The sequence below is a fragment of the Giraffa tippelskirchi genome, chromosome 8, assembly GCF_054371585.1.
Source record: "Giraffa tippelskirchi isolate mGirTip1 chromosome 8, T2T-mGirTip1v1.2.pri, whole genome shotgun sequence".
Taxonomy (NCBI): Eukaryota; Metazoa; Chordata; class Mammalia; order Artiodactyla; family Giraffidae; genus Giraffa; species Giraffa tippelskirchi.
Window position 1 is genome coordinate 155883415 of NC_137282.1, and position 576716 is coordinate 156460130.

General features: G+C 44.4%; 3 protein-coding genes, 2 long non-coding RNA genes and 2 other non-coding genes across 65 annotated transcripts; 5 read left to right on the forward strand and 2 right to left on the reverse strand.

Annotated features, from left to right (window-relative positions):
- Window positions 1-618: 618 nt before the first annotated feature.
- On the forward strand, window positions 619-101188 carry GFOD1 (Gfo/Idh/MocA-like oxidoreductase domain containing 1). Of its 2 annotated transcripts, none has more exons than XM_081523742.1 (2): window positions 619-1576; window positions 98791-101188. In XM_081523742.1, the coding sequence occupies exons 1-2, from the start codon at window positions 1324-1326 to the stop codon at window positions 99708-99710; spliced, it is 1173 nt and encodes a 390-aa protein (XP_081379868.1). In that variant the 5' UTR covers window positions 619-1323; the 3' UTR covers window positions 99711-101188. The 2 variants fall into 2 exon arrangements, with proteins under 2 accessions (XP_081379868.1, XP_081379869.1); XM_081523743.1 differs by lacking the exon at window positions 619-1576 and adding an exon at window positions 15372-15524.
- Window positions 101189-125496: 24308 nt separating this feature from the next.
- LOC145518813 (uncharacterized) lies at window positions 125497-127256 on the forward strand. Its single transcript, XR_014063313.1, has 4 exons — window positions 125497-125856; window positions 125959-126084; window positions 126232-126311; window positions 127044-127256. It is a non-coding gene; the product is annotated as an uncharacterized LOC145518813 (long non-coding RNA).
- A 472-nt stretch (window positions 127257-127728) lies between these two features.
- On the forward strand, window positions 127729-151195 carry TBC1D7 (TBC1 domain family member 7). Of its 34 annotated transcripts, none has more exons than XM_081523751.1 (9): window positions 127729-127978; window positions 128221-128418; window positions 129509-129665; window positions 130951-131031; window positions 136982-137169; window positions 140932-141069; window positions 148491-148636; window positions 149827-149956; window positions 150959-151195. In XM_081523751.1, exons 3-9 carry the CDS (start codon window positions 129554-129556, stop codon window positions 151043-151045), a joined length of 882 nt encoding a protein of 293 aa, XP_081379877.1. In that variant the 5' UTR covers window positions 127729-127978; window positions 128221-128418; window positions 129509-129553; the 3' UTR covers window positions 151046-151195. The 34 variants fall into 34 exon arrangements, with proteins under 34 accessions (XP_081379877.1, XP_081379881.1, XP_081379890.1 ...); XM_081523755.1 differs by having other exon boundaries at window positions 128221-128340; XM_081523764.1 differs by having other exon boundaries at window positions 128221-128340; window positions 129546-129665.
- Window positions 151196-162804: 11609 nt separating this feature from the next.
- On the reverse strand, window positions 162805-458182 carry PHACTR1 (phosphatase and actin regulator 1). 25 transcript variants are annotated; one of them, XM_081523720.1, is made up of 14 exons: window positions 456407-456878; window positions 365340-365504; window positions 267485-267565; window positions 244459-244626; window positions 242193-242399; window positions 230860-231181; window positions 212066-212316; window positions 209851-210007; window positions 186496-186551; window positions 181901-181962; window positions 177573-177713; window positions 176711-176791; window positions 172615-172766; window positions 162805-164038 (listed from the first exon to the last, which is right to left on the reverse strand). In XM_081523720.1, the coding sequence occupies exons 2-14, from the start codon at window positions 365476-365478 to the stop codon at window positions 163876-163878; spliced, it is 1980 nt and encodes a 659-aa protein (XP_081379846.1). In that variant the 5' UTR covers window positions 365479-365504; window positions 456407-456878; the 3' UTR covers window positions 162805-163875. The 25 variants fall into 25 exon arrangements, 23 of the variants coding, with proteins under 23 accessions (XP_081379846.1, XP_081379857.1, XP_081379858.1 ...); XR_014063310.1 differs by lacking the exons at window positions 162805-164038; window positions 456407-456878 and adding exons at window positions 167921-172353; window positions 407397-407774 and having other exon boundaries at window positions 172615-172769; window positions 176715-176791; XR_014063311.1 differs by lacking the exons at window positions 162805-164038; window positions 456407-456878 and adding exons at window positions 169568-172353; window positions 407397-407774 and having other exon boundaries at window positions 176715-176791.
- On the forward strand, window positions 182459-183421 carry LOC145518815 (uncharacterized). The gene is made up of 2 exons (XR_014063315.1): window positions 182459-182576; window positions 182743-183421. It is a non-coding gene; the product is annotated as an uncharacterized LOC145518815 (long non-coding RNA).
- Window positions 273293-273364, reverse strand: TRNAC-ACA (transfer RNA cysteine (anticodon ACA)). The gene has a single exon. It is a non-coding gene; the product is annotated as a tRNA-Cys (tRNA).
- TRNAC-ACA (transfer RNA cysteine (anticodon ACA)) lies at window positions 453004-453075 on the forward strand. The gene has a single exon. It is a non-coding gene; the product is annotated as a tRNA-Cys (tRNA).
- Window positions 458183-576716: the final 118534 nt, after the last annotated feature.

Sequence of the window (576716 nt, forward strand, 5' to 3'; positions counted from 1 at the left end):
GCTCGCACGCCCAAGCTCCGGAGCCGGGATTCCAACCACAGGCCTGTGGTTTACCTGTTGTGCAACCTTGCGCGAGTCCTTGATTCTTCCCAGGACTCAGTTACATCATCGGTTTTATGGGTTTCCTATAACCTTAGGGTTGGTGTGGGGAGTAAGGGAGGATGCGAGGAGAGCTCGTCCAGCGTGGTTCCCGGAGGGGAGGTGGTAATGACTCGCCGCTCACACCTGCCGCTTCCTCTGGCTTCCCCCCGGGGCCCCGGCGCCTCTGCTCTCTTCCAAGGCACCGACGACTCGCCTGACGGGGCGCGCCCTGCCTCGATACACTTATTTTGGCTTGTTCGGGGCGGGGTTTGGGAAGAGGCGAGGATCGCATGAAGGAGGTGGCAGAGGGCGAAGAAAGGGGAGATGAGCGAGGCTGGCGGCGAGCTAGGCGGGGCCGGGGAGGAGCCTAGCGGGTGCGGGTCCGGGCGCAGCGCGCACCGAGGCCCCGGCGGCGCGGGGGCGGGGGCGGCGCGCAGCGGCCAATGGCGAGCGCCGCTGCGGCGGGGGCGGGGCAGGCACCCCCGGGCCCCGCCTCCCCCGGCAGCTGACAGCCAAACTCACCAACTCCGCCCTCGCGCCCGCGGGAGCCCGGAGCCCGGAGCCCGGAGCCCGGAGCCCGGCCAGCGAACATGGCAGCAGCATGAGAAGGCTGGAGCCGGGTCGTGGCCGCCGCCGCTCTGCCGCTCCGCATCCGCACCCGGCGTCCTCCAAGCCTCCTGCTTAGCCGGCCTCCGGGTGGCCGCCGGTTTATTTCCTTTGGAGCGGCAGGCGGCGAGGACTGGGACCCCCACCCCCCGCGCAGCCTGGCCGGTCCGGTCAACGCTTGTGCGTGCGACTCGCCGGCTGCGGTAAACGACGCGCGCGGGGGAGAGAGCCGGTCCCGGCTGCGGCGGCGCGGGCGCGCGGGGATGAGCCGGCCATGGAGCGGCCTCGGCGGGGCGCACATAGCAGGCCCGCGCTGCCGCGGGGGAGCCGCCTGAGCCCGGGCTCTGCGGGGCTTCGGGGCCTCGGGCGCCCCGGCGGGGCTCCTGCCGCTGCCTCCGGGAAGGAAGGGAGCCTCGCGTGGCGGACACTGCAGCGGTCACCGTGCTGAGACACCCGAGCCTGCTCCTCCTGCAGCTCGGTGCGTTCTTGGGCACCCGGGCGCCCTGCCCGGCGCACGGTGGCTGGCGCACCGCGGCCAGCCGGGTGCCAGACTGTCTAGAGGGGTGTGTGTGTGTGCGCGCGCGTGTTCGAGTGGAGATCCCAAGCTAACGCCGAAACAGGCGGATCGGAGCAGCCATGCTTCCCGGGGTAGGCGTGTTCGGCACTAGCCTCACGGCCCGTGTCATCATCCCGCTGCTGAAAGACGAGGGCTTCGCGGTGAAGGCGCTGTGGGGCCGCACGCAGGAGGAAGCGGAGGAGCTGGCCAAGGAGATGAGCGTCCCCTTCTACACCAGCCGCATTGACGAAGTGCTGCTGCATCAGGACGTGGACTTGGTGTGCATCAACCTGCCGCCGCCCCTCACCAGGCAGATCGCCGTCAAGACTCTGGGTGAGCGACCCCTCTCCACCTCCCCCCATCCCCTTCTCGCCTTCCCTCCCCTGCTGCTTTTCTCCCCCTCGCCCACTCTTCATCCCGGAAGCTTATATGGCACCTACGGCGCCCCCGGGGACCCGAGATCTCACATCCCACTCGGAGCTCTCTCCCTCATCCCTGGCCTTCCCCACACCTACGCTTCCCTCCTCCCTTCTAGCACCACTTGGGCGCGCTTTCCCACGTGTGCGGCGCTGAGGCTGGAGGAGGCGCGGGTTCCGGGGAAGTCGATCAGGCGGAGGAAATGCTTAGGACTGGGGATGAGCCGCTCGCAGGAAGACAAAACTAAGTCGCCAGCTGTGTGTGTAGCGCCCGAGTGTGTGTGTGTGTGTGTGTGTGTGTGTTCGTGCGCGCCTGCGAGAGGCGGGTGCGCGCCCAGAAACGCCTGAATAAAGGGCCGCACACGTGTCTCGGGTTTTCCTGCGGGCGATAGATTACCTGACTGTCAGCAGCTGTGGCGCCCTGCTAGGATAGTTTCTTTCTGCGGCGTTGTTTAGAGGGAGATGTGACAATCAGAGAATTATTTCCTCTTTGCTAGGCTGGTGGGAGTGGTGGGATAGGGGGTGGGGCGTATCTTTTAGAACGTCTGGGAGTTACTTGATAAAACCAGAAAGACTTAACTTTTAGGGGCTGCTGCGCAATAACTGACTTCTGCGCAGTTTTGGAGTGGGATCTTAAGTCATTTAGGGCTTCCCAGGTGGCTCAGTGGTAAAGAATTTGCCTGCCAATGCAGGAGACCTGGGTTCGATGGAGGAGGAAATGGCACCCCACTTCACTATTCTTGTCTGGAAAATCCTCTGGACAGAGGAACCTGGTAGGATGCCGTCCAGTTCAGTTCAGTTGCTCAGTCGTGTCTGACTCTTTGCGACCCCATGGACTGCAGCACACCAGGCCTCCCTGTCCATTACCAACTCCCCGAGCTTGCTCAAACTTATGTCCATCCAGTCGGTGATGCCATCCAACCATCTCATCCTCTGTTGTCCTCTTCTCACGCCTTCAATCTTTCCCAGCATCAGGGTCTTTTCCAATGAGTCAGTTCTTTGCATCAGGTGGCCAAGTCCACGGGATGGCAAAAGAGTCGGACACGACTTAGCGACTCAACAGTAACAGTTTAGTAATTTAGGGATGAATGCAGTAGTTCCAGAGGCTCCACACTGCCAGTGTCACGTGGAAGCATGCAATGGTCCCTCCTTAACTCCTGACAAGAGTAGTTCCCGGGCCTGGTGACAGGAAGGTTGGGGATGAGCTCAACAGCCATCACTGTCGGTTTCCCCCACCTAATCCAGGCAGACTGGACCATCTCCGAGCAGAGTATCAGAGTCCCTGCCATGCCCAGGGGAAGAAGTACACGTTTTGTTGTCTATCAGCAGTTCTGATAGGAACCTGGATTGCTGCTCACTCCTTTGTTGTTGTTCAGTACAGTCCGACTCTGTGCTTGCTCCTTAGGGCCTGAGAAAATGTCATTGCCCACCCTTGAAAGTTGGAATTTTTGTTGGCCAGGAAAAGAGACACACCTTAGGGCCCAGGACACCACGTTAGGGAAGAGTTGGAGGAGCAGCCCTGGGAAGGAGCCGAGGCAGCATCCAGAGACCGATGGGAATTTATGCAATCTTGGAAAGAATGTTTTATTTTTAAAAACAGGCATGGATTTAGGGTTGGTGACATGTAATATATTTTAATTCTATCTTTCCAGAACTATGACCAGATGTAGAACACGCTCTCCCTAGAAAACCACTTTTATCAGGCCATTCTGTTGTTGACTCAGATGGTACATCTGATAGGATATCTAAGGAGGCTGTCCACGGCTGTCAGTTTTCACGTAAATTTTGTTAAGCTTCTGACCTTTGTTGCCTGGTTTCTTTGGTTTTGAATGAAATGTCATTGGGGTCGGGCCAATATTTCTTTTCTGTTTGATCTAATATATATGTTGGGTAGCTAACCTCTGTGCTCACGATGGAGCTGTGCGTATTCAATAGACGATAGCTGTCTTAATAGCAAAAATCTATAAGGGCAATGCGTATAAAGCAGGTCCATCTTGAGCCTCGTCTCTGCTCAAGGGCTTATAACAGATCACATCAGAAAGACCTTGTTATAACTCTGTGCCCCTGCTCCCCCTCCCACCCCATGGCAGCTCAGCCCTGAAGGTCAGGCCCCCAGAGCAGCTGCAGAGCATGGCTCCTGGAGGGTGGCAGTTTGGGGAACAGGGATGTTCCGGTTTTCTGGCTTTGACAGAAGTGGCACAAATGATACATTTCTGGATACTTCTTCATTCTTATTTTTAAAAATCCCTGTGATTTTTTTTTCCTTGACAAGACAGAGATGGGTTACCTTTTCAAAACCAAGTGGCAAAGGCGAAAGAAATAGACTTGGTTTAACCATCATGCTTAAGGAATAGGGGTTTGTTCATATTTTCATGGTAAGTCTTGGCCATTTAAATTTTTTAAAATTCCTGATTTCACACGTAATCAGACCACCTGCTTTTGATCGTAGGCAGTGTGGAGGCTCTGGATTTAGAGATGGTTGGACTTGGGCTCATTCTAGGCTTCATCTTCACTGGAAAATCAATCGACTTGACTCTTCTTTCCATTGTACCTTTGCATGCCCGATGGGTTGGTCATCTTGGTTTACTGTGCTGTCACAGTTGGAGGTTGAACGCATGCAACACAGGAAGTGAAAAACCCCAAACAGTTATGGGGCCAGTCTGGCCGTTGAGGGTTTGTAGATATTAGTGTTTGCCTGGAATTGAAACAAGCCAAGCTTGGTTAGTCCTGGCCTCCTCCTCTTGCCCTTCTTTGAGTTGCTTGCCCAGCAATAGCAAGAGATCTGTGCCCTCCGTCCATACTGGTCAGAGGTGAGGGGCGGTGACCAGGATGGAGACACAAAACTTGCAATCGATTGAACCACAGCATCCTCCACTGATTTCCAAAAATTGGCCTGAAATCCCTACCTCAGCGAACTTAACGTTTCTCTGTTGGAGACATTTTTCTACAACGTATAATTTCTACAGCATCCAGGGCTGCCTCTTGTCACATGCCTACTATGTGCAATGGGGTAGGTGTGTGCGGTTTATGACATGTTTCATTTCATGACTAAGATAATCCTCTAGGATGACTAGTTGCCCTATTTTACAGATGAGGCTGGAGTCGAATTTCTCAAGGACATAACAGCTAGCGATGTGAACCTACCACTGTGCTTCCCCCACCTCTCTGAAAAAAGTCATTCCTTCCTCTCCCATCCCCTAAATTTGTTCCTTTGCCTCTTTTCCTTCTTAGAGAGTGGCAGCCCAGGTGAGATGGTTGGCGTTATCCTTTATTTGTGTCTACCTCACTGATGGAATCCGTTCCTAAATCTGGTTGATGCCAACTCCCCACTGCTCTCACGTCTGTTCCTCTTCTACATCATTGCTTCCCCTGCAGAAGAAACTAGGCCCTTATCTCATCTGAATTAGGCCCCAGTCTGCCCATCTCCACCCCTGCCTCTGTCCACCTTCCATACTGCTGCTGGAATTACCTCAGTTGCAAACCTGCTCATGTTACTGCTCCCCACTTTCATCACTTCTAGGAAAAGCCCCAACTTCTTGGCACAACATGCAAGACCTCACCTCTGTCCAGCCTCATGTTCTGCTGATGGTTCTGGAACCCCACGCCCTGCAGCTAAACCAAACTGAGGGTGTTTCCTGGAAGGACCCTCTTTCGTTCCTGTGTCCACGCCTCTGTCAGGAACTCCCTTCTGCCTCGTGTGTGTGATGGATGCCTGTTTCATCCTTCCAGGTTCAGCCCCAGTGGTACCTCCTCCTGAAATCCTGCCCCTTCCTCAATCTTGACCTAACCCCCCCTCCGCAGGTCTCAGCACCGTGTATCTCCATCTTTTCTTGCACTCACATTAAAGCATCTGTATAAAAAGTAGATTTAATTCAGTTATTTTAAGTAGGTTATATCTTCAGATGGTACAAATTTCAAAAGTTCTAACACATTCAAAATAGTACACAGTGAGGAGGAAGTGTCCCCTAGTCCCTGTCATTCAACTGGAGGTAATCCTGGTTATAAGTTTTTATGTCTCCTTTTGAAGATTTTGAAGGTCTGTACTAGTCTTCCCAGGTGGCTCAGTGGTAAAGAATCCACCTGCCAATGCAGGAGACACCAGTTCAATCCCTGGGTCGGGAAGATCCCCTGGAGTAGGAAATGGCAACCCACTCCAGTATTCTTGCCTGGAAAATTCCATGGACAGAGGAGCCTGGAGGGCTACAGTCCGTGGGGTTGAAAAGAGTAGGATACGACTGAGCAACCGAGCACGCACACATGCATACAGGAGTATATGAGAATCTCAGAAGGTAAAAGTCCCGCTCTTCCTACTTTCGGCTGCATGGTATTTCACTGTATGGATAAACCAGAATTTATTTAAGCGATTCCCTATGACTCAACATTTAGGTGGTTTCCTCCCTTTTGCTTATACAAATTTGTAATGAATAATCTAGCACATACGGCATTTTGCTCGCAGGCCAGTGTGCTCAAAGGATAAATACATGGATTCTTTATCAAAGTTGGTGACAATCTCTCTTATGTGTTTGCTTATTCTTCTATTTGCTATTTGTCTCCGCAATTAGAATGTAAGTTCTTCGAGGTGGTAGGGCCTTTGTCTGCTTGACTCACCGGGTTGCCTTATCTCTCCTAGACGGTGCCAGGCACTGAGTCACGTCATAGGCACGCTATAAATATTTCTTGATTGCCAAATGAATGCCTTTCATCGAATGAATGAATGCTCTGCTTATCAACAGGATGTGTCAGTAAATACAGAACATTTTTGTCCAGTGTGCAGTAGCTTGGTAGCTTGCAAACTTTAATTTGCGGTTGGGGATCTTGTCAAAATGCAGATTCCAGGGTGGGACCCAAGATGCAGAGTTTCCACCCAGCTCCCAGGTGTCGTGGATGCTGTAGCAGCCAGACACAGAGGGGTGGCGGTTCTCTGCCTTTGGGAAAACAAGGCGCCCCCCACCATGAGTTGTTAAGCTGGCAGGGGAACTGCGTTAAAATACCTGTTGCCTTTACATTTCACGAGACAACATCTGTTCTCATGGTCCCTGCCCCAGTTTTTAGAGAAAACAGTGCAGGTTCCCTTGGGGAGGTCTCTCCCTGGGATGGATGGTGCTTTAAATAAGGCTGTAGGGTTTCATTGAGCCTTGACCTTGCTCCACACTGATCTTGCCCCAACTTGTTTGGCATCATTAGCTGCGGACTGGGAGCACTGTGTCCTTTTCTGCCCTACTTCACAGTGTGAGCAAATTGCTCAAGGTTGAGGAGAGCTGCTGGGACAGGCCTGAGAGTGAGGAGGAAACAGGCCCCCCTCGGTCACCGTTGCCACACGAGCAGAGATAGGGCTGCAGATAACCACACAGGGGTACTTGGAGTTGATAGTAACCATTCTGAAACTCCAGCAAACCCTGCATTTCCTGTTCTTCCTTCAAGGTCTGTTCTCCATCTATTCCTGTCTGAAGACTGTAGTAAAGGCGATTGCATTTTTCTCTGAGTGTCTGCCCCTGAGCACAGAGAGAAGTTATTTCGGTCTATTGATTTCGTGTAGAGTTGAGAAAGCTCTGGGGCATTATGTAAATGAAAGAAATGACTCTATTTACTGTTAGGAAAAGTCAAGCATCACCAGCCTCATTTCATCTAACTGAAATTAGGCTCAGGTGAATGATTGTTGATGGTATCTGGCTTTGCAAACGTACAGTTCTGCAGAAGTTTATTTTTGAGTGGGGAGAAGCCAAATGAAGCAGTTGGACAGTTTCATACCTGAAACTGGGAAAGAACCCCCCCAAAAAAGTGAAAGTAAATAGCGTGTTTTAAAGGTTTCACTGAGAAAGAAATAGGCAATTAGTTCTCTATCTTGATTCAAGGAAATCCTGATCCATCAAAGAGCATTATGATTTAAGATGTGGTGATACATAAAAGTAACCAATGTTGGGAAAGGTTGGCAGGTTACAACTGTGTGGCTTTGGCAGAGGTAACATCCTTTGTGAGCCTCAGTTTTTTCATCAATAAAATGGAGTTAAAGATACTATCATATAGAGTTGGTGTGCCAGTTTAAATGAGGAAGGCAAGATAAAGGCCGAGTCCGTGCTCACCGCCTCCGCTGCCTGCCTTTGTCTGCATCAGCTCAGTAAATGTCGGTTCTACTTCGCCCCAGTGTGGTCAGTAATTTAGCCAGTCCCAAGTGGTATTTCTGGAGATACTTTCCCCCTCATTTTCTCATGAGATGACTCCTTCCTGCTAGATTCAGAAAGTAGAGTTTGAAGTTTCCTTGTTTTAAAGAGGGAATGTGCATAAACTAGGCTTCCGATGGCGTCCGGGCTGAAAATCCAGCCCTTGCTTCACAGATACGCGGTCTTGAAAGTGCTGATAGTGTGTTTTCAGGTGCTCACCATCCTCCCAGGAAGATTTAGCATCCCTTGTGGAAGGATGCAGGGCACCTCACGGAGCTCGGGGCAGGGATGTTGCTGGGTCTCCGTAGGTACCCACGAACTCCTGGAATTTTACCATTTTGAGTCCTCCTCTTCGCCGTACATCGCCTTTATCAAGCATCTCTCTTTCAAGCTGCCTCCTCTGCTTCCTGCACCCGTGTGGTGGGCGGAACACTGTCCTCATGCAGCTCCCAAATAGAAAAATTACTTGTTTCGCCGCCTGAAAAAGGCAGTCCTCCTCGCCCCCAGGTGTTCCTGTTCCTGCCTGATGCTTTCTCCTGACCCAGGCTTTTTGGAGGTTCTCTCACAACGTGGGGGATACATCACAAAATGCTGCGGGGACCAGTCTACTGAAGGGCGATGGCAGAGGTGGAGGGATTAAGAGTGGTCATTCTGAGCTGGTCCACACTCCACACAGGTGCTGATTGTAAGAACACAGACTTGGTTAAAGATTTTACAGCTGTGGATGTTTCTTGATGATGGAGATTCTTTATCTACTTTGTGAAATTACACATTTGGCATTTTGGTGCTGTTGCAATGACCAGGGTAAAACAGTAGAGAGAAAAATATATATGGGGATTAAATGATGCCAACCTTGTTGTCATTATTGCCAAATTTAGGATGCACCTGGGTTTTAAGTAGGTAATGGGAGAATAGGTAAACATGACCCTCTCCATAGAGTTTTATGGTCACCTGCAGGTTTGCAGGTCTTCACGGAGCACCTCTTGCATGGTGTGTATCAGCAGAGGACCACCAGGAGGCAGAGACCCTTTGAGTTCAAGTATTAGCTTAAGCCCTCGAAGGAGTCAGGAGTCAGCAAAGACAGGTCCCTGAGGAGGGAGGATTTCTGCTCTCAGACCGCTTTCCTACTGGAAATGGCAACATCAGCTCTTCGCCAGTTTCCAGCCTGCTGGCCTGTCCTGTAAATTTTAGAACTTGCCAGTCCTCTTCATGGCATGAGCCAATTCCTTAAAATTAAACCTCTCTCTCGATGTATCCATATTCTATTGATCCTGTTTCTCTGGAAAATCCGGACAAGTACAGGTATTGGCTGGACCAAGGCCTCCTGGCCAGGGGAGCTGGGCAAGGAGATGCCTGGAAAACCTGGCCAGGACTGTGGGTCTAGAAAGACTAAGAGAAGCCGCTCCGGGGGACTCAGCTGATAGGTGTGGGCCCCCGGGGGCTTCCCAGGTGACGCTAGTGGTAAAGAACCTGTTTGCCAATGCAGGAGACATAAAAGATGCAGGTTTGATCCCTGGGTCCGGAAGATCCCCTGGAGGAGGGCACAGCAACCCACTCTAGTATTCTTGCCTGGAGAATCCCAGGGACAGAGGAGCCTGGCGGGCTACAGTCCATAGGGTCACAAAGAGTCTGACACAAGTGAAGAGACTCAGCACGCACGCACTCACTGAGCCTTGCTCTGAAGCTGGAAGGCCTTGGGTGGGTGCGGGGGAGTTCCTTTGTGTTTCAGGCTCAACCCAAAGGGAATGCTGGGAAAAGACTTTCCCGCACTCCCCGCTGGGTGTCTCATGGACCCCTCACCCTGACAGCTCTACACCTGTCAGCAGGGCTGTGGGGGAACTGGTCTCTCAGGTTTGGGCAAGTCTGGGATGCCTTGGGGTTTAGCCTTTTTAAAAAAATATGTTTGTTTATTTATTTGGCTGTGCTAGGTCTTAGTTGCGACATGCAGGATCTATCTAGTTCCCCAACCAGAGATCAAACCCAGGGCTCCCTGTGTTGGGAGTGTGGAATCTTAGCCACTGGACCACCAGGGAAGCCTCTAGACTTTCCCTGAGAATTGTTAATGAGTATGAAAAATTGCAGAAAAGTAACTTTATGTTAAATGATACAAATGGTTTTTTAAATTTCCAATTTCCGACTAGAATAGCCTTAGGGTACTGAGATGCTCTGTTCAGTTCAGTCACTCAGTCGGGTCCGACCCTTTGTGACCCCATGAATCGCAGCACCCCAGGCCCCCCTGTCCATCACCAACTCCCGGAGTTTACCCAAACCCATGTCCATCGAGTCGGTGATGCCATCCAGCCATCCCATCCTCTGTCGTCCCCTTCTCCTCCTGCCCCCAATCCTTCCCAGCATCAGGGTCTAGCTTCAACATCAGTCCTTCCAGTGAACACCCAGGGCTGATCTCCTTTAGGATGCTCTCTTAGTTAGCTTTAATATCCATAAACTGAAACTTTCCAGTTTTGAAGCCCCAAATTAAGTTGGTTTGCAGCTTTAGCATTACTTAAAAAAAAAAAAGCTTTACTGAGACATGCTTTATATTTAATCATAAATTCACCGTTGTAAGTGATTTTATGATTTTTAGTAAACATAGTGCTTGTGAAACTATCACCACAAAAAGCTTCAAACACTTCCAACATCCCCCCACATTCCCTCATGCTTGTTTTTGGCCAATCCTCTGTTCCCACCCCTAGCACCAGGCAACTACTGATGTGCTAACAGTTTGCCTTTCCTAGGAATTTCATATAAATGGAATCATATAAATGTAGTCTTTTAAGCCTGGCTTATTTCACCTTGCATGTTTTCAATTTGCATCATTCTGTTGCATGTATCAGGAGTTCATTGTTTTTTCTGATTGCCAAATGATATTTTATTACATGCATAGAACACATTTTATCCATTCACCATTCAATGAGTATTTGTATTGTTTCTAGTTTTTAGCTATTATAAATAATGCTGCTGTGAACATTTGCATACACGTCTTTTATAGACTCATGTTTTCATTTCTTTTGAATAGATATCTAGGAGTGAAATTGATAGGTTACCCGGTGGCTCAGACAATAAAGAATATGCCTGCAATGCAGGAAACCTGGGTTCCACTCCTGGGTTGGTAATATGCCCTGGAGAAGGGAATGGCAACCCCCTCCGATATTCTTGCCTGGGAAATCCCATGGACAGAGGAACCTGAAAGGCTGCAGTCCATGGGGTCTCAAAGAGTCAGACACCACTGAGTGACTAAGCATGCATGCATAGTATGTATATTTAACTTAAGAAACCACCAAAGTATTTTCCAAAGCAGCTGCACTATTTTATATTCCTACCAGCTATGTGGGAGAATTCTAATTTCCGTACATCATCACCAACACTTGATATTGTCAGTCTTTCCACTTGTAGCCATTATAGTTAGTGCATAATGGTATCTCATGATTTTGATTTGCATTTTCCTAATGACTAATAATATCCAGCACTTTTTCATGTGCTTATTAGTCAGTCATGTATCTTCTTTGGTGAAATGTCTATTCAGATCTCTTGACCATTTTAAAATTGGGTTGTTTGTCATCTTATTATTGAGGTGGAAGCAATGGTTTTACGATTTTGTTGTTAACTTAGGGGTAGGTTTTGGGGAGTTTTAAATGCTACTCTTTATTTTTGATTTTGAAACTAGATACAGCTGAAACAGTTCTCCAACCCAAGTGAAATTAGCTTTGCCGAATATTTATTGAAATGATTCATTATTTAAAACAGCGAGACAATCATGTGAGCAGATGCTGATGACGAGGGCTCCCGAGTTGCCTGGGGCCCTGATGATACTCTAAACATCCTTTGAGGACCTTTCCCAATTCGAAGAATTTTTTTTTTTTTAGAGGTGCTCCCAGGACCTTTCAATCATTTATTTTGCCCAGTGTCTGGAGAGTGAGTCTTTTTTTTTTCTTCCCCATTTCTATTTAATAAGTGCCTTTGAATGCCTGTAGCTGTGGTGAGCAATACTCTAGATAGTAAGATACAATCTTTGTTCTTGAGAGAAGATAAGCATACGCAAGGACACAGAAATGCAACGAAGTGTGTGATTAAGTACAGAATGAATCGTTACACTGCCACAGCAGGAAGTGTTTGCTTCAGGCCGTTGAGTAACCCCAAAATATCAGCACTGGATTGAGGGCTGGCCACTTGGGTAGCTTGCCAGTGCCAGTCTAGAAAGGGTGCTAGAAGAAAGGGGAAAAGTAGAGGAAGTGTTTGAAGAGGATTCTCTTCGTAGAAAGTGCTGTGTGGGTGGAATGGGAGATGCAACAGTGAGACTTGGGAGGGGCTTCCTCTAATAGGGCGTGAAGTCCTGCTGTCTTCTAGAAGCCCTGGTCCCAGTTCACTGATGAGCTTTTGTTTGGCTGAGGGAGGAGCTTGAGTTTGAGGTTAGAGATCAAATGCCCAGGGTGGTGAGAATAGACCACACTGGTCCCCAGTGCCCTTTCCCTTGGGCAGCCTGGGTCCCCGAGGAGGTGGCTTTGCAGATAATGGATGCTGCCTGAGAGCTGAGAACTGCGGGTTATTCCCGAGGGTGGGATGGTTTGGAAGAACCTTTGGAGGAGGTGGGGCTTATACTGGACCAAGAAGAGGGTGTTAGTTGCTCAGTCGTGTCTGACTCTTTGTGACCCCAAGGACTGTAGCCTGCCAGGCTTCTCTGTCCATGGGATTTCCCAGGCAAGAATGCTGGAGTGGGTTGCCATGCCCTCCTCCAGGGGATCTTCCCGACCCAGGGGTTGAACCTGGCCTCCTGCATTGCAGGCAGATTCATTACCGTCTAATGTAAATAACTGAAAGGAAGCTGTAGAAGGCTCTATGATGTAAAATCCTCTTCAAGGAACCGCTTGGCTCTGTAGCAGCACTCTGGGAAAAATTGTTTCCTATGAATCGACTCCCTTGGAAAAAGTGGTTTCAAAATGTCCAGAATTTAAAAAATTTTCTTACCTAGAATTAAATATGTATATATAGTCAGCAAGTCTTTCCCTCCCACCGTCAGTGGTAAGTGCCATTTGCCTCTTGCCCTCGGATTCCAAATGGTGACAGTCACGGATGACACAGCTCTGGAGGAGGCAGAGGAAGCAGCTTGGGGGGCATTGGGAAAAACCCCATTGACAGAGACCCAAGGGGTCTTAAGGGGTGTGAAGACCCCTTAAGGGGTCCCTTAAGGGGTGTGAAGTAGCAGGAAACCTTGTGAGGACAGATGCTCCCAGTGTGATGGGACTCTCTATGTGATGGAGCGGGGCGGGGCCTTGCCGTGAGGGAGGGGAGGGTCGGCAGAGGAGAAGACAGAGCTGGCCAAGTTCATCTTCTGGTTTTGTGCTTGTGTCGGATGGTGATGTCTTTCTTCTTCACTTTTTAGAATAGCTCTAAATTGTTTTAGTTTTTATTTTAGTTTTTTTAGTTGGTGTATAATTGCTATTACAATGTTGTGTTAGTTTCTGCTGTACAGCCATGTGAATCAGCTGTATGTACACATCTATTCCTTCCCTCTTGACCCTCCCATCCCACCCATGTCAGTCATCACAGAGCACCAGGCTGAGCTCCCTGCGCTATACAGCAGCTTTGCACTAGCTGTGTGTTACACACGTGGTAGGTAGTGTATAGATGTCAGTGTTCTTTCCGCCCCTTATGGTTAAGTGCTTCCCTGGTGGCTCAGATGGTAAAGCATCTGCCTACAACGCAGGAGACGGGAGTTCAATCCCTGGGTTGGGAAGATCCCCTGGAGAAGGAAATGGCAACCCACTCCAGTATTCTTGCCTGGAAAATCCATGGACGGTGGAGCCTGGTAGGCTACAGTCCATGGGGCTGCAAAAGAGTCAGACACGACTGAGCAACTTCACTTTCTTTGTTTATGGCCCAAGGGGTGAGGCAGGCCTGGGGCTGTGAGTCACTGGGTGAGAAGGGATGGGTGATCTCCTTAGAGAAGGACACTTCAGTGCATGAGAGGTGGACTGCCTATCCGCCTTAGGAAGCAAGAACCTCTTGTGATGACCTACGTAATGACCAGGAGGCAACTGCAGAGGAGTCGGCTGTTGTGGGAGTTGATTTTATGGAGCAGCCCCAGTGGTGGGATATACCCTTAATTCTTGACTAGGGACCCAGGAGGTCCTTGCTCGGTGGGTGCACTGTCTGGCTAGGCTCTTAAAAGATCCCCAAATGTGAAACACTGTGTATTCATTGCTCTGTTTCAAAAGGAAAAATTCTTTCCTTTTCCAAGTTTCCAAAAAAATCATTGAATCTAGTGTCATCTTGTAGAAATTAAAGTGAGGTATCGGAATGCTTTTGTCATCAGTGGAAAAGTTGACTAGTTTTTAAAAAGGCTGCCTGTCCTCCTGTGTGGGGTTGAGTCTTGGCTTTTCCACATTTTACGTGGCTGGGGCTCCTGCACTTTACTGAGCCTCCGTTTCTTTATCTGTAAAACAGAGATGATAAACATACCTAACTCAGAAGGTTATAGACTTAAATAGGGATTTGTTTAAAGTTGATGCTCAAAAAGCATGGGAATCCTGCTTAATCAGGACTTAGGATGGTGCATTAGTGTCCATTCATTCTTCCCTTGAGCCAGTCTTTATTGAGCACCAGCTGTATATCAGGTGGGGCTTCCCTGGTGGCTTAGACAGTAAAGAATCCGCCTGCAATGCAGAAGGCCCAGGTTTGATCCCTGGGTTGGGAAGATCCTCTGGAGAAGGGAATGGCTACCGGCTCCAGTATTCTTGCCTGGAGAATCCCAGAGCTTGGTGGGCTAAGTCTATGGAGTTGCAAAGAGTCAGACATGACTGAGCGACTAACACTGTATACCAGGCACTCTCTAGATCTTTGCAATACTGTAGTCACTGAGCATACACGGCTGTTTAAGTTTGCATATATTAAAATTAAATAAAATAAAGAATCTGGGTCCTCAATTGCCGTAGCCACTTTTTAAGTGCTCAAAGGCCACAGGTGGCTGGCTGCAGGCTACCATATTGGACAGTGCAGTGTAGAACGTTTCCATCATTGTAGAAACTTCTGTTGGACTGGGAAATTTGGCCGTGAGCAAAGCAGTCGTTTACACTTGATCTGAACAGGGATTTTTGAGAAATCCAAACTTTTGGGTGTGTTTCCTTTTCTCCCAGGAATGGGGTGCTAGTGATTAGTGGGTATTTAATGATGTGTAGGTAACACCTGCTATATTTGTTAGTAAGGACTCTGTTATTAACAAGAAGTCCTGGGGTAAGTCTCCTAAAATCCTCTTTAGAGGTCAGAAATGGGCAACCAGAGGTAAGCAACACAACTCCCCGCCTTGGGGGTCCTCGCAGGGACTTTGGATGGCAGGTGACCCCAGACGAGGCTGAGTGACACCAGAGCAGGAATGCAGGTTCCCCTCGCAGGAGACGATTCCTTAAGCCTCTCAGCAGCCCTCTGAGGTTTTTCTCGCCTTTGGCCAATGAAGAGCCCAAAGCACAGAGAAGGAAAGGGGCTTCGGAGTCTGCATCTAGGGGTTGGGGGAGGGACAAGATGGATGCCCCTTGATCTCGCGAGAACCCTGCGGGCCAGGCTGGGACTGGGTGGGGGAGCATCCTGCCTTCCCCCTCCGCAGCCTCCGCTCTGCAGCTCTGGTGGGGGACGCGGTTTCTGACTATTCCTCCATCCTCCCTCCATCCGAGGGCAAAGGCTACACAAGCGCTCAAGCAGATACGCCTCCACGAATAGGTAATTGCTATTTCGGTAATTTTTATTGCTTTTTTCCCCTTTCAAGTTCCACTAACTTTGTGAAAGCAATACCCACCTATGTGAGCGTTCCTTAGGGAACCGGGATTGTGAAATTCCAACTAATTGGAGCTTGGAGGCAGCAGTGGGTGGCTTTGTGATGTCTCTTGACTCAAGTCAAGGGCGGCATCAGGATTTTAGATGACTTGTCATTTAATTTGTTGTTGGCAGTGCCTCTCTTCTCCTACCTGGCTATGAATAATCAAAAGTGGGTGGTAGGAAACGAGATTCTTTCCCTGCCCTTTTCCAGAGGCACTAGAGGAGAAAACAGCAGCTGTAAACATTTTTTGGGGAAAAAACCCCCCATGCCACAAGGTTCTGTTTGTCTGAACTGTTCTCTCCAGCATCACCCACGTGGGGCGTTTGTTTACATGGCACAGTGCACTCTCAGGCCTGGGGACAGGTTGAGAGCCCCTGGGGATGTGGCCTGTCTGACTTCATATGCACAGCCGTTCACATCCAGGCTGCAGAGGCAGCCCAGCTTTCCCTGGGAGGCTGAGGTACCACAAATGCCACGCTTGTCTGTGGACCTGAGATGTAGCCACAAGTGCTGACCCTGGTGCAGTGGGCTGCCGTCCACAGCCTGCCCGCGTGCGAGTTCCATGGGGGATGTGCACTTGGCATCTGCTTTTCTCTTTTCCAGCCCCCATGACCCAGGATGATACCGAGAGATGCGCTTGACACTGACAGGTCCTGGGGGAGCCAGGGGACTTGCAGCGGCCACACCCTCCCACAGGGTGCCCCACATGGGTATACATCAGCTGTCAAACTAGTTTACGCTGTATGCATTATCCATCTATTGGATGCCTAGAATGTGTACAGCCTTGTTCTAGGTCATGGAGGGTGTTGAGAAGAGGTCAAAGACGTGTAAGATACGCTCACTGTTCTGAAAAGAACGTTTAACCTATCTAGAACCTACCCATCCCTTTTGGAATAAGCAGAGGAACTGACATTTTCTTTTTTGAAATTTTAAATGTTTTGTATTTTTTTAAACTATGAAAGTATGATAACAGATTTGCAGGAGACTTGGAAAATACAGAACAAAGTTACATATGAGGAGCTAACATGTTCTCAAGCACTTTGTTCCAGGTCCAGGGTCTGGCACAAGTGTTACTGCATTCCCACCTTACAACCAGGCTTCTTGGTCCGGCATGTAATGTCTCCGTCTTACAAGTGAGACGTTGAACTGGAGAGAGCTTGAATATCATGCATCGTTGACTTACCTAGGACACATTTTTTTCCCCCACACTTACCATCTAAAATAGGGACCTGGCTTATAATTGATGTCAGGTTGTAGTTTAATTGGCAGCAGCTTTTCTTTCTTGGTAATAAGTAAAGTCACCATCGGTTTTTGCAGCAGTGTCTTCGAGTCCGTGAAACACACTATTTTGTCAGGTTTCACCCAGCAGAGGAGAAGTGGAATCGCAATTCAGCGTGGAAGCGCCTGACTCCAAAGCTGGCGTGTCTACCAACACAATATGCTGCAAAATCCACGTGCCATATGTGCACAGGCCATAGGGCTTTCACAGACGAAGGATGAAAAGGGGGAAACGGTGACTAAATTGGAGCTCACGTCATCTGATTCCATCACTGGGGGGGACAATAGCTGGGTGGGGAACTGCAGGTGTTAAGCAGGATGTTGAGAGACTGAGAAAAGTGGTCTCATTGTCTTCCCTTCTCTCCTGGTTATTTTTCATTGTTTAAAGAGGACAGAAATAAATGCAAACTCCAGTGCAGACAAGATACAAATAGGAGTGAGGTGGTCCTCCATCGGTTCCCCGTGCTTTGGGCTGAGGGCCATGTTTGCACCTGCATGGATCCCCTGGGGGTGTGACTAGTGGTTGCAGGCACAGGCGCAGTGGCCTCTGCTGTCCTCGAGAAGTCTGATAGGAGACTCAGGCCAGCTCCATCCCCTGCACGGCGGAATTCTGGGAAGCCCCCAAGTGCAGGCCTGTGTTTACCGTCGACACAGTGCCCTCCGGTCAGCATGCTCAGGTATGAAGCAAGGGCTGTCAGAGTCCACGGCTGACCTGGATTCAATGCCAAGGACTCGGGGGCAGAGGGAGAAACAGCAGCCGCAGTTTGCAAGGCCTAGGCTTGGGCTGTAAGGCCTCTGCCTGCTTAAACAATTCTGATCTCATGATGGGTGTAGACCAGGTCATTCTTCCAAGCAGCTGATGGGAAAAGCAGAGAGACAGAAGGGAGACGGGTGGGTGATTTGGTGTCTCGTGGGAGGCCATGTGGGATGGTGGACAGAGACACTGATAGGCGTGGAGCAACCGATCCCCTACCACCCAAGGGAAACTGAGTCTCAGAGGAGTTGCGGCTGGTTGCCGTTCTCACGGCTGATCGTCGACAGCTGAGTCAGGACGGAACTGGGGTCCCTAGAGTCTGTTCGTTTTACCTTATCAGACATTTAATCACTCCAGGCCTGTGTTTCTCCAACAATGGAAAAAAAAATGGGAGATTGACTTCTGGTAAGCTCTGCTAGGGAAATAACTTCAAATAATAACTCTGAAAAAACCTGCACACACAATAGGGTTCAGTGAAGCCTTATTTGTGTTATGAAACACTAGGAACAAATGTAAATGTCCCACAGTAGGGGAGCAGTTAGGTAAATATAGTTCATTAAATACTAAATAGACTTTGGAATTATGTATGGGAAGACTATGTCAGCATGGGAAATTTTTATGATACAACTATAGGTAAAGAAAAGGGATATGAAAGTCATTGTATATGATGATGATAGCCTTGCTTAAAACACACTCTGGCCCAGAAAATTAAAGCCTGGTAGGTAATCAGCCAAAATCCTAATGATGGTTATTATGGGCCCATGGGATTGTGGATTTTTATTTCTTCTTTAAATTTTCAGTTTTTCAATGGTCTTAATAGAAAAAAATACATTGATTTTTTTTTTTTCTCCCCCCAGAGGAAAGAGACCATAACATAGGGAAGATGTTAGGCTGAAGTGACCCTCCAGTTCTTATATTCCGTGATCCTTAAAATCTGGGACAGCTGTCCCCAGGCATGTGCAGACGTTTGTGATGTGTAAAAACTAGTCCAGCGTTGCCCAAAGGGGAGAGATGGGCTTCCAGGAAGTGGGAGTGGATGCTTGAGGGCCTAGGAGCTCTGCTGTTGTTCAGGAAGGTAATCGGAAGTGACTCTGAATCCCAGGAGAAGCCACAGGCTCTTGGTTGTAGGGTGATTTATTTGTAATTCTAACCTTGTGCAGCCAAAGCCCAAACACTGCGGGAAAGAGCTGGGGCAGCCTGTTGTTTTCCTCTTCCTGCTGACCTGGCTCCAGAGTGGGAAGTGAAGCTCCTGCTGGCTTCAGCCTTCCAGAGAAACATAGAGGTGGTGAGGTGGAAATATTTCCAGTTTTCACTTCCCCTTTTCTTTGCGGAAGTCATACCTTTAGGCAAACCTGAGCTGGTGTAGCTGGTGCACAGCTTCAGAACCTTTGTTCTGGAAGCTTCATCATGGTCTGCGGGAACCCCGTCCTGGGTTGTGGCTGGAAATGTGAGCAACCAGAGGGTGTTGGCCCGGGGGCCTGGACAGGTTATTCTTATCCCGACAGCACAACTAATTAGCTGTGACCTTGGGCAAGTGACATCACCTTTCTAGACCTTTCATTACCTTCACGGTGAAATGCAGACGCCGGAGTCAGTTTATAAAGTTCCCACCTGGAACACTTGCATTCTAACAACTCACTTTAAAGGCTTGGCACTGACCGGGCAAAGTGATCTGTATCTGTGTTAGTCACGTCCAACTCTTTGCGATCCCATGGACTGCAGCCCTTCAGGTTCCTCTGTCCATGGGATTTCCCGGGCAAGAATACCGGAGTGGGTTGCCTTTTCCTTCTCCAGGGGATCTTCCTGACCCAGGGATCGAACCCGGATATCCTGCGTTGCAGGCAGATTCTTTACCATCTGAGCCGTCAGGGAAGCCCGGTGACTTCCTGGTGGAAGTGATCTGGGTTTGGTAGATATTTTTAAGTGCTGTTTTATTCCTACTGCTGTCATGTGGTTGGTTACCCTGACCTGTTGTTTGTAATCTGTTAGACAAACACAGCTCTCTTTTATACCAGGAAGATAAAGTCTCCCCTTTATCTGCAAGGGAGGAAATGTGTTCTGGGGGGCAAAGTGGCCTGACTGGTGTGGCTTAGTGGGAAGGCTCTTTGCCTAAGTTTGTGTGTGTGCACGCATGCGTGTCTGCCTACCTGCCTGCCTGCCCACATGCATTGTGCCGTTGATGGTGTGGTTTCTTTTTTTTCCTTTAATACCACTGCTGAGAGCTCATCTGTAGGGGTGGCTGCCACTACCAGCTGTCAAGCTAGTAATGCAGTGGGGTTTGGTATGATTTCTGAGCACAAATTTATTGACACAGTGGGTATTTGGGGTTAGCTTTGTCTGCAGGTGCCTCGTTAAGCAGATTGTCTTCCACGGCACTAAGGAAAGATATAGTTTTGTGCAAGAAGAACTACTGCATTGTCAGCAACAGATCAAAGACACATTCACTCCAAACAGATTCATGTCTCTTCGCCAGAAACATATTCACTGCAGGTCAGAACCTGTTCTGGGGACAGCTTATAGGAGGCAGTGACAGAGAACGTCACCCTGTCACACGTGAGCAAGCAGTAGTCTGGATGCAGCCACTTTTCACACGAGTGTCTGCCCAGGTCAGGTGCCCGCTGCACGTTAGTCACCCTTCCTAAAACATAAAGCACATGATGGGAGTAGCTGGGTGGAAAACCTGGTGTAACTGATCATAACCCCTTCCGGGGAATTAGTGAGCTTCACCTGTCCGTGTCAAGTTAAATGCAGAGAGGGTTTGAAAGGAAAAGAACCCTGTTTACTCCTCCTATCTTTTCTCCCTGTTATCTCCTATCTTCAGATGGAAAATCCGTGCCATGGTAACACTAAGCAGCATGATCATATCAGCTTGTGCCTTCCACAGGAATTACATGAGCAAAGAACCAGGGGCCAGGAGAAGATCAAGGCACCAATAGAGGCGGGATCTGTGTCTACGTAGGACATTTTTGAGTCACCCTAGCCCAGGGTGGCTCCTGTCTTTTCCAGCACTAATTTTACACCTGGTTTCAGTGTTTGACAGTCATTAAAAATGGGAAGGGTTCCTAAGATCCAGCCTAGACTGAGTGGTTCTTTGTGTTCATAGAACCTGGTCCTACTGGTTTGCTTTATAGAGGAGATGCTTGGTGTCATGACAGCATCGTGCGTCGGCTGTGTGTTGGATGACCCAGGTTTCGTTTGAAATTTGCTGACACTGCCTATGGATTTTTTCCCTCTCTCCTTAACATTTTTAGTGAGACAGGAAATTTTAGTGGTGCCCGATATTAACTGACTTTGTAGCTTGACCTTCTCTTCACTGGTCTCAATTTCTCTTATAAAACGAGGGGTTCATTTACGATGGTTCTCAAGCTTAGCTACACAGTAAGAACCCCTGGGAAGATTTTCAGCATCCTGATACCCAGCCTGCATCCCAGACCAATTACATCAGAATCTCTGAGGGTGGCAACTGGGCATTGATATTTTCACAAGCTCCTTGGAGTTCAAAAACAGTGCTTCTCAAACTTTAGTGTGATATGAATTACCTGAGTATCTTTTTAAACTTCAGATTCCAGTTCCTTAGGTCTGGGATGGGGATTATGCATTTCTTTTTTTTTTTTTTAACTTTTCAAATTTGTTTATATTTATTTTTGGCTGTGCTGGATCTTCATTGCTACGCACGGGCTTTCTCTAGTTGCTGCAAGCGGGGGCTACACTTCATTGCAGGCTTCTCATTGAGGTGGCTTCTCTTGTTGCAGAGCACAGGTTCTAGGCTTGCAGGCTTCAGGATTTGTGGCTCGTAGCCTCTAGAGCACTGGCTCAATTCAGTTCAGTCGCTCATTCGTGTCCTACTCTTTGCAACCCCAGGGACTGCAGCCCGCCAGGCCAACTCCCGGAATTTACTCAAACTCATGTTCATCGAGTCAGTGATGCCATCCAGCCATCTCATCCTGTGTTATCCCCTTCTCCTCCATCTTCAATCTTTCCCAGCATCAGGGTCTTTTCAGATGAGTCAGTTCTTTGCATCAGGTGGCCAAAGTATTGGAGCTTCGGCTTCAGCATCAGTCCTTCCAATGAACACTCAGGACCGATCTCCTTTAGGATGGACTGGTTGGATCTCTTTGCCATCCAAGGGACTCTCAAGAGTCTCCTCCAGCACCACAGTTCAAAAGCAAGAGCACTGGCTCAGTCATGCTCTTTGTTGCGCCTCAGCTGTAGAATCTTTCTGGATCAGAAATCGAACCCATGTCCCCTGTATTAGCAGGTGGATTCTTAACCAGTGAACCCCCAGGGAAGCCTGGGATTTTGCATTTCTAACAAGTTTCCAGAGGATGCTGGTACCTCCAGTTCATGGACCAAGCTTTGAAAAACAAGCTTTATAATCTAAATCTTAACCATGGTACAAGGCACAAGAATTATGTTTGCAAAAATGTGGCACAAGGAATAATAGACTACAGAAATGAGCAAAGAAGCAGTGATCATTTTGGCAGAAGAAATCGGGGGTTGCTGCACAGAGGAGGTGGCATTTGAGAGAATGCCTTGAACCGTGAGGAGGCTTTCTTGGGATAGAATATGAGTGTATGTTGGTCTGAGAAACTTGTTTCTCTAGAGAAGCAAGCAATGGGAAGTGTGTTTGTGTGCAGTTGCCACTTGAACATCATGGGGTTTAAGGGTGCTACCTCTCCACAGTCAAAAAATCTGCATATAACTTATAATTGGTTTTCCATATCCACAGTTCCTCTGTATCTACAGTTTTATCTGCATGGATTCAACCAATAGCGGATTGTGTGGTACTGTAGTATTTACTATTGAAAAAAAAAAACCCTGCATGTAAGTGGACCCACACAGTTCAAACCTGTATTGATCAAGGGTCAACTGTATGTGTGTATGTATTTATGTATGTGTGTGTATTCACACACATATATATGTGAATGAGAGAGAGATTGATTTTAAATTATCTTATGCAGTTGTGAACACTGGTGAGTCTGAAACCTGCAGAGCAGGAGAGCGAGCTGGAAACCCAGAGAAGAGCCAGTGTTGCAGTTCAAGTCTGAAGGCCATCTGCTGGCAGAATTCCCTCTTTTTAAGGGGAGCTCAACCTTTTCCTAGTAAAGGTCTTCAACTGATTAGACAAGGCCCACCCACATTATGGAGAATAATGTGCTTTACTCAGAGTCTGCGAATTTAAATGTTAATCTCATCTAAAAAATACCTTCTCAGAGACATGTAGAATAATGTTTGTTCAAATAACTGGGTATCGTTTCCTAGCCAAGTTGATGCATAATGTTTTCCACCCCAGTAAGGAAAAGTGAAAGTCACCCAGTTGTGTCTGACTCTTGGTGACCCATGGACTGTAGCCCTCCAGGCTCCTCTGCCCATGGAATTCTCCAGGCCAGAATACTGGAGTGGGTTGCCATTCCATTCTCCAGGGGATCTTCCCAACCCAGGGATTGAACCCAGGTCTGCTACATTGTGGGCAGATTCTTTAACATCTGAGCCACCAGGGAAATCCAATGAGGGAAAGAGTATTCCAGTTTCTTTTGGCCTCTGTCATCCCCTAAGATATATAACTATCAATATATCGATACAGAGAACATGTATGTATGCATCTCAATAAAGTAGAATCAAATTGAAAAGGTTTTATCCCATGACACTTCCCCTTATGTCACTGGCACATGATGCTGACATGATATTTTCTGTTCTCTGCTGTTTCATTAAGAAGAAAAGCTGGTCTGTCCCACTGACCCAGTTTTACAGCACTCAATAGAGGCACACCTGCAGTAAAAGTGAGACTGAAACCCAGGTGGAATGGAAAGAACTTGAGGAGTCTTGTGACCTGAAGGGATGCCATCCAGTAGAATTTCTGTGCTGATGGAAACATTATGTGCTCTCCGATGCATCAGTGCAAATGAGGAACTGAATTTTACATTTTATTCCATTTTAATTAATTGAAATGAGAGTCTTCTCATGTAGCTGGTGGCTCTGGTGGTGGACAGCATAGATCTGGGGGACTGCCCTGCCCCTGCCTCTCACTAGCTCTGTGACAGTGAGTCCCCACTATCACCGCAACCCCAGGACACCTGCCCCCACAGGCTGGCCACCTGCACCTTTCTGGAGTCTGGTGGTCAGGAGAGCCCGGCTTGATGGGGGCACACAGTTAATTAAGTGCCCGGGGCGGTGTTACAGATAACATGCTTTGCATTTTTTAAATGGTCCTTAAGAGACCTTTCCCTTCTTCCCTTTCAGTTGCTTGATTGCTCACCTGTGTGACTTGCTGGTTTGAAAAGAGAGATGCTTTCTGCTTAATGAAATCTTAGCCCGTCTTCACCGACATGGTGGCATTTGCGACCTGAACACAAGGTGCTTTTCTTTCATTGCTTGCTTTCTTGGCTTTCTTCTCCCCAAACAGGTATAATGGCCCAAAGGAAGAGGCCATTGGGAATTGGGAGGCAGAGGTTAACCATCAGACTGGGTTCTTTTGCTGCTGTTGTTCTATGTAGTTTGCAAAGCTGGTGATGACATTTGAGGTTTAGTGGACAGATTTTGTTTAAATTCTAGCAGTTAGAATTGGAAAAGACCCATTGCTCCACTGACCTCAGGCTCTGCTGGAAAAGATTAGGGGACCCAGGAAAGGATAGGGGAGGGATGACTTCTTCCTCACTCTCCAAAATGTTCTGGTAATAAGCATCCACCTTGACTGAGCTGGGGTTTGGCAGGATACATATGTCAGCTTCTTTTACTTCGCAGAAATCAGTTTCTTCTCAAGCAGGGCCTCACAGTTGACCAGATTGAAGGTGAGTTGGGTGAGAAGCTCAAGCCTGTTGCTTAGTGTTGAGCCCAGAAGTGAGCTGAGATGCTCTGCCAATTCATTTTGGCTCCAATGGGAGAGGTACAAAGAGGGATAGAAATTCTAAGCGCTAGTCGCTCAGATGTGTCTGACTCTCTGCGATCCCTTGGACTGTAGCCTGCCAGGATCCTCTGTTCACGGGATTTCCCAGGCAAGAATCTTGGAGTGGACTGCCATTTTCTCCTCCAGGGGATCTTCCCGACTCAGGGATTTAACCCAGGTCTTCTGCATTGCAGACAGATTCTTTACTGTTTGAGCCACCATCAGTATAGAAATTCTAGGAAGAGCCCTAATTCAAGACATTCAAACACTGGGAACAAAATAACCAGCCCCCTAATTGGAATTATTGTAAATGGCCCAGGCTCCTAAGAGCTTTTATCTTATTTACTTGTTGATTTCTCTCTGTATAAATAATGTTAAGTGTTAGTCGCTCAGTCGTGTCTGACTCTTTGCGATCCCATGGACTATAGCCCACCAGGCTCCTCTGTCCATGGGATTCTCCAGGCAAGAATCCTGGAGTGGGTTGCCATGCCCTTCTCCAGAGGATCTTTCCCACCCAGGGATCGAACCTGGGTCTCCCCCACTGCATGAAGATTCTTTACCATCTGAGCTACCAGGGTGTAGATAATGAGAGGAGTTTTAAACGGGTCCAATGATAGCAGTGAAGGTGAGCAACGTCAGAAGCCACTGCTCAGAAATGCAACCCTTTTTGTTAAAAGTATGTTTGTCGTGTGCCAGGCATCTCACTTAATTCTTACCACTGCATTCTTAAGAAGTGATGGTTTTCATTTATAGATGGAGAAACAGAGGGATTAAGAGGGGTTAACTTGCCCGATGTTACACAGCTAGGAATCGGCAGAGTCAGCACCTGGATCTGCTGTTGGGGCTTTAAGCTTCAGGCCTGACAGGCTGAAGGTGGCCCTGCTGTGTCCCAGAGTTTTGGTGACTCATTGGTACACACAGATGCGCCGATGGTGCAAGAGGTGTCCTGGGTGACCATCACGCCAGGAGCTGAGAAGACAGGTCCTTCGCTCGCTGGCTGTCTTGGTGGAGACAGCCCGGCTCCCCTGTGTTCTGAGAATAGCTGATTCTGGGGCGCAGTGGGGCGACGGACTTCTCTCTAAAGTCGGAGGGAGGGAACGCGCGGTGAAGGAGAGTGTGTACCCCATGCGTACCAGATACAGTGGGAGAGAGCCGCAGGCCGTGCGGACTCAGCTGACAGGAAGCAACTGCCGAAGGAGGGCTGGCAGTGTGAGGGCAGAGGGCACCGCCCTGCACCCGAGGTTGGAAGGTGTGAGCTGACAGGGGATGGAAAAACTAGAGGGGGAGGCGGCCCTGGGTCGCTCGCCGCCGCGGCCTTGCTGGAGGAATCGCCGCTGTGGCGGCTGACGCAGGAGACCCAGGGCGCTTCCCACGGCCTCGTGGCGAGGGCCTGTGCAGGGCCGTGCCTGTGAGGGCAGGTGCTTCCTGCCCCCTCGGAACCACGGCGTCCTCCCCCGTCCCCAGCGGCTCTGGCTCAGTGACACAAAGAGATGCCAGCCTGTGGGGCGGGGAGCGAAGGGCGCTGCCTGTCATCGCGGGAGCAGCATTAATAGAGCCCCTCACCATGTATAAGCCACTCAGCCAGCGGTTGCAAAGGAGACTCAGAGTGTGATGAGATGGAGCCCCTGCTTCCAAAGAACCAAGTTGGGAGATGAAAAATAGACTCTATACAAAAACAAAGGGCTTCCCTCATAGCTCAGTCGGTTGAGTCTGCCAGCAATGCAAGAGACTCGGGTTCGATTCCTGGGTCGGGAAGATCCCCTGGGGAAGGAAATGGCAACCCACTCCAGTATTCTTGCCTGGGAAATCCCATGGACAGAGGAGCCTGGCGGGCTACAGTCCATGGGGTCACAAGAGTCAGACCAAAACCACCCCATACAAAAACAGGACAGGAAAAAAAAACAACAGAACAAGTCAGAAACTCAGAAACAAAATTTGAACTTGCCCTTTGGCCCTTTACATGGCTCTGCTGAGCTGCCTCTCAGCTTCAAGCATGACAAGTTCAAGGAGACTCGCTGTGCCCCACGGAATTTGTGACTCCTGGTGTACCCTGACGTCCCTGGAACCCGTGGATGTGGGCGGCATCGGCGCGCCCCATCCAGAGAGGAGCGAAACGAAACCTAAGGCAGAATCTGGTGCAATTCCCAGGACTGATAGAATTCCCATTTTCTTTCCAAAAACTTCATTCAACACTGGTCATCTGTGGCCTCTGGGGAGGCCTACTGGAATTGCTGAGGTTGAGCTCAGCGACCACTCAACAAAGGTTTATTCTGAATCTGTTGGAAGCAAGGGAGTGGGGCCCCGGCCCTCCAAGAACTCAAAGTCTCTTGGCTTCCAGGACAGGATGGGCTGCTGGGAAGGAGAGAAGCCACCCCCATTTGAACCACTCACCTCAGTCTGAGCTCCAGGAATCTCAACTGAAGCCTCTACTGTTGCCTGGATGGAAAATACTCCTTGCTTTTGACTGAAGGCTGTCGCTAAAGGAGCCCAAGTGAATGATGTAAGAGCACTGAGGACAGGGCCAGCGAAAGCTCTGAGCTCACTCTTCTAGCGACAGCCACTTCCAAGAACACAAGTTGTAGAGTCCAGTTTAGAACTATGTTGAGGATGTCTTGCTGACCTTGAATCACAGCCAGCTGCAGACATTTGTTACAGATGGTTGCTGACACTTAGCAGGAAATACCTGCTCTCCATCAATAATCAATAGTGCTCCTGGCATAAGGGAAGTATCAAGTGTAACGTCGTCCAAGCTCTAGTCCCAGCTCCAGCATTCCCTGGGCTTGTGACTTTTGTTTTTTCAGCATCAGTTTCTCAGAGTGTTTCTGTGGATCTGTTAGGGGTGGACGAGGGACTTGTTAAAAGTGGAGACCCTTGGGCCTTCCCTGGTGATTCGGTGGTTAAGAATCTGCCTGCCAGTGCAGTTGGTGTTCAGTTGCTTAGTCGTGTCGGACTCTTTGTGACCCCATGGATTGCTGCATGCCACGCTTCCCTGTCCTTCACCATCTCCTAGAGCTTGCTCAAACTCATGTCCATTGAGTCAGTGATGCCATCCAACCCTCTCATCCTGTCATCCCCTTCTCCTCCTGTTTTCAATCTTTCCCAGCATCAGGGTCTTTTCCAATGAGTTGTCTCTTCTCATCAGGTAGCCTAAGTATTGGAGTTTCAGCTTCAGCATCAGTCCTTCCAATGAATATTCAGGACTGATCTCCTTTAGGATGGACTAGTTGGATCTCCTTGCAGTCCAAGGGACTCTCAAGAGTCTTCTCCAGCACTACAGTTCAAAAGCATCAATTCTTTGGTGCTCAGCCTTCTTTATAGTCCAACTCTCGCATCCATACATGACTACTGGATAAACCATAGCCTTGACTAGACGGACCAAGGTGCCAATGCAGGGCACATGGGTTTGATCCCTAGTTTCGGAAGATCCCACGTGCCAAGGAGCCACTAAGCCCAAGAGTCCCATGGCGTCTGTGTGGAAATGTCCACAGAGGGCTGACCAGGCAGATGTTATATGATGACCATCTAGGGGAGCAGGTGAGGCTGCTTGGGGGAGTCAGGGTCCCTTCCCTTTGAGAGCAGGTTCCAGCAGGTGGGTGGACAGATGCAGATGTGCAGAAAGGCCACGGGGCAGTTTGACCTGTGCTCTTCCTGATCTAATGTGCTTTGTGTGGGTGTCTGTGCTGAACGTGGCTGAGATGTTTCTGCACGGGCTTCCCTGGTTCCAACAGGATGCAAGGTGGCCCAGACAGGGAGCTGCTGATGGGCAGTTAGCGGGACCTCTGGTTTGTCCTCTTGGGGCTGAAGGAGACCCCTTTGTCTACAGTTTCAGCAATTTACCAGTCAATCTGTGGTGCAGTATCATGAGGGTTTTCTCTTGACAAATAACCTGTGTTATCATCTCCGGCATTTCTACAGCCGTTTTCAGACCAGAGACAAGGTTGCTTTCCCTACCTGCGGCAGCCTCCCTGCCTGAGATGATTCTCCACGGCTTCTGTGAGCTGGGGCCACAGGAAACAAAACCCTGACGGGCGTCTGGAATTACCACAGTGATGAAGCAATAGGACCTCTGAGAGAACCAACCCTCAGCGTAAAACTCAGTCTGGATGGAGTCAGAAACCTGACCACCCTCTCGGGGTGTCCATGCTCACTCCAAGCTTCCGGAATCCCTAAGGATCCTTGCAGGGTTAGGGGCCTGGGTGGAAGGTGGGGGGCGTGTGCCTGTGTGTGTAGGACCCCAGTGTGATGGGCGCACAGGCCCGGAGTTTCCGATCAGGGAGCCTCAGATGACTCAACCCTGGGCTCCACTGTGAGCCGCAGCATCGGATGGTATAAAATCTCACCCCAGCGCACGTATACTCTACTCGGGGTTTTGTGTGTCGGGGTGTCAACCAGAGGGTGAAGCCAGGTCCTGGGGTCCCCCCATCACCCTCTTCCCCAACTCTGCTCTGGTGTCCCATGTGGGGTCCACCTCTGTCTCTGCCAGGCAGTCCCCAGAGGGACCAGGAGGCGTCGGCATCCGCCCCCAGCTGTCACTTGTCATCTCTGAATCACTGCAGGCCAAGCTCCGTGGGAGGTGCAGAGTGAGGCAGCGTCTTACGCAGTGGCAAGGGAAGAGCTGCTTTGTGGCGGGGGGTGGGGGAGATGGGTGTGTACAACTACATGTGCTCGTGGACGGGGCGAGCGTGGTTGAGGGGGTGGGTGTGCTATTGCTCATTCTGGGGAGCGACTGGGTAGCCCGGAAATGTCTTCTCTTGGTTTGATTTTAGAAGAAGTAGTCATTGAAAGGCCAGGACGTGGGATTTAGGGACATGCCCGTGAACAAGAAGCCCCACGAGCATCCTGTATCTGTTGCTCTCCGGTCCAACACGCGTACATCGTAGTGTCAGTAACTGTAACTGCAAGACAGTCCCTGAGAACGAGACATCAGCCTTGCTGGCTCCAGCCTCGTTTTATTAGCTTGATGGGCTTCTATTAGCTTCCCAGACCTGCCCTACCAAGGCTCAGCTGGGGGAGTAAACAACAGAATGTAATTTTCTCACAGGCCTTAGAGGCTGGAAGGCTGAGATCAAAGGTGTTGGCAGGGCTGGTTGCTTCCAAGGGCCCCGGGAGCACCCATTCCAGCTCTGTCCCCCAGCTTCTGGTGGGTTGCTGGCCACCTTTGTCATTCCTTGACTTGGCGAGCATCCACCCATCTCCGCATTCATGTTCAGCGGTGTTCTCTCTGCATGTGAGTCTGTGTCTAAATGTCCCCCTTTTGATCAGGACACCAATCATGTTGGACTAGGGACCCACTCAGTTACCCCATTTTAACCCAGTGGTCTACGAAGACCTCCTTTCCGAATAAAGTCACCATCACAGGTACAGGGGTTGGGACTGCGTCTTCCGGAGCAGGGGGGCGGCGGAGGACACAGGTCAGCCCATAAGAGGGGCAAAAGGAGTTGTGTGCTCACCTTACAGGTGAGGCCATGGGTGTGTGTGTTATAGGATTTGATAGCCTGCGATTGACAACTGCCACTTGGTACCTGTGTGTTCCTAAGCAAGTTATTGGCTTGTTTCCTTTTCATAAATTGGGTGACTTAAAAAAAAAAAAAGGTTGATGGATCAGATAAGTTAATACATGTAAGGTTCTTTAAACAAGACTTGGCATATTTAACTCTCACTAAATATAAGTAGCTGCTGCTATTACCTCTGCTATTCATTTGCTTGTTTAAAGTTGCAAGCCTTTTGTGTTATTGAAGATGTTTTCAAAAGGGTGAATTGAAAACGTTACAGATGTTAGCACCTGAATTTCTATGTTCTCACATCTTCAGATGACGAAGTAATTGTCCCCTCCGGGGAATTTGCAAGGATCCAGTGTGTTTTGAATACTGAAAGAAGCTGTCTTTGAAACTAGGTTTATTCATTTAACAAACATTTATTCAAGCCTTGCTGTGCGCAGAACACTTTGCTACGTGCTAAGGTGGATAAAACATGACTAAGATGCTCTCTCTGGGTTTTAAGGAGCTTGCAGCCAGTGAGAGAGACACAGAGCAAGGTATTCAGGCGGGTGTAGGCCTTCTGCAGGGCTCTGTGCCCGGATTAACCGGGTTATCCACCCAGTGAGCTGATGAGTGGGTACAGGACTACGGTCCCTAATCTTCAATTCTGGGAAAAAAACACAAAAACTCAACTCCAAAAATCGAATGTTTTCTTCGGTCAGTGTAAACTTATTTGATTACAGTACCTGAGCTGAACGAGCGTGAAGCAGTTCGTTTATTTTCTCACATCATGTGCATTTTTGCACGTTTGGCTGCGGAAAAGCATGGGGGTGGCATGTAACTTCCAGCAAACACATCATATTACTTTTTTAAAATCTGGGAATCTGGGGCTACAGGTTTTGGGAAAGGGCTGGTGGGCCTGTACAGTCAGACATTTTACAGACAAGGAACGCAGAGGGTTGGTTAACTGTGTGGTCCGGTCTGAAAACTCCAAAGCGATGCAGTCGGTCTTCAGCCTGGCTCCAGCATCCCGAGCTGAGGACCAGGCCCAGGGGAGGTGCTGAGGGTAGACGTCTCATCCGATGGGCCTGGCCATCCCTGCCCCTGGGTCTCCAGACGCCTTTCATCTGGACCATTCCCACAGCCTTCCTTTATTGTAGCGACGGAGCGAGGTCTGGTCAGCCGTTGCTACCTGCAATCCTTAAGCCTGTGTTGCTTGCAGGTCCCAGAAACCAGCTCCAGGAGCGGATCTAACGGGGCTGGGAGAGCTGTGACTCGGGGATACTGTGTCTGCACAGTATGGAGGAGCCGTTGGGAGGATTGGGAGGAGCCTTGGGAGGGATTCCAGCCGGGGCCCTAGGGGGCTCTCTGTCTCATCTCCCATCAGAGCTTCTTTTTTCACTGTTGCTTTTCCTGTTTCCCAGTCTGCACATATGAAAGCAGCTACCACTACCCGAACCTGCCTTTGTTGTTGTCGTTTAGGCACTCAGTCGTGTCAGACTCTTTTTTTGACTCCATGGACTGTAGCCCACCAGGCTCCTTGGTCCATGGAATTTCCCAGGCAAGGGTACTGGAGTGGATTGCCATTTCCTTCTCCAGGGGATCGTCCTGACCCAGGAATCTAACCCACATCTCCTGCATCTCCTGCATTGCAGGCAGATTCTTGACCACGGAGCCACCAGGGAAGCCCAAAGCTGCCTTTCTATTACCTCCTCGATTTAAGAGAGGAGGCAGGCAGAGCTAGGGTCTCTTTAGTCTTCTGCACATTCCCATGTGTCTGCTGCTCTTCTGTGAGTGAGAATGAAGAATTGAGGTTTTAAGAAAACACGGCATCTAGGTGCTCTCCCTCCGGGTGGATTTGATCTGGGATGATTATCAGTGACCTTGGGGGACCACCCCCTGACCTTGGTCCTTACTGCTCCAGTCTGGTGGTGTCTGTCCCGTTGCTGAGTAGCATTTCAGCTGCTTTGGGAGGACAGTCTGTTTCCTTGTGGCCAAGGGACACTTCTTGGCCTTTGGCTTCCCTTGACCCCCCAAGCTCCTGGCCTCAAGCCGAGGAGCCACTGGAGCTGTCAAACCACTGCCTGCCTGATAGCTGCTCAGAGGACTCTGCTGATAAAATCTCAGGATGCCTGCAGGCGGGCCTCACGGGGATGGGGACACACTGGGATTGATGAGCTGTGTGCCCCGTGTTCACCAGGACAGAACTGCTAGGCAGCCCTCCCAGACCTCCCCAGGCCCGGTCACACAGCCAGGCCGCTCCCTGGGCCCAGCCCTCCACGTTGCTCATCTGTTTCTCGTCTCTTTGGCCTGTGGGTCATGGCTGAGGGCCATGGATTAGGGCCTGCTCAGTGTCGGAGGCTGGAAGAGTCTGGCAGAAGAAGACAGGCTTTCAGAGGCAGGCTTATTCTGGGCACTTACCCTCCCTAAGGGTCCCTTTCCTCATCTGTATCCTGAGGGGAATGAGCCAGTGTTCCTTCAGGGCCCTTCTGGTTCTGAGAAATTTTGTGATGTCCATCAAGGGCTCTGTTCAGAGCTGCCAAGGCTGCACAAAGAATGACCGTCACAGCTGATGGAAGGCCTGTGTGTGGAAGCAGCCGGCCAGCAGGTGTGAACCACACTGACATCAAGGTGGGTGGGAACCTTAATAAGGAGGATCCTGGGTTGCTGTGGTCTGGGATACACGTCCCTCAGGCCGAGTCTCGGTTTACTTGCTGCACAGGCCTGAGTCTGCTCCTCTGAGAAGGGCCGGGTGGGGAGACTGACCCTTGGCCGGCATCTGGGAGCTTGACTGGTAAACGGTTCCCTATGCTGATATAAAACCTTCCCTAAGAAGTAATCAGGGCCCACCGACTGTGCAAACAGTGTAGTTTATGCTGAACACCAGTTTTTCTCCTGGGAGTCTGGGATGTTGGCACGTGGCAGGCAGAGAGTGCCTATGTGACCGGTCTTCAATAAAACCCTGGACATCGAATCTCTGCTGGGTTTTCCTGCCTGTGGAGGAATCAAGTGTGTCCCGTGTGGCTCCACTGGGAGAGGACTCTCGGAGGCTTGAGCCTGGTGTCCTGCAGACGTCCCTCCACGTGCCTTTGCTTTTTGCTGGTTTTGCTTAGTAGTCTTTCACCGCCGCTGTGGGTATAACTATATGCTGAGTTCTGGAGATCTTCCTATCAGTTCCCCTCCTTCCAAGCGGGGGGTGGCCTTGAGGAGTCCCGCGCTCATGGACTTTAAAGTGACTGAAAGCAAGTGAAGAGAAGCCCCGCATGGCAGTGTCACCCCCAGTGCTAACTCATGGCATCCGGGTTCCGGGTTCCTCTGCCTGCCCTAAGAGGAACTTCAGGTAAGTTAAAATCACGGAACATTGCCTCCTTAGCACTGATGTCCCCACCAGCCGCACAGAGAATCTGGTCGTCACCCTGTTCATGGAAAGTCCAGAGCACTTGTAGTCCAGGTGTTAAAAGTCAGCAAGGAGCCCTGGGCTCAGCTTGACTTTCCAGAATAAAGAGGGAATTTTATGAAACAATTTGGCTGGCATGCCTGCTCATCAGGGCAACTCTGGCAGCAAGATTCTTTATCAAATAAGGTTATAGATTCTTTAGAGCCAAGTCAGGAAAGCCAGTTAGTCTGATATAAGTGAGAAAAAATTTATGGATGGGGGAAAGATCATTGGAGAGGAAATGCAGGGTCTTAACCTTAACATATTTAGACTGTTTATGTGAACTTTGAATAGAAACCACATGGCTTTTCCTGAACGCTGTAGGAAAGCATTCTATTGAGAATAGAGTTCTCTTCTGGGGAGGTCACTTCTTACACTCTTTGTGGCAAGAACTGTAAGTGGAGGAGAGTATGAACTCTTGTGTTTGGCTGTCGTATCATTCACAGGCCATAAGAACCCAAATCACAGATTTGTTTGTCTAAGCGTCTGTGTTTTCTGCTTGCAGGTGGCCTGGGTTGCCGAGGTGGTTGGGTATTTGGCTCTCTAAGGGAAGAAGATCACTCTACCAAGTTTCATGTTCCAGCATTTAAAATTGGCCCCTGCGTCCAAAGCCCTTTTGGCTCTGTCTCTAGAGGCAGAGTTGGAAGTCAGCAGCTGTAGGCATAGAGCCGTCTCAGGAGGGACTCCAGGCCTCCACCCCCTGGAGGGTGGTTACTAGAAGCACAGCCATCAGAGGCTGTTCTGAGAGCCTGTAAATCCCCTGACAGTTCAGTGGAGTGAGATGCTGACTTTACCTACATGTGGCCTAAGTGTGTTTCTCCTTATCCTTCAAGAGCCCCTGCAAGGCCCTGAACCCTGCAAAAAGCTGCCGCAAATAACATGCGAGGAGTAGGCAGACCTTCTGCTCCTCGTGGCTTTGGTGAGGAAGTCTGAGTGTTGCTATGGCATTTAGAAACTTTCGTTTTCTTTTCAGAATTGTTCACAAGATCCCTCTTTCGTAGAAGACCAATAAGAACACCCTTTCCTTGGGGCTAAAATGGCAAAAAGAAGGGAAACCGCTGGGCAGTGCTTTTACTGAGCATCTCCTTTGAGCAGAGAACTGGCAGTGTCACATGCCTGATGGGGTGGGCGATGGGCTCCGGGGAGACCAGTCTTCTCCTCTGCCTTCTAGGGCCTCCCTTTGGGCTGAGTGAGGGGGCAGCCATACACTCCTACCTTGACCTGAGTGCAACGATTGGGCACTTGCAAAGCAAAAGTATCAATTAATGGAAAATACCTGTGTATGTGAACGCATTCCCCTGTATAGGATGGCTTGTAGCCAGAGTCAGCGGTGGCCAAAGTTGTTAAGAAAGAAGTTTTTGAAGGAACCATTAAAACCAGATCTTTATTCAGAGCCATCTCCTCTTTCCTGCTAGGCCAGCTTCCTTCCCTGCCTCTGTTCAGTTCAGTTCAGTTGCTCAGTCATGTCTGACTCTTTGTGATCCCATGAACCACAGCACGCCAGGCCTCCCTGTCCATCACCAACTCCCGGAGTTTACTCAGACTCGTGTCCATTGAGTCGGTGATGCCATCCAACCATCTCATCCTCTTGTCACCCCCTTCTCCTCTTGCCCTCAGTCTTTCCCAGCATCCGGGTCTTTTCAAATGAGTCAGTTCTTTGCATCAGATGGCCAAAGTGTTGGAGTTTCAGCTTCAGCATCAGCCCTTCCAATGAATATTCAGGACTGATTTCCTTTAGGATGGACTGGTTGGATCTCCTTGCAGTCCAAGGGACTCTCAAGAGTCTTCTCCAACACCACCGTTCAAAAACATCAATCCTTCGGCACCACAAGCCCCTCGGGCTCACACTCTTGAGACTTGGAAGTCACCCTAGGTATCTGTTTGCCTTATCCCCCCATATCCTACCAATCACCTCAGATTTTACTCTCCTCTATGCTTCATTGCTGCCAGTGCTGCTCCAGTTCAGGCCCTCAGCATCATTTCCCTGACTTTGTATTTAGAATTAATTTCAAACTTACAGAAGAGTTACAGGAATAAGAAATAGTGCAAAGAAAACCATTGATCTTTTACCCAAATTCATCTGCTGTTAACATTTATCACTTGTGTGTTCTTGCTTGTGCTCTTTGTCTACACACACGCCCACGCCTCTTTTTTACTTTTTAATCATTTGAGGTTAAGTTGCATACGTCATGGCCCTAACTTCCTAAGTATTTCAGTGTGTATTTCCTAAGAACTGGGGTATTCTCTTCTGTAACCACCATACACGGATCAACTTTGGTGACTTTAATCGCTGATACAATGCTTTCTTTCATCTACCTCCCATATTTCAGTTCTGCCAGTGGACCTGGTCCTGGAGCTTTTCTTCCCCCTCCAAACCGGATCCAGCTGAGCGTCAGGCACTGCGTTTAGTTATGTCTCTTTAGCCAATGTCAATTGCAACGTCTGGAACATGGTCAAGCCTTTCTTGGTCTTTTGTGATATGATGTTTTAGAAGAATATGGTTTCATCTTTAAAAAGAATGTCTCTCATGTGGGGTTTGACTGAGTCTCCTCGTTGTTAAATTCAGGTTACACATTCTCAGCGGAATCAGGTCAGCAGACCTCTGTCCAGCGTTGGTGGTCTTAGTTTTCATCACCTGGTAAATGTGAACCCTGTGCGTTTCTTTGAATAAGGCCGCCATACTCGCCTGGGTCCCTGGAGTGGTGATGTATTAAGAGATCGGACCTCACTGTGGTGTCCAGCCCGAGAGGCTTAGGATGGACAAGGATGGATGTGTGGACCATGCGACTCAGCCAGACACACTGTGTCATGCGTGGCCTGAGGCTGCTGGTCTCTTAAAGATGAGATGTGCCATTATTACGTTGGTGCATCCTCTGGGCTGCAGCATTAGAGTGTTTCCCACTGAGTACATCTCTTGATTCTGCCGGAATAAGAAAGAAATGTTACCTTTCTTTTGAAAGCAAAGCTTGTTAGGGAGAAAAGAGATGGCAGACCCAGTGTCATTCCTGCTGGCTCTGTGGGCAAAGGAATCATCTGTGTGCTCTTCAGACTGTGGTTTTGAGAGGATCGAATCCAGGCATGGCCAGAGGACATGATCTGCTTGTCTTGGCCTTTGAGAAAAATGTCAAAGGAGAGTTTTGCTTTCCTAAATCGTTTGAATTCTATGGCTATTCTGGTAGGGCGGGTGGGTTTGGAGCTTGGCCTTCTTAAATTCAGGACCTGGTACAAGTGCAGAGCGTTACCATAGTGATCAAGTAGGAGGTTGTGACCAGGCAGTCTTGAGATCTCATTGAGACGCATATTATCTCCTCGATATTCACATGTGAATATAGGAAGTGGTGCTCCACGAACCTCAGGAGATCTGGCCCTTTACAGAGAAGGAGTGACAAGAGTTTGGATGGCTGCTGGCTGTCGCCTCCACCAGAATTCTGCTTCCCTCCCCAGTCATCCTCCATGTTGCCTTCTGCCAGAGGCTGAACGGCTTCTCTGCCACGTTTAGTCCCCTCAGCGTGTGCAGAAGACAGGATGTCAGCACGCTACTGGTGAGAGAAACGGGCTGTTCTCGGGAGACTGTTGTTTGTGTTATTAACTTAGTGACCTTTGGGGGACGACTTCACTCAATAATTACAGATTGCTTTCTATAGTGGAGCTGTGAAGATTCAAAGATAAAGTCTTTGCCTAAAGTATGAAATTGAAGAGAACTCTGAATTTAAACATTCGCCCCTTTGTCCTCGGATACATGTGTGTCTGTGATGAGGGCTGCATTTCATTTGAAAGACGCCCATCGTTTACAGTGATCTCAGATTTCCTGTTTTCCAGGAAGCTTTTCACCAGAAGCCCCACTGGTTCAGAAACAGGAGGTCAAAGCCTGTAGGATGTGGTGGCAACAGGCATGTCGGGTGGACACAGGAGGAGAGCGGACACCCACGCTGGTGCCCACGAACCAGCGGAGCTGGAGGGGGTCTCGGAGTGCTTAAGGAAACTTGGGCTTTGGGTCTTAGGTAGCTTGCCTGAGGTCCCAGTGGGTGAAAACCCACAATAGTTGGTGAGATAAACCTCCTGGCTTCTCAGCCCTGTCGAGTCCATGACACCATGGGCTTGGCCAGTTCTCCGTGAACAGGGCGCAGCATGTGAACCCAGGGATGGGCAGTACTGGTCTGGGCTACCTCCCCATTCACCTCCCCATCCAAGGAGCTGACATCAAATGTGTTTCTCTTCAACACTGAGGGCACCACTGTGGGCACATTGCTGCCCTCACTCTGTAGGAGGACGGCTTAACGCTAAATGCTTACCATGCAATGAAGTAATAACACTGGCCATCATGGATCATGGAAGGACTTCCCTGTGATGGTCTGATTACTTTCTGAATAGCTGATGCAGTCATCAGTGTATCAGGCCAAACCCCACTCTTTTTATCCCTGTCAATCTGAAAATCCAGAAGATTGCTGTGGTCCCCATCTGTCATGTGGGGAAGATCTGTAGAGAGGAGAAAAGGCGAGAATGTTCTGAGAACAGGACAGAACACTGGGACCGGTTTGGCAAAACTGAAGCTTTGTTAGCAGATGACATAAGCACTTATTTTAAAGTATTTAAAGGGCTTTGCATTTTTAAAAAATGAAGTGGAGTTGTTTGGGTAATAACCCAAGGACTGTTGACATAGAAAGCTGTTCTCTGATTTAATAGGAAACAGATCTGGTTTTGATTTTTGAAAACGTTTGTTGGTAGAATTGCTTCCAGGAGACCAAGCCAGTCCGGAGATGGGAAGAAGTCTGAGCTCTCGGTTTTCTAGAAATGATGAGAGCTGCCCAGGGACAGCTCTGAGAGCAGATGGCTGAAGACGGACTGATTCCAGTCTAGGAGCGGGGCACGGTTCACAGAGAACTCGTGTTAATCCTTCAGTTGGAAGGCCTGAGCCTGGGTGGATGACCTGGGCATCCTGGATAGGAAGAGTTGGTCTTGTTTAGATTTCTTATGACAATTATTATTGTTACACATGATGGTCTTCATTTCACTATGGGGGCGTCCCTGGTGGCTCAGATGGTAAAGAATCTGCAATACAGCAGACCTGGGTTCGATCCCTGGGTGAGGAAGATCCCCTGGAGAAGAGAGTGGCTACGCACACCAGTATTCTTGCCTGGAGAATTACATGGACAGAAGAGCCTGACGGGCTACAGCCCATGGGGTCACAAAGAGTCAGACATGACCGAGTGACAAACACTTTCACCATGGACGGTCCTATAGGAAAACAGGCTCTAGAATCAGAGAGAACGGGGTTTGAATTCTCCCCCCTCCATTTACTTGCCCTGGTGCTGTGGTTCTCAGAATCGCCTGGGGATCTCTTAAAACTCTGGATGTCCAGGGTATATCCTAGATCATACAAGGGCATGGAACACAGGCACAGATTTTTTTTTTTTTAAAGTTTTCTCCTTCTCCCTGTCCTGGGTAGCCTTGTTGAGAACCATGGCTCAAGTAAGACCGTGGAGAAGTTTCTGAGCTAAGTAACTTTGTTTCCTTGCCTATGAAGTGGGGCTAACATTATCTAACATACGTGGCTCCTGGGAAGATAAAAAGAGATAACACAGCCCAGTGCCCAGCATATAGTTGGAGCTCAGTAAAGGACAACCTGTATCACTAGCTCAGCCGTTCTGCTTGCCAAGAGAACTCTTGAGATGCTGATGTGACATTTCTTGAATCCATAGAGGAAGGCTCAGAATGACAGGTCTTGCACTTATTTGAGACAGGCAGGCATCCTCTAAGCTGGCAGCGGTCGCTGGGGAGGGTTGAGCATCGGAGCCCCCTGGATTAGGTGTGCACGGGGCGGCCGTACTACTGTGGTCTGACTTTCTCAGACCTACAGGCACACCAGCTCCATTTGAAATCACAGAAACGCATGTTCTTCTTTGATTTCCGGTTGTTTATTCTCTTCCCTCTTCTCTGCCTCGGCATTGTGATGACTGCTTAAAAACCAATCCTATGATGTGTTTGACTGGCTTCAGTCTCCAGAAAGCCAAACATGAGGCAAATATCTTAACCTCTTTAAGCTTCAGCTTCCTTAAGTGTGTCAGTCGGGTTGTGAATATTAAACAGAGTTAAGCACATACAAGGTTTTAGCCCAATGACTAGAAGTAACTTTTTGAAAAAGTTGGAAATCGAGACTCCTTAGGGTGGATGTTCTGATGGGAGAGAGGGGTCCTCTTTGGAGAGGGGAAGGTGGCGGTGGTGGAGTTTGTAGCCATCCTGGAAGGTGATGAACTTAGTACACAGGGTAACTCTTTTCTGTTCTGCTCGTTAAAGAAAGATGCTCTGTACCAACCCACTCAGTCCATTTCATGACACACTATTGTGTTGTGCTCGGATCTGGTTCTTCCAGAAAGTTCTGGGCAGAGAGCTGTTTTTAAGAAGCCCAGTGTCTACGTGAGGGGCCCAGGGCAGCACCTGACTACATTTCTCACTAAGTTTTTTGTATCAGCAGTACCTGGGTGACTGCAAGATCTTGGCCAGCAGGAAACACGTACCTTTCTGCTTGCTAGTACCGTGGACTTTATCCCTTGTAGTGTCTGAAACCTTCATCCTTTGCTTCACAGAGGCAGTTGGGCAGTTTTTGAAACATCAGCAAGCTACCTGAATGTCCTGGTTGATGGTATGCGAAGGGACCAGCTCCCGAAGGCAGCCGCCCTTTGGTGTCGGGGTCATTCAGCCCTTTGGGAGTGCAGTGCCGGCCTAGCAGGGATCGGCTTTTCCCTGCAGCCTTTTTGCCACTTCCCGGCTGAGGCCAGTGACTGGGAGGTGGGCTGTGGCCGGCCAGGGCCTCTCGTTCTGCACGGAGATGCCCTTGCTTTTGTTTCTTTCCTGGAGTGAACAGATCCTCCCTCCACCTCAGTCCCTCCTGGGTCTTTCCTCTGTGTTTGATTTGTGAGGCACCTGCGAGCCCTTCTTTGTAGGGTCACATCTGGGCTCGTGTTCTTAGGACCTTGTCTGGGTTTCTAGAGAGCTGGCATCCCACACTCTTTACCAACCCACTCAGTCCGTTTCATGACACACTATAGTGTTGTGCTTGGGTCTGGTTCTTCCAGAAAGTTCCGGGCAGAGAGCTGTTTCTAAGAAGCCCAGTGTCTGAGTTAGGGGCCCAGGGCAGCACCTGACTACATTTCTCGCCAAACTTTTTGTATCAGCAGGACCTGAGTGACTCCACCAGAGACCCTGGTGCTCATTAAGATGTTTGTTTCCACGTTTGGGATGATTGAGAAGATGGATGTCTTAACGTGGTGCTTGTGAGCCAGGTCAGGGAAAAAGCAGAGACGTGGTCCCTGGTGGACCTTGTGTATTAATAATCGGAGAGTCCTCTGCTCCTGATGGTGGACGGCAGGGACCCTTTCAGCTCAGAGCTGCTGTGAGAGGCACGCATAGACAGTGCAGATAATGGAGACCAGGGCCCCTTTCCCTGCCCTGGGAGGAGGCCTGGGGATTCCCTCAGAGAAGATTCTCGACACTTCTGTTGGATGTAGAGAGAGAACTCTGCTGGTTCATCAGCTTCTTGATTTAAACACTTGAGCCTTTTTTTCCTTTCCCTTGAAGTGGTCTCGCATGTACCAGGTGTGAAAGGCGGGGGAAAGAAGAATCCGGAGCTGTCTCCGTGGGTGCCGGCGATCAGAAGGTGACAGGAACACGACAACGTCAAGTCTGTGTTTCCACCTCTGGCCGTGGGCTCCTGCGGCACCTCCTCCCCCTCTGCTTTCGCACGCTCTCCACTTCCTCCCCAGCCCCCAGTTTTCACACCGCTCACTGATGAGCATCACCCTGGACCGGGGCTCACCTTCTGTCCTAAGAGGCACTGAAGCCAGAGCCAGGACGTTCAGCCGGGCTCGCGAGCTGGGGAAGGGACCAGCCGTCTACAGACACGGGGTGGGCTAGTTGCCGCCTTCTAACACTAAGGAGAAAAGGGAGTTCAGCACTTAAACATGGCTGGTAGCAAGGGCAGCCGGTTTCCACCTGGGCTTCCCGTCTGTCTGGTGCCCCGGGATTCCCAGCGCCGTGTGTGTAAATGTCGATCGTGCTGCTGTAGGTTCGTGCGCTCCCAGGCCTCTGCGCTTGGCCTGGCCGGGAGCTGTCATCAGCTTTCCATCAGGGACCAGTCACTGTTCTCTTTGGGCAGAGCTGAGCTCCAAGTGTCACGGTCCCTTCCCAGGCTGGGGGGCCGCAGCGTCCTGAGGCTCGTCTGGTGTGCAGAGACGGAGAGGTACCCATCAAGGCCCCCAGCATCCCCGAGGTGCGTGGTCCAAGGGCTCCTGGCCCAGCAGGTGGTGGCACCTGCTTTCCTTTATTGTTGAACATGATGGTGACATCTGTGAAATGCACGTAGCTCCCACATGTGTCAACTGAGTGTCCCAAGGACACCAGAGGAGTTTGCTAAGAAACAGTACTTTTTGTGTGTGTGTTGGACTATAGCCCATTAACAATGTTGTGATAGTTTCAGGTGAGCACCGAAGGAACTTAGCCATACACATACTTGTATCCATTCTCCCCCAAACTCCCCTCCCATCCAGGCTGCTGCATAACACTGAACAGTGTTCCACATGCTGTACAGGAGGTCCTATTGGTTATCCATTAAAAACATAACAATGTGTACATGTCCATCCCAAACTCCCTACCTATCCCTTCCCCTATTTTTCCCCTGGCAACCACAAGTTGATTCTCTAAGTCTGTCTCTTTCTAAAGAAACAGTATTTTTAAAAATCGTGTTTTTGACTCTTCTCAGTTCACTCTGGTCTGTTCTCTCCCTTGAACCTTACAGTTTGTAATTTGGATTTTTGCAGTTATCCGGTTTTCTGATGGCCGAAGCCTTCTCTTTGTACTTCCCAGGCTCGTTTTTTCTTCCAAGGCTTGAGGTTGTGGGAGACCCACGGCCTGGGTCCTGGGCAGCCCCTGCAGAGTGTAATGTCAAGATGATGAAGGCAAACTGGAAAAACTCCATGCACTGTGAGCCCCTGCTGTTGTGAGTGTGTTCTGTGGGTTCCCACATCACACGACATCAGGGCCATTTCCAGCTTGCTTGTGGTTTCAAACCCTGCTTTCCCAGGGTCTGCTCATCACAACTGCACAAAATAAATATTCTCATCCTGCTTTGCAGGAGAGAAACCTGAGGCCCAGAGATGGTAAATAATCTGCCCTGAGACATGGAATAAAAAGAAATTATTGAACTTAAACCCCAGCCCCTGGCATCAGAGCTGTGTTCTCTCCCCAGCAGACTTGGCCACCATCCCCAGAGCAGGAGAAGGATCCAGAGAACTTGCTGCCTTCGGCGGAGGGCTCTCGGCCCCCTGCTTGAGCTTACTTCCAGTCCCATCCAGCTTGTCCCCCTGCTTGAGCTTACTTCCAGTCCCATCCGGCTTGTCAGGTGGGGAGTGGTCCCACCGGGGTCTGCTGTGCCCATCCCCCCGGAACTTTGGGACGCTCCCCTGCCTGCTCCAGCTCTCGCTGTGACCTGCCGTCGTGGGTGCCTGCAGGACACCAGCTGGATGCTCATTCAGCATCAGGGAGGGCAGTACGCAGCTTCCCAGGCTCTAAAGGGGCAGACGATGCCCCCAGGACCCGTGGCTGTTTCAGGAGGCTGGAGGAGAGGTGGCAGTCATTTTACTGGGAGCTGGCAGGTCTGTGTTTTGCTCCTTGTTGGAGCTTCCATGCCACCTGTCACGCAGAGGACGCAGTAGGAGCTGGGGAGGAGGGGCCCGGGGTCTGTGGGACCCTGAGCCCCATCTGTGGCCATTTCTGTGGCTTCCTGGTGCTCATATCTCCTGTCTCGTAGGAGCAGGCAGCCCTGGCCTGAGGCTTGCCTTGTGTGTGGGCTCCTTGGCCTGCAACCCTCACGCAGCAGGCAGGTGGGCGGGAGAGGGCTGGGGGCCAGCCTCAGCCTGACTCAGCTGCTCCCCTCATCACATGGTGCCCCTCAAACTCGGTGCCTGTGCCCACAGCTGTGTGAGCGCGGCAGCCCAGACCCTTTTCCTCTTTTCTGGGAAGACGTCGTGAACATGGAGGTCTTTTTTATTTTAATTTCTAGAAGAGCCACATGGTAGGGGCCAGGGCGGGCATACTCAGGACGTGTTACTGGTCAGGAGGATGCATGGCATGGAGACCTGGAAGCTTTCAGACCCAAATGAGGACTGCAGCCTAGTTTCTCTCCCAGAGCAACCCCACAGGCTCACAATCTTCAGATGGTTTTTATCCATTTTGATTTTTTTCCCCAGATATTTTAAAATTGTGGTAAAATATGCATAGTGTGAAAGTTACCATCTTAACCGGTTTAAGTGTACTGTTCAGTGGTATTTACTATATTCATAATGTTGTACAACCATTCAGTTCAGTTCAGTCGCTCAGTCGTGTCCGACTCTTTGCAACCCCATGAATCGCAGCACGCCAGGCCTCCCTGTCCATCACCAACTCCCGGAGTTTACTCAAACTCATGTCCATCGAGTCGGTGATGCCATCCAGCCATCTCATCCTCTGTCGTCCCTTTCTCCTCCTGCCCCCAATCCTTCCCAGCACTAGGGTCTCTTCCAATGAGTCAACTCCTCGCATGAGGTGGCCAAAGTATTGTAGTTTCAGCTTCCACATCAGTCCTTCCAATGAACACCCAGGACTGATCTCCTTTAGGATGGACTGGTTGGATCTCCTTGCAGTCCAAGGGATTCTCAAGTTTTCTCCAACACCACAGTTCAAAAGCATCAGTTCTTCGGCACTGAGTTTTCTTTATAGTCCAACTCTCACATCCATACATGACCACTGGAAAAACCATAGCCTTGACTAGATGGACCTTTGTTGGCAAAGTAATGTCTCTGCTTTTTAATATGCTATCTAGGTTGATCATAACTTTCCTTCCAATGAGTAAGCGTCTTTTAATTTCATGGTTGCAATCACCATCAGCAGTGATTTTGGAGCCCCCCAAAATAAAGTCTACACTGTTTCCAGTGTTGCCCCATCTATTTCCCATGAAGTGATGGGACCAATGCCATGATCTTAGTTTTCTGAATGTTGAGCTTTAAGCCAACTTTTTCACTCTTCTCTTTCACTTTCATCAAGAGGTTTTTTTAGTTCCTCTTCACTTTCTGCCATAAGGGTGGTATCATCTGCATATCTGAGGTTATTGATATTTCTCCTGGCAATCTTGATTCCAGCTTGTGTTTCTTCCAGCCTAGCGTTTCTCATGGTGTACTCTGCATATAAGTTAAACAAGCAGGGTGACAATATACAGCCTTGACGTACTCCTTTTCCTATTTGGAACCAGTCTGTTGTTCCATGTCCAGTTCTAACTGTTGCTTCCTGACCTGCATACAGGTTTCTCAAGAGGCAGGTCAGGTGGCCTGGTATTCCCATCTCTTGAAGAATTTTCCACAGTTTATTGTGATCCACACAGTCAAAGGCTTTGGCATAGTCAATAAAGCAGAAATAGATGTTTTTCTGGAACTCTCTTGATTTTTCAGTGATCCAGCGGATGTTGGCAATTTGATCTCTGGTTCCTCTGCGTTTTCTAAAATCAGCTTGAACATCTGGAAGTTCACGGTTCACGTATTGCTGAAGACTGGCTTGGAGAATTTTGAGCATTACTTTACTAGCATGTGAGATGAGTGCAATTGTGCAGTAGTTGGAGCATTCTTTGGCATTGCCTTTCTTTGAGATTGGAATGAAAACTGACCCTTTCCTGGCCACTGCTGAGTTTTCCAAATTACCACAAACCATCTCCAAAACTCTTTCATCTTGTAAAACTAAAGGTCAGTTCAGTTCAGTTGCTCAGTTGTGTCTGACTCTCTGCGACCCCATGGACTGCCACACACCAGGCTTCCCTGTCCATTGCCAACTCCCACAGCTTTCTCAAATTCATGTCCATCGAGTTGGTGATGCCATCCAACCATCTCATCCTCTGTTGTCTCCTTCTCCTCCTGCCTTCAATCTTTCCCAGCATCAGGGTCTTTTCCAATGAGTCAGTTCCTCGCATCAGGTGGCCAAAGTATTGGAGTTTCAGCTTCAGCATCAGTCCTTCCAACGAATATTCAGGACTGATTTCCTTTAGGATGGACTGCTTGGATGTTCTTGCTCTCCAAGGGACTCTCAAGAGTCTTCACCAACGCCACAGTCAAAAGCTTCGATTCTTCGCCACTCAGCTTTCTTTATAGTCCAACTCTCACATCCATACATGACTACTGGAAAAACCATAGCTTTGACTAGATGGTCCTTTGTTGACAAAGTAATATCTCTGCTTTTTAATATACTGTCTAGGTTATTAAACTAAAGCTCTGCCCCTAGTAAACAATAACTCTCCATTTCCCTCTTCCCTCCAGCCTCTGGCAACTACCAGTCTACTTTTTCTCTGGTTTTACCTACTTTAAATATCTCACATAAGTGGAATTATATGATGTTTGTCCTTTTGTGACAGGCTTACTTCACTTAGCATGATGCCCTCCAGGTGCCTCCGTGAGGACAACTCATGCTGTAGCATGTGTCAGAATTCCATCTCTTTTTCAGACCAAATAATATTTCAGTATGTTTATATCACATTTTTTTTTAATCCATTCATCTGTTGATGGGTATGTAGGTTGCTTGTACGTGCAAAGTCACTTCAGTCGTGTCTGACTCTTTGCGACCCTATAGACCACAGCCCGCTAGGCTCCTCTGTCTGTGGGATTCTCCAGGCAAGAATACTGGAGTAGGTTGCCATTTCCTTCTCCTGAACAGCAACAGGTTGCTTGTACCTCTTGGCTATTTTGAGTAATGCTGTGGTGAATGTCGGTGTGCAAATACCTCTTCAAGATCTAGTTTTCCATAATTTTGTCTGTGTACTCAGAAGTGGGTCAGATGGGCTTTTGAGACATTTTCTGCTCTTCTGCATCCTATCTTAGCTCAGATCTGGTGGAACATGGGCCTTAGAGTCATGGCCAAGGTCCTAGCCCCTGATACCAGACTGCCTGCATTTAAATCTTGGCTCTGTCTCTTATGAGTTTTGGGGCTTTTGGCAAGTGACTTAATCTTTCCAGCCTCAGTTTTCCCTTCTGTAAAATGGTGACAATGGTAGTATGTAACTCAGAGGGTCGTGAAGAGGACTGAATGTATTAATATGTATCAAGTCTGCTTGGCCAGTGGTAAGTTATTTAAGTTTTAGAGCTGCTACATTATTGTTATTATTACTCTTGTTGTTAATATTATAGTCTTCATATGGATGTGCTGGTAGGTAGTTCCCTAGATTGCATGGTTAAGTCCAAAACATTTTAAAAAGAAAAACTTTGTAAAACTTCAAAGTGATGCAGATATATAAAAGGAAGACATTTTTCTGAAGCTCTCTGCATTAATCAGAATTGATCACAATTTCCCAGTGGCTCAGTGGTAAAGAATCTACCTGCAATGCGGGAGACCCAGGTTTGATCCCTAGGTCGGGAATATCCCTGACCCAGGAAATGGCAACCCACTCCAGTATTCTTGCCTGGAAAATCCCATGGACAGAGGAGCCTGGTGGGCTATAGTCCATGGGGTTGCAAAAGAGTCTGGCATGACGTAGGGACTAAAAACAAAAAAGGATCACAAATCTTCTTTGTATTTCCTTCTGTACATTTTCAAGACTGCTTTCAGCAGACCTGCTGTGAGGGGAATGGTGGCCCCTCAGACACCACTTTTTTGTGAGAATCACATTTGTTCCAATGCATGTGCTTCATCTAGGAGAATCTATATTTAAAAGGGCATTAGATGGGGAAATAGCCAGTTAAAGCAAGTTGTATGTAAACTAGTTCCTTGGGTAAAATCTCCAGTCACACCCATTCACACAGGTCGCCCTGCGAGCGGACTGTCTGAAACTGTCAAATCAGGGTACGGTCTTCCCACCAGAGCACCTCCTGTTTCCACCAAGAAGAAAATTCTTGCTAAGAACCCTTGGCCTCTGGTTCCCTGTAGCTTTCAGAAAAGCCTTTTGTTTAAACAAAGGAACCAGCCCACTGGTATCTGGGTGAACACCTGCTTCCTACTGAGAAGGAAATGATCTGAATCGAAAGGAAGGTAGGTTTCTTTTCTCTTTCTGTGTTCGCATCCACCTGGAGCAGCCTGTGACTTCCTTGTGAAAGGTCGCAGTGTAGATCTGGATGTGTCACTGCTTTTTTTTTTTTTTTTTTTAATAAATTTATTTATTTTAGTTGGGGGCTAATTACTTTACAATATTGTAATAGTTTTTGCCATACATTGACATGAATCAGCCATGGGTTTACATGTGTTCCCCTTCCTGGACCCCCCACCCACCTCCCTCCCCATCCCATCCCTCTGGGTCATCCCATTGCCCCGGCCCTGAGCCCTTGTCTCATGCATCGAACATGGAATGGTGTTCTGTTTCACATATGATAATATACATGTTTCAATGCTATTCTCCCAGAACGTCCCACCCTCACCTTCTCCCTCAGAGTCCATAAAATTGTTCCATGCATCTGTGTCTCTTATTCTGTCTCGCATATAGGGTTATCGTTACCATCTATCAAATTCCATATATATGCATTAGTATACTGTATTGTTGTTTTTCTTTCTGGCTTACTTCACTCTGTATAATGGGCTCCAGTTTCATCCATCTCAGTAGAACCGATTCATATGTATTTTTTTTAATGGCTGAGTAATATTCCATTGTGTATATGTACCACAGCTTCCTTATCCATTCGTCTGCTGATGGACATCTAGGTTGCTTCCATGTCCTGGCTATTGTCAACAGTGCTGCGATGAACATTGGGGTACACGCGTCTCTTTCAATTCTGGTTTCCTCGGTATATATGCCCAGCAGGGGGATTGCTGGGTCATATGGCAGTTCTATTCCCAGTTTTTTAAAGAATCTCCACACTGTTCTCCATAGTGGCTGTACTAGTTTGCATTCCCACCAACAGTGTAAGAGGGTTCCCTTTTCTCCACACCCTCTCCAGCATTTATTGCTTGTAGACTTTTGGATAGCAGCCATTCTGACTGGCATGAAATGATACCTCATTGTGGTTTTGATTTGCATTTCTCTAATAATGAGTGATGTTGAGCATCTTTTCATGTGTTTGTTAGCCATCTGTATGTCTTCTTTGGAGAAATGTCTGTTTAGTTCTTTGGCCCATTTTTTGATTGGGTCGTTTATTTTTCCGGAATTCAGCTGCAGAAGTTGCTTGTATATTTTTGAGATTAATTGTTTGTCTGTAGCTTCATTTGCTATTATTTTCTCCCATTCCGAAGGCTGTCTTTTCACCTTGCTTATAGTTTCCTTTGTTGTGCAAAAGCTTTTAATTTTAATTAGGTCCCATTTGTTTATTTTTGCTTTTATTTCCAATATTCTGGGAGGTGGGTCATGGAGGATCCTGCTGTGATTTATGTCGGAGAGTGTTTTGCCTATGTTTTCCTCTAGGAGTTTTATAGTTTCTGGTCTTACGTTTAGATCTTTAATCCATTTTGAGTTTATTTTTGTGTACGGTGTTAGGACTAACTCTACACCTAAAGCAGCTAGAGAAGGAAGAAATGAAAAACCCCAGGGTCAGTAGAAGGAAAGAAATCTTAAAAATTAGGGCAGAAATAAATGCAAAAGAAACAAAAGAGACCATAGCAAAAATCAACAAAACTAAAAGCTGGTTTTTTGAGAAGATAAACAAAATTGACAAGCCATTAGCCAGACTCATCAAGAAACAAAGGGAGAAGAATCAGATCAACAAAATTAGAAATGAAAATGGAGAGATCACAACAGACTCCACAGAAATACAAAGGATCATAAGAGACTACTACCAACAGCTATATGCCAATAAAATGGACAACTTGGAAGAAATGGACAAATTCTTAGAAAAGTATAACTTTCCAAAACTGAACCAGGAAGAAATAGAAGATCTTAACAGACCCATCACAAGCACGGAAATCGAAACTGTAATCAGAAATCTTCCAGCAAACAAAAGCCCAGGACCAGACGGCTTCACAGTGGAATTCTACCAAAAATTTAGAGAAGAGCTAACACCTATCCTACTCAAACTCTTCCAGAAAATTGCCGAAGATGGTAAACTTCCAAACTCATTCTATGAGGCCACCATCACCCTAATTCCAAAACCAGACAAAGATGTCACAAAAAAGGAAAACTACAGGCCAATATCACTGATGAACATAGATGCAAAAATCCTTAATAAAATTCTAGCAAACAGAATCCAACATCATATTAAAAAGATCATACATCGTGTCACTGCTTTTTGGGGAGCATCTGCTTCTGTCCAGGGGAGGCACTTCAGCTAAGCTCTGAGCAAGTAGGGAAGTGAGAGGATGAAGGGAGGTGTTTTATCGGGTGGCTTCTGGGGTTGGAACTGGGGAGGACATGGGGACACTGAGCGTCACTTGCTAAACCTCAGCACCCTCCTCTGTGTTGGGGGGCGGTCTCCCTGGTCCCTTCCAGGTCTGACATTCTCTGCTGTCTTTTACTCTTCAGAGCATCTCACCGGGTCGCGTGAGTTCCACGGACCTCGTGTTCCACCTGGGGTTTTCACAGCATCACAAACCATGAAGATGACCTTAATGTTCTTTTTGTTGTCATTCGAACCTAAGGATTGAATCGCAGCCTTAACTGCAGGAGGGCATGATTAGTGGAAGTGGAGACTGTGTGCATGTGTATCTGTGTGCATGTGTGTCTGTGCATGGTGTGTTCAGCTGTGTGCTTGTGTGTATGTTTGGGGATGTGTAATTGGCATGTTGGTGAGTAGGTCTGTGTGTGTGCGTGCACATGTTCCAGTATGTATGTGCAGAGGTGAAGGAGGAGGGTGTCAGCCAATCCTTAGTTTTCTGAAAGCCTATTGATTTGTGCTTTTCCTTCCTTGGGCAAGAATACCGGAGTAGGTAGTCATTCCCTTCTCCAAGAGGATCGTCCCAACCCAGGCATTGAACCCAGGTCTCCCACATTGCAGGCAAACTCTTTACCATCGAACCACCAGGGAAGCCCATTTCTCCTCAAGCAAAGTATAGCTTATAATTTCAGATTTTGCCCCCTGGTATTTCCCGGAGGAAGAAACCTGTCATTGATTGTCTCACCGCAGGTTGCTATGTCTGTTAGATTGACAGCCTTGGAGAAAGGCTATACTTACCCAGCAGACCTTCTGGACTCGCACTGGAGACCCTCTGCAGACAGGAAGGGCTTCTGACCTAGTAACCTAAATAGTCCCACCTGTGACTTTCATCTCAGTGAAGGCACAAATGTGTTAGATGCTAAAAATGCCGATTGAATTGTGGAATGATTTTTTTTTTTCCATCTGCCTCTCAGAGGGAAGGCTAACAAAGACTGATAAGGCAGCAGGACAGGTAGATGGAACAGAGATTGTGGGTGGACAGCCTTTTGTGCACTTGTCAAATACAGGGCTGGGGGAGGTAGGAGAAGATAGATGGGGCATCTCTGAAAACACAGGTGCATAGACTGTCTCCTGCTGAAGGGTAATTGTCTAGTTTTCTTTTTCTTGGATTTTTATAGGCATGTGACTGCACCAATATGGGGAGGGAAAAGAAAGCTTAATGTATCCATCCTACAGTGTACCACACTTTATTTACTCACAATAAGATGTTATATGTATTCCTTATGGAGCACTCCCTGTGTGTCAGGCACTAGGCTAAGAATTTTTGTTTTTATGATTTTTGAAAAATGTTTATTTTATATTAGTTAATGGGTGTTTTTATGTGTCTTTGGTCACGTCCAATCTTTGGACCCCATGGACTGTGGCCTGCTAGGAAACTCTGTCCATGGGATTCTTCAGGCAAGAATACTGGAGTGGGTTGCCATTCCCTTCTCCAGGGGATCTTCCCAACCCAGGGGTTAAACCCATTTCTCCTTTGGCCAATGCAGGAGCATTCTTTACCAGTGAGTCACCTGGGAAGCCCTATTTTGAATTAGAGGATCATTGATTTACAATGTTGTGTTAGTTTCAGGTGTATAGCAGAGTGATTCAGTTAGACATAAATTGTGTCTATTCTTTTTCAAAAGCTTTCCCCATTTAAGTCATTACAGAATACTGAGCAGAGTTCCCTGTTGGGCTAAGAATTTTACATGAGTTATCAGTCCTAGGTTGTTTCCAGTTTTTTTCTATTATAAATTGTACTTAGATGAATATCTAAGCAAAGAGCTTTTTGCCTGGTTTGTACACCCTGTTTAGAGTGAATTCTTCTAAACGCAATTACTGGGCATGGAATTTAAAACAATTTCTCTTAAACACATTGCTGTGTTGCTGTAGTGCCACGTCACACTTCCACGTGGAGGGGGGTGGCCCCGTGCCTGCTTCCTCCTAAAGACTGGGAAAGTCAGCCCCTTTGTTGAAGGAGCGGTATGTTAGCCTGCTGTGTAAACTCCTGAAAGTTTAGATACCTGACCAAGTTTATTCCAGAGACTTAGAGAGAAAGGGCAGCTCTTTAATTCCATTTCTATGTGATACAAATCAGTGGCATGGGCTTCTGGGTGGCCCAGTGGTTAAGAAGCTGCCTGCCAGTACAGGAGATGCGGGTTCGACCCCTGGGTTGGGAAGATCCCCTGGAGAAGGAAATGGCACCCCACTCCAGCATGCTTGCCTGGGAAATCCCAGGGACAGAGGCATCTGGCGGGCTACAGTCCATGGGGTCACAAAGAGTGGACACCACCGAGTGACTGAGCACAGCCGCTTTGGAACGAGAAAACACACGTGCCCTTGTTCTCACGGAGCTGGGATGTTGAGCCCCAGAGGCAGTCGAGGTCTGACCCCCCTCCCTCGGCCTCTCCCCAGGCCTTGCAGCGGTGTTCCCTGTGGCTTGGTTGTCACCCTTCAGATGCAGGGCTACGTGGACAGGCGGAAGGGTCTGTATCCGGAAACAAGTCTGTGAACCCAGAGAATCCAGCTGGCCTTGGGTTCTCCAGTAAAAAATGGTCTTTTCTTCATCCAGACCTAGTTTTTTTTTTTTTTTAAAGGTGTGGGTTCAGTTCCATACAGGCCAAGAAGCGTGTATTAAGTGCCTTCTGCGTGCTGGTTGTTGTCACTGGAGACGAGAGAGCAGACAGACCAAGTCCTGCCCACTTGGAGCTGAGAGCTGCCAGTGGGGGAGGAGGAACCCCGAAGGGGTGGTTGCAGCCCCTCAGCTGGGGTGGGTGCCTTGTCTGAGAGCAGGGCGGGGAGGGGTCGGTGATGGGGCCGTGGGGATGCGGGTGGGGCTGGCTCCCTCGGGCTCGCTGACCCTCGAGTGGAGATCTGCAGGAAGCCAGACCGGCGACTGCCTGGGGCCATTCACAGGTGGGATGCCGTGGGTGGGGCACAGCTAGCACAGAGGCGTGGGAGCCAGTTTCAGATGCTCTGTGACAGGGGAACCCAGCAGGGCACCAAGGGAGTGAGGGGGGGGGAGTCAGAGGAGGGGGGTGGGCTCTGGGGGAGGGAAGCACCGTGCACGCCTGGGAAGCCACGGCGAGGACTCAGATTCCGTGTGGGACGCGCTGCAAAGCCGCCTGAGGGTCAGTAGCAGGATGGTGACATGACCTGGTGCCGTGCTTCGTGCCCTGGGTGAGCAGAGGGCAGGGGCAGAAGCAAGGAGAGCGACAGCTCCTGCCACGGTCCCGGGGGCAGAGGATGGTGGCAGAGTGGGACGTGAGGAGTAGTCCCCGGCAGCTCACCGATGAGCGAGGTCAGACGTCTCTTGCCTTCACTCCATCCCTCGGAGCAGACCTCCGGAAGCTTTCCCTCCCCGCCCCGGGGAAGAGCAGGAACTTCTAAAACCGTCTATTCCCTCTCCGGAATCATCATCTCCAAGCCTCAGCCACATCCATCTCCTTTTGGAAGGACACCTTTCTCTCAAATTGTCACAAATCTTTCTTTCCAACTTCTTTCTTCAACAGGAAATGCAGGAGAAGTCCAACACGGCAGCCCAGGCTTGAGTCTGAACCATCTGTCTGTTTCCCTCCACGCCAAGCCTTCTCCTGGGTGGGAACTTAGGAAAACACCCCACAAAACCAGGAACCACCTGCCAGAGCTCTGTAACTATACAGTCCGGCCAGGAAACACACAGCAGACAATCGTCGGGACGCATTTTGAATGCCCCGTGAGCTTCAGCACCTGTTGGGCTTCCTCCTAGGGCTCTGCATTATTGATGAGCTTAGTAGAAAGGGCTGAGAAACAGTTCCCGGTATTCAGGATGATGTCGTAGAACAGGGCTCAGGAGACCTTGCTGTTCCTTCCAGCTCTGCCAAATGTGTGCCTTTCGAGCACCGTCCTTGCTGGATCTGTTCCTTTATCTTGAATAGGAGTCCTGGACAGCTTGGTTTCTAAGATACCTTTTGGCTTTAACATCTTATGATTCCAAGGAATCATTGAATACGAAACAAGAAGCAATGGTGACTGATGAAACCCGTACTGTGGGCTTTAGGAGAGAGAATCCTTCAAGTGGTGGTATGGGTTTGAATTTAAGCAAACTTCTCTGTGCCGCTTTTTAGGGTGTCCACATTAATAATTTTCAAGATGTCAGGGGCTGCCTGACTTGGCTTGTTCTGTTAAAGGAAGGATGAGCAAACTAAAGACAAGGATTAAAAAAAAAAAAAAACAACTTCTGTGCTAGGGGAATCATCCACATGGCTGCACATTCCACAAAAAGACCTATAATTTGATCAGGTTTGTGTCAATCAGACTCTGTGTCTGGGTTGGACTTCTGCATCTCAGAAGAGAAATTAGTGAGACAGGGACAATTACCCACCCAAGAAGTGATAGTTTCCTGCAGTCCCAGCCTTCATTTTTTTTTTTTTCTGTCCATTTCCTTATTTTCTTATTTATAGTCTTCCCTGTCTCCTGCAGTGGCTTTGGTGTAGATTTTAGAGTAGGTGAGTGGCTGGCTTCTAAAATTGACAGCCTTAGTCTAGGTCTGAGGTTGCAGCCAGATCAGGTAAGCCTGATTGATGCCTTTCTCTCTCCTTGCCTACAAGTCAGACCATGCTCCCAGGCTCGAGAGGATGGGGGGCGGGGGGGACCCAAGGCATTTGTAGAAAGTCCCTTTCTCTTCTCCCCTTTTTTTAATTTCCTCATTGTGCCTGCTGCAGTATTGTTGTGAAATTTACCTGTACATTGACAAGTGTGGTCCACCTCTTCCCGAACTTATCCTTACTAAAATGAGTATGTGTGCTCTCCACTGAGGGTGGATAATACTCTTTCAACTTAATCATCTCCCGGCAGGCTCCTAAACCAGACACATGTTATTGTTTCAACCATGATGTGGTGATAGATGGCATTATTCAAGCTGTGCTGGAAAGAACTCCATGTCCCAGGATTTCTTTACCTACTGCATTTATGAGAAGCTGTCCAGGGCTGACGGCTTTGTTGCTGTTTTGAGCTGACCTTGTCCTGGGTCTTTGTCTGACGGGTTGCTTGACGCCAAAAGAACCCTTCCAGGCTAAGTAATGCCATCTGTACCAGTGCCATCGCTGCATTGGTAACAGCACTGGTACTTTGTGCCTCTAGGTTTGTCTCCTGGCTTTGTTCTTGGTTGTTGTTGTTGATCAGTCATTAAATCATGTCCAACTCTTTGCGACCCCATGAACTGCAGCATGCTAGGCTTCTCTGTCCTTCACTATCTCCTGGAGTTTGCTCAAATTCACGTCCATTGTCGGTGATGCTATCTAACCATCTCATCCTCTACTGCCTCCTTCTTCTTTTGTCTTCAGTCTTTTGCAGCATCAGGGCCTTTTCCATTGAATTGGCACTTTTCATCAGGTGGCCAAAGTACTGGAGCTTCAGCATCAGTCCTTCCAATGAGTATTCAGGGGTTGATTTCCTTTAGAATTGATTGGTTTGATCTCCTTGCAGTCCAAGGGACTCTCAGGAGTCTTCTCTAGCACTGCAATTTGAAAGCATCAATTCTTTGGCGCTCAGCCTTCTTTGTGGTCCAGCTCTCACATCCATACGTGACTACTGGAAAAACCATAGCCTTGACTACGTGGACCTTGGTCAAACTTGCTCTTGGAGCTGCCTTAAATCAGTTGGACTACAGGGCAGTTGTCAGGTTGTTTTGGAAACTATTTCTAGTCTCAGCCATTGGCAGTAGGAACACCCAGCATGGAGTACTAGAGTACTGGAGTGCAGGGTAACCCAGCACATGCTTCTTCTTGAACATATTGTCCTTCAGAGTATCACGTTTATAGTTGGTGCTTTATAAATAAGTTGACTAATTGAGTTAATCTTGCCCTTTGGTTAAATGACAGTCGTGGAGATGATAATTACTGCAATGGCCGTGTCTGAGCTGGTTTCTTCTCTGTGCCCCATTCATTCTACCAGCGAAGCCTAACCACTCTTGACTCGCATGTACATCTCCACTCTGTCCACCTTTCTGTCCCCTAGTACCCATCATTGCCATGTCGCTTAGATAATGCACGTAAAACTCTTACTGCAAAGCCTGGCACATGTGGAGTACTCAATAATGGATAGATAGAAATGTTTGCTGTGAATAATTGAAGAAAGTATAATACAGCTATTAAAACCTTTCAGAGCCTTCCCATCACCCTTAGGATCAGAATCAAACCTCCTTCTGCGGCCAGCAGCTCTATCTGCTGCCCGCTCTCCCCCTTCACTTAGGGACACTCTGCTCTGTGATGACTCACCGGCCAGACTGATGTTCTGTCATTCTTTGGACCTGCCATGCTTCCACACACCCCAGGACCATCCTGTGTGCTGTCCCTCCTCGCTCTCGCTTTTTCTCATCCTTAAGATTTTAGCTTAAATGTCACTTCGGCGAGGGCTTCTCTGGTCTCACTGCTGACAGTATGTCCCCTCTCATTATTCTCTGTCACAAACCGTGTTTGATTACTTCCTAGACCTTCCACGACCTGAAATGCTATGTCTCTCTGTTTACTTGTTTCTCGACTGACTCCCCGACTAGACGCTGAGTTCCAGGAGAAGGGACAGGGGGACCATGTGTGCCTGGCACATGGTTGATGCTAGAAACACACGGTCAGTTTGTTGAATGAATGAATGAATGAATGGAAAACTGAACACTGATCCTAATAAACATACAGATAACGATGCCGATGATGGGGTAGGCGAGTGGCCTTCATGTGCCAAACGCTAAACTGCATGCTCCGTGTTCATCATCTCGGTTAGCCCTTTCCATGGTCCAGAACAGATCTTTTCCTGCTGAGGAAGTGAGCCATCAAATCAGTCAGCTCGCCCAGATATTGAAGCCAAACCACACAGGTTCTGGTCTGTTACTTAAAGCCACATCCTCCCCACTCCATTGTGATCCCAGACGTGGACAGATGCCCCACCTTGAGGGAAGATGAGGATGGGAAGGTATCCCAGGTCTGCAGCTACCTGCGGGGCTGGACCACCCCTGGTGGCATCCAGTGCTGAGAGCTTTGTGTTGTGTTCTGAGCTTGGGTGGCCAAGACAAGGTGGGTGGAGGGGATGGGCTGACTCAACCATGCTGCCTTCATGTCCGTAGAGAGAATGCCCTCCCTTGGAGGGGATGTCAGGGATGAAGGTTCTCAGTAGGTGGAAGGGCAGGGCAGACAGGCTGCAAAGAAAGGTCACGTTTCCCGTGAGCAGGCATGTGCTAGAGCGATCTCGTGAGGAGACGTGTGTGTTCAAGTTCTGGGAAGAGTGGAAGAGGGGTGGGGGATCTACTCTTAAGAGGACATGAGAAAGGGAGGGTGTCTGGGTCCAGCCTCTGAGGCATATTTTAAGTGTCCTTCCCAAGAAGGGCCACAGTGCTGGGGGGCGACCTGAATCCAGGCCGTGAAGAGTGAGTCCTTATAGTAGACAGATGGGCTCCTTCCCTGCCGCTGGGTGTCCTGGGACATCATCCCGGTGCCCTTTCCCTTCAGGGCTGAGTCTGTTTCCTGCTTGGACACTGCAGCTACTGGTCACCCGCGGGCATAGCAGGTGGCCTTCTGCTTCTAACCACGTGAGCTGGGGTGACAATGGCCGTCACTCTGAGTTACAGCTTTTTCTGACTAACACCATATTCATGGCATTCTAGGGCCTCTCCCTCTCTTGACTCTTTTTAAAAAATTGAATTGTTGTTAATTTACAATATTATGTTAGTTTCAGGTGTACAGCAAAGTGATTCAGTTATACACATATATATTTTTATTCTTTTCCATTGTAGGTTATTATAAGAGACTGAATATAGTTCCCTGTGCTATACAGCAGGTTCTTGTTGTTGATTTGATACATAATGATGTGTATCTGTTAATCCCAAACTCCCAGTTTATCTCTCCCCGACTCCCTTTCCCCTCTGGTAACCCTGGTTTATCTTCTTGACTTGGTTTTCTATGTCTGTGAGTCTGTTTCTGTTATGTAAATAACCTCCCTCCCTTGTCTTGCTTAAAATTAAAATTCCTTGCTCTTACTGAATCTGTCTCCTGCCTTAGACTGAATATCCTGATTGCTGGCATCAGCTGAGGGACGCCCCATACAAGTCCAGGCCCGTGGTCTTGACAGCTGATGTGTATCAGGCACTTCCTGCATGCCAGGCCCTTTCCACGACCACCACTGATGTGGATGCTGTTTATCCATCTCCACGGACAGCTGGGGTTGTGGAGGCCCCGAGGATCCTGTGAGAAGGGCCTGAGGTCATGCACGTAGTGAGTGGCGATGCCGGGGTTTGCTCTCAGACTCGCTCTCTCCGACACTGTGCTGGGTAGGGTGTCCGGCCAGAGACAGCCTTGACCACCCTGGGCTGCCAAACGCCCCTCCCACCCCGTTTCAGAGCAGCAGCTCGGCTGGTCGGCCTGTCCAGTCTCTGCTGGCTAGCTGTGTTTAGCTGGGTGGATGTGCGGCAGGGCTGGCTGACTCAGGCGCTCTCCAAATTCTTAAGCACTGATGCCTGTGTCACGCGATCTGGCCCTCCATCCTGTGTGACCGCACTGCCATCTCCAGTCATTTCCAAATATGCACATGCCTTCTCCCCATCCACAGGGCAAGATGCTAATGAACAGGGCCATGCTTTGTCTTTCTCTGCTGGTCTCCCCAGAGCCCTGGCATATTAGGGCGTGCTTAGAAATGGATCAATGCCAGTTAGCCTGACCAGGGGACAGAGAAGCTTCCTCTTAGGTAGAAGCCTTCTACAGGTAGGCAAAAGTTGCATTGGACTGGTATTAACAAGTCCTGTGGTATTAATAAGTATCGGGACTGGAATTAACAAGTCCTTCTCTGTTTGTAGAACAAATGTGGTTTGCTTTGGCAACTGTTAAGCAGAGGAAAACATCACCTGTAGACCCCAGAACCTGATTTCTGGGATGTTTTAGGGGAGCTGATCCATCTCATGTCTTGTCTTTTCTTTTTTTAATTTTTGAAAAATACTTATTTGGCTGCACTAGGCCTTAGTTGTGGCATGCAAGATCTCGTTTCCTGACCAGGGATCGAATCCTGGCCCCCTGCATTGGGAGCATGGAGTCCTAGCCGCTGGACCACCAGGGAAGTCCCTGTTATGCCTTTCCTACTGGCCTCTTTGTAGTGAGCGTCTTTGTGCTACATCATTCCCAAAGGCACTTCTGTTCTCAGTAATCTCTTTGAAAGAGAGAACCAAACTGAACCCTGAGATTGAGCCTGGTTTGCTCCGCAGAGTCTCGAGGGCTGGTCTGCCACGTTGTTTGTTTGCTTCTGCAGTGGGTTTGTTTAGCCACGTGCTTGTTTGAGGGGAGTGCAGGCTGTCGGACGGGCCAGGCGGTGGTAGCTGGTGTGGCCTGGGTGAGAGAGGACAGTTGCATGCTTCAGAGCAGTGTTTTCCTTCCCACCCCCAGTTTGGCCAAAGAATTCTCAGACATTCTTTTCAGGTTGCCTCACCCTTGGCTTACTCTGGATAACGAGAGTCAAGAGCTGAATTCCAGCCGTGTGGGAGCTCCCAGGCCTTCTGGACTCAATGCCTCCATGGGTACCTTCCATTGGAAAAGATTTTCATAGCTATTCTTGGACCAGACCTCTTCTTTTGATGATCCTTGGCTGAGAAATGCATGCTTGTTACTCTTCATTGTCCTGGCCGACTCTGGCCGGGCTCGTGAACCTTGGTGGCAGGAGAGAGTGGAGACCACTGACAGCTAAAGAGTCCCCAGAAAGTGGTGACCTACGCCCCCCACCGCCTGTCCCTGGGAAGATTTGTGAGCCTGAAAGTTTGCCTCTGTTCTCTTGTCCAGCTGCCTGAGGGAGTGTGAAAGGGTCAGGGCACTGTGGGCAAATGCTCCACCAAACCATGTGGCCGGAAACCTACAAGAGAGATAGAGCATGCCAGGAGACAGCAGAACATAGTCTCGGGGGCAGACTTTTGGGGGACGTGATGGCCAAGGCTAATGTGATGACAGGGCCTGGGTGGGGTGGGGGGCCATCAGCCTGGGCACACTCGGTGCTCTAGTACAACTTCTTGGCCAGTTCAGATTTCCCTGGGCTTCTTGTGCATACAGTGGACGCCACTGAGACCGCCTAGAGTGCTGAGCAAACAGCATGCTTGTCATCATAGCGACAGTGTCACATCCCTCAGATGCTACACTCTCTGAGGCAGACAGGATCCCAAGGGCCTCTCAGACGTGGATTTGGTGGTGGCCTTGCTCAGAGATGCCCCCTTTATACCTCTTCACTGTTGCAACTTTCACACTTCAAAGAAAGGAGGCAGAGGTCTCAGATGTTGCGGGGCTCTGGACTGTGTGAGCCCAGAAGAGGGGGTAAGATGAGGGGAGTGGAAAGCAGACACGTTCTCATTGATTGTGCATCCAAAGGCTGATTCTCTCACCCAAGGACTGGCACCACTGGGATAAGACTAACAAGAGGTGGGGATGGGGCTGATGTTAAAAATACTTTATATCTGGTATCACCAATCGGCTGCAATGCTGGCTCTGCTTCCACATGGATTCACACTGGCTGAACATCAGTTCTGCTAAAATAACAGTCAACCTTTATGTGTCTTAGTTTGCCAAGGTTGCCATGACAGAGTACCATAAGTGGAGTTGCTTCAGCAACATTTATTTCCTCACGGTCTGGAGGCTATAAATCTGAGATCAAGGTGTTGGCATGGTTGGTTTCTCCTGAGGTCTCTCCCCTTGGCTTGTAGGCAGCCACCTTCTCCCTGTGTCTTCACGGGGACTTCCTGCTTTACACCTCTGTGTCCTAATCGCTCCATCTTTTCAGGACACCAGTCCATACTGGGTTAGGGCCCACCCTTGTGACTAATTACCTCTTGAAAGACCCTGTCTCCAAGTGCAGCCACATTCTGAGGTCCTGGGGATGAGGACATCCGCATCTGAATTTCCAGGGACACAATTTGGCCCCTAAAACGCATTATGGGCTCAGTGATATTAGTGGTCCTCGTGGCCCTTCCTGTGTCTTGGAACTGTGCTCCGCACTCCTTGAGGACCTTCTCCTCTAATCCCTGCAATAGCTCTAAGGTAGCTACGCGTATTCGCCCCATTTTACAGAGGAGGAAACAGGGGCACGAAGGACTTGAGAACGCGGCAGAGCCAGAACTGGGCATCCTGGTTCCAAAGTCCATGTGCCGAGCGAGCGTCTGTGTGCAGCCTCGGAAACAAAGGCTTGGCCCAGCTCTCTGACCGGAGGCTGTTGGGGGGAAGCCTCACTTTAATTTGTTGGGAGAAGAAAATGCCGAGGTGTTCTTTCACCCGCAAGCTTGGTTCCTATCGCAGGCTAGGAGGACGGGCCTTTGTCCTTGGGCCATCCGCCGACCTTTCTGTGCGGCAGGAGGTCCCCCAGGTGACACTCTGTCCCTGCGTCTGAGGAGAAGAGGCCGTCGAGGGAACCAGATGAGAACCGACAGCTGATGTGTCTGTGGATTCTCACCCTGTGAGGACGAGGCGGGCCGATGGGCAGAGGCCAGCCTGGAGCTGCTGTTTTCACAGCTGACTCCTCTGGAACCTTCCATCTGTTGCTCCTTGTTCCTTCTGGCAGGGCTGGGAGGCAAGGCCAGCGGCTGAGAGGGCTACATATGAGCTTGGCTCTTGGGAGGTCCCTAGCTGTGCCTGGTGAGAGCTTGAGACCTTACTGTGCCAGAGGGTACAAGGCCCTGGTTACTTTGAAAGCATTTCCGCTGTTGCCTTCAAGTCAAGGTGCTCTGAATAATGATGGGCTCTTAGTTGTCCAGACAGAGGGTGAGGGGTGGGGTTGGGGGGTAGGTAAGGTTTTGGTTCTCAGTGTCAGGGCTGACCGACGTGTCTTTTCTTCCCACCCTCCTCTTCCTCCTTCGCCCTTTATCTCCTTTCGCATCCAGACTGGTCAGACCTCTGTGGGTCTCTCCTGGGAGCCCCCTGACATGAATCCTGAGATTTCACACTGTTCCCCACTTTCCTCCTGCCAGCATCCTTGGTGACCAGCACCCTCCTCTCCACCTTCCTTGTTACTGTCAGAATTTACCAGCACTGCGTACATGCTCCCTTCTTCAGAGGTCAGCTAGTCCAGCCAAATGCAGGGTGAAACACCGTGGGTGTTAGAGCGTACCCCTGGGCAACTGAGTCCAGAGCACGCCTCCCTTATCTCACCAAAGGGATGTCTCCAGAATGTCAAGGAAAAGAGTTCAGACGTGTTAGGCCCTGGGATTTTATTTCCCTGAGTTACCTGCCTTTCTGAAGCAGCCCCTGATGGCTCAGTGGGCAAAGAATCCACCTGTAACGCAGGAGACACAGTTTCGATCCCTGGGTCAGGAAGATCCCGTGTAGAAGGAAATGGCAACTCACTCCAGCATTGTTTCATGGAGAATCCCATGGATAGAGGATCCTGGCAGGCTGTAGGCCAAAGGGTCACAAAGAGTCGGACATGACTGAGTGACTAACCACACACCTGCCTTTCTGACATCATTTGCCTCAGTTGGCCTTGGACGTCCATCCTGCCTTCAGAAGCCTGCCAGGCTCAAAATGTGAATCTTTTCAGAAACCCAGCAGATTCTGTTTCATTTCAGTTTCTTTCTTATCTGTCAAGTTCCAGTACTGGAATCCTCTTTACTAAAGCTGATGTAGGGTAAACTCACTCTTAAGCTGTTTCTTACCTATAAGTCTATCCCTCTTCCTACATAAAAACACCACTGGGTAGTGGTCACGTAACTTAGTGATGGGTGTTTGATGGGACTCAGAGTTTCATTTTCCTCTTCAGGTTTTTCTGGGTTGTTGACAAAAACAAATTAATAAATACGTGTCATTGCTCCAAAAGGCTTTAGAAAAGCCCCTGATGCTGGGAAAGATTGAAGGCAAAAGTCAATAAAGTCATCCCCAAATAAGTGAATATTTCAGTAAGCAAATGTCTCAGCCCAACCAAGGTGGACACTGAAGAGGCTGAAGGTGAAGAGCCCGAGGTCTGTGCCGGCCTCACACTGTCTCCCGTTGATGAAGTCTTTCGTTTGCTTGTGGCAGGATTTCATTCCGACCCACTGTCCTACTTTCCTTCATTTCCTAAGTTACTCTCCTGAGCTCCTTCTCGTGGCTGCCTTCTCTTTTCTCCCTGCCAGGTTCACATGGGCAGACTCTCACAGGCAAATATAAACCTTTACTAGAAAAAAAAGTACCAGTAGACAAAATACCTTCTCGTCACAATTAACAGTTTGTTTTTTTTCTTTAAGCAAAATATGCCCCTTATCAAACTTCTGCTTCAAACCAGAGGGAGAAACCAGAGGAAGCCGGCCTCACTGCCCGAGATAAGGTGCTTGCCATATTGTGCAGAAAATGTAATTAGGCACAGCAGCCGATGGGCCCTGCCTGCCTCCAGCCGGAGCAGGAAAGGCAGTTAACCTCCGCCTGCCTAGCTGGGGCCCAAGGTCATGTTCAATTGTGTTCTGACTGGGCAGCTATTTCCTCAGCTGGAGAGCGAAACTGTCAGTTCACAAACATTCTCTACCTGGAGACAAACGCTCCTGGGGGTTGCTTGGCGGCTCTCCCTTCTGTGGTGTCGGGTAGCCAAGGGCACGCTTCTCGCATACCTTCGCCGGATCACAGTTTATCTGGGAGCAAAGCCAAGCGCTCCATCCTTTGGGAGCTGACCCAAGAAGAGAGCTTCTGTGAACTTCTGCTCTATGGTTGGGCAATCTTGGAGAGCCGGTTGGGAGGGTGTGAGGAGGGAGGGGGCCGAGTCAGAGTCACCCTATCTATTTCATCACCAGCCATGTTAGACAAAGGGTTTGTGTCTGCAGTTCTCTCCTGGTGGAACTCAGTGACTCAGGAAAATCCATCTGACTAAATCCTGTTGCAATAGCTTATCCTCTGAACCCCGTTGGTTTCATCTTAATTTTCCTCCAAATTAATGTTCCCCCCAGTTTTCCGTTTGCTACATAGAGCCTCATGGTCACACTGAAGGTATTCATACAAAAACCCAACCTCTGCTCTGAAGAAGGTTTTGATGCTAAGATAAGCCATATGAACTTGGCCATCTTGGACAGTATTCTTGGCCATTGCAACAGGGTGTTTCAAAGACACTCCAAAGAGAGGAGACAAATGGCTTTGTTTTTAATATCCTTTATTCAAATGTTTAAGTCAGTCTGGCCAAGAAGTGCTGCTCTCTGTCCAGCCTGGAGTAAGCAGCGTATAAAGGGAGGTGGAGACAAAACTAAGTGAGGGAAAAAGATGTACCTCTGCATCTCAGGAGCCTGTAATCTAGTCAGGGATGTGGGATTCTTCAGCAGTAAGAGAGGTAGGAAGAGCCAGAGGCTGGCTTCTCAGAATAAGAGTCAAATAGTGGATGTATGAGGGTTTTCTGGAGAATCAGAACTTATTGGAGATAGATTTATATCTGTGTCTATATCTGTCTATCTGTATCTCTTCAGTTCAGTTTAGTCGCTCAGTTGTGTCTGACTCTTTGCGACCCCATGAATCTCAGCATGCCAGGCCTCCTTGTCCATCACCAACTCCCGGAGTTTACCCAAACCCATGTCCATCGAGTCGGTGATGCCATCCAACCATCTTATCCTCTGTCATCCCCTTCTCCTCCTGCCCCCAATCCTTCCCAGCATTAGGGTCTTTTCCAATGAGTCAACTCTTCGCATGAGGTGGCCAAAGTATTGGAGTTTCAGCTTCCACATCAGTCCTTCCAATGAACACACAGGACTGATCTCCTTTAGGATAAACTGGTTGGATCTCCTTGCAGTCCAAGGGACTCTCAAGAGTCTTCTCCAACACCACAGTTCAAAAGCATCGATTCTTTGGTGCTCAGCTTTCTTCACCGTCCAACTCTCACATCCATACATGACCACTGGAAAAACCATAGCGTTGACTAGATGGACCTTTGTTGGCAAAGTAATGTCTCTGTTTTTAAATATGCTATCTAGGTTGGTCATAACCTTCCTTCCAAGGAGTAAGCATCTTTTAATTTCATGGCTGCAATCACCATCAGCAGTGATTTTGGAGCCCCAAAACATAAAGTCAGCTGCTGTTTCCACTGTTTCCCCATCTATTTCCCATGAAGCGATGGGACTAGATGCCATGATCTTAGTTTTCTGAACGTTGAGCTTTAAGCCAACTTTTTCACTCTCCTCTTTCACTTTCATCAAGAGGCTCTTTAGTTCTTCTTCACTTTCTGCCATAAGGGTAGTGTCATCTGCATATCTGAGGTTATTGATATTTCTCCTGGCTATCTTGATTCCAGCTATGTTTCTTCCAGCCCAGCAGTTCTCATGATGTACTCTGCATATAAGTTAAATACGCAGGGTGACTATATACAGCCTTGACGTACTCCTTTTCCTATTTGGAACCAGTCTGTTGTTCCATGTCCAGTTCTAACTGTTGCTTCCTGACCTGCATACACGTTTCTCAAGAGACAGGTCAGATGGTCTGGTAGTCCCATCTCTTTCAGAATTTTGCAGTTTATTGTGATCCACATAGTCAAAGGCTTTGGCATATTCAATAAAGCAGAAATAGATGTTTTTCTGGAACTCTTGCTTTTTCGATGATCCAGTGGATGTTGGCAATTTGATCTCTGGTTCCTCTGCCTTTTCTAAAACCAGCTTGAACATCTGGAAGTTCACGGTTCACGTATTGCTGAAGCCTGGCTTGGAGAATTTTGAGCATTACTTTACTAGTGTGTGAGATGAGTGCAATTGTGTGGTAGTTTGAGCATTCTTTGGCATTGCCTTTCTTTGGGATTGGAATAAAAACTGACCTTTTCCAGTCCTGTGGCCACTGCTGAGTTTCCAGATTTGCTGGCATATCGAGTGCAGCACTTTCACAGCATCATCTTTCAGGACTTGAAATAGCTCAACTGGAATTCCATCACCTGCACTAGCTTTGTTCGTAATGATGCTTTCTAAGGCCCACTTGACTTCACATTGCAGGACGTCTGGCTCTAGGTGAGTGATCACACCATCGTGATTATCTGGCTTGTGAAGATCTTTTTTGTACAGGTCTTCTGTGTATTCTTGCCACCTCTTCTTAATATCTTCTGCTTCTGTTAGGTCCATACCATTTCTGTCCTTTATCGAGCCCATCTTTGCATGAATGCAGAGTTCCAAAGAATAGCACGGAGAGATAAGAAAGTCTTCCTCAGCGATCAATGCAAAGAAATAGAGGAAAACAACAGAATGGGCAAGACTAGAGATCTCTATATCTCATAGTATGGTGTAATTAGACAACACCTTGTCTGTTTCCCCATTGACCATTGACAGGATCACTTATTACACACCACTTTTATCTCCAGCTTCTGGAGATAAAAAGCTCTGTCTCAGCCCATTGGTCTGGGCAAATATTATAGGTGTAGCACAGACCCCTGGTTATCCCTCCCCTCCCCCAAGTCAGTTCTCTCCTCCTTCTCTAGTCACAGAACCGTAAACTTTCAGCCGGACCCATGGTTGCCAAGAGTTAAAAAAGAGATGGCTCATAGGAGATTAGGTCACACAATTACAGAGGCTGAGTCCCAAAGCTGCAGTCAGTAAGCTGGAAACCCAGCAGAACCAATGATGTAGTTCCAGTCCAAGTCCAGTGTAAGTTCTAGTCTGAAAGCCAGCAGGCTTGAGACTCAAGAAGAGCTGATATTTGAGTCCAAAGGGAGGGAAAGACTGAGGTCTCAGCTCAGAGAGTCAGGCAGGAGGAGGTCCTTCTTACTCAGCTTTCAGACTGAGGTCTTCAGCTCATTAGATGAGGCCCACCCACATAGGGGAAGACAATCTACTTTGACCAGTCTACCAGTGCAGAGGTTAATCTCATCCAGAAACATCCTCCCAGATATCCCAGAATAAAGTTTGACCTCATGTCTGGGTGCCCTGTGGCCCAGTCAGGGTGACACACAAAATAACCATTACAGTGGGGTTCTCTGTTTTAGGGGTATTGTCCTTTCTTTTCTTCAACAAATCTAAGCATGTAATTTTAGCTTCCATAACCCAGTTCCAAAATAACAGTTTGTTCTTCACAGCAGCCCCTCTGAAAGAAGTCTGACTTTCCATGCTGTCTAGGATCCAGGAGCCTCTGTCTTATTGCACCACCATCCCTGGGGAGTTGTCCTTTGCTTTGTGGCCCAAGATGGCCTCACCTCTGTCAGTATTCACATAGGAAGGGGGGAGGTGGAGAATCGCACCATGGGAAATTTACACTTTACTTCTATTCATATCCTATTGGCTGGAACTTAGTCGCATGGCCAAGTTCCAATTTACTGCAAGGGATACTGGGAAACAGTTTTTATTCTTGGGACACAGTTCTACGGGGTCGCAAAGAGTTGGACACAACTAAGCGCTGCACACAGGCTTTGCTGAGACCCCTGCTTGGGGCTGGAGATAGAGGGGTGTGTAAGATACAGTCCTGCCAGTGGTCAGTTGGGAGATAGAACATGTTGTGTAATAAGTCCTACCACAGGGGTAAACCCAGGCAACCCAGCTAGAACATAGCATCGAAAAATGCTTCCTAGTGAGCCGCTGCTTGTCATTTTAAAGGGCAATTGTGTCAGGCCCGATGGGTTGAGAGTCCATTTTCTTAAACCCAAATTTCAGATGGATGTGTATTTTTCCCTTCTTTGTCGATCAGAAATCTGAATTCAGAAGGTGAGGTTCAGATCTTGGCACGTCATGTCAAATAAGGGGATTAGAAATATTCCTGGAAGTGTGAATCAAAAAGAAGTAGGATTCCTTCCCTTTTCCATCTGTCTCTGTCTCCTTGCTGCCTCCCCTGACCCCCCACATTGGTTTAGTCTGGGATGAGGGAGTTCTGCAGTCCTAGCAGGAATGCGGGGGTCCTCTCTGTGCATGGGGGGCTTCTGCTGGCTTTGTGCAAGATGTTCGGTAAAGGGTTTCAAGGTGGGGGCTGGGGTAGGAGTGGTGGGAGTGAGAACTCTTACATAACGTGGTAAACAGACAGCAAGCAGATGTTTTGTTTTCCATTAGCCAGGGAGGCGTTTTGTTTCCACTAGAAATGGGAGCAGACGTGAAAGCAATTAGTGTTAGTGGCTTTACCGTGATGTCCCTGGAGCCAGCAAAATCCTGGGACCAGATGTCTGTGTTTTCCTGATTCCTTGTTCAGAGAACATTCATGAGTTTTTCCTGCCCCTGCCCAGCCCACCTCCTGCCAAAAAGACCCAAAATATCACAGTTGGGAGAACATAATATTCCTTGAAGAGCAGAGGCAGAAGGCGTGTTTTTGGAGCTAGAGAAGGTACCTCAGAAGCTGGGGGGGGGAGGTCAGGATCAGTAGGAAGATCCTCACCCCCGGTCTCTTCAGGCCACTGCTGAGTGGGACCCTGAGCTTGAAGCGGAGATGAATAATAGGAGTGGTGATCGCTTAGCCCCACCTACTCTTCTTTGCTTTTCTTTCGACTCTGTCCTGTCCCACCCCCGACATGCATGGAGTAGTTGTTTGTTTAGTCACTAAGTCATGTATGACGCTTCAGTGACCCCATGGACTATAGTCCACCAGGCTCCTCTGTCCATGGGATTTCCCAGGCAAGAATACTGGAGTGAGTTACCATTTCCTTCTCCAGGGGATCGTCCCAACCCAGGGATTGAACCCTGAATTGGCAGGTGGATTTTTTTACCACTGGGTCACCTGGGAAGCCCATGCATGGAGTAGGGAGGATGGTAGTGGAAACCACAGCAGAAAAGGAAGCTCTGAATATCCTCTCTTCCCCTGTGTACTGGAATCATATGATCTCAGTTTCACTCCATCTCAAACTTCAACATGACCCTTGTCACCACCGTGACCACCAAAGCCCCAGAATCTGCCGCTTAAATAGTTTCTAATGTTGATGTTCTTTTCCTGTATAACCTCACTTCTTCCTTTAAGGTCTCACAGTGCATGGTTTGCCATTGGTTTTCTATATCTGTGCCGTTCACTTCGCAAGCCACTGACCATGTGTGGCTGCTGAGCACTTGAAATGAAGCCATTCCAAATGAAGATGTACTATAAATGTAAAATATGCACCAGATTTCAGGCACTTCATTTGGAAGAAGAATATAAAACATGTTTCTTTTTAACTTTTTTCATGTGACTATTAGAAAATTTAAAATTCCACAAGTGGCTTGCACTTATAACTTGTATGATACTTCCATTGGGACAGGGCTAGTCTGTGTTATCTTTTAAAATATTTTAGAAATGTATTTTTTTTAAGTTATTGAAAGTATTAAAAAGAACTTTAAAGTCTTCCAAAACTTTAAAAGTCTTTAAAAAAAATAAAAGAAGAGGCTCTCCAGACATTTGTAAGAAGAAAGTTGGACAGTCAACAAAAATTTCTCTGTATTTGAGATAGAGTGTAGAAACTTAATCACATTGAAGGACCAGACAGTGATGTAAACAAGTGAGATATGCCTGAGGTTATACAATAAAGGAGGGCTTCCCAGTGGTGCAGTGGTAAAGAAGCTGCCTGTCAGTGCGGAGACCAAGAGATGTGAGTTCGATCCCTGGGTCGAGAAGATACCCTGGAGAAGGAAATGGCAACCCACTCGAGTATTCTTGCCTGGGAAATCCCATGGACAGAGGAGCCTGGTGGGCTACAGTCCATGAGGTTGCAGAGAGACACAACTGAGTGTGTACACACACGTACATTAAGGAATGGTGGGGCTTGTTGTTCACTAGGATGAGGTATCTCATGTTAAAGCATCCAGATTCAAAAATTTCAAGTGCTGGTTGCTCCATAAGCAATGTCTTCAGGTAGAATTTGGTCCAGGGGACTCCAGGATGCTATTCTTGGGCCCTTTGAAACAAACTTTTACACTACAGATTCCATGAAAATTATCCATTGTGGAGAATTCAAACCAAGTTTTTTAAATTGGAATTTCTTTTTTAAATCTTGAAGTGGCCTTTTACATTTTGCACCCAAGTCCACACGTACACTCAGTAGCTTACATGTTCTTGTACCAAGAACATGGCTGACAGTGAAATCACATGGACTGAGTTCATGTTTTGGGGGATGCCAGTGTTGCCTCATATAGTTTGTATAACAACCTCATGAGGCTGATTATGTCTTCATTTTCATTGAAATTCAGCCCAATTAAGCCATCTACTTGGCCATAACAAGGAAGTGGCAGAACTGAGGTTTAAGTCCGTGGAGTTTGGATGCCATGGTCATATCCTGCTAACACAAGGGTTAGTTTTAGCTTTTATACTTAGAGCTTTGATTCATTTTGAGTTAATTTTTGCATGAGGTAAAGGTCCAACTTCATTCTTTGCATAAGTATATCTAGTTTCAACATCACTTGTTGAAAAGACTGTTCTTTCCCCATTGAACGGTATTGGCACCATTGTTGAAAACCAGTTAACCATAAGTGTGAGAGTTTATTTCTGAATTCTCAATTCCATTTCATTGATCTATTTGTCTGTCTTCATGACAGTACCACACCATCATCATTACTGTAGTCTTAAGTTTAAAATCAGTGTATGTCTTCCAACATTTTTTTGCTTTTAAGATTATTTTTGCTCTTCTGGATATATTTTCATATGAATTTTAGGATCAGCTTATAAATTTGTAAAGAAAGAAGGAGATTTTGATACAAATTGAGTTTGGGTAGTATTGCATCTCAGTGATATTAGGTCTTCTGACCCATGAACATAGGATATCTTTCTAATTACATAAGTAATTTCTAATTTCTTTCAGTGTTTTTTTTTTTTTTGAGTTTTAAGAGTACAAGTTTTACATTTCTTAAATGTATTTCTAAGTATTTTATCCTTTTTGATGCTGTTATTCAGACTTGTTTTCCTAATTTAATTTTCAGATTGTTTATTTTTCAGTAAAATTTTAAATATCTAAGTAGCATCCAAAATACTGATATGACATTCTACCTATAAATACCTAAGTTAGCATCTGTTAGTTCCCTCCTTCCCTCACTTTCCAATTAGCCACCAGACCGCTATTGGACCAATAATAATTAACAAGAATTGCTTGCTCTCATTCACTACACAACCCAAATTCACATTTCTTTGATTGTCTCCAGAATGTCTCCTCATGGCTGGCCTTTTCAAATCAGGATTCAAATAAGTCCTCCCCTTAAGCCTGGCAATCATATCTTTCAAGTCTCCTTCGTTCTCCAATGGCTCCCCTTTTCTCTTTTTCTTGAATTGAGGATTTAAGTCTATCTAATTCAGGCACAGTGAGTCTCTGACCTTATACAAAGCTAACGTCTACAATCAGATTGTTGTTGTTTAGTCACTTAGTCGTGTCCGACTCTTTGTGACCCCATGGACTGTAGTCCACCAGGATCCTCAGTCCATGAGAATTTCCCTGGGCAAGAATACTGGAGTGGGTTACCATTTCCTTGTCCGGGAGATCTTCCCCACCCAGGGATCAAACCTGCATCTCCTGCATTGGCAGGCGGATTCTTTACCGCTGAGCCACCAGGGAAGCCTAACATCTTCAGTCAACTAATCCTCACTAAATGGAATCAGAACCCTCCTGCTTCATTGCAGATAAAGAAATTTGAAACATAGAATTATTTCCTCCGGCAGTAGGTCCATGGGTCTGCACAAGTGTGCGATGTTGTTGTTGGCTCTCCAAGCACCTGTTGAGGAGAAATAACCCCTGCTGAAGATACTGGGACACACCACCATTGTTTCCTACCCCTCCCCCCATACTTGAGCAACAAAGACTAATTGTTCTAAGGGGTGATACAGAAGGCTGTCACTCATCTCACTTTACTTATTAGGATGGAGAGTTAGATTTCCCCTGCCCTGGGAAAGAGTTTCTTGCTCAGGACCTCTTGTGTTCCCGCTTCTCATCCCTGGCCTCCAGTTACCAAATGTGGTTTTCTCTCTGTTTTTCCAAGTTTCTTCCCTTTTCGCATCATTTAAAATATTGGTCTAGAAGGGATTTCCCTGGTGGTCCAGTGGTTAAGAATCTGTCATCTAATGCAGGGAAGGCAGGCAGGTTCAATCCCTGGTCAGGGAACTAAGATCCCACGTGCTGCGTGGCGTGGCCAAAAAGTAAAAATTAAAATATCGATCTGGGAGTAAGACACAAGTCTGCATTTAGGGTCAAAGCAGGGCTCACAAGTGGAAAAATCCCTTAAGAGTATGGCATGTGGCTAAAAAAAAAAAATTCTGCTTTTGTGTTTTTCCATTGGCAGCACTCCATTCTGACCAAATGTGTGTGCTTTTAATCATTGTATGTTGGTGGATTACTCCTGACTCATACCATTCCTGTGGAGGAGCCATTAAAATATTTCCCCATCCAGAGGAGTCAGGCACCAGTCCATTAGCACAGAAGCCACCTTGGAGCCTGGCTGTGGAGCTGCCAAGCCTTCCACTTGCTGGACCTTCGGAAGGTGGGAAAGGGTCCTGGGTGATGGGGAGATACTCAGAAATCTCAAGGCAAAGGCTAAATTTGCGTGACTGTGTGCTCAGTCATGTCCGACTCTTTGAGACCCCATGGACTGGAGCTTACCAGGCTCCTCTGTCCAGGGAATTATCCAGGCAAGAATACTGGAGTGGGTTGCTTGGGGATCTTTCTGACCCAGAGATCAAACCCTTGTCTCCTGTGTCTCCTGCATTGGTAGGTGGATTCTTTATCACCATACTACTTGGGAAGCCAACTGATAAATACATGTTTTAATTTTTTTCCACCTCTAATTGGCTGTGTACTGGCAAAATATTGGCCCTGGCACTGTGGCCACTTACATGTCCTAGCTTGTGCTGTATGTGTTCTAGAGCCTCCACTTTTTACCAAGTCTTTACACTCTCCACAGTAGATCAGGAGACCAGCGGTCTCTCCTCCACGTGAAAATCTGCATTCTCACAGTTTCATAGATAATAATGCCTTTAGGGTGAAACTCAGCTTCTTAGTGATTACCTGATTTACTGTGTGGAGGATTTTAGGAGAAAGAGAAACGATGCCTTGGCCTCCCCAACAGGGAAAATGCTGAAGACATCACACACATCCCTCTCTTTCTTTGTCCCTTTCTGTTTCTCTCTTTACTTAATGGATGTATGCTTTACATACAATAAAATGCATTCATCCTAAGTGTGTAGTTTGAGTCTTAATAAATGTGTATGCCTATGTTAACACCACCCCAGTCTCAGAATACAGAATATTTCCATCACTCCAGAAAGCTTCAAGTGACCTTGGAGTCCGTATTCCACCCTCCCAGCCCCAGCCTGGTGCCCATTGCTGTGCTTTTTGTCATGACAGCTTACTTTGACCATTGAACAGTCTCAGATAAATAGTCATAGAGTGTGGACCCTTTTCCATTTGGCTTCTTTCACTCAGCCTAGTGTGTCTGACATTTCTCCATCTTTCTCCATGTCTTGGTAGCTCATTTGTTTTTCTTGCTGAGTGGATTCCATTTTATGGCTGTACCACAATTTCTTTATCCATTCAGCCGCTAATGGACATTGAGTCGTTTCCAGTTTTGGGCTTTTGTAAATAAAATTGCTATGAACGTTCATGTTCAGGTCTTTTGTGTTGCTAGATGGTTTTATTTCTCTTCAGTACATTCCTGGAGTGGAGTTTCTGGGCTTTAGGATTGATGTATGTTTTACATTCTTAAAAAATCTGCCTGCTTTCCAAAGTGCCCTGTGCAGCCCTTTTCTTTCAAATGCCTGGCATTATTACTCACTGGCTCATGCTTTGCGCTAGAAGAAATAAAAAGAATGAGCAGAGTCGACTAATGTCTGCAGCTTTTTTGTCAATAGAGAGATTTTTTTAAGAAGACTCTGAGTCCCTGAATGCCCCTTGATGGTTCCTGTTCTACGGTGCTGCTCTGAACTGTGGCTCGTCTGAAGCCTGGCTGGCAGGAAAGTGAGAAGTTTCCATTAACTGAGAAGCTGAGGAGGGCTAATGTTTTATATAGATATATGTGTGTATATATGTTTATATATATGAGCATATAAACATAATGTATATTATATTTAATACATAATATTACATATTATATGTTATATATACTATATATTATATAATGCATATTATATATGATATGTTACACATACTATGTATGATATGTATAAGAAATATTCTATCACATAATTTATAACAATACAGTAGCTAGCATGATACAGCTACAGCTAGCTATCACTGCATGACACTCCTGCCTATGCCAGGAGTCAAACAGCTGTGAAGACTCGACTGCTGGCAGGTTTTCCTAAACCCAGCTTCTCAGACTTTCTTCTGAAATGTTTAAGGAAAGGGAATGCATCCTTAAGGAGACAGAGGGAGTATCTGGGGACGTGGTTTCTAGGAAGACATTTCTTCTTCTAAAAATTAATACAAAATTTGTATTTGTTTCCGCATGTCTGTGTTTATTTTAATATAAAATATACTTAATATAAACATGCTCATACCCCACTCCCCCCACAAACAGTCAAGTCAAAGCGCTTCAGGGTGAGGCCCACGGCCCGTGTGGCCTGGCACGTCCCCTGCAGGAGCCCGCCTCTTCTCGTGACCGCTTAGGCTGAGTTGTTCTTTGGCCAAGTGGGCTTCCTGTTCCCCACCTGCTCTCCTGTCCTGCGTTGTGGCTTCTGACGTGGCGGATGGAGGCGAACGTTTGCCCTGCCGGGTGCTGTCAAGGCCCGCAGTCTCTCCCGGGTCCCCTCTGAGTTTTACGATCTGTTCTGCCTCCCAGCCTGCGGGCTGTGGCAGGGGCTGCCCCGAGATGATGGAGGGCCTGGGAAGTGAGGAAGTGAAAGCAGGCAGTGGCAGGGTGGATAAATTTCTCGTAACAGGCTGGCTATCCTCCGATGGAGAGCAGAGAGGCCTGAAGCCGGATGCCCCTCTTTCCGTTCGAGGCCAGCTGCTGCAGGGCCCACAGTCCCCAGTCACTGCTGGGTTCTCCCCTGAAGAATTCTTCCTGGTCAGTGCCCCGAGCTGGTGACGTGATGCTTGCAGGGGCCCTGGTCCTTGCCTCAGTGCTTTTCTCAGCGGGCCTGTCTGTGCTCTGGAGGTGGGGTCTCCCAGTGGATCACTGAACACCTATGGTCACTGCCTATCCAGAGCGTTTCCCCTCCTTCTGGGAGGTAACCATCCCTCCCTCTGACATGAAACATCGGGTGTGTGCTTCCTATGGCTGCTGTAACAAACAGTCCCAGGGGCTTAAAACAATATGGGGTTACTCTCAGAAGTGAGTCGTCTGAATTCAAGGTGCTGGTGGGGCTGCATTCCTTCTAGAAGTTTCGGGGAGAATCGTTTCCTTTTTTCCAGCTTCTAGAAGCTGCCTTGGTCATATTCCTTGGTAATGACTATTTCACGTCCCTCCGACCTCTTGATTCTGTGACTTGTCTTCTCCCACCCATTCTGATCTCTTTCCTCCTACAGATAAGGACCCTGTGATGACATCAGGCCTACCTGGATAATCCAAGCTAGTCTCCCATCTCTAGATCCTTACCTTTGTCCCGTCTGTCATCCTATAAGGGGATGTTCATAGATGCTGGGGATTCAGATGTTGACCTTCAACTTATCAAAACAGGGGACACAGCATCTTTGGTACTAACTCCTGAGAAAGGCTATGTGTCCTGTAGGAGACCGTGCTCCTAGTACACCCTGCAGACACTCAGCATGGCACTCACTTTGAGAGGCACATTTGAAAGTAGGTGGCCACTCAGCCCGGAGTTGACATCCTGACCTGTGACCTCTTGCAGGTGAAATAGACCGTCTGTGAGCCTCTACTTCCTCATCTGTAAAATGGAGGTGGTCATCTAACTTTCCAGGGAAGACTAAAGATAAGCATCTTTACTGTGGCCCTCAAACAGTAGGTGCTCAATAAAAAATGCCTATAATCATTTGGAGAATTTCTAGTGAACTGCCTAGGACAGGGACCGACACTGTTCCTCAGCTTGGTGTGCATGTTGGGGAGTTTCATAGGTATGTCCATCTGTGGTTGTGAAAAACGTACTAAACATATAAATGCTGTTCCCTAGGCTCCTGAATTCTAAATCCACTTCACGTTGAAGAGGGCAGGCAATGGTAACACCCTAGGATGACATTCCTGCGTTCCCCTCTGCCTGCCCTTACTCACCCGAGGGTCAGCAGCTGGCACACTTAGTCCCAGAGTCAGATTTTTCTGGAATAAATGAACCCCAAGCTTGGCCTGGAATTGTCCCACCCTCCGCCACCCCCCAGACCCCAGGGATAACGGAAGCCAGAGTGGGCCCACCCCAGGGAAGGTCCCCAGCTTCCCCTGCTCATGACTGTGGACTCGCTCAGCTGGGAGTGGTGCTGGCTGGTATTTACACCCAGGAAGTTCCTTTTGGGGGGAAGCACAGCCTAGGGAGCTCAGGAAGGCTCCCCCCATGGTGGTGGCTTCTGGGCTCTTTGTCACTCCTTCATAAGTGAGGACCGGCAGCCGGGCACTTTCCACGACTTATCTCTATTTGCTCCTCGGGAGCATTTACTGCCTGCATTTTACTGATGAGGAAGCTAAACTCCTGGGAGGCTGACGCTCTTATCTGAGTTTGCATAGCCACCAAAGGGCAGGCCTGGCATCTGCCCAATGCCTAAGCCCATCAAGCCTGTAACACCACCCTATCTGAATTTCTGGATAACACATGAATCTCTTCTATTACAGGGAAGGAAAAACAAGATTCCTCTATCAGAGGCCAGGCCATGATATGTGAGTTTTATCAAGTGATTTATAGGTTCCTTATCTCGTGCCCCATGCCTCTTGGCAGAGGCCATGCCCAAGGCCATGGCTGGATGTGCCAACTGCTGGGTGATTCCCAGTCGAATCTCTCCTGACCCCTCCTTCTGGAGCTTAGGCCCCCACCTCCATCCAGAGGACATTATAAGGGTTTTTTTTTTTCCTTTTCAAACAAAAATTGTAATTTTATCTAGTCATCTTAAAATTTGTGATGCACTCACTGGGTTTAAAATTCAAAGAGAACAAAAGCAAACACTCTTGAGAAGCCGCCCTCCCATTTCCTGCCCACAGGCCCCCAGTGTTACTGGTCAGGGTTCCCTTCCAGAGATATTTTACATAAATACAAGCAAATACATCGTTATCTGTGTCTTTCTATACAGATGATATTGTACCAGGCACATTTTTCTGCATCTTGTCCTTTTTGTATAACTTTTCACATCCTGTATGAAGAGCTTTCTTGTTTTTATGTGAAATACAAAATTTACATAAAAATTGTGAAAAAGATCATGATGAAGTAAGTCTTTTAAAAATAGGCTACATGTTTATCAGTTAGCCAGCTAGCAAAATACCTATATATTATTCCTTTAAGAAACTGGCCAAGGAAATTCACGTACTGTTTTGTAGAGTCCAAATTAATTGAATAAGTAATGATGCCCACAACACGAAAAGGTTGTTTTGAATCAATTTTTTTAAAAATTTGAAATTCAAGCAGCACAAGTTGGTGCTTATTAAAAAGAAATGCTTCGGTAAGTTTTAGTGTCATTCCAGAGAAACGAGAGGGAGGAGATGGTGTTTTCGGGGAGCCCCATTCTCCACCTGGATGGAGAGCTGTGATGCAGCTGTGTTCCCACAGGGCTGCACAGGACTGGCCCATGGGGGCCTTTCCACAAGGATGCTGAGCCAGGGAGTATGGGCACAGAAAGCCCATGTTGCTTCTTTTCTTGCCTGAAAAACTCTCTGACTTCTTTGTTCCTACTGGTGGCTCAGACAGTAAGAATCTACTTGCAATGCGGGAGACCTGGGTTTGATCCCTAGGTCGGGAAGATCCCCTGGAGAAGGAAATGGCAACCCACTCCAGTATTCTGGCCTGGAGAATCCCATGGACAGACGAGCCTGGCAGGCTACAGTCCATGGGATTACAAAGAGTCAAGATACGACTGAGTGACTAAAACACCCCTTTATCTACCCACCCACTCTCCAGTATGAAATGAGTCAATTATCTGAGAGAACCTGGGGCAAAGTGCGCTGACCAATGTCCACGCAAACATTAATGGCTCATGGAAGTACTGAATTAGAGAAACCTTTTGCCGATGGAGAGGGTGATTGCAACTTCTACTTATTGTGTGCTTGACTGGGTAATAGGGTGCTTAATGTTTTAAAAAACATCAGAACAGACCCACATGGCAGCACACAGGATGAGGGTGGTGACTGGCACGTTGAACCTCTGCTAGGACAGTGGGCAGTGAGATCTAGGCTGGAGGTGAGGATGGAACACAGGGTTGAAAATGTTTCGTGTTTTTAACAAGCATTTCTTGCCCCTAGAATCCTTTTCCCCTGCTCAGCTCGGACGTGAACACCCTGTGGAGCCAGTGTTCCCTAGAAGCGGGGCTGAAGCCCCATCCCTTGCTTTGTGGGTGAGGAAATGCACAAGGTCTGGGGTCTGGGAACAGGATCCGCATGAAGTCTCCACCCACCCCTGTCCCCCGCCTTGTACCCACAGACACTGACTACTCACCCCTGGAAGCAAGGTGTGTGTGGAAGGGGACGCTGCCTGTGAAAGCCATCGGGCAGAGCAGCAGGAGAAGGTGTTTGGTGAGAAGGGCTTTGTGGGGCTGGCACACTGGTGGGAGAGTGCGTGATGCTTCTGCCAGGTGAATGATGCTTCTGCTGGCTCTGGGTGGCAGGGGACAGCCCCGTTTCCCCCAGAGAGTACGAGGCTCCTCTGCAGTCCGTCTGGGGCCACTGCAAATCCGGTTTCCAGACAGTGGCCCTGGAACTGCTGATTCACGGGTGTGTGTCCAGCACAAAGACAATGCAAGTTTGTTTGTCGGAGCTTAAAAATGGGAATTGGGGTGAGATGGAGGCTCCCTGGAACATCAGCGTAATGACCTTTTAGGGTCTGGGAATAAAAGGAGGACAGAGGTCCATAAACACAAAGCTCTTGTTTGAAAAAATTAAAGGATAATTGTGCAAACTCACTACCCTAAGGTAACTGATGAGAGTGGAGTCTTATAAACTGCTGTTTGATGGAAATGGGGCGTGAAAAAAAAATCTAAAGGAGACGTCAGCTGCACAGATAGGGCAGACATGACTAAGGAGGGAATAGTTCATGAGTTTATTCTTGCATCTTACTGTTTATTGTTACATTTGTTTTTTATTATCATTCTGTTCTATGAGTGCTTTAACTTCACAGAGACCATTCTTCAGGCTTTAAGCCTTTGAAGAGGCTCAGTGGCTCTTGTTTTAGACATGGTTCTTTCCCTGCCCCTCACCTATATGATTCTACATAATACAATTCTTCCCTCTCTTCTCTCACCCCCCAACAGAAATTGACCTGCTTTCAAAAGTCACTCAACTATTCCATGAGCTAACAGGACAGTTCACAAGTTCTACTCAGAAACCCCTTGATGACTATTTAACCTTAATACACCTAAAGGAAAGAGAAATTCTATTATTTCCTTTTCCAGCCTGGCAGGAATGCATGATTGGAGACTTCTCTGAGCCCCACCCTCCTATCTTCCTGTCCCTAGCGCCAAGCAGGACTTAGCCACCCTTCCTTGTTGCAGAGTGATCTGTCTTAACAGAAGGTCCCCACCATCACCACTTGCCAGTTTTGTTGTTGTTCAGTCGGTCAGTTGTGTCCAGCTCTTTGCGACCCCGTGGACTGCAGCACGCCAGGCTTCCCTGTCCTTCACCATTTCCCAGAGCTTGCTCAAACTCATGTCCATTGGGTTGATGATGCCATCCAACCATCTCCATCCTCTGTCTCCCCCTTCTCCTCCCCCCTTCAGTCTTTCCCAGCATCAGGGTCTTTTTCAGTGAGTCAGCTCTTCGCATCTGGTGGCCAAAGTATTGGAGCTTCAGCTTCAACATCTATCCTTCTAATGAATATTCAAGGTTGATTTCCTTTAGGGTTGACTGGTCTGATCTCCTTGCTGTTCAAGTTTTAAAGACCATTTAAAGATAGTTCCATGGGCTCCAAGGGGGCATTTTTAGCTTGCCGATGTTATCCACAGTTAGTTAGGACCAGAGTCCTGTGAGAGTGAGTGCCTGGGTGGGTCCTCTCCTGCCGGGCCTCTCTGGAGATGCTGGCGCAGGCCTGAGATGAGAATGTCAGCCTCACTGTGGGCCCACGTCTCTTCTGCTTTCCCTCAACCCCCACCCGTGAAGTGGCTGCAGCTGTTGCTAAGCAACCAGTTTATCTGTGCTGTCCTGGTCAGCAGATACAGAAGCAACTCCTGCTAGAGAGTTCCAGCTGGGAGACACCCAGGCGCTGGAACGTGAACTCTGCTAATGCCCACCACCTCTGACCCTCCCCTCTGTGCCGAGAGCCCGTCCTTCCTGGGGGTGTGGGTTTGCCTATGGAGACTGGAAAAAAAAATGATCTAGATCATTGATGTGCTAATAGATTCAGCTTAATCTCAGAAGTTTAAAGTGATTTATACCTAAAGTTTATATCTTCATGTGTCTTCAAAACCCTTAAGAGGCAATTGATTGTATTACTCTGTATCAGAGAGTTCAGAAAATGGTGTTTATTTTCTAAGGTCAAGAAAGTGCCATGCACAGCTCTGCCCACCCCAACTGGTGGGACCAGCTTGAAGTATCCATAGCCCCCGTTTCACTCACGCTTTGCTGGACTTCTGTGAATCTTTAAGGGCTTCTTCAGGTCGGGTCCAGACTCTTTCTTCAGATTCAAACTTTTATGAGGATCAGGTACTAAAAAGTATCTACAGCAAGCCACTTCTGTGCCAAGGGGAAACCAAAGTATTGATAAGATGGCTTCTGCCTTTAAAGAAATTCTTTTTTTTTTCTTTTTCAAACTTTAAACTTCTTATTTTGTATTGGGGTGTAGCCGATTAATAATGTAGTGGTAGTTTCAGGTGAACAGTGAAGGGACTCAGCCATACATATGCATGTACCCATTCTCCCCCAAACCCTTCTCCCATCCCATGTGCTATCCAGTAGGTCCTTATTGGTTTTCCATTTTGAATATAGCAGGTAACTTCCAATCATGGGTTGAGGAGGGACTATACAGAATGCTCTAGAACAAGTTCCCCAACATTCTCCATTCATGGTGCCCTTAATGTCTCGGTAATTTTTTCATGGTGCTCCTAGATCTGGCAATTCCATTTAGTAAGTCCAAATAATAAGACAGATTTGTCCCAGATACTTGAAAAAATAGCACCTAAATTGAAGGAATAAAAATATTTGCACTTCATTCTTAAATGATCAGAATGGGTTACACTGGGATACGAGTGCATCAGGTACCACACAGCTTCTCAAACCACAGAATCAGCTAGAATACTACACCCTCTTTTCCCATCCTGCCTTGAGTTTTGCCTGATATTTTTGATTGTTTGTTTGGCTTTGATCACCGCGACTGCTGAAAGCCAAGCTTCACAGAGATGGGATGCCGTCGAAAGGCAGATAGTGTAATTCAGAATTGAAACTGTGAAAAAATAGAAAATAAACTAATTAAAAGAAAAAGAATTGAAACTGTGAACTTTCTGAGGAGTAGCTCCCGCAGCGCCCAACAGATGTCAAGTACCGTTATTATGCTTTCCTCAAAAATTAAAAATACACTGCCGTTCCTCTGCAAGTTCAGTCTGGCACCCCTGGATAGCTTGGGTGCCGAGACATTCAGACTGGGAACTATGGTTCTAAAGCACAGAAACTAGTCGTGGAAATTACAGATGAGGTAGAGCCTGGGTACCTCCTCCCATTGCTTCCTCGGGAAAGCCCTCTATAAGTGTTCATGGGTTAAATGAATAATTACGTGGAAATCCATGACGACAACTGGATTCCTCTGCAGTCATGTTTTACTGCCTATGAAGTTGCCTTTAGAATTATAATGTACTTTTTCCTTTTTTCTTTGTTTATGAATTTTTTAAATATTTTTTACGTATTTATTTTGAATTGAAGGAAAAATTGGTTTACAATATTGTGTTGGTTTCTGCCATACATCAGCATGAATCAGTCATGGGTATACATGTGTCCCCTACCTCTTGAAACTCCCTCCCACCCCTCTAGGTAGTCATAGGGCCCCAGTTTGAGTTCCCCGAGTCATACAGCCAATTCCCACTGGTTATTTAATAGATGGCAGTGTACATGTTTGTATGCTACTCTCTGCCTTTGTCCCACCCTCTCCTCTCCCCCGTCCCCCACTGCCCCAGGTCCACAAGTCTGTTCTCCATGTCTGTCTCCTCTGCTGCCCTGCAAATAGGTTCATCAGTACCATCTTTCTAAATTCCATGTATATGCGCTAATATACGATATTTGTTTTCCACTTTCTGATTTACTTCACTCTGTATATTAGGCTCTAGGTTCATCCACCTCATTAGCACTCAACTGCATTCCTTTTTATGGCTGAGTAATATTCCACTGTATGTATGTACCACAGCTTCTTTATCCATTCATCTGTCAACGGACATCTAGGTTGCTTCCATGTCCTAGCTACTGTAAATAGTGCTGCAATGAATGTTGGGGTACATGTGTCTTTTTCTGTTATACAGGGTATATGCCCCGTCAGTAATGGGATTGTTGGGTCATATGGTAGTTTTATTCCTAGTTTTTAAGGAATCTCCATACTGTCTTCCACAGCGGCTGTATCAATTTACATTCCCACCAACAGTGCAAGAGGGTTCCCTTTTCTCTGCATCCTCTCCCAGCATTTATTGTTTGTAGATTTTTTGGTGATGGCCATTCTGACAGGTGTGAGGTGATATCTCATGCAATGTACTTTCTCAAGATGAGTCACAGGCACGTGGAGGGAACCAGAATATGTGGGTTTGAATCCTGGCTCTACCACTTACTGGGGTGTGAATCTGGGCATTGACTCTTGAGGGTCTGGCTTTGCGGCTTGTGACATGGTGATGACAGTGACTCTCCAGGGTGCTGGGAGGAACTGACGATCACAGGTGCTTTGCGCCTCGTAATCCTTTCAGTCAGTAGTTGTTTCTATAATCCTTCTTCCTGGGGTGGACAAGCAGGCTTCAGTGTGATCAAGCGTGACAAGCTTTTCTCAGGATGAGGTAGGTGCGAGTTGACTTGGAGGAGGGAAGGGAACACCCACAGCTGTCTGCTCTCTAGGGGCCTTAACGACACGCTGCCCCATTGTGGGACAGAGCGAACCCAGCCTGCGTCTCTGTCTCTGTTCTCTGCCTGCATCTGGCACATCTTTAGGGCTTCTGCTGTGTCTTGGCATCTGGGCATCCCCCCACATTCTGGTACAAGTCTGCTGAGTGGCCAGGTGTTCAGGAGCCCCAGGCCAGGCTTATTCCAGCGTTGTGCCCTGAAGAACCCTCTCTGGGGGTCAGTGAGAGTCCTTTCCTTGCAGGTGTATCCTCAGGACGTATGGGGAGCCTTCAGAGCCTTTATCACCCATCTGCCTGTATCCCCACCTCCTTCAGGGACTCACAAGATTACGTGGAAGAGAAAGTACTAAGACTTGACTCAGCCCACTCTTTTCTTCTGTAAAATGGGGTTGTTTCCACTTGACATCACCAGGCAGCCCACGAACCTTCTAGCTTCTCAGGCTTTTAACTAGCATTGCTCAGGCAGACACAGACCCAGATGCACCCAGTTTTCTGGAAGTTGCTGCCAGTTAGGTTTTTGCCTTTAAAAGAGTCTGCATTGTTTACAAATTGTTGCCAAAACAAAACAACAACACGACCTCCAAAGCTCTAAGACTCACCCTAGCCAGTGCCTGGGCCTTTCAGCCACAGTTGGCTAAACCTGCTGAAACCTTCATTGGCTCAGTGCAGGGGGTTGTCGGCTGGTCCAGAGATGAAAAATCGAACACTGTCTCTTCAAGAGAAAAGACTGGAGGAGGGACAATGTAGCTGGCATCTGGGTTGCTCCAGGGTGGCCTGGATCTCTGTGCCCAGTTAAGGGTGTTGTAAACTTTCCCCTGCCACCCTCACCCTCTCCGAGTCTTGCCCATTTCTAAGATTCTGAGCTCTGTGGACAAGACCCTCATCCTAATGTTGGGAGCACAGATCTGTGCAAACATCAGTGGCAACCAAGGGTGAGAGGCAGTTCTCAGGAAAAAGGGGCTCTGATTCACAGCCTGGATCACTGGCTGAGCTTCAGTTATATACAGGAGCAGCTGATAAGGTGCTCAGCTAAATGTCTGACTGTGGCTTTGCCTTTCCACTTGCCTGGCCTTGCCTCCCTGAGCCACCTCACACAGCCAGTACTGCCAGGGGTGTGCCCAGTGTCAAGTGAATCAGCACCCCAGCTGGTCCCTGTCGGCTCTGTACTTTGTTTTCATTCACGAGAGCGCCCAGCATCCAGCCCCGGGATTCCAGGCAGAGAACGATGCAACAGATTTGTTTTTTCAGGAGACACTTTTCTACTGTATCTCAGCAGTAACTTCATTCTTGAACTAGGCTTATTTCTGCCTGCAGACTTTCCTAAGTAGGATTCATTTCATATTCTCATCAGCCCTGTTGAACTGGAAGACCAGATTGTGTCCGACTCTTTGCAACCCCATAGACTGCAGCACACCAGGCCTCCCTGTCCCTCACCATCTCCTGAAGTTTGCCCAAGTTCATGTCCATTGAATCGTGATGCCATCCAACCATCTCATCGTCTGTCACCCTCTTCTCCTTCTGCCTTCAACGGGGCCAGATATCAGCCCCATTTCAAGATGGTTTGCACATGGCATCAGGGGCAAAGCCAGACCTAGGACCCATTTTGACTTCAAGTCTTGGCACCTTACCCACCCCCTTTGCTGCCCTGTACTTATCTCCCTGCCCACCCCCATCTCTTTTGAATTTTTGTTGCGCTCAGAGCTGACACAGGCAGCTTTTATTTGGATGCGTTATTAAATTCAGCTGACATTTATGAGCACTTTTCATGTGTCAGGATAGTACCTATATGTTGTTTCACCCTCAGGGCAGCCTTGTGAAGAAGGCGCTATTATTCCAATTTCATAATAAGGGAACCGAGCTCCCTCAGTGTCAGATGGCTTGGGTCACACCGTTCCAAATGCCAGAATCTGAACTTCAGTCTGCATCCCCCGACCCCCATTCCACTTCCTGCTCCAATAAATCACGCGGGATCTTGGGCTGCTTTATTTATAGACTCTCAGTGCTTCCTCTATGCTGAAATCAATCTCAGAAACAAGTCCAGAAAGCTTGTAAACCTGTTGTACTAGAGAAGCATGTTAACTGCCAACCACAACAAACTGCCTGGCTGATTTTATCAGAATGGAATTTTTCGAAAGGACGTTAGTGCATCACAGAAATGTTCAGGAGCCCTGGGAGACAGCCTTGGAAAACAAGAACAACAAAGACTTTGGCAGCTGGAATCAGGCCAGATGACACAGAGGAACTCCACCAATGGGGATGAACCTGGTTGCTTGCGTTAATGCTGGTCCTGGGCTGCAGGGGCCACAGTTGGCATCACTGTCACTGCAGCCTTTGGAAGTTGAGGTTGCTACCCCTACTCCTGGCCTGGACTCTCCACATTTCAGCTTCTGTGGGTACCAGGCCCAGGTAGTATCCCTGGTTGGCCAAACCCAAGTGTGCCTGTGCTTTTGCTGCAAAGGCTGCTGGGAAACAACCCCTGGCTTGGCTTCCATAATGGGAAGACTCTCTGCTTCCCGCCAAGATGCCCATGGTGGGAAATTCCCACATGGAGCAGGCTGATGCGGGTGCATGACAGCCCCTGAATGTCACAGATCTGTACCACGCCGCCCTAAATGCGCATAAACACGTACTTCATTCTAGGTTACTTCTCTGTTTTTACCTTCCCCGCCCCCTGTCACAGACTTGGTCTAAGACCTGGAAAGTGCTTTGGGAAGTGGTTTGTTAAGGATTCTGTCAACCTGCTAGTACTCAGCCCTGGCTCTGGGTTGCCTTCTGGCTGTGGGAGGGGTTTCTTATCATTGTCTGGTCCCATCAGCAGAAATAGGAGCTTTTGAATTAAAGATGGTCCCACAGTTGACTTGTTCCCTCTGCTTATGGCCAAGGGGTGAGATCCATTGTTTCAGAGTATTGAGCTGCTTTCCTTTCCTGGGCAGCTTTCTGGCTGTATTTATTGTTTATTTCTGGAGGTACTTATTCCTCCAAGGATCTGTGATCCTGGGCTTCACGGCAGGTCGGGAGTGTGGCCCCCTGGTGGTTTGGCTGCTGCCTCTGTGTTTCTTAGGGCTGAAGAGTGTGGCAAGGCCATTGCTGCCCAGTCCCTTCTGCCAAAATGTCAGGTGCCTGCGTGCAGAAGGCCGGGGCCCTTGAGGGCTTCCTTTGTTCAGTGTGGGAACCCAGTCACCACGTGGCCTGCTCCCTCAGCCTCTCTTCTTCCTGATCATATTCCTTCAGTTGCTCTGCGAGTTCACTGCTATTGACTAAAAGAAAAAAATGTACATCTTGAGAGTTGTGAGTTAAGTTTTATTTGGGGCAAAATGAGGACTGCAGCCCAAGAGGCAGCATCTCGGATAGCTCTGAGAGACTGCTCCAAAGCGGCAGTGGGGGAAAGTCAATATATAAGGTTTTGGAGAAGAGAGAGTTCAATACCATGAAGCAGCTATTTTACAAAAGCATTTTTTGTTAGTCATGAGAATCTGATGTCACCATGAAGGGATTTAGTGGTTCTCTAGGTATGAGGAGATGCAAGGATTGAGATCATAAAATCTGTTCCGAAAAACATCCAACTATCTAAAGACCTGTCCCACCAGATTCCCTGGAGCACAGAGTACCTCACTCCACCCTGAACCCCCTCAGGGCTTGTCGGAGGTCAACAGCTATAGCAGCGTGGGGTTCAGTCTCCACAGAGGCAGATGGCAAATGCCTTTGTTGTCCAGTCGTTGGCAATGCTCTTGGTAAGTGCCAGTTTGTAGTGGACACTGCCCAGGTGTAGAGCAACGCTATCTACCTGTCCAGGACAACAGTGGCTGTGGTCCTTCCACGTGGAGCCTCCAGCCCTCCCCCTCCAAGCAGTAACTGGCTTCTGCCGTCGCTCCATTGCCTTCCCTGATGGCTTCTCACTTCTGTGCTGGGCTCTAGCTGGGCCCAGAGGGCCTGGGCTTCTTTTCTCAACCTACCTGGTGCTCTGAGGTTCAGTCCTTTTAATACTGCTCCCAACTCTCCGATCCGTAGCAATTCCCTACACGGAAAATAGAAGACATAGAGCCTCGGGATCACAGAACTGAATTTGCAGGCAGACCTGCCGCCTGTCTATGGTCTTGGACGATCCCTCTCAGCCTCGGTCCTCTATTCTGGACAAACGGGGATAATGATGCCCGTGTGATGCTTAACTGGGCTGATGGGAAGTCTGAGCACCTGGTGGGTTCATCACAGTTTCAGCTCTCCTTCCCTTCCTTGTGTTCATTCCAGCTGCCCCAGAGGCCAAGTCTACCACCTTCCTGGCACTGTTCCTATTACCGCTGTCTACAGGGAGCCCTAAATTGAGGACACAATCTCCGTGGTAATGAGGAGACTAATAATAGATTGTAAAAAGCCTAGAGTAGCTCACCGAGTCCTATTTGATGGAGTAAAAACTACTGCAAGAGCATAAAAGCAAAGGGAGGTCTGGAGGGAATGTTGGCACATGTCTGAAGCCCTTTGCTTGGAGAATACTTGAGAATCTTTCTCTGGGTCTTTCTCTGCACGCAGGCAAATGAAGGAACTGGGGTGGAGTCATTTGAATATGACCTTCGCCCCGATCCAGGTGGACCTAATCTCATCACAGGAGTCATTTAAGGACAGAGTTCCCTCTAGCTGGTGGCCGAAGGGGAAGCCAGAGAGATTCCGAGCGTGGGAAGAATTTCCTTCCACATGATACTATTACTGGCCTGAAGATGGTGCCTCTAGAGGCTGCAAGAAAAGCAGCAGCGACCTCAGGCATGCAGCCCCAAGGAACTGAATTTGGCAGACAATCTGATGAGCTGGGAAGCCTGTTCTTTCCAGGAGCAGCCTTGTGAAACCCTAAGCAAAGACCCAGCTGCGCCCGCCTGGACTTCTGATCTAGAAAACTGTAAGACAGTAAATGGGTGCTGCATTAAGCTGCCACATGTGTGGTCATTTTTAGGGCAGCAGAAGAAAGCTAATATAGCCAAGCTGTAGGGATTGGTGGGGACTGTGGTCTATTGGACGTGCACAACCACCGTTCAGCTCCAACTGCTTGTTGGTGTGCAGGAGGCTCTGGGGGAAGAAATCCAGTGTTTCTGGATCTTTTTGTCTTTAAAATAGTTTGAAGTATACTGTTTTTTAAAATAAAAAACATCTGCTGGGTGAATATACCTATGATCCCTTCACTAAAGAATAACCCCTCTTGGATGGAAAGAGTTTCCTACTTTTTTTCTTTGAGAAGTTGCCTAGTTTAAAGTCTCCCATTCATATTACACGTACAGTGAGGTCAGTGTTTCTCTGAAGAGTGTTGACTTGCTGTCGACAATTAGGGACTGAGGTTTTGTCGGGGACTCGGGGGAGGTAGCTTTGGGAGCTAACAGGAGTGTCCCACGTTTTTGGGTGTGTGAAGAGAACTCCTACTATAAGAGGAAGTACAGATTTCTTTACTTTTCTGCAGCTATCCTGATCACCATTCTAAACCCCATCTTTAGGGAGGGAGGTAAGAAATAGAATGATAGTGAATCTGGTCATCTCACCCAACCTGATCACTTATATTTTCTTTTAAGTGCCTTGGTCTCTTTACGTGAGTCTGGTGGCCCAGTAGTTCAGCACTCTGCCGTTTGCCCGCCGTTAACTGCAGAATGTGACTGCTTCTATGGCGAAAGTGAGGCTTAGGTAACTGGCCGTGTTCCCTGGATCCAGCTGGTCCTCTGACTCCTGGCTTGTCCACGTGTGTGGTGGTGGTGGTGGCAGTACAGGCCACCCCCCAGATGACAACCACTGATGTGTGGTACGTGTCATTTGGCTCTTTGGGACCAACACAGCAGGACCCATGGTCCTGGCCATTTCCCTTTGTCCCCAGGTCCTGACCATTGTAGTCACTGCATCCGGCCCCAGACCTCTGTCCCCTCAGGGACCCTCTTACCACTTCCTTGCCGTCGTCACTTGGGTATCTGCATATGCCACCTCTAGGCACGGAGGTTGGGAAGCTTGCCTCTAGCCTAGAAGGTCTCTGGCTCCCACCTACCTACCTGCTGTTTCTAAACCTCTCCTCTTGGTCCCCTTGGACTAGAAGTGGTGAGCTTTTCTTTTCTCTCCTGGGGATGTCCAGGCTAGAAGGAGCTGGCTAGAAACTTCCCAAGATTATCTCCTCAACCTGTATTAGCCATAGTGTTGGTGTACATGTTCGTGCTCAGTCCCTTGATCGTGTCCAACTCTTTGTGACCCCATGGACTGTAGCCCACCAGGCTCCTCTGTTCATGGGATTTTCCAGGCAAGAATACTGGAGTGGGTTGCCATTTCCTTCTCCAAGGGATATTCCCAACCAAGGGATTGAACCCCCATCTCCACATTTGCAGGCGGATTCTTTACCACTGCACCACCTGGGAAGAGATGTGTGCAACTGACCAATAAAAGTGAAAGTCACTCAGTCATGTGCAACTCTTTGTGACCCCATGGACTATACAGTCCATGGAATTCTCCAGGCCAGAATACAGGAGTGGGTAGATTCCCTTCTTCAGGGGATCGTCCCAACCCAGGGATCGAACCCAGGTCTCCCACACTGCAGGTGGATTGTTTACCATCTGAGCCACCAGGGAAGCCCAAGAATACTGGAGTGGGTAGCCTTTCCCTTCTCCAGCGGATCTTCCCGACCTAGGAATCAAACAGGGGTCTTCTGCATTGCAGGCGGCTGAGCTACCAGGGACCAATCAGGAAACCCCAAATTAGAAATGTGTCAGGAGTGCTGTCCCTGTTGTGGGTATTATAGGAGCTATAATTAGAATATACCATTGTATGTGAAACCATCTGAGAAAATCCAACCACTGACAGGGAGGGGTTCCTGTGCAAGAGGAACACTGACGACAAGCCAGAGTAGTGGGGGAAAGTCCGTAAGAGGTTGGTGGAAAGTGGGCTGGTCTGCAAGAGCAGGTTATATACAGAACAGCACTTGAACATCTAATTCAGTTCAGTATCAAGTCCCATCCATACTAACCCATACTGACCTCCTTTCCTTGGCTTCCCCCCACTCTTTCCGAGCCCACTGGCAGCATCCTTGACAGAAGGAGCTGAATATGCATCACCCTGACCCATTTCCATCTCAGGTTTGAAATTAGAAGTTGCTGTGGAAGACTTTGCATCGTCACCCAGCTGGGCATTGGGCAACCCCCACCACCACCACTGTCCCGGTTTCTGGTGCTTACTGTGGCCAGTTGCACCACCTCCTGCTCCCCTGTGGTGCTGTGGGCATTGCCCCTCTGTACACAGGCACATGGGGCCGGCCAGAATGGGAGCACATGTCGGGATCAGATCCCATCTGTCCTTGCCGTTGAATTGCAGTCCCGCGGGCAAGTAGCTTCCCCTTGCAGAGGCTTGGTTTCCGCGTCCGTGAGATGGGGACAGTGTTCGTTTCTGTCTCATGGGGTTGTGTACATGAAAAAAAAAGGAAGGGTGTGTAAAATATGCAGCCTCTTCTGGCACACAGCCAGTGCTCCGTGAATGGTGCTGGTTGCTATTTTAAATTATGTCAGGATTATTGAGAACGCATCAGATTAGGGCTATGAGTCAGGAAGTTGTTTGTCAGGAACTGTCATGGGGATTGAAGATGAAGGATTTAACCTCTCCAAGGGGGTTCTGCTCCCAGTTTATACGGAGGAAGGCCCAGAGGGCAGAGTGGGGTTTAGATAGGTCATTTCTACTGATGTGCATTCTCAGCGAAAAGAAAATGTGTATGTGTTGGGGAAGGAGATATGGCTGTGGGATGGGCATAAGGAAGGAAGGGACTGAGCTGGACTAAGTGGAGTGTCACAGAGGGTGAACCTGACCAAATGCCCCGTGTCTCTGGGTTCAAGGAAGGTAGGATTTGAAGGTAGGATTTCAAGCAGCCCTGTCTGTTCAGATACCTAGTTCTGTTCAAACCAGAGATTTATCTTTGTCTTTAAAAACTTTTTTCTTCACTCTAAACATTAGCTCTGCTTGATTTCCTTTGAATTAGAGACTCTTTTAAGATGCCACTGACCCTTTTATTCAGAAAATTTAACGTCAGGATACACACAATTTTTTGTAAGTAGTCCAATTTTTGTGGTTTCTCAGACCCAGGTTAAACATCTTGTTTTATTTATTTATTTTTTAACAGTGCAAATCTTGTTTGATTCAAATTGCATCTCAAATAAAAGAATTAAAAAAAAACATTCTTATTTTAGACCATTTTCTAAATGAGACCCGAAGCTGCTGAACAAACAGGTGAACTCTTACATATGCTTCAGAACCCTGCCCAAATGTCACCTCTCCAGCAGAGCTTTGTGTCATATCCAAGTCAGTTGGGCAGCCCCTCCCTCTGCTCTCATTGTTCATCCCTCTATTAGACCCTATAATCTATTAGATCCCATAATCACTCATTTCCTAGTTGGTTTCTTCCACTAAACTGTGAGCTCCTTTTCATCTTTTTTACTCTTTTTTTGGTGTGTGCCTAGCACAGAAATATTGAAGGAATGGAATATAAAGGAAGAGAATGAGTTCCCCACTGGAAATGCAGGGAAAGCCCTCTCTTATCTTGTGTGAAGGGGAGAGAGAACTAGGGAGCCGTATCCGATGGGACTTCTCATGGGGGCTCTGCCAGCCTGTAGGACCAGCATCCACTCTGGCTTTCAGAAGATTAGGGGCTGTCAACAGAAGTGGAGTCACCAGGAAGAACTGGTGGTAAAGGAGCACTGGCCTCAAAGATCAGATAAGATAAGGGAGTGTGTGATTGGATATGTGCTGGGAGAGAGGGTTTTGAAGTTCCAGGCTGATTGTGCTAAAGAAGGGCTCTAAGTGGCTGGGTGGCAGCCATTCTGCTGGTATCCTGGGATAACCTACCTGATCCAGGGCAGGAGAGCACAGTTGTTCTGTGGACAGAAGAAAGCACGTGTCTTTCCCCAGAAGTGTCAATGGGGAACCCCTTACCCCACTCCTGGGGGCGAGGTCCCGGGGATGGAGTATCAGCTCCCATAAAAACTCTGGTCTCTGGAAAGAGAGACAGGTGGGTTCTCAGCCATAGTGTGGAGACCCTGGGCTTGGAGGGCGTGAGGGCGCAGCTGCCTGAATTCTACTTTAGAGTCCTTTGGTTGGAAACTCCTTCCCCGTGGCACTGAGTCCTCCCAGGGCATGGATGTTTTAGGATCAGTTACACAGCACACCTTGCGGCCTCTCAGGTGGCGCTAGTGGTAAAGAATCCACCTTTGGATTCCATGCAGTGCAGGAGACGCAGGAGACTCGGGTTCAGTCCCTGATTCTGGAAGATCCCTTGGAGAAGGGCACGGCAACCCACTCCAGTATTCTTGTCTAGAGAACCCATGGACAGGGGAGACTGGCTGCTTACAGTCCATAGGGTTGCAAAGAGTCGGCACAACTGAAGCGACTTAGCACACATGCACACAGCAGGCACTCAGCAGACAAACTCTCCGTCTCCCCACGAAGGGCTTCAGGATGGAGGTAAAACTCCCACAATGATTTCATGTAAAAGCTCCTAACAAAGAGCAGACGTACTGCCTTGCACATGGTACCTTCACCTTCTAGAAATTTACCATCCTCTCATTTTCTCCCCAGCTTTAGCTCCATGACTTGGGTGAGAAGGCATTAATCCCACCACCTTAAGCACTGGGAGCTCTAGCTTTATTTGCTGACAAAGGATCCTTGAACTTGATAAAGTAACTTGGTTCCAATCCAAAGGCTTCCAAAAGACCCAACTTAAGTTCTTTGTCCTCATGCAACTGGGCAGAGGGTCTTCGTGGAGGTGGGTTAGGAAGACTTCCCCACAACATCCAGGCGGGTCTCCACCTGTTTTCTGCCACCCACCAGAGTCGCATTGTACCCCCTGACAAATATAGCGAGGTTCTTAGACAGCCGCTTTTGGTGTTGTCACAGGGCCCCATGTGGAGCCAGCTGAGCATGGGGTCCTGGAGTTGCTGGCGGGAGCAGCAGGGTGATTACCGTCTTCCACAGTCATGAGTGTCAAGAAAACTCCCGCTGTTCCTCTACATCATTTTGAGCACCCATGTTGTTGTTGTTCAGTTGGGTCTGACTCTCTGCGACCTCATGGACTGCAGCACAGCAGGCTTCCCTGTCCATCACCGTCTCCCAGAGTTTGCTCAAACTCATGTCCATCGAGTCGGTGATGCCATCCAACCATCTCATCCTCTGTCGTCCCCTTCTCCTCCTGCCCTCAATCTTTCCCAGCATCAGGGTATTTTCCACTGAGTCAGCTCTTCACATCAGGTGGCCAAAGTATTGGAGCTTCAGCTTCAGCATCAGTCCTTCCAATGAGTATTCAGGGTTGAAACTCTTCAGTTGCTCGGGAAATGTCTGGAGTTTGGCCAAGCACAGTGGTTTTCCTTGGGCGCTCGGGATTCCCCCCAGTCCATTTCACACCGCCTGTTTATTCGGAGTGGAATCAGGTCCATGTGTCTCAAGTCCCTTTGTTTGATTCTCTGCCGCATGATTTTTTTAATGTTTGTTTTTATTGTGGTAAAGGTCAATATAAAACATATGATTTTAACCATATTTAACTGTACAGTTCAGTGGCACTAAGTACATTCACATTATTGTGCAACTCTCAGCATTATTATCTCTCAAATTTTCCACTTTCCTAAACCGAAACTCTGTCTCCAGTAAACACTAAGTCTTCATTCCCTCTCCTCATCCCCAGGCCCCTGTCTGCTGCATGATTTTTTCTAAGATTGTTTGAGGCCCTAAAGTTTTGGATGTTTTGCATTAGAAGGACACATCTTGCCACAAGACAACAGGAACCCCCGACCTAAAGGGAGTGTGTGAGTGTGTGTGTTGCTCTGAGAGACCTGTGGATGTAGGGCTGTGGGGCCAGCCCTGCCAACCTTCTGGTAAAGCTGTGTACCCAGGGTGACAGGACACAGGCTGTCCTCTTGAGGTTACAAAGCGGAGACCAGGCGGGTGATTTTCCCCCGTTAGGAATCAGCCGTGGCTGCCTTGAGGGCAGTCAGCCCTCCGCCTCTCCCTGACCTCCTCAGTTCCTGTCTCCCTGGGAAATCTACTTGCTTTCACAGCAAAGGAAGGTCAGAGCCTTGGGCTTAGGGAGGTGCTTCTACTTATTATTTCCTTTCTAACACAAAATGGGGAAGGCTTTTCTCTTAAGAGCCCATTCTAGCACTTTCTCTGGGAGTGGCAAGAAAGGCGAGGTGCTAAGACATGAAAATCAAGAAGACATCAGAGACCTACAGTATTTCTGGAGAACCAGACCCAAAGCCCAGGCTGGCAAGGGTAATTTGGAAGGCAGGGACCTGTCTGCTTTCTTTGGGAAAAATCCCTACACACACTCAGTGACATCTGACACACCAGACTGTGGGCTGTGCCACCCCTCTGCATAGATAACACAAGCTCCCTTCACATGGCACATGATTCTGGGGGTAAGGGGAATGCTCTGTGCCACATGGATGCACACACACACACACACAGTATCTGAGGACGACAAGTCCACGGTTAGAATGGTATTCCTTCAGCCTATGTCCTCAATTCTTGTTAAACTGCTAAGGACATTGGAGTTTCAGGCTCTGGGCATTTTGAAAGGGCAGACTTTGATGGGGAAGAAAAGAAGGCCAAGAGAACCGAAGGACCTTGAGGGAGGGATCCCAGAGTAGACTTTTTAGAAGCCCCACCAAGAAGTAGGGTTGAGGAAAGATTGTGTGAAAGAGAGAAAATAAACTGTGCTTTATAGATATGTGAGGGGCCTGCTAGCTCTGAGTTAGGAGTTCCCTTGAAGTTGGAAGCATTATCTTATTTTTTTTTAAAAATACCTTAATCCAAAAAAGAGGGGATATATGTATACGTATAGCTGATTCACTTTGCACAACAGAAACAAACACAACACTGAAACTAACACAATTATGGTCCAATAAAAAGAACCCAGTACATTATAAGGGCTTCCATAGGGCTTCCTGGGTAGCTTAGGTGGTAAAGAATCCGCCTGCAATGCAGGTTCGATCCCTGGGTCAGGGAGATCCCCTGGAGAAGGGACTAGGCTACCTACTCCAGTATTCTTGGGCTTCCCTGGTGGCTCAGATGGTAAAGAATCCACCTGCAATGCAGGAGATCTGGGTTCAACCCCTGGGTCGGAAAGATCCCCTGGAGGAGAGTGTGACAACCCGTTCCAGTATTCTAGCCTGGAGAATCCCATGGGCAAAAGAGCCTGGTGCGCTACAGTCCATGGGGTCACAAAGAGTCAGACACGACTGAGCGGCTAAGCACAGCACTGGAGTTATAACTTACAACGGAGATCTCCTGCAGAACCCTAGGGGGCCATCCATGAGCTAGGGACGTGGGTACAGTTTTGTGAATTGATCTTATGGAGAGAATACATAGCCATCACCAGAATCATGAAGTCTTGGGGAAATGGAGCAGGAAGACTTGGCAATGGAGCCCGATCCTCAGCAGCATCACAAGTTCAGGGTTGGTGGGGCTTCCCCCAGCTCCCTGGGCACAACGGGGGCAGGTCCAAGAGCTCTGGGACCTGCCTGCCCACCCTTGGCTTTGAAGGGCTCTCTGCCACCACATGAAGTCTTTATGACTCCTTTGGCCCTAAAAAAATGCAATGTTTCTCTGACCATAAAAATAGAAACTTAGAAAATGGTAATGAAGAAAATAAAAATCAGTCTTGATTGTATTAATTAACCACTGTAAACATTTTGAGGGTTTTTTTTGTCCTTTTAAGAGAGAGTTGAGATCATAGTATGTCTATGAATAGAGCCCTTTCACTTAACATGACCTCATAATCATCTTGCTTGTCACCAAAAAGTCTTTATGAGCATCACTTTCAATGGTTGCACAATCTTCCATTATGCGGCTGTATTACAGCCTACTTATACATTCTTCTATCGTTGGGCACTTGCATTGTTGTTAGCTTTTCACTTTAATAAATAATGCAGTGAGAGGCATCTTTGGGCAAGAAGCTGTGATCACATTTTAGAGGATTTCTTTATGACAGATTCCTAGAAGTCTCTTCTGATTCTTGAAGATACAGAATTGTGTGTTAAGACGTTGCCAAGACCCATCTGTGAAGTGTGGACGTTCAAAAGGACGGTAGGCAGAGACGTGGGGCCCGGCAGCAGCGCTCACTGTTTCCGGCACACACAGGCCGCTAGGTGCCGTGGGCATCGTGGGGACCTGAGAAATTAGAAGGCCCAACCTTGATCCTTGAGGAAGCTGCTGTCTCTTGTGGGACCACATCATACTTAAATAGCGCAAAGGAAGAGATGCCTGTGTCTCAGAATCTTGGGAGACCCATGCTTGCATTTTTCTGGAAAGGGAGTCAATAGCTTTCATCAATATCTTTTCATCTACAAAGCTTCAAAGAATTACCCATGAGGTGATTGCTTTGGGTATGTGGAGGGGAGTGGATTATTTTTCTCAATTTATTTTTTCTTGTACTATTTTATCTTATAGTTCTTATAGTAGAAAAGTCAGGTAAACTTGTTTTTTCATGTGTCATTAATATGACCGGTAGCTGAGAACATGGCCATCGAGGATCCTGGTTTTGCAGACCATGAGGTAGGGTGTAGGAGCGGCCACAGCCTGTACCCAACAGGTGTGAGGCAGATTTTGGCAACATTTTGTCACCTGTACCTGAGGTGGCCTACCAATCTGTTTACATAGAAATCTGCTCCCGCCAGTAGGAGTCCAATGCCGATAGGATCATATTATCAGAGCACGATGTCACACAAGTGCACAGGACTTTTGGTAACACAACCCAGTGTTTCCTTATCCCTCTGCTGGAGCCTCAGTCTTCACCTGGTTGCTCAGAGTTCAAGAAGCTTCTTACTGCTCATTCACAGTCATCCGGAGAGCCAGCCCAACTCTGCTAATGTAGAGGAGGCCAGGAGATGGGCTTGGTGTGTGGGTTCCATGCCTTTTACTCGGGGCCAGAATTTGATGTACCCTTGGAAACTGACAGCCATCGATGGTATTTATTTTCTCCACTCTGTGCTGGGCACTTCCATTGCTCTGCTTGCTCTTCCAATGGGAAAATAAGAGCCCCACATGCCTATAGCCTCGCCCAGGCATTTCCACCGGACAGACACTTGCAGTCGTAGGTCTTCCACAGGACCCTCTTAGCTCAGCTGGGGGGCAGTTTCGTGGATTTTGTCAAGTCAGGTTCCTGTGGTCAAGACAACAGGGATGGGTGTGGGTCTCATCGTGCCATCTCCCTTGTGGCCTGTCCCTCGTCTGTGGCTGGAGTGCTCCGCCCTCCATGGGGGGGGTGGTTATGTGCAGAACATGACTGCACAGCAGAGAGCTCATAGGAGGCAAGGTGCCTTGTCTCAGAAGCTCCCCAATCTGGCTTGCTAACAAATCTGTATAATTTTTTAAATTATTACTTTATTTTTTTGAGCCCCAGATGACTGTTTCTCCATGTTCAGCTGAGTTTTTCTTCCCTGACTCTTGACTTTATCTTGGAGTAAATCCTCTTCTCCTGTCACTCTCCTAGCCTTTGATCCTTTGTTTTCTCTTGACTCAGAACAGCTTAGTTTCCTAAAGGGCTTCCATCTTTCTGGACCCAGTATAGTCATGGTGCATGCATGCTAAGTCACTATAAGCATAATTCTTGTTTGGTCTCAACTCCATTGCCAAAGGCGCCAATACCCCCATTCTGCCCGCCTCCCCCGCCCCAACCAGACAAGATGAGGGCTAAGTCACCACTCAGGTCTCAGATATAAGGAATATCTGGTCTTCCCATAAGGAACTGGAAAACATTAAACAAACACATCTGTGACTGCTGCCAGCCCTAAGCCATAATGCAAAATAAACAAGAAAAAACACAAAACATAATCCTTTGTTGGTGGTTGTAGGGGAGACGGGTAAAAACTTAGACTTCTGAAGTATGCGATTAAGAAATTCTTCCTCATACTTAATCAGACTCACATTGGCCATGATTTCAGCTTTATTCCAGTTCTGTCCAGATAAAAATACTATTCGCTACACATATTTTTAATAAAAATTATATTTTACAAATAAAAATATGTAAAACATTTCACATGTAAGATAACTTTTAACAAAATATATTTTATATGTAAAACCCATATTGTATACTTTAATAGAACATTTTATATTTAAATATTTTAATTTTACAAATAAAACTATATATGAAATGTTACAGATTAATATAAATAAAATATTATTGAAACATCTGATATTGGCAAACATTTAAAAATATTTGTAAAATATATGCTAGTTAAATGTATGAAAATAAATCTTAATATTTAAATCACTGTGATAGTTTAATACTAAAGTAATTCGACTTGAATATTTAAAGTAATGCTGAAATATATAGAATGTTATTTTTGTATAAATAAAAGGTGTAATAAGATGTTTTAAAATTGTAATAAGGGTAGCTAGTCATACAGGGAGGTCCACCCCAGTGCTTTCTGACCACCTAGTGGGGTGGGATGGGGTAGGAGGTGGGAGGGAGGTTCAAGGGGGAGGGACATGTGTATACCTATGGCTGATTCATGCTGATGTTTGGCAGAAACCAACACAACTGTGGTAAAGCAATTATCCGCCAATTAAAAATAATAAAAATTTTAAAAGATAAATAAAAATTTTAAAAAGGATAATAGTAGCTCAGCTGGTAAAGAATCTGCCTGCAATGCAGGAGACCCCAGCTGGATTCCTGGGTGCAGAAGATCCCCGGGAGAAGGGAATGGCTACCCACTCCAGTATTCTTGAGCTGCCCTGGTGGCTCAGATGATAAAGAATCCGCCTGCAATGCGGGAGACCTGGGCTCGATCCCTGGGTCAGGAAGATTCCCCTGGAGGAGGGCATGGCAACCCACTCCAGAATTCTTGCCTGGAGAATCCCATGGATGGAGGGGCCTGGTGGGCTACACTCCGTGGGGTCACAAAGAGTCAGACACGACGGAGCGACTAAGTGCACAGCCGCACACACACACACACACACACACACACGCACACGCACACGCACACTACAAAAAAAAAGTAGTCCTATTCGCTTCCTGGTTCATAAACGGGGACTTGGGGGGCCACAGCGCCCCTGTCTGCCGCTCGGCGCCAGTGCCTGATGTGCTGTTTGTCCTCCGCCCACAGGCATCGGCAAGAACGTCATCTGCGACCGCGCGGCCACGCCGCTGGACGCCTTCCGCATGATGTCGGCCGCCCACTATTACCCGAAGCTCATGAGCGTCATGGGCAACGTGCTGCGCTTCCTGCCGGCGTTTGTGCGCATGAAGCAGCTCATCGAGGAGGGCTACGTGGGCGAGCTGCTGGTGTGCGAGGTTCAGGTGCACGGCGGCAGCCTGCTGGGCAAGAAGTACAACTGGAGCTGCGACGACCTGATGGGCGGCGGCGGGCTGCACTCGGTGGGCACCTACATCATCGACCTGCTGACCTTCCTCACCAGCCAGAAGGCCGTCAAGGTCCACGGGCTGCTCAAGACCTTCGTGAAGCAGACCGACCACATCAAGGGCATCCGCCAGATCACCAGCGACGACTTCTGCACCTTCCAGATGGTGCTGGAGGGCGGGGTGTGCTGCACCGTCACCCTCAACTTCAACGTGCCTGGCGAGTTCAAGCAGGATGTGACCGTGGTAGGCTCGGCCGGGCGCCTCCTGGCCGTGGGCACGGACCTGTATGGCCAGCGCAACAGCGCCCCGGAGCAGGAGCTGCTGGTACAGGACGCCACGCCGGTCAGCAACTCCCTGCTGCCCGAGAAGGCCTTCAGCGACATCCCCTCGCCCTACCTGCGCGGCACCATCAAGATGATGCAGGCCGTGCGCCAGGCCTTCCAGGACCAGGACGATCGGCGCACGTGGGACGGCCGGCCGCTCACCATGGCCGCCACCTTCGACGACTGCCTGTACGCCCTGTGCGTGGTGGACACCATCAAACGGTCCAGCCAGACGGGCGAGTGGCAGAACATCGCGGTGATGACCGAGGAGCCCGAGCTGAGCCCCGCCTACCTGATCAGCGAGGCCATGCGGCGCAGCAGGATGTCCCTGTACTGCTAGCCTGGACTGGGGAGACCCGGACTGGGGGGACCCGGACTGGGGACCCGGCGCGACCCAGGCCTCCAGCCAGAGGATGGGGGTGAAGGGGTGGGGGGAAGGGAGAGGTGGCCTCGAGGAGTGTGGGGGCCAGGAAGCGGAAAGGGGCAGTGTGCAGGAATGGGGTCTGGGAGGCTGAGCCCCTACCCGGATGAGGGGCCCCAATCGAGACTGTGTTGGGGGGCTGCCTCCTGCTGCCCTTCAACTGTGAGCAGCCGGGAGGGATGGCTGGCCTCTGTACCCCAACCCACCCCCCACGCCCCCGCCACGTCTTGGCCTCCTTTGCAAGCCAAATGCCCCTGCACGATCAGGGCCCCCGAACCCAACAGGCGAGCTCAGCGGGCAGAAGAAGGCGCATCCTTAGATGGCCACGCCAGCCTGTTAGTCTGGAGAAAGGCAGGGAGCGGTGGCTAAAGAGAAAGTTCAGATTCCAGGAAGCCACTTACAGGGTCTGCGGGGGATCAAGTACTTGGTAGCAAAGTATACAGCTTTCTTGAAGGCTGGGACCCCGAAGCTGGAGGGAGGAGGTGGCTTCCTAATTGACTTATTGCTGCTCTTTTCCTGGCCTAAGGCAGGTCAAGGAGTCCCAGGAAGGGCCAGCTGAGAATTGTGTTCCCTGAAGCCAAAAGGAGAGGTCAGGGGCACCAAAATAGACAAGGCAGAGAAGAAAATTTCCCTTTGGATCTGTCAGAATTAAAAGCCCACAAGGAGCCACCTTATAACTATTTCCGGTGGAGTGTTGACATGATCCTTTCACAGGACCGAGGAGAGAGCAGGATGGAGGTGTGGGTCTGACCACAGGCTCCTGGGCTGTCCACCAGGCCCCGGGACAGCCGTGAGCCCCAGGCTCACAGTGGCAAGTCCCCAGCAGAAGGGAAACTGAGCCAGCCCTGGACCTGTCTCTCCTGGCAAGCTGGGGAAGGGCTCCTAGGAGAGTCCCTAGCTTTGTGGATCTTAAAAGGGAAGCCTTCAGGTACATGCAGATATAATCCTCTTCCCTTTGGGAGAGAAAAATGTCAAGGCTTTTTTCCTTAGTTTGGACCTTTGCTCTCACACATCAAAAAAGTGAAAAATTTTGACTAGGTATTAAAACAAAAGGACAACAAGGGATATTGTTTTCAGTATTTCTAAGTGGGGTTTTAGGACCCTCTGAAGTGTATAGTTTGCATAGGCTTGAGAAAGCTAATGTAGGAAAAAACCTTCTCTCCCTCCCCTGGTCTCTTCTCCCTCTTATCTTAATGCCCTCTGCTTACCGAGCTTTTATTGGAGATGGCAAACTGCGGGCTTGGAGCAGGCGGTGCCAGAGGGAACAACCAGAGACGGACAGACACACACATTTATAAATGCTCTCTACCACCATTGTCACTAAAATCCCTCTTAGGAATTCAGACCTGGTCTTGAAAGAAAGCTCAAGTCAAATACATTTTGAAAATGAGGACTTATCCTATTGTTTCCTTTTCTTAATTCTTCACCACACATAGAATGTTTGTTAAGGTTGGCTGTTGAGAGGGTTACTTGTAAATCTGCAGAGTCTGTTCATAGTCACAGAAACCCAGCTGCTGTCTTTGGCACACAAGAAACATTTGGAGTCTTTTCAGATGGCCCGCAGTGGAACTGGAAGGGAATTTAAGGGGCTGAGAATGCACCCCAGGCTCTGAGCAGGCAAAGTCTCAAAATGAACTAACTGTCCAATCAGTTACTCCTCCATCCTCATATGCTATGAATCCCAGGCTGACCCTGGGTGCAAAGAGGCCAGGTCCAAACACCCCGGGAATGTTGGTATTTTCTAGCACAGAGGAGTAGGAATCATCTTCCTAGAAAGAATTTCCCTGCTTTCTGGGCCTTCCTGCCATGTGGGAAGGTTAATCGGCTACAACTCTCCATCATACGATTGGTTCCTGTTCTGTTGACAGAATCAGCATGCCAGCTTTTGTAGCTAACAGCTCAAAACTAGAGGTGTGGTAGCATGGAAGTCTTCCAGTGAGGGTTTGGGTGGGGGGCCATGCCATGGACTTTTGGGGTTCAGATTCTCCTAAATTCCTCTCTAGATAAATAGCTTTTGTAGAAACTGAGTGGAAAGATTTTTTTTTTTTCTAGTTGGCCCAAAGGGTTGTGATTGAGGAAGAAAAGACAGGAAACTAGTGACCCTATGGGTCTCATTTTTCTAAGTCATTTATAATCTAAGTAGGGCTGTTCCTGGGGGTTCAGTTTTGTTTCTGTACTTTAAATACTTGGAAGTTCTTTTCCCCCCAAAGATCTCTGAGCTCTGTGATGAATACTTAATGTCTAAAACAAAAATTCTCATTTGAGGCTGGGGTATATGGAAGAATATATATTCTTAAAAAGAAGCATGAGAAATATTTTAGTAAGTGTACTCAAATTTTATCTACTGAAATGCATGTGATAGGTAGATGCAGGAACAGGTGGAAGAAAAGGCCTAGATGGTTCATTTTGTCAATAGAAAAGCTACAGTAAATGGCTTTGTTAGTGCTCCTTTGGCCCCAGGCCTGTCACTTGCAAAGACTTTATTAGGAGCCATAATATAAAGTTGAAATCTCCAGCTCTCAACAACATTCTCTAGGACTTTGTCCCAGCCCAGCACGCCTAGTAGTACCCTCAGGGGACTGGGTACCCTTGGCTAGATTGGAGCTTAGATGAAGCTTCTGGAGTCATCCAGCCCCTCTCTCTGCCTTGTTGAATGTGTTTCAAGGGTCCAGCACAATGCAGGCTCCATTTCAGGGTCTTCATAGTTAGTCCCCACTTGCTTCTTTTGTCCCCATCATTGTGGGGCCTCTGATAACTGGATGTTTGGCTTGTGCCACTGGTGGCCTCAGCAGATGTCCCAGATTCTGAGAGAGGGTGTAAGGGGTGCTCACCTGGTACCCACAAGTGTTTGGGAATGCTCTGTGCTTATTTGGAAGGTTTGGGTTCTCTGAGTTTTCTCCTGGAGAGTTGGTGACCCCTGTCAGTTCCCCCTATGACTCCTCACCCCCTGGGAGAGGTGTGGCAGGGGACCACAGGGCCGCCTCAGCCCACCTGACAGCACATACCTTGGGCCTCTAAGGTCAGTCTAGGCCGACTCCAGCTGAAGCGGAAGTTCTCCCAGGCCCTTTTTCCCTCTGCAGAGAGTCCTCTCAGTCCTCTCGGTATGCCCACATTTCCTGATCATCTGCTGTGTTTAGGGTATTTGAAGTGTGGTGGTTTAGTTGCTCAGTCGTATCTAACTTTTGTGACCCCATAGACTATAGCCCACCAGGCTCCTCTGTCCATGGGATTTTCCAGGCAAGAATACAGGAGTGGGTTGCCATTCCCTTCTCCAGGGGATTGTCCTGGCCCAGGGATTGAACCTGGGTCGCCTGCATTGCAGGTGGATTCTTTGCCAACTGAGCCAAGGACATTCTCTTACTTAATCCATAAAACCACCCCTATAGTATTGGGTATTGTTAGTCCCATTTTACACATGAGAAAATTGAGGCTGAGAGGATGAGTCACTTGCCCAGAGTTACAAGACTATGAAATACCAGTGGGGTCACCTGAATCCAAAAACCTTCCTTCTCCTCCAAACCTCGTGGCCTCCCACGAGGGAAGGTGCACACCTCTGCCATTCTTTGCCGGGCAGGAAAGTGCTCCCAGTTGAACCCTGTCGGGGTCTGTGGGGCCACAGTGTTTCGAGTCCACTGTGCCCTGCGAGGGGCTCCCCTCTGCAGCTGTCAGCACCTCCCCGTGGAGCCGGGTGTCACATCTGCTGTTCTGCCAGAAGTTTCCTTGTAGAGCTGTAAATAGAAGAGTCGATTTTTTTTCCCTCTTCCAAACTGGCACTCAGTTTCTTTTAAAGTCGACTTCCTAAGTTGATTCTGATGGCAGACAATGCAGCCAACCGCAGAGCTGGGGATTTTTAAGATGTTGTTGGCTGATTATTATGGGGTTGTGCTCTCGCTGGTCCTAATAACATAGGAAAATGTCTCTTCTCAGGGAGCAGGGCGTTGACAGTGCATCTGACTCGGATGTTAGCTGTGCATGGCATTTGTACCTTTAGACTCTCTTAATTCTTAATCTTGTCTCATAGCCGCAGCTGTTGAATTGGACCTGTGGTCAGAGATGAGGTTTCTAATTGCATCGCTTTTATCCTGGTGGGTATGGTGGAACGGGGGAAATTCAGCATTGGTAAGGGTACCCTGGGGAGAAAGTAATTCCAGCTGCCTCTGAAGGGACTTCAGAGCCAATATATTCAGTAGTTCCATTTACATCCTCAAGAGGTTGTTGTTGTTGATGTTCAGTTGCTAAGTTGTGTCCAGCTCTATGCAACCCCATGGACTGCAGCACACCAGGCATCCCTGTCCTTAGCTGTCTCCCTGAGTTTGCTCAAACTCATGTCTGTTGAGTGGATGATGCCATCCAATCATTTTGTCTTCTCTCACCCTCTTCTCCTGCTGCCCTCTATCTTTCCCAGCATCAAGGTCTTTTCCAATGAGTCAGCTCCTTGCATCAGGTGACCTTAGTGTTGGAGCTTCAGCATCAGTCCTTCCAATGAATATTCGGGGTAGATTTCCTTTAGGATAGACTGGTTGATCTCCTTGCTGTCCAAGGGACTCCCAAGAGTCTTCTCTAGCACCCCAAGAGGCTAAGTAATGTAAAAATAAAGGAACTGAATATGCCACTTCTCAGCCAGGACTGAAACTCCAGTTTTCTGACTCAAAGTCCCATCCTGCCTCTCACAGCATCTCCGAGCTCTCAGATGGGGAGAGGGAGGCCCACAGCGGTGACATGATTTGCCCAACTTCCCAGGGCTAGTTGGTAGAAGGGTTGCAGTGAGAACTGGGACCTGCAGCTGACTGTATTGCCTGAGCTGTTACAGCTGAATTTACTTAAAAAAAAAAAATCAATTATGTCTCAAATGTAGTCAGAAAACTAGCTGTTTAGAATTTCCCATTGTGACTCTAATGTGAACAATGGTCTATAATTTGTATTGTGTTTGGCGATGATGGGGAACATGCATTCAGATGCTCACCTCTGAGATTCCCAGAGGCCATCTCTCCTTCTAGGCCCTGCCCCATGGATGCAGATCTAGGCCTTGACCAGCTTAGGACTCCTGCTCCACCACCGTCTCTCCGTTTTCAGGCTTCCAAAGCCTGCAGTTCACAGGGCAGAGGCCAAGACCCTGGAGAGTTTCTTTTTTTTTAAATCAAATCTCAGAGCCCTGCACTTCAGTTCCCTTTTGGGGACAGCGAGACAGGTAATGAGATAAGAGCTGTGCTTGTTTGCAGCCCCCAGGCATAGGAGCGCGCAGGGCAGCGCCCCAGGCTTGAGGGGACAACCCTGAACTAGCCTTTAGGACTTCTCCCAAGAGGAGTGAGAACCTTCAGTGCTGCTCTCAGAGGCGATGGGCTCAGCGGTGTCATCAGAGTTTGGAGGTGAAGTCAGTAAGCACCACGGACCTGAGTGACCACATCCGTTTTAACAGCGGGAGGCGGTGGCCTACTGCCTTTTTCTTTGCTACATCACGGTTCCTTGATGGAAGCCGTTGAGAGGGCTGCCTGAGTGGCTCTCAGTCAGGCTCCTAAAGCACTGCACTACTGAATACTCTTGAATCTGTTGCCCTTGTCTGTCCACGGTAATAGCGAGTAGAGGGATAACAAGACCATGTCAGGGGTACGGGCTCCGTGCTTGGCGTGGCAGCCAAGCTAGCGGGGGTGGTGTGAACAGGGTCCCCAGAGCAACCCTGGTGTCCGCTGTCCCCTGCAGCCATCACAAGGGCTATGTTGTTGGCAGAGCCCTGTGGTTTCTCCCCATAAACTCGATGACTGCTTGGTGATTCCCGTCGGCCGCTGGGAAACAAAAACCCAAGCCGGCGACCTGCCCCGTTCCTTTGCTGCCCTTTTCTCTGTCTGGCGTCCAACCGTGTTTAGTATTCTGGCCCTGTGCCTTGCCCAGGGGAGGCAGAAGTTTCCAGTGATTATGGCTTTCTGTTTGTTGCCTGGTGCTTTTATTGTGTTTTATTTTTTAACCAAAATTGCATCTGTTTGGTTGTCAGTGTTGAGTACGTATTTATTGTGTTTTACAAACATGAGTATATATATGTACGTATATGTATAAAAAACTTATCTATGAAAAGTCAAGGCATGTAAACTAGATATTTTAAAGAGTTATTTATCAAGGAAAAAAGATGTGTGTTATAAAGTAAACAGAGTCTATATTTTATATATAATGTAGATAGCAAAACATAGCTTATAAATTATAGAAGGTTTGGGTTTTCTTTTTTTATTATTAAAGCAAAAAAAAAAAAAAGACAACGAATGCAACTGTGTTTAGTGTTTTATAAGCTGAACTGCTGTGGGTGGCGGCCTTCCCTCCTGGGCCCTCAGGGTGGAACAGTCTGTGCTCCAGGCCTGATGCCTGTGTTATGTCTATGATGCTCAGGGGGCCACGGCTTACCATCACCCCGCCACCTGGCATATGCCACTTCAAATGTGGCTTCTGGCTGTCCTCCCCAATTGACGTTGGTGGGATAAAGGAATGGAAGTAGCAAATAAAGACTGAAGAGAAGATGTCATTCCAGCTGCTTTACTGTTTATTAGACCCGGGTACTCTAGCTGATGAATTAGGTACCTAGTTGAAGTGTGGGATATGAAGCAAGGATGGGGGTGGGAATGATGGTGGTGCATCTGGGGTGTGGGTGTGTGTCTAGTTGGGGGGGGGGATCTGTTCTGGTGTCAGCACCCATGAGACTGAGCAGTGGAATCCACTCTGCTTTTTTGAGGGTAGATGTATTGAAAGTTAGAACTGGAGGCACTTTAGAACATCTGGCTCAAATCCTGGTTCTAATTTTGAAAATGTGGACATGGAAGGGAAATAATCTGCCTAAGGCCACTTGGAGTGTGTGTGCGCGCGTGTGTGCATGTGTGTAAGTGAGAAAGCCTAAGCCAGGCAAACAAGATGACAAGAGACCTTAGACTAGGGAGCAAATTTTAGGATTCTCTGGTTCCAAACTGGAAAAGGAGTACGTCAAGGCTGTATATTGTCACCCTGCTTATTTAACTTATATGCAGAGTACATCATGAGAAACGCTGGGCTGGAAGAAACACAAGCTGGAATTAAGATTGCCGGGAGAAATATCAATAACCTCAGATATGCGGATGACACCACCCTTATGGCAGAGAGTGAAGAAGAACTAAAGAGCCTCTTGATGAAGGTGAAGGAGGAGAGTGAAAAAGTTGGCTTAAAGCTCAGTGTTCAGAAAACTGAAATCATGGCATCTGGTCCCATCACTCCATGGGAAATAGACAGGGAAACAGTGGAAACAGTGTCAGACTTTATTTTTTTGGGCTCCAGAATCACTGCTGATGGTGACTGCAGCCATGAAATTAAAAGACACTTACTCCTTGGAAGGAAGGTTATGGCCAACCTAGATAGCATATTTAAAAGCAGAGACATTACTTTGCCAACAAAAGTCCGTCTAGTCAAGGCTATGGTTTTTCCAGTGGTCACGTATGGATGTGAGAGTTGGATGGTGAAGAAAGCTGAGCGCCGCAGAATTGATGCTTTTGAACTGTGGTGTTGGAGAAGACTCTTGAGAGTCCCCTGGACTGCAAGGAGATCCAATCAATCCATCCTAAAAGAGATCAATCCTGGGTGTTCATTGGAAGGTCTGATGTTGAAGCTGAAACTCCAATACTTTGGCCACCTCATGCGAAGGGTTGACTCATTGGAAAAGACCCTAATGCTGGGTAGGATTGGGGGCGGGAGGAGAAGGGGACGACAGAGGATGAGATGGTTGGATGGCATCACCGACTCGATGAACATGGGTTTGGGTAGACTCCGGGAGTTGGTGATGGACAGAGAGGCCTGGTGTACTGCAATTCATGGGGTCGCAAAGAGTCGGACACAACTGAGCGACTGAACTGAACTGAACTGAACTAACCTAACACCTCCCACCAAGCTCTATAAGACACCTTCAAACAGGCTCCACTGACTCTTGACAAGAGCATCTTTGCTTTGTTCTTAGCAGCATTTAAGGGCCACCATCATGGACTGAGATCACCGAATTTGAGATTTGTGTGGATGAGGTCTCTCGTGGATAGGGTGGTTTTTCTATCCTCTACTGTCTTAGAGAACACACAGGTAATTCTTCTCGTCCACACTTTCCCTTCATGTAAAAATAGGAAATAGGAAGAAATATACAAAAGCTGAGATCTCATTGTTCACTCCTTCATGAGCAGGTCATAATGCTAATGCATTCAGAACACAGCCCATCCATCAAGACAAAAAGTTGCCGCAAACACCTGTGTTCATATGGATTCTGACGATACACATGTAACATCTCATACTTAACGATAGTGTAGTAAACCTGAGATCGGTTCTGAAGAAGGCAGTGGGAGAGACTGCTTTGTCGAAGCTGCAAGTGCCATGTGCCCAACTGTAAAATATTGTGCCGTGGGGTCCAGTTCTCTGAGTTTCTTCCAGCCACATGGCCTGGGAACCAGCCCCTGGTGAAAGACTCCACACTCCTGAGCATTTATGTACATTTTCAATCCAGGAGCAAGTTGTTCCTTCACAGGTTTGGAATTTCTTTGTGATGCTGGTTTCTCTCAATATAAGCTTATTTCTTGTTACAGAAACGGGATTATGCTGCGTCCTACTGAATCACAGGATCTGATCACAGTGCTTTCATAGTCTCTGGACTGTGGTTTAAAAAGAATAGTTGCAATTACATTGCAAGTCATTCAGGTTGTAGTTGATGGATCAAACAAAGAGAACTCTGTCTCCCCCTGTGCCTGTCAACCTCCCCTCCCCCCGCTGCCCCACCACACACACACACACACACACACATATGCACATGCAGAACCATTTTCTGTTTTTACCTCCTGCTTCTTTTATCTTGTGTGTTTTTAGTGCCTGCTGTGACAAGTTTGTGTGATACAACCTGAAACACAAAATGACTGCTACAACTGTTATGAGAACAAAATACACATCTACAAAGTATGCAGAAGTTTGCATAGAAATGAAAAAAATAACAATTCCACCTCACTCTAAGTTGTATGCCCCCGTTTTACCAACCTGTGTGCATGCTAAGTCACTTCAGTCGTGTCCAACTCTGTGTGACCCTATGGACTATAGCCCTCCAGGCTCCTCTGCCCCTGGGGATTCTCCAGGCAAGAATACTGGAGTGGGTTGCCATGCTCTCCTCCAGAGGATCCTTCTGACCCAGGGATCGAACCCACGTCTCTTACGTCTCCTGCATTGGCAGGCGTGTTCTTTACCAGTAGCGCCACCTGGGAAGCCCTTTATCAACCCACACTTAATCTTAATCTTGCCTAAGCAGAAAAGATCCCTCTGCCTAGATGTTCCCAGCTAGTCCCTATGCACTGGTCAGTAGCAGTGTCCCCTGCTGGAAGTTTGGCCAGGAGATGCAGAGAATAGAAATGGAACCAGATACCACCTCGTAGAGTTTGAGCCATGTCACAATCAATTAAGACAGCGTGACAGCTTACTTGAACCAAAACTTCAACAAAGAAGCTGATGCAAAACATTCAGAATTCTTTGCCTTTTTCATTCAAGTTCAGGTTTCCTTTTGAATCCTATCTCTGAGTCTCCAGCTGCTGGTGAATTCCTGAGAGAGGACTTGCACAAGGATAGCCTTTGCAGGTTTGCTGTGGTCCAAGCACAGCTCTGCAGGATGAACTCACATCTAAGCTGGTGGTTGGACTTCCTCCAGAAATACCCCCAGTGAAGGGAGCACCTTTCTCTCCTAAAGTTACACAGACTGTAATCACCTGGGGTCCAACCAGACTCTCCCTTTTAGCCACAAGGGAGGATGAAGGACTAACTTCAGGAGCAACTTCTTGGGCAATTACAGATTCATTCCTCTCTTGATTGACGGTGTGTACACAGATGGGGCTCAATCCCAGAATTACCATCTGGGGTGTACACGTTGGGAAGTCCCATCGTCTCTGACCCATTCATCATCAGCCGTCAGCACCTTGGAAGAAGAACGCCCTGGGGAGGAGGAACCCTAAGCGAGCTGTGAGCAGCTGCAGTGGATGTGGAGATGATGTCTACAAGCCCAAGAGGCCCCAGGGAGTCCCCAGTCTGGCAATTTTCCCCTCAAAGTCACTATCTCCCTTTCAGAGTGCACTGAGTGGTCTAAATCAGGCAGAAGCCAGACCAAAGCTGTTTGAGTCTGCCTGGGGAATGGTGACTCACTGCAGACTCTTCAAAACCAGAGACCAAGCAGGCATAATAGCTGGTGAAACTACAGGCAAGGAAGCAAGGCCAGAGGCCCTGCTGTCTTTCCAGACCTTCTGAGGCTGCTTGTCGGGGATGCAGTGGCTAACAGGTGAGCCTGGAGCATCGGTCCCCTTAGTGGTGCTGAACTCAGGGATCTGACTTGGCACTCAGGTTCTGCTATGAAGCAGAAGGAAGCCAGCCTGAGACAAGCAGCTCTGCATTGGCTGTGAGATGCTAGAAAGCCTGGATCACTGAGGAAGCAAGTGGGTGGGGAGGGATGGGGAAAAAAAGAGAAGGAACTGGGGTTATGGGATTGGCTGGGCAGCAGGGGGAATACAAGGCAGAAGCAAGAGTGGATATTGATGCCAAGGGTAAAAAGAGAGGAAGAGGGAAGAATTGGAGAAAGGTCAGAGGCACGCGTTTGAGATATGGAAAGTTCTGGAGATAAGTAAAGAATACATGAGATATCTGAAACGCGGTTGCTCTGTGGCTGACAGGCATGATCTGTGCTCCGAGAACAGCTTGGATGAGGAGGAGGAGAGCGGATGAGAAAGCACGAGGGCGAAATTCTTACAGAACTTGGCAGTATCCGGCTGACTCACTTCTGGAGCTGTGCACGGCGATCCGACAGTCAGCATTTGCTGGAACAATCTCCATACCAGCCTGTGTGTTAAGTGAGCACCAGACCCCAAGTGCACCCTGCATCCCTTCCTCCGCTCACGTTGCTTTTCCTGTTTGTAATCCCCACACCCCTGCCTCAAACCTGACGTTTTCAAAGATCCACCAGCTGCCATTTCACCCTGTCCTTTGACACATTCAGGAATCTTCCAGGTAGCCTTTTTTTTTTTTTTCTGCACACACAGAATCTCTCATCCCTCTTCAGCTTTCAGAGACCCTGCCCACCAGGCCATTGCTACAACCTGCTTTCTCCTCTCCCACTGGAGCTTTTCTGAAGACAATCTCCCGAGGGGGCAGACTTGGTCCAGCAGGACTGACAGTCGTCAGCTGCACCCAGCCCTGGCCTCTGCTGTCTTGAGCCCCACCTCAGTCCTCAGATCTGTCCTGGTCTCGTCATGTGGACGGGGACATCCAGGCAAAAGCTGATTCCTTTCCCTCCTCCGGCTGCGTCTCAGCCCTTCCCAGCCTGCTCTCGTTCCCCACCTGGACTCTCTCCCTGTCCACTGAACTCTCCCTTCATCCTTCAGTTGGGCCAGAGTCTTTGAACTTGGACAGAAAGAAAAAAAACCCAAACCAAATCAACAAAATGCATCTTCATCTTCACTAACTCTAACTGAAACTTAGCATCTTCTTCAATTGTGGCATCAAATTCCAGTCAGATGAGCAATGTCTGTGACTTTACTCCCACTAAGAATCACATATATCTTCAGATCTCATCACTGGATTTGCAGATATCTTGAAATACCATGTATACTTGTCACTTCTCTAAAATTATGGAAATCATTAGACTATCACCAGATCTTTTTATTTATTAATAATACTTCAATAAAAAGCCCATACATTGGCCTATCACAAGTTTTGAAAATTCGGGGGATAACTATGACAACGTAATTTGTTACTTTGTAGCCATAGGTACCTTATTTTATACATTCAAAAACATTATTCCCAGGGTTAAACACATTATCCCAAAAGGGGATCCATCAGCTTCACCAGATTGCCAAAGATGCGAGACATGAAAATGTTGAGAACCCCTGAGTGTGGCAGAAACAGCCTTGGCGTGACCCTTATTCTCAACTATAAAATTTTTCCGTGGTTATTAAATATGATTTAAACAATACATAATTAATTGAAAAGAGATACTCTGAAATCCAAAGACCTCTTCTGGGTGTCCAAACCCTCGTCTTTAGGAAGTTATTGCTCCAAAGCCCTGTTTCCCAAACAAAGCAGAGCACCAGGACCAGAAGGGTGCCCTGCACCACACCCCCTGAACTGATCTGGGGGCAGAAGAGTAGCTGGAGATTCTTTAAAATGCGAATGACACAGGCATCTATTAAATAGCCCACTCTGTTCACGGAGCTATTTATTATACAATGAAAGTTAAAATCCATTTCATCCCAGGCCCTCATTCCACCTTTTAGAGGTAACCCCCATTCACAGGGCTTCCCCAGTGGTTCAGTGGTAAAGAATCTGCCTGCCAATGCAGGAGACACGGGTTCCATCCCTGGATCAGGAAGATCTCCTGGAAAAGGGCATGGCAACCCACTCCAGTATTCTTGTCTGGAGAATCCCATGGACAGAGAGGCCTGGTGGGCTACAGTCCACGGGGTCACAAAAAAGTCAGTCACGACTTAGCGACTAAACAGCAACAACCACTTCACAATTTATCCCTTTCCCTGAAATTATCCCAAAACATACACCAATATTATATGTGCTGTACACATGGTGGCATCTTGTTCTTTTTTTCTTAATGTATTTTTAACCTCTTTCCACACTAGCCTGTATCATTGACATCATTCTTTCTCATGGCTTTGTCGAAAAAATCTACATGAAAAATTCTAACTAAAAAATTTTAAGGCTCTGAAGACAGATGGTGATGGTTACATAATCATGCGAATTTCTGAGAACCACTGACCCACCCACTTAAAGATGGTTAAGATGGTAAATTTTGTGTTTTGTCGGGGCTTCCCTGGTGGCTCAGTGGTAAAGTGTTCACCTGCCAGTGCAAGAGACATGGGTTCGATCCCTGGATCAGGAAGAGAGGAGCCTGGGGTTCATGGGGTCACAAAGAGTCAGACCTGCCTGAGTGACTGGGCACGGCATGTATATTTAATCACAATATAAAAAAAAAATGCTAAGCTCCCCAGGTAACAGAGCCTCAGCCCCCCAATGCCTCCCCACCTCCCCTCAGGTCAGCCAGCTCTACATCTTGGAAACGCCTCCCCTTTTTTGCCTCTTTGCTGCCATCCAGAGCCCTCTTGTTCCTATTTCTTTTCGGAAGCAAAAGCTCCCTTTTCCACAAGTGGCTGTTACAGAGTGTAAGTGGATGAAAGTTTCTTTCCTAATCCTGTCAGAAGTCAGCAGACAGCTGGCATGGCCACGGAGAGTCTGGGCTCTGGTGGGGACCCAATCCTTTTCAGCTCTGGAATGCCTTTCATCCTCTGTGTTGAAAGCTTTGTGGAAATTAGGCCAGGGCTTGTGAAATAATTCAAGACTGGTCGCAAACAACCCCCAGAGTCTACGCTAACGCTTCCTTGTATTTTTTTCTTCAGTGGCGTTTTGACATCTTTCACCCGGCTAAAGGGTTTGGAAAAAGCCTTTTCACAAGGAGCCTGTTCAGATAAGTTCAGTTCAGTTGCTCAGTCGTATCCAGCTCTTTGTGACCCCATGGTCTGCAGCATACCAGGCCTCCCTGTCCATCACCAACTCGCAGAGCCTACTCAAACTCATGTCCATCGCGTCGATGATGCCATCCAACCATCTCATCCTCTGTCGTCCCCTTCTCCTCCCGCCTTCAATCTTTCCCAGCATCAAGGTCTTTTCCAATGAGTCGGTCCTTCACATCAGGTGGCCAAAGTATTGGAGTTTCAGCTTCAGTATCAGTCCTTCCAATGACTATTCTTTTAGGATGGACTGGTTGGATCTCCTTGCAGTCCAAGGGACTCTCAAGAGCCTTCTCCAACACCACAGTTCAAAAGCATCAATTCTTCAGCACTCAGCTTTCTTTATGGTCCAACTCTCACATCCATACATGACCACTGGAAAAACCATAGCCTTGACTAGACGAACCTTTGTTGGCAAAGTGATGTCTCTGCTTTTTAATATGCTGTCTAGGTTGGTCATAGCTTTTCTTCCAAGGTGCAAGCGTCTTTTAATTTCATGGCTACAGTCACCATCTGTGGTGATTTTGCTGCTGCTGCTGCTAAGTCGCTTCAGTCATGTCCGACTCTGTGCGACCCCATAGACGGCAGCCCACCAGGCTCCCCTGTCTCTGGGATTCTCCAGGCAAGAACACTGGAGTGGGTTGCCATTTCCTTCTCCAATGCAGGAAAGTGAAAAGTGAAAGTGAAGTCAGTCAGTCGTGTCCGACTCAGCGACCCCATGGCCTGCAGCCTACCAGGCTCCTCCATCCATGGGATTTTCCAGGGAAGAGTACTGGAGTGGGGTGCCATTGCCTTTGGAGCCCCCCAAAATAAAGTTTCTCACTGTTTCGATTGTTTCCCCATCTATTTGCCATGAAGTGATGGGACTGGATGCCATGATCTTAGTTTCATGTGCCCTGAAATTCAGCACCATGTGGGGGATCTGGAGGGGTTAAGTTACTCTCGTTGACCCGTGGACATTGGAGCAGTTCAGATCAGAGGGAACAAGAGCTGGTCTGGAGGCCAGCCTCACGGACCTGTCACCCCAGGCAGGTTCCCCCAGAGGCTCCATCCATCTGTATGACATCAAGTCCATGGGAAGTGTCGCCTTGGCTACAGATGGACTCAGGGTACCAAGGCACACAACTTATTTTAGTCACCTGGAGGAGTTGCTAAGGCACCAAATTCTTGTTTCTGCCTGTGAAGGGATCACTTAAACTCCCATTTTTATTGTAAAAGCCTCCATGCCTCCTTCCCACATTCAAGTGGCCTGGCTCTGGGAGTTTGACCCAGCCTCATCAGTAGGTCCTGCTGTGAGGTGACTCTAGTGAAGAGGAGGGTTTGCCCACTGTTCTGCCCCTCCCTGGAGGGTTTGACTGAGTCGCTCAGACACCAGCATTTCAACATTTCAGAGAAGGAGGCTTTGGTTTGGTGAGGCACGGCCCTGAACTTGTAAGTTCATTGGAGATGCTTTTCAATTTTCGACTTCCTACGTCGTTACTAACACTTGCTTCTCTGGAAGGTCTCACTGGGCATCACTCCACCTGACCGCCCCAGCACTGTCTGTCCACCCGCTCATGAACTCTGTTCCATGTGCCCCCTCTATCAGACTTTTACCAGCTCACACATCCTTTCTTTGAGCCCTTGTGGCCTCGCCTGGTCCAGGCATAGATCATCTTCAAGACAGAGAATCCACGGAGGCGCAGAGGCCTGGCTGGAAGGCTGGCCCCATCCATGGTGTTTTCATTTCACTGCTGCCTTTCCTCTGAGATCAGATGGTTCTCAGACCTCATTCTGTGACTGAGGGCCTGGCTGTTACCCTATAAGGTGAAGTAAAGGAGTCAGGGCAAGCCCCACGGAGGTCAAAAGACAGTCTCCTGGCAAGCTGGGGTTTTTGAGATAAAGCCCTTGCTCCCGGTTGCTGGCTTGCCTGGGTGCCTGATAATAGACCATTTCTAGCCATTTTAGAACTATCTCCTGAAAATTAACTAGTTCTAGGATGAGTTTCAAAAGACTTGATTTTCAGCTAAGGAAAGTAATATAACTGGCATTCAAATCTGCTTTGTATGTTCTGGGTAGCTAGTTAGCAGCGTTTGCCTGCAGGACTCCTGAGAGATGATACCAACTACTATGGGAGCTCTGTGATCATTTTAGCTGAGATTTTAAATCAGAACTACCCTGTCCGTGTCCTGTGCTCCCTGAGCCCTCTCTAGGGGGTACAACAGACTCTCTCAGGCTGGGGAGAGTTTGCAAAGTTACCTGTAGAGCAGTGGTTCTCAAAGTGTATTCCCTGACTCAGCAGCATCACAGGGTAGCAGGGGAGTTTGTTAGAAACACAACTCCTCGGTCCCACCCAGACCATAGAAACACTGGGCCTGAGCCCAGCAAACCCTCCAGGCCAGTGTGGGACATGCTCACTGCATCGAAGCCCTTGGTGACTCTTTGTTTTCCATTATCCCCATTAAGAATCACGGTTCTAGACAGTGGGTCTCAGCCCTGACTGCATCTTAGAATCACCCCCTCCCCTGTCCTACCCCATCACCCTGAGGTTCTGATTTAACTCACCTGCCGGAGGACCCAATCACAGCTCTTTGAGTGATTCTAATGGCCAGCTGGGGCTCAAGAACCATTCCTGCTGTTCTCCTCGTAGATTTCAGCAGCCTTGTGAGTGACCACCTGTTTATTCCCCACGCCCTCCTCCCAGCACAGAAGGAATTCATTCCTTGTAATTCATCGTGATCACTCATCAGCCAAAGAGACAACAGGAGGTAAGACAGAGCATTGCCAGAAGGGGATGCTTGGATTTTCTAAGCCCTGCTCCACCTCACTTGCTGCTGGATTTCAGTAAAATTAAATTCTCTCGTCTTTCTAGGGCTCGGTTCCCTCATCTCTCAAACTAGATTCAAAATTCCTTCCTTTCTTCAAGTCTGAGAGCTAGTTGATAGTCTCTTAAAGTCTTTCCCAGCACCCCCCCCCATACACACAAAATCATCTTAGATTCTAAGAGCTTTTAAAAGGTTGGAACTGCTCTTCAGCATAGAATTGCTAATATTAATGTTTTGATTTTACTTCCTCCGGGATGAACCAACTCCAGATTGTGAGCTGGTCAATTCTGTACTTTTGTAGTATTTATAAATATGAGTCAAGTCTAAAAGAACCTGTTACTCAGACAAACAGATGCCAGAAAGGAAGCACTACGGTGATCTGCATTCTTTCTTTGCCTTACAGTGTTCGAGTGGGCACTCAGAAGTCCACCTAGAGGTCAGCCTGCTGGCAGGTTCAGCCCAGTCCCGCCATGTTCACAGACATCTGATTCTTTTCACTTCTCCTCAGCTGCTCACCTTTCCTCCCAGCTCCTTCTCCCAACCCCTGCTTTTTTTTCCTGACTCTGCAAAAATTGTACGATAATCAGCCTGCGATGAATCTTCACGGGGCTTGTCCACCCCACCATGCTGATGTAAAGACTCCTGTAAAAAAACCCAGAGTGAGCCAGGATGGAGAGTTGTTTCCTGAGTCAGTTGCTTATTTATTATTTTGGTATGCTTACTTTTTTCTTCCCAGAAAACAAGTTTTTTCTCTCTCCCTCTCACCCTCCATCCCTAACAGTGAGTGATAAGATTAGGAGGCTGAGGGAAGATGGGGAAATGGTTGCCAGGTGATACCACTATATCAGCAGTACTATGTAAACAGTGGCAGAGCTGCACAAAATGGCCCTGGAGGAAGCCGTCCGTGAGGGGGTGTCTGGCGCTGCTGCCTGCGAGGCGCTGGCACTGGCTGTCATCCACTGCCAGGAGCCGGGCTCTGTAGGTGCCATGCACAGTGCAAGCGACTGTTCAGAAATGTTCCCCAGAAGCAGGAGAAGAAACCCTTTTGTGTTGTTCCAGTCTCCTGCCAATGCTCTCTGCTAAGAACGCTTAGTATCATGCCAGAGGGCAAAATAAAAATGTTTACAGGGTTCAGCTCCATTATCACCGAGCAGGCACTGAAATGTGGATTTGGAGCTGAGAGGAGCTTAGCTGACATCTCTAGACTTGTGATCAATCATCGACGAGACATTTCTGCTTGGATGTGTCTCTCAGAATCACTAGGTCCAAAATTGACCGGTGTCCAGATTCTTCTCCCAAGCCTCTACCTGCCCTCTTCTCCACTCTTTGCAGCTGCTCAGGCTCACCTCCAAGTCATTGCTGACTCTCACTTCCTGCAAATCATATGACATGGATGGGCGTCTCTCTCTGCAAGTCCGGGCAGGTGCTCCCAAGTCAAGGCAGAGCTGAGCACTTTTCCCCTTGATTTCCTTAAAGAAGGAAAACATCTGCCAGTGAACAAAGGACATCGCATTTTCTTCCTCTTTTCCTCTAACACATTCCATGCCCCATTTAAAAATGTTATGTCTGCCTTAACAAGCTCTTTTTTGTCTGTTTTTGTTTTCTTCTGAGAAATGCCACTTCTAGAACTCTTCTCCCCTGCATTCCTAGACAGCAACTTTTTGATGCTGAAGCTTGAAAGAGGCCAAGGGCCCTCTTTCACCTGAAAACCAAGTATTTTTCATGATAGATGACTAGGAATAAATCAGTGTGAAACCTGGTTATTTCATGGATGTCTGGATCTTTTGCTGTATCAAATGTACGTGTGAAAGATGCTTCAGCAATACCCAAGGGCAAGTGTTGCACAAAAAGATTCCACATGCCATCTGTTTCTTTATAATTTTGTGTTTTTCCTGGGTCATTGTCAGAAGTGGGGATGATCCTGTTCCTTATTAATAAGACTTAATAATAAAAGTCTTATTAAGATTTTTCCTTCCCCCTTCTCCCCGTCTTCATTATTCTCCTCCCTCCTCTACTTCTACCTCCTCCTTCTTCATTATATTTTAATCATGACCATCAAGGGAGCTGTTGGAGCATTTACCGGAATAACTCCTCCATGGTTTTAATCTTTGTGCTGTGTGTTCATTTCCCCGGTAAAAGGAACAGATCTAAAATCATACAGACTTTTATGCCTGTGTTATGAACCCCACTGCAGTGCTTCTCATGCAGTCTTGTGGCAAAGAACCAGTTTTTTTTTTTTTAAATTCCTATCTGTTGTGGACTTACATCTTTTCAAATACAATAAATGTGAGTTACTAGAAAATGAAATAAAAAAGACATACAAATACAAGCCCTCAATGTTTATTATTAGATTCAACAGGTATAAAATGACTCTCTCAAACTGGTGTCAGTGTCTAAGGGTAAGCTCTGAATTTCTGTACTTACTGAGTTGCAGACCATGACACACAGTCCGTGGACCAGCACTAGTCAGAGGACCACACTTAAAGAAACTCGGGTCCAGCAATCTTGTTACTGCCTTGCTGCTGCTGCTGCTAAGTTGCTTCAGTCGTGTCTGACTCTGTGCGACCCCACAGACGGCAGCCCACCAGGCTCCTCCGTCCCTGGGATTCTCCAGGCAAGAATACTGGAGTGGGTTGCCATTTCCTTCTCCAGTGCATGAAAGGGAAAAGTGAAAGTGAAGTCGCTCAGTTGAGTCTGACTCTTAGCGACCCCATGGACTGTAGCCTACCAGGATCCTCCATCCATGGGATTTTCCAGGCAAGAGTACTGGAGTGGGGTGCCATCGCCTTCTCTGTGTTACTGCCTTACAGGGTTTTAATAAGAAAGATAAAAAACACCTGCAGGTTCCTCACCTTACCCTAAATCTAAACAGCTGACAAAAACTATGCACCAAAGAACACACACACACACACAAATAATAGTACTACTTCACAGAAAGGTTAACACAATGTAGGTTAAGTGTGCAGACTCTAGAGCCAGATAGCAACCATTTACAAGTTGCATCCACTTAAATTTATTTCCTATAAAATATGGAAAGTAATAATAACACCAATTGCTTCCTTTTTTAAAGATACTAGTTATCAGAAATAAGATGCATACAGAACGTACAGCTCTCAGAACACAAGGCACTCAATAGTGAAGTGAAGTCGCTCAGTCGTGTCTGACTCTTTGCGACCCCATGGACTGTAGCCTACCAGGCTCCTCAGTCCATGGAATTTTCCAGGCAAGAGTACTGGAGTGGGTTGCCATTTCCTTCTCCAGGGGATCATCCCAACCCAGGGGAAGGCACTCAATACATTTAGCTATGATTCTTTGTACTTGAAGGAGTAAAGAGGTCTTTGTTGCCTTGCTCAGTCTTTCCATCGGCACGAAGATAGATCTGTGGTCTACCTGACAAGGGGGTCCGTCTTGCCTACCCCAGCCCCTGGAAAGCTAGACCTTGGTGGAAACCCAGCAGAATCCCAACAGCTGCTTAGGCATGAAGTTCCACTCAGCTCAGAGTGAAAAGCAACCCAACTGCCTGCTCTTGCCGCCCTCTGCTGTTTCCACCGAGAATGGCACCGAGCAGAGTTCTCACTGCAGAAGACGGGCAACACCTCACCCCGAGTCCGGGGAGCTGTCCTTATGTATCTGTGCAGGATTTGATTGAATGTCTTAGAGTTTGTTCTTCACGGTGCCTTTAACATCACAGCTTTGCATTTTCATACAGCATGCAACCCACTCCAGTATTCTTGCCTGGAGAATTCCAGAGACAGCAGAACCTGGCGGGCTACAGTCCTTGGGGTCGCAATGAGTTGGCCAAGACTGAAGTGACTTAGCACTCACGCATAGAATCAAGATTGCTGGGAGAAATAACAATAAATTCAGATATGCAGATGACACCACCCTTATGACAGAAAGCAAAGAAGAACTAAAGAGCCTCTTGATGAAAGTGAAAGAGGAGAGTGAAAAAGCTGGCTTAAAACTCAACATTCAGAAAACTAAGATCATGGCATCTGGTCCTATCACTTCATGGCAAATAGATGGAGAAACAGTGGAAACAGTGACAGACTTTATTTTTGGGGGTTCCAAAATCACTGCAGATGGTGACTGCAGCCATGATATTAAAAGACACTTGCTCCTTGGGAGAAAAGTTATGACCAACCCAGACAGCATATTAAAAAGCAGAGACATTACTTTGCCAACAAAGGTCCATCTAGTCAAAGCTATGGTTTTTCCAGTAGTCATGTATGGATATGAGAGTTGGACTATAAAGAAAGCTGGGTGCCAAAGAATTGATGCTTTGGAACTGTGGTGTTGGAGAAGACTCTTGAGAGTCCCTTGGTTAACAAGCAGATCCAACCAGTCAATCCTAAAGGAAATCAATCCTGAAGATTCATTGGAAGGACTGATGCTGAAGCTGAAACTCCAATACGCTGGTCACTTGATGCAAAGAATTGACTCATTGGAAAAGACCCTGATGCTGGGAAAGATTGAAGGTGGGAGGAAAAGGGGACAACAGAGGATGAGATGGCATCGCCAACTCGCTGGACATGAGTTTGCGTAAACTCCGGGAGTTGGTGATGGACAAGGAGGCCTGGCGTGCTGCAGTCCACGGGGTCACAAAGAGTCGGACACGACTGAGCGACTGAACTGAACTGGTAGAGTGTATAACTGCTTCTGGACTTTCCATCAAATGCAGACTTGTGTTGCCTCAAGCTCTGCCGATTTGCAAGCAAATGTGACCCGTTCGCCAACCTGCTCCTTGCTGACTCCCTCATTTTGATTTTTCATGCCCCACATATACCAGGTTCAGTCTCGAGCCCCAGGTTAGCTGTGACCTCTCCGATCCTCTCAGCTGCTCTGCACCTCCAGAGAGAGGCCCTCCTGCCTCCAACTCTCTCCCTTTCCAGGTCTCTGACACCCACGGTTACCAAGTGTTTCTGATCTGGTCACCGCTCCACCGGCCACACTTGGTGCCAGCTCCTTGGACCTTCTCCATCCGACCCTTCCTGTTCTCAAGCCGCATCTCTTGTGACACCCACACAGCTACCTCAGGTGTTGAGTCCTGCCCCCAAGGCCACCTCTGAAGCTGACTTCTGAAGCTGACCCTTTGTACCCGTTGCCAAAGACCCCTGATCATTACAAACTTCCTGATCCCCAATTAGGCAAAGATGCCCACTCCCGTAAACATTCTGTAGCGCCCCAACCAATCAGTCACCTAACGCCAACCTTCCAGCAGGAAGTTTCTTTGTCTTGAGGCTTTAAAACTTGGCTATTAAACCCAGGAAAACTGTCGACTCTCCCTGGTCTGTCGGGAGGTCGGCTCACTGTGCTCGCAGTGCCCACGTTATCTCTGCTCTTTGTTCTTAATAAACGCACTCCCTTCTGAAATGCTCTGTATCTGGAAATTCTTTTCCTACCTGCGCTTGGACTGCCTCAACGTCAGGCCAGCTCCCATTCTCCACAGACACACTGTCATTTCCTTTGTGGTTAGTGGGTACTGTTTGTTTGGTCAGAAATAGCCTCTTTCTTACAAAAATACTACTCAGCTCACATGTCCTTCCCTCCGCAGGGTCTTCACCTCCCACTGCAGGCGGCGGTGCCCAAGTGCTATGGCCTTTCCTCCCTGCTGTTCAGGCTGCTCTTATCAAATGCACTGCTACTTGGGTCAATTTCTTCTTAAACTACTTTTCTAACAGAACTTTTTGTTGAAATTTGGAGACTTAATCAGGAAAGTGATAAGATTAAAAATAATTTTGGGCTCTTTGCCTCCAACCAAGACATGGAACAAGAAGGACAAGTTTATCTCCCAGCCACGATCTTTTCTGACCACAATGGCATGAAACTAGAAATCAATAACAAGAGGAAAACAGAAAAAAAACACACAGTTATATGGAAATTAAACAACACACTCCTTAATAATCAATGAGTCGAAGAAGAACTCAAAAGGGAAATCAAAAAATATCTTGAAACACATGAAGATAAAAACATAGCATACCAAAGCCTATGAGGTTCAGCAAAAGTAGTTCTAATAAAGAAGTTTACACTGATGAAGGTCTACACTGAGAAAAAGAAAGATCTTAAATAAACAACCTAGTTTTGTACCTAAGGGACTAGCAAAAAAACAGAAAGAAAAAACACCAAAAAACCAGACCAAATCCAAAGTTAACAGAAGAAAGGAAATAATAGAGATAAGAATAGAAATAAATGAAAGAGAGACCAGAAAAACAGTAGAAAAGATCAATAAAACTAAGATCTATGTTTTTTTTTAAGATAAAGAATACTGCCAAAACTTTAGATAGACTAACAGTAGAAGAGAGAAGACACAAATATTATAAAATCAGAAATGAAAGAGAATATTATGAACAATTATATGGCAACAAATTGGACAACGTAGAAGAAATGAATTCCTAGAAATATACAACCTACCAACCTACTGAAGCATAAAGAAAAAGACTTTATGACTTTATGTGCCATCTTGACACAAAAGGGCCAAAAATTCATGCAAAATATAAAAGAGGGCAAAGGCCAAATAATTACCAGTGGTTAATGGATTCATTATTTGTCAAATAAACCCATAGCAATATCTGACCTCTGACCATGGGTTTCCATATGCCAGGACAGTACTGGAAGTCTATAATCACCTCTATGTAATAATATGCTACCAGTTTTGACAGGTAAAGTAATATCTCCTCCCTCTAACTGGACAGTTCTGTATACAATTATATATCCCCCCAAAGGGTCATGAAACCACACCACCAGTGCCAAATGATGCAAGAATAAGGCAGGCAAGAAAAGAATAAAAAGAATAAAGTAGGCTTTGTGTGTGTGTTAGTTGCTCAGTCGTGTCCGACTCTTTGCGACCCCATGGACTGTAGCCACCAGGCTCCCCTGTCCATGGAATTCTCCAGGCAAGAATACTGGGGTGGGTTGCCATTTCCTAATCCAGGGGATCTTCCTGACCCAGGGATTGAACTCAGGTTTCCCGCATTGGCAGGTGGATTCTTCACTGTGTGAGCCACCAGTGAGGGAAAAGTAGACTTTATTAGAGGAAAATTTTACAAGTAGAAGATAGTGCAGTATATGCAATTCTATTCCACAGCTTAGGTGATGCTTAGAAGGTGAACAGGCACTGTGGCCAAGGCTGCAATCAAGCGGGGGTGGGGTGGGGAGCTGTGCCCTTTATTTTTCATGTATTTATAGTGATGGGGTTGGGGTGAAGCGCAGATCTGCTCTGACACTAAGGGGAGCTCCCTGGTCAGAAAGGGGCGCCTCTGGGGCCTGTAGCTGGGGTCCGCCCAGGTGATTAGCTAACTCAGACCTGCTGAGCAAATTCTCCACAAAAATAGCCAAAATGAAGGTGAAAATGAGCCTCCAGAACCATCCAGATTTGTCCCTCTTCAGATGTTTTGGAGATGTGATTTGAGATGTCAGTTACCCAAATTCATATGTTCCCCAATCATGCTTTAATGGACTTTTTATTACATTAATTTTAGTTACTGCTCAAAATGAAGACAGTTGTCTTAGAGCTATAACCTCACTGGGTCTCCATCGCCTTAGCTTTTAAAAAAAGAGGGACAGGTGGTTGAGGTTGACGGTAACTGATAATTACTAGCCTACCACAGGTGAATTTAAAATGATGCGATACCATTCCTGAACACTTTCTGCTGCTTTCATACCCTGAAGTCTTAACTCTCAGGCCCATCACGTTGAATGGAATGGGCTGACCTCCGAGTCCCTTTTGATTTTGAAGCTGGATTGTTTTGACTAGCAGTGCAATTATTTTCATCATTTTAGTAAGAATAAGTAACCACCAGAGGGCAGTCAGGTTACAAGGCAGTAAGGGGTGAGGCTGGCAAGGGATCCATTCACACGAAGTGCACCTGTGACTTTTAAAATTTTTCTTCCGATCCCACAAAATCTTACTGTATTGCCTATGAAGATTAAGATCAGTGCGGAGGAAGAAAGCAAGAGTGGAGGTGAGTGTGGGAAACTTGAGATTCTGGTAATGGGTTTGCCATTTTGGGTGGGGTGGTTGGCATAGGACTTTGGAGGGGAACTTTGATCAAAATTGAGGTGAGGGAACAGGCTGCGTGGCTCTCTGGGGACACAGCATTTGGGGCAGGGAGAACGAACACAAGAAGGTCGTAACACAGTAGGGTCCCCAGTATTCGACAGGGTAAGAGGAGGCAGATGCAGAGAAGACTGGTCTTTGCTCCGAGCCAAATGGGGACCAGCACAGGATACTGAGCAGAGGAGGGTTGTTTTTAAAGGGTCACTCTGGCTGCTGGGTAAGAATAGCCTCCAAGAAACTTTATTCCTATGTATGTGTGTATGGTCAGTCGCTCAGTCATGTCTGACTGAGGCCCCATGGACTGCAGCCCGCCAGGCTCCTGTGTCCACGAAATTTTCCAAGCAGGAAGATTGGAGTGGGTTGCCATTTCCTATTTTAGGGGATCTTCCCAACTCAGGGAATGAACCGGCGTCTCCTGCAGCTCCTGCCTCAGCAGGCAGATTCTTTACCGCTAGCGCCACGTGGGAAACCCATATATTCCACTTATCAGCAAATAGCACAGTGAATTCGTTCAAGGCTACCAGGTTCTGTCACCATTTAGCTAATAGCAGATGATTCCCAGGCACCCTGCCAAGCATCTTACACACCTTCTCACTTCATCATTCCAATACCTCTGTGATGTCATCACTGCTGTTGGTTCTATTTTAAAGGTAAGAAAAAGAAGATTGTAAAAGTTAGTGACAGGTTCAAGGTTCAGATGAAGTACATGAATTCTTGAAAGCTAAGACTTGAAGGAGCAAAGCTCCTTCTGCTTGCTAATGTGAAGAAGCACTGCCTAAGTAAGGCTTAGGACCTGAGAGCTGAAAAACTAAAGATGGTGAGGGTGGAGGGTGGAGCATCAGTGTTTGCACTCAATCATCACACGCTTCTTTAAAGTTCTGTGTAGCCCTTACACTATAAGCTGGCTGACCCTGTAACTAGGCTGACTTTTGAGTTGTTGATTTCTAAGATGCCCTCTAGAGCTTCTAATCTAATCTTTTATGTAATCTTCCCTCCTAGCTCAGTCAGTGAAGAATGTTTCTGCAATGCAGGAGACCTGGGTTTGATTCCTGGGTCAGGAAGATTCCCTGGAGAAGGAAATAGCAACCCACTCCAGTATTCTTGCTTGGAGAATCCCATGGACAGAGGAGCCTCGCAGGCTACAGTCCATGGGGTCTCAAAGAGTCAGACATGACTTAGCGACCAAACTACTTCTAGAGCTTGGCCCCTGTGTGCTCTGCTTTGTACAGGTTTGGGCTCTTAGTGAAGCAGCTCCCTTCATGGGACTGACTCTTCAGGTAGACTGAAACCATGGGTCAAATCCGTTTCACCTGTCTTCACTTTTCAAGGTTGTTTTAAGGCCTGCGCATCCTCCAAGCATCACGTGGCCCAAATGATGACCTATCCGAGCTGGGCTGGCACAGCCCTTCGTGCATGCGCAAGACTGCCAGTGCGTGGCTGTTAAAAGGTCCCGCTCGGCCAAGCGTCAGCATCGCGGTGGTCCCCGGGGCAGCGGTCACCTCGAGTCTCAGTCCATGGAACCAGGACCCCTGTTTAGGGGTCCTGAGGAGTCTGAGGGCCAGCTGGGTGCTGGACAAATGCTCCCGGGCAGGGTATGCAACCGCGCTGGGACCTCCTCCTCTTAGCCAGGACCTGGACTTCAGAGGGCGAAAGTGGAGCCTTGGGACCTTGAACAAGTGAAATGCAGGGTAATGATGCTGCTTTGCTTATGGGTCTTGTTACTTTTAAAAGTGTTATACCTTTAGATAAAAAGTTGTAGGACAGGATAACTTTTGTCATCTACCTGGTAGAGGTTAACAGCAACATCGTGACCTGATCTACATGGGAAACTGCAGGAACAAAGGATCCCACACCACGAAGTTTCCAAAAACGAGCCGCATCCCTCCCTCACCTTCCCTCTAAAAGCGCTTTTTAAGGTATGAGCCACCTGTCTCTTTGCATGGCCCTTCAATAAACCTTTCTCTGTTTCAAACACTAAAATTTTTGTATTGTCTGGCCTCACTGTCTATTGTCGGACACACTGGTGTTGTAACAGTAAGATGTTTGCCCGAGTTGTTTTGCAGGAACTTGGAGTCAGCTGTGTTTACTTTGAGCTGAGCTGGTTAAGACTGGATGGGACCACCGACCCTCCAACTGGGCATGTGTGAGTGTATGCCCTATGATCATTTGAACGTGCAAAGGCCTATAGGTTAGTTACACCTGGGCAGAATGACCATCCCACACCTTCTCACAATCACCTTTCTCTACGTTCCCCATGCCTCAGTCCACCTTGCCTCTTTATCTTTTAGCCCCCAGGCACCCCAAGCCTCTTGCCTTCAGGGAAGCAGTTTGAGACTGGTGCTCCCTCTCCCTGCTGCAAACCTTGGTGTCTCAGTGTTTGGCTTGCTGTGTATTGGGCAAAACAAACCTGGCTCAGTAACAGCTCCTCTCAAACCCAAATGGTTTAAAAACCCACTCAGTGGGTGCTGCTCAGAGGGGTGTCCTGGAAACCAGTGCTGGTCTGTGACAAGGTAAGCAGAGAAAGTGTTTATGAACTTTAATAGCTATATTAAAGAGTAATTTTGTCTGTGGAGTCTAAAATGTTGGGGTTTGTTTACCTTGTTTTTTAAACTTCATTTTTCATATAATTCACTTTTATAGTGTTGTATCTGAGAGGCAGAATATACAGACCGTGGTCCACCATATATAAAAGCAGAAGGAACCCACAACCTGCCTAAAAAACCAGCCCCTTATCTACAACAAGCCTAGGAAGCCAGCCTGACTAGCAGCTTTCCTTACAACCCAGGAAGCTTAACAATAACTACTGTTAACAACTGACCTGGGCTTAATTAATAACTTACAGCTTCCCTAATCTGTATCCTTGCTTTCATTTTAGGACTAACCAGGGAAAGCCAGGCATGGCTAACGTGGATCACACAAGAGGCCCGGCTTCTCATCTACTTGCGGCTCCCCGGTGCCTACAGCCTCCGACGAGGGCAGAGCTGGAGCCTTTCCCGTCCTGCCTTTGTGTTTCTGCCAAAAGGGAAGCGACAGTGGGGACGACTGTCTTGTAATAGCAAATTCTCAGGAAGCTGCTTTGCACGTCTCATTTGGTGGGTCATTTTATTTCCACATACAGGGAAGAAGGAGGCGACAACAAGGCAGGGGTCTGCCGCTGCAGACAGATTAAGGAGCACCACCCTGGGGCTCTGCGATCACCTCCAGGGCAGGGTTGGAAAGAGGCATCCCCGGCACGCACCAACCGGCGCAGCGGGAGAAAGGCAGACGCGAGATTCTCAGGACTAGAAATGAGTCGGGGGAGCAGCGGGGGTGCCGGGGCGGGGAGCGGTGTAGCGGGCGAGGGACTTGAGCTACCGGTTAGACTCGCACCTGCTCTTTCCCGGCTCTGGTGCGCAGTCTACCCTCCCAAGGCGCGGGTGGAGCGACGGCGGCGCTCTCAGCGCATGCGCGCCCTCGGTGCGGCACCCCCCTCCCCCGACACCGAGGGGACGTCACTTACGGAGCGGCGGCGGCGCTCTCGGCGCACGCACGCTCTCGGCACAGCCCCCTGGCGTAGAGGTGACGTCACGTGAGGCGGCGGCGCCGGCTGGGGGTTTTGTCTTCCGGACGCGGGAGTTCCTGCTGTCTCCCTCCGCCCGGCCGATGCGGCCCGGCCGCTTCAGGTCGCTCGCTTGCCTGCCGGCCAGTCAGTGTGCGGGGCTGGGGTTCCGCGACCTACCCGGACCTCTTAAGTCTCAACCGGGGTGTGGTTTTTCTACTCCTAGAGGTGAAGCGTGTTAGGGAGAGTGGGACCCGCGGTCTTGGCCTAGGGTGTGTTTCTTTCATCTCCTGTCAGGTGGGCGCTCCTGGGCAGGAAGGAAACTTAAACCTTATTTCTTCCCGAAGGACGCTTTCGCTGTTGCATTGCTGTCAGAGGATGGGGGGTCCTTAGGTGGCAGGCACCTGATCGCCTTGCAGCTGTTTGGATGCTGCTTTTAAATAAATCCCACCTCGTGGAGCGTTTTAATGCTTTGGAATTCTGCTCTTAAAAAGCATTCATTTGGTCTTCAAAGCTCAGAACCCTTTAGACTTCCTCAATTTGCGTGCACACCAAGTTGCTTCAGCCGTGTCCGATTCTGTGTGATCCTGTGGCCTGTCGCCTGCCAGGGGATTCTCCAGGCAAGAACACTGGAGTAGGTTGCTGTTTCCTTCTGCAGGGGAGCTTCACGACCCAGGGATCGAACCTGCATCTCTTACATCTGCATTGGCAGGCGGGTTTTGTCTTGTTTTTTAAATAACCACTAGCGCCTCCTGGGAAGCCCAGTTTAAACGAATTCTATTTTTTACTGTGCCCCAATCGACTCAGTGGGTATCTTGTCAGTAAGGAAGAACTTGGCTGTCTAGCAATTCAACGCTCCCCTGGTCACATCTCAAAATTTCTAAAACCTGAGGGTTATATTCTTTGCACGAGTGCTTCAAGCATTTGGGTCGTGCAGTCCTACACGTTTTGGAAACTGTGTTACATCCACTCTGTTCTTAAAACACAAACCTAATTTGACCATTTCTTGATGACTTCAATCTACTGAAGGTTATTGTGGAAGAACCTGGAGAGACCCCTGAACTCTGAGTTCTAACGTCAGATTTTAAGTTATTTTGTCTCCAACTCGGTGGAATCACTTGTCAACCAGGCTACATTCCTGCCCCTCTTCTGGTTTATAGTTTAATGCTTAATCTGTTGTGGGTTTTGAATTTTAACAATTACTTTTGATAAAATTGTGTTTAAAGGAAAAATAAGTGAGGAACTTATTTTATTTTATTTTATTTTTACTCTTTTTTATAACTTAGTTTCTAGTTTTACAAAACACCCATTTTAGAAAACATGGCTAAGCCAAAGAAAATTAAAATCATCTGGAATCCTGCTGCCTAAAGATAACCACTTGTTAACATTTCAGAATGGTTTAATTTTTTAAAATACATACTATTTTTAAAACAAAAACAATCATTGTGTATATTTGGTAATACATCTTGCGTAACATTTTGTCGGTCTTCCTATGTCATTTGTTTCTTTGAACATGTGTAATGGCTGCAGAATACACCATTGTGCTAGGTTCTCTCCTAAGTGATGCAGGAAAGCTAAGGCATGATCCTTGTGCCATCTATTTGAGCAGCTCAGGGGACTTCTGTTTTATATCTTGGTTTTGGGCCAAGGTGCATAGGTGGGGTGGTGTTAGGGTTGTGTAAACAGGAAGGTTTAATATTGAGTCCTCTGCAAGGGCAGGCCATTTATCATAGTGTATCAGATTCATGGAAGAGTTGGAGAAAATCACGGAATTTTTCTCAATTCTAATTTTTTGTTTTTAGGCTCACTTTTTTTCACTCCCTGTTCTGTCTCTCCAAGAATGAAACATGACTGAGGACTCCCAGAGAAACTTTCGTTCAGTATATTATGAAAAAGTAGGGTTTCGTGGAGTTGAAGAGAAGAAATCATTAGAAATTCTCCTAAAAGATGACCGTCTAGGTGAGTTTTATAAGTTAAATCTATTGGTTCTCAGTCATCCCAGATGTTCTGAAATATTAACTTAAAAGATGTCCAAAGACTTAAGTCCCTCACCCTTTGTCGGCTTCCCCGGTGACTTGCATGGTAGTCCAGTGCTTAAGATTTTGCCTTCCAATGCACCAGTTGTGGGTTTGATTGGTGGTTGGGGGAGTTAGGATTCCATATGCCTTGTGGCCAAAAAACCAAAACGTTAAAAAAAAAAAAAAAAAAGCTAGAAGCAATATTGTACCAAATTTAATAAAAATTTTTTTAAAAAGTTAAAAATTTCCAAAGGTACGTTACCTGCTGTGTGTATGTATGTGTGTATATACATATATGACACATATATATTTTTTTAGTAATAGAATGATAGTAGAATGGTATGTTTTGGGAGGAGCTAAGGATTTTTCAACTTTATACTTCACTGAGTTGGAGCCTGATCTTTATGAAAGGTCTCTTAAGTTAATATTTTTTCTCTTATTAGGCCCATATATTTTCTTAATTTTTAGAGGTGTCATCCTAGCTTCTAGGTAAATTTGTAGCAACTCTTGCCATAATTTTCTTTTACGGAAATACTGAAACTGCATGATGGATTAACATTTTTATCTCTTCTAAGCCAATCATAATAAGGTCTTTAATGTGTCTAATTAAAGTAGGATAAACTGAGCCATAGTTAAAAATAGTAGTTTAAATGCATAGAATGCTTTTAAAGTCTCAAAAACATTTCCCACCTGATCTTTGATCCTCACTATTCAGTCAGTCTGTGCTTTTTTAAGTATTATAATTCTCACTTGACAAGTAGGGGAATTGAGGTTCAAGATGTGGTTGAATGTGGTTTATTGGTGAATACGGGAGTTTGCAGGCTGACTGTGCTCCTTGCCAGCGATGTTAACTGAGTCCAGTCTTAATCTGCTCTGAGCTTCAGTTTCTGCATTTTAAAAAAAGAACTACCCAACAAGCTTGCGGTGTGAATAAATGAAATAAGCTCTATAAATAGTAAATACCGCTGATGTTATGGTGAATGTAGTAATAAATATGCAAAATAGATCTCCTCCGCTGTGAAACACTGATTGTTTTTGAATAGCTAGTTGGAACACCTGGACTGGAAATCAGTCTAGTGTTGCCTTTTCTGGATTTGCTGACTGTGCAGCAACCTTCCTCCAAAGAGATGTCTTACTCTAATTTCAGTTTTAAAAGATAAAATGCGTTTTTACATATCGTGATCAGCATAAAAGGCATCTAATTTTTTTTTATTTTCTTCCTACAGATATCGAGAAACTTTGTACTTTCAGTCAGAGGTTCCCTCTCCCATCCATGTACCGTGCATTGGTCTGGAAGGTGCTTCTTGGTATGATTCCCAAGAGTTGGGAACTTTTATCTTCAAAAATGTCAAATTGGTGGGGTCATTGGTATCTTATCAGTTAGAAGAAGGAATTTTTTTAGGATGTTTACTGGACACTAACCTCAGAGCCTGAATCCTCACTCACTTTGGAAACTTTGGAAGAAGGTAGCTTCAGCACAGAGCACTGCGTGTCACTCTGAGAGCATCAGGGCAGCAGTTCCCAGCGTTTTTGGCACTAGGGACTGGTTTCATGGGAGACGGTTTTTTCCACAGACTGGGGGAGGGAGGCTGGCTTCTTGATGGTTCAGGTACATTACTTCTATTGTGCACTTTATTTCTAATCGGATGCTGCCGCTGATCTGACAGGAGGTATGGGTCCATGGCCGGGAGGTTGGGGACCCCTGATTTAGGGGCGTTAGAAGAGACAGTGAGGCAGACTTGTTTCCCTGAAACAAGCTATGGGAAGAGCATTGAGCCGGGAGAAAGGAGAACTGGTTTGAGCTTTACTGCTAGCTGGGTCACCTTGAAGACCCCACTAGGCCTCTCTCTCTTTTTTTTTTTTTTGCACCTGTAAATGAGAATATTGAGTTAATTAACTCCTAGGGTTGAGCACTTGATTTGTTATTCTGTGACTCCCAGCTGCAGAGGTATAACTTCCTAATGAGTGCTATCAGAGTCAAAAAAAGATGTGTTTGCTTTGAGAGTGTTTACTTCTTTGAAGCACAAATAGCTTCCAGTGAGGATGGCTGAGGGAGAAGGAAAATTGACCTTGCTCGATTTCTCGTGGAAGAGAAAGTGTGTTAGTTGCCTGAAGTGACTGGCAGCATCCCTTCTGAGCCAAGGATCTTTTTTTTCCTGTTATCGCTGAGCCTGTTAACACCAAAAATACCCATCTATTACCACCCTCCTTTCTTCAAAAAAAAAAATCATTCTGGAATTCCCTTGTGAGGCAAGTATCGATATTCCAATTTTACCGATGGGGGAAAGAGGCCTTGTAGCCTGTAAATGGCAGAGCTCAGGTATGTAGAAGCCTTTTGAAGTTAGGCTAGATTATAGACCTTGTTTCCTTTCCAAAATGTACTATATTTTCAGGACTTGAAAAATCCTTAGAACCAAGTCTGGTTATGTGATGAGGCGGTGAGGGAATGCAAGCCATGCTAGAGGGCACTGCACCGTGCCTTTTCTGTTGTGTAGCTTGGCAGTCTTGGTACACTTACATTTCTAATAGGTCACTGTGCAGTTAAAATATAGAGAATTTGTAAAAAAGATCTCAGTTTTTCCTAGAGCATTTTTTAAGTCTTAGTGTTTCCAGTGTCCAGCGAAATAAATGCCTTCCAAGGGTGCCTCTTAGGTGTTAGTGCCCGTAGTGTTTATTTCTGCTGGGAAATAGTGTGTCTTATTAACCAATGATGCCTGTGGATTCGTGAGAGAGGGACAGTAATACTTTGCAACTGAATGCCAAGGCCTGTCAGGCTGCTCATCACCTCTTTTTTCCCAGCTTGCTTTACTAGGTTCAGTTCAGTCGCTCAGTTGTGTCTGACTCTTCGTGACCCCGTGCACCACAGCACTCCAGGCCTCCCTGTCCATCACCAACTCCCGGAGTTTACTCAGACTCGTCTCCATTGATCCCACCATCTCATCCTCTGTTGTCCTCTTCTCCTCCTGCCTTCAGTCTTTCTCAGCATCAGGGTCTTTTCCAATGAGTCAGCTCTTCGCATCAGGTGGCCAAAGTATTGGAGTTTCAGCTTCAACATCAGTCCTTCCAGTGAACACTCAGGACTGATCTCCTTTAGGATGGACTGGTTGGATTTCCTTGCAGTCCAAGGAGCTCTCAAGAGGTTAGGTCTTCCTTGTTCTTTAGTTATGGTGCATAGGTTTAGTTGCCATGTGGCTTGTGGGATCTTAGTTCACCAACAAGGGATCAAAGCCACATTCCCTGCATTGGAAAGCAATTCTTAACCACTGGACTACCAGGGATGTCCCATCTTCTTGTTCCTGAGGTTAATGCACTGGAGATTTAGAGCTGCCATGCTGTGTTGGAGTTTTGGTTCTAACATTAAACTGTCACCAAGCTCATCCAAGTTGTGTTTCCCAGAATGTTCTTTAGAATACTGCATCTGTGGTTGTTTGCACCAAAGAGAGCTCCATGGTTAGATATACCAGCTAACACTTACAATAGCTTAGTATGTGCTGTGTACTTTGAGTGTTCTATGTACGTTAATTTGTTCATCATTACAACTGTGTGACATGAGTGTTACTCTTCCCATTCTTCGGGTGGAGAAACTAAGGCACAGGAAGAGCAAGTAAGTTGGTGAGGCTCATCCAGCCAGTTCACTGTAGATTCAAACCCGGGAACTTTGACTCCGGAGCTTGTGCTGCAAAACAGTTTCTTTAGGTTTAGTGAAGCCAGAGTAAATAAAGATGTTTTTCTTTAGAGCAAAACTTAAAGCCTTAAATTCATTGTTACCACTTTACAAATCTGTTCAGCTCTGGTACCCTTTTTATCATGGAGACCTCAAGGGCTCATGTTCTGTGGAGAACATTTGGGGAAATGCGTAACCATCCCATTTCTCGCCTCTGGCAGAGGAGGAAACAGGTGCTGGGAGAGACATCCGAGAGAGTCCGGGTGTTCTGGTGACTGAAGGCCCTTTCACCGCTCTTTCCTCTGGGTTTTCTCCATGCCTTTGTTCTCGCCCCAAAGTCTAAATGTATTAATATAGAATGGCATTGAAATGTAAGGTCACTTCATCAGTGAAAATTGGAGGTTTTTGTTCTTGTAAAGATAGGGTACTTTGTGAGCAAGTTTTAGTTGCTCAAAGGGAGGGATTTGACCAGTTGGTGGTGGTTCTGAGATGAAGGGGGCTTGTTGTCAGGCAGAGCTGCCTTAAAACCCCACGGACTGAGTGACTTAAACAACAGTTTACGTTCCCACAGTTGTGGAGGCTGGGAAGTCCATGATCAAGGTGCTGGCTGATTTTGTTCCTGGTGAAGCCTCACCTTCTGGCTTGCAGGTGGCCATCTTGCTATGTCTCTGTATGGCAGAGAGAGACAGTTCAGTTCAGTCGCTCAGTCATGTCTGACTCTTTGAGACCCCGTGGACTGCAGCACGTGAGGTTTCCCTGTCCTTTACCAACTGCCAGAGCTTGCTCAAACTCATGTCCATCAAGTTGGTGATGCCATCCAACCATCTCATCCTCTGTCGCCCCCTTCTCCTCCTGCCTTCAGTCTTTCCCAGCATCTGGATCTTCTCAAATGAGTCAGTTCTTCGCATCAGGTGGCCAGAGTATTGGAGTTTCAGTTTCAGCATCAGTCCTTCCAATGAATATTCAGGACTGATTTCCTTTAGGATGGACTGGTTCGATCTCCTTTCAGTCCAAGGGACTCTCAAGAGTCTTCTCCAACACCACAGTTCAAAAGCATCAGTTCTTTGGTGCTCAGCTTTCTTTATAGTCCAGTTCTCCCATCCATACATAACTACTAAAAACCATAGCTTTAACTAGACGGACCTTTGTTGGCAAAGTAACATCTCTGCTTTTTGACAGAGAGCATGCTAATTCCTATGTTCTTTTTTTCCTATAAGGGCACCAGCCCTGTTGGATTAGGGGCTCACCTTGTGACCCCATTTAACCTGAATCATGTCCTAAAGGCCCTGCCTCCAAATATCCCATTGGGGATTAGGGCTTCAACATATGAACTGGGGGTGGAGGGGGACAATTAGGGGACAGCACAGAAACTGGAGATAGGCTTCTAGGAGCTAAGGGTGGCCCCAGGATGACAACCGTAAACTTGAATTAAATCATACTAGTTACAATAATGATTTATCTTGAATTCATGTGGCATATTTATTCAAAGGCTTTATGATGTTATTTCATGCAAAGATGGGCACAATAAAGGACAGAAATGGTATGGACCTGACAGAAGCAGAAGATATAATAAGAGGTGGCAAGAATACACAGAAGAACTATCCAAAAAAGATCTTCATGACCCAGATAACCATGATGATGTGATCACTCACCTAGAGCCAGACATCCTGGAATGTGAAGTCAAGTGGGCCTTAGGAAGCATCACTATGAACAAAGCTAATGGAGGTGATGGAATTCCAGTTGAGCTATTTCAAATCCTAAAAGATGATGCTGTGAAAGTGCTGCACTCAATATGCCAGCAAATTTGGAAAACTCAACAGTGGCCACAGGACTGGAAAAGGTCAGTTTTCATTCCAGTCCCAAAGAAAGGCAATGCCAAAGAATGCTCAAACTACCACACAATTGCACTCATCTCACACACTGGCAAAGTAATGCTCAAAATTCTCCAAGTCAGGCTTCAACAGTACGTGAACTGAGAACTTCCAGATGTTCAAGCTGGATTTAGAAAAGGCAGAGGAACCAGAGATCAAATTGGCAACATCGTTTGGATCATCGAAAAAGCAAGAGAGTTCCAGAAAAACATCTGCTTTATTGACTATGCCAAAGCCTTTGACTGTGTGGATCACAGCAAACTGTGGGAAATTCTTAAAGAGATGAGAATACTAGACCACCTTACCTGCCTCCTGAGAAATCTCTATGCAGATCAAGAAGCAACAGTTGGAACTGGACATGGAACAACAGGCTCATTCTGAATCGGGAAAGGAGTACGTCAAGGCTGTATATTGTCACCCTGCTTATTTAACTTATACACAGAGTACATCATGTGAAATGCTGGGCTGTATGAAGCACAAGCTGGAATCAAGAATGCCAGGAGAAATATCAAGTACCTCAGATATGCAGATGACACCACCCTTATGGCAGAAAGCAAAGAAGAACTAAAGAGCCTCTTGATGAAAGTGAAAGAGGAGAGTGAAAAAGTAGGCTTAAAACTCAACATTCAGAAAACTAAGATCATGGCATCCAGTCCCATCACTTCATAGCAAATAGATGAGGAAACGATGGAAAACAGTGAGAGACTTTATTTTGGGGGGCTTCAAAATCACTGCAGATGGTGACTGCAGCCATGAAATTGAAAGACGCTCCTTGGAAGAAAAGTTAGGACCAAAAAGGAAGCTGAGCGCCAAAGAATAGATGCTTTTGAACTGTGGTATTGGAGAAGACTCTTGAGAGTGCCTTGAACTCCAAGGAGATCCAACCAGTCCATCCTAAAAGATATCAGTCCTGAATATTCATTGGAAGGACTGATGCTGAAGCTGAAACTCTAATACGTTGGCTGCTGCTGCTGCTGCTAAGTCGCTTCAGTCGTGTCCGACTCTGTGCGACCCCATAGATGGCAGCCCACCAGGTTCCGCCGTTCCTGAGATTCTCCAGGCAAGAACACTGGAGTGGGTTGCTATTTCCTTCTCCAATGCATGAAAGTGAAAAGTGAAAGTGAAGTTGCTTAGTCGTGTCCGACTCTTCAGCGACCCCATGGACTGCAGCCTACCAGGCTCCTCCGTCCATGGGATTTTCCAGGCAAGAGTACTGGAGTGGGGTGCCATTGCCTTCTCCGAATACGTTGGCAACCTGATGCAAAGAACTGACTGATTGGAAAAGACCCTGTTGCTTGGAAAAATTGAAGGTGGGAGGAGAAGGGGACAGCAGAGGATGAGATGGTTGAATGGCATCACCTACTTGATGGACATGAGTTTGAGTAAGCTCTGGGAGTTGGTGATGGACAGAGAAGCCTGGCATGCTGCAGTCCATGGGGTCGCATAGAGTTGGACAGAACTGAGTGACTGAACTGAATTGATGTCATTTCATTTTTCATTGATATCAGTGATGTAGTTGCCATCCAAATATTGATTGTATTATATTTAAAATTTATAGAGTAAATTTCTAAAACAATGTGTATAGTAACTAAATACTTGTGAGTTCTACTCTAATTGTGGTAGGCAGCATCTCACAGGATTCTTTCATAGAGGAGGGGCTTGGATTGGTGCCTCAGTAATTTACTATCTTTATTCCCCCTCCCCCACCCCGGGTCTCTATAGGAATCTTGCCTCCGCACCATGAGTCCCATGCCCAAGTGATGATGTATCGCAAGGAGCAGTACTCTGATGTCCTTCACGCATTGGAAGTCATCCACTTCATCAATGATGCCACCCCTCAGATTGAAGTCAATCTGTACATGCACCGGCTGGAATCTGGGAAGTTGCCTCGAAGTCCATCATTTCCACTGGTCAGTAGTGCTTTTATTTGACCCTTGGTTCAACTCTCGACTGCTCCGTTGGCCAGCCTTCGATCGCGTCATATTTTGCCTTAGAACCTTTCAGTGGCTCTTCTTTGTAGAATAAAAGCATAGCCCCATACAATCTGACCCAGTCTCCCTAATTTTTTAAAATTTTATTTTGAAGAAGTAATTTCAAAGTTACAGAAAAGTTGCAAGATTACTACCAAGAATTCCCATTTAACCTTTATCACAGTTCCCTAGTCATTAACATTTTACCACATTTGCTTTGTCATTTTTTCTATATATATATACCCATTTTTTCCCCAAAGTGTTTGAGAATAAGATGTAAATGTGGTATCCTGTTATTTCAGATTCTTGCAGTAGATGCTTGTTAAAGATGAGAATACTTCCCTTGGTGACCATAGTTCTGTCATCAACACCAAGAAGTTGACATTGATACAGTACTGACATCTAATCGTCACTCCATTTCCACTTGACCAGTTGTCCCAATAATGCCCTTTATCATAAACAATAAGTTTTGGTTCAGAACTTACCAAACTTTCAGCCATTAGTTTTTTTACCATTTGTTGATGATTTTTGAAAAATTTCCTTATGTTTGAACTCTTCAATTTAAAACCATTTTAGATGTAGAGAAAACTTACATAAAGAGTAGTGTTCCCATTTACCTTCACGTAGCATCCTCAAATGTTAGGTCTCAGTTGTACTCTGGTTATTTATCAAAACCAGAAAGCTAACATTCCTACAATGCCATGAGCTAATCTATAGCTGTTTTGGAAATTTTGCTGACTCTCACACCAGTGTCCTTTTTCTGGTCCAAGATCCAATCTGGGCTCTTGCATTACACTTACTTTTAGTTGCCTCTAGTCTGGATCTGTCCCCCTGTCTTCATCTGTCTTTTGCGACCTTGACAGTTTTGAAGAGTACTGGCCAGTAGTGTTTCTCAGTTGGGTTTCTCATTGATTTCTTCGTGACTGAAGCCTAGTTGTGAATTTTTGGCAGGAAAACCTCAGAAGATGTGATACTTGCTGCTTTTGCTGCTTTGATCACTTGGTTAAGGTGATGATGTTTGGGAGGCTTCTCCTGCATGGTTGCTTTTTTCTTTGTAATTAATAAGTAACTTGTCAGGGAGGTACTTTGAGGCTGTGTGAATATCAGTCCTTAAATAGTTTTCACTCTGCTGATTGCCAAATGGTGACCTTCTGACTCCTTCATTCCTTCTGCATTTATTAGATGGCTTTTTGATTAGGAGTTTTCCCTTCTCTTTTATCAGTATGAACTTGTAGATTTTTTATTCGGTGGCCTATAAGTCATTACTGCCACTATTTTGATGTTAAAGTTGCCCCAGATTTGGCTGGTGGGAGCCCCTTTAGGCTGACTTCTATGTCGTCTGGACAAGTTCCCATCATTTTGAGCACTTCCTTACTTTCTGGAGCGAAAAGATACTCCAGGTTCATCTTATACTTTTCCTACCCCAAGCCTGGAATAATCAGTCTTTTATCTTTTTATTTTAATCTTTAAAAATTGTTGTTAGAAACCAAGAACAGGGGGCTGGATGTGCTCATTGTCCTTGGTGTGTCATTGCTTGTAGGCTCCCTCAGCAGACAGAGCTGGGAAATATACACACGCATATGCTTATCACTGTGTTAAAAACCATAGTTAATGCTAATACTTCCAGTAGTCACAAGTTCATTCTCGCCCTCACCCTTTCTCTACTTTCAGCTTCCTTCTCTGGCAGCTACAATGAAGCTAATGGAAACCTCTTACTTGTATTCATTTCTTTGCTCATTCCTCTATCTGTAAACCAGCATGGTCAGCCACATCTTTGGCCCCAGAGGCCTTGTGGTCATTGGCTGCCTCTTGGCTTCAGCTCCACAGGCTCCAGCCTCCTTTGTAGACTTGATCTTTGACAGACTGCTCGCTATAGTTACTTGGATTGCTTGTTGTTTATAAAGGGAAGAGAAGGGGGAAGTGGAGGAGGGCAGGCAAAGTAATGACTGTAGCTCTTGGGTTTTGGCTGCAATTCGCATAGGAATTTTAACTTTTGGCTGAAACAGAGTGAATTGTTCCGAATAAGGATTTGTCTGCAGACTATGCTACTCTATACTTTTTTTTGGTGGTGGTTGTAGATTTCAACCTGCTAACAGCAGTGTGAAGCTTTGACTTGTTCTTTCTCTCTTTTTAAAACATTTATTTTTATTTATTTGGCTATGCTGAATCTTGGTTGCGGCATGTAGGATCTAGTTCCCCGACCAGGGATTGAATCTGGGCCCCTTGTATCCGAAGCAAGGAGTTTTAGCCACTGGACCACCAGGGAAGTCCCTTTTTCTTTAACTTTTTGAGGTTGCCGTGGGTCCCATGGACAGATCTTAGGTTGTTTACTTTTATAAAGTTTTTCTTTTTTTTTAAAATAAATTTATTTATTTTAGTTGGGGGCTTTTATAAAGTTTTTCAAGAGAGAACATCCCAGGAAATAGTTGGAACCCTTGAACGTCTTTAAATTTTCTCACTGACAGGGTGCAGTTAGTTGATGCTACTACACAAGCTCCTGAGCTAGGCATGAAGCTAGGTTAGAGTATCCATTAGCTCCAGGTCTGAATGTTTCCAGTCTGTCCAGCCGTGAGGCCCAGACACCTCTAACGTGGCCTTGGGCAGATACGCTGTCCCAAGTGTTCATTTTGGGCTCACGTCTCCTTGGCCTCCAAACCGTAGTCAGCTGTATTTTTGTTATCTTTTAATAAGACTGTGTAACAGTGCTGTACCCATGGCTGGGAATGTAGAAGCTGACTTCAGCTGAAAGGCGCTGGTCCTCTTAGCTGCATCTCAGAGTAGCTGGGAACAGCATTGAGCTGCTGGATTCAGGAGCACCCGGCACAGAGCCCAGGGCCAGGTGGGAGTCCAAGAAAGGAGCCTTTCTGCTGCTCTTGACATGTTGTGGAAAGTTAATAAGTGGAAAGGAGGCCTAAAATGCAATTCTTCTATTAAAATAGGAATTTTGATTTAGCTTGAGACTTCTTAGAGGAGTAGAAAGAAACTTTTTCTTTTCAATGTTAAAATCCTTTAGCTATTAAATCCTAGATGAAAATGTAAAGCTTTTGGTATAAGGTGCAGTGATTGAAAACAGATTTTTCAAATGGATTCCAGTTTTTATGAGACTTCTTTTGAAATTTACTTGAAGGTTTATTTTCATGTTCTGACTGTTGACACAAGGTTTAAGAAATGCCATTCTTCTGATTCCTAAAATTCTGATTCTAGGGGTAGTTTTAGCTTTTTAAGTGCTTAAAGATAGAGCAAAAATTTAAAGATCTGTATGAATGCTTTGAAATAAATAAAATGCTTATTAGTCCTTTTGGGGTCATTTTTGCAAATTACTGTATTGACAATAATTGTCTCGATTATTTGTGCTGTTTTATCACATCTGTTTGAAAGGAATTCTCCAGCACTGAGAATACTTTTGGGTAGAGAGTTGGTCCTTTGCTTCAGGTTTATGTTGACTCTTTGGGCTTAAAGTTAGAAGCTGGGAAATCCGTGAATGTTCAGCCTGAAGCCTGAGTGTAGAAGCAATGCTGCCTCCGATTCTCTGGTTACTCTTCATCTCCCCTCAGTTGTCTTTTTAGTGATGGACTGGGTGCTTTTGGTCCCACTTTGACTTATTTTGGCTCCTTCAGAATTTAGGGAGTAAGGCTTCATTTTTATTAAAGAATACTGTGTTTTTCTCTTCTGCCTCCTTCTTGAGAGTTATTAATTTTTCAGGAGCCAGAAGATGAAGTATTTCTTGCCATCGCGAAGGCCATGGAAGAGATGGTGGAAGATAGCGTCGACTGTTACTGGATCACGCGATGCTTCGTGAACCAGCTGAATAGCAAGTACCGGGACACTCTGCCCCAGCTGGTGAGGGGTGACGTTATGGCTGTTGGGGGTGGGGGTGAGCAGTGGTGGTGGGAGTCCTCAGGAAATGCCTTTACCTCTTGGTGAGGGTCAGCAGTAAGAGGCCTAGTAGTGAATATCTCCAGCTTGTTGGGCCAGGTGGTCTCTGTGTGTCTACTGCAATCACACAGCTTTCCAGGTGGCACAGTGGTAAAGAATCCACCTGCCAATGCAGGAGATGCAAGAGACTCGGGTTCGATCTGTGGCTTGGGAAGATCCCCTGGAGAAGGAAGTGGTCAACCTACTTCAGTAGTTCTTCCTGGAAAATCCTATGGACAGAGAAACCTGGCGGGCTACAGTCCATGGGGCCACAGAGTCAGAGACGACTGAGTGACCGAGCGTATACACACACACACTACTGACACACAAAATACTAATATGTAAATGCATGGTCACGGCTGGATTTGGCCACTGCAGGCTGTAGCTTGCCCATCCCCACTCTGTAGTATTCTCTATCTGATCTAGAATTATCGCCCAGCACTAAGGTTTAAGTCTGGCTATATGTAATGGGAAGCCCAAGCAGTAGAAGCTTTACTGTCTTCTCTCATGTAAGCAGAAGTCCAGGGGCAAGGCAGCCCAGGGCTGGGCCACCCCCACGGTATGGGCAGGGGCCTGGGCCCCTGTCCTCCTGCTCCAGTGCTCCTAGGGGCCACCTTCCTCTCGTGATCACGTGATGGTGCTGGAGAGACAGCCCTGACATCGTGCTCTGGGCAGGAAGGGAAGGGAAGGGAGGAGAAGTGCCAAGCCTGGCCAGCCTGCTTCTCTTTACAGACTTCCGTTCTGCGTGACCATTAGTGAGGAGGGTGTCCCCAGGTTGCCGCGGTTCGCAGGGGAGCCTGGGGAATGCGGTTGGTTGGTTTTGAGCTGGGCACGCTGTGCTCTCACATTAGAACAGGGACTCTGTTCCTGAGGAAGGAGAGGGGAGTGGACATGAGCTGGGTGGCTGGTGGTCTGCCACGCTGACTGGGGAATCGGGAGAACCAGCACTTGGGTCATCCTTGCATCGGGTCCTGTGTCATTCTCCCTCCTCAGCTTTTCCCCCTCGTTTCTCTCCTGTTATAAAAATGAGTCGTCTTTTCCTTGAGTCATTGAACTGTCTCATTTGGAAATTCTGCTGAAAGCAGTAACCACGATATAGGGTGTGGGGTCAGGTGCGGGGCACAGGCGGGCCGAGCCCTGGGGAGCCCCGCTCTACCCCTGTGGCGGGCCAGACCCTTCAGCCCTCAGCCTCCCGGAGCCCCAAACAGGAGTGCTCTTTATGTAGTTCCATTAGGTAAAGTTCGATTCTTAGAATTTTAAAACTTACTTCACTTAATCTCAATAAAGCATGGCATTGGAGCATATGTGAATGGAATGTTAGCTGCCTAATTCAGTCAGGAGGTCCAAACTGTACCGTGGTTTAATCAGCCTTTCTTAATATTGGAGTGAATGCAATCGCATACTGATGGATTGTTTAAAAAATTCATTATTTTTAATAACACAAGTAACAGATACATTCTTGGAGTGGTCAGTAATCCAAGTGAATCCACTGTTGTCATCGACCTGCCTCAACGCTTCCCCGTCCCCCACTTTCTAAGATGTAAGCATTGTTACCAGCTTGGTGTGTATTCGTCTAGACTTTTTTTTAAATATATTTTCGGGCTGTGCTAGGTTTTCATTGCTGTGCCTGGGCTTTCTCTAGTTGTGGCGAGCAGAAGCTCCTCTCCAGTTGCGATGCTGGGACGTCTCATTGTGGTGGCTTCTCTCGTTGCGGAGCACAGGCTTCCGTAGTTGTGGCACTTGGGCCCTAGAGCGCTGGCTCAGCGGTTTCGGCACGGGCTTGGTTGTTCTGTGGCATGTGAAATCTTCCAGGACCAGGGATTGAACCTGTGTCCCCTGCGTTGGCAGGTGGATTCTTAGCCACTGAACCATCACGGAAGTTCCTTGTCTAAATCATTTTATGTGCATCAGAGTGGTTGGGGGTGTGAGTGCATACCTGTGGACACGTGTGTGTATGTGTGTGTATACATCTTATACATATTCTTACGTATTTAATTTTTTTAATGAAAGTATTATACTGTTCATACAGCCCTATGATTCTTTTTAAAACTGCATGAAGTTTTTCCACATCACTACACATGGGTAGTTTTCAACCCCTACTTCCTGTTAGTACCACCTGAGAGCTCTTAACAATGACCGGAGCAATGAAATCATAATCTCCGGGGGTGGGGCCTCAGAATTCTAATTGTTTAAAACCCTTGACATGAGGCTAGGCTTGAGAGCCACTCATTTAGAACCACTTAAAAAATTCTCATGGGGTGGCCAAGAGTCGGACACGACTGGGTGACTGAATAAACTGAAAAAATTCTCAGTCTGTCTTGTTAAGGGTTTGCCCTAATTTAGTGTAATGGCTCCATGATGACAGCCCTCTCCGAGTACATGACATGTTCCTGTGCGTGTGTTTCTCTAGGGTGGGTTACCTATACGTTAAATGCTGTAACGCAACAGACATATTTAAATGTGTTAGCTACCAGGTTACTCACCCAGAAGTTGTACCGATTTCGCTTCCCCCACCAGTGTGAGATTTCCTGTTTTCCACCCCACTGCCAATACTTGATAGTATCAATCTCTTAAAATTTTGCCAACCTGATAGTGAAATGGTAGCCCGTTTTAATTTCCGTTGCCTTAATTTTGAGTGAAGCTAAGCAGCTTTGGGGGTATGTTTATTGGTCATATTTGTCTACCTTTCTATTTTGTTTGCATCTTTCCTTTTTGGGTAAGAATTATTGCTATATGCTGAATATTAAATATTTTCTCTGAAAATATTTCTTCTTGTTGTATAAAGATATGAAGGTTTGATACTATTGGTTTTATCAGTATTTCTTTTTGGTTTTTTTTGTATCTTAGTTAGAAAGGCCTTTCTAACTCCAAGATTTTTTTTTTTTAGAAAGCTTCTAGCTTTTAAAACTTTTCAACATTTTAAATGTTAGTCCTTTAGCTGGTGAGGGACTGAATCTTCGTGACGGGTATGAGATGCAGACGTGATTCTGTTCCTTTTGTGGTGAACTGTAATGCAGCTTCAGCCAGCAAGCGCCCTGCTGCCCTCTTCCCCCCTCTACTCTGGGTAAGCTCTGACAGCTTTGCACAGTGATGTTAATCAGTTCAGTCACTCAGTCGTATCTGACTCGCTGTGACCCCGTGAACTGCAGCACTCCAGGCTTCCCTGTCCTTCACCATCTCCCGGAGTTCACTCAAACTCATGTCCATTGAGTCGGTGATGGCATCCAACCATCTCATCCTCTGTCGTCCCCTTCTCCTCCTGCCCTCAATCTTTCCCAGCATCAGGGTCTTTTCCAATGAATTGACTCTTCACGTCAGGTGGCCAAAGTGTTGGACCTTGCAATGAACATTCAGGGTCGATTTCCTTTAGAATTGACTGGTTTGATCTCCTTGCAGTCCACAGGACCCTCAAGAGTCTTCCCCAACACCACAGTTCTGTATCACTCTCTAAAAACATGTTGATATGTCATAGGTCAATAACGTTTGTGTAAGAAAAGACGTATCGATAATTTCTCCAATCAATAATGTGTGAAGAAAAGAATTTTAGAGCCAGCAAGATACTCAGTGTCCTTATGTCCCCTAAACCTTAATTTCATCATCATCAAAAAAGGATTTTTCACAGGTACATTATTGTGTCTAGGACATAGTTTTTTATAGTTGCAAAAGTTCTTTTTAAAAGTTCAGAACGTATTAGTATAAGAAAAGCTACACTTCCTTTGTTTGCTATTTCACGTAGCCATCAAGTGACTTAAACTTTTAATATTTTTTAAAATTTATTTATTTGGCTGTGCAGTGTCTTTAGTTGTGGGGCTATGGGGGTATTTTAGAGCTTTTTAGGAGATATTTTCATACCATTTTTTTTTCTGTCCTTATTTAGATGGTTATATGCTTTTTCTCCTTGGTTTGTTAATGTTATTGCATTGTTTCTATACATAAATTTTCTTTCATTTCTTTTTTAAAAAATTATTTGGCTGTGCCAGGTGTTAGTTGTGGCATGTGTGATTCTGGTTCCCTGACCAGGGTTTGAACCTTGGCCCTCTGCATTGGAAGTGCGGAGTCTTGGCCACTGAACCGTCATGGAAGTCCCAACTTACATGCTTAAAGTCAGGTTTTTTAAAAAAATTCTTTAAACCTTGTTAAATCTAGCTTAAAAATTTTTGTTGTTGTTGTTGTATACTAAATCTCTTCTGCCCAGCTTTTTGTTAGAGTTTCTATAATCTTGTCTGTCATCTTTTCAAATTTTTGTGGTTTTTACCAAGTTTGTTATCGCAAAGCGTAGGTTGTTTCATAATCCTAGGGAAATGTGCATGTGAAGCACAGTGATAGACTTTTTGACATCAAAAGAATACTTCTGGCGATGACGCCTTTATGTTGTAGTGTTCTGATTTATAGGAGAGGAGAGCTTTCCTCTCCATCAAGCTTCTGGAAGGTCTTTTTGATGAGGCCCCTGATTGCCAAGGAAAGTGGAGGCCAGCTTCAGTGCTGTGATGTGGGAGGCCTCTGTTAATCTCTCTTCAGATCAGACTGTTTTTAAGCCATCTCAGTCTTAACTGTTCAGTCATTAAAGGGAGTTTTTTTTCCTTGCCATTGACACAATTTTTAAAAGCTGTCCTAAAGAGAGGGTTTTTTTTTTCCTCTTGATCAACACTAGTAGCAGCCTCTTTCTAAGTTTAGTATAAATTCCTCTTAGGTCAGTTAAATCTCTTTTGTCAGATTTTGCCTTTTGTTGAGGTGTGCCTTCTTTTTTTTTTTTTCAGGTTTATTCATTTATGGTTGCACTGGGTCTTGTAACTGCACACAGGCTTTCACTAGTTGCAGTAAGCGGGGGCTTAAACTCTTTGCTGCGGTGTGCAGGCTTTTCCTTGTGGCGGCTTCTCTCATTGCAGAGCACGGGCTCTAGGGTGCATGGGCTTCAGTAGTTGCAGCACGCCGGCTCAGTAGTCGTGGCACACGGGCTTAGTTGCTCCGCAGCATGTGGAATCTTCCCAGACCAGGGATCGAACCGTGTCCCCTGCATTAGCAAGTGAGTTCTTTACCACTGAGCAACCAGGGAAGGCCACTTTATTTTCTTAAAGTAAGAATTGAAGGTCATGGAAATATTGGAAATAACCTAAATGTTTTACAGTAAAGTATAAAATCAGCTGCTTCCCAGGTGGCGCTAGTGGTAAAGAACCCGCCTGCCAATACGTGAGAAACATGAATTCAATCCCTGGGTTGGGAACATCCCCAGGAGGGGGAGGACATGGCAACCCACTCCAGTATTCTTGCCTGGAAAATCCCATGGACGGAGGAGCCTGGTGGGCTACAGTCCATGGGGTCATAAGGAGTCAGACACAACTGAAGCAACTTAGCATACACACGAAAATAAAATTACCACATCTACCATTTGCTGTGTCCTCAAAATTTCAGGCAGTATAAATGTCATCTTCCACTAAAAGAAAAAAGCACACATGGATATGTATTTATACTCACCCTGTTAGATTTAGCAGTAGCATCTGATACACATTTTTCTTCACCCTGCCTTTTTTTTTTTTAACCTGATGTATGCTGGGGTTTCTTATGCCATGAGGAGTATATAGAGACGTTCCTTATTGCTGTTCGTGGCTGCATACCACTCCATCCTAGTTTATTCAGCCCTTCCATTAGTGTTGGCTGTTTGAGCTGTTTCCAGTCTTTTGCTGTTATACCATGTTGTGGGGGAATAGCTTTGTGCCTGTATCCTTTAGTATGTTTGCCAGTATATTTGCGGGATAGACTCTCTAGAAATGAATTGACTAGATCACAGGGTAAGGGCGTGTTACTTAGTGGGTTTTTTTCAGATTCCCCTCTGTAGCACTTACACCACTGTTTTGCATCCTCATGACCAACAGATCAGACACCTGTTTCCCTGTAGCCTCGCTGACCTGGTTATGTGTTCTTGGCAGCCTGATAGGTGAGAAGAGATGCCTCAGGATAGTGTTAGGTTGCGTGTGTTTTGTTATAGCTAGCTTGAGCATCTTTTCATATGGGTTAGAGCCATTTGCATTTTCTCCTGCAGAGTTTTTGGCTTCTTTTTTAGAAGCTCCTTTATGGAAGGGTGTTTACCCTTTAAGCGGGATCAGATATTACTATGTGGCCCTTTTTGCCTGGCCAAGTTGTGTCCCAGCTTCGTGCATCAGCTCAGTCGTCAGCTCTCCTGGGAGAAACTGGTTCTGGGTTAAGATTTCCGCCTGGACGTACCCAGCGTCTCCTGCTCATTCCCATTGTAGCTTTATTGCAGCGTGTTGTTGTCAGCCCTTTGCAGGTCTGTCCCAACCAGGTTGGAAGCTCCTTGAAGGCAGGAATGCTGTCTTTACCTTTTACTCCCTTTCCCTATGGAGCATAGTGTCTGGGCTACAATGGACATGGTAAGGGTCATGAATTGCCTCTTTGGCAGAAGTACAGCGGTGCAGATATTAGGTTGGCTGAAAAGTTTGGGCTTTTTCATAAGCCTGAACAAGCTTTTTGGCCAACCTAATATTTAGTTAAAAACAACAAAATATTTGCATTTGCTTGGGTGATACGTTGATCTGGTTGCATCCTTGTGGATGGAGAGTGCAGGCTTGAGGGTTTGACCCGTAGGGGCCATGCTTTACCAGAGAACCCTGTAAGTACAGCAGTCCCATCTGGGAGCCAGCTTGGGTAGCTCCCAGTCTTCCAGTGTTGGCTGCTGTGGAACCTTACGTGGGAGAGGCTGCCACGTGGGACCCCGGAGCTTTGTACCCCTGTGTTCTTCCTGTGTCTCCCTGGAGTTCTTGTGCACATCTTGCTGGGGACAGCGCTCCTCCTCCGGGCGTGCCTGTTGTCTGACCCTCCCTGCCAAGCTGTGCTCCACGGGGTTAGCGGGGGTGTGACCGTTGACTGCTGGGCCCTGTTCCCCTCCTCTCACCCTAGTTCCCTCTGTGCACCTTAGTCCCGCCCTGTGTCTTTGGTCTTAGCCTTCCCCTTTCTGTGAACCTATAATCTCCTGCCCTGGAGTAGCCAGCACATGGACCTTTCTTAGCTCCCCAGATCAACTGAATTTTGCTCTGGACTTTTGTCTTAGGTTGTTGAATCTGCTTAGTGCAATTAGGACTAACCAGCGTGACTTAACTGTTCCATTTAGGGGGAGACTGCCCAGGAAATACCCCTCAGTCCTGGACAGCTGGTTACTCTGGTTGGTTAGTGCTGACCTGGGAGACTGTGGCATCACCAGTGGCTTGAATGAGTCTGAAGCTTTGTTTCCTAGCATTTCTCGCTTTCAGCGCGTGCACTTTTCATCACAGCCTGTAAGATACAGTAACGTTAAGTCACAGGCAGTGAGTAACCTCTTCCCCTTCGATCATCAGCCAAAGGCTTTTGAACAATACTTGAATCTGGAAGACAGCCGACTGCTGAGTCACCTGAAGGCCTGCTGTGCAGTGTCCACTCTTCCCTACGGGCTGTGGTTCAGGAAGTGCTTCGCCGGGTGCTTGCCCGAGTCCAGCTTACAGAGGCAAGTGTTTTTTTCAAATATGACTGAAGGCTCAGAGTCAGAAAAATCCCGTTTTTGTTGTTGTTGTTTTTGGTTTTTTTAACATGATCATCTCAGAATATAAATTTGCTTTAGAACCATGCAGTAATTTGATGCTAACTTCTCTAGCAGCTGACACAGCAACTGGTGATTCTGCTTATTATATATATAATTAGAAGTGTTAGAAATATTGAGTATTAAGTATTAAAAATGTTAGGATATACGGTTAGAGAAATTGAAGGCCCTCAATGTGTTAGATGCTGTTGAATATTCACGTCTGAAGTAGACTCCAGGAGTATATATGGATGTGGACTTTTCCAGAAATGGAGCAGATCCTGGAGAAAAACGTTTATTTCTTAGACCTCTTATGACATCATTAAACTAGCTGAAGGCTAGATTGGAGACTCAGACTCAACTCTTCCATCAATTTCAGATGTGTTACGGGTATTTTGGAGTCCCGCTCCCTCCAGGACTTAATACTTGAGGAAAAAGGCAATACAGAAAGAGTATTACAGGACAATGCTTAGCATGTTGAGAATGATACTGACTGTAAGAGCTGTTGGAGTTATCAGAACAATGATTTTAGAGTGTATTTAATTTAGAGCATATTTAATAACTAGCTCCTTAATTAAGGAAATTACTGGAAAATGAAATTGAATTTCGTATTTCATTCCCCCTTTTGTTCTTGTTCCTTAGTATGTAATGGTTATCTTAGCATTACAAACTGTTAGTAAACTTGAAGCTTTGGTTTTTAGGACCTTCCTGCCCTAAAATGTCAATTTTGAGATATTAATTGGAGGATGTCTTCCTGGAGGACGGTGTCCTTGTAGCTCTTCTTTGAAGCTTATGCAGTCAGCCGTCTGTCTCCACAGTTGCACATCTGTGGAGTCAGCCGATCCTGTCCTGGGCTGTGTTTACACCTGTGGCTGGTCGAATCCTTGGTTATGGAATCTGTGGATGCAGGGGGCTGACTGCACCACCTCACTTTATATAAGGGACTTGAGCCTGCATGCATTGTGGTATCCACAGCAAGTGAGCCCATGAACTACTTCCCTGGGGATACTGAGGGATGGTGGTACATAAAATGTAATTTGATTTAATTTTGAAATTTTGAAATTTAGGTCTAAACATCAACTTCAGACTTGTAATTTGATTACATCTTTCTTTCATAGGATTTGGGATAAAGTTGTAAGTGGATCCTGTAAGATACTAGTTTTTGTAGCTGTGGAAATTCTCTTGACCTTTAAAATAAAAGTAATGGCGCTGAACAGTGCAGAGAAGATAACAAAGTTTCTGGAAAATGTAAGTGTGCTTTGTTTCACTTGAACTTTGAATCTAGAAAGGAATATCAGTTTACCAAGCCAGAGTTTTCTATGGCATTAAATTATTTCAGAGACAATATAGTATACTTTTACGTTATAAGAAATTATTTTTCCCTGGTATAAGTTTCAACTTGGTCTGTGGATTATAATCCACATCCTTTGTCTGAGCAGCAGATCTGTCTCCATGGGACCACAGTGACCACTAGGAGGCCGTCAGGAAAGGAGGAGGTGAGATCTGTCGCTTTAGGGCAAGCGATCCTCGTTAGTGGAAAAGAAATGTTCTCGGGGATTTTGCTAATAAGCCCTTTTATTTCTTTTACTATGTCTGGTAGAGCCCCAGTTGAATTTGTTAATGTGCTGAAGTGTAAACTTGAGCGTGTTGAAAAAGGTCTGAATGAATCTGTTTTTCCCTATCTTTGTATCTTAGAATACCCTTAACTAGGCAAGTAGAGGTCAAAATCGAGAGACTTGGGCTTGACTGAATTTCACTGGACCCCAAATCTATTTTAATCAGTCAGTGTTAACAACTGAACAGTGGCCCAGTAGATAAGTGCTCAGCGAATGTGTGTTGGATCAAACAGCCCTCTTTGTTGTAATAAATAGTGGCACAGAGTGCCAGGGCCCCTGCTAAATACTTTTTTGTGTGTGAATTACCTCCTGTAACCCTGTAAAGAGCCCTGTGAAGTGGGGCTATCATTTGCCCCATTTCAGAGCTGGGGATCGGAACCCAGGGAGCTTAGGTAACCTGCCCAGGGCTCCACAGGGAGTGGGCAGTGCAGGATTCGAACCCAACTGGGGTGACACCACACTCTTCGCTGTGGCCTCGGGTGGCACGTGACAAAAATCTGGCAGCAGCTGCCCACGCGATCACTTTCTGAAAAGCAGCGAAAACCCCAGCGGACACGAGTTTTATGCCACAGTGAATGAGAGACAGGCTGAAGTCAGAATCACGCCTTTCAGAGTCTGGTCTGCTTGTTCACAGATCCCCCAGGACAGCTCGGACGCGATCGTGAGCAAGGCCATCGACTTGTGGCACAAACACTGCGGGACCCCGGTCCACTCCGCCTGACCATTCCTGACGTTGTGGACAGTCTGCCAGGCCTGCTCGGCGCATTTTTTTCCCCCCTTGAGACGTGCCCTACTGAACTGATAATAGGGCTCTTGCTTTGGTGCTCGAAGTGTAATTGTTTTTCCAGTAAAATTGCTTAAGATAATGTCACTGTGGAGTCACTGTGTTGTGGAATGGTATCTTTTGGTTACACAGAAATACAGGGTTCAACTCTGAATAGCATTTAGAAAATCATTTATGGAGGTGTAGTCGATTTACAATGTTGTGTTAATTTCTGCTGTATAGCAAAGTGATTCGATTGTATATACATATATTCTTTCTCGTAATCTTTTCCTTTATGGTTTCATAATCTTTTCCTTTATGGTTTATCACACAATATTGAAGATAGTGCTATGCAATAGGACCTTCTTATTCTGAATAGTACTTTGAAAGGGTTGTTGGAAATTGCTCCCAGCTCGTAAAGCAGTCGAGTCAGGGTGGGTGGGTGCTTCAGTGAGCTGTGTGTAACCAGGCCTGCCACGCTTTAATTAGCACCAAGCTAGTTACTTTCTGAGGTCCATTTCTGGAACGAAGAACAACTTCCTTTTGTTGATGACTTTTGTTGTTGATGCAGTACCTGTTGAAATCCAAGCTGACTTTCTAAATCTTTTGAAATCTAAATCTGCTTTCTGAGACTCTTGCTAGATCAGTTTAAATAAAGGCCTTACATTTTTTTTCCTCTTTGTGCCAGTTACAAGGAAATATTACTGAACATAAATGTGTCTGAATTTACCTGCTCAGAGAGGACTTGTTGATGCTTTGCTGGAACCATACTTTTTCCTGATGGGTCATTAGATGTGGAGTGGGCATCAGAAAGGATTCTGCCTCCACAGTAGGCATGGTGGAAAGGGCAGGTTCAGGTATATAGCTGGGTGGGCATCAGAGAGGACTCTGCCTCCCCAGTAGGCACGGTGGAAAGGGCAGGTTCAGGTATACAGCTGGGTGGGCATCAGAGAGGACTCTGCCATCCCCACAGGCATGGTGGAAAGGGCAGGTTCAGGTATACAGCTGGGTGGGCATCAGAGAGGACTCCGCCTCCCCCACAGGCCCGGTGGAAAGGGCAGGTTCAGGTATACAGCTGGGTGGGCATCAGAGAGGACTCTGCCATCCCCGCAGGTATGGTGGAAAGGGCAGGTTCAGGTATATAGCTTAACGCCTCCCCTGCAGCCGTGGTGTCCCCTGATGGTAACTTGTTGGTTGGACAGTTGCAGACTTTGAGCCGGGCCAGTGAGCCGGGGCCCTTTGTCTGAGACCGACTCACTCAGCCGCCAGACCTGCAGGAGCCCAAGTGGTGAGTCGGGGTCCTCACCCCCATGAGGAGGAGATGAGACTATGGAGCCGTCACTCTGAGAGCTGAGTCCCTGCCTGACGTGTTCAGAGCGCGCCACGGAGTTGTTGAAACCGGGTGGCACTTGGAACAGTAACTATCCAAGAGTATTTAATCTTTTTTTCTTTTGAGCTTTTTATTTTGTATTGGGTATATAGCCAGTTAACATTATGTTGTGATCGTTTCAAGTGAACAGCAAAGGGACTCAGCCATACATATACGAGTGTCCACTCCCTGCAACCCCTCTCCCCTCTAGGCTCCATGTAACGCTGAGCAGAGTTCCCTGTGTGCTACAGTAGGTCCTTGCTGGTCATCTACTTCACATATAGCAGTGTGTACATGTCCGTCCCAAATGCCCTACCTATCCCTTCCTCCATCCTTACTCACCTGTCAACCATAAGTTCGTTTTATAAGTCTGTGAGTCTCAAGAGTATTTAATTTTTAAAAAACGCTCATAAGAAAACTTCTTAAAGCAAACTCTCCTTACAGCTAATACTTTACATTTATCCAGCGATCGCCTTTGCCCCTGAAGAACTCTGACTCGAGTAGGGGACGTGAGCAAAAGTGCGTGAGAAGGAGTTCCCACCGCAGTCGTCTGCTGTCCAGTGAGTGAACGTGGGGTTGAGTGAAATGCAGGGAACAGTCACAGACGTTTCACTTCCGTCTCATTTATGAGCCACGTACCATGACAAACCATATAAGTTTGTACAACTTTTCAGTAGAATAAAGATTATAAAGTCAAGTGATGTTAGTGAATCCCAGCTCCAGAAAGGAGAAGGAGTGGTCTCCCCACAGGAGGGTGGTCGAGGTAAGGGCTCCTGCTGCCTCCCACCGCAGTGCTGGGAGAGGAGGGCAGTGGGGAAGGGGGGTGCCTGGAGCTCCTGGGGCGCAGGGGGCTCCAGGGGCTGGGGTTCCTCTGAAAATTCTGGTGAGGGTCTCAACGAGTGAAAAGGGAAGAGGATGGCCCTGCTGCTGAGGGGTCAAAATTAAATGCTCTGTGAGGATTTTCTGTCCAACCCTGTTTGGTAAAGCCTTGCCTGCTATATAGGGTGTCGCTTTGGGCTGTGGGTTTTTTTTGTTTGTTTGTTTTTTGAGTCAATTGGATTATCAAGAGTTTTCCTTTTCCTCTGGAAACAGCAGGATTTAAGGCCGACTGGGGGCACACAGAGTAGGTAAGGATCTAATTTCCTTTTAATGTCAGAATTTTATATTACTGAGAGTTCAGTATTTTGAAAATGTTTCTGCCCACTGCGTCCTGTGAGAAGCACAGCTCCCAATGAAAACACCCATTGAAAATATCCCTCTCTTCCCTTTTTTTCAGACGTTTTGTCGAGATCGTGCAGAAGCCCAGGGTTTCGGATGTGACTAATATGTGGGGTTCTCCCCCTGCCTTGGAAAACCGGGATTTAATGTTATCACACTGAGTTCCTACTTAGTCCCTGCTACAGTGTCGCCTGAACACCTGGAGGCGTTCTCCAGGTCTCAGAGGAGGGACCGCTGGGGTGGGTGTGTGTGGCTTTTGCCTGATGACAAGTGGAACTGACAGATGGTACCTATGCGGGCTTGTGTGTGTGTGTGTGTGTGTCTGAGGCCACTTTGGGAAATGAGGTCAGGATTCATGAGAATAAAGGGCTTTTTCCGTTGTTGTTAACGGAAAGTTCGCCAGCAAACTGTCGTCAACCCTCGAATCACACGGTGTATGGAAAGAGCTCTGAGGCCTGCGTCCTCTTTCGCCGCGGGTGTGAGATGCTGGCCTGGTCTTGAGTGGCTGAGTGTCCGCCCTCAACTCTGACCGGCCCAGTCATGTGGTCAGCAGGTCCCCCTGGGACTGTGGTTCGGTTCCCCCCCCCAGAAAGTGTGGGATGTGGAAGGATGTCCGTGCGGGTGGGAGGGTAACGACGGAGCCTGCGTGTCCGGGACTAGGTCCCAAGTGGCAGCCTGTGCGGGTGGGTGGGCACTGTGAGGTCTGGGAAGGAGCGGGGAAGGGGCCTCGGGGAGGGGTGGGGGTGTGGACAGCCCACCAGAGGTCCCAGAGGAGAAGTAGTTTTTATCATCAGCTGGGTATTCTAGAACTAGAAGGGCCGAACGCCCCTTTTTTCTGCCTTGATGGGGAAGAGGGCGTTTTTGTAGCAGGACCTGGTGGCCTTCCCTCCGGTGGATGGAACAAAGCCCTGTTTCTGCTTTAGAACCGGTGCCAAGTGAAACTGCCCGTGGCTCCTGGCATGAGGCCAGATGGAGGGGGGTGGTGGGTGAAGGCAGGGGTGAGGAGGGCAGAGGGGAGGAACTGTCCTGGAGGCCTGCAGGCCAGGGTGGGGCCGCCTCTCTGCCTTCCTCACCAGACCCTCCCTTTCCTCTCTGGTCTGCCAGCCTTTCCTTCTGGAGGTTGCAGAGCGAGGGGACAGTTCGTCACTCGGTGAGGTGACAATTCCTCACTCCTGGGAGCTGGCCTTATTGCAGGGCCACCACCTGGGGTTGGGGGGAGTGGTGGAAAATATGTTCGCGAGGACATGGGAAAAATCCGTCCAGAAGCTTGTCCTGACCAAACAGAACTCCCAGTAGAATATCAGTGTTCAGACCTCAAAATCACCCCTAAAATGCAGGGATCACTTGGGAGTTTACCGGGAACTTTTATACACACATGCTCGGGCCTGCTGGAGCTCACGCTGACCTCTGACCTCCTGTTTGGACTCTCTGGTCATCTCTCCCATCACCCTTCTTTCCCTGGAGTGTTAACAAGTAGCAGCTGGGTGCTGTTGAAATTGTTGGCGCCTCTTCCTTAACCCTCCGCCGCCCTCTGGATTGAATGCCGTGACGTTTGTGAGGGTGGCCGCGAGGAGGAGAGCTTTGGGTGGTTTGCTTCCCACTATCAGAAGACTGCATCCTCACCTTCCATCTCTCCCCCTTGCGTTCTGTGTGGTTCACTCATTCTCTTTATTCTCATTCGATAATGAAGTCCATTTGAGCACCCTCCCAATTATGGTGTAAATACAAGCACCTTCCCAATTAGTGGTCCAGCTTAATTGCGGAGGAAGCGGTATCTGCTCCACTGGAGCTTGTAAGCCCACAGGGAAGACAAACGTGGAACAATACACGTTTTGTCTTCTCCGTCTCGAGGCCCTCTCACTCCTGAGCTGCCACACGGGGTGGAGGTGGCCTGGGTTCGCCCAGAAGGTCCAGAGGAAAGTGACTCTGCGATGCATGGTTCTTAATTCCCTTCTCTTATCCATAGAAGAGGTAATGAAGGAGCCTTGGCAGGGATGGGTGTTGGGGAGGCTCTGAACCTCTGCCCCAACTCATCAGTTTTGTGACCCAAGGAGACCACTCAGCCTGTCTGTTTCCCCATCACCAGGCAGGAAAGTACTAGAATTGCTTAAGTCCTCACTTTGCTTGTGAGCATCAGATGAGTTTAATGTGAAAGCACTTGAAGAAGCACAGGGCTTTTTGACAGTTTGACAGCCTGGTTTATGAGAGCGTGGCTCAGGTTCTGCTTCCGTCTGCATCGGCTCTGTGCTTCCAGGCCTGTCTCCGCTCTGCCTGTTCTGAAGCGTCCCCTTGTCTGTGTCCTGGCTGCAGGTGTCTTTTCCTGCCTCTGAGCTTCTGTAGTGTTTCATGCGTGGTTGTTCAGAAGTCTTTGGTTTGGTCTTGAAGTTGGTTTCTGCTCCATGTGGTTTCTCTCTAAAAAGCCAGCTTCTTGCTTGCAGAAGGGTTGTGTCCCCTTTTGCACACGTCTGCTTTACCTAGTAGAGTTCCTCATGGGTGTTTTCTCTCTGAAACCATGCTGTGTCCCCTCCCCCGAGTCCCCAGCAGCAGCAGCAGGGCGTGCTGCTGTCCTCGTGGTCAGGAACACACTCTCTCTACTCCAGGGCTACATCCTCCCATTTCTGTGATCCAGCTCAAGCATCCCCTCCTCCAGGAAGCCTTCATGGCTCTCTGCCCCTTGGCTTCTGCCCCAGGCTTGTTTCCTTCCAGGGTACACTGTGTCCTTTTCAGCACATTTAATACATTGATTTATTATAACCTGTTTATATCCCACACTTAGCTTCCCTGGTGGCTCAGTTAGTAAAGAATACGTCTGCAATGCAGGAGACTGCCTGCAGGAGACCTGGGTTCAATTCCTGGGTCAGGAAGATCCCCTGGAGATGGAAATGGCAACCCATTCCAGTATTCTTGCCTGGAGAATCCCATGGACAGAGGAGCCTGGTGGGCTACAGTCTATGGGGTTGCAAGAGCTGGATACGACTGAGCAGCTAAACCACCACCACATGTCCCACCCTAGCCTGTGAGTCCCCAGAGGTTACAGATTGTGCCTTATTCTTTTCTTTTCCTTTGGTGCCAAGCACATCTCAGCCTGCCTGGTGTTCCCCTGAGTGACCAAGTGAATATGCGGATGTCTGACTCCTCTGATGAAAAGTGACAGAAGCTTGGTTCTGGAGCTAGCTCCCTTAAGGGGACTTGATTACAAGGCACAGGGGTGAGGCCCAGAACCTGCTGGGGGTGGGGCAGGGACCTGGGACAGGATTCCAGCACACACTCACTATGTGAATGAGATTACTCTGGTGGAAGATGCCTCCCCCTGCGGTCCTAAGTGTATGGTACTGTCCAGCCTTGGAGACAGGATCTTGGCCCCCATTCATAAATCCATGGGAAAGGGCCTGTCTCTATCTTGGGTCTGGTGCTGGCTGTGGATCAATCCTCCATCAGATTCATGGCCATGGAGACAGATTCATGGCCACCAGGAGTCTCGTGTGTCCATGGCAGTGCAGGGCTTGTGAATGAGGGACACTGCCCGGGGGCCACTGTGACGGGGAGACACTCCTTGGCAAGTCTGCTGACCAGGCTGTGTGCCCTGCAGAGGTGCCAGGAGGGTACAGGCACCTTCCACTGTGAACTGAGTCTGAGTGATCTTCCTTCACTGCTTCCTGCTAACGGGTTCTGCCAACCAGTCTGAGGGTGGCATGGTCAGCCCTCTCAGATGAGGTGGGCAGAGAGGTAATAACCCCACGGGCAGCTTTGGCAAATAATGTCTAGCATGGCCAGGTGTTTCCTTGGGAACATCTCCTATCATGTCTAATTCCGGAGGTCTGCAGGGAGTCGGCTTTGCCCGCCTCCTTCCCCTGCACCTGAGTCCAGTCTGGGGTTTGGGGGCACGGGGGTGTGAGTGGTTGGCAGCAACTGTGTTTATTTGCCTCTGATTGCTCAGGAGGAGGTATGTGTTTCCCTGGGACGTCAGCATCTGGGTCTCTGGACCCAGTTGGGCTCCGGCCAGACCTGGTGGCCCTTGGGTGAACCTGGATAAAGTCAGGGTTGGTGGCTGCTAAGGCTGACTGACTTCAGGATCGGGGCGGGGGGTGAGGGGCATGCTTAGACTTGAGGAATGCCAGCTGGAGGAAAGCCTGCCGGTCATCTGGTCGACTCCCATCTCTGATAGGCAAATAATAGTGAGGTTCCGGGTGGTGCCTGGGGGTTATGTGAGGTCCCCACCGGTAGCCGAGCTGCCTTTAGAAAGATCCCAGGCATCCTGGCTCCATCTGTCGAGAGCGTGATTCACTGATCCAAGCTTCTCCCTCCTCCTAAACACTGCCCCACCTGTCTTCTTAACACCCCTTCAGTGCCTTCCTGCTGGGTACCATGGGGCGGTCTCCTCCCGTGTAACGTGATAGTGACAGCAGCCACCTTACAGAACTCTTCAGAGCAGTAAGATCAGAAGGACACACCGGACCCTCGCCTAGTGCCTGGCACAGTAAGTACTTAGTAAATGATAGATGTTACTGCGTCACGAGCATTAATAGTTAAAACGTGAGCTCTCGTTGGAGAGAGGTGACTCTGTGACTTACAGTCTCACTGAACACTCAATATCTTAGAGGCGATGCTTCCTGGGAAGTGTTCTAGGAGATCAGAAGGGCCCATTGCAAGATCTTTAAGTCATGTGTTTGAATGTGGCTTCTTAAACTTTAACGTGCACTGGAATCCCCTGGGGCCCCTGTTAAAATCCCAGTTCTGCTTTAGTAGCTCTGGGGGTGGGGCCTGAGTCGTGCGTTTCTAATATGCTCCATGATGATACTGGTCCTTCAGGACCAGAGTTTGAATAGTAAGGACCCCAGGGAATGTAGATTTCAGGTTGCAGCTAATCCGAGGCCTAACTCTGCTCGCTGAAGAAAGAAGCCACAGACATGCTACCTGCCTGTGCCATTTGATCATTTTAGATTAGTCTGACTTCATTTCTAGGTGATGGGGGTATTGCTAACAGTTTATAAAGCACTTGATCAAAACCTCAATATCATTAATTCATCAAAACCTGAATCTCAGTACTGAAATGCAGATTTCCTCTGTGAATCATTTCCTCTCCTTGCTCCGTCAGAAGTGGTTTTACTCTAACCTTACCACAAATCACTACCAAGAATAGCTCTGTGGCAGCCAACCAACCATATCCATCCTCCCCTTCCTTACTAACCAAACCTTAATTTTATTTGAGGCAGGAGTATATTAATAACACTTTATTTCCCAGTCTCTTAGGCAGAGAGGAATGCACAATAAGATAGAAGACAAAGTCATTAGTTAGGACTTAAAACATAAAAGGTTTTTATTTAAAGAGGATTTACTCAGCTGGCAGGTTGGCTTTTCTTTTACTTCTGCCTGGAATACATACATAATTACTGGCACTCCAGCAGCTATCTTGGAACATGAGGTAACCTCAAGGATGTAAGTCACATGGTGAGGATGATGGGGGAAAAAAATAGAGCTGTGGCACATCACTGGTGCCTGCACTGGCAGGCAGGTTTCTTTACCACTAATGCCACTAGGGAAGTCCTTTGCAGGGCAGACATGCGTTTAAATCTGTGTCTACAGCTGTCATCCTTCTGAGCACCCTTCATGGGATTCCCTAGTTATGTAGAGGCAAGGGAACTGGATTGAGGGTCAGAAGCCCAGGGTGCTCAGCTTAGCTTTGCCATTTCCTAGTGGTTTGATCCTGTTCCTTCAACCTCAGTCCCCACACCTGTAAAATGAGGATGATGGATTAGAGAGTCCAACTTAGTGCGAGGTGCAGAACTCATTCTGCTGGTGTTGGGGGTAGAATGGGGCTCAAGGTGATGGGGAGGTTGCAAAGACCAGCAGTGGCTGATGCTGGTGTGAGCAGCAAGGGGCCGTGGAGGGTGAAGCTGGGGACAGGCACCGATGCCCCTTTCAATGCTCCCATTAGAGATGCCCACTTGGTGCCCCAAGGGCAGCAGAGCACCGCAGCTGCTGCTGGAGCCAGAAGGACTTGGACTCAGGGCCTGAGCAGCATCAGCGAGAGTCTGGTTTTGTTCACAGGAAGGGCGGCAGAAGAAGTAGGTTTCAGCTGGGCCTTGAGAAGCCTGCCTCAGCCTTCCTCTGCCAGCTCTTGAGCTCTGAGCTGAGGCCTGTGAGGTGGCCCGGTAGCATCTCTGTGCCCCTACTGCTTTGCTGTTGAAACCCAGATGACTGCACCCCGGCTCCTTGTTCGGAGCAGCCGGATGAGCTGAGGGGTCAGCGGTCAGTGTGCATTCTCTCTCCTGCTGCCTGGAACCTGCAGGGAGATATCTTCAGCCACAGCATAGCCATCCACACCGCTTTCATCCAAATCAGAGCCCCTCTTTGCTGTGGATTTCTCTCAACCATCTTCCAAACCTGAAGCCGGCACTCTGTCTTCCCCATCCCAGTTCCCTAGTTCAGTACCTGCTCTGTGTCCACTCAGTGGGGCCAGCTGGTCCCGGGAGGGCACAGACCAGGTCCTGACAGTGAACTGAAACTATCAAGAGGCATCTTATCTCCCAGCATGGAGGGCAGAGGCCCAAATAGAAGTGCTCAGGGCGGGGGGAGAGGGGGGCACCTTTCATTGCGGGGCCCTGGGGGGGGGTCCACTCCTCTGACCAGCTGCTAGATGGTCTGAAATTGCCTGCATTTCCTCTCTGTGGTCTGTTCCTAGATTTTTTAATTTGATATAATTGAAATAAGGTATGTCTGGGTGGATATGGTACTCACGGGTCCATTCCCTTGTTCTGGGATGACAAAGGTAACCAGCCAAGTATGTACTTAAAATCCACCGCCTCTTTTTACAAAAATGTAACTAAAAGGTTTAAGGGGACAGGGCTATGTGCACATGGGGATAGAAGGCAAGCAGGACAGGAAGGTATGAGAACACGGCCACTGTCCCCCCTCCCTAGCCCCAAGTCCCTTCTTCAGAAGCAGCTCAGACATGACTGTGGTGTTGCACGTATTTTCTGATGAAAGGAGGGACACCGCAGGGGTGAGTCCTGCCTGGCGTGGGGCTATGATAGCCAGGTTTGGGGGAGAGAACTGAGGAAGACCCAAGACTCAGTTAAACTGTGATGAGGGGCTTTTTCCTCTGTTGCCCTGGCTGGGAGGGTCTGGAGAAGAGAGGTGAGGCAGGAGCTGGCGGAGGTGACAGGAAGCATGTAAATACTGGCTTGGAACAGTGTCCCTGCCACCCAGCATCAAGGCAGCACATTGTGTGGGAACAAGGCCAGCCCCCAAGGCCTTTTTATCCTCTTTGTGTTGTGCGGGGAGTTTCTGAGATAATTAGCTCCTGTGTAAAACATTTTTATTTTGTGTAGCTGTAGAGATGGGCTTGCCCTCTCCTGGGTGGAGACTGCTGAATCACAGGCCTTGTAAGGATGTACCCTCTTAGGGACCTGTGCGATGCCTGCTGGGCAAGGTGTCAGTGACGACCATCCTGCTCCAGGCTGGCAGTACAAACAGACAGAAGGCGGTTTTCTCCCTCCCTTCCATCATTTGGTCTTTGCTGTTTTTTAATTTAACAACAGCAACAACGTGGTATCCCCATGTGGGAAACAGAACCTCTGAGATCATGAGATGCAAAGTCTATTTGGAGAAAAGCAACGGGCGTGTGGAAGTCCAGCTCAGAGCAGCATGCGTCTTAGCTGGTTGTCACAGCCTGGGAGAAGAGTCGGTAAAATTCTGCTTTGGGGGTTTACTCTCCCTTTTCCTGTAAATGGGATTCAGGAGTTTATGTAACAAGGTCCCTTGGCGTTAACCTGCGGTGTTACCCCACAAATGGATGATCATGGCTTCCTATTATGAAATGAGAGCATTTTTTGATCAATGGCACGTAAAGAGCTGAACTTATGAGGTGGACAAAACTAGAGCCCATTATACAGAGTGAAGTAAGTCAGAAAGAGAAATATAAATATCCTATACTGACACACATATATGGAACCTGAGAGATGGCACTGATGAATTTATTTTTAGGGCAGCAATGGAGAAACAGACAGAGAACAGACCTATGGACAGGTGGGAGGAGAGGAGGGAGATGGGGAGATGTATGGAGGAAGTAAGGTAGAAATTTACGATACCACGTGTGAAACAGATAACCAACGGGAACTCAGACAGGGTGACAGGTGGGGTGGGGAGGGAGGGGACTGTGGCTGATTCTTGTTGATGTATGGCAGAAAACCACAAAATTCGGTAAAGCAATTATCCTTCAATTTTTAAAAAAAAAAATAATGGGGAACTACAGATGATTGTTTTCTGGTAGGTTTGTTTAGTGTTAGAAATTTTACATTATTTTGTAAGGAAGTCATAAACCACAGTGGCTAAATATAAGATAATCAAGTTTGAGATTTAACATCTAAAGACTCTCTTCTTTTTATAGTCAAGAGACTCATGTCTTTGAAGATTAATTAACTTTCGGTGCCTCTCAACCTCCCAGTCGCTCCTCTTCCCTTTCCCCACTGGTAACAGCTAGAGTGCTAAGTCACTTCGGCTAGTCTCTTCTCTATATCTGAGCCTATTTGTGTTTTGTTATATAGATGTAAGAGTTTACATTGAGTTATAACATACATTTGTCTCTTATTTCATATTACAATTTGGGTCCATCCATCCATGTTGTTACAAATGGCAAAACTTCACTCTTTTTTATGGCTAAGTAGTAGTCTATTATATATGTATACGTATATAAACATACATATACTGTATATATATATATATAATAAATAAAAATATATAAAATATATATGTAAATATACATGTGTGTATAAATATACATGTATGTATATAAAATATATATACACATACCTATATACACACATATATATTTACATATTATGTCATCTTTATCCATTCATCTATTGATGGATATTTACATTGCTTCCATATCTTTGCTATTGTTAATGATGCTGCTGTGAACATTGATTAGGGTACATGGATCTTTTCAAATTAGCATTTTGTCTTCATATAATTATTTCATATAATTTCATATGATAATTTCAATTATTTTATAATGGATAAGATCAATTATTATTATTCAATTTCAATTATATAATAATTTCAATTATTTCATATAATTCCCCACCCGAGAGTAGAATTACTGGATTGTATGGTAGTTACATTTTTTGTTTTTTGAAGAACTTCTATCAGTTCAGTTTAGCTGCTCAGTTGTGTCCAACTCTTTGCAACCCCATGAATCGTAGCACGCCAGGCCTCCCTGTCCATCACCAACTCCCAGAGTTTACCCAAACCCGTGTCCATCAAGTCAGTGATGCCATCCAGCCATCTCATCCTCTGTCATTCCCTTCTGCTCCTGCCCCCAATCCTTCCCATCATCAGGGTCTTTTCCAGTGAGTCAACTCTTTGCATGACGTGGCCAAAGTATTGGAGTTTCAGCTTCAACATCAGTCCTTCCAATGAACACCCAGGACTGATCTCCTTTAGGATGGACTGGATGGATCTCCTTGCAGTCCAAGGGACTCTCAAGAGTCTTCTCCAACACCACAGTTCAAAAGCATCAATTCTTCGGTGCTCAGCTTGCTTTATAGTCCAACTCTCACATCCATACATGACTACTGGAAAAACCATAGCCTTGACTAGACAGACCTTTGTTAGCAAAGTAATGTCTTTGCTTTTTAATATGCTGTCTAGGTTGGTCATAGATTTTCTTCCAAGGAGTAAGTGTCTTTTAATTTCATGGCTGCATTCGCCATCTGCAGTGATTTTGGAGCCCCCAAAAATAAAGTCTGACACTGTTTCCCCGTCTATTTCCCATGAAGTGATGGGACCAGATGCCACGATCTTATTTTCTGAATGTTGAGCTTTAAGCCAACTTTTTCACTCTCCTCTTTCACTTTCATCAAGAGGCTTTTTAGTTCCTCTTCACTTTCTGCCATAAGGGTGGTGTCATCTGCATATCTGAGGTTATTGATGTTTCTCCCGGCAATCTTGATTCCAGCTTGTGCTTCCTCCAGCCCAGCGTTTCTCATGATGTACTCTGCATATAAGTTAAATAAGCAGGGTGACAATATACAGCCTTGATGTACTCCTTTTCCCATTTGGAAACAGTCTGTTGTTCCATGTCCAGTTCTAACTGTTGCTTCCTGACCTGCATACAGGTTTCTCAAGAGACAGGTCAGGTGGTCTGGTATTCACATCTCTTTCAGAATTTTGCACAGTTTATTGTGATCCACACAGTCTAATGCTTTGGCATAGTCAATAAAGCAGAAATAGATGTTTTTCTGGAACTCTCTTGCTTTTTCGATGATCCAGTAGATGTTGGCAATTTGATCTCTGGTTCCTCTGCCTTTTCTAAATCCAGCTTGAACATCTGAAGTTCACGGTTCACGTATTGCTGAAGCCTGGCTTGGAGAATTTTGAGCATTACTTTACTAGCGTGTGAGATGAGTGCAATTGCACGGTAGTTTGAGCATTCTTTGGCATTGCCTTTCTATACCACAACACAAAAAGCTGGCGTTTTTCCACAGTGGCTGCACCGAATTAAATTCCCACCAACCATGTACTGGGGTTCCCTTTTCTCTACGTGCTTGCCAACATGTGTTATTTGTGGTCTTTTTGATGATAGCCATTCTGACGTGTGTGAGGGGGTGTCTCATTGTGTTTCTGATTTGCATTTCTCTGAGGATTAGCAATGCTGAGCATCTTGTGTCTGTTGGCCATGTGTATGTCTTATTTAGAAAAATGCCTATTCAGGTTGTTTGCTTATCTTTTAATCAGGTTGTTTCATTGATATTGAGCTGTATGAACTGTTTGCATATTTTGGTTATTAACCCTGTACCAGTCATATCATTTGCTAATATCCTCTCCTGTTCCTTCCTTAGGTTGCCTTTTTGTTTTGTCAGTGATTTCCTTTGTTGTGTAAAAGCTTCTAAGCTTAATTGGGTCCTAGTCGTTTATGTTTGCTTTTGCTTCCTTTGCCTTAGGAGATAGATCCAAAAAATAACGCTCATTTTATATTAAAGAGTGTCATGCCTATGTTTTCTTCTAGTTTTATGGTTTCTGGTCTTACATTTAGGTTTTTAATCGATTTTGAGTTTATTTTTGGATGTAGTGTGAGAAAATGTTTTCATTTCATTCTTTTACCTGTGGCCATCCTGTTTGCCCAGCACCGTTTATTGAAAAGACTGTCTTTTCCCTGCTGTACATTCTTGCCTCTCTTGTCACAGATTGACCACAGTGCATGGGTTTATTTCTGGGCTCTCTCTTCTGTGTCTGTTTTTGGGTCATTCCCATGCTGTTTTGATTGCTGTAGCTTTGTAGTATATCCTGAGATCAGGGAGTGTGATACTTCTAGCTCTGTTGTTCTTTCTCAAGATTTCTTGGATTTTTCAGGGTCTTTCATATTTCCATTCAAACTTTGTATTTTTTTCCAGTTCTGTGAAAAATGTCTTTGGTGTTTTGATAGTGATTGTATTTGATCTGTAGATTACCTTGGGTACTTTGATTATTTTAACAACGTACTTCCAGTCCATGAACACAGTATATCTTTCCATCTGTTTGTCTTCAGTTTCTTTTTTCAGTGTTTTATATTTTCCAAGTACATGTCTTTTACTTCCTTAGATCAGTTTATTACTAGGTATTTTATTCTTTTTGATGCAATGGTAGATCAGATTGTTGTCTTAATTTCTCCTTGATAGTTTGTTGTTAGTGTATATAAATTCAGAAGATTTCTGTATATTAATCTTGTACCCTGTAGCTTTACTGAATTCATTGATGAGTTGTAGTCATTTTTTGTTTTTTTTGGTGGCATCTTTAGGATTTTCTTAGTATCTTATCATCTGCAAAACAGATGATAGGATATCATCTATCATCTATGATGATAGGATATCATTTTACTTCTTCCTTTCCAATTTGGATTTCTTTTATCTTTCTTGTCTGATTTCTTGGCTAGGACTTTCAATATTATGTTGAACGAAAATAGTCAGAGTGGGCATCCTTGTCTTATTCCTGATCTTAGAGGAAATGCTTTCAGCTTTTTACTGTTGAGTATGATGTCAGCTGTGGATTTGTCATATATATCCTTTATTATGTTGAGGTATGCTCCCTTTATACACACTTTGAGAATTTTTAATCATAAATGAATGATGAAAAAATAAATGGTGAATTTTATGCATCTATTGAGATGATCATATGATTTTTATTCAGTTTCTTGATTTTAGAATGAACAGTTTCCTGATTGGTTATAGGATCATCTATTGAGGTGATGATGTGATTTTTATTCAGTTTCCTAACTGATTTTAGGATGTTAAACAGTTTCCTAATTGATTTTAGGATGTTGAACCATTTCTGAATTCTTGGGATTCTTGCAAATCCCACTTGATCATGATGTCTGATCCTTTTAATGCGTTATTGAATTCAGTTTGCTAATATTTTGTTGAGGATTTTTTGCATCTGTGCTCATTGGTGATATTAGCCTGTACTTTTCTTTTTTGTGTGTGTGATATTTCTGGCTTTCGTATTGGGATGATGCTGGCCTAATAGAATGAGTTCAGAAGTATTCTTTCGTCTGCAATATTTTGGAAAATTTGAGAAGGATAGGTGTTAGTTTTTCTCTAGATATTTGTAGAGTTATCTGGTCCTGGACTTTTGTTTACTGGGAGTTTATTACTCAATTTCATTTCTAATAATTGTTCTGTTCATATTTTCTATTTCTTGTTCATTATTAGAGTGTATGTTTCTAGGAATTTGTCCATTTCTTCTAGGTTGTTCATTTTATTGTCATGTAGTCATTTGTAGTAATCTCTTATGAGCATTGGCATTTTTGTCATACAGGTTGTAACTTCTCCTTTCTCATTTCCGATTGTATAAATCTGGCTAAAGGTTGAGCCATTTTATCTCTTCAAAAAACCAGCTGTTAGTTTCATTGGTCTTGTCTGTTGTTTTTAGTCTCTATTTCTGCTCTGATCTTTGATTTTTTTCCCTTCTACTAGCTTTGAGTTTTGTTTTTTTTCTAGTTCCTTTGTGTGTAAGGCTAGGTTGTTTGAGATTTTTGTTTCTTGAGGTAGATCTGTATCACTATAAACTTCCCTCTTGTAACTACTTTTGCTGTATCCCACCGATTTTGGATTGCTATATATATGTTTTGATTTGTCTCGGTAATTTTATTTCTTTGATTTTTTTCAGCGATCCACTGTTTAATAGCATATTGTTTTAGACTCCACATATTTGTGGTTTTTTACATTTTTTTCTTACAGTTGATTTCTTATTTCATAACATTATGGTCAGAAAAAATGCTTGATATGAATTTCATTTTTCTTAAATTTATTGAAGCTTATTTTGTGGCCAAGCATGTCATCTATCCTGGAAAATGGTCCATGTGCATTAGCAGGTTCACACTATTTGACACATGGTAGTGTATATATGTCAATCCTAATCTCTGAATTTCTCCCACTCTCCCTTTCCCCTTCTATCCACATTGTTCTCTATGTCTGTGTCACTATTCCTGCCTTGGAAATAGGTTCATCTGTACAGTTTTACTAGATTCCACATATATGCATTAATATACAATATTTGTTATTCTCTTTGACTGACTTCACTCTCTTTCACTTACGTATGACAGATTCTGGCTCCATCCACATCTCTACAAATGACCCCATTTCATCTCTTTTAGTGGCTGAGTAATATTCCATTGTGTATTTATACCACATATTCTTTATCCATTTATCTGTTGTTGGACATTTAGGTTGTTTCTATGTCCTGGCTATTGTAAATAGTGCGGCAGTGAACATTGGGATACATGTGTCTTTTTGAATTATGGTTTTCTCAGGGTATATGCCCAGAAGTGGGGTTGCTGGGTCATATGGTAGTACTGTTTTTGTGCCAATACCATACTGTCTTGAGTACTGTACCTTTGTAGTATAGTGTGAAGTTGGGGGTGCCTGATTACTCCAGATTACTGTAGCTATTCAGGGTCTTTTGTGTTTCTGTGCAAATTGTAAACATTTTTGGTCTAATTCTGTGAAGAATGTCATTTGTAATTTGATAGGGATTACATTGAATCTATAGATTACTTTGGGTAGTATATTCATTTTCACAATATTGATTCTTCCAATCCAAGAACACAGTATATTACTCCATCCATTTGTATCATCTTTGATTTATCAGTGTTTCATAGTTTTCTGAGTACAGGTCTTTTGCCTCCTTAGGTAGGTTTATTCCAAGGTATTTTATTCTTTTTGTTGCAGTGGTAAATGTGATTGTTTCCTTAATTTCTCTTTCTCATCTTTTGTTGTTAGTGTATAGAAATGCATGAGGTTTCTGTGCATTAATTTTGTATCCTACAACTTTACCAAATTCATTGATTACCTCTAGTAGTTTTCTGGTGGCATATTTAGGATTTTCTATGCATAGTATGTGATCTGAAAACAGTGACAATTTACTTCTTTTCCATTTTGTACTCCTTTTCTTTTTCTTCTCTGACTGCTGTGGCTAGAACTTCCAAAACTATGTTGAGTAACAGTGGTGAGAGTAGACATCCTTATCTTAGTCCTCATCTTAGAGGAAATGCTTTCAGTTTTCCACCATTGAGAATGATGTTTGCTGTGGGTTCATCATACATGGCCTTTATTATGTTGAGCTAGGTTCCTACTACGCCCACTTTGAGGTTTTTTTTTTTTATCATAAATGGGCATTGAATCTTGTCAATAGCTTTTTCTGCATCTATTGAGATGATCATATGGTTTTTATTCTTTAACTTGTTAATATGGTGTATCACATTGATTTGCATATATTGAAGAATCCTTGCATCCTTGGGATAAATTCCACTTCATCATGCTATATGATCACTTTAATATGTTGCTGGATTCTGTTGGCTAGTATTTTATTGAGCACGTTCTTGTCTATGTTCTTCAGTGATATTGGTCTGCAATTTTCTGTGTGATATCTTTGTCTGGTTTTGGTATTATAGTGATGGTGGTCTTGTAAAATGAGCTTGGGAATGTTCCTTTGCAGTTTTTTGGAAGTGTTTCAGAAGGTTAGGTGTTAGCTCTTCTCTAAATGTTTGATAGAATTTGCCTGTGAAGCCGTCTGGTCCTGGACATTTGTTTGTTGGAAGATTTTTAATTGCAGTTTCAATTTCATTACTTGTGATTGGTCTATTTATAATTTCTATTTCTTCTTAGTTCAGTCTAAGAATTTGTCCATTTCTTCCAGGTTGTCCATTTTATTTGCCATGTAGTTGCTTTTGTAGTAGTCTCTTATGATCCTTTGTATTTCTGTGGTGTCAGTTGTGATTTCTTTTTCACTTTTAATTTTATTGAGTTGTATCCTTTTTTTTTCTTGATGAGTCTGGCTAAAAGTTTATCAGTTTAATCTTCTCAAAGAATCAGCTTTTAGTTTCATTGGTTTTTGGTATTTTTTTCTATTTCACTTATTTCTGCTCTGATTTTTATTTCTTTCTGCTCTGATTTTTATTTCTTTCCTTCTACTAACTTTGGGTAGGTATGTATTTATTGCCATTCTTTTAATCATTTTGAGGTATTTTTGTAGGTTTTTTTTTTTTCTTTTCCCTTGTGATTTGATGATTATCTTTAGAGTTATGTTTGGATTCCTTTCTCTTGTGTATCTGTTATCGAGTTTTGGTTTGTGGTTACCATGTGGTTTATATATAGCAATTTATGTAATTAAGTTGCTGATCTCTTAATTTCAAATACATTTTAACAACCCAGCGTTTTTACTCTCCTTTCCCACACTTGCTGTTTTTTGGCATCATATTTTACAACTTTTGTGTCCCCTTAACTACTTACTGCAAATATAGATGATTTTACTACACTTCTTTTAATCTTCCTACTAGTTTTATATGTGGTTGATGCACTACGTTTATTATAAGTAACTGCCTTTACCAATGAGTTTTTCCTTTCTTAATTTTCATATTTTTAGGTGTGGCTTTTTCTTTTTCGCTTAGAGAAGTCCTTTAACATTTCTTGTTGGTAGGGTGGTGCTGAACTCTTATCTTTTGCTTTTCTGTGTAACTTTTGATCTCTCCATCAAATCTGAATAAAAGCCTTGCTGGGTAGAGTATTCTTGGTTATAGTTTTTTTTTCCCCTTTCATCACTTGAAAAATATTATGCCACTCTCTTCTGGCATGCCGAGTTTCTGCTGAAAATTCAGCTGATAGCCCCATGGGAATTTCCTTGTACATAACCTGTTTTATTTCCCTCCTTTTAATAGTCTCTTTCAATATTTGCTGTTTTAATTACAACATATCTTGATATGATCCTCTTTCGTTTGACCCTGTTTGAAACTCTTTGTGCTTTTTGAAGGCAAGAGGCCTGTTTTCTCTCCAGGTTAGGGAAGTTTTTAGTTATTATGTCTTCAAATATGTTCTCTGCCCGCCCCACCCCTTCCTTCTGTGAGTTCTGTCATACAAATGTTAGCTTATTACTGACTGGGGAAGTTTTTGCAGAAACTAATGGCTGTGGCCAGTGATTTTTATTTTGGCTGGCCTCAAATTCTGTCATTTCAGTGACATTTTGTGGGTTATTATATTTGACAGTTACACCTGACACACCTGGAAAGTATTCTCCAGCACTGTGAGTTTCATTTTTACTTTCTATATCAGAATCAATCACCTTTTTTGGAGCCCACAAGGCTCCTGTCTGTGGGATTTCCCAGGTAAGAATATTGGTTTGGGTTACTATTTCCTTCTCCAGGGGATCTTCCCAACCCAGGGATTGAACCCATGTTTTCCTGCTTGGCAGGTGGATTCTTTGCCGCTGAGCCACCTGGGAAGACCCTTGGGGATATGCTGCTGCTGCTGCTGCTAAATTGCTTCAGTTGTGTCCGACTCTGTGCGACCCCAGAGACGGCTGCCCACCAGGCTCCCCTGTCCCTGGGATTCTCCAGGCAAGAGTACTGGAGTGTCTTGACTAAACCAGGCTCTGTCCTTCCTAACCATCTTGTGCTTCTTTATATTTTTAGTTGTAGAAGATCTTTTCCTTTAGATTCCGGTCTCTCATCAATAGTTGCTTTGTAAAGAGGTGTTAAATTTTGGTGTGTCTGTGGGAGGTGGTCAGGATCTTCCTACTCCACCATTTGGCCAAGTCCTCAAGAGCTAACGGTTAGTAAGGCCTAACTCTTACATCAGACACTGTGCTGAGCACTTTACACATTTTATTTAATCCTATCAGGCTTATAAATTAGGTGCCATTATCCTCATTTTACAGATGAGAAAGCTGAGGCACAGTGAGATTAAGTAACTTGTCTGAAGTTGCTCAGCTAGTAAGGGCTGGGAGAGCCAGGATTTGAGCCCAGGGCATCAGTTTGACCCACACTGCTGCTTTGTGACACTTGGACACCTGGGTCAGGCGCTCAGGGGGGACCTGGGGTTTAACTGTAGATACGGAGCCATCTGAGGCCAGGACAGCACTGAGGCCTGGGGACCCGGCCAGGGAGCATTCCCAGTGTCAAACTTGTCCTTTGGATGAATAATCAGGCGTAAGTACCCATGCATCACTGAGGTGCCCTTGAACTTGGGGTGCTGTAGGGGACACTGGACTGTATCTTAAGCATCATGGCTCAAAGCTCCAAGGCCCCTCCAGGGTCCTTTGCCCAGAGGAGGAGGAGGCGGGACGGTGTAATACGGTTGAGAGCCCCCACGGAGACACCTGAGAGCACAGGTCCCAGCGCCGAGCAGCCCCCAGGAGCCCAGCTCTAGGCAGGGAGGGGGGTGGGAGGTGAGGCATCCAAGCTGCTCCCCAAGAGCCTTCCCCAGCTGGACTTACCCAGAGCTCACTGGTCCCCTAAGGACTAAGCGTTTTAAAAATTCAGGTAACCTGAATCTTAGATAGCTGATGTCTTTAAGGACATTACAGGACCCCTAGAGTTCAGTGTCCCCACTTTCCACATGAGGACATCGAGCCCCAGAGAAATTAAGTGACTCGGCCAAAACTGTCCAGTTAGATGTCATGGTGCGGCCATAATTTCTGTCCTGTGATGACCAGAGGGTGGACACAGCAGGCGCTCTACCTATTGAGAATGTGTAGCCATGACCTTCTTTACTTCGTAAAGGGCTTTCTCTTAGGATGATGGCCCTGTTCCTTCTGTCCTACAGGCCAAAGCCTGCTGGAGCTTTTCTTACTCTAGTCTTTTCACTCCCCTAGGTAACTACAACCAAGTTCTGGCTTGTTAAGGTCAGAGAATTCTGGAGCGAGGAAGACAGCAGAATGATAGAGAAGCTCTTAGCCTGCAGTCCTTTCTGTAGAACACTCAACACCGCTGTCTGCCGGGGCCTTGGCGTTCCTCTTCCCACACAGGTGAGGGCTTGCCGAGACCTGCCACGATCACGCTGACCTCTGGCAGGGTGTCCACTGCTGCTCAGCAAAGAAACGAGCGGTGCACCTGGTCCCCTGACCCACTGAGGATGGAGGCTCCCAGGCAAAGGGAAGCCGGCTCCCTCTGGATTGATCTCCTAAGCTCTTGATGCTCAGAAGTGCGATATCTGGACCAGTGGCATCAGCACACCCCGCCCAGACCTCGCAGTCAGCATCTGCACTAGGAAAGGACACTCAGGTGATCCCTGGCAATGGCACAGGGGGACGGCACCGTGCCAAGTCTTCTTCCCCAAACCACCTTCCTATGTTAGCAGACCAAGGGCATCTTCGGTAGTGTCACTACCTAAGACGCAGCCAGCAAGCCCTGCAGCCCTTTGTGCTTCCCCTAAAACATCCAGAAAGACACATTGGAACCAAAAGGTTAAGCGATAAAAGGTCTTGGCTTTTTCAGGATAAACCCTCGGGTTGCTCAAGAAAGGAAACAGATGTATGTACTCCCAAGAGCAAAGTCATTTGGGGCTTTTGCTTGGGGACAGTAATTTATATCATCCCCAGATTATTAAAGGACAGAAAATTGGAAATACATTTGGATATTCTTTAAAAGATGTTTAGAAGAAAAAAAAAACTTTTGTATGCTAGAACTTACCTAGAAAGTTTTTTTATGTATGTGCAGCAGTCCTTCCCTTTCCCAGCAATACCAGCTACACGAGGTGGTTCTGTGTCTTCATAACTCTTGTTCTTTTGCTGATGAGCTGACCTACCACTTCTCCCAACAAATCTAAGAATTTTTGGTGGTTCCTGCTGGTTGTCGATAAAAACACACAGGAGTCAAGGAAATGTTTTTTTTAAGACTTTTTTTTTTTGGTTTGTTTTAAAGAAACTGCATACATCATCAGAGACAAACAATAATTTAAATACCATGCAGTTTCTGTCTGTACAAAACCTAGGCCACAGAGCTCCAGTTTCATTTGTATTCTATTTACATTGTCTTCCTCATACAGCCGTCGTCTGTTAAAGCAGAACATGGGAGCGTGCTCCGGTACAAAGACAAACTATGTACAGACACCCAGGAAGCAACCAGAGAAAAGCAACCATTTGAGGGATCAACAGACAAATGGGAAGAAAAAGTCATTTAAAGTGACCTTCGCCCACTGACTGTGCACAGGGGGAGCCTGAAATTCCATTCACCGAAGCACACGTCACGGTTTTCATTCGGCAAGTATAAAACACGCTCATAGGCAGGAGAAAAATAAGCCGGAGGTTTTCATCACATCCACTGTCACGTCGTTTGGTTTCTCTAATCTGACATAAAGGCTAAAGTTTTACAGAGCTTTGCGGGCCTTTGGGGAGGAATAGGTCAGCGATTTCTAAGGAGCAGGTAGGCCCACGGCAGTCTCCTCAGTCCTGGATGGGGTGGGGACCTCGGGCAGTGTTTGACTGATCAGAGGGAAACGATTTGAGAAAGCTCAGGTTCTTGTGCTAATGCAAATGACAAAAAGCTCCAACTGTAGCTTTTTCAGAAAAGAGGCACACTGTAAACCAGCCAGCCTACCTTTTTTCCACCCCCCTCATATCGAATTGTCATTTTGGAAAGAAACACCTTTTTTTTTAGTTGTTTTAACAATGTGGCAAAAAGGAAATTTGGATAGATTTCTATAAACACCTCAAGATTTCAAGAAAGGAAAGAGCACAAGGTCCACCCTGTGACCTCCGGAGGTTGCTGAGCCACTTCCAATGGGCTCCAAGGAGCCTGGCCAGGGGGTGGTGACACGGGAGGGGCACCCTTCAATTTGCAGGGAGTTACTTCCGGAAAAAGCTACTCTGCAGGAGAAGCAGAAACCACGTTCAGTTTCTTCCACGTGCAAAGTGGCTGCAACAGTGGGGCACTTTGGGTGGGAACCCGAGACCCCTGGCAGGTGGGCTGCAGGGAACTTGATTTGAGGCATCATGTTCCCAAGAATCTGAAAGGCCCGGAACCAAGGCCGGCAGAGAAGCCCCTGGCCTGCGTGGTAGGCGTCCAGGCAGTGGAATGAGGTCCCTTAGGACTCGCTCCTGGGCCAGGAGAAGGCTGACCATCACACCACTAGAAGCCCAGGCTCAGACCCTGGCCAAGGTGGGCACCTCGGCCAGGAACACGTGTCCACGCAGAGGAGTTACACGGAAGAGCCCCACCTCCTTCATCACACCGCCTGCACATTCAAACGTCAGTAAGTCTTTCGGGAAGACACCGTTTACAGCCACGCTAAAATCCTGGCCACGTTTTCCCTGAACACCACCTCCACCCACGGCGGTTAACTATCGGGGTTCAACATTCAAAGAAGAGAGGATGGGGGTGACACGTCTTCCCAGGGCTGGGCGCTAGGCACTGCCAGGAAAGCGTGCGCCAGCTTGGCACTTCCTGCGGGCACTGCCTGGAACACTGCCCGAGCTCCCCGCCAGGTGCACGGTGACGCCGACCCGGGGGAGTCGTGAGCGCCAGCGGAGGAGGAGCCCGGCTTCACCCGTAGTGATGGGAGGGCAGCCCCTGGGTAACTTGATCCCACGCGGCTTGGGGTAGGGACTGGTTACCTCTTTGTGTGTGTGTGTGTGAAGGCTAAGCTGGTATCTTCCTAAAGCCTGGGCCTGTGTGGTGGGGCGCGAGCCATCACCGGGAGAGCTGGTGGAACGACGGATCACGGCAAGAGGCCAGGCGGAGCTTTGCAGGCCCACGAGCCCCGGAGGAAGGAAACCGGAAGCAGCTCAGGCGGCCCCCTGCGGAGAGCAGTCAGGGTCTGGAGAGACCCCTCCGCTGGCACGCTGTGTCCTCACCGCTCTCCTGTGATCACAGCTGAGGAGGACGGACAGAGATACGACCTCTGTCACCCTCACCAGCCTCCAGACAGAGAGGAGGGATGCTCCCTGGAGAAGCAGGTACCTCCCAGTGGGCGGGGCCAGTGTCTGTCCCCACCCTGGGGCTTCTGCCCCGACACCTCTGCGCGCGGCCAGCCTGGAAGGGCCTCAGGTGGTTGTGGAGGACCCGCTGGGGGAAGCCAGCCCTTCAGGAATGGATCCGGGCCTGGTCCTTGACTTGGAGGCTGTTAAGGGCCTGGCCACCCAGTCCCCAGCCCTGGGGCACATGCAGAGAGAATGAACATCAGCCAGGCGGTTGGTCACTCCAGCCTGGATGCCCTCCACTGTGACCTTACACTCACATGCGTGATGCCACCGAGACAGCAGAGGCTGCTAGCCTGCGTAAGATCCCCTGTGACTCCGGGCTCGTCTAATGACAGCCTTTCCCTGCAACACCCGAGCTTCCTGGAGGGCAGCCGGCTCGGCCCGAGGGGACAGGACGGGCACTCATGCCCGCCTTCTGCACCTGGAGCGCACGCACTCTGAGGACGGCCCGGCGACCACAGGCTCCCCGGGGGAAGGGCTCTCCCCTTAGTTCACTGTGGGTGGTGCGGACTCCTTCAGCAGCCTCCTCCTGATCAGGCACCACCCTCGAACAGCCTGCTTTTGCACAGTCATCCCATGACAGATCATTGGCTCGGCATTCTCTGGACTCAGGTGACAGACACTTTGGCGGCACAGGCTCGCAGGATCCTCTGCGAACACAGTACCTGCCGGCCTGAGGCCCAGGGCTGCTCCGAGCGCGGGCAAGTCTTCGGTGCCCCCAACCTGGGACGGGGCACGGTCCCTTATCTGCGGCGGCGTGGGCAGCTCTGACCACAGAGCCGTAACCATCGCGTTTTTGCAAACAGAATCCTGACTGTGTTTCCTTTTCTTTTCCTCCTTCTTTTAAAAAAAAGGCAGTTCAGAAGATTTACATCGTAATGGGGAAGTGAATAAATACCAGCACTTATGGTTCTTATAAATTTATGTTTTGAAGACAGCATAGCACTCAAGAGGAATTCGACTGTTAAGGTCGGTGAAACCTAGGAACACAAAATAACTCAGTCAAGACCCAGCGGCTGCCCAGTGTCGGACCTGACAAAGCCAAGCTCTCCAGCCTCCATCCTTGTCTGTGACAGTCACAGGGAGGCTTAAATCTCCAACCAAAGGCAAATCAATCTTCACAGGACCCCTGGAGAACTTGAGGCCCATCCAGCACACCCCTGGTTTTGGAGAAGTTTAGTCTGGAGCTCCCCGGGGGGACTGCAGCCCGGGTAAGGACTCGGCAGCAAGGCGGGGACCCTAAGCTCCTGTCCCCGAGTCAGGCACTGTTCCTCCCAACGTTCAGCCAAGGAGAGAGACAGGACGAGGGAGTCAACGGCCTGTCGCTAACCAGCCCTGTGACCTTGTGTAAGCCCCTCCAATCTGTCTGCTTCAGTTTCGCCAAGCAGCACACAGGATTGTCTGGGAAAAGGACACCGAACCACAGGCGCGACCCCCCCACATAGAAATACCACGTGGACCTGGTACCCTGCCCCGGTTTGGTCTCTGCTGTAATCAGCAATGACCTTTCCTCCTCAGCTTATGTTTTCATAAATACCTACCCCGTCATGGTCCAGCACTCAGCAGATCTTTAGGCTGCAGGCTCTCAGAAGGCTGCATTCAGCCCAGACCGCTCACACTCCCCTCTGCTTTTAGTAACCACAGTGGAACCTGTGGATCCATCCACGTGGATCTTTATCTCCCCCCCACCCCTCACTGCACCCACCACCACACAGCACTTGTCTTCCAGAAGCAGCAAGGATAGTTCAGTTTAGCGATAAATATTATAATTTGAAGGGGGAAAGAAAAAAAAAAAAACCTTTTGACACTAACCTTGTTAAATGTCTACTCAATTCGTGAACTTCCATTTCAGTGCTTTTAAATTCATTGAGCTCCTTCCGAATGGCAGCCTGGAAGAAAGAGAAGCCCCTGAGTGTGTGGAGGAAGCAGACAGACAGACAGCAGCTCACCTTCTATTTTATTCCTGAAAACATAGTTTCCCTCTTCGACAAAGGGAGACAGGTACGTAAAGTGGATTTTTTCCACTGGGAGAAACAAAGTCACCCTGAGATACCCTTTAGAAAATGGGAGTGTCAGTCATTCGGTTGTGTCCAACTCTTTACACCCCTGTGGACTGGAGCCCACCAGGCTCCTCTGTCCATGGGATTTTCCAGGTAGGAATACTGGAGTGGGTAACCATTCCCTTCTCCAGAGGATCTTCCTGACTCAGGAATTGAACCTGGGTCTCTTGCATTATAGACAGATTCTTTACCATCTGAGCCACCAAGGAAGCCCCTTTAGAACCTACGAAGAATCCCCTCCCCCCCAATCTAAGATGCAAACAGTTCGATTTGGGGTTCTGCCTGGAGCTGTTCATCCGGGCAGCGAGAGGGCCTGTCCACCTGGCCCACATCCTGGGTTCCTGGTACACACTGAAAGATCAACCCCTGGTCTTCCTGTGGTGGATCTAAGCTCAGAATGCACAGTGACGCCTCAGGATGGATCCCTTCCAGACCTGGTGGGTCCGATTCTCCAACCAAACTAAGGGAAGGAGTGCGGCCCTCCCCTGGAGCCTGCCCGCCAGGCCCTCTGCCTCCAGTGCCCACGCGGGCTCCACGCAGGCTCCCAGCAGCGAGCCAGAGACCCAGCACCCGGCTGCAAGGCCCCAGCAGCCCTCCCCACCCCTCTCACTTTGTCGGCAGCGGTGAGGCGGGTCCAGGGCTTGTCGGCCCTGCGGTCATAGTCCTGAGCGTCGGCCACCTCCACGTAGTCGCTGAAGCGGATAAGGATCTTCCGTTCCCGAAGCTCCTCCACTGTGGGCCTCTGGCTGAGCTGCAGGAGAGAGAGACACGGACGCAGTCAACCAGTCACATTTTAGATCACTTGGTCCACCCGTGAATTTACAGGTGAGAACACGAGGTGGAGAGGTGCAGCTGCCGCATCACACACCAGTGAGGGGCAGGGCCCGGGGGACCCAGGGCTCCTGATTCCTGGACCTGGGACTTCTCCAGGACTCTGTGAAGGAGTTGCCTGTCCTGGGAGCCGCCTCCAGGACTATTCAGACAAGCATCCAGGCTGCTGAACAACCCTGCGTGTGTCTTCCTGTGTGGGTGTGGTTGGTCTTCCCACATGTATCTACCTTTCCCATCAGGGGAACAGAAACCTTACACAACAGGTTTGTATTATTCTGGATTCGTGAACTGACCTTTGTGTCAAATTTAGTGCTTTCTGCAAGATGGGTTTGTAATCTTTGTGTTTTAGACACAAAAAAGTATGCAAACTCAGGTGTGCAGGAATTAGGAGTAGGTTGATTTATGAGATCATGGAGACCGTGCCCCTCACTAGCTCAGATGAAATGTGCGTCCACAAAGGCAGAGCGAGGCTGCGTTGATGCCGAGGAAGACTTGGGATGGGCTCTCTATAGAGAAGTCTGCGGTGGAGGAATGAAGCAACTGAGTCATTTCACCATCTCCCTGCGAGCATCCTCCCTTTGTACTTTTCACAACTTGAGGCTGACATTTCTATTATCTCTCCCTGTCACTAGATTTATTTCTTCTGGAGCAACATAGTTGCTCTCTCTTTAGGATGCTGTCAATTCATGTTCAACCAATGTTATTTAAAAGTAATTTTTCTCTAAGCCCTAGACTGTATTTAATTCTATTAATAGAAGATGCAGTCAAATAGAATCTTAGCACAAAGGCCTATAAAACAAACACATGCAAGCATATCCAAACCACCTCTGGCTGTTTTGACTGTATCTTATGCAGCTGCCATACACCTTAGGCTGGTGCCAGAATGTTCCAGCTTGCTACCAACTGGCCTACAACGGAAGAACATAATTAGATGACTGCCTGGCCGGCACTGAACAGAATGGTGACAGCGACCGCCAGGCTCCAGACAGGACCTAAGCAGCCTGCTGCTACCCCTCGGCCAAGGGAGGAGAGACCGGAGGATCACAGGTATGCTGGGTGTGACTGGTCCCCGGTCTCGATACTGTGCAGCTTCCCCTCAGAGTGGCTCCAATCTGTCCTGGGTTTCCCAGGCATTTTGGTGTCAGTGGTGGCCTCTTCCAGGAAACCAGAGGTTTCCCGGGCTCGATGGGCAGGGTTTGCTGTCAGCAAAAATGGGGGTCTATCCTGACTCAGAAATGAGTGCTGGGAGCTTCATAGTGTCATTATAATACAAAGAGACATTTACCATAATACGCTCAGTTCTGTCCAACTCTTTGCAACCCCATGGACTGTAGCCCACCAGGCTCCTCTGACCATGGGATTCTACAGGCAGGAACACTGGAGTGGGTAGCCATTCCCTCCTCCAGGGGATCTTCCTGACCTAGAGATCGAACTCGGGTCTCCTGCATTGGCAGGCGGATTCTTTACCATCTGAGCCAATTGAGTACCTCGTTATAACACAGACAGACATTTATCCTAATACCGTCGTGATAAGGACTCCTCCTCAAAGCCCCAGTTTGTGTTTATGACTGGGTAAGGTTTACCTGGGGTGGCAGACAGTACTGTTTTCTCAGTGTCCCATGCAAGCATGGAATTTCCAATTTAAATTTCTGGAAATCATGGTCTGGATTTTGCTGATTACCATAGACAGGCAGAGTCTGGAGTGAACAGAAATCTAGAGATTGGCTCTGAAGATAAGGGACTCTTTCATGCCTGAATTGGATGGGGATGAGGAACTGGGCCCGGGTGCTACCAGGGAGTGAGAGAAGAGGGCCCCGGGTTTTCCTGCTGGGAGAGTCTGACTAACCACCACCGGGATTCTGTCATGAGCAAGGGCTCACAAGCCTAGCCATGTGGGCTCAGGAGACGTGCCTTTGGCTCACGACTGGCTCTCACCTTCCAGGTAAAGTGAACCCAAGTTACCTGCCTGGATGCTAAGGAAATAGTCTCTGTAGCCAGAGTTGGTTTTCCGGGAATGATGGGCTGCAGAAGTTGGCAGCAAAAATATCACTTGCAAATGCTCAACGAAAGGGTACCCATCAAGACCCAGATTCCACTATTAATACAACCTGACCCAGGTAAATCTCTTCCCTGCCTTCTTCTCATCCATCCATCAAGCTAGCTAGCAGTTTTTTGGAAGTGGGAAACAGGCATCTACTAAAAGATGAAGCATATAATTTTTTTAGGTTCGTCTCAGTTTGGCTGAAGAGGATGCCTGGTCTGTGGGCTGCTACTGTGGTTTCTTTTTCTCAGGTCTTGATAGAAGGATATGGAGGCAATCCTGGGCCTGAGGGAAGGTATGTGAAAGCACTCTTCCCCCTGACCTCTGGCATCTGGTCTTGCTGTGATAAAGGCTCCTGAGGAGCAGAACGTGTCCAGGGCCAGGAGGTGGTACAGATTCCCTACCAGCTGCCAGGCCCCACACCTCTGTTCACAGAGCCAGATGTGAAAGCTACTTTCGGTCTCTCCCTTATAAAAACAGCCTATCCCTTCCCTCAAGCTCATTATCTCTAATTCCCCAAGCCAGTCCCAGGGGATGGCAGATGCTGAAATTACAAGGCACTTTTGCTGGGAGAAGAAGAGAGAGGTAACTGGGAGGAGGAAGAGGCATTTATCTTGAAGACTTGCAAGAACTATGGGTATTTGGGGACCCCACCCCCTAGCCCTCCCAGGGGAGATGGGTGTGGGAGGAAACCCTCTTCTCTCACCCCTTCCTGCCAAATTATGCAGTTAGTCAAGTTTTCCCCTGCAAGACTGTACTTTTTTTTTTCTTTAAAAAAAAGAATTAACTTCCAAATCTTTCTGTATTACTAGCTTTTAGCAAGAAACCCTCAAGTTTAGGAGAATTGGGGGTGGGTACCAGCAGTCAACTCCTATGAACGTTACAAAAATCTGATTGAACGTTTGTTTCTGAATGTCTAGACCTTTCTGTATCGGAAACAAGGGGTCATTACCAGTCTCCTTTTGATACCCTCATTATTTCAAGGACCCACTTAGAGCAATCTAATGCATCTCCCTGGTCCCCTTCACTCCTCAGGCTCAGGAAACGGGGTGCCCTGTGTCCAAAGGCTAGGTGATCTTAAGGATATAAGAACCAGACCTGGACTGGGGGGAGGGCACCCGGGTGAAGTGAGGGCCCTGAGCTCTTGTTGTGGTTTCCCACCAGGGGACGCCAGCCCGTCACCAGATGTTTGGGGTGCTCTAAGGGTGAGAAAGCATTGAGAAACAAATCATCACCTTAGTAACTGGTATGGTATTTCAGGATCTCTGAGTTTCTTCCTTTGCATATATGTCCATGGAGAAAAATCCATTAATAAAAACTTTAAAAAGATGGTCACTGTAGGAGACTGATTAAAAACACTCTAGTCAGACAGAATAAAGTATTTTCTGTGCCATCAATTATTAAATTTCTCAGCATCTCCCAAGAATAGCCTTAAATAGAGAGCTTCTTATCAAAGAGGCCACTCCAAATTAGATCTGCGTGGGTCTACATTGCATTGCCACGCCATCTATTTTGGGGGTTTTTATGTAAAAATATATAAAAATTCTAAGTGCTTTTCAAACATCTCCATTAGTTTATCAATATATTTGACATTTTCCTACTTGATTGGATTTAGCATAATAAACAGTTCTTGGGTAGTAGCTCAGGAGCAGTATCAGGGGAGACAAGGAAAACTCGCACCTTCCAGGGTCACAGCAAATAACTGATACATTTTGAACTACTGATGTTGATAGTGAATTTCCAGTTGAGAGATGGGATTACAGTGAATTTTTAACCACAGAATATTTACTGTAACTGCAAATATAATACACCTGACATCAAGTTGCTCGGAGGGGTAGGCTGCTGTCACAAAACCAAGCAACATAGGATGTCACCAGCCAACAGAACTGAGGGTCGTGAAGCTGCCTGACCACTGGCCCCTGCAGAGTCTAGAGAGCCACGTGTCCTGACACCCGAGCAAGGGAACCACTGATGTCACCTCCAGCAGGCCAGGCAGCAGTAAGGCCCACACCCGAGGGGCGGGCCGCCTCCTGTCCCAGCCCAGTTGGCCCAGAGAACCCTCTCACCTTTCGAGTTAACCTCCTCTTGATCTCTCTCTTCTCCTCTTGTTCCTCTTGTTCATTCCGAGCTGAAAGAAAGTAAGCTTTAGGTTTTGGTTGCAGCATCTCACAAGGATGCACCCTCTGAACCTCCGCAGGTTCTAAACCAAGCAGCTCACAGTCTTAGGAGGAGAGTTCCCCCTCCAGACGGCAGCCACCCTTCGTTGCTTGGGGACACTTTCCAAGCTGCCTGCACTGTTTCAAACGGGGGGTGAGTGGGTCGACCTTACTTTGCTTTCTTTATGTCACATGGGGTTCCTTCCGAGTCTGCAGACAGAGACGCTGGATCAGGAGGTGGGGCCACATGGCAAGGAGGTGGGTCCTGAAAGAGTGGGTGCTGTTCACAGGGACAGGTGCATCCTCAGAGCGGGGAGGCGCCCTTCTCTGGACAAGACCTGGGCCTCACTCAGCTCTGCCTCAGGCCTCACAGTGACCTAAAGGGTCTCACTGTGAGGTGGTCCGGGGCACCTGTTGCCTCGCCTGGAAGGAACAGAGGCCAGACCCCCCCGGGGGGGCGCCTGCCACAGAAACAGCACAAGGCACGGCTGACGCCACACGCAGAGGCTGGATCTGCAGAACGCTCACCTTTTGCAAGCCCTGATTCCATTAATCCTCTGAATCTTCCAAGAAGTCCACAGAACATGTGAGAGGCCACAGTGTGGGATACAGTGGCCTGCATTCAGACTTTTACGGGGCGTCTTAGAGCAGACTAGAGCTTAAACGCTCTCAGCACAACATGGGGGGTGACTTGGCATCAGGTGGGTGCATCTAAGTAACTGGATGACGTGGGTACCTCACTTTCCTCCCAGGCCTTGGGATGGAAGCACGGATTGCAGCCCAGTACTGTCTGACTCGAGGAAAACCATGAACGTCAGCCTGGGCCCAGTGCTCCTGCGTCTTGTCTACTGAATGGAGGACACCTTGAGAGAGAGGCCGCCACGGGGACCTGACTTTGGGACCGGCTGCATCAAAGGGCCCATCTGAAACCACTGATGTAAATGATGCTTCCATAACTCCACTGACTTATCGTATCAGGACACACTTGTCAGTCAGTGGTCTCAGTATAGCACAGATCTTTAAAAGTGCGACCCCCCCTCATGCCTAGAAGTGGGGTCCCCCCTGCCCCTCCTTGCCAGCAACCGCAACCTCAGCCAACTCACACTGCAAGTGGCAACGCCTCCCGCCAGAAGGAACAAGGAGGAGTCCGAGCACGACTCAGGCCCTTGTGCGACACCCCCCAGGGACATGGTGTGGCCACTCTGACTGCCTGTGAGGACCAGGATCGTGGACAGGGCAGCACCAGAAATGCCCACATCCGGCCCTTGGCTGAGGTCCCCAGGGGTGTCCGCAGTCCCAAACCCCAAACCCCACATGAGAGCGCCTTCCTTTGAATTGAAAGGTTCTCCCTCCCCTTCCAGAGTTCCTTTGAAAAATGTGAATTTTTTCAAATTTTTCTGGATTAAAAACCCATTCAACTAGTCAGCCATTACCACCTTTGTATGAATGAAACTCTCCGAGATAAACTGGGAGGCAGCCAGTTAGACCCAGAAGAAGGGTGCCCCCCCTCCCCCAACAGCTGCATTTGCAGATGGGAGGGAGGACCGACGGAAAGGTCTGGAGTGGATGGTGAGCGCCCAGGAGGCAGCTTGAGGGCACTGGGTTAAAATGGACAGACTCATGGTGTATTAGAGCCGAGAGACCACCTAGGCTACTGCTCTTGGGTTTGGAAATTGACAGACAGGTCCGAGGGAACTGAGGGGCGGGCTGCACACTCCATGGCTAATACGTTAGACCCATAGTCCAGCTCTTTTTCTTGCTCAAACACACCACCTCTTCCCAATCCGATTTTGCTTGGGGCCAGCCCTCCTCATTGCTGGTTACTTGCCTCAGACTCCACTCGGGGGCCTCCTCATCCTACAGGCCCCCTTCTGGGCCGTGAAAGTCAGCACCCTGCCCTCTCATCTCCTACATGTGTTCCTGAGGTCCCTCTGACGGGTGGGGGCCCCAACCTATCACCAGTGGAATCTAGACCTTTCAGTTCAAAGCCATTTACAAACACAGGGTCATGAATTCTCAGGCAGTGGGTACCAAGACAACCCCATTAGGCAAGTGGAAAAAGGGAGACCAGGAAAAGCCCTCGAGGTCATCACTGCCACCACCACCAGAGAGCTCACTGTCTGCTCAGACATGCCTGAGATGTCTCATTGGCTGCCCCCAGTGGAGCAGGTACCGCCCACAGGGCCGGGCAGGCGGGGGCTCTCAAAGTTCCAGCACGCCCCCAGGCTGCCCGCCTTGGTGGCCCACCCTTCTGCAACCTTAGAGACATGCTGCCTCCCGTCACGTAAAGCCCAGATGATAAGTCTCAGAATACACCATTTGAGGGTATCTTCTGATGCCACAAAACATTTTTTGTTTCACAATCACAACAGATTTTAAAAAAGAGAGAAAAAAAACACCTATTTCAGAAAACAAATTTTCAGAACGTGGGAGAAAACAAAGAACCAGCAGGAAAAATAAAGCTCCTTTCCAAAAAGTTTTGAAACTGCAAAATGATGTCCCTGTTTGAATTTGGTCAAGTGGTCCTTCAATTTGCAGCTATTCAAACAGGACACAACGGAAGAAGCCACAGAACGAAAGGGAACCATGGGAGCAGCTGGACAGCCCTTTGCTCCCCTGAACCTGAGCCCACAGGCTTACTCAATACAAACCAACACCTCTATGACCCCAGCATCTTTCTGGGGGGGAGAAGAAAGCAACTCGAGGGCCTGCTCTTCGTCTCTCAGGGATCTGGGCAGACGAGACGTGGGAGCTGGTGCCTCTAGGGAGCCAGGTGAGCTGGGGACTCTCTGCCTTCTCTTTCCAAAACCTCTGCCCCCGCCGACAGAAGCACTCAGCTTCTGAAACCTGAACAAGTCCCCAGAAGGGTTCAGCTTCTTCACAAGTAAGAGTCAGGTTAGGGACCGAGGTACAGTGTAACCCATCAGAGCAGAGTCCTTCGGCCGACTACGGATGCGTGTGAGGCACGTGACGGGGTGGCGAGGCAGAGGAAGAAGGAAGCACGCTCACCGGATTTCTGCGTTTAGAAATCAACGGCCACCTGTTTGCTCTTCCCTCTAATGTGGACAATTTATAATGGGTCAGGTATCAAGTTGGGACAGAAAGGGAGACACAGAAGCCAAAGGTTTCCCCAGCCAGGGAAGTCATCTGAAAGAGTTCTCAATCTGTTTCAGCTCAAAGTAAACTTTGGAGAAACTTTGAAAGGCACCCCTGGGTTAGGAAGAACATAATCATATACACAACCTCCTAGAGATCTGGGGAGTAGATGAGGTGGCCTGAGGACCGAGGAAGGTCAAGGCTGAAGGTACCACCCCAGAGGGGTGAGGGAGTGGCCACAGCCTAGAGCAAGGGGCAGGATGTGGGTGCAGGCACAGAGAACGCAGGTGGGGATGCTCTGGGGGGTGCTGTGGGCCACACCTCCCACCCCAACGACACAGCCTTCCCAGGGGAAACTCAACAGCCAGCCACACAACGCTGACCAAGTCAGAGGACCACAATGAGGAAGGCGAAAAAACCAAACAAGAACATTTTTGTTTGGTTGTGGTGGAAATACCCAGTCACTCATGCAGAGGCCTCACGTTACTCGTGTATGTGTGTGTGTGTGTGGTGTGTGTGTGTTTGCTATGTAAAACTCTGCATAGCATATATTTCTCTTTTCTGGAGAGAAAGGGTCTGAATTAAACTAAAAATATCTGTTGACCATCTATCTAGAGGGCAGTGTTGATGAGAGTATCCTGCGAAGAAGCAGAGAGGTTTTATTTTTCAACTATTGAATATCTCCCCCCTAAATTGAGGAATGCTGGTTGGTGTCCGTGAGATGATTTCTCTTAGCATTTTTAAAACAAATATTTTAAGCACCACATGGATTTTCTCTACATACTCAAACTATCTCTGTGTCCTGAACCAAACAAGAGGCTCGTTCCTTTTTTCTGTCCACAGATAAGAGTGACAGGGAGACTTTCTGGAAAGAGAGCTTCAGCAGCTACTCCAGCAGCTGGCTGTGGGAGGCCCAAGAGGAGACCAGAAAGGATTTCCACTGGAAAATGCTTTCTTAGACTTTCAACTGACTGAGCAGAGGGAGGGGGGATTTTATCAGCAGCAGCCAGCTGCCACAGAAAGTCATGTCCTCTGGTTCTACTTTTCAAATGGCTATCTGCCCTATTTCAGCCATCAGTATCATATTTGCAGTTTTTAAGCCAATTTGGCTTTAAAGGCAACCCCAGCTCTCATTTAATAAGAGGTTATCTTGCTCCAACTTTCCAGCTTCTCTGACACTGCAGCCCACTCAAAGGCAGGTTCTTTCTTGGAGACCCTGAGCTCCTCATGAACCTCTGTGGGGAGGCTGTCTCAGGTGGACTGACACACAGGGGTGAAGCCTCCAGCACCAGAGAGGGTCTCGATCCTTTCCACACAAACACACGGGAGAAGCCCAGCAGCTTGCCGTGATATACCATAACCAAAGCAATCAGGAAACCTCAGCGTTTGCCACGGGCTCCGTCACTTACGTTTCAAAATGTTCCTCTGCTCCAGCTCCTCCGCAGTCGGCCTCTGGCTCAGTCGCCTGCGGAAAAAATCCAGGAAAAGTTTTTGGACCATGTCATAGACTCCCTGGGTCATTAATCTCCCCGGCCGTCGCAGATGCAGGAGGCAGAGTCATAGGCCGGGGTGCCTGTTCCATCCTGCGCTCTCAGAGACTGACGCTCACCACCAACGCCTCCTCAGTTCCTCAATTTCAAGCCCAGGAAAGCCACTCGATGTGATGTCACGTGGAGCTGACCCTCCTCCCTCCGGCGGCCCCTCCTCTGCCCTGCTCCCCCGGCCTCCAGGCCGGTGAACTCTCATCACAGAAGTCTCATTCTTTCGCTGGGGCCGCCTAACTTTGAGATCATGGCCTCTGCCTTTCTCCCCTGACCCTGAGGCTAGAGCTTGCCTCTTGCCATGTCTGTGCAGACTCAAAGTACAAAGAGGCTCATAGCCCCGGGGAGTTGGGAGAGAGCATGTCTGTCTGCAGAGAACAATAGCTGCTCTTCTGGTCCCCACCCATCGCCACCAGAGCCTCATTAGACACGGGATGACAAATGAACAGGAACAGGGATGACACTTGGTGCCGGCATGTAGTTTAGCCATAGCAAGTGAAGCATCACAGCCAGGATGTGGACTGGCTATGATGTAACAGCAAGGGGCGGAGTCGGACAACAGGCGGGTACCATGTAGGCCAGAGACTGGGAAGGACACCAAAGAGGAGACACTACATGTTCTTAGAGATGCTTTAGTGGCTCTGACTCCAAAGGCAAGGGACACAAAAGCAAAAACAAGCGGGACTACATCATCCTAGAAAGCTTCTGCACAGCCAAGGAAATCATCATCAAAACAAAAAGGCAACCTACCGAGTGGGAGAAGATAATTGCAGATCATATACCCGATAGGGGGTTAAAATCCAAAATATATAAAGATCTAATACAAATCAACAACCAAAAAACCAAACAACTTGATTAAAAAATGAGCAGAGGAGCTGAATAGACATTTTTCAAAGAAGACATATGGATGGTCAGCAGGTACATGGAAAGATGCTCAACAGCAGTAATTACCAGGGAAAGGCAAATCAAAACCACAGTGAGATATCACCTCCAACACGCCCGAACGGCTATCATCAAAGAGACCACATAAAACAAATGTTGGCCGCCGTGTGGAGGGAAGGAATGATAGCACACTGCTGGTGGGAATGTAAACTGAGGCAGCCATCATGCAAAACAGTATGGAGATTCCCCCAAAAGTTAAGACTGGAACTACCATACGACCCAGCTATTCCACTCATGAAAACACTAACTCAAAAAGATATCTGTACCCCTATGTTCATTGCACTATTATTTACAGTAGCTTAGATACGGAAAACAACCTCAGTGTCCACTGATGGATGAATGGATAAAGAAGATGTGGTCCATACACACGATGGAATATTATTCAACCATAAACAGTATGAAACCCTGCCATTCATGACAACATGAAGGTATTATTCTAAGTGAAATAAGTCACACATAGACAAATACTGTATGATTTCACTCCTATGTGGAATCTAAAAGACTCCCAAACAAATGAACAAACACAATAAAAACAAAAACAGAGACAGAGATCAGAATAATGGTTACCGGGGGGAAGGGGGCCAACTGTACTGTGACAGATGGTCACTTGATGGTGGCGGTGATCGCTCTGCAGTATATACAGATATTGAATTATAATGATGTATGCCTGAAACTTACATAAAAAAAAAAAAGAGGACTACACATCCAGATGAAGTTCCAGGAAAGATCATACAATGGGCTTCAGCATCATAGATATGTTGGTATTTTTGAGACTCCTGGAAACTATCTAACAACCCTGCAATTAATTATTCAGTTTTCTGCTTCCCTCATTGGGATGAGGACTGTGGAAGGAGTCTGAGGCCCTCCGAGTCCTTCCAGTAGAACTAAGGGAGGGGTAGAAAACAGCGCTGTTCTAGCAGCAGAGGTTATAGTCCCTCCCCAAACATCAGCAACCGGCGTCTGTAGTTGGCAAGATGTTTACATCATGGGGGCTTCCCTGGTGGCTCAGACAGTAAAGAATCCACCTGCAATGCAGGAGCCCTAGGTTCAATCCCTAGGTGGGGAAGAACCACTGGAGAAGGGCATGGCAACCCACTCCAGTATTCTTGCTTGGAGAATTCCAGGGACAGAGGAGCCTGGCGGTCTACGGTCCATGGGGTCGCAAAGAGTCAGACATGACTGAGCGACTAACATTTTCACTTACATCATGGACACTGAGAGGCCCAGAGTGAAAATAAAGTCCACGGAGTCACCAAGTATAACTATTTTAAGCACAGTGCTCACTGACAACTGATTGTATGATGCTCCAGTATCATTGCCATATAGACTGCACACAGGGAGTGGGCCTCCATGCCAGAGAAAGGAGTTTTGTTCAGATATCTGTCTTCAACGTGCTTGGGAGCCCCTTGGAGACGGCTGGAAATGGTAATCCCAAAGTGTTCTCAAGTTGATAAGAACATTTTCGCATCTATTCTTCATTTTCTAAAACATCCCATGAAGATATTATTTATCCGCATTGGTAAGGGCCAGATGGGTATCTGGAAATTCACAATCCTTGAGGTTCTAAATTTGGACTCAACAGTCGTCCTGTTCTTTCTAAAACAGCATTTTCCAACTACAGCAGGGAAGCTGAGATTACACAAGTGAGCAAGTCAGTGTCATAGGTCTGGAATGCAACTCCTGACTCCACTTAGAATGAGGTTCTTAGAGGCTCTCCCTCACTTTTCCATTTATTTTTCCCCCAAATACTAGTTTCTTTTGTAGGGATGCACAGCCACCTTTGTAGGACCATTTTGGAAAACCAAGGTTTCACAGGAAGCTAGGGTTTGGGGATAGTATGTTTTGAAGAAGCCCTTCCAGATTCAAGATGGAGCTTGCATCTTAAAAGTGGGGTCCAGTGTTTTAGAATCTTATGCCCAGAAGTGTCTGCAGAAGGTTCGCTCACTGGCTTGTGCTAAGCAGCCCATGGATCCCACGACCAGATGACTCGCCTGGTTCTTTGCTGGCCTTTTCTGTTTTTGTTTTTCTAATGTGTCATGTTTGGAGGGGATGAAACAATGAGTGACTGAACTCTAACCAAAGAAAATTCTGCTATTAACTAGGCAGCCTTATCGTTAAATACACATGATTTCAAATGAGGCCCTCTATTTATGTTTCATTTCTCTTGAAAGGGTCTGAGAATAATATCCAGGCTAATCACAGCTATAAAATGCAGCTAAGTCCTCCCGAAGGGCATGTGCTATAATTAGTTGTTTTGACTTTGGAAATGAGATTCGGTAGAATGCTATTGTAGCTTAATGACAAAGTGCTAAACAGCTCAGGAGTTAGGGGCCCGGGGTTCTACTCCTGGCTTTGCCCTGAACCCACCTGGACAAGGTAATGGACCCATTCAACTCTGTTTCTCTCTCTGCAAACAACAGGAGTAACTGAATAAGCTAATGCTGACTTAATGCCTAAAATGTACAGGCGCGCTCTAAGAAGCACACATATTAATTCATTTAATCTTCAGGTCAGCCCCTTGAGATAGCACTACCAGCATTTCCATTATACAAAGCGGGAAACCGAGGCACAGAGAGTTGCATACTTTGCCCTGGCTGGGTGAGGGGATGAACAAGTGAACATTTCAGATTTACAACAGATGACACTGTTGTACAGAGAATGGGCTGGGAGATGCGAGAGGCAGTCTGAGTAGAAGCCCTGGAGGCTACTGCACGTCTGGTATTGGATGATGGGCACCGGAGCTAGGCTAGGGAGGTAGATGTGCAAGCTCTTTAGGAGTCAAGTTGACAGACCATGGAGACACAGCATCTATGGACATTGGGGAAGAAGGAGGTATATCGAATAGCTCTCAAGTTCCACAGCTTGATGGATGGTTATGCCATTCACTGAGAAGGTAGGGAACACTGGAAGGGAACCAGGGCATTTGAGGTTGGGGGGGGAAGGATGGAAGGGGACCATGAGTCTGAGTTTAGACCTGTTGAGTCAGAATGATTGTGCAGTGTTACAGTGGACGTGTCCAGTAGGCAGCTGGATCTACTGAGCTCGGTGGAGAGGAGAGGGTCAGGCCAGAGACAGAAATTTCTGGCTAGTCTGCAAAACAGATACCATCTGAAGCCAGGGGAATGGAGAGAGCACATAACATGAGAAGAGGAGAGGGCCTGGGATGAAACCTTACGGAATTCCCATAATTGAACGCTCAGATGAAGGAAGACAAACCTGCCAGAGAGTTTGAGGAGGGGCAGTGCATGGAGGCAAGATGCAAACTAGAAATGTGGCATCACGAAGCGGAGGAAGGAGACGGGCATGGCCAACGAAGTGGCTGACGCGCCGAGAGGTCACGCGAGGCCTGAAGAGCCTGCCCTCGGGGTGGAGCACCAGGGAGGTGACGAGCAGGCTCACCTGGAGCCCTTTCGGGGGCGGTGGGGACGGAAGCCAGGCTGCAGTGGGCGGGAACAGGGGTGAGAGAATGGACCCAAGATGCATGGAGGACTCTGCCACGAAGCCGGCTTTGAAGGGACTAGACAGCGGGAGGTGAAGGAGGCTCAGATGAGGTTTATAGTTTCTAGTGACAAGAGACTGCCTATGTTTAATAGAAAGAATCCAGGTTAAGAGGTAGTGGTTGTGATGGTGAGAAGTTAAATATATAAGGAGGGAGAAGGCTCTATGGACAGTGCAGGAGTCCTGAGAAGGCAGGAAGGGCTGGGGTTTTAGGGGCAGAAAAGACCTTATCTTTCAGATGGCAGAGGGACAGCTCTTCACTGTGACAGCAGGAAGTAGGAAGGAGTGTGTTGTATGCAGGTTTATACGTTTGGTATTAGAATTAAAAAGGGTGCTGCCAATTGGCAGCTTTCACTTGCTCTTTCAAGTTGGACTATAATAAAGATGACTTATGATAGTTTAAAATATTACTTTTCCTTGAAGGGTTTGTCTTTGAACAGAGCCAAACTCACAAAGCAAAGGGATAAAGTTCTAGCTTCAGAATTCATCATCGGAATTTTAGGGGAGTCCCCAGGGCAGCCCACCATTTTTACCAAGTAAAGCACCATCTGCTCGGTTCCTCTTAAGACCAACCTTGTGTAGAAGTTTCGGTTAGTAGCAGAGCACAGTTACTATGCTAATGAAGAGGTCAATTTTATAAATAACCCTGAGGAGCTAATTTCAAGAATAAAAGTAGAGATGCCCTCTGAATGCACTGAATGTCTTACACTATCCTCACCTTGACAGTAGCTTCAACTAATTTTATCTGATTTTAGACTAACATTAAATTAAAATTCTTCCTGATATCTAGACATGACCCTTCATATGCTAGATGATACAGAAAAACTCCCGTTTGGGGAGTTAAAATCTTATACAGAATGAATTACCCAAAAGTAAAGCTTTAATGTCCTTTTCAGTGACCTATTTAATCAGCTCTATGATATAGGTGACCCTGGTTTATACAACATCTCTGAGCAGTGACATTGTTTCCGCACCTCAAATGATTTCCTCTTTACCATGGACCACAGCTTAGAGATCTCCCCTTCCCGTGAACTGAAAAATCACCGAAAGAAAGTGAAAGTGAAAGGGACTCAGTTGTGTCCGACTCTTTGTGACCCCATGGACTCTACAGTCCATGGAATACTCTAGGCCAGAATACTGGAGTGGGTAACCGTTCCCTTTTCCAGGGGATCTTCCCAACCCAGGGATCGAACCCAGGTCTCTCACATTGCAGGCAGATTCTTTACCAGCTGGGCCACAAGAGAAACCCACTTGAAAAATCACTGATTCCCATTTAAATGCCACTTGGCATCCATTGCCATGTATGAACTTTATATTTTCCTTCAAAATGTAAGAATGGATATTATTATTTTTTTATCAGTCTGAACAATTCCATCTTTATCACCAACCACAAGAGAAGAGCAAACAAACTAACATTTTTCTGTGAAATGAACACATCCATCCCCAAACAAATGGCGTTCGGTGTTGGCCTTGGAAGGAGGAGACTGCCAGCAAACAGTGGCGAGATGCTTTAATATATGCGAAGCAGCATGACGGCATCCCCAGAGAAGTGACACGGGCCTTGGGAGGTTTGGCCGGTCTGACTCGCCGCCAGCAAGGGATCGTTCTGCCGCCCAGAGCTAATGAGTTTTCCACAGGCTTTGGAACGGCAAGGTCACAGCTTTCATTAGTCTTTACAACTGCTTATTGTTCTGAGGGCCCTGATTTTAAAGCCTGGATTTCTAAAACTGTATCTGCATTTCAGGGGGAAAAAAAAAGCTGAATTGACTTTGGTTTCTTTGCTGCATCTCAGCCGTGGAGGGGAGGCAGCTGCCTTTTCCAACAGATGGAAAGAGAAAGGGCAGAGGTGTTTGTGGAGGACAGAAAGCGGGGCCCTCTTTCTTGAGGCAGGAAGAGATGGGGTTTCCCAACAGAGGCCTGAGATGGGACATAGGACAAGTGGAAACAGGCGTGGCGGGGCCAGGGGCAGGGGAGCAGCTCTGAATCCTGTCCCCTTGGAATCTCTCTCTAGAACTTGTCAGGGCCATGTGGGCTGGGGCATTTCTGTCTGGGCCCTGGTCATCACTCCGTCCCCAGTTCCGAGGCAAGGACCGAGAACATAATAGGTGCTCCTTTAGTCATTATTAAACCCAGATCCACCCACACATGCTCCCTGGATGATGTCCTCAACACTCAAGACTTCAGTTAGCATCCACACGCCAAAGCCTCCAGATTCTACATCCCTAACCATGTTTCTGAGCTCCAGACCACCTTTTCAACTGCCACTTTAGATCCCTACAGGTCATCAACAGTAATGGGTCCCCCCAAAATTAATTTATCTTCTTCTTCTGGGCAGGTAGTTTTGCCAGCTGGATAAATTATTTTGTCCACCAATAAAATCTCCCCTCCTGCCAAAGTGAGCTACCCAGGAAACTAGGAACTACCCTTTCTCTGTACTTCACCCTTGGTGGCCACTCAAGCACCAAGTCCAAACCATCTCTCATCCAATCCTACCACCAGCCCCTTCGGAAAGCAGGCCACCAGCATCCATCTCATGCCACCAGCCTATAGAGAAGTCTTTTTAAGGGGTAAATCTGATCACACCACTTCCTGTGTGAAAGTTATGCACACCATCCTGGAGTCTGATGGAAGGACTCAGAACACCCAATGTCCCATAAAATTCTTTGTGATCTGGCCACTTGCCAAGAATCTCCCCCATCCTGTCCTTTAGACATAACCACCTCCTCTTGGCTCCTTCCAGATTTGCATGCCTTTCCTTGTGTCTGAACGTTCTTTCTCTTCCTCTTTGTCTGGCTAACTGACAGTAATCCCCAAGATTGCAGCTTAAACCTCAAATGTCACTTCCTCTGTTCACCAGCCTTTTGGTTAAGGTGCTTCCACAGCGTGTGACAATAGTCTTGCATCTCCTGCTGTATCCTGGTACTTGTGATTCTTCCATTATGCCCATCTTGCCCCCTGCAGCAGAGGGCTGAAGCTTTGGGAGGCAGGACCATGTGCCCCACTCACCAGCTGGACTGTATCATGACAGTATAACCTTGAAGTGGCACAGAAGCCCCCACGCAGAAGGGTCCTGTGCTAGACAATACAGACAGAAGAATACAGACTTCTTCATCTATTCATTCATTCACAAAATACCATGGGTCCAGATTCCCCGAATGCCCTGCTTTGGTGGGCCTCAATATAAGACATACACAATGCTTCGTTACTCTCTAAAGCGAGGTGATGGATGCAAGGCCGGAGGTCAGCCCAGGATGCCTTGGCTCATGCCTGCTCTGATGAGACACCTGCATGACTCCAGGACCCACAGGGGTCTGTGCAGCTCACGCTCTTTTCCTGTTCCGCCCAAAGGGCCCCCTGTCATCTGGGGGCCATCAGCATCTCCCGGGGGAGGCTGAAAGGCCAGACTGACACAGAAGCCGAGAGGCAGGTGCCAAGCATCTGATCCCCTCTCTCCTCTTCCTTCTCCAGGACCACAGCTATTTTCCTACAGCTGCCTCTTGGGGCCCCTTCTGAGCTCCTATTTCTGGAAAAAATCACAACTTGAGTTCAGATGAGATTTCATGCTGTTTAGAAACCTGGAGATGGAAAAACACAAAAACTCCCCAGGGAATCTCAGACGTTCAAGTGGAGGGGATTTCGGCCACCTGATTCTGCCAAGTCTTCTGTAATTCCCTCTTTGTTAAAAGTCTTGTTTCCATACTGTTTCCTGGTCTATGACACTACAATTTTAATGTATAGCTTCATTTTAAACCAATAGCTCTGTTGAACGAAAGACTGGTGAAGAATGTAGGTATTCTTATTAAATTATAAGTGCTTTCCTATGGACTGATAATATTTCACAAAATACATACAACTTCCACATCTATCTATCTTTTTAGATCTATCTCATATATATATATTTAGAGAGAGAGATGAGAGAGATGATGTAACAAAAAGATGCTCCCCAACCCTGTCTTTTTTCTCCCAGCAGCGTTGTAGATTTCAGGAATGTCTAACCACTTTGGATTTGCCTTTCCTGCACTTTTTGAAAATCTATTTGCTAATTCAGAAAGAATCAGAAAAGACGGAGTTCTAATCATATGTATGCATGTTCAGTTGCTCAGTCGTGTTCCACTCTTTGCAACCCCATGGACTGTGGCCCACCAGGCTCCTCTCTCTGTCCATGGGATTTCCCAGGCAAGAATACTGGAGTAGGTTGCCATTTCCTGCTCCAGGGGATCTTCCCGACCCAAGGATTGAACCCATGTCTCCTGTCTCCTGCACTGGCAGGCGGGTTCTTTACCACTGCACCACTCGGGAAGCCCATGTTCTAGTCAAGGAATGGGTTTATTTTTCTAGGAAAGGATCTACCAAATGGGAAAGGCAAAGAGGAAAAAGAATGTAAAAACGGAGTGTGATATGGTTACTTCAACAGGCTTGACCTTGACCATACAGGAAATGAATATCATTTCTTGGCCTGATCTACACAGTGGATTGGGAGATAGATCATTTGTAAGAAAAAACTATATCCCATCCAGTATGTTCCCAAAAAAAGACCATGAGTTCATAGCACATGTCAACCATAGGATCCTCAGCTCCCACCCTGGGGGACAGCAGGCCTGTCTTTTTCTCTCACTCTTGTGTGTGTGTGACACACACATATATATTTCCTTTTTTTTTTTTTTTTTAATTTCCTTGCATTCTGTCCACATCAGATATTCAGCATACACACACATGACCCACACACACACCTTCCCTCTCTTCACGTGCACGTGGACGTGTGAGAACAGAGGGAAATCTCAAGATCACAGCAGCGCCAGCCAACAGGCAGGGAGCTTCTCAACACCAGCAGGCACCCGGGACAAACCTGGACAGAGTCCACCGGCAGCCCTGCCCATGACTGCAGGGCCGTCACCGGAAGTGCCGGCAAGACCAGCTCCTGGGACGCGAAAACGGCTCCCATGTCCATCCCGAGGGAACCGGCTGACGTAGACCCTTCCCCTCAGGGAGGCGTGATCTCCTCCTCCCAACAGAGCCCGACCAGCATGTCTTTAAAGAGAGCTAGTTGTACTTTTTGAGCTTGTCTGAAAGTAAGAATCTTATACACGGCGGACAGAAACACTCAGTCACTCAGAGCCCTGAAAGCCATCCTTCCCAGCCAGACCTGCATCCCCGGAGAAGCAGGTGGAAGGAGAAAGAGACGCTCACCCAGAGCCAAGCACAGTACCCTCCTCAGGACCCTTCTTGAGAAGACGGACATTCCTGACATTGTGTGTCTGTGTGTGTGCATGCAGAATACAGATGTCTTTTCTTCATGCAGTAAGTGTTGTGTTTATACACATCCCACACATCCACAGTTCTAAATCTGCTGGGACCGTGGCCACAATATCCCTTCATACCTGCGGATGCTCGGTTCAGATACCACCCTGTCACCTGTCCTGAGGCTAGCGATGGGAGCGGCCTGTCCGGCACCCCAGGAGTCTGTGCTACTAGTTGACTTTCATTTGGTGTCCCTCTCACTAGCCCCCACCTCCTCCTGTGGGGCTTGGAGTTTAGCTACAACAGCAAAAACAAGAAGACACTCATCACCCTGTTGATAGTGATGTCCAAACTAGGCCGGCCTGGCAGGGCATGTGGCCTTCCTTTCTTGAAGACAACGCCCATCTTTTGCTATAAAATGATTCCCTCTGGCCCCTGTCTGTGGGGCCAGCCCCTTCCACGTGGGCCACCAGCGGAGCGGCACTGCTTTCGATGCTACCTGGGTGTCCTGGAAGTAGCTTTTCTACTTGTTCCGGTAGGAAGTAAAATTTAAAAGAATGGACTGCATTCCTGGTATAATTTCTAGCATAATATGGTGCTTCAGGGGCTTCCCTTGTGGCTCAGCTGGTAAAGAATCTGCCTGCAATGCAGGAGACCTGGGTTCGATCCCTGAGTTGGGCAGATCCCCTGGGGAAGGGAACGGCTACCCACTCCAGTATTCTGGACTGGAGAATTCCATGGACTGCATAGTCCATGGTGTCGCAAAGAGTCAGGCACAACTGAGTGACTTTCACTTTCATGGTGCTTCAGACTTGGACAAGGTTGTATGAATTTACAGCTCCTTCATGGGAAAGGCCTGAGCATTCTGAGTGATGCTGTTGACTGTGGGGTGAGAATCAGATTTCACAGCCTGTGGCCCCAAATGGCTACGTGTGGTTGAAAAATGTGAAGAGAGAGCACAACGCGACAGAGAAATGAGATGGAGTGATCTCCAAGGACACAGCAGGCTCCAGGCAGAAGGTACTCACTTGACCTCACTCAGCTTCCACGAATCTAAAGGAAGTACCACCTCCCAGGTCACTCAAGAGGGTGTGGCGAGGGCTTCCCTTGGATGGCACATTGCCTGGGTTGTGATGAGTGGAATATGCAGATGGCAGACTCATTGGTCCAGCCAAATTTGGGGAGGGCAGCTCTGCAGAGTCTCATTTTAATGCACCTGTCTCAGCATCTTTCAAGAGGGAGCCTAATAAGTTACAACGTGAAGATAAGCATCCCCCAAGGCTCAGGGGTAAAGAATCCACTTGCCAATGCAGGAGACACCTGTCTGATCCCTGGTCCAGGAAGATCCCCTGGAGAAGGAAATAGCAACCCACTCCAGTATTCTTGCCTGGGAAATCCCATGGATAGAGGAGCCTGCTGGGCTACAGTCCATGGGGTCGAAAAGAGTCAGACATGACTTAGAGACTAAACAACAACAACACAAGGAAATCACAACCGTCCAAAGGAGGGCTGCATTTACCGTAGGCAAAACTCTCTTCAACACCCTGATTACCTGTCAGCACCCAATGTTTATCTGTCTGCCTACTTTTTTTTCCCCAAAGGCACTAACAAGGCTGCCCGTTTTGAAGAACTATTGTTTTAATGGTTCAGTGGGCATAGAACATAAAATTTTCACGATCACACTTCCTAAAATAGAAGCGTATTCACTTGTATTTCAAAGGAATTGCCTTCGGAATCAGAGGGAAAAGCGACTTTCCAGGGTTTGGGTCTTTGGATGGTTGATTTTTCCTGTTTATATTCTGTCAAAAATTACTATTTAGTTAGCATATATGCAATTTTCAAGGCTATTATAAAAAATCTTTGCATTCTAAACCAAGAAGAGGGAAATGGATATAATGAAGATAAATAAAATGAATTACTCATTAGCATTTTGGATGAGAGGGTTTTTTTTTTTCTTTGCCAGTAAACAAAGACGGCGTGGGGACCCATGATAAACTAGTATACTGCAAACATCTCAGTTGTAATGCAGTTCTGCTATTTAAATATTCAGGATTACGTGCTAGCGCTAATAGGAGAGCTGCAGAAAAATCACTGACAGCCAAACCTGTGGCCAGATTTGGTGGATGAGAAAGAAAGAGGGCTACACACCATGGGAATGATTCTGGAGACCAGAAATGCCAACTTCACCACTGAAGCTAAGAACAAAGAAATCTTCTTAAGTATAAATGACTAGAGCTTCATTTATCATCTGAATGACAGAATCACTAGAGTAGACCAACTCCAAACTAAGGCATCAGATAAAGAGTCGTCTCAAGTGCCTGCTCTGTCTTCAAAGTTACTAATGAGACTTTCCCAGCTGTGATTAACTATTAAGATGGGGACATCTCTCTCACATGGGCACTTTATTTAAATGTTCCTTTAGCCACATGGGGTAGACAAGGAAACGATGCCCCTGAAAGAAACTATCCGTGAGAAAATTCAAGGATTCCTTACTCATGGGCTTTTTGATTTCTGAAGATGTTTCTTAAAGATTTAATCCAAAACTTTTGAGTCATTTCTCTTTCATACAGGAATTGAGAAAATGAGCCAAGACCTATGACTTGTTATTCTTTCTAACAAATAACTGGCTTGTTTCTTCCAGTGGGAAGTGAATTCATTTCTCCTCTTCCTGACGGTATTAATTTTAGCACTGGCTGGGGTCAAAGGTCTTGGTTTCAGATCCCAGTATAACCAGATAACTATGTGAACTTGGCTAGCAGCTTAATTTCTTCTGATCTCAGTTTCTTTAACTGTAAAATTAAGGATGTTAGAGGTGGTGATATGTGAATGTCTGCTGCAGCTCTAAAGTGCTCTAATTCTATATTTCTTCACATCCAGGAAATGCAGTTGTGAAAGGAGTGAAGAAACTCACAAACAGCCTCCTTGTGATACAGGTACAAAGCCCACTGTGGAAAAAAAAAATGAGCCTTGTTCTGCTTCTTGGACTAGCAGAAGTGATGGGTGTATTGAAGACTCCTCCTTCCCTGGCTATGGAGATGCTGGAGCCATGGATTCTAGAAGCACGTGATGAATATATGGACAGAAGCTACCTGACCCACGTGAGGCTTTACTCCAGCAAAACATACACTTTTAATGGCTTAAACCACTGGAATTCAGGATTTATCTGTTAGGGCAGCTAGCATTACTTATTCTAAATAATGAGTCTAGCATAATACGGCATTCAACTTCATAATGAGACAGAAGGGACTACTGTTCATTATCTACCACAATGTGGAGAATTACTCTTCTAGTGCTCCTAGATGACAGTAAGTGGAAAGTCAGTCTTACAGGGAGAGAAACTAAGGCTCGCCAGGAACTTGGCTAGTTAAAAGGTGGATGGAGCTGTCCCTCTCAGGCCCAGCTTCACAGTCTTTGATTGCTCTCTACTGCACCACTACTTTCCAGACTTCAGTGTGTAGCAGAATCATGCCTGTTAAAAGGCACATTTCTGGGCCCCACCCTCTGATTCAGAGTCTGGGTGGAACCTGAAAACCTGGATTTTACCAGGCGATGCTGGTGAGCCAGGGACCACTCTGCGGGAACCACGCACACTGCTGCTCACACTGCGTCAGGTCCCAGTGTCTTGAGAGCCAGACCTCGATGTCAAGTGTTTCAGCTCTTCCTACTCATTTCAGGGAAGCCCCCAGAATCCTGGAGTGGGTAGCCATTTCCTTCTCCAAGGGATCTTCCTGACCCACGGATTGAACCTGTGTCTCCTGCGTTGGCAGGCATATTCTTTACCGTCTGAGCCACCAAGGAAGCCCACTTATTACGGACAGTGCTACTGAAATGCAAGAGAAAGCCCAGTTCAATCCAAAATGGCAGACCATCTCCTATTCCTTCTTCCTTCCATGGCTTATCTCTCCCATGAGCACGTTTGCTCCCATAAGCCTGAGCCACTGGTTCAGGACTCCACCCTCCCACACAATCCCCACCCAACCACAGGCACCCACCGCTACACGAAAACAAAACCAAACTAAATGTTGTTCTCAGCATGTTGGCTTAAAATAGAAGGTTCTGGATTTGGAAGGTGTGTTTCTCTTTGCTGCTCACTATCTCTAAGGTTCACAGCTGTTTCCTCACCTACAAGAACGAAGTCCCGACTGCAGCCACCTGGCAGGGTTGTGGAGAAGGTGGTCAGATGAAGTGTGCCTAGAAGAGCATTTTCTCAACAGCAAAGGCTCCAAAGTCTTCGACAATGTTATGTCAGGGACCATCACCCCAAGGGGTCATCCCTAAACATACAGCTCTCTTTCTTAGCCAAATATTCTGAGAAATAGGGTCTTTCTTTCTGACATTAGTTAAGATGAACAACAAACAAGAATCATCATTGCCAATGACCCCAATCACGAGCAGGAGGAAAATCCGTGGAGAACTATAAGCACTTCCTTTATCTAACTCTTTTGGGTTAAGAGAAACCTCTTAAAATGTGGCCATAAGCAGCCTATTTGAAATATCAACAAAATGCAAATGATACCACTTTAATGGCAGAAAGCGAAGAGGAACTAAAGAGCCTCTTGATAAAGGTGAAAAAGGAGAGTGAAAAAAGCTGGTTTAAAACTCAACCTTCAAAAAACTAAGATCATGGCACCCAGTCTTATCACTTCATGGCAAACAGATGGAGAAAATGTGGAAACAGCATCACATTTCATTTTCTTGGGCTTCAAAATCAATGTGGATGGTGACTGCAGCCACGAAATTAAAAGACTCTTGCTCCTTGGAAGAATAGCTATGACAAACCTAGACAGTGTATTAAAAAGCAGAGACATCACTTTGCTGACAAAGGTCCACACAGACAAAGCTATGGTTTTTCCAGTAGTCATGTATGGGTGTGAGAGTTGGACCATAAAGAAGGCTGAGTGTCAAAGAACTGACACTTTTGAACTGTGGTGTTGGAGAAGACTCTTCAGAGTCCCTTGGACTGCAAGGAGATCAAACCAGTCCATCCTAAAGGAAATCAACCCTAAATATTCATTGGAAGGACTGATGCTGAAGCTGAAGCTCCAATCCTTTGGCCACCTGAGGTGAAGAACAGACTCACTGGAAAAGACTCTGATGCTGGGAAAAATTGAGGGCAAGAGGAGAAGGGGATGACAGAAGATGAGATGGTTGGATGGCATCACCGACTCAATGGACATGAGTTTGAACAAGCTCAGGGAAGTAATGAAGGACAGAGAAGCCTAGTGTGCTGCAGTTCATGGGGTTGCAACGAGTCGGACACGACTAAGCGACTGAACAGCAACAAAGCAGCCTCCTCAGGACTCACCCATTCTCTGCTTGGTCTGTAGCTGAATATAGCCGCACTCTTCCTGCCCCTCTATGCCCTGAATTTGAAAAGCCACTAGAATGATCAGCCATTTAAAAAACGTATTAAAAAAATAATAAAAAATAAAAAACGTATTAAAAAAACCACCAGGGACCTCCCTGGTGGTCCAGTGGTTAAGACTCTGAGCTTCCAATGCAGGTGCGCAGATTCTGTCTCTGGTCGGGAACCAAGATCCTACGTGCTGCACGGCGTGGCCAACCCTCCCCCACCGGCCCCCACCAAAAAACCCCAAACAAACGGAAAAACCTAAGACTCCCCACCCCCCAAAGAGGGCCACTTTTATTTTTAAACCTTTGCAAGTTTTAAACCCTGAGATGGATTCTATTTCTGCTGGACAAAATGCAGCTCCTTGGTCCCACACGCTTGCATCACTGGAAACTGCACAAACGACCGGGGCAGCTGCGAGTCCCAAGTGCGGAGCACGGGAAGGGCCTGCCAGACGTGGCTTTGCTCCTTGACATCCAGCGCGGAGCTTGCAGACTGACTCCTCCCCTACACACATACACACACACACGCACACACACAGGCACTCACATGCACACCGTCAGGGCTCATCTCTAGCAACAGGATGGCAAGAACTCAGTCTTCACTGCATTTCTTAACAGCTGGAGGCTGAGACAAGAGGGCAAGGCTGCAGATGTCTCTGCAAGGCCCTGACACACGTTCAGCAGCTGTGGGTCCCTGTGAGACCGGCTGGGACCTGCGACCCTCTACCCGAGCACTTGCGCTTACACCTGGACAAACATCTCCTCCAGCAACAGCATACAAAGAAACTATCAGGGACTAAAAGTAACTGCACTCATGCTCAGTTGGGGCAATTATGAACAAGATGCAAAAGGGCCACAAATCAACCTCCATCTCTGAGGTGCTGGGAGCCCGAGCAGGGTCCTGGGCATGATCCTTGCACACAGCACCACCAAAAGGGTAAGCAAACCACCTAAACCACTCCTCTCATCCAACCTACCCATCTGCCCCTACCCTCATCCCATTTAAGGAACCAGCTCGGCACCCACTTTGGCACTTGTTACTTGTTTTTGCTCCTGTGGGGTGCAGCATGAGTCCCAATAAAGCCTTGCCTGAACCTCTCATCTGGCCTCTTAATCAGCTTCTATTGATTACAGAATTCAAGGACCCAATTGGCAATATCTATGATAGGTGTGGCTTCCCTGGTGGCTCAACTGGTAAAGAATCTGCCTGCAATGCGGGAGACCTGGGTTTGATCGTTGAGTTGGGAAGATCCCCTGGCAAAGGGAATGGCTACCCACTCCAGTATTCTGCAGAATTCCATGGACTGTATAGTCTATGGGGTTGCAAAGAGTCAGACACAACAGAGTGACTTTCACTTTTCATGATGGGTGTGGCTCACGCCTCAGGGCCACAACCTCTACCTATGTAGTCCTGAAGTTTTATTCCACCTCCTCCCAACACAACTCACTTAAATCTTTCTCAGGACAATGTTTGAACCTTTCATTGAAATGAACGTAAAACCAATGTGTAGCTTCTCTTAACTTTCCATCGTCAGGTTGTGCTGTAGCCTTGACTCAACTTAGCACCTTTGAGAAGATGTCAGCCTTTCTGAAGGGCTTTTAGAGAAGATTTTCTATTTTGCACAGTGAGTTAGTAGGAGATGTCAAATGATCTGAAAGCCTGAGCTGCTCGAAGATTTCACGAGTTTGTTATGCAAATGCTGCAGGATTCAATAACTCCATTCCTGTCATATTTAGCGTATTCCAATCACCCAGTTGCAGCTTGGTGGCTGGTATCTAATTTCAGTTTTGTTTACAGGAGGGCTCAGAATCCACAGAAAAAGCCCACCAACCTGAGCCATTCCCACCCACGCGTTGCGGATGTGAAGGCGGGCGGATATCCGCGCCCTCTTCCCGCTCCCCTATGGTCCCTTCTCCACTCCATCCCTCATCCCAGCCCAAGTGGTGAAGAGGAGGATGCGACTGCTGCTGCAAGGCTGCGAAGCCAGGTGCATGAGGAAGCTCCTTCAAAACTTCACTCAAGTCTGTTTTCCTCCCTTCTTTCTTTCAAGTGATTCACAGGGACGTGTGTCCAGGGCACCCTCAAGTCAGCCAAAGTTGAACTGAATTCCCAGAGCCTTTGATTGTTATTCCTATTTTTAGAAAGTGGTTTTTTTTGCAGCAGAAATTGCCTGGCCTGGGAAGGTACCAGCTCACAGTTGGCATCAGCCCTGAGATCTGGGGGAGATGCCCTTTGCTGCCTTGGAACTGGGCTCTGCTGTGTTCAGACTCCTAATGCTGATTCTCCCAAACCGCAAACAGGATGCAAGCTCCAGTCAGAAGGCAGGATTTAATACTGCTTTTACTGCCAGTGCTATGAGCATTAAAGATGGATTTCAAGTTTCTCCCCTGAACATTATATGACGATTTAAAGCCGCACATAATCCTCTGTATATATTATTTTATATTCTTCCCGTAGTGTGAACTACTTAGGAGCATAAAATACAGATTTAGAATACTCTCTCTTTCTAGCATATTAAATTCTACATAAGAGAAAATGACACATTAGGTTTCATGGGAATGGTCAGGGCATCATTCCCCATCTCCCCTATCGCATTCCCCACGCCCCTGTCATTGTAAAGACAACAGCTCTTTAAGAGAGGGCAAGGACTTCGCTGGTGGGCCAGTGGCTAAGACTCCGTGCTCCCAGTGCAGCAGGCCTGGGTTCAATCCCTGCTCTGGGAACCAGATCCCACATGCCACAACTAAAGACTCTGCAACGAAAATCAAAGATTCTGCATGCTGCAACTAAGACCTGGGGCAGCCAAATAAATAAATAAAAGGAAATAGTTAAAAAAACAAAAGAGAGAGATGACAATGATAAGAACCAAGGAGGAGGGAAGAGGGAGACTTCTGGTAATTTTCAGAGGGGGCACCTACATCTGACGCCCCATGACGCATGGTACTGGATCTCAGGCCGTAGGAATAGATTCAAACTATCAACAATGACCAGTGCCTTTAACCTTAAATCGTTCTGATTCTCAGACTCATACACATTAAGAAAAAAAAGCAGCTGCAGCTATTTCAACCAGTTTCTCCATTCATCTTAATGTATTCTTTCATAGTCAATGACAAATATTCTGAAAACCAACTGACTAAATTCCTGAGAGAGAGAGAGCTGGGTCAAAAGTTCTTTTTAGGGATATAGTATATTTCTTTAATGATTAATCCACATAACCCCATTCAAATTAATTGGGATCCTAGAAGATGTTAATTCCCAGTTGCTACAGATCTGGAACAATGAACTAGTTCCAAATTGGGAAAGAAGTATGTCAAGACTGTATATTGTCATCCTGCTTATTTAACTTATATGCAGAGTACATCATGCGAAATGCCAGGCTGGATGAAGCACAAGCTGGAAATCAAGATTGCAGGGAGAAATATCAATAACCTCAGATATGCCGATGACACCATCCTAATAGTAGAAGGAAGAGGAACTAAAGAGCCTCTTGATGAAAGTGAAAGAGGAGAGTGAAAAAAAACTGGTTTAAAACTCAACATTCAAAAAACTAAGATCATGGCATCCAGTCCTATCACTTCAAGGCAAATAGATGGGTGAAAAATGGAAACAGAGATAGACTATTTTCTTGGGCTCAAAAATCACTGTGGACAGTGACTGCAGCCATGAAATTAAAAGATGCTTGCTCCTTGGAAGAAAAGCTATGACAAACCTAGACAGCATATTAAAAAGCAGTGAAAGTGAAAGTGACTCAGTTGTGTCCAACTCTTTGCAACCCCATGGTCTATACAGTCCATGGAACTCTCCAGGCCAGAATACCAGAGTGGTAGTCCTTCCCTTCTCCGGGGATCTTCCCAACCCGGGATTGAACCCAGGTCTCCCACATTGCAGGCAGATTCTTTACCATCTGAGCCACAAGGGAAGCCCAAGAATACTGGAGTGGGTAGCCTATCCCTTCTCCAGCAGATCCTTCCGATGAACCGGGGTCTCCTGCATTGAAGGAGGATTCTTTACCAACTGAGCTATCAGGGAAGCCCATTAAAAAGCAGAGACATCACTTTACTGACGAAGGTCCGTCTAGTCAAAGCTATGGCTTTTTCCAGTAGTCATATACAGATGTGAGATTTGGACCATAAAGAAGGCTGGACACCAAAGAATTGATGCTTTTGAACTGTGGTGCTGCAGAAGACTCTTGAGAGTCCCTTGGACTGCAAGGAGATCCAACCAGTCAATCCTAAAAGAAGTGAGTGAAAGGCACTCAGTCGTGTCCAACTCTTTGTGACCCCACGGACTATACAGTCCATGGAATTCTCCAGGCCAGAATACTGGAGTGGGTAGCCTTTCCCTTCTCCAGGGGATCTTCCCAACCCAGGAATCGGACCAGGGTCTTCTGCAGTACAGGTGGATTCTTTACCAACTGAGCTATGAGGGAAGACCATCCTAAAAGAAATCAGTCCTAAATATTCATTGAAAGGACTGATGCTGAAGCTGAAGCTCCAATACTTTGGCCACCTGATGTGAAGAGCTAACTCATTGGAAAAGACTCTGATGCTGGGAAAGACTGAAGGCAGGAGGAGAGGGAACAACAGAAGATGAAACAGTTGGATGGCATCACCGATTCGATGGACATGAGTTTACGCAAACTCCAGGACACAGCAAAGGATCGGGAGGCCTGGCATGCTGCAGTCCACGGGGTCGCCAAGAGTTGGACATGACTGAGTGGCTGAACAACAGATAGACACACACACATGTCTACGTTTATCACACACTGAAGAATTCAATCTCATGTCATCCAAGTGTATAGTGCATGCCCATAGCATCTAGGACTATCCTGTAGACAGGAAAAACTATGATTTCCAGGTCAGAGATTAAATCCAGGGGCACAGGCTGAGACATGATCCTGGGGCTAAATTTAATCCATAATTATATTCTGCTTGGTCTGTACAATGTTAAAAAAATTTGAAATTTTCATTAAAAAAAAAACCCAGTTTTTTTTCATAATGTCAGATAAATGGTTCTTCATTTCTCTACAACAGCAGGGGGCTGAAGCTGAAGAGTGGTGACCCCTTTTGATAAAGGGTGGACTTTTCATCTCACCCCAGTTTCTAGCACACCCTGATAATATCAGAACTGCCTGCTTTCCTTATGTTCAATACCTATCTGGCCCCAGGCATGCATTTGATTTTCTGGCTCCTTTTCTAGGTAGACACATTTTGTTCCCCCAAGTGGTAGGGTTTGAATTGCATTTCCCCAAAATACAAATGCTGAGGTCCTGGGACTTCCCTGGTAGTCCAGTGTTTAAGATCCCACCTTGTATTGCAGGGGACTTGGGTTCAATCCCTGGTCGGGGAGCTAAGATCCCACATGCTGTTTAGCAATTAAGTCCACAGGCTGCAACTACCGAGCCCAAACACTCTGGAGCTCACGTGCCACAACTAAAGAGTCCACATGCTGCAACTGCTGAACGACTGAGCCGACACACCACAACCAGACACCGCAAGCTGCAACTGCAGAGTCTGTGTGCTGCAAGGAAAGATCCTGCATGCTGCAACTGAGACCCAAGGCAGCCAGATTAATACATTAAAAACACAGTGCTGAGGTCCAAGTCCTAATCTCCAATACCTCAGAGTGTGAGCTTATTTGGAGACAGGGTCTTTTTAGAGGTAATCAAGTTAAAACAAGTTGACAAGGGTTGGGTCTGAACCTAAGATGACTGGTTTCCTCCTAAAAAGGCGAAATGTGGACAGACAGACACAGCAAGGGAGAATGCTGATGGACGATGAAGGCAGAGATCAGGATGATACATCTACAAGCCAAGGAAGGCTAAAGACTGTCCACGAACTACCGGAAGCCAGGGAGGGGCCTGGAACAGATTCTCCCCCACGGCCCTTAGAAGGAACGAACCCTGCTGACAACTTGATTTCAGATATGCAGGCTCCAGACTGTGAGACCATACATTTTTGATGGGCAAGCCACTCAGCTAGTGGTACTTTGTTATGGTGGTCCTAGAAAGCGAATACTCCCGGTGGCTGAAATGAAGTCAGGATCTCCTTTGATCACTGGGAAGAAGCACAGGTGAGGGGTCTGAATCACCAGCTACTCTGGTCTAGGAAAAGCACATCACACGGAGAAACATCCTTTCCAAACCCAAGCAAGGTTTCCAAGGCTTCCCTAAAGGGATGTTTTCCATTTCAAGAGGGGGCTATGTCTGCCCCAGCTTAGAAGATGCTGAAGATTTCCTGGTCAAACGTGATTGCAAAAAAATAAAAACGGTGCCAGTTCACTCCTGAGTGGGATGGTGATATTTTAAGGTGAAGAGATGTTTCAGAACTAGTATGGACCTAACAGAAGCAGAAGATATTAAGAAGAGGTGGCAAGAATACACAGAAGACCTGTACAAAAAAGATCTTCACGACCCAGATAATCACGATGGTGTGATCACTCACCTAGAGCCAGACATCCTGGAATGTGAAGTCAAGTGGGCCTTAGAAAGCATCACTACAAACAAAGCTAGTGAGGGTGATGGAATTCCAGTTGAGCTATTTCAAATCCTCAAAGATGATGCTGTGAAAGGGCTGCACTCGATATGCCAGCAAATCTGGAAAACTCAGCAGTGGCCACAGGACTGGAAAAGGTCAGTTTTCATTCCAATCCCAAAGAAAGGCAATGCCAAAGAATGCTCAAACTACCGCACAATTGCACTCATCTCACACGCTAGTAAAGTAATGCTCAAAATTCTCCAAGCCAGGCTTCAGCAATACGTGAACCGGGAACTTTCAGATGTTCAAGCTGGTTTTAGAAAAGGCAGAGGAACCAGAGATCAAATTGCCAACATCCGCTGGATCATCGAAAAAGCAAGAGAGTTCCAGAAAAACATCTATTTCTGCTTTATTGACTATGCCAAAGCCTTTGACTGTGTGGATCACAATAAACTGTGGAAAATTCTGAAAGAGATGGGAATATCAGACCATCTGACCTGTCTCTTGAGAAACTTGTATGCAGGTCAGGAAGCAACAGTTAGAACTGGACATGGAACAACAGACTGCTTCCAAATAGGAAAAGGAGTACGTCAAGGCTGTATATAGTCACCCTGCTTATTTAACTTATATGCATAGTACATCACGAGAAACGCTGGGCTGAAGAAACACAAGCTGGAATCAAGATTGCCGGGAGAAATATCAATAACCTCAGATATGTAGATGACACCACCCTTATGGCAGAAAGTGAAGAAGAAGTAAAGAGCTTCTTGATGAAAGTGAAAGAGGAGAGTGAAAAAGTTGGCTTAAAGCTCAACGTTCAGAAAACTAAGATCATGGCATCTGGTCCCATCACTTCATGGGAAATAGATGGGGAAACAGTGGAAACAGTGTCAGACTTTATTTTTTTGGGCTCCAGAATCACTGCAGATGGTGACTGCAGCCATGAAATTAAAAGACACTTACTCCTTGGAAGCAAAGTTATGACCAACCTAGACAGCATATTAAAAAGCAGAGATATTACTTTGCCAACAAAGGTCCGTCTAGTCAAGGCTATGGTTTTTCCAGTGGTCATGTATGGATGTGAGAGTTGGACGGTGAAGAAAGCTGAGCGCCAAAGAATTGATGCTTTTGAACTGTGGTGTTGAAGAAGACTCTTGAGAGTCCCTTGGACTGCAAGGAGATCCAAACAGTCCATCCTAAAGGAGATCAGTCCTGGGTGTTCATTGGAAGGACTAATGTTGAAGCTGAAACTCCAATACTTTGGCCACCTCATGTGAAGAGTTGACTCATTGGAAAAGACTCTGATGCTGGGAAAGACTGAGGGCAGGAGGAGAAGGGGACGACAGAGGATGAGTTGGTTGGATGGCATCACCAACTCGATGGACATGAGTTTGAGCAAATTCTGGGAGACACTGAAGGACTGGGAAGCCTGACGGGCTGCAGTCCACAGGGTAGCAAAGAGTCACACATGACTTAGGGACTAAACAACAACAGCCTTAACACTGGACATCATTTTACTTGTTTCTGCTACCTTCTCCCAATTTGGGATTATTCTTGAAGTGCCACGTTATGTTTTTATGCTATTAAAACCATCAGGATAAAATTATGTTTTACATCTTGCTTACTCCATGAGGACCACAAACATGGCCATAGGCTTTTCAAAGAGAATAAGATTTCGAGTACACCTCAAACAGTCCAAGGAAGCCACTGACCTACCTGGTGAGCTTGGTGCCAATCTGCTGTCGAAGCTCCAGTCGCTCCTCATCTGTCTGCCGGGGAAGGATGTTCTTTTCTTCCAGCTCTCGCTTGGAGGGCCTGTTGCTGAGCTTGATGGCTAAGGAGTCCTTCCTGCACACCTTCATGGCCAGGGAGCCTGCAGGAGGGAAAAGATGAGTTAATAAAGTCATCGCCAACCTGGGGTCCGGGCTCCCCCAGGGTCAGCTGTGGACCACAGGGTGCAAGACAGGGAGACGCATAAAATAGCCCAACACCTGAGAGTGGTCAAGACCTCAGTCAAAGGAGGAAAGTTACTCTATGTCACTTTCATACAGTTTCTGCCATCATCATGCCCTGTCTACCTCTCAGTGTGCTGGGCATGTGAGGAGCACACGGGCAACCAGTGACTGGATCTCTGCTCCCCAGGAACTCCCCACCTGGGGGCAACATCACAAAGGAGGGCAGGACAGACTATGGAGCATAAAATAGAATGCAAAACATGGAGGAGGAGGGGCTGGCACATGCAGGATAAATGAGACCAACCGGCAGCTGGCTGGAGTGCACCTGCCTGTATGAAGGCTCAGAGGTGATGTATGGTAAGCCAGGGAATTACAGGAGACAAAAGAGATCAGCTACAGCGGGGCTGGGGGTATGGAGCAAAGTAAAGCTGGGCAACGTGGGGTCACAGTGTGGGGTGGGAGGGAGAACAAGCTCATTGAAAGGCCATATTTGGGCACTGCTTTTCAATACAGGAGGTTCTGAGCACCTTCCATCTGGAAAGAATCCATGATTCTCAATCAGGGGTGATTTTTGCCCCCCAGGGAACATTTGGCAAAGTCTAGAGACATTTTTGGTTGTCAAACTGGGGTCTGGTGGGGAGGCTGCTACTGGCATCCAGTGGGTAGAGGCTATTCAACATCCTACGATGCACAGGGCAGCTGCCATGACAATCAGTCATCTGGCCCAAGACGTCATGAGTGCTGAGGTTAGGAAACCCTGGTATAAAATGCTCCATCATTCCGGCAGAAAGTGATGGGCAGAGGCTGGACAACATGGGCCTTTGGCTGCCCCTCCGTGGTTCCCTCCTGCACAGCAGGACTGTTTCCAGTGCTCAAGTTAAGATCACTACCTGAAGCCTGGTATGTGGAGCAAGAGGAAGAGCCCGGGAAGTGGCAAGTTTGGGGGATCCCTTTGGATTTTGCACAGTAAGTGCTTGTCTTCTTTCTTCTGCTGCTGGTTTTAGAACATGGGCTTTGGAGTAAGGCCCAGGCAGCTTCAGCTCTCAGCGCCACCTCTTAGCAGACGGGAAGCACTGGGCAAGCTCCTAGCTGCTCCATCCCCCTCCCCAAGCCTGTAAAATGGGGCAGGAATTTATGCCCCTGGGGGTTGTAAGATGTAGATAAGAATGAAATCTTAGCCTATTGTCAGGCACACAGTAAAAGTTTGGTATTATTTAAGTTCATGCATTACAGGTTGATCAAGTATCAGTCAATATTCATTCAATTGAAACATTCATTTTTTTGGAACCAGAATGACAGATTTTGAACTTTGCTTTCTTCATTTTTTTCCTTGTCTTTTAGCACACTGAAAGGCCTTAAAGAAGAAATTTAAATTCAGGCTTTCTGAAGTGGTTGAGGTATGTTTACAAATGAATTTGTCCCATATATAACAGTTAGTACTTTAGTGTATTTTGTAGACTGGAATTGAATTTTAAAGTGCTTCTTCTCTTCAACTTTTTTTTGATGGGGGCTTCCCTGGTGGCTCAGATAGCAAAGAATCTGCCTGCAATGCGGGAGGCCTTGGTTCGATCCCTGGGTTGGGAAGACCCCCTGGAGGAGGTCATGGCAACCCACTCCAGTATTCTTGCCTGGAGAATCCCCATGGACAGAGGAGCCTGGTAGGCTACAGTCCATGGGTTGCAAAGAGTCCGACACGACTAAGCGGCTAAGCACAGAACCGCACATGGCATCCCGCAGGAAGCAATCAGAGAAAGAAGAACATCTAAAGAAGAGATGGCAGCATGATGCTGCAGTTTTTAGAGCTCTGATGTTGTTCAGAAGACCGTCACCCTTTCATTTTACTAACGAAGAAATAATAACACTGGACCTCGGATTTGAATCCACAGAGGTGGGCAGCTCCTCGCGCCCACCACGCCCCCTCGTGCCTGCCACGCCCCTTCGCGCCCGCCACGCCCCAAGAGTTCAGAAGTACCTACTGGTATACAATGAACTGTCATCATCCTCATCCTCTTCCTCCTCCTCCTCCTCTTCTCTTGTGTACAGGCAAGAAGAGTCTTCATAGTCTGCTTCATGAGGCACATTTTCTTTATTGTCATCACATTCAATCACAACAGTTGGCACTTGTCTGATTTCCGGAAGGCCCAGAGGTCCTGCCTTTGTGACACTGTCACCCGAGTGCAAACCAGAGCTGTGGTAAGAAGTAGAACAGGGGACCCGCTGCTCAGAGCTGTTTAAAAGGAAAGAAAAGAGGACATTCATTCTGGCTAAGGTGTCGTATAAATGCATGGGAACCTTTTAAAAACCCGGCTGTCCTGCACTCGGAAACGAAAGGTCTATGGGGCAATTCGAGTCCCATTTCTCACCTACAGCTTGACGCGTTGCGACAGCAGAGTGCCCTGGTGGTGGCAGCAGCATCTGCTCTCTTCTGACAACGGGCAGATCATTAACTTTTCTGAGCCTCAGTTTCCTTGGATGAAACTGGGTAAATCCCATCTTTTTAGCAGGTCTGGTGCACGTGTGTCCCACTGGCAGGGCCTCAAAGGAGCCCCACACTTGTTATTTTTAGAAAGGGGCTTCCAAGTGGTTTCTAGACATTGTCCATATCAGTCTATTCTCCAGAACAGCTTTTGGAAACTCAGATGTAGCTATCTCATCCATTAGAACCCTGAGTGTCTTCCTGGTCTACAAAACCAGTGCTCCAAGACTGATACAGAAAAGTTGTCAAAAATCCACACTGCAAGCTATACCATTCATAGCAAAGAACTAAACTGACTGCATCTGAATGCCGAGTTCCAAAGAATCGCAAGGAGAGATAAGAAAGCCTTCCTCAGCGATCAATGCAAAGAAATAGAGGAAAACAACAGAATGGGAAAGACTAGAGATCTCTTCAAGAAAATTAGAGATACCAAGGGAACATTTCATGCAAAGATGGGCTCGATAAAGGACAGAAATGGTATGGATCTAACAGAAGCAGAAGATATTAAGAAGAGGTGGCAAGAATACACAGAAGACCTGTACAAAAAAGATCTTCACGACCCAGATAATCACGATGGTGTGATCACTCACCTAGAGCCAGACATCCTAGAATGTGAAGTCAAGTGGGCCTTAGAAAGCATCACTACAAACAAAGCTAGTGAGGGTGATGGAATTCCAGTTGAGCTATTTCAAATCTTCAAAGATGATGCTGTGAAAGTGCTGCACTCGATATGCCAGCAAATTTGGAAAACTCAGCAGTGGCCACAGGACTGGAAAAGGTCAGTTTTCATTCCAATCCCAAAGAAAGGCAATGCCAAAGAATGCTCAAACTACCGCACAATTGCACTCATCTCACACGCTAGTAAAGTAATGCTCAAAATTCTCCAAGCCAGGCTTCAACAATACATGAACAATGAACTTTCAGATGTTCAAGCTGGTTTTAGAAAAGGCAGAGGAACCAGAGATCAAATTGCCAACATCCGCTGGATCATCGAAAAAGCAAGAGAGTTCCAGAAAAACATCTATTTCTGCTTTATTGACTATGCCAAAGCCTTTGACTGTGTGGATCACAATAAACTGTGGAAAATTCTGAAAGAGATGGGAATACCAGACCATCTGACCTGTCTCTTGAGAAACCTGTATGCAGGTCAGGAAGCAACAGTTAGAACTGGACATGGAACAACAGACTGCCTCCAAATAGGAAAAGGAGTACGTCAAGGCTGTATATAGTCACCCTGCTTATTTAACTTATATGCAGAGTACATCACGAGAAACGCTGGGCTGAAGAAACACAAGCTGGAATCAAGATTGCCGGGAGAAATATCAATAACCTCAGATATGTAGATGACACCACCCTTATGGCAGAAAGCGAAGAAGAACTAAAGAGCCTCTTGATGAAAGTGAAAGAGGAGAGTGAAAAAGTTGGCTTAAAGCTCAACATTCAGAAAACTAAGATCATGGCATCTGGTCCCATCACTTCATGGGAAATAGATGGGGAAACAGTGTCAGACTTTATTTTTTTGGGCTCCAAAATCACTGCTGATGGTGACTGCAGCCATGAAATTAAAAGATGCTTACTCCTTGGAAGGAAGGTTATGACCAACCTAGATAGCACATTTAAAAGCAGAGACATTACTTTGCCAACAAAGGTCCGTCTAGTCAAGGCTATGGTTTTTCCAGTGGTCATGTATGGATGTGAGAGTTGGACAGTGAAGAAAGCTGAGCACCGAAGAATTGATTTTTTTGAACTGTGGTGTTGGAGAAGACTCTTGAGAGTCCCTTGGAGTGCAAGGAGATCCAACCAGTCCATCCTAAAGGAGATCAGTCCTGGGTGTTCATTGGAAGGACTGATGTTGAAGCTGAAACTCCAATACTTTGGCTACTTGATGCGAAGAGTTGACTCATTGGAAAAGACCCTAATGCTGGGAAGGACTGGGGGCAGGAGGAGAAGGGGACGACAGAGGATGAGATGGTTGGATGGCATCACTGACTCGATGGACATGGATTTGGGTGGACTCGGGGAGTTGGTGATGGACAGGGAGGCCTGGCGTGCTGCAGTTCATGGGGTCAGACACGACTGAGCAACAGAACTGAACTGAACTGAACTTGACTGAAACGTAGCTTCTTATTACATCTTGCCTCCACCTTTGATGGCCAAGGGCAGGAAGGGGAAAACCTTCTGGAATGGTGTGGTCACTTAGAAGACATGGTCTAAATAAAAGGTCTCACTGCCAGAGGAAAGGGAAAACCATTAGCCTGGAAGCAGCAGTTTAAACACAGCCTGACGTGCAATACCTCGTATCATCTGCCCCAGCCTCGTCCCCCTACCTCTGTGCCCACACAACTCACCTTGTTCACAGGCAGCAGCACACTGCACACTCCTGGCCTGGGATGTGCTCTCATCTCACCTTCACCTTGATAATTTGTTTACCTTTCAATACCTGTCTTGTGCAACACTTTGCCCAGGTTCTCGGGAGATTCCACTATTTTGAAAACTGGGAACATCTATTTGCTTACTATTTGGGGAGGAGTTGCCCCTCGCCAGCCAAGTGCTAGATACCTCCAGGGGCAGGGACCATGCCTTCTTCACGTCTGCAGCAGGTGCCTGGCACCATGGTTGACAGTAAATGGGCACTCAGTCAGTGCTGATTGTCTTTGCTGAATGAAAGATGGGCTGGAATCCCTGACATTTAGGTACATTTAAAATGGTTGATGAGTCACACTCAAAAGTATCAGTGAAGAGATCAGTCTTTAATTTTCAGAGAGTATTTTTAGTGTACTGCAGAGCTATACATTCCCCTGACCTGACTGGCACTTTTGGTAATGGCTTAATGACTGAGTCAAATATGTGGAAGAACTGAGGTAGAAAAGCAAAAAGCGAACATTTATTGAATGTGTCACCCACTGTGCTGCAAACTTCCACATCCAGTATCTCATTACATTGTTAATAACAACCCTGCGGGAGAGGTGTCAGTTACCCTCATTTTAATAAACAGGAAATGGAGGCTCTGAGAGGGTAATTAATAAGCCCATGAGGGCACAGGTGGTCAAGGAGCCAGTTGGAATTTGAACTTGCTCTGTTTCAATATGCTGTATCCAAACACTGAATTGTGATACTTGTAAGATTGTGGATTGTGGTTAAACACAAACCCTACTAACCATGCACACATATGCATGCAAGGCGGAGGAAAAATCATGCTTTGTCAACAACATGTGTACCAAACAGGCATCGTGACTCTGTAAATGTTTTAGATGTTACCAACCAGGGTAAGTAATAGTGTCCCCTCCCCTGTCACAGTCAGGTCACAGGGCATTGAGTTTAAAGGATACGTCTTAGACGATGGGTTTAGAATGGTCAGGATGGGGAAAGGACTCGAGTGTTTACCTACGATCACGACGACCTTTGCACTAGAATGGCAGTGTTGAGAAGTTGTAATAGAGCCTCAAATATTCACTATCCATTTTTTCCCCTCCTATGGTTGTGAGCACATGAGATCTTAGTTCCCTGACCAGGAATCAAACCCATGCCCCCTGCATTGGAAGCATGAAGTCTCAATCCATGGACCACCAAGAAGTCCCAACTGTTCAGTTCTTTACAGAAAAAGTTTCTTGAACCCTGATCCAAATGAATATTTCTAACCTCTATCATAAGGGGATGACAGAGGATGAGATGGTTGGATGGCATCACTGACTCAATGGACATGAGTTTGAGCAAGCTCTGGGAGTTGATGATGGACAGGGAAGCCTGGCGTGCTGCAGTCCATGGGGTCGCAGAGAGTCAGACACGACTGAGGAACTGAACTGAACTGATCATCCCTCACCCCATCACCTCAACCTTGGCGTGGTTGACCTTTTGGACTGGGTCCACGGAGCCTGGTGGGCTGCCGTCTATGGGGTCACACAGAGTCGGACATGACTGAAGCGACTTAGCAGCAGCAGCAGCTTCTTTGTGGTGGGGGGTTGTCCTGTGTATTGTAAGATGTTTAGCAGCAATCCTGGTAGCTTTTTTGTGTGAGCCATATTTGAACTCCACTTAAACTATTAGTTTGTATTTTAAGTCAATACAGAAAAAACCTTAAATATTACTTTAGCCTCATCCTAAGGCCACATATAAAAGATGTACATATAATAAGGCATACAAATAATATCTTTGTAATCACTAGTTTTATGTTAACTATGTGTTTACAACTTATGTTAAAATAAATATGCACCTATTAAAACTTTACATGGCACTGGGTAGCAAGGTCTAGTGGTCTAAAGCGCTGGATTAAGGCACCAGGTTGTTTGGGGGCATAGGTTCAAATCCCACCACTGCCAAGAAGCATTTCCCCTTCAAGGATCATAGTCTTGTCATGGCAAAGGGACTTGCTTAACTCAATGAAGCTATGTGACATGCCATGCAGGGCCATCTAAGATGGACAGGTTATAGTAGAGAATTCTCACAAAATGTGGACCACTGGAGGAGGGAACAGCAAACCATTCCAGTGTTCTTGCTGAGAGAACCCCATGAACAGTATGATAAGGCAAAAAGGTATGACACTGGAGGATGAGCCCCCTCTGGTTGGAAAGTGTCCAATGTGTTCCTGGGGAAGAGCGGAGGGCAATAGAGTAGGTGTATCATGTGAAATTCCAGGCTGGATGAATCAGAAGCTAGAATCAAGATTGCCCAGAGAAATATCAATAACCTCAGATATGCAGATGATACCACCCTAATGGTAGAAAGTGAAGAGGAACTAAAGAGCCTCTTGATGAAGGTTAAAGAAGAGAGTGAGTAAGCTGACTCAAAACTCAACAAGTGAAAAACTAAGATCATGGCATCTGGTCCCATCACTTCATGGCAAATAGAAGGGGAAAAACTGGAAGCAGTGACAGATTTTATTTTCTCGGGCTCCAAAATCGCTGTGGACAGTGATTGCAGCCATGAAATCAGAAGAGGCTTGCTCCTTAGAAGGAAAGCTACGACAAACCTAGACAGCGTATTAAAAAGCAGAGACATTGCTTTGCTGACAAAGTCCGTCTAGTCAAAGCTATGGTTTTTCAAGTAGTCATGTATGGATGTGAGAGTTGAACCATAAAGAAGGCTAAGTGCAGAAGAACTGGTGCTTTCAAACTGTGGTGCTGGAGAAGACTCTTGAGAGTCCCTTGGACTGCAAGGAGATCACACCAGTCAATCATAAAGGAAAGCTGAAACTCCAATACTTTGGCCACCTGATGTGAAGAACTGATTCATTGGAAAAGACCCTGATGCTGGGAAAGATTGAAGACAGGAGGAGAAGGGGACGACAGAGGATGAGATGGTTGGATGGCATCACTGACTTGATGGACATGAGTTTGAACAAGCTCTGGGAGTTGGTGATGGACAGAGAAGCCTGGCATGCTACAGCCCATGGGGTTGCAAAGAGTTGGACATGACTGAATGACTGAACTGAACTGAAGCTCCAATACTTTGGCCACCTGATGCGAAGAGCCGACTCACTGGAAAAGACAGTGATGCTGGGAAAGATTGAAGGCAAAAGGAGAAGGGGACGGCAGAGGATGAGATGGTTTGATAACATTGCCAACTCAATTGACGTGAATTTGAGCAAACTCTGGGAGACAGTGGAGGACAGAGGAGCCTGGTGGGCTATAGTCCATGGGGTTGCAGAGAGTTGGATGCAGCATAGTGACCGAACAAAAACAATAACAACAATTAAAACTTTTAAAAAGCTTGTCTTAAACTCCATTAAGGTACCACCAATGATATGTGCATATATATATGTGTGTGTATATATATAATATATATATATATATATATGGATCACATTTTGATTAAATTTGTTGGCCACGACCAGAGTCTCTCAACCATGGCATGGTTGACCTTTTGGACTGGGTCCTTCTTTGTGGTGGGGGATTGGCCTGTGTATTGTAAGATGTTTAGCAGCAATCCTGGTCTCTACCCACTAGATGCTAGTGTCATCTCCTCTGGTGGTGACAACCCCAAGTATCATCAGATATTGTTCAATGTCCTCTGGGGGGCAAAGGTGCCCATTTGGGAACTACTGGCCTAGAGTATAGGGCTTCCCTGGTGGCTCAGATGGTAAAGAATCTCCTGCAATGCAGGAGACCCGGGTTCAATCCCTGGGTCTAGAGTATGCAGACAGCTCTGCCTCCTGCTTCATCCTCAGAGTAGTACCACGTGAGTCTCCTCTAATGCAGCCTGGGTATTAGTGCTTAGGAATCTGCAGTATTCGCTGAAGGGTGAACTGCCCAGATCCCCTGACCTGCTGTGTATCAGGCTGGCACTCTGGGGGTGGTACCAGCCATCTGACATCATGACAGTTCCGCTGAACGCATTATCTCTGCTCCTGCTGCGGTCCCAAAGCAGCTACCCTGTTAACACAGACGCTCTGAACCCATCTGAGGGAAGCAGCTTGGCTTGTTATGTGGCCCAGATGGGTGAGTTACAAAATGACACTCTAGCAGCCTGAAAGAGTCACCACACCTTCCAGAGTACCTATCAACATCCCCGAGGCAAAGCTGACTCATGTAAGCAGATCTATTCTAGACCACTCAGGTCAATAAATACTCTTTGGGGATTAAGCACTGAGTTTGCTCAGAAGTCAAATGGATCTCATTTTGAAATAGAAATGCATATTTTAAGTGCTAATGCTAAGGTAAATGAAAAACACTTTTAAAATGTGTGCAGTATACTTACTTTCTCTAAAAGAATCATCAACTAAATAAATTGCCCATAGTGGAAGTGATTTATGAGCAAGCTGGTTTTGTCAGACATTATACAAATGTTGGGCTTCCCCAGTGGTGCAGATGGTAAAGAATCTGCCTGCAATGGGGGAGACCTGGGTTCAATCTCTGGGTCAGGAAGATCCCCTGGAGAAGGGAATGGCAACCCACTCCAGTATTTTTGTCTGGAGAATTCCATAGACAGAGGAGCCTGTCGGGCTACAGTCCATGGAGTCATACAGAGTTGAACACAACTGAGCGACTAACACTTTATAGCAACTTTGATATACACAGAATGCTTTGCTATACTTGTGAAATTCTCTTGTCGAACCTGAATTTACATTCCATGGTGATAACATGGCAAACATAGTGTCATTAAAGTAAGTGAACACACACACAAGAAAAAAATCACACCGGGGTTGTGTTCACTGTTTCTCTTCCAGGTGGGTTTGAGTAGGAACTAAAACCGCAGGGAAACGTGGAGCCCTTCACCCTGACTTCATAGAGCGAGCCCCCCTAACTCTTCCTGGACCACTGCCCGTAATGGTGATGAGAGCTGATGCTTTCAGTGCTCACACAGCGCCAGGATAAATCCATGTAAGCCTCACAGCCACCCTGTGAGGTCAGAATTACCGTTACACTCCCATTTTAGAGAGGGAACGTGAGGCAGCTGGCCGTGGTCACAGCAGAGGGGTGCAGGCGTTACTGAACTCAGGCTGTAGGGCTTGCAGAGCCTGGTCTCGTACAGATGTCACCTGGGCAGAGGCAGAGCCCTGCAATGGCTTCAAGATGTACTTTTTCCAGAACTTTCTCTCCTCCTCACCACCACCACATAACTCTTTGCTGTGGTCACACATGTCTGAACATGACATTCCCTCAGTTAAAAGACCTTTCAAGGGTCTCATTGTCAACTGGACAAACCTCACCTTCTTTGGAATGGACAAGGGGGTGCCTTGCCATCTGGGCCCCTCATTCCTTCCAATCTGATTTGTTACTGTTCTTTCCCATGTACCCTGAGTTCCAGCCACAGAGGCCATTTGGCTTCCCAAGCACACTGTCTGGTTCTAAATGTTGCTTCTTGACCTGCATACAGATTTCTCAGGAGGCGGGTCAGGTAATCTGGTATTCCCTTCTCTTTAAGAATTTTCCACAGTTTGTTGTGATCCACACAGTGAAAGGCTTTGGCATAGTCAATAAAGCAGAGGTAGATATTTTTCTGAAATTCTCTTGCTTTTTCTATTTTTTCAGTTAGAACCGGACATGGAACAATGGACTGGCTCTAAATTGGGAAAGGAGTACGTCAAGGCTGAATATTGTCACCCTGCTTATTTAACTTATATGCAGAGTACATCATGCAAAATGCCGGGCTGGATGAAGCACAAGCTGGAATCAAGATTACCAGGAGAAATATTAATAACCTCAAAATATGCAGATGACATCACCCTTAAGCCAGAAATCAAAGAGGAACTAATGAGCCTCTTTATGAAGGTAAAAGATGAGTGAAAAAGCTGATTTAAAAGTCGACATTCAAAAAACTAAGATCGTGGCATCCGATCCCATCACTTCATGACAAATAGATGGGGAAACAATGGAAACAGTGACAGACTTTATTTTCTTGGGCTCCAAAATCACTGCAGATGGTGACTGCAGCCATGAAATTAAAAGACACTTGCTCCTTGGAAGAAAAGCTATGACCAACCTAGAAAGCATATTAAAAAGCAAAGACATTACTTTGCCAACAAAGGTCCATCTAGTCAAAGCTATACTTTTTCCAGTGGTCATGTATGGATGTGAGAGTTGGACCATAAAGAAAGCTGAGCGCCGAAGAATTGGTGCTTTTGAACTGTGGTGTTGGAGAAGACTCTTGAGAATCCCTTGGACTGCAAGGAGATCCAACCAGTCCATCCTAAAGGAGATCAGTCCTGAATATTCACTGGAAGGACTGATGCTGAAACTGAAACTCTAATACTCTGGTCACCTGATGCGAAGAACTGACTCACTGGAAAAGACCCTGATGCTGGGAAAGATTAAGGGCAGGAGAAGGTGGCAACAGAGGAGGAGATGGTTGGATGGCATCACCAACTAGATGCACATGAGTTTGAGCAAGCTCTGGGGATTGGTGATGGACAGGGAGGCCTGGCGTGCTGTAGTCCATGGGGTTGCAGAGTTGGACACGACTGAGCGACTGAACTGAACTGAGGCACACTGTGAGCTCTCCCGCCGTCATCCACCTCAGAACTAGCCCCTCAGAGTTGGGTTGCAGCAGCCCACCCAACCTCAGGGAGAGCCTTGATGCCATTTCTTTTGAGCAGCCTTTCCTGATTTTTCAGTGGAAACCAGCCTTCTCTGTGTGTCCACAGCCTCTGTTCCCACCACTTTTACAGCATCTGCCGTGTTATATTATAACCACATATCTAAGTATTTACTCCCTGCCCCTAACGACTACAAGCCTTTCAAAGACAGAGGCTGATTATCATTCTCTTCATATCCTAGCCTCATTTTTGTCCACATTTTAGGAACTGATGGAAAAGTCAATCCAATATTTGAAGTCTGTAGGAATCAGAGTAGTCATAATACAGTTTCCATCATTTAATTCACTAAAATAATCATCCTTGACCCTTAGATAGTCTTCCTATGTAGCGAAAGTGTCCTATGAACAGAGAATTAAAGATGTGGAAATAGCGATCTAGGGTTCTTAAGAAGATAGCCCAAAGAGATAAGGCACAGAGATCTGGGCAAGGAAGAAGGCCAGAGTACCCAGGATGATGTGAGCATAGAAGGTGTAACAGAGAGCTCATGGTCACCACATTTCTTCCAACTCTACGCTCAGAGGCAATCAGGCCCCTTCAGTAAGATTGTCCAGAGTCAGGCTGCTTTGTAAGGTGAGCTAGTTGGGCTGGAAGGTTTCTTATGTGACATTCTACAATGAATTTATATTAACACCAAAAAGGGCCTCAATTATTCTCCAGGGGTAAAAAAGAGATTCTGTTCCCTCTTCTCGATGGCTCCAAATGATGTAACTTTCCTGAGATGTGTTATGAGTAATAAGAAGAGATGCAATGGGTTTCTTGCTGCCGCAGTGAGGATGCAGCTCCCTGAGGATGGAAGGGCATCACCATCATAGGTGATGCTCACTCCCCTGCTTCGTATCTCCTCCAGTGTACAGATGTGGGTACACAGCATCTGACACATTCACTGGAATATTACCTTCCTCCTCCAGTGAAGGGAAGTCTGTGAGGATGTCAACTTTGTTGCATCCTCACTTTCTCCCCAGAGGATGGAAGTGCCTGAATGCTTTCCTTCATGAAACAACTGAATAAGCCAGAAGGAACAAACAGAAGTTTACCTAAAATAGGAGGCCTGCTATTCACAACAGACAGACGGAAATAGGACTCAGGGAGCTTGAGAGTAAAATGGCAGTCCTATGTCAGTAAAAAGCACGCATTTCAAACTCTCTTTGCCTTCACTCTGTCCCCACGACATGTCAGGGAATTTCAAAGCTGTTTCTTCTCCCCTTGGTGCTGTCTCCATCAAAAACAACACTTAGCAAGTCTTCTTTTTGGAAAATTCAACTCTCCGTGCAGGCTCTACTAAAAGAAGTAGGGGGCTTCCCTGGTGGCTCAGTGGTAAAGAATCTGCCTGCAAATGCAGGAGATGCGGGTTCGATCCCTGGGTCGGGAAGATCCACTGGAGAAGGAAACAGCAACCCACTCCAGTAAGTATTCTTGCCTGGGAAATCCCACAGACAGAGGAGCCTGGTGGGGTCCATGGGGTCGCAAAGAGTCAGACATGATTTAGTGACTGAACAACAACAAATCAAATAGGAGGCACATGAATTGAGAGCACAGGGAGCTTCCCTGATGGTCCAGTGGCTAAAACTTCACACTCCCAATACAGGGGGCCTGAATTTGATCCCTGGTCAGAGAACTAAATCCCACACGCCACAACTAAGAGTTCTCATGATGCAAGTAAAGATCTCACATGCCGCAACGAAGGCTGAAGACCTCGTGTGGCGCAACTAAGACCTGCTTCAGCCAAATTAAAAAAAGACAAAGAACACAATGGCACCCCATCAGGTCCCCATCCCCCCTCACCACTTTTTCCTATTATTTAAACAGTCACATGTTTCTAAGAAATCCACAGACTTTGAAAATTGAGACTGTTTTACCTTTCCTGTTCATGACTGGGTGAGGGAGAGGCAGCTTATTTTTAATAATTCATCAAGAAATGCATGCCAAGACATCTGTGACAACCAGGGTCATTACACAGTTGGCTCCCTTTCAAGGGAGCTTTCTAACCATCACTGTATCTCCATCACATGATAACAGAGAGATGCATATGGAGCACTGTGAATAATCCTGGGCATGGGATTACCCGTTATCAAGCACCTTTGATACTCTCCTAGGAAATCAGGGGCAGGTTTTGAAATTAAGTCACTGACTATTTTAAATCCTTCATCTGCCCTGAAAATACCTGGGAATCATTTCACCACTATTTTTAAAGAAAAACATGTCATAAAGAGACATTGCTTTCTGGCATCTGATTTCATATGCAACCGTTGTTAAAATGCAAAAGGGAAAAAAAAGAAGACATTAACCTCCTGAAAGGACAGAGAAAATTTATTCCCCTCCAACAGGATGCTGAAAATGACATTAAACTTCAACAGGAACGGCTTTTGTCATTCAGACTGCACGGAGTCATAAAGAGAGTTTTCAGAGAGAGTTTTCAGTAGGACATTTCTTCTTGAAGCCCAAAAATGTGTGAGAAATTCTGCTACAGATTGCAGTGCCTGAGGCTGGAAAATGACAGAAGTAACCACTGACACCCTAGCAAACAGTTAATCAGCTTCACTGGAGGAAAGCAAGCACACATCGTGTTGCTTATCACAGCCTTCTAAGATGAGAAACTCACACTGGAGATCTTGTTTTTCTGTCGGACTTTAGTCAGCAGGAAACGGATGCCATTCTATACAGAGAGCAAGGGACTAAGCTTTCCTGAGTGGAGAATGTGTTTTCAGTCTTTTTTTCCAGTGGTGGTAATGAATGTAAATGCGCATTTACATCCCTTCTTCTGTCCTTCCAGGGACCAATGACCCACATTTCTGAGATGGTGTCTGGGGTCAGGATGTGGTGAATAAACCCATATGACACCCAGAGTCTGACCCAGAGCATTCTCCATTCCTCACGGAGGAACCAAACAGTGGTGGTTCTTCCACATGACTCTGTCCCTAGACATCAGCCAACATCCCGGGTCATGCTTGTCTGGATGTGGGGCCAGGAGGGCAGGACCTGGAGTGAGGACCACGTTTGGGTCCCAGCTGAGCCACTCATTAGTAGAGCATCTTGCTTTTTCAGTTCCTCATCAGGTAAATGGAGAAATCCTTCTACCAAACTCACAGGCTGCTGCAAGATCAGAGAATAATGATTCATAAACATCAATATTGGTAGTTGCTGTTTCAGCAAGGGATGTACTTAAAGCTCAGCAATTTATCATAAACCAATCATTATGGATATTATCCATTAGTTTATTAAAACACTTCCTTTAGCCTTTTCAATATCTTTGGCCTGCACAATCTTTCTGGATAAATGATTTCCAAGAAGATCAAAGAATCAATACTTTTTCACTGGGCAAGGGCGGGATGTCTACTGATGCACACACAGGAAAATTCAGGGGCAGATTCTCTTCTGAAAAATATACTTCTTTTTTTTAATCCCTTTAAGACTTCGAAAGATGTTAATGAATCATCTAGTCTCATTTTAACCTTCCTCTGACCAGTTGGCTCACCAGCCTTGCAGGAAAGGATCTGTCTTGCTCAAAGTGACATTACCTTGTTCTGAAATCTCATCCTACCCCTTAAAATAGCAATTACACTCCAAAACATTATCTACATGCAGCCATTTGCAGATGATAAATATATGCTGTAAAACTAAAGTACTGGCCTAAAGTAAGAGATTGATAACTCTGGCCTCAAAGGGTCAGAGACAAATGTCTTACCAGAATTGCAGAAGATTTCGAAGAGATGGTCATCAGTATAAGAAAGAGAGGTTTTCCCTGGAAACACATTTCATTTGAAAATATATGCCATTTGCTAAACGATGAACAAAATACCAAACTTCTTCAAATAAACACCACTTCACAAATCAGACAACACAGGTATTCAGAGGTTCATTTTTGCTTGGTACCAAGGCATATCTGCTCACCATCACATGAACACTCTGACTTGCAGGTGGAAACGCTGACAGAAATCAGTGCAGTAATCATGTCAGACTGATAAAGCTAGAAGAAACCCAAGGGCCCATCTAGTTCAGGACCAAGAGTTATTCTTTAGAATTTCCCATGACCCTGGAGGCCACTTAAAGAAAAGTAACTGTCAGCTCGAAATGTTTTTATACTAAGATTATAAACAAACTGTGATCTTTGAAGGGTCTATAGATAATGATAGAATAATAGAATTAATAAAGATTGAAGGGATTTCTTTTGGGGGGGGGTTACTGATTTCAATTTCTTCTGTCCAATGTTGAAACTGTCCCTTTTTCAATAATCTGTACTGAGTACTGTATGCAGTACTCAGTGTTTTACTGAGTAATAATTTTACATTATTACTGTCCTCATTAATAAGAGCTCAAAATGGTTCTGGAAGCCTTTCTGGGTCTGGTTGGCCATCGTTGGTCTGGACTATCCGTGTTAACACAGATATACAACTCCTCTGGGAAAACCATTCTATTTCTAAAAATCTTCATATTCACATGAGGGTTAATTTCATGACATGGAATCAGAGAGTTGACCAGGACATCAGCAGACGACCTCACCTGTAGAGCTTTTCTTTATGAAGCATATGAGTAAGCCACTTGGGACAGTGGCCAGCCTGGTCTTTTAAAAAGATCTCCTGTGTTCTCTCCAAAGGTCCCTAGGCTCTCCTTAGGTCAGATGACAATCTTCTGTCATTTCTCTCATTCTCTATGATTGGTCCTCTAAAGACCTAGCGACTAACTGTCAACTTCCTGCCTTTTCTTATTAAAAATCTCACCGCCCAGTTTGGAGGATCACTCCCTCCTTTAACCTGCCCAGAATATTCTCTCATCCCTTTCCCCCTCTCCTCCCGGTTCTTTCAGTCTCTTAGATTTCAGGTTAAATGCAGCTCTTCAGAGAAGCCCGCCTACCAGCGGACCCCCGGCCCTGCTCCCCGGGACGCCCCCCGCACCTCCTGCACCCTTAGAGGTACTGACCACCCAGTGTGTGCTCCCAGCAGACTCCAAGCTGCGCTGAGGGCAGCACCCTCTGTGTTTCGTGCAGGGCTGAATCACCAGGAGGGCAGCAAGCTCTGAAGGTTCTGAGGGTAAGGAGCTCCAGGAACACCGGAGGTGGAGGAGGGAGGGAAAGAGACCCAGAGGTCAGGCTCCCTCCCACCCCCTGCAGCACCCCTGTCACCAGGGTCTGCATGCTCAGCGGCTCCTGGCTCCCGGGGCAGGATGGGGAGCTCCAAGCAGAGCTGGGCATAGCGACTGCCTGCCGTCGCTGACTCACTGGGCAGGCACACCAAGTGCCCCAGCAGCATCTCTCCATCTCCACCAGGGCAGGGGGAACACTGGGGGGCAGCAGCAGTGGGAGCGGGGGCTCTCGTACCACATACACCTCCATCCTTCCCAGCTCCTCGGAGATGGGCTCAAGCTCTGTCCTTGGGGCAGGAAAAGCAGCTAACAGTGAGGCTCCTGGCCAGGCCCAAGCCTCAGTCACTGTCGAAGAAAGAGAACCAAGACAGAAGGGGTGGACCTGGGAGGAGCCACGCTGCTGTGGAAGGAGGCCCTGGGGCCACCCTGTGGAGTCACCTTTAAAAATGATGTGACTCATCAGTGAAGAGAAAATAAACGAAGATGATCTAATGCTGGGAAATCGACTCAAAATTTCCAACAAGATTGGATCAAATTTATTTGCAATATGCCTTCTACGGGCACTCAAGGTCGATTTTGTGTGTGGTAGAATTTTGCTTATCTTTTACTATCATTTATGTACAGACATTTACTGTACGCCATATAATAAGAGGACTGAGGTGGACTGATTGTCATTTGTTCCTCATGAACAAGCCTATCAAGGTTGGTGGTGTTACTATTAACCCTGTTCTAAAGACGAGGCATCAAAGGCAAAAAGAAGTGTGATCTCTGAGACTGAAATCCTGGTGTTTAGATTCTGGAGCCCATGTACTTAGCTGTGATGTAGGGACCGCCTCCAGCCTGGCCAAGCTGCCCAGTGAATTTGATAAACACAGAAGATGGTCTCCGGTTCCCTCCCCCAAATCTAGTAAGCTAGATTTGCTTACGAAGATCCATCTAGTCAAAGCTATGGTTTTTCCAGTGGTCATGTATGGATGTGAGAGCTGGACCATAAAGAAAGCTGAGCGCCGAAGAACTGACACTTGTGAACTGTGGTGTTGGAGAAGACTCTTGAGAGTCCCTTGGACTGCAAGGAGATCAAACCAGTCAATCCTAAAGGAAATCAACCCTGAATATTCATTGGAAGGACTGATGCTGAAGCTGAAGCTTCAATACTTTGGCCACCTGATGTCAATGGGCTGGCTCATTGGAAAATACCCTAGGAAAGATTGAGGGCAGGAGGAGAAAGAGGCGACAGAGGGTGAGATGATTAGATAGCATCACTGACTCAATGGATATGAGTTTGGCTAAACTCTGGGAGATAGTGGAGAACGCGGAAGCCTGGCATGCTCAGTCCATAGGGTCACAAAGAGTTGGATACGACTTAGCGACTGAACAACCAAGCACTATAACTACAGTGACTTTTTAGTATCATCAGGCGTAGGTTAGGGTAATGGTTAAGAATTTTCATTCAAATCAAAACAGATTTAGAGTAATTTTGGGAGAACAAGAATAAGATAGTAAAGGGTCTAGAAACCATCTCAATACATGACTGATGAAATTATTAGCCTGAAAGAGACAAACCACTAAACAAAGGGAATATTAGCTATCTTCAAAGATTTAAAAGTCTCTCATAGGAAAGGAAGATGAGAAATAAGACTGGGACAAGGGAATTATAAGAAGAAGAAAGAACTTTGCAGTAGTCAGACCTTCTGGACAATGGGGTGAGTTACCCTGGAATCCGTCCTTCTTTTGATCTCATCCACCTGCAAAATCCCAATATCTCCTTCCTTCCCCACTTGCTCTCTGATTCATTTCAATAAAGAACTTGATCTGGTGTAGGTCCCCTATTCATTGGTCTACACTCAACTGAAATATTCTACAAATAAACAGGGAAATCAGGGCTATCTCATAACTTTTTGGTTAGTCTTTTTAACGGAAACTTTTTAAATGGCATGCTTTAAGTGGAAATGTACCTAGCGACACCCTACTTGTATACTGCCTGAGCATCTTTCTCAGATGGTCAGATCTTTTCAGAAGAGATGCAAAAATCTTCTTGGGGTTACAGGAGATGGGAGGAAATTGCATTCACTGCTAATGGTCTCTCTGTTTTTATTAAATTTTTTGATGTGGACCATTTTTAAAGTCTTTATTGAATTTGTTACAATAGTGCTTCTTTTTTTTTTTTATAGTTTTCAGTTTTTTGACCCCAAGTCATGTGGGATCTTAACTCCCTTACCAGGAATCAAACCTATACCCCCTGCATGCAAAGTCTCAACTACTGGATCACTAGTCTTCTTTAGGAAAGCAGTTGCCAAATTGCTGTGAAAGTACCTACAAGTTTGGTCTCAATTTCTGTACAACCTCTGCTAATGGGCACCGAGTCTGTGGACTACTCTTTCAAGTAGCTGGTATGGGGGAATCCAGCCTTCCTTAGAGTCTTTGCTGACTTAGTCTCCCTAAGTGGTGTGAGAGTTAAGATGATAATAAAGTATGTAATAGACTAAAAAATGCCATCCACATTTTACATTATTATTGTCTTCATTAACAATAATAATAGTAGTTGAGGGACTTCCCTGGTGGTCTAGTGGCTAAGACGCCACACTTCCAATGCAGGGGCCCGGGTTTGATCCTTGGTCAGGGAGCTAGATTCCACTTGTCACAACTAAAGATCCTGCAGGTTGCAACTAAGACCCAGTGCAGCCAAATAAACAAGTAAATACTTTAAAAATATGAGACACATTTATTAAAAAAAAAAAAAAGTAGTTGAAAATGCTGGCAACGGGCCAAATAATTTCTTTTTTCCAGTGAGAGGTGATATTAATGTGAACCAATCAAGTCAGAATTCTCGATGATAACAACTTCCCTTGGAGTCATTAATATCCCAAACATAGAATACTTGGCTGAGACAGAGGGAGGGAAAAAGCCACTGAGAGGCAGGAAAAACTGAAAAGTGAAAGTCGCTCAGTCGTGTCCCATTCTTTGAGACCCCGTGGACTGTTACTCCCCAGGCTCCTCTGTCCAGGGAATTCTCCAGGCAACAATACCGGAGTGGGTTGCCATTCCCGTCCCCTGGGGATCTTCCTGACCCAGGGACTGAACAGGGGGTCTCCTGCACCGCAGGCGGATTCTTTACAGTCTGAGGTACCAAGGAAACGACGACGACAGAAGGCTCCCAACTGTGGCCCTCTAGCCCCCAGCTCTCTGCCTGGGCTCTCAAGGCTGAGGCTCAGTTGCAGCCCATCAGGCAGGACCCAGCTGACTAGCCTGGGGCAGGCACTCGGGACCCCAGCCCAGACACAGCCTCACGCAAGACCGCAACACTTCTTTCCGGTCACGCCCCGGAACAAAGTCAAGCAATACGCCTTGGAATCACACTGGGAAACGGCCACCTCTTGGGCAAAAGCGAGGTGGTGTTTGAACACACACACGAGCAATTCAGAACCAGCACGAGAATTTTGCCTGGGTGGTGGGGAGTTAAGGGTCGCTACTACAGGCCTGTCCTTGGATTCCCCCTGGAGGCAGAATCTGATGAACGAGGAGACGTCACTGGTTGTAGGTACTTATTCAAGGCTCAAGCTCGTATAATTAGACTTCATCTGACGCTTCCTCTATCAGCGAGAACAAGGTGTAGCTCTTCCCATTTCTTGGCTTTTCTAGCACTGCTCTAGTAGTGATCATCTTTTCTTATTCTACATCTGCATTGCTTTTCACATCATACAAGTAATATACACAAAATAAAAAATTGAGCAGTACAGAAAGAGACGAAATATAAAAGTAAAAGATTTTTCTCCCATCTCCCTGCCCTTGGGGTTACTACATTAATAATGATGTGTATACATTTCCAAAAACTGTCAATGCCTACAGAAGCACAATATGTACTATCTATCCATCCATTCATGCATCTATTCATCTACCACTCACCCACATACATACACACACACACGTATATATATACACACACTACCTCTTGATAAATGTGATTGTTCTCGTCTGGCAACTGGCAAGATGGTTTTTCCCTCCAAACTTCTCTGGACATTCAGATTTTGGTCTGATTTCACTTTCAAGCTGCCCTCCCCCTGACCTCCTGCCCCATGCTGGCAACAGTGCCAGCCCTTGCGCTGGTCTCCCCACTCCTTGGTTGTGGTCAGATGCCCCAATCCCACTTGGCCACCCCAGACAAGCCCTCCCCTCCTGCCCTCCCCTACCTTTCCAGCCTCTGCATGGTCATGGCCAGCGTTTTGTTCAGCTCCTCGATCATCCTGCAGCCAGAAGGGTGCAGGGGGAGGGAGCCGGTGGCGGAGGGGAGGTGCTGGCCCAGGCTACCGTACTGCAGCTGATGCTGGATCTGGGAGGGCAGGATGGTGTGGTGGTGCTGGGCCCCGCCCTGCGGGCCACTCTTCTGGGCGGCGTAGGACGCCAAGGAGAGCTCTGGCCCCCCCACAGGCATACAGATCATGACTTTCTTTGGAGGTAGTGGAGGTGACAGCTTCACTGGCAGGCAAGGCAATTTCACGGGGGCGCCAGGATCTGCAGTGGAAGGAAGGCGAGAGGCAGATGTGAGTTCAGCGGCGTCAGGAAAAACCTGGAACACCATGGGTGCCCACCTGGGCCCGTGACCCTTGGGATGGAGCCCTGAGATGAAATACATCAACTGAAGAACCGGCAGGTCAGTGCCACTGAGCGAGCTGTGTGAGTGGCACTCAACCGCCAGCTCTCACTTCCTGCTCGAAGCACCCTGGGACCCAGGTGTTGGGGGCATGTGCCACCCCACTGTCAGACTGAGGCTCACCAGCAGGAAGGGGGGGACGTGCTCTTCTGCATATGGAAACCCAAGGATCTTCAAAGAGACCTTCTTTTAGGATATGCGCAATGCCAACAATTTTGCCACTGTAATGGGAAAATAGCCTCTTGCCTGGCACTTTCTAATAGGCATGGGATTAGGAGCCAGGCTGAGGTTCAAGTCCACTAAGAGTGTGTCCCTCTAGAGGTGACTGTAATGCCACCAACCTTAATTTCTGCATCTGGGGACAATCATCCCATGATTTTTAGGATTCAGGGTCACAGAGCATGGCCAAGAAGCCCTGCCGCTCTGCTAAGACATCCCCTGAGCCTCAGTTTTCCCATCCGTAGAAAGGGAGTACTGTCCACCCTCTAGGTCCGTTATGGGTAGTAAATAGATTCACGTCTACACCATCTCCATGTGAGGGGATGAGTGGGCTGAAACCCACCCTGAGGTCTGGGGTTGAGTCATCCCAGAGGAAGGGGCAGCTCTGTGTAATCAATTCCTCCAAAGGACACTTTTTAAGAATTTTACAAAACCCCTAAACAAGTTAGCAGTGGACTTGAGTATAAAATATGCCCAGTACAGTCCTTGATAGGTTAACATCTGCTTGCTTGCTTGGTCGTGTCTGACTCCTTGCAACCCCATGGACTATAGCCCGCTAGGTTCCACTGTCCATGGGATTCTCCAGGCAAGAATACTGGAGTGGGTTGCCATGCCCTCCTCCAGGGGATCTTCCCGACCCAGGGATCAAACCCGGGTCTCCTGCACTGCAGGCAGATTCTTTATCATATGAGCCACCAGGGAAGTGCTCTGCTATTAATTAGCTAAGAAATATATCTATGCTTCTTGGGACCCAGGCACTTTCATATCTAAAAATCCAGGGATTAAAAATGTCTCCTTTACCTTGACAGCATCTTCCTGAACACAACACTTTGCATCTCTCTGATGCATAATATTCATGGGTGATGGGAGGACACACATGACCTCCTGCATTGGTAACGATAAATGGGGTACAGGCAAAGCTCTCTGCTTGCTGACTTAGAAATGGATGGGTCTTCTGCGGCCAGACTGATTGAGACACAGTATATTCATAAATCTGTCTCCGCTGATGGAGTGGAAAGAGCAAAAACCAGTTCCAGAGAACAAGAAAAATAAACCCCAGCTATGTCACAGAGCTATAAAACCCAAGAGGGCTGTATTTCCAAGCCTGACACAGCTCTGGCTTATGACTTCAGAGAAGAAAATGAAAACCCCAGATGACTTCTGTAGTGCAGCCTGGTGTCAGAGCACTGCAGTCTATGCACAGACTGAGTCTGGGCTAAATGGATACACCCCGAGCCCCTCTCCTCACCTTTTCAGTTAACACCAGCTGTAGCACCTACAGAGGCATTTGTAACTGCTGCTGTATCAGACAGTGTCATCAATGATAGTAGCACCCAGCATCCTAATGAACAAAAGTGATGTAAGAAATTCTCAGTCATTTGCCACCTGGTTCCAGTGAGTTAGAATCTCCGATCTCCTTTCGTGAATACAGGCATCCATTCAAAAACATGAAGAGTTTATAAGAAGCGTACTTAAGTTTATAAGGAGAATCCAGAGTCCAGTATCACAAACCAGAAGGCAGAGCACTGAAGAATTGATACTTTCGAACTGTGGTGTTGGAGAAGACTCTTGAGAGTCCTTTGGACTGCAAGGAGATCAAACCAATCAATCCCAAAGGAAATCAGTCCTGAATATTCAGTGGAAGGACTGATGCTGAAGCTGAAGCTCCAATACTTTGGCCACCTGATGCGAAGAGCTGACTCACTGGAAAAGATCCTGATGCTGGGAAAGATTGAGGGGAGAAGGAGAAGGGGACGACAGAGGATGAGATGGGTGGATGACATAGTTACTGACTCAATGAACATGAGTTTGAGCAAACACCAGGAGATAGTGATGGACAGGGAGGCCTGGCGTGCTGCAGTCCATGGGGTTGCAAATGGTCAGACATGACTGAGCAACCGAACAGCATCACAAACTACTGAATCAGATTCCCTGGGCTGCAAGAAGGGCACTCACAGGAGCTGCACCAATCCCTTTGGGCCACCCTAGGGATTGTAAGGTCGTCTGGCCTTTTTTTGTCAAATGCCTGGAAAGGCAAAAATGTGTTGACTGACCCCTCGTAGTGAGAGGGACAGAAGAGTAACAAGTGATCAGGGTTCAATGCCGTCAGCCTGCCTTGCTCTCCTGAACCAGCCTAGCACTTGGACACCACAGTGGACAACTGACGTGGTGAGGACTAAGTCCAGAACCTGCCGAAATCCTAAAAGGAGGGTCACTATCACATAGGCACCGCCAGCCCCTGACTTTGTTTCAGAGCCACTTTGCACAAAGACACATTTTTGTTTTTAAATGGACCCTTCCTGTCATCTCAGCTTCGCTGAGATGCTGGTGACACTGGGCAGTGGAAAGGCTGTTCACCAGCCAACTGGGTCACTTGGGCACGCCAGCTCTCCTGCAACTACACTCGATCTTTTGAAAGTCAAATTACATGTTATTCATTGTCAGGAAAGTACTCTCAAAGAGTCAGAACGGCAGATGTCTCTATAATCATGAGAACATACATTTTTTCCTAAGATCAGTATTTTGTTAGAAATGACAAGTCATGAATTAAAACACATCCTCTGGTTTAATTTTGCACCAATGCTGACTTGTGCTATTGCTCCCAGGGAGATCAGGCAAGGAGAGGGCTAGGAAATTAATAACTGGGTGGTTGAACCCGAGCTTTCCACATGACAGGTGTAAAGGAAGGTGAGAGGGTCCAGAGGTGGGCAGCAGAAAGGAGCCCTCATTGGATGTCCCCACCAGGGAGGGCTGCTGTTTGTGACCATCCAGGCAAAGGCTAGGAGGGAGTCAAATCAAAATCACAAAGTCCTGGGGGCAAACACAAACACGCCTGTCTGGTCTCAGAACCCTGGAACCAGGGGCCCTCTCTGTGAGGTTCAAAAGCAGTAAATTTAGATCATAGACAACAAAATACTACATAGAGTATCTCTCTATTAAGAGGTAGTACAGCAGCAACTAACCCCCTTCCCTAATAGTTCAGATGGTAAAGAATCAGCCTGCAATGCAGGAGACGCAGAAAGATCCCCTGGAGAAAGGAATGGCAACCCACTCTAGTATTCTTGCCTGGGAAATCCCGTGTACAGAGGAGCCTGGTGGACTTACAGTCCATGGGATCTCAAAGAGTCGGACACGACTGAGCAATTGACTACACACTACACATCAGAAACTAACATAACTTTGTGAATCAATTATACTCCCATTTAAAAAAAAAATATATATATGTATGTATATATACATATTTGTGGATGGAAGATAAGATATCTGGGGTTTGATTCAAAATAATCCCATGGGAGAAGACTGTCAGAGAGTTAAAGATGAAACAAGACTGGTCTAACCAAGGGGTACATAGAGGTTAACCATAATAATCTCTTTACCTATGTATATGTTTGAAACTTTCCATTATAGAAAAATTTTTAATAAAGGAAAAAATAAACACTGCTTGAAATATGAAAAAAAGAGGCAGTACATTCATGGTTGAACTAAGAAGTTCAAGCTAGATCCATGTTTTATGAAGGAAAGATGGGGATGGCCACAGTTCATCTCTAACTCTCCATCCATCTGATGCACGATGTTTATTCACTGTTGGAGGACATGCTCAGATTTCTTGCATTTACAGTGATGGTGGTGGCTGGTCTAACCATCTGCAGAGCATCCCCATTTCCCCATGCGATTCCCAGTGTACTTGCTGACACCTAAGGCTGGACCACAAGTTTGCCCAATGGATGACCCTCATGTTTAACTGCTACTCTTATGAGGGGTTGCTTTTCTACCTAGGTTATCACATTTCCTTTAAATACTACAGAACGCATGAGAATTAGATTTCATTTTCAGCAGCACTCAGAGATGGAGAACAATGTGCACAGATTCTCCTAAAGAAGAAAATAACCTGCTATGAACTCATGGGCAAACGATCATTGAGCTCCTCCTTTCATTGAGCTCCTCCAACACCTCTGCAATGGGGCTCTGTGCCTCTCACGGCCTCCTGTCCTGATGCTGAGGGGCAACAACAGCCAAGGACCCTCAGGGAACACAGCAGAGCAAATCCCCACTCCTAAGGAAAACTTGCCCCTGGGACATTTAAACAATATCCAAGAGGAAGAGCCAAGGGCAGCAACTTGGTGCCCTCTGCATTTTCAGGGAGACACTGGACAGCCTCAGTTACATTCATCCATCCAGTTGTAAATCCACCCAACAGCAGCAGCATCCATTTTATCCAAGCAACGTCAAGGAGACAGGCTTGGATGAAATCAAGCAATTATAGCTAAAAGTCCACAAAAGATGCCCACTTCCTCCTCCAAAAAGTTACATCCCTCACCACAGCTTTCAAGGTTCTCCAGCTTCCTTTCACTCCACTGATAGCCTGATCTTTCTTGACTTCCCTAGCAGAATCGCACATTCCTGTCAAGCTGAGCCATTTGCCCGGTCATGAACATGCTATGCCTTGTATGCATGAGCCTCTCTGAACCCTGCTTCCTACTTCCTGGCAACGTCCCTTTTGATCCCTACTTGTCTTGCTCATCTCTAAGGCCTGTCTTAAAAACATCCTTCTCTACCATGATTTTCCTGATTCTTTCAAAAGGATTTATCTCTTACTATTTGAATTTCTTTAGAACTATGTTTATACATCTTCAGATTAAACATTTTCTGTAGCTTACAACCATCTACAGCTCTGAGAGCTGATAAGAGAACACTTTTTATAAACTGTGTCAGGGTTGGAAGAGTACTTTGCTCATAGTGCAAAAAACACACAAAATATAAGTACCATTTAACAAAGGAAGGAAATCCATGCGAGCCACAACATGGATGAACCTTGAGGATAACATGCTAAACGAAAAAAGCCAGCAACAGAAAGACAAATCAGGCTTCTCTGGTGGCTCAGACAGTAAAGAATTTGCTTGCAAGGCAGGAGACCTGGGTTAGATCCCTGGGTGAGGAAGATCCCCTGGAGAAGGGAATGGCTACCCACTCCAGTATTCTTGTCTGGAGAATTCCATGGACAGAGAAGCCTAGCGGGCTACAGCCCATGGGGTTGCAAAGAAAGTGGACACAACTGAGCAACTTACAGAGTAGTGAAATTCATAGAAACAAGGGGTAAAAAGGTGGTTACCAGGGTTAAGGAGAGATAAAGGGGAGATTGTTTAATAGGCAGAATTCAATTTTGCAAGATGAAAAGTCCTGGAAATCCATTGCACAATGTGATTACATATAACATTATTGACTGTACATTTTAAAATGGTTAAGGTGGTAAATTTTATATGTTTTCACCACAAAAAGAAAAGTGCCAAGTGAATTAAATCTGCACCCTAACAGCACTACCAAAAAATGAAAGGTATTTTGCTGCAATCTTTGCCTTGATCAGAGAGGTCAGAGCAGAAAGCATCCTTTTAAACATGTTTCATCAGTAGACAGTCCTTAGAGTCACTAAGGAAATAATTTCTGTACTTTGAGAAAAGACAAATAGGACCAGAATACTAGGGAGAAATGGGTATAAAGATTAAACCCAGGTAAATATCCCATTTCTTTAAAGTATCCGTTATCAAGAGACTGTGAACCCTAAATTTCTTTAGGAGGCTTCTGAGTTACTATCCACTTTTTTCTGTTTAAAAGCACAGTTGAGGGCTAGGGTCGCGGTGCTCTAATCATCAGTTTTCTTGCACTTTCTGAGCAGAAAGCCAGGAAAGAAGGCAGGGACAGAGATGAAAGGAGCTGGGTGATTTGGGAGAGTTGGAGAGGAAGCTGAAAGAGGAGAACAAGGAGGGTGGGGTGGGATATTCTAGGGGAGAAATGGGGCCAGAGAATCAGACAGCGACAGAGACACACGGTGAACCGACAGATCAGAATGTGACTGTAGAACAACCCACTGTGGACACTCTCCTCAAAACTAGAGAGACAGGCTCTAAATAGAAATACTGGTTTTACCTTGACAAGCTCTGGATAGAGGATTCTCATTAGACACCTGTGGGGCTGAAAAAATACCACAGGGCATGGATGCTGTCTGGCAGGGAAATCTGCAGTTGCAAATACTTCATAACGTTGAAACTAGCAATCAACCAGTTCTGGTAATACAATTAAGTTTCCCTGTATTTCAGGCTCTAAAGACAGTGCTACGAAGTCACATTAGCAGAAGGACTTGACTTGATTTTGAGGATCAGCAAGAGTTCCCTTTCTTTGCTGAATTGTATGTTTCCAATGGTGGTCAAGGGCTTCCCAAGCAGTCTGCCCCGTTCTTGATCCTCAGACTGTCTCTTTCTAGCATGTGCTTTGAAACCCAGCTCAACTACTTTTTCTCTTTATAGTCAACTGCCTTAAAAAAGTTATTTATTTTCAAAGGGCTGAATAATTTTTTTTGTCTTTGAGCTATACAGAAAAAGCAGATTTTCTAATTTCTTAAATAGATTAAAAAGCAAGGAGCCAAAAAAGCAACCAAAACAAACAGAGCCCAAAGAAAACTAATGATTTCACTGTCACAAATTTTAAGAATCGGTATCTTAGTGCAGATAGTGTACACTAATGGTTACAAGTGAGGACTCTGGAATAAAATGAAACGGATAGAGTCTATCTAGCTATGTCACCATGCCTTGTTATTTAACTTCTCTGAATTTCCTTTTCCTCCTCTATGAAAAAGAAAGAATAAAGATGCTAGTATTGTAAATTTTTTCCAAAAATGGCACCTTCCATTATTACCTAAGTGTGATCATCAGACTGTGAAGTCCAGCTATCACATAAATTGACTATCCTTCGTTCCAGTGGCTCCTGTGGGGTACCTAATCGCAGGTACATTATGCAGAAAGAATAGATTATTCATGCAACGCATAACATTTGATTTCTGGAGCCAGGATGGCTGGAGAGGTGATTGATAAAGACTCAGAAAAGTAGGAGACAATATTTTTTGCTTCTACCACCCTTTTCTTCTGGGGTCAGCCATCCTTCTAAGAAGGATACATTTTGAAAATTATTCACCTTAGATCATATTGGTTATGCAATGAGCTCTGCTGGGCACTGTCCTTCCATAATGAAAAGGAAGTTAATGCCCAGCAACTCCTGATCCTATATTACATCCGCTGCATGCATACTGATGTTGGAGATAAGTTGGATGAGGATGTCAAGAGAAGAAGAAAGATAGTTTGGGGGAGCAAGAGGGCTTCTATCTACTGGCTGAAGAACAGAGAAAATGCATGAGACAATCTCCAAGTTAATTATGGTTTTCTGGATTAAATGGAAGCAGATGCCAAAGCAGAGCTATTTCTGCATATCTTTGCCTGCATGTACCTAGATGTAGTCCAAGTCCAGGTTCATGCTTCCTCCAGCATCCACCGGACCATTAACCACTGTCACTTTCTATTAATCATGCATGGTGTCTTTCAAACTGTTGTCTGTTTTCTTTTAAAAATGTCAACAGAACAACAGAGCCTGAGAACATGCTAAAACTCCTAAGTCTCAATTTAGAGTTCTGCTAGAATTCGCAGTTTACTAATTCCTTCTGACATGGCCCAGATGTCTCTAGAGTAATTAGTAACAGAACAGGGGTAGTGTGGCTGCCTCGTGGTGATGCAGATTCATTATGACGAATGGTTCACTTACAAAACTGAAGCAAGTTTCATCAAGTTTAATCCCGAAGGGGAAGCACCACAGTTGCAGCCTGTACACATCTGTGTCTATCTCATCATCATCGTATTTAAGTGGCTGCCAGGTACAATACGGTAAGAGATCATCAGCTTTCGCGTATTTTTTTAAATCCATTTGGCCCAAGCTCTATGGACGTGAGATGTACAGATAACGGGTAAAATTCACTCTCTTGGGGAAAGAACGAGGGGAGCCAGAGGGACAAGGCTAACAGAGCAAGAGTCCTGTAAATGCCAGGCTTGTGGCTGAAGTCCTTAATTAGGTAAATAAATTATAGGACAGTGTTTGTTTTAAAAAAAATACTGTCAATTCTTCTTTTATGTATTTTTTAAAGACTTTTGGTGTGGGCCATGTTTAAAGTCTCTAATGAATTTGTTACAGTATGACTTCTGTTTTTCATGTTTTGGTTTTTTGGCCACGAGGCATGTGGGATCTTAGTTCCCTGACCAGGGATCGAACTCACACCCTGTGGACTGGAAGGCAAAGTCGTAACCACTGCACCGCCAGGGAAGTCCCTGTTAATTCTTCTTTCAAAATGTCTTATCTACTCATCCATTCTCTCTCTTCCCACTGCCATCAGTTGATAACTTTAGCTTCTGTTTCAACAACTGGAGCGGCCTCTGAAAGTGTCTCCCTGCCTCAAATTGTTCTATTTAATTCAACTAGTACTTCTGGAGAATGAGGCATACAGGTGGCTTCACTGGCTTCTCAGTTTGGCTGTCAACCTTCTCCTCCTCTGGTTCATTTTACACAATGACCCAAGAATGTATTTTAAAGTCTAGTTTTCACCCTATCACTCACTCCCCAGTTCAAAAACCTCTGAAGGCTCCCCACTGCCTTGGGAATAAAATCTAAATTCTCACATGGTAGGTAGGCCTAGTAAACCCTCTCTCTCAACACAGCCCAACATGGCCCCCCATCCCAGCTCCGCCTCCTTGTCACTGGCCCGAAGCAGGGCAACCTCTGAGCCTTTCCTCATTCTCTTTAAGTTCTTCATGTTTTAAGGGTGGGCTCAAGTTTCAGGCTCTCCAGGAGCCTTTTTATCAGACTGTGCTGGACTGCAAGGATTATACCTGACAGTAGTTATTCTGGCATTCTACTTCTGGAAATTTAATGAGTATATGTTCATAATTGTATAAATATCATACACATATATACTGAACTGTCATATTTTGATACCTAGCTTTGATACCTAGCACAGGATTCTGCCTAGAGTTAGGTGTGCTGAATAAATATGTACTATATACAGGAGTTTATTTTTTTCAATATTTAAGCTTTCTCAAGGGAAATTTGGCATCTCAGTCTTAAAATGTACATAGCCTTTAAAAGTACATAATTTATTTCTAGAATTAGAATGAGCAATTCTCATACCAGGAATAAGTGATGAAAAACTCAGAAATGCTTACAAAAATATATGCACATTGTTGAGATGTTGTGTTTTTTATAATAAAGAAGACAGGAACCCTTTAAGGGGTCCCTCCTATAAATTGGGACCCCCTACAACGTAGCTAACAAAGTCACTTTGTGGAATATTTTAGTAACATGAGGACCAGTTCATAAGACATCAGTGAAGGCAAAGAAAAAGTAAACTAGTATTTGACTTTTTTGTTAGATAAATGATAGACAGTGGTTATGTTTACAGGGAGGCTTAAGAAGGCTCTTTTCCTTTGTGGTTTTCTCTGCATTTAAATTTGGGAACACTAAAGTGTTACTACTGTGTTGAACAGTTTCTTTAATTGGAAACTTGCTCTTTTGAACCAAACACTGACTTGGAGGGATATATACTTTGATAGAGGAGCTTGACACAAACTTCTATCTGAATTATAATCTAATAAGCCTCCGCATAATGTGAGAGACATCCTGCGACCAGGGAAACAACAGTGATTGATTTAGGAATTGGGAAACACAGGGTCTAATGTTGCCTTTACTGCAGAATTCCCACCAGCGCTGGAGAAGTCACTTCTTTTCTTGAACCCCAGTTTTTTAATGATAAAATAAATGGATATACTTGCACCCTCCTTCCATTTTACAAAAATGTATAGAGATCAATTAAAAACTATTTATAAAAATAGCAAACATATTCTAAAAAGGAAGTCAATCAGTATCAGGTGGGATTATTATCAAGGTTGGAGAAACATCCCTCTGAAATCTTGAATCTCTGATTATACCACAACTTTAAATCACAAAGTGGTACCCAATTCATGTGCTAATGTACAGCGAAGTGCAATTCCACTAAATGCCCAATGTAATAACTGTAGGTGCATTTGTGAACTAACATTGAACAACGAATTTTAAAGTCATTTCAGGTTATTACAAAATATTGAACACAGTCCCCTGTGCTATAAGTAAATCCTTGATGCTTATCAAGCTTATCTATTTTCTGTAGAGTAGTTGGTATCTGTTAATCCCGCTGATAATCTGAAAAAATATATATAACTGAATCATTTTGCCGGATGATTTTGCTGGATTTATAACAGTATCATAAATCAACCACACTTCAATTAAAAAGCAGTCATTTTGGACAACATTCCTTTTAAAAGTATTTTCTACATTTTGCAAATTACTATCTTTGCTTTTTTCTTCCCCCAAAGAGAACAGCACAGGTATACATTTTAAAAGAAGAAATACACTGGGCTTCAGATCATGTATTTAGAGACAAAAAATGAAAGCTTTAGCAAACTCATGATGAAGAGAATAGGTGCTCCTCTATCTCTACAAAGATTTGGATGGTGAATCGAACCCACCTAGACGGGCAAACACTCCTGACTTAGCCACATCAATGCCCACGTACATACTTACTGGTGCACACGACTGGAGGCTCTTGGCATGTGGCTGGTAGGTGTATACCGCATGCCTCGGAACAGACACACACAAACCCAGGTCACAGCGGCGTGTACCAAGACACACACAGAAACACCCAAGTGTCCCACAGGGCGACCTCGCCGAAGGTTCTCAGGTAAAAAGCAAGAAAGGATCCCGTGAAGGGAAGGCGGGGCGGTGGGGTCCCCAGAAGACGTGCTGACTCACCTGGTAAGTGGTTGCCAATCCTGGCAGTGGGTTTGGGAGGCAGGGCGGGGGGCTGCTTGAGGAGAGAGAGCTGCTTCACGGGGGTGTCCTCGTGGTCTCCAGGGGAAGCAGCAGGTTTTTTGGGGGGCAGGAACAGGACTGGTTTGGCTGAAGGATCTTGGGACAGGAGGGCTCCAGACTCACTGGCAGAGGGACTCTCTTCGGACACTGAGGGGACAACCACATGACACACAACGACATTACACAGACGCAGTGCCGGTGGGGCAGGTGGCAGCCGCGGGGGACACAGGACAGGCCAGCGACAGAGCAGAGCACCCGAGGCTCCAGGTGTCACATACACGTGGAGCATCAAGAGAGGACACCAGAGAGCCAGTAAAGCCAAGGCTGAGGTGGAGGATACAGGGGGGAGGCAGAGACAGGAGACGGAGAGAACCGACAGGAGCAGGCAGAGGACAAAGGAAGAGGACGCTTCCTCAAAGCGTCCACAGCTCCATCCCTTCAACCCGGGTGTTTATAATGCACATTCCGTGGGCGCTCCAACACGCGACTCACGGGACCGTGGTGACAACCAACAGATGGCAGGTGTAACGGGTCAAGGACGAGGGGCCCCTCTGAACCACACCACCGCCAATGCCGGCATCTCCTTTGGGTGTGTTTGCCCTTTGCTCCCGGGTCTGAGGACAGCCTAGGGGCTGACACTGGGTGGGCGACCCCCACACCCTGGGGTGGCTGCTCCTCCAGGTTCGGGGCTGTCCAAGCTGGGCATGTTCAGGGGGCGCTCTGCAGTTTCAGGGGCACTGGCTCTTATTGGCTCCTATACACCTGGACAAGGTGAAGGATGCTCCAAATTAACATCCTTTTTGTTTTCTCTGCTCCTCTCTCTTACCCTCGCCAGAAGCATGGTTTTCTCGTTTGGATTCTGCCATTCCATATTGCTCCAGGCCTACCTCTTCCTCTCCCCCTGGGGGTGGGGGGGCAGGATCCAGACCAGCTCCAGTTAAGAGCTGCCCTGGGTGGTAGCAGAGGCCCTCCCATTAGACTGGCGACCTGGCTGAAGACTGAAGGAGACTCTACGACTTCCTAAGGGCGACAGATCTCAGGACAACAAATCAAATCCGTCTGATCCCAAAGTCACAAGGAAGGCTGGAGAGAAGTCTCAGTTTACTGCTTTAGCTGGAACAATCTCTCCAGCTGGGAGGAGGGGAGGTTGGGAGTGAAATGCAACTCAGATGCATACTCCCCCCTGCTCACCATCACTGCTCCAGTAAGAAAGCCTGTACAAGAGTCCTCCCCTGCCTCCTCCTTCCTCCCTAATCCGGGGAGCAGTGTTCCTGGCAGCACCAAAGCCTTGCACATCATCTGCAGGAGAACCAGGTTCTCCCCTGGCTCAAGGGACACTGGTGTTACCAGTGCTGGACTCATTGATGGAGCGGCGACTCACAGGGTCCCAAAGGGAAGCAGGGCACTGACTCTGTGAACCGCCATCGTTCCCCAGACTCCAGATATTCCCAGGCCCTCCCCGGAGGCTGGTCTTCTGATAGCAAGGACCTCTCCTTACTGGCTGTTGGGAGCGCACCACCGTCTGGCTAAAGAGGACCACTCTGCAGTCCTTCTGAGGGGTTGAATACTGGCCACTTGGAGGGCTCTGGACCAAAGAGGGAGTGATGGTCAGATGGCATCACAAATCATCTGTCAGCAGGATACAACTTAACCAGTTAAGTTGTAGACAATTAACACATCAATTTTACATGGTAAATTGGTACAGTTTGCTAAAGTGATGTAACAGTTAACTGCTACATTGGGATGAGGATTCAAAGGCATACCAGGGCTTTGTGACCAGGTGACTTAGACAGACATCCTACAGAAGCATGGGGCTCAGCGTTAGCAGAAACGAATGTTAGAAAACAAAACGATGATGTTTTAAATCATATATATTACAAAACAAGACCTATCTTCTTTAAAGAGATTAAGGTTTTAAAAGTGTTTTTAAAGACTATAGAAAGTTAAATGGATATTTCCTCCAAAATTTTATACTCAGCATGTACTGGGTTGGCCGAAAAGTTTGTTCAAGTTTTCTGTAACATTTTACAGAAAAACCCAAAGGAACTTTTATGACCAACCCAATACTAAACTGGTTATCTCTATCCTCGTTTCCAGGAGATCCTTATGTTCAGGGTGGTTCAGAACAGAAGCCCAAGTTCAGCCAGGCTGAAGGTCCGCCACACCGCATGCTGAGGACCAATTCTACGTCTATCGGGGGCATTACCTGTCCCATCCATGATGTCGGCAGGTTGGAGCACCTCATATGAGCAGGGATCCCTGGGCATCGGGACTGGCTCCATTTCAGACAGGGCAGGCAGAGACAGCTGGCTGGAGCTCAGGGACTGCCCGTTTTCCAGGGAGTCATCTTCATTCGATATGGAGAGCTCCCCATCTGTGGAGTGAGAAGGAGACAGCAGAGTCAGACACACCTGCCTCCCAGGAAAGAGTGACACTTACAGCCTGCTACCTGAGTCTAGACACTTTTGAACAATCTTCATCAAGACCAGAATATAAAGTCTACACTCGTTATTTTGCTTTGAAGGTATCTAACCACCAGGCAAACAATTTCCAATGATCTTCAGTAATGTGTCTGTTTTCTCACCATCTTTCTAATCATTGACAGAGGAATGGATAAAAAAGATGTGTGTGTGTGTGTATGTGTACATATAATATATATGTATATATATGAAATATTGTGAAAGTGAAAAGTTGCTCAGTCATGTCTGACTCTTTGCAACTCCATGGACTGTAGCCTGCCAGACTCCTCTGTCCATGGAATTTTCCAGGCCAGAATACTGGAGTGGGTAGCCATTCCCTTCTTCAGGGGATTTGCCCAACCCAAGGACCGAACCCATATCTCCTGCATTACAGGCAGATTCTTGACTGCCTGAACCACCAGGGAGGCCCATATGGAATATTACTCAGCCATAAAAAAGAATGAGGGAATGTCATACACAGCAACATGGATGAACCTAGAAATCATCACACCAAGCGCAGCAAGCCAGACTGGGAAAGACAAGTATATAATACTGCTTACGTGGAATTAAAAAGAAAAAGATACAAATGAACTTATTTTTTTTTTTTTTTTTTTTTTTTACAAAACAGAGACTCACAGACATAGAACGCAAACTTATCATTACCAAAGGGGAAGGAAGCAGGGAGGGATACATTAGGAGGTTAGTATTAACATATACATTCTACTATATATAAAATATATAAATAACAAACAAGGACCTACAGTATAGCACAGGCAACTATATTTTTGTAGTAACCTATAAGGCAAAAGAATTTGAAAAAGAATATACACACACACACACATATATATGTATACACACACATATATATGCATAACTGAATCGTTGTGCTGTCTACCTGGAACTTATACAATACTGTTAATCAACTATAACTTTTTAAAATTTACTAAATTTTTTAAAATTTAAAAACATTTAAAATTTTTTTAACATTTTAAAAATGTTTAAGAAATCATAATCTACCATGTTTTATTTATTAAAAGACACTTACTCCTTGGAAGAAAAGTTATGACCAACCTAGACAGCATATTAAAAAGCAGAGACATGACTTTGCCAACAAAGGTCCGTCTAGTCAAAGCTATGGTTTTTCCAGTGGTCATGTATGGATGTGAGAGTTGGACTATAAAGAAAGCTGAGCGCTGAAGAATTGATGCTTTTGAACTGTGGTGTTGGAGAAGACTCTTGAGTCCCTTGGACTGCAAGGAGACCAACAGTCCATCCTGACTGTTCATTGGAAGAACTGATGCTGAAGCTGAAACTCCAATACTTTAGCCACCTTATGCGAAGGATCGACTCATTTGACAAGACCCTGACGCTGGGAAAGACTGAAGGCGAGAGGAGAAGGGCACGACAGAGGATGAGATGGCTGGATGGCATCACCAACTCAATGGATATGAGTTTGAGTAAACTCCGGGAGTTGGTGATGGACAGGGAGGCCTGGCATGCTGCAGTCCATTGGGTCACAAAGAGTCGGACATGACTGAGCAACTGAACTGAACCAGGTTTTATATTTGTTCTTTAAACAACAATGAAAATTAAATTTTCTTCATAATTTTTGAAAACCTGGAAACACTGAGAGGACTCAGAGATGGAAAACGAGGTCAGGAATTCCTACTTCTGGGAGCAAAAGGCTTCAAGCACTCAACAAGCATGGGGACCTGGAACGTCAAGGCCTTAGGAAAGACTCACCCTGTCTTCTCTGCACCTCTGCCCACATCTAATCTCTCCAAGTAGATACATGTTTAGGGGCTCTGAGCTCCAGCTGCAGGGCTACAGCAGCCCAGAGATGCTGGGAGGTGCCAGGATTCTCCTGGGGCCCATCAGTGATCCTGCTGGGCAGGGTGCACACTTTGATCTTGTCAAAGCTCAGCAAGACAAGGAGCAGCCAGTTAACACCACAGTGGAGGATCAAAGGCTCCTACACAACGGCCATTTGTCAAATCAAAATTCCCTGGGTGTGATTTCCTCCTCGCCCGGGGGAGTCCTAGATAGCTAGACATTAAAGTCAAATTAATTTTTAAAGAGGACTGAAAGCTGTTCCAGCCAGATGAATAAATATCCAGATGAAAGGCTCTAAGTTATGTTTGGGCAGAAACACAGAAACCAGCAAAGCAATTACCTGCCTTAAAACGAGAAGATAGATGATTTACTTGAAATACAACAGTGAAATGACTCCATGGTTAATCATGGATAAATAAGCCTTTCCTTTTGCTGTGTTCCTCCCAAGGCTTTAATTTTATACACAATGATGATACGGCAGCAAAAGATTCCTCTACCCACCCCCTTTCCTCCTCATTTAGAACTGGCTCAATGAAATGTATGCTCAACAGAGAAATTTATAAACCGACAGGCTTTAGGTAGCATATGGTTCAAGGACATATAATATTTGACCTGAAATTTTAGACACATAGAAAAAAATATATAATGGACACCAAAAAGTCATTTGAAGCAGATAATTTAAAGCACTAATTTTTGAAGACTGTGGGTTTATTTTTTCTTTATTGTCACATGGCCTTTAAAAAAATTTTTTTTTAATTGGGTTTTTGTTTGTTGTTGGTCATGCTGCTTAGCATGTGGGATGTTAGTTCCCCAACCAGGGATGGAACCCATGTCCCCTGCAGGGGAAGTGCGGAGTCTTAGCCCCTAGACGGCCAGGAAAGCCCCTCACTTGGCCTTTTTATATGTCTCAGATGGAAGCAGTAGTCACCACAATCGTGATTAACAATATGGCTATGACCTCTCATTCCCAAGAGAAGAGCAGACTGGCACGCCAAGGCTATGGCAAACACTCAGCTGAACTGAGAGTATCCAGGAAGGGAAGAGCCGCAGCTGTGAGCGTTAATGCAGCACCATCCCATAATGGACAGTTCTGGGTCCTTTAGTTTGGCTTGTTCAAACTGACAACATGGGAAGCAGCTCTGCTTCAGGTTCCCAGTTGGTGGAATCATGATGGAATTGCCATCAGGTATACCGCATCTCTGGGAAACCATTCTGATTTTGGATGTTCCCAGGATAGTAAAAGCACTGGCTTAAAACAGCCAGAGGAGGAGGGGTTTCAGGATTGTTGCCATGTTTTGCTTCTTTGGGGCAAAGATGTGATGGAATGATCGCTACATATTTTAGCTACTTAGACTAATGATGTCTAAGAACTGTAGATGCTATATTAGGGGGAAGAAAAGATACAACAGTAGTAGCACTAGAGGTTTTGGTGGTTACAGAGAAGCAGTATTACTCACTCCTCTTGGGACATGTTAACTCTCAAAAAATTTAGCTCCATATGGATTAATAAGTACCTTTGGTAAATCACAAAGGCCCAAATCATTTGGGAGAGGAAACAATCTGGTGAATTCCACCACTGAAACTTCTAAATACACATCTCATTAAAAAACTAAGTTAGAAAAAAGAAGAAATATGACCTGAATCATATTTCTACCCCAACAGAAAAGTTCTTTCCCCATACATAGGTGTATGTATCAAATTGTATTTTGTCTTGTTTTTTATAATTTTAGAAGCATTATAATTTGCATAGTTATCATCTTAATGATTATATTTATCTCTCTGTGGTTAGTCACAAAGGGATTTCCAATGTTTTATGCTATTATGAAAACAAATCTCTGCCGATTACCTTCCTGTATAAAATCTTCTCTGCAATTAGAATTCTCCCCCTTTAGAAGAGAGTCCAAGAAAGACATTTATGTGTATTAATATTTTAATGCCTACTGACACAGACCTGGATATCGTGAAATCGTTTTTCTATAAGGTTTGTCAATTTGCACAGCAGCAATGTACAGACTACACAGATTTCTGGGCTTTTGGTCATTTATTCAATATTAACATTGATAACCACGTTTTATCTATCTACATACCTACTTACCGACATATATATGCACATATCTGGTAGAAATAAATTAAAACCATGCAATAAGCACACATTCATTATTGATATCATTTATGACTAAGATAGATAGTGACAAAAATGAAATCTGGTTTGGATTCATATAACACGGGGATTAAAAAGATGCCGCTGTTAAAGTAACTGTTATTTTTAAAATTCTTATGATGTTTTCAAATGTACACAAAAGTAGAAGCATGAATGTAATGAACTCCAGGTACTCATCACCAAGCTATGGAGAATTAGCTGGGAATTCCTAATGCTTAGTAATTTCAAGTTTGATTCATCTAAAGACTAATTTATTGATGTATAGTTGATTCACAACGTTGTATTTCTACTGTAAAGTGATTCAGTTATTATATATAATATATATACACACATATGGACGTATATATATACACACACACACACACGTGTATATATATATACACACACACATACACAGGTATATATACACACACATTCTTTTTTCATATTCTTTTCCACTATGGTTTAGCACAGAATACTGAATATAGTTCCCTGTGCTATTATACAGTAGGACCCTGTCATCTATTTACCCTATATATAATAGTTTGTATCTCTGAAGACTGTTGAGGCTCTCCACGTCTTTTTACTATTTACCAGTTCTGTTACCAGCACATTAATAGCATTTTTAAAATAAGCATCATTAGAAAAAACTGTTTTCCCTCCCAGGGAGAATTTAACTCTCCTGAATAAAATGAGTCTTATGGAATATCTCTACTTTCCTCTATCAAGATCATCCCAGTCTCTTAGGTATTTGACTATTTTTGATAAAACGGTAAATGGAACTGCTTCCCGAATGTCTCTCTCTGATCTTTCACTGCACAGTGTCTTGTTATTATGAATGAGCCAAAGCTTATTGATTATTGGAAATCATCTTGATGTTTCACATGATCGTCTAAAATTATCTGCAACAATGGGTTTTCAAAATGGTACAATTACCTCCAGGCATTAAGACATTTCCTACTAGAATTAATAAAGTGTGGAAAGGAGGAAGGGAGAAGGCAGGAGGAGACCAGACAGGTTAAGGCAGTGGTTCTCATACTTTCTTGGGCATCACAATTTCCTGGCGGGCAGTTAAAACACAGATGACAGGGCCTCATTCCCAGAGTCTCTGACCCAGGAGGTTTGGCATAGAACTGAGAATATGTGTGTCTAATACATTCCTGGGTGATGCCAAAGCGGCTTTTGCTGGTCAGGGTTCCACACGTTGAGAACTACTGGACTGGAGGTAAGGAACTGGACAAGCAACAGAACCCAGAATAGCACCAGTACCTTTTCATGATGAGGTTTAGGGTAGGAAATGTCATTCATGGGATTAACACAGAACAGAGGCGGTGGCTTACATCTCAAAGAGAAGGCAGGAGGTTGCATGGTTTAACTGTGGGTTATGAACTTGTCACGGAGGGCAGTGGGACTGGAGACAGCACCAGGGAGGGGAAGAAAAGTAAAAGACAAGCCAGGTGCAGACATGCCTAACACGGGAGCATCCGGTCACAGAGCGTAGAGAAAAGAATGCAGAAGTGAGTGCACGTCAAAGTCACGACAAACGACGAGACACAGAAAGCAACGGATCGAGATGGAGACCTGGCCGTGGGCACGGTGCCAGTCACTGTCTTCTCTTCCTTGTGAGGCACAAGAAATGCTGGTAAGTCAGGCTTACACCAAGTTAAGGAGAGGGAAGGGAGAGGTGACAGTGAATGAATTCATTCGACTGACAGACACCTACTGAGACCCTATCGTTGACAACACGGGATCACAACCAACAAGCCTCACAACCAGATCTGCTATTAGCTCCTCAGGATACCTGGAGAAACTACCGTTAGGGCGGCTGCCTCCGAAGGCCTGCAGCTGAACCATAGTCAGCTGCCCCTCCTACCACAGGCCAGGCATTGTGCTAAATGCTAAGGAGAAAACAGACATGCCCTGGGGAAAGAGTGAGGCAAGACGGGGTGCAGAAATGCAGACAGGGAGGAATTGGTATAAGCGAGCTGGGGTGAGAGGTGAGGAAAAGAAGCAAGCGTGAGAAGTTAAGCCCTGAGAAATAGAAGAAGAAAAATAAGAGGTGAATCAAGGAAGGGAGCAGATGTGTGTTTGGAACAGATGGAGATTCACCTCTTGTCTTGCATAGAAGTTTTCTCAGTGTTCTAAGAGTACAATCTACTGGTTGGTCAAAAAGTTCATTCAGGTTTTTCCATAAGATGGTACGAGAAACTGGGATGAACTCTGTGGCTAACCCAATATATAAAAGCTGTGTTCCAGAGAGCTGACTTGAAAGATGTATTTAAAAATTAATTTTTTGTTCTAATTCAGTTTATTTAGGAATGGCATCTACCTATAACCGGATGTCACCTATGCGACGATATTCCAAAAAATTTTGTTTTGTTATTGTTGTTTGTTTTGCTTTAAGATACCCTCTGGTTTTAGGGTGATTGACACATATATACTCACAGACATGTTTATTTATTTAGGGTGCATAAGGAAGCCAGAATAGTGTTAACTTACTCATAAGCTTTTACGTTTTTAATTCGCAAAATAAAACACTGTACAACCAGTATAAGAGAGAAAAACCAACATCATGGGGAAATATGAACCAAACATAGCTAATAAAAGAATGGCTATTCCAAGTATGCAGAGTATTTGTACAAATAAATAAAAATTAAGTTCCAGGTGCCACTTGTGAAATGCACAGCCTGGCTGGGAATGAAAGAAATGAAAGTGAAATGACCCTGTGGGTGATGCTGAACCCTAACCATGTGCTTGAAACAATGTCAAGTGCAAAAGCAGGAATGAAGAACAAGAGGCACAGGTCGATTACGATGCCCTCGAGAGGAGATATGCAGGCATGCTGGCAAAGTTCCAAAGGGAACTTGGCATGATATGAGTAGAGCTTAATGGTCATTAATTTTTTTTCCAATGGAGATGCTTACATGTACAAAATATATAACAAACACTGGCATGCTGCCTTGTTCAGTTAAATGAAAACCTAATACTTTTTGTTGGAGGGGAAAACCCTTCCTTACTCCTCAGGTTTCTTGAATACCTATTTTCTCTGAGCCCAACTTTTTACCCCTTCTCCACGGTTACTGCAGATGCAAATTACTCAGATGCAAATTCTGAGTAAAAGACTTGCAGGTGAGGAGAACAATGAATGTCATGAAATCATGGTTACATTGATGCTTCCACTAGAAGGAAAAATGATCATGTAAGTGAAGCACCATATGAGAATATTAGACTGAAAACATTAGGAAGTGTTAGCTACGCTGCATCCCCGTTGGTAACACAACATGTAGAATTCACACATGCAAACCTATGAAAATTCAAGCGTGTTTTAATTTACTAGCGACCGCCAACAGCTATAATTAGAGCAAAAAGTGCAGCCACCTATGTTAAGGCGAATAATCATCTTTCTGAAGGCATGGAAGTAGAGCTCTACTGCAAATATTTGCTAATTGTTTTTTCCCTTTGAGACAGAGCTGCTGGTGTAGCTTTCAATACATGTCCTCTGACCGAACAGGGCATCTCTGCTGAGTGGCTGATGGGGACCCCACAGAACCGAAGGTGTTTTCCCAACAAGTGACGCTGGTGATGGGGAGCTTTGAAACAAGGACTTCATCTGATGCCTTTTTTTCTCTTTCTTGACATTGAGACAATTTTTCCATTAGAGTAGGAAAAAAATTTCACCCATTAAGGGGGCACAGCCACTGTTTAGTAACCCACATAGATGTCATTTCCACAACAATATAGACAGTGTTGAAAAGCTTCTGTTAATCCTAGTAATCTTCTAAATCATTATCCTCAAAGCCACTGGCTGCTCTCATTGCCAGCCAAATGATGTGCCCATCAACTACACCTCTAAGGATTTCACTGAAAGATGAAAAACTCTCAACCTAAGTTGGAAATGGCTCCCTGGTCATTGGAGGTATTTTCTTCAGTTTGCCTGAATGCAAGGAGTTGAAGTCACTGAACTAAACAGTGCTACAGATATCATTGTGTAGAATTTTAAACATATATTGAAAGCAATACATTTCTATTAACACTGCATATTTACTAATAATACTTAATGTTTTTGAATCTTGGGCATTGAAAAAGATAAACTGAGAGTCTTATTCATAAAAACTAAAACTACAGTGTGTGTGTCTCTCTCTCATGTCTGGTACATTTTCTTTTCCAGTGAAGAAAAGTCATTGTCCATGTGTGATCATGTGTCTAAAAGTATCTATGTGCCACCAGAATTGTGAGCAGACATCATAGGACTTTGTAGGATCACTAAACCTATATTTTCAGAATCCACATGTCAGAGATTCTTCTAGTTTATCTTTCATGTCTGTTTGCAGCCAGAAGACTCTGGATTATTCAGACTAGTTTATACGGACGAACAAATGTGCAAGAGGCATGAGGTTTCTTTGCGTCTGACACAGGCATCTCGGTAACTCACAGAATCCTTTCGACCCTAACAGCTTGAACACCTACGCAAGATGGATTTCAATCTCATAATGTAACTGATTCCATGATACTGAGATCGGATGACTTTAAACACAGAATGGAATGGTACATGTTTTCCTGCTTGGAGAATCACCTTACTTTTTTAAAAAAATAGCTGCTATTGTTCTGGATTTAATACCCTATTTTGATGCTAATATTGCCCGTCTTGTACAGAGGACTTTGCTGAAAACCCTGAAGTGTGTGAGTTGCAGTGACTTCCTATCAAAAAAGTGGCACTGACTAAAACAAGTGTGTAGCTTGTTTTAGTTGCACTTCCCTGTAGCTGTTCCCTGATGGATTTATCAGCATTTTCCGCCTTTAACTGGACTGCATGGTCAGCAAACCACAGCTCACACGGCTTCTTGGTGGCTTCCTCATTGCAAACACCTCCTCGTATCAAACCGTGGTGTCTGTCTCCCAGAGGCGTTTCATCTGCTTGGGTACAGTTATGCCTCCTCAGCAGTCTTTATACCTGAGTCCATCAGTTCTTACCTCATCTATCCTGATGAGGTATGATGGGTTCTGACCACTATTTCCAGATAATGACTCTTGACTCCAAGGTTTGCAGCCGAAAGAGGATTTACCATCTTGCTATTTCTGGGCATTCTGATATCAAAAATGCAACTGGGGCAGAGACTGAATATAAAATGAATGGGATGACACAGTTTCTCTCCTATGCTATTACACAAGAGTGGAACTCTCACAGAATCATATACTGCTGTGCAGTGGGCCCTTTACAGTTAATAGAGAATCCAAGATTTTTAAAAAAATCTCTAATGGCTAGAGTAGGAGAAGGAAACTCATAGGGACTGGTCACTGCAAAATCTAAGCAGTTCCGTTTCTCTAGCTGAGCTGCTCTCCAACATATGGTTATGGTTTAAGTTAGTTCAAACTAAATAAAACTTAAAACACAATTCCTCAGTCAGCCTAACCACATCTGAGGTGCTCAATAATCACACATGGCTGATGGCTGCAGTGTTGGCTGGCAATGATGATGGAATGTTCCTGTTATTGCTGAAAATTCTGCCGGACAGCCCCGCTCAAAATAGACTTAAAACTCACAATAATGGGCCTAATGAATATGCGAAAATGAACCCACTTCTGGAACTGGGAGGTTCAGATGGCATTGCTAACCCGGTCCACATCACAACAAATGGTCAGTTCAGTGGATAATATTTGCTTTAAAGAAGCTGCAGTGGTAAGAAGGATGGGGCATGGGGAAGAAAGATGTCTCTGGGGCACATGTGGATGGTGGGACCCAGACAGTGGCAAGACACAGCTCCAGAAGTGGGCGTGGCCTGTGGAGGAGTCCTGAAGCCTCCTGACAGAATCTCAGCTCTTCTGGGTAGAAGCAGAGTCTAGACTTGGGTGAAGGGGAACCAGGAAAGGGAGACAGGCATCAAAGAACAGCAGAGGAGAAGTCCAGGTCACACGTCTGGTGGAGACCCTCGCTGACATTTACTGAGCACTTTCTCTGGGCAGAAAAGGCCGTAAAGCCCAAACTGGATGACGTCCCTTGATCCTGCAGCAACCCTCTGGGAGGACAAGCAAGGGCAGAATGGAGTTGAAGAGTACGCATCCAGGGGTGTTCCCAGAGACTCCAAGAGGACTAGCTGCTTGGTAACAGACTGTCTTCAAGCAAGCAGGCTGGAGGCTGGGAGCAATAAGAGGGGATGAAAGGCAAGCACGGCTTTGCTGGCTGGAGCCGACTAGGATCCTGGGGGTTCATTCAAGCAGAAAGCAGAATCCAGGGAGGTAAGAAGCTGCCCTGTACCTTCTACAGACAGAAGACGAGGGAGTTGGGACCAGCGCTTAGGGCTCCGAGGAGAATGTGGTTGTTTTACAGATATTTATGTGGGGCTTAAGGCTTCAATACACCTGCAATGCAGGAGACCCGGGTTTGATCCCTGGGTTGGGAAGATCCCCTAGAGAAGGGAATGGCTGCCCACTCTAGTACTGTTGCCTGGAGAATTCCATGAATTGCCTGGTGGGCTAACATGGGAGCATGGGGTGGCAAAGAGTCAGACACGACTGAGCAACTAATACTTTCACTTAAGGCTTCAGTGCCTCACCGACTTGTCTAACTCTACATGAGTCCTAGGCAAATGTATGAAGTCACGAAAGTTTTTCTAAGGGTGACTAGCATCCCTTCTATTAGCTGTTACCTTCCAGAGTTTGACTTGTCTCCTCATTACAAATGTCAGTGCAGGTCAGCGGCTGTGGCATGACCAGGCATCAAAAGTGGGCAGGGATGCTCGTCGTGCCCAGGGTACCCCGCCCTGCCCTGGTTTCATTGGTGGGGTCTACGACAGGCAGTTGGAAGGGTGGTACTGTGGTGGGTCTTCCAAGGATAACTTATACTAGGCAGCAGCTCTTGGGAGTTGACTGTACTTGAGACCCTTTGGTTTTTGGAAACATCTGTCAAAATTAGGGAAAAAGGTTAAGCAGTTATTTCTAAGAATTCTGGTCAATGAGAAATGAGAGTAAAATTCTGGATGGGGCAAGGTTTTCTTGCCTTTAGAAAGCGACACCAAGAAGGGAAACAGGCTTGTCTCTCTCCTCTGGATGTTGTGTCTGCATGTAATGCTGGAACTACTGCAGCCACCTTGTTACCATGAGGGGTTAGAGCCTGAGGATGGCATCTTTTTGCCAGGTTATTGAGTTACTGAACTACCAAGTCCTGGAGCTGCCCCACCACTGGATTTTATGATGTAGATATATTCATTCACTCACTCACTCACTTATGCAATAAATATTAAATGAGCACTGACAAATGCCAAGCATTGCTCAAAAGGCATGTGGGATACTTTAGAGGATAAAACTCAGGAAGATCTTTGGCCTAAATTTTCTTACTAGTTTAGCCTCTTTGAATTAAGTTTTTGTTTTCTGAAACCATAAGAAACTTAAGAACCATTAGTTCTTAAGAACCATTTTAATTTACACCCTGATGACTGCACATTGGCTTCACAGGGAACTAAAGAGCCTACAATTAATAGCGTAAAAATAATCAAAAGGACATGCCTTATCTTATGTGATGTGTCTGTAATCAACGCTTTGGAATTATTTTTCTCCCTGACTTAAACCACTGTCTCTTGGTTGCCATAATGCTACACATTTCTGGCTTACTTCCTATTTTTCTGTCCACTTCTTAGTTCTTGAGTGCTTTCTTATTCCCAGATCATTTTGTTTTAACTTCCAGATCATGCAGCGCTGGAGTACCAAAGGGTTTTCTATCAGGGGCGCTTACTTTCTCATGCTACATCTTCTCTGAGAAATATCATCAATCCACATGTCTTCATGACCATGTATCCACGGACAATTCCAAACCTGCCATCTCCAACTCAGCTCTCCCTCTTGAGTTTCAAATCTGTACAGTGAGCACTCTGCTTAGACATCTAGATATCTCACACTCAATGTGGTCAAACTATTGTGATACTCCATTCTCTATACTTGCTTCTCTTAGGTCCCCAGCTTAGGAGACATGCCCCTGTCCACCAAGACTCCAAGCCAGAGTCCTGAGTGTCAGCCATGCCTTCACCCTCCCCTTCACTGCCCAAACCGAAGCAGTCACAGGCCCTCCTGACTGCATCTCCTGTAATTCTCCAGTCTCTCCTCTCCCCTCTCCCATTCCTACTACCCTCATTCCTGCCCACCTGCCATCACGTCATCCGAACCCCAGCCACAGTCCACTAGCTGGACTCCCTGACTCATGCTTTGGTCTCCCTCCAAGTCCTTGTCCCCTGTAGGCACAGTGATGAGGCTACAAATCCGATCACGCAGAAAACCCTTCCAGAGCTCCTCGCTGTTCTCAGGACCAAGAACAAGCAGCTAACATCGTTTTCCTGCCTGCAAGCTCTGCCCCGACTCCCTCAATGTACAGACATGCTCTCTCTTGCATTATCCCCAACCTATGCCTCCCCATGTGTGGGTCCTTCTACTTAGAACATCCCTCCAACCCATCCCACCTTCTCCACGATAATCCTCACCATCCTTCAGGTTTCCTCTAAGACATCACGCCTTCCAAGATGCCATCCCCAAGTCTCCAGACCTGGGTGGATAACGCGTCCAAGACACCCCACCCCCAAAACATCCTGTACTTTCCTCGTCACAATGGCCAAGCACCTGAACTCATTCTGGGACTGTCAGTTCTATTAGTCAGGGGAGCCCACTTGCCCCTCCTGGTATTTGTGGTGCCCAGAACGATGCCTGCAACATAACAAGCATTCATTCAACAAACACACACGAGATGAACCCACTTGCTGGGGAACGTCTGCTCGCAGCTGTAATAAAAACTACTTCATTAATTTTTTTCACTCGGGATAGTGATTTCCCAAAAGAACAGTCATATTTGAAAGAGAATGTAGAGCACAATTTCTCTTCATTCCTTATCATTTAATCTGCTTTCCATTTACCCCACTAGGGCGATCCACTGCATTAAGTGCCAAGGTGCTACATAAATGATTTTATGTCACGGAGGCCAAAGTAAACACTTTTCATTTTCACACAGTTACTCCAAATCACAGCTTCCAGAAGATGCCATTTCTAGGTGAGACATCAGAAACAGCTAAAAATGTGACAAAATAACAGTGCCTGGGAAAGGCTGTGAAAAGCACTACTTCCCATAAACTCCACGGCTTTAAAAGTCTACGCACCTGGGACACCAGATAAACAAGACTTTTTCAAAGGCTCAAGTCGACGAATTTGTCTCCTCTGATATAGGAGAGAATTGTTATTTTTATTTTTAAAAGATGATGACCTTTTCATTTAAATACCAGGCTTTTCTGTCATGAATGTCTGAGAGTGGGGGGAAAATATAGACTCCGCGTAAAAGAGTCATCCATTTCAAGGAGGTTCTGTTTGTGTTGATAATTAAAAATAACACCTTCCAAAATGCTGCTACGACTCAATGAAGGGAAAAAAAGCACACCTCAATGCACTTTATTATCTGTCGTGAAATGTTATCGCTAATTCCCAGCACACAGGGGAAAGGGAAGACTCTCACTGGCGCACGGTCACTACTCCCCCCTACACCCCACCCCCACCCCCTCTTCTTCCTGTGCTGCTGGGATTATGGATCTCTCCCCCCAGGTCTCGATCTGTCGCCTAGTGACCAGGGAACTGCATCGGCCTCAACTCCATCCCTGCACACAGTCGCACATCCCAGCTCCCTGCTCCTGTTTGGGGACTGGATGCGTGTAATATACAGGGGCGAGAGCATGTCATTTTGTGGAGAGAGAGGGTCTTCCTTCCCTCTCCTCCCCTCCTGATCAGTGATACAATCACTCGTGTGATTGTACAATCACTCATATAGTACAAAGCACGTGACAGGACTGTGATAGAACAGAAGTTTCATCACAAAACCCAGTGTTGAAAAATACAGATCATTTGCCACTGTTATCTTGAATGTTCTTTATATACAGCATCATGCTTATTTGTAGAGATCATTTGCAATAACCACTACAAGGAGTATTTATCAATATCCTCTGATAACCAATAGGTAATATATTACAAAGTTTTGTGTGTGTTCCTATAAATTCCAAGTGCTTCTCAAGTGGCTCAGTGGTAAAGAACCCACCTGCCAATGCAGGAGATGCAGGTTTGAGCCCTGGGGTTGGGGAAGGTCTCCCAGAGAAGGAAATGGTGACCCACTCCAGAATTTTTGCTTGGGAAATCTCAGAGACAGAGGAGCCTGGTGGGGTACAGTCCATAGGGTGGCAAAGAGTTGGACACGACTTAGTGACTAAATAACAACAACAACATAAATTCCAAACAAAGGACAGAAGGTCTTGGTAGAGTTTTTCAGAGTCCACATTCACTGGCTGTGAGCCCTTAGGCAAGGCTGTAACCTCACTGGGCCACAGCTGCTTCATCTCCACATCAGAAAAACAACAAAGGCCAGGCCAGGTGACCTCATGAGATCCTTGCTAAGTCTGAGAAAAATCAGCACTATTCTACTAATGGCCAAACAGCTCACTGTTTTCAGGATATTCTTCTCCATAATAGAAGGCACTATTTGTATGTAGAGTATTTGGCATCCATATACACAAATATAGGAGCTTCCCTGGTAGCTCAGATGGGAAAGAATCAGCCTGCAATGCAGGAGACCTCAGTTGGATCCCTGGGTCGGGAAGATCCCCTGGAGAAGGAAATGGCAACCCAAACTAGTATTCTTGCCTAGAGAATCCCATGGACAGACCATGGGGTCACAAAGAATCAGATACAATTGAGCAACTAACTCTTTCTTTCTATGCCTGAATATACACCCAACATAATGTTTCCTATTTAAATAATTGGCAATAAAGTTTCATGTATCATCAGTTCAATTCAGTCGCTCAGTCTTGTCCAACTCTTTGCAACCCCATGGACTGCAGCGTGCCAGGCCTCCCTGTCTATCACCAACTCCCAGAGTTTACTCAAACTCACGTCCATTGAGTCCGGTGATACCACCCAACCATCTCATCCTCTGTCGTCCCCTTCTCCTCCCACCTTCAATCTTTCCCAGCATCAGGGTCTTTTCAAATGAGTCAGTCCTTCGCATCAGGTGGCCAAAGTATTGGAGTTTCAGCTTCAGCATCAGTTCTTCCAATGAATAACAAGGGGGATCAGAGCTCTAGTGTTCTGGATTTTGCCAACACAGGTGAGCAGATCAAGTCACATATACATGCAGACAGTCTCAGGCTGGCATTTGTTGTTCTTTTCAGTCAACATATACCGAGCATCAACTATGTCCCAGCACTACTGCTGGGAGCAGGATGCCTATAAGGTCCATGAACAAATCAAACAGAGATACTGTCCTGCCTGGTGGAGCTCACATTTCAGTGAGGAGAGACCGATGAGGAAAAGGCTAACACAATATATATGTAATTTATAGATTGCAGGTGATAATGCTGCTGCTACTGCTGCTAAGTCGCTTCAGTCGTGTCCGACTCTGTGCGACCCCATAGACGGCAGCTCACCAGGCTCCCCCGTCCCTGGGATTTTCCAGGCAAGAACACTGGAGTGGGTTGCCATTTCCTTCTCCAATGCATGAAAGGGGAAAGTGAAAGTGAAATCGCTCAGTCGTGTCTGACTCGTAGCGACCCCATGGACTGCAGCCCACCAGGCTCCTCGGTCCATGGGATTCTCCAGGCAAGAGGACTGGAGTGGGGTGCCACGGCCTTCTCCGCAGGTGATAATAGACAGAAGGAAAAAGAAAGAACAAACACAGTGGAGCAGAGTAAGGGGACTATGGACCTAGGGGAGGAGGTGACAGTTTAAAATCCACAGCTTCCAAGGAAGGTTCATTGAGAAGGTGGCGTCTGAGCAAAGAATTAAAAGAGCAGTGAACCATGTGAACGGATGTCTTGGGGAAGAGGGTTCTAGGAAGACAGTGCAGTCAATGCCAATGTCAGGGTCTGGAAAGCAGGTGAGATGTCACAAGAGGAAGTTATAAGGAGGTACTGCCCAGGAACTGAAGCAAACTTAGGGGCTGGAGGGACGATCACAGAGGGTTTTGGAGGCTGCTGGAGAAACCTGGAACTTCTCTGAGTAGGGGGTGACGTGTTCGGATTTACAGAGAACCAAGAGAGAAGCAAATGCAGCCCAGAGGCTTTAATGTACATACCAAGACAACTTAAGGGCTCAAGAATTAGGTTACACGTTGTTTAGAAGTAGCAGGAGGACCAATGCTCCTGTTTGACTGCATTTAGGTCTCTGTGTAAAATATCACCTCCTCCAGAGGGCCTCCATGATTGTGTTTATATAAAATCATGCCCCCCACCCTGAGTTTATCTCCTTACACTACTGCTTTGTTTGCCTTCATAGTATTTATCACTCCTTGACAGTATATCATATGCTTATTTAATTATTTCCTGTCTCCTTTGGTAGAATGTAAACGGAGAAGGTGAGGGTTTTACTCTTTTGGTTATCACTATAGTTGGACACCTGACCACCTGGCCCAGAGTGGGGAGTCAGTACCAATTTGCTGAATGAATGAACGTTCTAGGAGTCTAGGGGAACCCTTAAGTTCTCATTCAAAAAAATAGATTACGAAATTAGTGAATAGTTAAAAATAAGCTGTCTACAAAATGATAGATTATTTTCCATTATTAGTTGGCTTCACATTTTTATTCTTCAGATTGATTATGGTCCACTGTAATGTTTACATTGTGCTTTTCACAAAATTGCTATATCCATATTGTGAGAAATGTGGAAAATGGAGGGAAAAGCATTTAAAATTTTATGTTCCTACTCCATGATTAAACAATTTAAAATTTCCTTCATAGTTTTTAAAGTTTGCTGCATTTTTATATAGCCTTGATAAATCCAGAGATCAAACACTTTTCTGATTTTTAAAGTTTTATCTAAACTTTTTTCTGAACTCTATACTTAACATGATTCGATAGGGAAACCAATAAAAAATATGAGCCATTCAGTAGCTCCTGCTCTTCACACCTGCATTCCATTAAATGAAGGATTCCTGAGCTAGTTTCTACAGATATTGAAAAAATTTCTGCTCTTCAATCCAAGCTCTCATTTTGCCTGACTTAAATTTAGTGAGCAGTTTGGGATTTTAACCTGCTAAGAAAAATATACTGATGGTAACGATAACCCTATATGCAAGACAGAATAAGAGACACAGATGCATAGAACAGTCTTATAGACTCTGAAGGAGAAGGTGAGGGTGGGATGTTCTGGGACAATAGCATTGAAACATGTATATTATCATATGTGAAACAGAACACCATTCCATGTTCGATGCATGAGACAAATGCTCAGGGCTGGGGCAATGGGATGACCCAGAGGGATGGGATGGGGAGGGAGGTGGGAGGGGGGTTCAGGATGGGGAACACATGTAAATCCATGGCTGATTCATGTCAATATATGGCAAAAACCACTATAATATTGTAAAGTAATTAGCCCCCAACTAAAATAAATAAATTTATTTTTAAAAAAAAGATTAAAAAAAAAAAAGAAAAATATACTGCAGTATTATATATCCAGTATAAAAAGAATACTCCAGTCTTCTTGCCTAGAAAATCCTATGGACAAAGGAGCCTGGTGGGCTACAGTCCATGGGGTCGCAATAGTCAGACACGACTTAGCGACTAAACCAACCAAGAAAAATATAAGGAATTTCTAGGAGAGCTTTCAGAATAATCCAAAGTGTTAGTTGCTCAGTCATGTCCAACTCTTTGCGACCCCATGGGCTATAGCCCGCTAGGCTCCTCTATCCATGGAATTCTCCAGGCAAGAATACTGGAATGGGTTGCTATTCCCCTCTCCAGGATCTTCCTGACCTAGGGATCGACCCGGGTCTCCTGCATTGCAGGCAGATTCTTAACTGTCTGAGCCACCAGGGAAGCCATAATAAAAATGCACAAATTCTGAGTTCGCTCTGCCCAAACAGGTGCACATCTCACATCCCTACAGTTTATCTTTACACTTTCTATAAACAAGTAAGGCGTTATTAAGCAAAATCAATAACAAAGAGTTGGAAGAGAAAAGCTCACCTACTAAAGATAAACTGCTTTCCACATTAGCAATATCATATGCAAAACAGTGCAACTGCAGCGTAAACGCAGGCCGGCCCTGGCAGACGGGCTGACAGTCACTACAAACCACTGGGCAGCTGTCGGGGACTGTACCTCTCTGGTGGACAGCGTTTTGCTGCCAGATGACCCGACTCAGGTGCTAACACAGGAGGCAGTGCAAAATGAGGACTGACCAGCCAGGCGATGAGGAAGGACGGCTGAAAGTCTATGAAATTTATCTCTGAAACGAACAACTTGGAAAAGAATGAGAGGCTCTTGGCTCCTTGCTGTTCACTCAAGTTGTGGCAATAAAAGTTTGTTTGCTCTACTCCCTAGGCTCTCAGACACGGCAGCTGAGTGATGCTGTAGGAAAGGGAAGAATGATGCCAAGCAAACACCGTGTTTAGAGGCTAAGAGTACGAGAGGGGAAGGACGGGAAGGCGATGAAATCAGACATCGAGGGACTGGGTTCTCGGCTACCCACATGGTAAGACAGTCGTGAGGGGGGCTGAAGATTCCTGAACCCGAAAGGGGACAATGATGTCCCTTCGTAACACTGAAGGGGGTCTGAACTAGGAAGAGGCATGTCAAAGGTTTCAAAAAATACAAAGGATGATGACGATGAGATTATGACCAATAAAGGTATGTTAACAATTTCTCAAGGATTTTATGGAATGACAGCTACTAGTGCACTCTGCACGTTGTTACAGACGGAAGTGCGTCCGTCCCTGCCGATGGTCCACATTTACATGTGAAGCCCAAACCCCCAGTGTGACTGTATATGGAGATGAGGCTTTTAAGGAAGTAATGAGGTTAAATGAGGCCTGAAGGGTGGGCCTTGATCCAACAGGACTGATTTTCTTGTGAAAAGAGGAAGAGACACCAGGACTGTGCACGCACGGAAGAAAGACCACGTGAGGTCACAGGGAGACGGCAGCCATCTGCAAGCTGAGAGGCGGCCACACCAGAAACCAACCCTGCTGGCACCTGGATCCTGGACTTCCAGCCTCCAAAACCATGAGGAAATGCATTTCTGTTGTTTAAGTCACCCAGCCTCTGGTATTTTGTTATGGCAGCTTTAGCAACCTGATGCAGATATATGATCTCATGTCATCCACATTATCATCTACACTTTCAAATACAGAAACAGAAGCACCAGAGATGTTCAGCAAGTTGACTAAAGTTGCACAGCTCTTGAGAAGTGGAACTAGAACTGCATCCAAGCAATGATTTCAGGACTCACGTTCCTAACAGCTGATGAAACCGAATACAAGGTCGTGTGATTAATATCTACAGTGACAAAAAAAGAAAATGAACGCTTTTATCAGAAAAATCTACAGTAAATACAATTTACTTTGCAATTTTACTTCTCCCCTTCCCATCCTCCAAACAGTAAGTATTCTGGTGAGTAAGCCTGTCTCAAGCCTCTCTATCTGAGGCTCGGGGGGTCTGGCAGCAAGCCTATGAGGTCCATATTCTCCTGGAGTTTATGTGCCAGTGAGGAAGGCCAGTTAACCACAGAAAGGAAAAAAGCAGACACTGGTGAGCGCAAAGACAAAAATAAAACCGGAAGTGGTGGTGACAGGTGGAGGCCAGGCCAGTCCTTTTCTCCACAGCCAGTGACTGAACGTGTGCCATGAGATGACCTCAAACAGGACCCAGCTCCTAATCCTGGGCAGCTCCTAGTGTGTGCTGGCAGCCCCCAGACTCAATGCACCCCCCTATTTCTTCCTCTATAAAGTGGGTCTTTTGCTCTAATGGTCTCAGTTCAGTTCAGTCACTCAGTCGTGTCCGACTTTGCGACCCCATGGGCTGCAGCACGCCAGGCCTCCCTGTCCATCACCAACTCCCGGAGTTTACTCAAACTCATGTCCATTGAGTCGGTGATGCCATCCAACCATCTCATCCTCTGTCGTCCCCTTCTCCTCCCGCCTTCCATCTTTCCCAGCATCAGGGTCTTCTCTAATGATCTACGGCTTCCTTGATTAAGTCAGGAAGTTATTCAGGCAATATTTACCCTAACTCAGTTATTAAGCATAATGGAAATTATAAAGACTATAATAAAATGTATTCTTTCCTTGAGAGGATTCCTGAAGTTTTCCAGTGAGAGACATAAAGGTTGCAGGAAGAACGGAGGGAAGGGGAGGGATCATTGAACTGGATTGAACAGACTTTAGTGCTGACAGTAATATTAATTTAAGCCCTTGGATGCTGACTGTGGAATACCATACCTGTGGTCAGACACTTCACATCTTCACTGGGGAGGGAATGTGGAGAAAGGAGTTTGGGATGAAAGAGGGAAAGTTAAGATCAACAAAAGGGTGGGTTTGGGGGACCTTAAGAAGGCTGTGCGCAGAAGAATTGATGTTTTCAAATTGTGGTGTTGGAGAAGACTCTTGAGAGTCCCTTGGACTGCAAGGAGATCCAACCAGTCCATCCTAAAGGAAATAAACCCTGAATATTCACTGCAAAGACTGAAGCTGAAGCTCCAATACTTTGGCCACCTGATGCAAAGAGCCAACTCATTGGAAAAGACCCTGACTGTGGGAAAGATTGAGGGCAAAAGAAGAGGGCGACAGAGGATGAGATGGTTAGATAGCATCACCAACTCAACGGACATGAGTTTGAGCAAACTTCTGGAGATAGTGAAGGACAGGAAAGGCTGAAGTGCTGCAGTCCATGGGGTTGCAAAGAGTTGGACACGACTGAGTGACTGAACAACAACAGCAAGTAAGACACTGGATAAAAGTGACAAAGTTATGGATTCTTTTTCTCTGGAGAGCCTAATCAGCCAAAGAAACTGTCTCTTGGCATGGCTTGCTCAGAAGTAGAAGGCTAGCGTGGCTCACCCAGGAGATGCCAGAAGGCTATGATAATTACTGAAGAATTAAGTCACTCAGTCAAGTGCAACTCTTTGCTACCCCATGGACTGTAGCCTGTCAGGCTCCTCTGCCCATGGAATTATCCAGGCAAATATACTAGAGTGGGTTGCCATATCCTATGCCAGGGGATCTTCCAGACCCAGGGATTGAACCTGGGTCTTCTGCACTGCAGGCAGATTCTTTACCATCTGAGGCACCAACTAATCAAGGAAAGTTGAAATAATACAACTTCACACCCTACCAGTGAGTGGTGGTGCAGATTTTTTGTGTATTTACTGAAATATATATGGGAAGATCATGCGTATGTTTGGGGCTGTGGCTATGATTGTTGAATAGGGTACACTTGAACTCCTGGTTTGCCTGTCCAAAAATATTCCAGAGGTCTTTCCAATACATTCATGATACATGACAACTTAGTTTTATTCAATAAACTTTACTAATTCAGATTCATTTTTAAAAACCTTTAAGATTTGGCTAAAAATAAAGATTGAACTTTAAAATGTGTTAAAAATAGACTGGTTTTTATTTCATTAGTTTTAGAACACTCTATATTGACACAGATTTTTCACTCTAATTGTTGCCTATGAGAACTTATTATTACATGCAAGGCCCTTACGACTTGCAGCATTTCAAAGTGGCAAAGTGTTCTAAAAATGCTTTAGAAGTGCCATCAGGATGCTCCACGACAGGGGTGAATGAGGTGACTTGTACTAGAGGAATAAGGACCAACTCACTGAGGACACTAGAATCAGAGAGAAGCACCCAGGTTAGAAACACACCTGTCTTTTGGTGTCAGGACACGAACTCAGCACGTAGAAGACCTACGAAAATGTGGTGAACTGTCAGAATTACAAGATCACTTTGATGATGACTAGGGTGGATCTTTAAAGGAGAGTATGTGACTTAATAATCTGGCCTAACAAACAACACTGGTGTCAAACAATAAGACCTAAAACAGTATTGATGACTGTAACAAAGCTGGAATAACATTTTGTCGTATCTCATAAAGGACTTCCCTGGTGGCTCAGAGGCAAAGAATCTACTTGCCAATGCAGGAGCTGCAGGTTTGATTCCTGGGTCAGGAACATACCCGGGAGAAGGAAACAGCAACCTATTCTAGTATTCTTGCCTAGGAAATCCCACAGAGGAACCTGGTGGGCGTCAGTCCATGGGGTCGCAAAGAGTCGGACACGACTGAGCGACGAAGCACAGCACAGAGACTAAACAACGTTTCTCGTAAAGCTTTAAGTGAAGGGTGATGAGGGGAAGGGTGGAGAGGAAGGAGAAGGGTTGGCAGGGTTAATACGCTGTGTAAACCACTGTGTACCTTTGTATTTAAAAGGCAGTAGTTCAACCAGCAAAAGGCACGTGATAAATCACTGGCGAACACTTGTGCACACATTCAGAGAGCATTTGTAATCATTGTAAATATTATCATTTGAAATCTCTTACGTGTACATTTATATCTTTATCATTTTCTCCACTTTGATTCTCCTACTGCTGGGAGACGGACTGCCCAAAAAAGCTGTTCACAGTATTCTAGATGCTTGTGGATTTTTAACATTTGTCTTGGGAATCCCTAAGTGCCTAAAAGAACCGAACCAATTAAATGCACCCCAGCTGTGTGTTCAGACACCAGCAGGCTCACCACCGGTACCGACACCATTCCTGGGGCCCCATCACTTTTCTGAGCATCCTGTGGTTTGACTCCAAAGCTGAGAAAAAGGGAGGGTTCACCTTTGCGACAATACCAATCATTTCAGCGCTGTCGGCTCCGTTCTCTGATCTCTCCAGAAGTGTCTGGAGTTTTACAGATTCAAACGCTGATAAAGCAATGCAGAGAACGGAATCCTATTCTGAGAAATACACACACAGATTCCAAGCATGGCTTCTTTCTGGCCCGCGGAGCCTAGAGTGGTCCCCTTACCTTTATCATAGATTTCCTTCAAGACCCCTCGTTTAATCAGCTCCTCTCTGCTTTGCCTCATGGATATTTTCCTTTCCAGGGCTGCAAGCAAAACACAGAGAAGGAGGTGTGAGTCGGTAACAAAGACGATTTAAAAAAAAAGCACATTTTAAGATGTGCTAAAATATAACATATTGGAAAGCTTCTGTAAATCATACTTGACTAATGTAAGCTTATGATACCAGTGAACAGCTACTATGATCAGCATCTTAATCTGCTTATTTCATTTCATCTTCAAGACAATCAAATTACCTATGATGCAGGCATTTTTATTTCACTTTATTTAATTGCAATATATGGTTGAGGAACCTGTACCATAGAGCAGCTCAACCATCTATCAGAATCACACTGAGAAGAGGATCTAGGATTTGAAGCCAGAAATGCTACCTCCATCCCTGGTTTAACTTGGATACATGGCATCTTCCAGAGTGTGACCTTGCCTCAGAAAGGGATTCCTCAAAAGGGATTCCTCTTTTAATTACCTAGTTCATACAGATCATGTCTTATTGTCTTACTGAGGATTTAGTTGCTTCTTAGCTATTAAAAAATGCTCTGAAAACATCTCTTCTAAAGCTCCCTGGATTGGTACCCAAGTTCCGAGGAGAGACTGAGGGGGCGGTGGGAGGCCTCTGTGGGACACCCACCCAACCTCTCTTGGCTCCCAGCAAGGAACGAAGAACAGTTCAGTTCCCAAACGCCCCTCTACGAGGACCCAGCCTCTCACCTAAGCCAACCGCTCAGGCAGGTGGGGGCTGGGGGAGGGAAGAGGGAGCATTTCCTCGGATCAGTGGTGTGATGGAGGGCAAGCCAAGCGGGAACAGAGCCCCCGAGTGGGGAAGGGAGGGGCGGCACACAGGGCAGGCCTGTGACTCCAGGCAGGACGGGGGGACTGGCGGAGCCTGCAGAGGAAGCAAAGCTATTCATTCCAGCACTGACATTCAGGAAACACTGAGAGGAGGAGGTGAGGGGTGGTTGTGGTCACTTGGTCAGCTTGAGATTCTTTGCATGCTTTGGTTACACAGTCATGGGGGGGGTGCGGGAAGTACCGGTTATAAAATAAGAAAACAATTTTATGCAGATAAATTTAGATACAGATTAATTAAACACACACAACTCTCAATAGAATTTAATGCAAAAAAATACATTAGTGAGAACTAGAAAGAAAGCAAGGACACAAGAGCTGTGATTGAACTCTGTCGCCCACCAGCTGTTCGATCTTCACCAAGTCACTCCGCCCGTCTGGAAAGACACTGATGCCTTCCCCGCTGCCATTTAACAGGTCCAGCCTGGGCCCCGACAACTATATGACAATCAAAAGCTCTCTGGGTTATTCTCAAGCACATCAGGACTGAAAATCCCTGATTATCCATTTTGAAACTTATTATTTTGAAACTTATTATTTTAAAAAGGTATTCTAACGCCCTCCCTTAGATTACAATGAATTCAATGGTATGAGAAGGAAAAATAAATGTTAGCCCTGGCAGACAGCTTACTGAGCACATATTAATAAGAAGATGGATGTATATAAATCTATAGCCCCCAGAAGTGAGGGCAGGACAAGGGTTATATGGAAGGACAAGGGTTAGAGGTGAGGAGGGAAACTATCGAGCAGTGTTCGCTTTGGGAGGTGAAGGAGTTTTATGTCCTGAACCAAAGGACAAGATACGGTGGGAAGAGGGCAGAAGGTTCTCTCGTGCAGAAGGGGGATATCCGGGGGAGGGGAAGAGAAGTGTGTGCCATTAGGTCAGAAAGTTCTGCCTGATTTTAAAAAACATTTGCTCAGCAGCACAGTAGGAAAGACTGAATAGGCAAGACGAAGTGGGGGATTTCAAGGTACAAGTTTATTAGTGATCTTCCGGATGAATAAAGAAGTGTCATCCTGTCCTGAACCATGTAAATGAACAGATTTCCCTTCAACAAAACAAGTCTCCCAGGGGCTTTTCAAAACCATGGAGTAAAGTGGGTGAACCAGAACCACAGATGGAAAGGAAGGATCTGCAGCCAGGTGGGCAGAGCCCTGGACGCGGAGGTCCGAGAGCTCCAGCATCAGCAGAATATGGATGCTCTCAGGCCAACCACTGTTATCCGGACCTCAGCTGTCTCTCCACACTCAGTCAACAACAGAGGACCAGCTGCCCACAGTGCAAGGGACTCCCATCAGGGGCTGGGGATGATGGTAACCAGAGGGACAGCCCCTCCCTCCCAGAGATCACAGGCTAAGGTCCGATTCAGTCATCAAATGAGACGTCACCTCATCCATGATGGCAAATTGAGATGGGCCTCAAAAGAAGACATGCTTCCATCAGAGCATATGCTAAATAACCTCCTCCATGGGGGAGCTTGGGCTTCCCTGGTGGCTCAGCAGTAAAGAACCCGCCTGCCAAAGCAGGAGACTCGGGTTCAATCCCTGAGTTGGGAAGATCCCCTGGAGAAGGAAATGGCAACCCACTCCAGTATTCTTGCCTGGAGAATTCCATGGACAGAGGAGCCTGGCATGCTACAGTCCATGGGGATGTAAAAGAGTCAGACATGACTGACTGCCTGAACAACAGCAACAACTGGGGAATTCGAGAAGGCTTTTCTGAGGAAGAGACCCCCAAGTTGGGTCTGAAAGCTGAATGTATGTTATCTTAGCTCAGGGCAGTCAGGGAGGAAGTGGAAAACACTCCAGACAGAGCAAGCTGGGGGGATCAGGGTGCCGTGGACAAGCAGAGAGGAAGCCGGTGTGACTGCACAGCCAGCACCAGTTGGAGGATGATGGTTTGAGATGCAGCCAGAGGGGCAGGGGGTGATGGGCCACGCAGGGCCTTCCTGACCACGTTATTCTAAGGGAAATGTGAAGAAACTGATCGGGTTTGAGTTATTTGACAGACCAAAGTCCACTTCAGCATGAAGGATGGACTACAAGGAGGCCAGTCATAGATGACTGCAGAAGTCCGGGCAGAAGATGAAGGCAGCTACACAAGGATGCTGAAGACAAACAGGGAGTGGTCAAGAAATGAAAAAAAAAATAAGTGCCCACAAGAGCAAAAACATCAGTTAAGAACAAAAACAGTAAATCTAAGCAGATGATTCAACTTTAGGCCACAGTAAACGAGAGGGCAGCATTAAAATACAAGGATTAGATATACAGCATATATCTAAAGATATATGGTGAAGATAACTAAAGATATAAAGATGAAGGGGCTTCCCCAGTGGCTCAGTGGTAAAGAATCTACCTGCAACACAGGAGATGTGGGTTCGATCCCTGGGTTGGGAAGATTCCCTGGAGGAGGAAATGGCAATCCACTCCAGTATTCTTGCCAGAAAATCTCATGGACAGAGGAGCCTGGCGGACTACAGTCCACAGTGTCGCAGAGAGTCAGATATGACTGCATGTAAAGGTGAATTTCTGAAACCAATTATTTTAACCTCTAACACAACAGAACCAAAAAGAAAAAGCAGGAAGCTGACTTCCCCCACCAACATGAAAATACAGGTTAGGCAGCAACAATGCAATTCCTTGGATCTTCAGAAAAGAACCAAATTTCTGGGCTGCAGTAACGCAGTAAATGTAAAACACTGTAATAGGCTTTCAAGATAGTCCTACGGCAACTGAAACACCAAAATAAAGTTGCATAAACAAGCAAATGTGCAAACGCTAAAGCAGCGACATCCAGTCTAAAATTCCACACCAACATCTGAAACAGCCTAAAGAGAAAAAGGGGGAAGTGACTGGCTTTTACAGACCGACAAAGAATTAGTACAGTAGATCCAAACACCTTTTAAAAAGCTTCACATATCCCTTCTTTCTTGCCTGAAATGAGTGAGAGAAGGACTTTTCACTTACTGTACCCAATACAGCCCCCAAAAACATATTAAAAGGTTGGCCCATCTAAGGAGGGCTCTCTAAGCTTGTCATTAAACAAAATATTAACGTAAAAGTCATCCAGGAAACCTTGAAAAGCATAGTTATTATTGCACCTTTATCAACATCTAGTAATCATGTCTTTTTATTTTTGATTTTTTTGATTTGTTGACATCTTGGGGCCACGCCGATCCTAGAGCCGGCCCCTCCCAGGAGCCTGCCTTTCCTATGCAAACCAACCAATCCAGAGCCCCACCCTCAACCGCCTCCTTCACAGAGTTCTTACGGACAATAGGCCACTGTTCCTCTGCCCTAATCACCACAGGGCCAGGTACCAGACAACTGGAGACACTCCTTAAGCCCCAGAGTCCACTACAATGATTCAAACCAGTCAGGTAAGCCCATTTGCCCTGTCCTGCCCATTGCTTTTTGTGGAAACCATGAAAAAAGGCTCTTGCCCATGTTTTTCTCCCATTCTGTCTGTCTCCTGAACAACCTGCTTTGGCCCTCCATGGCCTGGCATACCCTTTCTCTTGCAAGCTGGAGGATAACAAACTCTTTTCAATGGCAATCGTCTCTTGATCTGTTGGCTTCACCATACCTGAATAATAAGAAAACCTACATTTAAAAACATACCTATCCACTGATGAAAGAAATCAAAGAGGACACAAACAGATGGAGAAATATACCGTGTTTGTGGATTATAAGAATTAATATAGTGAAAATGAGTATACTACTCAAAGCAATCTATAGATTCAATGCAATCCCTATCAAGCTACCAACGGTATTTTTCACAGAACTAGAACAAATAATTTCACAATTTGTATGGAAATACAAAAAAACCTCGAATAGCCAAAGCAATCTAGAGAAAGAAGAATGGAACTGGAGGAATCAACCTGCCTGACTTCAGGCTCTACTACAAAGCCACAGTCATCAAGACAGTATGGTACTGGCACAAAGATAGAAATATAGATCAATGGAACAAAATAGAAAGCCCAGAGATAAATCCACACACATATGGACACCTTATCTTTGACAAAGGAGGCAAGAATATACAATGGAGAAAAGACAATCTCTTTAACAAGTGGTGCTGGGAAAACTGGTCAACCACTTGTAAAAGAATGAAACTAGAACACTTTCTAACACCATACACAAAAATAAACTCAAAATGGATTAAAAATCTAAATGTAAGAGCAGAAACTATAAAACTCCTAGAGGAAAACATACACAAAACACTCTCCGACATAAATCACAGCAGGATCCTCCATGACCCACCTCCCAGAATATTGGAAATAAAAGCAAAAATAAACAAATGGGACCTAATTAAAATTAAAAGCTTTTGCACAACAAAGGAAACTATAAGCAAGGTGAAAAGACAGCCTTCAGAATGGGAGAAAATAATAGCAAATGAAGCAACAAACAATTAATCTCAAAAATATACAAGCAACTCCTGCAGCTGAATTCCAGAAAAATAAACGACCCAATCAAAAACAGGGCCAAAGAACTAAACAGACATTTCTCCAAAGAAGACATACAGATGACTAACAAACACATGAAAAGATGCTCAACATCACTCATTATTAGAGAAATGCAAATCAAAACCACAATGAGGTACCATTTCACGCCCATCAGAATGGCTGCTATCCAAAAGTCTACAAGCAATAAATGCTGGAGAGGGTGTGGAGAAAAGGGAACCCTCTTACACTGTTGGTGGGAATGCAAACTAGTACAGCCACTATGGAGAACAGTGTGGAGATGCCTTAAAAAACTGGGAATAGAGCTGCCATAGTGAATAGTGAAGTCACTCAGTCACGTCCGACTCTTTGCGACCCCTTGGACTGTAGCCCACAGGGCTCCTCCGTCCATGGGATTTTCCAGGCAAGAATACTGGAGGGGGTTGCCATTTCCTTCTCCAGGAGATCTTCCCAACCCAGGGATTGAACCTGGGTCTCCCGCATTGTAGGCAGACGCTTTACCATCTGAGCCACCAGGGAAGTCTATGACCCAGCAATCCCACTGCTGGGCATACACACTGAGGAAACCAGAATTGAAAGAGATGCATGTACCCCAATGTTCATCACAGCACTGTTTATAATAGCCAGGACGTGGAAGCAACCAAGATGTCCATCAGCAGACGAATGGATAAGGAAGCTGTGGTACATACACACAATGGAATATTACTCAGCCATTAAAAAGAATATATTTGAATCAGTTCTATTGAGATGGATGAAACTGGAGCTCATTATACAGAGTGAAGTAAGCCAGAAAGAAAAACACCAATACAGTATACTAATGCATATATATGGAATTTGAAAGATGGTAACGATAACCCTATATGCGAGACAAAATAAGAGACACAGATGCATAGAACAGTCTTATGGACTCTGAGGGAGCAGGTGAGGGTGGGACGTTCTGAGAGAATAGCATTGAAACATGTATATTATCATATGTGAAACAGAACACCATTCCAGGTTCGATGCATGAGACAAATGCTCAGGGCTGGGGCAATGGGATGACCCAGAGGGATGGGATTGGGAGGGAGGTGGGAGGGGGGTTCAGGATGGGGAACACATGTAAACCCATGACTGATTCATGTCAATGTATGGCAAAAACTATTACAATATTGTAAAGTAATTAGCCTCTAATTAAAATAAATAAATTTATTAAAAAAAAAACCATACCTATCCTTGCACTGGTTTCTAAACAAAGGTAAAAAACTAAGGTTATTTTTTTCCACAGCTTTACGTTCCATTCTATTGCTCAGAAGCCTGTTTACAATTGAGTGAAAGCTTTATAAATAGGAAGCCTGGTGAAAGAAGGACTCTCAACAGTAAATTCCATCACAGCCCAGAGACCAACTCTGGTAACGGAATGAGAGCAGTTTTAATCACTTTTGTAAACTTCTTTTGAGCCAGTACTGCAGTCTATGCCATGTTTACTAAAAGCCAGTTCCCCATCACCTCCCTCTAATTAATTTTTTCAGTTTCCCTATACATTTGGATTTGTGCTAAGCCAAGGAATCCTATGCTTCTTTGACATCGAAGAATTAAAACTGGCATCTTGGAAGGGCTTGTCCTTGCTTAGTGAATGCCTGGGCTGGATAAATTTGTTAAAAATAGCTAGAACATTCTTTTTTTATTTTCTGCATGTGCACACATGTATGCTTTTTTTAATTTATGGAAAGAGATGAAGCATTTTAACAGTAAATAATTTAAGAAATAGAAAACAAACTTCTTTTTCATTGTCCCTCCTTTCAAACACCCAACTCATCAATTCTCACTACTGCCCTTCTTTGATAATTTCCTTCTCTCTTTCCTCCATCTCTCTCTCCTCCTTTTCTACATACTCCCACACTATATAAATACAGTTTTTAAAACCACAAATGGGCTCATTCTGCTCATATTATTTCACAACTCTTTTTTTCTCCTCTCATTTATGAATATTTTGGAAATCTTCCCGTTGGTACATACAGAAAACACCTCATTCTTTTTGAGTACCACCTACCATTACATGGATCTAAGTGCCAAATTCAGACTTAAATTGAAGAAAGTAGGGAAAACCACCAGACCATTCAGGTGTGACCTAAATTAAATCCCTTACGATTATACAGTTTAAGTGACAAATAGATTCAAGGGATTAGATCTGATAGAGTGCCTGAAGAACTATGGATGGAGGTTCGTGACATTGTACAGGAGACAGGGATCAAGATCATCCCCAAGAAAAAGAAATGCAAAAAGGCAAAATGGTTGTCTGAGGATGCCTTACAAATAGCTGGGAATAGAAGAGAAGCAAAAGGCAAAGGAAAAAAGGAAAGATATACCCATTTGAATGCAGAATTCCAAAGAATAGCAAAGAGAGATAAGAAAGCGTTCCTATGGAATCAATGCAAAGAAACAGAGGAAAACAATAGAATGGGAAAGTCTAGAGATCTCTTCAAGAAAATCAGAGATATCAAGGGAACATTTCATGCAAAGCTGGGCACAATAAAGGACAGAAATGGTATGGACCTAACAGAAGCAGAAGATATTAAGAAGAGGTGGCAAGAATACACAGAAGAACTGTACAAAAAAGATCTTCATGACCCAGATAATCACGATGGTACGATCACTCACCTAGAGCCAGACATCCTGGAATGTGAAGTCAAGTGGGCCTTAGGAAGCATCACTACCAATAAAGCTAGTGGAAGTGATGGAATTCCAGTTAAGTCATTTCAAATCCTAAAAGATGATGCTGTGAAAGTGTTGCACTCAATATGCCAGCAAATTTGGAAAACTCAACAGTGGCCACAGGACTGGAAAAGGTCAGTTTTCATTCCAATCCCAAAGAAAGGCAATGCCAAAGAATGCTCAAATATACCACACAATTGCATTCATCTCACATGCTAGTAAAGTAATGCTCAAAATTCTCCAAGCCAGGCTTCAACAATACGTGAACCGTGAACTTCCAGATGTTCAAGCTGGTTTTAGAAAAGGAACAGGAACCAGAGATCAAATTGCCAACATCCGTTGAATCATTGAAAAAGCAAGAGAGTTCCAGAAGAACATCTATTTCTGCTTTATTGACTATGCCAAAGTCTTTGACTGTGTGGACCACAACAAACTCTGAAAAATTCTTAAAGAGATGAGAATACCAGACCACCTGACCTGCCTCTTGAGAAATCTGTATGCAGATTAGGAAGCAACAGTTAGAACTGGACATGGAACAACAGACTGGTTCCAAGTAGGGAAAGGAGCACGTCAAGTCTGTATATTGTCACCCTGCTTATTTAACTTATATGCAGAGTATATCATGAGAAACGCTGGGCTGAATGAAGCACAAGCTGGAATCAAGATTGCCGGGAGAAATATCAATAACATCAGACATGCAGATGACACCACCCTTATGACAGAAAGTGAAGAACTAAAGAGCCTCTTGATGAAAGTGAAAGAGGACAGTGAAAAAGCTGGCTTAAAACTCAACATTCAGAAAACTGAATGGCAGTTGGCATGGCATCTGGTCCCATGACTTCGTGGCAAGTAAATGGGGAAACAGTGAGAAACTTTATTTTTTGTGCTCCAAAATCACTGCAGATGGTGACTGCAGCCATGAAATTAAAAGACGCTTACTCCTTGGAAGCAAAGTTATGACCAACCTAGACAGCATATTAAAAAGCAGAGACATTACTTTGCCAACAAAGGTCTGTCTAGTCAAGGCTATGGTTTTTCCAGTGGTCACGTATGGATGTGAGAGTTGGACTATAAAGAAAGCTGAGCGCTGAAGAATTGATGCTTTTGAACTGTGGTGTTGGAGAAGACTCTTGAGAGTCCCTTGGACTGCAAGGAGATCCAACCAGTCCATCCTAAAGGAAATCAGTCCTGAATATTCATTGGAAGGACTGATGCTGAGGCTGAAACTGCAATACTTTGGTCACCTGATGTGAAGAACTGACTCGTTTGAAAAGACCCTGATGCTGGGAAAGATTGAAGGTGGGAGGAGAAGGGGAGGACAGAGGATCACATGGTTGGATGGCATCACCAACTCGATGGACATGAGTTTGAGTAAACTCCGGGAGTTGGCAATGGACAGGGAGGCCTGACGTGGTGCAGTCCATGGTGTTCCAAAGAATTGAACATGACTTAGCGACTGAACTGAAGTGGCAGAACTTATTTCACCATCTGAAACTGAAGGAAGTTTAAGTTGCTTCAACTCTTGGGCCTATAAACATTGTCACTGTGATTGTACCTCTTCAGGCACCTGTATGAACAAGCATAAGAATTTTTCTAGTATGTATCACTAGACTTACTGGGAAGAGGGTATTTTTGATGTGTTCCAGTACTGATAGAAGAAAGAAACTCTTATATTTCATAAAACGAGGAAATGGGGAAAAAAGCAATATCGATGCTTTTTTAGTCATCTGTTTCTTCTCAGAGTACCAGGGCAGGGAGCTGTTTGCATTTTCCTCTAGGATAATCTATCTTTGTTGAATTCTCTGCACAACTGCCTTAAATTACACTCTGTATGGGACAGAAGTTTGAAGGGGAAAAAACAATTGATAAATGATGAAATCTACAGTAGCTTACTGTGGAGACTTATGCCTTCTTCAGTGGTTAAAATAGTCAGCCTGCAAGTACTGGGTTGGCCAAAAAGTTCATTTGAGTTTTTCCATAAGATGGTGTGGGAAAAACCAACTGAACTTTTTGGTTAATCCAGTAAAATCTGTAGCTTTTACCCCTTTAAAATTTGACAACTCCAGTGAAAGTGAATTTAGGCTAGAGATCTACAAGTAATAAATGGAATGAGCCTCTGGAACTTGGAATCTACGTCTACTTCCCATATGACAGCATAAAAAGGAGGATTATTAACATGATACAACAACTACAGCCTAGAAAAACCCAACCTGAAACAATCAACACACATTTACATTATTTCCATCTTTTTTAAGATGAAGAGTCTCTCTTTCCAAGTTAAGTGTATACACACAATATATCAAAGAGGAGAAAGAAGAGCAAAGATTTGGAGGAAAACAATAAACCCAGAGGCCTTCCATTTAGAAAGATTAGAGAGCCAGTGCCTGTTACCTATTGTTTCATAAGAAAATAAATGAGAAAGGCAACAACACTGTTGATCTAAGTGCATTAGGAAATGGCAACCCACTCCAGTATTCTTGCCTGAAAAATTCCATGGTAAGAGGAGTGTGGTAGGCTGCAAGTCCATGGGGTCGCAAGGAGTTGGATACGACTGAGCACGCATGTCAATCCAAATGCCGTGTGGAAGAAAGAAGCAAAAACCAATTCAATTCTAAATGCATAGTTTTAGACAGAATGGTATGATAAACACACTCAAGAAGTTCTGGTAATCTAGAAGCAATCTGTGTAACCACCAAATAAACCTCTGATAAACCACAGAGGAGAAGAACATGAAAAAGAATGTGTAAATATATATATTATATTATATATATTATATACTATATGATGTTGAAGCTGAAGCTCCAATACTTTGGCCACCTCATGCGAAGGGTTGACTCATTGGAAAAGACCCTAATGCTGGGTAGGATTGGGGGCGGGAGGAGAAGGGGACGACAGAGGATGAGATGGTTGGATGGCATCACCGACTCGATGAACATGGGTTTGGGTAAACTCCGGGAGTTGGTGATGGACAGAGAGGCCTGGCGTGCTGCAATTCATGGGGTCGCAGAGAGTCGGACACGACTGAGCGACTGAACTGAACTGATATACTATATGTATTATATATATTATATAATATATATATAATATATTATATTATATATTATAATATAATTATATTATAGAATTATATTATAATATATAATACATAATTATAATATATAATAGTATAATATTATATATTACATAATATATATTATATCTAATTATATATTTACATTACATATTATATATTATAGTTATATATATTATATACATATTATATATTGTATATTTACATATATAACATAATATATAATATATAATTATATAATAGTATAAATATATATAAATTATTTATAGTATAAATATATATAAATTGTATAAATATAATTTTATAATATATAATATAATGCATAATTTTGATAAAATGCTTATAGAATTTTATATTATATAATATAGTATACATATATATTTTATTATATATAACATATAATTAATATATATAATATAGCATAATATATAATTATATTATATATAATTATTATATATCATATATTATATTATGTATTATATATTATATAATTATATATTACATATACTATAGAATTATATATTGTGTATAACTAATAATTATATATATTATATATTATTGAATTATATAAAATTATATATTATATATAAATGTATATATATAAATGAATCACTTTGTTGTTCAGCAGAAATCAACACAACATTGTACATCAATTACACTTCAATAAAATTAAAGAATACAAAACAGAGACACTGTTGAGAACTCTTTTCCCTTTAAAAATCTAAAGCACTTGGAAATTCCACCTAAAGGGTGGAAACTAACATTTCAGTGTCTTCATCATGTAAGCATAGCTCCATATTCCCCCCATTGTTACAATATGAACTTCAGCGACAGGGCAAGTGGAATGAGTAGGTGAATCAAGTTCCTCATGAGAACCATATAACCCTTTCATAGAGGACCATGGGGACTTCTATTCTTAGGAAAATCTTTTGGGGAACACTGGGATGTCAGGCTGGGACTTTCCTGGTGGTCCATTGGTTAAGAATCTGCCTTCCAATGCAGCAGACGTGGGTTTGATCCCTGGTCAGGAAACTAAGGGGTTTCCCAGGTGGTTCAGTGGTAAAGATTTCGCCTGCCAATGCAGGACCTGTAGGCGCGATCCCTGGGTCAGGAAGATCCCCTCGAGGAGGAAATGGCAACCCACTCCAGTACTCTTGCTGGGATAATCCCATAAACAGAAGAGCCTGGATGGCTATAGTCCATGGGGTCACAAAGAGTCAGATACGACTGAGCATGCATGAAGGGAATTAAGATCCCACAAGACAAGAGGCAACTGAGCCAGCGTGCCACAACTAGAGAATATGTGAACCACAATGCAGGATCATGCACGATGCAACGAACATCCTTTGTGCCACAGCTGGGACCCAATGCAGCCAAATAAATAAATAAATATTTTAAAAAATAAAATAGATGCCAAGTTACAGGAAGCATATGTTGTAAAAAGGAGCCAGGGAGGTCAGCTCTTCCAACACAGCAGGGACACAGAGGGGCCAAGATCTTTTACAAAGACCTTTCTGGTCAAAGTTTGAATCAAACAGAACTGAAAACCCAAAGTCCTGTATTAAATGAGCAAGGCATGACCAACCAGAAAGATCCGAACAGAGCAGAGTGATCAGCCATCCACCTGTTTGTCCTCCTGTGGTTCTGGCAGGAATTTCAGTTGGGAGACATCTGTATTCTAGTAGTCTCTCTGGATGGGCACCCCACTATCCATCCCCAAAATAAGTAAAGACTAGACATAGCCTTGATCAGCTCAATACTACAGCGTATCTGTCCAAAATAACAGCTTGGGTTTTGACATAATTGGTTTTCTGACAGTAATGCAGACAATATAATTTCCTCTGGAGTCAAGGAGCTGAAAGTTGGACATGTCATTAGCATAGACGAGGCGATTGATTTTCCTCTTATTGTGGGAGAAGTGTCTGCAGCCAGGTCCCACCACAGCCTTATCTACTGATGAAGCGTAGGAGAAAAAGGATCACAGACTTGTTTTTAAGCTGTAAGTTGTGTTGTTAACAGCACGTTTCTCATGGATCTTGATTTGCATCCTGGTTTGAACAAACTAGCTGTAGAAGTGTTTCGGGGAGTCAGTTGGGAAAATATGAATAAGAATATTAGATGATATTGTGTTGTGCTTAGTCGCTCAGTCGTGTCTGACTCTTTGCGACCCCCATGGACTGTAGCCCACCAGGCTCCTCTGTCCATGGATTCTCCAGGCAAGAATACTGGAGTGGGTTGCCATGCCCTCCTCCAGGTGATCTTCCCAACCCAGGGAGTGAACCCAGGTCTCCCGCATTGCAGGCAGATTCTTTACCATCTGAGCCACCAGGGAAGTTCTAGATGATATTAGGGAATTACTATTAGTTTTGTTACCTATGATAATGGTCTTGGAGTGATAGAGGACATTTTCCTGAGTTTTTAGAGATGAATGATTAGATATGTCTGTCATTTATTTTGGTTTTTTTTAAAAAAATCCATGAATATGGCCACATCTTAGTAACTCTTAGGTGATGGCTATGTAACTACACAATTGTACAATGATATCATTATATAATTCTCTCATGGTTGAAAATTCTCAAAATAAAAAGTAAACACACAAAAATGAATGAATCCCACAAATAATGCTGAGTTAAAAGAGCAAGACAAATGAACACACATACTATGATTCCATTTATATAAAGTTCAAATGCTGGAAAAACTAAATGTATGGTTTAGAGATGTATGAAAGACATAACTTTAAAACTACAAAGAAAGGACATGATGAAAATACAAAATCAGGACAGTGACCACCTTTGATGGGGAGGGAAACTGCAATCAGAAGGCACATTAAGGGATTCCCAGATGCTGCCTCTCTCTCTACACACACACACACACACACACACACACACACTCTGACTTGGCAGCAGTTGTATGATGTTCGCTTTAAAACCATCTGTTAAACTATACATTGAGATTTAATGAATTTTCTCAATGTATGTATTTTTTCCAAAGCAAAAACATTCAAAGGACCTTCTTACTAACTCTGATTCTCTTTCTACTGATTCAATAGTCTCTGAAGGGGAATAAAAATCCTAGCCATATAATGCAATTATACAGCTGGCCAGCAGACTAGCTCCTGATAATGAAAGAAAAGGTGATCCTAAGACAATAAAAGCCACAAGTTCTTTGCTGGTCATTTCCTTCAATAGTTCAAATATCAACACAGAATGATTGCTCTTAATGCCTTCCAGTATCTGGACAGCAGGAGAGAGACCTTAAGTTTTCGGGGAAGAAAGCTGACAGAAAGTTTTAGAGGTGAGCAGTTTTGCAGGAGTAAGAATTCAGATATTTGAAAATAGGGTAGACTATTCTTTAGGTCCATCCTGGAAGCAACATGTAAGAAGCAATTTAGGGGAGTGTTGGAGAAGGCAATGGCAGCCCACTCCAGTACTCTTGCCTGGAAAATTCCATGGACGGAGGAGCCTGGTAGGCTGCAGTCCATGGGGTCGCTCAGAGTCGGAGACGATTGAGTGACTTCACTTTTACTTTTCACTTTCATGCATTGGAGAAGGAAATGACAACCCACTCCAGTGTTCTGGCCTGGAGAATCCCAGGGACAGAGGAGCCTGGCGGGCTGCCGTCTATGGGGTCGCACAGAGTCGGACACGACTGAAGCGACTTAGCAGCAGCAACAGCAAGGCTCAGGCTCAACACTTCAGGGAGGGCACTGAGGAAAGTTTGTTACAATTGCAGATTCCATGTGCTTTCTCTCTCTACCCCAATGTACAGAGGAAAAGTTCAGACCAAATTGTAACAGAATAACCATCAGTTTTGTCTTCTGAGATTTATAAGACACAGTAGAAACAATTCTTTCTCCATTTATTGGTCCCTTCTTATGAGCACATGGTAGAGCATGATTTAATAAAACTAAGATCTGAAAAATAATGTATGTTAAGCCCTGTTTACAACCTTCACTTCATCCTTTCACCTGTAGATCATCTACTATAAGAGACCTTTTTCATTAAATGTGGAGCAGGTGGCCCAAGAGTGATCGAGAACGCAGTGGAATGAAAGTATTTATGTTAGAAATAAAGGTTTGATGCTTTAGGGTTTGTTTCTATTACTCCGAGGGAAGTATGTCCTAACATCTAATTTTTTTGATTGTGTACAAAGCTACAATTCACATTTCCATCGGGTTCTCTGCTACCTCTAACACTTCCCCTGCCCTCCCAGGAATAAAAAGAAAACTCATTGATTTAGAGCTAGTTAAGTGAGTTTCTCTTCCAGATGTAGGAAGCATAATGCTACACTGTATTTCATTCCAGACACCTAATTATTATTGATCCCTTTATGATTGAAGAGTACTGCCCAAAGCACTGAAGAAGGAAATCTGAAATTCTGCCCAGAACAGCTTAATACCCCCAGCAACCACCTGTTACCTAAAAGATAAGAGAGCACTTGTTCAAAGGGCTGTGTGGTACCGAATTAATGCAAATAGGTTTACCTGCCTCACTGCTTGTTTTTCCACTCATGGTCTGATCAACTCTGATGCTATGAAGTTTCTAGAAGGCAGTGTTGAGATGTTTAGACTTTAAAATCTTCCTTCTCTAATACTTTCTAAGACCAGAGAAAGACGACAGTGTTAGATTGAGGGCTTTTATTTGTTCTTATTATCTAGTCAGAACTAAAGTCAACTGATCATTTTTGAACAAATATTTTGAAAATACTATGTATAGTTATGTCAAATGTCTACTCAGACGAATATTTTGCCTGAAAGGGATATTTTTATGAAGACTTGATTTCTCCTTTCCATTGCCATGGTAACACTCACACTGTATAATATTAGGAACTACTCATTTCCATGTAGTACTTTATTGTAAGTCTCACAAGTCTAGAGACTTGGGACTATGATTACTATTTTGCAGATAAAGATGTTAAGCAGCTTGCCCAAGGTGCAAAACTGCACTTGAATTCCAGCGGCATGATTCCAGTGTGTGAAAGCTTAGTGTGGTATGATACTGCCCATCGAAGGCTCTCCAAGCCAGGAATATGCCTGTCAACTTACCCAGACTATCCATAAATGAACAACTGTGTACAGATAGGCTACAGTGCATACATAAAAGAACAAAAGATGTAACATTTGCTCATTTCTGGCCAAAATTTTGTCGCTTGTAAGATCATTTCTCAAATCATCTTATTAAAGCTTAGCTGTGATTTAACTGTCACCGAATGAGGTTTCACAAAAGAAGACAAAGCATCCTGTCTTGCACATAAAACTCAATAAACTACGACTGTTTTTAGGATCCCGTTGAACTTTAGGAAAAAGTTAAACCAGCCAAAGGAAATACAGGGTCACACAAAAATATATCATTTCACTCTTTTCTTTGATATGAGTAAGATAAACAATGTTCATGTTCAGGAAAGTCAGCATCTACTCAGTTACTTCCCATTGGTTGTTTCTGATGGAAAGAACTATACAGGTAAGAAATGTGCAGATTTGTGTCCTTGAAAAACTGAGTTACATAGAAATTTTATACAAAGCAAAACAGAAATGCTCATGAAGAAGAAATGCATGATAATCCCATGTATTAAATAACAAATCCTTGCAAATCTAAGAGAAAGTCCAAGTAACTTAGGACTCTCCCTTCCTATTCTGCACACCAAACATACTTTTTCATTTCCATTTAAATCTTCTCTTGCAAAGTAAGATGCTTCACCCAGAAACAAACTGGGTCTGGCTATCCTTTTTCCAAGCATTCACCAGCTAATGATAAAAACAATATGGCCAAATAGCCATGATCTTCAAAGAGGAGAAGAGAATTTTTTATCTATATTAGGAGAGGGAAAAAAAATCAACCTTCAGTACTTAGATACCCTAAATCAAGGGTAAAAAAAAAAAAAATCCCAGACTATCTGAATAGCAGGTGTGTGAATCGAACATTTACCCGGGCAGCACCTGGAAAAATTGAAAAACATAAACACTGCCCAAAAAAGAAATCTCATAATAAACGCAACAAAGAAGAAAGGTCCAGAAGTACAGGGCTATTCGGAGCTTTCCCTGAGGCTCTGCTTGTTCTTACAGATGCCATTAGTCGCCCCCCCTGCCCCCCACCGTAATGACACGGCAGGGAGATGTGACCAGCAGCACGGTGTTCCCTTAAATGAATGCTCGGCCTTCTCCATTCATCTTTTGTGGCTGCGACTGCTGAGTTTTGTTTCTGATGGGTATTTTTGCACTCCTTTTGAAGTAACTGTTACATGCACAGTGAAAGCTGACAAACGTGCAACCTTTACTTCACCAATGAAAATAGCAGAATTCAATTTCCTTCTTTGCTTAGGACTGATTCTTTATGACATCATGCATGGAACTTTTTTTTTTCCCCATAAAACTGTCCAGCAGTTTCTCATTTCTAGGGATTGACTCTCAATGATGAGCTGATTTGAGGAAATGTCTGGGCCAGGGCAGCAATTTATTTTTTATTATTTATTTTTATTTTATTTATTGGCTGCACCAGGTCTCAGTTGCAAGCACGCAGGGTTTTTAGTTGTGGCATGCAAACTCTTAGTTGCGGCATGAGGGATCTAGTTCTCTGACCAGGGATCAAAACCCAGCCCCCTGCATTAGAAGTGCGGAGTCTTAGCCCCTAGACCACCAGGAAAGTACCCTAGAATTCAGATTTAATGATCGCTAGTACCATCTCGGGCTTCCTAGGTGGCGCTAGTGGTGAAGAACCCATCTGCCAGAGTAGGAGACATAAGAGAAGCCGGTTCAATCCCTGGGTCAGGAAGATCCCCTGGAGGAGGGTTCCAGTATATTTTGCCTGGAGAATTCCATGGACAGAGGAGCCTGGTGGGCTACAGTGCATAGGGTTGCAAAAAGTTGGACACGACTGAAGCAACTTAGCACGCACATACGCAGTACCATCTCAGCTTGAGGGAGTGAGCGGATGAAGTGTTTGATCGCCGTGGTCCTGCCAGGAATCCAGCTGACCTCAACCATGCTCGCAGCCCAAGTCAATCATCAACCCCTTTTCTTTCTTCCTCACAAACCCACAGAGTGGTTTCCCTGGCCTCGTCAGCAAGTTAATAGAAAATCTTGCCCGAGGTTGTGTCTATACAATATTACAGGAATGAGCCCTGAAAACAGATCGGTCAGCTTGATTTGATTTCTTTCCCTATTAAAACATCCTGTCACCTGACAGAGCTAACGCGATAAATTAACTGCCGCGAAAGCACGAAGACAGAGCCGGAATAGAAACAGTCTGGACTTTGTCACACTTTCTGTCAAAACTCTTAGCTCAGGGACTCCATCAGCTTAGCCTTGTTTAAATTGTGGTAAAATACGCGTAACATAAAATCAACCCTCATAAGCACTTTCAAGGGTACAGTTCGGTACTGTTAAGTATATTCACATGTCTGCGTAACCAATATTTTCATCTTGTGGAACAGAAACTCTGTGCCCGTTAAACAGTAACTCCCCTTTCTCCTCCCTGCTGCACAGCCCTTAGCAACCAACATTCTGCCTTCTGTATCTGTGAATCTGACTACTCTGGGTACCGTGTACACATGGTGGTGGTTTAGTCGCTAAGTCGTATCCAACTCTTGTGACCCCATTGTCTAAGATGGGACATCTTGTCCATGTCCGTGGGATTTTCCAGGCAAAAATACCGGAGTGGGTTGCCATTTCCTTCTCCAGGGGATCTTCCCAACCCAGGGATTGAATCCAGGTCTCCCGCACTGCAGGCAGATTCTTAACCTACTGAGCTACCAGGGAATTTGAAATCATACAATTTGTCTTTGTGAGTGGCTTGTTTCACTTAGCAAGGTCCATCCATGTTGTAGCATCTGACAGGACTTCTTTCTTACAGCTGAATAAATATTCCGTTTTATTTGTATATACAGTGCATTCTGTTTATCCATTCATCTGTCGACGGGCCCTTGGGGTTTCTTCCACCTCTTGGCTATGGTGAATAACCCTGCCATGAACATGTGTGTGCAAATATCCTTTGAGATCTTGCTTTAGTTCTTGTGGGTGCATACCCACAAGTGGAATGAATGGCTGAACCGTGTATGTGGTAGTTCTGTTTAATATTTTTAGGGACCACCATACTGTTTTCCAGAGTTACTGCCCCATTTTACATCCCCACCAAAAGGGCACAGGGCTCCAATTTTTCCACACCCTCACCATTTTTGCTTTTTTAAAAATAGCCATCCTAATGGGTGTGAGGAGATGAGCTTAGTTTGAAGAAGTCAAAACTCAGGGGCAGGAAAATTACAAAAATCTAGTATCTAATATCTGGCTATGAGCTTAAAGGCTTTTAAAAGTTGCCATTTATTCACCTCAGGGCACAGAAATAATATTACAAGCTAAAGGCCTCCTTTGACCCTCTGGGAGTTTAAGACTTGATTTCTTTATAGAGGAAAAGTAAGGATACATTTTATGGAAAGGATGAGTAAGTTAAGAAGGAAGGTTATATTTTTCAGAGAAAGAGATAAAGTTTTCATTGTTTATTGTCATTTTTATTTTCAAAATAGAAACTTATCCACACATTTCTTCACAATTCATGAAGGACAGTAACTTCACTGCAAATTCTTGTATCTCTCTCCACTGTGTGTGATGAAAAGTCTTTACATGAGTCAACGTTTCTAGTTTATGAGGAAACCTGGCTACCTGGTACGCACTTATTCTCCTTTGAAACTTCTATGGGGCTTGAAACAATGCTGTCCACTCAACCTGAGTTCCTCAGATGAAAATTTAGGAGGAAATACAATTGCGTCCAAAAGTAGCAAGTATAGTTCTGTAAGGCTTTCCACTCTGTGCTTCAAACAGATGGAGAAGATATTTATAATGAAAAAAAGAATCTGTGACTATGTAAAACAGGTATTGACAAACTTTTTCTGTAAAGGGCCAGAGAGCCACTGTCTTTGTGGAAACTGTAATACTCAACTTTGTCACAGCAACTCTACACAGTATACAAATGAATAAGGTGGCTATGTTCCAGTGAAACCTTATTTACAAACACAGGACTGGAGATGGATTTGCCCTGTGGGTCACAGTTTGCTAACCCCTGCTCTAGAAGACCCAAGAAAAGGAACTTTACAGAGTTTTCCTGTCAGTTGAAAGAGGAAGAACAAATCTTCAAGCACTGTGGCAAAAAAAAAAAAAAAAAGACAAACAGGAAAAGAAACCTTGACATCATTTCTTTCAAAACTAAGTACAAAACTGTGGCTTTCCCATAAGAAAATGTACCTCAGGGCTCCAATGTTACTTTCACGCCTTTGATCCTTGACCTAAAGAAGCTTATGATACATGAGAATTGACATAACCTCAGATGTAGAAACTTGAAATCCTAAGTTGCTCAAAAGCTCGAGTTTAACTTTACAAGAAGAAAATGTCAGGTAGAAACGGTCCGATTCATCTCAAGTCACTTAAAGTCTTGCTGTCAGTAGAAGGAAATGACATTTTCCTCATTAAATACAATTGGAGGCTCCCAGGTAACCACTGGAAGGGAATGCTGGAACGATGCCTCTCACATCCACCCCCTTTTACCCGTGTGGTTGGCCCTAAGTGGTGACAAAGACTCTCTCTTTGACCAAACTCAAGTCTAAGTCTCGAGGTTTTCTCTGAACCTCTTGATGACCCGGCCTCCACCTTGGCCTGCGTGTGTGTTAGTCATTCAGCCGCGTCCAGCTCTTTGCAACCCCTGTGGACTGTAGCCCACCAGGCTCCTCTGTCCATGGGATTTTCCAGGCAAGAATACTGGAGTGGGTTGCCATTTCCTTTTTCAGGGGATCTTCCTGACCCGGGGATCAAACTGAGTACCCCTTATTGCAGGCGGATTCTTCACTGTCTGAGCCTCCAGGGAAGCCCCACCTTGGCCTGGAAGAACTCAATTTTCAACACAAACGATTTTATCTACCCCCCTCCCCCCTCCTACACTAGGAGACTTGAAGAAACACACCTTCCAGCAGCTCAAGGCTGTGTCCCCGGGGTGATGACTCTAGTCTCCTGGAAGTGCCTGCCTGAAGCTCAATGCTGCCAAAAGAAGGAACTGCTTGTTCAGGCAAAACCCGACACAGGCTCCTGGCTCCCTTTTCTTAGGGCATTTACTTTAGAAAACTGACAGGACTAGGTCTTTCTCTGTCCCTTGGAGACAGACACAGATGTACATGTGCCTTCTACAACCCAGGAGTGTCTTCCTCAGGGATGTGGAAGCCAGTCCTTTGAAGCATAACCATGAAAAACGACAGAACCCCGGTCTCCGAGGCTCTGTGGGAGGCTGGGAGCCAAACTTCAATAACAGCCTGCGAATAGACACCGACGGCCTGCTCACAGCGCTGACCAGCTCCAGTATCTTTCCTTTAGCAAACCCAGTATTGAAAGGCCTCCCGCCTTTTGTGTGCATGAAGCTGAGCTCAGGTTACACTGGGTACTACCACTGCAATAGTAAGGACTCAAATCTGTCTCACTGCCTGTAACTAATGTCCAGCTTTCTCTGTGGCTATGGTTATTGCTCCACATTGACTTCAAGAGACATGGTTCCATCTTTAATGCTCAGGCCCCAAGAAGGACAAAACTCCCTCCTCTTCTTTTTGTTAGCAGGTGGGAGACTCATCACCTCTTCAATCCCAAGGGGCCCAAGCACACGCTGATGCTTCCCAGGTGAAGCCAAGAGATGTATTGTCCTCTCCCACCACCTGGAGCCTGCTCTCCCCCTTTCAGGTTCCTAGAGAGACTGGCCTCCTTGTCCAGGTGGATGACAACAGGAACAGACTCACTCAGGCCCAGTCCCCACGTGCATGGACCACCTGTGCAACACAACCATATCTCAGTACAACACAACAACGTAGAAGTCAAACCACAGGAATTACCAAATACAGAAACCAGACTTACTTTATTTTTATTTTGGACAAACAAAAGGAGGGGAAAAGGTATATGGATGACTTAATCCCAACGATTTAAACCTACGAGTGAGACAGCTTTTGAAAGTACCACTGTATGTAGCACCTCTGAATTCAGATGCTGCTGCTGCTGCTAAGTCGCTTCAGTCGTGTCCGACTCCGTGTGACCCCACAGACGGCAGCCCACCAGGCTCCTCCGTCCCTGGGATTCTCCAGGCAAGAATACTGGAGTGGGCCGCCATTTCCTTCTCCAGAATTCAGATGGCTTGTGCCCAAATCTCGTTCACACAGTTATTCATTTATTCAGTCACCAAAAACTGAGTATCTTTATAGTTAAGGCACTGGACTAGCTTCAGACTATAGGCACATTCCATTAACCTGATTCCTTGGTACACCTTGAAAAATTAATTTTTGTCTTCTGTACTTACTAAAGAAAAACAGAGTAGATACACTGGGTGCATACACATGTACCCCAATGTCACTGCAGCAGTGTTTACAATAGCCAAGATAAGGAAGCAACCTAAATGTCCATGAACAGATGAATGGATAAAGAAAATGTGGTACAAATACACAATAGAATATTGACCAGCCATAAAAACGAATGAAATAATGCCACTTGTAGCAACATGGATGGAACTAGAAATATCATATTAAGTGAAGTAAGTCAGAAAGAGAAAGACAAATACCACGTGACATCACTTATACGCAGAATCTAAAAAATAATGCAAATGAACTTACTTACAAAACAGAAACAGATTCACAGACATGGAAAACAGACTTATGGTTACCAAAGGGCAAAACTGGAAGGGGAGGGATAAATCAGGAGTCTGGGATTAACATAGACACTACTATATAAAGTGGATAATCAACAAGGATCTATTATAAAGCACAGGGAACTACACTCAATATTTTGTAATAACCTATACTGGAAAAGAATCTGAAAAAGAGTATTTTAATATATATAAGAGAATACACATATAACTGAATCATCTTGCTGCATAGCTGAAACTAACACAACATTGTAAATCAACTATACTTCAGAAAAAAAAAAGGCTCAGGGAACTCAAACTGGGGCTCTGTGACAACGTAGAGGGGTGGGAGGTGGGAGGGAGGTTCAAGAATGAGGGGACATATGTATACCTATGGTTGATTCATGGTGATGTATGGCAGAAACCAACATAATATTGAAAAACAATTATTCCTCAATTAAAAATAAATTAAGAAGGAAAAATAGAGCAGGACAAAACCAAGCCAAAATCTAACTCATACTCTAAATCTCACACTTCCAGACTTTGCAAAGATTTCACATCCAGAGTGCCAAAGATTGTCCACTGATTACCTTGGCAGCCTCAACTGCTAATTTTCTGTAGTGCTTCCCAAAGACAGTGATTCTCCTCTAATGAAATAAATTGTAATCGCCATTGCTACATCATCGACCACAATGTCATGGACACTGTTAATATTACTACGCGTGGGATGTGGAGGGTAGTGGGAGGCCTTAGTGTTTGCAGAACGTGCAGTGTAGATGTGGACACAGGTCTCTGGGCAGAGTTTTCAAGCTCAGGGCCAAGTGAGGGGGAAAGACAGCAGGGGATGCTGTGGGTTCAGAGGAAGGACGAGTCACCTGGTAGGTGAGCCAGGCAGGACTTTGGCTGGGATCGGACGGGAAGGCAGAAGTCAGCTCTGTGATAACCTGAGCCAGGAAGGCCCGCTAGTTAATCACAACTAGAACAAAGATCTCAACCAGTTCTCCTACCAAGTCATTGTAACCTCTTCTGAGTTAATGATTCAGAAAGGTTCTTTTCAGAGGGCTACCCACATAAGCCTCTACTTTAATAGAAGAAATTGATGCATATGGTGAGAGGCCATTTGAATTTATTTTCTATTTTCTAATTGAAGTATAGTTGATTTACACCGTTGTGTTAGTTTCAGGTGTACAGCAAAATGATTCCTTTATACATATATCCATTTCTATTTCTTCAGACTCTTTTCCCTTATAGATTATTACAAAATATTGAGTATAGTTCCCTGTGATATACAGTAGGACTTTGTCAGTTATCCATCTTATATTGAATTTCTTTTCTTAAAAGGGAGTCTAATGTACTATTTTACTTATAATGGTTCTTGGAAAGGATATTAGAAGAAAGGAGATTAGGGAATTTCAAGAAAGTCAAATTTTGAATGACATTTGAGTTTAAGCTTCTTTTTCTAAACTTCTGGCTCTGTAAAAGCTCCTTCCAATATTATTAAAAGAACATGGGAAAGTTGTATGTTTATATTTGAGGTTCAGTCACATAATTGAAATGAATCCCTAAAAAAAAAAAAAACAGGTCTACACAACAGATCTAACAAGCCGAGGAAGCTTTTAAACTATTTTAATTATCATTTTAAAAGCAGAATGCTACATGTTACCAAATTAAATGAAGTTAAAATTCCACAAAAATTTGAATAGGCTTTTGAAATGGAAATATTAACTGACAGGCTTTTAAAATAAACCTTGTTCTTGACTTAATTGAGAATTATAGGAATTAAATGTAGCATCTACACAGCTTGCGACTACTGTCATTTTTAGAGAAATGCAAGGTGAAATACATCTCACTGAATGTGCTCAATCTCAATGGAAGATGCACCCCAACCAGAAAGCAGATTCTGCTTGGCCTTCAGTGCCCAGAGACTTCATAGGATTCTATAACAACAGGAAGGACAATCAAACCTCAACTGTCTGCCCTGCTTCAAGTCAATGAGCAATTTTTGAATATTTTATCTGTGGATTTCATTCATTCTTTTTTCCAATAATTTTTCCTGTTATGTTTTGATTTTATCCCATCCTATGTTCCAGGCATACATGTAGGCATTGGAAACAGAGTGGAGAATAAGACATCTAACCTGGTCTTAAGAATCGTGGCTAATCCTGCTCTGCCCAAGTATGCTGATTTTGGAACTCCAATTTTAGTAACTGAGCCTTTCCTCAGTTTCAACTTTGAACTCTAAGGGACTGAGAGTCTCCTGTTTCTTCCACTTTTGCTAAGTTTCCCCCCCCCGCCCCGAGTATTTTTGCTTGGGAATGCAATCATGAATTTGATTAACAGCCCTGTTCCTACCTAAATGTATTCAGATAACTTTCCATTACCTTTTCATTCTCCGAGTGATGTAAGTGCCTAATTTCTTATATCAAATCCCTTCCTGCACGGAACTCAACTGATGCCCCAATCCTGCTGGAGAGGTAAGGAAGGGGTCTGACTTTGGGCTGGGGGTGAGATAGGTTCGTCTTTTGAATGAATTAGGATATCTCAATGAAAATGTCTTATGGTCAAACCAAGTACATGTCAACTGGAGAACTGACAAGAAATCTGAAGCAAAGGGACAACCAAACAAGTCTCAGTATAAAATCAAGGGAGAGAACGGGCTTCCCGGGGAAATGAAATTGGATGAGAAACCACAAAAGGACAATGACTGAGCCTTAGAGACAGACCCGGTGACGAAGCTGGAAGAAATACATTCAGAGAAGTGAGAGGGGAAAAGCAAAGCTGTTGGAAAGTGGGCAGTAACAAATTTTAGGTATTTTAAAAGTTATATGTAAGAAGTAGTATTACTCTATTTCCCAGAGGTCCTCTATTTCACGTAAGGGTTGTGTAACTTTTGTTTGAACAATACCTTAAGGATTTCTTATGTCAATCATCATCAAAGTAGAATTTTTACCTTCTTAAACACTCATGATAAAGTTACCCTTATTTCCTAATTTGCATAGCTGAGAAAAAAGCACTTTAACTTTCCAAATAAGAAAACTACACCTTCAAAGCTTGTATGTATCCACCTATGAATGGGCTTCCCTGGTGGCTCAGATGTTAAAAAAATCTGCCTGCAATGCAGGAGACCTGGCTTCAAACCCTGGGTCGGAAAAACCCCGGGTCGGAAAAACCCCCTGGAGAAGGAAATGGCTACCCACTCCAGTCAGCCCTAAAGGAAATCAACCCTGAATATTCATTGGAAGGACTGATGCTGATGCTGAAGCTCCAATACTTTGGCCACCTGATGCGAAGGGCCTGACTTACAGGGAAAGACCCTGATGCTGGGAAAGATTGAGGGCAGTAGGAGTAGGGGGGCGACAGAGGATGAGATGGTTGGATGGCATTACCAACTGAATGGACATAAGTCTGAGCAAACTCTGGAAGATAGTAAAGGACAGGGAAGACTCGTGTGCTGCAGCCCACGAATTGGACACAACTTAGGGGGCTGAATAACAGCAACCTATGAACATTAGTCTGAGAGAAAGTGAAAGTGTTTTAATCACTAAGTTGTGTTAGACTTTGCAACCCCATGGACTGTAGCCTGCCAGGATCCTCTGTCCATGGAATTCTCCAGGCAAGAATACCAGAGTGGGTTGCTATTTATTTCCCTAGGGGATCTTCCATACCTTGAGACTGAACCCAGGTTTCCCACACTGCAGGCAGATTCTTTACCGTCTGCGCCACTGAGTATTAGCCTACAACTGATTTATTCAGATACAGAGAAAATTCAGAGTCGCATTCTCCTACTAAGACCCCCAAAATAAGAAACTGATTTGAAGAGTAAAAAAGGGTTAAAAAAAATCTAAGTCTCAGCTTACAAATTTGAGGTGGGAATTTTATAGGACTAGCTTAGAGCATACCAGGCTTTGGTCATTTAGAATACACCTAAAAGGTTATTTTCAAATGCACCTATCTAAAATCACATGTTGGATGAATTTCCTAATGATGTAGTTAAACTATTTTCAAGTCTCATGTTGCCAGTTTATGAGAAGGTTCAGCTAAAATTTTAACTTGCCTCAATGGAATTGCAAAATTTATACTGGGCTCATGGTTGCTCAGCAAAAATATGCAAGAAGAAAAAGGCTTCCAGGTTGTAAGCTGAAGCTAAATCTTCCATACCTGTCAATTCCTTCCCAGTTTAAAGAAACCACTGGAATAGCAGGTGAGCCAATTAAATGAGTATGAATCTGAAACTCAGATAATACTTTTTTCTTTATATTGATGTGTTTTAATTTAGAGAACTTTCACCTTTACTAATGATTTGAAACAGATTCAACGAACTGTCTTCCCCTTAAGAATCCAGGCATTACTTTGAAATAGTTGCTAGAGTTTTAAGTCACCACAGCATTCACAAATCTAAATCGAAGTCAACTTTCTAGCTAGCAAGAAGCCAAAAAAGCAATGCAGCCAGCAGAATGGATGGCACAAATCCATGCATTAAAACTCATGCAGTTAAATCATTTTGAGGGCTCCCCAAGCTCCCACTCCCGGCTACTTTACTTTAATTTTAGTTACAATCTGAATGGGCTTGGTAGTCTGCTTTTCTAGACCATAGAAACATAAATCAGAAAGCAAGAAGCAGCTCGATAAAAGTAGCATCATAGAGAAATGGAGATGGGGGAGGAGATTTTTAAAGCAAAAAAGACCAAATGGTTCTACACTCTTTAATAGCCCCTGTGAGCATCATTATTCAGGGCATGCATAGTAAGAAATGTTTTAATAAGGACCCTGAAGCATCCCAAAAGTATAAAATTAGGTTTATTGTACTCTGAGGAGAAATGGGAAAGCACATATTTCAAAGAGAAATTGATTTTTTAAAGTTTTTAAGGCATCGAAGAGAGAGACTCTTGGTAAAATGACTAATACAGAACAGCTAATTTCCTAATGCTTAATGAAGTGTTACATTATTTCCATAATTATGTCAACTGACATAAATCACACAGAGACAGGGTTATGTATACAGCTCGATAACTGTGGGTCTGTGCTTGGCTAAAAATACCAAAGAAATTAACAATGTAATAAAGGCATCAGTTCAGTCGCTCAATCGTGTCTGACTCTTTGCGACCCCATGATCCGCAGCACGCCAGGCCTCCCTGTCCATCACCAACTCCCGGAGTCCACCCAAACCCATGTCCACTGAGTCGGTGATGCCATCCAACTATAACATCCTCTGTCATCCCCTTCTTCTCCTGCCTTCAATCTTTCCCAACATCAGGGTCTTTTCCTATGAGTCAGCTCTTCGCATCAGGTGGCCAAAGTACTGGAGTTTCAGCTTCAACATCAGTCCTTCCAATGAACACCCAGGACTGGTGTTCTCCTTTAGGATGAACTGATCTCCTTTAGGATGGACTGGTTGGATCTCCTTGCAGTCCAAGGGATTCTCAAGAGTCTTCTCCAACACCACAATTCAAAAGCATCAATTCTTCGGTGCTCAGCTTTCTTTATAGTCCAACTCTCACATCCATACACGACCACTGGAAAAACCACAGCCCTGACTAGACGGACCTTTGTTGGCAATGTCTCTGCTTTTTAATATGCTATCTAGGTTGGTCATAGCTTTTTAATAGGCATACTGATGTTACTGTTTTCTAAGCACTTCAACAACCTTAATATGTATTTTCTGAAGTTCAGAAAATACACATTACACTTTCAAAGTGACAAAGCCAGGACATGGTTCTAATTCTACAGTATCATGCTTATCAAGCCTAGTTTGTTTAAATCTAGATTTCTAAAGGCCAGTGGGAATTAAAATTTCTTGGAGCTGTCACGAAAGCCATCTACCATTCAGAGAGTAAGAAGATACCTCGGGGGGTCCCACTGGTCTCTGATTCTGAGGAATATCTTCTTTGGTCAAACATAAAATAGTGCAAAAATGGCTCCAAACAAGCCATAATTTGTATAAGCCATTCAACCCAAAGATGGGACAAACTCTAGCACAGGAAAAAAAAAAACAAAACCCCAAAACCATGGCCTTCAAGCATAACGAATCATCCATACACAATACATCAGAGGTACATCTACATTTATATTTTCATACACATACGTTACTTTCAATTTTTCTATAGGTTATAAACTAGTGTATGTATTTTCAAGTTGCATGACTATATGGCAAATATCAAAGAGCTAAGGAATCAAATAATTTTACAAATGGATGAGAACTCAAGGACTTTCTATTCTAATCTTCTAAGAGACAGAAGCCGAAAGAGATTCCAGTGATGTATGTGCTCAATGTTAACAGTTAGTAACTAAAACCAAAAGCTGAACTCCTGGATACTTCAATCATACAGAGAATCAATGTCAGGAAGATCAGATGCATGTCATACACAAACCTCTCTTACTTTGCATTTTCATTCCTTGAGTCTTATTCCCTCAAAACAGCAGATAAGCATTTCATATTGACCTTCTATCAAGGAGTCATGAGGGAGAAATAGAAAAGGAAGAAGGATTTCCCAATGGTTAACAGTTAAAATTTCTGTAGGTAGTCAATATCTGCCAAAATTTAAAAACTTCTGGTCAGACAATTCACTTCTATAGTCAACTTCTATATGATTCTTTAGAAATGGCGTCAATTGTTTGCACTGTATAAAACATTAAAAAATATATACATCAATTTATACTTCAGCACCTACTACAGAGAGAAAAGGCAAATAAGAATATTGACACTTATCTCCAACAATTCAAACTCAAATCCAGAAATGTGGGTTGATGCATAAAGTTTTAACATTTGGTAAGGAACACAGATTTTGGAGTCCAACAGACCTGAGCTCAAATCCCATTTCCACCGTTTACTAGCTATGTGACCCTAGACAAGTTACTGGGCCTCTGAACCTCAGTTCCCTTGTCAGTAGATCAGAAATCATATGTGCCACATAACATGGCTCTGATGTTTCATGAGCAGGTAGATGCCAAACACACGCTGGACATTTAGCTTAGATACTACAGTGCGTTACACAGTTTGGTTCTAGGGCTAAAAGGCTTACTCAAGGCCATTCTAATCTTTAGAGGGAACCAGGCCTCAGTCTCTTGGTATAAACCAGTCACCCATTCTCTTACCTTGAAGTCTAACCAGCATTTGCTGCTGCTGCTGCTAAGTCGCATCAGTCAAGTCCGACTCTGTGCGACCCCATAGACGGCAGCCCACCAGGCTCCCCTATCCCTGGGATTCTCCAGGCAAGAACACTGGAGTGGGTTGCCATTTCCTTCTTTGATACATGAAAGTGAAAAGTGAAAGTGAAGTCGCTCAGTCGTGTCCAACTCTTCGAGACCCCACGGATTGCAGCCTAGCAGGCTCCTCCATCCATGGGATGTTCCAGCAAGAGTACTGGAGTGGGTTGCCATTGCTTTCTCCGTAAACAGCATTTAGCACACTTAAAATTAGCAAGTAGTCTTTTATAGTCATCTGTGGTTATTTTCTTTCCTGATCATTTGAAGAATTGAGTAATTTCATTCCTTCTTTCATTCTCTCCCTTTCCCTTTTTTTACCTCCCCCACCCTACCCAAAACACTGATGTGGTACTTACTAGATTCAGGACACATTGATATTTATTATTACTTAAACATAAACACAATAATGTATGTTTACCATTTAGTAGATTGAGACAATTTCTAATTCACATACACATATAAACAGAACTAATTCAGTCCTAGCATTATGCTCCTTTTGTGTCTTTTTTTTCTTCCTGCATGGTTATATGGTGGTACGAATCTCAAGAAGGAAGTCTTACTTGAGTAAGAAAACTGTCTCTTAAATATTATTAAATTCATAGTATTAGACATTAACCAGACATGGATACAGGATCTGGACATTTTCCACATGGAAATATCTTCACACGAAAAGCATTTATTTAACCTGGACTATGTTCAATGTAGTATTTTTTAAAATACAAGAACTATGCCTCTAAAGATTGGGATTTCTCTCATTTAAATCCTTAACCACAGACTTAAATTTTAATGAACTTTTAGGAATGATATATTTCTCCCTTTGTTGGATGGAGATAGAAGATAGGACTGGCCATGATTAATGATTTTTCAGTGGGTTTCTTCCACTGACAGTAACATTAAAAACGACTGGAAGGTGGATTTCCCTGGTAGTCCGGTCATGAAGAATCTGCCTGCCAATGCAGAGGACATGGGTTCGATCCCTGGTCTGGGAAGATTCACATGCTGTGAGGCAACTAAGCCCATGCACCACAACTACTGAAGCCCACCTGCCTGGAGCCAGTGCTCCACAACGAGAAGCCCCTGCAATGAGAAGCCGGGACACCACCGCAAGAGGGTCGCCCCCGCTCGCTGCAACCTCAGAAACTCGCACACAGCAACAAAGACCCAGCACAGCAAAAATAAATACACAAATGAATCTTTTTTTTTTTTTTTTTTTAAGAAAACTGCAAGGTAAACTAGAACACCTCAAAAAGCTGCTGGCCTTGAAAACAAGATAAAATCAAGGTATGAAGATAATCATAATAGAAAGACTGCCATTGAGGTTACTAGTCACTAAGAATACAAATAAAAATCAGAGCAGAGCAAGTACATAAGAATGTTCAAGAAGATTACACCTAAAAGCACCTAAAACTACAGCGACAGCGGGAAGTAATTACAGTCAATGCCCATTATTTGCTATGTTCTCTAACACTGGTAAGATTACTGGGTTAACGAGCACTCAACCATTTCTCCCAGGGGAAGCACAGGGTTAGGTTCCTTCAAGCCTCTGGTCACAGTATTTTTGTCAAGGGATCAACACATAATTTTGTTTCCCACGTGTTTTTTTTCTTCCCCAGTTTTACTCAGCTGTAACTGACAAATAAAATTCTAAGATATTTAAAGTGTACAAAGTGGTTGATACATGTACACCTAGTGAAGATTTCTCCATTACATTAATTAACACACCTATCACCTCACATATTTATTTCATGTTGTTGACTCATTAACCTTGAACTCTGCCAACAGCACTATGACTCACACCTGAACAAAAGCTTATCACACACACACATTTCCTCCATAAGGGGCAGCACAACCTTCTTGCAGGAAGAAAGACCAGACAGCACTTCCACACTGTGTGTGGGCATCATTTTAAACAGAGAAACCACCAACAAAAAGCCTGAAAACACAAAAAACATGGCACCACGTAAACTGCAAAAGGGCACGTAGTTACCATGTGAGAACTGAAACAAGATGGCAGACGATTGCCGTGCTTTGTCTCAGCAAGGAAGGTGCACGTTAGCAAGCTCCGACTTTTCACTGCTCTGCGGGTGTCTGCAGACGACTGCGAAAGTGTCACAAGCGCTGATGTTGGGGTCACAAGCAAATGTTAGCAAGTCGATGAATTCAGAGACATCAAATCTGTGAATAGTTCTTAACTCTATTCTTGTTACAGATGAAGCCACAATCGACTGATAATCAAATTGCCCTAGTGCCTTAATTATAGCACCTGTTCATAGGAACAAGATTTGGAAGGAATTGTGCCTTTTTTGTAAGATGAAGCCCAAATCTACACCCACATAAATATTAACACATGGAATCGGCAACCCAGATGCAGGATTACTTACTCACGGACGACGTTACACTGATGCAAAAATATGGAAATCCAGCTGTGGTGGCCAGGGTTTGAACATATGGAATTAGAATAAGATCAGTGACCTACACAGTGTTTGTCTGCCAGAAAGGAAATTCCTCAGGAATTGTCTGGTGGGTATAAAACTTAATACTACTGCTTCAGTGAAAACTGAGGCCAGAACCTTTAGAAAAACAAAGTCAAATTCTCAGTTTTCCTGGCTCATGCTGTCCATTATGGTAGCCCCCACCCGCCGCCCCCCGCCAACCGCCACCCCCCGTGACTATTTAAGTTCATAAAGTGAAGTGAAGTGAAAGTCGCTCAGTCGTGTCCAACTCTTTGCGACCCCATGTTCTGTAGAGTCCGTGGAATTCTCCAGGCCAGAATACCGAGGTGGGTAGCCTATGCCTTCTCCAGGGCATCTTCCCCACCCAAGGATCAAACCCATTGCAGGCAGATTCTTTACCAGCTGAGCCACCAGGGAAGCCCAAGTTCATTAAAGTCAAACACAAAAACAAACCCAGCTCCTCAGTCTTCCTACCCACATCTCAAGTGCTCTGTGGCTGGGGTCACATGTGCCCAGGGTCACTGTACTGAATGGTACACAGTGAGGTGAGTATCAGATGAGGGGCTTCAGGTGGAGACCTTTCTGTTTAGTGGAGGATTCCAGACTGTCCATATCTGGGAGCCTTTCCCAAGGCCTGAACACATTCCCTAGTTAAGAGTCCTCTAGTCTCCTTGGAAAACACAAGCCTTGGCTTGCTGGCATGCCTAGCCCAGGACAGGGGTGGGAGAAAAGATGGGCCTCATCACAGGTCTGCAAGCAGTCATACATTATTCATTACGGAGCCCTGCTACCCCAGTGGGCATGGCCCATGTGACCATAACCACGTTGGTTCAAGCTCCACAATGGCAGAGCTCCATTTCTTTTGCCAGGATTTGAAGCAGGGAGCGGTTGCATCTCTGCATGGGGTGAATGAGGGGATCCAGAGATCTAACTGCTTCTTACATGATCTTTTAAAGAATCCACCTTTCCCAGCCCCACCTGCACCCCCCTGTCTTTACAGCTGCCCAAAGCCTCTGGCTCCTGAAACTTTCTGGGGTTCTGCAGCATGAATTTCCTGGCCCATGGCTCCCAAACTGTGAACAGTTAGTTTTCACCTTTCTCTGGTCTGTTCAACCCGTTCATCCGCTTTTCGGCTTTGAAAGTTTTGTTGAATTTTATTTCTATTACTCTGCTCTCCATTATTTTCTCTGTCCTAGTAGCTTCCTGCGTCTACTGCCCTTTAATATCACTTACTGGTGTTTCAGGAAGGCGTGGGGACAAAGTCATGGATTCAGTCCACCATATTACCTGAACGCCCTTAAGCTGCACTTCAAGATTTGGGTCTTGACGTGGACGAACATTTGTATCCCCTCCATCCCTCGCAAGTTCGTCAATGTGACGGTATTTGGAGGCGGGCCTCTGGGAGGTAACGAGGATTAGATGAGGTCATGAGTGCAGGGATGGTCCCCAAGATGGGGTTCATGTCCTTACAAAAAGAGGCGCCAGGAACTCTGCCTCTCTCTCCACCACGTGAGGACACACCGAAGAGGTGGCCGTCTGCAAGCTAGGAAGAGAGTCCTCATCAGAACCTAACCACGCTGGTACCCGGACATCAGACTACCAACCTCCGGAACTGTGAGAAAATAAATTTCTGTCCGAGCCACCCAGCGTATGACGTTTTGTTACAGCAGCCAGAGCTGCCAAATATAAGATCCTGTCTTTAATCAAAAGGCCTCTCTAGACAGACATGAGCCAGTATTTGACTAAAAACTGAACTGCATTAGTGGCCACTATGCACACAGGTAAACGGGGTCCCAATGACAATAAACTGACCAAGAGACTGAGTCATAAAGAGCCTGCACACTGGACTAGCACGGACATGTGCTTGGATGCCCTCAAAGGGTTTCATTTCATAGAGAACACACAACTATTTCATTAAGAAAATAAATGGAAACAGGCATTACAACTTCCTTTAATGAACTGAACCCCAGGGAATACTACTGGTCAGGGAATTCCATGGTACGGGGGGCCATGCTCGGGTTCTTCCAAGTCAGCTGGAGATGGAGCCCGGCCCAGGCGTCCACACCTCCAGGTCCCAGTGGTATGTGTCTGGTTAAAACCTGGGGGGAGGAAGACCTCACAGATGCTCACAAATGAGCTCTTTGTGGCTCAACACCCCCAGACCCTTTGATGCAAACCCTGCTCAGCCTTTTAATCCTGGGGCATTTCCTTGGGTTATTTGAAGATGGGAGGACCTGTTCCCCTTCTTGAACCTGAGACAGCAAGCTCTCTTGCCCCTTTGAGACTTGAGATGTCTGACCTTTAAGCACTGCCTTCACTGGCAAATCAGCAATTTAGCACACCGCCCCTCAGGGCTGTCTGAGCCCCCCCAGTCCCTGACCACATGTCACTGTGATGGCCTGAATACAAAGTGACATCTACCCACCAGCATGGGATGAAAGTAACAAAAGGGATGTGATGAGGGCCAGCATTTGTAGCAACACATACAGATGTCATTCACAACTATTTTCTTGATTTCAACTTGATATTCTTTTATCTGTTTTAGAGGAATGGATAGGGACACTGGAACTGTTGTCAAAACTTCAGTGATGAACAACAAAACGCCCCACCTAGGTCCAACCCTCCTCAAACCAGCAAGGACAGAGGTCGGCCAATGTGATGCTCCCCCATCAGAGCTGGCTGTAGGATTTAAATTTAAGTGGCCCTCTAGTTCTCATTTTAAGAGACATGCACCCATTACAAGCGCCTAAATGTTTCCTGCTTTGCACCTGGGGAGAGAGAGACACAAGCTGTTCAGCTTCTCTCTCCTCGTCCTTCATTTATATTTTGGTGACACCTCCCTTCAGGGCTCGCTATTCTTCCAGTCATGAGAATATGCAGATTTGGATTCTCCCAACATCTTTAGAATGTTCCCACTACTAAATCTGATCTCTTGGGAGCTCAGCTGTAATCTGGCCACTCAAGAAAAAGGCAGTAAAGCTCTCTTCCAAATCACTACCCACACTCAGGAGGTGGGGACAGGCTGAGCTGGCTTTAGGTGAAATTAAGTATCAAAACTACTTATTCTTTCACCATTTTAGGTCCTTTTTTTGTCCTTCCAAGATCTGGGAACCACTGTCCTTAGGCAGTTTGCTAAGTTCTTTATCTTTATGTCACTTTTTCAATATTCATCCCATGAGTTGTTTCTTGACAGGCCTAAACATCACACCTCTGGTTTCTAAAGGAGTCTGTTCATTAAACAAATGAAACAAACCAAAGCAAACTGCTCTGTCTAATGAATACTGTGGAGCACTGTGTAAGTCACGGGTTCATTTTCAAAAGGGCTCAAGGCCTGACCTTCACTGATGGAGTCACTCAGCCTGGTAGGAACATCATTAGGCTGAAAGGATACACGGCCTTCTCCAGTGGCCTTAAATCATGCCACATCCTCTCTTAAGAATGGTTCCTAACAGCATCTTCTAATTCCTCTCAGTGTAATTCTCCTTAGAAACCAAAGAAAAAAGCATTTAAAAGTGGAGAAATTAGTACAATGTAGCCCCATGTATGCATTCCCTGTCTTCAACAAATGTCACTAAAATTCTTACAGGTCGATAAACAAGTTAGCACATCTCTGGAGTAAAAGCCCCATACCTGAGTAGAGCAATAGTTTAACACTGTCAGAATGTCTTAACCTGTAAGCGCTATGTTGATGTACATGAGTGTACAAGTTTTTAAAGCTTGCCTGCTTTCTTCTGACAACTATAAAGTTCTTTTTAGATCAGGTGTGGAGGAAGCTCATCACACCTTCTCTTCATTAGTCTAATTAGAGACGGAACTAGAATATGTATTTGGGGGTTAAATCCATCACAGGTCGTGCAACTATAATTAAAATAACTCATAAAAACACAAGGCACTGAGATGCAAAAAACAAGTCCTTACGCACTGAAACTCTTCAAAGTGATTTTTAAGGCATCATTTTAATTGTTAACTGGAGTTTTCTTTTTCTTTACTATTTAGAAAACGCGGGTAAACATTTCGATGGGAGATGAGTTCTTACTGAAGAGGGGTGGCCCCAGGGCTCTGGAAAAGGCTGCTCCTCTATCACACTGAAGCAAACATATGATCACACCGTAGACACACGCATGCCTGTAACTTTTCTTCCAACACTGACTGTATATGGATACATATATACACAGACACAAATGTAGACACATTTATAGACGCCCATGGGCTTCCCAGGTTGCGCTAGTGGTAAAGAACCTACCTGCCAATATAGGTAGATGCAAGGGACTTTAGTTCAATCCCTGAGTCGGGAAGATCCCCTGAAGGAGGGCACGGCAACCCACTCCAGTATTCACGCCTGAGAATCCCATGGATAGAGGAGCCTGGTGGGCTACAGTCCATGGGGTCTCACAGAGTCAGACACGACTTAAGTGACTGAGCATCCATGCACATACACACACATATAGGAGTGTGTGTGTGTGTGTTGGTCACTCAGTTGTGTCTGACTCTTTGTGACCCCACAGACCGGGGCCCGCCAGGCTTCTCCATCCATGGGATTTTCCAGGCAAAAAGACTGGAGTGGGTTGTCATTTCCTTCTCCAATACAGGCATGTAAATATACACATTTAAAGCCCAGAGTTGCCTTGAACTTCATGCTGCTGGATATAAATCTGAATCCACTAAGTTCCCCTCCACCCGCTTCCCTCATCTGCTCACTGTGGAATCTCGTTCCTATGATCTCCATCACTTTATCCATAGCCCCGTTTCAGGCAGCTCTGATTACCATCCTTTCCATACCCTGTCTGGACAGAAAGAGACATCTGACGTGTCTTCCTGCCCCCAGTCTCACCCATTCTCACCCTCACACTGCTGCCAGAATTATTTTTTAAAAACCATGGTAGACCACATGAAATACACCTTGAGCCCCTTTTGAGTCTCCCCACTGCTTACAGAATAAATTGACATGCATCAGATTGGCATATTAGGCCCTATGCCCATGGAACCTAAAGTTATAATTACAAACTGTTATACTGTATGTGAGGAGGGCATGGCACCCCACTCCAGTATTCTTGCCTGGAGAATCCCTGTGGACAGAGGAGCCTGCGAGCTACTGTCCACGTGTCACAAAGAGTCGGACCAAACTGAGCAACTAAGCACAGAACATACTATATGTGCGTTATATAAAATTATAATTATTACATATTATATGATCAATAATGTAAGAGCCATGATATATTAGACTGCTGACTATACAACTACTCTATGAAGGAGGTACTATTATGTCCATCTTACTGATGGGGAAACAAGCACAGAGAGGTTAAGTAACTTTCCAAAGGTCACCCAGCTATGAAGTGACAGGATTGGGAGCTGAGCCCAGGCCGTCCAGCTCTGGAGTCCGGGCTCTAACCACCACTCTCTCCTGTCTCCCCTGCCACGTCATCCTCTTGGTGCCTCCACCCCTAAGCCAGTCATTCTCTCTGAGCACAAGGATCTTCTTGGTTGGCACTGTCTCCCTCACCTGGGAAACATCCACTGTGAGTAAAATTTCTTTGGCAGACTCCCCCAGACCTGAGTTAGCCTCCTCCTCTCCCACTAAGAGCTCCCAGCTCCTCTGTACCTTCTCTGGTTCTTCCCTGTGTTGCCGTCCACTGCACACCTGTCTGAACACCCCACAACGACTCGTCCTTTAGTCTGGGGAGCACGACTTACTCTTTATCACCCGGGAGGCTGGCTCTCAACTACTGGTTACTAATGTGAATTATAAAAAGGGGAAGAAATGGGATGACCTCACAGGCCACAATGCTGGGTAAGTTTTCTCCCAAAGCAGCAAACATAGACTTTTAAGGTCACATGGATACCAAGAGCTACATCAGTCCTGACAGAATGTGTCTTATCTCTCCTCCAGCCCTGATCGCCCCACAAATGACCGGATGGTGGCAGGGAGACAGGATCAGCAGCATGTCCTGGGCCACCAAGGCCATCCGTGTCCTGCAGGGTTAAAGGAGAGATGCACGCAGCAGTGTGCGAAGGAGGAGGAAGGCCACGCCACCCTCCCACATCCCTACCCCAGGAGGACAGAAGCCAGCCAGCAAGGATCTTCAACAGGTAGACAGTCCTGACCCTGCGCTGAACGCACTTTGCGTCGGCATTTTCCTAAGAACCCCCTACGAGGAGGAGCATCTCTTGTTTCTCAGCGGCGTGGGTGTAGCATGCGCCAACGAGGACACCTCACCACTCAGCTTTGCTGGGTCTTCCGTTTCCCTAGTTTGTGTAAATGGATTCATTTCCTTTTAGGAAAGGAGGACAGAACAGAGGGAGGGAGGAAGAGGTTCTTTGAAAGCACCAGACTGTAGACCGGGACAGGAGCCCTTTATTCTATTTCTGCATTTACCCTTTATACGTGGGAACAATTCATAAAAGATCTGTACAGCCCTGAGGCACTGCCAGGGGCAAGTTCCCCACGGGGAACAGGAGAAAGAACCAAGACTAAACAGAAGTGAGGATCAGAGACGGGTCACGTGGCCTCGGCCCCCAGTCGGCGTTGGCTGCTGACCGCGTGTGCTGTCACCAGGCAGCCCCCTCATCAAATGGAGGTGGAGTCTGACTTGGGTGCCTCCGTCCAAGAAAGATCCTTCAGCACACTTTCCCACTTGGGGTTTCTCTCTCTGAGTCTAGATTCCTGAGATGACACAGGCAATAGTGAGAGGGGAAATGAAAAACACAGGCCAGCTTTTCAGGGAAATGTCAGTGCTGCTGGAAGTGTTCCCGTAGCTCAGGGTGTGGTATTTGAGGTCACAGGCGCTGAAATTCTAGCACATGCAGTCATCTGAGACTTCTCTGTGGGAAGCAGAGACAAGGACGCAGCCAACCATGTGCTCCAAGCTGTTGCTCCTGCCTTGATCCAGGGGACCAGAGAAGCCACCGTGTGCATCAGACAGCATCAACTTCCTCTGATTTGAGGACCATTCACTTTAGCATAGTATAGGCAGGACTCTACTGGAGCCTTCCAATGTCAGGAGAAAAGTGATGGATGATCGTGAAACCGCTCATCTTTATCACCGACAAAGCTCAAGTCATTTCCAAAGTCAACTGGTGTTTCCAACCAGTATCCCAAGCTTAACCTAATCCCGTCAGGTTATCACAGACACGCTGCAGGACACCGGCCTTTCACTACAAGAGACGTTCCTCCTCCCATGCACAAGGCCACATCTGCCGTCTTCTCCTATATGGATAATAAGCTGGGGGAGAATAAGGGATGTTGAAAAGAAGCATCTCACTCTGTTCCTAGTGAATCAGAAAAAAAAAAAAAAACAAAGAGAAAGCCTAAAAAGGGAAAACAGGGAAAGGAAGTTTCCTATAAACATTCCAATAAGGGGAGAAGAACAATTTGTTCAGAGCCTATTTATGTTGGGTATGTGTGTGCTTAGTCATGTCTGCCTCTTTGTGACCCTACGGGCTGTAGCCCGCCAGACTCCTCTGTGTCCATGGAATTTTCCAGGCAAGAATACTGGAGTGGGTTGCCATTTCCTTCTCTAGAGGATCTTCCCCACCCAGGGATCGAACCTGGGTCTCTTGTGTCTCCTGCACTGGCAGGCGGATTCTTTACCACTGAGCCACCTGGAAGCCCTGTTTTGCGCCAGGCGCTTTTAGTTCACAGGTACCCTCACTCCTACCATTGTGGGTGCTCTAGCTCCCCCTTTACGGACGGGGCTTCTAAGGCTCAGCACTGAAGGAAAGGTGACCGAAGACTGAGTCTAGAATGTGGCTGGTCAGAGAGGCGACCCTGGTGGTTCCAGCTCCAGGGTGCGGGTTCTTTGCTCTGTACCACTGTCCTCGCTGAGAACGGGCCCCGCTGGGACATACATCCGAGCAATGACCTCCTGGAGAAGTACAAAAAGCCACCAGGACTTGAGTGAAAAACCCAGGCAAGAGGCTTCTTGGGTTCTTGCTTCCATGAGGCCAAATGCCTCAGTTCTGGCCTTCTAGAAGAATGGAAAGAAGCCACAGTGCTTGAGTGTAACTGATGGAGAACATGTGACTCTTCATCCACATTCAGGAAGCCTAGGTGCTTCTGGGCAATAAAAATGGACAGAATAATCTATCAATATATTCAGTTCATTTTTCTTTTCCGTGTGAGAAAAGTTTAAGACACTTCTCTGAAGTTCTGATTCGTAGGTAGAAACTGACTGAATATTGAATTTGATTCTGTCTAGCTTCTAGGACCAGCACTGAGGGTTGCATCCTGCTTTAAGGAAGAGGGTAATATGCGATTCTACATACAACATCAATATTTAAAATTCTCCTCCTGTACATAAAAAAAAAAAATCAAGCATTGAGTAGAGAGGCTCTGGTGTGCATTAATTTATTTGAGACATCTGTTGAGTGCTTACCAGGTGCAAAGCTCTGTGTGAGCTGTTAAAAGGGTGAGGAGAAAAGGTAGGGAAAAAGAAAGTAGCTAAAAATGATTACAATACCCAAAGGGTGACAGAAGGATTAGAGTGCTAGAATCACTGATGAAAACAATTAAGAAGTGCTGTGATGTGCGTGGGCTAAGATTACAAGGTGAATTACTGAAAATTATGTTATATGTCAATTTCAAAGCCCACCCCAGTAGGATTTCAAATACATTTGCACATTCACACATACCCCATCTTTCCGACTAAAGACCACATTTTTGTTAAACTACACACTAACTAGTTACCAAACAGATGCCAAATACAAGCTTGCTTGATTACATCAAGCATGTCAGATGTGACTGGCATTCAAATTTTAGCCCTTTACGAGCTAAGTATGTATTTTAATTTGATATTTAAACTGCCCTTTATTAACAGTCATCTGAGATTATTCAGATACCCCTTTCACAAACACAGCCACGTGACATCAGTATGAAAGAAGAGATCGTTTGAAATAAAAAGATCAGGCCTGACACAGGACAGGGAAAGGTTATCAGCTGAAACCAAACCCCAGATCCATTCAATATGGCACCCTGCTCAGGAAGGGGGTCAAGTCCAGAGAAACTAGATTAAGGGGTCTCATGTCTTTGCAACTACAATTAACTAGTGACTTTTAATTTAAAGGAAACCCAAAGGATGGAGAAGAGTGGCTGGTTTCTACAGAAAAACGCCAGCTGCTCTGAAAGAACACAGTGACCAGCTTCCTCCATGGGGCACTGGGGCCCTCTGCTCTCGTCACAGTGGAGCTCAAGGCTCCATCAGTGAGTGGCTAAAATTCTGAACACAAGCTAACTGCTCTCCTTGCTTGGTCGTGCAACAAACCTTTCTCTGCTCCAAACCCTGTCTCAGTTTGTCTGACCTCACTGCACTTTGGGCACAGAAACCGTCTTCAGTAACAGCAGTGTGACTTGGGACAAGTAATTTGATCTTTGTGTGCCTCGGTTTTCTTACTGGACAACAGGTATAATAATAGTGTCACCTATTTCATAGGGTGCTCCAAGGATGAAGTGAGATAATGCAAAGAGAAGCCTTACATGTTTCTTACTATGATTCTCTCCTCCACAGAATCTATAATTTTTGTATCTAGTCATTAAACAAATGTTTAATATTTTAACCTTCTTTCAATTGCAAAAGGTCATGCACTCTTTATTTAATAAAAGGTACATACAGCATGAATGCACTGCATATTACGAAGAGCTGTAACCACCACTTGGAAATAAGAAACAGAACCTTGTCAGCTCCACAGGAGACCCTCACATGGCTCTCCCCCAGCCACATGCCTCTTGCTCCCTGAATATACATGTTCTAACTTACTACCATACTCTCTCAAGGTGGCCTTAAAAGACTTCATGCACGGTAAGTGCTCAATAAATGTTGGTCACTGGTTTTTAAAGAAAATACATGGTACACTCAAGCAGTTTTCTGCTTCCTTCTATCTCATTCCAAAATTGCACTATGTAATGCCTCTCACCCAGCCTGTCTCAGGACATAACCAGGTTGCGTCTGTCATTTTGAATATGGGTTTCAGACTTCATAGCACGCTGCGTTTGTAAAACTGTATTAATTTAAAGCACATCCCTCTAATTTCGGTCTAGTTAAGTACTGTCCTCAAGAGCAGCCACGAGGAAATGGAGTCTTAATGACTGCCTCTTGTTCGCTGGATTTGTCCAGAACTTTTTCAGAAAAACCAGATAATTCCAGCAGCATTTTGAAAGAAAAAGGAGAAGAGATAAGTATCCAGAAGAAAGTCTGCCTGCAGTACACCAACCACACAGGGACCCATCTGATCACATACCCTGGCAGCTCCATGGTACACCAGCAGGCCTTTTTCTCTTTATCGGAAGCAGAAGAATAATCAGGACTTAGTGGAGAAATCACTGTGCATCTGCTGCTCCATCACTGTGCTTGGTGAGCCTTTCAGACGAAACGGGTTCGTAGCCATGGGCCCAATGCTGAATTCAGCTGTAGCTGAGGAGTACAGTTCCATGTGAACTCGGGCCCCATGTCACCAAAACAATCCCTTCTCAAGGGTACACACTCGTCTGCATCACCACACTCTCCGTCCCAAGCCATTTATGTTCAGCCCAAGTTCAAGTGCAGCCTGAAATCGGTGGACCTAAAACAATGGGTACAGGAGCTCCCAGTGTGAGCACTGGCAACCCAGGAACATGCCTTAATAATAGCTTTTCTTCCTCCCTGACTTTGCCTCATTTCCTGAGCTCACCTCCCAAATAGAATACCTCCACCCAAACCCCTGCCTCAGGCTCCACTTTCAGGTTATCCCAAACTAAGAAATGGGTAGAAGGGGAAAGGAGGAAAAGCTCCAGAAGACATTCCTTCGTGGTGATGGAATCAAGTGCCATAAAGACGGATACTTGAGCATGTGTGATGGGGTGGGGGAAATTTTCTCAATTCCACCTTTAACCCGCCTCATGGCCTTACAGGGGTCACTGTAGGTTAAGTCAAGTATTAGGACAAGATCTTCAACCAAACAGATCTCCAGCAGCATAAAAAGAACAACTCTGGGTACACCTGTCCCATGTCATGAGAGCATTTAACTACATGGACTGACGGAGAAGCAAGCCTACATTAGAATCCCACACTGGCCCTAACCCAGGAGGCAAGCAAGCCTCGTTAGAAGTTCTGGGGTTAGATGCATCAGTTCGAATTTCAACTTTATCTTTTAGTCATTGGGTAATCTTACAAAAGTTTTTAAACCTCTTTAAGCTTCAGTTTTCTCATATGTAAAACAGGAATAGAATCTTCCTCACAGGACTAGCTTCAGAAGTTCCACGAGAATATATACAGGATACACTTAGCACGTGTCTGGGATATAGTAAGTGCTTAATACATGTTCACTGTTATTATGGTGATGATGGTTTAGATTTATAACTTTTGGAGGAATTGGATTATAGCAGGGTTTCTCAACCTCAGCACTTTTGACATTTTGAGGAATATCACTGGTTGTCAAGGGCTTGTGTTGTAGGATGTTTAGCAAGATTCCTGGCCTCTACCCATCAGATGCTAGATGCACCAACACCTACCGCCACCACCCTCTTGAATTGTGACAGCAAACTGTGTCCCCAGACATTGCCAAGTGTTCCCTGGGGGCAAAAACGCCTCAGTTGAGAACTAGAGCTAGAGAAATTAGTTTCTAATTCTCAATCTGTTGATTGGACTTCCCTGATGGTCCACTGGTTGGGACTGCCCGCCAATGCAGGAGATGCGGGATCGATCCCTGGTCTAGGAAGATTCCACATGCGGCAGGGCAGCTAAGCCCCTGCACCACAGCTACTGAGCCTGCTTGTTGCAACTACTGAAGCCCATGTGTCCTAGAGCTCTTGCTCTGCAACAAGAGAAGCCACCGCAATGAGAAGCCTGTGCACTTCAACCAGAGAGTAACCGCCACTCGCCACGACTAGAGGAAGGCCAATGCAGCAACAAAGACCCGGCACAGCCAAAAATAAATTAATTTAAAAAATGAACCTGTTGATTACTGATTCTGAAATTTATCATGTAACAAAATGTCTTCCTGCTCTGTGTGTGTGTGTGTATATATATATGTATGTACGCTTGTTTCTTAACACTTTAGTATTCAGCTTTCCAAATACTGTACAAATGTCACTTTTTATCGAAATATAGCTAACATAAAACATTGTATAAGTAACAACATATAGATTATTTAGATTGCAATATGACTGCCCTTGTAGACTCAGTTAACAACACTATCAAGTCACATCATTTCATTGGTTCTTGAGGTTGTTGTTGTTTAGTCACTAAGTCATGTCTGACTCTGCAACCCCATGGACTGTAGCCCACCAGGCTCCTTCTCTTCATGGGATTCTCCAGGCAAGAATACTGGAGTGGGTTGCCATGCCTTCCTCCAGGGGATCTTCCCAACCCAGGGGTCAAACCCGGGTCTCTTATGTCTCCTGCATTGGTAGGCAGGTTCTTTACCACAAGTGCCACCTGGAACAACTAAGATCTAGTCTCTTGCATGTGTGTGAAGTCGCTTCAGTTGTGTCCGATTCTTTGCAACCCCATGGACCATACTCATAGCAAGCTTAATGTTTATAATACATTTTAACACTTATAGTATCTTGATCCTCTCATCCTCTAATAGGGTATCGTTTCCCAGGGGTAAGGGATTTAAGTAGATGCTCCAGATCAACTCAGACTTTGCTGAGTCCGGAAAGACCAAGCAATTACTCTTGTGTACGTATCAATACCAGGAGCTCTAGGGATGAAGTCAGACCAGATGCTTCTCCCATTCCGGAGACCGCTCTGAGATGTCTCAAGGGAGCAAGAGGTTTTGGAAAGAACTGTAGTCTTTCCTGTTCTTGAGCTAATCCACAAGAGTAGCTAGAACAGGTCCTGAAGAGGGAAGAGAAACTGAAGCCATCAGGAAGACTGTTGATGGAACTACTGGGGCTTTCCTGGTGCTTTAGATGGTAAAGAATCTGCCCACAAGGCAGGAGACCCAGGTTTGATCCCTGGGTCCCAAAGACCTCCTGGAGAAGGGAATGGCAACCCACTCCGGTATTTTTGCCTGGAGAATCCCATGGACAGAGGAGCCTGGTGAGCTACTACTCTTGAGGTCGCAACGAGTCAGACATGACAGAGTGACTAACGGTTTCACTTTAATGGAACTAGAGGGCACGAAAGCTAAGCCTGGTGGTACCAGCAACCTCTGCCTGGACTCAGCTACCTTCAGGATCAGACACTGGTGCTGTGTGTGGCTGTTAGTGAAATGCTTTTATAGATCTTTTTATTTCCATTTTGGATTTTCTTAATAATTTTGTTTTTCTAAAATTAACGGAGTTTTAAATTGCTTCTTATCTAGCTGAAACCTGGTTCCTTACAGCTTCTCTTGCTCAAAACTTTTATAATTTCTAGCAATTTGTCTAGAAACTTCGTGTCTGTATGTGTGCTTACCTAAACTATTGTATAATCTGCAAACAGCCTTCTTATCCTCGTAATTTTAATATAATATTCTTACTACAGTGACTGAGGCCACTGGCACAATGATGAAATAGAAGCCTGAACAGTGGGCATCCTTGCCTTTTTCTTGATTTAAATGCTTTTTAACATTTCAGCAAAGCAGAAGCACATAATTGAATATGCAGAGTGGCTGTTTTCATTGTAAGACCTTCTCCACTATTTGACACTTTAAAACATGTAGAGAATTTAACTTGATGGGATTTAAATTAACAAATGGCCAATAGGTATTATGTAAATTCAAGCATAGCAATAATAAAATAATGAATGTCCAGATGAATGACTTTTCAATAATAAGAAATCAATTTTTACTTAAATTGAAGATTTTTTAAAAAATATCCAGCACTAACAAGGTCATGGTCATATGCACAATCTCACATAGGGGTGCTGGGTTTAAGCTAAAATAACCTTTCTGGATGGCAATTTCGTAATCTGTGCAAAGAACCATGCAAATATCTACTTCTTTTGACATAATTTCATTACAGCCTATGGAAATAATTTTAAAAATGTGCATTAATATTAATGTACTACAATTGGGGCCAATGTTCTTATGTAAATTATAGGGGATTCTTATGTAAATGATGGTATATCCACTAGAAAAACTGTTCTCCAGTCATTCAAAAGAGAATTTCTGAAAAGCATGGAAAATATTTAAAAATATAAAGAGAGAGAGAGAATAAAAATAGGATACAAAACTGTGCAGAAAGGGCAGAATTTCAGCTTTTAGAAAAGACAGAGAAATCTAACTTGACCTTTGACAGCAAAAACTGGAAATCTGCACGGAATTTATAAAATAAATGTTTCAGATAGTTAAAACACACTGACTGGGATCTATGAGAAAAGGAAAAAAATCCCAATGAGATGAGCCCTCTGATCTCGCCAGCTTCCTGTCTGGAAGCATTTTACATACGTGGTACTGAGATGCGGTATCAAGTACTGCTCAGTGGTCCTGGTGAGTTGAAGAGACAGAAATTGAGGCAGCTGGAAAATGGAATTAGAGTACCAGAGATGAAAGAGCTACAGAGTAGAGGTGCAGAAATTCTCTTGAGTTTTTAGCTGATATTCAAAGCTTTTAGCAAACTACAGTTTCTGGGGAAAGAAAAATTACTGGAAAATCAGATTCACTTAAATTCTGATCATTAAGAATAGGGAAAACTCATTGAACACTGGCCGCATTCTGTATATACTCCAGAATGCTATAGTAGAAGGGCTAAACTAGCCCTGGAGGGGAAAAAAACACCCTGGAATCATCCAAAACAAATTGTGAAAACAAGCTATGGAACAACTGTGCAAATGGCTGCAAGCTAGAACAAAATTCAATACTCTGTAATGGAGTAAAATGAAATTCAGAATCTACAATGCGGTAACACAATGCTCAGTATTCAATCAAAAATTACTGGGCAAATGAAAAAGTGGGAAAATGTAAAGTAAGGCCAGGAGAAAAATCAATCAACAGACACAGACCTAGAAATAATGGAGATAATGGGATTTACAGACAAGTACCCAGGAGAGGCCTGGCGTGCTGCAGTTCATGGGGTCGCAAAGAGTTGGACACGACTGAGCGACTGAACTGAACTGAACTGACCCAGGTGATACTACTTATAAAGAAGCCACCTGTCAATGCAGGAGACATAAAAGACCCAAGTTTGATTCCTGGGTTGGGAAGATCCCCCAGAGGAGGGCATGGCAACCCCCTCCAGTCTTCTTGCCTGGAGAATCCCATGGATAGAGGAGCCTGGCCGGCTACAGTCCATGGGGTCATAAAAAGTCAGACATGACTGAAGTGACTGAGCACATATGCACAAACTTAAAACAACTATTTTATTTATACCAAGAACTGAAAAGTAATTATGAACATAAAAGAAACTGAGAAAAGAAAGCTTAAGATCTGAAAAAGAACCAATAAAAACTTGTAAGTTAAAAATACTACATCTGAATGAAAAATTTCACTGAATGGCTTTAACAGAAGATTAAACAAATGCAGAAGAAAATATCAGTTAACTTGAACAGAAATAGAAATTATCCAAACTGAAACAAAGAAAAGAATTTTAAAAAATTGAACAGAGTTTAGAAGCCCTATGGAGTGATATGAAATGTCCTAGTATACCTATGAATTCCAAAAGACAAAAAGAAAGGAGAAGGCACAATTTTTATAAAAATAAGGTTAAATTCTTCCAAATATGATTTAGAAACTATAAAATATTAAAAAACTCAACAGCCCAAGCAGGATAAAATAAAGAAACACCAATAACATCACAATCAAATGACTGAAAATTATCAGGATAAAGTCTTTTAAAAGTAGCCAACTAAGGAGATATATCACATACAGGTAAACAAAAATAAGAATAACCTCTTAACTTCAATGCAGAAATGTTTCTGCATTGCAGAAACAATGCAATCTAGAACTAGACAATGGAATAATACCTTTAAATTAAAAAAAAGAAAAAAATAAGTTTAACACCTATAATTCTATACCCAGAGAAAATATCCTACAGAACTGAAGGTAAAATAAATTTTCAGATAAGTAAAAGTTGTATAAATTCATTGCAAGCAGGCCTCCACAATAAAACATATTAAAGGAAATTCTTCAGGATGAAGGAAATTAATATCAGATAAAAATTTAGATTTACACAAAAGAACAGAGTAGCAAAATGGACAAGATTTCTTGTTCTCAGTTTTAAATTATTTAAAAGGTAAATACCCATGAAAAAGTAATAAAAATATATTGTGGGGTTTATAATATATGTAAGAATAAAATGTACTTCAACAATAGCATAAGAACTGAGGAGAGAAATGACAATTTACTGTTTTAAGGTTCTTACATTACACATAAAGTGGCATAAAGGTAGTCTATAAATATACTAAATCCTAGAGCATTCAAAAATAATAAAACAAGGGAATATAGCTAGTCAGCAAAATTAATGTTAGAAACAAACTCAATCCAAAAAATGGCATAAAAATGGGACAGAGAACAGATGGAAAATAAGCAGCAAGAATGGTAGATTAAATCCAACCATAATGATAATTCCACTAAAATAACATGCTAATTAAGAGGCAGAGACCCACTATATACCATCAACTACAAACAAAACACGCTTTAAATATAAAGACAAAGACTGGCCAAAAGTAAAAAAATGAAAGAAAGATATATTATTCAGACACAAACAGTAGGAAGCTGGAATGGCTACACTGCATCAGACAAAATGACATTCATGACAAGGAAGAGTGTCAGATATAAAGAATGCCATTACATTACAATATGAGTCAACTTTTGAAGACAACATATTTAACAACCCTAACCAGCAGAATTCCAAACTACATTCATCACAAGTTGACACTATGATAGACAAATTTATAATTTTTTTGAAAATTTCAAAACTCTGGGGGCCTTATTTGCTAGAATAGTAGATTTACAAAACAAGCAAAATATGAACAACACTATCAACCAGCTTGACCTGTCATTTATAAGATGCTTTACCCCAGACTGCAAAATGCACATTCTTTTCAAGGGTATGTGAAACATTCTCCAAGATATTCTATATATGGGACTATAAAACAAGTCTCAATAAGTGTAAACCAGCTGAACTCCGACAGAATGTTTCTGTGATTACAATGAAACTAAATTTTCAGTCAAAACCAAAAATATTTTAAAGTAGTTTTTATACAAAATTAATACCAATACATATAACTGATAGGCCCAAGGAAAAATCATAAGGAAAACCAGAAAACATTAGAAACTGGATAACAATGACGATACAGTCTATCAATTTTGTGGGATGCAGCTGACACAGTGCTTAAAGGGAAAAGAATAAAACTTAAATTATAGAAAAAAAATCAGTGCCATAAAATTCACATTTTAAAGGAACTGGGGAAGCAAAACTGAACTGAAAAAGTAGAGGAAAGGAAATAATAAAGGCTGGAAATCAGTGAGAAAAAAATGAACAACAGACAAAAATCAAAACTAAAATCCGATTCTTTGAATAGACTGGTAAAATTGATAAGTCTCTAGTAAAACTGATTAAGAATAAAAGAGAATTTTATAAGTTATCGATATCAGGGATGAAAGAAAAACTAAGGGACATCATTACAGATACTATAGACATTAAAGGAATACCCAAAGAATATCATGAACAATTTTAGGCCAATAAATTCAACAGCTTACATGAAACAGATAAACTGCTTGAAAGACCAGTCATAACATATAAGAAGAAAGGAAAAAATGCAAACAGCTCTTTATCTATTAAAGATTGAATTTGAAACTGAAATCTTTCCCACAAAGAAAACTCTGGTCCAAATAGCTTTACCACTGAATTCTCGAAGACATTTAAAAAGGAAATTAATAGCAATTTAAAAAATTTATAAAATAGAGAAGGAAACCTTTTTAAACTCATTTTACAAGATCAGCTCGACCCTGATAATAAAACCAAACAAAGACATTTCAGGAAAATTACAGACTAACATCTCTCAGGAACATAAGCATAAACATGAAGATACTTAATAAGTTCAGGAGTATCTAACAAGTACAATACAGCATGACCAAGTGATATTTACCCTAGGAAATGTGAGGCTGCTCTAACACGCAAAAGCCTTTAAACTGCCATCTATCATATTAACAGAACAAAGAAGAAAAATCAAATAATTATCTCAAAAGATGAAAAAAAAAGTGACAAGAAGCAACATCCATTTATGATTTTTCAAAAAATCTCACACAGAATTACAGATAGAAGGAAACTTCCCTAATAAAGGGCACTTAAGAATAACTTACAGCTAACATCACAGTTAATAAAGACTAAACATATCTCCTCTAAGATCAGAAACAGACAAAGATGTCCACTGTCACTATTTCTATTTAACACTGTACTGTATTATAAAATGTGCTTTGAAATATCCTAGGTAGCCAGGACAAAAAACTAAAAGGAGTACAGCCTGGAAAGGAAGAAATGAACTTTATTCGCAGGTAATATGATTGTATATTTAGAATATCCTAGGGACAAGGTCCACATGGAGAAATTATTTGCATTTCTATATGCTAAAAATAAACGGTTGGGAAATGAAGTTTCAAAAACATGATTTGCAACAGCATCAACATTAAGTACTTGGGGTAATTTAACAAACTATTAAAAAAACTATAAATTAAGCTCCAGTACTGTTTAAAATGCAGAGAAAAATGATAAAAATGTATACAAGAATATTTAGTGGTATTGTCATTGTGTGAGGAGGACCCTGGGGGACTCCTGGGCATGGAAGCCTGTCTGTGTCCCCCGTTTCTTGTCTGCAGGGAATAGATTTCAGCCTCCACCACGTTCCTGGAGTTCCAAAGAGCAGGTTCAAACAGCTGTTAATCAGGGACGAGAGGATGCAGAGACAAGGGAGGAGCAATGGCAGCAAGGAGATCCAACCAGTCCATCCTAAAGGAAATCAACCCTGACTATTCATTGGAAGGACTGATGCTGAAGCTGAAGCTCCAGTACTCTGGCCACCTGACGAGAAGTGATGGAAAAGACCCTGACGCTGGGAAAGACTGAAGGCAGGAGGAGAAGGGGACGACAGAGCATGAGATGGTTAGATGGCATCACCAACGCAATGGACATGAGTTTGAGATAGTGAAGGACAGGGCAGCCTGGGGTGCTGCAGTCCATGGGGTTGCGAAGAGTCGGACACGACTGAGCGACTGAACGACATCTGTTCCTGTGTGCTCAGCTGCTCACTCACGTCCAGCACTTTGCAGTCCTATGGACTGTAGCCCTCCAGGCTCCTCTGCTCATGGGATTTCTTAGGCAAGAATACTGGAGTGGGTTGCCATTTCCTACTCCAGGGCATCTTCCCGATCCAGGGACCAAACACATGTCTCCTATGTCTCCTGCATTGGTAGGTGGATTCCTTACCACTGCTCCACCTGGGAAGCCCTAATCCTCACAGAACCGTAGTCGTAAGCGCTTTCCTGAGTTCTGTGAATCCTTCAAGAAAATTACTGTACTACAGAGGGGAACCCCTGGATCTGTAGGCAGTCAGTCAAAAGTACAGGTCCCACTTGCTGCTGGTCTCTGAAGTCAGGCCAACTGGATGGATTGTGCCCTTAATTTGTGGGGTCAGAGGTAACTTTGGGGGGTTAATTCAGACCTGAATTGGAGTACATCCAGTTGGTATCAGAATAGTTCAAACAAAATGGAAGAGTAAAACAATGTCTGTGGAGCTGGTGTGTGTGTGTGTGTATCTCCATTCAATAGTTGTTTACTAGAAGAGGTGCAACATCCAGAATTCCTCCAAGTTTACCCACTGGGCTATGTTCATAACCCTCACGTATACATGTGACTGTGGTGGGAGCAAACAGGCTAGGCTAAGAGGAACAGATTAGTTTATGAATGGTTTAACTGCTCTCCAAAATCGTATTTTAGTAACAACTTCTCATACAATCAGTTCAGTTCAGTTCAGTCGCTCAGTTGTGTCCAACTCTTTGCGACCCCATGAATTGCAGCACGCCAGGCCTCTCTGTCCATCACCAACTCCCGGAGTCCACCCAAACCCATGTCCATCGAGTCGGTGATGCCATCCAACCATCTCATCCTCTGTCGTCCCCTTCTCATACAATAAAAATCTATTAATTTGAATCACTAATTTGAAGTTTATAGAATATGGGCAAGATTCTGTTGTGGCTTATCTTTGCTTAGCCAACACTTTTTTACTTTTTTATAATTAAAAAAAGGTAAGATACTTCTTAAGGAGAATATTTAAGAAAAAAATTTTTTTGAAGCTGAAATAATCTACTACATACAAATAACACTTATGCTAATTATAAATTAGCCTTTCCTGTAATAAAAAGATCCCCTAGACTACAATTAGATTGAAAAATTTGTATCAATTTAGAGCTTTCTAAAACTAGTGAAATAAAACCCAATCTATCCTTAATATATTTAAAAATTAAAATTCAATCTTTATTTTTAGCCAAACCTTAGTGGGTTTTTAAAAAATTAATCTGAATCAATAAAGTTTTTTGAATAAAACTAAGTTATCATATCATTAACGTTTTGAAAAGGCCTCTGGAATATTTTTGCTCAAGTAAAACAGAAGTTCAAGTTTTTCCTATTCAATGATCATACCCACCATCGAAAGAAAACACACACATGATCTTCCTGTGTATATGTCACTAAATACACAAAAAAATCCACTTTAAGATACATTTTTACAGGAAAGACAAATGAAATGTTATAGATTATAGGAGACTAAAAGAGAAATAGCAACTCAATTCAACTTGATGGCCTACACAGAATCCAGAAAAGAAAATCAAACTAATGGAGAAGTAGGTGAATTTCAATAAACTGTAGCTTGATTAATAACATGACACCAACGTTAATATCCTCTCCCTAATTATGTACTATGGTTATATAGAAAGTGAGTGAAAGTGTTATTCTCTCAATCATGCCTGACTCTCTGTGACCCTGTGGATTGCAGCCTGCCAGGCTCCTCTGTCCATGGAGTGGGTAAGCCATTCCCTTCTCTGGGGATCTTCCTGACCCAGAGATTGAACCTGGGCAGATTCTTTAGTGTCTGAGCCACTAGGGAAGCCCCATTGTTATATAAGATGCCAACATTAAGTAAAGCAAGGAAGGATAAGATATAAGGAACCGCTGTGTGTGCTATTTTTGCAACTTTTCTAGAAGCCTAAAATTAGTCCAAAATTAAAAGTTCAAAACAAAGAAGCATTTCCACGCCATATTAACATTTTTTTTACAGCTTAAAAAAGTTCAGTTGGTCTGGAATGAGAAAAATCCATTTTAGGAAGCTACTACAGGTACTGGGGGTGTCAGGGAAATAACAGTAGTCCTATAAATTGTATCACTTGCTATTTCTACCATGATTTATTATGAAAGTCATATAATCATCCTTCAAACAGTGAAAAGTATTTGTAAGTTCTCGCAACAATTAACCAACCACTGCTAGGGTTGTGCTTGCATCCCTCCAGTTTTTCCTTAGAAAAGAACTCAGACACTACCTCTATCTAAAGCTGGTATAGATCTCGGGTTCGCAGTGGTCACATCTAAACTATAATATGCCACCAATTAGGTCTACTGCTTAACACTAATACGTTTGCCAGAAAAGTAATAAAATTAACAGCATGGCACTTTTTCCCAACAGGGCAAAATAATTTATATAGAATGTTTCCAAGCCATATGTGTGATAAACCTTAATAGGCAGAGTTAAGTAGAAATTTATGATTTTTTTGTTTTGAGGGTATTATAAAATGAATTCCAACTACATTTGAGCCTGGGCAGACTGAGCCACTCCATGAAGAAATAATATAGCACAGTGTGGACTGGCTTACTCTGCAGAGTGAAGTTAAGGTCATGAGCTCCTTTAGCGAGTACCCTTCTTGGATAGAGGTTGACTAGCCAAAAACTAGGCAGTGGGTGTCCGTCCATCTGTCACTTTAGAGATTACTTTAAAAGGCACAGTTTGCTTATGAGTCATGTATAATGAAACATCAATTACATTCTCTGGGTAGTATACACTGCTATTACATCAGGATGTTGTGTGAATTTTTCAAAATAGGTTTTTGCTGCTAAATGCAAATATACATATGGAAACATTATTTTTTCCCCTCCAACCCAATTCTGTACAAACTCAAGATTGCACACAGTCTATCCAGACATCTACAACGGATGTGGCAACAGCTTTGGTTGCTCTGCAATATTCTCAAGCCAAAAAAAAAGCAGAAAAAAAACGAAAAAGAAAATACACATACTTCTTCATGTAAATACTGTGACTGAATAGGCTATGCTGTTAAATACTAAAATTCTCCCTGCTTTTCCACTCTAATTACAAAACCTACTGCAGAGATTACAATTTTTATTCATTCCATTTTTGATCCTTTGAGAATAAGAAAATATTCCAAATTGCTGAACCATGGTTTTTCACACTGCAGATGACCCTCACCACCAAACCCAGAAACTCCCATACTCCAAGCCAAGGAGAGCAGTTTTAATGAATCACTGGAACAATTCAGTCAATGTTGAATTCTGATGATTAGTTTGAAGCTTAATTGTACTTGCTTTTTCCTCCAGCCCAATCAATAATAGCTCCTTGCATGGGGCTTGTTAGAGGCTGCTTGTTAAAGACTTGGCAACTGTTTCACCCCCAGGGAAAACAAAGGAAAGTGCTAGTCTAATTGCAGAGGTGCAGGTCTGGGTCAGTGAGCAATACCAATGTTTTCCCAGCTAGCTCAAGTTTGACAAGCATCCTCTAGCTGGTGCGGAAAGCCTTTGCAAAGGCTCTCTGGGGAATCTAAGGAGTGGACATCCAGCAGGACCTCTCTGAAATGTGGTGGTATTAATCCATAGGCAGCAGGAACCCCCCCTCCCCAAGAAAACTTTCTAAGCATCTGACTTTACCCAAGGAAGATCCTTCAAGGATAGGGTGGACCTCCAATGAATTGAGAACTCTTCGTTGATTTTAAGCATCATCACTGAGCCTTACCATGGAGTTTGTGATTGGCATTCTTATTGCAAAAGTTAAACTCCATTTTTTTAAATCTCTTCAGAGATATCTAGTGTTTTCCCACCTACTCAGATTCTGGCAACATACTTTCTGCATCTGGATATACAATGGAGTTTGCTAGAGATTGCCAGGAAATACCACCGTTACTCAACAAAGTGAAAGTGAACGTCTAAGTCGCTCAGTCGTGTCTGACTTTTTGCGACCCGGTGGAAGGAAATGGCAACCCACTCCAGTATTCTTGCCTGGAGAATCCCAGGGACGGCGGAGCCTGGTGGGCTGCCGTCTATGGGGTCGCACAGAGTCGGACACGACTGAAGCGACTTAGCAGAAGCAACAGCAGGACTACAGCCCACGAAGCTCCTCTGTCCACGGGATTCTCCAGGCAAGAAAACTGGAGTGGGTCTGCCATTTCCTTCTCCAGGGGATCTTCCAGACTCAGGGATCGAACCCAGGCCTCCTGCATTACAGGCAGATTCTTTACCATCTGAGCCACTGACAAACTCATTGCTACTCAATACACTGTCTTAAATTCCATGCCCACCATATTCTGAGCACACAACTCTGTGAGTTACATAACTGGAGGTTCTCCTAAGTTTTCTCAGCTATTCCTCTTCCTCTTTTAACACAAATGGATTGTAAAGGTAGCAAAAAGAATGGAGAGAGGATAGTTAGGTGTCGGCTGCTCCTGCCATTGGCTAAACTAAACCAGCTCTACTCAAAGTGTGATCAGACCACCAGCAGCAGCAGCATCTGGAAGCTTTTAAACATGACCATATACAGGCCTTAGGTAGTATTTACTGAGTCAGGACCTTTAGTGGTTTGCGGGGTGATGAAGCCCAGGAACATGCATTTTAACAAGATCTTCAAAAGATTCAGATGTCCACTAAAGTTTGAAAGGAACTGGGTTAAACAAGCTAGAACCATTGCAACTGCAATCTGGGAGGCATCTCTTCACCTACCCTTTTCTTTATCCCAGTGACGTGAGCCTTAGTAAGTAACTGGGGAGGTGTAAACAGTGCTCAAGCAGGTTATCTTCTGCAGAGTCCTTCCGTATAATACATAACTGCACAGAAAGTGCTTGACAGTTGATGAGTTCAATCTACAGAGGGTTTCCTCCAGTTGATAATCACATGGTGTAGAAGAACAACTATGTTAAAATAACAACCAGCTAGCTACTTCACTATGCAGGATTTAAGAAGCTGAGAAAAAGGAATATTAAGAGTGCCACTGTAGAGTGGAAGAGGAATCGGGGAATAAATACACAGTGCATACCTATGGGGCTAGGGTACAGGGACATAGAGTTTTGAAAGTGAGTAGATAGAACCGAGAGAAGAATTTTCTCTCCAGCACTTTACAGAATAGTGTGTCTCCATAGTTTAGTGACTTATCTACCTCAAGTGGAATCTGTCAGGTTTCAGGGTTGGAAATTAAACCACTGGCCAGGTCTTTTATTAAGGCTAGTAGTTTTTTTTTGCAAATCCTAGAAAAACGTTTTATTCCAAGATCCTGAGATTTCTAACGTGACTGTTCAGAGGTTAAACACGGTATCTTGGCTCAATTACTTGTATTAAATGAGACAGGTGGAAACAAGATTCAGAACAGAAATGGTCTGAAATTTTCACAACCTTGCTTATCAAGGAAAATGAAACATGCCGCTGGTGTGTGGCCTTGAGTGTAGTGGTGTTGCCAGCGGTTTCAGTCTGCTCCATTAGGTGTGTGCGTGTGTGCTAAGATGCTTCAGTCGTGTCCAACTCTTTGCAACCCTGCGAACTGTAGCCTGCCAGGCTCCTCTGTGCCTGGGATTCTCCAGGCAAGAATACTGGAGTGGGTTGCCATGTCCTCCTCCAGGGGATCTTCCCGACCCAGGTATGGAACCTGCGTCTCTTATGTCTCCTGCATTGGCAGGCAGATTCTTTACCACGAGCTCCATCGGGGAAACTCTGCATTAGTGCAGCTTCCTTTTATTAATTTTATTTCTACTCCCTCATCATCAGGATTTTATAGCACAATGTTCGCTTGTTTAAATACAGTTGGTTATTATATAGAGTAAAACTGACCTTGGTTGTGACATTAAATCAGCCACCCTTCCTAATTTACCACCTTCCGTAAGACTGAGAAATTACAGGAGACATCACTGGGGCAGGTTTTAATTTTCAAACGTCTGTTTTATTTCTTTTCCCAATTGGAGAAAAAAAAAAAAAAACTAAACTATCATGATAAAGTAAAAGCTGAAAAATGTGTTTACACATGAATAGCTTTTGTTGAAACACTCAAAGCTCATGCCATTTTACTGGGTCAACATACCTACGTTTGGATTTTAGCAGATAAGTTATCTTGCATGCCTATTTAGAAATCCTTAAACACCCTTCAGAGGCAGAAGGTAAAAAGGATTGCATGTAATACATAAAACAGATTATCTCTATCAGGAGTGATTTTTGATGAGAAGCAGGAACTCTCATGACTATTCCTCAGACACAGCATCATGGGAACAGGACTTGTTCCATCACCAGCAGCTCCAAAGGCTCCAGTGTGAACCCCTGGTGTCTAGGTCACTTCCGTGGGGAGGTTTCTATTCATCACTCACTGATTCATTCAACAACTATCATTGGGCACCTATTACATGCCAGGAACATCTAGGACTGAAGAGACAGAGGGCCTATAGCTTGTAGTCTACTGGGGGTGCCAACTGTTAGGTCATTATAAGGGGAGACACGGCAGTGAACTGAAAAAGTTCCCTTGAAACAAGAAGGTCTGATGAAGAGTCGCAACAGGGGTGCCTGATGTAAGCTGGAGGGTATCTGAGCAAGCGACGTGAGACAAGACCAAAGGGATACCCAAGAGCTCACTCAGATGAAGGCCAGGACGACGTGTGCCAAGGTGATGGCAGGGAAACCAAGAGCATAGGGGAGGCTGTGTGGCTGCAGTGACTGAGTGAAGGGGTGCGGAAGGCTTGCAGGCATGGTGAGCTCAAGCAGGGCCTTCTGGCCACACCAAGGACTCGGGTCTCTGAAAGTGTATTAGAAGCTACCAAGATGTATTAAAGAGGGAATAGGACCATGTTTTTACTTTTATATCATCGCTGTAGTTAGAGGGCAGAGTTGTTGCTCAGTCACTAAGTCTTGTCCCATTCTTTGAGACCCCATGAACTGCACCATGTCAGGCTCTTCTGTCCCTCACTATCTCCTGGAGTTTGCTCAAACTCATGTCCATTGAGTCAGTGATGCCATCCAACCATCTCATCCTCTGTCAGCCCCTTCTCCTCCTGCCCTCAATCTTTCCCAGCATGAGTCTTTTCCAGCGAGCTGGCTCTTTGCATCAGGTGACCCAAGTACTGGAGTTTCACCTTCAGGGTCAGTCTTTCTAAGGAATATTCAGGCTTGATTTCCTTCAGGGTTGACTGGTTTGGTCTCCACGCAGTCCGAGGGACTCTCAAGTCTTCACCAACACCACAATTTGAAAGTACCAATTCTTCAGCGCTCAGCCTTCTTTATGGTCCAACTCTCACATTTGTATGTGACTACTGAAAAAAATCATAGCTTTGACTATATGGACCTGACTACTGAGTGCCAAACTGTACACAGAAATAGACCTTGGGAGGCTATTGTGAAATTCCAGACAGAGAACACAGTGGTGGGCCTAGGAAGCAGCCACTGGAACTAGATAAAAGTGAACATGACCTTCAAATAAATAGGAGCTGAAATCAACCAGGTTTACAGATTGACAATGTGAGAGCATTGTACTTACTAATTCCCATCAACCTGGATACAATTTTCTCAGAAACAAATCCATCTGTAATAGGTACAATGCTTCCCATTCTCTATGGAAAACATAAAAAGAAATCCAGTAGAACATTTGGAGATTTAGAAACAGCATTCCTTGGCTAGAATCCCAGCAGAGCTCAGGGGAACTCAAATTGACCCTATCTGCAACCTTGTGGATTGCAAGGAATTAATACCTTTGTTCTGGAAAAATAGTGTGTATGCCTCACTTGTCTAAATTTGCATTGATAGGAAACACAGTTTCCAAGTATGAATGCTAATGACAATGCAGAGGCTGTCTTTTCTACTGCATAATATCACATTAGTTCTTCACTATGCATCTAAAACTTATACTATCCCTGCCTTTATCTGCTATCCCTGTTTTTTCCTTTGGAGTACAAACGCAAGAAAGGGCCTTTTCACTATTCCAGAGGTCACGCATGACATCAGGGAGAAACTACATGCTTCTTGAAACTATTCATAGCAGAGAGCCAACCTCCTTGTCATGTTTCCTGGCACCTTTACGGCTGGAGCCCTTCCCTAAAAGTAACATAAAATCTACACTTAATAAACAAATCTGTCACAACACTGACTTATAGTCCAGATCAGAATATTTTAGAAACAAGTAAAAATGACCAAACTGTACAAGCTTCAATTCTCTCGGTTTCGACATGTCCTCCTATCTTTGTACTTGTTCTTTTCCATGCAGCGCTCATCTGTTTTTTACAATGTCCACAACCTCACAAGTCTAATTACTAACATTAATTTACACCCACAGTGTCATCATTTGATTTGCTTTCCCAAGAAACTTCCTAAACAGGATGTGCCTATGTTAAAGAGTAAAAATGATGATACATATGTAAGCAGCCTTCCCTCCTCAGGCTCTGCTTTCTAAGGGCTGTCTAATGATTTCTAATAACCTGTATACTCGAAGGATCTGACACATTAATCTCCAGCCAGAAGAGGAATTTTTAAAGTCTTGTGAATGACCCCATCACTTATTTTCTCTTAGGATAACAGCATTAATATCAGGGGAGTGGAAAAGACATGGCTATATTTATTTCTTTAACTTATCAATTGATTTCTATCCAGAAAAGCATGTTGGTAGAAAGAGAGGGAAATAAAAGTGTAGGTCAGAAACACTCTCATTTTAACCTCTGGAGGTGGCCTAATCCACTGGCTGACCGTGGAGTGGCATAAAAAACTCAAACGTTCACATCATTTGTGGGGATGAGTTTAAAACAGAGAGAGCACAAAGGAAAAGAATGCCACCCACCTCTGTGATTAGTTCAGACACTGACTATTAGAAGGCACGTGGTTCAAAGAAAGGACACACAGATCAGAAGAGTCTGCCCGTCTATATGCCTTTTGAGTTTCAAAAACTGTAATTGTTCCTACCCACTCAATTTCTTGTACTTACATGACTTAACACATAGACATGAAAGAAGATACGCCAATAGATAAAACCTAATTCTTCTTGATAAGTCATCCAGTTACGTTTAAAGTCTTTGATCTAACAGAAAGCTTCAATATGATGCATTTGAACTGTTAACATTTAGTATCAAACAGATTTCCAAGTTAAGTTCAAGGTCGGATCTTTTTCTCTACTCTTCACCTTCATCCTCCATGCACGGAAACTTTTGGATGACCTTCCCCCTTGGGGGTGGGTTTATTTATTCATTTTTTAGTCTCTCTATCCCTGCATAGGAATGCCACAAAGTCAGGGTATTCTGGAGACCCTATACCTAGGGATCCCCTGTTTATTCAGTGACTAAAATAAACCAAAACCCAAAGAAGGCAGAGCCCGTGGCTGTTTCATTTACATCCTGTAGACTTAGCGGAGCATCACACAAACTGAGCCAGAGTGAGCGTCAAAGGCGGTATGAGGATTACCGCTGACACATAACTTAAACCACTCCTGCTGAAACATGCTTTGTTCGTTATTTGCTTATTTCAGGACTTCAATATATGAATTTGGAGGGACACAACATTCAGTCCACATGAAGGGATGAAACAATGCTGCAGACCTCTGTGGTACATAATTATCATCAGATGTATATAATTTTATACTCTCATCTGTGTCAAAACTTCGCAGTTGATTTGTGTTCTCCAATACACATATCAATTTGGTGCTTCATCTCTCTTATCTTTAGCCTTTTTTTCTGGGCTCCTTACCTCATCCTGATCCCTTCTCTAAACCACAAAGATACATTACCATTTAAAAAACACAATCATGGGAAAAAGTATGATGCAGTTAATATGTTTTAATTTTAAAATTAAAAGCTTGCTCAGCTAACTTGAATCTAAAACAAAAACAGCAGACCCTGCTGGAAGAATGGCTCTTCAACATCAGATTCCGCCTTGCCCCCAAGCCCATTTACTGAAGCGTTTTAACTTCCATTCTGGTTTTCAGTCCATGGTTTGTCCTTGCCTCACAGAAGTGCTATTCATCAGTGTAACATTAACAGAAGAACCTAACTGTTACAGACTATAGTCAGGATACAGAGTGGAACACAGTCAGTGTTACAAACTGGAACACATTTTAGCCACAACTGAATTAATTTGAGGCACAGAGACCCCTGTTTTCAGTCTGTTAGTTTAATGTCTCATTTCCAGCAAGTTGGACAAATTAGCATTGAGGGTACAACTGCTAACAACTAAACTGACCTAAAACATGTACATAACTGTGATTTTCCCGTCACAGCGCTTGGTGTGCTATGCCGGCTGGAAGGGCAATAACAGGGGGGTGTGTGTGCGCATGTGTTAGTTGCTCAGTCAGGTCTGACTCTATGTGACCCCATGGACTCGAGTCACCAGGTCCTCTGTCCATGGGATTCTCCAGGCAAGAATGCTGAAGTGGGTTGCCAGTTCCTTCTCCAGGGGATGTTCCCAACCCAGGGATCTAAGCTGGGTATCCCACACTGCAGGTAGATTCTTTACCATCTGAGCCATTGGGATAAGGTGAATGAATGATTGTAACAATCAGGTATTGACCGTTTCTAATAACTGGAAAGACAATTTGTTCACATAACTTTTAGCTTCACTGTCTGTTTATGGACTTGGATACATTTGGTATTCTTCTGGCTAAATATACCTAGATACGAAACATTTTCTTAAGCTGTTGCAAAAAATATATACACATAAGACCACATGGCTGGCTCAGAAAATACCTCCTTCTCTTTGTAATTCATATGAATATACTATGAAGTAAGTGTAATAAAAGTGAGCTGCTTTTGATTTACTTATTAACATCTCACCCAGAGTTCTATAAAAATCTCACATTTTTCAGCACTGTACCACCAGTTTCTAAATAACAAAGTAGATATATATTGCTCAGTATCACCAAGCACTGTCAATCATACAGAGGTAAATCAAGCTAGGACAGACCCTGAGGGGTTCCCCAAGTATATCACTCAGAGATACAAACAAGATCCTGGCTCAACCACCTTAGGTTAACGAGTCTATTTTAAAGCTCAGCAGCTTTAAAATAGGAGACTATTCCATAATCTCCTCTAGATGTCTATTTCTGCTGCTGCTGCTGCTGCTAAAGTCGCTTCAGTCGTGTCCGACTCTGTGCGACCCCACAGACAGCAGCCCCCTAGGCTACCCCGTCCCTGGGATTCTCCAGGCAAGAGCACTGGAGTGGGTTGCCATTTCCTTCTCCAATGCATGAAAAGGAAAAGTGAAAGTGAAGTCAATCAGTCCATTTCTAAAACCTTTTAAATATGGAAATGTTACTTCTCATGTGAGTCTTCAGGCTGTAGTTCACTGTTTTCTCAATGAAGGTGAAAACTGTTTGCCATATTCAGTGACAAAGCATCCAGCATCTCCACCATGGTTTGCTAACTGGTAAAGTTGATTTGTTCATTCAATTATTCCTTATCTTTCTCTCTCTCTACAACTTTATTTATTACACTACAGTTGGTTTACAATACTGTGTTAGTTTCAGGTGTACAGCGCCAGATTATTTTCCACTACAGGCTATTAAAGATACTAAATATAGTTTCCCACATGCTATACTGTAAATATTTGTTGTTTATTTTATATTGTGGTGTGTATCTATTAATTCCACAAACCTAATTTATCCTTCTTCCTCCCCTTTCCCCTTTGGTAATCACAAAACATGGAAGTAATCTAAATGTCCATCAACAGATGAATAGATCAAGTAATATTCTACTGCATGTGTACACACACACACACACACACAGGAATATTACTCAGCCATAAAAAAGAATGAAAGATGCCATGTGCGCAACAAGGATGGACATAGAGATTATCATACTAAATGAAGTAAGTCAGGTAGAGAAAGACAAATATCTGATATCACTAATATGTGGAATCTAAAAAACTAATATGAATCAACTTATTTACAAAACAGACACAGACTCAGAGACATAGAGTTCCTTTTTGTTTCTTCTCTACAAGGGCTTCCTAGATCTCAGTTTAGTTTTTTCACACACCTCCCTACCCTCTTGAAGGTCTCAGATGATTCTCCCAAATAGAATGGAAGCTACTTAAGAGCAGGGTCTGCATCTGCCTTGTTTACCTCTATATTCCTAGTTCCTAACAGAGAACCTAGCATATACCACAGTATCCAATAAATATTTGCTGAAAGAACAATTAATATATAAATGAAAAGAGATGCAAGCTATGTTCCTCCTCCTCTTCTCACTTGGCTAAAAAATACACTCAGCGAACTACAACTATAGCTTTCAAGAATGAACAATGGCTGATGTGTGATGCCAAGTTGGATCCAGCATAGAATCCATGGAGGATGTTACTCTGGAGGGCTCTTTGAAGGGATAAGATGGATTTGAAAAGAAGTCAACAATACAAAGCTATTTCCTTCCACTGTATTACTTGGTTTCCGGCATTTCAACCCACCTGATAGTCCACTGGTGCCCACTTCTGATTCTAAAAGACACATCCCATTCATCACATGGGAATTTATTATTTCACAATTAGAAGAAACTTAAATTATGTAGATGCTGCAGAGCATGTGAGTGCATTTTCCTCTGCCCCTCCCACACGAGTCCCTTCCACTGGGGCTACAATTTACAAATTTTACTCACAGCAAAAAACTATTTGGAAAGCATTTGGAAACTACAGTGATAGGCACTGAACACAGAGCTAGAAGGAAAGGAATGAGAAATATACCATCTGGTCTCTGGAGAAAGACCTGGTTTTCTAATACTTGTTTAATGCTGACCCATTATATGACTACCAGCAAGTCGGTTCATTTCTCTGGCCTTGGTTTCCTCAGTTAACGAAAAGTTTGGATAAGAAGGTCTCTTTGAGTTCTTACATGTTATGATTATACCTAAAAAGATGGCAGTGCATTGAGTCAGAATTATTCAGGAAACAAGCTGATGTATGCTTGTTGCAGGGAGCAGAGGAAGCCTGTCCTAAGCCTGGTACCCAAGAAGACCAACTCTGCTCCCCCCAGGTAAGCTGTCTGAGCCAAGGGAGTATGTCCGCCTGAAACCTGCATCACCATTTGAACCATACTCAGGATACTGGGTACCTGGAAGCATTTATTTCCTTGCTCAGATGGCCAAGATCTTCTAGAAGATGGGTCTTGAACAGGTGTGTGGGTGTCCACACGTGTGCCTCAGAGGCTCCTTGTGGTTGGGGGGATGGACCTTAGGTAGGAAGAGGAGTCAAACTAAGGGTCAAGGGCGAGGGCGACTGCATTTGCACTCTTATCCAGTCCTGGTAAATTTCAGTGGAGGACCTACTGGAGGTCACCTTATGATTGAACAGTGACAGCAAAGGCAAAACAGATAGAAGGGATAAAGCGGCACCTTCCTACCTGCTTGTGGAGAATCTAAAACAAATCACTCTGTTTTCTGGTCCTCTGAAGTTCTGTATAATCTGCTTAAAAATATAACTGGCACCGTGTTTTCACAAGACTCTCTGTTAGGCTCAAACGATGCAGAGTTGAATGGTGTCACGCTGTCCTGGCTCTGAGAGCACATGAGGAAATGTTTTATTATGTATTGTGTTGTGTCCTCTGGCCCCCTGCAGACAAGGCAGTCATTTAAATGTTGAGTTGAGCTTAGAGGCCTTTTTCAGGATTACTGTGGGGACATTGTGATATCCAAAAGGCTCAATCAAAGGTGGGCAAAGTTTGGGAGCAAAGACGGTTATACACAGAAAGTGGGGTCCCAACAATGACTATCGGATCCATGTTTAGAAGGCTCTGGAGAAGAGACATAGAGAGGAATTTTTCTAGACCTAAAAAAGTGAACTTGTTAAATAGGTGCTAGATAAAAGTAAGTAACATAGTAATTACTTTATAAAGGTTTGGGAATAAAATGAAAGGAGTCAATATAAGCACATACAGAGGACAGAACCTGGAAACGGGTTATTCGTAAAGTCAGAAGATTCAGGTCCTTTAGGGATGAAATAGAGAATCAACTATAGAAACCAGAATCACAGCTCCCAGTGGTTTTAAGCCCTGCAAAAAATGGAGTCTTTTTAAAAATTATCATTGTATTTTCTTATTACTTTTAGCTGGTATGTATGACCTCTATTGATTACATACTGATATTATATGACCTCTATTAGATACACACAAGTATTAATCTTATATTCAGCAATCTTGCCAAATCTTCCAATTATTCTGAGTTCTCTATAGATTCTCTTGCACATAGATTCTCTGTAGAAATCATCTCATTTCTCGAGGTAGGACCCCTAGGCTAGATTAAATAGAGGCAGTGAGAGTGAACAGTTTTCTCTTTTAGCTATTATTATAAAAAAAAATGCTTCCAGTGTTTCACCATTAGCATGATGTGTTTTGTAGGTGCAGTTTACCAGGTTAAAGAAGTCAGCTTTTATTTGTAACATGCTACCTTTTTTCTTTCTTTAGTATCATGAAGAGATATTAAATTTCAAATGTTTTGCTTCTTCTTTTGAGATAATTATAAGATTTTCTTTTTAATATGGTCATATGACAAATTACATTAATACATGTTAACCAATGTATCTAATGTTAACCCATCTTGGGATTGATAAACCCTAGGATGTGACTTTTTTCCCTCAATTACTGGATTTATTTTGGTAATATTTATACCAAACTTTAGCCTGGTAATATTTATTCCAAATAAAGTAAATTTATTTACTTTAGTTTGCAAATAAAGGTGACATACAAATTTTCCTTTCTTACAATGTGTTCTCAGTTATGTTTGTGATTATACCATGAAATGACTGGGAGCTTTCTCTCCTTTCTGTGTTCTAGAATAATTTGCAGTTGTTCCTTGAGAGTTTGGTAGAATTTATCTAAATAACCATATAGGTCTAAAGATCTTTTCTATATTCTAAAGAAAGGTAACCATAAACTACTGTATGTAAGCTTTTAATTGTAACAAATTCAATAAAGACTTTAAAAATGGTCTACATAAAAAAATCTTTAAAAAGCAAATCATTCTGTGTCCTCAGCAGTCAAAAGAAGTTTACTGTAATCTAACTTTTTTTTTTAATTTTTAATTTGTATTGGGGTATAGCCAAGTAACAAATAATATTGTGATAGTTTCAGGTGAATAGCAAAAGGACTCAGCCATACACAAAGGACATACACATACATGTATTCATTCCCCCCCAGACTACTGCATGTAATTTCTATCCACAATATATAAAGCAATCTGAAAATTCAGTAATAGAAAAACAAACAGCACAAATGGTTAAAAGATTTGAACAAAGATATAAAAATGGTAAGTAAATAAGAAGATGCTTAACATCATTAATCAGGGAAATGCAAATTTAAACCATAGTGAGATGTCATTCATACCTATTAGAATGGCTTAAGCAAGAGAAGGGCTTCCCTGGAGGTTCAGATGGTAAAGAATCTGCCTGCGGTGCAAGAGGCTCGGGTTTGATCCCTGGATTTGGAAGATCCCCTGGAGAAGGAAATGGCAACCCATTCCAGTATTCTTGCCCAGGAGAACTCCATGGACAGAGGAGCCTGGTGGGACATGACTGAGCGACTAACAAACAAAAGAATGGACAATACAAAGTGTTCGTAACAGTGCAAAGCAACTAGAACTCATTACTTTGCTAATGGGAAGGCAAAATGGCACAGCCCCTTTAGAAAACAGGGTAGCAGTATTGCATAAAATTAAACATACCCTTAGCATATGATCCAGCAACTTCACACCCAGTGATTTACCCAAGTGAAATAAAAACATGTTCATATATAATTGTCAAAAACTAGAAAAAAAAAAAAACAACCCCAAACCCTCCAATTCATTCAGTGAATAAAGTGCGGCAAAACCACATAATGGAATACTGCTCATAAGAAAAAAGAAATTACCGGTACACAGCACAACAGAAATGAATTTGAATGCATTTTGAAAAAGCTACAAACCTTCTGATTCTATTTATGTAACATTCTGGAAAGGACAAAACTATGAGGACAGAAAACAAATCAACCATTACTGGGCCTGGGGTGGGAGAAAGAGTTGTCTAAAAAAGGGCAGGAGGAAAATTTTTAACAGCAATAAAGCCGCTCTATGTCTTAATTGTGATGGGGCTTATATTTCTATACATAATTAACTAAACTCATTGACCTGTACATGAAAAAGGGTGAAATTTACTGTATATAAACTATATCTCAATAAAAAAAGTTTTAGAAAAGGATGATTTTTAAACCACTGATTTTATTTGGATACTGACTATTTTGATAGTTTATTCAGATTTTCTATTTCTACTATTTCTACTATTTCCATTTTGGTAATATAGATAATCTTCTAGGAAGTCTCTTTAATTTAGGTTTAAAATTTTTGGTATAAAATAGTTCAGCTTTTTCTTCTGAATAAAAAACTATGCAGTTATGTTCTTTTAATTTCTGATATTTTAAAAAATTTGTGTCTTTATTTTTATATAATTATTTTTGTTAGATTTTTATCTATTTCAGAGGTCTTTTGTTTTCAGGTTTTATAGATCTCTTTACTGTTTCATTGTTTTCTGATCCACTAACTTTGGCTCTTTTCAACCTTTCTTCTTTTCTAAAGTTCGCAATTAAGGTTATATACTTCCCTTTACTGCTTTAGCGATGTTTCACATATATCTGACATGCAATATATTTTCAGTCGATTCTAAATATCTGGGCTTCCCTGGTGGCTCAGATGGTAAAGAATCTGCCTGCAATACAGGAGACCTGGGTTCAATCCCTCAGTCAGGAAGATCCCCTGGAGAAGGGAATAAGGCTACTCACTCCAGTATTCTTACCTGGTAAATTTCATGGACAGAGGAGCCTGGCAGGCTACAGTCCATGGGGCTGCAAAGAGTTGGACACAACTGAGCAACTAACACAAATTATATTTACGAGTATAATTTATTCTTTCATCTATAAAATAAAATTTTATTTAATCCAGAAAATATAACTCATAAAATATCTAATCAATAAAATAATCCATGAAATATATTAACTTTCAATTTTTAAACTTAAGATGGGCTTTGGCCATCTTACAGCTTGTTAGTAGTGTATTTTTGTTTTCTACATCCTTCTTTTTGTTGGCCTAACCTATCAATTACTGATATATATTAAGTTTATTCATTTATCTTTGTGTTTGACCAACTTTTGCTGTATATATTTTGTGACTATGAGGTTAGAGGTATACATATTTTGAATTGTTATATCTTCCTAATGAACAGTTCCTTTCATCAATACATAATGATCTAACTTTATACATGTTTCTTGACCTAAAATATTTTTGCCTGATATTAATGTATATAAACGTTCTTTTTAAAAAACAACTGATTGGTGTATCTTTTTATGTCCTTTGATTCTAAACTCTTCCATATCCTTATGTTTGAGGTTTGTTTCATAAAAAACTTATATCTTGATTTTGTTATATACTTTTTAGCAACCCCAATCTTGTAACTAGCATATATAGACCATTAATGTTTACTGTAATCACTGATATTTGGGCTTATTTCTACTCTTATTTGTACAAATTATCATCATTTTTCTTTTTTCCTTCTTTATAACCTTCTTTTAGACCATGAGGTTTCTTTTCTTTTTCCTTTTCCCTCTAAACTAGTTTAAGCTATGTATCCACTTCTATTATTTTAGTGGTTAGCCTTGAATATTTAATATGCTTACTTGACTTTGAAAGTTCAAAATAAATCCTTATCCTTGCCTTCCAAATAATACAGAGAGGTTAGACATCTTTACTCAGGTCTTATCCCTCTGCTTTATATGTTGTTATCTAATACACAAGATATAGTAGACAGATTTTATTTTCTTGGGTTCCCAAATCACTGCTGATGGTGACTGCAGCCAGAAAATTAAAAGACACTTGCTCCTTGGAAGGAAAGCTATAATAAACCTAGACAGTGTATTAAAATGCAGAGACATCACTTTGCCGATAAAGATCCATATAGTCAAAAAACATGGTTTTTCCAGTAGTCATGTACTGATGTGAGAGCTGTACCATAAAGAAGGTTGAGTGCCAAAGAATGGATGTTTCAAATTGAGGTGTTGGAGAAGACTCTTGAGAGTCCTTTGGACTGCAAGGAGATCAAACCATTCAATCCTAAAGGAAATCAAACCCGAATATTGGAAGGACTGATCCTGAAGCTGAAGCTCCAATACGTTGGTCACCTGATGCAAAGAACCGACTCACTGGAAATGACCCTGTTGCTGGGAAAGATTGAAGACAAAAAGAGAAAGGGGCAGCAGAGGATGAGATAACATCACCGACTCAATGGACATGAATCTGAGCAAACTCCAGGAGACGGTGAAGGACAGGGAAGCCTGGCGTGCTGCAGCCCATGGGTCTGCGAAGAGTCAAACACAACTCAGTGACTGAACAACAACAACAATCTAGTATACTAGTTCTGCCTTTATCTAATTAACCCTCCAATGATTAATAATTATCATTTTATAAACAGTAGGCACTTAAAAGTTTTACCAATTTATGTGATCATTATTGCTGCCAACATTCTATTCTTTTCCTTTCTTTTTCCTAAATTATATTTTTTTCATTTCTTTTGGGATTATCTGTTTGTGGTAAACTCTTTTAGATTTTTATTGCTCAAAATATTTTAATTTCACTGGTTTACCCAAACACAAAATTGCTGGTTAACAGTATTCCTCCTCAGGACTCTAAAGATACTATTGAAAACTGTATACTCCAAAGATACAATTTACAATAGTCAGACACTTTCAGCATGTTGACATAAAGCAAACCGATGCCTTCTGAGAGCCATCGGTGACTGGTGGAGGAGAAGGAAAATGTGGAGAGGGCAGCAGATGAAGAGGAAGGGAGGAGGGAAAAGGAAGGCAACCTTATGACAAACAGGGACAAGAGGCAGAAATGTGGAGAGCATGACAGAGGGCGCTCAGCGGTATCCCCGCAAGTCTGTGCCTGGACCTAAAACTACTCTTTCTTGGCTCATAAGTGTTCTGTTTAAATAACATCTGCTGGGCTTCAAAAGAAAAGGTGGTAAGAATGATCTTACCTGCAATTCTTTATGAATTGTTAGTTACTCTAGGAACAGAACTGCAAGTACAAGCAGGCCATCAGGTGTTATCAGTTTCCTGAATTCCCTGTAAGGGAAGCTACCTGTTGTAGCATTTACAGGGCCAAACCACACTTCTTTTCGGCTTATTTACGGAAGTCTTCAGATAACATCATACAGCCTTTTCAAGCAATTACAGCCTGAAACGGTGGCTGGGGAGGGCGTTGTGCAGGACAGATATTTTGCTAACAGAACGGGTAAATACTCTGTTCGTCATTTCTGCTGTTACTATATTTGACTGCAGCAGAAAACTTAATAAAATTTGACATGTTTTTTCCATATGTGCTGATTTAAAACCAAAGAACATGAGGGCTGGCAGGGGCCTCAGGGACCATCTATTCTGAACCCTTCACTTTATGAACTCTTTTATCCAGGAAAAAAAGTCTAATTCAGGAAGGAAAATGGGGATACACCAAGGACATCAAATACTGGCAGAGCTTCACTCAGAATAATTACTGCTATATATATTTTTTTAATTTTCAACACTTTTGGGGTACATGGAAAGAGCGACACTCAGGACTTTCTTATCCAGCTACTTTAAATACCGCACACCATCCTACCCTCTCCTCGGGGGGAGAAATAATCCATTGCTATTCAACACATTCTGATTTAATGTTGATGTAACAAATTGTCTGTACTCCCAGTGCTTGCTGTATTTTTCTAAAAATATTCTCATTTTTAGCTCAGCTTGAAAACTCCTCTGGTTTTCTATTAGTCCGGGAAGCAAGCCATTAAAAACTTTTTTCTTTCACAAAAAGTTCTAACCTAAGAAGACATAAAATTTAAGTGCAGACAGTTCTACCATTACTGAGCTACCCAACCCCTAATACTTCCTTATCCTCTTTCTACCAGGTTTTCTTTTGATGTTTTCTCTCTCCTGACACATTGTTTATTGTCCTCAAGGACAATGTGAGGGAATTTTGTTTTCAGACGGCATTTTTGGCTCCTGATCAAAGGTTTATTCCCAAAATAATCACTTCTAGACATCAGATACAGGCAGTGCACAGTGACGAAAATAGTGGGGGGAAAAAAGCAGTTATCCTATTTCATTCGCTGAGCATTTGAATTATTAGTTCTTAGAGGACTACCTATATATTCAGAATGTTATCTCATTTTAGAGGACTTTGCAGAAAGAAACCATGAGCACTAGATTTAGTTTAGCATCCTGAAAGGCTTATCCGTTTGGACCCTGAACACACCTCAGTTTCAACGAAGACAGTTGGTAAAATTTCCAATAAGGTTAATTTTACCAGTGTAGAAAGTTCGTGCTCACTAAGATCGCAGGCTTATTACAGAGGTCTCTGGCCCACTCTTGTCCCATAGAACCTTAAATTCTAGCATTTTATCCAGCTTTTAAAAAGGTCCCCAAAGAAAAGTGTTCAGTCTTCTATATCAGGAGTGAAGGTTGTGTGGGATCCAGTGGGGAGGAGGGCAGGGAAGGTCAGGATTCTCTACGCAACATCAAGACAGCTGGCGATGGAGCTGTTCTAACAAGACGGTTTCCATAGGGCACGTTTCTTACATAAAGCTGGATGCCAGAGAATATTTTAGCCTTCCAACACATAGATTCTGTTCTTGGCCAGAGTAACGGTGACAGGGAGAGAAACTGGTGAAATGATTTTCTTCATACTCTGAGAGAAGAATGCCCAGCTGCTGTCAAAATGGGAGAAGGCTTAGATGTAACAGACGCCTGGATGTGGTCCAATCTAAGCCTCACATGTTGCAGGCAGAGAGATAAGGTTCAGAGAGGTGAAGTCACTTGTCTATGGTCATACAGTTAGAACAGTTAGATCAGTGACCCTGCTAATATAGGGCATTGCTACTCTTTTTTTTTTCCTAACTTTTTATTTTGTATTGGGTTATAGCTGATTGACAATATTGTGATAGTTTCACAAGAACAGTGAAGAGACTCAGCCATACATATACACGTTATCCATTTTCCCCTAAACTCCCCTCCCATCCAGGCTGCCATATAACATTGAGCAGAGTTCCCTGTGCTATATACACTAGGTCCTTGTTGGCTAGCCATTCAGTACTGTTACCTTTAACAATCAATGTTTTAAAAAAGAGCAAATTAGTGCCCACCATAATACTGGGATATAGTACAACTTTCTCAAGGACTAATGGGAACCCCATAATTAGAGTGCAATCAGGTCCTGGGCATTTCACTTGTCAAAAGTCTCTGGAGGTATGTTGTTGAAACCTACTGCTGGGTGCAGAAGTAACTTGCCAAGCATTCGCTGGCTTGCAACCTTAGTGCTGTGTATCTGTGCGTCTCCCACAGGGAGAGGAGTGAAAAATTAATGAGGAGCTCAGAAAAGCTCATTTTCAGGGCTATAGAGATTGGAAGGGTAATGAAAGTTGGAAGTGAAGAGAAAGGTTTAAGCTATCAGCCTCACACTATGGCAAATCATATAAATGGAGAGTAAATGTAAATATACCAACAGAAAAATGGAAAACCACCAAAGAGTCATTTAGGGTAGGACTGGATTGGAATTATAAACACCCAGGGCAGAGCTCTTTGAGATCCATTCATGAGTGTCCATCCATGTGAGATGCCCTAACTTATGGCCACTGGACATACGGAGCACAGCCCAGGTGTCTCTGGTCGGCGTTTCATGTGGAAGGACCACCACGTATGTCGATCCAAATGTGTCTTTCCTCTGATCCTGCTTGAGCACAACAGCCTATAAGCCTTTATGAGGATGAGGGTGAACTTGGAAAAACCAGGTACCTTAAAAACTTTTTGGAGGATTTTTTTTCTAACAAGGTGATATAATTCATTTTCCAAGGAGAAAAAAAAATCTGTGTTAAAAGCTATATGTGATTTTGTTGACAAAGTTTGATGTCCAAAGCAGAACAAAATGGGCAGAAATCACTTCCTACTGGGACTGACGGTGGGGCTCTCTTTACGCCTGGACACCCCAAGTCCTCCCAGCTGGGGCTCTGGTTCTCACCTGTCCTTTCTCTGGAGCAGTTTATTCCCAAGTGAGAATACTGAAGCTATTAGTCTTGTGCTCCTTACGATGAACTACTTTTCCTGGAGAAGGACTCGGAAGAAGGATTGTCACTGCTTAGAAGGGCTTTAGAGCTGAGAAACCAGGAGGATGCTGGTTCATGGGAATAACTAACACTCTTCTGCTGAATAAAAATGTTTGCAAGCCCAGTAAGAAGTCACCATGAGACCTCAGCTCTGACTGACATGGCCAAAAATAAAAACATTCAGGCCAATGATACCTTGCTCACAGACCTCCAGAAGAAGAGAAACCTGGTTATCCTTTGAGAGCAAGAAGCCCTTCATCTCACGCACTGTTGGTGTGGGTTTAGTTGTTATTCACCCCACCCCCAATTCACATGTCGAAGTCCTAACTCAGTATCTCAGAAGGTGACATTATTTGGAAATAAGTCCATTAAAGATGTAACGAGTTAGATTAGGATGAGGACATGCTGGAGGTAGGATGGGCCTCTAATCACATCTACCCAGAGTCCTTGTAAATGGAGGAAATTTGGACAGACAGACAGACAGACAGACACACACACACACACACACAGGGACAGCATCATGTGAGGATGAAGCAGAGAACAGAGTGATATATCTGTAAGCCAAGGAATGACAAAGGTTGTCAGCAAACCAGCAGACTAGAAGGGAGGCATGGGTCAGAGCCTCTTTCACAACCTCAGAAGGAACCGACCTTCTTGTTGGTTGTGTTGATACCTCAATCTCAGTCTTCCAACCCCCAGAACTGTAAGACCATAATTCTGTCATTTAAACTCACTTTGTTGTGGGAGCCCTAACAAACACACACCACTGCCTCATGCAATTGAAACTGTGCTCTCTTTCAAGACACAACGGAACCCAGCCTGGGCTCCGCGTAGTCCCCAGAGATGGCTCCTCCTTCCTTGTGTGACGGGGGCCTTCTAGGTCGTCTCTGGCCTCGAGGAGTCTTTGCCAAAAACAGAACACCCAGGGTGGTCCAGTGGCTAAGACTCTGTGTTCCCAAAGCAGGGGACCCAGACTTGATCCCTGGTCAGGGAACTAGATCGCACATGCTGCAACTAAGACCCAGGGAAGCCAAATAAATAAATATTTTTTAAAAAATTTAAAAAAGTAATTGTTAACAAAACAAACTAAAAAACCAGAATGCCCCTTCTCTCATCTCCTAAACTGAACTCTTACCCATTCCTGTTAAAAAAACAAAACAAAACAAAAAACAACATAGCATCAGTCATGAGTCACCCAGGGTCAAAGCTTCAGTGCTACTTCTGATCGCTCCTTCTCCCTCACCCCCACATCCTGTCTCCCAAGTCTTGTCATTTCTACCTCCTCTGTGTCTCTCAAATCCCTCCTCCCCTTTTACCTCCTGATGCCACCACCCCATGCAGGCTCCAATTATCTCTTGACTAGCCTGTTATAACTGGCCAGCCCTCACCAGGCTCGCTGCTGTCTTGATTGGTTATATCTGTAACTGCCAGTGAGTCACTCCAAGGCCAGCTGTGATTATGTCACCTCCTTGCTCAAAAGTCTGCATGGGAATAAAAGCTCAGCTCTGCAGTCTTGACTCTTTTCCACAATCTAACCTTAGCTACATCCCAGCACCTGCCTATTAGGAGCCCATGCTCCAACTAAGTCAGACTTCCAGAATGCACTTCTGATTTTCCACTGCAGTGCCTCTGTTTAATCCCACTTGCTCTGTTTGGAATATTCTCTCCCTTCATTCCCTCTGTCCAAAGTCTAGCCATTGTTGAAGGACTGTGGCTGCAGTGCTAAGGTTAAGTTTTCAGGCTCTGGAGGGCGAAGAGCCAGTTCGATCTTGGCCCCACACTCACAGAGATGTGACATCAGCAAGATATTCAACTTCCTCCTGCTTCACTTTCCACAAATGCAAAATGAGGACGTAATGCCTTGTGGGGCTACATCGAGAGCTAAACAAGAAAATGCACACACCACATCTAGAATAGTAGCTGGCAGATTAAGTACCCACTGAAGTTCATCTATGATTCACAAACACTTTGGTGGGAGCTGAAGGTAACAGCATTCTCCCCTGGACCTCACCGAGCATTCCACCTAATCTGCTCTTGGGACACTGAAGTTTCTTTTATCGTTTCTTTTGGATCTGCCTCTCCACAACTTTGCAGCATTTCTTCCTGTATCTGGAAAGTCGCTTCATTCTTACAGAACTTCAATGCCAGTTCCAAAGTCCTTGAAGAATCTGTCTTCTTGGCTCCTGTGTTCATTATTTCTCCTCCTATAGCAGTGGGGCCAGGTCTGAGTCTCTAGGGGGAGGAGCCAGATTTTTTCATCTTTCTGTCCAAGTCAGCACTTAATAGTAAGTACAAAATAAATGCTCACAAAACAAACACAAGACCAGATGTTGAGCGCCTAGAAGAGTGAACATCCCAATGGGCTGTTCTCTCTCATATTCTTTTCATGTAGCTATCAGCGCTTACATTTTTAGATGCTACATAAGTGTTCACTGCATACATGCACACAGGGGTAAAGGGCTGAAATAACCCAAGTATTTCCCAATGGAAACTTCTGGTCATTTTCCCCAAGCAGTAATTTTCAACTGGAACTAAATTAAGACAGTCAAGGAACTACTTCTTTCGTGCTTCCAGACACTGTGTATATCTCATGATCACTAATCTGGCAGCCTTGGAATTACTGGTTGCCAATTCTCTTTCTTCCATCAGGGTGTGCTCAGCGTGGGCAGATTTTGTCTTATTTAACTCTCAATTTTCTATGCCTGGCATAGAAGGGAAGCCCGTTCCCCACAAGGGAAGCCCAAGAACACTGGAGTAGGTAGCCTACCCCTTCTCCAGCAGATCTTCCTGACCCAGGAATCAAACCAGGGTCTCCTGCATTGCAGGTGGATTCTTTACCAACTCAGCTACTGGGGAAGCCCAAGCCATTGAGTAGCACTGGACAGTCAAAAAAGAAAAATGCCCCCATCCTTGTTTTCTCAAATACTCTATTGCTAAGAAGGTACACCTGATCAGATACTTCTGTGATTTCCGTGACACAATTTTGAAAAGAGTGAAACTCTTAAAGATGTATTTTTGTCATCTTGCTGGCCCTGGACCTAACTTAACTTAAAGTATTTTGTTTCCTAAGCTTGAAGTAGGCAGTCAGAGAGTGGCAAGACCCTTTGGCATATGACCTTGAGTTTATAAAGCTATGGGGCAGCCAGGAAGCCAAGGCTGGGAGCCTGCAGCTTGAGATGATAGAAGACAGATGTGAATGTGTCCTAGCCCATCTGTTGCTGGGGACCCACAGCATGTCTGGAGGAGATAACTCAGCGGATTTCCCTTTCAGAGAGCAAAACCAGGGCTGATAAAGAGAAAGGAGGGGCTTCCCACCTTATGTGGTGGCCTTACTGCAGCAGATGAAGGCTGAACAAATTCTGCGTCTGAAAAAGAGGCACTTGTTGGAACAGAGGCCAGAAATGACCTCAATCTCTTAACAAATAAAACTGTTTAGGGACTGAACAAAAAGAATTTCCATTTGGTAACAATCAATGGTTTCTACTGGACAAGGAAATGGCAACCCACTGCAGTATTCTTGCCTAGAGAATCCTGTGGACAGAGGAGCCTGGTGGGCTGCTGTCCATGGGGTCGTACAGAATCGGACACGACTGAAGTGACTTAGCAGCAGCAGCAGTGGTATCTATGGGTTCCCAGGGGCTCAGTGGTAAAAGAATCCACCTGTCAATGTAGGATTTGGTAGGAATATATCCACTGTAATTATTTTCTGTAAAAGTAACACACCTGCGGCAATCAATCAAATGCAAAAAAAAGGAATACAACGAAATGCCAAGCTTGTCTCCTTCATCTAACCACAATACCCAGTTCTATTCCCCAAAGTCCATTACACTTCTGCTTCCTCCGTATTTTTGGCAGAAAAAATTTTTATTCAGAAACCAACATGTCTACATGTAATCTATCCCTTAACAATACCGTATTGCATACTGGAAATTTGCTCAGAGTAAATTTTTGGCACTCTCATCACACAAACAAAAAAATGGTAACTATGTGAGATAAGTTAACTAGCCTGATTGAAATAATCACCTTGTTACATGCGAATCATGTCGCACACCTTAAATATGTATAATTTTAAATCTTAAAAATAAAATTAAGGTGATATGTAGGGGCTTCCCAGGTGACGTTAGTGGTAAAAGAACCCGCCTGCCAGTGCAGGAGACACAGGAGACACAGGTTCAATCCCTGGGTCGGGAAGATCCCCTGGAGGAGGAAACCCACTTTCAGTATTCTTGCCTGGGAAATCCCATGGACAGAGGCTCTGATGGCCTACAGTCCATAAAGTCGCAAAGAGTCAGACACAATGAAACAACTTAGCATGCATGCAAGACAAAATGTAGATGTAAAAAAAACAAAATAATCATGAATAAGATAATATACCTATTGTTTGCATCTCACATGGCTTTTTGTACTTAACTGTACACCCTAAGGTTCCCTTCATATCTCTTCAGAGATGTGTTTTTTTGTGTGTGCGTGGCTCACTGGCACTTTTTGTAAAAAGACTATGATTTATATAACCAGCCCTCCACTGAAGACTTTTGTCTTATTTCTGGTTTTCTGATATTATAAACAATCTGTAATGAACAACCTTACATATCCATCTTACTGCAAGCACACATGTGGGCTGAACCCCTGAAAAAGCACAATTCCTTCTGTGCCTGCCCCTCCTCAGATCTGTAACTCTGCAGCATCTTCTGTCTGGAATGTTCTTCCTTGCTTCACCATCCTCTGCTAGGATGATGAATTGTAAGGTCAAGGGTAAGTGCATTTAAAATGTTGATTACTTTTGCCAAACTGTCCTCTAAAAAGCTTGCACTGATTCATCCTTTCACCAACAGCGCATGGGAGTGTCTGTTTCATATTCTACTCTCGCACCAGCTGACCCAGTGTGGTTATCAGTTTCTTCTCTTTGCCAAAATTACAAGTGAAAAATGGTAGAATCTCACTCATTTCAATTTGTGTTTCTTTAATTATGAGTTAGAGTGATGTGCTTTTATATTTATGGGACATTTATATTTTTCTTTGATTTGCGAGTTATTTCCTTTGCCTAGTTTGTTAAGTTGAAAAAAAGAACTGTGTTTAAAACTCTGATTAAACCCTTTAGCGGTGACCCATTGCCTACAGGATAAAGTCTGGAATCCCTATTATAACACAAAGGAGCCTGTGTTCTGGTCCCTCTGAAGCCACCTCCCTCATGTACTTGCTCCTGTTGCCTAAAAATTGAAGGTCTAGTAACACCCAGTTGCTTGTGGTTCCAAACCTGTATCATATCTTCTTTGGTAAAGACTCCTGTGACTGGATGAAGAGATTCTAATTTTCATACAATTCACCTTAGATAAAGAACTATTAATACAAAACATCCAACTATTTCCTGGAGCATTTTTTTTTCTTATTAATCAGAGACCATTTGTTAATCTTATTAATCTTATTATCAGAGACCATTTGTAAATAATGTGTCCATCATGGTTTCTGTTGTTTACACTGGTGCTATCTAGATATCTTCCAACCAGCTCTCACTAGATTCTCACCAAAGTTCCATCATTCTGATGGGAAGACATGCAACTACAAGTGGAGTGCAACCTTCACACCAGGAGTTTAATATTAACCATAAAAGAAATTGGTCCAAATGGAGGTCAAAGATCACAACATCTTACCCAAGGGCCACTCTGGACACACTGTCCCGTGCTGGAATATCCTAGATACACACCCTAGCCTACTCTTCCCTGCCTGATTTCTCACCGACCACACTTTAACACCCCTACACATCCCTATACTCCAGCCCTGCTGAGGGCAAAGTCATTACTCTCCACACCATTACAACCTTTCTGGAATGCAAGAGACAAAAAATATTTACCCACAACACATTGTGCCCCAGAACCAATTCTGTACCCTAAAAAAAAAAAAGTACAAAATAAAGAAATGCTACACAAACAGATATTGGTGGCAGGGTTATTTATAACAGCACACACCCAGGGAAATGTTTTACAGTCATTAGGAAGGTGACATAGCTATGAGCAAGAGTTCTACAATGACCCAACATTAAGTTTAAAAATTAAAATGAGAGTGAGATAAAAATTAACTCCATATTAGATTTTTTCTTTAACCTTCGCATTCTAATTGTTTTTGCTTTAAGAATGTTGCCTGAAATACACATAACATTTTTCTCCATTCATATAGAGATAAAAAGTTTCAGAACAGAGAATAACATTTGTCCTGTTGGAGGTTTACAGGACCTATGTGGACAGCTGCAAGAACAAAGGATTCTCACACCAAGAAGTTTGGGACAACTAACCACACCCCTCCCTCACCTTGCCTTTAAAATGCTTTGCTGAAACCCTAAAAGAGTGTGAGGTTGGGGGGGCACGAGCCCCCCATTCTCCTTGAATGGCCCTGCAATAAACCCTTCTGTGCTGCAAAATCTTATGTTTCAGTTTGTCTGGCCTCACTGTGTGTCAGGCACATGAAACTGAGTTTGGTAACACTTCTATTTTGATTTCATCTATGTGAAGTTGCTCTGAATGAATGTGAGCAGATATATATGCAGATATAAATGCACATAATTTATAAGCATGTAGGATAAAGAGTGAATTTTCTATTTTCAAACTTTAAAGGAATTTATTTTAAAAAAACTCTCAAGCTTTCTTACTTAGACTCTAGATACAAAATTATGACACTAATTTCCTTACATGGGGAGATAGTTTGTGATAATACGTACCATAAGTCAACTCTTTTTAGGTATTTATATATCTTCCATTAGCATTCAACACACAAGAGCCCACTGGTCTTTACAGAACAACCAGCAACTGATGTGACTGTGGCCATCAGGAAGGTCCGTTATCATGAGCACCTCTGTAAATACTGAACTGACTCAAATCTATCAAGTGAAGTTTTAGTCACTCATGCAGCAGACAAGAATGATCCTCATAGTAATGGCAAATTTTCTGTTAATAAATCTTTCCAGTTGTCCATGCATGAAATAAGAGTTTTGTGCTATGGTGGAGAAATTGTATAATTTTTTTTCCCCACTTAGGAATACATTATTGTAAAATGATGTTGTAAAATGCCAGTTCATAATCGCCTCATCGAATCTTCACAGAAACACCTGGAAATGTAATTAGCATGCTGTTCAAACTACTGCATTATACAAGCCCTTCCTGGAGGCTGGGAAGCATTCAAAGACCCTTTACACAGGCGCCCTTGACAACCAGGTGCAGGGGTAGCAGGCAGCTTCCTACAATTTCGGAGCCTCTCACGACTCCCAAGAAGATAGGCACTATAAACCCCAGACTGTGCAACAAACAGAGCAGCCTTTCCCAGGACACAGCGAGGTTTGCTACAACCACAGAAGAGACATTCATTCTCTTTAGAAACTCACACTCGTTAACTGGAGGACAAAAATAGACAAAATGTTACAACAGTCTTCTATGCTGAAACGACATCTGCATCTGAACATCATCGGCTCTCTTCTCTGACTCCTACCCCACAAAGACCTCTCAGAGCACTGCTGACTAGTAACTCGCTGGGACTAGACAGGGAAGTCCTCTGTGGCATCTGAGGTTATCACCCAGGGCCTCCTTCCCCAGGTCAGACTCAAGGCAGGTTCCTGGTACACACTGCTTCCTTTCATTCACAGGATTTCATGAATAGTTAACACACATTATATTCATGCAATGCTCCCACCCCAACTCACCCCTGAACTAACAGAGAGAAGGAAGACCTTTAAAACTGACCTTCAGAAAATGATTTGATCCTTGTGTGGGCTCACCATCTATTTTCCTATTAAGGTTATTTGAAATCCGTTTTAGTCAAACGAGCCCCAAATCATAATTGATTCACTGCCTAATGTCATTCCTTTATTTTCTCTAACTGTACAAGGAAAACCAACACCAGTTCAAATCAACCAACACATAAGAAGTCATTTTCTTTTGAGACAAGTTAATATATATCATATAAGTATCATTCTCTGCTTAGGAATGCCAGCATTAATCACTGAATCACCAAGTCTTCTTACCCATGTTATTTTGTTTTCTTAGTGGGTCCTGCTTCCTGAATTCAAGTGTGTTTAATATGCCCACCTATATATACACACATCTCAACCTTTTCACTCTTTCTGCTTCAAGTCACATGTAACAGTGGTATTTCTGAGCAAAGAAAGCCTAGATGACTTTGGCGTTAGATGGACTTGCATTCAAATCCTTTCAGTTCAGTTCAGTCGCTCAGTCATGTCCGACGCTTTGCGACCCCATGGACTGCAGCACGCTAGACCTTCCTGTCCTAGCAACTCCCGGAGCTTACTCAAACTCATCTCCATTGAGTTGGTGATGCCATCCAACCATCTCATCCCCTGTCGTCCCCTTCTCCTCCCGCCTTCAATCCTTCCCAGCATCAGGGTCTTTTCAAATGAGTCAGTTCTTCGCACCAGGCGGCCAAAGGATTGGAGTTTCAGCTTCAGCATCAGTCCTTCCAATGAATATTCAGGACTGGTTTACTTTAGGATAGACTGGTTGGATCTCCTTGCAGTCCAAGGGACTCTCAAGAGTCTTCTCCGACACCCTTTAGGGCTTTACCATTAACAGCCAAGTGACCCGGGGAAGTCACTGACCCTAGGCCTCATATTATCTTTATCTATAAAACAGATATTAGCAGTAACTGCTCAAACAGATAGTAGGAGTAACTGTTGAGGCAGTAAGAGATGTATCACAGCTCGTTGAGTATTTGCCATGCAGTGGGCACTCAACTATCCTCTGCTACCACTGTTATTCCTAGTGCTAATACATTATTACTATGTTTATAGTGAATAAAAGTCCAAGGGGAAAAGGTCAAAGAATTCTGGAGAAACACAGAAGACGAATATCTACAGGCAGACCTCAGAGACACTGTGGGTTTGGTTCCAGACCACTGCAATCAAGGGAATATTACAATAAAGCAAGCCACTTGATTTTTCTTGGTTTCCAAGTGCATATAAAAGTTATGTTTACAGTATATTGTGGTCTATTAAGTGTCCAATAGCATTCTGTCTAGGAAACAACCTACACACCTTAAAGATAATTTATTGCTAATAAAATGCTATCATCTGAGTCTTCAGCAAGTTGTGGCATATCATGGAAGATTCCTGATCACTATAACAGATAAAACAGTTTGAAATACTGCACAAATGAGCAAACTGCAACACAGAGATACAAAATGAGCAAATACTATCGGAAAATTGGCGCCGATAAGACTTGCTCAATGCAGGGTTACCACAAACCTTCAATCTGCAAAAAATGCATCATCCTCAATGCACAGTAAAGCAAAGCGTGATGAAGCGAGGCATGTATTAAAGCGACGGTGCAGAGAGGAGATGCACATTGTGACGAGAACGGATAAGGCCGGATTCAATGTGTCCCCAAACTGAACAGTGATTCACCGCATAGTCAAGGTACTTCTGGACTGGATGCCTGTTAGGGCAGAAATGAGGCATCTGGTGCCCATATACTTATTTGGGAATAAAAGTGGGATGGTCTGGCCAAGGACTGGCCTCATCAGAGTGGAGGCTGGGCCTGCCAATGGAGATTTGAGTCCATGGAGCCAGCAAATGTCTGAGAACGTAATGAACTTAGGAGGCATCAGAGCTTCAGAGGGGGCAAGTGAGAGCTTCCAGAGGAAAGGGGAGGGAAAGGATGAGGAGGGAATAGAGCTGAGGAAGAGGAATAAAGAAGAACGTTCTGAGCACAGAGGGGAAGTGCTCAGGGCCAGTGGAGCACGATGTTTGGTCCTGAGAGAGGCTGCAGCAGAGTGTGAGATGCCTGAAGGGGTTGGAGGTGGGAAAAGCGCCCTTGCAGCTGGCTGGCCCAGGAGCTGACGACAGGCATGGTCAAGAACTGTGGGGAGAGGCCCTGAAGGACACGAGAATCCATGATTAGCGGAAGAAACTGGCCCTGGGACAAAATTTCCAATCCAGACATTCAGCAGAAGTGTTGAAGAAGAGACACAGTGTGAGGGCTGCAAACAAAGACACTGAACTCTGCAAAGATGCAAAGAGACTCAGTGACCACTGAAGAATTCGACTGAACTGGCAGACAATGAGGGCCCTTCAGCGTTTCAGCCCCAAGGGCCCCTTCTACTCTCCCTCGCAAGTTAACTGGTACGTCTGCTGTGTCCGCACAGCAGGACTGGTCTCAGGGCCTGAAGCTTCTCTCCAGGTGGTTTTGCATAGAGTCACCATGCTCCCCGCCTTGCCTGGCACAGACCCACTTCATGCTTGTTGTCCTGGCTGAAGGAGTAATGACATCTCATTTTACTGTCAAAGATGTCCAGGTTTGGAAAATAAAGTACATGGTCAGTTATCCTGCCTATGTCTTTGTCTACTTTTGAGCGTCTGGACTTGCCAGAGATCTGATTTTCAGGAGATAACACCTTCATTGTTTTTCCCCCAAGAGTACCTCATTATAATCTGTATTCCTGCCTGTGATGTAGCAAAGGAGAAACCGGATGAAGCACTTCCTCGGGGGCAATTGTGTGTGTTCACTTAATTGTAAATTCACAGAGAAGAGGAAATACTTTAGTGAACTAACTTGTGGGCACCTAGGAAAACATGGGGTAAACTTCAGCTGTGTGGAACTGTACAAGGCGTCTAAAAGCAAACTCTTACACCCAGTACCCAGACAAACATTCCCTGGTGGTTCAGTGGTAAAGAATCCTCCTGCCAAAGCAGGAGATGAAAGAGACGTGGATTCGATCACTAGGTGGGGAAGATCTCCTGGAGAAGGAAATGGCAACCCACTCCAGTATTCTTGCCTGGGAAATCTCATGGACAGAGGAGCCTGGCAGGTTACAATCCATGGGGTCACAAAAGGTCAGACACGACTGAACACACACACACATCTATGAGGAGCTCATCACAATTGTCGTCTGATACACACACCATCCAAAAACTGAAACTGTGAAATAAGTATTTCATTACTCTTGGATGTTTCTTTGCTTTCTAAAGCACTTCTAGGAAAAAAAAATAATGGCAGATAAAACTTACAAAATACTTACTATGTTCAAGGTATTATCCTAAGAGCTTCCACAACTCCTTTTTCAATCTTCACAGCTTTATGAAGTGTTGGTTTTATTCCTATTTTAGCTGAGGGAACTGAGGTCAGAGACTACTTTCTGAGATACCTGAGCAGAGAGGCTACAGGGTCTGTGCCTTAACCACTGGTTCACACCACCTTGTCACAGGGACCGCCTGATTACCTTGGAAGTCAGGGGCCAGGCAGACACCTTATCACAAATGCTGTAAAGCTTGTGTCCTTTCAGAATCAGTTCTGCAGATGTCCAGCCCTAAATCAAGCACTTGCTCCAGAGCCTATGCTGTCAATGACTGCTTACCTAACCCCAGCATCTTTTGTCTCTATGTGCCATAGAGCAGAAAGACGCCATGTTCCACAGCAAACAGAAATGCGATGGTTTTGAATGGTATTTGCTTGGAGCCAGTATCAGTTTATTCTTTCTTTTTCATAAATAAACAAACCATCTGCCATGTACATGACACTGAGCTAGATACTGTGCGATACAAAGATGGGTAAGCTGTTAACCCCTGCCTCTAAGGGCATTCAAGAAAGAAATCATGATTTCCAGTGTCAGTGTTTATTGATGAGATTCTCTTCCTTTACATTTCAGCTTTCTAGAGATAAGTAGGAAAAGGAAAGGATCCTGTAACATCACTTCAGTGCAAATGAATGACATGTTTTAGCATCTAAGTTATGAGTTCCCATATACATGGATCCAAAATGCAATATAAGCGACAAGATGCCAGGCTTAAGTTCCTACTCTGCCATTTCTAACTGAAAAATATTTAGGTGCTTTAAGCATCAGTTTCTCCACCTGCCAAATGGGCTTAATAACACCATGTAGGTCTGTTGCGAGAGTAAAGTAATATGGCATGGAAAGCGTCATGCATATTTCACATTCATAGAAAACCCAATAGATTATACCAATTGCTGTTGTTATCAACAAAACTGCTAAAGCACATTATACATGGAAAGAAGGGAATAAGTAGCACTTGCAGTTTTCTTACATCTTGACAGTGGAGGTTGCTGGCTTCCAAAAACAGCATCCCATGAACCATGCTCCTGGTACTCACGCTCTTGTTTGGTTTGCTTCAACAAAGAGTCTGGGCTGCTCCAGTGACTTGTTTTTAAGCAACAGAATACTGCAAATGGGATACTGGGCCAACTCTGGACAAGAGTCTTAACTGGCCTGGCAGCTTTTACTTTTGCATTCTTGGGGGCCCTGAGTCATCCTGTTGGAGAAACACAGGAAGAGACCTCGTGGAGTGGTACTGAGAGGACCCGGAGAAGGACAGAGGCCCCGGGAGCCTCCAGTCCCATCTGTCTGCAGACACGGGAAAGCCTCAAGGGAGACCAGTGAAGAACCATCCAGCTGAGCCCAGTCACAGGATGTAATACAACTGAGTTTGTTGCTTTAAGCCACTAAGTTTTGGGGTGTTTCATTCCAAGCAACAGATAACCCAAGCAACATTACTGCCCAAATAACCTGACCTATGAACTCTGATAAACTGAAAAGCAATCACAGAGGATGGCAAGTTCTTCCAAGAGTGGGACCTTCTGGCTTATGCTTCAATCACTGCCCTCACCTCTCCACTTTCAGACTATTAGAGGACCTCAACAATACAGTTAGCCAGCCACTACACTTGGGTACCCAGTATGTCAGGTGCTCTACCTAATGCTGGGGGTCAGAGGGGCAAAGGCAGACAGGATTGCCATCATCAAAGACTTTACAGTCTTGACATGTAAGCAAAGAGCACTGCATAAAGTTCACTTCAACAGGAAACAATGATTTCTTTACAGTCCCCACTCCGGGTGGGGCTGATTTTCACAACCTTTAGCCTGTCCTTCCTAGAGTTGTCCTTTAAAAATAGGACCACTAAGTCTACTTTGCCTTCTAACCCCTAGATGTTCCCTCTGTGGGCCATGATGGATATGCAGGAAAGAAGATTCTGTACCTGTCCATGCTCAGCCTTTTTTGTTGTTGCTGTTGTTGAAGAAACTGAATTTTCCAGTCATACAAGGAGAACTGTGATCCAGCCAGGTGCTGAGAGCTACGCAACTTGATGATTTCTTATTAAAATCAGACGCTCAATAGTGCTCTGATTATTTGCATGTTTGTTTTTCCTAGTCAGGAGACTTGTCATCACTGAAAAATGTGTGGAGATACACTTAATCTGCCTCCACAGTCACTGAGATGTTGTTTCTGTTTCCCTTGGAATGCTAAAGCCACATGAAGGCGAACTTTGCATCCTGACACAATTCAATCAATCTCACAAAACGCTTCCCTTAAGCTCACTCCCCTTTTGGTGATTATTCTGTATTTCTCCTTCTCCCTTCTAGCCAAACTCCTTAAAAGAAGTCTGCTTTCTCAATACTCATTCACACTTTAACCATATGCTTTCTAAACTCCAAGCCATATGGCTTCCCTGAAACTGTCCTCCCCAAAGACACCAGTGATGAGTTGTCACTGAACACAACAGGCACTTTTCAGTCCTGACTATCTTGCCAGGACCTGGCAGACCGGACCCTTCTCCTTTCTCAAGATCTGGACCAGGAACCCAACGACCCCTACTGGTTTTCCTCCTAACTCTAGCGGACCTTGTCTACCTTCTCTGTAGACTCCTCTACCTGTGTTCATAATTTACAGGTCAGGGGACCTCAGGAGGCTCCGAAAGCCCCTCTTTGCTTCCTATGGAACATTCTCCTTTGGACTTGTCATCCCATGGCTTCAACAAATATCCAGGTCCCACTACTTGCAGATCAGCATTTCCTGCCAGACCTCTCTTGATCCCAGTCCTCTGTATTCAGTATCTTCCATCTACATTTAATATCCCTCCAGCATGCCTCCAAATATATGCTCAATTTTCCCCAGAAACCTGATGTAGTAAGTGGTACCTCCATCCATCTGACTGGCATGTCACTGCTCAAGAGAAAAACCAGAGCGTGCTCTTTACTCTTCCCTTACTCTCCACATCCACGCTGTAATCAAGTCCTGCTCATTCTGTCTCCTAAATATCTCCAGCAACTGTCTAGGTTGTCTTCACTTCTTGCCCACAGTATAATCAACCACTTGCTAACCAGTTTCCTTTTACCAGAACCAGAGACACTTCATATTCCTTTGGTTGTGACAGCAATGAGGTATCTTAATTCTCTCACAAGCAAATCTTCTCTCATTACAAACACAAACATACAGAAGAAGCTACATTAACAACATTGGGTACCTCTGCAAACTTTCCCCATCATATAGAGAATGAGCTTTCAAAAAGGCAGGTCTTCCAATAGCTCCCTTAGGATAATGCATCAGGAAAAAGCCTGATGAGAACTCCATGATGTTCTCATAAGAACTTCTAAGAGCAGACCCTTGCCCACCTCTTCTTCCTCCTATCTCACTCCTCTGAGTGCCTCTCAGCCAACAATCCTTTCCTAACCACCACTTCTCTGCAAGCTGTAGACAGCCAGTCTCTTCCGTTCTCTTTTCCAGGCTTCCTTCCACTCTGTTCCTTCCACTGGGAGAGAAGATTCCCTCACGCCCATTGCCTAACTCCTTAGTTAAATGCCCCTTTCTCTACAAACCTTTCCTGGTAAGTTAAGAGTGCAGTTGGCTTTGTCTCCTTTGAGTTCCTGGAGCCCTTGTGCGTCTCCCATCACTTTTACTGGGCTGGCCAAAAAGTTCATTTGCATTTTCCCATACCATTTTATGGAAAAACCTGAACGGACTTTTTGGCCAATGCTTTGCTGTAACTGTTGGCTTCATTACTTGGTTTTCCCTTAATACCATAACCTTTGGGAGATAGGGGACACGTCTGTCCTCACTGTTGCCTTTTTTAGGGACAGTAGCAGTGCTTGGTACATATACATAGGTGCAACACGCCAAGCTGGTATCATTTCTGAACTTGCTATGGTTTACAGAAGTCTGAAATTCTAACCTCTGGCAAGGTAGATAACATTACCTTGTCAGCTGGGAAAGCGTGGCTCCAAGAGAACATTAAAGTTAGGGCACAAAGACCTAAACCAGCTCTATTCCAAGCACACACGTGTCTATTCACGATCACTGATGATTTCAATCTATCAGTTTCAGCTCTTGGCCTGAATGGGAAGAAAAGAAACTTCCAACTCAAGAGTGCCAGTGATGATCCAGAGGGTCTTCCTAGTGAACACAGCCAGTCTTGTGCTGGATCTGAGGCAATGATTCTACTTATGAAAGGGATTTTCAGTTCTACACCGGGAAAGGATGTCACGATAAGCCCGGAAGAAAAGTTTAGGGTTTCATTCTCTCTTCTAGGAATTGCAGGTGACCTAGGTCTTCCCTGGAGGCTCAGATGGTAAAGAAATCTGCCTGCAACTCAGGAGACTGGGGTTCGATCCCTGGGTTGGGAAGATCCTCTGGAGAAGGGAATGGCAATCCACTCCAGTATTCTTGCCTAGAGAAGCCCATGGACAGGGGAGCCTGGCAGGTTATGGTCTACAGGCTTGCAGAAGAGTTGGACACGACTGAGCAACTAACACTTTCCCTCAATCACACAGCATCCTAGGGATTGGTAACAGAGAGGAATCAGCAACGTGGGGCTAGCAGGGGGACCAACTGTCCTGGGTATCAGTGACAGACTCTCCCTGCAGAGCCAGGCAGCCAAGACACCAGGTCCAAAGGCAGAATCCAGTTTAGACTCTCTTCACTATCTAAGCAGTTTTATTTGAAGAGGAACAATTCTAGAGACAGGAGCTACCCAGGAAGGGATTCCTTGAAGCTAGTGGTTGCTAAAGATACCAGTAACTCTGCGTGAATCAGTTCAGTTCAGTTGCTCAGTCATGTCCAGCTCTTCACGAGCCCATGGTCTGCAGCATGCCAGGCCTTCCGGTGCATCACCAACTCCCAGAGTTTACCCAAACTCATGTCCGTTGAGTCATCCATCTGCATGAATGGATGGAAGAAATAAAGGAAGCAGAGTCTGGCCCTGAGGGAAAGGGGCGGCTAGAAAGTAGCCTAAGTAGGTGCAAGCCAGGGTTCAGGGTTGGCTCCTGCTCTGGGGAGGGCTGGTTTAAGAAAAGCAAAACCTACAGCCCAAGGGCAATCAGTCCGGGGACCTAATGAGAAGGCTGGAGCTCCATGCTCATGTGGGTCCCTAAGCATCTCCTACCCACAGTTGTATTCATGTCATGCTGTACAGAAAAACACTGGGCAAATCATGCAGACTGTTCTCGGACCCTGTTATTAATATGACTGGAGTTCCCAACACATTACAGGCCTGGCCCTTCATCACTGCCGGCAGCTTGGTGGGGCTGGAGCTAGTGGTGGAAAAAAACCCATCTGCCAGGAGATGTACGAGACGTGGGTTCAATCCCTAGGTTGGGAAGATCCCCTGGAGAAGGGAATGGCAACCCACTCCAGTATTCTTGCCTGGAGAATCCCATGGACAGAGGAGCCTGGCGGGCTACAGTCCACAGGGTCACAAACAGTTGGACACGACTGAACGACTTGGCACTCACGGAGCAAACAATACCCAGGCGTTGGTGATCAGGCTCCCAACTGTGTGGCAGGCAGAGGGACCACCCATCACTCCTGCTTGAAAGTTGCTGCCTTATTGCAACACAACTTGACCTGTGCTAGATGAGGGTCTGTTAATAGCTGGAGTAAATGTTTAAAAAGCAACCTTTGATTTTCTATGAATTAAGCTGCAGTACTTTACTGGCCTGAAATTATTATGGGCTGAATCGTCTCAACTGGAAAAACAGAAACAGAATCTTTCCAAGAACATATCAATGAGCAATTAGCTGAACACTAGAATCAAAGGACAGTTCCTTTCATTACTTGATTGAAAATAGGAAATTAAATCGGCACAAGATTTTGCAATAAGAGAGATACATAGGTGTCTGCCTATTAGTGGATGGGATCATTTTTCACATTCTAAATAACTTCCTGACCTATTCCTCCACCTCAGCCACCCACTTGCAAAGCTTCAGTCTGCGTTTTGTTTCCATAACTGCATTACTTTGAAAATCACAAGTTCAACAACACGGTTCTGAACCCATGAGGTCCTGTCCTTCCAGCTTCCTTCTGGCAACTGATCCCACTGACCATCTTAAAATTCTTTGACTTCTTTGGAACTTAAAGCCTCTTTTTATTAGAATTATTTTTGTTTAAATTACACCAATTTCAACTGTATAGAAAAGTGTAGAGAATAATATTCACGAACCCACCACCCAGGATACACATTAATACCGGACCTTTTTGCCTCATATTTTTTAAAAGAAATAAAATGTTACAGTTACTGTTGAAGTTGTCAGGAATCCTTCACATTCCCATTCACTGTTTTCAAGGGCATATAAACTGTCAGTAAAAACTATAACGTATCTTACTTACTCTGTACATCCTTCCACAACTTGCTTTCTTCATTCATCAGTGTTTTCAAGATTGAATCTGTTTTAATTCCTCACAACCCACTGGACCTCTCCTTTCCTATCCAACGTAAATTCCAGGAACACACTGGGATGATGTATCCCCTCCAAAGATGTTCAAGACTTAACCTTCATCAATGGAACCTTACTGGGAAATATAGTCTTTGAACATGTAACTAAGTTAAAGATCTCTGGATGAGGTCATCTATCTTGGATAGTCGAAAGCATCAGTTCTTCAGGGCTCAGCCTTTTTATGACCAAACTCCTACATCCGTACATGACTACAGGAAAAACCACAGCTTTGACTATATGAACCTTTGTTGGCAAAGTGAAGTCTCTGCTTTTTAATATGATGTCTAGGTTTGTCATAGCTTTTCTTCCAAGCAGCAAGCATCTTTTAATTTTGAGGCTGCAGTCGACGATTTTGAACTGTGATGCTAGAGAAGACTCTTGACAGTTCCTTGGACTGCAAGGAGATCAAATAAATCAAAACTAAAGGAAATCAACCCTGAATACTCATTGGAAGGACTGATGCTGAAGATCCAACAATTTGGTCACCTGATGCAAAGAACTGACTCACTGGAAAAGATGATGCTTTCCCTGATGCTGGGAAAGATTGAGGGAGGAGGAGGAAGGGGACAACAGAGGATGAAATGGTTGGATGGCATCACTGACTCAATGGACATGAGTTTGAGCAAACTCCGGGAGACAGTGAAGGACAGGGAAACCTGGTGTGCTGCAGTCCACGGGGTCGCAAAGAGTTGGACACGACTGAGCAACAACAATCCTAGATATGGAATGGATTCTTCATGCAAGGTCTGGCGTCCTCCTAAGAGAAAGGAGACTGAGATTTGAGACAGAAAGACCAAGTGAGATGAGGACCATGTGAAGACTGAGATTCAAGTCGGGCAGCTACAAGCCAGGAAACACTTAGGGCTGCCCAGTAGCCACCAGAAGCTATGAGAGGCATGAGACAATTCTCCCTCAAAGCTTCCGGGAAGAACCAACCCTGCCAACACCTTAATTTTGGACTTCTGGCCTCCAGAATTATGAGAGGAGAACTTTCTGCTCTTCTCAGCCTCCAAATCTTCAGTGATTTGTTAAGCAGCCACAGGAAACAGACATAAATAATCCCCTTTGTCTCTCCATCTTGCCCTTTTATGCATCTGGCAAAAGTCCAGCCATGGACAGACCCAGCTATCTGCTTTATCCATAGCTGTGCTCAGACAGCCATGCAGACTCATCACTGTCGACCTGAAGTGGGCATAACTCTGCACATCTCCCCCATCTCCTCCCTGGTAGGAGATGATCTTATTTATCACCTAGGAAGACTCAGGGTCACTTCCAACTTCCTACCTGACCAAGAAACCAGGCCCTCTGATTCCCTTGCTTCACTGGAGGAGGTTGTTTAGCTCTTTTTGGATGCTAACTCTCCCACCTCTGCTCTATATCCCAACTACCCCTGTCTTCTCAGCCCTCTTACCCTTTTGGTCTCATATTTTCTAACTCTTTCTACTGGATTCCTCACATTGGCTCCTCCTGCTTCTGTCCTTTCCATCATAAAATGCCAGCAACAAATTAGAAGGCACACACTCAGTCCCTCCCAAGCAAAATGCACACATACAAGCCCCTGAAGACACATTCGTGTCCTCCACCATCCATTCTGGTCTTGTCTCTCTTCTCCACTTGACAGCCCGACATTTTGAGAACTTATTATTCCTCATTTCCTGCTAAATTCTCACTCCACACTCATTTGGCACCTACTGCCAAAGAATCCAGCTCTTGCTCAGTTCATCACTGAACTCTAGACGACCAGAATCACTGAAGTCGATGGGCGTTTTTCCTGTACTTCTTTCACTTGACTTCCTCATGGCAACGAACACAGGTCATCATTCCCCACGCCTTGAAATGTTTTTCGTCTCCTGGCTCCTGTCTCCACATCCTGCTGGCTTTCCTCCTACACCTTTCTTCCTCCTTCACAGGTTCAGGACGCTCTGTCCGGTCACTGGCGATGACATTCTTCCTCTGTCTATAGGACAGTCTTCAGGCCAGTTTTCTTCCCTTTCCCTACTCACCCCCCCCTCGCCAAGCTCACACGTGGTCATCGCTCTAATCAACACACAACCGCAAAGTAACACATCTAGAGCAGACCTCTCCTCTGCCTTCCGTATATTCAATGCCAACACTGGGTATCACAAAGTCGACTTGAACAGGGACCTAAAATTAGAACCATCTCTCCTGCGCTTCCCTGCCTGCCTCCGCTCCTCCAAACCTGTCACTCTTCCAAAGGACTCATTTTTCAGGCCACACCACATACCCTAGGTCAGCATCAGAGTGTCAGATATGACACTTCTCTCTTCTTCCGCCAACTAATCTGTTGCTAATTCCTGTCACTAGTTTCTTATGACATCTCCTAAATCCACCCATTTCTATCACCAAATATTAGTCCAAGCTACTATCACCTGTACTATCACCTCCTAACTGCTCTTCCTGCAGCCACGCCCACTCTTGTCTAATTTGTTCTACAGGATACAGGACCAGCGAGGCTCCAGTCTCTGGTAACCATTCCAGCCTCAGTCCGTCCCACATGCCTTGCTTTCCATTCTCCAGCCACTGGTTTTTGCTTTCCTAGCTTGCTCATGCCTGCTTTGTCCACCACAGGACCTTTGCACACATCATTTCTGCTATCTGGAATGCTAATTTTCTAAATTCCTACTCCTCCTTCAGCTCCCAGCTCAAATTTCTCTTTCTCAGGAAAGTCTCCTTGCTCCCTCAAGCTCCGCCCCCCCCCCATTCTTTTGAATATCTTCCCTTCACTGTCCTATCACAGGTGTGATCTTAACCTTAACTGTGATCTTAACCTTTACTCTTGTAATTTGATCATCTGCCTCTTCCAGTGACACCATGCATGCCAAACCCATAAGGTCTGGTTTCTGCTCACAGTCATACTCCATGGCCAGTTTCAGTATGTGGATGGCACTCAGGAAAAGGTTTTTTAATTATTTTGTTGTTGTTGTTGTTTAAGCCCTAGGGATGCAGGAAAGCTTTAGAAGCACCAAGGGTATTTTGGCACATGGTAGATTTCCAGGGCCAACTCCTGCAGCTTATGATTTTCTGTCAAGAGGAAACAAAAGCGTAATTTGGTGGCATCTTCACAGTTTATTCCTGCCAGTTCTGCTTTTCTATAAATAAAGTCCTCATTTTCAAGGGATCTGGAGAAGATGGCCGTGGTTGACTATTTTGGGGAGGCCCTCTCGATTGCGGACGGGATGCTGTCATCTGTCTCTGCTGCTGGGGCAGATGTGGGGTGTATGGTGGACACCTGTTGCTGATTCTACAGAAGCTGGACGTGTCAGGCTGACTGCTTCACAGGACCTGGGCAGGGCCTCTGAGGGCAGGCTGAAAGGCATGTCAAGATCATCTCCATGAGGACCCATTATTTGGTGTTCTATCCATTCCTGTTTTACTCCTACCATCGTGTAACGCTGGATGCTTCTGAGAGAAGCTCTCTGTCCTGCTGGGCTTTCACCATCATCCAGGGTTCAGTGTGCTGAAGACCTTTTAAGGACACCAGCCTTCAGCTTGGAATACAAAGATGTCTGAGCAGCATGGAACATGGAAATCGGTCTTTGATAAACTCATGTAACTGCTGATGCCAAAAACTGAGGAAAATGTTGAGATCATCATTTTCCAGTGTGGTTCTCCTATTGCTAATACAACTTACAAAGCAAGATTTCTGGGTGCACCTTTAAAAATGCTGTATACACAGACACATGCATTCTGTAACTTGAGTTACAGTGAAACTACAGTATAGCTAATTCTGGCAAATTAGAAATGTAACTCACTGTGGAAATAACAACAGGCCAAGTATGCATTGTATTAATGTCCTTTTGTGTAATCAAGAAAGCACACAAGTTTAAATGCAAATACATAATATAAATGTAATATCTGGGCTTATTCTGTGTATTTTAAATTGTGGAAATTGTACATATGAAAATATGTTACATACAGATATATATATACACACATATACATGACAAATAGATATGCATGATGGTTAAAATTGGTGAACCAGTCAACATTCCCACAATCAGTCAATCCTCTTGTATATTTAATACCTGACGCTTAACCATGCATAGGAAAGTTTGTGCTTGAAAGTACTATTTGAACATACACACAATTTATCATGTTAAACATCCTTCAGTTGTCAATTTCTCTGTGAAGCTAAGAACTAGCACAGAAAGTCTCTCCTTATTCACAAAAATCAGGAATAATATTTCTGAATCCAGTTAAGAACAAAATATACCACATTGCACACACTGCCTTAAACTAAAAAACCAGATTAGCTTGTTACAGCATATAACCCATCCATTTATCACGATTTACAGAGAGCCCATAGCCTGTCTTCTATTTTCTCTAATTCAGGAGCGGACTGTCCTTGAAAATAAAGCCATACAGGGACTTCACTGGTAGTCCAGTGGCGAAGACTCCATGCTTCCAAGTCAGGAAGTCGGGGGTCGATGGTCAGGGAACTAGATCTCACATGCCACAACTAAGATCTCACACACTGCAATGAAGATAGAAGGTCCCACGTGCCACGACCAAAACTTGGCACAGCCAAATAATAAAATAAAATATATTTTTAAAAAATAAATAAAACACATGGATATATTATATTCATCTGCCAAATCAATCAGTTTGGCCACTGAGGTCATAATAACTTGCTAAGAATAGTTAATACTAAGAAAGATTAAAGTTGCAACTTTGCCTATCTCAGGTCTTAATTCTAAAGTTTTAAACGAAAAAGTTTTCAGACTTTAACGGTTCATGAGTAGTTTGATGCCACTGGATTTGCATCCAACAAGGACGAGTTCTCTGATACCTTAAAGAAGTCAGCCCAACGGTTCAGGTGCCTTTTTGCACGAGAATCATTGGAGCTTAGCCCTACGGTCTTGCCAAATGGACCGAGCCAAGCTCGTGAATGTCCAGAGGAAATGCATCCACTGCAGCATTGTTTAGGAGTTCATGCTGATACATGGCAATTATTTAAATGTATTATATAGGATTGTTTCATTATAAGCTATTTTCATAGTACAGTCAGGAAGACCACAAAGGAACTTGTGGAATCTTTATTATTTTTTCCAGTGCTTCCAGAACATTCCGTTTCTTTTCTGTTCACGTCTGACTTCTCACTTTGCCCGAGAACATATTTCATTTAGATTTCTCTTCTTCAAGGCAATGCTGTAAATGCCCTTTTCTGTTTGACTCTGGGGGGATATAGAAGAGTCATCCCTTTAGTTTTGCTTGCATGAAAATCTCTCAGAAGTGTTTAGAAATATGTAAATGACCTACACGCTTTATGACACCTTAACAAGTCTGTATAATGATCAAGAGCCAGGGAGAACGCAGTCAGGAGAAAAGACTCTGTCAGCGGGGTGACAATTTAGAGATTCATGAAATTCACAGGTTCCTTCTAATCTCAGGGATGAACAAATGATGGCAACAGGACATTGAGGCTTCCATCTCAGAAACAGAAAGCACCAACTGGGGATGGCTACACGAAAACTGGTACAGATTTTAAGACTTTTGGCAACTTTCCTATCTCGGTTTTTTCTCTTTCATTCCTCAAAGCAACCAGCATGAAAATTCTCAGATCTGCAGACAAGGTACGAGAAGCAGATTGCCTATTTCACACTTTGGGGGTGAGCCACAGGGGGAAGAGGACCGAGAAATAGAGGAGGTGATGATTCTAGGAGGAGGGAGAACAGGACATGGGGTAAGAAGGAACTAAAAGCCCCAGAGTAGCCCTGGATGACCTGTGTACTTACGTATCAAAGTCAGAATGAAACAAAGAGAATGAATCTGCATGTCCTCCACCATCTCATCTCAAACCCAACACAGGGAAATCAGAACTCTTAGCATTTCTTTCCCTATACATTTCTCTCTGTAATACTCTTTCATCTCAAACCCAACACAGGGAAATCAGAACTCTTAGCATTTCTTTCCCTATACATTTCTCTCTGTAATACTCTTACTTATTTAAAAAAAAATATGCACATAAAGTGCCACCGTGAACATCCTACTTAGTCATGTAAGGTACTACCATTCTCACCCCATCTCACAAATGAGAAAACTGGGGTACAAGGTTCAATCAACCAAGGTCATGCAACTAACAAGTTTCAGAGCTGAACTTGAAGCTAGGTCATCTGACTCCAGAGTCTGTGCTCGTCAGACCCCAGCCATGCTGAGTTCACCCAGATTCCTTTGCTGTCGAATAGGCTATGAACCAGAGGGTTATCTTTGTCATTTTACAACGATGCTTAACTTATTCAAGATTTTTCCTCCATGAATAAACCTATTTCTATCTCCCAACGACCACATACAACTTACTTTCTGCTCTGTGTTGATTTTTAACCAGAGAAGAGAAAATAAGGATAAAAAATAAGAAATGGATTGTCAGCGCCGGAATGAAAGCATTCAACTCTGGGCAAGGTGGAGCTCCAAGTTCAGATATTTATAGGTCAAATGAAAGTGGTGGTTGTATAAATTGACAAGCAACAACAAAAAAACCTGAGACTCGTGAAGACACATAGGATCTGAAAGCCATTCTCAATCATACTGAAGAACTATTCCACACGAGAGCAATTCTAAGGCTTGATTTTTTTTTTTCCTTTGGTTCAGGCAGCCAACTGTAATTAAATTCTACTAACTAACGTACCGAGTTGATGTCAACAGACGCCCAACAAAAAATCAAGGTAAACAAACAATCTTACCTGCAGACGTGTGTTTGAACTTTTCACTTTTCTTCTTCCTCCATTTCCAAGGCTTGAAGATCCTTCCCAGGTTGGCAAACTTACTTCTCCTCCGGATGGGTGGGGTGTGGGTGCCTGGGACAAGGGAGTCAGAACGCATGGCCGCCAGCCTCTCCACTTCCTCAGCTTATTTTCCCGAGAAGAAGATGGAACAAGGAGAAAGAAAAGTGTTAAAACAGGAGCTTCACAGATGGCCAACGTTTTCCATGGTTACACACAGCAGAAACCATGTGACCGTACTTCCGTTTCTCTTTTTGCCTTTTGGAATGGAAGTCATACCAACGTGTTCTAAAGGCTGGTGACAGTCAGCCAAAGCCTAGGGGATCTGGAGCACCCGAAACGGATTTGGCCAACCTTAACCTAGGCTTGAGAAGAAGGACGAGGAGGAACAGAGCCCTCCTGACACAGAGACTCCCAACAAGGCGAGGACAGGGCGTGAGAAGAGTGAAATGCCAGTCAGTGTAACTACTGGTCCTGCACTTTCTCAAGTAAGACTTGGCAGATGCTGTCACTATAACACCGTCTGCTGAGAAGAGAGGGAGAAAACACTTACTAACCGTCCATTCCAATGCCAACACTTTCCACCACCCACGACACTCTTCCCTATGATGACGCTTCACCCAGACGGGCAGGAGCACTAGACTCTACTGAATGAGTGGCTCCACCTTAAAATCCAATTGACTGTTTTCAGAATCACACTTCAGGAGATCTTATAATTGCTTTAATTCCTCTAGGTCTTTTTGTTCCTGGTGCTTTGCTTTAATAAAAGATTCTTAGAGCGTTGAGAGTGACATTAGGTACCATCTAGACTCATCCCAACAACTTGACATTTGAGGACATGAAGACCTTCAAACTCATAATGCCTCAGGCACCCTTTCTTAAGGGCCACAATCACTCTGACCCCTTTTCTCACTTGGGACAAAACTCTTTTCCAATGTACTTGAGCATCTATAGATCTCAGGGAGGTAAAGAGAAAGTAACCTCGTTGGCAAAATCAAGGCAGGTGGGAGGGACTTGCCTTTCCAGAAAGTCCAGTTACATCTAGAGCTGAGGCCAATGCAGAACCACTCCGCTGGGCCTCTAACGTCATCCTTTAGAAAAAACCTCGTGGACTTCGCAACACAGGCTGATCTCAGGAGCTCGGTCTTAAACAGCCTGATGTTCTACCTGCTGTCATCCAGTATGGTTTGAACTCAGGAGATTCAATTATTCAACACAAAGAGAGAGAATAGCATTGAAACATATATACTGCCATGTGTGAAGTAGATATCCAGTGGGAATTTGCTATATGATACAGGGAGCTCAAAGGGGACATATGTATGCCTATGGCTGATTCCTGCTGATGTATGGCAGAAACCAATACAATATTATAAGGCAATTATCCTCCAATTAAAATAAATGGAAAAAAAACCCCAGACATATATGGGATCTCAACCATATGCCAGACAGTGTGTAACAGTGACAGATGATGGCAGGTTGGTAAAGGTTGTGGGCAAGACTCAAAAGAAGTAGATGAATTTTAGAGACGTCTGGGAAGCCAAGTCAACAGGACCCAGGACTGACTTTGTGGGTGAGGGGGAGGAGGCAGATCATTCCTGATGCCCCAGGATCATGTCAGTGGATTGGCCCCCTCCATTCACGGAATCAGGGAACACTGTTGGGGCATGAGTTTGGGGGACAGTGGTGAGCAGCCACAATTCAGACACATTGCATGGCGAAGGCACTTAACCCGTTGATTACAGGGTTCAGTGCATGGGGAGCCCCTCTCTTCCATTACTGTCTTAAGTGACCACTTAATACTGAGCCAGACACTGATCTTTCCTGGAGCAGATACACTGAAGAACTGGACATGGTTGGGCAGAGTCTAGAGCAGGAGACAGAGCCATCAGCGTGGAAAATTCCACTGCCATGGGGAAACTGCCAAATTCAATGGAGGCAAAGAGGACAGAGGGGTGGACTCTTCTTCATCGCTGGAGAAGACCCCAGGGTGTGCCATCTGGGGCTGGATTTGAGAGAAGGAACCGTTCTCCCTACATGGGGAAGAGGAGAAGTGGATCTCTGGAAGGAGAAAGAGACCCAGAAGGAAGAGAGAGGGCTGGAAGAATACGGCATGCCTGGGAGCTACAAGAAACCCAGGGAACCAGGCCAGTCAGCTACACTGGGTGAGCCGGGAGGCAGTGGTGAGAGGCAGGGGTGGGTCTGGAGCCAGACTCTGCAAGCCTTCGGAAAACTGGGTGTTTGGGTTCCATCCTATTCGCAGAGGGAGATGGATGAGAATCTGAAAGTGGGAATGGACATGATTACATTCAGCGAATACTCACGGGGTGCTCACTGTGTCCCAGACACTTGGGCTATGTCAGTAAACAGGAGATAAAAATACCAACTGGCGGAGCTTACGCTGGGGGGGAGGGTGGGGAGCAGGCAACACACAGTGTAACTGAGTGAACCATACAGTATGTCAGGAGACAGCTGCCTGAGGGGGAACAGAAAAGGTAAGTATGATAAGTAAATGATATCAAGAGTGTCTAGGTGGTGGAGGGACTCAGTTTTAAATAGCCTGATTGAGAAGACAGACGACCAGGACACAATCAGATTTGTTTCCGAGAAATATTATAGTAACAGCCACAGCATCTTGAACTGGAGTGTGAAAAGACAGGTGGCAGAGAGAGAACAAAGGAGGCCACCAGACACATCTGGAGGGTAGTGACAGAAGGGACACGGAGAAAAGATGAGATCCAGCAGAGAGAATCAACACATCACGGTAATTTTCTAGATCCACATGGGGGAGGACAAGAAAGCAAGAATGAAGTTTTTGCTTCCCATGACCAGGGAGATAATGAAGACTTCACGTGTTTTAATGAACTCTGACTAGAAAGGAAAGAAGCAGAAAAGGATGGTTGCTCAAGGACAAGGGCTTTGAAACCAAATAATGAAGTCTTTGTTTTTGTTTTCTTTAGGGAGTTGGATTTTATTTCTTAAGCTCACAGAGAACTACGGAAGGAAGTTTGTCAGGAAGGGATGGGAAGACAGGATCACATTACTAGGCTGAGCAGCAAGAGCCAGTGGGGAGCAAGAGACTGAAGATGCAGGGAAGAGATTGAGAAGTTTGTAAGACAGGGTTCTTAAGGAGGAGAAGAGGTGGGAGCAAAAGCACTTACAGAAATTAGTCATCAAAGACTTTACTCTTGAGTTACAAACATCTGAACCGAGGTCTCTGATCACAAATGGCACAGATCAGATGTGAGCCTCAGGATGATCAATCTGGCAGCAATGGATAAAGTGGATTATTGGAGACTGAAGAGACGAAGATAAAGATGGAGGAGACTTCTTTAAGTAAGTCTGGGTTACAGAGAGGCTGAGCAGACTGGTTTTAAAAAAACCAACTGCAATGAGGAAATAGAAGCCAAATGGAGCAAGTAAACAGCCTCTGGAGCAATACTGATTTTGGAAATTATTCTCTTTAAAGAGTACCAGCTGCTTGAGTTGGTACCTCCTTGAGTGTGCTAAGTCACTCCTATTGTGTCTAACTCTTTGTGACCCCATGGACTGTAGCCCACCAGGCTTCTTGTCCATGGGGATTCTCCAGGCAACAATACTGGAGTGGGATGCCATGCCGTCCTCCAGGGGACCTTCCTGACCCAGGGATTGAACCCGAGTCTCATGTCTCGGGCACCACAGGTGGGTTCTTTATCACCAGAACCATCTGGATGTCCCCTCAACAATGCCCAACAGCTGGGAAGAGGCACATAGTGACAACTGTGGGAAGCCACACCAAGGAGGGTTTGAGTCCAGGATGGAAACCAACTCAAGACAGTCTGGTGATCTGATTCCCACCAGATCACTTTCTCTTTTGTAGCCATCACCTTTCAAAAACTTCTTACCTTAGATGATAATCTCATCTTGTCCAGATTTTGTACCTACCTTCCTAATCTAGTCTCCTGCCTTCAAATGTACATGTTAAACTGTTGCTAGATTACTTTTCTCAGAAATTTCCAATGGCTCCCCATAACTTACAGTACAAAGTTCTAGTTTCTTGCTTTGCCCTTCAGGAATCTCCATCTGAGTTCCTGCCCAGAATGATCTTCTAGTACTTCTCTAAACAGATGCTGCAGCCCAAATGAAACACTGCCTGGACCCAACGGACTTGGGGAGGGGGAATCAAATCACTGAAATTATATGCAAAATTTCATGTGTATCTGCATTTGGCTGGAGGAGTTCCCATCTTTTGAGTCTCCAAACTAAGATACACAAGGTAAAAAAATTTAAAGCATCCAGGTGTTTTCCTGGTGGCTCAGAAGTAAAGAATCCACCTGTGAAAGCAGGAGACATGGGTTCGACCCCTGGTCCGGGAAGATCCCACATGCCGCAGAGCAACTAAGCCAACGCACCACATTTATTGAGCTTGGGCTCTAGTGCTCAGGAGCCACAACCACTGAGCCCACGTACCACAGTTACTACAGCCCACAAGCCCTCGAGTCTGTGCTTTGAAACAAAAGAAGACGCTGCAAAGAGAAGCCCGCTCCCCTCAACTAGGGAAGAGCCCACGCAGCAACTAAGACCCAGCACAGCCAAAGATAAACAAAAAAAAAATGCTTGTTTTTTTTTAACTGAAACATCCAGGTTGAGGCCTCTATGAGTTCAGCCAACTTAAACCATCTTTTGCTAAGGATTAAAAGGAGAGGGTATATACTGAAGCCAAAAACAAAAAAACAAAGCAAAAAAACCCAGATACGAGTTTTTCAGGATTGCCGTGGAGTTCGCTCCCATCGCTGGTGCTTCCTAATGGTCCGTTCAGTCAGTAAATGAACGAAGGCACCCGACCCCACTCATTCACACCATCCTGAGAGGTATGAACATCAGCATCCCTACTCGACTCTGAAAAATGCACCGCAAGGACCAAAAAGCTCTTTCACCATCACAACTTCCAGAAATGAATAAAAATTATTCTGAAATTACCATGTTAAAATAATTATAAGAAATTAGGAGTGCCTTTGAAAAATTTAAGAGTGGAAAAGAGCTGACAAAACATTATAAAGGCCTAATTATAACTCTATCGTTAAATGAACCCTTATGAAGTGTATTATTAAATTCAAGATGTTTGGTCCTTAAGTCTAGATTTTTTGAACAGATGGATTACTTTAACTGTTTATGTTCTAATCATCACACAACTTCTTCCCTCCTGTTCATCTGACGGAAGGGGCTAGCTCTCAACCTGTTTTGCCCCTAGACAATGACCTTGGAAGGCTTGAAAGCGAAGAAAGAGACCAACTCTGAACACAGTCTGAGGAGAAAGAAAACAAGAAAGCAGAACACGACTCAGAATACAGTGGCCTCTGTCCAACCAACCCCAGGGACAGGGGTGAACAGGATGGAGACGAGTAGGAGAGGAAAGGTCTGTTTATGAAAACAGCCTTCTCTTGAAACCCATCAAGAAAAGACTGCTTTGCCCAAGCCCGCTGCTTTCAAAGGTAACTTCCTCTTGCTGCTGAGAGAGGAGACAGCTGTCTGGAGAAAGTGCTCGCAGAGACACAAATCAGCTCGCGTGTCAACAGCCAGAACTGAGAACGCTGACCCCCGCAAGGTGGGAAGCTGGGCAGCTGAGCTCATTCAGAGAGCTGAGGGAGGAGGGGAGGCCTGGATCTCTGGGGTCTTCCCTGCTCATCTATCAAAGACACCCTCCTGATAGACTAGGTGGTCTGGGCTCCCTTTCAGGACATGACTGGGATTGGCTTTATCAGAGAGCAGGACGTGTCTGGGAGGAGGTGGCTTTTTCATTCTCTTTAGCAAAGCAGGAGACAAAGCACCTGATGGATGCATGATTTTAACACATTATTGACCAGGGGATTTTTGCAGAAGCTAATGCCTGTGGCTGGTGATTTGTTACATAAGTGAATATTGATACAGTCCAGTCAAAAACGTTTAGGGTAACAAAAAATGCATTAATACCTCTCTGGTCAATAAGTTGTTAATCACCAAGAACCCAAGTAGCTGTGTCTGTGTGTGCTCTGGAGTCACACACACACACACACACACACACCTCCCCACCAGCCCTCCGGGGTGGCCAGGCTGCTCCTGGTGGGCTCCTTGAGCCTGTGGGGGGTGGTGCACAGCAGAGGGCACTTCAACGGGCATTCCCTTACGATGGTTATTTCTCAGCTTTCCAAAGGCTTACCCAAAGAAAGCACCAGCTTTGGTGTCCTGCTGGCCTAGAATGTGTTAGTCATTCAGGGTCCCCCTGAGAAGTCTGGACAGAAGGGAGCCACAGTGTCTGTGCTGTCTGATGTCTAGTCAATGGACGAGGCAGAAGGGCCAGGACATCTGGGGCCTCCACTCTAGATCTCTCCACGTGACAAGCGCTCTTGGGATTTCTGAACAACTTGAGAGACTCTCAGGTTGGATTCTTGCTTCTCAACCCAAAGCAAACCCCAGAAGAGAATGCTTATGTAGCCGGATCTGGTAACATTCACTTTCCCTTCCAGTAAGATTCCAAGGGGTTCTGTTTTCATGACATCTCACCAGTCTAGGAATGGGAGCCCAGGATGGGGGTGGAGAGCTGTCAGTCAAGTACACTGAGCTGCCCAGGGCACAAAACTGCCACCTCTCTGCCTCAGGCAGCATGACCTTTGCTTACAGCTGCAAAACAATGTCACACAGGTCCCTGGTCATTTAGGAAGTGCTCAACAACTATCGCTTTCCCCTTTTAAAAATGCAGTTTCAGTTCCAAGAGACATCTTATCATAGGGACATGGAGAATGGTTATGAAGCATCAGGCGTAAGAGGGCTGTGGTTTCCTTTTTCACTCCAAGACAGTCATAGCACAGTCTCCTTTCAAGGCCAGATTTCTTTGAAGAGTTTCTGTCCAACCTACGACTGACCTGTGTTAACTAGCAGGTATGTTTACAAAAACAAAAGAGTGATTCATTTTTGTCCTAAAAATCAGGACCCACTGTCTAGTTCCAGGAGGTGCTGAATGCGAGGAGGACTGGGAATTAGAGGGGCAGCCATGAAGGTGAACGGAGGCTCCGTTGCTCAGAAAAGGTCGCCTGGTTCAGGGGACACGCGGGAGCCTGTCAGGGCTGGGAGGCAAAGCAGAACTGCCACATTGCCCATGGAGCGCCTAAAGGGTTCAGTGCAAACACAAATGTGATTCCTGAAAACACGCCGTTGTTGACATTGCTGAGGAAAAGGATCTGTGGCATTCACACCTCTTCTCGCTCTAGCCTTCCCTTGACCTTCATGGTCCGTACATATTTTCCACCCTCTTGTACCACCTGCCTCTTCCTCATCCCTCACCAGCAAGTCAAAGATGGATCCAATATTAGAATTAAGGTACGAGCACTGATTCAAGCGTGTACTGTGTGCTTAGTTGCTCAGTCGTGTCTGATTCTTTGCGGCCCCATGGACTGTAGCCCACCAGGCTTCTCTGTCCATGGGGATTCTCCGGACAAGAATGCTGGAGTGGGTTGCCTTGCCCTCCTTCCGGGGATCTTCCCAACCCTGGGATCGAACCCAGGTCTCCTGCAATGCAGGCGTATTTCTTTACCATCTGAGCCACGAGGGAAGCCCATGAATACTGGAGTGGGTAGACTATTCCTTCTCCGGGGGATCTTCCTGACCCAGGAATCGAACCGGGGTCTCCTGCATTGCAGGCAGATTCTTAACCCACTGAGCTACTAGGGATGAACACAGCTTCACTGAACAAAGGCTTTCTCTGTCTTAATCCAAAGTCTGGTTAATCTGAGTAATGCGGGCTCCACTGAGGAGGGGACGGAGCTCTGGAGCCCCTCGGCTACTTAGACACACAGGTGGCTGCCTTCTCTTCCTGGACTCCCCAAAGAAAAAGCCAATCACATGCCCCGCAAACGTCACCCCCACTCCAGATGCAACCATCACACACCACTCAGCCACTGTGCCTCTGGAGGGACAGAAAAATGTTCATATTTAGAAAGCAGCTAATCAATAATCCTGTTACAGGAAGGGTATTCTTCCCAGGAGAAGAACCAATAAAGGGTGCGCCTTACAGTCCTGAGGGCTGGAAGCAGATAGAAAAAGTCAATTAGGCTACATGTACCCAGGCCAATGAAAAAAAAAAAGTGCAAGTCTGTCGCTAAACCGTGTCCAACTCCATGTGACCCGATGGACTGCAGCCCGCCAGGCTCCTTTGTTCGTGGAATTTCCCAGGCAAGAATACTGGAGTGGGTTGCCACTTCCTTCGACCCAGAGTTCGAACCTAGATCTCTAGCTTGGGAGGTGGATTCTTTACCACTGAGCCAGCAGGCATTGGCCAACTTCCTCCTTCCTAGCTCCAGAGATTTCTCCCTGGCGGGAGCTGGTCTTAAAGGGCTTTCCCAGGCTTGCCACTGTCTTCAGCACTCTGAACAGCCACCCTTTACTGGCACCTTGGCAAAGGCACACCAGGACACTATGACAACACAGGGAGGAGAGAGGGGAATTCATGGATCCCATGGGACCAGAGATGGCCCAAGCCATGTTTGTGTTAATCTGCTCTTGAAGCAGTAGTTGAAATCCAAGAGGAATAGGAGAATATCCCTAAATCCTAGGCCCTAAGATGTACTTTTGAAAATGAAAAGAGGGTATCTCTACTGGTTCTGAACTTTAGAGGTCACTGTATAAGCAGCTATATGACTAACATGAATCTGCAGACTGTGAACAGGATATGAGCTCCTTGTAACAGGAAGAGTGATTTTAATCAGGAGGTGCTTCTGTAAGTATTGATGTGAATGACGACGATGATGATAATAGTATAATAACAGTGACCAGTTTTTAGACACAAAGTCAGCCAGGCACTTAACCTAAGCACTCAATACATAATACCTTGCATAATCCTCACATTAATCTTATGAGCTACTGTTATTATTTAATCTTCACTTTACAGGTGGGGAAATTGAGAAACTGATGAATAGGAAGATGTGATTCTCAGCAAAGAGAAACCCAGGCTTTAAATGAAGATTTGTCTATTTTCAAGAATACCTTCTCATACTATGAAAATCTAGCTCTTCAAATCTCTCTGTTAGCGACTAATGTAATAGGGCTTCAGTGATGAGTGAGAAAACAAGCTTCTTTTTGAAGAGGCTACAAAACAGATGCCAGTATAAGTTAATCTAGACAGCACATTAAAAAGCAGAGACATTACTTTGCCAACAAAGGTCCGTCAAGTCAAAGCTATGGTTTTTCCAGTAGTCATGAGGAATGAGAGTTGGACCATAAAGAAAGCTGAGCACCGAAGAATTGATGCTTTAGCCCCTTGGACTGCAAGATCAAACCAGTCAATCCTAAAGGAAATCAGTCCTGAATATTTATTGGAAGGACTGATGCTGAAGCTGAAACTTCAATACTTTGGTCACCTGATCCCGAAGAACTGACTCATTGAGAAAGACCCTGACACTGGGAAAGATTGAAGGCAGGAGAAGGGGACGACAGAGGATGAGATGGCTGGATGGCATCACTGACTCGACAGACATGAGTTTGAGTAAGCTCCGGGAGTTGGTGATGGACAGGGAAGCCTGGCGTGCTGCAGTCTATGGGGTCACAAAAAGTTGGACACGATTGAACTCAACTGAGCAAAAGAAAAGTGGTGTCACTGGTCTTATCCTAAAATGTCATAAAACATATGCATATATAAAATGCACATGCATATAATATAAGCAAACATGCCCTGGAGGATACCCACCCAAAGTCACTAGGACAGGCAGAACCAGTAGGATGCTCTCCATGAAGCCCTTGTGCCCCACGCTACAATCAGGAGCTCAGTAGGTGCCAGTCTGGCCTGAAAGAGGCTCAGATCTGCTTTACTTAGAAAAGGCTATACATGGTGTATGGTGGCAAGAATCTCAGTTTTGAAACCAGGAGGATGTGGGTTCAGATCTGGAATCTACTGCCTACTAGCTATAAGATAAAGGTTCTTTTTGGCTTCTGGGCAGGAGGTCTGCATTTCCTGATTTTCTTCCGAAGAATCACCTCTCCTCCACTTCCAGTCCTGGCAACTCAGGAAAGCACGACCTCACTCCTGAGGCCAGAGGCCAGCACATGACCCAGAGCCAGCCAATCAGAACACTGGAGTCTCCACCCACCTTCCTACCCTTAAGTCATTCATTCAGGGATGAGGAAGTGAGCCCCGCCAGGCAATGAGACTAAATTATGGATTTTGTTGGGGCTATTGATAGACCTGGGCTCTCAACTGGGATTGCCTATTAGGCTCTAAGCCTGGTCAAAGCAGGGGCCATAAATTTTAAAACCTTCTCTCATACTTGGTTAAATATTAAAAAAATTTTTTTCTAGGGCTTAATGGTAATGCACATGCTTTGGAAGAAAACAATTCTATTAAGTCGTGTACTTTCTATTTTCGGAGTTCTATGCTGAGAGGATATTCACATTCCAGGACCACAGACAGTCCACGGACAAAGAACACTGCTAACAGATTAGACAGCAGGGTAATTTAAATTTATAGAGGTGTTTCTATTCATTGAGATAGTAGATGTTATCCACAAAATTCTTCCTGAGATATTCAAAACAAAGTTCCTGTTTCATCTCCCAGGAATCTTAACCTTCAACCACCAAAGAATGTAACAACTACAAAAATTTATAACACATTCTATTGTTCCTTTAATCTATACACTTGTGCTGGGAATGGAATCTTTGTATTTAAATCGTAAATGAACTCTCACGTCTTTTGTTAATCCAATGTGACAATCTAAATAATGTAAATTCTGTGCTCATCTTAAAACCTCAGACTCTGGGGTCCCATGCTCTTGAATAAGTACATAATGCCTCTCACAGCTTCAAATCAGACCTCAATCAAACCTAGTTTCTCCTGCAGGGGTCAGCAAACTCTTTCTGTAAAGCCAAATAATAAATGTGTATGTTCAATTGCTCAGTGGTGTCAAACTCCTTGTGACCCCAGGGACTCTAGCTCGCCAGGGTCCTCTCTCTGTCCATGGGATTCTCCAGGCAAGAATACTGGAGTGAGTTGCCATGCCCTCCTCCAAGGATCTTCCCAACCCAGGGACCGAACCTGTGTCTCCTGTGTCTCCTGCATTGGCAGGCGGGTTCTTTACCACTGTTCTACCTGGGAAGCTCCAATATGGGCCATTCACTTCTGCTGCAAATACTCGATTCTGCTGCTGCAACATGAGCAGCCTCAAACAAATGTACACAAATGGACATGGCTGTGTTTCAAAGACTGTTATTTACCCAAACAGGCAGCCGGGCTTTGGGACCATGTCAACCGTTGCCCTACAGCAAGGAGTTCTGGTAATCTTTCTGCCATCTTGAGGGGAGAGCCTGCCTCAGAACTGAGCCAACAGAGAAGAAAATAAAAGGTTGAGGGAGGGATTGCTCAGGTTAGCCCCTGGATCATTTGGGGTCCTGGGTCCAGCCATGCCTGAAACCATTCTAAACCCAGACATATTCCTTATATGAACCAATGAATTATCCTTTTCACTTGAGCCAGGGTGGGTTGGGTTCACTTTCACTTGCAACCACAAAAGTTCTAACAAATTAACTGTGTGATCACCAGCTTGCTCTCCTATAAAACAAGGACAATACTGACTGCAAGAAGTAATAGGTATGTACTTAAAAGCGCTTGCTGTAGTACTTAAAAGTAAGGCAGACCACCTGGCCAATAAGTGTTCCTCTAGGGGTACAATTCCTTACCCCTTCACCCTAGGATGTCCCTTAAGGAATTAGATGATTGATTGATTGATTGATTTTTGAGTTTTGGAGGCTCTGAACTATGCTGAAACACTCCAGGCTGATGTAAGAATCAACTGAAGTAAGTAACTGAAATTTTTTAAATCACTGGTTTCCATCTTAAACCGGTTGAACCAGAATGTGAATGCAATATAAGCAGCCTAGGGAATTCTGATGCCAGGGATCTGAGAATCACATGTGGAGAAACAGACTAGACAGGGAATTCCTACAGAAGCCTAGAATCCTACTCCCATCTTCCCAGACAAATCTATAGCCTTCAGGAGGCTGGCTAAGGAGGACCATCCTTAGTGCAGAAAACTAAGTCATGCTTCAGTACCATCAGCCAGCCCCCAAATCCTCAAATCACTAGAATTTTTTGCACGCATGCTAAGTCATGTCCGATTCTTTTTGACCCTATAGACCACAGTCTGCCAGGCTCTTCTGTCCATGGGATTCTCCAGGCAAGAATACTGGAGTGGGTTGCCATGCCCTCCTCCAGGTGATCTTCCTAACCCAGGGATCAAACCCATGCCTCTTATGTCTCCTGCATTGGCAGGCAGTTTCTTTACTACCAGTGCCACCTGGGAAGCCCAAGATGCCTAATGTTCATGGAGTGCTTTATTCTTTCCAAGTGCTTTTACCTCTGTCATCTCATTAGATTTTCAAAACCTCCCCTTTATGCAGGTAGGGCACCAAATTTCCTAACTTTTGTTTCCCTACAATGATGATGAACATCCTATTTTCTCAAATATCACAATTTAGCCTTTATGAGACTTAAGAAGGTCCATGACAAACCTTTTAATCCTTTATTTCCCAAGCTTAATTTAATCACAAATATAGTTGTTTGGTGTTTCCTTGTGGATAATGATTTCAGTCTCATCAGAGACTAATGTTCACAAGAAGAAAATTTGCAAAATGCCAAGGCAGTGTCCTTTTGTCCCCTTTTACAGTTGCAGGAAGGTAAGACATTGAGGGGTCAACTGACTTGCCCAGAATGCACCAACTCAGAATTAAAGTGGTCCAGGGCTTCTGAGTCTAGAGACAGTCAACTGTCATGCACATCTCTTATCTACTGGATGGCTCGAGAATGCTCAAGACCAGGCCGTGTAGGTTGTTGCTTCAACCATTTTCAAACAATCTTTTCCTCCATTGAGAATACTGTCAAGGTTCACACAATTCTCAACATTTTTCCTCCCTAGAGCTCATTCTAAGATCTCACAATAATAGTCACTCAGTTATTACTGAATATAGGATGACAAAGAACCCTAGGAAACCTCACATTCCACTGAAAAGAACCATTTCTTGAGTCTACTTTCTCTTAAGCTCAGATTTCTCATTTCTTCCTCTGACGTTGTTAGTTTCCTCACTTACTTCCCATCAGTTCACAGCCCAGCTCCTCAGCGCAGTTTGTCATTTGTGTAGTGCCTGTACCTCTGGAAAAAACACTTTGGCAAGAATGTTGGTTCCTTGCTAAAATGTTTTCATTCCCTTTCCCTGTGTGTGTAATTCCATCAAAAACTCTAACTTGGGCCTTGACCATTACTCAGAAAGTAAGAAATTTTGCTTGTATATTTTGTGAGACTTTCACAGGGAATTCTTGATTTCACTTGCTTCAGGACAGACACTAAGTGCCATTAGTCTTGTTTTCAGAGGTAAATGTCCTATTTTGTTTCTCCTCTCAGTAATTTCTTTGGGGACCTTTTATCCTTCTTCTCCAAGAAAGACATTCCATTTTTAAAGAGATCTCAGCAAGAAAAGTCATTAGTTCATTTTCCGCCATAAGGTCAGAATTCACATTTAATTTATTTTAAAATTCTTATTATTTTTTCATATGACTACATATATTGACCTCAGAGCCTTAGAATTTGGACTCTGAAACCACAGTCTAAGTGCCAGACATCAGTTAGCTTTGGGACAATGGGCAAGTTAATTAACCTCTCAGAATTACATTTCCTTCATTGCAGAATGGAGATAATACCTACCTCTCTGGTTATACAATCATCATATTAACACATATAATGAGTTTAGCGTATTAAACTCTAGAATAATAACTGGCACTTACTGTGTGTTCATTACATATTTCTTAACTTCAAGTCTAGTGGTTTGAATGATTTTGAATGATTTGGTCTGTTACTCTCTGAATTCATTCTTGGCTCCATTTGAATCTCATCTGAAGGTGAGGAAAGGTGGAGGGCTGCTAGGTCTTAGCTGGAGGGTAGCAGAAAGTAGAGTTAATGACTATCAAACAGGACTCCTGATCCAGAACAAGGAAACTAACTGGACAGTACCAGGTCTAAGGGGGAAGCCTCAAGTTCCTGAAGTTGAATCATTAGAATTTTGGCATATAGTATGTCAACCATTCCCTTCCCCACCCCCACTTTACTTGCAATATGTGATTTTAATTGATAAGCATCTTTTCAGTTTGCCTTTGAGGTTATGTAATAAAACTTATCATCGCTAAATTAACTCTAATTGTGCTAGTCTCTCTCCCCTTTCCAAAGTTGTCTAGGCATTAAAGGACAAAGCATCAGGTCCAGGAAAGGAAAAATGGGATCTCATAAGATATAGACTGAGCTCAGGCCTCTCTCCTGTCCCTTCTGGCAGTTGAAGAAGCACCAAGGCCTGTGAGCATGTGAAGTTACGATGCATTAACTCAGCAAACATTTGTTACACATGCATTATACAACTCAAGTCATGGGATGGGGATTTAAGGAACAAGAAGATGAAGTTCCTACTTTTTAACATCCTAAAATGGAAAGTATCACACAAAAGCAAACCCTGTTCCATTTTTTAGAGGAATCTGAAATTGATATGGACATATTAAAGCACATACAGAATCACAGATAATAGAAATTCCTTGCTCTGTATAACAGAATAATCTTAAAGGTCATTATTTAGTACAAAAGTATCATCTGTTTCTGGACTCAAACTCAAAATGTATAAAGCATATCAACACTCACAGATAATTTCTGACCACTCTAGATTTTAACAGGAAAAAGGACTTTGTACCTGAATCTCTGGGTAGAATAAGCTACGGTATCTAAAATGCCCTGCTATCTTTACATTCAGTTTCTTACATGATCATGGCAACTAGTTTCTGAATGACAGAGCCATTCCCTTAATTGCATGAGGCACCTCAGGTGGAATCCTTGTTATATTACAAATAAGTCAGAATAGTGAAGACCAGGCAGGTTAACGACACTAACTGCTGTCCCCACCAACCACTCTCCCGATTTATCAGACAACATTCCTGGACAGAATGTCCAAGCATTCCTTGGACAGTGCTTGATACCAGGACAGCAGATACCAGGCAATACTGATGAGACATTCTGCTGCAGAGTTAATCAAATATCAGTCTTGGATAGTCTGAAATTGATTCTGAAAGCAAAGGAAAGCTTTGCCATTGAAATGCAAGATGTGTAGAAAAATTCCTACTTCCTGCTTCTGAACCTAACAAAGTAGTGGAAAATCTTAACTGGTTTCAAGATTTTCTCATCCAAAATACAAAAATCTACTGTGTGCAAGAGGAGTTAATAGTCATTCTCACAGCAACAATTTGAACAATGCTTTATCATTTATTAAGCACTTGCCTTTTATCACATCATTTGATCCCTACAACAAACCAACAAGAGGTAAAGTGAATATTTTATCGCCATTTCACAAAAGAGCAAATTGACAGTGGCAGAGATGGCTGGCTGCCTGGTTTCCCTTCCTCTTTAGTGAAAGCTTCTTGGGGTTTTGCCCAGCTGAAGACTGTTTCCTAGGCTCCTCTGAGGATAGGTGTGGCTATATTATCAAGCTTTGACTTGAGCTATAAGCTAAAGTGTTGCAAGGAACTTCTGGGAAATCTGCTTGAAGGGAAGGGATGTGCCATTTCTTTGGTCCACTTTTCTCTTCATCCGATTTCATGAAGCAGAGATGTGATGACTGGAAGTTGGCAGCCACTATGAAGACAAAGGCCACCACCTCATAGTAATGACGGAGCAGTAAGCTAGGTGGCACCATGGTCCTTAAAATCTTTGCAGAGCCATCATACAGAGTAGCTTTGAACTGATTGCCTCTGCTCTTTTTTGTAAGAGAGAAGTAAGACCCGATCTTGTTTAGTCACTACTATTGAGTTTATGTGTTTTATGCAGCTGAATCTAATCCCAATACAAAGAATAGCTTGCTGATGTTTATACAAGCGTTAAGTGGCAGAACATCAAGTGCTAACATACATGTTCTCATTCCACACACTCTGGTGGAATTTTAGAACCTTTTATAACCTGTTTCTTAGTTTGTAAAGGAGCCAAATCCTTTAATGATTTTTAACACTAATATTCATTTTCAAAAGCCAAACTAGAGACTTCCCTGGCAGTCCATTGGCTAAGACTCCATGCTCCCAATGCAGGGGGCATAGGTTCAATCCCTGGTCAGGGAACTATGATCCTACATGTCACCCAGTGTGGCCAAAAATAAATAAATGAATAAAAAATAAAAAGCCAAACTATAGGAAGATGTTCTTCCTCCCTCCCCCCTTCTCCCTCTCTTCTATTGTACTTTTGTGTCTCTCAGGTTTTTTTATTTAAATCATTAGATTTCCCCGGGCTCAGCTCTCCCTAGACAATGTCATTTACTCTCACGGCTTTAATTTGCACTGAGAAGCTGAATATTTCTAAATTTATATTGCATCTGAGAAGGCTCTTCTAACAGACACCACACTTACTAGCTGTGTAACTTTGGTCAAGTTACTTAACTTCTCTAGGTCTCAGTTACCACATCTGTAAAATGGGGATAACAGCATCTACTTCATTGGGTTATTGGAAAAACTCAATTATTTTATACAAATAGGTCGTAAATGGCTCCTGAACCTACCCCCTACTGTTACTACTCTTCCTCTCCAAATAATATTTCACAGGCCTTTATTTAAGATGAATTATTTTTATCCTTGGTCTGACCATTTCTTCAGTAATGGCAATGCCAGTCACCTAACTGCTCAGGGAGAAATCCATGAGTCAGCCTTGACACCAGTGCTTCCCTCACCTCCCCCAGATCTAGTTCATCACCAAAACAGGTCAAAACTATCTCTTTAAGTTATGTCTCAACTCTCCCCACCTCTCTCCTCAGGTCAGCCCATTGTCCACATCACCAGTTTCTGTGTTCTAATTCCTGCCCATCACCATCAGAGCTCTCATAAACATCAATTAAAGCATGGCATGGCTCTGCTCAAACCCCAGTGAGTCATCCTGCTCTCGGGACAAGGCTCCAGTGCCTTCACATCAGCTCAGAGGGACCGTCCGCCCCGCTCACAACTGGCTCCAATCCTGCTCATCTTTCATTTTCTTCAAACACAAGAAACACGTCATATCTGCATCAAGGCCTTTACATAGGCCATTCCCTCTGCCTGGACGGTTACCTGCTGCACTTCTGAATGCCCATTTCCCCTTTAACAGAGAAGGTTGCACCCCTTTCTGCCCATCTTCCCTCCTAACAGAACCCAGATCATCGAGCTCACCTGTCTATTCCTTTTCCACAAGATCACAAGCTTCCTGGAAGCTGGCCCCGCTCCCAGCATTAGTGGGTGGATCTCTGATCAGTTATTAAAGCGTGGGTAGCCCACCCATATCTGGCCATTGAGATATGTAAGCGGTGCCTGCACAGGTGGTCAGGCTTCTAGGAACGGCTTCTTTGCTCTTAGAGAGACACCAGGAGAAGGTCCTATTTCTACCTCTGATCATGGTGGGGTCAGAATGTAAGGCCTGTTATAACCTGAAAACCGTTTAGGTTATAAGCATCTCACAACCAGCCTGGGAATAGAGTCCTGAAGCAAAAGAGGGCAGAGGAGAGAATCTCAGGGCAATGAAATCCGGCTTGAGCCTGCCTCACTTAACAATTTATGATGTTAGACAACAAATGATCTAATTGTTTAAGGCCAAGATGTCCAGGGTCTTCCCTTATACTGCAGCCAGAAGCATCATAACTGACCTGTCCATACCAGAATCCAGGAGACCCGGGTTCAATCCCTAGATCTGGAAAAATCCCCCGGAGAAAGGAACAGGTACCCATTCCAGTATTCTTGCCTGGAGAATCCCATGGACAGAGGAGCCTGACAGGCTACAGTTCCTGAGGTTGCAAAGAGTCTGACACGACTGAGCAACTAACATTTTCACTTTTCCATACTAGATGGAAAGCAGGGACCATTTATGACACACAGGAAATGATCAATGAATATTTTTGAGTGAATAAATGAACGAACGTTTCTCAGGAAAAGATAAGATAGGAAATATTATTTATACCCAAACCAGAGTGTTTCCTGGAATGTCTGGAGCCAGGAAAAACAACTGTGGTTGAGACCCATTCTTTATTTACTTGTAGGCAGAGCCATGGCTGGAGGTAGGGCTGTGGTGTAGGAGACAGTCCACCTCTAAGACGTAGGAAACAAATGACATGGCAAATTCTCACATTTTCAGCAACTGAAAGAAGAGAGGTCTTCATGTCTCTTAGAAGAGTTGTTTAGTTGTAAGTGTTCTCCCAAATCTTCCTGAACTGAGACTTTGTTTCAACTCAGTCACTGCTTTTCACAAGTTTGTCCCACAGGCCAAATATAAAGAAGAGATTTGCTGACCTAGATCAAGTTTCATACATTTTTGAAGGGTGACATCACAAGCTCAACTCCATTTCTCCATTTGCAACTCAACAGCATTAAAAACACAGTAACTCAAACAGTCCAACCAGGAGGGATTAACTAAATTAAGGGACAATCATTGACCATACAACTGTGTGGCCACTAAAGACGATGATGGACATCTCTAACTATCAACATGAAAACTGCCATAGTTTCTTGTTCAGTGGAAAATAAATTGCCAGTTATTTTATGTGTTATAATTTGATTTTTCTAAAAGAGAAGTTTTCTACTGAAAAATGGAAGTACAGTCTTTATAAACAAAAAATACACTGGCTGGTTAATAAGACATAGTTAAAATTAATTTTTGTCTTGGGGAAAATAATGTGAGTTTTTAATCTTAGCACTAAGTTGACCACAAAACCAAAGAGTAATTCAAATATATTCAAACTGTTATGCAACGCTCAAAGCAAGCACGGCATGCATCCTTTGACGGCTATAGGGGTACGTATGTAAATAGGAATTGCCTGAGACCTGGGGTAGATCCACTAAGCCGAAAGAAATTTGACACCATGAAGTCAATATTTTCACAGGCTTTCTAACATTATTTGCTATTTGTTGAACTACCCGTCAAGAAACATTGAGGGTAATTTCTTCATCTATTTCCTGTCTCTTTGCTCCCCAGAAAAGTAAATCTTTTTGCCATTCATACTGGCTCAAATGCAAATATAACTGTTCCCTTTTACGCTTATTTAAAAATTCGATGCAGTTACAGAATTGAATGGATCTGAGAAAGTCAACTCAGGAGGACAAGCCAGGTGAAAAGAATACTTATTTGCAATTGGAGAAGACACAGGATATTTAAGTCTCACAAAGAAATCCTCTCTGTAATACTCAAGATACTCACAAGTACAACCCCAAAGCCAATAACAGGATTTTTAAAAAATATTATCAGGAGAACTCATCTACATACCCACTGGGGGGGAAAAACAGCTGTTTATTTTTAGCTCTTTCTCAGCAATAACTGAACTTGTAAGATAAAATATGAGGGGAAGTGGTTTGGAGGGGGAAAAATTCTATTTTAAGGACTTTAACAAAAATTGGTTTCCCCATCAAACCACCTTTTATGAATTCAATTCACCAACATTTATCAAAAATCTGCATTCTCTGCAGCTTTGTGAATTAGACCAAGAGGAGTCTCTGCTCTTCAGACATACTTGCAATACTGTAACACACACAGGGTCATCTAATGACTTAGACAAGCCTTGGAGAAAACAATTTTCAGGTTTTCTTGAAGATAGGATCATGCAGAAATGTCAGCAGCAACATTTCTTGGGACCATTTTTGCTCTCATATTCAGTATAAGGTACACACAATTTTATTAAAAAACAAACTATTAATAGTACTTTGTTTGGGGTGCTCTGTTGGACATGAAGCAGGCAAGTAAGCTCTATCTTTATAGATAACACCAAAAAAGTTCTTTTCTCAACAGTTCAAACCGGACAAGTTGAAGCAGAATAAAAATGAGATTTGTATGAATTAAGCTTCAAAACTTCTGACAGATTGAACCAATACCATATACAGGATTTTTCTGTCTGGTTCTGAGCTTGACCAACGACGTTCAGTGCAGAATGTATCTCTTTAATAAGTGGTAAATATAGGTGGTGCTAGTAGTAAAGAACATGCCTACAAATGCAGGGGACACAAGAAATTCAAGCTTGATCCCTGGATCAGGAAGATCCCCTGGAGGAGGGCATGGCAACCCACTCCAGCATTCTTGCCTGGAGAATCCCATCGACAGAGGAGGCTAGCGGCTGCAGTCCATGGGGTCGCAAAGAGTTGGACATGACTGAAGTGACTTAGCACAGCACAAACATAGACTCGGCCAGGAAAAATTTGACAAAACTATTCCCAAGCTATATAATGTCAGAAAAATAAATTCATGGGTAATTATTCTATAGTATTAGGTAAAAATAATGTATTCCTGAATTCCTCTAACCTGATGCTGAAATCTGATATTTCATTCAACTAGTAGACTATTCCATAGGCCTCAGAATAGCAGTACAGAAAACTATATACATGTTCTATTATAAATATTCTCAAGCCACAGTCTGAAAACGGTTACCTTTCTCAATACCCCCTATAACATCTTATTACAGGTTAAACAACCTCATAATCATGTAGAACTTGGTGTAAGATTAAGAAGTGCAAACATTGATTTCATTTTTCTTGCTACCTTTGCTTGGGCAATGGTGAGTTAAAAAGAAAGCTGGTAGTTTTTGAAACTTATTTTAAAGACATGAGTAATGTCAACACATGGTACGCACCCTAAAAATAAATGGACCTGCTTCAGGTGATATAACCAATGTGCCAGAAATTACCTGGAAAGGTATCTTAGTAGACAGGTAAAACAATCCTTTTCTCACGCACTCCAAAAGACCATCCCCTCCCAGCCACACATGAAGGGGACTAAACCTTCACCTTAGCTTTAAGGCTTTACCTAAAAAGCTAGCACCGACATGGGGAAAAAGACCAAAACGTTGCACTGCTCTGCTTATTTAAAGGTCTAAATGAAATCTGTTACAATTAAACTAATGGTGGACTTCTATCCCTCTAGGATACAGTAACATTCTATGCCCTTCACCTGTAGAAGTGCATGGATGTGCCTAAGCAGAAGACTGGATGTGAACAGGGGAAACAGTAAATGGGTTCAAACTTTGTGTGTGCTTAGTTGTGTCTGACTCCTTGTGGCCCCACTCGACTCTCTGCGGCCCCATGGACTGTAGCCCTCCAGGCTCCTCTGCCCATGCAATTTTCCAGGTAAGAATACTGGAATAATTGCCACTTCCTACTCCAAGGATCATCCTGACCCAGGGATTGAACCCAAGGCTCGTGTGTCTTCTGCACTGCCAGGCTGATTCTTTACCCCTAGTGCCACCTGGGAAGCCCCATTCCAACTTTAAGGTCCAAATAAGACAAACATCCGTAGGGACCATCACTGTATTTCCAAATTTAACATAATTTGCTGATGTGAGAATATTTGAAATTAAGACTATCCTGAGAAATCAGGCTTGTACAGGAATAAGTTATTATTGCTTAGGTATGTTGGACCTTGATGTCTCCAGGCACTGTTTAACCATCAGTCTACACTTGGGGTTCTCAGTTGGGGTGAGGAAGGGAGGGAGGTGGGGGAAGACACTGGGAATATTCTGGTTGTGACAACTGGGGTGGGGCAGGGGGTGTTACTGGCATCCAGTGGGTAGAGGCCAAGATGCTGTTAAACACCCTCCAGTGCACAGGACAACCTTCCATAATGAAGAATTATGTGGCCCAAAGTATCAATGGTGCCAAGGGGGCGAAGGCCTGCTCCCTATAATTCAGAGCACATGACTCAGAAGAAGCCAGGCCTGTCAGCAAGCTCTGCCTTCACCTCTTGTACATGTTACTGGTGGTTTATTGGCTCAGCACATCCGTGACTGTTCACTGGAGTGCCCCCAATATGTAAAACAGACTGCTGCAGGACCAGCGGGCAGCCGTTCTGCTTGTTGTGACTTCTCTTGTTTTGGCTATAATATAAATGGATTATTTGCAAAAGCAAATGCCTTGACTCGTTTTAAAGTTCCTAGTTTATGAACAATGGATTCCACTTTAGGAAATCATTAATTAATCCTGGAATGTGAAGTCAAGTGGGCCTTAGAAAGCATCACTACGAACAAAGCTAGTGGAGGTGATGGAATTCCAGTTGAGCTATTTCAAATCCTCAAAGATGATGCTGTGAAAGGGCTGCACTCAATATGCCAGCAAATTTGGAAAACTCAGCAGTGGCCACAGGACTGGAAAAGGTCAGTTTTCGTTCCAATCCCAAAGAAAGGCAATGCCAAAGAATGCTCAAACTACTGCACAATTGCACTCATCTCACATGCTAGTAAAGTAATGCTCAAAATTCTCCAAGCCAGGCTTCAGCAATACGTGAACCATGAACTTCCAGATGTTCAAGCTGGTTTTAGAAAAGGCAGAGGAACCAGAGATCAAATTGCCAACATCCGCTGGATCATCGAAAAAGCAAGAGAGTTCCAGAAAAACATCTATTTCTGCTTTATTGACTATGCCAAAGCCTTTGACTGTGTGTATCACAATAAACTGTGGAAAATTCTGAAAGAGATGGGAATACCAGATCATCTGACCTGTCTCTTGAGAAACCTGTATGCAGGTCAGGAAGCAACAGTTAGAACTGGACATGGAACAACAGACTGCTTCCAAATAGGAAAAGGAGTACATCAAGGCTGTATATTGTCACCCTGCTTATTTAACTTATATGCAGAGCACATCATGAGAAACGCTGGGCTGGAAGAAACACAAGCTGGAATCAAGATTGCCGGGAGAAATATCAATAACCTCAGATATGTAGATGACACCACCCTTATGGCAGAAAGCGAAGAAGAACTAAAGAGCCTCTTGATAAAAGTGAAAGAGGAGAGTGAAAAAGTTGGCTTAAAGCTCAACGTTCAGAAAACTAAGATCATGGCATCTGGTCCCATCACTTCATGGCAGATAGATGGGGAAACAGTGGAAACAGTGTCAGACTTTATTTTTTGGGGCTCCAAAAGCACTGCTGATGGTGATTGCAGCCATGAAATTAAAAGATGCTTACTCCTTGGAAGGAAGGTTATGGCCAACCTTGATGGCATATTTAAAAGCAAAGACATTACTTTGCCAACAAAGGTCCATCTAATCAAGGCTATGGTTTTTCCAGTGGTCATGTATGGATGTGAGAGTTGGCCGGTGAAGAAAGCTGAGCACTGAAGAATTGATGCTTTTGAACTGTGGTGTTGGAGAAGACTCTTGAGAGTCCCTTGGAGTGCAAGGAGATCCAACCAGTCCATCCTAAAGGAGATCAGTCCTGGAGATCAGTCATTGGAAGGACTGATGTTGAAGCTGAAACTCCAATACTTTGGCCACCTGATGCGAAGAGTTGACTCATTGGAAAAGACCCTAATGCTGGGAAGGATTGGGGGTGGGAGGAGAAGGGGATGACAGAGGATGAGATGGTTGGATAGCATCACTGACTTGATCGACATGGGTTTGGGTAAACTCCGGGAGTTGGTGATGGACTGAGAGGCCTGGCGTGCTGCAATTCATGGGGTCACAAAGAGTTGGACACGACTGAGCGACTGAACTGAACTGATTAACAGAGCCAAGCAATTAATGGATTCCAAATGTAAAAAAAAAAGAAGTCATTTATGAATGCTGAATGCTAAGATCTCCCCCACCAGAATTCCTATTTAATTGAGATTCAGCATGATTTCTAATCAGTGAGTTACTTTATATTTTTCCTTCTTTTAATTTAAAATTTTATATAAAAAATTTTTATTTTAAAGCCTTACATTTTCAACTGCTTTTCTTCCTATTAGCTACAACATATCGAGTGCCACATCCCAGACACTGTGTAAATTATCACTGCACGTGAAGTCTGTACTTACAACAATCGTTGTAGGCAGAAACTACAGATACATTATTATTATTATTCTTTAAACTCCAGAAGTCTACAGAAAGAAAAAGAGGGCTGCAAATGAAACATCTGACCATAGCACTCACAAGCATGAATTCATTTCATACAATGCACAGCAAGAAGAAAAACCAGGAGGATATAAAGAATTCTATAATAATTGCAATAATGGCCACCAGGTATTGAAGGCTTACTTACTGTGTGCTAGGATCAGTGCCAAATGCTTTATTTATACTATCTCATTTGACTCTCCCTCCAGTCCTAAGTAGTGGATGCTATCAGAGTCACCATTTTAGAGAGGCAGAAATTGAGGCTCAATCTGAAGAAGACCCTCAGGAAGTGGCCCAGCTGGGAACTGGGCTCCATCACACTTAACAGTCTACACCAGGGCTGGAAAACCATAACCCTTAGTTTAAGTCTGGCTTGCTGCCTGTCTCTGTAAATAAAATGCTATTTTTCATTTATATATTGCCTATGGCTGCTCTGGGTTGCAACAGAGATCATATGATGAAAGCCTAAAATGTTTACTGCCTGGCCCTTTATGGGAAAAGTTTGCCAACACTATCTAATCTCTTCAACAGTAAGTCACATCAACTCAACACTCGTGCTCATACTGAGCCATGGAAGCCCTCTGCTTGCTACCTCCTAGGTAAGAAGCTTCCTTTCCTCTCGATAGGACCTCCTGCATCTGTTTTTGCAGCCATCCTGAAGGCTCACACTCTGCTTTTCTTCAGGAAAAGAGTTTACTCAAATCATGGTAATGTTATGCCAAATGCAACTTAAGAAATCTAATTTCCTTGGTCTGAAGTCATTAAAAAACAAAAACAAAACAAAATTATTGATCTTTTACTGGGAACACATTATGTGCCAGGAATACAAAAACGTATAAAACGGCATCTTGCCCTCAAGGAGCTCACAGATGAGGGGAAAGAGGTTCATGGACAGCAGAGTGGCTTCCTGTGGACAAGGTTCTGGGCCCTGGGACTTCAGGGAGAGGGGCTCTCTTCCTGGACCAACCAAGGTCTCAAAAGGAAAACATTTGAAAACCCATTTCTTTCAAAGAAAAAAGCCTCTGTTATAAAAAATAACAGAATTCGGTCTGATTTGCCTAATAAGTAGAACTATCATTCAGACATGGTGTGACAGAGATAAACAGGATGTATAAGCTTAGCCCCTGCATGTCATAGGTGGGAAAACCAAGAAGTACATAAGTATACCCAGTGATAAGAGGAGATAATGATGCCAAAAGGCCTAGCAGCTGAGCATCAATAATGTGCTCCAGAAGCTGCAAAGCTGAGTACTTGGTGACTCTGGCCCATACTTGCCATATTTGTGGCAATATATTGAATCTTTCTAAGCCTCAGTTTCCTCATCTGGAAAATGGGGACTGCATTCAGAGGTCATCATGGGGAATGAGTTGATGTATGGAAAGCGCAGAGAGCAGTGCCTAGATCATAGTGAGTATAACAGAAGTATGCGCTACTATGAAAACCAAAAATAAGGCATGGAGAAGTGAAAGGGTTAGTCGCTCAGTCGTGTCCAACTCTTTGCGACCCCGTGGACTGCAGCCTGCCAGGCTCCTCTGTTCATGGAATTCTCCAGGCAAAAATACTGGAGTGGGTTGCCATTTCCTCCTTCAGGGGATCTTCCTGAACCAGGGATCAAACCCAGGTCTCCTGCATTGCCGGCATATTCTTTACCATCTGAGCCACCAAGGAAACCATGGAAATGAAAGAAATGAACTAAAATCTTTAAGTGAGCCCATATTCTACCCTGTTTCTAAGATCCCAGCCTGACTTTCTCTTACACCCAATGCCCTTCCTGTTGCAGAGAAGGCAATGGGAAGGGAGCACTGGTTTTCTAGGCTTTTGTGTTAGACACTGTGGAGTAACTTTCTCTTCTTTATCCTTTCAGCCTTTATTTGCTACTGTCAAGAAACATCTCTGATGCCTCCTTCTGCTCCAGTCCCATTGCCACTACCCTTGGCCAAGTACAGATCATCACTACTCTGTTGTTCCATCCTGTTCCGCACCACCCCACCCCACCCCACCCGCCACCCATTTGCTCATGCCTGCTGCAGAGCTGATGCCAGGAGACAAACCAAAATACCCTTTCCACATGATCACCCCTCTGCTGAAGAATCTGCCATCATTCCGTGCAGCACATCTGTGGAAGTCCAGACACTTCTGCCTGTCATTTATTAAATATATCTTAACTACCTTGTAATAAAAGAGAGACCTGATTTCAAATCCTAACCCCACCACTCACTACCAGTGAGACCAACCTGTTGCTTAATCCCTTGGAGGCTGTTTTCTTTTCTGCCAAGCTGAGATAAACAGTACTTAACTCATGGGGCTCTTGAGAAGATTAAGCCCGCATTTCCCATGACTGTCACTGGGCTTGGCATACAGCAAGTGACTGAGAGGTCATTGTTGTTATTATCTAGCAAAGTATATACTCATGCTTCCTTCTCCTCCTTGTTCCTGCTCTCTGAATCCTCCCACTTAGGATTTCTGCCTTCCTGACTTCTGCCAATCTACCACAGCCCCCTTCACACAGATGCCCCTCCTGGGCTTGAGTCCACACTGATCTCGAGCTTTGGTGACCCCACTCAGGGTTGGCACCTCTCACCCTGGCCCTTCATCCGTGATCCCTTTTTATTAAGATTTTTAAAATGTGGACCATTTTCAAAGTCTCTGTCGAATTTGTTACAATATTGCTTTTTTTTTTTTCTTGGCTCTTAGGCATGTAGGGTCCTAGGTCCCTGCTGCTGCTGCTGGTAAGTCGGTTCAGTCGTGTCCGACTCTGTGCGACCCCATTGACGGCAGCCCACCAGGCTCCTCTGTCCCCGGGATTCTCCAGGCAAGAATACTGGAGTGGGTTGCCATTTCCTTCTCCAATGCATGAAAGTGAAAAGTAAAAGTTGCTCAGCCGTGTCCGACTCTTCGAGACCCCGTGGACTGTAGTCCACCGGGCTCCTCCGTCCATGGGGTTTTCCAGGCAAGAGTACTGGAGTGGGTTGCCGTTGCCTTCTCTGCCTAGGTCCCCAAACAGGGATCAAACCTGAGCTCCCTTAATTATTGGAAGGCCAAGTCTGAACCACTGGACGGACTGCCAGAGAAGTCCCCTTAATCAGTGACTCTTAACCCAGGAGCAACTCTGCCCCTCCCCCCCGGGGGGGGGCATTTGGCCCTGTCTGGAGACAATTTTGGTTGCCACAAATGGGAGGTGGGTGTATGAAGGCTGTTTTTAAATATTTTCTGTATTTGATGATGCTCTGACCTCCTGGGCCCTGGAGAGACTGCCCCTCCCAGAACTAGCTAATTCCTAGAGCTAGTAAGCAACTTGCCTGCCAGAGCACCTTTCCGATGCAAACCCAGTAATCAAAAGCTTATCCCCCAACCCTCTCCTGGATCTAACTCTCACACACCAAGTGAATATTTCCTCTGCCCTCAATCACCCCAGGGCCAGGTACTAAACAACTAGAAACCACCTTTATAACCATGAGCCAGTCAAAATTATCCAAACGAACCAATCCTAAACTCGCTCAAACTTACCTGCCTTGATTCACCCATTCTGTTCCAGCAAAAACCACAATAAAGGCTCTGGGCTACAGTACCTCCCGAGTCCTGCCTCCTGACCCCCCTGTACTCCCCTGGGGACCCCCAGCGTGGCATGCATGCTGCTTCCTCCCAGGAACTCTAATGCACTCTTTCAAAGGCAGTTATATTCTTGTCTGTCCTCCTACCATACTAAATGAAAACAAATCCCAGGTAGGTATTAGTAATAGATGCTACTGGTATTTAGCAGACAGAGGCCAGCGTGTGAGTGCTCAGTCGTGTCTGACTCTCTGTGGCCCCATGGACGGTAGCCCTCCAGGTTCCTCTGTCCATGGGATTCTCCAGGCAAGAATACTGGAGTGGGTTGGGAATGAACCCACACTTCCTACTTGGCAGGCAGATTCTTTACCACTGAGCCACCTGGGAAGCCAGAATAGAGGCCAGCAAAGCTGCTAAATATTCTCCAGTGTACAGAATACCACTCCCCGCCCCCAACAAAGGCATATCCAGTCCAAAATGTCAATAATCATGAGGCTGAGAAACATGGACCTGAAATGTTCCACATATAGAGACCCAGATCTCTAGAAGCCCCCAGACCTGCCATACGGTTCAATCTTATAGCCTAACTTGGGAAACTGAAAAAGTACTTAATTGCTGGACTGACTGAAACGAAGGTATAAGAACTTGCACTCATAGCTCTTTTAGTCAAAAATCACTGAATAATACATGTTCAGCAAAAGTGAAAGTATTTCTCTTCGCAGTTACCATGAAGCTTAACGCCAGTAGCTTCCGATCAGAAAGAAAAATTCATGACTGAAACTCATTGTTCTGTAGGATTCTGTATCTTTCACAAGAGGGAAACAATCCATCAATGTAGCATTTCTATGGGAAAATTCTGAAGCCACACATGAATTCTTCTCTAGGACATTCATCACCTGTGATGCTCCCTACCCCCCAAGAAAAAGAATAAAGCAACACTGTGCATGATGAAATCAGTCTGGGTAAATAAGTATAAACACTCTGTTCTTGAAGTTCTCTAAGCACATGGGCACATCAAGGCTCAGAGATTAAAGCAATCTACTTAACTTTGTTCAGCTCAGTTTTTTTCCAAATTAGCTTGATCTTGAAATTTTTTACATACCATCTATTACCATCCCATGGAGCATGTGTTCTGTGGAACACATTCTGGAAAACATCTCATTAAAACTGACAACAATTCCCAACACTGAATGTCAGGACTTGAGTGCTCAAGTTTTCTCATGCTGTAATCAGAGCTGCTTTGAGAAGTTCAATAGCAGAGGTGCATGAGGCAGCCTCCTTTACAGAGGTCTTTGGCAGGAAGTTCAGTGGTTCTGCGGGTCTCTGTTGGAAGGGCACAGACCCTGGAATCTGGATGGACCATAATTTCCAAATGGCAAGGGACACCTTGTCTTTTCTGCCTTATTACCGTCTAAAAAGGACAGACCTCAGTATGTGTGTGCGCCAGGCAGAAAATTTATTATTTTCCCACAAGCGATATAGCTAATTTAAACTTTTGTGTGTCAGGGAGAAGTGAATAAAATAGGACCCTGCATATCCGTAAGGAAGGAAAGGGAGTAAATTAAGAGCCAAGGCGGCGGTACCGAGCACCCCGATTAATCCATCTACTTCCTGACTAGTCCATAATCTCAACTCTGACTGCTTTTATCCCCAAGTCACAGGCATATTTGTGCACTTAAAAGTCTGTGATACCTATGGATTCAGCGGGATAGCAGAGGACTGAATTCTGAAGAGGCTCTTTCTCCCTAGGGTCCTCGGCCCACCCCTCTGGCCTGATGGGGCAGCCTTGGTCTTTTGGGGGACCAGCCGTGGGCACGGAGCTGAGGTCTCTGGCATAGCCTTCAGGAGCCTGCTCTTCTGAAAGTGCACTTCTCTGTGACCTGCAAGTCTGAACAGGGCTCTGCCGGGTGTAGGGGGAGGCCACACACAGCCAGAAGCAGATGGCAGAGTCATCTGTTCACGGAGCTCAGGGAAGCCCTCTGCTCTTTCACCTTGATAGAACGTGACAATGGTTCTCCCAGTCCCGCAAGCTCCACAGCCTGCCTGGCTCTGCATCCTTCCACCAAACATCATCACGGACCTCGGAGAGGAGAATAAGAGGAGAAAAGACAGGCTCAGGCCCTTCATCCCTTTTGAATGTGGAAGCTGGCACCACGGACTGAAAAGCACAACCCTCGCCACCGTTCTCCCCCTCCCTCCGTGTTTTCTAGTCTTGAAAAATTTCCAAAAGCCTTCTGAAGATTCTCGAGACCCTCTGGAAAAACAAGCATGATCCGCCTCTCCTCTCCCCGCTTTCGCAAGGAGGGAAGCCGAGGCCAAGACTGAATTTGTTTGAGGCCAGTTTGTATCAAGGCTACTGGCACCAGGACTTAGGAGCTAGGTTCCCAGAGGGTGCTTTGTTTTCCTAACCCTCCCCTGGAGGCTGCTAATTCCTGCTGTCTGGTAAACACTGCCAGGAATTGCACTCTTAGAATTCTGCAATAAAAATAAGCCGTGTTTGCTTTCTAAAAGCATAGTGGAAACACTCCCAGTTAAATCTCACAATAATTTATGGCTATGATATTCTCAAAGTAACTTTGTGTCATTTTATTCATGGTGAATTATGTACTTTGAGCAAGTCACACACACTGACCCATCTACTTATGGTTTAAATGCTAAGTGTCATTCCTATTTGGTCCTCAACTCTTGCTTATAAATCTAATGGTGAGTTTCAACAAGGTTCCATCAACAGTGTTAGAGACAGATATGTGCTCAGTCGTGTCCAACTCTTTGCGACTCCGTGAACTGTAGCCTGCCAGGCTCCTCTGTCCATAGGATTTTTCAGGCAAGAATACTGGAATGAGATGCCATTTCCTCCTCCAGGGGATCTTCCCAACCCAGGAATCAAACCCATGTCTCCGGAGCCTCCTGCATTGGCAGGAAGATTCTTTATCACTGAGCCACCTGTTAGTTCAGTTCAGTTGCTCAGTTGTGTCCAACTCTTTGTGACCCCATGGACTGCAGCACGCCAGGCCTCCCTGTCCATCACCAACTCCCGGAGTTTACTCAAACTCATGTCCGTTGAGTTGGTGATGCCATCCTACCATCTCATCCTCTGTCCTCCCCTTCTCCTCCCACCTTCAATCTTTCCCAGCATCAGAGTCTTTTCAAACGAGTCAGTTCTTCGCATCAGGTGGCCAAAGTATTGGAGCTGCCTGTTAAGAGAGGAAGCAAAAAGGACTGGACACCTGGTACAATTTCATTTTGAGCAGTTGTCTTTTTTACAGAGGTGACTATTAATGTTGACATGAGATTAAACATTCCTCTTGAAAGAATCTGAAGCTAAAGATTTTCTATTAGAACCCATTTATACATGATGCCATGCAAATCTTCACCCAATATATACATTTTCCCCCAAATTAACTCTACCTTAGGGTGGCCCACACATACACACACAGAAGAAACCGATGCCTTACTTGTTACACCTTATTTATGTCAGAAGCTGCTCTATTAGATGTTTCATCATCTTTATAAGATAAAAATTGGGGATATAATGTCCCCAGTGATGAGTTGATGTTTATATTCCAAAAATGCAATAATCACTCTACACTGTATCTCATCTAAATGGAGCAGAGCAGAGAACAACTTTTAAATGGGAAAGTTTGGAGATTCCCTGGTGGTCGGGTGGTTGAGACTTTGCCTTTCAATGCTGGGGGTGTGGGTTCCATCCCTGGCTGGGGAGCTAAGACCCCACAGGCCTCAGGGCCAAAAAACCAAAACATAAAACCGAAGCAACACTGTAACAAATTCAATCAAGACTTTACAAATGGTCCACATCAAAAAAAAATCTTTAAAAAAAAAAGTAAATCAACTGGAAAGCTTTAGGACTCTAGGGCCCTCTGTGAGGGTAGCCCTGTTCAAACCAGAGCCACCTCGCCTTTTATCTGGTTGATACATGAGGCTCTTCTAAGATACTCACACGTTTCTTCTTCCAAAGGGTAACTCTCGTCCTTATGTCTCTGGTCTTTACTTTCAGCTCCTGAACACAGATGCTCCTTTTCCTATGTATTCCCTCTTCTGTATCCTTGGAAAACGTTGAAAAACTGACCTAGGCACACAGCCCAATGACTACAACACTCACCAGTAACCCAAGTTACATCTATCGTCTGACCACAAGACACCTGCATTCATGTTCACAATTCTGCCTCAAAGACAAGGAAGAAGGATGGGAGGAGACCTGTAGCTCATTACTTCTGCTTCCCCTGCAAAGGGCGCTGTCAGCTGCAAATATGAAAACCTGTTCCTTTGTCTTCTGTTTTACTTCAGGCGGTGGCGTTCTGACCACAGGCTGCTTCTAGGGCATGAATAATTCATACCATGGCTAACTGGAAATTGTAGCGTACACTTCAATGTGGATACGCAAACAAGAAGGCTCTGGGCCAGCAGAAAGGTTCACTGTGTGTTCATTTGGGAGATGATAAGCTTCTGTCTGTGGACTGTTTGGCTTCTCTAGTGAGCTCAGGAAGGGACTCATGGATCAGTGAGTCACTGAGATTTGGAGAGGGTGAGTCTTGAAATATGTAGCAAATCCATCATAGCACCCATAGCCAAGATCAGCTGCTGGAAACAGCTTTCATCGTGGGGGAGTAGCCCAGTTCATCAGACGAGTAAGTTTCCAAACATATAAACGTTAACCACAGTATCTGCTGCATATGGCAGACAAACACTTGCCCATAAACAGACTTAAGTCTCTCAAGAAATAACCCCCGATTCTGCTCTGTGGCCAGCCTGTCAGCGATGGATTGTCCCTAACTATGTGGCAGATTGTATTCTTCACTCTGTGCCAGGAAATCCTGGTGCCAACTCCCACTGAGAACACCTTCAGAATCTGGAGGTCTCACTACAGTGCAGCCCCCAGAATTCCAGCCCAAAGCGGGTATGGAGTGTGGTAGGCTGTGATACCCTTTTAAAAGGGGATTTCCTATTACTGAGAGAATTAAACCAGGCTTCACTTTTCCCTTTTCTTGCTTGCTCCTGTCTTTCTGCTCATAACCTCGGAGCGATAATACTGTTTAAGAAAGCTGCCTCAAAAGCATCTGGTGCGTCACTGAAGACTGCTACTGAACTTGGCGTAACACAAAAATTGAGGTAAAGGGGCAAGAGAGGCAGAAGGTGACAGTCCTAAACATGAAAATTAAAGAACGGAGCTTCGTTCCCCTCCCAAGCGTCATCGCTGAGGTTACAGCTTGTTTAGAAGCTAATTATTTGATTTTATAATTATTTTTGTGGGTTGCAAAATAATTATCGTGGAGGCAAGTCTCCATGTGCCAAAATAGCAGAGGCGATTGTTCTAAAGTTCACACCGAAATAATAACAGTGTCAAGACAGTGGGCTGTTAGGTGGGAATTAGAAATACATCCCCTTTGTCACATGTGCTTGCCTGAAGCCCACATAAAGGTCACGGAGGGGGTGGGGAGCGCAAAGATACGCCACAAACCCAACTCGGATGAGTTGTTTCTTTTTAGGTTGATTTTCATTTTAAACCTGTCCCTCTGCCTACACTAGGATACCACGCAGCCTTTGAAAAAGCCTAAAACTGCAGTTCTGGTGAATGATATAGACAAGTGATTGAGTCCCTTTCAATCCTAAGATTAGATGTGTCGTTAAGAGGGTCAATAGCAGTACCTCCTAATTATAGGAACGGTGATGTATCAGGAGTCGGCAACATTCTTCTGATAAAGGCCTGAGTAAATATTTGAGGGTCTGCAGATCTCTGCTGCAGCTCCTCAACCCAGTAGCTGTGCTACAAAAGCTACTGTGGACAGTACACGCACAATCACGCATGGATGAGCCCCAACAAAATTTTATTTATGGACACCGACACCTGAATTTAGGATAAGTGTCTTACATCATGGAATAGTCTGTTTCTTTTGATTTCTGTCAGTTGTCATAATTGTAAAAAAGAAAGAAAGAAAGAAAAACCCCTCTCTGCTATGAAAACAGAGGGTTCACAGACCACAATTTACCAGTCCCTGATGTAGATGGGTTTCAGGCAACTCAGCATCTTCAAGGAAGAGAAATAATGATCTCACAGGTGGAAGAAACCCAGGACAGAGGTGACTCAAGAGCAGGCAGAGGGTGGGTATAATTATCTCTCTTAATAATCCTCCAGGGTGACTATCATCCAAAACACATATAATTTCCTCTTTTGCTTTTAAATGAATTGAGTTTGTTTTCCGTGTTCCTTTCTTCCTGAATTTACCAGAAGCAATCACTTTCATATTTCATTTATCACTTTAAGAAGTGAAACTTCACTGGCTAAAACAAGTAGCCTCGTGCGTGTGGGTCTGTTAGTCCCTCAGTCGTGCCTGACTCATAGCGACCCCATGGACTGTGGCCCACCAGGCTCCTCTGTCCATGGGATTTCCCAGGCAAGAATACTGGAGCGGGTTGCTATTCCCTTCTGCAGGGGATCTTCCCGACCCAGGGAGTGAACCCGAGTCTCCTGCATCGGCAGGTGGGCTCTTTACCACTGAGCCACCAGGGAAGCCCAGTCTCCTCTTAGAAGTTCACATCTCAGAAGCAGCCAACCGTGGCTGCAGAGGTGGAAGCGGAGGGCTAGCCCAAGTGCAGGAGCATCAGCAGGTGACGTGGAGGAAGACATGACCACTGATGCTGTTTCCTCTTCCCTCAGATGGTCACAACAGGATTTCCAACCCTAAAATGTTGTTCTGATGATTGCAAGCAAATAACATGTGCAAACTTTAAAGTGTAACATAATGTACGTAAGTGTCTAGGTTTTCTCAACTTACTAGCTTTAAGCTGACTGAATCAACACTCTTCTTGACCACCAAATCTCACTTCCTCTCTTAATAATCCTCCAGGGTGACTATAATCCAAAACACAGATAGCAACCACCACTGGAAAGATGTAGTGGAAGAGGACTTTATCTTCACTGATGTTGGGAGTGTACAATGGTACAGTCACTTTGAAAAAGAAACGGCAGTTCCTCAAATGGCTAAATAAGGTGTTAATGTATAATCCAGCAATTTTACTCTTAGGTATATACTCAGAAGAAATGAAAACAGACATCTACACTAAAATTTGTATATAAATGTTCAAAGTGGAATTATTCGTAACAGCCAAAAAACGGAGAGAACGCAAATAACCATCCACTGACTGGTGAATAAGCAAAACGTGTCATATCCATACAATGATTCGGTGATAAAAAGAAATAAAGTGCTTATACATGTTCCAGCGTGGATGAACCATGAAAATGTTATGCTAAGTGAAAGCAGTCAGTCAAAGAACTACATATTGGCTGATTCCACTCCTATGAAATGTCCAGAATAAAGAAGGCTATAGAAAGAAAAACAGATTAATAGTAGCCTAGGGCTAGGGGAGACCAAATGATTGGAGAGATTGGCTAAGGAGAGCAGGCTTTCTCTCGGCGATAATGAAGATGTCTTAACATTGACTGTGGTGACAGATTACCCACCTTGTAAATATACTAAAAGCCATCAAATTGTACACTTTAAATGGATGAATTTTATGGTGTGTGAATTATATCTCAATAAAGCAACTAAAACTCCAATGACATTTTTCACAGAAATGAAAAAAAAAAAAATCCTGAAACATGTATGGAACCACAAAAGACCCCAAATAGCCAAAGCAATCTTGAGAAAGAGGAGCAAAATTGAAGGCACACTTCCTGATTTAAACTGTATTACAAAGCTACAGTAATCAGAACAGTACAGTACTGTCATAAAAACAGACACACACATCAGTGGAACAGAATAGACAGCCAAGGAATAAATCCATGCATATATGGTCAGTTAATTTATGACAAAAGAGCCAAGAGTATACGAGGAGGAAAAGGCACTCTCTTCAATAAATGGAAAACTGAACAGCTACATGCAAAAGAATGAAACAATCCCTGTTTTATAACCTACACAAAAATGAAATCATCATGCCCCCTCTCTGCCATGTCTTAAAACTCTAAACACCTATTCATGTCCAAAACATTCTTACTATTCGTATCAACTACAGAAATGAATGTTGGGGACTAGCAAATAGGTTCTGATCCTTGCCCTCTCAATAAAGTCATATGTATATATTTTATCTACTGATCTTTTTTATCTCCTTTACACATATGGTTATATTTTAAGCTACAGACTTTACAAATATTTTAAAAATATCTTCTCCTAAATTGAGTGAATATTTATAGATGTCAGTGAGTCAGAAAGATATTAGAGCAGAAGGAGAAATTAGCAGAACTACTTACAAGTTCAAAGTCATGCTGAAAATAAGGCAAACTGATTTACTGGTGCTTGAAACTGTTACTGGGCCTTTGTATGAGTATACCAGAATAGTGGAGTCTTGGTCTTTTGACACTTGCTGCTCAAAGTCCTGAAATGGCCATTCTTGGTTATGAGTGTCAGACCCAGGTCCCTTCTTGCCCAGTCCCTGCTTAAGCTCTGCCAGCAATACCATCATAAAACATATACAAATTTGCTTCAATAGAATACAGGAGTAGGGGAATATGTGAGGAATCTATAGAGATCATTATCCTCTTCTGTCCACATTTGTATGTGTGCATTTTTTCATAATAGTTTTTTAAAAAGGTAACTCCATCATGCTACCTCTGCTTAAAAATCCCTGTACTACCTTCAGTGTTGTTGACCTGAAACAGACTGCCAGTAACTTCTCCAGCAAAAAGATGGATTCATTCAGGAACAGCAGAGAAATGCAACTGGAAGTCCACAACCCATGCAAGTCCCAGAAAGGGGGCCACTTTTACAAAAGGGAAAAGGAAGTTGGGAGGACTTAGCCAACAAAGGGTCTCTGGCTTTTCACTGGCTGAATCCTCGCCAGGAAAGAAGAATCTGTCTTCTCCCTGTTGGGCTCTACTATCCTTCCAGGGCGTGAGAACTCCCCAGTTCGGTCTCCCAACTCTATTTCATTGAGACTTCTGTTTATTAATAAATATTTTTACAGTGCTCCCTGGATGAAATCTGAACTCCTTCGTAAATTGTACCCAAATCTTCCTGATTTCTCTCTTGTCCAAGTCGGGCCTGACACTCTCTACTTTCTGCCTCCAAAACAACACCTGCCCTTCTCATACACTTTTTAAAACTTCTGTATGTCTGTCTACCTATCTCCCTATGCTAAATTATAAGGTCTTTGAGCACAAAGACCATGCTGTCTCACTGACTTTTATATTCCCAATGCTTAACCTGGCACATAAAAATGCTGCACAAATACATCACTGGGAAAAAATGAAGAACTGCCCCAACATATGTTTCTGGACTACCTCATGTCATTTCCCCCGCATTCCATTCCACTAATTCTACCTGCTGAACCTCTCCCCTTTCCTGAGTAAGTTATGTGTGCATATGTGATAAGTCACATCAAGTCACATCCAACTCTATGTGACCCTATGGACTGTAGCCTGGCAGGCTCCTCTGTCCATAGGATTCTCCAGGCAAGAATACTGGAGTGGATTGTGCTCTTTTGCAGTTTAAATAATTTGCACATTGTTTTCCTCATCAACATCCCTTCCTTCTTTACCTGAGAAAATGCCTCCATTAGGTTCTTGTCCAAATATCACCTCCTCCAGGAAGCCCTCCTGCCTTACTCACACAGTTAATGGCTTCCTCCAACTTAGCAGTTTATTTTCCTGTTGCTCTAAGATCCAAAGGCAACAGCTGGTTATTGTACCTGTTGGTATTTGAAGGGGTCTATCACTTTCAGCACACATAAGCTGCTAATTTTATAACAAACATTTAAGAGAATCAATCAATAGCTCAGTTGTAGGAATTCAGTCCACCCTCTGTATCGCAGATGCAAAATCCACAGGTGTGGAAGGCAGATTGCATTCATTGCACTAGCCCATTTTATACAAGGTATTTGAGCATCCTTGGGTTGTGGTACCCATGGAGGGTACCTGAAACCAATCCCCTGCAGATACTGAAGGATGACTGTATATAATACTTTAACAGAACTTTAACAGCCCACCTTTGTTAGAATTTCCCTGCTTTGTACACCCCTTCCTAACACCCCACTAAGTCCTTCTTCACTTCTCTTCACTACTGTCTGAGCACATGCCTTTCTTTTTAGGGTTCCAGCCTTTATACCCGGCCCAAGTTAGAGCCTTTTCCAGGCCCTCCTGACTTTAGGGAGGTGGATTCCCATCTCTACCCCTTGCTTTAGGCCATGCCTTCCAGAGCTCTCCCTTTGCCTCTGAGCGTCCTTCGGGCCCAAGTTGATAGAATTCTCCAGTAACTACTTCATCCAGCTGTTCACATTTCCTCTTCAAGATCTCACCTTGCCTATTTTTTTGATTACTCTACTGACCAAAAAGTGCTTAGTCATTGTAAATTTAGACATATACAAGAGCCCTTTCATCTAGAAGGAGCGGGTCATGATTGTTAAAACCCTAAAACCACCACAGCAGAATAATTTTGAAATGCACAACTGGCTCTTCTCCAATCTCACTTTTCCTTGCTTTTATTAGAAAGATACTCTTTCACTGTTAAATACAGAGCAGAATTGGTGCTTTCATCTCGGACCCAATCCAGGGATGTTTAATTACAGAAGAGACCAAGGAATGCACAATAGCAGGAGGAAAAATCCAAGACAAAATTGAACTTGGCGGTAACAATACAGATGATAGTAATCACAGCTAATATTTCTCCAGCACCTTCTCTCGCCAGGCACCATGCTAAGTGCTTTGTACCAATTATCTCATTTAATCCTCACAACTCCATGCAGTAGATAGTATCGTGGTATCCTAAAGTCACCCAGCTAGCAAGGGGAGGGGCCATTATTTGAAAACAGGCAGTGAGGTTCCAGGAGTCAGCTCTGGACCACTATTAGAAATGTCTTGCTTCATCAAGGGACAGGTACTGTTAGCAACCCCAACAACAAATGGTGGTTGGATCTTGGGAGATTGCTCACCTCATCTTTATGCACCTGTTTTCTCATCTGCAAAAGGAAGGATTTGACCCACAGAAACTCATAAAGCACTGCTTTCCAAAAGGCTGTCTTACGGAATGAAACTTACAGAGTAACATAGAAGTATTATGACAAACTGTTTTTGTTCTAAAAGTTCACACTGGAAGCCATTAGAAGACACATTAAATATTTCTAATCCCAAAAATAAAGTTTGGAATGCATGCAGTAAGTCACTGGATTAGTGCTTTTATATACAAATATTTGAAGAATAGAAATCATATTTAGTGAAGTGAAAACAACCTTGAAATATTGATCCATCATATGTAAAAGGCACTGAGTAGCAGTTACAATGTCTTCTTTCTAAATCTACTATTTATCATTTGATTGCTTTGTAAATAGCCCACTATAAGACAGAAGTTTCAAAATATTTTTAAAAACTCTTCAAAATGTTTTATTTCTATTGAAATTATAATTAATACACAATTATTAATGGCATAATTCTATAATTCCTCATTAATAGACTCAAAAGGAATTCAAAGGAGAAAAGAAAACATGTATGAAATTATATACAGCACAGATCCTAGATTTCCCCCCAGAGTTTTTACCTATTTATAAAATCAAATTCTCCTACTGACTTCCAATAAAAGTTCAGTGATAATGTAGCTATGTCTCTTGGAGCTTTACAACGTACATAACTTATAATCTACTCATCTAAAAACTTCTCCCCCTCTATTTCTACTAATGACAGCCTCTCTAAGTAGGAAAAGAAGGTAAAATTAAATACTCTAGGAAAGTGTACGATTTGTTTCAGTTCAGTATCAATAAACCTGGTTTATCAGGACTATACATGTATATAACACAGGCGCATACACATCACAGTACTTAATTTCCTACCTTCAGTATAGGTACCACACACACACACAAAATAATCCACTTGAAGGCTCAGTGGAAAGCACTCTAGTTTCAAAGACAGACAAGGATTTGAACTTTTTCTACCATTCACCTTCTTGTGGCCTTTACACCAAAGTACTATAGTAGCTTGTTTCCACATCTGAAAAATGGCTTCAGTATTGAACCAAAACAGCAAAAATGAAAGAAACACAAACTACCTTTGGCCATTAAAGGTGAAAAACATTCTACAATTTTTAAAATCATTTTTTATTTAAAAATAAAGTCAGCCAAACATCTTTAGTTCTAGTCAGCGTGTACCAGGAACTTAAAAAAAAAAAAATACTCTTAAGTGAAAGGGCAAGTGCTGAAATGCAATTTCACTTTTTATATATGTTCACTGAGCCAGGGATCTTCTTTCTTTTAAAGTTTATTCTCGATCAGCCAAATAATTTTATAGATTGTCTTTAGACTGAGTTAGAAAAATGTTTAAATATATCCTATATATGAGGAAATTAAGACTGAAACTCAGTGGGCAATTACCTCTATAAAATTCTCCCTGTGTAAAATTTCAGGTAAGGACTTTCCTGTTGGACCAGAACTTTCCTTGGTGGCTACTAAATGATCTCCGTGGTGCTGAAGGAGAAACCTAACACATTTGGGGTGCTGGACACAACACAGGCACACCCCACCATAAGAAATGTCCTCCTCTATCGAGTCCTGCCAGATCTGTTGGGCTTACTACAGTCTTTACTACACACTTCCCTTAAAATAGCTGGCTCTTCCTGGCATGCAGAAATAGATGACTCAAATTGAAAAACAGCTGCTGGAGAACTTCACTCACAGAACCTCCACTCATGAAGACATATGATCAAGGTCAGTCTCGGCGGAAAGTGAAATGTATCTGAACTTCCTTTCCTTTCACAGTGGGTAGCACTGCTTTGGGCTCTAGCAGTAAAAGAAGGGTGAAGCTCCTGACCTCCTTTTCTCTCAGTGACTAAAGAAATGTACCACACACACTGGGAGGCAGAATTAGCCGGGGGAGAATCTGGCAAAAATTAAGCGCCCCTCCATGAGGCTCCCCTACACAAGAATCCTTTGAAATCAAAGTCTTTAGTCCCATCAGGTGGTGTGTGAACATCCACAAAAACAGCTCCGTAACACATTCTGGAGCGTTTGAGGTTGTGGAGATAACGCGTATTGTAAGCAGAAGCATCGCGTTCCTAATTACACACATGAACCCACATCCTTGAGTGTGGGTACCGACCTTTCCTTACTGCAGTAACATTCAGAGATTCTAATTTAAATCAATTCCCCAAGGTTGTGGAAATAGCCCATTGGGGAAGCAATTCCGTCAAAGAATGACTCATTTAATAAATATTTTAGCCTGCATCTCATGCTCTATTATAGCAGACAGTAAAAGACTGGCTTTAGATCATTTCACTAATCCATTTATATATCCCATAGGTGTCGTCAGCTTATAGAGTAACCAAAGGACCAAACGCATGTCAGTGTGTGGCTGTCCTCCCCTAGACCTACCAGGAGCGCTGCCTCGGGGTGCTGGGTGCCTGCCTTTCTCCAGCATGGTTTTCCTCCTGGATGCCTAGCGCCATCCCGCACAGCCTCTCTTGCAGTTTAATCAAAGAAAAGTATAATTACGCTAGCAGGACTCTTAATTTTGAAAAGACATTAGCCAAGCCAGCCACTTCATTACGCTGCACTTCAGAAGCCAGCAAGGAACCAGAGAAAGCCCTAAGTAATAAGTGTTCTTCCAAAGGGAACAAGCAAACACCGCCTGGGGTTGGTGGCAGAAATCTGCCTGCCCAAGCAGGTGTGTGCAGCGTCAAGCCGGGTGATGAGCTTCAGGCTGGCCAATAGCTAATGCTTTCCCTGCAAAACCTGCCTGAAACTTTTCCCAGACCTTCAAGGGCCCTCCGGAGTCAGCTCTGTGAGCTGCTTCCAACTGCCTGGGAGATGCTGGACCGTTACACAGGCGCGCCCACAACTGCAGAGCTTTCTGCCCGCGCAGGGCTGTCCCTCCTGCTTGGCTCCTTCTGCCCCGAGTCGCTGAGGCCCGGTACCCTTTCACCGCCCCGCTCCGACCGGCTTGGGGGGAGCTCTTTAGCTTGAACAGGCTCACCTGGAGGAAGCCGCTGCCATCTCTTCCCCACCTCCCACATTTGGCCACTAGGCATCATTCCAGGAGGGACCCGCAGCGGCACTCCAAAAACCACGGCCATGTTTTACTCCGAATGGACATCATTCCACAACTCCACAAGTCTCCAGGGCGCAGGACGCTGTGGCCGAGGCCAAACCACCTTTCCAAAGTCAACCCACCCGACGCCCACATCTGTAACGCAGCCCAGCCAGCGGAGCTCACATCCTATCATAACGCAAGGGTGGGAGAACAGCTAAGAAGCCCAGAAAGCTAGGAAAGCAGGTGGAATCGTCTCTTTAAACCTAATAATGTTGCCCCTGATGAACCCCCTAATACCTCACCTTCCCAAGGGAAAAATCCCAGAGTTGCCCCTTTAACTGTTTCAAACCCCTCGTTTGGGGGGAGCGTTTCCATCAATGGTCTAAGCACGGATGCGGTCCGGGTTTGGCTCTGGGCAGCGCTCCGCAAAGTGCCGGCTGGGCAGGCGTCATGCCCGGTTAGAAGGGGGATGTCCCCGCAGTTCTCCGGGTAGAGGCGCCCGCGGCGCCCCCAAACTGGGACCGGCAGGGCTGCCTCCTCTCCTCTCGCGTTCGCCGCCGCCCCGACGCGCCCCGACACTCACCGTCCCGGGCGTCCTCCCCACGACTGCAGTTGCTGCAAATGTGTTTGATCTCCTTGCCCAGTTGACAATGGATCACAAAGGACACGCTGTTGTTGTTGGGGGCGGGCTCCTTCAGGGGCTTCATCCTCCGCAAATAAAAAGCTTTCCTTTTGGGTCTCTGGGCGCTCGCGCCTGGCACCGCGCCCTCCCTGCAGCGCGGCGAGCGGAGCGCAAACCTCCCCGGCTCCGCGGCGCGCGTGGGCTCCGCCATCCGGCCCCCGGGCGCCCCGGGCCGGGCGCCGCTCCGGCCCCCGCGCGCTGCCCCTCTCGCCCCGCCGCCTGGCCAGCATGCCCCCGCCACGCCCCACAACCCGCGTCTCGACAGCCGCTCAACCGCGGCGGGGCGGGTCAGAAGAAGGCGCCGAGGGGGTCTTGACCTTGCCGACCTCCCCGCCCGAGCCAATCGGGATCCCAAGGCCGGAGGAGGGTTTCCGGAAAGCACTCCTCCGTCCCACCTGGCATGCTGCGCCCCCGCCTCCCTCGGGGCCTCACGCGCTCATCCTCGCCGGGCAGCCCCACCCCTCCGCGCGTCTCAGCACCAGCCACTGGAGCCTGCCGGGTTTTGCAGCTACCTTCACTCTCTAGAACTGCAGGGCAGAACGCCAACCTCTCCCGCCCCCCGTTTCCTCCAGCCTCTTGCTGCCGATTGAAAGCAAGATGAGCCACACCGAAGGCCGCTGTGTTGGGAGCCCTCGGGGTGCACGCGCCTCTCTGGGGCCAGAACTCGTTACCATTCTCGGGGGGATCCGCCCCCCCCAGCCCTTGACTTTTCACTGGAGTCGACAACCTGTTACAACAGAATTGATGTTTTCACGTTCAATAGAAATTCCCCGACCTGAAGAGGGCCTTACATACACCCACGTCGTTAAAACTTAAAGAGTGAAAAGGAACAGGGAAGGTTTTTTTAATCAATGCTCAGAAACAACAACTTGCAGCTTTGGGATCCTAGCTAATTTGGGTGAAGATTCTCCAGCTGAGTTAGCAGAGTTAATAAGGCTCAGCAAGGCTAATGACATCAACTTGAGATCTCTAAAGAACAGTATCTTCAAGAAGGCAAATCCATGGCTCAAGAATAGTAACAGCTACAAGTTTATCCAGCCTTTGTTTGATCTACCTGTTTGTTATTGTTTAAATGACACTATATCTGCACCATAATCCTGACTCCAGGTATTGTGAATCCCACCTCACCTCTTACAGAGCTAACGCTGAGAGAAGCCTCACAGCACAGTCACCTTATGTGTTTATTTTAAAAAGAGCCTTTTCAGCCCCCAGCGGAGAGATCCTGGTTTAGTAGCTCAGTGAAAGACCCAGGAATCTGAACTTGTAACAAGCTCCCCAGGTGATCTCGATACAAAGCCTAAGTGGGCAAATGTTTTTACAGCCAGGTGTGGCTGACTCCAAGCTTGTTATTCCCTCCACGCCCCATTCCCTGTGAGCCCTTGTCCTCTTTTCTGGCCAGTGAAAACAGTATCAGCTAAAGGAATGTGCTATTACCACCCGTTGTTTCCAAGAACTCCAGAGTGAATTTCATAATACCCTATGTCTTGTGAGAGTGCTCCATCACTTCAGTCATGTCCGACTCTTTGCGACCCTAGAGACTGTAACTCACCAGGATCCTCTGTCCATGGGATTCTCCCGGCAAGAATACTGGAGTGGGCTGCCATGCCCTTCTCCAAGGGATCTTCCCCGACGCAGGGATCGAACCCATGTGCCTCCTGTGGCTCCTGAATTGCAGGAGGATTCTTTACCACTGGGCCACCGGGGAAGCCCCACCCTGTTGTCTTACACCACCGAAAAAGACAGGTCATTGGGCAAATTCTCAACACATACAGCTCACCTCATGGGGAACAGCGTTCACCACCCACTGGCAATATTAAATTGCTGTGTTATAATATGCTTCCAATCACACCAGATCTGCCACTCATTTATACTGCTTCTCATTTGCAAAGCGTTCTGTCCAAGTCAGCATATTCCGAGCTTCATTTGCATTCTGTACTTAGGAACACCAGGTGTCCAGCTGCCATGGTCTGCTCTAGAAGGAGATGTCAGGGAATCCTCAGTTGGAGTTCTGTTCTCTTTAATTATATCACAACCCAGTCTCCCCTAGTGCCCACTGGGGCTTTCAGGGACCTCTCCGTTCTCACCTGGACTACCAGTCAAATCACCTACAGGTAAATCCTAGTTTCTTTTCCTGTCATATTCACATCACTTGGTCCTTGGCTGACTATAAGCCTTATCTTAGAGGTGGCCAAGGGCTTTTCAGGTGGCTGAAAGACTGAAGGCTGAAAGTGTTAGTCGCTCAGTCATGCCCGCCGACTCTTTGCAACCCCATGGACTGTAGCCTAGCAGGCTCCTCTGTCCATGGGACTTTCCAGGCAAGGATACTGGAGTGGGTTGCCATTTTCCTTCTCCAGGGGATCTTCCCGACCCAAGGATTCAACCCGGGTCTCCTGCACTGCAGGCAGATTCTTTACTGACTGAGCTCCAATGGAAGCCCTTCCCAGGAGGCGCTAGGGGTAAAAAAAACAAAAAACAAAAATCCACCTGCTGATGCAGGAGACATAAGAGACGTGCGTTTGATCCCTGGGTTGGGAAGATACCCTGGAGGAGGGCATGGCAACTCCCTCCAGTATTCTTGCCTGGAGAATCCCTCGGACAGAGGAGCCTGGTGGACTACGGTCCATAAGGTTGCAGACAGTCGGACACGACTAAATACGCACAGAGGTGGCCAAGGAGCCATTTGTTCTGCTGGAGGAGTGTATGAAGGAATTTATTGCATTGTTATGGGTCAATAGTTGTTATTCTCTTTTTCAAATCCTCGATCCCTCTCCCAAACTGTGTCACCTCTTAAGTACCTTCTGAGCAAAAAACACAGCTTTTTTAAAAAATGAATTTTAAAAATTGCAAGCCTTTTCCACCTTACTCTCTGCCCACAGATCAGAATAACAGAGCTGCACAAACTCTGCTGCTGCTGCTAAGCCGCTTCAGTCGTGTCTGACTCTGTACGACCCCATAGACGGCAGCCCACCAGGCTCCGCCGTCCCTGGGATTTTCCAGGCAAGAATACTGGAGTGGGGTGCCATTGCCTTCTCTGGCACAAACTCTACACGGTCTTATTAAAACAGTGAAGCCCCCAGCAGTCTTTCATCTGCTCACTGAATATGAGACCAGACCCAAGAGCTCAAGTGTCTCTGTCTTAATTGACCAAGTTATCAATACACTGTAGTAGCGAGAATACTGATGTGACCGCGAGCTTAGTCTCAAGGTGATGCTCTGCAGTTGTGGGGGCTCTTTATTCAGGTTTAGTGCGTAGAGGCCTAAGGTGAACCTCAGAGAGCTCTTCCCTTGTTCAGTGGTTCCTTTTCCTAAACAGTCTACCCTGAGTTTGAGCTTCTCACTATGCTGGCCAATAATGCTATCAACTAGCTACACATGGCTATTTACACTTAAATAAATGGAAATGAAATGAGATTAATGTTCGGTGCCTCAGTTGCACTAGCCACACTTCCAGTGCACAAGAGTCACATGCATATGGTGGCTACTGTGTTAGACAAGCAGGGACAGAACACTTTCATCTGGGCTGAAAGTTCTGTAAGGCCTTTCTCTTCTTAGGAGGGGCTTTCCAGGTGGCTCGGTGGGTAAAGAATCTGCCTGTAATGCAAGGGAGATGCAGGAAACGCAGGTTCGATACCTGAGTAGGGAAGATCCCCTGGAGGAGGGCATGGCAACCCACTCCAGTATTCCTGCGGAGAATCCCATGGACAGAGGAGCCTGGTGGGCTACAGCCCATGGGGTCGCAAAGAGTTGGACAGGTCTGAACCGACTGAGCACACACTGCTCTTAGAAGATGTATGAATGTTCGTGTCTCAGGCTGAATTTGGAAGCTGAGATGCACAGTCATTTATTGTTATAAGAGAAGGTGGGGGGAGAGGGGACTGGGATGGAATATACCTCAGTGCTGGCTGGAAGAAGATGCTGAGTCTGGTGTCTGCTGGCACCCCCTGTCCTCTGACCCCCAGCAGACAGCAGAACAGGTGTGCACACACATCTGGCACTTTTCTTGATCCTGCTCTGTGCCCTGAATGCCACCTCCATGAAGCCGCCTTCTGACACCCATTACTGTAATATCCCTACAGCTCTCGATGCCAGGACACGTCTTATACAGAGTGTGTTTGTCTCATCCCATAAGACGAACCTGTTTAATTATGATCCTTGTAATTATGGCTCAGCTCTATTGCTGCCTTTGATAATCATCTCCCTGCATTGACAGTGAGAGAAAATGATCATGCTATGGCATTCTTGAAAAAATAGATAGTATTGTAGGATTTTATTTTTTTTCCACTTTTAAGAGGAAGGAGGGAACCACTGAAGGGAAAGAGAGTCCAGAGCATTTCTATCACTTACATCAGGGTATCTCAACACAGAGCCAGTGCAGCTTGAATGAGATGTTCACCCAGATGATCTAAATGGGAAAGAAGAAATGCAGCCTGTCACGCTGTACCCCAGAATCTGCATTTGAACAGGACTGCCAGGTGATTCAGGGGCACTTTAATGTTTGAGGAGCACCAGCCTGGGAAGAATATTAATTGCCTACCAGTGGAGAACACACTTTGGTTCTGAAGAGAGCAGCAGACAGGACCCTTGACCTTGCAGGGCTTAAAATAGAAGAGAAAGAAAAGTGAAAGTGTCAATCACTTGGTCTTGTCCGACTCTTTGCGACAGCATGGACTGTAGCCCACCAGGCTCCTCTGTCCATGGGATTCTCCAGGGAAGAATACTGGAGTGCGTTGCCATTCCCCTCTCCAGGGATCTTCCTGACACCAGGGATCGAACCTGGATCTCCTGCATTGCAGGCAGATTCTTTACCATCTGAGCCACCTGGGAAGCCCTAAGAGAAGAGAGGATGCACTCAAAATACAGGCAGCTGAAAACACGTGTGTAAACTTGTAATTCGGAGCAGCCATGGCGATATAAGCATTTGCTGTCTGAGTGGGAGCCGTGTGTAAAGGGAATTCTGCAGTGAAGAGTGTGGCAGAGATGGAGCTGACGAGGGAGAATTTCCCTGGGAAAGCTGATCTGCAGCAGTTGTGGGCAGAGTGGGTGGGAGAGGTTGTGGCAGTGAGGAGAAAACAAGCTTATAGGCTAGAAGGAGTTCATGGTCAGGGTGGGGATGGTCGTTAGCCTGGTTGGAGAGTTAAACCCAGCAAGGCAGGGGCTAAAAACTGAGCTTTCCAGAAGACGTCACCAGGATGATGATATGACTGCAACTGCGGACATTGAAACTCCATGCCATCACTTGGAGCCGAGATTTTGTTCCTCTTTCTGCTTGTCTGTGCTCCATCCTACTTTGAACACTTAACAGCTCTTAGGCTCAAAGGAAGTCAGAATCAAACTTAAGGGTAGAAATTTGGAAATGCTCATATAGTGCTTTAACTCTTATGAAAAAGAGAATCGAAATACAAAATAGTAATGCTGATATTAGGCAAAGTGGTAGAACCGTTCAAAGAGAGGTGTACTTAGAAAAACAGTACTACACATATTTGATGTAAGAAAAGATTAAAAAAATTTTTCTTCCTCAATTTTTTTTCTTTGATTTAAACTCAACCTATTTGTTAAATTTTCTTCCTGCTTCTATCTCCTTTCTTGTTCCTATCTTCCCTATAGTGGGTTGAATGGTAGCCCCCAGAAGCCATGTCCATGTCAAGTTCCTGGAACCCATAAATTGATGTTATTTAGAAAAAAAGGTTCTTTGCAGATGTAATTAAGTTAAGGATCTCATGCTAAGGATATCTTTCTGAATTACGTGGGTGAATCCTAAGTCCAATGGCAAGTGTCCTTATAAAAGACACACAGAAGCGAGACAGAACTCTTTCCCAAACAGCAACAGGATAAATGTCTGCTGTTGTAAGCCACTGACTTTCTGGCAATTTGTTACAGCAGCCCTAGAAATCTAATACATTCCCTAATTATTAGCTCACATATAAGAAGAGCCTCTATTATATTTCTCACGTTACAGCATCTACTTTTTCTAAGTTTGATCTAAATGTGTACTATGTTAAAGCCAGAACTGTAGACTAATGTACGAAGTACACATTTAAGAACAGCATTAAAAATTACTTCCAAATGGTTCATGAACACAGAATTGTGCTACGCTACTTCTGTTGTTTGTGTGTATGTTGTTTTTGTTCCTGCGTTTTGTTTTTATTTGGGCAGATGCTGGAATGGACGCATGAAATGGAATGTGTCATTTAAGAGAGGGATACAGCTTCCCGGCCTTCTTATATTTAGCATTAAGCATTTATATTCTGAGCAAGAAGACATGATCAGAGCTTGCTGTGGGAGGCTGTGAAAATTCTTCAGGCAATTCAGTCATGCGTCAGCAGAGCTCCCGTGCAGTGGCTTGCTTATGGCCGGCATCTGTTACAATAGGCCTTTCTGACTCTTGCAAGTCTAGTTATTAAATATTTTGAACGTCACTCCTACAGATAAAGGTTAGAAACCAGCTGTACAATTGGCGAGCCTTGATTCTCCTAATAGAAAGGCTTTCTACCACATGTTTTCCTTCAAGCTGTGTTTTAGAACCCATAGCAAAAGTTCTTTTGACCCAAGCTTTTGTCTTATCATTTCTTAATCCAACCTGACGGTCTTTTGGTAGAAGAGCCAGGGAGCGGTCATTGGACAGTAGGGTTTGGAGAAACAATTTCACAGCTGTTTCTAGAACTAACGTTCTTAAAAATATAGTTGAGACATCTGAATGATGTGAGCAGTTTTTTGGTGTGTTTTCGTGTTTTTTGTTTTAATTTTAGCGAAGAATTTTTTTCTTCCTCCTAAAACTTTGACTAGAAAGCAATTTTACTTTTAGGGTTGCAATAATTATGCTTACTAAGGGTTCTGTGCAAATTGTAAAAACACTTAGCAGATAACAAAGTGATGGGAAGGGGAGATTGGAAGCAGTTACACAAAACAGGTAGAGAAAGAGGTGATTGAGGGGAAACCATCTGAAGAAACTCCGATAGTTTCTTGATAGCCGTGTTATTTTGGAATGTTTCTCCTCCTGCGTTACCATGAATGGGAAGAGGACTGGAGCGCTCCAGTTCTTTTGCCCAAATAACAGAATCTTCTCCATAACAGGCCGTGCTTTGTGGCCCGTGAATAGAATTTTTGCCACTGTGATTAAAGAAGGCAGGAAATTTTCTGCAAAGTCTTGTCTTTGTCAAGCATCTTTAAAGTCTCTATTGCCAATGGTCAAGGAAGGCTCTTAGTATAAATTTCAAACTTTGGCATCGACTATTCCTGCTTATATCCATGGTAAAAAAGAGAATAGATTTGGTAGAGGTTGTGGGGTCATTAAAGATTAGTAAATGAGAGGTCTGTTGTTCCAAACTATTTAGTTTCTTTACATTTTGCCTCAAATGACAAATCCCATTTAAATTGAGATTTATAGCCTTATACACATATCCTTTGGAGAAGAAAGCGGCAGCCCACTCCGGTACTCTTGCCTGGAAAATCCCATGGATGGAGAAGCCTGGTAGGCTACAGTCCATGGGGTTACAGAGAGTCATGACTGAGCGACTTCACTTTCACTTTCGCTTCACACATATACTTATGATTTCCTTTCTGAACCAGGTGAATTCTGGCAGATTTAGATATTTCTGTATATTTATTTTATAGTAATAAAAGCCCTAGAGAATAAAGACATTATAAATATAACATGGGTATGTTCAATGAAATAAAGTCCAGCAATAAAGAAATGACTGCCTAAATTATCGTATGTATATAGCACAATGCCACTAAAGTAATGAGTTATATTTAAACAAGTTGACTTGGAAGGATTTCCATGATGCACTGTTAATAAGAAAATTAACATTCAGAGAACTGACCATAATACTGTCTCATTTTTGTAAGACAAATATTGTAGGAATTAATATTGTTCTCCAGATATTCCTGATCTACCATCTTCAGGCACACGGTAGAGCGGCAGTCTGTGCGCCTAGAGCCCCCGGAGGCGGGTGGAACCAGGTGACCAATTCTGATCTGTGTGTGATAAACTCAAGTTCAAGGTGGTGGCTGCTGCTTCCCTTTCAGTTCTGAGTAAACCAAACCCACCTGCTGACCAGCAGGGTCATGGAGTTCGTGAAATGAACTTGTGTTGCTTTAAGCCACCGAAATCTTGGAGTTGTTTTTTTTTTTTTTAACTGAAGATTAATCTAGCCTATGAAAACAAATACATCAATGACAAATGTATGTGTAGCTGTGTGGGGATGCATTTGTATATTATAGATCACCTTATTTAATCATCACACCAACTCCGTAAGATGGAACTATTATTTCCATTTTAGGCTTCAGGAAACAGAAGCACAATACAATTAAGTAAATTCCCCAGGTTACACAATTAGCATTCTGCCAAGTAGAAATCAGATCCAAAGTATGTTTAATGGCCAAGCACACGTCTCCTCCTCCAACCATCCCACTGACATGCAGAGAACTGCTAGGCAGTTTTTCTTCAGAGGACCCTCAATACTATTTTAGGACAGAAGCATATGGCATCATGAAACCCAACCAAGAAAGGTTATGAGACTGCGGGCACAGGACACAGAAACCTTGCCTGCCATGCAGAGCTTAGCTGCTGGCGGTAAAGAGAACAGGGGTAAAAATAGGATGCACAGAATCTTATCTATCATTTCTATTGGCACATCCGTGCCCTTTCAATCTTGAAAACAGACGGCAGCTGATACTCACTGTTATCCTTTTAGGGCAGGATGGTATTAACAGTGTAGTGAGCCCCTCTGGGCTGTTTAACAAAAGCTCACGATCAGCTTAATGATAATTGGCCATTAGGACAGAGTCACAATTGTGTTTGTACAGAGCAGGTGCAGGAGCAAGGTAACAGGATAATGTACCACTGGCAAGAAATGCAGGTTGGCCCTTTATCCAGGTGGGAGAACTTCAGTTATGCATGAAACATCACTGAGTGTGCGGAGGAGCTGCGAGTAGCCAGCGATGGGGAGCTTGTAAGTGGGTAAAGCGGGTGTATAACTGTGTGACATGTAAATTACTTCTCCCACGGAAAAGAAGATGGTCTAATTCACTGAGGGAAGCATTACAATATGCACTAAGACTAGTGAAGTGAATGGTCAAAAGAATATCTTTGCTTCTAACAAGCCAGTTTGTACTCATCTTCTCAATGTGCCAAGATCATGTTATCTCAGGAGTTCCAAAAGTTTTTTTACATATATATAATAGAGAAGCCTGCTGAAGAGGAATTATATTTATTTTTATATATTTTATGTCAACAGAGCTTTTTCCTTTGTGATGTATATTTTAGCCATACAAATTATTGTATAATAACAACAGTTTGTTGCCATCTTACATGTAAAAGGGAATTTATTTACAGGAATGGAAGGGGAAATTAAAAAACTAAAAAGAGTCTAAAGAGAGGATCATATTCGAGTGTGCTATGGGGACTTACTGGAGGAGGGCATGGCAACCCACGCCAGCATTTGTGCCTGGAGAATCCCTATGGACAGAGGAGCCTGGTGGGCTACAGTCCATAGGGTCGCAAAGAGTGGGACACAACTAAGCACCTAAGCTCAGCACAGCACAGCACTGGGACTTAAGAACAGAACAGATGCACAGTATGTATAGATAAAGATATGCTTTAAAACCCATTCACTCAGTGTCACAATGATTATTTTGCCAGACAAGACAGTCCGTTGCAGGCGGGGAGGCAGAGAGGGACATATCACTTGGTGAGCTTCCAGTGTGTTTAAGAAACTCTGCTGGGCTTTTTACTAATGGGTATATTAATTGTTTGTATGTATGCATTTATTTGTAGGATGTATTTACCTGATAATAAACTCTAGTGTTCTTGGCTGGAAAATTCCATGGACAGAGGAGCCTGGTGGGCTATACAGTCCATGGGGTCACCAAGAGTTGGACACGACTGAGCAACTGAGCACACAAATATGTGAGATATTATCTATGAAAATTATGTGTCATATAAATTATATGTTATTACTTTTAACTAAAAAATTAGCATTGAGTCCTGACAATAATTCTAAGAGTTGAGGTGTTCTGACCACCACCTGACAAGGAAGAAGGCAGAGAGATGAAAGAAGCGACCCAAAGCTGTCAGACGTGGACAAGGAAGAGTCCAGACCTAATGAAGGCAGACCTCCCCATCCAGAGACCAGTCACGCACCACGATTTCATGCTACTGTCCAGAAATCTGCACACAGGAAAGGGGCTATATTGAAGGTAAAAATATCTTTCCAAGCCAACCTTGGAAGAAATTCCTGGAGGACTGCTTAAAGATGAAGGGCAAACCTGTAACATTTACTAGGATCTACCGATTTACAAAGGAAGTAAATCTATCTTTCCATTTTATGGATTAAAAAAATAATTACTGAAATCAACATTCTTTCATTTCCCAATCTGTAAGTAATTTATTTTTAATACCATGTAAAATCATGCCTTTTTTCCCTTTGAAACTCCACAGGTGAAAAAAACAGAATTATCAAACCTTGACAAAAATGATCAGTGTTTAGAAAACATGTGAGTTATGACAAAAAAATGAAGGAGATACTCAGAATCTATGAATATTAAGTCAGTATATTTTTATATTTTATCAAACCCAATGAATAGAAAGTATTTAAAATAAATTTTGCAAAACTTTTAAGTACATGAATTCCTTTTTTTTCACATTCCCTTCCTCTTCCTTTTCCAACACTGACAATATGTCAGAGGAGCCCTGGAGCCCCCAAGTTAGGTTCCCCTGATTTCAAGAAAACAATGACAGGGACTTTCCTGGTGGTTCAGTGGCTAAGTCTCTGCACTCCCCATGCAGGGAGGCCTGGGTTCGATTCCTGGTCAGGGAACTAGATCCCACATGCCACAACTAAGAGTCCACATGCTGTGTGCTGCGTCCAGTCACTCAGTCGTGCCTGACTCTGCGACCCCATGGACTGTAGCCCGCCAGGCTCTCTGTCCATTGGAATTCTCCAGGCAAGAATACTGGAGTGGGTTGCCATGCCCTTCTCCAGGGAATCTTCCCACCCCAGGGATTGAACTCATGTCTCCTGTCTGCATCTCTTGTGTTGGCAGGTGGATTCTTTACCACTTGAGTTCGCATGCCACAACTAAAAGATCAAAGATCCCCCATGCCGCCACTAAGACCCGGTGCAGCCAAATAAATATTTTTTAAAAAGAAGAAGACAAGGAAATAACCATGACTTCTCAGGCTTGCCCCTCTCTACCCCCCTAAATCTGTCAATTCCTTAAAGGCAAAGAAGCCTTCTGCTCTTCTAAATCCTAATCTCAACTTTACCTTAAAAATAACACACTCTTGCTTTGCTTGCAAGAGAATGGTATAGACATTGCTCTATAGCCTGCTTGATGTTCTAAAATTCTCAGAAAAACTCAAAGGTATCTAATGCATATGAATTACAAAATTCAATCATACAGCTTTCCTGCTAATATATTCCTGAGCTCATCATACAGAGTACACTAGCATATTTGGATATTAGCATCTGATAATTTTGTTTTAAATGGTGCATATTAAGTCAACCTGTGTTCTTCAGAACATTTTGCACACAGTTTGGGAGCTATTACCCATCATTCATTTAGAGTGAATGCCCAAGGCAAGCAATGGCAACACTAAGCTTAGTTTTGGTCTTTTCTTTTTAGCTTAGTTTTTGACAGCTGCACGTGATGAACCAATACCTGACATAGCTTCAGTCTTAGGGACCCTTTCCATCAGAGATAGGCTTTGTGACTTGTCTCACTGTGTTTTTAAGAATGAGAGCTATACATGAAACACACAAGGCTCATAGGAAATACTTTCTGCTTAAATTTTCCCTCAAGTTTTGATAATATGTAAATAAGGAGACATACAGATATTTCCACAAGTAATACTGGAATCAAAAGAGAGCTGAGCTTTTTTTCCTACAAATAAATATTGGCAACTAACAAGGAGAGTGAGCAGAAATGTATAGAATGCTTTGTAGTGAATAGGGGTATTCTGCTAAGCCAAGACAGAAACTGGATAGCTGAGCTAAAGCAGTGAGCATTTTTGCCTTTACCTGAGACACTGTGTTGGTTTGCTAAAGATGAGCAGTGTGCTGCTATGTCCGCCAAAATGGCCTTAGCCCAAAATTGTATAAAAGGAGAGAAAGATCGGCAACCCAGGAAGGAATGGGTCCATTACCCACAAATGTGTAGTTCTGGAGGTTAGTTATAAATACAAGCATAAGTTTGATAATGTGAAGAGACAGCCAAGATTGCTGAGATCACTAACTGTTGGAGCAAAGAAGGAATGAGTCAATAAAATCTTCATCTCAAACCAAGATTCATGCAACTCTTCACATTAATCACCTGTCAGGGTCACCCAGAAAAGACCCTGATGCTGGGAAAGGTTGAAGGCAGGATAAGGAGACGATGGAGGATGAGATGGTTGGATGGGATCACTGAGTCAATGGACATGAGTTTGAGAAAACTCCGAGAGGTGGTAAAGAACAGGGAAGCCTGGCGTGCTGCAGTCCATGGGGTCGCAAGGAGTTGGACTCAACTGAGCAACTGAACAAGTGTCCCCTGGACCACGTCTTCCATGATGGTAGTTTTATAAATTAGAGGAATTCTGCACAGACATTTTGATTTATCTATGGCTCAAGCATGACATGAAGGATTAGAAAACAAAGATTTCAGACCAAAGTGAGACGAGAGAAGACCAGAAACAAGAGTGCACTTCCCTAAAGTGAGGACTTCCTATTTAATGGATTTCACTAGACTGCCAAAGTTTTCTTGAGAGACGGAGTCTGAATCAAGAAAAGGAAGAGACTGTCCTTTTATGACAGAAATCATATTTCAGAACATCACAGAGAATCCTTGAGAAAGATCTGATGATGTTTATCTGAGCTATTGCAAACTGTAGTGCTAGGGAAGGGGTATGAATCATTGGGGTGTACAGTCATATTCTGAAATTCAGTAGCCTAAACTCAAACCATTCTTGTTGCCAACTCATGCAAACTGAGGCTCCTTCCCAGGTCCCCTGTTCCTCCCAGGGACCTGAAATGGAATCCTCCGTGTGATCTATGATCTTTATATTCCACACAGAGTGACCAAGGCTTACATTCTTTGTTTTAATTCTCCCATCTATGATAAAAAAAATCCCTGAAGTTGGTAGTAGAATGAGATGGTACCCTGCCTCATTCTTCAGCAAATGAATTAAAGAGACTTCTTTTATTAATTTTCATAGTTAAGAACCTATCAAAATAATTTATTAAGCACGCAGCCTAGACAGTCTATTAAAAAGCAGAGACATCACTTTGCTGATAAATGTCTGTATCATCAAAGCTATGGTTTTTCCAGTAGTCATGTATGGATGTGAGAGTTGGACTATAAAGAAAGCTGAAGGCTGAAGAATTGATGTATTTGAACTGTGGTGCTGGAGAAGACTCTTGAGAGTTCCTTGGACTGCAAGGAGATCAAACCAGCCAATCATAAAGGAAATCAACCCTGAATATTCATTGGAAGGACTGATGTTGAAGCTCCATTACTTTGGCCACCTGATGCTAGGAGCTGACTCACTGGAAAACATTCTGATGCTGGGAAAGACTGAGGGCAGGAAAAGGGGGTGACAGAGGATGAGATGGTTAGATAGCATCACCAAGTCAATGGATATGAGTTTGAGCAAACTTGGGGACATAGTGAAGGACTGGGAAGTCTGGTGTGCTGCAGTCTATGGGGTCACAAAGAGTCGGACATGACTTAGCAACTGAATAACAGCATTAAGCACGCATCTGTATATATCACAGTATTACTTTCATGAAATCTTCTACCAATGAACAACTTCTTTGGACACAGCCTTTCCCCAGATTCTTTCCTAAATCTGCCCTAGGAATCCAGTTCTTCCAAAAAGCCAGCTGAGTTAACTTGGGTTGCAAAGATAAAACTTTCAGAGTGGTTTGTCCTCCATGAGATCAATACATTCTTTGGTGGATAAAACGAAAGGATTGGACTAGTAGATGATTGCTAAGGTCATTCCAAAAATGCGGTTCTCTTACTCTAATAGATGTTAAATTGCAACAACCAGAAGAGAGTCTTGAGGAGGAAAGAAACATAAAGAACCGATGGTGTCCTTGATAGAGAAGTAAGAGCTTTCAGTGAACATTTCAGCTTTCTAAGATATCAAATCTCAGCTGACAGCTAAGACAGGTCTGATCTGTAGCCACATCTTCTATCAGCTTGTGTATCTCCTGCCACTTGGTGGTCAGTTACTCCAGGGCACTCACAGTTCTCACAGTACCATGCTGTCTCCTGCTCCTGGACCTTGCAGTCCCCCTCTCAGGAGCCTCTTTCTCATTCTCCACATCACAGCATTAGCAGTGCTCAGCACTCAGCCAGACAGAACTACCTGCTCGTCACTCAGTGCTCCCTCGGAACCTACTGCTGATTGAAGTCTCACTGTAACATCCTATAAACACAAGTTCTTACTTGTGATGTATTTCAAAGGTACAGAAAAAGATAGTGGATACTATACTGTCCGTGTGTGCATTACTCAGGTTTTAAAATGTTAACACTCTCTCCTAGGTGCCTTAGTGCTTTAAAAACAATATAAAGGGATAAAAATTAGAGATATTGCAAAGACCATCAATATTCGACCCCACTCCTCTTTCCCAGAGGCAACTTCTATCCTAAAATTGATGCTTGTGTATCCCATCTATTTTTTATATTTTTACCATACATTTGCAAGTATTTTGCAATACTGATTTATGGGTTTCCAGGGTACATAAGGGGTTATCTCATCTTAAGAATCATTTTGTAATATTCTATTTTTTTTAAAGTTTATTTCTTATTCATATTACACATCCTTTACTGTTTAGCTTGAATGTGTGTGTTTTGGGTTTTTTGGCACGACACACGGCATGTGGGGTCTTAGTTCCCTGACCAGGGATTGAACCCAAGACCCCTGCAGTGGAAGCACCAAATCTTAACCACTGGACCACCAGGGAAGTCCCCCATTTTGTAATATTCTATATTTAACTCCACATTATGTTTTAGGATTGTTGCATGTGGATTCATGTACATCTAGTCCATTCATATTTCCTGCTGGTATGCCAATGTTAGTATTCCAATGTAGGATTATAGTTTATTTATGAATCCCTCATGAAAGATTATGCAGCTGGTATCTTAGCTTTTGGCAATGACAAGCAGGTCTCCAGTGGGCATCCCGATTAGGTTCTCTTTAGTGCTCCTGTGCAAGTCTCTCTGAGAAATATAACTACAATTGGAACAGCTGTGTCATAGGATATGCATATCCTTAGCTCAACTAGATATTAACAGGTAACTCTCAAGATGATTGTAACAGTTACTGTCTCACCAACAGCATCTGAGAGCTTCCATTTCCACATCACTGTCACTTGGTATTACCAATCTTTTGTTTTTCAATATGCTGGTTGTGATTTAATAACTATATCCTGATTACCTGCTATGCATTCAGATTTCTTCTTCTGTCAATTGCTTGCTCATATTTTTATCCATTTTGATCAGTTGTTTATTTTTTTTCTGTTTTGGGACTTTTAAAGAAATTCTTTCCTATGATGAGGTTATACAACTGTCACCTGTGTTTCTCTTTAAAATTCACATTATTTGGGCTTTCTACTTGTCTTTGTACTTCTTGGTCTCTGATTGATAGATTTTTCTTTATTCTTCTCCCTTTCTTTGGTTTGGAAGTTGTATGCTTTATTTCTATTTTCTTTATAGTAACCATTAAATATTTAATATATTCTGCTTTTACCTATCAGGCCAATATATCTATCAGGTTGATATATTCAGATGGCTCAGCAGGTAAACAATCTGCCTGCAATGCAGGAGACACAGGAGATGCGAGTTCCATCCCTGGAAGATCTCCTGGAGTAGGAAGTGGCAACCCACTCCAGTATTCTTGCCTGGGAAATCCCCTGGACAGAGGAGCCTGGTGGGCCTCAGTCCAAAAAGAGTAGGACACAAGTTAGCAACTAAACAACAACAAACTGTAAAAATATCCGAAGGCTTGAATCTGATCACCCCTCTCCATCTTCCATGCTATTAAAGCCTCGCTTTTACCTTGTTTATAATCCCCCTTATTTAAAACACATTCAAACATTCCAGCATTTTTGTTTTTGTTTCACTTTTACAAACATACTTGTCAACTTCACATCTGCTTCTTGAATTTCATTCTTTCTCTCTTGGTTCAATTTCTTTCTTTCTGAATAATATGTGATTAGTTCATGTAGTAAAGGTCTATGAATAGTACACTCAGGGTCTGTCTGAAAACATCTTTAGTTCAACATCAATCTTGTAAAATTGAATTATAATTATCCAAGAAATACATGTAAATAGCTTACATTTTTAATGGTGCTAAATGCAGTCGTCTAATTTCCCTGGAAATAACAATTTTCAACTTTTGAAAGTGAAAGTCGCCCAGTCGTGTCCAACTCTTTGCAACCCCATGGACTGTAGCCTGCCAGGCTCCTCTGTCCATGGAATTCTCCAGGCCAAAATACTGGAGTGGGTAGCCGTTTTCTTCCCTAGGCAATCTTCCCAACCCAGGGATCAAACCCAGGTCTCCTGCATCACAGGTGGATTCTTTACCATCTGAACCACCAGGGAAATTTTGGGGAAGAATTATCCCTTATGGTATTTACCTCCATGTTTTTAAATAGTGTGCTTATAATATTCTCTTAATTCACTATTATATTTTTTATTAATGACCTACTGTGGTAGATATCAATTAAATGCTAATGGTTTATCTCAGAGATACAAAGCCAGGGTTCTAAGAGTGAGAAAAGGGAGGAGTAAGGCAAAGAAGGATGGGAAGGGGTGTTAAATAATGCATTACTGCACTGGCTACTGCTTCCCAAGAAGCCATAAAGAGATAGTGCAGTGGATCCGGGGTGAGTATGGAGAAATGGAGCTTTGGAACAGTTCTTTGGGAAGAAGATGCCTGGTTCCCTCCTCTCTCCCAATTCCCATCTCTTAACTTTGCATGAGTTTTCTCATCTGTAAAATCAGGGCTAGTAATAGTACCTACCACAGGGGGTCATTATGAAGCTTAAATGAATTAAAAGATAGAAAGATGGAAGTCACTCAGTTGTGTCCAACTCTTTGCAACCCCATGGAATAGTCCATGGAATTCTCCAAGCTGGAATACTGGAGTGGGTAGCCATTCCCTTCTCCAGGGGATCTTTCCAACCCAGGGACTGAACCCAGGTCTCCCATATTGCAGGCAGATTCTTCACCAGCTGAGCCACCAGGGGAGAGAAGCAATGTGAGCTGAGCCTGGTATACAGTAAGGACTAACAACAGTTAGGTGTTATTGTTATTTTCCACGTCTCAATATATTTTTCGTATTCCTCTGGGCTTCCTTCTGAGTGATTTCCTCAGATCCTTCAGTTTTTTAATTCTCTCTCTGGCTGTGTCCACTCTGCTATTTAATCCAAACACTCAGTGCTTAATGTCAATGACTATATTGATCATTCACTTCTAGATGGTTTGTCTCCGTTTCTAGTCTGTCTTTTGTTTGCTTGTTTTTCATAGGGGTCTCTTCTTTCATGATGGCTTCTATTATTTAATTTTCTTATTGTAAGCGTCTATATTTTATAATAATCTTTAGATTTTCCTCTTATTTCTAGCTCTGCCTTTGCTGCATCTGCTGGTTTTCCTTATTGTGGTCTCTTCATGTGATTGGGAACTTATCATTGTGAATTTATGCTCAACAGATTGGAGTTTCATTCCCTACAGAGTGATTTTTCATTTGCTTCTATCAGTATCTCAGTGATTCCAACAGTCCAGGGAAAAAAGTTACATTCACTTTTGGTGCTGGGTTTCCCGAACCCTATCAGCAGGATATACTTGAATCCCACATTAAGAGTGGCACAGGCTTGCAGTCTGAATTTTTCCCAGGGTCCTTCCTGCCTCTACTCACATCCCCAGAACATAAGTTTCTCACTACCTCCCTGCCCTTCCAGGTCGAGTTTTCTTGGCTTTGTTTCCCTATTTTCCAGTTGAAGCGAGGCCAGACCCTTGAGGAGCCTTCCCTTCAGCAGAGTCTTAGCTCATTTCTTCAAGCCAGGCAAGGACACTTCTCACGTCCCTGAACTGGGCATTGAGACTCCAGTCCTCAGCACCTAGGGTGTACAGCCAGGTCAGGCATCCCAGCGGAACATCAGTGCAGCCAACTGCACTGCTAAAAGTTCTGGTTAACTCCCTACATGCTCGTCTCCTTCACTGGCCAATACATGTCTCTCAGGCAAGGACCACAGTCTATTTCCCAGTCCCTTTGCTCTGCTCGGCTCTCCCAGCTTCTAGCATGGTTCTGGCACCTGGTAAACAGGAGCTCAGTGAATATGGGATGGGTAAATGAGTGAATGAGTGAATGAATGGCTATCATTTAGGTCAGTTTAACAGCTACATAAACATTTCCTCCAACTTGTCTCTTGCAGCACAAGGTAGACTATTTCCAACACACAGATTAGAGATGTATCTGAGAATTCGGAGGACTGGAGACACTTGGAAACATGTGTGGCACCTACTTGCTCTGATGGGATCTTCAACTAGTTGTCTTCTTCACTGTTTTAAACATTGTTGAAAGTAAATAACTGAAACTGTATTACCCAAGAATAGCACTCAGGCACTATATATATCTTCTGGCTACCTAGTTATGTAGTGCACTGAAATGAGGCAAGAAGCTTTTCGGAAATTTAATTAACATCTTTCTAGATCTTCAATTTCTTAAAAATACCAGGATGCTTCATTTTTGAGTTGCTTACAGTGCAAGAGGAAGGCACTCTGATTAGTCTTTCCCTATCTATCACTGAGAGGTTAGGGCAGGGAATTGGAAGAGGGAGAAAGAGAGAAGAAAAGCCTTGTCCTTTATTAACCTAGAACATGTCTTTTTCTTGAACTTACATTTTGAATATGGTAAATAAAAATGCATGCATTGTCAGCAAATTTTGGATGGCAAAAAACAGCAATAGTAATCAAGGTCAAAAGACCTTTAATGATAGTAACACATATGCACACACACAGACACACACACACACAGGAACATAGTTATATCAATACCACAACTGAAAAAGACCATGCATTCTGCTGCGAAATTTGCAAGGTTTATCACGTTAGTGTCAATACTTGATGTTTTTATTATCTGAGATCCTGAGCAAGCTTTTAATGAAGAGTGTGTATAAAATATTGTTCTTGTGATTCCCTTCCCTTGGCTCCAATATGATAGTTTAATCTAATTAAACTAAGTTCATTTCCTTCTCAGGCTCACCCTAGAGTGCTGGCCACCTTTGATAATATGCCTTGTCATCCAAGTCTCGGATTATTCCTCTGAGGCCAGCCAGCTCCGTATGGCAACAGAATGCTGATGAAGTAGTTTGAGTTCTTTAGTTATAGTTGTTTTTTTTGTTTCTGTTTTTTAGAGGAAGAAGATGTACAAACAGGAATGTGTCAGAGAATAAACCAAGGAGCCAAACAGAATATTCATAATGAGATCAGAGAAATGGCAGAAGATTACTTCTCTGGATTGTTGGCCTTTTCAGAAAGTATTCTGTGGGGCAAGTATTTTTGTCATAATGGAAAGAGCTGTTGTCATGACTGGGCACTGACTTACTGGTCAGCTCTGTAAGTGGACGATTTTCCCGCGTGGGGCAGTTGTGTAGAGACACATGCTACTGTCTTGCAAACCATGGCCATCCCTAGAGTCCTTGTCTTAGAAACTATTGGAGTCACTCCAAATCAGCATGTCAGCACTGGTCTCACCTGATTCACAAAAGAAATAGCTGCCCAGGGGGAGTTATCTGCTAGACAGGCCACACTCCTGAAACAAGGGTCAAGCCACAGGGCCCACCACCCACCTGTAAATGGGAGTTTTGAGCTCCTTGGGGCATCTGGTCAACCTCACATGCCAGGCATATGGTGGGATGGAGTTCGAGGATTATAAAATATACCAAAAAGGAAAAACAGGCATCTAGGGCCACATGGATTCTGGTCTAGGTCAAGGGCTCCCCACTCAGATAGCTGCTACCCCTCCAGTCCCAGTTACCTAATGAGGTCTTAGAAAACATCAATAAAAATGCTCCAAAGAGGGGCTCATGGGGTAGGGGACTGAGGGGATTCTCCTAGGATGGAGAACCCGAGTCAGGAGCCAGGAATTCCATCACTGTAAACAGCCCACAGTCCTAATATTCCATCTAGCTGTTCTCACAGACGCTGGTATGATCGGCAGCTCAGAGGTCATCTCCCAGCAGAGACTTTCCTGCCCAGGTAGATAGTGATTCACTCTTCCCTCTGTGTTCCCACAGCATCTTCTTCATGCCTCAGCTCTCAATTGGCTCTGTGATACATGGTTCTCTCTCCCTCTCCCCTTGTAGGCTTGGAGATTCTGTGGAGAATAATTACATGTTGTGTTTCTTTATGTCTGCAGGGCCTGGACGCATGCAAGAGCAGTGATGTTTGGAAAATGAAGGAATGAATGGCTTGTCCACCTGCCAGTCACCTCATGTAGTGTGTGTTCCATACGCTGATTGCGAATTATCATGTATAGGACACAAAACTATGGCAGGCATTGTGATGCCACGTTAAATATTCATACTAAGTTTCCTTTTTAAGCCTTTACTGCAGCAGCAGGTTGAGCCACAAGCACATTGTTCTAGGGGATTGATATTCCTTAGTGGGCTGTGGGGAAGTTCAAACATGTATATGGGGGCTTTCCATACTAGTCACACTGATGGTGTCTTGAATTTGAACCCTGCTTTCACATCCATTATCTCTGTGATCCTTGCAAAACCCTGTGAGATGGGTAGGCTCTTTTATTTCACCAGAAAAGAAAGCAAGACAGACTGATTAACTGATGCATCTCTGGTCCCCAAAATTTACAACATGACTGTCTTGACCAAATAAGATCTTTATCCCCACTATACATTTGCTGTCCTGATGCTGGCCAAATCGTTTAACCTCTCACCAATCTTTTTAGACTTCTTATCTAAAAAGAGGGAAAATGTACTCTGTATAGTGGGGAGGTAAGATGAAGGAATTAAAGGGATGCTTAAATACTTTGTAGATATTATTTTGTATCTAAGTGGTGGTGGTGGTTGTTTAGTGCTAAGTCGTGTCCGACTCTTTGTAGCCCCATGGACTGTAGCCCACCAGGCTCTCTGTCCATGGGGTTTCCCAGGCAAGAATATTGGAGTGGGGTGCCATGTCCTTCTCAAGGGGATCTTCCCAACCCAGTGATTGAGCTCGTGTCTCCTGCTTTGCAGGTGGATTCTTTACCACTGAGCCACCAGGGAAGCCTATCTTGGTGGTAGTTTTCCACAATTGTCTTATGGACATGAGATCCCAGGTGCCACAACTAAGGCCTGGTGCAGCCAAATAAATAAATTTTTTTAAAAAACAAAAAGACTAGACTTGGAGATATGCCCTGTTATCAGATAGGTTTGCACTTTCCCATGGTCATAGGCTAAGAGACCCTTTTATAAATGCCCACCCTGGGCCACCAAAGGGCCTCAGCTGGAGAAAGAGTGGCTAATCTGATCCAGCACAATTGCTGAAAACATCCACGACATTCACGCCCACATGCTGGGGATGGGTGTTGCCCGTTCACGTGACTGGGACACTATGACAATTTCTAGCAATCTTCAGGACTCGGGCATTCTGTTCTCCAGGGACAGAGCCGTGAGCCCTCTGCTCGCATTCAATCTCTAGCCAGTCTCCACCCATTCAATTGATTTTTAATTTTAAAACATGCTATTTCTGCTGTTCCATGCCTACCGCTGCCACTGTCATCACCCGCGTGGAGATTATCTGTGCTTCTCCCACCCCCTCTCCCTGAACACTGCTGCTGAATGAGCCTTATTTGTTCAAGGACTATTTTTATCCCATCCTTCTCCTGCTCTAAAACCTCCCTTGGCTTACCCAATCAAGTCCAAACCCTGCCTTATGGAACTAGAAGCTGTCTTAATCTGCCATGAGCTCACCTATGTAGCCCAGATCTCATTATTTCCAAACAGAAACATTTGTCCTCATCACTTTGCTTTTGCTCACACTTTGCTTCAGCCTAAAATGTCCTCTCGCCTGTTTTTTTTTCCTCTGTCTAAACATTACGAATCTTTTCCTTGTCTTTTCATCATTCACATTCTGGTCCGCAATGCTCTTTCCTTCTCTGATCTATATCATATGTGGATATAACACATTTTGGAGTTGAATTAAACACTGTTCTGAATTGTTCTCCATTTGTTTCACTTGATAACTTACTCTTCTTAAAAAGACCTTTCTCATTTCTTACTTTCCATATGGAATAAAATCCAAATCTTTAGGAGTCTGGATCCTTCTTAATCCAGTTACAACAGATCACTGACTGTGATCCAATATTCCAAACCACATTCCTTTAAAAATCATATATACAGATCAATTTTTTTCTGAATGTGAAAACAGTACATTCTTATTATAGAAAATATGTAAAGGATGTGTATGTGCATGCTAAGCTGCTTCAGTTGTGTCCAACTCTTTGCAACTCTATGGACTATTGCCCACCAGGCTCCTCTGTCCATGGGATTCTCCAGGCAAGAATACTGAAGTGGGTTGCTGTGCCATCTGCCAGGGGACCTTCCCAACCAAGGGATCGAACCTGCATGTCCTGCAGCTCCTGACTTGCAGGCAGATTCTTTACTGCTGAACCACTGGGGAAGCCCTTGTAAAGAATAGTCTTAAATAAAGAAGTAGGAAAAATCAAGCCAGCCACGTTTAGCATTGATAGCTGCCCTTCAGATGTGTCTCCCACCAACCACTTTCATGTCCCCCTGCCTTTATTCACATCACTCCCTCTGAAAGACACGGTCCTGCTAGGTCCTCTCAAACGAACGTGACTCAAGAACTGTCCGAATACCACCTCACCTGTGAAGCTCTCCTTAAGTCTCATCCTCACAAGTAAGTCTAATCCTGCTTCCCCACCTCAATCTTCCATGGATTTCTAACATACTGGCATTATGTTGTTCAGCTCAAAGTGACTTGGCAGTTACTTGAACCCCATCTTTGGCCACCTGATGTGAAGAACAGACTCACTGGAAGAGATCCTAATTCTGGGGAAGACTGAGGGCAGGAGGAGAAATGGGTGACAGAGGATGAGATGGTTGGATGGCATCACCAACTCAATGGACATGAGTTTGAGCAAACTCCGGGAGATAGTGAAGGACAGGGCAGCTTGGTGTGCTGCAGTCCATGGGGTCACAAAAAGTCAGACACAACTTAGTGACTGAACAACAACAAAATTGTTTGCATTCCTGGAATCCACTTTCCTACATCTATTGGTCTCTTTTATCTTCCCAAATCTCAGTAAGCCTCTTTTCCTGATGGTCTTTGGAAAGAGATTAAATGTTGCATATTAACTTTCAATATGATCACTACTTTTGATTTTGTCATTCTCATAGACACTAACCAGGTTATACCCTTCATTTATAGAATATTAGTTAAAATTAGTTTCTAAATATGCTTTCTAAATATGCTTGCATATCTGTGGAGGTGAATAGCATATTGAAAGATACTTTTTTGGAACACTGGAAGGACAGATTAGAAGTGAGCAATGACATGTATCTAAGGTTAGAACTATGAATTTACATTCAATCCTGACATGGCACGTTCCTAACATTTGCCCTCCTCTCTCCATTACCACTATCCATACCCTTTGGCCATTTCAATCCAACCTAGACCAAATTTTTAAGTATTAAATTATCTCATACCCCCAGCCTCTTTCCGTATCTGAAATGCCTGTCCATTTACCTAAAGGGCCAACGCTCTTGACGATATGGTTCCAAACTGTTTATGTTTTTCATCTAAAATTTAGACACATTTCCTTGGATTATTCTAGGTTCTACTTAACACCAGTTTCTTCCATGGGCTTCCCTGGTACCTCAGAGGGTAAAGAATCCACCTGCAAGGTAGGAGACCAGTTCACACCATGCACTTTCAAGTCTCCAGTTTTATTTTTGTAATTTCCTCTGCCTGGGATGTACCCACTGTCTCCTTCTTCTCCATGTATCCAAACTTTTCAAAGTATCGAGACCACATTGACATACCATCTCCTCCCGGAGTCAGGAAAACTATACACATATGTTGCCCTTACTTAGCATTTCCTTCATCCTGCCTTGTGTTGGTTAGCTGGCAACATACCCGTCTCCCCTCTTTGTTCATGATCTTTTTCAGAGCCGAAACCAGGCTTGCTTTCTCTCTACTCGGTGCCTAAGATGGTTCCTTGCTGTGAGCACTAAATAAATTTGTATTTATTTGAAACCTCAAACTTGGAATATTGTTTAGGAAAAAACCCGATGGACTGGAAATTCGGGGGCGTGAGTTTTGTTCTCAGCTTCACTAGTAACCATCTTCTGATTGTGGGATCTTGGGACACCATTTTTCTCAGCTGTAAAACCAAGAAATTGGTCTTCATGTTTCCCCAGTGGCTCATCGGGTAAGAAATCCACCTGCAATGCAGGAGACGTGGGAGACACGGATTCAATTCCTGGGTCGAGAAGATCTCCTGGAGGAGGAAATGGCAACCCACTCCAGTATTCTTGCTTGGAGAATCCCATGGACAGAGGAGCCTAGTGGGCTATAGTCCATGAGGTCATGAAGAGTTGGACACAACTGAGTGAATGCGCGCACACACACACATCTTTAGGGGTCCTAACTTTAATGATCAAAGGAGAAATTTGAAACCCCTCATTTACACTGAATTTAAGATCTTCACTTACACGGTTGCTGGGAATATACCCTTAATTTGCTGCAGCTAGGAAGGAAGAACGTCTTTTGAGAGTCATGAGTTGAGACACTGGACAGATGAGAAAATAAAGGCTCTAACAGTGGCAAAATCTGGAGTTTGGGCCCAAGCTGGTTGATTTTAATTCTAGTGTTTTTTATGCAGGTAAACTCTCCCTTGAGACCAAACCTAAAAAAGGAACCTAGATAAGTTAATCTTTGAAATGAATAAATAACTGACAGGCCGTAGAAAAGTCATCATTCATGCCTCAGAGGAAAGAACTAAAACTAGATTTAAGCAGTGGTTGGAAAAAGTTGTGTTGGGGAATGAAATCTACTCATTCCAGGAAGAAGAATATAAGGTGTGTGGTTTGCAAAAGCAGCAACATATAGCAAGAAGAGGCCAGATTATTCAGGGGAAGATGCACAAGGAAAAGGCTTAAGAATAAGGATGCTGGGATAAACCTAGACACACAATACATAAAATAGATAACCAACAAAGACCTACTACATAGCACAGGGAACTATACTCAATATTTTGTAATATCCTACAAGAGAAAAGAAACGGAAAACAATAGACACATGGATATATGTGTAACTGAATCACTTTTCTGTGTACTTGAAACAAACACAACATTGTAAATCAACTGTATTTTAATTAAAAAAAAAATAAGAATAGGGATGTTTGGATCTGCCACTTAGATGAAATGTGCCTTTTCAGTTACCTCAATTTCAAGTCAATATGCTATCATTTAACCTCATTTCAAAGACAATCAAGAAAAGAGGCTTATTGAGATTTGGAAAGAGAGAGGAGAGGCCAGTTAGATGTAGGAACATGAATTCCAGGGATGCCAACAATTTGATGGGGGTCAAATAGCTACCAAATTGTTCTGACCTGGACAAGGCCCTGGGAGTAAAACACAAAGAACTAAAAAAAAATATGTATATAAATATATGTCAAGACAAGTTGAGGCCCATGATAAAGCCACTTGCTATAACTGTCCATTTACATGTGGTTTGTACTCTGAAGTTCCCTCCTTCTGTAGTTCAGGAACTTTCTGGTTCAACCAGTTCACTGGTCATGAGATTCCTGAGTGAGGACTGGAAATGAATCTTACTGTTACCCAACAGTAAGATTCTGAACTGGAGAACTCCTAACCCTTTAATTGGGAGCATAATGTCTAGAAGTTAAAAAATATGTGAAGAGAAGCACCTATGCTTGGAGATGCTTTGCAGAATTTTTCCTACATAACCAAAAGATCAATCTTTCCAACATTGAGTTTTTCTCAGATGACTTAGATTCTATCAGGAGAAAGAAGGGATACATAAGTCATTTCTTTTAGTCTAGAAGTTTTCCTCCTCTTCATGGGAAGAACCAGGAAGAGCCAAGTCATGCAACAATAATAAGGCGTGGCTGAACAACTCAGCTTAGTCTGCTTTGCAAGGGAGGCAGAGGCAGGGAGTAGACTTGATGGTATAGTCTTTAGAATCTTCATTCAGATTGCTTTTTTATGAGTACTTTATGCAGTTAGAGTCACAAAACCTGCCTGAAAAATCACAGAGTTCTTGGCAATTCCAAAATTAGGCATGGAAAGTGCCAAATATTAACACTGTTTTCTAAATGTAGCTCTTATGCAGGCCCCACTGTTGCACGTTGTGGCTAAGGACTCCCAATGTGTAACCCTGTTGGGTAAGCATTCCCACCAGTAACCTAGGGGGAAGCTTGCCAGGTTTCTGTCAAGCAGAATGGACGCACATTCCCAGACATCTGTATAACCTGCACACAGCTCAAAAAACGGGAGGAAGGGTAGGTGGAGCAATGAATACTGATGCGCAAGTTTAATTTTAAAGAAACTGTGTAGGCAGATTCAGTCCTACATGGGAATTTCTGAAAAATTAAAATAAGACTAAGGAAAACTATTTTAAAGCATATAAGTAGCAGAAAGACGGTCTCCTGGCCACCTTTATCTTTGGTCTGCACCCGTGTCTCTAGGAAACAGTGGAAAGAATTTGTGTAAGACTTAGATGAGAGTCTCAAATAGACAGTTTTCACAGAAGGAGACTCACAGACTTAGAGAATGAACTTATGGTTGCTGCGGGGGAAGGATGGGTAGAAAGGATAGTTAAGGATTTGGGGATGGACATGCACACTCTGCTATATTTAAAACGGACAACCAACGAAGACCTATTGTATAGCACAGGGAACTTTGCTCAATGTTATCTGGCAGGCTGGATGGAAGGGGAGTTTGGGGGAGAATGGATACATGTATATGAATGACTGAGTCCTTTTGCTGTTCATCTGAAACTATCACAACATTGTTAATCAGCTAGCTACACCCCAGCAGAAAATAAAAAGTTAAAAAAAATAGGCAGTTTTCATCCACTCCGGTATTCTTGCCTGGGAAATCCCATGGACAGAGGACCCTGGTGGGCTGCAGCTCGTGGGGGTCTCAAGAGTCGGACATGACCTAGCCACCAGACCACCACCACCACCCATAGACATGCGGTGGGTATTTTTTTTTTCAATCTGCCCACTTCATCTCATCCCCCCTGCTACCAGCACACCTAGAAGTCATTCTGTTTAGGACTCAGAAATGGCAAGTCCAAATTCACCACCGTTTCAGCCCCTAACACCTAACTACAGGCTCAGTCTAACATTTCTAGGGCACATCTAAATACATGCCAGGCACAGCATCATGTTCTCTGGTGGCAGAACCCAGGAGGGCTCATTCCCTTCCGCAGTGTACAATATTAAAATGATAAAGCAACCAGCAGAATAACCGCAGTGCAAAGGATGACTATGATTAATTAGCATTGTAAGAAAGACCCGAACTGACTTACTAGAGGGAAAAGCCTCTGGCTTGGAGGATCAGTACATAATCCCTGGGGAAGGTCACACTTAGACCTGGGCCGGCAGCATGGGAAGGAGGGCAAGGGGATTCTAAGTGCAGAGCAAAGTGTGAGCAAAAGCAGAGAGGTCGCCAGGCACAAGCATATCCGCTTCTATCAGTTCAGTTCAGTTCAGTCGCTCAGTTGCGTCCAACTCTTTGCAACCCCATGGACTGCAGCACTCCAGGCCTCCCTGTCCATCACCAACTCCCAGAGCTTACTCAAACTCATGTCCATCGAGTTGGTGATGCCATCCAATCATCTAATCCTCTGTGGCCCCCTTCTCTTCTCGCCTTCAATCTTTCCCAGCATCAGGGTCTTTTCCAATGAGTCAGTTCTTCGCATCAGGTGGCCAAAGTATTGGAGTTTCAGTTTCGGCATCAGTCCTTCCAATGAATATTCAGGACTGATTTCCTTTAGGATGGACTGGTTGGATCTCCTGGCAGTCCAAGTTACCACAGGGCTCTGGTAAGTACCTGGCTCTGCTGCCAGGGGTACTGGGGTTGAGGGGAGGGTAAGACTGAGGACATGATGAATGGTCCTCTCAGCCTGGTCACCGTAAGGCCTCTGAGGGGAAGCACATGACAGAGCAAAGAGAGTGAAAGAGGAAAAATGATGGACCCTTCTTGTATGTATCTCACGTGCACGTGCACACACACACAATTTATGTTTTTTTTTTTTCTGTAAGCTTGTAGAGTCCCCAGGATTTTCACACTGTAACAAGAAACTGTTACAACAAGGACTTCTCCCACCTTCCTTCTGCTGTGACACAAAACAACTCTCCATCATTTGACCAGGATACGATAATTACGTTACCATTTTACCAGCAGTCCACGGAACACTTCTATCTATCCACTCGTGGCTAAGAAATCAAGCTAACTGTGAAAATCATTTCGTTCCTGGGCAAACAGAAAGGAACCACTTGGAAAGTCCGTCTCAGAAGGAGAAACAAGTCTGAAGTCAGTCATTTCCAGATAAGCTGTGTTATTTAGCAAGGATTTGACAGCTATAGGATGAGCGAACTTTCACCCTTTGATTTTGTCTTGGAGAGATTCAGAGTATCTTTACAGAACTGCCAGAATACACTCTCTAACATGGGTTGAGTGGGCTTTTTTGGTGGCGGTCATTTACTTGAAAGGAAAACTCGTAGTCTTGGATCTCCTCCGTGCACAAACATAGAAACGGAATGTTTCTTCAAACAACAATGCCTTGTGTGAGGCTCACGATGCTACTCAACTTAAGTCAGCACAACACAGTGTAAGCAAGGAATGCTTACAGGTGTAGACAGGCTGGATCCACTGCCGGTCTCTGGGCAGGTGGGTGGGCAGAGTCTCTCCCCACATCTGAGGATCCACTGCCAGCTGCGGAGCAGAGCTTAGGAGGGCCCCTGGACATCTCTCTCTTAAACACATGTGCACTACGACCTCCCGGAGGTAAGATCCACGAGCTGCTTTGGGTTCTTAGTTTGTACCTAGTGCAGCATCGCCACCTTGAGAGAGAGGCACTTACTGGATTCAGAAACACATTTGATGATTATCAGAGTGATTAGAAGGAATCAGGGCAAAGGGAGAAATTCAGGGGCAAGGAGAATTTCTCAAGTAGCAAAAAAAAAAAAAAAGGACTCAAACTCTGTCTTCCCTTGCCTGCAGAAAGAGAAATACAGCATCCCTGGCCATGGCAGCCCGTCCCTCAGGAACAAGGAGCTCCATGGCCAGGAGGGAGGCAGGGAGGGGAGATGGCCATCTGTCTTGCCGTTCAGGTGAGATGTCTCCAGGCCACTCTCTCCTTCAGCTTAACTCCTGTCCTCAGGCTTTGCAGGGGGCGAGATGGCGAAGCTCATGGGAGCACGCAAGTGTCCCAGAGTGAAGACCCAGGTGTGTAAAGGTGAGGGCAGGAGGGGCCACCTCTACTTGGGGGGGGGTCCTGGAGAGCCCCCACCAGCAGGTGATGTGGGAACAGGACAGGTAGGCATGGAAGAGAAGCCCCAGAACCCAGCAGGCATGGAGGCAAGAGAGCCTGACCTGCTTCAGGAAGAGAGGACACTGCAGATGGCTGGAGTGTGGAGGTGAGGCTAGCAGGAGAAAGTACGGGAGGAGCAAGTGAGACGGGCTGGGACCTGGGACCCTTTGCTGTGGGGCTTGCATCTGGACAAACACTTCCTCCAGCAACTGAATGTAAGGAACCTACAAGGGACTAAAAAATTACTGCATGCATGTGCAGTTGGGGCACATTATGAACGCCAAGATACAAAAAGACCAAAAATCCAACTGCCACTTCTGGGGTTTGGGGAGCAAAAGCAGGGTCCTGTGCATGATCCCTGACATAGCACCACCGAGGGGGTGGGAAGACCAACTAAGCCACCCCTCTACCATCACCCCATTTAAGGGACCAGCTCACCCCCCTCTCAGGAAGCAAGCAGGGAAACTATTGTTGGCTTTTGCTCCCTGGTGTGGCAGCGTGAATCTCAATAAAGCCTTGCCTGAATGCCTCATCTGATCTCTTATCAATTTCTATTGTCTAAGAAGTGGGTCAGTAACACAAGGGCTGGCTCCTGCTGAGGGCCTCGGTGCCTTTAAGGAATTGGGGCTTGTCTTTAAGATACTGGGGAGTCAGGGGAACTTCACATGAGAGTGTGACATGATTTGATTTAGATTTTGAAGACTTACTCAGACAGCCAGTGGGAGAAGAACTCATGAGTGGATGTCAGGCAGGGGACCAGCCAGGGCTGCTGGCATCAACCAGTAAGACAGGATATGGGCAGATTTCCTGGGGTGGAAGGGATCATCTTGGAGGATACTGGGACATATGGGCAGATATATTCTGAAGGTGATGATATGCTTAAGTTAGGCACAGGCCCCTTCTGTGGCCCTGGGAAGGGACCCAGCAATGTGTTCACAGGGACATAACATCTCCTCCATTTCCCAAGTCAAATATTTTTGCATTTTTTCTAAGAAAGACCCCTTTAAAACAAAAGGTATCATTCAGACACAGGGCGACTGAGGTTCAAAGATGTTGAAGACAATGACGTTGGAGGGGTCAGGGAAAGAGAAGCAGGATAGACAATACAGAAATATCGCTTTTTTAAAACTAAACTTTGTATGGTATACAGTGGAGATCAAACAGAGACAAGGTCTAGAAAAGATGGTTTCAGTGAAAATAGCCCCTTTATCTATATTAGTAGCGTGCTCCTTCAACCTCTGTCCTTACGTAACCGTCAATTATTTTGTTCTCAGGGTTAAACAGATTCCACAGCACAAATCCTTGCAGACCTTATTTGACTGGAGATTTCAGTGTTTTATGTTTATCACTGTAAAGCCAAGGGCAACTTTAAAAGTTTCTTGGGGTGTGAGTGTGAAGCTATTAAATGTGGGGATAAGATCCTAGATAGTTGTCCTTTCAAGTTAAGCATCTTGTTGTTTGAACTTTGTGTGCACGCGCGCACGTGTGTGTGTGTGTGTGTGTATGTGTGTGTGTGTAAGAGAGAGAAGCGGGGAGGAGGAGGAGAGAGAGAGAGATAGGTATGTGGTAGAGCAGAAAGAACGCTGGACGAAGTATCAGAATTTTGTTGTGGTTCAGTCACTAAGTTGTATCCAGTTCTTTGTGACCCCAGGGACTGCAGCACACCAGGCTTCCCTGTCCATCACCATTTCCCAGAGTTTGCGCAAACTCATGTCCATCAAGTTGGCAATGCTCCAACCATTTCATCCTCTGTCACCCCCTTCTCTTCCTGCCCTCATCTTTCCCAGCATCAGGGTCTTTTCCAATGAGTTGGCTCTTTGCATCTGGTGGCCACAGTATTGCAGCTGCAACATCAGTCCTTCAGAATACTTGGGTCCATAAGCTCTGTAATCCTGCAGATGAATCTCTGAACTTTCAAGGTCTTGGTTTCTCCTTGAGTCAAATGAGAGGTTTGAATTAGGGGCTCTAGAAGGTCTGTTCTTATTCTAAGATTCTAAGTTTCATGTAAGTCAAATTTTATCTAATATTCACCCAAGGAGTTTCACTTTTTAACCAGATTGACTATTTCCTTAAAGGGTTACACCTATACTTGGCTTTATCAGAATACTCACTATGTTGCTCACATACTGCCTCTCAAAGGAAATCTAACAGTCAGCAATCCTGCTCTCTTGTGCTGAAATACAAAATGACTGAAGCTTAGGGATGCTTGGCCAGCCTCCCTCTTCCATCACCTCTTCCCCTCCTGATTGATTGCTAAGCCTCCTCTATATTTCATAGATGTTGGCAAGTCAGGTTCTCAGAAATAAAGTTCAGAAGGGGAAGAATGAATTGAATTATCCTATTCCTCCCATCCCACATATTTCTAAGAGCAAATCTGAATGCTGCAGCTCTTTAGGAAGCAACGGATGATCCCAGAACCAACTGGCCCATTTTACACAAAGCCCCGGCTTCACACTAAAGGAAAGACCCACAGTACGGAAGGGAAGGCTCTTGGTCAAATTGAACCTTCGATACTAAGTAAGTAAAAATGAGTTCCTCGTTAGTTAAATTGTCACAGTATTATAACACTTTTATGTGTTTTCCTTAAAAATGGGTAGGAGAGGAAATGTCGCTGCAGATTTTCTATGTAAATAATATTAAAGCATCCATAATTTACTAACATACACCCTTTCACTCTGGGTAGTATTTTGATGAGCTGTTCTTTAATGTTTCTGACTCTCTGTGACCCCAGGGACTGTAGCCCACCAGGCTCCTCTGTCCATGGAATTTTCCAAGCAAGAATATTGGAGCAGGTTGCTACTTCCTTCTCCAGGGGATCTTCCCGACCCAGGGATCAAACTGGCATCTCTTGCATCTCCTGTATTGGCAGATGGATTCTTTACCACTGTGCCATCTGGGAAGCCCTCTTTAACAGTGAGCTCCAAATTTATTCTCTTGTCCCATGCCCACCTTGAAGGACACAGCATGCACACACTGCTAAACATTACAGAACAATAGCTTGGAATCTCTGAAACCTTCATGGCAAGTTTAAAAGGAACCAAAATATCGACTGCTGCTTTCTTTTTTCCCAGTTGACCATTTCTTTTCCATGCTAGCCTACACCTCTCACACACATTGTGATGTATTCAGCACCCCCACCCATATCCTATTTCCATAATAAGAAAGCTTTCTGGGAACTGGGAATGCCAGCAACTGTACAAAAGTTTATTCTTTCTGAATAAAGGAGAAAAGGAGCAAGAAGTGCCACAGAGACAAGACCTCAAACCGATGATGGAGAGGGAGTCCATGAAAATGCAGGTTCCACATCTCAAGTGGAATAACTTGAAGATGTGTTGTATACAGCAGTACCTGGCTTGATAATACCTTCCACTGTCTTTCTTCTCTTCTCTGTCTTATTTCCCCATACCTGTGCCAGTATTTCCTGAGTGTGCCTCTCAAACTACTGGTACTCAAAATCTTATCTCTGGGTCAAGTTCTTGGAAACCCCAAACCAATATCTAACCCACGGCTCCCATAACTACCAAATATTCTGAGCTTCTGAGATATTAGAACTGAAAGGCATCTCACATCCTATTAGACTACCCTGATAGGTTTGGCTTCCATTAAAAAAAAAAAACAAACTGAGATCCAGACAGACTGACCCCAAAGTCACCTAAGCGGTCAATGGCAAACGGCAAATACCTTGACTCCCCCAGGATTTATTGGAGAGTGAGGCTTAAACCTGGCTAAGGATTCAGGACAGTTTGGAACCAAAATATTACTTCTAGCAGAAGTCTGTCATGGGATTTGAATTGAAGAGTAGAAAAAGTCCATGGTGATATGCTGACTATAAGAGAATAAAAAATCAAGAAAATGATATATTCTGTGAAGATGACAGGAGTTATAGAGAAAGGCATCATTATTAGTCAGAGAGAGATGAGAATATATGGGAAAATCTTCCTAAGAGCTAAAGGAACAACCCCATCCTCCTCAACTCCCAAATTCGTACCGTTCAATATGTTGAATGTACATTAAAAATATGGTAAGATTTCCCACCTTTGGGAGAACAACCCCTCCAAGCCCTGGACTCTTGGGTAATAGTAGGTAAACCCCTTTTTCTATACTCTGCTTTTGGTCAGTGGGGGGAAGGTTTTGCTCTTTATCTTCTGTTGTAATTTGGTCCTTGACTTTGACAGTTTCAGATGTTGCTGTAGGAAGTAAAAACTAGAGCAACATAGATACACAAAACCTTTAAAAAACAGGACCCTGACCTTTTTAAAAAGTGCCTTATGAAGCATATAGTTGTGTTAAATGACACTGTAGAAGAGAAAGCATGCCTCAAAAAAGTTCCTGAGCAAGATAAATACTATCCTATGTGTGCGTTTGTCCTCATTTGTCCAAACATCCACATTCCTTTAAAGTGAGATCTCTCTGAGGGCTTGACATATTAAAGTAATACTGCAATTTATCGACTAATCATACAGCTTCAAAGGAAAGTAATATTCTTAATGGCACCTCATCAAGTCTTTTATTTATTTTATTCCTCTAAAGTTTCAAGAGACAAATTGGAGACACACAATTAGTACTATTTGATTCAAGTCTTGATTTTGGTTGTCATGAATAAAGAGCAGCTTTTATGTTCAAGGTCAAAATATGGAAGGTTACATTTATTCCAAGACTCCTTTCAAACATAGGCTTCTAGAGTGGGAGTATGGTAGGCAGAATAATGCCCCTCCCAACTAAATTCACATTCTAGTCCCCCAGCCTGTGAATATATGAATATATTACCTTACACATAGAAGTGACTAGGGCTCTTGAGTTGAAGAGATTATCCTGGGTTATCCAGACGGGCAATGTAATCACAAGAGTCCTTATAAAATGGAAGCAAGAGGGTGAAGTCGGAGAGGAAGGCGATGTGATGACAAGCAGAAGTTGCAGGGATCCCATCGCAAAGAACCAGGAGCCAAGAACACTGGTCTCCAGAAGCTGGAAAATGCAAGGGCCTGGATTCTCCCAAAGAGCTTCTAGAAGGAACCAAGTCTAACTTTAAACCATCGAGATTGATTTTGGTCTTCTGATCTCCAGAACTAGAAAAGTATAAATTTGTGTTTCTTTAAGCCACTAAATCTGTGGTGATTTGTTGTAACAGCAGCAAGAAACTAATCCAAGGGGTGTGTGAAAGCATTAATGCTGACCAATCTACGAGGTGCTTCAACCCCAAGCATCCTAACTGTCCTGACCTCAGGGCAGCAGGGTGGAATAGAAAGAGCAAAGCCTCAGATCAAACAGACATCCCTTGAGTTCTGATCCTGGCTCTGCCACTTAATGTCTGTGTGCTTTGGGGCAAATTATTTCCCCTCTCTGAGCCATAACTGTCTCAGAGGTAAAGCAGTGGTTGTCTGCATTTCAGATCCAATAGAATTACATCTCTATGGCAACAGCAATAAATCATCCAGCTAGAGTAAAGGTACCAGTAGGTTGCCATGAGGTTTAAATGAGATGATGTGTCTAAAGGGTCTGTGCAGTGTTTATCACCCAGTAGATGCTCGGCAGAGGCCAGTTTTCTTAATCTCACCCCATCGTGCACAGCAGCGGTGTGTATAATCCTGCAGGGAGCTTGCTAAAATGCAGGTGGTGCACGAATCTACACCATCAATACCTTTCCGTCTCACCTGGGAAAGCATCAAATCTTCTTAGCGGGGTTTGTAAGATGCCTTTTTAACAGCTTTATTGAGACATAATTTATATACCCTAAAATCCATGCATGTTAAGCATACAACTCAGTGAATTTCAGTGTATTTACAGAGTCGTACAACCATCACCACAATCAAAGTTTTTAACATTTTCAACATCCTAAAAAGCAAACAAGTGCCCATGTACCATCACTCCTTGTTCTCGCCCTGCCCTACACAACCACAATCTATATTTCCTCAGATGGATTCCAAATGCAGTTTGCCCTTGTTTCAAGAATATTCAAAATTTTAACAAATAGACACCCATGAGCTTACTGACCATCACATCAAAATTCCACACCAGCTTTTCTTTTCTGAAAAATGAAAACAGTGTCTACCTAAACACTTTCCCTGAAGGGAACTGGGTTTTATTGGTCAGACCTTCCAGTATTACAGGGAACTGAAATTTAAAGGGTACACTTTCAAATTGTGATTTTTAAGGATGTACAAATTTAAATGCTCCCCTTCTCCTCCTCAACCCCCACTCTAAACCCCCAGTCTTAATGGAGAGAAGACCCACGGTTATAGATATGCATATTAATGGACCCAAAGTCCGGGGCAGGGTGGTAGGTGGGGCGGGAATCGGCTCCCCTAATCTATGGAGGCTCCCAGCCCCCTTTCCCTTCCCTCCATGCTATTTGGGCATCTTCAGTGATCTGAGTGCCAGATCCTTTCCATTTTGCTTACCCCAGGCTTCCCTGGTGGCTCAGAAGGTAAAGAGTCTGCCTGCAGTGCGGGTGACTCAGGTTCGATCCCTGGGTCGGGAAGATCCCTTGGAGAAGGAAATGGCAACCCACTCCAGGATTCTTGCTTGGAGAATTCTATGGATGGAGGAACCTGGCGGGCTACAGTCCACAGGGTCGAGAAGAGTTGGACACGACTGAGCGACTTCACTTCACTTCTTCACCCCAGGCTTCTGGGAGGTCTGGGGTATTGTTGCTGATGGGCGGCTAAAGTTGTCACCACGGGAGTCGGATTCTTGGGGATGAAGTTGGACAGGAAGTTTCTCACCAGGACCGTAGAGTGTGTCATAGATCACAGGGTGGCCAACTCTGCGTCTGTGACAGACTCTGAAATCTAAGTACTGACAGGAACACAGGCGAAGTGTGGTGTGCAAAGAGGCCAGGAGACGAGTTTCAGGCCCCAGGCTATCAGGAGCTGCAGGTGAGCACTGGAAATGCTATTGGAAATTCATGAAATCAGAAAAGAAACAAGTGAAAGAGAGACAGGCTGGGACCTGAGACCCTTGGACAATGCTTCCAGGAGCAACAAAATACCAAGAAACTTTAAGGGACTAAAAAATAACTGCGTGCATAGGCAGTTGGGTGGAATTATGGACAAAAAGATACAAAAAGACCAAAAACCCAACTGCCACTTCTGAAAAGCCGCACAAAAGCAGGTAAGGAATGAGGTTGCCCTCCTTCCCCCAAGCAAGCAAGGGAAACTGTTATTTGTTCTTGATCTCTCCTGATCAATTTCTATTGATTGAGGAAGCTGAGAACCCTAGTCAGTAACAAAAGAGATCCCAAAATACTTCCTCCAGCACTGGCAGGTTAGTGCTGCTCACCCCGGAACATGAGTGCATTGTTAACTCCAAGGGAAGAGCCCCTGGAGGAGGACATGGCAACCCACTCCAGGATTCTTGCCTGGAGAATCCCATGGACAGAGAAGCCCGGCAGGCTGCAGTCCACGGGGTCACAGAGAGTCAGGCACGACTGAAGTGACTGAGCATGCATGCACAAGGGCCAGGGTGGAGAGCACAGGGGCTCAAGTCAGTGGATGAGCTGCCCCGAAGAACACGAAGCATCTCTTCATGCCTGTCCCAGCCACCTCCTTTCTGTTCCCAATCGTTCTACTGACTGTTACCATACAGTTTCCATTCATGGAGATATGGCTACGAAGACAAGTTTTGCAATGATCATTGTTTCCTTCATTCTTAGATTCATGCCCATGAACTACTCACAGCATAAAAAGGGCAACATTTATATATGGCATCCAAAATCTTAGTGCTTTATAGCCTGTCATCATAATACTGCTGGCCAAAAAATTGAGGTGGGAGAATGGCTTTGGGGTGGATTAATTTAACTTCTAAAACAGGCTGGCACTTAGGGTTTAACATTTAAGTAGCTTGATACAGTTATTAGGCAAATTGCTTCTGTATCCATCTACCACAATAAACAAGGATACATCCTTTTCTACCTTGCCATAGTTTTTTTATTTTTAATCAGAAATGAGGAGAGAACTTCAGAAGTAACAGCACCTGTTGGTTAATTACTGTGAGGAAGAGAAGTTCAGCATCAACTAGGCTAAAACTGAAATAATTGTATTTGGCAGGCTGTCTCTAACGTTTAAGTATACAAAATTTAATTACCCAGCCACAGATAGTATATTCAGCTACTTACGGGCACACTTTGAAAGTGACTCATCCAAAAAGGTCCATTGGGGTGCAGTTATAACCAGAATCAGATGTTCCACAGAAGTCAGATTATGTTTATTTTATGCTAGGAGACAAGTGGATGGTAACATCTGCTCTTGACATCTTTAAAGCAAAATTTTCTGTGTGTGTGTGTACGTGTGTGCAGGGTTCTGAGTTCTCAAATATATGTCTAAGTACTCAAGCATTTTTGTTGGTGTATCAATGCTGGTTGTATCCCTAGTTATATGTTATATCTGTAGCTCACTTATAAGAGTAAATAGGGAAGTTAAACATTTTTTTAAATAAATTAAAAAAAAAAAACTGTGTGGAAGGAAAGACAGTAAATATGGAGAACCTCTGTAGGGGAGAGAATACAAGACCAGTTGCTAAATTTTCAGAGCTAGATGCTAACTCTGTCTGGAGTCAACACAACAGGAATCTAAAGCATCTAGGTCTTTCTTTTATCAACAACATAGAAATAGGCACTTCAGGCTCTTATTAGAGAAGTCAAGTATGAATTCAAAGCAGTCTGATACTCACCAGACTCCAGCAAGGCATCTGACTTTGAGAGATGCGGCCTAGAAACAGGAACTCCGCTCTTCCGGGTCAGAGCATCTCAATGCTGGCTACAAATTTGAATCACCTGGGATGCTTTAAAAACATCTATGCCCGATTGCTAGCCAGCACATCTGATTTAGAATTTTTCAAAGGCTTCCCTTGGTCATCAACCACTATTCTAGAACCTTGCTTATCCAGCATTAGCATCTCCTGGAAGACTGTTAGAAACGCAGTACCTCAAGCCCTGCTCTAGACCTGCCCAATAAGCGTCAGCTATTAGCAAGATTCCCAGGTGATTCTAATGTACTTGGAAGCTCGAGAACCCCTGCTAACAAGGAGGTTCTATGAGTTCTTCGTATTGTCAGCTCATCACAGAGTAGCACACCTCTCTGCTGAAATGCCTTCACTGAACCTAGCTTCTTGATTTGCCTGAAGATTAGTGTAGTCAGTCTCAATTACACAATTCTCACCAAAGACGTTTTCCCCATGATACACCCAGTATACTTTAACCAATTGCATTTAACTATGCAATGAAAGTTCTCTTACATTTTAATGACAGAAAAAGCTCATGTCACCAGATAAGTTTAGTTCCTACTTACATATCATTTTAAAGCCTGAAGACAGTCTAATCCGTGAAAATCTCTGAAAACTGTAGGTATTCTATATACGTTGGTTTGGTGGTACTCCTATTTTATAAACTAAATCTTGCGGAGGCCAATTACATAAACTACTTCATTTCTTCAGCCATGAACAATGGTCTACAGGAATTTAAATAGGTAGTATCCTTGTTAAGTCCTTGAAACACATCCTCAAGTAACCATTAGTGGATGCGACTGGAATGGGCTCCACTTTCACCTCTGCTTTAATCCCTCCTTTCCACTCAACACTCTTGGGCTGCAAAATCACTGCAGATGGTGACTGCAGTCATGAAATTAAAAGATGCTTGCTCCTTGGAAGAAAATCTAGGACAAACTTAGACAGCATATTTAAAAGCAGAGACATTACTTTGCAGACAAATGTCTGTCTAGCCAAAGCTACAGTTTTTCCAGTGGTCATGTATGGATGTGAGAGTTGGACCATAAAGAAAGCTGAGTGCAGAAGAATTGATGCTTTTGAACTGTGGTGTTGGAGAAGACTCTTGAGAGTCCCTTGAACTGAAACGAGATCAAACCAGTCCATCCTAAAGGAAATCAGTCCTGAATATTCATTGGAAGGACTGATGTTGAAGCTGAAACTCCAGTATTTTGGCCACCTGATGTGAAGAGCTGACTCATTGGAAAAGGTCCTGATGCTGGGAAAGATTGAAGGCAGGGGGAGAAGGGGATGACAGAGGATGAGACGGTTGGATGACATCACTGACTCGATGGACATGAGTTTGAGCAAGTTCCGGAAGTTGGTGATGGACAGGGCGTGCTGCAGTTCATGGGGTCGAAAAGAGTCAGACACGACTGAGCGACTGAAATGAACTGAACTGAACTTCCACTCAATGGCAAGCCAGTGGTGAGAACTGGGAAGAGTGTAATTGTTCTCCAAGTGGGGTCCCAAGACTAGAGCATCAGCTGGGCACTTGTAAGAAATACAAGTTGTCAGCTCACACACCCAGACCGACTGAATCAGAGACTCTAGGGGCGGAGCTCAGCAGTAAATCACTGAGACCCTCAGTGACTCCAACATATGGGTAGTCTGAGAACCACTGGGAGCAGTCAGTGTGAGGTGGGCTCAGAGAATCTTCATTTCTAATAATTCCCCACGTTAAGCTGATCAGGAAACTTACTTTAAAAAAACACTGAGGAAGAGCAATGAGAGAAAAAAAAAACAAACAGCATAAACATTATGTAAAGCCCCTCTAGGAGGCTTTAAAAAAAATTCTTGAGAATTTTATTTATTTTTTAAAAACTCAAAAATAAAGAGAAAAGATATTTTCCTATTAATGCATACAATGGCTCCTTTGAAGCTGCTGTTTTCTAAGAAATTCTACCTTTGGTTTGTAAGGACTAAGATCCTAACGTAATTTTGGTAGAGAAGTTACCTCCTGAATTATCATTTAGCAAATGGGCTTCCCTGGTGGCTCAGACTGTAAAGAATCTGGCTGCAATGTAAGAGACCTAGGTTCGATTCCTGGGTCAGGAAGATCCCCTCGAGAAGGGAATGGCTACCCACTCCAGTATTCTTGCCTGGAGAATCCCATGGACAGAGGAGCCTGGTGGACTACAGTCCCTGGGGTTGCAAAGTGTCAGACATATGACCGAGTGACTAACACACAAATGGAATGTGGTGAAAAGGACATGAAACAGAATGAGTTTGAGTGGAAATCATGGAAGCCTGTGGTCACCTTCCCTCTTCCCCTTGGGTTATCGCCCCTGAAGGATTTCTTTAATTCTAGTGAGTGGAGACACCACACAGCACAGACTCCTCGGAGGCAGTATGGAGTCAGTTCTGCCAGGTTTGGAAAGCTCAGTACCCAGGGCTCTGCCCCCAGCACCGAATCCAGAATCTCCGCTCAGGCGTCTGCTAACTCTTGGCAAAACAGGGCCTCCTGTTTTCAAGATAATGTTTTAAAATGGCTCATAAAAGTTTTCTTGGACATAACCAGTCCCTGCAAAGCAATATTTTGATGATTAAACTATAAATAAATCAGAAACATATGGAGCTAATTTCCCTGGGGTTTGGCAAAACACTTTGGACTTGATTCCATCCAGAATATTTGAAGGACGGTTTCAAGTGTTCACAGAATCAAACGTGGCTTCATTTTCCCCAGTTCCCTTTCACACCCTGGCAGTTTAAGAACAGAACCAAGATTCCTTAAGGTTTCTTTGTCTTTGCCTTTGTTCCTAAATTACCAGATCTCAATACAAACACAGAATTTGTTCACCTAAGTGTCACAGTTGACTGAGTATATAGTACAGTTTGCCAGCAGTATTGTAACTCTCTCTCTCTGGGTTTCAGAATAGTTCAAGAGGTTTGTTTCTAATTTACAAAGGAAAGGTTTCAGACTTGAGTTATTTCAAAGAATTGCAGCTCCTTTGTAGGTGAACTCTTTCCCACTTACCTACAGAGATTCAAGCTATCTGTTCTTACAACCTCCAGCCTTTGAACCCTGTGAGCAGAAATGTTTTGATGGAGTTCACAGCCCTGGGGGGCATCTTCCGTGTGGCCAGAGAGAATGCCCACCTTCTGGACATCTGAGGGTGCATTTTAGAAAGAGAGAAGGAGCCCGAAGATTCTGACAGGAGTTTTTTTCCCTATTAGATGTTGTTAATATGTTTGTTTGTTTTTTAACATAATAAACAACTCTGGCACTTTTTAAAAGAAACATTCTGTTTTTGGAAACTATTCTATGTCCAGGCACAGTACTACTAGGAGTCCTGCGGAAATAACCCTTAATATCTAAGTGTTAAGGGAAGTGTATAATTTCTTAATATCTCAAGGACATAGGCAAATGAGTCTCGGTGATACAGATTTGGGAAACTTAATGAGAGACTTCATATCTTTAAAAGTGTTCAAAGGTATCTGATATCCAAGATGAAACACAAAACAAGGAGTATGTCATTTTATGTCAGGTTATCCAAATCTAATACTCAAACAGCATAATCGTGTTTCCTCTATTAATGAGAACGCCTGTAAATAAACCATAACACTATTAATGTGAAATGAAAAGAGTGATTAGAAGAACAATTCTTCTTTCTTAAGTTGAAGTATAATTGACCTGCAATATTATATTAGCTTCAGATGTACAACATAGTGATTCGATATTTTTATACATTGCAAAGTAACCACCAGGATAAGCCTAGTTACCCTCTGTCACCATGCGATGTTACGACAATATCATTGACTATATGCCCCGTGACACATTTGTTTTATAACTGAAAGTTTGTACCTTTTCACCTCCCTCACCGATTTCACTCATTGCCCCACTGCTCGGACCACCGCCAGTTTGTTCTCTGTGTCTGTGAATCTGTGTCTGTGTTGTGTCTGTGCATTCGTTTTTAGATTCTACATATAAGTGAAACCACAGGATATTTGTCTTTGTCTGACATTTCACTCAGCACAGTACCTTCTAGATCTATCCATGTTGTTACAGATGGCAAGATTTGATTCTTTTTTATGGCTGAGTAACATTCAGAGAATAATTCTTAAAGAACATATATTACATTTTAGGAAACCTTGAAATGTTCAAACTTTTAAAATTAAACAGCACAATATAACATAAAGTGTCCAATTTCTGCAGCTACCAAATAACTTTACCCCCTTGCACCATTAAAAGAAAAAAGAAAGAAAGAAACCTAAAAGCTATGGCAAAAACTATTACAATATTGTAAAGTAATTAGCCCCCAACTAAAATAAATAAATTTATTAAAAAAAAAAAAAAAAAGAAACCTAAAAGCTAGGAGAGAAGAAGAGCATTCTTGGGGGAGAGAAGAATTCGAACAAAAAAACATGTAAAGTAGGAAAACATTCAGTGTAAAGATGGGATATTGGAAAAATTAAAATTAAAAAGAAGAAACTAGAGAACAAGATAGGGTACTATTAACATTAATAGAGCTCTTTCTCCAAGATCTTAAACTACAAAACTTGTCTCTGTAATTACAACCTCCAGAGTCACTCTGCCTGGGTCTGAAACCTCTGCACTGACACCACCAAGCAGTGTGTCCTTGGGCAAGTTACTTTCCTTCTTTGAGCCTCACTGTCCTTATCTGTTAAATGGGCATAATAATCCCTGTCTTTTAAGGCTGTTGTGAGGATTCAATGAGATCATTTAGCTAGACCCTCTTCACAATATCTGGAATACAGTGAGTGCTTCTAACATAACTGGCATGTCTGTTTTCAAGCCCAATCCTTAATCCCAGTTGAACTGCTGTTCGAGAGATAATGAAAGACAGGGAAGCCTGGTATCCTGCAGTCCATGGGGTCACAGAGTTAGACACAACTTAGTGACTGAACAACCACAATAATCACCACATTATGGCATTCCAATCTAGTAAACTGGTTTTATGCCTGCTACTACATAGATAGCCTCAGGCAAGGTTGTTCTCTCTTCCAACTCTAGTTTGCGTCTCTGTGGAAAAGTGATGCCCAGTGTCTTTCTGATATCTACAGTAGATCTATGAAGTCACTGTGCATACTGAATTAGTGAAACACTGAACTGTTCCTAGGGGAGTATACGGTTAGGTTCCTGAGAGGCTCTGGTTCCACTGTTTTCATCAACTGATCATTTATTCCTTGTCTTAGGTGTGTTTCTGTTTAAAGACCTCTTGTGTGTGTGCAAAGCCACTTTAGTCGTGTCTGACTCTTTGCGACCCTATGGACCATAGCACACCAGGCACCTCTGTCCATGGGATTATCCAGGCAAGAATACTAGCGTGGGTTGCCATTTCTTCCTCCAGGGGATCTTCCTGACCCAGGGATAAGACCGACGTCTCTTATGTGTCTCCTGCAATGGCTGGCAGGCTCTTTACCACTAGCACCACCTATATTGTTGATCCATTAACCTTGAACTTGTGGCCAACACCACTATGACACATCTGAACAAGGCATATGTAACACACATCCTGTCTCCACAAAGCACACCACAGCCCTTGTGCACTTAGGAACACTAGACACACTTCAGTACTACACATGGGGAATATTTTAAATAGCAAGATCCCCAACAAAAAGCAACAACAACAACAACAAAAAGCATAGAGCTTGAGCCTAAAGAGACCACAAAAATGACACTTGTTTACAGTATGAGCTGAAAAAAATGGCAGCTAAAGGGGCAGCTGCGAATGGGGAGGGGGTGGGGTAGGAGGGGGCACGCCCACCCTTATCTGTGTACATCTGTGAATCACTTGCTCTTCCCTGACTTTCTGCTTCAAATCTTTTCAGGCCTGTGAATTCAGAAAAGGCATCAGTTCCTCTCAGTTCCCATATTTGTGTGGATATCTCAGCCAAGAGCTGGGCTCCATATCGCTTTCTCTGAAATCAAGGATCTGAAATTCAGAGAGGAAGTAATGTGTACGTATCACTTACAAATCATCTTCCTCTCTACCCACAAATTCTGTTTCTTGAATAAATAAAGGTGTGTGTGTGTGCACATGTGCGTATGCTTCAGGCAACCATGTTGCTGAATATCACGGTTCCTACTGAACGGGACCTGGGAACGTTGGAGACTGACTAGGGAAATAGGGAGAGGTATGCATGACCAGCTGGGCACAGCAGAAACCCGGGTGGCGGGACAAATCTCTGATTTCCTTAAGGAGACAGAACATTGAAAGGAAGTGGGCCGCTCTGCCCATGAAATGCCATAATACTTTTGACCTCAGCTGCTGCTGCTGCTGCTGCTGCTAAGTCGCTTCAGTCGTGTCCGACTCTGTGCGACCCCATGGACTGCAGCCTACCAGGCTCCGCCATCCCTGGGATTCTCCAGGCAAGAATACTGGAGTGGGTTGCCATCTCCTTCTCCAGTGCATGAAAGGGAAAAGTGAAAGTGAAATCGCTCAGTCGTGTCCGACTCTTAGCGACCCCATGGACTGCAGCCTACCAGGCTCCTCTGTCCATAGGATTTTCCAGGCAAGAGTACTGGAGTGGGGTGCCATTGCCTTCTCCGCAGAGGCACATCCAATCCCAAACAATGTTAAATCCATCCTCCAAGGACAGCTGTCACTGTAGACATGTAGTCCTGCCAGTGACAATCTGCTCGTTCTTTACAGAACACCCAGGTGGAAGTGAAAAACACAAGGTCCTCGTTCTCCCTCTTAGCTGAAATATGCCAGGAGGGCCAACTTCTCTTGACTCTTGGCCCCGGTCTACCAGGCTGTCTTCCAAGGCATGGTCCCCCTATGGCAATTAAGACATCATTTTCCTTTTGAGAGATGCCATCTTCTTTTATAAACCTGACAAATTCCTAGAACAAGAATATACCTTTTAATTGATAGGTGTTATGGGGATGAATTACGTTCTCCCCAAGTTAATATGTTGAAGCCCTAATTCCCAGTTCCTCAGAATGTGACTGTATATGGAGACAGGGCCTAGAAAGAGATAATCAAAACTAAATGAGGTGAGAGGTCTTCCCTGGTGGTCCAGTAGTTAAAAATCCACCTGCCAATGCTGGGTACCCAGGTTCAATCCTTGGTCAGGGAACTAAGATCCCATATGTCTCAGGGCCGCTAAGGCTGTGTCCTTAATGAAGATCCCTTGAGCCACCAAGACCTAAATCAATCAGTCAATCAAGTCATATGGGCGGGGTCCAAATCCAATAGGACAGAGGGCTTCCCAGGTGGCTCAGATGGTAAAGCATCTGCCTACAATGCAGGAGACCCAGGTTCGATCCCTGGGTCGGGAAGATTCCCCTGGAGAAGGAAATGGCAACCCACTCCAGTACTCTTGCCTGGAAAATTCCATGGATGGAGGAGTCTGGTAGGCTACAGTCCATAGGGTTGCAAAGAGTCGGGCATGACTGAGCAACTTCACTTTCACTTTTTTGACTTTCCTGATAAGAGGAAAAGACACATGGGTGTTCACAGAGAGGAGAGGCTGTGTGAGGGCACAGCGAGACAGGGACGATTTTCAAGCCAAGGAGACAGGTCTCAGGAAAAAACAACCCTGCCAACATCTCAGTGTTGGACTTCCAGCCTCCAGGGCTGTGAGAAGATAAATTTCTCTTGTTTAAGCCATCCCAGCTAGTGGTATTTTGTTACAGAAGCCCTAGCAGACAAATACAATGGTTACTAGTTATTCATTAGCTATGGATTATCTAGAGTGATTTTCTTCTGCATTATTAAGAAGGAAATTCTGTTTCTTAGTAACACAGAAACTATATTAGGTGCTGCTCTATTCACATATTATTTTATTTACTGCCATACAACCTCCCAGGAAAGTACTTCACTATCCAATTTTACAGAGGAAGAAACTAAACCTTAGAAAAGTCAAGAAACTTGCCCAGGCTCACTCATTGAACAGGTGACAGAACTGGAATGAGACCCAAGTCTATCTGAACACAAAAGTCTTATTCTTTTAACCAAAGCATCTATATTTCTTTGAGGATGAGATTTCCAAGAGCTTCCCAATTTTACATCTTCTGACCAGCTGTCCCATAAACTATTGAACTGTCCCAGAAGTGGACATCTGAATTGCAACTTGGCATCTGAACTGCATTTTCCAAACTGTCCCTTATACTGAAAGCACTTTCTTACAAAAGTCCTTTGTAAGACTACAAGCCCTGGTTCTTGGTGTGGAAAATGTTGTTTGTTGTTTGGTCAGTCGTGTCCGACTCTTTGCAACCACGTGGACTGTAGCCCACCAGGCTCCTCTGTCCATGGGATTTCCCAGGCAAGAATACTGGAGTGGGTTGCCATTTCCTTCTCCAGGGGATCTTCCCTGAAACTGAACTTGAGTCTCTTGCTTGGCAGGCAGATGCTAGGCTGTGAAAAAGTGGGCACTACAATCTAGGCAAATTACCAAATTTTAAAGAATTAGAGAAGAAGAAAAACACACTAAAAACTGAAACTATTCAGAGCACAGTGTTCTCTTCCGTGATTTGGAAGGCGCCGATGGCTCTTGCAGTGTCTGGAGGTCATCCTTAGCCATTTCCACCCTCATTATATTATTGAAGTACAGAAATGCAGATTTCCAGCAAGTTTCAACCAACAGAAATCTTGATAAAAAAGAACTCAGTGTGCTGACATTAATTAAGTGGTGCTTTCTTGAGGGACTGCCATGGCTTGCAAAAGGGGCTCCATAAGTTGTTTTCTTCTATTGTGAATATTTATAATATTATGCTATCGATTGTATTTCCAAAGTGGGCTTTAATTAGAAACCTCATTATGCTACGCCGTTTGGCTTTGTTGACATTGTTTGGTTTTGTGTGTTGAGCATCAGAAGTTGGGTGTCAGGGTCACAGCAGAGAGAGGAGTCTAGAAACTCATCATCAGCTAAGGCTTTTCAATTCTCATATATGGTACATAATCTCGAAGATTTGAGAACCATTGACTCGGGAAGGATGGTGTGGGATGAACTGAGAGAGGAACACTGAAACGTGTACATTACCGTGTGTAAAACAGATAGTCAATGGGAATTTGCTGTATGATGCAGGGAGCTCAAATCCAGTGCTCGGTGACAACTTAGAAGGGTGGGATGGGGTTGGAGGAGGTTGGGGTTCAAGAAGGAGGGGACATATGTATACCTATGGCTGATTCATGTTGATGTATGGTAGAAACCAATACAATATTGTAAAGTAATTATCCTCCAATTAAAAATAAATTTAAAAAAGAAACCACTGACTCAAGATCATGTTTATTCTAGTACCCAAATATCCTTTTGCAGTGATAATTGTATCAGTCTAAGGAGTTTTTATATGATACATTCAAATCATACAATCTGCCCAAAACTGGGAGTAGGATAGCAAAAACTTGATAACATCTCTACAGGCATTATTCTAAGCACACTTTCCCTTTGGTTCTGACATCCCCATATTTCGTTTAGTGCACCTCCTGTGGTCAAACAAAATAGCAATTAGCGATGAACTCTTCCAAATTCACACCCTGTCTGTTTCTCAGGTTCTCTAGAAGTCAGCGGTGGGGGCAGGGTGGGGGGGAGAAGATCTATTGTAGCATTTCTTATTCATAACAAGTGATCTGTTATCAGTTTGCTTATTGATTTTTATCTCTATGCTGCAAACCTCAAAATGCCGTAGCCCGAACTGAGATCCCACCAAACCTGTTCCTTTACTCATCCTTTCCTTTTCCCAGTCATCTTTCTTTTGGATCCTTGACAACATTTCCCTGCACCCACCTTCCCGGAATTAACTGCTGGTTCGATTATTTTTCCTTTCCTGTCTCTTTAAGTCAGAAACTTCCTGAGGTTCCTAAGAGCTGGCTGCCTCCGCAGGCATCCAGGTCTCCCAGCAAGTCTCCATGGCAGTAAGATTTGCAAATGAATCCCCCCAGATCTGAGAAAACAGCAGCAGTTGCCTAATCAATCTCTGAGCTCCAGCCATCTACTAGGGCACCAGTGGGTTTCAAGATAGCCAACGAACCAAAGTCCGAGAATCGAAAAACCCAATCAACTGATACTGGCAGCTTCAGAAAGGAGGAAGTCCCCAAACTGAACAAAATATAAAACCAACACTAAATCCAACTAACAAACACACAAACAGCAATTAAATTATTTATGATTCAAATGCCTACCTCACAGATTTCCCAAGCTCTCTGCTCACACATGTACCTTCCTCTGCTCTCTGCCTCCCCAAAGGCTGTGATTTCTCAGCCTGAACAACAGTCTTCTCAAGAGTCAGGCTCTGAAATACACATGCTATACACGCCCAGACAGCCTTTCGGTGCCAGGCAGACCCTTCTCCTTTCTTCCCAGCCCCAGGCCAGCTCATGCCAGCTCTCAGACAGGCAGACCAACTCCTCCATGGGATGGAACTGGGGCAGGGAAAAAGATCAGACAGGAGCTGGGGATGAATTTAACTCACCAAGGACCAGGTGGCCACCCATCCAGGCGGGAAGGGTCCATCTTCATCCCTTTCCTAACCTTAAAACCCCTCACGGACGGTTTCTCCAGCCTCCTTCAGATCCCAGAACAAGTTGGCAGACTCCTCCGGGCGTGTTCCCTGCTCGCACCCAGACCGCTCCCAGGAGGCAGCCCCCAGCCGGTCGCAGATAGCTTCTTACCTTCACAAAGCCCTGGTTCTTAAAAGCCTGGCTGGAGTCTCCAAGGAGTCCTGCGTTTTTCTTGACATGGGGAGCCACTAGTTTCAGAAACAGGGCACATTTCGAAATGAAACAGAAAGTAACCCGGTGATCCAGACCGGACCCCCGACCTGCACTTGGCTTTGGCTCTCTGAAGCCTCAGGAGTCCTGGGACTCTGCCAGCTCTCCCAGCTGTTTCAGCTCAGAGAGAATTCAGAGGAAGCTGCAGCTTGGAAGTCTGGAACTCACAGCCTGGGCTCTGCTTTTTTCTGTTTTTTTTTCTTTTTCAGAGTATTTGTTGAGCTTTTTAACATGCAGTTTGTCTCCTTCTGCAGGGAATTACTCAGTGAGACTGTCACCTGACTCCCAGCAGCTCCATTATATAATTCAAACGGTGCCATTTGAGTTGTGAGCAGAAAACCACACTCCTCCCTACCCCCCACGACCTCCCTCTCCCTTCCTTGGAACAGAGGGCAAGACACTCAAAACACCAAACAAAGACGATCACCCTTTCTTGCAACTTCAGCAGAGCCACTGCATTTCTGCAGTGTATTTTTTATTTCCCCTGAGGTTTGAGTTTTCTTGGGCAGTGTGCGTGCTAAGTCACTTCAGTTTTGCTCAACTCCTTATGACCCTCTGTACTGTAGCCCGCCAGGCTCCTCTATTCATGGGATTATCCAGGCAAGAATACTGGAATGGGTTGCCATTTCCTTCTCCAGGTTTAGGACCTTCTGAATGTCAATGCTGAGTTAGGGGATTTCTCAAAATGTAACATCTCAAGATGTAGCTGTAGCAGTATCCTTGATTTTCATTTAGGGTGGCAGTTTGTAGATTAGATGAATCAGTGAATGGATTTGCAAATGACAGAGCTCATCATCAGTTGAACAGCCTCACACAGATTTAATGACACCTGTGCAAATGAAATCCAAAACCTAGAATGTTTATTACTTTAGCCACAATATCTAAGTTCCCTGAAATCTCAAAGGGGTAGATTGAGTGGAGAGGTCTTTAGCCAAAACCCTGCCCTGACTGTCAACATCCCTCTTCCAGCCACTTCAAAGAACCATGACATCCAACTGAAAACTGCAAGCTTGATGTGCAACACCACTTCATGGCCAAATCCCCAGCCTCTACTATCAAGCACGTGGAGATTCTTAAAGCCAATCTATATAAATATCTGGAGCCAGCACTGTCCTGGGTGAAGGTAATAAAAATCAGTCCTAATTTCCCTTTTTTAACATCTGTCATCTCTGTTCAGATGATGTGTATTGAGCGGCAATTATGTTAAGACAGAATTGACCCAGGAATGAGAGATCTTTGAGAAACTTGGGGGGCATAAATGAGCATAACACTTAGAGTGTCCGTTGCTCTGCCTTGTCCGAGTCTTTGCAACCCCATGGACTGTAGCCTGCCAGGCTCCTCTGTCCATGGGATTTTCCAGGCGAGCATACTGGAGTGGGATGCCATGCCCTTCTCCAATGGAGCTTCCCGACCTGATCAAATCCTGCACTGCACGCAGATCCTTTATTGTCTGAGTCACCAAATGATCAACATAAAAAAAATTAATAAATACTCCAACCTGTTTGCTTTTTCCTTGTCAAAGCCAGATGAACTGTATACAGTGGTGGCTCTGGGTTCCTGGTCTCCTCCCAGCCAGTGGAGACTTGTTGCTGAAGATGGGAAATACTCCAAAAAGACTGTTAAAGTCTAGGGAACAAACGGTAACATTGGCCACCTTCTTTTGGTTTTTCTTGGTCTGACCTCTTTTCTCCCTTTTGCATTTCCTCACTCCTATTGGCCACAGGAACCTCTCCTGCCCTTCTTGCCTGCCTGCAACAGTGTATTAATAGTTGATATCATGGCTACACTAAAGTATGTGACATTAGACTGATACTGTGCCCTAAGAATGGGGCTTTCCCAGAGGCGCAGTGGTAAAAGAATCCACCTGCCAGTGCAGGAGACACAGGAGATGCAGGTTTGATCCCTGGGTTGGGAAGATCCCCTGGAGAAGGAAATGGCGACCCACTCACTCCAGTATTCTTGCCTGGAAAATCCCATGGACAAAGGAGCCTGGTGGGCTACAGTTTACAGGGTTGCAAAGAGTCAGACACAACTGAGCATGCTCTTGCCCTAAGAATAGTTTGCAAAATACTTTGTAACTGCCCACATATCCCTCTGAAGTGGGCATGGGGTAATTATTCTTCTTATCCAGACCCAAAGAAAGCCAGTGACACAGATGGAAATTAGAAGTCAATTTTCCTACACTCAGAGCTCTGTTTTGCAAAGGAAGACCCAGATGTACATTAAAAAAACATAACTGTATAAACATGAATGACAGACTGATGTCTGTTTATATCTCTCCCTCCAGGTGTGGTAAATACAGAGTGTTGTGGCCATTGCTATGGTAACTACTTGTTTATTAATGAGAATAAGGCTACATAGTAAAATATTAGAAAACATCAGGTGGTGAGGAAGAAAAGCAATAATGCAAAATAAACACTTGGTCTCTGTACACTCCTTCAACACTGACACCACAAAACTCTAACTTCCTAGACCAGTGTCGTCCAACAGGAAAACAACATGAGCCACGTATGTAATTTAAAATTTTCTAGTTGTTGTATTTCAAAAGAAAAAAAAAACTAGTGAAACTGATTTTGGTAATATTATCAGCTTGACAAACACCAGCTGTCCAGCTGAGGGGCTGATTCTACCTCCTACTTCAAATCCAACATATTCAAAATATTATTTCAACATGTACTATCATAAAATTATTAACAGAGAATTTGTGTTCTTTTCTTCAGACTAAGTCTCTGAATTCTGATATGAATTGTACGTATTTTACACTCACATCACATCTCAATTAAGAGTAGTATCTACATCTCAAATGTTCAATAGCCACAGAGAGTCAGTGGTAACCACATTAGATGGCCAAACTTCAGACTATATTTGGTCATTTTGGCTTGAAATTTGTTCTCTGAGTACCCATTTGTCTGTCCACAGATGGTGATTGCAGCCATGAAATTAAAAGAAGCTTGCTCCTTGGAAGGAAAGTTATGAACAACCTAGACAGCATATTAAAAGGCAGATACATTACTTTGCCAACAAAGGTCCGTCTAGTCGAGGCTATGGCTTTTCTAGTAGTCATGTATGGATGTGAGAGTTGGACTATAAAGAAAGCTGAGCACCGAAGAATTGATGCTTTTGAACTGTGGTGTTGGAGAAGACTCTTGAGAGTCCCTTGGACTGCAAGGAGATCCAACCAGTCCATCTTAAAGATCAGTCCTGAGTGTTCATTGGAAGGACTGATGTTGAAGCTGAAACTCCAATACTTTGGCCACCTGATGCGAAGAGCTGACTCAGTGGAAAAGACCCTGATGCTGGGAAAGAGTGAGGGCAGGAGGAGAAGGGGACGACAGAGGATGAGATGGTTGGATGGCATCACCAACTCAATGGACATGAATTTAGGTAGGCTCCAGGAGTTAGTGATGGACAGGGAGGCCCGGCGTGCTGCGGTTCATGGGGTTGCAAAGAGTCGGACACAACTGAGTGACTGAATTGAACTGAACTTAACTTGGAACTTTTAGAAAAATGAACTACATTCATTTGGTTCTACCTTTATGGCATAATTCAAGTGGTGTTCTCTTGGGTGGAGCAAGAAAATATCAAATAATCTTGAAACTGAAATAGTATTAAAGATTCAGCTTCTTTCATGCCACCAGAGGATCATGAAGATTAAAAAAAACAAATCTCAGGTTTATAAAAATTCCTTTCTTGGTTTGCTCCATTCGCCCAAATTACCCAGAACCATGCTTGACTACACTTTCTGTGTACCTCCTCTTTCTGCCCTCTCCTCTCAGCACCCCTAACAGGTCACTCAGCCATAGAAAGCCTACCTGTCCCCTTTTCTTGAGTCGGGATCTCTGCCTGGTCACCCTGCTTCCACTCTCCACCCATTCACGTTCATATTCTCTCCTGCCTTCAGCCTGAGCATGCATTGAAAGCAGATGTTAATCATGGAGCTTCTCAACTTAAAGCTTTTAATATCAACCTGTTATCTTTTGAATAAAATCCATACTCCTTGTCCTTACATACTAGGCAATCATCAGCTGGCCTTTGGGGAACTTTCTGGCCCATCTCCTGGCTACCCAGTCTTTGGTTTTGCTTTCTTGACTGTACCGTCATCTCCTTGACTCCATGCCTTTGTTTAAAGTCTGCTCCCTCTGCCTGGAATGTCCTTCCTTAAAATACCCAGCCCTCACCAAACAGCAAAATCCTTCTAACCTAGTTCCAATATTTACTGGAACTTCTTTTTTTGGGGGGGGCTGCCCTACAGACATACAAAATCTTAGTTCCTCGACCAGTGGTCAAATCTATGCCCACCTTGGTGGAAGTGTGGAGCCTTAACCACTGGACCACCAGGGAAGCCCCTATTGCAGCTTTTCTTGCTCTTGCAAACTTAACAGCCAACTCATCTATGTTCTCAGGCCACTTTTATAAATAAATGTGTTATAACATTGATCACATTCAATTATAATTATATGATATGCTAGAAAAGGATTTCCCCAAGAAGGGGAACCACATACCATTTACTTCTGAGTTCACCTTGGGACATAACAGGATCTCAAGGAATGCCTGAGGAATTCCAATACTCTTTTCTTTCCAGTTCTCTTTCTTCTAATTGTCTAACCACTTGGTACAATTGGACCCAAGCCTCAATTTTTTAATAGCTGTGGTATCTTGAATGCCATTTCATTCAACAGGTGTTTTAAGGTCATTCTTATAAACTCTGGTTATGACAAGTAGATATACAGGTATGCCTCTAAAGAATGCAAGATTACATACTTGTTCGTTAACTCCTTTGTCAACAGGCTAATGTCTGTGTCTTTGCTTTTACAGTTTCAGTCTCTCCATCTCTTTAAAGCTTTCAGTTCTTAGCAGGTTGGGAAAACAGAACACCTGTATTTTCTGGAGAACAAGAGTACAGTGGCTTTGAGTAAGGGCATAAGAAACACTGCCCCATCAATATCACAGGATGTGACATTTAGTTTTGTTGCTCAGAGAGTCATTTTTATGAGCATGCTGGCAACCCACTCCAGTCCTCTTGCCTGGAGAATCCCAGGGATGGGGGAGCCTGGTGGGCTGCCGTCTATGGGGTTGCACAGCGTCAGACACGACTGAAGCGACTTAGCAGCAGCAGCTCTAATGGTTTCCACGCAATTAAACAGAGTTGTGCTTTAGAAAATAGAGGGATGGACACAAAATGCTGCTAAGGACGTGGAGCCACCAGAACCCTCGTTCATTGCTGCTGGGACTGCAAAGTGGCTCAGACACTTTGGAAGACAGTTTAGTGGTTGCTTTCAAAACTAAACATACTCTTGCCTTCAGTTCAGTTCAGTTCAGTCACTCAGTCATGTCCGACTCTTTGTGACCCCATGGACTGCAACACACCAGGATTCCCTGTCCCACACCAACTCCCGGAGCTTACTCAAACTCATGTCCATCATGTTGGTGATGCCATCCAACCATCTCATCCTCTGTCATCCCCTTCTCCTCATGCCTTCAATCTTTCCCAGCATCAGGGTCTTTTCCAAAGAGTTGGTTCTTCACATCAGGTGGCCAAAGTATTGGAGTTTCAGCTTTAGCATCAGTCCTTCCAATGAATATTCAGGACTGATTTCCTTTAGGATGGATTGGTTGGATCTCCTGGCAGTCCCAGGGGCTCTCAAGAGTCTTCTCCAACACCACAGTTCAAAAGCATCAATTCTTTGGCACTCAGCTTTCATTATAGTCCAACTCTCACATCCACACATGACTACTGGAAAAACCATAGCTTTGACTAGACGGATCTTCGTTGGTAAAGTAATGTCTCTGTTTTTTAATATGCTGTCTAGGTTGGTCATAGTTTTTCTTCCAAGGAGTAAGTGTCTTTTAATTTCATGGCTGCAGTCACCATCTGCAGTGATTTTGGAGCCCAAGAAAATAAAGTCTGTCACTGTTTCCATTGTTTCCCCAACTATTTGCCATGAAGTGATGGGACTGGATGCCGTGATCTTAGTTTTGTGAATGTTGAGTCAAATGCTGCTAAGGACGTGGAGCCACCAGAACCCTCGTTCATTGCTGCTGGGACTGCAAAGTGGCACAGACACTTTGGAAGACAGTTTGGTGGCTGCTTTCAAAACTAAACATACTCTTGCCTTACAACCCAGCCATTACACTACAAGGCATTTACCCAGATGGACTGAAACCAAATCCACACAAAAACCCGCACATGGATGCTTACAGTAATTTTATTTGTAATTTCCAGAACTTGAAAGCAACCAAGATGTCCTTTGGGAGGTGAATGAATAAAGTGTGGTGCATCCAGGTAATGGAATAGTGTTCCATGCTAAAAAAGAACGAGCTGTGAAGCCAGAAAAATACAGGGAAGAACCTTAAATGTCCATGACTAAGTGAAAGCAGTGAGTCCAAAAGACTCCATACGGCATGATTCCAGCTATATGGCTTTCTGGGAAAGGCACCACAATGATGACAGTAAAAAGATCAGTGGTTGCCAGCAGCTGGGAGGGCTGGAGGGATGAGGAAGTGGAGCATGGAGAGATTTTTCAGGCAGAGAGACTGCTCCATATAATACGATAATGTAGGTCATTATACATTTGTCCCAACCCACAGAGCAGACAGTGCCAAGGATGAAACTTTATGTAAACTAGCGACTTTGGTGACAGAGATGTATCAACACTGTAATACTGTGTCAATGTAGATTCATTCGTTGTAACACGTATAGTGGTGTGGTTCCTGATGCTGATGGTGGGGGAGGCTGTGTGTGTTGGGGGTGGGGGGTCAGGGGATATATGGGAATTCTCTGTACTTCCTGCTCGATTTTGCTGTGAGCCAAAACTGCTCTAAAAAGTAAATCTTTTTTTTTTTTTTTTTTAAATTGGAGGGACCAGAGAGTGGCTTGCTGGTGGGTGCCCAGACACTCTGCTCACTGGCTTCTGGCTTGATGTACAAGCTGTTTTCCTGCTAGGTTGTCAGTTGCTCAGATTTATTAATTGCTTTCTCCACTTTGTTACCAACACACCACTAAATCAATGGCATGTACTTAGGGACTAATAAATTCTCATTTAAATGAAATGAAGGGAAAACACACTTAATGCTTCAAATGATAAATACATATTTCCACCCACAGACACAGCATAATGGCCTTAGTGTCAACAGAAAAACTCTTACTGAGACAGTTTCTGGAGGCTCTGGAGCCTTGGACAGTCTCAGGCTTGGAGGAGGGGTTGCCCTGGGAGGCCTGCTGGGGCTAGAAGAGCCGCTGAGATGGGAAAATTTAACTCTCGCTTTGACTCAAGCCTGGAAGTGCTCTCTGTGGCCCCAGGGACCAGCCCTTGGTCACACAACCTGGTGGATTTACCAAGACGCTGCTCAGAGCAGGGCTAACACTGTTGCGCAAAGTACTTGCCCCGGCGAGCCGCAGTTTCCTCATCTGTAAAAGGGGGATGAGGATATGGTGGGTTATTGCAGGAGGTCGTGTCTATAATCACCCTGATGTGGAGTGATAGTGTCAACTGATGGACCGTGCTTATTCTTAGTATTATATATTATTAGATATCATGTGATACTAGTAAAGCATTGGTGATGCCATGCAGGAGCTCAAATCATAACAGTGCCCATGTGAATCCCTCTTCTGCTATCTCACCACACTTTCTTTCTACTTAATTTGCTGTTGGCACATAGGAAGATGGTGGCTTTACTGACTTTTATGACCTCTGTCTTCCTTCTCCCTTTCTTAATTTTTTTCTTCCTCCCCCACCTCTTCTCTTCCTCTCTCTTTTTCCCTTTATTATTTTTAAAGTGAGTGTATTTTGTCCCTTGCTATTCTTGGCCAGCCAACTGAGACTCTTTGTATTGAGGTCTTCTTGCCAAAACCACATTAAGCTCACCAAGTTGCTAAACTTAGGCCAGCCTGTTTCTGCTCTCTTGGAAGGCCTGCGATGCCATAAATAAGAGAGGGAGCAGGTCAAAGGATGCTTGTTCACAGCAAAGGAGGCTGCTTCACACAGAGCTTAGAGCCTGAGAGGAAGAAGAGCTCAGGCCTCAGGCATCATCTATATAAGAGAACAGCTAATGCCCCACTCCCTGCCAAGTCACGGCGACTGCCAATCTCAGAAGCTGTCATTCAAATTGCTTTTTGGCCAGTTCAGCATAGTGTCCCCATGACAGCTCTACTCTGGGAGAACAAGAGAAAAAGGCAGTTTCTCAGAGGAGAAGGCGGTTTCCTTTTCTTTCTATGAGATACATAGCCTTTATTTCTCTCCAGAGCACCATGTGGAAGGTATGTGATGACCTGTGTCCAAGAAAGACACAAGAGGGGAGAGGGGACAACACAAATGGCCCTAATAATGGGGCAAGTGAGTGAGGTTTTGAAAGGCGGAGAATGCGGTAGAGACGGCCCTGGGATTGAATTCTGATCCTGCCCCCTGCTCACTGGAGGCAAGTTAATTGGCCTCGGCCCTTCCTGCATGATATGCTAATAATAATAAACTGGTGAGGGGGGAGTCTGGGGTGACTTTGTTAGCATCTATCAGGTGGTCTGGTGCACAGCGGTGCAGAATGACCTGGCCCAGTAAATAGAGCCTCCATTCTTCATGCCCAAAGGGTAAAGAGACTCCAATGCCCCCTTTGCTAAAGTTCTTTGATGGAAGTTAAATGAAACCTCCAGCAAAGTGTAAAGACCACGTGTGCTTCTCTTCCCACTTACAGCCCCACCCCTGGCCCCAATCCTCCATGTTGCAGACATTTTCCCCCAAGATGGACACAAGTGTATCTCCCATCCCCCATACTTGTTTATGCCAGCAAATATGGAAAACTCAGCAGTGGCCACAGGACTGGAAAAGGTCAGTTTTCATTCCAACCCCCCAAAAAAGGCAATGCCAAAGAATGCTCAAACTACCGCACAATTGCACTCATCTCACATGCTAGTAAAGTAATGCTCAAAATTCTCCAAGCCAGGCTTCAGCAATATGTGAACCATGAACTTCCAGATGTTCAAGCTGGTTTTAGAAAAGGCAGAGGAACCAGGGATCAAATTGCCTACATCCGATGGATCATCGAAAAAGCAAGAGAGTACCAGAAAAACATCTATTTCTGCTTTATTGACTATGCCAAAGCCTTTGACTGTGTGGATCACAATAAACTGTGGAAAATCCTGAAAGAGACGGGAATACCTGCTGGGAGCCAGCTCACGAGATCCCACCCATGACAGAATCATGAGGAAAAGGACTGATTGAGCAGAGCTACTCAGGCCTCAGGCATTCTCGGAAGGCTGCCTCAGCGCTCACCTTAAAGATGATATCTGTCTTTCTGATGTTTGCTATAATAAACCTCTTATTTTCTGTGACTTAGGCAAAAGGCCTTTCCTGATTCTCTTCTAAAATAGATCATTCTGAAACCTCAATCGACAAGGCCCCTGAATGGTAGCACCCTAATAAAATTATCTGGGATATAGAGTATGCTAATCTAAATTCCTCTTGCTAGCATATTGGTTTGTTTAATAAATGTACCTGTGCCTTTGGAGCTAATGTGCATGACAGCTCCTTAACAATAAACAATACTGAAAGCCTCCACACAGAAAGCCCCAATGGGCACAGAGCCCTTCGTAAGAAAAAGGGCTCATTAGAAAATATAAGAAGCATTACTTTATAAAACTGTTACTTAGTCTACATTTACTCGCTGTGTTTTTGCTCTTAATGTATTTAGCCTCTATAATGAAAGCATAATAGTTAGAGATTTATATAAATAAAAGTTTAGCTTTAATACAAATAATAAGACGATGGTTAATTCAGCTGGTGATTTTGCTAAGCACTGACCTTGGTGCTACATTGTTTCATCTTGCTGTGCCATGACTTTATGGGACCACATCCTTCTCTGTTAGGCTCAAGGCATAAGATAGAGTACAGAAAACAGGTTTTACCTTGAAACTCTGAGTTTGTGAATTCTTTCTTTGTCATAATCTGCTGTGCCTGTATTCTTTAAAAAAAATGTAACCCTGGTACTTTCTGTGCCTGATGCAATAGTGTCCTGGCTGATCAACCCTTATCAATAAAAGAGTCACCAGATGTTAGCAGGTCTCCAGGCCAGAAGATGATGTAAACAACTTTAAACTTTTTGTAACTAAAAACACAAACAGTGTCCTGGTTCTGATAAGGGTCAAAAACTGCTGACCTATTGATTTGATTTGGCATGACTTTACACTTTACATTTGTCTCTATGTACAACTAAAAATATAAAAGCTGTCCTGAAAGCAATTTAGTCAGAAGACACTTAGAAACACCGAGACTCGCTGTGTCTTCTCACTCGTATCGCCAACGCCGTCCATCCTGAGGGAACCTGGACCAGCTGGAGCAGGACTCCGGCAAATACCAGACCACCTGACCTGCCTCTTGAGAAACCGGTATGCAGGTCAGGAAGCAACAGTTAGAACTGGACATGGAACAGCAGACTGGTTCCAAATAGGAAAAGGAGTACATCAAGGCTGTATATTGTCACCCTGCTTATTTGACTTATATGCAGGGTACATCATGAGAAACACTGGGTTGGAAGAAACACAAGCTGGAATCAAGATTTCCAGGAGAAATATGAATACCTCAGACATGCAGATGACACCACCCTTATGGCAGAAAGTGAAGAAGAACTAAAGAGCCTCTTGATGAAAGTGAAAGTGGAGAGTGAAAAAGTTGGCTTAAAGCTCAACATTCAGAAAACTAAGATCATGGCATCTGGTCCCATCACTTCATGGCAGATAGATGGGGAAACAGTGGAAATAGTAGCTGACTTTATTTTTCTGGGCTCCAAAATCACTGCAGATGGTGACTGCTGCCATGAAATTAAAAGATGCTTACTCCTTGGAAGGAAAGTTATGACCAACCTAGACAGCATATTAAAAAGCAGAGACATTACTTTGCCAACACAGGTCCGTGTAGTCAAGACTATGGTTTTTCCCGTGGTCATGTATGAATGTGGGAGTTGGACTATAAAGAAAGCTGAGCACAGAAGAATTGATGCTTTTGAACTGTGGTGTTGGAAAAGACTCTTGAGAGTCCCTTTGGCTGCAAGGAGATCCAACCAGTCCATTCTAAAGGAGATCAGTCCTGGGTGTTTATTGGAAGGACTAATGTTGAAGCTGAAACTCCAATACTTCGGCCATCTGATGCAAAGAGCTGACTCATTGGAAAAGACCCTGATGCTGGGAAAGATTGAGGGCAGGAGGAGAAGGGGATGATAGAGGGTGAGATGGCTGGATGGCATCATCGACTCGATGGACATGGGTTTGGATGGACTCAGGGAGTTGGTGATGGACAGGGAAGCCTGGCGTGCTGCGGATCATGGGGTCGCAAAGAGTTGGACCTGACTGAGCGACTGAACTGAATTGTTTAGAGCCTCACCACTCCCCTGTCAAGTGGTGGGATCAAATTCCTCTCCCTCCGAACCTGGGTGGGCTTGGAACATGCTTGCAGCCTGTGCAGCAGAAGTCATTCTGTGGGACCCCACAGGCTAGGTCATAAAAGGCAACATATTAGCTGGAATCCTTGCTCTTGAAACTGGCAGGTAAGCAGCTAACTGCATTGGGGCTGCCATGTTAACAAGGAAGCCTGACCTGGTCCATGTGGAGAGACCACAGAGAGAGTTCCCAGACACCCCCACCCCCCACCGCCATGTCACTGTCTGTCTGCAACCTCAAGAGACACTTGGAGCCAAAACCACTCATCTGAGCGCTTGCTTAACTGCTGATCTACGTCAACGAAATGTAGATGATGAAACACAACAAAACCCAATTGGAGGACTTCCCCAGCAGTCCTGCAGTCAAGTCTCCACCATTTTTTGATCCCTGCTCAGGGAACTAAGATTGCACATGCCTCGTGGTGCAGCCAAACAAAAACCAAAAACCAACTGGAAGAGAATCATAGCCTCTATTACATTCTCCTGCTGTTGCTGCTGCTGCTAAGTCGCTTCAGTTGTGTCTGACTCTGTGCGACCCCATAGACGGCAGCCCACCAGGCTCCGCCATCCCTGGGATTCTCCAGGCAAGAATACTGGAGTGGGTTGCCATTTCCTTCTCCAGTGCATGAAAGGGAAAAGTGAAAGTGAAGTCGCTCAGTCGTGTCCGACTCTTTGCGACCCCGTGGACTGTAGCCTACCAGGCTCCTCCGTCCATGGGATTTTCCAGGCAAGAATACTGGAGTGGGGTGCCATTGCCCTCTCTGCATTCTTCTAGAGCACCATAAATGAGGTTTAAGGATTAGACCTGGGGAACTGAGGAGAACCAGGGTTTAAATTGACCCTACTGCTTCAGCTTGTGACCCTAACAAATCCACATGTCTAAAAAAGTGATAAATATAATGCACAGGTCAGGATTATCATCAGGGTAAAGAAGGTGGTTCACATCACGTACTCAGCGTCATGACTGGCACAGAGCAGACACATCTTAGACATTGTTTGTCATCACCCTTATCACCACCACCAGCTCTGTTTCAATCGTTACTATGGGTTTTGCTTCCAAGGCATCTTAGCTGGCTGGATTTTCTTTAATCACACTTCCTTCTATTTAGACAAGTTTCCTTCAACCCATAATCTGTATTTGTCAGCCTTCATGCTAATGTCACAATCATGAAGAATTGTTTCAAAAATTCCAATCAGTCTTAGCTGCTTCATCTGTCTCACCCACAATCAGCCATCACTTTGCCCTCAATGTGTTTGACTGTCTGAGTCATCATCACATATGAAAGGCCAAATATTCTGCAGCAGGAAGTTTGTTTTGACTAAGGATGCAGAACCATCTATTTAAGTCTGTTGGGCCATTCAAATCAGCTTTTCCTTTAGTGATGTGGAAGGGCTCCTCAAGTACCTACAATGAACCAACAGAGGAGAAAATTAAGGCTCAAAAAGATGTAAACAACACTATAACTTCATTGTTCATTCACTAACCTGAGTATTCATTTCAACATTCAACGAATAGCTATTAAAAAAAAAACAAAACAAATAGCTATTAACAGCTTACTCTGTGCCAGTCTCTGGACATACAAACATGAACAGTCACACTACTTCTGATTTTTATTTTCTCCCAAATCATTAATTTATCACTCATTCAAAAGTAAACATTTTGTTTTTCCATGTGTTTTTTTTTCCCCCATAGTCTCTACTGCTATGAAGCTTATAGTTTTGCCTGAAGGGCAGACTATAAACATGCAACATGCAACAACAGTAGCATATGCTAAGAGCTATGTGAGGGGAAATAGAAAGCTGTGCTTAGTGATAGGACTTAGATTGAGGGAATGGTTAGGGACGGCTTCCTGGAGGAAGTGGTTTTATATGGGGACTGAAGGAAAGGTGGAAATTAGCCAGATGGAAGGTGGGCAGAAAAGGAGAGTGATGTAGGCAGGGTCAACTGCTTATGTGAAAGTCCTGAAACCAGAGTGAATGTGGAAATGACTGACGGACTAGAAAAAAATCTCAACCCAACGTCCACCAGGAAGTCTTCATTGTCACTTTGAAATCCACTCCCAGAATTTTCCTCTGTCCTCCTACTCTATCTGGCTTACAAAGTGCATGTTTAATAAATGCTTGGTTAATTGATTTTTCCTTATAATAGTCCTTTTTTAAACTCTTTATTGAATTTGCTACAATATTGCTTCCATCTTATGTTACAGTGTTTTGGCTGTCAGGTACGTGGGATTTTAGTTCCCCAACCAGGGATTGAACTGGCATTCCCTGTGTTGGAAGGCAAAGTCTTAACCACTGGACCTCTAGGGAAGTCCCACCCTTATAGTAAACTGATAGAACTATTATTTTAGGGAGACAGATATGGTTTTTGAAGCACATAGCTACATATACATGCATACATACACACACCCCAGCACTTTTAATAAATTCAAAATATGGGAGTTATTGTCAGTTCATATAGTTTTTAAAAGCTCATGTTTATAGATGTCGTTATCTTATTTCTACTTTATTTTTTAATTAAAAAAATAATTTTCTTAATTAACTCCATTTCTGTTTAATCCTCTTTAGTATGCTTTCTATTTCCAGGCAGCCTGCTTTTGTGGTTTTGTCACTGGGCAAATAAAGAGGTAAAACCGTAACTGGGCAGATTGAACTAGACGCTTAGAACTGAGTGTATCGAAGAGCCCAGAAGTTGGCATCAGCCTGTCTTCTTAAAGCCACCACACTGGGATTTCTGCTATCTGTCGCTACCTTAATTCCTAGACACTGTGATGTCTGCCTTTCTGTGGCTGCTGTCTGGTAATAAAAGGAGAGCTGTCCCCTTTGTCATCTGTAGAACAGAGGGTAATGTCCCTTAATTAACGAAAGGAAGTGGTGCAATGTAGTGAGAACACTGCAATTGTTTCCAATTAATCCCACATGCAGTTTGGCAAAGTTAATAATCCATAAAATGACCTAGGATCTAAATATGGAGAACAATCAGCTTTTATCAGTCATTTTTCTATCTTTCCAGCACCAGCAAGAAAATTCCAAGACCAGATGCATAGAACGTCTACAGATTTACAATATCATATGTTTTCCTGAATATAATCTCAAATAGAAAAGAAACTTAAACGTACCATTCATATCTTACAAATTCCACAATGTTTTACAATCTCTACAATTCACCGCATGTTGACAGATATCAGTTCAACCACCAGTGGAGCAGTTATTTGATTGTTTACATCACTAGGTACCAAAGCAAATGAAAACGTGAAGGTCATGGTCATGCAAGAGCAGGACAGACCTTTTCCATCTGATATTTCTAAAACCTTCTAGGACAGAGAATGATGGTATCACATGTACCCACGAGCCCCTAAAAAATGTCTCATGGAGCATCTTACCTCAGCTCCATATATTTTTTAAAGAAACTGGGGTAAAATACACATAACATCAAACTTACCATTTTAACCACTTGAAGGTGTATAATTCAGTGCCTTTTAGTACCTTTGCAAAGTTGTGCTACCATCACCTCTACCTATTTCAGCACTACTGAAATAGTTTAATCAACCAAAAGGGAAACCCTGTACCCAATAATCACTCATTCCTCATTCCTCCCCCCACCCTGCCCAGTCCCTGGCAAGCACTGATCTACCTTTTGTCTTTATGGACTTCTCTACTCTGGACATTCCATATAAACAGACTCATAGACTATGTGGCCATTTGTGTCTGGCTTCTTTCCCTAAGCATAAAGTTTTCAAGGTTCACCCATGTTGCAGCTTGTATTAGTATTTTTTCTTTTTATGGGTGAGTAATATTCCATCACATAGCTATACTGTTTTGTTTATCCATTTATCAGTTGATGAGTATCTGAAGTATTTCCAGAATTTGGCTGTTGTGAATAATGCTGTTGTTGAACATTCTCATACAAGTTTTTGTTTGAACACTTATTTTCCATTCTTTGGGGTCTCTACTTCGGAGTAGAACTGGGAATTCATATAAAAATTCTGTGTGTAACTTACTGCCACCTTACCTGCCTCCTGAGAAATCTGTATGCAGATCAAGAAGCAATAGTTAGAACTGGACATGGACAATAGACTGGTTCCAAATTGGGAAAGGAGTACATCAAGGCTGTATATTGTCACCCTGCTTATATAACTTATATGCAGAGTACATCATGTGAAATGCTGGGCTGGATGAAACACAAGCTGGAATCAAGATTGCCAGGAGAAATATCAATAACCTCAGATATGCAGATGACACCACCCTTATGGTAGAAAGTGAAGAGGAACTAAAGAGCCTCTTGATGAAAGTGAAAGAGGAGAGTGAAAAAGTTGGCTTAAAACTCAACATTCAAAAAACTAAGATCATGGCATCTGGTTGCATCACTTCATGGCAAATAGATGGGGAAACAATGGAAAGAGTAATAGACTTTATTTTCTTGGGCTCAAAAATCACTGCAGATGGTGACTGCAGCCATGAAATTGAAAGACGCTTGCTCCTTGGAAGAAAATTTATGACCAACCTAGACAGCATATTAAAAAGCAGAGACATTACTTTACCAACAAAGGTCCATCTAGTCAAAGCTATGATTTTTCCAGTAGTCATGTATGGATGTGAGAGTTAGACTATAAGGAAAGCTGAGCGCCGAAGAATTGATGCTTTTGAACTGTGGTGTTGGAGAAGACTCTTGAGAGCCCCTTGGACTGCCAGGAGATTCAACCAGTCCATCCTAAAGGAAATCAGTCCTGAATATTCATTGGAAGGACTGATGTTGAAGCTGAAACTCCAATACTTTGGCCACCTGATGTGAAGAACTGACTCATTAGAAAAGACCCTGATGCTGGGAAAGATTGAAGTTGGGAGGAGAAGGGCATGACAGAGGATGAGATGGTTGGATGGCATCACCAACTCGATGGATATGAGCTTCAGCAAGCTCTGGGAGTTGGTGGTGGACAGGGAAGCCTGTTGTGCTGCAGTCCGTGGGGTCACAAAGAGTCAGACACGACTGAGCGACTGAACTGAACTGAACTTACTGAGGAACACATAATAATTTTTTAGTGAATACTACCAGAATTCTACAAAGGTTGATCAGATTGGTAGGGAAAGTTCACCTCTGATGAAATGCTCTGATGGAAGTGCATTAGGACATTGGAATATACATGCTTATATCACAACGGGTTGGGAAGATTTTTGTGGGTATCTCATTTCTCTGCTGGCCTACAAGCTACTTTTTTTTTTTTCAGTCAAGCTTTGTTGACAAGCCCTTGGGCACTGGAGTTGGTATGTCTCTTTCAGTACCAGGCATGTATGACCTAAACTAGTTCCTTAAACTCTAAGAGTTTCATCATTTGTAAGTGGGAGTAGGTGTAATCTACAATATGGTTATGATAACTTTAAATAGGGAGATATATTTAAAAGACTTAGTATGGTGGTAGTTTAGTCTCTAAGTCATGTCCAACTCTTGTGACCCCATGGACTTTAGCCCTCCAGGTTCCTCTGTCCATGAGATTCTCCAGGCAAGAATACTGGAGTGGGTTGCCATTTCCTTCTCCAGGGGATCTTCCCAACCCAGGGCATGTGTAGCATATGTATTTCAGAGCCTGACTCTTGAGAAGACTGTTGTTCAGGCTGAGAAATCACAGCCTTTGGGGAGGCAGAGAGCAGAGGAAGATACATGTGTGAGCAGAGAGCTTGGGAAATCTGTGAGGTAGGCATTTGAATCATAAATAATTTAATTGCTGTTTGTGTGTTTGTTAGTTGGATTTAGTATTGGTTTTATATTTTGTTCAGTTTGGGGACTTCCTCCTTTCTGGAGCTGCCAGTATCAGTTGACTGGTTTTTCAATCCTAGGACTTTGGTTCATTGGCTATCTTGAAACCCACTGGTGCCCTGGTAGATGTCTGGAAGCCAGAGATTGATTAGACAACTGCTGCTGTTTTCTCAGATCTGGGGGGATTCATTTGCAAATCTTACTGCCATGGAGACTTGCTGGGAGTCCTGGATGCCTGCAGAGGCTGCCAGTTCTGCAGAGGCAGCCAGCTCTTAGGAACCTCAGGAAGTTTCTGACTTAAAGAGATAGGAAAGGAAAAAAAAGATTGAACCAGCAGTTAATTCCGGGAAGGTGGGTGCAGGGAAACGTTGTCAAGGATCCAAAAGAAGGATGATTGGGGAAATGAAAGGATGAGTAAAGGAACAGGTTTGGTGTCAAGATACCTAAGCTATCTTGATTGCAACCCTATATACCAACAGTTCAAGTGTATATCACGCATACCAAGCAGAGAGACAGGAAGTGGTGAGACAGCAGAAGTGGCATCCAGGTCTCTGACAACTCTGAGAACTCACCGCTCCTTCTGTTTAAGGTCGGGAGTGCATCATGAATTCTAAACTAAGTTCCGATCAGTCATCTCTAAAGCAATTTTATCTCTACTGAATATTTTATCATCTGAAATAGAAACTTTTCCAGCCTATTACTCTGTTATTTAAATTGTTACTAAAGAAAAGTCAGGCGTTCCCAGGCGGTGCTAATAGTCAAGAACCTGCCTGCTAATGCAAGAGATGCAGGTTTGATCCCTGGGTCAGGAAATTCCCCCAGAGGAGGGTACCGCAACCCACTCCAGTATTCTTGCCTGGAGAATCCCATGGACAAAGGAGCCTGGCTGGCCACAGTCCATGGGGTCGCACAGAGTCAGACACGACTGAAGCGACTTAGCACACACACACATGCTGCTACTGCTGCTAAGTCGCTTCAGTCGCGTCCGACTCTGTGCGACCCCATAGACGGCAGCCCACCAGGCTCCGCCGTCCCTGGGATTCTCCAGGCAAGAATACTGGAGTGGGTTGCCATTTCCTTCTCCAGTGCATGAAACGGAAAAGTGGAAGTGAAGTCGCTCAGTCGTGTCCAACTCTTAGCGACCCCATGGACTGTAGCCTACCAGGCTCCTCCGTCCATGGGATTTTCCAGGCAAGAGTACTGGAGTGGGGTGCCATTGCCTTCTCCGACACACAGACATAAAGTCACTCTAAAACACTCTAAACTGCATTCTGTATGAGAAATTCATCTTTTATCACCGAAAGATGAAAAAGGCAGTTTTATGAAGCCTGAACAGTTCCATCCTACACCATGAGTTACTTACTTGTGGTAGGAGTACAGGTACCAAGAATCACTCCTTAATTAGTCTAAACCTAAAACAGCAATTGTTAAATGTGAGACTTGAGTTGATGCAGCGGGGTGGGTTTTTGCCATCATGTGGCAGAGACAGCCATACTTTTCAGGCTTTATCTTTAAAGTTCGGGTGATTATAAACCTAAACCAACAGCAAAGGGGAAATGAATCATTTACTTGTCACTCTTAAACAGTTTCTTTCCCACCAAAGTGTTTCCTTTTTAGTCGCATTCACCTAGCTTGTGAGGTGTTACTCTGTGTCCTGAGGACTTCAGCATCTGCACTTTGATCACAAATTGTATAGTAAACATACGGGGACAATATTGCCAGTCTAATCCATAATAAAATGGGAAAAGAAACCACAGTCTTTTCATCCAGCACTTTGCTGATATAAAACTTGAACAAGGAACAAGCAGCAGTTTGGGGTAGAAGAAAAAGTTCTGCACCCAATGTCAGGACACCTGAATTTGAGCTCCCCCACCAACGTGGGCCACCCTGCCTCTCACCCCCTGGTCTTCTTCCGTGCTTTCTCGGGTTGCAGACAGCTCTGAGATGCTGAAGCAGGACATAGATGGGCCCCAGGCTGAGCAGCTGGAGTTGTCCACTATGGACAGATACTCCAAGATGAACCACATATTTCTCATTCTTGAAATCAAGGAGACCTTCCCAATATACATGTGCACAAAGCCTCCTTGAAAATGGGGAGTGATGTCAAATAGAGAGTGATGTCAACCTACTTGGGCTTCCCAGGTGGTACTAGTGGGAAAGAACCCATCTGCCACTGCAGGAAACATAAGACGCAGGTTCAATCCCTGGGTCGGGAAGATGCCCTGGAGGAGGGCGTGACAACCCACTCCAGTATTCTTGCCTGGAGAATCCCATGGACAGAGGATCCTGGCAGGCTATGGTCCGTAGGGTCACAAAGAGTCGGACACGACTGAGCACACACACACACACACACACACAAGTCCATTAACAGGTGAATGGAGAGACAAACTGGGGTGTATCCAATACAACAAAACACTACTCAGCAAGAACAGAGAACTGTGCAGACCTGCGATGTGGATGAATCCCAAACTAATTACACTGAGTGAAAGAAGCTAGACAAAAAAGAGTTCATACTGTATGATTCCATTTGTACACAATTGTAGAAAATGCAAGGTAATCTATAATGTCAGCAATCTGGTTGCTTGGAAATGGGAGTGTAGGTGAGGGGTGGCTGAGGGAGTGGTTAAAAGAAGGCACGAGGAAACTTAGGGAGTGAGACACACATTCATTATCTTGACCATATAATGGTTTGTGAATATACACATATGCTAAAGATTCTCAAGTTGTATGCTTCAAATATGTGCAGTTTATTGTATACCAATTAAAACTCAATTCAGCTATTCCGAAAAATAAACCCCTCAAAACCTCAGGGGGCCTGGAGTTGAAACCCAACTTCATGATCCACTAGCTGTGTGACCCTGGGTGAGTTACTAACCTCATCTCTAGGAGGCGGGTGATAATCATTTCTACCTCACAAGGCTGCTGTGATGATTAAATGAGTTAATCTCTGTAAGGTACTTAATACAAACTAGCTCTTAGTGTTGTTTTCCCAGAACCACCAAGAAAGGATTCTGTTTTATCTTTAGCATCTCATTCCCTTAAGATTTGAATTCATTAGTCTACTTAAGACATATTAAAGGCAGGCTCATTCATGCAAATTTTTCAGATCTCTATTCAGCACCCGTTGGGGAGCTTTTTCCAGATCACACTCTAATAAAAACACACTCCTTCCCCAGTCACTCCTTAGACCCTCCCCTGGATTTCTTCTCCTTCCTGACACTTATCACCATCTGACACTACATGATACACTTCCTTGTTTATCTGTTTCCTCTGTCTCCCTCCACTGGAACATAAGTTCCCCGAGACCAGGGACTTCTTTGGGTTTTCTGACATAAAAGTTCACTCAATAAGTATGTGCTGAGTGTTGAATAAGTGAATGACTGCATTATCTCCAAGTACCTTCGCTGGTGATGGTAGCAGGGTGGTGGGAGCTGGCCCCGTCACCATGGCACTGGGGATACTTGCAGTGGGCACACAGGTCCATGTCCCCTGTGACCAGTGCAGTGGGCCTGACTCCCAGAGAGAGCTGGGTCGAGGGAAGACCTGAAGTTGGTCAGATCAGTGAGGTCCTCATCTCACGTCATTCCCGGCTCTGCAGGAGTAAGAGACTGCAGAGACTGAATAGGGCATTTGAAAAAACAAGATCAGGGCCTGGGACTGTTACTAAAAATGATAAAGAATAGAAATCTAAAGTTTTAGAAACTTGCAAACATGTAGGCTTTGTCGGGATCCATCCCTAGACTTTCTTTATCATCAATAAGAAGAGAAATTGGATTAAAATTGGGTCCAAGGTACGAAGTCACCCCTGCCTTCCAGGTGCCCTGTCAAGTGAAACCAGCTGGGTTTCACTTGGGGAACTCAAGACCTGCCCAGACTGCCTCTCGTCCCCCTTCTTTAGAGCTCCGTGAATGCAGGTAACACAGCTCAGCCTCAGAGGAGTCAAGTGTTGACGGGCTTCCATTTGCCTGTCTTGTCCTCCTACTGCTATCTGTCCTGCAAACATTATTTCTGCAAGTTTGACACTTTCCGGGCAGGTGTCAACATGGCATTAATATCAGTTCGAGTAACATCTTCTAAAAAGATGCATCTAAACAACACTGTGGAAGGTATGCTTGGACCTGCAGTCGTACTGCAATCCATCCTTGTGTGGGTACGTTTATTTGCTGCCTTTGTGTAAGTAGATCACAGAATGTATTCTGCCGTGAACTCTCTCCTTAGGAATCTCCAAACAAGGCCTCATAAATAAGGAGCACACGTTTCAATGCATACAAAAGACTGCTTGAATTAGCATTTGTCATCTTTTATGTTTTAATTATCTCATTTGATCTCTTTATTGTTGCAATTACATTCTAATTTCATGTGCAGACTGTCGAGTGCCTTAGGCTAGATTAATCAATTAATATTATAATTATGTAGCAATAGAAATATAAGTAGATAGGTCATTCTAGTAGTTCCAGATCCACTTCTTGAACTCTGAATAAAGGGAGTCTGGCTGTGGGAAATTCTTTTGGACTGTTTTGAAGTCAAAAAAGCAAGATTCTTCCTCAAATCCTAAAGGCACATAAGAGGTCTGGATTATTTTTCTAGTTTTGTTTTAGTTCTAAGTCAATACTTAGTTTTTTTTTTTTTTTTTTTGCTGCAAATATGCATAGTTACTTAAGGAACAAGACCACTGTCTCTTTGTCCTGTTCTCTATAACCCTGAGTCTGAAATCACAAGGCAGTGGCTTTGACCAATGGCTCTCAATGAACAGGGAGTTTAAGCAGGTGGTCAGACTTTGTTGTTGTTCGGTTGTGAAGTCGTGACAGACTCTTTGTGACCCCATGGACTGCAGCAGGCCATGCTTCCTTTCCTTCACCATCTCCCAGAGTTTGCTCAAACTCATGCCCATTGAGGTGGTGATGCCATCCAACCATCTCATCCTTTGTCATCCCCTTCTCCTGCTAAAGTCAGGAATTTAGCATCTAGGAATAATTTTCTCAGACAAAATAAGGAGACGTATCTCAACCATGGGGTGACCTTTCGGCTCAGGGAATAATTCTAAAAGATTTCCAGAAGCCCATTGCCTGTCACCGAGGCACACAGGCTGGCAGACACCATGAGTGCAGGGCCCAACACAGAACTGAGTTCATGCTTACAGCTTTGCAGGAACCCTCTGGTTAGACACAAGCCAAAGGAGGAAGACAGGGTCCTACAATCTTTTTCTATCCCAAGAAAGATTTCATCCTCCAGATTACTGCTCCTCTATCAAAGTACCCCCAAACCAAACACTCACATACACAGTTACCACATCTGCACACTCACATGCAAACACATACATGCCATAAATCAGATAAGAAGTCAGTATCTGAGATGCTCCTTTGCCTTTGTCTGAACTTCTATAAGATCAATAGATAGCACCCTGTGCTTTTGGTTATTATTTGTTCTGTAAACCATGGGTGCATTTTGTTTACACATTGGATTGAGGTCAAGGGTAACATTTACTGAGCCTTTGCTATGGTCCCCACAGTGACTCGTACCTCATTTAATCCCTGTTGCAACCCTGTGAGGAAGCTGCCACAGGTAGGGAAACTGGGGGACAAGCAGGGTAGGTAACCTGGTGAGGTAAGGATGGATTTTGTACATCTTGAGGGTCCCACAAAGAGCAGTCCAAATACACACAAGGTGACCAGCAGGAAACCATTAACTACAGGAAACCGTGTAACTACAGATATGATCAAGTTAAAACGAGGTCATTAGAGTGGGTCCTAATCCAATCTGACTGGTGTCCTAATGGGAAGAGAAGAAAGCCAAAGACAGGCATGTACATCAGAAAGATAACCTGAGACCCACAGGGAGAAGGCCATGTGATCATGGAGTCAGATAATGTAGTGATCTGTCTACAAGCCAAGGAACACCAAGGGTTGCAATCTGCCACCAGCAGCTAGAAGAGGCAAGAAAATATTCGTCCTTAAATTCTTCAGTCAGAGAGCAAGGCCTTTCTGGCACCTTGATTTTGAATATCAAGTCTCCAGAACTATGAGAATAAATTTCTGTTGTTTTAAGCCACCTAGTTTGTGGAAACCAATATAGACACTAACCCATATTTTCACTTTTTATATAAGATCAAAGAATATTAGTCCTCTCTGACTTCGAAAGAACAGGGCTCATAGTGAGTAAAGAATTACTCAGCTGCAGCTGGGGTCCCAGTAGGTGTGGGCTAATGCAGCTTATGTAGGAGCTCTGTCGAGGAGTCCATGGTTTCCAGGGAATGCAACTCTAGTTGAAGGATCCATTCAAGGTTTGGCTGAAACTGAGCAGGACCCTGTGTGGCTCCTGGGAACAAAGCCTTTCTGTGTTCACATGTCTTATTACAGGAAGTAGGCTTCAACCAGCCTCCCTGACCTTCCTGAGTTCCACTGAGCAAGTTCAATTAGCAGTTTCTAATTAGGAGCGCCTAAGAATTTATGCTTTTGAGCTGTGGTGTTGGAGAAGACTCTTGAGAGTCTCTTGGACTGCAAGGAGATCCAACCAGTCAATCCTAAAGGAAATCAGTCCTGAATGTTCATTGGAAGCACTGATGCTGAAGCTGAAGTTTCAATACTTTGGCCACCTGATGCGAAGAACTGACTCCCTGGGAAAGACCCTGATACTGGGAAAGATTGAAGGCGGGAGGAGAAGGGGATGACAGAGGATGGGATGGTTGGATGGCATCACTGACTCGATGGACATGAGTTTGAGTAAGCTCCGGGAGTTGGTGATGGAAGGAAGGAACACACAAGGAAGCCTGGTGTGCTGCAGTCCATGGGGTTGCAAAGAGTCAGACATGACTGAGCGACTGAACTGAACTGAAATAGGGAAGGGAGGGGATGCAGAGACGAGAGAGGAACAGTCCAGAAACAATAGTGCAGGCTTAGGGCAGGAGCCTGCCTCCATCCCCCAAGGGATACACAGAACAATACTTTTGAGCTATTTTACAGAAACTGCCATCAGGTGGGTAAAGTTAACCTTATCTACCCACAGCACATAAATCCCAGAACAGTTGGAACCGGTAGGTTGATGATGCTGACTCCTGATTACCTCACCACCAGCCAATCAGAAGAATGTCCACGAGCTCATCACATCCTCCTCTCTGAACCATCCCTCTAAAACTCCCCACTACACCCCTCCAGGTGGGGACACACGGTTCTGAGGGCATTAACTAGCTATGGCTGTCTTTGTCTTGCAGAGCAATAAAGTTATTCTTTTCTATCAATATTTCACCCCAAACTCTGTCCCCGAGATTTAATTTGCTGTCTGGATACAGAGGCTGGATTCTACTTCAGTCCCACCCTTGCTTCATCCGTGTTCTCCAAAAAGGAAAAGTCTGGACCTCGTGAGAACATGAAGATATTAAAGTGTGAACCTCGATCAGGGGGAGAGAAGTTATCCTGAGGTGTGGTCAAGTATGGAATATCCTGGCATGAACTTCATTTGTTGGCTCTTTCTGATTTGACTCAGGAGTTCTGGACTCTGGCTTGTGCTGGTTCCTTAACAATCTTTACAGACCTTTAAGAAAAACAGTCCTTTGTGGAAAATATTTTTTTCATTCTGAGATTGCTACTGCTAAGTCGCTTCAGTCGTGTCCGACTCTGTGCGACCCTATAGACGGCAGCCCACCAGGCTCCGCCATCCCTAGGATTCTCCAGGCAAGAATACTGGAGTGGGTTGCCATTTCCTTCTCCAGTGCATGAAAGGGAAAAGTGAAAGTGAAGTCGCTCAGTCGTGTCCGACTCTTAGCGACCCCATGGACTGCAGCCTAGCAGGCTCCTCCATCCATGGGATTTTCCAGGCAAGAGTACTGGAGTGGGGTGCCATTGCCTTCTCCGATTCTGAGATTAGGCCCTTTCTATTTTTAAAATGTTAATATGTCATTTGTTTTGTGAAGTGAAGGTGAATCTAAATAGTAAGGTGTTTTTTATTTTTGTTTTAATATCCTTCCTGAACAAAATTAAGTTGGTATTTCTATGTCAATCTCTGTTTTGGTCCTCAGACTTGAACGTGAGTCAGAGTTTTCTGGAGGCAAACTTACAGATTTCTGGGCCCCCATCCCCAGAAATCGTGATTCAGCAGTTCTAGGGGTCAGGCCTGGGATTGGCTTTTCTCAAAGTTTGCAGAGGATGCTGATATCACTGGTCTGGGGACCAGAGAAAGGGATGCCAGGAGGGGAAGACTCCTACTGTCTGAGTGATGTCTAAATGCCAGGGTAGTGGCCTGGGTCCCTGCTCACTGAATCTCCCAGTGATGAGAGGCTGAGATCACCATCAAAATGAGTGAGCATCCCTCTCCTCTCTGTCCTCGGCATACCCCTGCCCACCTCTGCTGGCCTGCCCTTGGCAGGGAGTATACCAGGGGAAGCCAGGACACACACTCCTACGTCTTGGTGCTTATGTGAGTCCGTCTGTGTGGGATTCTACTTTGTGAATATCGCCCCTATTTAACAGGAGTTTCTGGATGCTCACAGGAGTGTTTTCATTTCATTCATCCCTTTACTCATTCACCCATCAATCCAGCCTTTAAACATGTCCTTGGTGTTTACAATGTGGGTAGTTCTATGGTGTGTGTTGATTTAGATTCCACTTCCAGTCTTCTCCTGTATTTATTTGGGGTCTCCAGACATTTGTACTAACTTGCTATGGTAGACACTGCTGAGCCCTTTCTTTAAGTACAAGAATCCCTTGTGTTTAGTAGGACATGCAGCCATTGTTAAGTTTGCCAACCTTCCATGTAGCTATGTTTGACCACGAGACTAAATTCAGGCTAGAAGAGGGATGAGTCAAAGTAATGTGTGTGGCTTTGGGGTTATCTTCTCTAATGAGAAAAGTGCTTCTCCAAACTTCCTCTCTCCTGTCCCACCGTCTGAAAAGTGACAGTGGCTAGAACAACTCTGGAAGCCACAGATTGAAGGTGGCAGAGCCACTCCACCAGCCCTGGACCACTCCTTCCTATGCTGTTATGTTGCTGTTTTGTTGCTAAGTCGTGTCCAACTCTTTGTGACCCCATAAATGCAGCACACCAGGCTTCCCTGTCCTTCACTATCTCTCTCAGTTTGCTCAAACTCATGTCCATCGAGTCAGTGATGCCATCCAACCATCCCATCCTCTGCTGCTCCCTTCTCCTCCTGACTTCAATCCTTCTCAGCATCAGGGTCTTTTCCAGTGAGTCGGCTCTTCGCATCAGGTGGCCAAAGTATTGGAGCTTCTGCTTCAGCACCAGTCCTTCCAATGAATATTCAGAGTTGATTTGTTGAAAACAGATTTCTATCTTGCCTAAGCCATTGTGTTTCAGGATCTCTCCGTTATAGCAGCTTAGTCTTTACCTTAACTAATACAACGGCGTTCGTGACTGTCTTTAGCATTTGTCTGGATTCAAGATTCAGCTCAAACTTCTAGAGTCATGATACTTATACATCCTTTCTAATACCTAGAATTGGCCTTAAATTGGTATTTGTTTCCACTCCTTCCCATCAGAGTCCCAGGTTGAGTCTCCTGTGTCTACTCTGCAGTGACTTACAACCTAGAGGACTTGTCTGAAGGAAAAATAAATGTTGAAGGACAGATGTAGCTGGCAATCCTGATATACAAAAGCTGCTATAAGAATCCAAGCAAAGACAATGATTACCAAATACTTAAGTAACTGAGGCCTGATCACCAGCTCTCTTTCTTTTTGTATAGTCCTAAAGAAGCCCTCCAGACACACAAAGAAGCTCCATTTGAAGGGAGTGTTTGGAGTTTCACACATTGATTAGAAAGTCTTTTATACTTGCAGCATTTTGTAGATAAAATATTTTATTTAAAAAACAAAAAGTTGTGCAAAAAAAAAATTTTAAGGGCGACAAGAGCCATGGTGGTGACTCAAACGGCATTGTCCTCTGCATCAACATTTTAAAACAATGATCACTCAGCCAAGAAGTGTCACGAAGGCATTTACAGAAAATTAAAATGATTACTTCTGACAAGCTTGAATGAAGGAGCAATCTCAGCAGAGGCCGATACGTCAGAAACTATTCAAGAATATCATCTGGGGATCCTTGATGTGTTTTTCTAAACTAAGACAATATAGCGAAGGAGTTGGCTCTGCCTGTGAATAAACAGTCCTCAAAAGAAGTGTGCTTGGCAGGGGTTTACGTGGTGTGACATGAGTCACTGGTCCTTCAGACATGTCTGTCTCACACCCGAGAGTCACTGTGTTGCCTCAGTCTTTCTCAGATGAAGCCCCTGTCCTTCACATCCTTCCAATACTGGGACAGAGCATCCTTTGCAGATAATATTTTGGGTTCATACATCCTCTGGCTGCGAAATTTTATCAATACCACCCTCACTACCAGTAAATCCACACTGAGTGTCATAGTGGATAGTTGGAAGGACTGGAGGATCAGGAGTCAGGGACCCCACGGCAGAGCCCAAGTGAAGTTTCAGGTGTGGCGACTTGCTAGGTGAATGCTCTCAGGAGAAAGACAGTGAGCAGGGGCTTCCCTGGTGGCTCAGATGGTAAAGAACCTGCCATCTGAGACCTGCAATGTGGGAGACCTGGGTTCGATCCCTGGGTCGGGAAGATCCCCTGGAGAAAGGAATGACAACCCACTCCAGTTCATGGACAGAGGAGCCTGGCGGGCTACGGTCCATGGGGGTCACAAAGAGTCGGACACCACTGAGTGACCGAGGGGCAGGTTAGGGCAGGGAAAGGGTTAAATGCAAGGCTATGACCTCAGTTAGAGGGCAGTGCCATCCTGACCCATGACCCAGGAAGCTCTGAAGCATGGATTGCTCTGCAGAGTTGGTCTCACCTTTAGGCCAGGGGGCCAGCTCTTTGTCCCCCTGGGCTAGTCATTCATTCACTGGCTGCCAGCTGCTCTGGGTGGGACATAAGTGGAAAGTAAGTGGGTGGGCATAACCTCCCAGATGAAGCCGGTCTGCATGGTTTAGGGCGGGTCTCCAGAGCAGTGCTTCTCACACTTAGCTACACATTGGACATTCCCAGAGATCTTTAAAAAAATAACCACTGTACTTCTTCCATAATCAGACCTCATGATTTAAAGCACTTCTGCCTGAAACTCCCTGACGTCCCCCTCTGTTCCTGCAAGCCTCACGCACTTTTCTTTGGGCAGCTGTTCTGCAGTCCTGCCTCAGACTAGGAAGGCATGTCAACTCCATTCTCTTCCAGCCCCTCCGCCTCTCTGTTACAGGATCCATCACCCTCTATGAAAGTGGTCTTTCTACCCATTCCCCTCGCCCACTGGGCCGGGCTCTCCCTTGAGGATGTGGACAGTTTTACTGTGTCTCTCTCCCAGCTCCTATCCCACTGCCTGGCACAGAGGACACCATCAGCATTTGTTACGTGAACGAATGGGTGGGCACAACTGCAGCGCTTCAGATGCTTGGTATGGACACGAATGCTCCAGGGTGTCCGAGCAGGAAGTAATCCTTCAGGGATGGAGCAGGCTTTGAGGGAAAGGGGGAAATTAAACCAGGATTCTGAAGAAAAAAGAAAACCAAATCCCTGTAATGTCCTAGTTCTCCCTCATTCTAGGATCCTGGGGGCTAATTTCAAGCCGGTTTTGGGGGTAGGTAGCAGGATGGAAGGTGGAGGAACCGCCTGGCAGAAGCACTAACCGTGCTTTTCAACACACGAAGAGAAAATGGCTTTGGAAAGAGATCTTGTCCCTTCCCTGTGGTCACCTGAAGACGATCACTCACCCATCAGCGGGCCTTCCCCTCAGGAGGCGTCTGTCCTTCTCTTCCTCAACATATTAAAGAATCCCGGGTGAAACAGTGGGGTATGTGGGCATGGAGCCATCCCCCTGGCAATGATCAATGGCTCTGCGGTCCCTCCTCATCTGAGCCTGACAGAGGGGCTCTGAAGCATCCACAGAGCCTGCACATGGCCGGGATTTGAATGAGAGCCAACAAACCTGCTGAGGTTCACGGCTGGTGAGAGAGAAATGATGCTTGAGGCAGGGACAGAGCAAGAGACACCTGCAGGCGGCATCAGAGGTCTCTCTCTCTTAACCGGGAGGTTTGCTAACCTGCCGGGATCATGTTCCCTGGAGACGGCGGGGGCTGTGCAGAATGGTTACATCTGCCTTCTTACAGGTGGGCTTTTGGATGTTTCTGGGTTTGCCTTTCATCAGACTGCTCTCTACAAACACATTTTACATTCTCCAATGGTCCTGAGTCCCAGGCTTTGTCATCAGGGCATTTGGTGTGTGCCTGCTAAGCCATGATAGAAGGTGATGCTAGTGGTAAAGAACCCACCTGCCAATGCAGGAGACGCAAGAGATATGGGTTTGATCCCCGGGTCAGGAAGATCCCCTGGAGGAGGAAATGGCAACCCACTCCAGTATTCTTGCCTGGGAAATCCCATGGACAGAGGAACCTGGCGGGCTACAGTCCATGGGGTCGCAAAGAGCTGAGCACGACTGAGCACAGAATGGTGCATCCATGATACAACATAAATGCATGCATCTATTCTATTCACTGTGGTGTTTAAGGGACCAGGTCTAGAAGCAGGCCTGGATTCAAATCCTGGTGGTGTGACTAAGCAAAACCTGAACTTCTTTGAGTCCCAGATTTATAGTCTCTATAATGGAAGTGATAATAACCTTCTTCATACCAAGAAGTGAGATTATTTTTGAAGAATACCTTCATCGTACTAAGAAGTGTGTTAACTAAGTGAGATTATCAAAGCAAAAACATTTATAGTTGTTCCTACAACAGAAGAAGGGGTTTAAAGTGTTGATGAGTGGGACCTCCCTGGTGGTCCAGTGACTAAGATTTTGTGCTGCCAATGCAGGGGGCCCGGGTTCAATCCCTGATCAGGAAACTAGATCCCACATGCCACAACTAAAGATTCCACATGCTGCAACTAAGAGTTCGCATGTCATAACTAAGGATCCTGACCGCCACAACTAAGACCCAGCACAGCCACACAAATAAAAAAATGTTAAATGTTGATAGTATTTTTGTTATTGTTATTATTAATCTTACAAAACTAACAGTCTTTAAAAGTCTATGCAAGAGAATGGACTACGCATTGAGGAGAAAAAGTCGAAGCCTTGAGACCAAGTTCTAAAGAACTCACAGTCTAAAGGGGGAGACATATTGCAGAGCACTAAACAGAAGTCCCTGTTTGACGCTAGGTCACCACTGGCCTATATTGCACCTTTATTGAATTAGAAAAATGGATGCTCCCTCCTGCCAGTTGACTGGATTTTAGACCCTTGCCCGCTTGACCAGGTGTCCTTGCTCAGTGAGCAACCTTAACAACTGTACATAATGACTCTCTCTCTCTCTCTATATATATATATATATATATAGGCTTTGCCAGCAGCATTAGCAAAACTCTGATTATTGGATTTGGGGGTGGGAAAGATAAAATAAATTTTCACAGGCATGGTGGTATCTGAGCTGCATCTTAAGCAATGAATAGATTAAACAGGGCTTGCAAAATTTGCTAGAAAGAGCAGTGAAATAACAGCATAGAGGCATAGAGGAGGTTGGTGACTTCCTAGGCTAGAAAGCCTCGTGGGATCAGAGTGTGAAGAGACTTGAAAAAAAAAAGAGGTTTGTCTTTTGTCTCTAAGCACTGTGAGCTCATGATCAGCTCCCTGTGAGCGCAGTGCCTGCTGGGTATTTGTGATATGGGTTTGTGAACAGAGAGTAGAGAAGCCACTCTACAAACCCTGGTAAGAGGAATGACTGCCCAAAGCAGGTTGTGATAGAGAAGTAACCAAAGCCGGAAATGCTGAAAAGGAAGAATCTTCAGGATTTGATAGGCAAATTTCTTTGGCGATAAAAAATACGAGTCTAGGGTGAGTCTAAGTCATGTAATCCAGAAGGCTTGATGGATGCAGTTCAGGGCAGGAAGCAGGTAGGGCAAGGATTGGGGGCAGGCAAGGACTCCTCCACTGGGTCTGGAGGAATATAAAGTTTGAGGTACCTGTAGTAAATCCAAATGCAGATACTGATCTGGAAATCAGGTGAGGATCAGGGCATAGATTTGGAAGTCATCAGTTCAGGGGGCAGAACTGAAACAATGGGAATAGATGAGATTCACCAGGGAGAGTATACAATGAAAAGAGAGGATGATCCAAGACAATATTCTGGAAACATGAATAAAAGACTAGAAGGGAAGAGAAGAGACAAAGTTGGGGAGGAAGTGGATCCAAAATGGTAGAGAAGATCCAGGAGAGAGAACAGAAGGAATGAAAGATGTCAAAGTTAACTCAAAGCTGGTGCACTGGGACAGCCCAGAGGGATGGGATGGGGAGGGAGGAGGGAGGGGTGTTCAGGACACATGTACGCTCATGGCTGATTCATGTCAATGAACGGCAAAAACCACCGCAATATTGTAAAGTAATTAGTCTCCATTTAAAATAATAAAAAAAGACTAGAATTTTTTTTTTTTTAAATGAAAGTGTTAGTCGCCCAGTCATGTCCAACTCTTCGCAACCCCATGGACTGTAGCCCACCAGGCTCCTCTGTCAATGGGATTCTCCAGGCAAGAATACTGGAGAGGGTAGCCATTCCCTTCTCCAAGGGATCTTCCCAACCCAGGGATTGAACTCTGGTCTCCTGCATTGCAGACGGAGTCCTTACCATCTAAGCCACCAGGGAAGCCCAGGGCAGCTATAATTCTAGAAGAAGAAGTTAGGTTGGTAGGGTTAATAGCTGCAGAGTCCTAGCAGTATGAGGTCAGAGAGCTAGCATTTAGAAATTCATGAGGACCCAACCAAAGATGCTTCAGGAATGAAGTAAGTCAGAAGCCACATTGCAGAGGGGATGACGTGATCTTAAGGGAAGAAAGTGGAGGAAGCAATACAGATGGTCTTTTCAAAGGTATTAGTGAAGAAAGGAAAAAGAGACATGTGACACTAGCTAGGAGGAAGGTAAGGTTTCTTAGGACGACTTAGAAGATAGAGACAAGAGAGAGTCTCCTAGAAATGGATTATGTATTTCTGCTCTGGGTGGCAGAGAAATGGGATACCTTTTACTGGAAAGTGGAGAAATAGGTCATTTTTGTTTACCTTTGGATTTCAAGTCTAGGCTTCTGCAATTTATACGCAGTTGCAAGACAGGATGCTATTTTCATGTGTTTTTCTAGCGGGAACAGTCGTCAGCCAAATCTAGGACTTTTGAAATCAAATATGAATTTTAAATTTTAAGGAGAATAAGGAAAATATACCAATATTTATTGCATATATGCTAAATCCTACTCCAGGGGCTAGAATTTTTATGTACATTACCTAATATAATCTTTAGAATCAAAATCTTCTATGGGGTAGGAATTTTCCTCTTAGAATAGGAGTTCATAACTTACAGATACATTTTATTAAACTTTCTGTGCTTGTATATGTGGTACTCAGAAGAATGCTCATAGCATTCATGAGATGACCAACAGGGTCCAAAAAACTAGAAACTGTTGACTTATCCCAAACAGACTATAACATAGTAATGAACATCATTTCTTCTTGTTTACATTGATATTCTTCTAGAGTAGCTACTATATCTTATACCCCCTTCTGTACCTTGCCTTCCACAGTCATGAGCAATCAATACACTCTCCCTGCTTACTGATTAATTAATAGACTCTCGTATTTACTCAAATATATTTATAATCTGTAGGAAAAAGAGAAAAATTTCACTTTCAACCTACAGCTGATATCACAATTTAACTGTGGTATATCAATGGGTTCGTTGAGCCCTCAATTAAAAGGTGATAAAGTTTTTGGGAGCTATCTGTGCTTGAAATTTGCATCACAAACTTCCTATGAGATATTTGACTGTATATAAAATAAAAATGACATCTGCTGTGCATCTGTATTAGTAGCTACCGCTAGGAAAGCATATGCCAGGATAAATAAGCAACTTAGATGATGGATCTGAAAGAGTATAAAACCCAGAGAAACAATCCATGCTGGCATAATGAGCTTCTCACAGATGATTTCCATCATAAATGGTATGTATTAAAGGGTAATGCAAGAAAGAAATGGCTTAAAAATGTCTATTTCCATTGTGATCATCAACTTGTAATATAAATACATAACAAAAAGCACTTCTGCATTTTAAAGATGGGTCCAAATGAGTGTAAGCAACTGCTAAACATGATGGTTCACTATAATTTAAGAATTTTCATTTCACTTTGTATCTCATTAAGAATTCATGGAAATTAGTGCATTGTCAAAAGCTTGGCAAATCAGTGTTAATGAGAAATTTAACACGTTGAGTGTGGTTGTTTATAGAAACACACAATAAAACCAATAATGAGAACTTATATTTTTATTTGTATATGGCTTAAATAACCTATGTATGAATGTATACATGTTGGCATATATGTGTGTATACTCATATACACATCTGTCTGTATCTATCCAAATCCATATCCATAAAAACATGTGTGTGTATATGTTTATATACATACACATAATCTAGAACATACAGTTTCAATAATCTACATTATCAGTCAATTTAACATGGACAAATCTTTTATATATTCTAAAATACTTCCATGAAAATAGAAACCATAATTTGTATTTGGTGATTATATCTTTCAAGATTGAATTAATAAATTAAAAAGGTGCTCCTTATTTAAGACATCTGGGGTGTAAAAGTTAAGGAGGAACTCACTCTCCAATGGCAACTGACACAAACCTGAGAACTGGTGCGTTGTCAAATTTTGCACCCTAGGCACCTCACCTGCCCATGCTTAGTCCTGGTTTGGACCTTGGGCAAGTTCCTTCATTTCTCTAAGCCTCTTCTGTAAAATGGATTAGTTAGTGCCAAACTTAAAATGCCAAACTCGACATCAAACTGAAGGAGACATACAGTATTAAGGAGTTTCTCTGCTTTAAGGAGAAAACACTATTACCCCAAATTGGTAACAATTAGTATTAGGGATACTATTTTCAGGTTCCTTGGACTTGAAAACATAATTCTTCCCTCCTTAGATTTAATAACACGTCCAACAGGAAATCAACCCTGAATATTCATTGGAAGGACCAGTGCTAAAGCTGAAGCTCCAATACTTGGCCACCTGATGCGACTCATTGGAAAAGACCCTGATGCTGGGAAAGACTGAGGGCAGAGAAAAAGGGGGCAACAAGAGATGGTTGGATGGCATCACCGCCTCAATGGACATGAGTTTGAGCCAACTCCGGGAGACAGTGAAGGACAGGGAAGCCTGGCGTGCTACAGTCCACGGGGTCGCAAGGAGTTGGACATGACTTAGCAATTGAACAACCACTATGTTTTAGGCACTGGCCAGTCAAGATTTAGGGAACCTGCTCACTGATGGCATTGTAACATGTTGTCTTATGCTCAGGATGACATCACATAAAATTAATAAAATCTTAAAATACAGTCAGACACCCTCTATATGCCAGTGAAGTAATAATAGATAAGCTGCGACAGCGCTCATAAAACACGGCTAATTTTATGTACAATAGCGGAGCAATGTCAACAAACACAATTATAAAAGCGCTGCCAAAATCTCAGCTCAACTCCTTTCACTAAGTGGAGGTGTAATTATGTATAAAACAAATTGTGTTTGCAATTGAAAGTTATGGATTTGTGAGCGTGATGATAATGGCTACGGCGTGAGAAGTGCTTCTGGGCTGTTCAGAAGGACTGATGGGGCATTTTCAACCGTCAACCCTTAGCGACATTTCCTTAGTGTTGTCTGACAATTCCTAGATGAGGAGAGGAGGAGATTCTTGGCTGGGTAAAAAAGACAGCCTTCCCTCTGAGACCCTGAACAAGTGCTGTCTGGTGTAATCACTCTGTGGTTTCTGGTAGAAGTGATTTTCCTGGACTGGCTTATAAAAGTGGTCCACTGTGCCATGCTGTCGTGTGGCCAGGGGTAACAGGGCATGCAGCGAGAACATGGGATGAAAGCTCGGAACAGATGTGCTATTCTTGTTTGTACCTGATCCTATCACAATGGGTGATGCAAAGCTTCATGCCCTACAAGGCAAGATCATGTTTTTGTAGTTATTTTTGCTTCCCCCATCAAGCACAAAATTGAATCCTATTTTTAGTGCTGCCATCAGAATAGTGACGCCTGGATTGCCAGTCACCTCTGTGTACCTGAGTTCTGGGTTCCTGAACACTGGCTCAGTGGGTGAGGGTCGGTGTTGAAATGAGGGGCACCTGTCTTTCATTTGTAGCTCTGTCCTTGGAGTTGACCAAAGGCAGCAAGTTCATGATGAGCACGGATGAATCTGTCATGGCTCCGTCTCTCCTTGGGGTTGACCAGAAAGGTTGTAGGTCTGAAGCTGGGCTCTGACCTATACTGTGTGGTGGCATTGGAACGACAAAACCCTGGTCCTGCCACCCATTTCCGGGAGACAAGTCCACTCAAGAGCATTTGTGAGCACGCTCACTCATAGGGAGGCTGATCTGAAATAACATACTGGCATGCTACCTGCAGAACTATCCCCGGTCATAGATAAGGGGCTGATTAAACCAATGTGAGGATTAAGGGAGGGAACCCATGTACAGTACCAAGTTCCTGGCACACGTTTTTGTAAATTAACGTATAGTTTATTTTCAGTGTTGTGCTAGTTTCAGGTTACAGCAGAGGGATTCAGTCATACTCTCCAGGCAAGAATACTGGAGTGGGTTGCCATGCCCTCCTCCTGACCCAGGGATTGAACCCACATCTCTTACGTCTCTTGCATTGGCAGGCGGGTTCTTTACCACTAGCACCACCTGGGAAGCCCCATACATATATACATATGTCTATATCTATATTCTTTTTTAAAATTACTTTCTTTTATAGGTTATTACAAGATATTGAATATAGCTCCTATGCTGTATAGTAAATCCTTGCTGTTTATCCATTTGGATATGGTCGTGTCTCTATTAATCCCATACTCCCAATTTATCCCTCCCCTGTTCTTGACCCTTTGGAAACCGTAAGTTTGTTTTCTATGTTGGTGCATCTGTTTCTGTTCTGTAAATAAGTTCATTGGTACTACATAGTTTTTAGATTCCACATATGAGTGATATTATATAATATTTGTCTTTCCTGTCTGACTTATTTCACTTAGTATGATAATCTCTAGGTCCATACCTGTTGCTGCAAATGGCATTATTTTACTCTTTTTATGGCTGAGTAATACTCATTGTATATATGTACACATATACATATATATATACCTCATACACACACACACACACACACACACGCACACATCTTTATGCATATATACCACATCTTCTTTATCCATTCATCTATTGATTGACACTTAGGTTGCCTCCATGTCTTGGCTACTGTAACTCGCTGGCACCCTTACTTATTATTAGTGGAAGTTAGAATTATAATCACAATTGTATGCTTTGCTGCTCATTTTCCACCTAAACTGAAGAAGGTAATAGAACTAAAACCGCACTGTGGCTGAAGTGTCCCCGCAGCCTCTAAAGCTGATACGTTGAAAGTAAAAACCGGGAGTCACTTTATCACTTTGACAATTTATTCTGCTCAAGAGCCCAGGAACAGATGCATGCAATTCTCCTGAGATTTATGAGTTATTAATCATTTTAAGCTAATAATTGTAAACTCACTGACTGTCAACATTACGCTTTTATTAAGGCGCATACAAAGGAAGGCCCAGCGTTCTTATTTGGACCTGTTATTTCCCCCACAAGATGCATCTCGTGACTCCCTAGATGATATTGCTCTCCCAACTGCACAGACAGGGCAATGAACTTGTCACAAAGACTCTTGACGCTCTTCTCATCATCTATTCATTCCCCATTCATCGTTCTACAAACATTTATTGAGTGGTCACTCTGCCCCAGTCACTGTAATAGGTGCCGGAGACAAAGAGCTGAATAAGAAACAGCCCCTGCCCTCTGGTTTGGAAACAGACGACAAAGGCTGGCATGTCAATGGGTAATTTAAAATGCTGCCTGCGAAGAAATAAAAGAAGAGCAGAGGGAAATGAACAACTGGATGGCCCTGGTTGTCGGGAAAGATTTTTCTGAGAGTTGGCATCTGAGCTGGAGCTTGAAGGATGAGTAGAAATTTTCCAGGGGAAGGAAGCAGGAGAGGAAATCCACACAGAGGGAGTGCCCTGTTTTGAAGGAGAGCTGGGGAACTTCAGGGCTTGGTATGGAAAACTCAGTCTGATGAGAGCGGAAACATAAGGCTGCATGACACGAAGGTTGGGGATGACCTGATGACAAGAGATGGAGTTTGGCAAAGGAGGGCCACAGGGGTAGTTTTTTTTTGGGGGGGGGGTTTATACTATTTTATTAACATTTAAAGGTCAAGAGTTCAAGTATATGCTAGCCTTATGTTCAGATTTTTTAAATGAAGGTTAAAACAAAGCTTAAAGGTGCAACGTATTGGACCAATGTATATTAACCAGCTAGACAACCTAAGGGGTGGAGTAACTGTTTAGGAGCACAAGTACAGGCACAAGCCCTGGAATTGGAGGGAAAACCCACCACTCAGTTCTTGGTTGTTGACAGAATCTCCCCTTGACTTCAGAGTTGAAATGAACTGAGAAAGTCTGTCTGTGTACAAAACCCACTGAATTCAGGACCAACAGTAACAGGATAGATTGGCCAGAGCCAATTTGGATTGTGAGGGCCCAGGGTTGGCTGGAGACTGGGAAATGTTGCAGTCTGAAGTCCAGGATTGGTAGAGAGCAGCCACCTTCTGCAAAATCACTGATTTCAAACAAGTTCCTGAGATGCTTTTCAGAAACAGGGCATAGAGGCAGTTTTTTTTAAGTTATTTGACTGTTTCTTTTAGAGCAGTTTTAGGAAACGGAGTGAAAGGTACAGCCAATCTTCACATCCCCAGCCCAGCACTTTTTCCTGTTTTTAACATCTGGCATCAGCCAATTCGCTGGAGAAGGGATAGGCTACCCACTCCAGTATTCTTGGGCTTCCCCTGTGGCTTAGCTGGTAAAGAATCTGCCATGCGGGAGATCTGGGTTCAATTACTGGGTTGGGAAGATTGCCTGGAGAAGGGAAAGGCTACCCACTCCAGTATTCTGGCCTGGAGAATTCCATGGCCTATACAGTCCATGGGGTCGCAAAGAGTCGGACATAACTGAGCGACTTTCACTTCACTTTCTATCAGCCAATTAGGCACCAGAGGTTTGGAAGCAAGAGCATAAGGATGCTTTTGTGATTTTAGGGAGACACCTGGGATCTGTGTGCTGGCGGGACCGGAGTCAGGATGTACCAGTGGCAGGAACACCAGGCTCAAGGCTATGACCAAGCTCCATGTATGGTGAGGAGAGGATGAATCCAGGCGGAGGTGTCGGGGGTAAGAGGGAGGGCGGATTTTATCCTGGAGACTTTTACCTGCTAAGCCGCTAGCAAGATGTGCCACCTGAAAGTGAGTGAGTGAGTGGGAGGGAGGAGTCTAGTTCGGACAACCATTCCAGCCATCCATGCATTCCAGGCATCCATCCATCCATGCCTCTCTGCTCCAGATTCACCCTCCAGTACCAGCCATGGCAGAAGGAACTTGCCTCTGTCTGCACTGCTCCTTTAGCATGTGAGTGGAGGGTGCCGGATCGACACGGCAGGAAGAAGGAAGCTTCTCTTCCTGACGTGATATGCTGAGCCGTGCTTTTTCTTCCTCTTGTCACATGGTCGAGCCGTGGCACAGACGTATGGGGACATGCAATGGCTCCCTGCCCCAGAGGCACGCCCCAGATATGCAGTCCCTGGCTTGATCTGGTACCATATCGCCATGGCCCTCCCTATGCACGCATGACCACGCTCCAAGTCTCAAGCTCGTCATGGTGTCCTGTCTCTCTGTGACCTGCCATCAGCCAGGGCTCCCCCGCACCACAGAGTGTGGATTCCTGCTGCCCAGTGACTGTCAACAAGCTCTGCCATGGACATCTAGTCAACTTCTCCATCACCCAGCGGGCTGCAACCACACCTTCTCCAGTGAGATCTGAAACCCAATCTGGGGAGGAAGACCTACTTCCAAATGTGTCCTTCTGTGCATACTCCACCCTCCCCGCAACACACCCCAGCCTTAGGCTGCCGTTTAGAGTCCTCTTTACATTTTATAATTGCTCAGGAGACCGCCTGCAATGCAGCAGACGCAGTTCCGTCCCTGGGTCAGGTAGATCCCCTAGAGAAGGAAATGGCAACTCACTCCAGTATTCTTACCTGGAGACTCCCATGGACAGAGGAGCCTGGTGGGCTACAGTCCATGGGGTCACAAGAGTCAGACACGACTTAGCGACTAAACCACCACTACCTCTACCCTAGTTTAATAATTCTCATATCAAGCTTCTTCCCTTCAGTTACTCTGAGGTTTTTGTCTCGTGACTGGAATTCACCAGTGGAGCAACTGAGTGGATGGTGGCCCTAATTGAGACCGAAGAAAAACACCTTTTGGTAGTAAAGATAGTGAAGTCATATTTGCAGTTGCTGTACTTCAGGCGCTTGTGGGACTACCAGGTGGAAAAATCAAATAGCTGATTGGGACAGGAAACTGGAACTCAGGAAGATGTCTTGAGCACATATACAGTGGATGAAATGAAATCATCCAAGACATGGAGAGGTCTCAAAGGTCAGAAAGACCAAGAATGGAATCCTTAAGTTTCCCAATGTCCAAGGATGAGGCAGAGCCAAAGAAGACTGAGGACCGGTCCTAGAGGAGGGAGGAGAACTAGCGGAAGCCAAGGAAGAAGGCTGTGATAAGATAATTCAGACCGCTTAACAGAACCAGCTCATTTTCAGAGTTTGCTTGGAAGTTCAGGATGTTCTCAGGAACAGCATCCCCAAGAGGGTCACAATGTGTAGGATGTAAACCTGTCACCTCCGTGAACACCTCCCGCTTGCTAAGAGTGAAATGGTATTAAGGAATGCTGGCGTGTGGCTGCCTTTGCTTCACTGGGAATGCACCCACAGGCTCACAGGTCGAGGTGTCTCTGGACTCTAAACGTCACTCAGATCCCTTGGGGCCTGAGCCTCTGGGAGCCTCTCTGACACTGAGAAGGCACTCAGGGAGGCAGACAAAGCATTTTGCTCCTGCAGAGGTGGAGTTTTAACAAGGACACCGGAAAGATAATTCCACCCCTTAGGAGTTTTCTTGGACTTGAGGGCATGCAGACTGGATCTGGAGTCAGTTGGGGGCCCCTGGCATGATCTGAGAACTGTCTGATCACTCAAACATTTCCTGGGGAGATGAAGCCTTAGATGGAAGCCGTTGGCATTTGATCAATTGCACCAAGTTCTAAGCTGCCCGGTGCCTAACTGGCATATGGCTCTTGGATTTGTAACAAGAGGGTCTTGGGACTTTGAGTGCTAAAATTTGCATGCAGATTTTGACATTTTATGTGCCCTTGGGATACAGTGAGAATTCATGGTCAATTTGCCTGGCAGCCTTGAGGCATACATAAATCACCTGACAGATCTCTGCATCTAGCGCTCTTCTGTATTTCGTATGATCTCTTTCCACTGACAGCTAGGAAATCATCTTCTGTGCTCTTACGAGATGGGGCCATCTGATTTTTATGTTTTGGTCATATGTCTGCATAGGGTTTTTTTGTAGTACGTTCAGTACCTAACCTGATATGATAAACTGTGCTTCCCAGGAACTGGGTGCATAGATATGAAGCCTTTTGAAGTACAATGGATCTATCCTATGAAACGTATTTATGATGACTCTAAATGCCATTTTTTAAAAAAACTGTCATTTCTTGACACACAAGGACTAAACAGAAACCATCTATTAGAGAAAGCCAGCTATTGGAATGGGGGAGGTTGAAGGTGTGGCCAAGATGACCTGGGCATGGACACTGTCTTCTTCCCTAGCATTTTCTTTCTTATATGGGCATTTCCTAACTTTATAGACACACGTAGAAATTATAGCCAGTTTTGCTTGTGCTCCAAAATCACTGCAGCCTTGAAATTAAAAGATGCTTGCTCCTTGGAAGGAAAGCTATGACAGGCCCAGACAGCATACTAAAAAGCAGAGACATCATTTTACTAACAAAGGTCAGTATAGTCAAACCTATGGTTTTTCTAGTAGTCACGTATAGATGTGAGAGTTGGATTATAAAGAAGGCTGAGTGCCGAAGAACTGATGCTTTTCAACTGTGGTGCTGGAGAAGACTCTTGAGAGTCTGTTGGATGGCAAGGAAATCAAACTGTTCTTTCCTAAAGGAAATCAACCCTGAATATTCATTGGAAGAGCTAAGGCTAAAGCTGAAACTCCAACCTTTGGCCACTTGATGCAAAGAGCTGACTCATTTGAAAAGACCCTGATGCTGGGAAGGATTGAGGGCAGAAGGAGAAGGGGACGACAGGATGAGATGGTTGGATGGCATCACCGACTCAATGGACATGAGTTTGAGCAAACTCTGAGAGAGAGTGCAGGACAGAGGAACCTAGCGTGCTGCAGTCCATGGGGTCAAAAAGAGTCAGACACAACTTAGCGACTGAACAACAACAACAAAAATTACAGCTGACAAAAACCTTTTCAAAACCAAACAACAGATTCTATCTTTGGATAACACAATCTGTGTATGTACCACATATAATAAAATAAAATCTCTCACAGGGACCCTCTGATTAGTTTTAGAAATGAGGTCCCCTACAAGCCTGCCTTTGCCAACGTTTGAGATTAAATGCTTGTTGGGGAAAGACGAGACTCATAAAAATGTCTCTTTGTCCTCATGGTACACTTTGCTTTGACCTTCCTCTCTCATTTGTTGGTGTTCAGGCCGTTGAGTTCACAGAGCTATGAGGTGAGCATTTCACAGTAGGGGGTGGAGAAGGTGAGCCGCCTTGAGTCCTGTTGAGGTTACTGTGTGAACACGTTTGCAAAAGGGACAAAAACAGTAATAAAGGTGTCCACTCTAAACCCTTTGAGAAATAGCAAAACACAAAAGGCTGCTGTTCTTCAACTGGGATCCTGATGGGTTTTGTGGATTCTATTTTATAAACAACAACCTATTTGACCATTTCAGAGGCTCTGGACCTTGCATTTGAACTAAAATCAAACCAAACAAACAAACAAACAAAATAAAAACAAATTTGTGTCATTTCCCACAAAAATAGCCACATTATTATTTAACATATATTGCCCTCTAGCAGATGATTCAGTATTGCAAGCATTTTACTCAGAGCGTTTTTCCTTACCAGCTCTCTGGCATACATATCACATCTATATTGTAGACCTTGAGCTGGTCTAGGAAGACATGCAGAAGAGAATCTGCTCTCTTAGCTGGACTGGGCTCCCAAGTGCTCGGTACAAAGGCTGGACTGGGCTCTAATCCATGCAGAACTGAAGAGCAGATGGGCACATGCTAAGGATGCAGGCCAAGTGAGATTAAGCAGCTCCATTCTACAGAACTCATTGCCACGACCAGTGAAAGGGCAGCACAGCTTGCCAGGGCAGGGCTGGATGGACGCTGAAGACAACTGGCATCTTAGGATGAAGGACTGGGAGGGATCACAAACAATTGTTTGCTTTGTTAGAAGTGGGGGGCATCACGGGGGTCCTGACAATGGGCATGCGTGAGTGGTAAGCTTAGATGCTACCGAGCCTAACTCCCGGGAAAATTTCAATTATTCATTGGTGATGTGTGAGGGAATGCCCCCAAGTCTTAGCAGGACAACCAAGATGCCCTCCTTTTGCTTTGGGCATTGGTCCATTTTCAAAGTGACTCTCATGAAGACTCCGCATGGCAAATGCACTGAACAGTCACTGAACTTGGAGGCAATGCATGGGTTATTGTATCTACATTGCACTATTACAGGTGAGCAAGGTTCATTTCAGTTACTGGTAATACCAATTTCTTCAATCTACTGATTCTGAAGATACTGCATCAGGCTCAATGCCATGCCCTTCATATTTTTCAATCCACTTCCACGTTCAATTAACATGATTACAAAAGTAAATTTAAAACTAATTTTGCCTGAATATAATTCCATCACTCACAACTCAGCATTTGCAGATACCAGAAGCCATAGCTATTATGACAATAGTTCCTAATAGCCTGTAAATGTGACTTAATTGCAGTTTAAGTTGACACCATGATATAAATAGTGACACTGCTATCATTTCGGGATCATTACTCTGTGAGGAAGAACAGGGTGCAATCAAGTTATGGTAGAAGGGTCATGAGGTTGCATCAATGTCAAGACAGTAACCAAAGTGGTGAGGCAATGGGAAACAGTATGACCTGGAGCGGGTTGAAAAGGCTGCAGTCTAAGAAATGAAAAGCTTTCTGAAAATGCATTTTACTGACATCCAGTGGGTGCTGGGCCCCCAGATTTTACCTGTGTGATAAGCTGAGCCCTGCCTTGCCTCTCCATGCCCATTGCCTGGGCACTGCCATATACAGGTCCTCCTGCCTTTCTCCTAGCCCTCCATCCCTTCTCTCTACACAACCATCTGTCACATTTTACTAAAGTGCAAATCCGACACCGTCATTTCTCTGCTGAAAGGCATTCAGCAGCTCTTTCTGACTTGAAAGATAAGAGATTCTCACATTGTCAAGCAAACCTATCAGGACGTTGGAGATGCTGCTTCCTTTGTATCTTGTACCATCTCCTTCCTCCCTTCCCACTCAGATGCAGACTTGCAGCTGCATGAAACTATCCTTAACCCCACCGCCTGCCCCAACCTGCGACTGCATTTGCCTGTGCACCCTCTGTGTGCACGGAGAAGGCAATGGCACCCCACTCCAGCACTCTTGCCTGGAAAATCCCATGGACGGAGGAGCCTGGTAGGTTACAGTCCATGATGTTGCTAAGAGTCAGACATGACTGAGCGACTTCGCTTTCACTTTTCCCTTTCATGCACTGGAGAAGGAAATGGCAACCCACTCCAGTATTCTTGTCTGGAGAATCCTAGGGATGGCGGAGCCTGGTGAGCTGCTGTCTATGGGATCGCACAGAGTCGGACACGACTGAAGCGACTTAGCAGCCTCTATGTGGAGAGGCGTGTGTGCTAAGTCGCTTCAGTCATGTCCAACTCTTTGTGAGCACATGGACTGCAGCCCTCCAGGCTCCTCTGTCCATGGGATTACCAGGCAAGAATACTGGAGTGGGTTGCCATGCCCTTCTTCAGAGGATCTTCCCAACCCAGGGATCGAACCCATGTCTCTTATGTCTCCTGCATTGGCAGTCGGGTTCTTTACCACTAGCACCACCTGGGAAGCCACATGGAAAGGCAGCCAGACTCTTTTCCCAGCCAACCTCCAGCCCATAGTCACCTGCCCAATTCTTATCTCCCTTTCAAGACTCAGTTCAAACTCATCTCCTTGCTGATGCCTTGCTTGACTCCTCCAGGAAGCGTTATCTCCTGCATCTTACTACCACACAGCATCCTGTTTTTAATCTCTGCAGTTGCACTTATCATATTTTTAATTCATTTTAATTATGCATTATGTCCTTCACTAAACTATATACTGTTAAATATAGTCACTAATCTTTACGTCAGAACTCAGCTCACTGCTTGACCTATAGACAGTCTCTATAGGATGTTCAGTTCTATTTTTGATAAAGAAAGACTTTGGTCTAAAGAAGAGATGGTCGAGGACTTGATAACTCTCTTGGAGTATCTGAAGGGTTGTCTTATAAAGAAGGATTTGGGCTCATTTTACCTGGTCCTGCGTGTGAAGCTTGGTCGATGCATGGAAGATACCATGAGACAGACAGTGGATCAGTATAAAGAGGAATATCCTAATGCTACCTGCTCAAAGAGAGAATCGGCTGTCTCTTGAGACAGGGCGTGAATATCTGAGCTGAGACATTAAGGCTAAGCTGGAAATTTGGTAAAAATTACTCAAGTATCAAGTGGATGAGCACACTTGCTGTCTTTTTCCTTTTTGATATAACGATTAAAACATGGCATGGATGTTCCATTACCCAAGTTGTCTATATCTCAAAGATAATAAACCCGTGAATGAAATTGTTGGGACCCAGATCTGTCTATACCATTCTCCTGAGATGCTTGATACTAATTACTGAATATTAAAGATATCAGTACTTGTTTTTTACCGGGATAGTTACTGAATATATGCTGTCAATCCAGAAAGGTTTGTAACATACTTTAACATTTAAGATTTTGATTTTTTCAAAGGATGTTTCATGTTTACTGGGGTGTTGTCTACTGATTCTTGAAGACAGAAGTGAAGAGAAAGTTTTCACTTTCTTAACTTGATTCCATAATGGTATCAAGATTGTGGTTACAGTTTTTATTTTCAATTAATAGCCGGAATTCATTCAAATGTTATAAGAGTTCACCTGTATATTTTGAGAAATAATAGTAATTTATATGATGAAGTTTCCAAAGACTTCATTACGGTTGTGAAAGATCCATTACTGTGCAAGATTTCTTATATTACATCATTTTATGCTGCTTTTATTTTTTTCTGCAGCATATGAAATGGATAATATGATTACGGTGAATTTGAGATGATGGACCATAATGATAGTAATCGATCATTTTTCCCCTTTTTATAAACTCCAGTTTTATTGCAGCAGCCAAACCTTATCCAGTCCCAAATTAAGCTTCTTTATATTATTACAACCACATAAGAACAAATTTCTATTACCTAAATAAAGCCCCAGAGGAAATTTGACTCACACTAGTTGGAAAGTATCCTCTTAAAGATGTCTATGGCTGCTTAAACGTGATGTGCCTGGAAATTCATTTTGCCTGCAAATTAGGCAAAGTCCTTCAAATTAAAGCTCAGGGCAAAGAAACTGACTTTCTGAATGAGGTTTGTTGCATTATTGAACAGAACCCTAATTGCGTCTTCCCATTCTCTAGTCAATCTAGTAATACACCACCATACTGGAGAAACATCTCTCAAGAATCTGAATCTGCCAGATCACCAAGCAGGCACCAGCCAGGTGGGGGCATTTGATGTTTACTTCACACCTATTGACCTCTAGGAACACATGACTCCTTTGTACCACCACCTATGGGTCTGACCACAGTCCAACCAGCAAGAGAGATGCCCATCTAGAGTTCAGGGCAATCACTCAACAGAAATGTATGGAAGTGACAGGATGTTAAGGTTTATTTTAGGGCTTCCCTGGTAGTTCAGCTGATAAAGAACCCACCTGCAATGCAGGAGACCCTTGTTCAATTCATGGGTCGAGAAGATCCCTTGGAGAAGAGATAAGCTATCCACTCTTGTATTCTTGGGCTTCCCTGGTGGCTCACATGGTAAAGAATCTGCCTGCAATGCAGGAGATGTGGGTTCGATCCCTGGGTTGGGAAGATTCCCTGGAGGAGTTGCATGGCAACCCATTCCAGTATTCTTGCCTGGAGAATCCCCATGGACAGAGAAGCCTTGGTGGGCTACAGTTCATGGGGCCACAAAGAGTCGGACATGACTGAGTGGCTAAGTACAGCAAGGCTTATCTTTAGAAGTTACTATGAAGATGTATTAGGATAGCTTATGATTTTGGCAGGTATGTGAAGTGTTGAGTCTTTTTCACCTGTTGCCCAGTTTCTGTAAGGTTCTATGTGTCACTCAAATCTATTTTCTTACGTAGTGATTTGCAGTTCTTTGTACTTGCTTCTCCATCATACCACCATTAAAAAATATTTATGCAACAAAGTCCAAACACTATTTTAAGTTGTAGAACAGAAAGGTTTCACTGGATCAACTAGTTAACTAGGTGAAATCCATACATGAAGAATGGAATCAGATGTATATATTTTACATGTAGCTCAGTTGGTAAAGAATCTGCTTGCAATGAAGGAGACCCGGGTTCGATTCTTTGGTCGGGAAGATCCCCTGGAGAAGGAAATGGAAACCCGCTCCAGTATTCTTGCCTGGAGAATCCCAAGGACAGAGAGGTCTGGCAGGCTATAGTCCATGAGATCACAAGAGTTGGACACGATTTAGTGACTAAACCACCACCATCACATATATTTTAAAGGTTACTCTCTGTCTAGTATCTATCACTTATCTATAGTCTAATCTCCTTAAAAATGATCTTTTAAGGCTAAAATTGGAAAAATAGTGTCCAAATGGTTCCTTTACCGTTTCTAAAGAAGAATACACCAGAAGAAGGGATATAGTAGACGTGAACCTTAAAAAAAAAATAGAATTAAGAAAAGGAGAAATTGAGAGTTAAAGAAGGTTCCCTAACTAGAAATTTCCTCCGAGAGAAATCACTGACTACCCTTTCTCTTTGAAGCACCACTGCAAACAGCAGTACAGTTTCAAATATTAATTGAGGGCTCACTTAACTCTGTACCAGTGTCCCAGGCTAGAAGCTCATTTTAGATTGACGTTTTGAATGTGGATATTGACTTATCTACTTCAGTATGAAGAACGGGTTTAATAAGGAGGAAGGGCTGAGTCAGGATATCAGAAAAGTAGGACCATAGTCTGGATTAGAGATTATGAGAGAGTCTGTATACAGTAGAGGCAAAAAAGAGAGGATGAAACTGCAGTGGGGTGGGGAGTGGGGTGGCGGCAGGTATTAAGAAGACAGAATTAGGAGGACTTGACCAACATGGATACATACATGAATCAGGGTCTCAAGAAGATTCTCAGGTTTCTTCTGTGAGTTTGGTATTACCCAAATTTGGAGATACTGATAATGCTTGAATGTATTGGGAGAAAACAAAATTTGTGGATACTCACGCATGCATGTGTTGGAGAAGGAAATGGAAACCCACTCCAGTATTTTTGCCTGGAGAATCCCAGGGAAGGAGGAGCCTGGTGGGCTGCCATCTATGGGGTCGCATAGAGTTGGACACAATTGAAGCGACTTAGCAGCAGAAGCAGGAAAACTGAAAACTATACTTGGACCAAATTTGGCTTTCCCAAGGTAGTTCTATCATGTTAGACATGAATGATTTTTAAACTGCAATAACTATGTGTTAGTTGTTCAGTCATGTCCAACTCTTTTAGACCCCATGGTCTGTAGCCCAAAAGGCTCCTGTCCATGGAATTCTCCAGGCAAGAATACTGGAATGGGTTGCCATTTCCTACTCCAGGGGATCTTCCTGACCCAGGAATTGAACCTGGGTCTCCTGTATGGCAGGCAGACTCTACTTTCTGAACCACCAGGGAATACAGAAATACAAATATATTAACAACCTTTCATAGAAGTTTTATATAATGAAGAGCACAAAAACAAAACTGCTTATAAGTTTCAACTTTATCTCTTTCCTTCCCACAGGTAATTAGGTTTGGTTTATTAATTTTTAATTTATAAAACCGTAATCCTTTTTTTCTGATATATTAGTTCTATGAACTACTAAGAATTCTCTCATTAAATAAATAACCAAAGAGCTTGTTATGTTATAGAAAAAGCCTATTGTTCACTGAAAACAAATGTGTCAGCAGCTTAAAGGATTTTCAAAAGGGAAGAAGTCCCACTAAGTGTAGGAAATTTTTTTTATTGGATCTTTGTTTTTCACTTAGTGGAAATATTAACATTTTGGAGGCAGAACAAGAGAAACTATAATACTGTGGTCACCAGTAATGGTCATCTGTTAACTTGTCTCTCCCCAAGTCATTTCTCAAGGGAATTACCCTTTCCCCTTCGTTGTGGTTCTGGAGGGCGGGTCCATCAAGGGTCCTATTTCACCACAGTGGCGGAGCCAATGATAAGTCTGAAAACCTAATTTCCCTAGACACTGTAATTGGTTCAGAGTAGGCACATGACCTAACCAGGGCCAATCAGGGTTCTTTTGGGAGTTTTCTGGAGAGAGTTTCTCTTTCAGAGACCATAAACTGTATTTATCTTAGGGCTTTGGAAAAGCCTTCCCTGGTGGCTCAGGCAGTAAAGAATCCGCCTGCAATGTGGGAGACCCAGGTTCAATCCCAGGGTCTGGTAGATCCCCTGGAGAAGGAAATGACAACCCACTCCAGTATTCTTTACCTGGGAAATCCCATGGACAGAGGAGCCTGGAGGGCTACAGTCCATGGGGATGCAAAGAGTCGGACACAACTGAGTGATAACACAACAACAACTCTCCCTCTGCGTAGGCATAAATTGCTAGGGAATAAAAGAAACTGAGAGATGAAGTGACCCAGACAGTCTTAATGATATCAGTCGAGGGCCTGCATTCATCTTTGCCTGAACTATTACTATCTCCTGAGCCAACAAATTCTCCTATTTTTTACAGTTTGAATTTCAAAGGAAAGCATACTGGATACTTATATACCCCGCACTGAATTGTGTCTTTCAGCTCTCAGAGCTATAACATACCGATTATCTGAGGGAAGGAAAGACCTTAGTTTATTACCAATAGCACTCCTAACTTACAGATCTGAAAGCATCATCAAACACGGGAGGGAGTAAAAAGGACCCCTGAGTAATCTAACTATATGATAAAAGAGAAGTCGGAAACAGAATTTATGTGGATTTTAAGTTGAGTATCAATGCTACAATGCTTTGATGTCCTTCCCAATTCCTAAGTTCAATAATTTATGGTCAAATACCACTGAGCAGAGGAAGCAATATATATTTTTAAATCATTCTGACTAAATGGTTAAAATCAGAGCTGTCAGTAGGCCAACTATCTGGGAATTGATTTTATACTCAGAACACAACTGACCTTTCCCCTCTTTTGGGTCATGTACAATCAATGAATTTCAGGCACATAAAAGCTGTCTTCATTCATCTACCCGATAAACAGAAGTGTGGGAATAGAGTAAGAACAAAAAAAGTTTGCAAAGTCACTCTACCTGTGTTCTAGGACTTTAAAAGCTAGAAGCAATAGAGTATAATGAATGTATAAGAGTGTTAGTCACTCAGTCGTGTCCAACTCTTTACGGGACCGTGGACTGTAACCCTCCAGGCTCCTCTGTCCATGGGATTTCCCAGACAAGAATACTGAAGTGGGTTGCCATTTCCTTCTCCAGGGGATCTTCCCAACCTAGGGACTGAATCCGAGTCTCCTGCATTGCAGGCGGATTCTTTACCATCTGAGCCACCTGGGAAGCCCCAGAAACAATGTTAGGAATCATTTGCTCACCTTTTAAAAACATTATGTCAGGATATTGTCACACATATTTCCTAGGAAATTGAGTTAATGGGATGTTGCTGTATAGTGATTTTCTAAACCCTTATTTTTCTACTGCTATCCCAAATGTATAACAGGTGTCCACAGAATTACATGAAAAACTTTAAAACAAAGCAATATTAATTCGTGGTTGTGATATGAAAACAACCAACTCTCCTTCCCACCTGTGCCACCGACATCCTGTCTTTGGACCTCTCTTCCCCATTCAGGTGACTCCCATTCATCCCTATCGTCACCTCTGGATATGCTCTCAGACCCTCCCCTTCCCTAATTCTGGGTCGGTGGTCCTTCCCCAGCGCTCACTGATGTGGGGTCATGTCACACACAGCTGTCACTGTCCTTGGCTTTCTCTACTAGACTGGAAGCCATGTGAGCCAAAGATTGTGTCAGACTGAGTTCTGGATCCCAGAAGCATAGCACGCTTCCTGTCACATATATTCAATGAATTATGTGTTTGAATTAACACATGAATGCTGACTCTGGCTCTAAAATCATTGAAGATCTTACTTAAAAGATATTCAACACACTACTACATGCAAATGGATCTCACCATGATACTGTGCTTAAATGGTTGTTTACCACCAAACCTCTGACTTACCAGAGTGTGAGGACATTAGATCTTGATCACCTGTTAGTTCTGTAGTTATTAGCCCTGAATGGTCATTAGAATCCCCTGGGGAAACTTTAGAAATGTATAGATCCATTGTATTCATTTCCACCAGGCTCCCTGGGGGTGAATGCCAGGCATCAGAATTTTTCAACAGTTCGCTAAGTGATGTTAATATTTAGCCAAGGGGTGAGACACACTGAATTAGCTAATAGGTGGGAAGGCTCCCACCTATTAGCTTTCCTGTGACATTCCTGCTGTTTCTCTGGAGGTTACTGGGATCACGGCCTAATAAAGAACATGGACTGAGGGCTCACCATGTGCCAGGCACTTTCCATACATTATCTTCACCAAATCCCAACTGTTTCCATTTATATTAAGTAAATAAGGCTCAGGGGGTTAAGAAGGAATAGAGTTGAATTGGGATACCTTTTTCTCAGAAATCAGACTATGTCCTTTATATAATAGTACATCATGCAGCTTGGATGGTATTCTGATTATGCTCAACAGAGAACTGGTCGGTGACCTCAGGTATACAATTGGTTCACCCGATAGGTAATGAGCTATTTATCCTTTCCTGGGTCAAAGAGGTGTCAGAAAAATGAAGATAGAAAGTTTGATGTTCAATGTGATTCTCATGCCAGCAAAACTACACTGATGGGCAGTTTCTTTAAATGAAGCTAAAAAAAGCTAAAAAAGCGCAGCACCAGCAACATAAAACCCAAGCTATGGCTTTTCTTCTTGACTTGCTAATTCCTGTGTATGTTTTATTCATTCAACAAACATAAATGAAATGTCTTCTTTGTTGCAGATGCCGTATTACATGCTGAGAATATAAAAAAAAGAATAGCTTGATTATCTCCTCACTCCTAAAATAAATGTAGGTATTCTATTAATCAACAAACTTTCCTTTTTAAAAATATTTATCTGAAGGTTGAAAGCAAGATTTTATTCTTAAACGTTTTAAGGCAGTTACCTCCGTCAAAAGATGTTAAATTTAGAAAACATGTGGTATCATCGGGAAATGAGAAGAAAACAAAAATCCATAGATACGACAACTGAATTCTTGACCTATTTAGAACTGTTTAGACTGAAATCTCTCTTCGTTCACTCCAGGCTTTTCACGTATTCTAAAACACAGCTGGTGAAAAAAATATCACAGTGGCCAAAGATTTTAAAGCTCTTTTGTTTTACGTGAACTTGGGGATGGCTGAATTTCTTCCCATTCATAAAATAATTAGAATTTTCACTTGTGGTTCAGAAAAACGATGTGCTAAGTTAGAGGGGGGAAGCCACATGCTCCCCTGGGGCCAAGGAGAAGGTGCTTTAGAAAAAGGCATTGGGAAGCTTAGTGTACACAGTGTCCTTGTCCTTAAATAGCAAAGAGGAAACAGAACTGACAGGAAGTAGGGAAAAGTCCAGTCCCATTACCCTTGTAAGGAAGTGAAACTCTTTCAGTTTTGCACTTGACCTTGGAGTAGGGTAACCTTTCCTCTTGCTGAGCCACTCCTAATGACGCTACCTAAGGGAGGTGTTGGCGACAAGAACGCTCACTTCTTGCCTACTGGCTCATGGCACATCCTCCACCTTGACTCACCTCTACAGGCAGTGGTGACGACTGCCCTGTTCTAAGCTCCGCCTGGTCCTGACTCACTGGAGCCTCAGGGCGAGCAGGCAAGAAGTCTCCACTTTACATATAAGGACCTCGAGGCACAGACGGGCAAAGGAGTGTGCCCAAGAGCTGGGCGTGGATGGCAGTGTTCTCGCTCCAGAGCCCACATGCTTCACTCCAGCCTCCATCTCCTCCCACTAGGATCTCTGCTTCCTTTCGTCCATGGTCCCTTAGCCAACTTTGCCTCAAACCTGTGAACTGAGTGCCTAGAAGCTGGGGCTCTTCAGAGCTGGTGGAAGAAAGTAGTCACAGAAGACCTACTTGGTCTGGAAAAATGGAGCTGTGGTCTTTAGGAAGCTCAGAGTTCTCCAGGGCTGGGCTGCTGGGGAGAGACCCGCTGAGATGGGCAGTGGGTTTATTGAGCTCTCGTGAAAGCACAGAGGGTCCATTCTGTGTGGTGAGAAGTCTCTGTGTTCCCCAGGCCAGATATGCCTTCTCAGTGAGAATAGGTTGATTGGACTATGTACGTCTCAAGAGGAAGAAACCGATTCTGGGCAGAGAAAGTTGGGGTCTAAGCTCCTCGGCCTGGGCAGGCATGTGCAGAAATAATCTGTAGAGAAATAAGAGAGGCACTGGGACATTCGAGACATGGCCGGGTGATGGAGCCGATCCTGTGTTCACTAGAGGGGGCTTGGGGGGAGGGGAGGCGGTGGGAAGTTTTCAAATGGGAGTGAATACAAGTCCTGAAAGGTGGGAGGAAGATTGTTAGTTAAACTGTCTTTTGTGCAAGGTTTCTCAGCCTCGGATCTACTAACATTTGGGGTGGGGTGATTTTTGCTGTGTGTGGGGACTGTCCTGTGAAGTGTAGGGGATTTAACAGCATCCCGGGCTTCTCCCGCCACCAAAAATGTCCCTGGACATTGCCAAATGTCCCCTGGGGGGAATTCCATTCATGTCCCCCTCCTCACTTGTTGAAAACCACTTCCTTCCAGCCTAGACACTGGAGTTCAGTTTCCAGGGACTAGGTCTATCTGAGGTGCTGACAGTCTTTCCTCTCTTAGGCTGTGCAATAAGAAGCTTGATATAAAAATTCCTGAAATTTCATCTTTATTTTTTTCCTCCCTTCAACCGTTCATTCTTCCTTCCTTTGCATTGGCTCACCTTCCCCCTCTCTTTTAACATATTATCATCTCTGGGGGAAGAGTATAAGAGGAGACTCTTGTCCTTAGCCCTGGAGAGGGAAAGCGCAACCCCCTCCAGGACTCTTGCCTGAAAAACCCCACACGCAGCCCCGCGGGCTACAGTCCACGAGGCACGAAGAGTCAGACATGACTGAGTGACGGAGCATACTTGTCCTTAGGTCTCTTCAACTTTCTTCACTTCCTATGAAGACAAGGGGCGGGGCTCTAAACCAAAACTACCTATAATCATGTTCTTGCTCCTGATGTGTAGATATTATAGCAAAGTGAAAGAGAAAGTCGCTCAGTCGTGTCCGACTCTTTGCAACCCCGTGGACTATACAGTCCATGGAATTCTCCAGGCCGGGATACTGGAGTGGGTAGCCTTTCCCTTCTCCAGGGGGTCTTCCCAACCCAGGGACTGAACCCAGGTCTCCTGCATTACAGGCAGATTCTTTACCAGCTGAGCCACAGGGGAAGCCCCAAACTTCTCTTATAAACAGAAAACAGAACCTTCATTAGTTAGCTCCCCAACTCAGAGTGTCGGGGTTTCCAAGAGCCCCTTCTTTGCCTCACTCCCGACTCAATATCCTTTCTGTCCTCATTCACACAAAACACGAAGTGAAGGGGAGACACTGGCCTGGGCTCCTGCTGCCCTTCCCTCTGCCTGGGGGAGGCGGGCCCTGTGCTTACCCTGCTTGCAAGCACGGGGCAGCCTTCCGATGGTCGCCTTAATCAGCACATCTCTTGTATTGCTCTTTGTAAAATAAGAGGAAAAAATAATAGTGTAAAAATAAAAGCAGGGGTTTCTTTGGGAGCCTAGTGGTTAAGACTCCGCGCTTTCACTGTGGGAAGTGCAGGTTTGACCCCTGCTCAGAGAACTGAGACCCTGCATGCCCTGTGGTGTGGCCAAAACAACAACAGAAAGATATGAATATGTAAGTAAACAAAAATAGAAGATAATGCTTGTCTGACCAGTACAAGAAAAACACAGGAAAGCAGACTTACAGGTCAAGTTGGCACGTAAAATGTTGAATTAAAATGAAAAACACACACCAGAGTTAGGAATGATTAATGAGAAGTAGATAAAGTAAGAACAAGGTGAAGAATATTCCATTTTTGGAGTCAAACATTAAAAACTGGCTTTCAACTGAAAAAAACCGATAAAATAGTAAAATAAGTAAAGAGCATATAAAAGGGCCAATAATGTAAGTGACCAGGAAATCTAAAGCCCAAAAACCTCGTAAGTGAAAAGATGAGAAGTCAAAATAAGGCTAAAATAATAAGTCACTAGATAAAGTGATCAGAAAAAAAAGGAAGAAATAAAGAATGAGGGGAAAGGAGGACCCCAAAACAATTAATAGAAAGTAAAACGAGGACTTCCCTGGTGGTCCAGCAGCTAAGGCTGCTCTCCCAATGCAGGGACCTGGGTTCAATCCCCGGTCAGGGAACTAGATGCCACATGCCTCAACAAAGAGTTCACATGACTTAATGAAGACCTGGTACTGCCAAATAAATAAATATTTTAAAAAAGAAAGTAAAAAAAAATGAACTAAAAGCAAAGAATGGGGAAGGGATTAAGACAACACATTTTCAAAGGTTCAAGCAATTTAAGAGATGGTAGTGAACTTTAAGAGAAAAAATCAAGTGGGTTGAAAACTTGAAGCCAGGCAGCATCAGGTGACTAGATAGTGGTACCACTGAGTCTGTCAGAGATAGGGTAGCCAGATCAAACATTTGCCAGATAGTTGCTAGATCGGGCAACCAGTCCTCTAGGAGGGCCAGCCAAGGAGAGGTCCCCGACTTGATTTTTCAGCTGCCAAGGCAGAGGCCACTGTGATGCAAGGGAGAGAACTATGTGCCCAGGGACAAGGGCTGTGTAGGCCCCCTAGAAGCCCACACCTCTCAGCTGGAGGGACAGAAGGCACAGCTCTGGGGTGCAGACCAGGGAGGGGGCTTCCTGCACAATGAGCTTGCTGATGCCACAGGACAGCAAGCTCTCCTGACTAAGGGTGACATTGCACACTTTCCTCCCCCTGTTTTCAGCCACTCATTCTCATCTAGAAAGTCAGAGTTGATGTGAACCTAGAACCATGCTTTTCGGTGGGTCCTAACCATTCCTTTGTTGTTTTTAGTCGCTCAGTCAGTCGTGTCTGACTCTTGTGACCCCATGGACTATAGCCCTCCAGGTTCCTCTCTGCATGCGATTTTCCAGGCAAGAATACTGGATTGGGTTTCTATTTCCTTCTTCAGGGGATTTCCTGACCCAGGGAGTGAACATGTGTCTCCTGCTTTGCAGGCTGGTTCTTTACCACTGAGCCACCTGGGAATCCCCAGGGAAGTCACCAATCAAGCAATCTTTTCCAGTCTTTTCCACACTTAAGCTATTCTCAGTCCATCCAGAAGAGGGCGCAGTCAGACATACCTTTATCCCTAAGAAACACTAGCCTACCTCCTTCCCTACTTGGTTGCTTAATAACTGTACTGTCAGAATTTCATGACTAGTTGCAAGTATCTACATAGAGAAACACCTTTAATTACAATCTCATTCACTTGGGCAAATTAAATGAAACATACTCGTTTGGCTATTTTAGCAGTTAATGGCATACAGACATGATGAAAAATTACATTAACTAGGGTAACAGGAGAAGGACTGATTTCTCATCTTTCTTCTGGGGTACTTTCATTTTAGTGTCTTTAAAATGATCATTTCCGTCAGGATTCCTCATACCGTCCCAGTACTAGGAAAATAAAATCATGCTGCATTTATTTGTATGATATTTACCCATCATTTACTGTACATCAGGCAAAGGATAGATTTTGTGTGATGAATGAGATTAAGACTCTACCTTGGGACTTCCCCGGCAGTCCAGTGGTTAAGACTCCGTACTCCCAATGCAGGGAGGGGGCCGGGTTTGATCTCTGGTCAGGGAACTAGATCCCACATGCTGTAACTAAGACCCAGCACAGCCAAAGAAATAAATAAATAACAATAAATATTCAAAAGTCAAATGAATGAAATTTTAAACAAGACTCTATGGAATTTAAAGTCTTCTTGAAGCAAGAAGACACAGAAAAAGAGGCCATTTCAGCCCAGTGTAATAGATGATGTGATAGCATGGCGCATACACGCTCGGGGTGAACACAGCAGGTGAAGATCACAGCCTTGGAGGGGAGGTTTCACCAGGGAGCCGGCAGGTGAGGATATGTAGACTGCAAGTAGGCAAAACTACAGGATGGAGGGGGGAGCTCTGCTGGAGGAGGTGTTTCAGGTCCAGGAACAGCAAATGCAAAGGGCTTGAGATGAAACACAGAAGGGCAAGTGCCTGAGTCCCCAGCAGGAGACAGAAGAGACGCAGTTTCGATCCCTGGTTCGGGTAGATCCCCTGGGGAAGGAGACAGCAACACGCTCCAGCATTCTTGCCTGGAGAGTCCCGTGGACAGCGGAGCCTGGTGGGCTACAGTCCATGGGGTCAGAAAGAGTCGCACACGACTGGAGCGACTTATCACATGCACACAAAAGAGACCCCAGAGGGCTCCCTCACCCCTTCCACCATGCGAGCTTGTTCTGAAAAGACGGCCGTCCTGAGACCTGGGAGCAGGCTTCCACCAGATACGGACTCTGCCAGCACCTTGATCTTGAACTTCCCACCCTCCAAAGCTGTGAGAAATAAATTTCTGTTGTCTTATAAGCCATCCAACCTTGGTATTCTGTTATACAGGGATGAGTGGACTAAGATCGGAGCTAAAATGAACAGAGGAGTTGTGTCTGAGACATTTAGGAAGTAGGCTTGACAGGACAGGGTGGCTTTGTCCTCAAGAATGATTGCTGGCGTTCTAGTTTGGCAAGTGGGCTCTTGGGGTCGCCCACTCACGGAGACAGGGGATGTGGAAATGAGTGGGCAAGCTGAGTTTGGGACCTGCTGAGATCGTGGGGTCCAGGGGATACCGGGCTGAGGGGCACAGGAACATAATGAGGGCTGGAGGAGAGTTTGAGAGACATCGGCTCCCAGCGGGTATTTGGAGATGGGGGGTGGATGGAGCCCCCAGGCAGAGACCCTGCAGAGAGAAGAGAGAAGCGTGGAGGGCCAGGCAGTGAGGAACCGCACGATGCAGGGGGCGTAAGGAGGCACAGGGAGAAACAGAGGACCCCAGAAATGACCAGAGAAATGGGAAGGACGATCCTCAGAGAATGAGGTGGCCTGAAGTTCAGGAAAATGCTGTTTCCGGGGGAGAGTGGTCCACAGCGCTTGATGCACGGGAAAGTCAAGTAGTAAAGACACCACAGTGCCTGCTACATTTTGGAACAAGGACATAAGGGCTCATTTGGGTGGAGAGGACTTAGAGGAATGATAAAGCCCGAAGCCAGACTGAGGATGTAGCTGATGAAGGGGGTAAGTGATGAGGTTTGTAAGGAGGGGACGTGGGCACAGAAAATTAGGTGAAGTGCGTGTGTGTGTGTGTGTGTGTGTGTGTGTGTGTATGTGTCTGTCTGTCTTGGGCAGGGGAAGTTAGGCTGATCGCCCGTGACCTTAGTAATAAGAGGATGGGTGATTGAAGGGGCCTTTATATTTTAGCATAGGAGGGACGGGGCATGTTTAATGCAAATCTTCTAGAAGAAAGGAGTCGAAGGAGAGGTTGTGAACTATTTCCTGAGTCCACTGTGTAGCAAAGGGACACAGAAACCATGGCTGGCATGGCTTTCATCTATCATTCAGTTCAGTTAGATGCTGTTCTCAGAAATGGCTCCTTCAAGAAGAATATACATGACCATCTTGATTTGAGGACTTGTACCTGAATCCAGCTTTTCCACATCTGCTGCTGATCCAAGTGACTCGATTTAGGTGGAATTCACCGTGACAGCGCACTGCTCAGGAAGGCGTAGTGGGGCCTTACAGTTCAACATCAAGAAGCCACCAGTAGAACTTCCTGCTACTTCCCTTTGAATTCTACCCTTAGCCCATAGGAGACAGGCTCAAAACTGACCTTTCCAATTCTCTAGAGTGATCTTCCCATCACTCCCCCAAAACACAAGAGTGGTACTTAAAAGGCAAGAAAGACCTGCAGAGATCAAAACCAACTCTGTAGGAACAAACACATAGAAGGAGCTGTCAGTTTGCTGGAGTTTTTAAAAAAGGAGACTTTTATTCCCTAAAGAAATATGGTTAGAACTGTTTTCGGCACTGAAGAATGTTTCTCTGCTTTTATTTTTAACTATAGTCTCCCAGGGAGTACAGACTACCTCCAATGCTTTGATCTCTTTTTGTCCCAGGGGACTGCCTGGCATTTTGTTCCCCTGTGAAGTGTTAATTGGACCTTGGGTGGAGTGGGGGGTGGGGTAGGTGACCTGGGCCTGCTCAGTTCAGAAAGGGATGCTCAGAAGTCTGGTACAAGTAAAATAAGAACAAATAGTAATCAGGCCAAGAGAATTGTGCAAGGAATATGTGGTCCCTATTTCTAAGGAATCAGAGAGGAGAAACTTCCTCATAAATCTACCAAATGATTCTAAACCAATTACAACATTTGTGCCGCTTGCAGTTTCCAGGGTAATTTCCTCTGCTTTGAGACTGCAGCCTCTGTTAATACTCGTGTCGAGTTACAAGGATAATGTCTGCAGATGGGTGTACTACATTACAGTGGAGAGATACAGTCTAGATCTTTACATACACAAGGATTTTGACTGCTGCACGTGAAGTCACTGTGGTATTGGAGGTTATCTAATACATATTTACTCAACTTGCAATATTAATATTCTGTTAATTCCCTTAAATAGCTCTGAGCGGCTCCAATTAACATGAGGATGTAGAACTTGCTGCATTGTCTCTGAGGAATAATAACGTCACTCCGGGCCGTCTGGGTTCATCTTCAGACACACACTTCCTGAGGGCTACTTTTTATTAGGCCGTCTCCCCTTTCATGAGGGCTCCCTGACATGAACTCTGCAGGTAACTCCATTTAAAGTAGAGTTTTTCTCCACCCTGGCTGCACATTAGAATTACCTTGGAGTTTTGGAACATATATGAGTAAGATCCACCTGAGGCCAATTAAATCACCATCTCTGGGGGCTGGGACCCAGGCATTCTGAGACTTGAAAATCAAGGATTAAAGTTCCAAAGAAGATGCTCTCATGTTGATGGGGAGAGCTGCATGAACACAGACTCTCCTGAACCTGTAGTTCAACAAGGCAACAGTCACCACTGTGATGGAGGCTCCTTGGCTGAAGGACCCTTTTATCACCATGGAGTAAAACTCAAAACTCCACTGCTCTTGCTTATTATAGTTGTGTTCATAATGAAAATAAAAAGAAACATTATCAGATGAGAGTAGATTAAATAAATAGAGGGTAGCCCCAAAGTGGAAGGTTATATAGGTATTAACAATTGTGCAAATTGTTTATTCACTTTCACTTACTTAGCAAGTACTTTTGAGACCCTATTCTGTGTCAAATATTGTTCTAGGCTCTAGCTATTGTAACAAGCAAGAGAGAGGCATTAATAATTTTTAAAAGGAGTATAAAAACATCATGCATGTTATTGTAGCATATATGCATAAAAATACAGGAGATCTACATTAAAATGCTGATTGTGTGATGGGATTAAAGGTGATTTTAATTTTCTTTCAGGTTTTGGATTTTTTCTATGTTGGGTAATTATCTCTTATGTAATTTATGTATATCAGGTATATTCCATTCTGTTTCTCAGCCCACAAACCTAATGGGAGCACCTTAAAATGACTTGTCACATAGCAAGACTTATTCTGTAAAGTCGACAGGGTGGCTGGGCTGAGGTCAGCTAGAGTTTACAGAATTTTGATATCTCTTTAAACCTGGTCATGCAAATCTGACTGCTGAGGTTTAAAGCATATTAAACAATAACTTCAATAATAATCACAGGCTTTCTGACTCTACTTTTATCGGCTTGCTTTTCTGTGCAAATGCCTGAGATATTAGAGGCTTAAAAAGTATCTGTAATTTGCAATATTGAAAGTAGCCACGAGATGGCGATAACATTTAAAAAGTGAAAACTAAAGGGTTTTTCAGTGGAAATTCTGCCAGTCAGGAGTAGGAGACGTGTTCCCAGGCAAATTGCCATTAACATGAGCTAATTGTCCCACATGCTACCTTTCTGTCTGGGGTCTTCCTTCCCTTGCTCCAAGCTGGGCAGAGGGCACAGTTGGCCTCAAGTAACTAGGAAGGTGGGTTCTTGAATCTTCTCTGCCTGGAGCAAGAGGGCAGCTTTGAGGAATCTGGAGGGCCTTGTGACCTGATTCAGAAAGGAGTTTTAGTCTCCAGTGAGCTGCCTGTGTAGAGAGGACCTCAGCTATTTGTCCCCAAGGCTGGAGAAGATGGAAGGGTTTCTCTGATCAGCCTGAGCCTGGAAAAGAGAGGCTGACACTGGGTGGAAAGCTACTGGTGTTGTCATCACACAGGCTGCAGAGGCCCCAGGCATGGCAGGTCACAAGCAGGAGGGATGAGGGGGACCCCAAAACAGTTAAAAATCATGTACATAACGATGAAGGGCTCCAAGGGCCATCTTGACATAACTACAACCTGCTCAGGGATCAGCAGACCAGTTTATGACATATCTCTCTACTTACTAACTTTGAAGCCATTCTGTTGTTCATATCATCCTGGTAGCCATTCCTATGGAGAATCTGGAAAGGTAGGGAGAACTGGAGAACCTAGAAGCAGCCATTTTCTACAGCTGACAAATCCAAGTTTGTTGAAAGATAACAGCAAAGACACTGTATATCCCTGAGATAGACATAGACAGAAATACAGGTGTAGCCTCATCCAGCCAGCAAAATAGGCTACTGAAGGCCTGGGAGTTCAGTAAACCTTCCTTTCCTCCTCCTCCCCTTGCCAGTGGGAAGAGTACATTCCCACCCGCAGATTTTGACCTTGATGTTGCAACCTGCCTTGGACCATGAAGTGATTATGGCACACACCTCGCGGAGGCACTTTCAAGAGGCATCGCACGTTTCTACTGGCCCTCTTACTCTTTCTCTGTCAAAAGATCTGCAAAGCCCAGATACCTTCACCGTGGTTCTCAATCAGAAGACTCAGGGAACAGAGCTACAGCTTACAAGAGAGCCCACACATAGCAAGAGTGAGAAATGATTGTTTCAAGCCACTGAGATCTTGGAATTACTTGTTACTGCAGCCAAACTGACTAGTATAAAGTCATTCTGGAGGAGTTCATTTTCTAGATAGCTAAAAGGTTTATTTCTTAGAGTGAAACCTAACTAAAAACACACGTTTTATTCACAGCCTTCAAAAAGGGTCAAAGGGATGAGTGAAAGAAAACTCCTTTTTTGAAAGCTTTGGGTTTTTAAACTTTATGATTAATTATAATGTGCTAACCTAGATATAGTTGATTAAAATTTTGATTTCTGTTCAAAACTTTTCTATTAAATGAGAGATTTCTTGAGATTAGGAGTAAGGTAACAGCCATCTCTGTCTCTCTGACATCCAGTATAATGCCTGGCACATACCAGACCCCATACATGTTTGTGAAAAGCACATGCAAATGAATGAAAGAATAATAATAAAGAGCTAATATCACGTTTTCAGTGCTGGAGCATTGCTTCTGTTTCGACTAGAAAGGTAACATCAGAAGTTTGGGCAGTTCTGGATGATGAGAGTCAGTGATGTAATGGAGGAGAGAGGGCCTGAGTGCTGAGCTTTGCTGGTGGGTTTTGGATTAACCATAAGACTTGGGGCAAGGAAGAACACAGCATTTAACTGCACCGCACAGTTCTAAGGACTCAGCAGCTTCACTGTCTGCAGGCACTGGGCGTTCTAGCACAGAAGTCGCTTCCCTCTTCCTGTTGGTGCATGCTCAAAGAGCCCAGAAGTCCAGGAGGAGAGGGACAGGTGGGCATGAGCTTGGGGAGCCCAGGAGATGGCTTGATTTCCCAAACTGGGAAGGGAGGAACGATTAAACCACAGGAAAACCCTGGGGAAAAGATTCACAAAACAAACCACTTAGGAAGAGTGGCAAAGAGAGAAGGAAAATGCATCCTGGCCATTTATAAAGCCAGACTACAATTTTAAACCTTCAAGTGAAACAAAAAGGCACAGCCCCAAACACTCCCATCCCAGCTTACTAGGAAACCAATTTCCCAGATAATAGGAACTCTCTGATCAAAGGCAAACAGGCATTTCCCATCAAATGGGTCAAACTGGCTACATGAAACACCCAGGTTCATAATTCCTCAGCATTCTGAGAGGCAGGGAGGGATCTGGACAGCTGGAAGGCAACTGTCCCCAAACTACCCCCCCAAACAGCACCAGATGAAACAGACTACCTGAGAGCGGGATGAAAGCATTCCTTTAGCACAAGGCTGTGTGGTCCTGATGTGAGGAGATTCCAAGGAACCTCCCTGCACTCCACAGGGATGTGTGGTCCCCTCGGCCCACCTGTGACAGTGGTGGTCACCGCAGATTTGCACAGGTGAGTCGAAGGATGCTCCTATTCATCCCTCAGGACCAATGCTTAGTTATCAAGGGAAACCCAGTGGCTCCTTTATCCACCAAATCATCCTGTAATTAATTATGTATGATTAGTCTTTTCTTGGGCTTCCTTGCTAGCTCAGCTGGGAAAGAATCCACCTACAATGCGGGAGACCTGCGTTCGATCCCTGGGTTGGGAAGTTCCCCTGGAGGAGGTTATGGCAACCCACTCCAGTATTCTTGCCTGGAAAATCCCCATGGACAGAGAGCCTGGCGGGTTACAGTCCATGGGGTCACAAAGAGTCAGACATGACTGAAAAGACTAAACACAGCAAAGTCTTTTTTTAAAAAACAAAACCGAGTTACTAGAGAACAGGGATTTGTGTGTGTGTGCGGGGGGTGTGTGTGTGTGTGTGTAGGTGTGTGTCTGTCTGTCTGTACCCGTGTAATGTGTGTAGTGTGCACAGTGCCTGAAGATAAGAGGTACTCAGTGATGTTGAATGAATGAATGAATGAAACATTGGTGTCATTTTGAGGTATATGAATTTCCAAGAATTCAACAGTCTAATTCAGTAACTTTCTGGAATGAGTCATGAGGCTCATCTTTGTGTGCATATGATCCCTTTAATGAATGTTGTGCTAATTCACAAATGTATAAAAAGAAACAGAAATGGAAATAAGATCCATAAAGATTTCTATCTGTCTGGGCATAGCACCGTGCCAGGTCCTGGAAGGTAAGATGTCTGGCATAGGTCCCTGCCTGGAAATGCTCACGATCAGCCATGAGAATGTGTGCAGCTGAAAACAGAGAGAGACAATGACCTTACAAGACAGGGCATGATGGGGCCAAAGGACGTGTACAAATGAAGAGAGAAAGATGAGATTTAGGGGGAAAGCGAAGGGATGAGGAGAAGATATGAAAGCAGAGAGAACGAGTGGGACAGGATCGCCATCAACATGCCCTAATCCATCAGCCCTAAAGCCCCAGCTTCATCAACCTGAGCCAATGCTGTCCTTGTAGGGGGGAGAGGCAGCAAGAAATGGACCACCCTTGTGAGCAGGGAACTCTGAGAACTCAAATCCCTGGGGGCTGGGAGTTTGGGGTACTTTTTTCCTCTGTTGTGCACATTTTTTAAAGATTTTGTACTTAAAAAAAAGAAAAAGCCTGACATTCTTGTTTTGGTTTATCTGAGAATGCAGGCTCTTGAACTGGCTCTCCCTCAGGCAGGGGCTGGCGTGGGTGTCTTCCATCAGGCCCTGTCTCCGTAACTGATCACCTGGGTAACCTGGGAGGACCCTGTCGTGGAGCTGGATCTCTGCCCCAGGGGGCAGCAGCCTCCCGCAGGAGTCATTAATGCTCCCGCTGGTCCAGCGCCTCCTCCAAGCAGGAGGCTGCTGGGGAGCCATCAATCACCTCTCAGAGGGCACTCACAAAGCTGTCCTGGTATATCTGGGATAAGAAATTGCTTCTAAGCTTTCCTGCACCAGCTCTCATCCACTTAGAACATAACGCTGAGGGCCTGACAGTGCCTTATGGCATATTATTTTTCCATTGAACCCATGTAAAAACCTTTCAAGGAAGATAAGAGACCGGAAACCATCCTGCTTTCCAGAGTGGATAGCCACAGCTCCGGGAGCACGAGGAGCTTGCTTCCACCAGGAAATGCTGGCAAGAGTCCTGGTACTTCTCTTCCCTTTCTTTATTTTGACCATTTTCTTCTTTCTCGAATTGTTTTCTCACTCTGTTTCTGAGGCCCTATTTTGCCCTAAATTGATTTTAAGCAGGTGAAAATGTCGCTTTCCATACAGCAAAGGCAGTGGTTAGCATTTGCTTTTATGTATTTTCATATTCCTTTTCAGAGGTCTGACTCTATGGTAACGAGACCAATCTCCACAAGTCACAAACAGGTCACGACGTGGGTTTGGGTAGTCAGTTCCATGGATCTGCTCAGTCTGTCTGCCTCCCCCATGGGGAGACATCCTCTTCTTATCGCTGTCCCTTTCTCTTAAGCATCTTCAGTCTGTCCCTTTTGATGCCTAATTCTCTCCTGTCTAGGAACTTCTGCTTTCTCTTACATTTTTCTCCCACAAAGCTACTATCTATCTTTTCAACCCTGTTTCCCATTCAAGGATTCCCCGGGCTTGGCAGGTAGCAGGACCTGCCTCCCTTCATCACACCTTGTCTCCCCCCCACCCCCCAACTCAGGTGTAAACGCACCAGTCAGCGGAGCCCCAGCCCCCAGGAAATGCCTCATTCTTACAATTCATTTTCCTTAACATCTCTGCAGCACTTGACCATGTTGAATTTTGTATCTATTTGGTGGAGAGGGGGAACATATTGGGTCCTTAGTCTGCAGGACACTTCTGTATCTTGCTTCTTTTCCTCCCTCTCTGATCTTTGACTCTGTTCTGACTTCATCCCTGCCTCCAGCATCGTGAATATTTCCAAGTGATTGGATTGTAACATCTGCTATTCCTTCTCTTCACCCTCTGCCTACACCCAACACTGTAGTTACATGTACTCATTTACTCACATGTTTGAGTTTGTTGCTGTTGTTCAGTCGCTCAGTTGTGTCCGAGGTTTTGTGACCCCATGGACTGCAGCACGCCAGGCTTCCCCATCCTTTACCTTCTCCCGGAGCTTGCTCAAACTCATGTCCATTGAGTTGGTGATGCCATCCAATCATCTCATCCTCTGTCATCCCCTTCTCTTCCTGCCTTCAATCTTTCCCAGCATCAGAGTCTTTTCCAATGAGTTGGCTCTTCGCATCAGGTGGCCAGAGTTTTGGAGCTTCAGCTTCAGCATCAGTCCTTCCAGTGAATGTTTAGGACTGATTTCCTTTAGGATGGACTGGTTGGATCTCCTTGTTGTCCAAAGGACTCTAAAGAGTCTTCTCCAGCACCACAGTTCAAAAGCATCAATTCTTCAGCTCTCAGTCTTCTTTATGGTGCAACCCTCACTTCCATACATGACTACTGCAAAAACCAGAGCTTTGACTATACAGACCTTTGTCAGCAAAGTGAAGTCTCTCCTGTTTAATGTGCTGTCTAGGTTTAACAGTGTTTAATACTATTTACACTCACAATTACACAATTACACTCACAATTACACAATTACACTCACAATTACACAATTGCACTCATCTCACACACCAGCAAAGTAATGCTCAAAATTCTCCAAGCTAGGCTTCAACAGTATGTGAACCGTGAACTTCCAGATGTTCAAGCTGGATTTAAAAAAGACAGAGGAACCAGAGATCAAATTGCCAACATCCATTGGATCATCGAAAAAGCAAGAGAATTCCAGAAAAACATCTATTTCTGCTTTATTGACTATGCCACAGCCTTTGACTGTGTGGATCACAACAAACTATGGAAAATTCTTCAAGAGTTGGGAGTACCAGACCACCTGACCTGTCTCCTGAGAAATCTGTATGCAGGTCAAGAAGCAACAGTTAGAACTGGACATGGAACAACAGATTGGTTCCAAATCGGGAAAGGAGTATGTCAAGGCTGTGTATTGCCACCCTGCTTATTTAACTTATATGCAGAGTACATCATGAGAAACACTGGGCTGGAAGAAACAAGCTGGAATCAAGATTGCCAGGAGAAATATCAATAACCTCAGATATGCAGATGACACCACCCTTATGGCAGAAAGCGAAGAAGAACTAAAGAGCCTCTTGATGAAAGCGAAAGAGGAGAGTGAAAAAGTTGGCTTAAAACTCAACATTCAGAAAACTAAGATCATGGTATCTGGTCCCATCACTTCATGGCAAATAGATGGGGAAACAGTGGAAACAGTGAGATACTTTATTTTTTTGGGCTCCAAAATCACTGCAGATGGTGACTGCAGCCATGAAATTAAAAGAAGCTTGCTCCTTGGAAGAAAATCTATGACCAACCTAGACAGCATATTAAAAAAAGCAGAGACATTACTTTGCCAACAAAGGTCTGTCCGGTCAAAGCTATGGTTTTCCAGTAGTCAGTTTCAGCTAAAACTCCAATATTTAGGCCACCTGATGCGAAGAACTGACTCATTTGAAAAGACCCTGATGCTGGGAAAGATTGAAGGTGGGAGGAGAAAGGGATGACAGAGGATGAGATGGTTGGATGGCATCACCGACTCAATGGACACGAGTTTGAGTAAACTCTGGGAGTTGGTGATACACAGGAAGGCCTGGCATGCTGCAGCCCGTGGGGTTGCAAAGAGTCAGACGTGACTGAGCAACTGAACTGAACTGAACTGAACACAGTTTACTGGGAATCCTGACTCTCGTTGCATCCCAGATTCCGCTCTAGGCCCTGGATGGAATGGGGACAGGACTGAGCCTGCTGCATGGAGCTCACACCCTCCTGGGGGCAGCAGACTGTGAACAAGTAAACAGATACGTGGCAGCTGGTGAGAGTCCTGAACTAAGTAAAGCAGGTAGAAAGAGAAGGGCATGCTCTCCCGCCTTGGGTTGGGGAGGGCTCCTCTGAGGATGTCACATTTGAGCTGAGGCACGAGTGATAAAGAAGCTGTGGGCATCTCCAAGGGAAGGGTATCCGGGAGGTGGAGCAGGGACAGATGACATCCGTAGGGCCACAGTTAGTTCCTCCTTCCCTGCCTCCCGCTGCCTCTCAGCTGTCCTCGCTGTCACTGCAGATACCGCTTGTCTGGGACCAAGTCAACTCTGCACAAGAATGGGCTCTCTCTCTCTCTCCTGATTTCTCTGCCTCTTCTACTAGTGCCAGGCCGGCTGGTCGCTGAGGAGTCACCCAGCAGAGACCACCATCCTCTCTCTAGTATTCAGTGTCGGTAAGCATCCCCAGCGCCCTCTGCTTCCTCACCCTCCACCCTTTCATGCAGTCCCCTGATGCCAGGCTCCTTCCTACACAGCTCGGCCCGCGAGCCACAGGCAGATGGGTAAGTACTGTCTATTGCGAACTCAACACTGCTCCAGGCATGGGCTGAAGCGCTTTGCACACACTGGCTCATACCACTCACAAGGCAGTTTGAACGGCTCTCTTTTACAGATGGAGAAACTGAGGCCTCATAGCCCCTAGATCACGGCCTTCTCTACGTTTTTTCTCTTCTTTTTTTAAAAAAAATCCTCATGGAAAAGACCAAATTTCCTAGCTGACAAATAAAGGCCCCCAAATCCCTATGAACCACAGCTCTCCCACTCTTCTCAATATGAAATATCTGACCCTTCTAATCAATAAATCTATTTCTCTTTCACCTGTCATGTTTTCTTCCCGTGACTTCCCTGTCTGACATGCTTTGCCCTTCACATTTTGCTTGTTCACACCTTGCCTCATCTTCCCTCCTCTCCTCAATGATACTTTCTCCACTCACTTAGGCCACAAAAAGGGGAATCAATTTTATCAGTTCTTGATCGCGCAAAAATTTCCTCACAGCAACTGTGAGCAGACCTGTCAAGACAGAGCATGATGCGTGAAAATGTAAACTCCACAGACAGTCTTGGGGTATGAATCCCAGATCTGTCCCTGCGGGGCCACATGATCTCTGGGTTCCATTTCCTCTTCTATAACCTAGAGCTGATGCTAGCAGTCCTGCCTCGAAGGGCTGTGATCAGGTTAAATCCACAAATGCACAGAACCACGTGGTTATTCTGGCACAGAGTGCATGCTCAGTGTTTGCATCCCTGACTAGCATGGTATTTGGGGAATAACGTGGCCTCAATGAATATTTTTTCAATATTGATTCATTCAAATCAATAAATATATGCTTGTGTGTGTGTTTAGTCACTTAATCGTGTTCGACTGTTTGCAGCCCCACGGACTGTGGCCCTCCAGGCTCCTCCGTCCATGGGATTTCCCAGGCAAGAAGTGGCTTGTCATACCCTCCTCCAAGGGATCTTCCCAACCCAGGGATCGTACCAGCATCTCTTACGTCTTCTGCACTGGCAGGTGGGTTCTTTACCACTAGTGCCACCTGGGGCAGTCTTCTAATGATTAATACTATGAAAATGGAGAGAAGTATAAGAAGAGAAGAACTGACGCAGGGGACCAGAATCATCACCCACTATTCATGGATGAAGCGGGATAGTAACGTGGGCATTGTGGGTTCTAATCCTGATGCTTTACCTCTGTGTCACTGGGTTTACCATCTGAAAATTGGGGACAATAATAGTATCTGCTTCAGAGAGTTCCTGTGAGGACCTGGTGACGATGATAAGTGTAAAACACTTAGTGCTCAGTGATTGCTGGTTCTCAATATCACTGTGGTTGAGTCAGCCCTGCACATGTCTCTGACACAGAGGTCCTGAGGGCAGTGTCATAGGTCAGACTTGATGGAGGTCAGGAGGAAGGAAAGAATTAAAAGCTTCTGGAGGAATCCAGGGGGGTCTGGGCACCTGGGAAAAGTGAGGGGAGGATGCAGAAAGGAGCCTCCCCATCACTTGACTCAGAGGCTTCCTCGCATGGCTTACATTTAAGTGTTCTGAGTAGCCTTGGACAAGGACATTCCTCTCAGCTCTACCCTCCTGCTCAATTTCCACGTTCACCTGATCAAAAGAGACCCAGGCTCTCTCCCCGGAGAACTTAACCCTCCCCAGGTCTCTCCTCTCCCATCTGCCCACTGCTACAGCCTTGTTTCTGATCCATAGTTCAACTTCCTTGTTCAGACGATGACTCCAGATCTCGACACCCTCTATGGCCTCCAGCCATGCCTCTGTAATCCTCTCTGCACCTGAGTAAAGTTAACCTGCACGAAAAACATGACTGCAAGCAAGAACTGTATTAAAATATTGAAAGCATGAACCACCGCATGGCGTCTCCAGACTATTATTAATAACAACCGCCTGCTGCTACTCGTGTCATCTCAATGCTGTTGATACAAGAAGAGGCAGAGGTGAAATTTCAAGTGGATGAAAGACTGATTGCACGGAGCCATAAATTCCAAATGAGTCCATGGAAACACAGTACGTCTGAATCTGTCTCAAAACTCTTTAACCGCCACCTCCTGTTTTAGACAACGGTTCTAAAGGATAATATATAATACTTTCATGACCCAGGGAAGTTAAAAGGGAGACAAGACAGCGAAATGAAGCTGAGCAGTACACGTGTGGTTTAAGTGTTTCAGGAGTGATTCAGTTCTCAGGGGTCTTCTCTAACATCCCCAGGGCAACCACATTACCAGGCTGAACTCCAACTGCACTCATATTTGTTGGCTCCCCACTCAGCCCTTGGTTATACACAGTATTCCACATGTAAATTAGCTTGAATCACGTCCCTGCAAGATGGTAAGTTCCCCAAGGATGGGAGACTTACTGTCTTGTTCTGGCTGTCCTGTCCAGTGCTCTAAGACCCTGGAAATAATTTCAATTTCCCTCTACTTCTTAGACACAGGGGTTGAATTATATCTATAAGCCCCTGGTAAATAGCAGTGCGTGCTAAGTCACTTCAGTCATATGTGACTCTGCAACCCTATGGACTACAGCCTACTAGGCTCCTCTGTCCATGGGATTCTCCAGGCAAGAATACTGGAATGGGTTGCCCTCCTCCAGGGGATCTTCCCAATCTAGGGACTGAACTTGAGTCTCTTATCCAACCTGCATTGGCAGGTGAGTTCCTTACCATTAGCACCACCTGGGAAGCCCATGGTAAATAGCAGAGGCCTATCATAGATCTCTATAATGGCGATTCCCAATGTTAGCCCAGAACACAGAAGAGCAACTGAACAACACTAGGGGCTGTGCTTAAAGGTCAAGTTGGAGCAGGCTGCTCCCATTACTGACCAGTCAAGCACAAGATAAGAAATGGATGGTTTCTATTCCTTGGGAGCAGCACAGAACATTGAAAAAAAGCCCTTGACTTGAGATCAGAAGGCTGAGTTTGACTCTTGGCTCTGTGTGGCTCTGGGTGATCTTGGGTGAATCCACTAAACTCTACTCTTAGAGCTGGACGGGGCCTCGGCAGTCATGGTGCGGGTACTGAGGTAGTGAGTTGAGGTGACTTGCCATTCATGTCACTGAATCAGTGACAGAGTGGGGATTCTCACTCTTGGAAAACCGAGAACCATTTGGAGTCTTGACGAGGGATAAATAACTTTTCCAGATAAACTGTAACATGCACTCTACTGAACACACTAAGTATAAAGTCCATGTGTAAATGTTTGTGGGAATTCAGTCCTTATGCTTCTGAGTCATTTGGTGTTAAATCATCTAAATGCTATTCTTCTGAGAGCAATTGATGTCCAAAGTGTCCTTTAAGCTTGGTTCTTTACTGAAGTCTTTTTTTCTTTCTTTTTTGATGAAAAAATGGGAAGCTCTCTGCCAGGAATAAACACATTTGAATGCCAGATGCTTTAAATTTTTCTTTCAGAGTTAATATCTGCCAAATCTGAGTTAGTTCTAATGCTCTATTTTAAAACAAGAGGAAGGTAGGGGTTGTTCCCAACTTCAACCATCAGAACATCAAGCTGAAATAAGTAAAGCGTCGCTTTAAGTCATTCGAGTAAATGTGCTTATTTTAGTGTAATGTTTATAGGGATTTTGGAAAGGGGCATGCCTGGAGAATCCCCATGGACAGAATAGCCTGGTGGGCTACGGTCCACGGGGTCGCAGAGAGTCGGACACAACTGAGCGGCTAAGCACAGCACAGCATGGTTATTCTGCTTGTTATGGTTCAAAGTAGAGACTCACCCGATTTGCTTTTCTCCTGTTTTACAAGAGGTCCTTTTACTTTGATACTACATTTGGGGAAATGTTTGGGCACCGTATTATTGCAGCTAAAAGAGGGATGTAGATGGGTGGTCCCGGGGGATGAAGTGCATCTGTGGGGTGGGGGGCTTATGTAACCCACAAATGGAAAGATCTTCAGCCAAAAAGGAATAGAAGTGGAAAGAATGAACGCAGGCACAGGGTACTCCAGTGTTACTTTGCTTTCAGCATGAAGAAAGACATGATTAATGACCATTGCTTTCTAAAACTCTTCTCATAGTTTAAACTGTAGTTACTGAAACAGAGCTTTGCATCTCAGTGAACTGCAGTGAGTCAGGTTGTATCCAGAACTGAGGCCAGCTCTGTCCATAGCCTCAACTCTCAGATGCTTTCTGATGGACTGTCCTTCCAGAAGAACAAGCCCTGAGAATCCCGAGTCTCTCTAGACCTTTGCTACTCACAGTATCTCCAAGTGTCTAGCAATGTTGGCATCATTAGAAATTCAGAGTTTTAGGTCCACTTAGTGCTATTGAATCAGAATCTGCATCTAGACAAGATTGCCAAGTGATTTGGGCTTCTCTCATTGGAAAAGACCCTGATGCTGGGAAAGACAGAAGGCAAAAGGAGAAGAGGGTGGCAGAGGATGAGATGGTTAGACAGCATCACTGACTCAATGGATATGAATTTGCAGAAACTCCAGGAGATAGTGAAAGACAGACAGGGAATCCTGGCATGCCGCAGTCCATGGCATTGTATAGTTGGACACGACTTAGCAATTGAACAACAAAACAACTCAAGTGATTTATATGCACAATAAAGTTGGAAAAATATTATCCTGGAAAAGAGGTGGGGGAACTATTTCTGTAAAGGACCAGATAGTAAACATTTCAGGCTTTGCACACCAGAAGGTCTCTGATGCAAATACTCAACTCTGTCATCACAGTACAAAAAAATTGGAGTGGCTGTGCTCCCATCCACGTTATTTACAACACCAGGTGGGGGCTGGATGTGGCCTGGGGGACTGAGAGTCACAGGCATATGTTGTTACAAACAAAACAGATAACCACGTCTCTTCCCTTCTTTGTCTGTTCTTCTCTCTGCCTATGCGTCCTCACTTCCCTCTCCCTAAATAAACCCCTCCTCTTCCTTTGATTCCATTCCCTTTCACTGACTGGGGAATTCCTACCCCTGTTTAAGGCTCGTTTCACATACTACCTCTTCTCTAGGCTTCTATTCTGTGCTTCCTTAGAATTAACCGGTCCTCCTTTATGTTTTATTAGGAGCATCTAATGCTGTGCTTGTACTTAACATAGCAACTTCTTCTCTTCCACTAACTTCCAAGCTACTTAAATACGCTGTGTGCATCTATTGGTTTACTTGCCTTTCCTTCCCCTAAAATGTGCTCTGTTTGAACAGGCACTGTGCTGTGTTGATGTTTGCACATCTAGTGCTCAGCATAGTGATATGTGTGCTCGGTTGCTAAGTCATATCCGACTCTTTGTGACCCATGGACTGTAACATGCCAGGCTCCTCTGTCCATGGGATTCTCCAGGCAAGAATAGTGGAGTGGGTTGCCATGCCCTCCTCCAGGGGATCTTACCCACCCAGGGATAGAACCTGAGTTCTAGGCAGGCAGATTCTTTACCACTAGCAGCACCTTGGAAGCCCACAGTGATATAATGTATACCAAATAAATATGAATTACTTTCTTATCTTTGACCTAAACTAGTTTTATTTTAAGAAATGTATTTAGAATTAAAAAGAAAAACTGACGTAGAAGAACTGCACAATCATGGGAGTGCCAGGCACTGAAGATACAAAGTTGTGGCCCTGCCCACCTCGAGGTGGATATATTGGGATTTTTCTATCAGCTGTTATGGGAAAATCCAAATGAAGTTTTTGGCCAACCCAATACTTGGATCCAGTACATCTAAAGAACCACAGTGAAGAACAAGAAGAACTTGTTGATAAAGAACTTGAGACATCTTCATAGCATCAGGGAAAGAAGTTGAACTAAGAAAGTCACAGGATTGAAACAAACCAGGTTCACAATCCATTGATGTATAATAGGGGCTTCTCCTTTGCAAGGATTAAAATATTCACATCTTGTGTCCCCCTACTTTCTTCCTTGTATCAAGATCCTGGGAGAACTGAGTAACTATGACACGAGTCATGAGTAACTATGGACATGAAATCAGAAAGAAAAGTGAAAAGGTAGGAGTGTAGGAGTGTGTGTGTGTGTGTGTGTGTGTGTGTGTGTGTGTAATATAACCTCTTTACAAAACTTTTTATCATAGAGATGTTCAAACATCCAGTAAAAGTGGAATAAATAGTATAAAAAGCATGCCCATCATTCACTCACAACAGTATTTTCCAAACTTTTTTTCATCCCTCTACTTTTAAAAAGATACAGGATCTTTAAAACAAATCCTAGCTACCATGTCACATATCACTAATATTAATACTACAGTGAGCACCTTTAACAGATAAGTTTTCTCTTATTAATAATGTACCCACAACACCCTTATGTACCTCTTAGCTCTGTCCAATGATAAAACTTAGAAGCAATGAAGATCCAGTAGTAACAAGTACCCCTAGCATCTAGATTGTGGTTTTTAAAATCACTTCTCACTTAAAACGGGGTGAGGGCTCCTTGGAGAGATGGATGATACTGGGCACAAGATGGGAAATATACAAAATGAGCTATGAACATCTTATTGTGCCAGAAAGCAAGGATGCTATCAGACTACTGGAGCCAATTCAAAAAGCAGAGGAGCTAACTTGCAGGGCCTCCTACCAGCCAAACATGACACAGTTTGAGCCTCAAAAGGAATGATGACAACAGTGAATTAAAACACGCTTGGTATGTTAAAACTCATGTGATCATAATGGTACAAAAACTCACTGGTCACCAGCTCATTATTCTGACTACTTCCCTAGTAGCTCAGCTGGTGAAGAATCCACCTGCAATGCAGCGGATCCTGGCTTGACTCCTGGGTTGGGAAGATCTGCTGGAGAAGGGATATGCTACCCACTCCAGTATTCCTGGGCTTCCCTGGTGGCTCAGTTGGTAAAGAATCTGCCTGCAATTCGGGAGATCTGGGTTCGATCCCTGGGTTAGGAAGATCCCCTGGATAAGGGAATGGCTACCCACCCCAGTATTCTGGCCTGGAGAATTCCATGGACTATTCCATGGGGTTGCAAAGAGTCAGACATGACTGAGCAACTTTCACTTTCATAAATAAAGAATGAAAAATAATGAATCATATCACCTGCCTTTCATACATTCTGAAATTATATTTTGGAGTAACCAAATGTTTGATGCGGGAACAAGAATCATTAATGGCTGTTAAAATATTTAGATGTAAGTTTGATGAATAACTTCAGAATGGATGACAATACCTAATAATACCTGACAACACCAGGCTGATAATACCTGAGCCGATTAATCAATCTTAACATCACTAGAAGTGGGACAAGCAAGTATTCTATGACTACCCATGAAGTACTCTTTGGCAAAGGACTGAGCCTAAATCTAATCAAGCCTGTTTACAGGAAATGTGGGGAACAAAGCAACATGTTAAATGATACTACGGGGCTGAAATGGACTAAATCTAGCATGTAGGGAATTCTACCGATGAAATGACCTGATTAGTTCCACAATAAATGCAATGATAAAGAGGGGATCTTATGGATGAAATGGGACTTATACACCAAAGGCAATGCGAGATTTTTTTTTCGATCTTTTTGTTTGTTTGTTTTGGGTGTTTTTTTAAGAACAAATCAACTGCAAAAACAAAATCTGTAAGGCAGTTAGGACATTTAAACACACTGAAGAGTTTGAGGCACTTTGCTGGGGAAGGCCTGAGGCGTGTAAACACCAGAGTTGGGTGGTGTCAGACCTACAGACCCCCGTGCAGAGGTGCGCTCCTCACGGGGCTGAGTGAATGCTCACCAGTTCGTTGTCTGTCCCCTTTGGCTTGAGTCTGGCTCCCCACCCTCGGTCAGGAAGCCTTTCTTCTTTGTCAGGCTTCAGCTGTGGCAGTGGCTGTCACATGTCTTTGACTCCTCTCTGGATTGAGTCAATGTGGGTCTCTGCGTTTATTTACTGACAGTCTCCCGTGACTTTTGGGACCTCTTCACAAACCTAAGTTCATTCCTTATGAATGATAATTACAGTTCTATTCCTAAGGTGGTAATTTTATTTCCTGGGTCTAAGAACTCCTTTTCCTCAGGTACAGATATTAGCAGCGGGTTTGATAGTGAATTGGTAAAGAAAGTCACTTCAGTAAAGATCTTTAGAAGCTGATAAAAGCCACCTTCCAACTCTCCCATCGTGAAATGAACATGTGTTGCTCTTTACCTTCAGACGGAAGGGAATGTGTGTGTTAGGAGGTTTTAGGTGTTATGAGGATGGGGTTCTGAAGCTTTGACGTACTCAGAAGGGGAGACCTTGTACTTCCCCATGCAGAGAAGGAGAAAGAGAAGAATGCGTGTGTGTGAATTACGGATGAACCTGCTGTAGACCCTCCAAGTAAAATTTCCAAGGAATCAGGCTCCAGTGTGTTTTCTGGATGATGATCACTTTAAACGTTTCAAAGCCTGACATTTTCTAATAAAAATCATTCTACCAAGTCCCTCTCCAAAAAGGGGATTGATAAAACCCCATTGATGAAACATGTAATCATACATTAACGAATCTTCCATTTAGATGAACTGAATCAGGCTGAACGGCAACACGCTGAATAAAAAGGGGGAAAAAGAAAGCGCATAGCATTCCAAACAAGATACACATTTCTCTGAAAGCAGTGTTGTCAACGAATGTCTTTGAATTGATAGAGCAATGTGTTATTACACCTACACATGCTGCCACAGTCTCTGACATCTTATTGAAGAAAATGTGTATGTTTTCTCTGAGCCAATTAGGGATGCTGTTGATGCATGGGACATGTTGAAGTTCTTGCTGTGCCTCTCTCCAGCTATGGTGATCATTCAGCCAGCTAATTTGCTTTCCCCCTTTCATTCTATCCAACAAAATGTCCTGAGGGTCTGTTACTGGCATTGGCCAGATGCTCCAGGGGCATATAAATTATCAGACTATAAAATAAGGTAATATATGGCCATGTCTTATTCATCTTATAGCCCCAGCCCCTAGGACAATCCTTAGCACAGAGGAGGAGCTCAGGGACTTTTTGTTAAATGGATCTGAGGCATTGCACCCATGTTCCCCTTTCCAATCCTGTGTATGTGCGGAAGAGATACAAGAATGCATAAAATTATAAAAATAGAATGTACTAAATCCTCCAAGCAGGTAAGTAAGAAGAGCCACAGATAGAGAAGGTGAAAGGAGAAATTTTGATCTGAAAGAACTCATGCACGTGGTAAAATTTCAAGAACAGAAGGTATGAAGGGCACTTTAACAGAGTAAACATTGTTAATAAAGGCACCATAGTTGGCAGGAAGGAGGAGGACAGGTTTGCAAAGAGTCCAGTTTAGTTGTCATGAAGGCATAGGGCTGAAACTCAGGTAGAGTTTCAGGGGACGGGAGATAGGACCAGCTGGTGGAATTGCGGTAGGACCATCACTGTGGTACAAGAGGAGGAGGTGGGGATAAACAAGAAGAGAGAGGAACAGGAGTGGGAAGTGGGCTGGACTCTGAGGCAGAGGTGCAGAGGGCTGCAGAGAGGGCTGGATTATCAGAGAAACGTGCAAAGGACGGAAATAGTGCTGGACTGCCTGGGAGAGGTACAAGGGCTTGAGATGGGGCTGGGACATTAGGGGCAGGAGATAAGGTAAAGGTGTAGGGGGTGGGAAACAGGACTAGGTGATTAGGTAGAGGTCCTGAGGATATGAGACTGGTCTGGACTATTAGGCATATGGCGCAGGGCTGGGAAATAGGGCTGGGAAATTAGTAGTAGTAGTAGTGAAAGCGGAGAAGGCAATGGCACCCCACTCCAGTACTCTTGCCTGGAAAATCCCATGGACAGAGGAGCCTGGTAGGCTGCAGTCCATGGGGTCGCTAAGAGTCAGACACGACTGAGCGACTTCACTTTCACTTTTCACTTTCATGCATTGGAGAAGGAAATGGCAACCTGATCCAGTGTTCTTGCCTGGAGAATCCCAGGGATGGGGGAGCCTGGTGGGCTGCCGTCTATGGGGTCGCACAGAGTCGGGCACGACTGAAGTGACTTAGCAGCAGCAGCAGCAGCAGTAGTGAAAGTCGCTCAGTGGTGTCCGACTCTTTGTAATCCCATGGACTATAGAGTCCATGGAATTCTCCAGGCCAGAATACTGGAGTGGGTAGCCTTTCCCTTTCCAGGGGATCTTCCCAAACCAGGAATCGAACCTGGGTCTCCCGCACTGCAGGCAGATTCTCTACCAACTGAGCCACAAGGGAAGCCTGCTGGGAAATTAGGTGGAGACAAATAAGAGAAGGACCCGAAGGTCACAGGAAACTTGCTCCTCATTCTGAACGCCCTGCGGAAGTGCTGTCAGCTCCAGACCAGGACTAGATCACACCCTGTGAGTCTCTCTCCTGGCTCAGAGTGATGAGAGCTGAAGCACAGTCACGGCTTCAGATCTGAAGGAGGTGGATGTGGATCTGAAGGAGATGTGGGTGGCACAGGGAAGGGGCTTGGATGGAGAAGAGGGTAGGCTGGACCCTTGCTATGAATATATCGTGAATTCATGGCACACGTTACTCAAGACCTGGATCTTAATAGGAGGCACATTCTAGGCTACATTCACTTTAGAGAGGTTCTAGATAGTCTGTGGGTGGGATTGAGGTTCCTGGCTTTCAGTGAGGGACTACTGAAAGCTGTTTATTTCTCACTGTTCTAAATGAACAGAATGCCCGCCTGGGGTCTGGATCCTGGGCACGTCTTACACTGTCCTTATGTTTTCCTCCACTGTTTCTAACTCTCCGCATGGTCCTCTGGGGAAAGACCAGGACGTGTGCTTTTTGCTATTTTTAGGATGGTAAGAAAGAACGTGACAGCTTTCTTCTCTTTTTCCTCCCCTGCTTCTTTTTCTCTCTTTCAAGCTGTATTTCTACTCCGTGCATCCATTATCTGCCCTGGTGCTATTTTGGTGAAAAGTGATGAGAACGTCTTCATCCACACATCTTATTGACTGCAGACTGCCCCCACTTCCTCAGTGTTTCATGGCGCCTCTCCTCCCCCTCTCTATTGAGTTTGCCATCTCCAGAAATGTCTTTTCATACAGAATTCAACTTCAGAATGTAGACTCTGATAGCAGCATGAAAAAAACAGGAAAAAAAAGATGGTTATCATTCTTTGAGGAATTGTAGAGATAAGGAAATGTTCTAGGGGTCCTCTCTTGCACATGGTCAGTATATAAACTTATTCCCAGCAAATCTGTCATCTGAGACGGGAGCATTAGCCGCTGTGGGCTGTGTGGAAATGTTAGTCTGCAAACAAGAGGGCCTGGCATACAGACTCTGCCCTGCCTTCAACTCCATGTGAGTCGTGGCCCAGTTCTTCCTCCTCTTCCTTCTTCTTTAATTCCTCTAATAATCTAGCTACATCAAGCAAGAAGCAAAAGGAGTGGAAGAAATTAAAAAAACAACCTGCAGCTCTGTTTTTCCCTTGTTGCAATGCAGGTCACTATGACTCCAAAGCTCTTACTGTTGGTAACGACCGTGAATTCAGGTTTTGTGAGGAGCTCCTCTGTGCCAGGCATTGGAAAGGGGCTGGGATAACTGACTGGGCATCTTGAGGGACCTTGCTGCGGTTAAAATTCTAACTCCTCCAGTTTCTAGTAGCTTGTTCAAGGACACATTAATTAACCTCTGGTACTGGTCAGTTGCCTTCCTTGTACCTCAATGTCCTCATCTATGAAGTGGGGACAATGACTGAGCTGGAATCATTACTGTTCCTGTGAGGATAAGTGATTTAATGCATGTTAAGCACTTAGAATTGATGCTTTAGAATTGTGGTGCTGGAGAAGACTCTTGAGAGTCCCTTGGACAGCAAGGAGATCAAATTAGCCAATCCTAAAGGAAATAAACCCTGAATATTCTTTGGAAGGACTGATGCTGAAGCTGAAGCTTCAATACTTTGGCCACCTGATGCGAAGAACCGACTCATTGGAAAAGATCCTGATGCTGGAAAAGATTGAAGGCAAAAAAGGAGAAGGGGGCAGCAGAGGATGAGATGGTTAGATAGCATCACTGACTCAATGGACATGAGTTTGAGCAAACTCCAGGAGATAGTAAAGGACAGTGGAGCCTGGCGTGCTGCAGTCCATGGGGTCGCAAAGATTCTGACCCAACTTAGTGACTGAACAACAACAACATGCGTTTAGAAGAGAGCATGGCAAAATGGAAGGCTCAGCAAGTATCTGCTAAATGACTTTTCATTTAATCCTCGGAAGAGCCTGACCAGTTAGGTACTGTTATTTCCAGTTTGCTATGAGCCTGGGGAGGTTTGGCTTTCCTGTGGCCCCTGGAAGTAGCCAGCACAACAGACCCCAGCAGACATATGGGGTAGAGCATGCCTATATGATCAGAGCTGCACATAGGATATGTGACCTACATTGGGATCTTGTCCTCCAAACTGAAGACCAGAGGGCCACCAGTACAAATGTCCAGACTGACGGTCAGAGGGAGCCCTGGACCAAACATGCTGCAAACTGCCCCCTCCTGGGGGTCTGATTGTTTTTCCACCAGTCCCTGAAGCAGCTTAGTAGCCTTGCAGTTGCACTGTTGGTAATATGTGAATCCAGACAAGCCATGAAATCATTCCTAGATTCTCCTCTCATTTCACATATACAAGCTGGTGGTTAAACTAGATTATTGTTGTTTAAGATGTGTCCAACTCTTTGTGACCCCATGGACTATAGTTCACCAGGCTCCTCTGTCCATGAGATTCTCCAGGCAAGAATATTGAGGTAGGTTGCCATTTCAAGAACTCTCCCCCTATAGAATTCTCTCCCAGGGATCTTCCCAGCCCAGGGATTGAACTAGATTACCTACTCCTCATATTCTGTGATCCTTCAGCCTGTTACTTACATAAGTTAAGGTCAGTATCTCCTTCTGGTTTACATCCTGTCTACCCTGCCCAGAAGGGCTGTCCCCACAGAGGTCATCCATCATCCCCAGAAGAGAGGACATTTGTGTCCAGGTCTTACCCTCTCTCCTTTCTTCTCTCTCTTATATTTTTCTCTTTCTATCTCTATGTCTCTTTCTTTCTCTTTATCACTGTCTGTATATTTATTTTTCCTGTCTTTCTGTCTCTACCCCTTTTTCGTTCTCTCTCTGTTTATCTTTCTCTTTTGCTGTTTTCCCTCTCTGTATCTCCATGTTTCTCTCTCTCTCTGTATCTCCTCCCGTGTTCCTCTCTCTTTTTTCTGATATCTCTATATCTGTCTCCTATGTTCTCTCTCTCTCTGCTACCAGTTCCTAACCATTAGCTACACTCAAGATTCATTAAACACAATAGTCAGTGGTGGGGGTGGTGGGGAAAGGAGAAACAATAGCCTTCTGCAAAGTGGGATTGAAGCCCAGGTACCCGTGAAGGGACCACATGTTTCCTTTGAAAGCTCTATTTTAGCTCAACAGCAATGAAAAGCAGGAAGACTAGTTTGGTACCTATGACCACTTGACTCTCGAGCATACAAGGCTGCAGAAAACACCTCCATCTATTGTCGGTGTCTCGTTTCTGTCACCAAAGCACAGAGTCTCTTCTCAGCAAGGCAGCTTGCAGAATATTTTATTTGCAGAGGGAAGTTAGGTGCCCTGCGGGGGCTCCTTAACCTTCATGAACACAAATGGAACATTCTGAATGTGTCTTTTCAATTACCCCAGCTCAACCTGCAGAAACATGGCAGGTGTGTGGGAGGCGAGAAGGCTGAACAGGCTGAGCCTTTTAGGCAGCAATTCTTTCAGCAAGAAAGAATAGCAGTCCTGGGCTATAGGGGGAGGATTCTTGAAACTTTTCCATTCTCTCTTGGGGAGAAAGGAACTGATGAGAGAACTTCAGAGCTGCAGGGAACCAGCCCTTCACTGAGGATGAGGGTGAGGGAGAGTGGAAGAGGTTAAAATAGCCCAGGAGTGGACACTGAAATGCAAGCAAAATATTTTTCTAATTTCTTTCCTTCCTAGGAAAAGCTCAGGTTTTACAACACATGAAACCTGCTGGCCTGACACACCATTTGTTCTAGATGAGAAGAAGTGAAGACTTTGAAGTCTGCGGTCACAAACCCCACCCTCAGCTTGAATTACTCTGGCACAGCAAGTGTACACACTCCTGGTGTATTTATCACAAGGTTTCTTCCCCCAAACTGCTGCTTAGGCTGAAACTTGCTGGGTCCAGTGCCTAGTCACAGATGACATAAAGCAGAATTGAAAGAGCTGTGTATCTCCTTCGTTCAATCGGAACGAGAGTAACTCAGAGCCCCCCACCCCGATCTGCCTCAGTTTTCCTGAGAGTGCCTTTCTTAGGGTGACGGTAGAGGAGAGAAGCGGCAAAAACTAAAGGACGGAAGGAAGGGCCCGGAGTTCAAGTCCTCCCACTGAACTTCATGACTGGGTCATTTGCATTCCTTAGGGAATAGGATCGTAAGATTTTACAGCTGCAGGAAAACAAAATAGCAAACTTCCCACACCCAAAATTGCTCCCCCTCAATCTAACAGGACCAAGGTTATTTGTGGGGACAACTTAACAAGCTCTCTGAAAGTGGAACCATCCTGGGAAATCAGGAGTCAAAAACTTGAATTTTATATCTTTGCAAACTATGATATTTTAATTGTACTGATAATCAGAGAATGAGGACTCGGCTTTCACAATAACGCTTTACAACAGCTAAGACTACCAAGGAACTAGCACAACTGCCTGCGGGAATAGCATGCAAAGGTGCCCACTAGAGAGAGTAAAAAAACCAGGGGACTCAAAGTGAGAAAAACCCAGAGAAGAGAGACTGTCTATTCACACGTGGACCCATTAAGCAACTGCGTGATATTCCAACAATAGCGTCACCCTGGAGTCCAGTCGGAAGGCAGCAGGCATGACCTTGCTGGCATTTGTCGAATCAGTTCATCGGTACTGAAGGATATTGTCCTGCTGCCATGACACCATCATCAATGGGTTTCACCAGTCCACAGCAGCGATACTGGAATGATGGTGGGCTCAGTCGTCATTATCCTCCCTTCTCCCCACCCTCCCCCAGGTCACTGGCAAGCTTCTGTTAGTGTGACCAATCGTCCTAGTCTGCCTGGGCTGAGGGGTTTCCTGGGATGGGAGCCTTTCAGTCTGAAAAGCCTCCAGAACTGTAAGAAGCAAATGTCTGTTGTTTGATGCACCGATCTGTGTGTCAGCCCTGAGATGCTGGACACACATGCAGCCTGCAGACCAGGCTCGTCCTCCTCTGAGGAGAACAGGATGTCCAGTTGTCTTGTAGATACAGCAGAGCCAAAACTGCAAGTGGTAAGTGGGGTACGGCCAGAGGAGGGAAGCTTCAAGTAACACTCAGAATCCACAGTTCACGCCTGTGGAACCAGGAAAACTGGAGCATGACCCCGAACCCTTTCAGAAACTAGGGTCTATTATCCAGAAGATCCAGGGCTGAAATCCACCATCCCATACCTCACTGGCTAAGTTTAAAACCCTCCATTCAAAACTTACCCCGCATTTCTGCATACCAGCCTGTCCTCCCTAACTCATAAACATTTGACTGAATTTCAGATCCAAAAGACAGACTTGAGTCCTGCCTCCTATCTCCTTGCCAGGCTACCTTGCAATAAAACTCCTTCTTTTCCTAAAAGCCAGTGCGATAGTGTTGGCATCTAAGTGCTTCGAATGCAAGCCCTTGCTGGGTAACCCATACAGTATAGGTTACACATTCATAACTTCTCTATCTACACTGTTCAGTTCAGTTCAGTTGCTCAGTCGTGTCCGACTCTTTGCGACCCCTTGAATTGCAGCACGCCAGGCCTCCCTGTCCATCACCAACTCCCAGAGTTTACCCAAACCCATGTCCATTGAGTCAGTGATGCCATCCAACCATCTCATCCTCTGTCGTCCCCTTCTTATTAGTAAATGACACTGCCAGTGTTAAAACGTAGAGTTCATAACACCCTTTCATGAATTATTGGGAGTCTCCATTTAATGGTAAAAATGGGGTTCATAGAGCTGATCAAGGACACAGCTGATAAGGGGTAGCGCTAGGGTGGAACCCATAACTTTAGAAGCAAAGGTCATTGTTCTGTCCACCACAAGAGTTGTTTCAGTTGCATATGGTATAAATTACATATTAGTGTCTATTATATACTAGTATTGATATGAACATGTAAAGTACTATGTATATATATGTGTGTAGCATTTATGTAAAGTATAATTATATATATATTCATATATATTTACAAATGTGTATTTGTATGCACACATTACATATTTATTTCAAAGTGATTTAATCAAAGTTACCTATTATGGTATAGGGCCAGTTTTTGGCTCTAGTCAAAATGTGCATTTGAATTCTGGCTTGCCAGAAAAGATGATATTAGTTCTCATACTTATTATGTGTACATTGAAAAGGATGGTTAATTGTGGGGTTAAAGACAAGGTAAGGAAAACAACTGGTAAGGAAAGCTTGTGTAAATTGCACTTTTATAACTGACTTAATGAAAAAAATAGGACAACTGTATGTATGTCTTTTGCATACAGCACAGATCCCCTATACTCTTTCAATACTCTTATTTCTTTCACAGCAAGATAGCTCATTTGTCCAGAACAGTACAGTGATGGGAACTCACTGGGTAAAATGCTTGCTCAGCTTCTCTGATTTTTCCTTTCATCTCCATGTATATTTCGCTACAAGTGGCTAAAATGCTCCTTTCAACTTGAGGTTTGTGCATCAGCTGTTCTAGGCTCAGGAAGACTGGGAGTTGGTCTTATTATCATTGTTTTCCTATGTTGGTTTAACAGGAGCCGTGAGTAGTCCAAATGAGATACTGACCAGCAGGTCACAAAGCACGCTGCATTTCCTCTCCTGCACACAAGAGCTCAGTGACCATTTTTCAGCCTCTGCAGGAGGAACCCGTCTCTCAAGAAGTCAGAGCCACAGCATTTACTCAACGGGCAGGTACCTGAGGCTCAAGAAGTTCAACGTGAGACAGACAGTGCCCACCAACTCTATTTTCAAACTCCTTGTGGTTTTTCAGTCGCTCAGTCGTGTCTGACTCTTTGCAACCCCGTGGACTGCAGCACGCCAGGCTTCCCTGTCCATCACCATCTCCCGGGGTTTGCTCAAACTCATGTTCATTGAGTCAGTGATGCCATCCAACCATCTCATCCTCTGTCATCCCCTTCTCCTGCCTTCAATCTTTCCCAGCATCAGGGTCTTTTCCAACGAGTTGGTTCTTCACATCGGGTGGCCAAAGTGTTGGAGCTTCAGCATCAGTCCTTCCAATGAATATTCAGGGTTGATTTCCTTTTGTTTTGACTGGTTTGATCTCCTTGCAGTCCAACGGACTCTCAAGAGTCTTCTTCAGCATCACAATTTGAAAGCATCAATTCTTTGGCGCTCAGTCTTCTTTATGGTCTAACTCTCACATCTGTGCATGACTACTGGAAAAACCATGGCTTTGACTTTACACGATCAAAAATGTTGATGTTTTGAAAATTCATGTCAAATAAATTGAGGAGGTAGTTTTCAGTCACCAGCATGACAAAAGTGTGTGTGATGTTTGGGGAAGAGAGGCATGGCCCCCTGTGATGGGTTCTGTTGGCCACATGTGCAGGGCAACTCTTTTTGTGAGTGACCTGGAACTGTAAACGTACTTTATAATGCTACCTTCCTTGTCCAACAAAACTGGTACCGTTTATGTAATACACCAACAACTGATCTTGTGATTGTCAAGCAATCCTTATATCATAACCTTGGGAGAATGGTGCACTTAAGATACCTTTCTTAACCCACAGTCAAGAATTTTTATAGAAAACTCAATGGTGCCTTAGTGATTGTTGATATCTCCTAGCTCTCAAAGCTGGGTCTAAAAATACCAGCAACTTTTAATAGGTTCTGTCCAGAATTACCATCTGTTGTCCTCATGTATTAGACTCTCTGTTAGTTAATAATGGTGAACACATTGGTTCTGGGCAAGGGAGAAATGGTTGACGGGGCACCATCCATAACCAAGAGGAGAGCTCAATCAGCATTCATGGGACAAGCAGGCTACTTGGTGATGCTCTAATTCAAAGCCCTGCTCCCTAAGAATGAACTCTGCACCTATGGTTCTCAAAGTGTGTTTGTTGCTGCTGTAAACCCTAGATTGCTACCGTCTCACTTCCCCTGGACTTTTGCCTACATAAAACCCATCATAGCATTGGATTTAGACACCATTTAGTACAACACTATTGGTACAATACTGAATTCATAAAATATACTTGAATTATACCAGCCATGGCAATGCCTCACCAATATGTATCAAGCAGGAAGGAAAAGCTCTAAATCACTATATAAACAGTGTGTGTACGTGTGTATTCAGTCGTGTCCAACTCTTTGGGACCCCATGGACTGTAGCCTGCCAGGCTCTTCTGTCCATGGGATTCTCCAGGCAAGAATACTAGAGTGGGTTACCATTTCTTTCTCCAATATGAACAGCGTAGATTCACCATATATAATACATACATTGGCTGTAGATACTATTCACTGATGTAAAGCAGGCATGGGACAGCTTTTTAACGATTGTATCTCAAGTGTTATATATTTCCATAGACAAAAAAGTAGGTGCAAGAGGTAAAAAAATAATAGCCCATAACTTGTGAGGGTAGTGTCTAAAACCAGCAATTATTTTGCTTAGCTTTCCCTGTTTGTTGCCACATCCTATTAAGTCATTCTTGTAAAGGTGTTTGTAGTTAATGAAGTTCTTGCAGACATGTTTGTATTATTTCATGGGACACTGTACACTTTGTGTCTAACACCATGGGTTTTAGAGTAGCCAGCCCCAAAAGTTGTCTGTGAGGCTGCTTTGTTGTGTGATCTTGAATTAATTATTTAAATTTTCTAAGCCTTGGTTCCCTCTTTTATGAAATTGGCAAAATAATATCTATATTTTAACACAGAAGAAATGAACGAACTACATAAAGACACTGGATAAAAGGATGCACATCTAGGACTTCCCTGTCAGTCCCGTGGTTAAGATGGTGCGCTTCCAGTGTAAGGAGGATGGGTTCGATCCCTGGTCGGGGAACTAAGATCCCGCATACCTCGCACTGTGGCCCAAAATTTTTTTTTAAAAAGGATGCATAATAAGCACTTAGGACAGTAACTGGTTTAAACACTCAATGAATATTAGATATCTTGATCGCTAGACTTGGATTTCCAAACCTAGCCGCATACTTAAGAGGTATAGAGGGACTGTGTGTCATTATTATTACTGCTATGCTGATGGATAAGAAATTAAGGTGTCAGGTGTGATTATCCAATTCTCTAGGCAGTTACTGGTTTATGTGTAAATTAACAAATTGGTTTTGTGATTACTTCAGCCTTCTCAGAGCACAAACAGCAGGTATTGGTTTCCCAGACTCTGGGAATAGGGACCCTGACCAGAGGCAATTTCTAAGCCTGTAATGAGAACAGTGCATGCAGACTGTGGGAGAATTCATCGATATCACTGTTGCCTTCCAAGGCACTTTAGAAACTCCTCCAGGCTTCCCGAGCTCACTATGTGCCTTCCATGCCAACTTCTATAACCGCTGTTATTTTAACTCTCATATTGCAGGCTAATTGTGTATCTGCTTCTTCACTCTGCATATGTGTATTGAGAACAGCCTATATCTTTTCATCTCTGCCTCTCAAATGCCTAGAACAGCAGCTGGCATGGGGGAAGCACTCAATACTTGTCTGTTGAATGACTCAAATGACCTGACCAAGATTACAGAGAATAAATGGTGAATTCACGACTTAAACCCATATCTTGTAACTACAAATCCCTTATACCATTTCCATAGACTTTAGCTAAAGCAGGGTGATTGAGTCTCATGTCTTAAGAGTGGGAGATTCTACCTACTCCTCATAGAAATTAATCCCAGTAAAGGACAGAAAGATATAGCGATATTAAAAACCCCAAGCTACAAATTCATATTGTTAGCTGCTTCAGTATGATTTGTTTTTAAAATCACCAGCTGAGTACTATTCCTGCCTAGGAAAATGCGAGTGTGTAAGAGAGTGTGTGTGTGTGTGTGTGTGTGTGCGCTTGCAAGTGTGCACATGCACAACTACATTAATCTGGCTCTAAGTGCTTTAAATGTAATTTATAGTTCTTTATCTTATGATAACATTTGACCTAATTTTTGTCTAAGCAATAAATTCCCAACTAACAGTGGCCCTATAGGCAGGAAACGGCTAACAGAGCAAAGAAATACATTTTTTGAATAAAATCAGCATTTCGTCTTCCTCATACACAGAACTACTTATTGAGAATAGGAGACTGTTTTCAGGTTCTGTGTTTCAGAAACATACTTTTCTCAGTTGGCTGCCTAGGTCTGTCTGAAAAACAATATTCCTCAAACAGACTAATTCTCAGTTTCAACGGAGAATGAAATGGCTCAATTTTCATAGGCTGAGAAGGACCGTGAGGTTTCATTACTCCCACAAGGCCTTTTCCTGTGGGTCCACTGCTTAGGAGAGCAAGTTCTCTGGTTACTAGTGAAGAGGAGACTGCTCAGGGCCCTTGGGGTTTATTTCTCATACAAACCCCGCATTCTGCTGAGAGCTTGTCCAACCGTGAGCCCTGCTCTTTCCTAGATGCTCCCATGAACTAGTCGAGGCAAACAGCCAAAGCAGGTGGAAGCTGGGGTTGTTACAATAAAAATCCAGCAGGAGATAGGATTCTTCGTAATCACAGGAACATCTCTTGCATATCTGGTCAATCAGAAAGGAAGACTTGCATTTGGTCGTGCAGTTTTCTTTTTAAGATAATTCAAGAATGAGTGAACTTTGGAATTAAACCTAAGTAGATGGCGACTTTATGAGTTGAAAATACTGAGCAGTTATACTCCCCTGGGGATCCAAGAAGGTAGGGCAGTAGTTGAACTCAGATTAGCTGAGCTTCTCCACTAATAGCTTCACATCAAACCCTCATCATTAAGAATATATATTACCTTTAGTCACACTCTTAATCCAGTTTAGCAGCTTTTGATTGTGACTATTCATCCCAAGCTTTACTAAGTGCTAGTCTGTAAGGCTCTGGAATTCAGAGAAATCAAGAATTTACTGTAAACCCCTCTGCCAGGAGGGAGCCAAAGTGATAAATGTGTAACTTGTATCTTCATTCTCATGTCACCGTTGTTCTCATGTCACTTTCAGATTCCGAGCCAAACTTTAAAAAATTAGGTATTCAGGAAGCCCTTGGACAGATCCCATCCATCACAGAGTGACACTTCCATAGGTACACAACAAAGCACTCTATCAGGATTTGATAGAAACAAGGAAAATGATAACAAGGTACAAATATCCTCTGAGACAAACCGGTCAACCCAAAATACATCCTACTAGCCTGACCCACTACCTTACATCTGCAGAAATGAAATAAAAAAAAAGAAGCATACACTCTTCTGTGGCAAAACTTTAAGTAGATTTTGGAGGATCCTTGCATTTGGTTGCTCTTTGGAGAAATGGGTTATTCTGATATTTATGGTCCTATTTTAAATGAATTGATTAAAGTAATATGTTGTTATTTTCCCTCAAAACACTTCCATTATTTCAGAAAAAAAAAAGTTAAATCTCCTAAGACACTAAAGATCTTCCATGGCATGACTCTAAGTTACTTTTGGGTGTCTACTATATCTTTATATTGGAGAAAGAAATAGCAACCCTCTACAGTATTCTTGCCTGGGAAATCCCATGGACAGAGGAGCTTGGCGGGCTATAGTCCCCAGGTTCACAACAAGTCTGACATGACTTAATGACTAAACAACAACAACATATCTTTATATACACCCAGTCTTATGGAGAAGTCAATGCACCTAGTTCCATACGCATGCCCTATATGCTTTGGTTCCTGATGTTGTCCCAAGCACGAATGTTCATGTACCAAACATCTGTCCACTGACATCATATTCATTCTGGAAAGTCTTACTTAAACATTTTTTCTTATTTGAAATGAATCTCAACTTAGCATTAAAAAAAAGTCATCATGGGGACTTCCCTGATGGTTCAGTGGCTAAGACTCCACCCTACCAATGCAAGGGACCCGGGGTTTGATTCCTGGTCGGGGAACTGATCCCACATGCCACAACTAAGAGTTCACATGCCTCATCTAAAGATCCTGCATGCAGCGATAAAGATCAAAGATCCTGTATGCTGCAACTAAGACCCGAGAAAACTAGGTAAATATCAAAAAAGAAGTCATCATGAGTCATTACCGGTGACACGCAATAGCAGTTAACAGGTAGATCTTATCTCCTATGGCAAATCTATCAATGTCTTTTGCCTGCCTAGATGTTGTGTTGGGGATTCTGAAACGCCCCACCAGTGGGAAAAAACAAAGGTAGTGATTAATTAATAATATCTGCAAGGGACACTGGAGTAGGGGAGCCATAGTCTTGCCATTTCTGCAAGAGACTACTCTTAGTGATGTTGGTATTATTTCTTATCTGATCCTATATGCTCTACAATGCTTTGTTCCTCTACATTTAGTAGGTGCTTAAGGCATGCTCTCTGGATAAAGTGCATTGCAAGGAGAAATGCTGTATTCAGGCTGGAAGCAAGGATAGATTGCTGGATATTCAGGTTGTAATAAGATAGAAAGGTTTCTGATAGAGGCCAAGGATTTCCTGCCTAGAGATTTTAGGACACAGGTTACAACCCTTTTGTGCAGGATGCTTTATGTCCAGTTCTGTTGAAGCAAGGTGATATATTTAGTCATCTCTCGGGTACTTTTCAGATTGAAGAGCCAATGATTCCTAGAGTTTCAGAAAATCATTAAATATTGCACAGACTATAATATTTATGAACACAATGTTGGTGTCAGAGCTGGTGAAATCTGACCTGTCCCAGGCCTCACCACCTCCAGTGCAGCCATGGAAACATAGCAACAGCAGCAATTCAAAATTCCCCAGCTCTTACCCTTCCTTCTCACATGGAGCCTCTGGCCACTTAAGCTTCACTCTATTATTTCTAGGAACCCACAGACTCTCCCTTGGACTGCAAGGAGATCAAACCAGCCAATCCTAAAGGAAATCAGTCCTGAATATTCATTGGAAGGACTGATGCTGAAGCTGAAGCTCCAATACTTTGGACACCTGATGCAAAGAACTGACTCATTGGAAAAGACCTGATGCCGGAAAAGATTGAAGGCGGGAGGAGAAGGAGATGACAGAGGATGAGATAGTTGGATGACATCACTGTCTCAATGGACATGAGGTTGAGCAAGCTCCGGGAGTTGGTGATGGACAGGGAAGCCTGGAGTGGTGCAGTCCATGAAGTCACAGAGTCAGACATGACTGAGCGACTGAGCTGAACTGAACAGACTCTCCTACATTCTTTCTCTTCAGATCTTACCTATAATCCATATCTCCACTGGGTTTTGCCTGCAGCCCTTCTCCACAGGGGATCACAGACCAACTGTCATTATCTTCAACACCACCCTCCCCACCTCAATCTCAGGGCACCTCCTTTTCCTGGCAGGTAGGGGCTTGCGCCCTGACAGAAACATGTCTGTCGGTCTGGATGACCACATCACCTGCATGGGACCTCACTACAGCTAAACCTAAGCCTACAGGGGCTTGTTGTTAAGTCTTCCAGAACCACCAACAATGGGGTGGGGCCCTCCTAACTGGGAGCATCTGTTGTTGTCCACAAGCTGGAGGAACTGTAGCATCTAACTCAGCTGTCTCCTCTGCCAAACCTGGGACTTCCTGCTGGAAGAAGCAGCATCCACCTCACTTTGCAGAGTATTACATTGTAGGATAACGTATATGCAGAGTACATCATGAGAAACACTGGGCTGGATGAAGCACAAGCTGGAATCAAGATTGCTGGGAGAAATATCAATAACCTCAGATATGCAGATGACACCACCCTTATGGCAGAAAGTGAAGAAGAACTAAAGAGCCTCTTGATGAAAGTGAAAGACGAGGGTGAAAAAGTTGGCTTAAAGCTCAACGTTCAGAAAACTAAGATCATAGCATCTGGTCCCATCACTTCATGGCAAATAGATGGAGAAACAGTGGAAACAGTGGAAGACTCTATTTTGGGGGGCTCCAAAATCACTGCAGATGGTGATTGCAGCCATGAAATTAAAAGACACTTGCTCCTTGGAAGAAAATTTATGACCAACCTAGACAGCATATTAAAAAGCAGAGACATTACTTTGCCATCAAATGTCCATCTAGTCAAGGCTATGGTTTTCCAGTAGTCGTGTATGGATGTGAAAGTTGGACTAAAAAAGCTGAGCACCAAAGAATTGACGCTTTTGAATTGTGGTGTGGGAGAAGACTCTTGAGAGTCCCTTGGACTGCAAGGAGATCCAACCAGTCTATCCTTAAGAAGATCAGTCCTGAGTGTTCATTGGAAGGACTGATGGTGAAGCTGAAACTCCAATGCTTTGGCCACCTGATTCGAAGAGCTGACTCATTTGAAAAGACCCTGATGCTGGGAAAGACTGAAGGTAAGAGAAGGGGATGACAGAGGATGAGATGGTTGGAGGGCATCACCAACTCAATGGACATGAATTTGAGTAAACTCTGGGAGTTGGTGATGGACAGGCAGGCCTGGCATGCTGCAGTCCATGGAGTCACAAATAGTCGGACATGACTGAGTGACTGAACTGAACTGAACATTGTAGATACCGTCTGCAAAGTGATGTGAGTTGTAGCAAAGAAGCATATTCTCTGTCTTGGAAATCCTTGCCAGAACAGTCACTGATAATTGTGGGATGATCAGATTAAATGTGCTTTGAGACATATAAAACAAAAAATCTCCATTTCCTTGGGATTTTAGTGGTTTTAGTGAATGTCTTTTGATTTTTCCTTTAGCTATTAATACAGAATCTTATTGCACTTTCTTTACAAAACTTTTTTTTTTTTTTTTTGCTTCCTTCAAATTGAGGTGGATTTCTTTCTCAGGAGAGTTCATATAAGTGTTCTCTGATAGCAAGCAGAAAGCCATTTGAAAATAAGTTCGGAAGCAGAAATCTAGCTATTTTCCTCATTTCTGCTGAACTTCACAGGTCTGGTTTTCAGAGTGATCAGTTACACTGAAATGTTTATAAGGATGTGGAAAAGAAAGCTATTAAATGTCATTTAAAGTAAGATAATCCTCAGGCGTGTGGGAAACCAACTGTCTTAAGAGACCTTTTATTAAACTCCACCATCACTCTCCTTTCTAAATGAACTGCTATTAAATTTCCAAATCAATGTCTCTACCAGTTGCATTACATTTTTAATGGAAATTAATTGACACCTTGATTCAGTCCAATGGAGCCTGAACTAGCTTGGGGAAAGGAGATGGTAGGAGAAAAGAAAAACGAGACTACTGCCCTTATGTGTATTTGTGCAGTAGCTCAGCTGGTAAAGAATCCGCCAGCAATGCAGGAGACCTCGGTTCAATCCCTGAGTTGGGAAGATCCCCTGGAGCAGGGAACAGCTACCCACTCCAGTGTTCCAGCCTGAGGAATTCCATGGACTATATAGTCCACGAGGTCGCAAAGAGTCGGACATGACTGAGCGACTTTCACTTTCAAAATTTTATATGAGATGGTAAGATAGCATCACTGATTCAATGGACACGAATCTGAGCAAACTCTGGGAGATGGTGAAGGACAGGGAAGCCTGGTGTGCTACAGCCCACAGGGTCACAATGAGTTGGACATGACTTAATGACTGAACAACAACAAAATCTTATGTATTTAAAACACATGTATGTACATATATGTATAAGACCACATACAGAAAACGGACACAGCATTATCTTCATCAGTGAGTGATCACAGTTATAGATAAACATGTGAACACACAAGCCAGATATCTGTGTGAGTGGGTAGCTCTACGCTGTTTATAATCAATATGTGCTATTGGTTTAGCTTAAAGTTGAAAGTGAAAGTGAAAGTTGTCCAGTTGTATCTGGCTGTTTGTGACCCCATGGACTATACAGTCCATGGAATTTTCAGGCCAGAATACTGGAGTGGGTAGCCTTTCCCTTCTCCAGGGGATCTTCCCAACCCAGGGATCGAACCCAGGTCTCCTGCATTGCAAGAGGATTCTTTACCAGCTGAGCCACAAGGGAAGACCAGCTTAAAGATATGAGTGGATTAATGAAAATTCAGATATACTGTTTCAAGGATAATAATTATTAAGGATAATTTATTGTAATTTTCTTCCTTTTGTATATAATGTATGTATAATAGCATCACCCAGTGGTTAGCTGTTGTTCCCGGGAAGTGTTCTCCTATCCCCATTAGGATGAAGAGATATATCAAAGTTCAAATAAAAGATAATGTATAGAAAATAGTAAATACTATTTTCAAAACCTCAGATAAATGTTGTCATAGAGGAATACTGAAGAATGTAACTTTGTTCCTTTAAAACCTCACTTCAATTATTTAAAATCAATTTTAGAAGGAAATATCTCCAAATATATTAGCTATTTCCCCGCCTTTGAAAACAGAATACACATCCTGAATATAAAGTAGTGCCTTAAAAACAGTTTCTTACCATGATAATCTGCCACTGAAACATCTTGGGACAGGCTTCGTAATTTTTCCTCTTACACTACATGCTCTCAGATTGATGTTCTCATTGAGGTTTTATGCTTGTTTTCATCATTTTATTGTTTCTTTCTTGCCAGGCTAGTAAACCCTGGCCATTATCAATATCAATATTAATACTAACACTGATACCAATAACCAAGTACGTTAGAACTGTACATAAAATGAGAGTGATATATCATGATGGAGTACTGAGAAGTACTTAATATGACTGAGATACATGAGCTTTGTGTCATCGAGTTTGGCTATTAAAAGCTCTTTATTCTCTTCTCGGTTTTTGACTCATCAATTTGTCATAGATGAGGCTGCTGAATGTTTGATTTCCAAATAGTTGAGGGTCTATTATTTTTTCATATCTCTTTATCTATATTTGTTAATGTACACACATATACATGTATATAGCTGTTAAAAGTGACCTCACTTAATATGATTATACCAGAATTATCTACAACTGTGCAGATTATGCAGCAACATAAAATGCTTATGATGGAACATTATCTTCAAAAAAGAAAGCAAGATGCTGAGTGGTATATAAACTATAAAAGGAATTATCAAAAATTCTCCAAGGCTGTGGAAAAAAGGCCAAAGAGAAGTAAGTGAAAAGAGGCATTCATTATTAGGCTGAGGTGATGGCATTATACTTTTCTATATTTCCAAAATTTCTGCAGGGTTGTATGCTCAGTCACTCAATCATGTTTGCATCTTTGCGGCCCAGTGGACTGTAGCCTGCCAGGCTCCTCTGTCCATGGGATTCTCCAGACAAGAGTACTGGGATTAGCATTGTTAAGTTAATTAAATAAGGTCATCAGCATGGGGTGGTTCTCATACCTTAGCGGCCTATCTAAACAAATGAAACCTAAGCCCAAAATGCATCACTGGGATGACCTTGGGGGATGAGATGGGGAGGGAAGTGGGAGGAAGGTTCAGGGTGGGGAACACATGTACACCCATGGCTGATTCATGTCAATGTATGGCAAAACCACTACAATATTGTAAAGTAATTAGCTTCCAATTAAAATAAATAAATTGAAAAAAAACTTTTAAAAAAAGAAAGAAAGAAAAAAAAAAAGAACTGGAAACCAAAGGACGACCAATCACAAACAGCCAACCAGGCTTTCTCAAACAATGCAACTGCTAAAGCTGTAGCCAATCAAATACTTCCTTGCTTTGCTTCCACCTCTTTTCTATAAAAGTCTTGCCCCTACCTCTGGTCGCAGAGTGGCCAACCACTTCCAGTTTGGCACTTCCCAATTCAAATCAAGTTTTGCTCAAAAATAAACTCTTAAAATTTTTCAGAGGCTTCAATTTATCTTTCAAGAATATCATTTCAAAAGTTAACAAGCAAAAAAGGTATAACAGAAAAGTCCAGTAAGGGGCCCACAGTTCCTTCCACAGTTCCTGCCCCCTTCACTGGACATTTGGTTTTCATCAGTAAGCCTCGCAGCTCTGAATCTTGGACCCAAGGTCTACCCAAGGCTTTGTTAGAGAAAGAGCATCCTCCCACTAGGTTCATTTACCTAGCAACAGGGATCCTTACGATGTGAAAGGAAATTGGGCTTATTAGAGAACAGAGTCCTTAGCACTCCTTTTTTGTTTTTTAATTTTTGGCAGTTAGTGAGGGATCTTAGTTCTCCCACCAGCAATCGAACTCAGGCCACAGCTGTGTAAACACAAAGTCCTAACCACTAGACTGTCAGGGAATTCCCAACTATCACTATTTTTGAATAATATTTGCAATATAATCCCAAGAGGAGTATCTTCAGGCACCAAATTAAAATTTTCCATTTCCATTTTGCATTTAAGATCTTAACCATTTAAGATGTCCATCTCAGCTGTGAACATTTATCAATCCATTCCCTTAGCATGCATTAATTAAGCTCTTACTGTGTGCCAGGCAGTACAGCACACACACTGAGCAATACTCAAATAGCAACATGGGGCTAAATTCATCCTTCCGTATAAAAGTCTTCATTCCACAGTTTAGGCCTCAGTTTTGTTTTGTGAAAAATAGCTTCAACATGGGCTTCGGTCCTCTCCTTTCCATAGTTCTCCCTTTTGCTATCTGCTAACATGTTACATTTAAACTCTTCACCTTGTCGGCTTGATTTTGGAATACAGTAGAAAAGAGAGAGACAGACTTTCCACAGACACATGAGGTCTGCTCACAATTAATTGCTTACTTTGTTAGATGAAATTTTAAGGACAATACAAGTGCTCTCTTAAAGAAGTCAATGTGACTCTTGCAGACTAAGAGAACTCTGCCTTCTGGTGAAACAAATGGCCTTTTAAAAGGAATAAGATAATGTTTATTGCAAGGATGCATGTGAACAATTCCATATCAGAGCCAACAGAAAGAACTCAGTAAGTTGCAAAGATCTAGTATTCAGGCATGTGGAGAGCATGCTAAACAGATGCATTAACCTCAGAAGTTATCTTCCTTTCAGAGCATTTTTTTGGTAAACAGTACACAAAAGCCATATATATGATAATAATCTCAGCACATTAGACCTTCTCCATGCTGAATAGAAATACTAATTCCCAAGGTGAAATAGCTGCTGGGCTGTGGATGACAATACTGCCATCTGATGCTACAAAGCCACAGAAGTGATGCTCAGCATTAAGGGGGGTTTTTCACAATGATAGCTTTTCACTCCACTCCATTTCCCCTGCAAAAGGATGAGCAAGCAGCTGGCAGCAGAGACTCAGATGCGAAGGAGAGGGTGGGGAAGGACTTAGAGAAGATCCGCGGGCATGTGTGATGGGAACACCTATGCGGCACGAGAGCTGGTCAAGAAGAAAGGAGACTAAAATAACTGGGGCACTTCTGCACGTCCCCTCATAGAGATCATGCAAGATGTATAAACACATCAAGCACATAATCAAACTGTAAATAAAAACCCACAGTTTTGAGCAAGACTCCCAGATGCAGCTGTATGTAAATAGGCACAAACACACACACATACGTCACACATACAACATTATGGTTTTATTTAATGTTTTTTCTTAAAAATCTTACCCAGGAGACAATTGAGACAAAGCAGGTGTCCCCTTTTCTGTAACCATTTGTGCTTGCCTGGCAGAGGGGTGCTCAAGTCTTGAGTGTAGTTACTTGTTTCCACCAATAGAGGGCTAACCATTTCCCCTCCTATGCCTTAACTCTGGTCCCAATGCCCTCCTCAAGCCACTTCTCCCCTGATTTTTACCTTCTGCTGCTGTTTGTTTCCCTCTCTTTCACACTGACTTCTTTCCTCAAGTATTTACTGAACCATTTCAGGCTCTAGAAGGCTGATATATAGTACCGCTCTACATTAGTGTTTTGCCTATATTAATAAATTCTATCATTTGTTGAACCTGCTTATCAATATATAAACTAAGAGGAAGGGGCTGGTCTATACGCTTCACCTCTGTCCTCAGTGTTTAGAACAACATCTGGAGCATAGTAAATGCACTAAGACCTGTTGCTTTTGTTGTTGTGTCAATCTCTTGGCAACCTCATGGACTGGACTCTAGCCCACCAGGGTTCCCTGTCCTTCATTATCTGCTCCAGAAATAATGAGGCAGCTGGACCAAAGCAGAAACAACATTCAGCTGTGGATGTGTCTGGTGGTGAAAGTAAGTCCAATGTTATAAAGAACAACATTTCTAATCTGGAATGTTAGGTCTGTGAATCGAGGCAAATTGGATGTGGTCAAGCAGGAGATGGTAAGATTGAACATCAACATTTTAGGAAGCAGTGAACAGGACAGGAATGGGCAAATTTAATTCAGGTGACCATTATATCTACTACTGTGGACAACAATCCCCTAGAAGAAATGGAGTAGCCCCCACAGTCAACAAAAGAATTGGAAATGCAGTACTTGGGTGCAACTTCAAAAACAACAGAAATATCTCGGTTTGTTTCTAAAGCAAACCATTCAACACCACAGTAATCCAAGCCTATGCCCCAACCACTGATGCTGAAGAAGCTAAAGTTGATCAGTTCTATGAAGACCTACATCTTTTAGAATCTAACACACACAAACACAAAAAAAGATGTCCTTTTCATCACAGGGGATTGGAATGCAAAAGTAGGAAGTCAAGAGATAGCTGGAATAACAGGCAGGTTTTGCCCTGGAGCACAGAATAAAGCAGGGCAAAGGCTAGCAGAGTTTGGTTAAGAGAATACACTTGCCATAGCAAACACCCTTTGCCAACAACCCAAGAGACAGCTCTACACATGCATATCACCAGATGGTCAATAGCAAAATCAGATTATGTTCTTTGCAGCCAAAGAAGGAGAAGCTCTATACAGTCAGTAAAAACAAGAGCTGGAGCTGACTGTGGCTCAGTCCTCAGCTCCTTATTGCAAAATTCAGGCTTAAATTGAAGAAAGCAGGGAAAACCAATAGGCCATTCGGGTATGATCTAAGTCAGATCCCTGGTGATTATACAGGGGAGGTGATGAATAGATTCAAGAGATTAGATCTGGTAGACAAGAGTGCCTGAAGAACTATGGATGGAGGTTCATTAACACTGTACAGGAGGTAGTGACCAAAACCATCCCCAAGAAAAAGAAATGCAAGAAGGCAAAGTGATTGAGGAGGCTTTACAAATAGCTGAGAAAAAAAGAGAAGTGAAAGGTAAGGTAGAAAGGAAAAGATACACCCAACTGCATACAGAGTTCCAGAGTATAGCAAGGAGAGATAAGAAGGCCTTCTTAAAAGAACAATGCAAAGAAATAGAGGAAAACAATAGAATGGGAAAGACTAGTGATCTCTTTAAGAAAACTGGAGATACCAAAGGAAGACTTCATCCAAGGATGGGCATGAAAAAGGACAGAAACGTTAAGGACCTAACAGAAGCAAAAGAGATTAAGAGGAGGTGGCAAGAATACCAGAAGAACTATACAAAAGAGTTCTCAATGACCCGGATAACCATGATGGTGTAGTCATTCACCTAGAGCCAGATATTCTGGAGTTGTGAAGTCAAGTGGGTCTTAGGAAACATTACCACAAACAAAGCTAGTGGAGGATAGAATTCCAGCTGAGCTATTTAAAATCCTAAAAGATGATGCTGTTAAAGTGCTGCACTCAAAATGTCAGCAAATTTGGAAAACTCAGCAGTGGCCACAGGACTGGAAAAGATCAGTTTTCATCCCAGTCCCAAAGAAGGGCAATGCCAAAGAATGTTCATACTACCATACAATTGTGCTCATTCACATGCTAGCAAGGTTATGTTCAAAATCCTTCAAGATAGGTTTTAGCAGTATGTGAACCGAGACCTATGCATCTACCTATATGATTGTATGATTACTAATCCTCATAGATGCAGAGTTGATTTTTATAGTCAGATTTTTAATCTCATTTTACATACAAGGAATCTGGGATTCAGAGACACCAACAACTTTGTACAGGGTCATACAGCTAGTGAGGACAGAACCGAATTTCAGACATAACAACTCTTTGACTTTGAAATATATTTAATTTCTACTACAATATACTTATTCAAAGAAAGAGAGGGCTTTTATGACCATATAATATTTTATACAAATATAAATATCAAATTGCCCTCTTAATGAAAGACAAAGGGAACTTTGCTTATTGGTTGTCTTAAAGGTGTCATACCCAGTATGGAATCTGTTACCTATATAACCTCCTCCATTTAATGTCAGGTCTTCGTTAATCATCTTCTGAATGTAAGCAAAGCTCAGTTGCTCATGTAGGACTGAAATCCTTAATCTTATTCTCATTGGCATTGGGAAATAGTTGCAAGTTTATGATGCATGGTTTAAGACATCACTTATAAGGAATCAATGGTTTCCCAGCAACTCCTCAGGCTTCAAAAGATGTAGGTATTTCTAAATAAATCCCACTGTATGTGAGTATATACGTGTGTGTGTGTGTGTGTAAGTAACTTCTGTCCTCCACTCTCCTTGCCCTGCTTTCCCCACCTGCTACCTCCCCACTTTACAGCATCTTCACCAAACTCGATGGCTTTTCATTTGTGCTCCCTCTTTTCTTCTAGGCATCCATAAAATTGTCATTGGAACAAAAGCAGTGAAAAGAAGAACCAAAAGACTAGCAAAATCAAAATTTTCTGTCCAAATTCCCAGAGCTAAAATTCCTGAGAAGAGCTACAGAACAGACTTTTATTTTAATGTCTTCAAAGATTGACTCAAACTAATTATTGCTCTTAGCGAGTAACAGGAAAGTTTTGAATATTCTTTTTGCTATAGGGGATTTTTAACAAAAGAAAGGGTGCCACCAGCTCCAACTTCAAGATATGTGGACCATCAAAACATCACCTTAAACTCTTTCTACATTTCAGTGACAAAAGCCCCTGCAAATGTTTATTTGAGATAGCATGTAAAGAGGAGAAGATAAGTCAAATTGTAATCCAGAAAATATATATAACTATGTGAGAGTTGTACACCTTGTGGTACACTGTGAAAGTGAAAGTTGTTCAGTCATGTCTGACTCTTTACAACCCCATGGACTGTAGCCTGCCAGGCTCCTCTGTCCATGGAATTCTCCAGGCCAGAATACTGGAGTGGGTAGCCATCCCCTTCTCCAGGGGATCTTCCTAACCCAGGGATTGAACCCAGGTCTACATTGCAGGCAGATTCTTTACGGTTTGAGCCACCAGGGAAGCCCTATGGTACACTGAAGTTCCTTAAATTGTCAATAAGTACAGTATATTAATTTGACTTTTGAAAAATTCAGAGAAAATACCTTTACTGTTTAAATGCACTTATTAAAATGTGTTTTACTGTTTAAAATTATCTCAAAGATTTAAAAGGAGATCCCTTCCATTTAACAGATCATCATTAATTTATGGCAATGAACCACGGTCAGCCTCAAAGAGCCCCCTACTTGCAACACTGTCCTCACAAGAAAATGTGACACACTTCTTATAATCGACTTTCCTCAATAACATAGGCAAAGCTGAAGCCTGTTTGTGTAGTATATAATACTAAGAAATGTGATGTTCATATGTCATGACATTATGTTTTAAATAATTAACTAAACCTGAATAAAGAAAATTGATCATCGGCTTGTTTTCAGAAATTTTTCAATTACACGTTTACATTTAAGGGTAGAACACTGAACACACAGCATTTTTCCTAGTCAAACATAATTTTTCTTGCTGTTATTCTACATACGTGTTTTTATTTATTTTATGTGTATATCTCTCTTATTACAGGGTAGAAAAAGAGTTGTCAGACATGATTGAGTGACTTAGCACACAGCCTACACACATGCTTATCATAGAATAAAACTTCTTATTTCTAGTAGCATAAAAATCACCACTCATGATTGCTTAGATGCCAGAAGTATGAAGTAGACTGTCAAGATAATAATGGTGGTGGTGGTTTAGTCGCTAACTTGTGTCTGAGTCTTGTGACCTCAGGGACTGTAGCCTGCTAGGCTCCTCTGTCCATGGGACTTCCCAGGCAAGAATATTGAAGTGGGTGCCGTTACCTTCTCCAAGGGATCTTCCTGACCCAGGGATCAAGTCTGTATCCCACATTGCAGGCAGTTTCTTTACTGACTGAGCCACCAGGAAATAATAAAAGATTCTAAAGAGAACTTTTTATTTCTAAAATAAAGGTTTAAGAAGCCCTCAGGCAACTGAAATAAGCTGCTTAATTAAGTGATAATATCAGAGAAAAGAACACTGTCAGAGTCTAATGACTCCCACAAGAGATTCACCAGGTACAGCCAGATAATTCCCAAAATGAATTTTGGTATAAAATTGAAATGTTTACAGGACTCCTTCTTGGCCATTTCTATTTAATTCTTTAAATGGAGTACTTATTTTTAAAACCGTCATTTTGAATCTCCCTTTTTGGGAGTTGGATGGCTACAGTAAACAATGAAATACTAAATCATTCCATTTGGTTAATATTTCTTCCCAAGCATGATGGAAATTTGATTTTAATCTAGTCATCAGCAAATCAAACTTAATCTTATTAGCCTAGTCATATAACAAAAAAGAGAATTTTGATAGCTGATGCTCTTGTATTTATCATCCTCTGCTTGTAAGGAAAGTGTGTAGAGCTGTGAAACTGTGAAGGCTAGCCTCTTTTAATCTTAACGATAGTCTCCTAGAAGTTGGCAAGCTCAAGGTAAGTAGCCTCTCCTATTATTCTAGGCGAGTACTGCAGGGGCGCCTCCTTGATCTTCAGCAGGATGGCACTGCGCAGCAAAGGAGAACAGCAAGGAAGTAACTCACGGCTCTAACGCAACGTGGGATCGGTGCCTCATCTGACAACATATTACATGTCTGACCTTGACTGTGTCACTTCTCCAAATCTCAGTTTCCTTCTCTCACACCTCAAAGACTTGTTGTAAGGATTAAATGATGTAACTACATCTAAGAGCTTAACACAGAGCCAGCTATGCAACAGACAGTAAAACAACAAAGTTAGTTCTCATCATATTTCTCAGTATAATTCACTCTAGTGAAGTCAGGGTACCCTCGCCTACAGTGTTACCTGTTGAAGGTCTTGCCTGAGCATGGCTGAGAGAAGGACCATGCCATCCACTCAGTAAATTCAGCTGCAGAGCCTGCAGCATTATTTCCTTACCAACTCAATGCAACAGCATTTATTAAATGCTTCCTGCATGCACAGTACTCTTTTCATAGCATAGATAACACCTCTGGAAAAATTTTTTTAAAGGCAAAAAGAAATGGTCGCTGCCTTTGAAGATACACAGACTTGTGAGTGGAGGGTACAGACTTCTGTAGTTTATTTTTTGGCAGAAATAGTGATATAGACAATATAAACATGGGTATAGAATGCCCATGCCTATATTATTCAGTGTGTGTGTGCTAGGTCGCATTACTCGTGCTCAACTCTTTGAGACCCTAGGGGCCATAGCCAACCAGGCTCCTCTGTCCATGTGATTCTCCAGGAAAGAATACTCAAGTGGGATGCCGTGCCCTTCTCCAGGGGATCTTCCTGAAGCAGGGATTGAACCCACATCTCTTACGTCTCCTGCGTTGGCAGGCGGATTCCTTACCACTAGAGCCACCTGGGAAGCCCATATGACTCATTAATATAGAGGATTTCTCTCAACTCTGCATTCTAAGGGAGTCCAGAAAGTTCCCTTGCTGTTGATACACTATTGTTTCTCTCTGTGGCTGAGGAAGCAGGTCCAAGCAACAGTGCGGAGAAGGTCTCTTTGCATGTTCAGCTGTCTGAAAGCTTCTGCTTCTGCAAGGCAGATCCTGGACATAAGCTTCCCTGGCCCCTTTCTCACGCACAAAAGCGTCTTCTCTGTTAGGCTTAGATTGTGAGCATGATGGAGCAAGTGCATGGAATGAACAGCCAGTATTTAAAGAAAACAGATTAGACCTGCCAAAATATCAGCTTGACTAAAATAAGTTATTCTGCATTTTTAGATAAATTTCTATAAAGGTCTATACCATGCATTCGTGAAGGAATTAACATCAAAAAGAACAGAATACAAGTGTTTATAAATAATGTTTTAAGTTAGTGAGACAGAACTGGATCTCCTTGAAGTCTCCCACAGGACACCCACATAGAAACTGTGTGCGTGATTTCTCATCAATATATATACATAACTCCTCTATTTCGGAGCTGGGAGTAAGCTCTGGTAACAAAGGTCTCTAGTAATGATCCCTTGCTCTTGCTTGGTAGTTGAGTTGCACCTACATTCTTGCCAAACACCTTTCATGTCTCCTTTTGCACAGCCTACCCTCACCACGTCTGACTGAGATAAGCCACTTGGGATATTGCCAGCTGGTCTTACTTCTTTAATTTCAGTTTAAAGAGATGTGCATCATGTGATAGGGGTTTCCCTGGTAGCTCAGTGGTAAGTAACCCACCTGCCAATGCAGGAGACACAAGAGGTGAGGATGTGATCCCTGCGTCGGGAAGATCCCCTGGAGAAGGAAATGGTAACCCACTCCAGTACTCTTGCCTGGGAAACCTCATGGACAGAGGGGCCTGGCAGGCTTTTGTCAACTGTACCCGACTTTGGTATCAGGTTGGGAGGCTGAGGTCAGGTCTAAGTGTAACCTGAGTACACAGCCTTTGGGCCACTGGGACAAGGTAGAAGGGCCCATAGGACCCATGAAGTATTCAGTCAGTTCAGTTCAGTCACTCAGTCATGTCTGACTCTTTGCGACCCCATGGACTGAACCATTCCAGGGTTCCCTGTCCATCACCAACTCCCAGAATTTACTCAAACTCATGTCCATCGAGTTGGTGATGTCATCCAACCATCTTATCCTCTGTTGTCCCCTTCTCCTCCCACCTTCAATCCTTCCCAGCTTCAGGGTCTTTTCAAATGAGTCAGTTCTTCACATCAGGTGGCCAAAGTATTGGAGTTTCAGCTTTAGCATCAGTCCTTCCAATGAACATTCAGGACTGATTTCCTTTAGGATGGACTTGTTGGATCTCCTTGCAGTCCAAGGGGTTCTCAAGAGTCTTTTCCAACACCACAGTTCAAAAGCATCAGTTCTTTGGTACTCAGCTTTATTTATTCATGAAGTATTGAGAGGAGCCAAAAAGGGCCCCAGATACTCTGATTGCTGACTCTTACTGAATCCCACTAAGGACTTGGGATGTGGTCCTGACCCATTCCCTACTAGCCAATTCTGACAGAAGGGGTGCCAGCTTGCTGATGCCAGGGCATACATTCTCAGCAGCCAGGATGGGGTGAGAGTCAGAGCAAGGGCTGACATCAGTCCTTGGCCACAGGCACAACTCTTATCCACTTTCAAGAAGACTGTCCTGTAACATTTTGAAGAGAATATTTGGACCCACCTTCAATCTTCTTGATTGTTTCTTAAAGTTCTTGGTTTTTCACAGCCAGTTCTGAGGTTTTGAGATTGGACTTTTCTATGATTAGAATCCAGGCCCTGGCACTTCCTCGTCACGTGATCTTAATCTCTCTAAGGCTCTGTTTCTGCATTTGTGAAATAGGGTTAACGATAGTTCCTTTCTCACAGGGTTGTATTCAGTTGCACGTACAAAGCAATGCAGAATAACTGGCATGTGATCAATACATAGTAAATGTTAGCCATCACTGTCATCAGCAGCAGCAGCAACAGCCTCATAATTATTAAAATCCCTACCATCTGTGGATGACTCTAGTGCCCAGAGACTGCAAAGACAGTAGATGCAGGTAGGCTACACCAAACATGGCCAAACCACCCAGGATTGCTAATCCCTGCACTGATGCCATTCTGCCTCATGCTGGGGTTTGTGGTTATTTTTAATTACATTTAGGAGAATTAAATCCACAGCAGTTTCTAGGCTATTTAGTGGAATTATTTTTCTAGTATCTGTTTCCTGAGTGCTTTTGTATTCATTGATTTAGACTTGCAATTATTTTCTGAATACACTCCAGCAAAATGGCATCAAAAGCATAAACAAACAGGAGAAAACAAAAAGCCTTTTTTAAATGAAATTTTACTTAACTATTAATTTTACTGAATACAATTTCACTTGTTAGAAAACACTGATTTTAATAGTTTCCATTTCAGGTTGTCTTTTTCTATCTTATTTCTATGAAATTCTAAAGTACTGTCTAGTTACTTAGACAAAGAAGATTTTGATGAGCAGCCAGAACTCATGGTCTTCTCACCTAAGAATCAAAAAAAGGAAGAAATGCTGAGATAGGCAAGGAGGAATTGGGTACTGCACACTGTGGTGAGCAAACCCAAGGTGGACTCCTGATTCATGCCTTCTTGTTTTCACACCCTGTGTGATCCCTCCCGCTTGAGTGTGGGCAGGAACTGTGACTTGTTTTTCCTCAATAGAATATAGCTGAGGTGACGAGATGTCATTTCCGTGATTGGGAGACATAGGGAGATTCTCACCCTTTCTGGTTCGATGAAGTATATAAACTTTTTTGGGTTGGCTGTCACGGCAAAGAACTGGGGGTTGCCTCTAGGAACTAGGAACTGAGGATCTTTCCGTCAATAGCTAGTAAAGATCTGAGCCTTTCAGTCGTACGACCATGAGGAACTGAGCTCTGCTAACAACCACATGAGCTCGGAAGTGGATTCTTCCCCAGTCAAGCCTTCAGATGAGACTGTGGCCTTGGCCGACATGTGATTGCAGCTTTGTGAAACCCTGCAGCAGAGGACCCAGCTAAGCCAGGCCTGGACTCCTGGCTACAGAAACTGTGAGATAATAAGTGTGCGGAGTTTTTTAAATTCAGTCTTATTTTCTATGGGCGTATCACTGATTTACAATGTTGTGTTAGTTTCAGATGTATAGCAGTGATTTAGTCATGTCTGACTCTGTGCAACCCTATCAACTGTAGCCCTCCAGGCTCCTCGTCCATAGGATTCTCCAGGCAAGAACACTGGAGTAGGTTGCCAAGCCACTCAATTATACATATACATATATCCACTCTTTTTCAGATTCTTTTCTCATATAGGTTATTACAGAATATTGAGTAGAGTTCCCTGTGCTATACAGTATGTCCTTGTTGATTTTTAATTCACACTAAAAGTTGTGTTACTTTGGCCATCTGAAGCAAAGAACTGACTCCTTAGAAAAGACCCTGATGCTGGGAAGATCGAAGGCAGGAGGAGAAAGGGATGACAGAAGATGAGTTGGTTGGATGGCATCACCGACTCATGGACATGAGTTTGAGCAAGCTCCGGGAGTTGGTGACGGACAGGGAAGCCTGGCGTGCTGCAGACCATGGGGTCACAAAGAGTCGGACATGACTGAGCGACTGAACTGAGAACTCACCAGTGAAACCATCTAGTCCTGGGCTTTTCTTTGTTCAGAAGTTTTAAATTACTGATTCAATCTCTATCTCCTTATTCATTAATGGTCTGTTCAGAGTTTTTATTTCTTCATGATTCAGTCTTGGTAGGCTGCATATTTCTAGGAATGTACCCATTTCTTCTAGGTTTTCCAGTTTGCTAGGAGGATTACATGTAATTACTGTGGGAGCATTAAACACTGATGGTTTTAAATCATAGGTGGTTGCCAATCTTATGTCAAAGGATACAATAGAACATAGAATAATTCCAGACCCTAAGAGATGAGAAACACTTTAAACCACATGTGGAGCATCCAGTGTGAACTTAAACAAGAGGCAGACATCTGATCTATGTCTCTGTACCCAATTATGGATATAAAGTTAGTTTTGAGATGACAGACAAAACTTCCTCCTATTTTAAGGATCTCATCCCTTGCTCTTGATCACCAAAGTGGAAGCCATGTAAATATGTATGTAAACCTCTTTCTGGATGATTCTCCTTATTTTGGTACCATGACACTCTCTATTCACTAACAAACTTCATGTTTATAAATAGCAAAGACTGTATTTCTAAGTGTTCATATAGTTTTAAAAAATGCACCATAACTTTATTTGCTCATTTATCAAGTTATTCCGTGGATATTTGTTGAGCACCTACTATGTGCAGTGTAATCGATTTTTAATCAGAATATATGGAGATACATTTCAACTTTATTTTCTTTCTGTAGAGGAAACTCATATATAACAGTTCTTTTATATCTTCACAAGGTTAGGTTTGAAAATTTTAAACTTTTTAAACTGCTGTTTACGTCTTAGAAGAAGTGAGTGATCAGTTAGTATATACTGCTACTAGGTGATAATATTTGGTGGTCTAAAATCCATGCTTTTCATTTTTTAGTTTTTGTCCTTTCTCTTTGTGTGTCTCTATCTCTGTTTCTCCATCAATTCATTATTTTTATTTACATAGTCAATATAGAAATGATCAGTGTCAGCTTTAAATATGTTGATCCCCAAAAGCAGAAATTTAAAGAAGCAAATATCTTACTATCAATAGCTTTTTCACAGATTCTTTTTTTCTAAGACCGGTGAATTCTGTTTTGAGGGCAATCTACAAAGAGAATAGAGTAAGATTCTAGGAAACCAGGTCAGGTATGTATCAAACTTAGAGTTTTTAGTTTATTTCCAGTTTTTAGATTCAATCAGTTCTGAAATAAATAAATGGTGTGTCTTAGATTGAATGAATTAAAGACACCTTTAATTTTCTTTTGTAATCTTTTATTCATCTTACCCACACCACTCATAAAACTAGAGGCCAAATCAAGATCTCTTCTGGGCCATTGTAAAGAGTCTCTACACCTTAAACTCATTCTTCTGTTACTTCATTCCCCAAGTAATTAACCCAGGCTTGCAGATTAATTTTTCTAAAGTATAGCACTAATATTATCACCCATCTACTCAAACACTTCCAAATTAATTCTCATTACCTCCTAAATCAAGCACAAAACTCCTTGGTCTTGTACTTAAAAGCTATAATGTAGTCCCAAATTCTTCTATTAAACCTGCTAATAGTCTCTCAAAGCTATATTAGGCTGAGATTCAACTGCATGTAAATAGTTCTCTCCACTCCAATAAAGGCACCACCAGAAGAGCTTTTTCTCCAACCCCTAAATTTGTGTTTTTCCTTTTTTTTTTTTCAGAAGCCCATCTGCTAGTTCTTTAAATCAGACATTGCCTTGCCTGGCCTCTGTAATGACTCCCCCTAGCTAAGGGCTCTCATGTAGGTCTTGCCTCTATTCCAAATTGCTTTTTAAAAGGACTTGCACCTTTTACAATAGAGCATTATTTTATCCCCCAAATGAAGTTTCTTTTGTTGCTCTTTTGCTCATTACAAAAGCAATGCATTTCCATTACAGTAAAATTGGAAAACTAAGATAAAGGAACACTGGGAAATAGAAATCACCCATTATCCTACTTTTCCAGAGATAGTTATAGTTGAATTCTCATGTATTTCCTTCTCCTTTTGTAAGAATATTACTCTTTACAAAGTTCTCAAATGTAGATTTAAGGTAATACTAAGACACCAATGGTTACAAATAAAAGAAACAAAAATGAACAGGAACTCCAGCATAGAGTACCCATGATTATCTACTTCTCCTGGCTATTTTCTTATAAAAAGAACACATCCCCATAATTTTACATCTTTTTATACCATCTAAATTTACTTCAATCTCTAGGTTTTCTCAAGTGCAATAGTTTTGTGCTGAATACATACAAATATGCTACAGAAAATGTACAATATCAGTTCTAATAACATGTAAGTAGGTAACTGCAAAAACTCAGTGGCAAATTCTAATTAGTAGGAGAATAGAGAAACATAATGTTCTACTTTAAGCTGAGAATTTCATGATGTTCTATAAATAAATCTTTGGGACTCACTGGCATCATATGTAGCAAAATCACAGAATGACAACTCTATTGCCTACCCACTCAGTCAACTGGGATTGGCTAAGAAGTAACTGAAGCCCACGGCTGGTTACTTCTTTGTATAGATAATTCTAGCTCTGATTAACCTGACAAGCACATTCCAAAATTAAGTTTTCTGCTGGAAAAAAGACATTAAACAATTGTTTGAAACCAAAATGACTAATGAGTACCAAAAACGTCTTAATATTACATTATAATAGAGCCTAACTATTCTATTTATTGCAAGACCTGCTCCCTCACAGAAGACAGAAAATAGAGATCTTCTTTTTACCTTGATATTGTCATACAGTGTGGATGGAAGATTATATTAGAATCTACTTCCACCTCTTTTATATCATTGGTATGTTTGCTGAGGGCTAGTCTTCTCAGGAAGGGTGGACAGTTTTAAGCTGGCTTTTCCTTCCATGAAAATACTGTATTTTGTCAGCTTCAGGATTATTTCAGTTATAAAAATCAGGTTCTGTTAATTCTAGTAAATCGGATCTTCATCTGTGAAGGTAGTTATGTTGCCTTTCATGTGAATGAAAATATCTTTACTGTCTGACTTTTGACACTGACATGTGGTCATTTCCAATTAATTCCAAGAGCAAGATTTTCCATATGGATGCTCTCATTTCTGTGCACATATCTTAAATAATCAGAGCTAAGTTAGAACAAATGGTATCTTTGAGTTAGAGGGCCTGTAGGCTCTAGGAGGATCTACAAAATCTCCGAAATCACAAATAAAATTTAATGTTAAGAATCTTGGTGCGCTGTTCTTGGTCTATAGCTTTCATCAATTTCTCAAGAGTCTGTAACCCCAAAATATCTAAGAACCTTTGCACTACATTAAATATAAGAGACTGAGTCTGCTTTCATGTTTATGCAGTAAAGTTACAGCAGCTATTTGGATAGTACTTTCTAAAGTGATTAATCAAAACATAGGAAAAGTTTTTCAAGAAAAAAGGTAGGAATTTTAGCCTATAACATTATTTCAAGATGTGGCAGTTTCCTACATAACTGATAGCTTAGTTGCCATCAGTTTTATGACCATAAAGAGTTAAGGCAGATGACAAGTGATGAAATGCAGGTGTCCCACAGAACTGCCTTTAAATAGGTGCTTATTAGAATATTATTGGGCTTCCCTGTTGGCTCAATGGTAAAGAGTCTGCCTGCCAATGCAGGAGACGTGAGTTCAATCCCCTAGAGAGGGAGATGGCAACCCACTTCAGTATTCTTGCCTGCGAAATCCCATGGACAGAGGAGCCTGGAGGGTTACAGTCCATGGGGTTGCAAAAGAGTCAGACATGACTTAGCGACTCAGCACAGCACTTATATATTTACATATATAGTGAAATGATCACTGCAGTAAGTCTAGTTAACCTCCATCACTATACATAATTACAATATTTTTTCTTATAATGAGAATTTTTAAGACCTACATTCTTAGCAACTTTCAAACGTACAATACAGTATTGTGAACTACAGTCACCATGATGTACATTATATGCCCAGGCCATATTTATTTATAACTGAAAGGTTATACCTTTTGACTACCTTCACCCACCTCCCATCCCTACCACTGGTAATCTCCAATCTGTTCTCTGTATCTATGAGGTTGGTTTTGTTTTGTTATTTTAGATTCCACCGCATGCCATTTTTAAGGCTGTTAAAATAATCAGTCCAATGGAACTTCTTGATACTTATGTCAGAATGTCATGGAGAAAGCTATTCATTGCATCAGAGTGAGCTCATTTCAATGAAAAGTCCCAGGAGAAATTCCCACTTGACCTTTGTTTCAAGATTAATTTTCCTTAACTGAGTCATTATTTCCTTCATATTGATTTATGAACACTGAGAATTGTGCAAACCTGGAAGTTCTCTAGCATAGTATGTTTAAGATGTATTGCAAGTGATTTTGATTTGTAATATTAATGTAATGAAGTTTATAAATTATGTACTTAATAAATAAATTAGAGAAGATCTAATGATATCCTATATCAGTCATTTAAAATTCCTATATATTTTCTTTTTGAGTGACAGAGAGAATAAATAACAAATACCAAACCAGCTATAACTGGGTCCGTCTTTCCTATAACTGGGGCTTCCCAGGTCATGCTAGTGGTAAAGAACATGGCAGTCAATGCATGCCTGGTATCATGGATACCATGTCAACGCAGAAGACATAAGAGACGTGAGTTCGATCCCTGGGTCAGGAAGATCCGCTGGAGAAGGGCATGGCAACCCACTCCAGTATTCTTCCCTGGAAAATCCCATGGACATTAAGCCTGGCGGGCTACAGTCCACAGGGTTGCAAAGAGTTGACACGACTGAAGCGATTTAGCTTGTCCTGTAAGTTGATGCAGAGAATACATTGGGAATGTTACTAAATCTGATCAATTTTCCATTTTTCTAGCCAAATATGTGGAAGTCACCAGGTGAGATCACAGAGGTAGTAAGTGGGAATGGAGCTCAGATTCAAGCCTCGGTACCCTGGTTCCCGAACGTGTGCTTTCATAATCAGTATGGTATGTGATTTATTGAAATACACATGGACATAGCATGTATATTAATGCTAATACTCTGAAATATCAAAACTCAGGTATGTTAATAGATTCCTTTATTACATGACCAAGAAGGGATTAAGTGTGCAATGAAAATAGAGCCAGGAAATAGGACAGCATTATCTATTTCCTGTCCAGTCTCCATGTCTGCTTTCACTACCCCTCCAAACTTTCTGAATTCCATCCATAAACCTTCTTCTTCCAGAGAAGAAGACTGAGAGTGAAAAGTATTTTATATGGTTTCTTTCTTCTTTAATAGTACGCAAATGTACAATCCCATTAGGGATATAGCAGGCAACAGAATTTTCCTTTCCTTGAAAGGAAAAATGAATAACTTTTGCTCAAGTTATGTTCCTCGGGTTAACTTTTCACTTCCTTTTCCTTGGAAAGAAAATCTGACAAAGGTATTTCAGGAATGCATCAAATGAATAGTCATGCCCCAGTGAAGCAGCCAGTGACCCCAGTAGGTAATGAATTTAGTTTGTATTTGTCTGCAAAATAAGGAAATAAAACAGACATGATGAATGAACATTAAGTAAAAGCTTCTAAAGTGGTAAGAAACGATTTTGACATATTGTAATAGCAGTCAAAAGCCTTGCCAGAACCAAAATAGAGAATGAACCTTGAAGTTTCAGCTGAGAAAGAGATTTTATAAAACTCAATTACTGTAAGTCAATACAACACTGTGATCTGCAAATGAAAGTGGGTCAGTCTGCTTTCAGGATGTCCACACACATCTCCAGTCTTTCAAAAACCAGCAGGATGGATTCGTCCAAATCCAGAGGTGCACTCACCGTGCTCATAGTAACCAACAAAATACAGTTAACTCAATTTTTTTTCCCCAGGTTACTCAAAAACTTCCATGCTTTTTATTGGTATTTGAACTAGTGGAACATTTCTTATATTTTATTATTTTTGAACTCATCACTGACTTAAGGGATGGATGCTTTCAAAATTAACTTCATGGGTTCACTGTGCTGATTTTCAGATTCCCAGGTGGCTCAGTGGTAAAAGTTCACTTGCCAATGCAGGAGACACAGGAGACGTGAATTTGATCCCAGGGTTGGGAAGATCACCTGGAGAAGGAAATGGCAACCCTTTCCAGTATTCTTACTGGAAAAATCTCATGGACAAAGGAGCCTGGCAGGCTACAGTCCATGGGGTCACAGAGTCAGACACAACTGGGCATGCACACAACTTGCTAATTTTAATTAAGTTCACCTAAAATACCAAGTTAAGTGCTTTGTATGTGTCATCAACTCTTCTAAGCACTTTAAATGTATGAACTTAATTGTTCCTCTCCCAAATCTTATGAAAAAGTGACATTATTCCTTCCATTTTGCAGAATGAAGAATCTAAGCATAGAGAACATAAGTAACTTGCCCAAGATCATATCAAAGACAGTAGATGACAGAACCTGTACAATTAGGTAGTGTCCTAATTGTGATCAGATATAAGGTGATCTATATGCAGGTTAGGAAGCAACAGTTAGAACTGGACATGGAACAACAGACTGGTTCCAAATAGGAAAAGGAGTATGTCAAGGCTGTATATTGTCACTCTGCTTATTTAACTTATATGCAGAGTACATCACGAGAAACGCTAGGCTGGATGAAGCACAAGTTGGAATCAAGATTGCTGGGAGAAATATCAATAACCTCAGATATGCAGATGACACCACCCTTATGGCAGAAAGCGAAGAAGAACTAAAGAGCCTCTTGATGAAAGTGAAAGTGGAGAGTGAAAAAGTTGGCTTAAAGCTCAACATTCAGAAAACTAAGATCATGGCATCTGGTCCCATCACTTCATGGCAAATAGATGGGGGCACAGTGGAAACAGTGGCTGACTTTATTTCTTTGGTCTCCAAAATCACTGCAGATGGTGACTGCAGCCATGAAATTAAAAGATGCTTACTCCTTGGAAGGAAAGTTATGACCAACCTAGACAGCATATTAAAAAGCAGAGACATCACTTTGCCAACAAAGGTCTGTCTAGTCAAGTCTGTTTTTTCCAGTAGTCATGTATGAATGTGAGAGCTGGACTATAAAGAAAGCTAAGTGCCAAAGAATTGATGCTTTTGAACTATGGTGTTGGAGAAGACTCTTGAGAGTCCCTTGGACTGCAAGGAGAGCCAGCCAGTCCATCCTACAGGAGATCAGTCCTGAGTGTTCATTGGAAGGACTAGTGCTGAAGCTGAAACTCCAATACTTTGGCCACCTAATGCGAAGAACTGACTCATTGGAGAAGACCCTGATGCTGGGAAAGATTGCAGGCTGGAGGAGAAGGGGACGACAGAGGATGAGATGTTTGGATGGCATCACCGACTCAATGGACACGAGTTTGGGTAAACTCCGGGAGTTGGTGATGGACAGGGAGGCCTGGCGTGCTGCAGTCCATGGGGTCGCAAAGAGTCAGACATGACTGAGTGACTGAACTGAACTGATAAGGTGATCAGATACAAGCCTATCTGATGGGACACAGAGATGCCCATTATCACAATATTGTTCAGTAAATCCACTGCCAAGTCGCCATGAAGTTTATTTGTTGCTAAGCCACTCTTATCCCTGACTAAAAAGTTATTGTTAAAGGAGGACTTGAGGGAGGACTTGAGGATGACATCAAAAGGCATTCCCCTCCCCCTCCCATAATCGCTCTTGCAAACTTCTCCTGTAGACTCATGCTCATCTACCTCCTCAGAGATAACAAAACAAAGCAAACATATCTTTTTCTCACTTAAACCTTGAAATAGTCTCTATTCTATAATTAGAATGTCTGGTCTGGTCTATCATCCACACGCTGAACATTAGTTGAAGTCAGAGCTGTGGGCCAGGGCTGTTGCAGATGAGAAGCCTATCCTGGGGAACAGAGGCTTATCTATTTTTCTTTTCTGAGTTGAGCTTCTTGGTTTTTGGTGATGATAATCATTTTTTTTTATAGACAGTTTATACAGGTAGTTCTCATATTGTAGCATTTCATTTTCGATTCTTAATTGGAAGAAGTACATAAGAATATATTTTTAAGTTTAAAAAAAATAAAGAATTCAAATATTAAATGAAGTGTTTAGATCTTTGAATGGGCTTCCCTCATAGCTCAGTTGGTAAAGAACTGGCCTGCAATGCAGGAGACCCAGTTCAATTCCTGGGTAGGGAAGATCCCTCAGAGAAGTGATAGGCTACCCACTCCAGTATTCTTGGGCTTCCCTTGTGGCTCAGCTGGTAAAGAATCCACCTACAATGCGGGAGACCTGGGTTTGATCCCTGGGTTGGGAAGATCCCCTGGAGACGAGAAAGGCTACCCACTCCAGTATTCTGGCCTGGAGAATTCCATGGACTGTATAGTCAGTCGGAGATGACTGAGTGACTTTCACTTTCACTTTGTAGATCTTTGATCTCAAATTCATTTCTATTTTCCCCTGCCACAGTGGAAGGTGTTCTTTTGTAAATCTCTCTGGCAAGCAACCCTTCTGTAAGGGTGTGGTGCCCAAAGATTGAAGCGGAGGTAGGGAAAGGAGCGGAGAAAAGGAAAAGCACACGTGTGAGGAGAGAGGGATGTGGTATAAAATGTCTCTTGGTTCTGAAACAGGTTTCTATTGTCTTTGGAAACATTAAGAATACTTGTTTGCTGATGACATCATGACAGAGTGAACACTTGATCCTGTGTGCTAACAGGTCAGGGAGATATAACAGGTAATTTACCCTCGCGGGAAATACTCATCCCTACCCCACCCCCTCAAATATTTAGGTTCTCGTTGTTCGCTTTCTTTCCCATCTCTGAAGCAAGTACTGCCAATGTGTAGAGCGGTTACCCAAGAAATGAGCTGCTGAAAATTTAGGCAGCAACTGAAAGCAAGTACTCCATCATCTGGATAATTAGTCTCTAAATAACCGAAAGTTCTGTCACTTTGAAAATCCCAAGAATACACAGAAAATACCAAAAGGCAGTAATGGGGTATCAAAAATCATCATCTTTAGGCCACTACACAAGTGTGACTAGACTTGTACTTCTCTGTCAATAAGGGAAATCACAGTACCACCATATTTTAGGCATACACACATACATACATACATACAAGGACACACACACACAAACATACACACACACATGTGCTTGTCTCACTTCCTTCTCTTCCTTCTTCAATATAAATTATGAGTGTCTTCTGAGTCACTGTGGTTTTTGCTTTTGTATTTTCTTATGGCTAAACCCAGTGGGAACTCCCGAAGTCCTTTGATACTTTGGTAACATATCCTTCTGACTACCCTGGTTTGTTAACAGGATTGGGATGATTTTTAAAAACAGCAACAACAACAAATCAAAGCCTCTTTGGGGGCTTGGCTATTGCGATCTATAAAGACAAAAACAGGTTTATTGCTTTTGAAAAATTATCCAATAGAGCTGTGAGGCTAGAAAAAAAAGCTGTCAGACATGATTTCCCTGGACGGTGACACACAGAGCGATGTCTGTAAATCATGATGTAATATAACGCAAGGACCCAAGACAAAGGTGTCCTGTCTCAGAGTGATCACTCTCCCCTGGGAGTAAGCTTAATCAGGCTTTGTCTCTCCTTGACAGGAAACCCAAGGCACACACCCACAGAGTTTAATTACATAAGTCTAGAAGAAAAAAGGAGAAGGCAATGGCACCCCACTCCATTACTCTTGCCTGGAAAATCCCATGGACGGAGGAGCCTGGTGGGCTGCAGTCCATGGAGTCGCAGCTAAGAGTTGGACATGACTGAGCGACTTCACTTTCACTTTTCCCTTTCATGCATTGGAGAAGGAAATGGCAATCCGATCCAGTGTTCTTGCCTGGAGAATCCCAGGGACGAGGGAGCCTGGTGGGCTGCCGTCTATGGGGTCGCACAGAGTCGGACATGACTGAAGCGACTTAGCAGCAGTAGCAGCAGCAGAAGATGAAAGAGAATGACTGAATTTACCTTAGAGAGAACTTCAGACTAAGAGAGGGATAAAATGTTTAAGAGATGACATCCAGTCTTTGAAAAGAATGGTCTGATGAGACCTTTCTCATAAAACAGTAAGTGTTTCATCTCTCTTTTGAGTACAGCAAGCGCATTCAAGTATATTAAGAAGTTGACAGCTTCTTCATGTAAATGCCAATGTTCATGAATCTCTAAATTAGAAACCATTTAGTTGCAATTCTGCATTGATACAGAGCCATTTAAGGTAGCATTGGTGGAAGGTTCTAGAATATAATAATATTTAGGTTGTTTACATTCCCAATATGGCCCACCCTCAGAGGTGAAGAGATGTACTCACTCAACTTTCTTTTGTCTCAGCCACACTGGAGAGATTCTTCCCCTTGGACATTGAGCACTGGCTCATGACAACTGACATACACAAGGAGAAGGGAACTAACTTGACTCATGGAAACCTCTGATTTCTTGTGGAAAGGCTCTGCATACTGTTAGGTAATAGAAGTAGGCTCGGCCAGAAAAGAGACAAAGGGACAAAGGAGACAAAAAGACAAAAGAAGAAAAATAAATAAATGAAGGGCAATTAAAGGAATTTCTCATTTATTACTTCCCCTAAAGACTGGTATCCTGTTTGGGATGTGAGCTGAAGTTTCTGGAATTTGACTTAATTTGGGAGAAGGTGAAGTTGAGTAGATTGTTTCTGCATCTCTGTCTCCTCCTTCCCATGCAACTACCAACCTATACTCAGCAAAAAGGAGATAATTATTTTCTTTCTTTTCTAAACCACAAGGAGTTAAGGGCAATTTCACTAAACCTGGGAACAGATTAATTTGTCACATTCACTGTTTAGTAGAAGTGACCTGGCTTTAGAGAGAATGATCAGAACAAGTAAGTTCTCTTGAAGTGTAGGAAGATCCAAGTGGAGAAAATTCCAAAATGTACATACAGTTTTCAATTGGTTTCCCTGGTGTCTTAGTGGTAAAGAATCTGCCTGCCAATGCAAGAGATGCAGATTCAACCTATGGGTAAGGAAGATCCCCTGGAGAAGGAAATAGCAACCCACTCCAGTATTGTTGCCTGGGAAATCCCATGGACAGAGGAGCCTGGCAGGCTATAGTCCATGGGGTCGCAAAGAGTTGGACACGACTGTGTGACTAAGCAACAACAACAACAAAACCGTTCTCAGTTGAGGAGGGAATCTTGGACAGCATGAGGGGAGAGGCAACCCTGGGATGTATGAATAGAGAAAAAAGAAATTCTGGTCACTAAGGAAAGCTACTCTTCAAATTTCCCTCGAGAGGCTTTGGAGAGAAAAAGCAGCGTCTGTAGGTTGTTAAAATTTTTCTGACGTTGCAAACGAAGCGTGGTGGCCCTCCTATTGCATGGGTGATGTGTCTGTGTTGAATTATAATTCAAAGCAAGGCAATTAGAACAGAGTCCTTGAGCATGATTTTTAATTGTCTGCATGGGAGACTGTATCATTACAATGACAGTTGGCACCATGACGGATAAACACAAAGTACTGAAGCTCAAAATTAATCTTTTCATTTTGTCACAGAGGAATTTGCAACTGTACTCAATGCATGTTAAGTGTGTTGTGTTTTGAGACAAACTTAATGGAGGGTATCTCACAAAGGACCAAGGATTTGGGCTCTGGGTTACATAAAGCAGCCATGGCAACTCAGAATCACTGACGGAGGGGGATTAGTGTGCTCGGAAGTGGAACAATGAAAGTATATTTGTCTCAAGAGACACCCTTCAAGAGTTTGACTAATTCTGCACAGGATGGCTTTTTTTCACCATTTGTAGACCATCTGGTGGGTGACAGCTTCCTCTGGGAGGCAATACATAAAATGACAGAGTCAAAAAGGATCTTGAAGAGCTCAGTTGTGTCTGTCTTTTTGAGACCCCACGGACTGTAGCCTGCCAGGCTCCACTGTCCATGAGATTTCCCAGGCAAGAATACTGGATTGGGTTGCCACTTTCTTCTCCAGGGGATCTTCCTGACCCAGGGATCAAACCCAGGTCTCCTGCACCTCCTGCATGGGCAGGCAGATTCTTTACCACTGTGCCACTTGGGAAGCCTGTGGTGGTCAAAGACTCATTTTATAGGTTGGGAAACTGAGGGGGAAGGGACTTAACTAAGTTCACACAAAACTGGTCAAAGCCTGAATAGTACAAAAAAACCAAATCCAATAGCTCCCAATTCAGCCCCCTTTCCAGAATTGAATAAGGATACAAAACTTCAGTTACTCAAGATAAATATGATACCTAAGTTCTAGAGATCTACTGTTCAGAATAGTACCCACAGCTATCCATACTGTAACTTTGTATAGTTATTAGTAGAGGAACTCTACAGTGAGAAGAAGAAAAACACATATGAATCTGGTTCATGACCCCAAGGTTAAGAATGCTACCCTTCAACTCTCAGAACTTGTGTTTGGAACCCATATCCCAGAACAAATACAGACAGCACACATCTATAAAAAATAAAAACAAGTTTCACTGAAGTGCAATTTATAACTATTTAGCCATTTATTAAAAAAAAATAATCAGGGCTCTCCTGTCTGTTTTCATCTCTCTGCGCACTGTTAATATCCAAAGTCCACCAAGTTTTACATTTTTTAAATACGTGTCATTATTTTTACTATTTCCTAGTTGACAATGCTTCACAGACAACTAGAGAAATACATCAGCCTAATGAATTAATGATTAAAATCCACCTCAGATACAGTGGGCTTTGTGAAGCTCATGCATATTTAAAGCACCCCCTTTCCGATAGTTTAAAGAGACCATGAAGAGGCATTCTTTGATGATCGCCGGGTGATGACGGAAAATTGCTTCAGGCTTCAACTGGATGAAACTCCAATTACACAGCACTGGAGTGCTATGAGAATTTCTGTAATCTTATCAGTATCTGTAGTGAGACCTAATGCATGTGATTTCAAACAAGCAAAACTACAAGCAAGAATCTGTTTACCCCACTCTACAATGCCAGGCTGTATCACTCATGTCAGCAGGTAATGGAGAGACAGACATGGATGTGAGTAAAGGATCCCGCAGATGGCGGGGTTGGACGA

Coding starts and splice junctions, on each gene's coding strand:
- PHACTR1 (XM_081523717.1), bottom strand. CDS start 407,646: ATGGCGGAGCCCACGCGCGCCGCGGAGCCGGGGAGGTTTGCGCTCCGC. Junction 242,400..244,458: donor CGACATCATGGATGGGACAG/GTAATGCCCCCG, acceptor TTGTCCCCTCAG/TGTCCGAAGAGAGTCCCTCT. Junction 210,008..212,065: donor TGACAGTTCATTGTATACCA/GTAGGTACTTCT, acceptor TCCCTCCTGCAG/GCTCCCTGGCCATGAAGGTG.
- GFOD1 (XM_081523742.1), top strand. CDS start 1,324: ATGCTTCCCGGGGTAGGCGTGTTCGGCACTAGCCTCACGGCCCGTGTC. Junction 1,577..98,790: donor GATCGCCGTCAAGACTCTGG/GTGAGCGACCCC, acceptor CTCCGCCCACAG/GCATCGGCAAGAACGTCATC.
- TBC1D7 (XM_081523756.1), top strand. CDS start 129,554: ATGACTGAGGACTCCCAGAGAAACTTTCGTTCAGTATATTATGAAAAA. Junction 141,070..148,490: donor GGGACACTCTGCCCCAGCTG/GTGAGGGGTGAC, acceptor TTCGATCATCAG/CCAAAGGCTTTTGAACAATA. Junction 149,957..150,958: donor TAACAAAGTTTCTGGAAAAT/GTAAGTGTGCTT, acceptor GCTTGTTCACAG/ATCCCCCAGGACAGCTCGGA.